The following is a 469,616-nucleotide window of genomic DNA, read 5'->3' as shown; positions in this document are numbered from 1 at the left end:
CATTCAGAACGAATCGTGATTAAAAAAAACAACTGATAAGCTACTTTCAGGTTGAAATATATATTATCGCATCTTTACGCCCTATTAACCCAACGCATCGATGATAACCCAATTGTGTAGAGTCCTCCTTGTTATCGAGCCATGGTCCCAGTTTCAACTGGATATTTTTGATACTATCTTAAAAACTCCACGTTAAACGCGGAACAGACGATTCGAGGACTCAAAATTGTAGAAAATATACAATAATGATCAGTGCAAGAATTATACGATCGAGGATGAAATTTCAGGTAGAATATATTCGTGCAAAATATTTGGTTGAAACTTTATAGTCCAACAATAACAATAAACAATAGAGATATTTGTCTTATACAGGTATATATCCGTTCGGGACGAATCGTGATTTGAAAGGGAAGAAACGCGATACGCTTTCAGAGGCGCTGGAATTTGACGTATAACGGCAGACCGATATAATATTTGACTGGATCGATGAAATTCGCGATGCCGCAAACTCTTGGCAGACGGTATATATATATATAACTGCTTGTGTCGGTGCACCTGAGGATAGCAATCTTGCCAGGTACATCCGGTTTAATGATAACGGCAGAAGCTCCGGAAGTTCCTTGTTATTGCTCTCGGTGATCTCGCTAATAAAATAAATCGATGATAAAATACAAGTGGTGGCTTCCTCGAAATGGCCCGTTGGAAAATAAATATTCAGAATTCGTTCCGAGATTATTACAATAATGTGGGGAATCGTGTGGCTATAACTCGTTCGGCATTGTTTGAAGAAGGAGAGGGGAGTAGAGAACAAATAAAAAGTGCGAGGGAGAAAGAGAGTGGGAAAGTAAGATAGGGGGGTAGATCGAATAGCGAGCGCACGTATGTATGTACACCGGTTGCCCCGAATGCGATTCTTCGGCAGTTTACGTCTAACGTATCCGACGCACGTAGTTTCTACGTGCAGCGTCCCTCCATTTGCTACGTTCACAGCCATGAGACCAATGGCATTCTCAGCAGCCGGTGCGCGAAAAAATTGCCCATCGTCAATCGCTACGCAGATTCCCATTGTCCCTGACCCCAAGCGGCATCGCTGCTCCGAAAAACACATTCCCCTTTCTTATCTCATCCACCCCGAAGTAATAAACCGATCAAGGAACTCCCCGGCAAATTTCATCCGTAACGAGAAATTCCAGCCTGCTCCCGATATTTTTCCCTCGTACTTTGCCTTCGATATTCTAATTTGCATTTGATTAGAGTCTATCGTTTGGTTTGTGTTGTGCGTTATATATATATATATATATATATATATACTATTGTGTATTTTTTTGAATTCTAATTAACGGAGGTTATCGGGGTGTCTTTGCAGGATCGATCGGTCGTTCGGCGGCCTATCAGCCGGATGCATCCGTTAACGAAACTCCTCGTTAAGTTTTGTAGTGGTCGTTGTGGCTGTGGGAGGGGAGGGGGTATGGTCGTGACCAGGGTGATCTATCACGACAGCTCGAATATTGCGCGAGGTATTATCCAGACACGACAGGCTCATTTGTGCCGAGTGGCTCGGCTCCCTGCCACTCGATTTCGGATCGGTATGCATGAGTACTAATGGGTCGAAGGATCTCCAGCCCTGACACACGCTCGTAGACCAGGAGAACAGGTCGAGACAGTCGATTGAACGTGCATGCATACTATATATATATATATATGTACGTGTTAAGATGAAAGAGAGAGAGAGAGAGAGAGAGAGAGAGAGAGAGAGAGAGAGAGAGAGAGAGAGAGAGTTCTGTGCAGAATGGACCAAGATGGCTGGAAATTGTCGAGTGTGATGGATGGAGAATTGCTGGAAGCACAACCCTCTGGGAAGAGAGAAAGGGGTGGAGGATTGATACAGATACGAAGCCGATAAGATTTAGGATGAATCAGTGCAATAATACAGAGATAGAGATGTGGGAGCGTGTAGCAGTTGAGAAGCAGGCTGGACGATTATCAAGAGAAGCTAAGAGGATAAAGAGCAGATGGGGCTAAGATAGAAATGTCAAGAGAAGCGAGAGGATGGGAGTGCAGGTGGGGGGATGAAACGAGTGGTGAGAGATGAGACTGGAGGAAGATGGACGGTTAACCAGAGATGGATGAAAGTGGGGTGAGGGGGAGAAATGGCGCATGGTAAGGTGGGGGGGGGGGGTGGAGAGGAGATAGGGGCTTGATAGAGAGGGACGATGCGAGAGCTTCAAAGTGGAGAGGAAATGCGGTTAGGGAATTCTCGATGTCAGTCATGCGTGTGGACGTGTTGGAGATAAAGCGGAAGCCGTGTATTTCCACAATTATGCAAAGTAATCCTTGCCGTGTATGGTTTTTACGTCATACCGCACCATTTGCCCGGTTGGTCACTTTGAGAGCTCGAACTATGAAAATAACGTCCTTTTATACTTTGCGAATTAAAAAGTTTGCAAATTTCTCTGCCCCTCCATTCTCCCTCTCTCTCTCTCTCTCTCTCGCTCTAAACGATTCTTTTTTTCCAATATCGATATTCGTGTCGAAATAAAACAATTATATATATAGAATAACGCAAACTCGCGTATAGTTTTCAATTAAATTTTCCAAATTAATGCAATTGATGAGCGACGTGGTTAAATTATGCCAGTACGAATATAACTGTTGCATATAGAATCTGAATAATTTGTTTTGAAATTTATTAACGATTAATGGAACAATTAAAAGCTTACTCGTTTCTCATTAATGGGATCGAAGTGTCTGGTCATGTTGAATATTCTCGCGTTAAATAATCAAGGTGAGAGTTGGGTTTAAAACTAGTTGTAGTTTGAGTATGACTAAAAGGGAAATGGGAGGTCTCGTGTTATATGGTATATCGTATTCATTTTTCGCCACTGCGAAACAATAAATTAGCATGCAATTTTTTGAAGTAACATGAGCTAACGAGAAGGGCGGTTGTCTCGCTTAAGAATTATTGGGCTCGCGTTACAACTGGCTGTTGCGTGCATGCGTTCCTCTGCATGTTATGTAGTGGAAAATGTGAAGTGTGAGTGCGAATATGTATGTGTGTGTGTGCACGAGAGAGAGAGAGAGAGAAAAGAGAGACGAGTGAAGGAAACAACGCGTAAGACGAGTCAACGTAATCGAATAGTGGATTGAAATGACATCCGCCACTTACGAGTAACTCGAAGACACCCTCTGGCAAAAACCGGTACGTGGAAGGGAATACGGAACAAGATGGAAGCTATGTGCAATTTCTCCAGTGCTCCGCGTAGTATAGTATACTAGTTACCTATTATCGACTCTTCGGCCAAGAACGTCTCTATATACGACGAGCGGCGAAGCACGACAGGGCGGAGAGACAGAAATGAAATTCTCGATAAGACGTTTCGTGGGGAAAAAGTTTCATTGCGAGGGGTAGGGACTGGAAATATACTATATATATATATATATGTCTTGAAATACTGCAAGTTTCCTCTTATCTTTCATTAGGGCTGAAAAGTCTGCTTTGTCAGTTTTGAGGTTTCCCCTTATCTCTCCTGGCATGTACACAAACAAAGAGCACGTGGAAGGTTTTGGCAGTCGGCAGATTTTATAGGGCGATAATCTAGTGGGTTCCCACATACATACACACGTGCACGCATCTGTGTGTGTGTACTGGCAAAAGAGGCGAACAACAGTCAGCGTGGAAAATAGCCCCGAGCACGTTTCAGCAGGATTATCCGGCGCGCTGACCGTTTCACTCATGGTGGAAGAAGTCAATGGGGAAGATGACAATGGACCGATAAGACCAACTGGTAGGGAGGAATCGCTGCAGTAACAGATTGCCAGCAGAAATCATACATCAACTGTAAGAGTAATGCACTATATATATATTAGGGTGGTCGTTAAAAAAATTTTTTTTGACGGATCCCCAAAAACCACTAGTATTTGATGAGAAACTACAGTGGTTGAAACCTGTGGCCTGACAAATGATAGAAACACGTGCCTCATTGCGATCAAATATAATTTTCGAAGAATTTTACAGTTTTTCGCAGATAACTCATTAAATATTCGATTCTATGAAAAGATGCATATGACCTTTTCTCTGCAGAATTAAATTCTACATAATAAAGGTTCTATACATTTTTCTTCTAGAATGCATACTAATCGAGATATTGCTGAAAAATCGATCCTCTTTTTCGTTTATACACATTATATTGACATATGCTCATATGAGTAGTTATTCTTATTTCGCTGTAGTTACACATTTTATTTCTCTTAATTTAATAAAATATGTTAATTGTACGGTAAACTAAAAATAATTATTCATATAAACATATCAATATAATGTGTATAAACGAACAAGAGGATCGATTTTTCAGGAATATCTCGATTAGTATGCATTCTAGAAGAAAAATGTATAGAACCTTTATTATGTAGAATTTAATTCTGCAGATTAAAGGTCATATGCATCTTTTCATAGAATCGAATATTTAATGAGTTATCTGCGAAAAACTGTAAAATTCTTCGAAAATTGTATTTGATCGCATTGAGCCACGTGTTTCCATCATTTATCAGGCCACAGGTTTCAACCATTGTAGTTTCTCATCAAATACTAGTGGTTTTTGGGGATCCGTCAAAAAAATTTTTTTTAACGACCACCCTAATATATATAGTATGGAAGACTAAATATATATAGTTATATATTAGGAAGCATCGAGAGCTTGTTTACAAATCCTATTATCTAAGAATACACCTGCTTGTAATTTGAACTTTGCCTCGGTGCTTTGAATACAAAGTTTAAAGTCCATTGTAGAAACGCGTGTTCGACACTGCTACAGCTTCCACCTTGGTGCACTATTGTCCTTGGCTTTTTTTAGGGTAGTTTCCGCTTTTACGTTCATTTTATCGAACGATAAAAAGCATGGTTTAAAAGAATATCGAAACGGTAAGCGCTCGCGATAAAATGATATGCTTTGAAAGGCTGGATAGGATGAAATCTAGAAAATTGAAAGCTCTCAGTGGGATAGCGTTGCGGATTCTATTTTTGCGCCAACTTGTAGCGAGCTATTCGAAGCGTGAAACCTTCCTAATACGTTTAATTCGTACGTGCGATAACGATTTTTTTTAGGGTCAGGTTATAGTGCTGCCATTCGGGCTCTGGATCGAGCCTTATCAGTTGGCAATTATCAGTAATCGTTAGTCTCGGCTCGTGCGTTTATATGTGTGTGTGTGTGTGTGTGTGTGTGGGATTGTACAGTATGGGTACGTTGAGTGACGGCTCGTTCATAATTGTGGCACGGTGCTTATACTCCACTCGTGTTAATTATCGGCAAGATGGATTGACGGTGTTTGTCAAAAACAGTGGCGCTCGCGTTATTGTTCGCATGACAGAGCCCATTGATCCGGGGAATGACGGGGACCCCGGATCACTGCGGGTCACTCGGCTGCGGCATTGCCGATAACATTGATCAGCCACATCGGTGACGTCACCAGACAAAATGTGTCCGACCAAATCAGCGCAATCATTGTTCCACCTTTGCCAACTTGTCCCGACAACTAACTGGATTGCGGCTTCATTCTCCGAGTTGCACGAGGACGCGCATAGTTTCCTGCTACTATGCTGTTACTATCGCTACTATGCTGTGTATGTAGTATATATATATATATATATATTGGGATACCACCGGTGCAGTGGATAATAAAGAAGCTTTTCGATCTCTCAACGCTGAATTCTGAAAGCAAAAGAGGATGGTTGTTTAAGGCGAGGAGCAACTCTATAATCTTCGGGACTCGAGTGCACGAGGGAGCTAAAAGTGAAATACGATAAAGAAGAGGAGGGGGGGGGGGGAGGATGGGGGGGGTTAGAGGATCGGTGTTGTTAAATCGGTAAAATTTGACGTACTGCAACGTCACGTTGAAGGTATGACGTAATCGTGGTCGTTATTTAGACCCGTTTCGTCGGGGGGGGGGGGGGGGATTTTTTCAGGGTGGGGATGATTTTGAGAAAACCGAGAGGGTGGGGGGTGAAAGGATGGAAGATGGTGGCGAGGGGCAGAAAGTTTTTGCGCGCTGGAAAGGTGGAGACGGAGCGACAGATGGCGCTCAACAAGTCGCAGTGTTGCCCGAGGCTCTCTCTCTCTCTCTCTCTCTCTCTCGAATCCTCTCACCACCTATACGTGTGCCGAGGGACCGAAGTGTGTGCGTGCACTTCGCCACTCCGTACCACCACCGTAACCGTGCCACTTTCAACCCCCTCCGCGAGCGTACGTTCCACGAGCTAGGAACGAAAGTCTACTCTCCTGCTCTCCTACTGGAGGCGACGCCACTCGCTGGCTTTTCTCGTTTTCTCTACGACCCCTTTGTCCTCTCGCTGTATAACGTCTCGCGGTGCTTAACAGCTGGCGTAATTCACCATCTTCATTGCATAACTCGTTGCTTCCCCAATTCCAACTGCGGGAGGAATCGGACCCGTGCCACCCCTTCCCCCACCTTCCACCATACTTTAATTAGCACCTTTTATTTCTTTCTCATTCTCCCCTCCTTTTTCATACCCGAAGAGAACTCCCTTTTCAACACGCGTGCCTAAAAACATTTGAAAATCTCGAGGCTATTAATTTTCCGTTTATAAATAGAAATTTATTCCACTCTCGCGCTACCATATAGCATCGCGCCGCGAATGTTTTTGCGCCTCGATAGGTTTTTTCTATTTTTCAGTTTACCGTACAATGGTCGAGTTAATTAGTTATCGGGCTCATTAAGGTCCGCTTCAGAGCTCCGGAGTGACGCGACGGCCAGCGGGTTTAACTTAATACGTGTAAAAAATTGCCGCGCTTTCTCCATTAAAACGACTCGCTTGTTTCTGGAAATGTCAAGCTGGACCGAAATTAATTAGCACTTTTTCGGCCTAAGCGAATGCGGCATTAAGCTCCTCCCCCTTCTTCCCTCTTCGCGCGCGTCCCTCGGGGCCGCCCGGTGGGTCCAAAACAACCGACACACGTTCCACGATAATTTAATTAACCACTTTCGACTACTCTGTCCTCTTCTCACGCGAATCCTCTGTTTGCCCTTGCAATAAGAATTTATACGGTTTGTACCCTATATATATACACACACTATATTCATGCGCTAATTTCATCGACGCTCCTCTCCCCTCACACTGCCCCTCAATTCCTAAAGGTTTTTGGCGGTTTCGAGGTTAGGCACTGTCGTTCCGTTTTATGGATTCGTGACGTACGTGCGGCTTGGATACCTGTTGGCAGAACCAGCTGAAAAAAAAGGGAGGAGGCATCCGTCACGCGAATTGGCACGAAACGCGCCAACGCAAATTGGAAACGTGAGGTGAAAATGTTTCAGTGCCATTGCCATTTGCTCCAGTCGAAACCTCGTTTGCTCCTTCCCTATATATATATATATATATATGTCCTGTAAACCTCGCCCCCTCCACACAATCGTCACGATCGCGCAAAAAAATGCCCTCCCTCTCGTTCGTTAAGAATATCTATACAATTTGTAGCACGCCGTGAAAAATTCTCCGACAATTACGCGAAAAGCAGATTTGCCGCGGAGGATTTCGAAAGATCGCTTTTAACGCAATTTCATCGTAATAAGTCGAGTTTTGCAATGAAAATTTTGATCCTTAATCTGTTATTAGTCTGGAAATGCGCTTCCCTTACATATATATATAGTCCATACTATGCTTAACGGGTTCGGCGAAAAATATAGAGACGAGAGTGTTGAAGTGTTTCAAAGAGCCGCGCGTAGAATTTGTGTCGAGAGTATACTCAAAGGATTAAAACTCAAAGCGCTGAAACCGGAGTAAAATAAAAGTGGACCGACAATGGTGGAGCGCGAGGAAAATGTTGCTACTCCGCGGGAATTAGCATATATCTGCAGATAATTGTTGCAACATATATATTAATGCTTATTAGTGTCCGCGCCTCTGCACGTGTTTTCTAACTGTCTCTTTGACGACGCGCACCCTGCACGTTTAACCTTCGTGCATTATATATACAAGTGCTCGCTTCTTAATTAAATGCTACATTTTTAGCAAATCTATAATAAACGACTGGCATTCTTTATGCCTCCCACTTTCCTCTTTAATTGAAATATTCCCATTGAATTCCGATGCTTGCGCAAATTAATCGTTCACAGAAAATCCATCAAATTTCATTCCAAACCAACTATTTCGTAACTAGATATTGTTTAGCTCTCTCCGGGCTTTTGCCCAGTTTTCAACGCAGTTTTAACTCGAACGATAGATTTTTCATATTAGAGAAATCTATAACCAAACCAGGATGGGCTTGATCAATCAATGTACGCTCCAATTCTTTTTTTTTGTTCAAACGTTGGCAATTCCGTAAATAAATCGCCCGCGCTTTAAATACCAACATATTATCTACCGACCATTTCACTCGGCGCACTCGTTTCTCTCCTCGCGCGACCCCTTCTGCTTATCAATCATTCGTATCTCGCTATACTCTCGCGCAAAGGACAACTCGATGAATTATATAATAGAATCTCGAATTTTCCACCAACGCAACTTTCCGCCGAAAATTTTAACGCACATAAATTTCTTTTTCTCAATTAAACGTCACAGAGTCATAAGTGTGTAATTTGCTCAACTTTTTTCCAGAATTATTTTCCTCATAAATCGTCTCTTTATGTAACATGTTAAAAAACGTTCGTTGAAACAGATTTTTTGGTCACAGTTGTTATTAAATTAATTAAAGTGGTGGTTTTTATATGTTGCTGCTAGTGCAAAGTACCACCAGCGAAAAATTGAGCGAGGAGGAGAAAGTCTCTGCGCAGAAATCCGAATTGGAGGTGCGAAATGACAAAACGTTTAATTATTACATTCCTAACGGTATATTTGTATGTGACAAGCAGAGTTTGGTACAATGTGCGATTATAAGGTTTATACTCGCGTCAAGTGCACGTTAATAACCAAACTGGGGGGGGGGGGGAATAAAATACGACGCGCGTGGAACGTCGTCGTGTCCATCAGCATCGGGTTTACATTAGCGAATTACGTTTTTTCGCCGGAGCCTTCCTGAAAATTTCTCTAAAATTATACGCAAAGCGCGTATCTCGTGCACGCGTAAAAAATGATCTCCCGTTGAAACTTGGAAGCAAGATAAATTCGTTGGGTATATTTTCTATATATCGAATCGCGCGAGACACGAAACCATATTTTTTTGTAATATAATCTATATATTTAATCCCTCTCCACTTTTCATCCCGCAATGATAAGATTTCCCATTTCCATTTGATCTTTAACCCGTATTACATGGTATTCGATCGAGTTTTGGTCAAAGGCAAATGAGAAAAAGCGCAGTAGCCCGGCAAAGTGGTTTGATTTGAGTTCGTTTCGCGGTTCGTCGTTGCCAGCGGCACACATGCATAACCGCGCTGAACTTGTCAGCTGTCGAGTGTAATTCGAACGAAATTTGCACGTGGTACTTAAAATCGGAATTTTCCTTCCCGGAACGTTCTTCGTACTCCCTACGATTATCCCTGTACGAGTGTCTATAAAATATTCAGATTAAAAATTGGTCAACAATCGCGTAATACGCGTATGAAAATGTTATTACACGCGAGCGCATTTTTTACTCCTACCTGGTGTATAAATAAAATACTAGCTATATCGTCGATACAGGAAAATGCTTTTTTTGACCTTTTATACGGTTTTGCGGAGCGCCACACAGCTGTGCGAGATTCGCAGTCGTGGCTATCAGATGCGCGCAGGAGAGAGACTGCTGCTTTGAATAATACATTGTTCCGTTTGGCTGATTTATTAACGGATAACTACTTTCCGTCGAGTTGTCTGCGTTTGAATTACCGCCAAGTGATTTCAGTAGTATAATATAATTAAGCAACGCCTCGCTCTCCTCGTCGCGCTAAAATTTTAAAAGCAATTACACGCTATTTCTTGAAACTCCCGCTCACGAGTAAGCATTCGACAGTCTCAAGAACACGTATCGCACAAACAGAAATAATTCACAAGTTTACCAACCCAAAAACCCTTCGTGTTTATTACGCGGTATGCAATGTAATCGTTTGTTGCTGTTCTTAAAAAGGGCCATTGCATTATTTATTTTTATCCTTCTTACCTCTAGACTCTCTATCGTGCGGCTATTTATTATTAATTTTCGCGTTTCGTGATTGTTGCAAATTTTCAAATGGAGCCATTTTAGATCCCACAAGCTGTGTTTAGAGACAATTAAAGAATTTCTTTTAAAAAATGTAATGTATTATATGATCAAATTGAGTGTACGTAATTATAATTTTTGTATATTTCTTTCTAGCTGCGAGCAATGTACATACATCCTTCCTCATCTTTAATTGTTTACATTTTTAGAGACTGCAGAGCGTTAGTGAAATTCAGCAACCAAGTGGAGAAGAAGGCAAAAATCTCTCCACTTTCCACGTTTCACCACTTTTACCAACTTTTCCCTCTAGGCAAACGCGAGTAAACAGTTTTTCAAAATCTCTCGAAAAATTCTCGTGGAAATAATCGTCTTTAAAAATTGTCTGGCTACGTATAAAGAAGCGAAAGAGAATTCTTGGAAAAATGATACGAAGACGGTAAAAGTTTCAAGGTTGGACTCTCGCGTTAGGGGTCTGGACGTTATATTATGCATGAATTTTTCTCGTCTCGACGTTTTTCCAGCTGTTCAATTATGCAGTTCCAAACTCCTTGAATCTTCGCTTCGGATCTGATTCCGATACGATGGTCCGACGCGACAGGCTTTCCTATGCACTAATTCGTCAAGCCCCTATGTAATTCCGTCATTCCGCTAGGACGATCGATCAATTATTTACGAATTAACCCTCTGATCTATCTCAGCCCTGGATGGTACCAGCTGTCGTTGTTGGTTAACAACGTGTTTTTCTAATATATATCCACTCAACAAGACCATAACGAATGTCAATTACAAGCTTGCTGTCCGTGTGCTCCCAAGGTCACTGGTTTATCAGCAAAAACCGTAGTTGATAAATGACACGATGAGTTGATGGAAGGCTGGATGGACAAAAATATAATATATCGTCTCGATCAATTAACTCAAGGTCGCTTGAAACCAAGTTCGTGCTTCGCGATGAAAATTTATTGTTATACATATACACGTATAGTCGAGGAGCATTATTTCGAGGACAGAGTTATATCGACACAGATCCAGCGAGATTTAGGACTGTCAAGCATTTTGTAGAGACAACGAGTCAGGCATAAGACGTACGTCGCGGCTGGCATGGTACGTCGGCGGATTAACAAGTTTCTGACGGAGTTCGCAAGTGCGAATTCCCACGTTTCGTCGTTGGTTTTGCGCACATGCGCGCAGCTTGCTCGCGAATTCATTCGACACGACAGTACGTAATGAGCCATCTTCCTGATATACATCCGACTCGCTTTAGCCTCCTGTCGAGTTGTGCGGGTGAGACTGACACGAGAACATAGCGTTGCAACACTCCGAATTATGCTGTATGTATATATATATATAGATAAATAGATCCCCCAAATAACGCGTCCTTTATTAACGATTCGGGGTCAATGACCTTCCGGATAAGAAAGGGCTATATATAAGGGACAGGAATAATTTGTCATGCGAAGAGAATTAATTTCTCCACAACGAGGATAAAAACTGTGATCGACCTAGCTGTACAATAGCGAAGTCTCTCTTTTTATTCTGTAAACAGCATTAAACGTGCGCGAACCAACTCGGGTCGCACGCGTGCGATTCGCACGATAATTTCATTGCGTGCCTCCGGGTCGTAGAGTGCCACGCTCCACCCCCTTTTTCCTCTATCTCAATCTGCTGGTTCATGGGACAAATAACAGGGTACTACCGTCCTGTCATCCAAAAGAAAGCCACGTGCATTAATAATTGACGAATTGACTCATTCTATATATATATGTGTGTGTATACGTGTGGTTCTTTTAAATTTGTGATAAGTAAATATATATATGCGTTATATAACAGGGTTATTATATTCCTTGCGCAAGCTTTGCCTTATTTTTATCATATAGCATATCTCCCCCTCCCCCCCCCCCCCCCGTTCCCTTCGTACTTCGCTATATATATCGTTGTTAATTTACCACCAGTTCACTTGACCATCGCAGGATTGCACTTTGAGTGGAGTACGAATATACTGGAACAAATAAAACATTTGTGCATCAAAAGGTTAGACTCGTTACTCCCTTTGATATAAATATGTATCTTAAGTAAATTTCTTTTTCTACGTCGAGAGATAGTCCTATATATATATATAGCACGGAACCTTGTATTCCTCCAAGGTATAAATTACGAGCGCCTCCGTTCCTTTGCCACCGTGCCGTGCTTACCTTCCAATTTTTTGTCTTCGAACGGGAAGAGAGAGGCAGGATAATTTTCAGCTCTCAAAAGGAACACTCTCCCGCTGCTACTTTGTAATCAAATATTCCTAATGACTGCTATAAGCAGCATTATGCATTCCAACAAAACTTAAGAGACTAATTAAAAAAAAAGAAAAAGAAAAGAAAAACACGTTTAACAGAGAAACGCGCAAATGGCATTAATTATTCAATTGAAAGCAGCATTCCAGACTCGATTTTCCGACATCATTCCTGAAGTGAGCGAGCTCCTTGAAATTCTTTCAGTTAGCCTTCTCCATCCGCGAAATCTTATATCTAAATCCTTTATGGACGTAAAGGGTGTTCGCGCGAAACGCATTCGAGGCCAGCGCGCGTCATCCAGGAAGGAAAATGTCTTTGTTTGCACTTTTCACAGGGGTTCCAGCGTAACATTGAGTAGACTTACAGCGTCGATGAAAGGTTTTTTAGTATTCCGGTGGCGATGTCAGGGTAAAATAAATAGAATCGTCGTGAGAAGTTGGGCGAGGCTTTAATGAACCGGTCGGTCACCGAAGCGCGAATTGACGAGAAATATGAGGGTGTGGTAGAGGGGAGGAGCGACAGGGGTGTATAGTGTAGTGGATGAAGCGTCGCGAGACCTAATATGGCCAAACAATTCAGCACACGAAAAGGGTGTCGTGCGATTATATATACGAGTCTCGCGGGAAGTCTCGACCTTCTTGATGGGGGGGGGGGAGATCCGGTTGGGGGGAGGGGACCAACAAGCAGGCGAGTCTGCCTCTTCCTACGCTCCACGCGTGCTGACCTACGCCTCGAATACCCAGAACACGTAGGAGGACCCCTACCCCTTTTCCTATCCCTCGCACACTCCCAACCTTGCTACGTGCCACGCAATGTCCACAACGCTCGAATTTCTTTATTGCTCGGGGATTCGAACTTTATGACTTTAATCAGCCGCTAAGTAAACCCAGCAAATTTGCTAATTATTTCCCCACTGGATTTTCCTGAAAAGCAGTCCGGAAGCACTTCTCCATTATACGTTTCTTGCAGCCAACTTGGCTCGCGCAGCACACTTTCATTCTCACCGCACTTGTCTCGCATTTTTTCACGGGGGGATCTCTTTTCGCGATAAACCACAAACATCCATTCGGCTGCTTTAATCCCGCCCATCTCTGCAACGATAACAAACGTGCGAAATGGCTAATGACCAACGTTTTGCTATCCGCGTTATCAATTCAGTAGGCAAACAATACTGTACCAAACTAATGGTCAATCACTTTAACCGATATCGCGTTCCATCGAGGCTAATTAACAAATTAATCAATTAAAGTGCCGAATAATCCAATTACGACGTTCCCCTGCATTATAGATAAAATTCTTCGCAATGAGAAAAAAAGTTTGCAATATATATATATATAATGTGATAAAGTTTAAAGGATGTATAGGGGGTTGAAAAAATTCTTCGAGACAGAGCAGACTGGATCCTCGGACGCGCATATATATATATAGTATATATAATACCTTCACGAAGGATTGGAGAAAAATGGAATTCTATTAAAAATGCAAATCTTTGGTTTGATCGGGAGTGACGATCGTATTGCGTCTTGAGTGGAAAAAAAGGATCTGGGAGGAGAGCGGTGGAGGATGGAAGAGTGAGAGAGAGAGAGAGGGGGGGGGGTGGGGAGATGTAGAGAGGATCGTGGAGTGTAAAACGGTATTGCGAGGGAGAGGGAGAGAGAGAGAGAGAGAGAGAGAGAGAGAGAAGAGAGAAAGACGAGAGAAGCGCAAGCGCCCAGCCGATCGATGGCCTCCCGCGTATAAAGGCCTCGTCCACGGGGGGCGAGCGACAGTCGGCGTTCCGCATCCGGAACATGCGCCGCGCACCGGGTTCCGCGTGTTTTTTTCAATCTGTTCCCGACCCCGTCGTACCGAGGGAGGACAGGACACCCCGGGCGAGAAGGGCAATCGCGAGGTTTGGGAAGGGTTGGCTCGCAGGAGCGTGCTGCTAGCTCGTCCTTGAGGATCTCGAGTGAGGGGGAGAGGGAGAGGGTTGGGAGTCGGGGGGCCGAGGAACTCTGGTCGATCCGGAAAGGTCCTTGCCTCCTGGAAGAGAGAGCGTCCTCGTCTCCTGCGGTCCGAGTGTCAGTGATCCGTGCAATATCCGTGAGCATATATATATATATATATATATATATTTAGCTATATATATAGAAGAAAAGTTGATCGAGGAGAGTAGAGGCGAAAGCCGGCAAGCTGTTGGTGGATTTATCCGGACTGTCGCACCACCTGCGGGTGGGGTGCGACCAGGTGTCCGTGGTAGGATCGAGCAATCATCATCATCATCATCATCGGGATAGCAATAACAAGTGGCTCGCGCAATTGGAGAGGAGGCGAGCCTTTGGGAGAGGAAGCGCAGCCTCGGGGAAGGCCTCCCTCATCCGGAAGGTCTCCTGGTCCGTTGCGAGGTGCTGGAGACTGCTGTCGAAGGCCCTCGGAGAAGCCAACTGGTACTCGCTTCCGGGACTCCCGCAGGGTTTCCTGGGAATTGGCTCGAAGGAAAATTGCAGGCCTGTGCGCTTGGTGACCGATCGGCTTCCGGGCTCGATTCCAGCCTCGAGACGTGCAGGGCCGGCCGGCAGGGCTTGCGGGAGGGGGGCAAGGCCCGTGCAACAAGTTAAGAGGCCGTCGCCACCAGCACCGGTCGCCGACACCGCACCAGCAAAATGTGACATGGATATCCTAGCCCTAGTCTGCGCCCTCGTCGCCACTATCCTCTACTGCAACACTCTGCAAGCGGGCTTCGTCTACGATGATAGGTGAGTGTTTTCATCCCGTGTGTACCACTCGAGCTTATTTATTTTACAACTATTCGCCTGTTGGTTCTTCGTCGTATATATATGTATATAGAGTTTGACAGAAAAAAATATGCACCATTTTGGTATAGTCTCTCGAATATTTCTTACAACCCCCCATGACCATTTGGAAGAGAGTCGTAGGAAATTTGGACGCTTTTACCGTTTTACTCTCTCTCTCTCTCTCTCTCTCTCTCTCTCTAATCTCAAGAATCGTCGAGCGCGTTTGTTTATGCAAGCCGAGGTAGAGTTTTCGCGAGTTTTCATTGATTCCAGCTGTTGGGTAGCGGAATGATTGTAAAAGTTTCGCTCCTGTAGAAATAAAACCAATCGCTAATGGCGAGCCCAGCGTGGTACTATTGTCGGTGTAGCTGCGATTCATTGGCTAATGCGATTTGCAGTGCGATTTAATTTAATCCGGCCAGAAAGCAGCTTGATTTGTCAAGCATTACGAATAATATTAATACCGGGAATTGTCGAACGTCGATTTTAATCGACGCCCTTGTTATTTTTCGTTCCAATATTCTGCTGCAAAGGCATCGTCATCCTCGTTTCAATGGACCATTGTAAAACACAGCGCCCCTTTAAATGTTCATTAAAAATGCCATTTAAGCCCTACAAAACAAACACGACGCATCAAAGTTAATTACAGAACATTTCACGCGGACTGACCTTTCGTAAACAATGAGTGAAAAATTTCTGTGGCCATAACTGTTATGATTTCGTTTTCATTATTATCTCCTCTGGCTTTATCCCTTCTCGTTATATACGGTATATGTATAAGTATCTGTTATACTATACACAAGAGAACGTCGAATCTTCGTTAATCGAAAAAACGAACCATAATAGAAAATGAATTAAGATTAGTGGTTATATGGGGAAGAAGGAAGAGAGAGAGAGAGAGAGAGAGAGAGAGAGGGTTGGGGATAAGAAGGAGGTAAGATAAAAGATTGGGTTTACAATTTGAGTGAATTTTTGTAGAGGGAGAAAAAAGTAAAGCAGCTTAACGTCGGCCACAGGAGGTCCTGGAAGATCCTCGTTCCTGAGAAGCGACGTGACGGAAGTAGGTCGCGAGGGAACCATCTTTGCTCCGCATTCATTTTACCGTATCTTCCACAGGGAGTTGGCACCCCGTTTACCCATAATCCCAATTCGCTCCTCCGATAACCCTCCTTGATCCGAATCCTCTAATTGACCGTCCCACGACCCTCCGACGAAACATCTTTTCGATCGTCCACATTTCTCTTGTTTATAATAATAAATAAAGAAATATATAATTGCAAGAATCCTACGCGCCTATCGCCGAATAAACATCTCTCGAATTCCGTGCGCATTCGTAGAAAAATTCGATAAGCGTGCGTTACCGCAAGGTGTGTGTGCGCGCGCGATGGAAACGGTTAGGAAAAGCGAGGGAAAGAATGGCGCGAGGCTGCAGGATATCGGGGAGAGATTTTTCGCGTATTCCGATCGAGCTTATCGGTCGTTTTAATTACTGGATTAATTTTTCAGCGCGAATCTTGGCGTAATAAAAGGCGGGGGCGAGCGAGCATTAAGCCGAGATAATTTTTCATCCGTATCCGGTCCATTAGCGGGCGCCTCGCTCGATGCGGGGCCAAGGCTGCTGGACCATAATCAAGTCGAGTCCAGTTATTAACGGGAGTCTCCAAAGCGCCGGCCTTTTTCTACCCGCGCCCCCGCACCCCCGCACCGCCGCTCGCTTCTGTCCCATTTCACAGATACCATTTTGCCCGGCCGGCAAAAACCTGCCCAAGGATGATTTGTCCCAAGCTACGCCGGAAGCAAACAACGCTAATAAACGCGTAACCTGGCTATTACCGCCACTTTATCACCATTGTAAATCATAATCGACTCCTATTTCCCTTTGCCAAAATTACGACTTTATTAATTTATCGCCAATTATCAGCTAGGGCTCCCCGTTGAATAAAACGGGACTGCGGGAATCAAACTGTTCCGCGCGCGCGAGCAATCGAGAGCGCATTCCACGTTTTAGTTGCGGTATTTGCTAAGCGGGAGGTTGAAGGAGTGGGGGTTATTGGAGGGGGAGACCCACGTGGTAGTAGTTCTCCCCCCTGTTTATTTGGATTTTTCTCACGAGTTTAACGGAGATGAGCGAGCGTTGATAGCGTGTAAACGGTGGCGAGCGTGTTAAACAAGAACTGAACATTTGCGGGAATCTGCTAAACAGCGCGGTTGTTGGTAATGCTGAGATTTTTCACGGCTCGGTTCACCCAGCCTGGCCGCAATTCGTTGAATTCCCTCCCTGCTGGTTAACAAACTCGGCCGACGACCGCTCGTCGACCAAACGTCAACAGATTTGCGTTCAACTCGTATTTAATAATCGCGCGTCCAGCGAGAGTTAATAATCTCTCCGATATAGTGCCGTTTTCTCGTCCGAAACACTCGACATTCCCGAAACTTTACCGAAACATTCCCAGATTATACTCTCCCTCTCTCTCTATATATATATAGTACAGAGAGAGAGAGAGAGAGAGAGAGAGAGAGAGAGAGGACAAGTCGAGAGAGCCGAGAGAGCTCTCCCACTTTAAATCTTGCTCGTCGAATAACGATGCTCGGCGCATTCTCCTATCCAACGTTAAGTAAACTTTCTTTCGAAAAATCTCTCAGCCTCGACAAATTTCAGTAATTTCCCAAGCAACAGGTAGGTATTGCTATGCTGCTTCCGCTGGAAAAATCATTCCGGGAAATAAACTTTTTGATTCTCCGCAATAAAATAGAGAGCCGCTGCTCGAGCCGGTGAGAAAACGGTGTTTTCTTTAATCGCGAATACGTGTAAATAAGATATTAAAATGAACCCCCCGCGTGGTTATAATTCTCGCGAGAGAGATTTTATTGGACAGCCTTGGAGTGATTGATGGGAAAAAATTGGAGATTAAGCATCTTGATGAGGAATTTGTGTAAAACGCGAGCGCGATGGATAAAGAAATTGTTAATACATCTTTCGGGTAGTTTGAAGGGTTCCTTTGTGTATTAAGCGAGGCTAATGGATAGGAGGCTAGTAGGAAGCGGTTTATTGGAGTGGCGCACGATCTTTGCGTGAGTTCACTCGACCTAATCTTGTAAACAAGCGGCCACAAAATGTGACTGTGCATTGGAGAAGGAGGGCGCGTTTAACTCTCTCTCTCTCTCCCTTTCCATTCCACTTTTCTCTCTCCCCTCTGCTTCTGTTTCCTGGCCGATAGGAGGCAAAGTTAAGCGCAGCTCGACGTAGTGTAGTGTGTACACACACACACACATATATATATTTAGCAGTGGAGAGCCAAATAAGAAAGGGACCAGTTACCGACGGGCTAAGGGACTACCTTGAATAATATAATATCGCAGGTACCATTCAGCGAAACCGCACTTTCCGCGGCATTAAATGTAAAGCGAGTAGCATTATTATTTCACACGGAGCACGAACTCTCCTCCTCCTACTCCTCCTCCCCCCCCCCCCTTTACCCTCGCCACTATATACCGACTCTCTATGGTGTCCTGGCGTGCCCGTGTGCATAATTAACGCTGCATCTCTCTTATACACACGCTTGATGCTCGCATGCATAAATAAAGCCGAGGCTGCACGCACGTGCAACGCCCCACACCGTGCACTTATACCATCGTAACTTTTCGCGCTATAATCGCAATGTCACGTGAATCCTCGCTCCCTCCACTTCATTATGCACCGCTATATTTCGTCGCTCCACTCTTCCGAATACACCACTCGGGCTGAATCACGACTCGAACCCGTCCGAAAGATTGCCCCTCCCAATCCCTCATCCCCTCCACAATTTTGATATCCTCGAGTCTCCAATTTTTCCTCCGTAAATCAACGCACGCGTTGCTTCGGGAAGCAGCGAGGTTGGCGGCAAGCGGTTCGCCGGAAGTCCATTAATTCGTATCAAGCAATAATAGGTTTGCGGAGAGACTTCCTGGTCTTGGGTGAAAAAAAAAATGGTGTCAGGAAAAGTTACGGTTTGCGGTGTGTTTGCTCACGAGATTAGGTTGGGTGTAGAGATAGGAGGGTCGCAACTGAAATAAACTGATCACAACTCAGCGGGGTCTCGTTGCTCGTTTTGGCTTTCGGTGCTTTTGTCTACTTTCTTCGTGTGGAGGGGTTCCCCGAAAAAAAAAAAAAAAAAAAGAACGGCCTGAATAAATATGTCCCATGCGTGTGGGCCGACGGTATTACGCCACGCCACTACCTCCGTTAGCCCGGCTCTGAAATACAGCCGCTTTATTATCCAACGAGACTCGCTGGCAATAAGGTGGTACGTATAGTAAACTCTCGGTGACCTACAGCGAGGATAAACTACGGGTAATCTTTGCTTCTCCCCCTGTTTATTAGCTTGTTTGTGCTTCAGGTGTGAGCGAGTGTCCCGACAAATCACTCGAATCCGTTGGTTCCTAAACAAAAAACAAAAAAATAAACAACACGGTTGAATCGACGAGTCAACGAGCTTTTGTCCTCGCTATCGAAATCGATGTTTACCAGTGGAATCAGTCTGCTCGTGCGTTGTTCCGAGCGATGAACCGTGAAAAATCATTTGCGGAGGGGTGGAGGGGGGTGGGGGATGATGAGGATTGGTGGAATAACGTTCGCAGCAGCTAGGGTACTGTGCGAACCAAACACGTAGCGTCCTGGCTCGTTATTTAACGCCAACTGCTATGTTGGGAAAACGTTGGTTGTGTAGGATCTTGTTTCTTGAACAAGAGTGTGCACCGTGCGCGAAAATTCGCGTTCGGCTACGAATCGTTTTAGGTTGTCAGCTGCGACTGACAATGTTTCCCCGCGGGGACACCTACCACGGATTGTACATTGTAAATCTACGTTTCTCTTTGGCCGGTCCAATTGCAACAATGGCATACCCTAATGACCCCTTGCCATTTTCCGTAATTTATCGATTTCATTAAGCACGCTGCATTCCAGCCGTGACTATATGTTGGAAACTCTTCTGGGAGAACCCCGATATGTTCCCGTGCTGTTTATTTATCGCTCGCTTCTATATTTTGTCCACGGCCCCGCGCTCGACGCTTGATAAAATCGGACATTCGCCATTTATTAATCCACGCGAATCTATTTTCTCTGCGGCAACTTTGACCGTCGAGCTTGTTGATTTTTCGGCGCTGAAATAATTAATCTCGAGTTAATTTGCGGTATTCGACGGCGAGGCAGCTTCCGGTTATCAAAACTTTCCAATATTTTCCTCGTTATAGCTGGAAGAATGGGTAAAATACACAGCGTTACATCGCGGAGGGGCCCGTATCGAACCAGTTCGAATTCTCAAGAAAATATCGTGAGCTGCGGAATATGGCGAAAGGTCAGGTGCGCTGCAGCGAATCTTCGTGGCCGCCGGGAAAATATAATTACTGCGGCAGGGGGAGGAAAGAAGTGACTGGGGTATATAAGAAAGGAAGGCAGGCGTCCGAGAGTGCTGCGGCGGACTTCCGGTTTTACCGGGCGCTCTCGCAATTTCACCGCCGGTCTTATCGTTCCTTTTATTCATTTTTGTAGCGCTGCAAAGGACGAAGTTGGGGGATCGATGTTCTTTATCGCCTCGAAAAGCCTGTGTGTGTGTGTGTGTGTGTGTGGTTGAAAGGACCAGAAGGCCTTTATAGACACTCTTGATGGGTGAAGGAGGAGGAGGAGGAGGAGGAGGAGGGTAGGTGGGTGGATGATTTATCGCTAGACTACGGGACCTCTTAAACGGCAAAAAATATGTACACAGCATGATTGATACGAAGCAGGAGACATAATCGGTTCAGGTGCTCAGCAATAATAGTCTTGTCATTAATCGTCTTGCATCAATGTGCATAACAAGCTTGGAAGATCCCTCGCGTTCCGCATTATAGTACAATACCCCACAGAATATTCTCCGTTCTTGCAAATTGTAATCCATTACTGAAAATCTTGCAATTATTGAAAATCGATAAGATTCTTTAATAGATCCACTATAATAAAATAGCCTAGCTATATAGCAATCCAAGAATAAAAATGAGTCGCGCGAGACGTAACGAGGCAACATAGCTGTGTATTTTTTCAGATTTACGTCAGGAAAATTGAGGGAGTGGGAATGGTGCATGGGTAGGGGGTTTTCCATGGGGAAGGGTGTATAATCTCGGTGGTGCAGCGAACGATTCAAAAGGTGCGGGAAGAGTGGAGGAGAGGAGGGTTGGAAGGATGATTTAAAGTCGTGCGTGTAATTTGGTCGGCGCGATAAGTTAATTCAGCGACGAACTGCGCGAAATGAGGGTTTAGCAGGGTTTTAGGGTTAATCTCTACTCAACCAAACGAGCTCTGTCCCCTTCAAGTCCCGTGTAGGCTGCCGGAACTATCCGGAATTTATATTCCTCGGGTGTAGTAGGCTTTCTCTCTCCATCTCTCTCTCTCTCTCTCTCTCTCTCTCTCTCTCTCTCTCTCTATCGCTCGCCAATTGTATCGTGGGAAATAAGTTTAGAGAAATGGGTAGCAACTATTAATGTGTCTCTCCGACAACCTTTCGGACTTCCGGTTCGCCAATAGCCTCCGATGTAACCAAAGCGAAAAGCTGCCCTGTATATATATATATATATATATATATATGTATATCACTTCCCCACCTATACTGTGAAATAATTTTAAAAGCTCCAGCAGCCAACCCCCCTTTCAACCCTTTCAAACACTATCGAGCTTTCTCCAGGACTGACAAAACAAGCCTTTCATCCTCTATCCTAATTTTCCCTTCATTGGCCAAACTGCCATTCCAAATCATTTTACTCTCGAACGTGCAAAATAAGCATAGAAACTTGTATCGCACCTCCCATACATTTGCAAGTTGAAATTGCTATTATTGATACCTGGTGATCAATTGTAACGTGAAATAAATAGTAGTATTATCCGATTGTTTATTTGTACATGTTGTAAAATTTAATGGAGTATTACCGATCCTTCCTAACGTTTCTAATTTTAATTAAACATTCATCCATTATTTCCAATGGTGTCACGCATTTCCACTATTGACGAGAGCTTATCGCAGAATTTGAGATCGATGAGTATGAAAATTTAAATGGGGCCCACAATGTGATTTGCGCAATGACAAATCCATTTTAATTTCCACGCGGAAATTCTTCGTCCTTGCTCTATTCGCTTTAATTATTACATATGACTGTCCATATAATACATTCGTAATAGTGGCCAACGAAATAAATTTAAATCGGGTAAACCGTCGAACGAGTGATTTAATCGGAAACGCTCGGATTAGCGAGTAACATTTTTGATCGTTAAGCCCTGACGATATAAGCGACGCCATTTTCCGCAGTTGCAAATATTCTCTAACCAATCGAAACCTTTCCAATCTAATTTATAAAGGGCTAAGAGAGCTGAAATAATTTTAACCTTCAGTTCTATATAGAATACTGATTTATAGCTAATTGGCCCATCACATGTTTATAGGATTTAAAGTTTGCAATTTTTTTCGATCGAGTCTCTTTAAATTACGTTAGGGGTACGCCCGATGTATACAGGAGACATGTGCCAAAAATGAGACAATCTGATAAAACGACGTATGGAAGCTCTTGAACGTGCGATAAGACACCAGAAGACTCGATGAATTCTCGCGCCAAGTAGTAAGAGTCAAGCTATGAACCGTGCACGACGTCATTGTCATATGATTACTAGAATCCCTGAAAATCTCTCCTACGTTATTTTACCCGACAGTGTGTCATTTTTGGTACCGCACAGTTTCTATATTTAGAATTTCTTTTGCCTATTTAACTTCCTCTCTCTCTTATCATTTGGCGTACAAATTAAAAAACAAAAGTCTCTCTTCATAGACTTGCTTGAAAATCGTAATTGGCAGAAAGTGTTGTACCTGAGGTCCAAATATGGCAAAGAGCTCGAGTTTCGTTATTTTTGCAAAGTGAAAATCCGTTCATTGAAAGGAAGAGATAGAGGGGGGGGGGGGGGGGAGGGAGAGATTTTTCTTATCATTTCGCGGCAGAAGTTTTCGCAAGAGCAACAATAATGTTTCGTTGTTGAATTGGTAAGAAAAGGGAGTCTGGGAAAGGTGTGCGAACTGTCGTCAGAGTTCTGGAGAATTGCTCCGGTCCAGGGTTGCAATGTAGTTGTTGCTGGAGGTGAAGTGAGTGGGAGAGGGGGGAGGGAGGGGGGGGAGGGAGAGGGGTTAATAGTTGGCGAGGGGCAGGCAGGTAGGCGAGTGGTAGTAGATAGGTAGATAGGTATATATATATAGGTAGGTAGGTGTAAGTAAAGGTGGGCGGAGAGGTGAAATAGCAAATCCTCGAACAAACGGTGGCAGTCTTTGCGAATCGACTGAGCTTAAGGGTGGATTATCTTTGTCGCGTATAGCTCGCGTCAGCTCGGATGCTGAATGCAGCTTTTTGTTTCCAACCCCTCAGTCCCCTCACCCACCACCCCTTGAAATCTCTCCCAATTCCCAATTCCCCAGTCCTTCCCTTTCCATCCCGGTCTCGCTGTGTTGCGGATTCGAATCCCGGATTCCCTGAATAGACTCTGTGTTCTTGCATTTGCGCTGCACACATACAGAAAGAGAGACACGTGACTGCGCGCCCGTGTGTGCAATATATCCATGTGCGTGTGCGTGCATTTGCGCCTAGCTGCTACGTACGGCAAATGGAGCCTTACTTTCCACTATTTCACCTCTTTCCTCCGCGCAGGCAAGAAAGCCAATATCGACCAAAATACTGCAAGATATTTTTGCAGTGATCTCGCTGGATGAACTAATTGCTTTAAAAGCTCGCAGAATCCGACACTGCAGCTGAGAATTTCACAGAACTCTTATTATTAAACATTTAAGCTTTGGCAGGAAAGCTCTCGTTGAAGGTGAAGCGTTCCATGGAAGAAAACAAGGGAAAGGGGGGGGGGGGGTGGTGGGAGTTAGAGAGAGAGAGAGAGAGAGAGAGAGAGAGAGAGAGGGAAGTTTCAGTCTACGAGGTAAAAAGAATCGATTAATTTCTGACAGACTTTTTGCGAGTCTTCCATAAAGCTTATTAGGTTTCATTTATGAGAAGGTGACCTCGATCGTTTCGCGGGACTTTTATTATCCTCTCGGTCGTCGCAGGGGATGGAAATACCGAACCTTGAAAGCACGAGGGTTTTTTCGGTGGTTTTGAATTGTTATGACGCGGAATGACGAATGACTGCCCATATATATACATATAGTACAGAGCCATGCTTGCATTTAATTTGCGAGAGGGCTATTGGCATTCTTCTTTGGTAGAAAGAGATTGCAGGGGGAGGGGGGGGGGGGTATAGTTCGGAAAGCGGTGTTTCGCATAAATCATCAGTTATGCGGCCGATAAGAGAGCTGTAACTCAAGCATCCCCGTCAAAGTCCAACTAACTGGTGATACGCGGAAGTTTCAGCCGTCTTGTAATTAGCTTAAGTTATTCATGAGATGCAACGTCGCCCGAGGACTCGTCCAGCCTCCTAAGATACCCGCTTAGCTGCCATCCAGCGACTTAGCCTTATTCTACCGAAATGGCGGATGGCCTCGAGTGTGTGACCTTCATCGCCGTAGGCGTCTTAAAGCAACGCAACACGATTTTAGATTTTATCTCCTCAACCCCGAGCACGGCTATTATCAATGTCTAAATAATTCACTCGCGCGCCACCATCATTTTCTCAACGATCCAGCTTCTTTTCGAGTATATCCCACCACGTAGCTCCCGTACTGTTTATTTCCTAATATACCATTTGCCGATGTATATGTGTATATACATATATATATATATATATATATATATAGCTTTGAGCAAGAATTTCATCTTTATATCATAGTGCCCGCGTATCGCAAAGTTTCGGCTCCGGTTAAAATTGCATTCAGCTGCCATGCTCTTTGAAGTTGGACAGTTTTCAAATAGCAGAACGGGGAGCGCCTTGTGGAATTCGACCTAGAATCCAGAGATTCTCCATGATTATTTGAGAAGCTATGAGAATATTTGAATTTATCGATGGGCCAATGACGCTCGCGGCCATTCTGAATTGTTTAATGAAAATCTTTGCCATATATTCTCATTCGATTCTTATATGTATGACGCGTATATATATACTTTGGAGCAAGAGGGGCCGATTTTTAAGCTGTATCTCGTACGATCTTATTGGCGAGAGTGCATCGTTTGGTGGTTTGCTCTTTCGCGAGAAACGAAGGAGCGCGCGAGTAGGTGGCTCGGTAATGAAATCGAGTAATCTGGGAGTAATCGCAAGACGCGAATACTTTCCAGCCACTCCGAGTTTTACGAGCCCTTAAATCTTGCGCATTGTTCCGGAGGGCTTAAGGGTCGCTCGAACTTTCGAAAGCTTTCCGAACGATCTCGCAAGATGGCCCTCTCGAGGCATTTCGTGACTGCTTGGTAATTAACCGGATTATCAGCCCGCGACTCTGGAAAACCACACTCTTTTCACCGTAAAATTTGGTACTTCTGAATAAACTACATCCCGAAACGTGGATGTGCTCTCGAGGAATCGATATAACAGTCTCAACCTTATCCAAAGACTGACTCGATCAACCAGAATTTTATTTTTGCAATATTTTCCAACAAGTTACATAACTTGGACGCTCTTCGAATTGGACCAGTGTTCGCGACAGGACTAATTACGAATGGAATAATTAAATTCTAGACAAAATTCATATATATATATATATATATAGAAGCCTCGATCCTTACAAGTCTATTAACGCTTCTGGTGTTTTAATAATAGCCGCTGTATAAATAACGTTTATCCGTAACGCAGAGACATCCTGCAAAAAACTCATTAATGAAACACCCATCCGACAATTATATACACCCTTCCACTTAAGATTCCTTCCTATGCGAGGCTGAAGTTTTAATCGATCGACCATTTAACTTTCGAAAGCTGAATGATCGGAGCCCTCTGGAAAAGTGTTTGGCCCGCTTCGGTTTACGAAGGAAGTAACGGTTTGATGGAAAATGTCGAGCGACCGAGGTATTAGTTTGTTTTTATGGAACGGAGACTCGCGTCTTTGAGATTCATCTTCTGCCGGGGAGAAGCTCCTATTTTGGATTTTCTGCGGAAATATATCCATTTTGTAAAGACGGTTCGAGAGGGTGGGGCAGGAGGGGAGGGGGGGGGGGGTATTGCAGAGTTACGTAAGAATGCAGCACGGCATATTTACAGTAAACGTCCATCTTTGTGAAAATGCCATTGGCAATCTTATGCGCGGATTTGCGTAGGTGGGAGCTTTAAGGCGATTCTCGCGAGGTCGGTCTTGGATACACGGATAGAGTGAGATGGGGTTCGAAGAGGAGGAGGGGGGGGGGGGGGGGCGGAGTAAATGGCCGTGCTTACCCCGAGATGCGAAATCGATGCTGGGACGTGTCCATGCAAAAAGCTATTGGGGGCCACGTTATAGCCAAGCGAATCGGTCAGCTGAGACTGCGCCGTGATATTCAACAGTGGAACAGCTGTGCTCCATTCTCTTCCCGTACGTCTAAATCACACACACACACACACACACACACAATCGAACCTAAACCTACGTATACCTGTGGAATATAGCTGATACATCGATACACCCTCCCCTCTCTCCCTTTTTATCCCAAAACTTGTATATATGTACTATATATACACCGAAGAATATCCGGAAAAATACCAGGGACAGCCTGTAGCAGAGTCCTACTTATCGCAAACGTTTCCATTAGGGAGTCCTTGATCATTGTGTCGAAACATTATCGATCCCTCGTCCTATTAAATTCGATTAAAACTATAGCTAAAGTTCATTAAGAATATTCCAGTATATGTGCATGATTACGTGGATGAATTTATCGGTCGTATGGATAGTTTAGCAATTATGCCACTGGCCGCGTATACGTATATACTTATTTATAGAATATTCTAGTTTCACGAGACCAGCTCTTTCGCTCGCCATATATTATTTGAATTATTATTCGATCCCGTAACGAAGGAAACTCTCCGGCTAATAATCCGCAGCAGTCTTGGCGTTCAATTAAACTCCGATAAATTATTATCAAGGTGGTGGTGAGAGTATAAATATTCTTCACCTATATATTTATCGATCAATTATACCTTGTATTAATTATAACGCTGACTTTTAGGCTCCGCTTTAAATAATACCTGTGTGCTCCCCTGATTAGCATAATTATTAATCTTATACTCTGCAGGGTAGCAGCTGCAGTTTTAGCCGGGTTATGGCGAAATTATTGAATTTTGCGTAACGTGTCGTTGATTTTAGATAATTAGCGTAATTGGTGTAATTGCGGTTTCGTGGACGTTAATTAGCATTGATATTCCCGGAGCCTGAAATATGCGTTTGTTTGTCCATTCGTTACTCTAATACAGAATGCGAGCTAGCCCGGATGACTCTTTCGGGTCGTTGGCTCGGTGCAGCTGCACTCAAAAATGCGGCGATCATCAGAGTGGTGGAAAAATCTGTGAGATCTCGACAAAAGTCTGCATCTTTGGTCCCGATTCTTCGCATTTTATATCAAGTTTCTTCTCATAGAAATACATATATATATATATATACACTGCCAAGGTTTATCAACATTTTTCCAGCCAGTATATAGGTGCGTACACGCGTCGCGTGGAAAAATTCTGAACGGCTCTATGAAGCAGCCAGTGTAAATAAAAGCGGCGTTGTAATTTTTCGAGAGAATTTCTTTTGGCTCGAGTGGCAAAGAATTAGGGTAAATTAACGGAACGGATTGTTCATAATAAGGATTAATCGGGAGGTTTGTGCGGGAGGCGGCGGCGGCCATTTGATGGAGCGAACGGTGCGCGGTTGTAACGGCACCACCTCCGCCACCGGTACCAGAGCAAGCGCCTCTTTCACGGAACGAATACTGTTTGTGTAATCAACGGAACGAACGTGGGGACCTCCGAGGCTCCTCGGCGTGTAATTTGTAATTCTGCATGCTGCATTATTTTCCACTCTGCCGCCCCCACTCTGCCCCGCCCAACCCCTCTGATTTACAATCCACGTTCCATGCGACGCTCGCGCGAGCCCCGGAAAATTGCGGATTCGCTTGGCGAAAGGATACGCGCTTTCCCGGGGAATTGCGAAATTTTCACGTCAATCATAAGCACCGACCAGCTTTTGATCGACCCTCCAGCTTTTTCCCCCTTTTTATTTAACAATCGACAAATCACGCCGCATCGCCATTCTCAAAATTTTCCATTTTCCAAAAATCCGTCGGGGTTAACGCACCGCGTCAATTTTACGGCACACCCTCTTTAATTTTCCTCCTTCCTATGTATATATCTATTTGTGTGTGTGTGTGTGTGTATAAATAGTGTAGAAATTGCAAGTCAATAGTGTCATTATAGGGATTTGGCATGGATGATGTTCAATAAATTACTCGCAAAGTTTTTCAGCTGACTATATTTACTCTCTCGTACATCTACAAGGATGTCCTTTTTCTTCGAAAGTTGATTAATGGCGAGGGGACGTGTTTGATGGGATCGTCGGAATGTCATCCTGGATAATTAAAGCACGGTGTGTGTGTGTGGTGCGGCGTATAACGTTAGCCATAGAACACGAGGGTGGTGTTGGGGGAGGGGAGAGGGGCATCTTGCTTGGAAGGAGCTTGCAAGCCCGTGTCGAGCTTTAATAATGCGTATAGCGCGTCGCAGGTGTCGCCATTGCCACTCGAACCGCAAATAATCGATGGTAGCTCTACGTGATTGCCGTTATTATGCGTCTAACAGGTAGCTGGACGCCGTAGCCTCACGAAATTATATACACACAACGCCAATTTTGCCAAGCCTGACGTCGTTACCGTTTTACCTAAATTACCGTTTCCCGTACACATCGTTCTCGTTATTCTGGATTAGTTCCACCAATTCCTCCTGCGCGTCCTCTCTCGCTTTTCATCCACGAACACAAATTACACATTTCCAACCTTTTCATCCTCCCCCCTCTCTCTCTTCATATTCTATATATATATATATATATATAATATATACAGTAAATTAATTCATAACTCGTGGATCAATCCTCGGCAAGAAACTCGCGTTGTGCCAACGTTGAACTCACCGAGCGCGAAAATGTACTAAATTATCTAATAATACAAATAAAAGAAGGTTATAACGTGTCGCGTTGAAAGAACTCGACTGAAAGGTGCTCCTTTCATTAATACAGTGACGATTTTTATAGGAATGGTAGAGTTTTAATGGAAGAACGTGAAAGTCGTAATAGGGAATAAAAAACACTGGTAAAATTGGAAAGGATCGGGGTTTATTGGTAGAATAATAGATTGGGTTATTGCACGAGCAGTTGAGTCGAAATCACGCATAGGCTCACGGGCAATTAGCGTGAACGACGCCATTTTCATTAGCACCAGCGCCAATTGTACGTTTACGGCTCGATCGGGTATTATCGTTTACCTTAAATTATATCACTCGCGCGACGCATTGGAACGTCACTCGAACCTCGCGAGAATCCGTAAAAATTACGACGCGCTGCTATTGACGAATAAATTTAAATTAACTCTCTCTCTCTCTCTCTCCCTCGCTTTCCGTGATTTTCACGCGATACTAGCTTATATTCAAGCTGTGATAAGAGCGAAAATCAGTGATAAAGCCGTGCGGCTGTTGTCGCGAAGCCCTTAAATCGCGCTTGGCAATTCTACTCTTCGTTCCCAATACGTTCGATAAAGGTGTCGCTGGCATATTTATTAGAAAATAGTTCAGCCAACTCTCGCAATTAGCGTGCTTTATTAGGGAAATAAATCTTTGCCGGGGTAAAGCTATCCTGGATGGTGCTCCGGATATTAATAATGGCGAAATACAGGCAAGGATTATGCGTCCTTGCCAGTCTGCCAAGTTGAGCTGCAAAAAATCCTCCTATCCTTTTTTTCCTACCCTCTCTCCAAGAATAACACGTACACTGTTACGCGATAATCCACTGTACCTACAATCGATTTGTGAATGAATACTGACCCAAAAACTGTGCGCGTCGATATATATTACAAAGGTTTCTATTAAAAAACTATTACTTCGTTAAAAATGCTAATATATACGAACCTTCGTCTTTGCAAGATTTCTTTCGACACACCAGGGTCTATAGATCACTCTTATTTAACACTCTACATAGGAATAAAACTGTAAAAATTTCTGTTAATGTTCATAATCTTCTATTTTCTATACGAAAAATAAGGTAATTAAAAATATAATTGTGCTTAAAAGAGATTTTTTTTATAAAATAAGCTGCACGGCAGAACAATTGTGATGCGATCGTTTGCATTCGGCCACGAAAGATTTAGGTATAGGTTTAATAATTACATAATAAGAAAATTGTCAGTTTTCTCTCATGGAAATATTTAGGCTACGAATTAAATAATTAGCAGAGAACTCGTTATAGAGGCTGCTGCAGCGGCTCGAAACTGGAGGAATAATCGATTCCCCGAGATCTCGATATTGTTATTAATGAGCACGAAACATGTCGCAGGAATAACCGGATATTAGGTGGTTCGTATCCCTGCAGTATGCGAAATGACAGAATAGCTTGGCAAACATGCCGGCAGTTTCGCGTAAACGGTGTCATTATCATTTTAGCGTAATTACCATTCAGTAATTACCGAGCGTATTCATCACGTTACTGGCTCGCGTTACTGCCTTTCCCTGCTGCTCCTCTACGCTCGAATTCTCGCAAAAAATTCATAATGGCAACATTCCTGCCTGGCACGATTCACCCCGGCAAAATACGGGCCTTCGGATTCGCCGTTTACCCGGGGCCCCCCAGCTAGGATGATTGAATAGCTCGACGTTTATTGCTGAAAAACAGCAGATTTCTGCACAAGGTGTCGCATAAATCTCGCGGATCGTTAAAACGACCTACTCTTGTCGAAAGAGCGAAGATAATAAAACCTTTGCGGAAACATTGTTTTTTCACTATTTATATATCATACATTTCTAATATATATATGTATATAGTTGCATTGTCAGAAAATTCAGCTTCAGCCATATACATATACATATATATATATATATATATATATACGAGGGGTCGTGAAAATGGTTTGTTGGAGAAGCTGAATAAATTGAGCGTTGGCTAGGCTTGGCAAATAAAAAGGGAGGGTCTATTAGATGGACGAGAGTCGGAGTAAATTCTTGCGTATTTCACACGATAGCAAACGATGGAGTACAGAGAGAGAGAGGGAGAGAGAGAGAGAGAGAGCGTGTGCAGGTGAAAGCAGCATCGTAACGGCTTCTTTGTAGGTGGTCGCGGTGTATTTCTTGCAGGAGATATGATTCTTTAACGCGAAGGCTGCTGTTAACTCTCCCACTAACCCCCCCCCCCCCCCCCCCCCCCACCTTCCCCCTTACGGTCTCTCAACGCTCGTACGCAGGACGAATTTAAATATTGCTTTTTGGTATCCCAGTTGCTACGGGACTGGAATGCAAATCCCCAGGAGTGGGATAAAAGGGGGTGGGTGGTGTTAATAATGCCGACGCTAGCGGGGGTGTCGGCGTAGAACACGAATTTAAGTAGCGCATTTCGCCGCAGCGAATACCAACGAGATCGCCAACCCAACCTCTCGCTTTACCTTCAATTTCTGACACGAAACGCGTACACCCAACCGAGCGTCTTCCGCTTCTCCTTATTGAAACTCGATACCCGTTGACAGCCTTCCCTATAGCTCCATTTCGCACTCACTGTACCGTATTTACCTATAATACTCTACACTGTACGATGTAGGATGCTGTAGTGCACCTATATATATATATATATATATATATGTATATGTAGTGTCATCTAGGCTTCTACCTAAAACTCGCTGGTAATCGAGAGTTTATCGCGGATGTGGCGAAATTTCTGCATGCTGAAAGTGCAGGGGAACATCTGTCAGGAGCGTAGGTAAAGGGGGGAGGGGGGGGGGGGTGGACCAGCGGTCCTGTGGGATTTTACGAAACAACGGCATTGCGGCCAACGCGTTCGGATAAATTAGCGCGACATTTGCAGTTTCTTGCCACGGTCAACCACCCCTTTCTCTCTATATATATGCTGTATACGTACGCTATATATATATATATATACATATAGCGATATAGCCGTAGTGACCCGATGAACCGGAAATTTCGCCTTGGCCAGCGGAAATTGAGAAACGTGCGAATGAAACTGAAAAATGATTATTAAACGGGATAAGAAAGAGCGTTGTTTTATAATCACTCGTTAAGTTAGGACGATACTGCGCGCTGCTTGGTTAATGGATACAAAATGCCGGTAGCTTATCACCGGGCGTATAATTCTGCATGGTTGCCTGGCCGAATTATAATGCGCAATAACAACTCGATTCCATTGTTGTAACTATAAGTACACACCGGCGCAACGCTGAAAATCTCATTAAGCGCAGTCTTGACGATGGAGCGGTAGTTATTAAATTCTCCAAGGCAGATTGCGTTATAAAGGGATCCCCCGGTGACTTTATGCATCGCGTTATCACTAAAAAGTAACGAGGTGTCCGTTATCAGTCCGGGCTAACTTCATACCGATCGTCCCGCGTCTCATTGCGCTCTCCTGCACGACTGTAATCCGCAGTCAGTAGCCTCGTGAAAACACACTCGTATCGCGGGGTGAAAATAGCCGAGATACACCCCGAGCTTTTGTTTTCTCGAGGGGTTAACCGTCTCCTCTCGTTACTCCCTCCCCCTTTGACACGCGTGCTTTGGGATCGGCCCGTGAAAGTGAAATAAACCTCATTCTCCCGGAGATTCCATGCCGGAAGAGAGCCAAGGCTTCGCGATTGATGACCCCTCTCTCCTACCCTCCGTCCCTCACCCACCCCCTATAGTCCTCTCTTCTCTCATCTCTCTCCTTTACAACCCTTATTTCCTCCAGACTGTCCTGATGTTTGCATCGTAAATTTGCCGGCTCGCGTCACTCCGAGGATAAACAACACACTCCCTCGCTTGTGTGAAAATACCATTAGAATTATATGAAACGATGACTATCATTCTGAATAATATTCTGCAATTGTTCTGTGTCGATTGTTATTACAGTAGAGGAGTTTTAATCTGTTTTCTTTCCTTCGGTGTATCAAATTGAGAGAATAATTCGATTAAAGCTGGAGCTCGCAGTTCTTTTTCACAGTTTTCTATATATGTACATGTACAGGGGGTGTGTGTTATTATTTCTTGTTTAAGTCCATAGTACATTTTGTAGACGGGATGTAATTATCGTAAGGACATTATAGAGGTGGAAAGTGGGAGATTCGATTAGAAGGTACGTATATATATATATATATATATATATGCAAGGCTGCTTCAGTTGGGGAAAAGTGGGTCATCGATTCAAGTTTGTTAGTTTGCTCGGAGATTGTTTGCAAGGAGCTGCTGTTAAGCGAGAGTCTCCTCGCGCGATTCTTGTTAATTATCGAAATGGAAAAGTGACGAATGAGGCGCGCAAATTTATATAGTATGTTTAGCTGTGTTGCGTGTGTTGAAGGTTGGAGTAGCTTGAAGTAAACCACGACGTATGCTTTATCTGGTCGTTTTGGTTTACGAGCGACCTTAAATTCGCGACAGGATCCTCTTTGGTGCTGTCGACTTATTATTTTCATCCTCCGGCGCCCGGCAAATATTTGCATAGCCGTGCATGGAACAGACGCGTGTAAAGCTGAAGAAGGAAATATCGCCCGAGCATATAGGTAAAGAGCGAATTTTAGTTGGCAGATGTTAAAATCTTCCAGCATAGCCATCCAGCCATCTGGAGAAAAATATTTTCCGCGTATCATCGCTTTTTACTCGCGCATCGCATCCTTTTTCAAAAATAGTCCATGTATGTTCATATACGTATATATATGTAGCACGCACTCTCTCTCTCTCTCTCTCTCTCTCTCTCTCTGCTCGAGATATTAAAATCTCATCACGTTTTAGATTAAGAAGACGCGGCAATCGTTCTGGAAAGATTAGAGCATTCTCCAGGGAATTCTTCATTCTCCAAATAATCCTGCTCCGCTTCTCTTTTCAATCGACGTCCATGCCAATATTAAAATATTTGCAAAGAAATATTATATGGAGTCGTGAATCGAGAAATTGCCCGGCGAATTTTTAAAGCATGGGTGTAAAAATGAAATCCACCATCCAAGCAGAGAGTCGAGTGCTATAGCTGCTATATATATATATAGGCAAACGTATTAAAGGAAATATATCTCACACTGTTAGTACCTCTATCTATATATATTATTCTCCAAAGTTCATGTATACTTTTATGCTTTTTGGAGAAGCAGTTATTCAAAGCGAAATTTTAGCCGCGTTTTCGAATTTTACCGTAGTCCGGTCGAATCGATTAAAATTCAGTGAATAGTTTCGGGCGAAATTAATTATTGGAATGAAACGGTTTGCTGTTGGAGTAATGGATCGAGTCGGTCAGCGATTAATAAAGCATTTGGTTAGTCCGGGGCTAATTTTCTCATTGTTCTTATTGGCCGATTGATAAACTTTGCTGGCTCGCGTATTGTTGGACGTTGTTTGTTTATGGATAGAGGGGATAATTGACATAGTTCGGTAAATCAGCGACGGTGAAAGAATACAAAATGCTGGGGTGAAAGTTTCACGCGAACCGTCGGTTGCTTTCCCAGTCTAGGTGAGGAAGGAAAGGAGGGGGGGGGGGGGGGGGTAGAGAATTTGGGTGACGGCAATTTGGCGAGAACCGAGAAAACCTTTACTACCTTCCGTGCTTTGGCGAACATACCACGGTATTTGCAATGTAAATAGTCGACAGTTTCCTAGAGACCAGTGCTACTCGTGGCCCGGCACAGGAACACCGTCCCGATATATATCCAATCTTCATTGGGAACTCATCCATATACTGCACCTATCTTCCATTGCACAAACAAATAATAAATATATCACGAAAGTTTCAAACGTACCCTCTTCACTCCCGATACGTCATATATCCCACTTTTATATACACAAAAACCAACGAAAGAAAAAAAATGTACGAGCAATAATAAAAATTTGCAAATTAATTATGGCGGCTGCAGAGAAATTCATGGAAATCCTCAGTATATTCCTGATTAATTGATAGCCACTCGTTATAAATTTGATACGGTCGTTTCGATATAATATGATATTGATTTATCGTCTGCAGCTGGGAACGCAAACGTAATAAATACGCGAGAGCCATTGTTGTCCCTGAAACGCAACCTGACAATTCCGTAGTTTCCAGGATGCTCGCGAGAAGGTCCGATAAATTTTCATGGAAAACTCGAAGGTCGCTCATATTCCACGAAGCAAATTATTCGATCAAGCTTGTCTTTGCGAATATACCAAGGTACACGCGAATGCTGCTATTCGGTGATGAGGAAAAACTTGAATATAATCGAAATTTAAAAATGAATGAAACCGACCAAGTATATAGAGTCTCGTTGAATAATGGAGAGGGAGCGGAGAAATACAGACGCATAATTTTCCTTACAGTGTCTGCGAGTATACATATACATATATAGGAACCGAGGAGGATTCGTGAAAAAGGAATGAATCGAGCAAAGATGCGACGAGACATGGAAATTATTGAGAAGTTGCATCATCCCTGCTGTATATGCGCGAGTCGGTAAAAGATTTTGGGTCTGAAGCGGCAAGTTAATCCCATTAGGAGACGATAAACTGTTAACAAAGTGGATATCGACTTGGGAATGGGAATAGGATGGAAGGAGATGACGTGGTCAGAACGGTCCGCATTATCATCCGATGCAGCCGATCTGACGTAATCCTCCTACTTGGCTTGGCAACGTGCTGGTCCTTCGGCATAAATTTTCGAGCTACCCCTACCCCCCCCCCCCTCCCACCCCCCACTCTTCGCCCACCACCGTTCTCCGGGTTCCGGCGTCGAATCGAAATCAAAGCACGTAACAGCCCGGACGTAATGTAATGGACGGTCGTGCGGGTTCCTGCAAAAATGGAAAATCCAACCGAGTATCAGTTTAATGTCCAGACCAAATGGCGTCTGAGTCGCGTCAGTACAGGAGCTTCTTCGCTATATATACACACAGAGCAGGGTAAGGAGCAGCGCTAACTAAGGGAAGATGAAGACGGGGATGAAGAGATAGATAGGGTTGATGGAAATAGTGGGTGCAGGGAGTGGGGCTGAAGGATTTGAAGGGTGGAAAACGACGTTTGCAACAGGGTTTGCTGCTTCTGACATTATCTTCACGCACACTCTTATACGACGAGGGTGAAGCTGACGGTATTAGCAGGAAGAGACGATAGTTGCCGGTAGGTAGCGATATACATATATATATATATATATATATATATATACACCTTGGAGTATCTGTAGGCACATTGTAACACTGACAGCATGTTTACTGGTTGGAAGGTGGGAGGGGGTGGGGGGGGGGGTGAGATTCGAGGGTGGCAGGCTTGGAAATCTAGACGGATCGGATCCACCGGCGTAACGCTCAAAACAAAGGGCTCTGCCATGGATTTGCCAGCCTCGCACTTTCCTCTCGCGCGTAATCTCTCACTCCCTCCCTCTCTCACTCGTAATTGCAAATCGCTGTGCTATGCAGAACTGCGCGATAATCGAGAAATCCAGCGGACCGAGCGAATCTGCACGCAGGCAAGTCGGAGCGTAAACATTTCTCTTCCTCTTCTCCTTGGCTGGCCCGAAACCTGACGAACGCGCGTATCTCCTCCAGTGTCTATGTACCTATAGCTAAATACCTAGCGTCGAATGAAACGCTGCGAGTTTCCAATTAAAGCCCGATTAATTCTCTCTCCGTCTTAATAAAATTACGCTCCGTCTCGCTCTCTCGGGGTCTGCGCGATTCTCCCCCCCCCCCCCCTCCTCCTCCTCCCTTCCTCCCTTCCGCGTTCCCTTCTGAAAATAATTAATTTCGACACCTGTTGACGCGAACGGAACACAATCCAGCCTGCAGCGACGCGATTAAATTCTTTCCTACCAAACTCGACGAACGAATCAGCGAGCGAGAGCTCGCGACATAATTGCTTAATGAACGAGAACTCTGGAAACATCCAGCGACGCAAACTGCAAACAATTATCCATTTGTCTATGGGGCGGAGCAGTAAAGTGCAGGATTAAACTTTGCAACTGTAATTAATCCCGATTAAACTCGGGTAAGAACAGGGAGGAGACTGGCTGGCTGTATTCGCGCGTCAGCCAGTTGGCCCGCTCGCGAAGGGAGTCAAAAGGTAAATCTAACCACTCCCTTCTGCTTCTTTTTCCAGTTCTCCTATATGTATATAGTATAGGTGTGGTATGTGGTTATTGTCGACTGTTCGTACACATGCTACTGGACTCGAGAGAGAGAGAGAGAGAGAGGGGCATAGAAATAAAGAAACAAGTGCGAGTGAAGAGAGAGAGAGAGAGAGAGAGAGAGAGAGAGAGAGTAAATTGAGTGAGTGAGTAAGCGCTTTTTATCAGAAGAAGGAGTTCTTGAAGAGTAGAAGCAGAGACCTAGGTACCGCACTCTCTTCTCTACTTGCGATGGAACTCTCTGCAAAGCAGCCCCAGAAGCTACGTATTTCCCTGCCTACTCTATATTCTACCCAACGAGCGCACCTCTTCACTTGTAAAGCCACCCCGAGTATCGATGTCCCTTTTCCCTTCGCTTTCCTCTTTACCCCCTCCACCCTGCTCTTACCAACAACTCGGCCCCCTTGCTCACTCGTCCTTTCCTGTGTACCTTTGCTAGCACCCATTCAGATAGCTATTCTCTCTACTTCGTATCAGTTACCTCCTTCGATTCCCATCAATTTCGCTGATATATCCACCATTTTGTCCTATACCTACATATATATATATATATATATATATATATATATATAGCTTGACCCGAAAGCTATTTCCATAGGCCGATATATCGAAGCTTTCGTACTTGGAGTTTCTTCCGCTTTCGCCCACGGCCATACACCAAATTTATTTTGAATATACTACCACACCAATCACCCTTCTTCAATGTTTTTGTTTTCTTCATTCATACTTTTATCGAGTCGACCTCGTAGCCTCTCTTTTTTTATCGCTTTCCTCTCGATTCCCATCAATCATACACGATATAGTAGTGTATATATATAAATAGCTGTTGTTCACTTTCATTTTCATAAGGCGTAACCGCGTGAATCCAAAGGTAGTTCAACGACTTGGATAGTTGTCGAGGCATCTTTCCACTTTTCTCTCTCTCTCTCTCTCTCTCCTTTGTAATCAGTTCGACATGCTCCTATAAGCAAATTCACGAATATCTTTTACAGTTATTTTTCATCCATCCATCGTCGTTATCTCGTGGAGTATTTTTTTTTTATTTCGATTTCCAATAATCCCGCTAATAGATCCACCACTTGACAGTACCCATCTCACCCTCTCCAAGTGCTATTCCTACAGAAACTTATTACGAAGATACATTATGGTCGGTGGGTGATACCAAGCTGTAAGAGTATACTGTACGGTGTAAGTACTATATATCGATCGAATTTTATGTAATTCATGGCTCTTGTCTCGGTTTGTTGGCCGGTTGAATTTTTCATTAAATCGCCGTGTTTCTTATATATATATATATATATATATATATAGCGGCTATCAAGGGTCTGTTTCATTTCGCTCGTTAAGGTTCTTTGGTGAGTCGATTAGTTTGCGCAACTTTCGTTATATCGCTAAGATCATTAGGACAGGACGATGTTGAGATGACTAAAGCTTTGCAAGAGATCCGAAAATTTATTTTGGAAAACCATTAGGGCGTTCGCGAAGTAGGGTATAAATTATGCAATTACCAGAGAGCGACGCCTCTCCCTCTCTCTCTCTTTCTCTCTCTATAAAGCAGCTCCTAAGCGACGAGTCTAACCGTAAGCTTCTTAGAGCGTTGTCTATTTCAAGACAGATTAGTTTGTTTCATTTATTCACGCTGAGTGCTTCGTTACTCACCAATCGTGCACTTTGGACAACAGTTGGCAAGATTTGCCAAGGATACGGCTCGTCATACCTTTGTCTCTCCTAATGAAAATCTCTCTTGCCTACACAAATATATGTATATATACTCTATTGTATATAATGCAGAGTGTTGGTGGAGGAACGTTTGCCAAGAGACTCCGGATACTCCGAAAGTTTAACGTATAATATTCCATCGATTTGGATCGAGAGAAAGGATCGCAGGATTATCGATCTTCGATCGTTACGTAACTTTTAATATTTGTGGAAGAACATACAAAAAATTCTAAACACTGTACATCGACCGTTTACCACGACTAGAACGTTATTGGAACGACAGCATTAACACGACATAGAAAAGATCCCTTAAGAAATTTCTTCAATTGCTTTAACGATCTTTCTCCAAGATGCTTTCGTGCACGGTGCTATAATTCTATACACAATTGTACCGGAGAGTGTACTTTCTTCGCGGATAATCTTGGACTTAATTTTTTCTTTCTCTGCCTTCCCTCTTTCTCTCCGTAATTTTACAGCAATTCCGTAATCGTCCCGAGGGAGCAAAGTCGCCGGGAGGAGAAGGAAAGTGCAACTCTGCAACGATAACCAAAATCCATTTTGAAAATCCATTAACGCGCGGTGCGCCGTATCCAGGATAAATTATACAATTATGTGCCGTTACCGCCGGCTATCTCCCGAACGGTAAGCCTAAGGCTCTTAAGGGATAAGGCGAATGAATTTAATTTATGTCTCGTTCGATTCCGGCTTGATACCGATGTCACAGGAATTACTTATATCCATCAGAATCGCGTTATGCTCTCGGGACTCCCGTGGGAGGCCAGACTCGCGCGTCCTTTTGCAATTTGTTTAAAAGTCTGCGCGAATGGGAATTAGCGCGGAATCATCCGGTATATCGTTCTAGATGAATTTGGGGAAGGAGGAGGAGGGGGAGGGGTGGCAGTCGGACAATCGGAGAAGCTGGTTGGTCGGATCAGAGTCCGAAGCTTTGGAGGATGAGGTGGCGCGGTTTTGGAGGGTGGGGGAGAGCGACGTTGATTACACAGAGAGGCGAACAAAGGATGGGGACCGCTGGAGCTTCGCCGACAAGTAAATGCGCGGATTACCATCCGCAATGGCGGAAAGGGTTGACCCAGCTTGACTGGAAAGAAGAGAGAGGGAGTCCTCCCCCGGTAGCAGCGAGCGTGTCGTCCCATCCGTATGTATCCAGCGTCCGATGTTAACACCGCAGATCCTCTCCCTCCCCCCGCTCTCTCCGTATGATCCACTCTAATCCCGTAGGAACAAGCCTCTCTCCTACCTTCGCACAGCCCAACCTTGCTCCTCCAGGTCCCTCTTGGCGAACCCGTAATTAACGTTCGCTCTCTACGTGACCGACCGATCTACTCAGACCTGTCATACCTCTACCCCTCCCCCCCCCTCTCCCCCTTTCCCATCTACCACGTAGATCGATCCAATTTATCTACCCGCCACCCCCACCCCACCCCCAATTACCCCAACCCCAACCGCCAATCGAAATACGACTTACGAAGTGATTAGCAGTGAATTTAGCGCCCAGATTGTCGATTAACATCACCACGCACCCTCCCCCCCCCCCCCCCCCAACTTTATTCCTCATCGTGGCTTAACCGCAAGCGTTATCTTTCCGGGAAAATGAATGATCCTACGGATATATATCTTCGGGACGAGATGGGGTGCGCGAGAAGTCTCGGGAAATGATCCTGCAGAGTCGTCGTCGAGAGTGGAAGGATGAAATCTTTTGGCTGAGATTGATTAAAGCGCAAATCGGTCTTTGCTGGATGAAGTTTTTTGTCTCCGCAGGCTTTTGTCTTCCTCTCGCAGTAGTTACAGTCGGAATTGTGTCGGACAATAGGCGGCAAACCTATCGGTATATAGAGTCGATGCCCGGAGGACGCGTCTATTCCTGCCAGTGGCAGGACAATCCGAGCCAAAACAGCTCCATCTTTCCATCGCACGCTCGCCGCGGCGAAGCGAAGCCTCGTGAGTCGTCGGGGGCAGATGGACTTGCGCGGAAGGAACGCGAGGCGACCCGTGCAATGCACTTTTCAGCCAGTTCCGAGAAATGGAGCTGACAAAAAACCAGCAGAGGCCGTGCGTTTATACGTGTGCGGAAGCCTAGGTGGCGGCTAGGAAATGGAGAAGCTGCAAAGAAAATGAGAACACAGAGTCTCCCACTATTCAGCCTCCGGCTATATCCTACTGCGACCATCTGGACGTCTTTCACTCGGTTCTCCACCACCCCCCTCTCTCCTCTTTCTACAAACCTTTCTTCCTCCCTTCTCCCTCTCTCTCTCGCTACATTCTTTTCTCCTTTTTCCATCATTGAAGGTCTTTCTTTTTTTTTTTAGCAGAAATCTGGAACTCTCTTCCCGAATTAAAATGCCGCCTAACATTCTTTCGTCGCTCCCTTGTAACCGCTAACCGAGTTTTCCACGAACACCTCGTCTCCCGTAGACGCAATCTTATTCCCGAAGCCCGAAGAGAGCCGATACCCCCCGAGAATTCGCGACTAATGCCTGAAATTTACAGGGACCATACGGATCCTCCAGGAGCAAAGTTTGCAAGTGCTAATTAACCGTGCTGTATTGAATTCTTTCAAGAAGCGGAATACCGGATGATTGTCTTGGAAACTTCCGGGCCATTAATTGCCCTGTAAGATCCCTCTGGCTTCTTCTAGCCCCGCGGATCGGTTCTTCCTCGAATTAGAGCAGTCGATGAATTCGGCCAACATTAATCACTCGAACGCCCTATCAACCGGAGGAGACTCTAACGATCGATATCGTCCTACAAGAAGCAGCCTTGCTCTTCTTATGTTAAACTTTCAGCTCCATAATTGCTCGAAGCAGCATTTTTAGACTCCAACTCTGTCACCGGACTGTTGATCCTGATCGTCTATGTATACTCGCCAGTGTTTACACGATCGCTGACAAATCGTTATTGAAGGACGGTTCTCGGGGGCACTTGGGAAATTAACGAAATCCAGTAAAATAGTGCCCCTTCCTCGAAGAGGTGTTTTTATTTATCGAGAGGGCGAAGTGTTTTTAACCAACGAGAGTCACAAATTTGTTTTTTTTATAATACACCTTATTATAAAACAGATGCTCGTATAATCTTATTTTACAAATAAATATTTCAACTTTGCATACTCTTTTCATTTTAGTGCTGTTCACCTCAGGATGTAGCACACTGATACCAAACTTTTATGAAAAATATAAAAATTTCAAGCAACATCTTTAAACTGATATAATTCATCACCACCGTGTCTCGTTCGTCTCGTCTATTTTCGACACGGTTTACACACCTGCCGAGACAAATCGTTATATAGAACGTCTGACTGCAGAGAGCAGTCTGGAAAAGAACTCGATCGACACAAATCGTAGATTATCTTGAAAGATATTTTTATTTTATCGAAAAGTCGCGGTGGAAGCTTAACCGGGGACCTGCTGATTCAACAGCAACCTCGAGATTAAGGTAAATCTGCAGTTCCATAAGATATTTGGGTTCGGTTTCTTCGACGCGTTACGAATCAAGGGAGCACTCGTGCTAATCGCGTTTAAGAATAAACTTGGCAATCCTGCAGACTCTGGTCGTTTCGGTAGCGTTCGGCTGCGTGCTCGGCTCGACTCGGTGAGACATCCGGCCGAGAATACATTAGCATGATTACTTTTGTGTACAATGGGGCGGCAGCTGCGCGTACCTAAGACTCGTCTGGCGCGAACGGCAATATATCGGTGAGTCCGGGTGCATGGTAGCGCGGAGCTTCCTCCAGGATCGCTTATTCCAGCCGCGGCGCTCTGAATTATTCAGCCGGGAGCCTAAAATTGAGCCGCGCAGCACTCCCAGCTTCCTCCAATTCGAATTTCAAAGAGCGCGCCCACGCCACTCGAATTATTCCCCAAGAAACACTGGCGGACCTGGCTGGCTCTTCGCGGAAACCGAGCCTGCAGGTGCCGCTGATTCTGCCGCTGGTGCTTTTGCTGCTGGTGCTGTTGGGGGGCTTGACAAATTTTTCAAGTGGAATCCCCTTTTCCACTGGCGTAGCGCGTAATCGTTATTACCCCGCTGCTTCGCTGTTGCTCCATTTCCGAGGGAAAAGCTTTAGGGCTGAAAATGTTAATGGCGAACGCGCTCCACTCGTATATCTATATATATATATATATGTATACAGAATATAATACATATGTATTATAACCACGAGAAGTCTTGACACCGAGTTAATGGAGCGCGTGTGGAGTAGCGAATCTCGGTGAATTATCGGACAAGTGGAAGATTGGGCTATATTATCGGGCAGCGTGCGGACGTTGGCCATTTTCATAAGGTGAAAATCGATAGCTGCGGTACACTGTCCGAGGAATCGGCCGGAGCCAGTTTAACGGAAATATCTGAAAAGAGCCCCGTGTTCGCCGCTGAATGGGGCTTTGAAGCTGCCGAGGTCTGCGCTCCGGCCTCCCCCCCCCCCCCCCCTATCCTTTTTATCCTGCTCCACACCCACCCCCACCACCTTTCCGCTTTTCCATCCCTTGCCGAAACTTGTGTATGTGTCCGTTCTTCACGGCGAAACTTTCGGAGCCGCGCGCTGCCTTTTATTCCAAAGGCTCCCTGGTCCATCGGGAGAAGTTGTTGGATAAAGCCCGCTAATAAACTCCGGGCTGGAGCGACTAAAAGTCCATGGAACGATAGGCAGAAGGCAAACTGTGGCGCGCTGAGAGGGATGAAAGGGAGGAGGGAAAGAATGGGGTTAAAGGACAGGGTGGAGCAGGGGGTGGGACAGAAAGAAAGGGTTGAGAATGGAACGCGAGAGGAACTTTGTTGTAAAGCGTGCCAGCCGGCAGCTGAGAATAAATTGGAATGTCGTCGAAGTCGGTGTCGACGACGACGATGCTTCTGCTGCTGCTGGTGGGGGTATTAGGAGGGGGGGGGGGGAAGACCCGATGGATAAAGCACCCCCGGGAATTGGGTCGAGAGAGAGAGAGAACGAGGCTACACGAGCTCCTTCCAGCTACGTCTTCGCTGCTGATGCTGCACGACTACCGGCGTGTTTTCACCGAGCTATAGTGATTCTTTTTTATCAACCCCTCCGAGAAGCGTCTTTTGGGACTACCGAGAAATGCCATGCCGTAGCTGTCCTCCATCCTGACGAGATATTACACGAGATTTCCAGCAATCGCTGAAAACTACTCGCTGCGCGTTACCCCCTCTTATCCCTCTTCGACCCTCGGAACATTATTCACGCGATCCTTATTATTGCCGATCGTAATTCACCTTTTTCAGTAACCCCCACCCCTCGTGCCACAACCCACTCCGACCTTTCTTAAGAAATTAAAGTCATTTTTAATAAGCGCGAGCGCGACAGATTCTGGCGAACGATAAGGATTATAACACATGGGCAATTTCCTCCGAAGCGTGGCCATTGGTTTTGCTGGCGCGGCGCGGAGGAGGGGTGGTGGGGGTGGTCACGCGAGCTCCCGTCGGATCACTCGACACAGTGTTGCGTACGATTGGCCACAAAAGTCGCATTCGTTTTCGCTGCGTAGTCGGTACGAGTGGCCGCAGCTGCTGTTCTTGGCATTGGTCTATTTTCGCGTTTAATAACCTAGTGAAATATGGCCCGTACGGCAGCTCGCCTAGCTCGTTCGATCCAACTGTATATATATATACCGAGTCTGCCATTCGCGTCTTTATCCACTGGGAGACAATGACCCTGGGGGATTTTCTACTCCCTCGCGCGATGCCGGACAAAAATTATACCTCGACATTTCGACTAACATAACGTAAATCTAACCTGACATCTCGCAATTTTCTTTTTTATACTTTTCACCTACGTATACCACTCATAATCGTGCACCGAGTGAGTGGAAAAAACGGTTCGAATCGAAGACTCGTTATACATCGGACTCTTTGACGCAAAACTTTAAAGGCGAGCAAATTTTATCGAGTTTTGCAAGCACGCACTTGTATTAGGCAGCTCGAGTGCAATTCCGCTTGATTGCATTAATTGTTGGCCGACTTTATAAACGGAGTGCATATGCAATTAGTGTATCTAATGGTACGCTGCATGCATGGTTTGGAAGCGATGCTTTTAACGGAACTTCTCCGTGGGTTTTATCGAGTCCGCAGGTCGATTCGACGAAACGATCGTTGATCATGCGGGAGCGACTTGACAGCAATAATATAGGTACATTCTTGGTGGATTTCGTCAGCAGGTGAATTCAATGCAGCAAGAATGCTTCTCTGCTTTGGCTGGCTAATAGCGAGAGAGTTACGAAACTGCTTTGCAATTGTGATTCTTGCCCAAGAAAGTCTTGCTTAGCATCTGCTGTCATTTTCTGTCACGTACCACCGTTTCTCTCTCTCTCTCTCTCTCTCTCTCTCTTTTGCATGCAGATGCTATGTTATTTTATCTATATCTATATCTATATATATATATATATATATCGGTTTATTTCTCTCCATTTAAAGAACGAAACCTATAGATTTGTATACGTTTTTTAACCCGTTTTTAATCTTCCTTCCATCTCTCTCTCTCTCTCTCTCTCCCTTTCATTACTCTCCTTTTCCAGCTATTTTTCCTTTTCCACCATCTTGGTCTCGGCTTTGGTATACACTGCAGACAGATAGACAGATGGATATCCGAGCTTACCTCGCGTCCCACGGGAGACTCCCTCCCCAGCCGGAAACATCAAATTTACAAGAGCGCTCACGTAGACAGGGCGGTCGGAGAAAAACTAAAATATTCCGCTCGGAGCTCCTGATATCATTGGCGCCTAGAGAGATCGACCGAGATCGACAAAATCGCGGCGAAAGGACAACGGGCTTGTGCATCGGAATATCTGCGAATCCATTTTCCAAGTAAAATTCACCATTTCTCCCGAGGAGCTACATCCGAGCGTTCAGCGTTCTCATTTACCTTTTTATGCTTCGCTATACCGGGGAGAATAATTTCATTGGATACTTCGCCGTGCATATTGCGAATTTTCACTTAAATTTGACACGCGAAACAAGACAATGCTTCGAGAGTCTGCATTTTAGCCGCTCGCCATCTCACTCGGCTGGAATTTTTTTCCCTCGGAAAAGCAGAGAAGCGCGAGCAGCGATTTTCGTGGTTCGGGCTAACAGTGGAAAAGTTTACGTAGCTGCGGAAAAAGGTCGTCGGTCCCGTTTCGTAAAATTTGCAAAACCACGATAGACTCTTGAAGTAGCTAGTGCGGTTTGCCCTCGGCAAAGTATTTCTCCAGTACTTTCCGAGCTTTTACGGAAACCCATATGGTGTCACGGAAGATGCTCTACTATGTCCGCTACAAGAGCGAAACTTTTTAAATACTTTCAGCCTTTATTAAGCTCCAAATGAAACGCTTTGCCAAAAATAACGAGAAAACTGACCTTAATTAGAAATAGAAACTTTTCACATTTTTAAAACAGCTATATGCGATTTTTATCATGTCAACTTTTTTATTTCGTTCATTTGATCTTATTTATCGCGTCTTATATAGTATATTCGATCGATATCCAACTAATATAATCTCAAATATATCATGACGGTGAAGAAAATTGAGATATCGTGTAATATAAATATTGGGCGCGGTGAATGAATTTTAAATATCCGATGTATAGAGACTTTGAATGTCCATTTCAGTTTTTATACATCCATAATGATTGATGAGCGGTAGCACACTATGCTGTTCGTACACCAGGTTCATCTAAAATTTGCACGCTTTTTTTATACATTCGAGATTTAAAGATAAATAAAGCCAGCTGTTCTGGCATTAAACTATTCATTTGCAGAATTGTTAAATATATTCTCCGAGCTTATTTTTGACATTCGGTATATGTCTGGTTTGTTACGAAGCCATCCTGCGGAGTTAAATGTATTTTTGTTGAAAGAAATACAAATCTTGTACAAATGGGAAAAATTAGACTGTAGATATAGCTTTCCCTGAAAAAATTTCGTTAATATTTAGCATTTAGTCTGCTTATACGGTCATCGTGCACTGGGACACACGATCAATTGGTCCCAATCGCGAAAATCGACGGTAGATTATCAAATTTTTGGAAAATTCTGCCACGAATGAGATAACTACTCGTATATTATACTCGATACAGGAATATTTGGACCTTTGTTAATCGCTAAATTCATGCTATTCTGTTGCCAACCAATGCGACAATCTCCGTTGATTGATTATTGGCCGAAGGAATTATTGGAGTGGTCGCATGAAGCGTTTGAAATCTTTTTTCGTCGATTGGCTAGAATTTTCGTCACGGATGATATTTCGCTTTTAAACGGGATATTCGACCTATAGAGACGCGTCGAGTTTTATTCGACTTATTTCCATCGATAGTCGGTGGTGTCGCGTGCCGAAAATTTACACGTCGACATTTCTCGTCTGGTCATACACCAAGGGGAAAAAACGCGAGATATATTACAGTATATATATATATTTGTATATGTTTGTACATCGCAATACAATACCATCGCAACGGATAACGCGTAAGATGATGGATGGATAAAAAAAGCAAATAGAAATAATTAACTGTACAAAGCTGCACTCGATTATTATCAGCGTAAATGTTAAGATTTTCAAAGATCGAGTAACAGAAAGCACTGCAGTGGTCCAGGGATCAATAATAAATTTCGATGGTATTTCTGGAAAAGTTGATTCGTACCATAATGCGATACACCGGCCTAGCCAGAATTGAAGATGAAACGTCGAGTAAAATAAAATAAAGTTAAAGTGCCTCGACTCGTGGTAATAAAATTTTCTGAAATGCTAGAACTTCAGTGGATGTGATAGAGCATTTATTCTCGAGGGGAAAAAAATTTCTAGATATTTTCGCTGAAAGTTGGTAAACTATCGAGCAGGACAGAAGTCCACCAAGGAGTTTCTAAGAATATGCTTTGAGCGCAGGCATGAGTACTAGCGTGACAAGTGCTAAAGTTACTAAACTCAGGTGCGGATCTCCCAGAGGAGGCCAGGAAAAATGTGCAAGGACGAAGTACAGTCGGGAAGTTTCAGTCATACGATATACCAGTGCAATAACTCTGTAAAGATTAATCAACCGAAGAAAACCGCTCTTCTATATACGTGTATATATGTATACGCTTTGCGTAAATAAACATGGAGAAACTGGAAATCTATCGAAACTCTGCAAGGTACATATATATGTATCCACGTGAGGGACGAACGAGTGCAAAATCTCGTGCAAAAAATGGAAATTAATGCATGTCTCGGATTCGTGCAGGTGCGAAGTGTAAGTGGCAAGTGCAGCGACGAAGCAAAGTTTTTCCACTCGAGATACTTTTAAAATCACATTGTGGCACTTTGCGATGGAGGGGGGGGGGGGGGGGTAAACGGAGCGGGGGTGGTGAGAGTCGAAGGGGGTGGAGAAAGAGGTTGGGGGTTGAATCAACGCGTACAATTTAGATAGAATACAATCGCGGCTTGGTCTCACCTCGAGCTCGTGCTCGAAGAAAATTCGCGAGAACAAGCCTAGGAGGCGGAAGATTTAAAGGTGATAATGGCTTAAATGAAATTTCAGCTCTGCCATGTCCAGGGAAGCCATTAGGTTCCATCGGAATAATGGCGACTGGAAAAAAGAGAAAACTGGGACTTGATCGGGCGCGAGAAGACGATTAAAGTCAGTTGCCACGAGGAAGTTCGATTTATCGCGAGAGCGAAGCCAACTTGGTGTTGGTGTTTGGGGCGCTGGTGGGGGAGGAGGGTAGGGGGGGGGGGTATGTTGAAAAAGCTCGCTCGCGGCCTTTCCAATAACATGTTAAAACGTAAGTCCGCGCTAGAAGGGAGAGGGGGGGGGGGGGGAGGCTGACAAATGTGAAAGTTTGGAAACTGAGTTAGAGTCCTGAGGGTGCGTGGGTGGTGAGACGGGGTGGGGGTTGGGTTGGAAGGATTTGAAACGTTTGTCGGAGGGGACGAACTGCTGGAGGCAGCGAGATAGCAGGGGGAAACTCGCTATCGCGATCGGACAGCTTGGTGAGTATGGTTCTGGTGGGCCAGGTCACGAGGTGCTAATGTCTAGCAGCTTAAATCAAGTCCGCCATCGTCACCGAAAGCCTGGAGGCGTGGGAAAAAGTTTCTCGGCGAGGGACCACCACCACCACCACCACCACCACTACCAACGCAACTCTCTCGCTCCCTCACCCGAGTGACGCTCTGCTGCTGCTGCTACCCTCCTTCCTCTTTCCACGTGGAATTTCACCCCCCCCTCCCCCCCTCTACCTTTCGCCCGGTAGATATAGTCTCTTTCGGGCAACCTCGGGCCAACTTGCCGCGCTATAATTCGAGGGTCGGTGCATAAGAACTCGGCGGGAACAAGTATCCATTTCCATGGTGAGCCGCTGCTGTCTCTTTTCTCTCTCCCCCTCTTCCTTCTCCTCCCCCACCCCCAGTCAGCGAGGAACGCATTGTAAAACACCAATTAATTCGAAACGCTTTTTTCCAACGCGTTCTGTCTGCGATGTCCGCCATTTGCATATTTATTGCACGCCGCAGCTTGCATAATACACGACTACGCGCCAGCCAGCGTTAACCTGATCGGATTAACCCTTTGCCGTTAGCAATTTCGAGGAATTGGCTTCCTCTCTTAATTGTATTCCATATCACTGATTCTTCGCTCAACTATATATTTTCAGCCTGGCGTAAAATATTGTCTCCCCAACATCTCACGCGTTTATGTATATATGTATATATATATATGGTACACTGTGATGAAAAAATTTGACACGAGTCGGAAGATTCATCAAACCTTCGATGACCCTTCCTCGATCGTGGATCTTTCGATAAAACCTGGAAAAACAATAATGAGCAAAATGCGAGAATAAAAAAGAAGAAAATATCAGAATTTCCCATTATTTATTCCTTCAGGACGATTCCAGACGTTTTTCAAGCTGCGGAGTTAGGGGGAGTGGACTCTTTAGCAAATGTCAGCATGTAAAAAAGGTTAATGACACCGAAAGGAGTGGAGAAACTGGCACGGTAAAACAACAATGGTATCCAAGGCTTATTTTTCTAATAATTATTATAGCCAGCTCCTAGCCAACTGGTGCATGGCTCGAAATGAGCTTTCGGGAGTTGAAGTGGAGTGGTTGTTTTTTCAATATAGCCGAGGAAGGGTAGATTGGAGTCGAGAGGGTTATATCGGTCTAGCTGAACTTTTCGATGAAATGTCATATTATAAGAGTGAGAAGGTTAATGGCTCTACGAGGAATTGTATTGGCACATTCTCTCTATATAATATCGTAGAATGAAAAGAGGATCGTTGGGATTTCTTTCGTGTATAAATATGGTGCATGTATATATATATATGCGCGAGTACATAGCTATATATATATATATATATATAGAGTATAGGGGTGGGGGCTAGAGAGAGAGAGAGAGAGAGAGAGAGAGTGGAGCGTGCGCGATGGTTTGTTTGCGGAACATCGAGGAACGTGACCGTCGTTAAAGCGGCATGGCAGCGACGAAATTGCACGATTCGTGAACGTCCCTCTCGCGAGTTACAAAGCTGCGCCATTTTTCCCCGGGGCTTCGTAAAGCGAAGATAAATAATCGGTGGGCGCGAGCGAAGAGAGTATCTACGGCATCGTGCAAGCAGACGGCTCCTACGAATGTCGCGAGACTCTCTCCCGGCTATTTTTCATTCGCCAACCTAAAAAATGCTTCCATTCAATTTGACGTACGCCCAGCCATTTACTCTAATACTGATATGTTTGCCGATATTGCCTTCTGGCTTGCATGGCATGCTCCTCCCTTTGCATCCTCCGAGAAAGCCCTCTTTCAAAGCACCCTATAGCTGCGCCTGCGACGCATCTTTAATATTTCTCTCCCATCCATCCTCGGAATGCCTCCACCTTAGCCACAGGGACAAAAAGCGGACCTGGAAATTACGAAATGTTTCAGTTTTCAGTTTCTATCCGTGCTTCTTATTCTCCGAGATGTACCTCTATATATATATACTTAACAATGAAAATAAGAATACAACTCATCCCTTTCTTCCACGCCATTCCCAAGTTTACGTAAATTTTCAACTTTCACGACTATCAAGTTTTCATGTTTTCTTCCGTTATAACAAGTTAAATAAAGTTTGCTTATTGCTGCTGCAGCAAGATTTCAAGATGCAAAAAAGTAAAACTCAAGATAGTTTACTTTATACATATATATATATATCGTGTGCGGGAGCTATTATTATTCATACAAGCATGGACCAAGAGTGTATATAGCTGTACGCGTACAGGCTGGTTGGAAATAAAAATATAGCGAGTCTTATTCGTGCGGGTGAAATCAAAACAAAGTATCTGGTTAGCGGGTTAATGAAGAAAAATGAGTGATCGGGGAACTTTGAGGTAGTCGGCGCAAGAGAGAGAGAGAGAAAAAATTTTTTTCATCCCTTTACTTTATTTTCCTCTCAGCTCATTTTCAAGTTCCCTCAGTCGACTCATTTGCCTCCATCGAAACTTTCCATCGCGACTTTCCTGACTTTTTTCGTCGATTCTTCCCCGCCCTTGACGCTCATTGACTTTTCTTACGGCTGAAGGAAGGATATTCCAACTCGCTCGCTCTCCATACCGAGGCGAGCCACACTTTTCTTTTCTTTTCTTTTTTTTTCCAAGAGCTTCTCCATTCGACGCTCCGGCAAAACTTTTCTGCCGTGATATATCGCGTTACGAATGGGGTGCCACCGGGACTATATTCCCGAGTAGCTGTTACCCCGTTAGCTTCTTCGTACGCCCACGCGATTTATATCCCGCGACTGCAGCTGCGCTCATCCGATCACCCCCCCCCCCCCCTCCCCTTCCCCCTCTCCACCCTCCCATCACTGAATCGCACACTTATCACTGCACCGCCTTGCCAATATTTTTGATTATCCTCCAGCGTGATATGGCGCCTATGAATTCTATCGATCTATACGTGACATTAGCATCCGATTTATTCTCGCCTCATTTGATAATTCAGGCCCGTCGCATCTTCTCATTTCTGCAAATAGTATTAAAGTGTCGAGAGAGAGAGAGGCATGTTTCATTCATGGACCGTTGAACGTGGCACTCAACGTCTCGGAGATCTTATGGTTCTTTTAACAGAGTTTCCGACCTACGAGTTAATAACATTAGAGCCATCGAGAGCCATCGAGAGAGAGAGAGAGAGAGAGAGAGAGAAAGCTGTTTTCTTCGTATATATATATAGTGATGTATGATATATATATATCGAAAGGATCGAGGTACGTATGTTTGAACATGTTTTTAAAAATTAAAGGATTTATCAAAGATCATAGTTTACCGATGTAATATCGATTGGGATGATGATGAGGGGGAGGGGGAGGGGGGGGGGGGAGGATTTGCATGGCGAAAAGAGTGGTTGGAGCAAGGGCGTCGAAAGTAGTGGTGAAGCGACGTCGCTAGCGATGCACTTACCCATCAGAGGTAGTTCGCGCTGAACGGAGCAGCTATCGGGTGTCTGTGGCCATTACCACGTCGACCATTAGTAACGCGATAACCCAAGGAAAGGAGTTGGACGTGGGGAAAGGGGCCCCGACACACCTCTCGAAGCCATCCACGTTTAGACATACTATACTATATCTTACCTTGTCTTATCGTTCCTCGTGCCCTCGCCTCACCTTTACCTTCCTCCTTATTCCCAACAACTTCTTCGACATATCCACGACGAAGACGCGTCGTTATTCCTGCAGCCACACGGACCAATCTCTTACCTGCGGTAATTCTACCTAATTCTCCCCCGAATCGAATAACACTGCAGCCTGCAAATCGATATCTCGAATAACCCTATAACGAATAGCTCGCATGAAAATCCATCGCACGTAGCCTCGATTCTTCCGGCTATATTTATTCCGGGTATATATTCCGTTTTCGCGACATCAGCGGAACAGCTGAGCTCTCTCTGCAGAAAAACTTGATTTTCCACGTCATTTGTGTATATAGAGCGTGAGTTGTTTTCGGTACTGCTTCATTATTATTATTAACCGGGCGAGGAAGAATCGGGGTCAGTATGATTGTCGCGCGAGGTATATATGCAGCACTAGGAGGATGAAGAATCGCGGTGCATCGAACAGTGAGCCGCGCATGCAGCGACGATTACGGGATGACATCGCTTCTTTCTTAGCGAGCAGCGCGAGCGAGAAACACGAACGACTCGGCCCACCAGCGATAAAAATAGTTGGCCACTGGCCAGTCCGGTTTATTGCTGGAATTTCCACTCGCCAACCGTCGGACCTTGGACACCACCTCCTCCTCCCTCCCCCTCTCTCTCTCTTCCCTTCCATTCCATTCCCTTCTCGACCATCACCGCAGCTGCGCTTTCGCCCCCCTCCTCCTCCCCTCCACACGATCCCCGGGTCACTTGGGAATATTTTATAAAAAGTTTTAATTACTCCAAGGAACGGCACTCGATGATTAAAAAGTAATTAGCCAAATGTCCCTAATGAAAAAACGCTCGAGTACGTTTCGGAAACCAACACACCGAGAGCAACAAAATACATACAGATCTCGATATATTCATGGCCTTCGTTTTTCACTCGCTGCCGAAAATTACCGCTATTCCGAATCTCCCTGAATCTCCAATAACTCCTGGATCCTGTCGATACTCGAGATAATTTGTCGCTGCATCTTCCAGGAATGGTTTATTCCTGAGTGCGAGTAGTGAATATCCGTATATAGTCCGACGAACGTCGAGAAGGTTTATTTTCTCTCTGCTGCAGTCGAAAGGAAACAAACGAGGTAGGATAAACAGCGGGTGAAAATATTTAAAGGAAGCTGAAACTTTTGTGTGTCGCTCTCTGCTTTTTCGCGTCTCGGTGCCAATGACAGAAGCATGCAAGAATGTTTTATAATATACCTAACGTAAATAGCATTTGGAGATTTCAAAGTGGAGGAAGCTTAGGGCGGGTCGGACCTCGACGCGATTCGGGCTTTTATTCGGATGACCTTGAAATATTAATGGGCAGCATAGGAATAAGGTCCGGGCCAGTGATTTTCCTAGTCCGAATCTATTGAAACTCATTGGACCGTTTATATTCGCGAGATTTATTGTCACTCCGTCGGTATAGTCGCGAAGGGCCTTGTTTGCGACGTCGAGTGGCCTGGATAGTTGAAGAGGTCCATTGTACTACGAAGCACTATGACACTATCCGCTTTCCACCATCCTTCCCATCCATTTCCCCCACCACACCCCTGTCTCGCTTCAAACTCTCCGCATTTTGCGGTTTTGTGCCTTCGGCGAAACCAAAAGCAGTCACGGTGATTACGTTCGCTCCCCCCCCCCCCCCCCCTCTTATCCCTTCCCAATTCAGCCGGATCAGCCTAAAAAAAAAAGCTTGAAAATCTTTTCCATCGTTGAACCGAGCCCAGAAATTGCGCACAGTCAAAGAATCTTCGAATCTCTGCAGAAACAATGGGCAAAGCGAAACGAAATGAATCATAAAAATGAAAATTATTGAACGGGAGTGAGTTTTTCATGAATCTGGTCGGATAAATGGTTTGCTATTTAAGGATAAAGGATTTTCGAGCTTAATCTCTCTCTCTCTCTCTCTCTCTCTCTCTCTCTTCCTCTTCCACTTTGGTCGGTTAAAAGTTGGCGCGATTGGGGAATAAAAATTCAGGATTGAAATCAAAGCTGAAGGATTCATCGAGAATTGGCATTGCTGGAGATTACAGGAGAGAGATTGAAGGTGAATTTCGAACGAACGATAAAGATAATTGAATATTAACGACGGTTATGGGAGGAGGGGTGGGGGATAGGAAGAGGATGGGGCTGCGTGGAAGGTGATGGGATCTGGGTGAGGGAAATGATGGTAGAGGGGGGATAGGAGGGAGTCGGTAGAGAAACTCTTATCCGGCGAGCGGGATTTATGTGGCGGCCGACGAAAACGGAAAACACTTTCCGGCGAGTCTCTGGGCGATACAGCGCGGATCTAAATTGAATTCTTCCGTTTCATTTGACGATAAACCGCGTTAAACGAACGCGCGTGGCGCTTGCTGGAAACCAGCCATGACGCTGCACTTGCAACTCTGCTTCTCCCTCCCCCCCCCCCCTCCCTCAATCTTTTTCTCTCTCTCTCTCTCTCTCTCTCTTTCCATCTCTCTTTCCAGCCGCTCCGGTAAAACTTATGGCGCGCGGAAATAACTTTGGTGCGTTCAGAGAAAAGCACTCGCTGACCCGAAAGAATACTGCAGCTGGAGTTTTATATGCTTAAGAAAGCATTGCTTATGCCTCGCTTCTTTCGCCAAATTGCGCCATTTAATCTCAGCTCTTAAACGGCTACTACATAACCTCCAAATCTTTATCGAGGGAATACAATGACTTTCAATTTGTTGCCTCGATCTCTTTTGTTTCTCGCTAGAAGAGTTTTTCCACGCGAAACTGCATCCTTTTTCGACTGATTTTATACGCGAGCTCAGCGATTCTTCAACGTCCCTCGATCGCCACGAGCCATTTATTCCTCGGGGGTAAGAATATGGCCCGGAAATATTGTTTCGACCAATCCGTTTCCTAACGAAACGAGCGAGGAAAAATCGAGATAAACCAGTGGATTAAACTATCAATGAAATGCGGTTTGCTATAATTAGCGCGGTAATTAAATGTGCGAATATAGGGCGCACGTGGATAATTTTCTGCGGAGCCAACTCCGCGCGCAGCACCGAAAGCAAAAATGGATAAATAGATTTGAAGTTTGGAGCATGGTGGAAAAGAGGCCGCAAGTAGAACAAGCCCCCGAGTCGAGTCGCACGGTGAAAACGGAAACCATATTTCAAGTTGTCTCTCGGATGATTTTTCGCGTTTAGCCGCACTGCTGCAAATTGAGTTGCAACGTTTTACTTGACGCTCGCTCGGCACGGGCTACAATTAACGCCTGAATTTTACAATTAGTTCTAACAACGCCGTTATTGACTTTTAAACCCAGACTCTCCGCTCCTTTTCCGCTTTCTCCTAATTGAACAGTTTCAGCCTTGAAAAACTCCAGTTACTCGATGAAGTTCCGTGAGAAACACCTATTAATTTTTATCTATAGCAGCACAGCGCACTACACCAATTTCATTAACCACGCGTTGAAACGGTTATTGAATTTTTATGCAAGGCGTGTATATATGTATACCTGCGCGTCTCGAGCAATAAAGCTTATATCCATGCATATATGAAATTTCGAAAGTTGTATTTAGAGCGGAATTTATAGAAGAATGGATTGATAAATGATTCATGACGCGATGTAAGATTCTATTGATCAGTTTTCTTAAGGCCTCGGCGTGAAATGACATTTCTTGCACGTCATGCGATTCTCATGCCAAAGCACACAGTGACACGGCGGAGAGACGTCATGCGATTCGAAGAGCTCGGCAAACTAATCTTTGAAAAAACACCTCCCAACTTTTCGATGAAGCCCGCCCCTGTCGAGGCCTGAATAAATTATTGATTTCTCCTTTATGGAAGAAAAAAATTACGCGCTAAATAAATTTTTCCGGGGTGTAGTGCCAAAGCCCTTTCTGCTTTTTATCGTTTCAACTACACGTGCGTTAGTATATATATATATATATATATATGCAGCGCGGCTGGTCGAAAATTCAATATGAGACACGAATAATAATTTTCATTTAATTGCGAGTCGAAAAGTTAATAAACATTCGCATCGAATAATGGAGAGCGCGCGATATTCGTTCGTCCGTTTATTTACTTTGATGGTTAATCGGACTGAAAACTTTTCATGCACGCTTTCCGCTGGAAAACTTTGGAACCTATACAGATAGACGTTAAGAGAGGGAGGGGAGGGGGGGGGGGAGGGAGATAATAGCAGTTAGGAGCAACATATTTCTCGCTGGAACTACTCGCCATATCCTTTTCGTGGTTTCCGCGCCTACGCTCGTTAAAGCTCCAACGAAAATGTAATAAGAGAACATGCTCATAATTCAGTATGATGGATTTGAGAAAATAATTTAACGAAACGGTAATTTCGGATGAATATGTTGGCGAAAAGGACGAATATGTACAATGGGTAAAATATAAAATGTGCTAAACAGCGTTGTTTCACATTCCTCCTCTTCTCACCTATGTTACCAAAATATATATTTCCTCTATGTACTATATACATATATATATAGCTGTGTGGCGTAACCTACGAAAGGGGCAATGGGGTAGTTTTCTTGGAGATGGCAATAAAATTAATGGAAAATGGAGTAGTCGTTTGGCAGGAGGGAATGCGTGGCCATTAAACGTTATCCGTCGACCACATCGCTCGTTCTTTGACAATTATCAGGCTTGATTGATCAGCGCGTCGCACCAGGGCTAAAACGATCGATATTATCACGCGAAATCGATAAGCAAACGAAATTATTGCTGCACGATTATCGCTCCAGCCGATATTACGGATTGATACGATGACCCAGTGTAATTATAGCTCGCTAAGCAATTATTACAGTTCGCCAGGTACTGCCTCGTTGGACGCACACAGTTATCCATTAGATTCCCCCCTCCCCTCCCTAAACTTTTTTTCTGCAACAAATCATCTTTGCTATATAAGAATCGCATCCGCATTTGATCTTCCTTATTACTTTGCGATAAAAAATTCTTAAGGTTAATCGACCCCGTCAAAGGGAATATCGTTGTTGCGGACGATCGAATAAAAAATTGGCAAAAGAAACGTTAAATGGCTCGAGTGTATCGATAATCGAAGAATGACAACAGAGGCAAAACGAGACACAGGCAGATCACGTGGTTTATTAAATAGATTGGATATTCGGAGTTAATGCAGCGGGTTGGATTTTGTTGTTCACCTTTATGAACCGAGCAACATTGATGATGACGATGGTTATTATTATTATTAAGAGAAAAAACCCTATTCGCGTTTGACGCTTTAATTACGGCAGTCTGATTACCGGTTGGCTAACCGAGCCAACGACGATTAATCATCGGATAATGCCACGTGACGTGCATCTGGGTATTACTGCCGTTTGTGGATTATAGCCCCGGCGGCATTGTTGCGAAAACGGCCAATGAGCTGGCACAGCGGACCGGATGCTAAACAAAAGAGTCCACCTGAAGAGAGTGAACCATTCGCCTTTTATAAGGGAAACTCGGGCAAATGAGCGTGGATCAATTCCCAACGACCAAGTGGATATAACGCTATATATATAGAGGGCAGATGGAAAAAGATTGGTTTTCTTTTCAATTTGGCGAATACCGCGATAAGCGAAACGAGAGGTAAACAGCGAGTCCATTTTAATTGGAGAAACTTTCGCAGCTCCGACAAGACTCCGATGGATGTCCCGTTGGTTCTCCTGAATAGCAACTAGAACCCTTTGCACAAGCCCCTTACGCCTCACCTCCGGTCTAGCTCGATTTTAGATTCCGTCCAGAGCTGCCGCATAACTCCAGCCTAACCCCTCTCACCCCCCCCCCCTCCCCACTTCTCACACTGCGCCCCGCGACGCCTTGAATTATCGCGCGATAAGCTCGGATAAGCAGCCAAAGTTTCGCGCCACGAAAGAATCGTCCCAGCTATTATTTCTCTCGCGAAAACCGATTAGAAATTTCTTAATTCCTGCAATAAAATTGGACGCGTCGGAGCGTCAGCGAATTTCCTTCCGTACCGTGCGCGAATAGGGGGGTTTCAAGGTGTATTATATACGTAAGGTGGCAACGTCGACTCGGCGCATCGCATTAATTATGGCATGCAAGAGTATATCGCTCCACGAAACGCAGTCGTAATTAATCCTTTGATCAGTCTGCTGCTACTCAAGCGTATCTCAGTTCCTAGCAATTACACGTCATTACCTTAGGATGCTACGTCCAAGAGCTGCTAATATTGGTCTCCTTTGACATACAGTGACGTGACAGATATGAAACGTTGCTACATAATTATCTCACTTCGTTTTCTACACCCGTCTTGGAATTTAGTCTACATACATACATACATACATACATATATATATATATATAGGTTATAATAATTAACTATATTTTTGTTCAAATATATATTTTGCGTACAGCGCGAGTTTATGTTATAACAATGGAGGGTGTTGCTCGGAAGCTTATCGGGGGAAATTAACAGGATTAATTGTCCGATCGGCAAACGATACGTTGATAACGGGCAAATTGACAATAGCCAGTGTACACATAAGAAAGCAAACTGGGAGGATGCAGATACCGATGATACGTCCGACGAGCGAGAGCCAAAGCTGACAATCGATAATTAATGCGGAACAATGCTTGACGCAGATGTCAAGCGCGTTTATTATCGAGTTTCGGGAACAATGGCGGCAGCTGATAGGTCCAACCAGTTCAACTGGCTCGCATCGTTGCTCCCCCCGAATTGAGCTAATTATTATTATTAACAAAAAGTCAATTTCGGCCCCGTTGGAACCGGCGCGACGGCCGACGCTCCGCTCGAGCTTGATGGACGCGACAATCGGAAGCTCCGTTGATTAATCGCTCGCTTGCCAACCGTGTGCGTATGCTCATTGGTTCAACGTTCCCGTCATACGGACATCCGCCGATAAAACTTTGCTGGAAATTGCGAAATTTACCGCGATAAGATTATCGCGAGATTCACCTGTCAAATATATGCCGAAAGCACGCAAGTATAGCTGCGACTGATAAACATCCTCATAATTGCACAAACGCTTCTCACCAGAGTCTAAACACGGTCTTGTCTCCTCCAGTAATTTAACGTCATTGCGCAATTAAACTCGCACCGATGTACCAATGCCAATTTGCTAATCATGCTTTCGTCACTCTATAATCTTCCTAATTTTATGCTGTGTAATATTATTATATTTCTATATATATATATATATATATATATATATATATTGTACAATGTTATAATGATTAAATGTAAACGATAAACAACTGTATTTACGGGTTATTTTTCAATATTTCCCGAATAACGAGCAATTTGATCGCCCGGAGCAAATTTTGTTCCGTTTTGTAAACATCTGTTTGGAATTTTGAAACGTGTATGTTTCTCTAGTATTCTATCGGGAGTCTCGTGTCCGTGCCCAATGGCGAAACTGGTCATCATTGTGGAATAATTATCGGCTATATAGTCAGCGATATTTGGTAGGGGGGGGGGGGGGTTGTAATATAGGAAACGCGACATTTATTGCGCCCTCGTGAGTTTCCTCACGGTGGCAGAACTCGAATAGCGCAACCCTCTCGGAACCACCACCCTCCTACCTATTCTTTTCTAGGGACTATGGATTTTCATAATCCTCCGGCCATCATCGCTCGGAGTAGAAAGCCGTGGGGAGGGGGAAGACGGAATTACTAATAATGGTGAAAGCAGTCTGAGTCTCGGGACGAGCAGCCAAAAATAGAGAAGGGAGACTGCGACGAGCCAAGTAGCTGAGTGGAGGTAGGAGGCTTTATTATTCGCGAACGTTGAAACGGGGACGCTGAAATGTCAGACGATCGACTTTAAGTAGCAAAAAAAAACTATTAATAATACCCCTGTTTCGTACGCTTTATTATATATTCAATTTCTTCTCCTAAAAATCATATTTCTCCTGAAATTTCATTTAGTTTTTCCACCCCATCGAATTTTTGCATACCGCGTATACCGTAGAAATTTGTCGTTGTTGATTTTATTATCTCGGTGGATCGGTCGGGTCCAGAGGGGGACGTTGGGGGATCGATCCAAGGGGCGAAAAAAAAAATAATAACGAAAGTCCTTCTGGCGTACGGCTTTCGCGTAGTTGAATATTTGTGTAATAAAACGGGCAAGACGGTCTTGGAATCGCAATTTCGGATGGGAGCGTCGAAAATAGAGGAGAGAAAAAGTGGCCAGGGTCTGGAGAGGAGGGTATAGGATGAGAAAGGGAGGCGGAGTTGGAGGAGAGGGAGAAGGATCGCTTTATTATCCTGCAGAAGCAGACGTTCCGTATAAAGGCAATGAGATATTAAGCGCTCGACCTCGGGCGCGACATAAGTAATGGTAACAAAAGCACCTATACCCCCGGCCCACAACGAAGAATGGCGAGCAAAGCCGAAGATAAATATTTTCCAGCGAAGCCGCCTGCCGGCCTTGCCCGGGCGCGTCTTATGAAAATTACGCGACTCACAAAAGATCACCAAAACTTCCCTCGCAGTCTGCCTAAAACGCGAACGGATCTTAATTTTATATATATATATATATATATGCAAAAGTTAGAGGACCTTGATGAAAAAGGGCTAACCATTCGTTCCTTCGAGCAATGAAGCATCAAAATGAAAGGAGGTGTCGAGTCTCGACGCTGCGTTGTTCTTCAGGCTCGAATGGAAGATTGCGTGCATCGATTTAATTACAGATTGAGCGATAGCTGCAGTGTCCAATAGACTGGCTCTGTCCTCGTATCGATATATTAATAGGTGAACCTGACTCAGCTACACCACCCCTCCTTACGATCCCATCAAAAACGAACGAGCATACTGCGATCGACCAAAACTCCCCCCTCTTGTTCTCCAACAACATAAACCAACACGCGACCTGTCTCGAGTAATTAGTTTTAATCGACGTTATATCCCCGAGATTCGCTATCCAATCTAACCGGAAATACCACCTCTTTGAGGAGAAATTTTCTCTTGCGCAAGGTGACATTGCAAGAAGAGGAATCGACGTTGAGGAATTAACGGTGCTGGTGGTAGTAGTACAGGTTGAACTTCTATAACTACTTGAGCGATTAATTCGTTATTCGGGCTTTTACGTGTCCGTTTCTAGTCGTTAACGAGCTAAAAGCCGGTTCCGCGACAAAGAGCTTCGTCAAGAGTCTGAGTCTCCGCTGCGATCAACTCTAACTGGAGCACTTAATTGGTCTGCTTATCGAAGAGCCGGAATTTCCTTTATTGCCTTTCGTATCGGAACTCGACTTCCCGGCTGTAGAAAATCGATAAGAAGATTTGTGTATCGAGGGGCGATTTAAAAACGATATAGAAACAATGAAAAGGAGCGACGTTTCCATGCTAAGACTCTGGAGGGTGGTTGAGGAGTCGTTTGGGCGGTGGGTGGGGAAGAGGGAAGGTTTGCAGAGAGGACTTCTAAGGTCTCGAATCGAGAAGCAAAGCCAATTAGAGGTCGTTAGAGTTGCAAATAACTGCGAGGTAGCATGACTCCTCCGGCAAGGTTGTAATGTAACGCTTTGGCGTCAGTGCAGCTAGGCTGAGGTGCCGGTACCGCGCCGGTTCGCCCGGTAACTGACTGGTCCACGCGAAACATATTTCACTCTCTAATGGCCGACTTAGCATAATGTATGCCTAGAGCAGCCGACTCTGGCCTGTTCGGTCTCTGCTCTACCTGTTTCCATCCCCACACCACCACGCACCCCTTCGTTTTTTCCCACCCCTCCCCCCCCCACCCTTTCATCCCTCTACCAACCACATCTCTCACTTTCTACCTTTCATCCTCATTTTCCTCCATCATCCAGCGTCCTATCTACATGCCATCATCTCTTTCGCTAGATTTTCAACCCCCACCCCCTCCCTCCATCCCGCAACCACGTGCACAGCTTCCGAATATTCCAGCGCCTTCCACTCTGCAAGCCCCGTCGTTGGAATAGATATCCGAGTTACCTCGGCCTGAGTTATCCGCGCAGCCTGTCACCGGCAGGGTCACCCCATCCCTCCATCCCACACCGATACCTCGATTTATGCAAATCCTAATTCCGAAAAATTTAGGAACGCTGCTTTATTGGTCCACCCCTGACTATATATTTCTACAATTCTTCTCCTATTCGTTTCTATATATACCCCCCCCCCCCCCGTCCTATTCCTCTATTCACTTGGCAAAGGGGGAAAAACTGCAAATGTGGATAATCCCAGTATTGACTCGACTCGTCTTTTACACGATCCGAGGATTTCGCTGGAAATTCATTTCGCTCGTTGAACGACGACGAATCAGAAAGTTAAGTTGAGTAAATTGTACGGGGATGAATTTCGAGGGGAGGAGTATCAGGGTGAGGGGTGTGGTTCGCTTGGGTGGAATCGAATATTCCGGAAATGTAACATGGTTATTTAAGTCTGGTCGTTCGGTCGATCCAATCGGAATGGGCCAAATACGTCGGCATGAGCGGGCCTCGCTGAGGAATCCTCGGGATTTCATTGGCACCCGGGACCTGCAGGGTAATTTGTCGAGAAACCAATGAAGAGTAGCCATACGCTCTGCGCTGCCATGCAGTGGGATTTAAACAGGCCTGCGAAGGAAAATTCCGTTCATCCTCCCACATCTATAATTATATATATATTGTATATACACATGTATATATACCTCTATATAGCTACAACAATAGTTTTGCCAACTTACCGAACATTGTCCCATATTTCTTCTTTGACAAACCAGACAATGCATACGATTTATTGTATTCCTCTGCCTCGCCATAGTATTGACGCGGTGAAAAGCCACTTTGCCTAGAAAATGGATACATAGACTCTGCACTCTCGATCCAACAGACCGAATTTATGAAGTTTCGCTTACACGTAACTTCTCTCGCACCGAAATATTTCTCCAATCTTGTATCGTTCAAGTTTCCCTTTTAACTTTCATCGTATAACATTATTTTTCTCCGTACGTTACAGTGTTGGTATTCTAGCAACTTATTGGCTACACCCTGTGTTTGGTTTCACTGTGCTATAAATATATATATATATATATATATACATGTAGCAATGGCAACGGATTTGTAGGAGCATTCCAGGCTCGTTCTTGCGAATAAAGCTGGCATTAACTTGTCACCGGTTGACCAGTTCGGGATAAAGAAATACAGGCTCCATATATAGATGACGTTTTATTTCTCCCGGTATTATTATAAATCGGTTTTTCTCTTGTTTCGGGCGAAGGCAGAGGGGGGGGGGGGGGTTTGGGAGGATTAGGACAGCGTCTCCAGAGTCGTATAGTGGGGGATTCGATGGGATCGGAAGGCGGGTTTGTTGACGCGAAGGGGATCGCTGCAGGGAGTCATCGGAGTTTCCTCCTCTGTTACCCAGAACGCAATCACACGATCGGGTAACTTCCCAATCTCGCGAGTTAACGGGAAGCCTCGTCCCTATCGTCGTCCGTCTTCCTCGAAACTTCCTTTGTCCCACTGATCCTCCCATGAATTTCATCCCAACCCCCTCCCCACCTCTCTCTCTCTCTCTCTCTCTTTCTCGAGCTTTTTCCATAGCAAACTCGACTGGTCCTTTATACCGACGAATCAGAAATCGACCTATTATCGCATCCAATTAAATTTGTCGAATCTGGTCGAGGATACGACTATCGCTCCCACAGATTCCGAGATCTCGATCGAAAGTGGAAAGTTTGTCTGGCTATCCGCTCGATCTCGTTTGAAAATCATCCAAGTTTCCGGTGAGCGTCGGTACAGCCGCGAATCGGCGCCTGGGCGCAATTAGAACGATTTAACCGCGAAGCGAGGCTGCAGCTTTCGGGCCGCGGGGCATCGTTGTACTTTCCGAACTTCGGAGTCGAATCTCCGATCGGGCCGGAAAGGGGTGGCTATCGCGCCAAATCTCGGCATTCGGGGGTGTAATGGCTAAACCGATTCTGAGTCTTTGGCTTAAATTATTACCGTAAAAATGTGTGGAAGGTTAATACGGGTAAACTTGGCACGATAAATCAGGTTACGGTGACAAAAAATGTAATTTTAAGAAAATGTTACAACGATGCGATGGATGCGATAAAATTGCCATAAATTTTATTGAATTATCGTACACTAATCTGATAGTAGGTAAATATACAAAACGATATGACTTATTATATTTACATTGTATTGGAAAACTTTTTATCATTCGTGAGTTTACGAATAATAAATTCTGCAGGGTCCAACGGCACGAACCATTATTTCCCGCGTAATTGTGCAGAAAAATTTGTTACTTTACGTAACATCAATGACGTTCCTGTTTATAATTGTAAGAATATACCTTGTCGATTATTCGTACACGCGAATCCTCCGGCAGTAATTAAAAATCAACATAACGACCGGAAATAAACTGTTGGCCAGAGTTTTACAGTGACGAAACAAACGAACTCTCCAGAAAGAAGCTTCTTTGATGATTTTAGCAAAAGGAACAAGATTCGGTCTCGTGTCTACGGTCGGGCGATAAAGATAACGATCAATTAAGGTAGGCAGTAATTATTTTTCAAAGTCCGGGGCTTCCTTCCGCAGGGTTGGATCGATTTGTCCGCGTGGAGAGGGCACGCCGGAGCAATACATATGCGCGCAGCGAACAATGTCGCTCACCTGACAAACGAAAGAGAGGTCCCTTTTTCCGAGCGGATAAGGTTCGGTATTGAAAGGTGGGGGAAGGCGAGGAGAGGCGAATCCTTTTGTCCGCGGTGACTTCATTGTCCGCGTAGGGGAAAAATATTCGGCGGGCACGTACGATGGGAAAGAGAGACTAAGAGGGAGGGTCGGGTTGGGTTGGGTTTCTCTGGAAATCCGGCGCGGCTGGACGTGCGCGTCTCCTTTGTGCTCGCGGCGTTTATGGCATGCATAATTCATGCTGTAATGTCCCGATGTTTTTAATACATCGTAAATAAAGAAGTAAATATCGTCTCCCTTCTTAAAAGCTCGTCCCTGCCATTTCCCAAACGCACGCGAGTCGCGTAACTCGACTCGACTGGCTCCAATTGGCCGTTTGGTTTTAACGCTGTAGAAATTCCAACCACGAAACGAGTATTCGCCAGAGAAACACACATACGCGCTCTGCTCCTATACTAGACATAAAATGGCTCCGGAAAGATTACGACAGCCTCCGTTTTTCGCAAGTTTTCTAGTTACGCGTTCAGGTCTCGCGGTTCAATTTGCTCTTTATGCATAAGGCATTACGTGGCGGACAACAGAGAACCGGAATTTCCCGCCTCGAATCTCTCTCCCCTTGACGCGCTTCTACACACACATACACATTGCGAGGAGGATAGTGGAGAGACGTAGGCGCGCGCAAGGGATTGGAAGGTGAAAATATGCACGCTCAGTCGTAAGAAGTCGGAGAGGAGCGCGAAATGGATCTCACTTTTCCAAGGAAATGGCTTCTCCTCGTCGCGAAACCTACTACGAGCAGGATGCGCTTTGTACGATCAGCTAGGGTGGAAGCGCGTTGCGCGTGGCCTTCTCCCCCCTCTCCTTATACACAAGTACAAACTAGTATAAGCGTATACATGCACACACAGTCGCCTATACCCACCGGAACTCCATCGCACAGCGACCTTATCTTCCGCCGAGGCAGCCTCGACGAATAACTTTGCAAGTGCCGTAAGTCGACTGTACACCGACGACTCTCTGTATATACTTTCCGATAAACTCTCTCTCTCTCTCTCTCTCTCTCTCTCTCTCTCTCTCTCTATCTGACGCTAGCAAAACTATCTCGGTCAACTCGAACAATCTCACACATCGAAGCAAGAATACACATCTAGCTGGAAAATATTTATCTTATTTACCGTGGAAAAACCCTGAGTTAAAAATTAATTCTTCTCCCATTATACAGCAGACGCTCGGGGGGAAAGAGAAACTCGCTTATAGGTTTTTACGACGTTTTTAGTACGAGAGACTTTGCCCGGTGGGGCTAAGTAATATTAGTGCAGACTCGTGTAATTTAATACAGAATCGTTGCAATGGCTATTATTTTTGTTTTCTCATGTAATTTATATACGCGAGGAAAACATTCGTATCGGTTCTCCAACATTCGCTAATAAAGGCGAGATCTATTTGGTAGATTATTCGAGTCTTGCTCTCACTCTCTCTCTCTCTCTCTCAGGGGGTGCAGGGAGAGAGTGCAAGAAAAATCCGGTGGATTCTCGGGCTTCGAGTGGAAATAAAAAGTCGCGCGCGAGGTGACCACCGGCAGCTATAACGAACGAATCTTGCTCACGCGATGGCGAGTTCACACGTTTCAAGAATTTCCATGTTACACCCTCTCGAGAAACAGAGATAAACTCACACACGATTTGCCGACTTCGCGTGGTCGCAATTTTTAATAATACGAACGCCAGCCATTTTCTTCAGACTCGCGCGATTACACGGAATTAGACGCTTCCAGGGCAACCGGAGAACTTGCTATTTTTTTAGCTTATATATGCCGAAAGCAAACTCGTTTCGAGAGTGCGTTCTGCGCGAATAGCAAAGTTTTCCGAGTCCTCGCGCTGTGTTTTTCGGGGGATTACCCAGGCTGTCTAAAATGATAAATATATATATATATATGGGATAGAAGGAGAAGGGGAAGAGAGGGTGTCCTTGGTCGTGAGGTTGTCGGAATATTGTTCCCTGAAGAAGACAACTTTGTTCGTTGGCCAGTGTTATCCTTGATATGCGCGTCATGATCCTTTTAATTAGGAAATTGACCGTTGAAAGCTCGTAAACAAATTAATGGCTGTTTGGTATTCTCCAAACTAAACGTAAATCACTACTTTGCAAGTATCTATCTATCTATATATATAGGAGAAGGAGCTGTGTGCGATGTAGCGTTAAAGTTAATGTGGGAAAATCGGGGTTAACGATCCTGGATCTGGTTTGGTAAATGGATAACTGGGCAGCGAGTATCGTCGGTTGGTCACGAGGGGGGCACTAAAGCTCGGCATTGAATTTTAGTCCGAGCCAAGGTATAGCGAAAGTGCGGACAGGTGCGCGACTGCAGGTGCGTGACAAGCTAATGGGGGAGGGGTGCTAGTCGGGGGAGTGTGTTGGAAAGTAATGGAAGGAGTGGAAAGTGTGGAACGGGAAGGAGAGTGCTAATCGGTCGAGTCGAGTTTGCGTAAGGCATAAAACGTTGTCTCCCATTTCCCAAGCTCCGCTCTAACTACACTCTTACGTAAGCTGTTCTATACTACAGCTACTATATATAACTGTATACATCTATATCGCGAATTTTCACAGCAAAGTAACGCAATAATAGCCCTATAATTCATATATAATGCATATATATATCGAATCGAATTCCTTGCGTCATAAATTAATCGCGCGGCGATAATAATTTATCTTGTAAGAGGTTTTATTTATAGTTAAATAAATTCACTGCGAAGGATTAATTTGGATTTAATCTTGACAAAAATTGACCCGTACGTCAAAATAATAGAGGCAGGTGGAAACGGCTGTGTGGATAATTTACATGAAAAATGCAAGCGACATTCGCTTGCCTCGTTACGAGCGAGACGTCTTTCCATTGCATCGAAACGCGATTGGCTTGACACGAGATCGTATCGAGCCCGGCACCTCCGTGACTCCAAGCGCGAACCAAAAGACAAGAAGTTTCACGGTTTCGATAGGCTCGCGTGTCTCGACGAAATCGATCTGTATTTTCTCTCGCGTTTCGTTATCTTTTGCACATAAACAGTTGGAAAAAAGTCAACATATAGTCGCTGCGAAGCAGCTTGCCTCGCGAATCGATCAGCTATACATATATATATATATGCTAACACATACAAGTACACTATATTCTATTATTAGAACAGCAAACGTACAGCATTTTCAGCAATATTTGTTAGCGAATATTTTTATGATCGTTTTAATTGTCTCGTTGGGAGAAAGTGCATTAGTGCAAACGAGGTAAAACTCGTAATTTAATTCCAGGGGAAATCTGCAGCTTCGTATGGCTTCTTCTCTGTTTTACGGGAGCGAAATTGTTGCGTGCGCGAGGTAAATAGGATGTCGAGGATTTGGAGGAACAATTAATTTCATTGGGAGTATTTAGAGTGATCATTGGCGCTCCGCGTGGTTTTTACCGGTGTAGCTGATGGCGTTGCGGCTGCTTTTAAGCGGTTTCTGGCCGGGGTAGGTAAACATTGACGATTACGATCCGCAGTTGAATCGTCCGTACTGTAAATACTGGCGTAACGATTGCCAGTCGTGTCCCGGAGGGTGCCATTACCGGAAGCATCTCCATTCGCAGTCCTCGTCGTTCCGATAACCGTGCACCTTTCAGCAACGACCCGCGAGGAACATTCTCGCGAAAGAACGCGATCCGATTTCCATGAGCTCCTTGGAATTTTTATTCGCAAATTTCCCCAAGAGATCGAAAAACACACGAGGGAACAAAATTATCCATCCAGCCACCGCATTACGCTGAGCGAATGCCCCAAATTTCAGATGCACGAAAAATTCCCGCGCGCGCTTCCTTTCCTTTTAACTCTCTCTCTCTCTCTCTCTCTCTCTCTCTCTCTCTCTCTCTCTCTCTCTCTCTCTCTCCCTCCCTGTATTACCTCGTCCTACCTTTCCTCTCTGCTTCTGACTCGAATAAAAAAAATATCTATATATATGTACATTGCGGCTTAAAATTTAGTCGTGCTGCGGCGTAAGAAGAACGCGGAAAGCATACGCTCCTCGAGTTTTAAGAGAGAAAAAAGAGAAAACTGGCGCTCTTCCTCCGACAGATTTATAACTATTCAACAATCTCAGTGATGCGTTCATTTAGTTAAATAATAAATTCGGGTGAAAGTGCGAAGATTCTTCGGAAGGTCAATAATCCACGTTAGTCGTATACTGTAGTGACGCAAGAACAACGCATCAGAAATCACACATTATAGTTACTTTAACGAGAAACATAGGGCTATAGTTCCTCCTCGAACAGACTCAATTGCCAAAACCTTTCCATACAGCCCCGCGTATCGTTCAAAATAGAAAATTGAGATAAAAGTGTGAAAATTCACCGAAGAGTCAATCGCATAGACATAAATCGTTCTAATATGCAAGAGGAGCGAAGAAAAACAACACGTGACAAGTTTATGAAGAAGAAAGAGACGAGTGACGCGTTTGTCCTTGAAGAGATTTAATTATAGAAAATTCCCATAACCTCGTGCACCGCTAAATCGATTATTAGCAACAAAAATATTGAATAAATGGTGGGAAAGGGGAAAATGATCGATAAAGTTTGACCTATAGTCGGAGTCTTGGCCTGCTTTCTCTCGACTCGTGTCTATTTCGAGATTTCGCCATCGCTGCGGAATTCGCGCGCGCGTGTACGAAGCAGCGAAGAAAAAAGACTTTTATCGCCAGCTGTTTGTGGATCCGAGCTCGCGCACGGGCTAAAGCATTTTCTGGTCCTGCCTATATGGGCCGCCAACAAAAGGGATGCTCGCAGCAAAAAGAGAATGATATATTATACGCGTATACGTCGAGAAAGTATCCATTGAAAGAAGCGAACGCGGGGCTTTTCAAAGTCGAGACGTATCCCCGACACGCCGGCGGCGTGTAAGTCTCGGGAAGAAAAAACGCAGCGCTCTGCTGCTGGGGCAAAAAAAAAGCAACGCTCGCTCGCGCCAGGACGCGCCAGTCACGAAAAAACCACTGCCAGAGTCGTTCTCCGTTACAACTATATACATATATATATTGAGACACGCGCTTCTTCGCGATGCTTATATATTATTTCTCGATTTTCTACTCCCCCCCCCCCTTCTCTACCATTTTTTAATCCCTCCTCGCAATATCGCGCATTAAATTTTTCGCGAATTCCGCGTTGAAACGTTCCCTTCGACGAACGCCCGGTTCGCCAATTTACGCCTTTATTTTTTCGTCAGTTTTTGCAGGGAATTTTTTTGAAACGGCCGCACGTTATGATTTGTGCGCTGGCGTATACGAGCGCGCGTGGGAGCTAGAGGGGCATTGAAAAACGGTAAATTGCCAAAAATGTGGCGGAGGCGATGCTGTGTCGGGTGCATTCGTGTTCGTGCAACATCTCGTTGCAGCAGATTAAAGGGAGTTTTATGCGAGGCGCGCCATAGTGTTATTAATCTTCGGCGAGAAATAAAAGAGAATGAAGTGGTGTGTTGGGGGAGGGTAGGGAGTGGGGGTGTTGGCAGCCACCCTGGCTCTCCCTTTCATTTCGCCCGCTCCAGGCTCCCCCTTCGGCCCCTTTGGCCCCTTTACGGCCGCGCGTGGTGTCATATTCTTCACGCCGTCACGTCGACGGCCCAATTTTTCTCTACGCTTTCCGATCAATCTCAAGATCATCGCGTCCACCCTTATCCAAGCCATCGAACACTCGTTGCCTTGTGTGTGTGTGCGTGTATACATTTATATATATGCATCCTTTGCTCTACCATACTCTCATACAGCTTTTTTTATTATATATATATATATATATATATATATATAGCGTTAAATTATTCCAAGCCCTTTCGTCGCGCTCAAACTCACTCGAGACGTACGAAAATTATTGAAAAATCGCAAGAGAGAAAACCTGAGATTTTCCCTGCTAGCTGTTCTATATATATATATATATATATGTCGTATAATGAATTTTTATTCGAAATCCGGTTAATGCGGATGAAACGGAGGTTTCAACTTTGGCTTAACTATTCGAGATCGATAAGTTGGTCGAATCGGAGTCCATGCTTGTCATTGGTCGAATATCGATCGTTCCGAAATGGTCAGAATGCAGTCGGAGCGAATATCCCAGAGGAGTACCGGTTGGTGAACGACGGTGACGTTTCATTAAGACGACAAAGGCTCGTTTCGGGCGTCCCTTGATCGTATTCTGGGTGCGTGGCTGTCGCTGTACTGCAGCCTCGACCGCATTACCCTTCGAGAGACGTCCGTGTTAATTGCGATTTAACCGTGTACCACGAGAAAACCACTCGAAAGAATTTACTCCAATCACGCGCGGCTCCTGCACGCTAAAATTAATTTGCCATAAATTATAATACAAGCATTTAGCAATCGCTCATTATTGTACTTTTTGCTTTCAGGTACGTACATATATAGGAGAAGCACAGAAGCGGTGAATGGAGAAAGGATGACCGCGAGAGGTGTACTGGTGCGCCTGGTAATATAATTTTAAGCCGTATAACCAGAAGTTAAGTTATTATGGGACGAAATCTAAAGTTAGCTCAATCGAAAATTCACGGATGAGGGTGTATCATGATAATTGGGGCTTTCCAGACTAAAACGGCTGGGCTAATGCCGTCCATAGTTTTAATAGTCCAGTTTGTTTGCAAAGCGTCCGGGCGTGATTGTTAACGATAGCGGCGGGGAGGGGGGTACGGGTGAGCGTACGTGGCGCGTCTCTACGTTATTATTCAGCGTCCCTGCGCTGGGAGACGACTCGTACCCAATTTCGCTCAATTTGCGGCCGAACCATCCTCTGGCTCGTCCACCGTGCTGCACCAAGTACCACCCGCCCTGTCCGTATATATATATATACTCCGATCGGATGCACCCTCCACCGTCGAGCTAACAAAAGCTGCCACGGAACGAACAAAAAAAAAACATAAAAAAGAACAATACGATACTAAAATAAATATAAACAAAGAACGCGAAGCGTAATCAGAACGATCGCGCTATAAATCACTGGGTCCTGTGGAAAATGGCCGTGTCGCGTCCAGAAACACTTATGGGTCGAATCGATAGCGATCGTTGCTCGCGCCTGCTGCCAATTAAATTCATTTTATTAACACGCCTCGAGCCATAAGTTTGAAATTACTCACTATATATTTCGCTCTATCCGCCAAAAATGCCCGGAGCGCATCGCTGCGTCCTCCGACGGGATGCAAATCATTATTTGCACAGACGCACCCGAGCGTTATGGCCGAAAGTGTTTTTGCTGTGCCAGAAATTACTGGCGCTTAGCGCTGCCCGACGTTTTACGGTAAATATTTATCTTGTTAAGGGAGGGAGGGGTGAAGCGCGACACGCGAGCCGCTCGACACGATCGATTTCCGTATACGTAACGCGTGATATAACGGACGATCATCGCTCCGACAGGAAAGTATACTACTGGCCGTCGAAGAATCGCGCGCTCGTATAGCAGCTGGGATATAGAAAGGTTGCTGGAAAATTCGCAAAGTATCGCGTCCGCCAGTTTGCTCGAGGAGAACCCTGCTGCTCTTCCATCAATCTTCCTGACGAGCGTATAGCGACTCGGATGTTCCATGATTTCATTCATGAAATCGAATATCCGTTTGTCCGACAGGTAAACAGGCGATAACTATACACCCTTCGCCAACACCTGTAATCAATCGATCCTTTGATTCTCGAGAATTCGGTGTATTTTCTTCGGCATCCATTGTAGAGTAATCTTTAACATGTTTATTGTATAATAATAATATTTCACGAATGTGTGTTTCATTCTTGCGTCTCGTACTCCAAAGCTGTTCAAATATTGGACTGCAATTTTTAATTGTCGTTTGATTTTTGCCACGGAGAGCTTGCGAATCAAACGAAACCAAATTCCAAGTATCGAAGAGCGATAGAGCGTGGCTGATAAAACGAAGAAATATAGATAATTTAAAATTTTCAATGTAACGGCTGATTAGTCCCATTGCGATATGAATTACGATCCAGCGTTGCAACGAACGAAATAGTCTCGTCCATGAGATTCGTATCGTCAACGTTTATTTTCTTCGATAAATCATCGTGGATAGTGGATGATAGCGGAGCCATTGCTAAGATAATTGAACTTGATAAGGCGATATATGTTCTTTCATCGATTCGACTAATTTGGTCGGTAGGTACAACGCACACACACACACACACAGCAAAGGAGAGAGAGAGAGAGAGAGTAACGCGAATGGAACATCAAGGTTCGATCCAGTATTACGCTCCATTCTTATCTCGTTTTTGCTCTTATCAAGCTACAACGGGCATTAAAGCCAGCCCCGCTGGATCTGGCACTGATGTATGCAGCCCTTTTTGTTATAACGATACTCGCTGTACCGGAAATTCGGCCTCGCTCATTTTTCCCCTTTTTAAATGCGTCTGTCCCGATCGATGACGAGGAGGGAACACGGGTTGCTTCGATTTTGAGTGATCGAAGGGAACGATCTGGCGATGACGCGAGGAGAGCCCGGCTTTCGGGCCTATTTGCGCCGTTATGCCAGGCGAGATGAGTCCTCCGGGGTGATAACGACAGCAGCGTCGAGTCTTCCTGCACGAGGAAGATAAAGCGTTTCCAAAATCCCCGGAGAAGCCGATAAACAATTTCGCGCGCCACAAACGTTACTTTTTCCTCTCGGACCCTCGTCAAAAGCGCCAACTGTACATATATACACGATGCCCTTTAACTTGACCTACGAATAAATCCTTCGGGAAGAGGAAGACCGTCAAGGTCGCGCCGCTCCAAGCGGAATACAGCGGGACGGAGGCTCGTAAATCTTGATCGAATAAAGAAAAACGTCGAAGCAACAATTTTTATTCCACGGTTGCTCTACATTTCCACTGATATGTGTGAATACGGAGGACGATGAGTGATTATGGTAATCAAGGTTGATTGGGTTATAATTATACGATATATTAAATCTAATAACGGGGGCAGAACGGATATACGAGCAACAACGATTAGACGCTTCTTCTGGTGATCATTATTAGAAGAGGCCATATAGCGTCAGCATCGATATTACAGATGGGTACACGCCGTCATCGAAATCGCAGGGGAGCAGCCCTCTGGCTTTGGGGCTACCTCGTAACTCGGGTTTAACTCTCCATTGACTCGGGAATATAGGAGCCACAGCGACGGTCGACTGACTGGCGCATCAATCGGTTCCCAAGACCACCTCCACCACCACACCACCAGCAGTAGAGCAGCATTGGCAGCTTTAACCTTTGACACCGCCACTGGCACCATCAAAGCCACGGCAATATCGTAAAGAGAATACTCTTGGACGGATTTTTCAGCAGACTTAGGCCTTCGCGATGCCTCCAACTTCGAGGCATGAATCTTATCTGTGCGCCTCAGGCGGCCCTATTCCCAGCTCCTTATTTTCCCCGGCGATCAACCCAACCTCCCTTACTCTACCACCATCCGACTCCTCGTTTCATTTCATCAACTTGATCCGCGTCCCTCTCCCTCCCTCTACCTCCTTCCGTCTGCACACACTCGCACACTTACTTGTATATACACGCGGGGTTAGATCCGTGCAGGGGCGAAGTGTGCGCTATGTACACAAAACCCGCGGAGTCTCTGGTAAGATTGAGAATCTCCAGCATCATCCAGGAACCTCTCGCTAAGTTTCTCTCTTTGTTTATCTTTAACCCACCCAGTATTCTCGGAGTTGGTCCAGACCGCTTCTGCCTCGACTCTTACATACCATTTTTTTTCTCCCTGATTTGCCATTTCACCCTCGCGTCCCCTGGTACCACCCACCGCACCGCCCCTGCCCTGCACCCCCATCTCCTTCGACGAATAACTGTCATTAGAAACTCTCGATTACTCCGAATGAGATTTGTACTCGGGGCTCGTGTCTCTCCGGAGTTTTCAAGCAGTTTCCTCCTCCGGGTCTCTCCCCCACCCCCCTCCCCTATGGGACCCCTATGGAATTCCACCGAGATTCTTTTCCCTTTTGCTCGACGTTTTTTCCCCCCAACCCTCCACACAGGCCCTTTGACTCCGCCCTTTGGCTTTACGCGTTTCGAATATTCTCCCTTCTTCTCCCGGCTATAAATATGTATGATCGTGTATAGCCCGTACATCGTAGGCCATGTACTATACGTGTACCGTAGTACAGTATATTTTTCTCTCTATAATTGGCAATTTTTATTAAAGGATCGAAGGAACCACTCTCGCACTTGCTATATTTTCCAGCACCAAAGACAGCCCTGTCATCATGTATATGCTTTGTAATAACATTTTCGCAGTAACAATCTTCCTGGCAATTTTTGCCATCGGCTCTCCAACGGATAGTCTGGCCTCGTCAAGTTGATTAGTATCCAAGGTAACTTTGATATTTTCCAACTTTATACCCCCTATAACTTCCTGCCTCATCATCTTCGGTTCCCTCATTCTCAAATTCAACGTTCTATCTAAAGTAGAATCTCAAATGAAAGTTGGTGAAATCGGCGTCGGATCTCATTTAACAATACCTCGTGGCCTACCGAAGGATCCTCTCTCGGGATATTAAAAAACGTGCGAAATTTCCTGTGAAAAGTCTATGTAAAAAATGGTCTCTTCTACACTCGAAAATAATATTACAACTCCATCTGTAATAAGCAGTATATATATATATATATATATATAGTGACTGTGCAATAATTATCCATCGATCGTTCTATATATCACGAGGAAATAGCAGGGAAGTGTACAAATAAGACTTTTGGTAATTTCTCATTGGAATTGTGATGAATTCCCTCGGTTTGCTTGTTCCACCGAGACGAATAGGCAGGGGCAGAAGGGGTGGAAGGGGTGTGAGGGAGCAGGAGCCGGTCGTTCTGGAAATATTCAGAAGTACAAAAGCGTAATCCTACTCATCGATTTAAGAGTGGATCTGATCGCTGCTCGAGTTCTGCATTCTGCAGCACTTTTCAGTAGCTCTTTTCGCTGAGACGCCTGAGGGATGGAAGCGAGTCGAGGATCGGCGGGTATTAAGCGGATCCTCGCGGGCTGTGGAAAGTGGGAAGGGGTTGAGGGGGGGGGGTGGTAAAGTGGTAGAGTAGCTTTGAGCAATCATATGCGATACCCACTCCCGAAAGATCCGATCGCAATTTAAGGATCTCGATGCTGATGGCTAGAAGGAAACGAGACTCGTCCGATTTATTCGACGCTCGCTTTTCATCCAGGATGATTCCGATGGGATTGCATCCCACGACTGCACTTTTACTCGCCTATTGTCCTCTTTTTATCTCAATCGCATTGTGTCTCCCTCTTTCCTTCGAGCAAATATATACATTGACAAAATAGAAAGGAATCCTTCAAAATAATTCAACTCGATTTACACCGGATATGCCATAATGAATAATAAGCTTTATTTCTATAGTGCGCAATAATATAACCATTGCAATTGCAACACCTCTGTTCAATCAGATGCCTCTCCGAAGCTTTTCCATGTTTCCTCGTGTATATAAATAAGGCTTTCGACGAAGAGTATTTCTTAAGAGAATAATAAACCAGTCGGGGGAAAACTCGTTGAATTTCGTACCACGCGTCGCAGTATCTATCCATCCTGTCCTGGGAGATCGCGTTGCGCGAGGCGAGGCATCGATTATCCTGGCAGCGGAAGGATTCTGACTCGAGGGGGGGGGGGGGGGGGTGGAGGGTAGTAGTTGCTCGTGACGTCTGTGATTCGAAAAGGGGTATGATTTGCAAGACGTTCCTGGGAATCGATTGGAAATGCAACCCCGATGGCCTCTCCTGTGCCAAGGATCGAATCGAGCGTTTCTCAACGTCACAATCGACGCGTGTGGAGTCTCGATCGGGTCGAAAACGACGAAGAATAGACGCCTCGCTCACCGATCTCTTGTACACTCCACGTGAAATCCTCTGCTGATTCGATATAAAAAAACGGTAAACGATTCGACTATGGCGGAATCAGTGATAAACTTTTATCGAATATACAGAATATGCAGAGGTCATCCGAGAATAACTGAATATACTCTCAATGGAGATTTATTTTAATTTTTGAGAATTATGCATTTTTTCTAGATATTTGTATAGTGATTCGCTGTTACATCTACATTGACGTACATATATATATATATATATATATATATGTAGGACTGACCAAATCGAGTCAACAAGCCAGTTGTCGAGTTGTTACTTTATTTCAGCCACGTGCCCTTGCTTTATCCGAACGTCTCGGACAGGTTTAGTTTTCCATCCGACAACGCCAATCCAACTGCTATCGATATAAAGGGATTTATGCTAATCCTACTTCAACTCTATCGCCGGCTCAGAAGACATTTCGTTCAATTTGCCGAGCTTCTTTGAAAAATGACTCTTACGAGTGCAATCGACTTCTACTTAAGTTGAATCGAAGTCTTAAAAGTAGCTCGATTGATAGGAACCCCTACGCGAGGCCGAACTACTTTTGCGGTGTGCACTCGAAAATCCTTTGAAGCCCAAAAGGACAAGCGACCACTTGTATTTTCAATGCCAAACCCTCGAAAAACGTGCATAATATCGATACGATGAGACGGATATATGAGAGGGGAAAATTATTGTCGTCTTCGCGCGCGATCGTCATGACACGCTTCCGGATCGTGTCCTTCGTATTATAAAACGTACACTATACTTGGATTCTCAAAGATTCATCGGGTTTATTATTTCAGGTAAAAACTGCAATGTAAATACATTAAAAGGTCAAAGTTTTGGAGAAACGATAGGTAATAAAAGATTGCGTCATATAAAATAGCAGGGTAATAATTTTTATCGTAAAGTTGCCGATCTCTGATTTTATTTTGCCCGCCAAGTTTTCAAGGAAGCTTTTACACTCTTTCAAGATATTTTGCCGGTGTTGCTCGCTGCTGTTTATTGGGGGCTTAAAATTTTATATGAATTTTCTAGTAAGTAGGAAGAAAAAAGGGAGACGAGGAAGATAATTGAGTACAGCACACGCTACTTTGTAGGACATTTTCAAGAATATTGGCGCAAGGCAGTAGATATTACGAAATTATCTCTCGCGATGCCTGTAGCCGGTTAACGAAGCGGAATAATTGTATGTACGTTATCGATCGATTTTCGCAATTAATGGTACCTAGCAGAATTCTTTAGCAACTTTCCAGAAGCGAAGGGAGTTGCAGTTTTAAGAATGTTCAAAAGTTTCGACTCAATCAGCTATAGCCTGAATCATGCATCAAAAGAACTCGTCTGCGGCAGTTGGGATTCCCTCACAATTCATTCATGAAATCTCTGCGGACCCTCTCCAATCCCAGTCTTTGATTATTCATTTTTACATCCACCCCTAAAAATTACGTAACAGCCGTATTTTGAATTTATAATCTTTAATCAATTTTTCCCGATATACCTGCGAGATTCGCGATAAAGAACGGTCTTGTTACATAAAAAAAAAATGCTAAAACTCTTACGCAGGAGAATATTGGACAAGGTGGATTTTCACTGTTTGAAGAATAGAATGCTAAAACTAGGGATCAAAGGCTTAAGAGTAAAAATGATCTGAATAGTAAAGTACCAGTTTTCTTAAAATATCACTATATACGTATATACACCAAGCGGTTATTATACGTTGAAAATATATTAGAATTTCTCAAACACTCTGACATGCAAAAAAGTAACAAGAGAGGGCAAAGTCAAAGTGTCAACTGTTATACCTAAGTGGCTTTGGTAAGTACGAGTGGTGGTACTTTTTTAAAAAATGGATGCACTTTTGAATAAATAATAAAGAAGCTCTTCGTTGGAGCACGGAGATAATGAAAAGCTCGTGGATACGAGGGAAAGGAAGGAAAGAAGGGAGGTGAGGGAAGTGCTTTTGCCGAGGGTCTTCAAATTCTTTCCAAATAAACAAGTGGGATATTTCTCAAAGGATTATTTGTATCTTTTGGTCGATATGATTGGGGGAATGGGATTTGATAGCCATAATAGTCTACGTGGAAGGAGAGAACCTTGAGGTAGAATAATGGAAAAACATGAAAGGGAGGGAGGGAGAGACAGAGACAGAGAGAGAGAGAGAGAGAGGGATTGATCGAATGAAGCCTGATAAAACGGAAGCTGGAGAAGGTGGGACAAAGCTCAGTGTAAAGCGCTGTCGAGGGGAACCGGATGGCAGAGCTATTCAAACTATTCGAGTTGGGAGGAATTTCCTGCTGCAGCCGGTTACATGCTTCTATATATATATATATATATATATATATGTATGTATAGTCTACATATATATATAGCTACACTATTTATAGTTAGGGACGTAGGGCCGCAGGCCCGTCTATCCTTCCGCGCCACAGTTTCCTCGATGCAACCCACGATCGAAGCACGGCATTGTGGTCCATGTGACTCGGCCTTGCATCCAATAGGATTATGTGCACCCGGAATATCAGCCAGTTCACACCCAAGAATAGCGCGGAATAGCAAATATTCTCCACCACCTCCTCTTCCTCCTCCTCCTCCCCCCCCCTCAATCTATATACCCATTCTTCCTGTCCATCCCCCAACCCACCCTCCAACACCCCATCATCCTAGTGATTCCTGCCTCTCATAATGCAAACAACTTTGAATTGCCGGAAACTTTGAGCGAAGAACTTGGTAACATTTTGCCGCGGGATCAATTTTAGTGGGCCGCTCATTTTCCTGTGGATTAAGTGATTCAAGGCTAGGCAGCCACCATCACCACCACCCCAGCCCCAGCCCCTCCCCCTTCCCCTCCCACTCCTGCGGCTTCATTGTGCCAGCGGTGGCTGGAGGCCTTTTGAAGCTGCTAAAAGTGATTAATCGCGCGCGTTTTCAGACTTAAGAATAGCCGGACTCCACGGCTTGTTCTGCCTTTGAAAGTTACCACTCCCGCGGCTATTATGCGAATGCAATAAGTTTGCTTTGAAACGTTACAAACTCTGCCCCATCCTCCGACCGTGGAACGACCTTCCCTCGGTGAATCGATTTTAACACCACCTTCATTATAAACCAACTTATCATTGTCCTAATCGAATGATTTATCAACCGCTGCTACAAACTGCTCGTTTAACGCTCCGAACTTTTCTTTCATCCTCATTTATTTCATTTTATACTTACGCACCTTTTTCTCAACACTATTCCTCCTTTTTTTTCTCCAACCAAGCACGACAAATTGCTCTATCTCGCAGTCTCTCGCTCTCTATGTGTTTTTCTTATTTTATACTGTGGAAGGAAAGAGAGATGGAATCGAATCGTCTTATACATATATATATATATATATGTTACAGGGATAAAATAGAAAATCTTCAAAGGAGAAGAAAGGCTCGAAGCGATGGTCATTTTTGTCGATTATTGTCGAAAGGGAAAAGTTTGAAAACGAGATTTATTGGGAGAAAGAGGGGAGGGGAGGGGGATTTATGAGAAGCACGACCGGACAGTATCGGCTCTAAAAGGACTCGGAGGATTGATTAAAAAAAAAAGCGAAAACGGAACATCTGGAATATTCATGGAGCGCGGAGACTTAATGCCAACGCGGCTCCAATTATTTTTCAAGAAGCCGTGACTGTAAATGATAAACGCGATAAAAAAAAGAAGCGGATCCCCATCGCACCGTTTCCACAGTCGTAACTTATACGCTCTACGTTCCTTCTAACGACGCAATATAATGTTATACTTAGAAGTCAAAACGCGGCTAAGAAGAATGTACGCGATTTTATGCACCGTCCCTTATCCCCTTTTCCCTTTTACTCACGAATATTTTTATCCCTAAAGTTTGACTAAAACTTGGAAAAAATTGTTGTTGCGCAAACGAGGATAAATAAAAATTTCTAAAATCTATGCTTTCAAAGGATTTTTTTTTAACGTCTCTCGAATCTTTCACCATGGGCCCAATTGTCGTTCGTACAAGTGTTTTTTTTTTGTTTTTAATTAGCAAAAGTCGACTCACGCTTTATGCAGCTTGAAAACTACGCGAAAGCTGTAGATGCATCAAAAAAGTGTAGTTTGCTCGATGAGCCTTATTTCGAGGGGAGTTTGCGAATGATTAATTGGCACTTTTTGGGGGTACTTGGTATATATAGAGTAGGGAGGGGTGAGAGTAGAAATATTCGTGAGGGACATTACGCGGGCATCGGGGGGGTCGTAAAAGATTTTCTCGCGGGCCGCGAGCGAGCGAAATCCTCCCGTGATCGGAATAACGAGATCCCGTGGGACGACGTCGATCGGGCGTACGTGAATGGCACCCGCGGGACGGGAAACTTTTTTTCCGTGCGGGGAAAAACGTAGAATGGCTGCTCCAGCAACTCCACAGACTTATTCAACGAGCCTGGGCTATGAATCCTATTATAAAATTGGAATTACCTTCTCCGCCATAAAACGAGAGCTCCGAGGAATCTTCAGCAGACATTTCACTGGTACCCTTTTATTGCGATCGATCATAATTATTCACCAATCCCATTCAAGTTGCGGAGGGATCAAAGGCTAAAACCTTTCAACATTGCCGCCAGAAGTATCATTTCACTAGCCCCTCATTCTATCCCTAACCTCACTTCGATCTACAAACCTGCACCCAATTTTCAATGACGCACAACGTACAAACACACATAGCATTTGCAAAGCTTCGTTCGAAAAATGAAACATAAATATAACGATTGGTAATTCGATCAATGATGAATTCTAAATAATTTCATTGCTCCGATGGTTTCGATCAAATCATGCCAAAGAGTTTCACAGTTTTACATAGGAACAATAGGTATTAAACTTGTCATGCAAATATAAATACACACACTTAGATTTGCCAACTCGTCATTCTCATTGTTGAAAATGGTTTAACGTTCAATCTTTTTGGCGATGATCAATACAGTTTTTATTTAATAACATTAGAGGCAGCATTTCGCAGCAGTGCAGAATACGGGCGAACCGCGATCGGAATAACGAGATCCCCCGGGATCGAATCGATCGTTTTCGGGAGGGGTGGTGGTAGGGCTAAAGAGGAAAGAAGTATAGGAAGGAGAGGGAGAGGGGGGGGGGGGGGGGATTGGGCCCGCGGGAACTGAAAGTTTTTCGCGCATCGAAGGAAAGGAAAGCGTCGATCGGTGCCGATTCCAACGGAGCGATGAATTTTATTATAAGGCCACGAAAGCTCTGGAATTACGTTTTCCATCGATGCCGGAAGTTGAAGCTGAGCGAACTTTGCCGGGCGATTCGGGTCTCCCGCCATCGCGCTACTCACAGGCGTCACGACGCTCGCTCGCGCCATTGGTAATTCCTCCCTGAACAAGATGGAAGTGCACGAATGACTTTATTTAACTTTAACGAAAGTTTAATTGGAATTTTTCTTATTTCGCCTGCGCTTGCCCTTTTTCGCGGGTAATCGACGAGTGAAAAGAGCGAGTAGCTCTCCTTCCTCTTCTCACCCCCCCCCCCCCCATCCTTTCTCCCCCCACCCTAACACCGCCCATTTCAACCACATTTACCGCATCTTCCACGAACACCACTACTTTTCCCACTTTTTCTTCGTCTTTCTCCTCGTTTCTCTTTTTTCCACCCACTCCCTCTCACTCTCTCTCACATTCGCTCTTTTCCCTTTTCACGCCTTTTGTAAAAGCTTATTTTTCTCTGCTGCTCCGCAACTCAATTCTTCCAAAATCCCACCTCTCGCTACCACTTTATGAATATTGTTGTCGAATTTCCAAGATAAAATCGTATTCATACAAAAACTTTGCTCTGGTGTACGAATACCGATCTGCTCAAAGCTACACGAAGGGCTTGTCAAAAGTTTTTTAGTTCATCTGTTCCAATGCATCTCTCTCTCTCTCTCTCTCTCTCTCTATCTATATATATATATATATATTATACTATAACCTAATGTAGTGTGCATTAGGGTGATACTGTATTACAAGTTTAGAGCACTCTTTTCGCTCTTTTTACGAGGTGTTTTATGTTCAAGGGACGATCTAGTTCTCACCTGGCAAATGTACGAGTAACAATGAGAAGGTCCTTTAATAGCCAAAAAGAGTTCGTATTTAGCCGAACTTTAAGGGTGTGCTTGATTTTTATTTTATGAGAGATCCAGGTTTGGTAGTAAAGCCGATGTGGCTGCTACAAAAGATGCTGGATAAATTTAATCGAAGAACTAGAGAGCAACACCTGGGTATCAATCCTTATAAAACACACTGGTTTTACGACTGCTCGATATACTATAATTCCAAAGTGCCATTAAACTTTACTATCCAACCCGATGAAACATTCCTGTTTTTTAATTTTCGAGAACCTGCTTAATCAAGAACTCTGCAGGACTCTCTTGTATACATATATCCTGCCTGATCCGCACATTCTTTATCCACGGCATGCAACTTTTTTCCTAAACTTTTGTATAATTTTTTCATTCAGTTCCAGCGTTCTCCTTCATCGTGGAGTCTCGTAGCTTGGATCAATCCAATAATAATAATGTAAATCCATGCAAGCATCAATTCGATGGATTTAACGCGTGCTATCATTTTCAATATCAAAGTTGATAATACACACTACACATCGAGTTCTACAAGGCACATATTACACGACCATTGACTCTTCGATCGTAAAATTTGTCCGACAGACATTCGTACTAAATATATAAGCCATTTTCGTCAAGGTACCGCAAGGTACGAGTGAAAAAGATACGGGCTCGGCTGTCGTCGTTCCGTATTTATCGAAATGATATTTTCACACGTCTGGATTTTGTCGGGGTTGCAAGGGGAGGGTCGGGGTAGGTTAGAGGGGATGGCAGGAAATTCGTGATTAAATTTAATCGTGGTGCAATAAAGTCTCGATGATCGGGATGCATTATTCATAGTTGGATATTCGGCAAATAAAAAATCGATCAATTCCAAGGATTGGGTTGTAGGAGGACGAAATCTAAACGGGCAGAGAGAAGGATGGGGATCGATCGAGAGAGGATGTAGGTAGCACACGCGAGGCTCCTTTCACGGGGCCGCCGCGGCGTTGGCAAGAAATCTCGAACATTTATGATAGGATTCGTTGGGTGCGCTTGCTGCGAATCGATTATATAGGAAACGAAGCCAATCGAAAACGTCGAATCGACGAGGGAAAGCCGAACGGTGTGTTGCTGCGCGAGCCGAGGCTGCGACCGTAAATGGACGAGCGGGAAATATGTCGAAGAGGATGAAACAACGTTAGGAATGATGTCGAAGACGCTCCGTGGGAGCTGGTGCGATGGAACCGGTATAAAGCTATATATATATATAGGCTCTATGTGTCGTGGTATTACGCTACTGCACTGGGTCACGCGGAGGATGAGATATACCTTTATTGCTCGAAGGGGCCAAGCATGGTGTGGCAAACTGCCAGAAAACTACGCGAAAGAAAGGGAAACGGTCAACTGCGGCGCATCCCAGCTAGCCTAATCCCGAAAGCTCATTTTCCACCGAATATTGCTATTTGGCTACTAAAAATGCACTCCCATTCCTCTCGCGTTTTCCCCTCAACGGCTTTATCATCCCCCACCCTCCTGCACCCCTCCACCGGTGACCTTTTCTCCAATTTCCCTCCTGGTAATCCCTCGAATCATCGTGTACGTCCTGTCCCTTTTCCTCTGCAACCCCTGCACCGCATCTCGCATATATATATATATATATATATATGTACCAACGAACCTCCGCTCACAGCCTCAATTATTTAGCAGAAAAATCTCGTTGTTTTTGTCCCTTCCACGCAACAACTATACAAATTGAAATATCGAAACGTGTCACTCGATGAACAAAAATTCCCTCTTTTCCTCCAAAATCTGTCATTCCATCTTTTACTTTTCAACCACGTTCGCGTTACGTGTACAGCCTTGATCGATGAATTTTATATGGATTTTCCTTCGTTAGAAAAATCCAAGCCCTTGCTGCGCGAAATTGCCACGATTTTTCACCCCTGTAATATTCGATGTAGGTTCGAGTCGATGAAACATTTTATGTGAAACACCGATAGTACGCTATATATACATATATATATATATATAGGTATGGACCGTGCTCGAAGGTCGTACGGGAGAACTTTCGGTATCAGCAAAGGCAGGATGAGCTCTGGCTCTGGTTTGCGTGATATTAAGTGAACCGTGACGAAGAAAAATGAAAGGAAGAGAGATGGGAATAGGGGATACCTTTATTACGGACGGGACGAGCACGAGTGCTTAGCCACGTGGCATCCTGCCAGAATCCTTCGGAGGATCGCGAGGCCTTTCCTATATATATACGCGCGACACAACGAAATGCTGACGACCGTTTCCAATGTAAAATAAAATATACGCGCGAGTGCACAAAGCCCATCCATTCGATTTATAGGGCTGGAGGGGAGGGGGGGTGAAATAACAGATCTTCCGGCGCGATACAATCGTCCGTTTACTGGAATTTGGCATTATTGTAAAGCGTGGGACAACGCGACACTTCAAAGATTTTGACAATCTTTGTCGATCTCTCTCTCTCTCTATCTCGTTGCGTCTATATATATACAAACTTTGATTATTAATAAATATTTCAACAATATGTGTCACGTAAATAACACTAGCACGCAGCTATATTGTATTAATTGCATACTATTAATATCGCACTGACTCGCGACGGAAATGCCGAATTTATTACAAAATTAATTGAAATATTTTTGTTTCAATTTCGGGAACGTTGCCGCGCTCCCTCTTTTACGAGTACGCTTTATTTCATTTTGCGCGCAATATGCATTCTGGCTGATGTAACGCACTGCAATTAATATTGCACTTAAACGCTTTATAATTTGATTTTCCCTCCTGATATACATATATTACTTTTGGAGCGTTTGCTAAATCGAATCGTAATTTCCATTTTATTTTTAATCTCGCTAATCGATAATCATCTTGAGCGTTGCGATAATGATCGTACGTGTTTTCCGAAATTGACATTTCCTACTATATAAGCCATATATATATGTAAAATAGTATATTTTGCGAATCCGACGCAACGTGCGAAGGCATCGGCGCGTACTCGTGTGACTTTAATTGTCTGATTTATGCCAGGGGCAAACTACTGCCACGAGGCTCGATAATTTTAACATATTTTCAATGCTCCATACATATAGTGTATACATAAAGTTGCCTCGACTCGTGTTATGGGTAAGCAAATGAATCTGTAGCGTTATGGGGAAACATCGAGATCTTTGCACGACGTTGAAATTAAGCACGTGGCTAAGGTGAAGTTGATCAAAGACAGAGGGGCCGATGTAATGTAATTGCTAGAAATTGAAATTTGAAAGCTTGGAAGGACTAACTGTTGCATTAATTTCGCCGTAGCACAGAGTTCATGCTGGGTAAACACAAGTCGGGAATTTGTTGGAAGGCGAATCTGCTTGTACGAAATTTGATGCCTGTTAACATTTCTCGGAGAAAATCTGGAGTTGATTGCATACCGTGCAATGTTACGATGTAGGAGCTAGTGGCTTGTAAACAGTTTATTACGAAACTGCGAAATGCCTGCGAAGCACGTCTCAATTGGCTATATTAACAATGATTTACCCTTAATACCCTCGACCCTGTTATATTTCGATCCGGCTTACAGGTAAATAGCACCTGCTATTTTCGAATCATGTAACTCGAAATTTGTGCAGGAAGCTGCAGCCCGTAAACACTATCGGTTCATAATCACCAGCCATGGTCATCCACCGCCTCCCTGCGATCGTTCATAGATTATCTCAACCGTTTAATTTTGCCAAACTATATATATATATATATATATATGTATATACATATAGCTCGATCGGGCCAAATCCTCCATACCGTTTTAGCGTCCGTGAAAGCTTAAACCTGCAGCAGCAGTGGTGTCCTGCGATCGATCGTAATCGATAAGGCAAGTTCGGATTCATCATTTTATGACAAACGACACCACGGGATATTTTTTTCTACCATCGACCCACCTAACCCCTGTCGTTAAAAGTATTCCTTTCCAACGCTATTTTTCACGCTTCCCTAGTAATGAAAATCTATAACCAATCTATAACCGATCTTGAAATTGATAACTCGAGATAAATAGCTACGGCTCCGCTTTAGGAAAAGGTTTTAAAATTCGGCGAACATTAGTACAGGCATCGGTGGAGATTGCTGTATATGGCTCACTTAAGCCTATTTCTGAAACGAAATTCCATCGATCGCGCCGCAGTCGATCAATTTCTCTTTTCCTCCACAACCGTGATTTGGTATCGGACGACCCGTAAAATTGTCTAAATAGCGAGCGAGACCAGAAATATTCCGGTACTACGTCTTATGGGAAATTTATTAGTTTGAGAATTATTTTGAGCATGCAGCTTCCGAAGTTTCCCCGTGGAGTATGACTCTGGCAGTTAACTCAGCTTGACTTTCTGCCACATATATAAACGTCGCGCGTGTCGAATATTAATCGATGCGGCTAACCGGCGAACCGCGTCGACGAGCCAACATTTTGCCCAGCGGAATTTCGCCTCGCGGAACCAACTCCTTAAATTTAAATTTCCATACTAAATTAATTAAATACATCAGCCTTCAGCCCATTAAGATTCATGCAACTTGTTAGGTCACCAAAGTTACTTTTACACAAGCAGCAATGTGAAAGCTCGTTCTCCCGGCTCTCTCTCTCTCTCTCTCTCTCTCTCGGGATTATCCAAAGAGAAACACAAGTTTTTCATAAATTCAATTGCGTTATTATTGCTGTTGTTATTATCATTATTATAATATTAATAAACGCTGAAATTTTCGCGCGATAAAGGTATACCGTTGGTTGCGCATTCCTTACGCATAGTTTCTTCCGATACTTCTGCTATCGGGTTGGGTGGACTCGTTTCCTGGAGATTGGATAAGTTCCGTTATTTCAAAGTACACGAAAGTCCGCGGCTGTTACGACGGCCGGTGATGCATACCGAATAGCTCGACGAAGATCTTATTTGTGTTCGCCGGGAGTTGGCCGGGATATAGGATGGAGGATCCAGCACGACTTAACTGCGCGCTGCCCCCTCGCTTCAACGGAATGTAATCGTGCGCAATGTCAATCAGACTTCGCGAAGCCCCTACCGGATCCCATAACCTTCGACCCATTTTCAGTTACTTCGCCTTTGCCGGCTTTGCTTCTGTACCCTCTGATTTTTATCTCCGTCCAATTAAATATCCTGCTCTCTTATCCATTGATATACTATATATTTATATACACAAGTACTATAATAATAAATATATATATATATATATATATATATAGCATAAGGATTATTCGTCGCTTTTCGTAATGGAATTTTTGGGAAATCCCTAGGTCGCGTCGTGATAAATCATGGGGTTTCGACGAAAAGCTTTCTCATAAAGTAGAGAAGAAAAAAAAAGAAATCTTGACAGTGGACGCGCAATGCGAGTCTAGTGACGAATCTGAAGGATCCATCAAGTTCAGTCGCTTTCAGCGCTACTTTTTCAGTGTGCCTATATAGTAACCCTTGGAATCCAAGTGGCACTGTAATAGAAAGTCCTGACAGGGGTCAATCTCCTAACGGTCGATTCCGAAAAGTTAACCCAGCTACCTCCATCGATCACCGTCCCAACCTATTCCGACCTGGTGTGTTCCCTTCCTTCCTGCCTGCCTGCCTGCCACCCCCTCCGGCTGTGTCGCCTCTTCTACAAAACTTTCAGCTTTTTCCAAGATTCTACATAACATTATCGCCCAACCTCTTTCCCTTCCTCTGCCATGGATACTATTTATATTCGATTAAATATATAAATCCAAATTCTAAGCTCCCTCTCCCCTTTTGACTCGAATTTTATCCCATTTCCTTGTTTAATGAAAAAGCAGAGATAATGTCAATGGAACTTGCACAATACCATTTTCATGCTCCACTTTTATAAATATACATCCCTATATACCCTCCCCTGTCTTTTTCCATTTACCTGCCTCTTTTAAAGCAGTTCATTTAAGATTGTAAGATCTCGCTACAAACAGCATATTTCCCTTACAGTTTCTCATCGCCAAATATGGAACTTGCTTGTTTCCCGTCTTCCGAGCCTTTTTATCATTATTTGCCCATCCCCAGCATTACTACTTTGAAATCGTAAAACGCGTAATCGTGTTCAACTTTCGCCAAAGAAAGATTAATCATGATTTTAATGCAAAAAGTCCTGCATCGTTGCGATACGCTGGCTTCTTTGCAAGGAAAATAGAGTTCGTGTATACCTTTCGATATTTGTTCAAGAATTTTCCGAGAGAGAGAGAGAGAGAGAGAGAGAGATTATGCAGTTTCCATGCAATCGAAAGCAGGCTGCAGAGAGGATACTTGATTTGTCGTTGGGGACATTTTAATGCCGAAAGCGCCCCGTCCACTCCGACTGCAGCTTTATTGACGTAGTCCCTTTGAAGTGGCAAGACTTTGCAATTGAATCCTAAATAATATATATATTTCTTTCATTATAATACGAAAAGTTTGCTAAGCAGAATTAAACGATTAACGCTTCAATTATCATTCACCATTGTCCCAATGCTGCAATGTCCCGAATTCCCAACTCTCCATCCATGTTTATTTGCCGTTGCGAAATCGCAACCCTTATTGTCGAGAATTTAATCGAGTTCGACCGCTTCTTGTTTTTCCCTTATTACGGTATTTTTCCACAAAGTTCATTCGTGAAATTTATGAACCGCGATGCAATCAGTAAGGATCAGAGTGAATAATTGAAAATTAGATCGGTCATTGATGGATGATTGGAAGGTGAAATTGGCCAGAGTAACGGTAAGCATTATTAAGTTACATTGACTAATGATCCGGTGAGTCTAGAAATAACCTGTTTATACACCGAAGCTATTCTTCCGGCGAACACGAGGGATTTGGCAGGAACGCGATCGAAATTTCTCCGCATCGCAAAAGTTGTCCGAAAAGCTGGAGGAAAATTTTTCCGCGCGATTTCCCGCATTAGGGAATAAATTTTTCGCGCAGTCACCGTTGGAGGTTAGTGGTAGGAAAAGTTTCGTATAGATTGGACGAGGAGTGGCAGCCTGCTCTCATTCTTCGACGGATCGTGAGCTGCCAAGGTCGAATAACCTCGTCCTACATATATATATATATACAAATACATGTATATAGCACATTGGTCGCGACAGAATTGCCGGAGAAGCTTGCAGGAGCGTCGAGATATTATTGATATTATATAACATATATTAAATGAATTTCCATGAGAAAAATCGTTGGAATTTCGGGGCAAAGTGTCTCTAATAGGCGAGTGGTTGAAAGAGAGGAAGGAATAAGAGAGGAGGAGGGGGAGGGGGTGGAGAATTTTCCGAGCAATTTGTCGAATTGGAAAATAAATTTTAGCGCGAGTCACCGATCGGAATTGGTGGTAAGGAAAGTTTCGGTCGAGATTAAGGGGAAGGAGGTATCTTTTGACAGCGGTTTGGCCGTCAATGACAGGGCGTTCGGTCCCGGTAAAATCGCTCGTGGGGATGGAATGAGTTTTCCAGGCGATTTAGCCAGGTATTTATTCGGCCCTCCCTCGACGATAGCCGAGGGTGGCCGAGAGAGCTCCTAGGACCATCTTCGGGGAATGCCTAACATAATGTAGCAACCCTCTTCCTTTTCCTATCCTTCCTCCAACCTCCACCCCCCACCTTCCTCCCTCTCCAGAAGCTTCCAGCCGCTTGACTCTTGAACTTGCCCCTTTCTCTACTTGCATGGACGAGCCAGCCACCCCAGTTATTATCCATGCGTTAGCTCCACTCGAGCCAGCCAGCCAGCCAGGCCTCGCAGCACAGTGATTCTCATTCCCTCCTTGCCTCGCTTCGGCCCAGACCAGCTCTCTCTCTCTCTCTCTCTCTCTCTCAACCCCCAAATTCACCGCTTCCTCCTCAGATTTCTCTTTTCATCCACCAATTCCACCTGGGCAAAAGCCCACCAGATATTATTTCGCTTTGTTGCAGACGTTATTTAAGGACGACGGAATTTTAACATAATTAATTGCTGATTTCACTGGAGAAGCTCGCCAAGCGTGAAAACGTTCCTTCCACCTCCGTCCAGGAACTCTCCAGAATTAATGGATATAGTAATTTTATTTGGAGCGTTGAAATATATTTGCTAGAGAAATATTAATTCATTGAATTAGCCGAATTCAGTGAACCGTTTGATTAATCATAACAATTGCAAAGCAATTTAATCAGCCTATCGATGCAATACTTTGATTCGTACAATTAGCCGGAGTTCGGGCTAATTCGATCAGTCAATTTAATTGAATTTCATGGAAGAACGGTTAATTTTATTAAACTATTCCCCCGTAGTCTGAGAAACATGGTAATTAATCAGCTTGATGGGATTTGTAGGAATTAATGATTCGATCGAGGATGGAATTAGCATGGGCGAATATAAAATCATTTTATATACCATATTCCGCATGAAACTCCATTTTGAATGTCTGCAGGGGTGCGAGAGGAGTACGTAGGTTCTCTCCTAGTGCACAGACACGCGCATGCAGCCCCAAGCACATACACATGCAGATATTATAGTGTACTATATGGATCATGAAACTGCATGGATTTTCAGACCATTCTTGATCTTTCCCTATTCGAACGGTGAGAGCTTTAAGCCCGTCCATAATTTTGTAGCTTTTCTTCGATGCGTTTTATCATACCGCGCTCGTCATTCGTAATATCGTCGCCATGGATGATAATCCCGGCCGATATTCCTTCGGGATTTTATATCCGCCATCCCGTTCGTTCGTTCGGGCGAATTCTATTTATCGCGAAACGCGCAAAATTGCGTTACCATCGTAATGCAAGCAGCGCGCCATGAGACGTGAAAGGAAAGTAGCCTTTCCTATAGCCAAAGTAGTTGTAAAGTTTGCCAAGATTGCGGCTCCCCTCAACATCCAGCGGCCAAGAAATTTTCTGATATCGACCACTGACGCCAAATCGCTGCTACTCTCCTCGATCTTACCCTGCAGCTTTAATTGCAACTTTCAAAACCGCAGAGCCCACCTAGCTTCCCCAATCCCGAAGCGTCCAGATTAAAGAGGATTCTAATGAATCGCTTCTCATCACACACACACACACACACACACACACACACACACACACACATATATGAACCATTATCCGTTTCTCGTGAAAATTCCCATCTTTGAACGATTTAATAATTAAATTCAATACTGTATAATAATAAAATTTATGGATTCGACGCATCAAATTTGGTGAAATTTCTTTCGAGCTTTACAAATTTAAATATATGATTATGAATATATATATTGGTCAGGAAAGTGCATCGTGACGATTCGTCGAGACACGGAATGTATTGTTGAAACGATTTTATTAAGAGTGCATGTAATTGGAGCTGCTAAAACAGGCTGGGAGTTGGAATCGATTTTAATCCCCCCCCCCTTCCCCCTCCCCTTTCCTTTACGCGTAATGGTAAGAAGTTACATTCTGGTTATGAGCCCTATCGTGACTGCGCGATCTGCTTTTATCGAATTTGCACGATTCTCGCAAGCCCGACTCTCCTTTATTATTATCGCTCACAGCCATGAAGTGAAATAAAACTTTGATACTTTCGAGAGCTGCTGACACAATTTCGCGAAATATTCACGGTCGTTTGTAAAGCTTAATAAACAACGCTCGGATTATCGGCAAATTGGCCAGCTCGTACTCAAACTAATTTATGCGATTTTATATTATTATAATGCGAGATCCGCTAAAACACAGCAGGAATTAAATGCAAAGTACCATCGGCGATTAAGACCCACTTATGCTCTAACGCGAATTTACGTCTTTTCATATATGATTTCGCTAAATAAATTATATTCCATGTAAAATTTTGAATAAATCGTATACATACACCGTACGATCGTATAGCTACACGTGCGATTGTACGTTTTAACGAATAGCTTCGGTTCAGCTTGAACATTCCATTTTACTACAAAAGGTTTTTCCTTCTAACGCCGGCATATTGGATTTTCCGGTTATTTGACTATAATAACAGTTTTTACTATCAGCCTTAATGAAATCTTAAAGCGCTAGTTTTCTACTGCTGTATATAGTTTTTATCAACCCTCGCTACTCATTCTGCAAGCATCATTTGCTCCAAATTAAACTCGATCGTTATACGCTTAATGCTAAATTAAGGGAAATACAAAATTGCCATTGTATAGTGAAAAAATACCAAGTTAATTTTCACACACATATATAAATACATATACCTGCTGCACCGTTGGAAGGAAAAGCCTGTATGCTGCGAATTTTTTGTTTGGCCGGAGCGAGAGAGCATCGAGAAGTGAAGGGTCGAGCGATATTTGAAGAGAATATTCGACGTGCCTTGTGCCGTTTGCTCCCCCCCCCCCCCCTCCCCCCTCACGCTGGAATGCGACGTAATCGATGCGAACTGGCTTTTCCTGCCTCTCGCAGGCCCGGAACAAACCGGACGACCGCGAAGATTAATCATCGGTCGATTTTAATATCGAGACCGAATCGATACTGCCCCGTTCGCTGCCGGTGTAATTTATTAATTCATTTCTGCGCCGAAGCTGGCCCTGTTACCATTCTAATTCCAGCCAGCCACTTTATGCCCCGAGCCCCTAAAAATATTTTCCGAGCTATTCCGTTTCTCTCGCGACGAAAACTTTGCCGTTCCTCCATTCGCAAGTATCAAGATTAACGATATTTCATTATTAAATGGTAAAAATTTTCAAGTTCCTGGAAGAGATGGAGAAACGAAGAAATGTATTTTATCAGGAATAAGTGCACAGAGTCTCGTGGTGTTGTATAAAAATAGGACGGATCAACCGAGTATTAGAGGAAATATTGCTTTCGATAGAGGAGCTGAGTAAATGTTAGATAAAGTGAAAGAGGGAGAGAGATGGGAAATGGGAAGAAAAGAGGCCTTTAATTGCGATAAACAAAGTGTAGTTTACGAGAAGAGGGGCGGAGTGCTAGGGAGAGCTCCGCAGACTCTCTCTCTCTCTCTCTCTCTCTCTCTCTCTCTCACACACTAATGTTATTTCGCAAAATACACCGCTACACTTTTAACTACTCTAGAGTAGAGATTTAAAGGGGCTGGAGTGTCAAGGAGGACCCTTTTGCAGTCTTAACCCTCTCGAGATCCGTAAACTCGAGATCCGCCCCCGAGCAGCTTCATTAACGTCAGCAGCCCCGTCACGCTAGCCCCTCGAAGGACACCGCAAAAATATACCCCCATTCGTCTTCGCTTTCCTCAAATTGTTTTTAACTCGTGCAATTTCAGCCATTTCAACCCGAAGAGCCCTCTCGTGACAAATGCCGCTAACAAATTTACCGTCATTATGCTTTACTACCATTTGTTGCCTTTCCGTATCAAAGAACCTCGCTTTAACTAACTTTAACTCCGACTCCTTGGCTTGGAATTGTATTTTTCACAAGTGCCATTTATTATACTCCGAGTTCACCCCCCTACCCCTTCCCACCGACTCCCCACCCAATCTAAAATATATTTTTCCAGTTAAAACCACTGCAAAACCAAAGCATCCCAGCTTACGCGAAAACTGCAAGATTCCTCGTTTTTCCATCCTATTCTATACAAGATCTTGGCAAAGAATAATATAGTCGGGTACGTGGTATTCAAGATATGTAACGATAAGGAATTATGTGTGTGTATACCTACATAATGCACATCTGTAATAGGTTTATAATACGGTCGGAAAATCGAAGGATACGATAATTTGAAGAGCAAATGGATTTTTGGGATCCCCTCTATATATACATATATATATATATATATATATATATATACATAGAATAGGCAGAGGGCAGCGTGCTGTGGAGGACTGTGCTGCATTTTTTATCCGGGCAAGCAGAGACTTTTAATTTATCCAAGAGCATCTCCGCAAAGACACTGCAACGAGCTGGGTCCAGGAATGAATTTCCGGGCGGCGAGGACGAGGACGAGGACGACGACTGCGGTGCACTTGAGCATTAAAGCTCAGGCTGGCTCGAACACGATGCAGCTTTAATTTTTCTCGGGGTTTTAATGCCATCTAGCCAGGGCTCTCCCTGCAGTATTTCCCCTTTACCTTTCCTTTCCCGAAAGCACACGCCCCACCCGCTTCAGGAATTATCTCAATGAAGTCATTTCGCTGGTTTTATGAGAGCGATGAAGTTAAAGCAGGAAATGGCAGATGGGAGTGAGAAGCCCTTAGCGATACGCGTACCGATTACGCGTATACGAGCATTTTGGACTTTGCGCGTGTTTGCGTGTGTCGGTGGGTGCACGTCCTATACCGTGCATCCCCGATATACCGCATAGGCTGTCGTCATCGTACCATCCATGAAACGCGGGAGACTGGAAGCGTTGAAAACGCTCGGGATTGTAATTTTCGCTCTATCTTTCTGGCATTCTTCCCCGTCCCATCCCCCTCCCCCTCCACCTCCCCCTACCACTCCAGAAACCGCTTCAGCTTTCCGAGCCATTCGCTCTACGTTTTTAATCCACTCGGTAGCTCGTCGCGGAGGCCGTTGGAGGATGCGACAGTGGTTGAAAAAATCGAATAGCGTCGCTTCAGAAAAATAACTCCTGAACGAGAGAGCGACTAGATTTTCGAATGCTGCAATCGCCATGAATGGAGATTAATTGTCGCCCACCACCCCCCACTCCTCTCTCTCTCTCTCTACCCCATTCGACATTTTGCAAATTTTCTTTTACCCACACACACACACACACACACACGCGCGCGCGCGTACACAGGGAGTTTATTCTTGCAATAGTGGAAAAGCGTCGGGAAATATGCGCAGCGTTCCAACTTTTTCCATGTTTCTGTCTCTAGAAATAAGGGTGAAGCTTTTTATTCTTTCGCAGAGACAGTTTTTTGATAGATTCGCGTGTGTTTGTGTGGCCGCGCGTTCTCTCGTGTACAACGTATTGTAGAGAGCCTCGAAATGCCACGCGAGCTTGCGCCGATGCAAGTGGATATATATTACAGGAGTGGTGTGCGAATGTATCAGGATTGCGAAGCGGGAGGGGGTAGGGGGGAATGCGAGAAACGCCTACAACTCGCACGCGACAAAATGTTAATGCGCCGCCGGCCCGGCGAATTCGAGACAATAATTGAAGGCCTCGGAGAATATATCGTGCCGCGATGGAAATCCCACTGCAACTTGACGCCCCTCCTCCTCCCCATTCTCACTCTCATACGAGCCGCGCGAAAATGAGAATACTTGGAATACCACAGCGTCGCACCGTGTTCTAGTCGAGAAACAAGTAATTATTTAAACGCTTCTTCGATCGTTCGATAAGAATCGATTCTTCAAATACGCTTCTTTGGCTCTGATCGATGACTTTTCGAACGTGTATATACGATGAGAAATTAATATTTTTAATATACTAGAATATTACAGTATCGCGATGTGCGCTATTCGATGGAATAATAATTATTTAAACGCATTTTCAATTGTTCGATAAGAATCGATTTTTAAATTATACCCAATGGCAAATCTATGGTTTTAATATATACTAGAATATTACAGTATCACGCTGTGTGCTATTCGACAAAAACAAATAATTATTTAAAAATATTCCGGATTGATCCATGAGAGTCGATTCTTGAAAGTTACTTGATGGATGTTGAGTGATCGAGGTATTTGAGAATTTACTGAAAAATAAATGAATTTTTGTATATTTATATAATATATCGGAAAGCCACAGTATCGCGTAATGCGCGGTATTTTCGAGAAACAAATAATTATTATTTATCCATCAATCCAATTGCGTTGTAATTTCGAGAGAGTAACAGAATGTAAAAAAATACTCGATGAATAATCGAGAAGCCTGAGAATTGTCAAAAAATCATAGAAATATCATAGCACCGTTCTACATGAGAAATTCGAAAACAAATCATTATTGCAGCATCCAACGTGATGGAATTAATACAGAAAGAGTCGAATTTGGAAAAATGCTTGATGAGTGTGATCGAGGAGAAGTTGAGAATTTACGGAAGAGCAAATGAATGTTTACTCGAGTGGCTTTGAAGCTGCTGGTGGAATCCAATGAATTGGAATCGAATTTGGCGAGGGGGTGATTTCGGGAGACCGGTCCATTAGGTCGTAACAAGGACGCGTTGACGGTTTTACGATGCGAGTTCTGTGATGGAGGGTATCTCACTCTCGCGGATGCCTGATAGCTATATATATATATAAGTAGCGAGAGCGGTGCTGGCGTCGTCGTCGTCGAGGGAATTCCAGAGTTGCAGGTGCACGATCGAGTTTCGTCGTGGCTGGACCCGATTGGGGCGTGCGGCGTGTTTTGGGGTTTGGAAAATTAGTGGATGGAGCCGACCGCTTCCTCGGAAATGGCTCAGGTGTGTAAGCTCCGTGAGTATCGCTGTCCGGAAACGATCGGAGCTCGAAACCTTCCGCGACGCCCATGAATATTGATCGACTCTGCTTCTATTCTGTGTGTGTGTGTGTGTATATATATTATATCTATCGGCCGGAAATGTGCGTCTAACCGAACATCTCGCGACCGAAAGTACTGCTCGGGCCGCGCGGTTACGCATAATTTGCGGTGGCATCCATTTTTATCGGCCCAGAGGCCCGATCGATATAATCTCACCAGGACCCTTTCACTCTCCTATAGCTCTATATCCTTATAACATTGGCTCTGTAGCAATATTGACCCAGCCATCATTATATTACCTCCAATTAGCCACGCTAATTGCTCTCGCTTCACTTATTATCCAATATCGATCGATCGATCTCTCACCAACTTATTTACCTTATCAAAATTTTCAACCTTATTATCGTAGAGTTGCATGCCTGCTTCGCCCTCGGGATGAAATCCTTGCAAAGAATATCGGGCAGGCGAGCTGGCTGGAAAGTCGAGCATTTACGGGATTCTCCGGTATAAATCGTTGTATACACACGTAGCTAAGGTAATTTTTCGTTTTCATCCGGTGCACGGGCTGGTCACTCCGCAGGAAATAAAACTGATGGAGCCTGCGTTAAGTTTCTCTAATAACCGCCTTACGATTGAAACCATCGAAAAGCACCGTTAAAAGCAGCCCTTCTCTCTCGCTCGTTCCAGCTGAATCTGGTACAATCTCCCGGAGGAACGACGCGATCCGCGATTTTCCTCGTCATAAAAGATTTTCAAAAATGTTTTCATCCGGCATTAACTGCTCGCTAATTGCGAATATAAAAGGGAATATTCGTGAAATATTTAGCCGAGAGTCCTGCAAATTCCGAACATCGCGATTCAAGCCAATGCGGGCTTCTATATTAAAAAATCCTGCTTTCGGCCTCGCTGAATAATTACGCGAATTTTTGCAGCTCTTTTGTCCGTAAAATCTGCAATACATATATATATGTATATATACAAACGTTTTTCAAGCTTCTTATTATATGGATTGTTCAATAACGCCGCATAAATCGATAAAAGAATGGGAGCTTCGAAGCGAGCATAATTAGAGGCATTTGTGCAGCAGGAGGAGAAGCCGAGTAGTGGTTTAGAATTTCAAATGGAATATAATTGTATCTCCGCGACGTATAGTATTGACGGTTGAATATGGAATTGAATATAATGCGATACGACAAGAGATATCGCTTTGCTCCTGCGGGAATTCGCGGAAAATCGTTATGGTCGTGCTCTATATACATATATATATATATATATATATGTAGAAGCTTCCAGGGAAGCCTTCTTGGTCTTCGGGTTTCGCCGGAGAGTTAAGGAGCGAGGCTCCAACGACAATTTCGCGATAACAAGGGTAAAGTAGCTTTGGAATATTGTAGCGTTGGTACAACTGTGAAATAAGAGAGCTGTGGATGTATGGTATAGAGTCATGCAGTGGTCATGCTTGGGGAGAAATGGCCAATGCTCTTGGTTTCCCAGTGAATAGTGTGGACTCGGTGCAAACAGTGTGTTTCCGATAAAGAAAACGCAGGAAATGGGAGGAAGAAAGAGTTGTTTTTCCACGCGGTTCTGTATACTATACATATATATATATATATATATATATATAGGTTTACGGAGAATCAAGCACACGCAGGCTAAAGCACAGCTGGTGCCAGGCTGGTCTACTCCTCATAAGGAAGTTCCGGTGTAAGGTGATTTCGAGCCAACCCGTATAAAGTGTGGCCCACGAGTCGACTTAAGGTGGACTGATAAGACCAACGTCGTCCTATCGCAAACCGTTTTCGTAGGCCAACGCGCTTTACGAGCCTCGATCTTCTGCTAGTGTTCACCCACACTAAGAAAGAAGGTGGTGCCTCCACCTATAAAGATCCCTAACTAATTGCGTTTCCCGCTTGCCTCCTTCTTCTTGGCCCGAAACCCTCCTATCTACCCCAGTAATCGCCCACAATTTCCAGAATCTCCTTATTTTCTTTCCACACCTTCACGCTTGTGCTTTTAACCGAGTTTTCCTCCCTGAAAAATAGCAAATAACTCACCGACTCTCCCTTCCACTGCCTTTTCCCATCGCCATTGCATCCTCTTTATAATTATTTATGGCGATCGATAAACAATTTTAACCAGATGGATGAATTTCGATTTTTATTTATAGGCTATATGTGGGGGTGTAACTATTGTATATATAACGGTGTGTGCGTGGTGTAAACTGATTTTTAGTCAAGGATCGAAGTTAACCAGTGTGATTTCTGTTGTTGCAGGAGGGCCATCCTGACGAATCCTGATCTATTGGCAAGTACGTCATGGTACAAGCTGCTGGAGAACGATTTTTGGGGTACTCCACTCCGGGAGAGGGGTTCGCACGGGAGTTACAGGCCTCTGTGCGTGGCCACGTTCCGAATGAATCATATCCTAGGTGGTTTGGATCCCTGGGGCTATCATTTGGTGAACGTCGCGCTGCACGCAGCTTGCACGATGCTCGTCGTGAAAATCGCCAGGAAGGTTGGTAAAAAATTTTTCTACCCCCCCCCCCCTCCCCCACTCCTACACATCCCCCAACTCCCCACTTAATTCCTTCATTTCGCGAAAGACTCATCGCCTCTCTAAACTCACGAAGATAATAGTGACACCTGTAGAGTCCGCGTGCTCGTGATCGTGAAAATAACCACGAGTCATAATGTGGCTCGGGGATAAAATTCTACGACGCCATTTTGCGTGGTATTATTACGTTAATGACCGAGTCGCGTCATATTTGTGCCGGTGAGCGAGACGCGGAAATAGTTACTGCCTTGTTTGACCAGCAATGGCTGCGTCGCTAAAACTTTCACGAGGATCTTCAAGAGCGATCCCGTGGATTCCATAAGTGTCGCTAATTCAAAGAGAAACGCGGTTTACCGACATTTCTCGTTTATCAATTAATTGGCAATATTACGGTACGTGGATATAATTATATATATAGGAGAATTAACGAGACGCTATCTATATCTATATATATTGAAAAATGTATTTGGGATTTGCCGCAGGTTTTACCAGAGAGGAGCAGTTTGGGCCACGCTATAACGGGCTTCCTATTTGCGGTTCATCCGATTCATAGCGAGGCAGTGGCGGGGATAGTGGGGAGGGCGGATCTGCTGGCGTGTTTCTTGACTTTGCTCGCCTTCCTGGCATACTCGGCTCACTGCGAGCAACGCAGGTCGCCCTTTCTGCTTCTGCTGGCGCTAGTCTCCTCCGCTCTAGCAACCCTCGCCAAGGAGACCGGTATTTCCTCCTTAGCTCTCTGCCTTCTCTGGGAACTATGCCGTGGTGAGCCCAGTCGCAAGGTAAGGCCCCCTCCTCTTCTTGCACTAACTTAAGCCCCACCTGGGAAATCCCCCTTACATCCTAAGACGACCATCCAACTTCCCTTAAGAACCTTCAACTCCAGTTTCCTACCGTGCGAACTCCCTATACATATATTCGCAAATATCGATTCCCCACTTCTTGATGGAATTACATTTAAATCGAGAACTGCGCCGTCTCCGCCTCTTCCCTCTCTACAAATATTCCCTATTATATTAATTGAATGTGGAAAGTCTCTAACCGAGTCGTCGAGGGAAAGGATCCCTTTTCTGCATGCCTTTAACAATAATTATAATAATAGTAGCCAGACCACAGAGTACACAGTAATAGTACAATGGTGTTGAATAACAAACAGCACATTGATGAGGTAACAATGAACAATGGAGTATCGTGTATATATATTAAATATTGAATTAACAAAGTAAAACAAGGTGTGGTTCGAGGGATTTGTCGAAGGTAAAACTGCAGGAACAAAGAGAAAGTTTGCATGACGAGGAAACCAGCAGAGTTTTTCGGCGAGATACGATTCTCTTAAGATTTTGATGGATCTAATGGATCTTGGGATTTATGCTCGTTCGTCTTTCGACGGTTTCACTCAATGTCTAGGACGAGAAATCTAATCAGAAGCTACGAGAGAGATTCGCCAAATAGAACATCGCGTAAATCTCTCCTGGGAGCACGAAATATAACTACGATGACGGCCGAAGAGGCAAGTTCGGTCTGGAATCCTCGATTCTGGTTCACCAGCTGAATCAAATAAAACCCAGCGGTGTTGCCGGCAGAATTAATGGTCCCATCGGTTCTCCTAAGACTTTGCGCGTGGAGAACTTAATTTTCCACTGATCTCAGCCAGTTAACTCGAGAAATCAGGATTGATCAGACCTTATACGTGCCGGCTGGGTCATTCGCGACATATTCACTGGCTCGAGCCTGCCTCCTGGGAAACGAGGACCCTAACCGTATATATAACACAGCCGAGAGAGAGAGAGAGAGAGAGAGAGATATATACGAAACTTGATTCTCGTAAATCTTCGTGGTCCGAAGGTACAGGGCCTGTGGCCAAAAAAATTAGGACGCCAAAAGTTTGGAGAGAAGAATTTCCTTTGGTGATGAGGTTAGGGCGGGTGTTCGAGGGTGTTCGAGGCTTCCGGCAAATGTGACGGAGGACAAAGTTTCGCCATGGAATGGCAAGCTTACCTTTTGCCAGGCTCCGAAACTTATCGGGATGTCTCATAACATGCCGAGGAGAGCCTGATATAAGGAAAACTTTTCCATCGCGTGGGTCGTCCGTCGGTCGGTGCACGCGAAGGGAGGGACGCGAGGCCCGGCAGAAAAAGAGATCGGATCCCTGTACCGACATTTTATCGACTCATCCCCCCTGGAGGAAATTAAGCGTCGTTCTCCCACTCCGTCTCGCAGAAATTTCGGTTCCTTTGACCATCCTGACTTGTAATTTGCAAATCGTTCCACGCTTATTTGTTTTTTGCGCAGTCAAGATGATCAAAGGAAAATTCTTCCTCCTCTAATTGCTTCCCTGATTTGCACAGCTTCTGGAGAGATACTACCGTGTATACCTATATATATATATATATATGTATAGTGTACGAGTGTATATAGCATAGGAGCAAGAGTCGCTTTTTTTCAAGCTCTCTCAAGGTCTTTCGAGAAAAACGGTCATTCGAGTAGTACAATATATTTTCATGGACAATTTATCAGCCGAGGAAAAAAAAAGATGGAGGAAGCTGGCTTGTGAAAAGTTGCGAGTAGAGCCGTCGAGTAATCGGAACTGGTATCGAGCTGGTACTTGGAGGAAGCGGAGCAATTTCTTTGTCGAGGCAACGTGGAAATTTTCGTGCGCTCGTCTCGAGGCACTTGGAATTCCGCTAGACTGACTGCCGCAAGCCAATTGTCGAGTTACGGCGCGCCAACTTGTCGCCTCGTATCTGGGAAGACAACAAGTCAAAGTCTCGCAGGCTTGAAAGTTTAAGCGGGTAAATAGGACGGAAGCATAAGCAAGGGACCTAACGTGTGCGTAAGAGCGAGCCTGTCTGTGTGTCTGCGCTTCTCTCTCCAATGCTATATACGTATACGCATACATATAGCTAAGTATGTGCGGTAAACAGCGCGTGCATCATTGGAATTCCTCGTAAAATTGCTGTCGTACCTATATATATATATATATATAGTATACTCGCAGTCTCGAGAATAAGAGGGAAAAAACAGTAGTTTCGGTTATCATACTAAAACGAGTCACTAATAAGTTCGAAGCACGTGAAATATAGCATAGATAAACCGTGATATATATAGCGTTTTCACCGCGATCAATCGCGGAAAGTTTACAGCTACCGAATGACATTATATACATATATACACAAATGCAGAAAGAAAATTATGTTATTTCGATAGGAATTGGGAACGCGTGACTTTGAAGGGAAGAAGCAGGTTAGGTTCTTGTTTTTACCCGGAAGAAAAAGTAGGCGAGTGAGTAGCGATAAATGCTGAAGTGTGCGAGTGTGCGCATATATATATATATATATAGGGGAAAAGGATCGAGGTGGTATAGGAGCTGTACAGTTTGTGCATTCGAGTCGTTGCTGGCAGAGACAAGGAGCTGATACACGGTGAGCTCGAGACCCGACCAAGAAGTTGTACCCCCTACTCCAGAGGGTAGCATCTTCCTCCAGAGTAACCTGCAGCAGCCGGATGCGCTGGATGCAGCAGACGCCTCGCGTGATGCATGTCGCCCTCCTGCCGAGCACTGGAGGACTGCCAAGTCCCCTTCGCATTTTCCAACACCCTCAACCACCTCTTCCACCCCCCCCCCCCTCCCTCCCACCCCTTGCCCTACTCTGCTCGAGCTTTTATTCCAGCAGCACCCTTCCGGGGAGCCATCATCTTCACCGGACCACCCCCATCAACCCCCGTTCACCTTATTCCAAGGCCGATCCGGCGAGCGCAGTCGAACGCGACGCGTTCGGAAGCGGAAACGTCAGGCTCGCTTGCTCGCTCGCTGGAAAAGCTCCCGAGTACCTCCGGCCCTTTGTTCCCTGCGCGAGAAAATATGCAAGTAGACGGTGCCGTCTGCTCTCTCTCTCTCTCTCTCTTCTTCCTATCGCTTCGCACACGCCTATATTCTGCCAAACGCCAGCCCGCTCCACGTATATATATACATATATATACACCCCTTGAACTCGAGAACAGAAACCACTCGAAGCAGGTCGCGGCTGATTGATATACGAGCACGCTTTTATGGCTTTGTTTTCCCCCGATGTCAAAATACCAAAGAATTTATCGTATTTAAGAGGCGACTTTTTGCTTCGCCCCTTTTGAATAAAATGCTAATATCGGAGGCGGAGGAGCCGGGTATAATTCCTGCAGTCGAATCGAGAAGAGGGCATTAAAAATGGAGAGCGTAAAATCTTGAGAGCACTCGTAAAAGTACAGAATGTAACCAGTTTTATGGGGCGACAAATAGTTGGAGCAAACGTTCCAATGGGATTAAGAGAGGTCTCGGTTTCTCTTGGTTGAAATTCAATAAGCATCGAGAATATATACATATACACCACTGTTGTTGCACCTATATATATATATATATATATATTTCCACACAAAGATAATTATTTGCGGAGAATCACGATTATACTTATATCTCGACAAAACTATTTTTCAGCAGACCAGTTGCGGTTGGAACCGAGGAAGGAGCATCGGCATTCTGTCGGGGAGTCTGGTGCTGTTGGTTCTGGGTCGTTTGAGGATCGCCGGAAGTAGGCCGGAATTTGCCAGCGCTGACAACCCTACAGCCCGGAATCCTTCTCGTTTGACTCGGGGATTGACATTCCTGTACCTGCCTGCGGCCAGCGCAAGAATGTTGCTCTGCCCGAGCACGCTGAGCTTCGATTGGTCGATGGACGCGGTGCCACGTATCAGCAGCCTCGTGGACTCGAGGAACATCGAGTCGATTTTGCTGTACGCCTCGCTGGCCGGCGCCAGTTGGTGGGCGGTGAAAGAGATGAGGCGTGCCAATCGGAGGGAATCGACCAGCTGGTCCCACCACGTTTTCTATCCTCCGGCAGCACGGTGGTCCGTGTCGAGGTGCACGGTTTGCCCGAACAGACGCAGCAACGCTTACCACACGGACAGTTGCAGGGTCGCCAACAACAACAACAACGGACCAATCGGCGACTGCCACTGTGCCAAGCGACAGAACAGAGCCAGCCAATTGAACAATGAGATTTTGACGAATCGCAAACAAGTAGCCACCGCCTTGTCCCTCTCCCTCGGCTTCCTCGTGCTTCCCTTCCTCCCGGCCAGCAACCTCTTCTTCTACGTCGGTTTCGTCATCGCCGAGAGGATACTCTACCTGCCCAGCGTCGGCGCTTGCCTCGTCATTGGCACGGCCATCTCCACCAGCTACAGGATAGCCAGGAGAATATCCAGAACCAGGGGCAGAGCAGTCTTACTGGCAACTGCCATACTTATCGGCTTGATGTCCGTCAAGACCCTCGTGAGAAACGCCGATTGGCACGACGAGGAGAGCCTCTACAGGTCCGCGTTGCACGTCAATCCACCCAAAGGTAATTCACCCCCCTCTTAATCTCTTTGCTCGCTCTCTCTCTCTCTCTCTCTCTTCTTATCTCACTCGATTTTTCAAGCTTTTCACTTGATTTATCCTCCATTCTAGCGCCTCGACCAATTGCCAGACGATATCGCATATATTCTCAAACCCGAAGGAATGATATATGATTGTGGGGGGTCCGCTTGAAAAATGAGTCGAAAACTGACGCTGCGCTGAATGAGATATGAAAGTCGGGGGAGAGGGAGAGGAGGGAAGGGCCTCTTTTCGAAAATTACTCCTCTCCATTATCCGTCCCTTACAGTTATTTCCATAAGTAGGAAAACACTGGTACGACTGGGTATATTTGTCATGGCAGCTGCAGTATTTACACGAGAAGCCAGTGCTCCTGGCGATATTTACCGTGCTTCTTGGCATATTTGTCGAGGCACATTGGTACTTTAGAGAGAGAGAGAGAGAGAGAGTTTTCCTTTTTCGAGCTAACCGTCCAGCTCCTCCCCCCCCCCCCCCCTCCCTCCTTTTAAATCCACGGTATCTCGGTATCGACGACGAAACCACCCCCGCGGTACCACAACGCAGCGCAAAATGAAAATATCACTGTCGTCACGCTCGGATATAAAATAACGCACGGCCATTGTATTATCCGGCCAGGCTTGCCAGACGGAAGATAACGATAGAACAGGCCTGGCATGTTAATAATATAAAAGGCATTATATTCATCCACGGCCGTAATCAGATACGACCGCTGACTAAAGATAAACGATGTCGTAAAAATAAAATTCGTCGTTTTGCCGCGTTATGGATATTGTCGCTTTTTATCACCAAGACTGACCGAGCTGCCTGTCGCCAAAGCTCTGACTCGTGCCGTCGCGATAAAAATGGAAGAAGACAGGTGAGAGCGAGCGACAATTATCCGACAGGATGCGCGCACCTACATATATATATATATATATATATATGACAAGGAATAATCGTATTTCAATCGAGCAAAACAGAGGCCGAAAAACCTCTGATGCTTCACTCGAGATTCGATCGTAACGTTACGATTGAATGCCTCGTGTATATAGCCGAGCAAAAACGATCAGCGTTCGAGCGAGATTTCCCATCGATCCTTTTTTGCCAAGTCGAGCAAACGGGCCAATTATAATTAGAAACGCGCGCGCGAGAGACGCGAGAGAAGTTTGATAATCTTCGAGAGAAAATTATCGCAATTAACGAGTTTTCATTTGGAATTTCAGCTTACGGAAATTTGGGCAGCGTCCTCAGTGCGCAGGGTCGCTCGGCGGAAGCCGAGGAGGCATTCATGGAGGCGCTTCGACATCGACCAAACATGGCGGACGTGCATTACAATCTGTAAGTACAGCGCGAATAAATTATATCGATTATAGTCCTGCACGCATTGGCGACGAGAAACGGATCGCTCAGCTTTTTTGCTCCGGATTTGCCGGAGTTGCAGCGTGAACCAACGGCAATTGATTCGCATTGAGAGCTGCGTAACTGTGTGATATCTACCGTATTATATATACGGTCGAAATTATAATAACGTTATCTCTCCCATCTCGCGCACACACCGAGAAATATATATATATATATATATACGGAGGGATTCACCAAACGTACCGCGTTACTTTCAGTTAATTTAATACTGGCGAAACCTTCCCCACTGTCGATCATCCCTCCAAGAAATATTCTCTGACGATAAATCCTCTCCGAATCCCCCCCCCCCCCCCACTCCCCGCACCTTTATTCACCACACCCCATGCTGCGGGGCAGCAGCGTTAAAACCGTGATTCTGCCAATTAACGGCTCGACCCTGTGTATTGGTGAGATATGCTTGTTAATCCTCGACTAATCGTAACATTTGCGAACAATGCCCATTGCGTCAATTATTAATCTCGGGACTACCAATGGGAAAGCAGATTACTCCTCTATTTTCCTACGGTATACTTCCAGAGAAAATAAGAAGAAAAAAAACTCCTCTTTTCCAGAAGAAAGATTCTCCGCATTGCTTGTTATCTTTTGGAGAGAGGAGAGAGAAGTTGTTTTGAGTAGAAAATGACGTTATTGTGGAAAACGTTGGGGAGTGGAGTGTGAATGGTGGGAAGTTGCAAGTTCCGAGGGAGTTTGGATCGGTGCTCATCATCTTTAGGTATACTTCGACGCGACGTCGAGTCGATAAGTCGACTGCGTCCTCTGCGAGCTGGTGATAAGCTCTGGCACTCGGTACTACGCGCTACTTGACACATGTATACACTATATATATGTATATACTCGAAAGTACATATATACACAACTATATAGCAGTGTAGCAGAGCCATTATCCAAAGCGAAAAGCAGCTGATAGGAAGGAGAGGGAGAGAGAGAGAAAGCCTTAAAAGAAAGTAAAAAGCGAAGACACCGTACTGAGCCGGAATAATGCTGCATCCTCGTGAACCGCTGGTTGACCAAGAGTAAACAGACGGAAACTATCGAGATAAGCCGAGTGGCCACGATTTCGGCATTTCACGTGTCCAAAGTCAACCCCAGCGTCGTTTCAGAACTTGCTCGTATAGGACCGGACCTATTCTGGACTGGACTCTGCTTTATCGGATTCAGCGCACGGACCCTAATTAACTGTTATCTACCTACGACCTGATGAAGGCGCCCGACAGAATGTCGTGTCACAGGAAAACCATCATACACCCAGGAAATCCTCTAGAATTACCCTCTCCTACCTAACCTCTTCCTACCCCCCATCCCTCCTCGTACTTTATAATATACATTATAATAGCACACGCTTGTTAATGAATTTCATGGGAACGACCATTTTTATCTTTACCCATGAATAAGCTTCATTTTCCCTTTCCCTACCTCCTCCTCTCATCTCCATTTCCTGCTCCCCATGAGCAACGAAAGATTATCCGCGGTCATTCGTGTAACCCACCCGCCTAATTAGGAGTTCCCCCTGTTCATTAAGCCAAAGATAGCGCGGTTTTCGCAAAAATTATATACGATACTCTTGTCCGAGGAAAGGATCCATTTCTCATTTCACTACAAACGTGTTTCGCTGTAATTTGTTTGCTTCTCGGTCTTTCTTCTTTCTTGCGTGGCAAAAGCCGAATCACCTGTTCGATAGTAGGGTCTGCTATGTGTGTGTGTGTGTGTGTGTGTGTATATATATATATAGTGAAGAGTTTGGATAAGATCGATTCACCGAAAGCTTTTCCGGAGAGGAGACTGGATATTGACGTTTGACACCTTGCACAGGGGTCAACCTCTCCGATGTAGACTGATGACGTTTGCGGGTAGAGGCGCGAAGCTTGTTGATTTATTAAAACCATCTCAGCACCATCGTAGCCGGTTCCGTCAAGCGGCTATGAATAGAAAATTGATTAGTCTTGGTGGGAAAACTGACGCTCGGCGAACCCCTTCTCGCAAAAGTAACGGGTAATTAGGTATTACTTGTTCGTCACTATCGAGGGAATCGATACCCCCACCCCCCTCAAGTCTCTCGAACCTTCCCTTAATTAGTACAAAGCTTGGCCTTAGAGTTTAATTAACACGGGAGTTCGTGTAAAACTCGGAACGCGCGAAGGGTAATCGTGTAATTGGATAATGGGACTTCCAACTTCCGGTGCGAGTCACGAAGAAATTGCTCGTCAGATCGAATACTGCGGACCATTATCTCAACGTGCTTCAGTCCACTGCAACATTCGCCAAATCCTGTCTACGATAGGCCACGGTGAAAATCTCCGAAACGAAAATAGCATAATTCATTGAAAAAGCTTTAATCAGATTAGTTGCATCTTTGAAAGTTTCGGAAAGTTTCGGTATATAACCTTTACAATTGTCCGAGTTTAAAAATAATATACAAACTTTGTAATGCGCGAGAAACATCTTCATTTTATTAATTAACAGAAGTTCTTCAAATATACCGTTATACACAGGAGCTTCGAAACGATTACGAGCAATCTCGTGCAAGAGTTGCGTATTTGTTTCGCGCTCGTGCATTATTTTCGAATATATATATATATATATATAGTCTGAGGTTTGAAGCCATTATATAGTATACATAAAAGATTACTCAGACAACTCCTAATGGATTAATAATGTTAGCTTCCTGGAAACTGGGTAATTGATAACGAAAGTTAATTTTTCATTACCAATTTCTGCACGATCAATACCGTAATAGCCACGGAGCAATATAACTGTTATATACGTTACATAGTCTAGCGATGATGACGGATGGAAAGGTGTGCAGTGACTAAACGTAATTACTCCAGAAGCTAATGCAATAGGTAGATTAGGCGACGATATTGACATTAGATCAAAGGTGCTTCTCCGGCCACCTGATTGTCGGTCAGGATGTATGCACGATATAGGCCGAAACTGGATAGAGATTCATCCGAGCGAGAGCACAGTGGAAATTACCTGCACCAATGTCAAAAGCCAACTACGGCAATCTGTAAAAGCTTCCGACGATAATAGCTCCGTATATACATATATGTACATATATATGGTGATGGAAAATAATGAAAAGATTTATAGAAAATACGCGTAGGAGAGGAGGAAATGGGAAAAATGAGGGAAATTTGAAAAATGGCACAAATAATATAGAGTGTCGGAAGGGGATAGGTTGTACAAAGGGATGTTTAACGAATTATTAGAATAATTTGTTTATAGCGTAGAGAGGTATGCGGAGAGAGATTTCGGTACACAGAGGGGAAGCAGCTGGAGTTGGGCAGCCACAAGGTGGGTGGGTAAGAGAGGAAGTGGGGAGGGTGGAGGGAGGCTACGAATTGAATGGGAAATTGATGGGCTTCGGGCTGTCGGGCGTGTACGCGCATATCCGCCATAGACGCCAGGAATCCGTTGTCCAAGCGTGTATACAGCCTGTACTGTCGGCCCGGTAACCCCTTTGCGTCCCTTCAGCCCACAGCCCATCGCTATACTCGCACTACTTACACGCACGAGGCAATCCGAACATGCGTATACACTCACCAACACGAGCCTCCTACTCTTGGTACACGTCACTCACACTCTTGTACACTACGGGACACGCGTATATATATATATATATATAGTGTACAGATATACAGGGTAAGGTGGTCCATAGTTATGGGTCGGTGTCCGTACTGAGCTGGACTGGTTATGGAGAGGACCAGGTGGAAACACTTGGCCCGTTTGCTCTTCTGTTTGCCAGTGGTGACCACTTGAATATGTATCGGCCGACCGGTGCTTTGATTGTACGCCTCGTCGTATCTGCATACGGAAGTGTTCCGTCGCGAGAATCTCCCTCCCCCCCTACACCCGCTCTCTCTCTCTCTCTCTCTCTCTCTCTCTCTTACTCCCTATTCTCCTGTACAACCTCGAGATGCCTCCAGGTTCTCTACACGTATATATATGTATATATATACGGCATACTACACGCAAGGTCCCTTACGAGTCATCGCTCGAAATTTTAGAAGCTCGTTGTATATATATGTATATACAGAAACATTTAAAGCGCTATATTTTAGTCCTCTCGATTATTATCCTTTGCCTCCGACGAGAATTAAATGGCGAATGCACTTTACGCTCCATTTTAATATGTATATGGGTTTGCGGCCGCCCTCCATTTTGAAAGTTCATTCGGCGAGAATAGTTTGGCTTACCGAACATAGTAACAGTCACTCGTAAAATAACCCCACTTTCCTACCCGCTGTTCCTCATTTGAATTTTCAACAGCCCCGCGAGCAATTAATAAAATTGCTTGGGAAAAACACAAGCGTCATTAGCATCCCTTGGCAATCGGGCTAATAGACGCTCTTGGTGAGCGTCGATGCATAAAATATTCGGATTCGTCTGAGCGCGAATGTGCCTTTGGAAGGGGACCGTTTAGACAGTGGAGTTCAGTTTTTTTTTTTTTGAACAAGAACAAGAAGAAGAAGGGACTTTGGTGAAAAAGGGGATTATGAAAACAGGAGAAATGCAAAGTAAGCACGACTTATACGTATATATATATAAACGTATATATAGCGTAATATAGAAGCTTCCGTCTTCAGAGGATCCAGGTTAAAATCTTGGTGGATGTTACTTTAATTCGAATATCCGTGGGGTAAGCTCCTACAGGTGCGTCGGTTTCCAGGAGGAATCGATTTAGCGAGGAAAAGGGAGAGAAGGGGAGAGAGGACGCGTTTGCGTTTCATTCGAGTCGGCAAAGGGTGCATTAGTTCAAAGAGACTGCACTTGAATATAACCTGATAACGTTTGATCGCAGCTCGGCCGCGTCCTGCAAAGGGCGAAATTATCCAGCGCTTCGCAAGTTTCCGCGAGATATCCGCGAACCTTTCCAAGTATATACTTGCTAGTCAATTGCCACCCCCCCCCCCCGGCTCCCACCCTTTACCAAGCCCTAGCCAAGATCCTCGATTAACTAGCTAGAAATACACGCTCCTCCACCTTAACTCTCGCGTTTATCTTCAGACCTTATTTCTCTGTTTTGCCCCAAACCTACGAATTAATCCATTCCGACGTTTCACCGGAACTTTCCGGATGAGATTCAATTTATTTATCCGCCAATGATACTCCGTAATCATCAGTTTACCCTTGCTGCAGTTATTTCGTCGTGTCCTTATATATATAGGGCCATAGTTGTTATAATTTTCGCGGGGGATGGATGATATGGTTTTTTGTTTCCTTTGGCTCTTCTTACGGACGATCCGTATCTCCGGCGTGATGAGGTGCCCCGGAAAAGTTACGTCTCTCGACGCGCTCTAATTTGGAGCGGCCCACGTGCGCAAGTGGTTAACGTAGATTGTCTCTGGCGTGGCATTAACTCGGGCTCGCGTTTGTGTTATCAGATACTACCTCGTTAGCGTAACCATTTAACGTGACTGCGGTACACAAGGCTCCCTCAAACGCAGACGCCACTGCGTCATCGACCTACGACTTTCTTTGCTTTTCGGATAATCCCTGGTTACCCACACATGCTCTCTCTCTCTCTCTCTCTCTACCTATTATATTGGTGCATGCAGTCACCGTATACTCTGTAGTGCATATATAGTACACATGCGGTTTATTTCCAACATTTCGTCTCTCTCTCTCTCTCTCTCTCTCTCTATATATATATATATATATATATATAGTTATTATAATTCTCACCTGTAACGCTTCACCATGCCACGTTCAAGTTTCATTGATCCATCAAGCGAAAGTTCCAACGAGACTGGCCATTTCGACTCCACTGCAACGACATTCTCACCTTTTAATGTTTATACAGACACCTACTACTTTTTCACAAACTTAGTACTTTTGTTCGGAACAATTTTTTCCCTATACATACCCCGAGATAACTTGAAAAGTCCACTGGAACTTTTTATTTCTCAGAGAATTAGAATGCTGCATGATAAAAAGGTCCAGTCTGATAATCTTGTTTGTCTTTCAAATTTCGAACGTAAGGAGATAACTGATACGTATACGTATTAGTTGCAGCTGATGGTGTTGATGTTCCAGAAGATTTTCAAAATTCCTATCGAAATTTGTGCAGTAGCAGTATATATATAGAATATTTATGATATTGATGACTTAAGTACTTTACTCAATCGGGAAATGATCGTAATGAAATTGCCATCAGCCTCTGGCGTTATTTCCCTCAAGCATTCGCTAGAGTTCCGTTTCAATTATATGCCGACCTGGTTCTCCAACTTTAGTCGTCTCTCTCTCTCTCTCTCTCTTACAGTTCTTCTTATTCTAATAAAGAAACATCCACAATAAGTTGGCGTGCCGTGGCGCAAAAAGGAATCCGATGAAACTTGTTTCGCTGATACTTCAATTAAACTGTTGGCTCTGCTTCGGCGAGAATCTCTAGGACGTTTCACCGCGAAATATCATTTTCGAAGAATCGCCGCAACTCTCAAAGGAGCCGGGGTTATACAAGCTGAATGGGAATGCGGAGTGAAAGTGGATCCTGAAAGGCGAAAAACAAGGAGAAAAGTTTAGCTCGATCGCGAACTTTCCAGTCGAAAGTTTCGCTCGGGGACATTAGCGAAACAAGAATAGCGCGCCGCGGCAACTGCATGCGGAGATATTCGACTACCTATATATCTATATAGAGCCACTGTCAAAATTTACCTCTGATATTCTTCTGGCAGCGTGCATTAGTCGAGTTCCCGAATATGAGCTTTAATGTAGTCCACTCTCCGCTGCACTGCCAAGATAACCCGCTTTAAAATTTCCAACCCGTGTTTGAAACTGAAACTGATTTCATAAACGTGCCAAGAATATCGTTCCTTCCGCGCTCTACAAATTAAACGGCCACTGACTAGACGTATTTTCGCCGGAAGTCCAGACCTCGTTTCATTTTCCGCTCAAAATCACGACGAGGAGACGTACTCTTCAAAAGGGCCTCTGCATTGAAAACTCTATACATATACATATATATATATATACGACTCTCTCGTCGAGACTCGAATTTCAATCATGCTCTTCTCCCATCTATATACGAGCCTGGAATTTTCCAAAGAGAAAACTTTCAATGTCCCTCTTTTTTCTCCCCCTACGGTTTTGAGCGACAAGTGCAGGTTTTTCAAGATTTTTTTCGTGGTATATCCGAGACACGCTCGTTGGTCGCGAAGAAATCCCTTTTCTCCAAGTTGGCCTACGGGAGTTTACTGTCATCTCCACGCTGGGAAACTTTGGAGCTTCGCTAAACGCGTAACGACGTGTTGTCAGTATACCTAGGCAAAGTAGCAGAAAAATCCGCAAGCTTTCATTAACGAGGACAAACTTTATCGCGACGCGCAAACAGTTTCCTCTCGGTATAGCATTCATTGCATCAAAAAGCGAGCGAGACTTCTAAAACTTATTCGAGGAAAATTGGTCGAGAGACTTTCTTTTCTTTCTTTCTTTTTTTTCGACCTGTAAGAAAAATTTCAGAGCAGCTAAATGGGTGTTTTTGGTTTTCGGGCTGAGTATAAAAATAGTTGGAGTTCTTTCGACGAGATTTGGGAAAGGACGTGCGGGTGTTCCATCTGGGATTGAAGTTCTGCTGGAAAAGTGGGAGATTCTTGGCAATGGGAGAGAGTTGGCCGACCGCGATTTCCGTGTGTGGCTGGGGCTTCGAAAGTTCGGAACGTCCAAACGCGCTCTGACACGCTTCACAGTCGGTACTGTTCGACGGATTATGGAATCTTTGGAAACAGACAACGACAACGCGTCACGACTCCCCGGGGAGTTTGCACCGGCCTGGAAACGCTATGGCCAACTTCGAAATGCTCTTCACTCGGAAATCAAGTGTCGAATTTTACAACGACTCCCCCTCCATCTCCGCGCCCTCATCTCTCTCTTCTCACGTATCTCAATACTATCCACCGGCGGACCAAGCGTTGATTTTTTCACTTGAAAAACAAACAATCTTCCACCAAGGACACTTTCGGGGAGAATTTCTTCCTTTCCGCATATATTACACTATATATATATATATTCAAGTCAGAGAAACAGAGAGAGAGAGAGAGAGAGGATAAGAAACAAAAATTTTTCCCACGTACCTCGAAAATCCAATTGCCGAGCTTTCAGAGTTCCGCTGCTGCTAAGCGTTTGATCATTATTATATCAGCAAAGAGAGATACAGTGTACGAGGCAAATAAAGGGAATCAAATAAAAGTGGAAAGCGCATTTTTTTTTACAGAGAATCGTGTAGCTTTCACGCGTAATTTTCTTCCCTTTTTGCTGGTAATTGCGAATTGTCGGTTGACTAACGAACTGTCGGACTGCAGAAAAAAGCTCGCTAGCCGAGCAGTTAATCGCGCGGGGCTGAAAATGCGTGAAGCCCCGGATTAAAATGAGCGCGAAGCACTCGCGTTCCCGATGAACCTTCGCGTCTCGTGAATCATTTCGGAGCCCGCGAGCGCGCTAGTTTGATATATTAATCCAGCGAGTCGGAGAATTTATCGAGTTGGAACTGCTTTAATTCAAGTTCAAGCGTCGCTCTGCTAATATATGCGCGCTCGGTGGAATAATCGAAGAAACACCAGACTCGATCTTAAAATGCGCACTGCTGAAAAATAAACAGTGAAATTCCATTAGAACTCGAGTCGAGATGAAATCGTGCAGTTAAATCGATTAGGAGAGCAGATTTGACCTTTGACACGTAGCGACTATTCGTTGCGTCGGGTTTTAGCAACGAGTTTGATAGATTTTGCCTCTGATTATTAATGGATAAATATGAGTTTGGCTAATTAGGGTGATATATGTGTATAATAGAATTTGAATAATTTTGAAAGATTATTTATACGTATGGGGAAGATGACAAACAGATGCAAAGTGAGATACGACGGTACGGCGTTACATCCGTTGGAATTATCCGTAGCGTCTTGGACGTTGCCGCTGGATCATCAAGGTAAACCAACTCCGTGAATTAATTAGCCAGCAAACGCCTCATGACGGAAGGGCCCGTTACGCCAGCGTCACGGCCTGAAACACGTACACACGCACCAACACTCGTCCACTCCTGTAAGCCCCATAAACATACACACACATACACAACTATCACCGTAGAATTAACGGAAACATTAACCATAACTCGAAAATCCTGGAAGCGAGCCAAAAATACAGCAACGCGCGACCTAGAAAACAATTTCAGTGAAAATAAGGAAATCTCGAAGGCTGAAGCGTTGATACGTATCACTTGGCAAGTAGAATGAATCAGTATTTTCGATGGATTTTAGCTCTCGCCGAGGTGTCGAGTTGCAGAATATGCTGAAGCGTCACGAGGGAACCTGGAAACTTAAACCTGTGCGTTTTGCAACGGAAACTCTATTCGCCCAAAGAAAGCATACCTTTTTGTCAAACACCCTTGGCTCTTTTCAATGACGCACTGTACGGTTCAACGTTATACGTATTCACCTTGATGGGTACACGTTCCTGTCACTGCGACTGAATCCTACACACTTAAACTTTAACACTCCAGTGACAAGTCAGAATTTTTCGCGACATTCCTTTATTTTAACCGCAACCATACCCCCCTCCCTTACTCGCTGCTTTTTACAATTCACTCGTCAGTAGGTATATATATATATATATGTATACTATGCAATAGAGAGAAAGAGAGAGAGAGAGAGAGAGAGTGAGAGTCGCTTGCGAATTTATCGATCCACATCGAGAGAATTCCCATTTTTATTACAATCGATTGGAAAGCGTGAACTGGATAGATTATTGACAGAGAGCAACCAAAGGTATATCAGAGTTTTTGCTCGAGCGGGTCGTTAGCAAGCACCCCCCAAAGACACCCAATCCCCCCTACCATTTCCTCGTCATTCCGTTTCACACGGCTCGCGCGAGCTCTTTTTTCACCGATTCGAGATTCGATATCTCTCCTCCGTTGCAACCGCGGGTAACTTATCGACGAGCAGACCGCCCTTTCCAGGACTCTGCTCGGACCCTCGTAAATTCACCTCCCAACCATACCCTTTCACAGTGGAAATTTTCCAAGGACACTCGCAGCGCTACTTCGGCATTTCGCTGGAATTTTCATAAGGATGATTTCACGCGTCGGGTACTGTTGGAGCGCTTCTCCGCGTGTCGCAATAACGTACGGCTCCCTCGGGTACAGTTTTGAAAGTCTTGGAAGCACATCGCGAAGGGCTCGTAGGCGCTGGTCTTTTCACTGTTTTTTTTTTTTTTTCTATATTCGATTCGATATATAGTCGAGACTTGCTCTGTTTCGGCAGTGCGAATTTCTTTTTATGTGCTGCACGGTCGATGCTATCGGTACAGTTGTGAGAGTGGAATATAGGTATATAGATCTGTATTATTCACTGGTACATGATCTCGGGGAACGCCGGTGTTTCCTGCTACCAATAAATGCCGCCCTTCTAGCTCGCTCTGGCCCCACGCTAGACTGCCTCTCTCTCTCTCTCTCTCTCTCTCTCTCTCTCTGCTCTCCTTCCACACTGTTTACGTATTTACGCTCGGCACAGTGCTTTATACCCTCACTCCCCCCCCTCTCTCCCCTCGTCTCATCTCCCCTTTCACTATTTTCGACTTATCTCTCGCGCCATTCGCCTTCCGACGTCTTTCCACCGTCTTGCCTCCGCTCCTCAATCTACGCTTATCTTCCAGAGACACTGCGCGCATTTCCCTTCAAATCATTCCAGAAATTTTACAGATTTCTCGAAACATTTTCCAAAGTCCCTGATGCATTCGCAAATGTATGTGTATACTACATATATATATATATATATATATATGCGTATATAACGATACGTTTATTGTTCCTCGTGTTATTGCCGCTTTTACAGGCCATTATTCAACGGTGTTTGATATCGCGCCGCCGCTTTAAGGCAATTACATTGAGTGCAACTCAAGTGTGTTTACATAACGGCTGTATCCCGAGCAGTCTCGATGACTATATTTAAGCGGAGAGGCTTGCGATTCGAAGCAATAGTGTCCTGTTTCTGCTTTAGCGTTCTCTACGTGTGCCAGAATAGGATATCGGCTGAAGCTTACCAGCCTCTATACCATTGTAGTCTAATAGACTCCTGCCTGTGCTGTATGTACCAGTGTGCCTGCATAGCAACGAAATCCCCGACAGATCCCAGCCAACGACCGACCCGACGAAATTCCATTCTTTGACAATTTGTATAAATATAGTACTTGACGAAATATTCACTCTTTGGCTAAATCGATTTTTACTACCAAAATTTCTATTGTGCATTGTATCCGAAAGGAATTTCGATGCGTATATATATATATATATAGCTTTCAACTGTGGTTTTATTTATCCTTAATGGATTAATTAACGAACGTTCCGTATTAATGACAAATTAGGCAGCCTGGATTCGAAATTGGCGTTTGACCGAGCAGTCCGGTGCTGGCTGGAACGGTTTTAACGGGGGTATACACGTTGGCCACGATCCGGAAAGTTGAGTAAAAAATTCAGGAACACCGAAGCGAGACTTTTTGTTTCGAGAAGAGTTTTTCTATCCCCGGGAAAATGGGGTAGATGTGGGCAGAGAGAGAGAGAGAGAGAGAGAGAGGACGCAATGGGAAAGGCAAAGTCGAAGATTGGCAATGTGAAATCAGAGACGAGCGACAATTTGACCAATGAACATATCCTGTTATCTCTTCCGGTACGAGGACTTCTCGGTTCGGCATCAGCTGACCGCGTAATGGGTATATCCAATAACGGGACCCTTCCAGTACCGGCCAATCGAGTCTCGTGAAAACCACAGAATCGGAATCGCCGTTGCGGTACTCTCGCGAGTCCTGGCTTAAAATGCGATTATAATCCCCTGGCCACCCTCTCCATTTCAAGCCCGAAATCACCTCGACCCTTTCGACGTGTCTCTTTCCTGACGTCCAACTGGACCCGCCGTTCAATAATGCATGCGATGGAACGGCTGTTACGGCCATCCGTCCACTTCAACCTCTTCTTCCTCTCCGATACTCTCCTCTCTTTCCATTCAACCCCCTCCCCCTTTCCCAGCAACCTACCTCCTCCACACAGATCCGCTCGCCCGTCCGCACAAGTTCGCCAAAAGCAACGACAGATTGCGCTTAGTTTCCCTTTGGCCACACAAAACTTTCCTAACCACTACGTGTATCGAAATGGAAAACACGTTAGGTTTCTCTCCTGGCCAACTAGCGTCACTCACTCCGAACCGTTCTATCTCCTGCACGTGTATAGCATGCACATATACATCTATATAAAATTCTATTTTAAAGCACCAAGCGTTACATCATTATACGATAAATTTCCGGATAACTCTTTCGAGAGATTTTGTTAGAGTTTCGGATGAACGACGATGGATTTGACCAACTAAACGATGGAAGCATATGGTTCTGTTTGCGGAGCCAGGTGATTCGTCGAAAAGACTGTTTGTATGGCACGCACATTGATCCTTTGTACCGGACGGGCCATGCGCGTCTCGTTTCTAATCCAGCCCGTCTCCCCCCTCCCTCTATCCTCCCTCTTCCTGGATGTTGATGCGAATGTGGACGTAGATGCGCACACAGTGGAGCGTAACCCGGCTCTATTTAGACTATCTATAGCCTATCCGGGCCTTTGCAGTGTCAGATAATATCGGAATAAAGCGATGTAGCGTTCCCCTACCAATTTATTCTACCTCCCCCTCCACCCCATCCTCTCCCCCTCGCTCAATCCCAGCTCCGATCACGAAAGACTATAGCATATATATATATATATATATCCACCCCACTCGTTAACTATCGTTACAAATTACCGCGCAAATATCGCACGAATTAATTTCGAATAACGACTAATAACGTGCCAATTGAATTCTGCAAATCCTATTTTCGCGTCGTATCAAAAACTGCAGCTATAATCTTGGGAGATTTATCGCGAGAGACTGGCGAATGGCTTTAGCGCAGTGACAGATTCTCCTTCGAATCATCGTTTCGACGGTTTATTTCTGCAAGTTAATACGGTCAAATTTAGCTGATTTCCACCAAGCACATTTTCCCTCGTGCAAGGAAACACGTTGGATGAAGATAATTTTTTATCGAAACGGTCCTCGCCTTACCGCATCTTGTATAACGTCACTTTTAATTCGTTCAAGAGACAACCGCACCGTATCCAATCTCCTGATTAATATCAATCGAATTAACGTTCATAATATTGTTAAGGTCGCGGTGTCGTCCACTGATGTACGAGAAATCTGATTGGCCAGTGTCAATTTAACCCCGCGTATTCCCGTATCGCCAGCAGAACAGGTTTTAATGGGAATAACGTACTCGTGTCCGCGGAGACGAGTAGCTTTTATTTAGCGAGCAAGACAGTTGTATTTAGCTATCGCGGTATATTGGGTTAAAGCCTCGCACATTGGGTTAAAGCCGAATTATAGCAAAAGTTTTGCTTCCCCTGCGACCATATACGAGTCTGTCCCGTGTCTCGCGCATCGGCTGACAAAATTGAATATTCATGTCAAACTAAAAGCGGAATGAATATTTTCCGTATATTTATCTGGATTTTATAAAGCTTCACGCTGGAGCGGCGCAAAAGTTGATTAGAGTCGATAGTGAAAAAGGTTGAATGTGGATAATTTAAGAAGCGATAATTTCGTTGTCGTTCGGAGAGTTGGACGGGAAAGAAATTGGAAGAGTGGAGGCTGCGGAGTGTGGGACGCGTGCTCCGTCTGGCAGGAGCTAGGTAACGCGCCAACAGCAGCGAGCGGCAGCTGGGACCCGGGCGAGCGTCGCAAGAACTTGTTAGACAGCTACGTCGAAACTCGTGTTTTATTAGAAAAGTTATTGGAGAATTAGCCGAAAATAGCACGATAGGCGAGAACGGGGTCGCGAGAGTAAAAAAGAAAATATAGTTGGGGGAGGGAGTCATTACGTCGAAAGTTGCGGATCTGGGCAGAGACGGCCTTAATAAGCGCCTTAACATCCCGCCTATAAATTTTACGCCATGTAAAATTAGCAAAGTCAATGGTAGGTGGAGCTGCGTGGTGGCGGTGGTAGTGGTGATGCTGTAAATGTATATATATATATATATATATAGGAGCAATGGCGGCCTCGATCTACTTCTATCCCACAAACCTGGCCCACCTTCCGCATGGAAAGCTTCGAATAATAGGTTTGCCAGGGTGCAGCTCTCTTTATTCATCGCAACTAACCTCGACTCGCTGGCATCGCCATGTAGCACCGCGGAACCGCATGGTCTGACTGCACGTTATTAAGCCTCTCTCTCGTTCTATACAACCCTCCCATTACATTCACACGCAAAAGAAATTGCGCCCTCTCTCGTTAAGGCTGGCTAAACCAATTCTCCGAAAACTCCCGCTAAATTTACCCAGCCAATTACGCCGTTTGACAAATTTATTGGGACCGATCCCTTTAATGGTTTCGTTCAATCGACTTGGCCAATTGTTTCCTTTATTTCAGTTTATTCTCCTTCCCTCTTGCTCTATATATTTCTTTATCTCGTTCCTCTCGAGTTTCAACGACGACGACGACGACGACGACGAGTCATCGGCGTGTAATTAAAAGAGTCCGGATGTGGGAAAGGTGGAGAGGGAGGGGGGGGGGGTAAGGAGTTCAAGGTCAGATCGGGTAGAGGGGATTATTTGTTTTGCCAGAGAGCGCAGGGGGCGTAATTAGAAGCGATTCGAGGCTCCTTTAACGGATTGTAGCTCGTCTTGTTGGTTGACCGCATCAGTCGGGAAGTTGGCTGCGCTGTCGGCTGATTATTAAGCGTCGCGACGCTGAAGGCAATCCGACTTGGTTGCACGCCGACGGAATTGGCTACGAGCCTGGCGTACTGATGCACTTGCTGCTTCCACCGACGCTGCCCACGAGACGTGGTGTCAACGCTGCGAAACTTCGTTAAGTCCTTGCGCTTGATGAACTTTGATGATACATCACAGAAATGTTTTAAATTAACTGCCGTCTCTCTACCTACCTTTATATACCTATATATGTGTGTGTGTGTGTATATATAGTATATAGCATGGTACGCTTTTACTTCACTTTCCATATATAGCCCATCGCCAAAGGAAACTCCCACGCAGTTTACGAGCACGTCGATAACTCGTTATTATAATAAGAACTACGCCATGCAGCCAATATAGCATAGACGCAGTACGCTATGCATAAATGCATGAAACTCGCGCTTCTCTTTGGATATTTTATTTTTCTGCCCCGTATATAGATATATAAACCACCATAAACGAATAATTAAACTTTTTTTATTTCAACGCCCGGCCAAGCGACCTTTCCGGATGAACGATTGCACAAATCTTCCTAGGTTTTTTCCGGTAACGCTATTTCATCCTGTTTGTAATTCTGCCAAGTATATTTTTATAAGTTGCCAAGATTAGTCCGGGCTACTCGAGAAAAATGCGCGGGGTTAATTATGGTTAAGGCTTAATCATTACTCTTCCATTGTTTTTTTTTCTCGCCACTTTCTAAGAGCCGAGAGAGAGAGAGAGGCAGTAGGAAAATAACTTGCCAAAGTTTTTCACAGGGACTTTTCCTTGTAAAAGTTTAGGCATTGATACTCTCGTTTATCGAGAATTATATTGTTTGAAAATCTTCGTGTTATCGTAAAATAAATATCAGGAGTTTCCGTTGCGTTCTCCGCAAAGAGAGAGAGAGAGAGAGAGAGAGAGAGAGAGAGAGAGAGAGAGAGTCCAGGGAGAATAAGCACGCAAAGCCTGGCTTTGGAAAAATATACAGCGACTCGTTGAGATAAATTCGGTACCTTATATATAAGGTAACGCTTCGTTTTCCTCCTTCGAAAACGAAAACCTTAGCGAAAATGCTGGCTGAGAACGTCCGATGAATAATTCGTCAGTTTTGAGCGAAGAAATTTTTATTAGAGAAATTTTTATCCATCCAATTGAGGACGAATATTATTCTCCACGTCCCTCCTCTTCCCAGAGAGAAACTGTGAAATTAATTATGGTTTCTTCACATATATATATATATATATAGTTTCTCCATTAGATCGACCGTTACATCAGCTAGGGGCCGCATGTATTTTCGCGTTTTCGCGCTGCAGCATTGCCGCGCATCCAATGGAAAAAGTTGAGGACGGGGTAAGAATTATCGAGCGACGAATTTGCGGTAAATTGAGATTTGCTGGTGGGAAGAAGAGTTCTTGGCCCGATAAGAAAGGATGGTCCTCGAAATGCGGCCGAGTCGAGGGGTAGGGGGGAGGGGGGGGGGGGGGTTCTCGTTGGTAAACGTAGACCGGGACTGCGGGGACTCGCATGCCACTTGGCAGCGTTCCCGGTGAAAAAGCTTGTCGGAACTTTGAACTCGATCGACGACGATCACTGTGAAATCGGCCGGAAAGCCGAACGACGTGTACAAGCCTGATGCTGTCGCGACTAACGCGACACGATTGACTTTATACTTTCAATGCAACGGAATTTCTCTGTTATACTTCCCAAAGAACCACATTTCCCCAAACGTCGAGCCACTAAAATCCATTTTCATATTCGGCAAACTCCCCCGCAACTCTGGCACGTACACACCTACAAGTGCAACTCTCTTATATATATATATATATATATGTATACATTTATTGGATTCATTAAAGTTTTCATCTGATTAAATTCGTTAAGTCTATTCACGCAAGTTGGCTAAGCGACTAACGCGACGCGACAAACTTTACTCGCGCAGTACCGCGAGATTCTCTGCAGTTTCGCAGGATAAAGAACGAAACTTGAAATGTTAAATAGGTGCAGGGAGGCTTTTACTACTCCCTTGACTCGTTCGCGGAATCAATTAGTCTGACTGGATTTATGCACGGTAAGTACTATATTCTGCTGGAAATAACGCGAATGAAAAGGAACTATTTACGGTGATTGTATCTGATGAAAGTTTCAAGTTCAATTATATCCGATTCGAAGCTTTCCGTGCGAGGTTCGGGATAGCAGCTAGTCGAAGCACTTGTGGAAATTACTATTAGATATTGATGTATGTGCGGTTTGGAGAGGGGCCGAGCCGGGCCGAGCCGGAGTATTCTTGGACATAGATCGAGGCGCGATGCTGTAAATGATTTCGAAGGGTGAAACCGTTATAGTTTGGCTTTGTGCGTGCACGCAAGCTACATTCTCGTGGAACTTGATACGTCTGACTGCGTCATAAAGAGCCGAGTCACGCGAGCTCCTCGCATCGGTTTCCACTTTCCAAATGGAATCCCGTTTCTCACTTTTCGTCATCATTAATTTACCTCCCCCGAACGCTTTACCATAATTCATATATCCAACCAACCCCTCGACATTCGTTAAAATTCTCCCCCACTTGGTCCCATTCAGAACTTTGCCAATCTTCCCTACGCTTTCATCATTCACTTTATTTTTCCAATCTTCTGGCTACTGTATATGTATATATATATATATATATATATAGAAGTACAGTGATAATGGGCGAGGTGAGATTCACCGTCCCAAGTTTTAAAAAATTATTGAGAGTTAGAGTACAGTGGGGTATACGGTCCTTAGCCTCGAGAAGCGATTCAAGTGTAGAAATTTTGCAACGAAGGAACTAAATTAAGGAGAACGCGAAAGTTTCGTGCGTTACGCTTCGTTATGGTACGAGCACTATAGTGGTGAAAATCTATAATTATATATGTAATATAATTAGTGGTGGACAGCGATGATACTATTTTATGGATCATACGTTATTTCAGCTTAATACGTCAAATGTGTTAAAATTCAGGAATCGAATACTATATATAACACAGAGGTGAATTTATCATATACACTCGGTTGGACTTTGGCTTATGCGCGTTAATACAATTCGTCCAGGACTCTCCCGTTTCTTGTTTTTCAGCGCTTATTGGCCAAGTTTTGAATCAGGGCCGTAGACCCTGGTGGGCGCCTAGGTTCTATAGGGAACTTTGACGAAACAGAGCAAACTGGATCGTGCCAGTCGAGGCTCACCCGGAGCGTCGTTTGCAAAGTAAATCGTGCGAGCTTGAATTTCCATCCCTCGACCAGCGTCGGCTTCTTCCACTAAACACGCGATACAAAGCCTGACACCTGTTTACGCCAAACCAACAGAAGTCATAGTCTCCATCCAACGCAACCCTCATCATGCTACCCGACAAAACTATACGCTTTGATCCTGACTCTGGAAATTTCAATAATCAAGAAACTTTTAATTAAAGCACGCCCATGCACCGGACTCTCGCAATTTTTGTCTATCCCATCGCGAGGCTCTCGAATCAATTCGCCGCTCCGTCGTGGCGTCGCGTCGAGGCGAAAATCATGCGTGTGACAAAAAGAATGATTTTGTGGAAAAGCGTGGGTAATTCGTGAATGGGGGCTCGCCAAAGGCCAGGCCGAAGAGTATTTTCAAACAAAAGACCATCAGCGGTGGCATCCGAAAATCGAGGCTCGAATGGGGTTGGAGGCTAAAATATAATCATTCGAATATAAATCTATTGTCGAGTTGTATTGTTGGGGCTTCGATATTAGTATTGTCAGGAGAGAATTGCCACGCGCCGCAATGAGTCCATCGGAGAGCGTCGAGGGACCCGCTGACATTTCACAGCCCATCGTTTTGCATTCGCAGCTTTAATGATAAAGCTGAAAACGCGCTGGACTCGGTACAAATATTTCGCGCGTGAGATTCGTCGCGAGGGTTTTTTTTAAAGAAGAAAAAAGTGCATCCATTTTCGAGCCGACGAGACTCCAACGAAATATCGGTCCATTTAACTGGCTCCTCGATAAAATAGGACCAAACCATAAAGCGCGACGCCTATATAAATGCCCTCTCGCTCTCTCTGTACACTAAAAAAAAAGCCACCCTATCTTCAAATTATACGTCGTTTCTTTCGAAATGCCCATGTCTACTCGATTCACTCTCGTATATATGTATACTCGCCGTCCATGAAACTCCGAAGAAATTCCGTAGGAGTAAAAGGCAACTTCTATTCTTTTACTTGATAACAAAGTACAGCGTCATTGTTTTTGGTACCACTAAACGCATCGATTGCCAGAGTTCCTTCGAATTTTTCCCTTTTTTTACCGGTTCATTTTTCACGAACCGCACGATGATCGTAAAATGTTTCTCTTTTCGGTCGAAAGCTTTTTTGCGAGGTTTACAAGCGGCGAAATTTTATTGGCATCATAGCGGGGGTCACGTAGCGTGCTCGGGGAAAACGTCCCGAGCAACTGGAGGGGAATGCTTCTTGCTGGTGAAAAAGAAGAAGGCGGCAGGGTGAGGGGGGAGAGGGGGCTTGGCTTTGGTCACACCGGCTGTAAGTGATTTTTTTATTTTCCGTAATCCACGATGTTTATCCAGCGGGGAAACTTTAAGATCCGTAAGTCGCTGAAGGATCAACGATTAACGGCCGTGCCGGACCATCGGTTTTTGCTTTATCCACTTTAAGCCAGTCCACGCTGCGCGGTGCGCCTCTTTCTCCCCGAACCTCCCCCACACCCCCTTCCCTCATTCTCCTTCCTACTTCAATCTCTAAGCCTCTCCGATGTTAACCAAGATCCTCGACCAACTCTTAAATATCAAGCCCACCACCACCGACACATTGTCAATTTTCCTCGCAAATTTTCTCCACGCAACCCCTCGAGGACAAACGTACTGCAAAATTTTCCACTCGACCGTAAAAACCTCGCAATTTTAATTCGCACGAGTTACAGCGTATAAGATGCGCGAGTGCCGGAAAATGTCATTTACCTTCAACATAAAAGTGCTTTTATATCAAAGAAATTATAAAAATTAATAAATACCCCGGAAAAGCTCCGTATAAAAATACTCCACCGTCCGGAATGAAAATAGCTATATATACACCAGTGAATAATCTAAGAATAAAGAAATTTCTCCTCGCAGAATTTACATGTTTTTTCATAAATAACTTTGTCTCGGAGGATCCAAGAGGAAGCTCGAATTTCGGCAGAGTAAATTGGATTTCTGGGGAGTTCTTCTTTTAGCCAGGAACATTTCTGATATACGACGAGCGATGTTTATTCGTATAATATATAGAGAAGATCGAGGAGGAAAGTGTATAGCGGGACACGCGGAAGGGTGTTGCATGACAGAGGTGGAATTTTCCGGGAGGAGAGCGTCTAATGTGAGCTATTACAGAGTCTTTTAGCTGGCGTCCGTTGAAATGTCCGTTTATAGCGTCGGCGATGCGCGCTTAAGTCGATGTAGCTGACGCGATATCCAAGCCGCGTCGACACCTGCAGCAGCGTCGGTGCCTGGCAGAATCAATTTCCTCGGCACGACGGGAGAGCGAGATGCGTTGATCGCGTGCGATGCCTTGCCTCCTTCTTGTCGGTCGCGTTCAGCATTCTGCATTGTCATTTTCGACGTCTTCGCCTGACGCTACAGCTCGTTACGTCACCTGCGATTGACGCCAGACGATAATTGAATCCTCCCCCCTCTCTCTGTCCATCTGTCTCCACCCTTAACGATCACCCTTTAACGACGGCCTGACCCACCCCCATCTAGAATTCCAAAGGAGCTGATGTTTTCCGCTCGAAGCTTTACGATGTTCGTTGTGGAATTTCGGAAAGCGCCAGTGTGCCACGTGAAGCTATGTAAGAAGGTTTACTACCCACGGCTGGTGCTGCAGTTTATATTACGTTTGCTCGCGATAGCATAGCTCCCCCCCCCCCCCCCCCATCCACTCCTCTTCATCCTCCTCCACCACCCCTCCTCATCATCCTCCCCTTTCTACTCCACATGCTACTACTGCCACCGTCTTGTAAGAGAATATTATGTTTATGTTTTATTGACGCGTAATGCGATACTGAGAATGTGGATTATGCGAGACCAAGAGATACGATCGCGAGGATTGCGTCCGTGAAAATCTCCCTAAACTATTTCTGAAATTGTCGGTAAACGTGATTCACGACACTAATGTTACTTTCCAACTGGTCCAAGTATAAGATAAATGTTATAGATTTCTTTCGTTTTGGTTCACGTTTTCTTTATTGTGTTTTTTTTTTTTATTATTTCGATTCGAAATTTGCAACATCTCGTGTTATACGCAATATTTTAATCAGATTGATATATCAAGTATCTTAGGTTAGGTTTAGTTTTTCATGTTTTGAGCAAGAATTTACCGAGTTTCCATGATATATATGTATATGCATTTATTAGGTACTTTCGGGTAACTCTGAATAGAGGTTTGTTGACACGAATCGCCTACCCCCTAAAGGTTAATAATTGGTGATAAATCACGGATATGAGACTGCTGCATGTGTTTGTGAGAACCTGTTTACGATAACAGTTAAACAGTATAATACCGATATACTTGATAAAGTACAACTTCATTAATCATTAAGGGTAAACTGATGTAAGAGTTCGTAAACATGGTTCTTGAGATTTTGCCCCAGTATTTAGGTATTTTCAGCATTTAACAAAGATTCACATACACTTTTAATATTAAGTATATTATAGCATTAACGTTTAGATTTAATTATTAAAACCTTGGAACGATATACTGGTAACAGCTGAAGCATCTCTAAAGACGTTTATATTTTAAAAATGCTTACTAGAAAAACCAGAAAGATTTTTATATTCGCAGCACTTTTTTAGTATATCTCTGATTCTGCAAGTGATATAAATTCAAACATTTTTATTTAATCATGTTATTGGTATCGATGCAAACGTTAAAAAATCAACCCACAGGTCGTAATGAATTTTTGATCCAAGTGTAGACTCGGTTTAAAAATAAAATTACGCACAGTCTTAAACTAAATATTTAAACGTATAATATTCTGTGATTAATTTTTATAACGAATGTCAATCATTTTAACAATATAAGAAAATAAGTACTAAGGCTAATATCGGTTTGGTTAATTAACTCTGTCACTATTGAGATTAGTAAAAAAAAAAAATGATGTACTAGGTATCTCAAAAGTTATGGTCAACCCGGAAACTCTAGATAGATGACAAATTCAGAGAAGCAAACTCTTATAATTTTTTAATATTATCATTATTTACCAAGTTAAATTTAAATATATTATGGATAGGAATCTGTATAAATTGTTGAGTAATTTATTGTTAATTATTAATAATATTACACATTTTATAAAAATATTTCGCATACACGATAATAAGAATAAAATAAGCCTATTAACTTATTTCCATAATGTTAACCTTTGTCAAGTTACATAAAATTGATTAAAATTCTCAAGTTAAATGTACATAATTATATGCACAAGCTTCTAAAGTATTAATAATAAAATATTACTAAATTTGGCCACATGAAAAGTTTTATAAACGCTTTACACCAATTTCCTTTCTATATCGTCATTGACGTGGAAAACGGATTGCGAGAAATTTCAGAAAAGATACCACCTAGCGCCAGAATGATGAACTAATCCCAGTCAACGACCGGCCAGGAAACTGTAACGAGACTTGACACGACCCTAGTTAAATTTTGTAGTAACAGCACGCAATCGCTCATCGTTTTCACGGCTCGAAGGTAGTCTCTTGGGTTTTACGCGCTCTTTTGCGAGATGATCCCTGGCACGTTTGACAATAATAGCAGAAAACTCTGTCGCATAGTCCCAATACCGACATCCGCACGACTTCCTTCGTTTAACGAAGGGAACTTTAGTATTACATTGTCTCGGGAGTTGACCTATTTACGTCGGGAAAATCAATGTGAATTCAATCACGCAATATTTTCCCTCAAAAGTGAATCATGGCGGAATGTGTGTGTGTGTGTGTGTGTGTGAGGAGGCTACGATATAATAAAGCAGTAAGCATTAAAATCTGAAATAACAACACGGGCCCTTTTCGCTGGCGTGATTAACCGAGACTAAGCGAAGAAGTTAATCACGGACGATGTTGAATAATAAACTAAGCGGAATACCCCGAATAATTGCAAAGTAGAACAAACGCGCGAGATTACCGTTTATACTGGTAGGAGCTGCGTCTTGAAAGTTAACGAACGCGGAGTGGTGGCTCGTTACGGCCTGGAGAGCTCCCTTTTCCTGGTCGCTCGCACGTCTCTGGGAAGGGAATATATTCTATCCGTCTCAGTTCTTCGATGTGCGCGCGCGCGCGCGCGCGAGAGAGAGAGAGAGAGAGAGAGAGAGGGATGGGGGAGGGGGGGGGGGGTGCAATGGATCACAAAGGATGTCGTTAGTACAACTTTTCGCAATGCCCGAAGCCGATTCCTTCCTTATCGACCCTGCACCAAAGCCCAGACAGTCATTACAGAGTATTTAACTCCTAGTTGGCAGCTAAAAACTTTTCGAATCCAACGAAAGTCACTTTCCACTCACATATATATATATTTCTTCTTCGAGAATGTCTCCGCCAACTTCTTCCACTTGGGCGAATACCAACTCTCTCCCCTGCCTACACAAATTTTATGCAACATTGTACCTTCGTAGGAAAATCTCCTCCTTCCCCCCCCCCCCCCCCCCATATACCATCCAAGTTTCGCCAATTTTTCCTCCCTACGTTATTCCTATATATACAAGATTGGCCCAGCTTGGTTCCTCCCGTGGAAAATGTGTGGGAGAGTGGAATTTTCACGCGAGGCGCGCAGCGTATACCAAGGTCAACGGGGACAGGGATTTCGGGCTTTGACGATTAATCCTGTTTGAAGTGTGCTCGAAAAAATGATGGAAATACTACTTGTCCGGCAGTGACTTATCGCAGTAGGCGGGGATCTGGCGCTTTATCGCTAATATTTTTCCCCCGTACGTTATCGGACACGTAGCGCTTTGGACGATATCGCTCATAGTTGTTTTGCTTCGCTCACACACACACACACTGACGCGCGTTGTACCGTCGGGAAAAGCAGCGGAGAAGCTGCCGGAGCTTTTTTGACCGATCGATCGAGGCGTCAGTTGGTTATACGCGACGTTAACTTAGGAAAAAATTGCGCCATCCGCACGACCCTCCGTGCTTTTTCACCCCCAAAATTGAAAGCTACCATCAGGCCGATATGCCCCAGCAGCAGCCAAAAATCCCAATCCACCTTTCGCTCGCTCATATCCCACGTATACCGTACCAGCAGCATTCTATATAGCCGCTTCTCTTATTTCACTTGCAAAACTCCGCAAAATGTTTATTCAGACCTGCACCGACCTCATCAGATCAGCGAAACACGAAAAATCTAATTAATCCATAGAGCTCGCTCTATATATATGCAAAACAAACGGAAATATAGCGCGTGCACACACCGTACGTGTGAGAAGAATTCGTAGAATTGCACGGAACTTTAATCGAGCGCTTTACGAATGAAAATAAGATTAATCCTGCATCGAGGAAGAAGAAGTTTTTCGTGGTTACGGCAGAGTTTTCGTTATTAATGTTCAATTTTCGTTTTTCCCTCTTTTACAGGGGAATCCTGCAGCAGGGGAGGAAGAATTACGAAGAGGCTATCCTGAGCTACCAGCGAGCTATTCATTTCCGACCATCGCTAGCTCGTAAGTTCCATTTCTTTAATATTTAACCAATATCATCATTTTTAAATCATCCCCATAAGGCTAACGCGAGAAATGGGTCATTCGGATAATGTCATTTTATTTCACTATTATCGCGACCATAAAACTTTAAGAAGATTATGAAATAATTAATTCGGCCGACAGTCATTAGCGCGTTCATCCTGCTGAATAATTTCTTATCAGCGTCATCCGGCATCATAAATATTACTGTACAATTTTTTTGCCCGTAATTGCAGCAGAGATCCGTATTAAAGCAAATTGAAAAAAGGGATTCGATCCTTTAATTATTCAATCAATTATCGATTATTGGTCGTCCATTAGACCAAAGCTCTTATATGTGTGTGTATGCATGTGTATACTGATGTACCTGTATATGATCTTCTCATTGAATATATTTTCCCAATTGTGCAATTATCGTGCTAAAAAACAAATCTCATAAAGGAAGCAGTTTCGTATTAAAGCCGAAACTTACCGATCGAAGATTGATTTATTAAGAGCGTGAATCATTTAGTTTTATCGATACCATAAAACTTGGATGGCGTTCTTACGTTTTAAAGAGGCACTCCGGAGGTCCTCGTATATCCACATTTGGCCAATGAGGGAGTGACCATAGCAGAATACGCGCGAATCAGCAGCTTAACGAGCTATTTGTCGCCAGGGAGACCGGAACCTTTATTACTCGGAATGCACGTACCATCTACGCCAGGGTGGGACAAGAAATCTTCGTCGCCCTTGCCCACCGCACCTCAGGTGAAACCTACGTATATATGTAGCTATATACGATTCGCCAATGATTTACTTCAACCCTGGGAGCTCTTCGCAACCCAAACAAAATCCACAAAAATAACGAAAAATTATTATCAACTGGCTATTCGATTTCCCGTACCATAAAAAAAGTTTCATCATTCTCTGCGGATGATTGAACTTTGAAAGAGTGCAAGAGATAAATGTTAACGAGGAAAAAAATAACCTCTGAGGTATATGGAAAAGCTCGTATCTCGAGTAAAATCTATTCATCAGTATATGGAACGTCTTTGATTTCTCCATGCAGAGATGTATATATATATATATATATGTACCGTATGAAAATTCAGTAATCTCGTGGAAGATATTATCCCAGGACCAACCGTGTATATATATATATATACGGATTTCGATAGACCAGCGTATTCTATATTCTTTCAACGCATTCGAAATTCCAGGTCGGTCCTAAAAACGGCTACTATGCAATATGAAAATATCATCGCCATTCAGACTTTAAAATTTCGAATGAAGAATTCGAAGAATTTCTCGTAGAATATCTTACGCAAGATCGACGTGGTATTCCAGGGCCCAAACGATACTTTAAAATGGGTAAATTTAAAAAAATGTAAAATTACTTTTTGATGATATAATATCCTGCTTTCTGGTTATCCAAGATGGGGGGGGGGGGGGAGGGACAGAGGGAAAGTTTTTTCTTACGACTATCAGCTGCAGTCTTACAAGGTAAAGGGATTTTTCCAGTGGAAGAGAGGAAGAGAGATGGTGCGACGGGTGCTTTTTGAATTCCTCGAGACGGCATATAGCGCCGTTCTTGCCAATTTCTACGAGCTAGGGCGGAAAATTGGAAATCCCCTTGGGTATATTGGATTGATTGGAAGAATATTACGTACGCGCCGAGGCTCTTCGCATGGATCCATCGCCATTTTCCAATTGACGCTAAACACGCGTTCCCATCGTAATTAAAATCTGAGCTCATCCTTAAGGTCCATCGACGTAACGCATGAAATCACCGAAAATCTTACCGACTACAATCAAACTTTTCCTATCCACTCGAAAGTTTTTACTGTTAAGCCACCCTTAAAGATGAAATTCTTCTGCAGAAATATAACCAGGGTTAGTGCGGGCTTGCCATAAATTTCAAATGCCGGCTATTTTGGCTTTCCCAAACTTGCCCACGACTTATTTCCCCCCAGCGATTTTTCCGAAAATCCTTTACCCGCCCCTTCCCTCCCCGGACGATCCTTGTCGGTTAACTTTCAATCGCGCAATTAAATTATATGTTCACCCTATAAAAATGCCCCGTCTAGCTATATTTAGCTCCCATGCCCCCGTGCACCTTGGACTCGGGCTGCAAGTTCGAATGGCGCACTCTTCGAACTTATATCAACCAAGGGAAAATAATTTTTAAGCCAAGTGCAACGTGTAAAACTAAATTATTACGAGGCAGTAAATTAAACTGCTGGGAAACTTTGTTCGCGAAAGTGAGGTAGTATGAATTCGTAAGGAAGGTTATTTCCGTGCTTGGGTCTCCGCGATTTTTGCGGTGACGGGCGAACGTGCCGAAAGTATATTTTCACGAGTAACGAAAAATTCTCAGACTGGTTGCGTAAATTGTTCGTTCGTTGCTCGAAGGAAGCTACGTGACAAAACGAGACCATCTTCGGGCGTTCGGTAGTAAAATGCTGTAAAATAAATGAGAATGCCACGGGCTAAAAGAAAGCGACAGAAAAGTACTGTTTTATTTGGGATTTTATACGCTGTGTAATGGCGAGGGTATAGTATAATACGCTGGCTGCTGAGTGAAAAGAGAACCAGAGAGCCTGCTTCTCTCTCTCTCTCTCTCTCTCTCTCTCTATATATATATATATATATATATATGGAAAATCAGATATGGTGTAGTTGATGAAAAAAGGGTCTATAGGATACCGAATCACACTTTTTTCTCTTTTTTTTTCTTTCAACAGACTCTGATGGATATATTAAAATTTTCAAATATTCTTCTCTATATCTTTAAATAAACCTATATATGACTGGGTAGAGCAAGATTTTATTTGTAATTTCTCGTTAAGCGAAAAGTCTCTTATATGGCAGGACGAATCTGCAGCGAACGAATCTTTTGAGAGAAACGTCCCAAGGATCGATCCAATTTCGAAGAGAATGACGACTGTTTGTCCGGAAAGGTCCGATGCCATTCAGGATGCTTTATAATCGTACCGCTGCAGGTAAATACGTTCGATGGCCATCAATGTACGCTGTCCATTCCGCTCTTTGCATTCTTCAGTCCTCTCTTCCATCAAAGAGCTTCGTAATCCCAACAAATGCATCCTCTCAAGATTCCAGCCGAAACATCGAAAATTCCACGAAAACCCGAACCTCTCTGATCTTATCGTATACCTTCTACACTCGTATGTTGAGTCATAACAGTTGGATTATTGCACGATAAGCATGCAAAAGTGTAGAAATGTATATATATATATATATGCGAAAGGGAGTAATAATAATCATAGGAGAACGTATTGAAGCTAAATAAAAAAATATAAATAAAAGTTTGAAAAAATTATGAAAGGGCCGACGTCGTTGAGAAGTTGTACAAAGTGTATATTCGTGTAACGAGCTTTAATATTTACCAACTTCTCCGGAACAAAAAGTGATACTGTGAAAAAATGGCACTTGTACACCCTAGCTCCCACGTACTTTTCCCGCACCCTGGAGTTTTATAAACACGCTAATTGGAATGAATAAATCAAATATTTCTCGAATTATCGAACTAATTAGGAAATTAATGAAATTTCATTTTTGCGCTCTATGTGTACGCTGTATACAAAAACCGAGAAAATGCGATATAATATTAATATTTACATCGCGGCAGATCACACAGCGAAATGAACAAAACGAAATTTGTTTTCGATTCGAGGTTTTAATAGCGAAATTCCGAAATGGGTGAACGAGTCCGTGGGGAATTTCAATGAAACTTTTTTATGCCCCATAATAATCGAAATTCGGTGATTTCGCGATACGCCACGCCAGCAGTGCCGGAGATCCATTAAAATTTCGTTGTAACCGGCGCAATATGGTAGCGTTATTACGCTTTAGCAACCACGATTGCAATTTCTGCACGGACCGAACGTTTCGACTTAACAAAGTTACGGGTGTCACGTCGTTACGTCATTAACCCGTTGCATTTTCACCACCCACCCCCCCCCCCCTCCCTTCCCCCTTACCTTTACCACCTCTTCCAACAGCTCCGTTCGTCCAGGCGACGTTGGATTTCCGGCCACCGAGTATTAATATTCCACAGAGCCGCTCCGCGCGAGGTGCCAAAAGTATCCTACCACGTAAAAGAGGGAGGAAAAACGTAGAGAAAAAGCTAAAATCCACTAATTCTCCAACGAGCAAACGAGCCGTGAAAATTTCGAGAGTCGTGAAAAGTAAGGGAGCAAGGCCGACGAAATTTGGCGAATTTTTTCACGGGAATAAACGAGCGGGGAAAAAGCGCCAAATTTATCGGTGTAAAAATCAATTAATTGGGGAAAAAATCAACAGCGTTATGCCCGCTGCTAGATTTCACGCAGCGAGAACGACCAAACGAATTTTTTCACGGAAAAAAGGTGCACTGATAATTTCGTTATGCTTCCCAAAGAACAAAAGGTTCGCGATTACAATAAACTATTAACAATGGCAGGGCAAAATAATTGGAAAAATTGAAATATTTGCTGTCGAAATACAATGCACGCTTGCATATATTACGCGTGTTGATCAACGGTGCTTATATAAATACATAAAGGCAAGCATAAGTTGTGTTTGCTTGTAATATTTATAGAGCCAAATGCAAAACTATACTATATGACGAGCCAATTCGATTTGTGAATTTAAATGATGCTTAATATAGGTACTATAAAGTTAAATACACACACATACACACACACACACACACACACACACAGGTATATAAAACTTTTCAATATACGAAATTTCTGTCACGGTTAATCTATCTGTATTTTTGTGCGAGAATTTCGAAATCTTTCCCATTTATATACGTACATTATTGTGCTATTTCGAGCTGACCCGATAATTATTCTCAAATTAAACTCATGACTCTCGGAATGGGGAGCGAGCACCACTTAATTAAAACTCACGTTCGTTAAAACGTGTCGAAAGTGGAACAACTTTCGATTGTCGCCGCGCCGAGTGTCGAGTGATCCTCACTGCGATTTTCACGCCAAGTCTCCTGCTCGTATCGCGAAACTTTCCAGACCTCTAATCTATACTATACGATTAGACGCACACGCGGTACGCTCCAACAGCAATTAAATCTTAACACGCTGTAGCGTCGATGAACGCCTAACGCTTCGATTGAATTTATCACGCGAATCGCGTACAATTAAATTCCCCACATGAATTCCCTCATTCCCATAATTCGATCCATCATTCAGACCTATTACACACATATACACATGCAAGATTCTTGACACTCTCTGTACAATTATATATATATATATATATATAATTGTATTCTCACAGCGATCTGTAAATATACAAATTTACAAATGTATTAATTTTTACATTCCAAATGTTGATCCATAACGTAAAGTTTATACGGTGTATATATACGCGTGTATATATAGTTGCATACACACACGGATAAATTGATAGGGTATATATTTTGATTGAAGAGACATTTATCCGTCGGTCCGATAAAGATCGATTGATAATTTAACAAACGATACATTCGAATACAAAATCATTCACGCTGTACTAAGCTTCATATCCGCGAGCTGATATCGACATATTCTTTGTCGTCTCGCACGCCATTAAACGGAAAGATAGAGAGGAATGGAACGACGTGTGATATTTTGAATATTTTACAAATTTTATTCTCGCCGCGGATATCGCAGACGGAAGTGACGTTTAACAAAAACACGTATACACGCGCGTGCGCGGCTGGTCGAGAAAAATCACCCTCCGAAAAGGTATTAAAAGAAGAGGGGAGGCAAAATTTTCCATCGAACCGCCAATGAAAATTCACTGGAAAATTGAACTGTATCCGCAATGGCTCGTGAATGATAAAGACTTGGAACCATTGAAATTTCATTCCCGAGCCTGATATCGCATCAAAAATTCAGCAAATATTATTTACATACCGGGCATTAATAGCGAGCCTCGTGCGTCCTGCAAATACGATATTTCAACGTGAAAAAATTGCTTCACACAGCTATATATACATACATATAAAAGACATTGGCGTAATTCCACCGTGCAGCAAATATAGATTTGTCGTTTATGTGAAAACGTGCCACGTGTGCAAGCATATACATGCAAACGATCGGAGGGTGACGTTGGAACAAGATTTCAGCAATGGTAATTTGGCGTTAAACTGTGTATCGCGTTGAGCAGGGGTGCGCACCTTCGGTTCTCGTTTGGCTCGATGAAATTCGCCTGGAGTTTTCGCATCCGGATGAGAGGAAAGTGTTGCGGTCGCCAGTAGGAAAATAATGAAAAGTTTGCCCTGCGTTTGTTTGCACGATCCAGCTAAGCTCGTGTTCGGCCCGGGGTAATTGCATTTCATCCGCGTCTCCGCAGCTGCGTGCAGTTGCGTAAGCAAAATATTCGCAGCGTTTCCGACAAACGGAACGATAGGTCCGTCTGGAAAGTTGGCGGCTTTTCCACTTCCGCTCGGAGGATCCACCGAGAGACTTGGTTCTGTTCAACCCTTTCATCTTCGCTCCCTTATCCCTCTTCCCCCTATATTCTGGCTGTTTCTCGCACGAAGAAGAAATAAACGTGGCAAGGAATATGAAACCGTAAGAAACAAAAGTTTATGTATATATGTATATGTATATTGGAACACCGAGGGAACACTCGTCCAATATTTTTTCTGCTGGAAAGACACACTGCGATCCATCGAGGCAAAGGACCATCCTAAGAATAATGCTTCATTTTGCAAATTCGAATGAAAATTTATTGGCAATATTGCTGGAGCAGGGAGCAGCTAGGGAAAAAGGTTGGAATTCTTGGTAGAATTTCTATAATATATTTGGGTAATAAGGGGAAGAGTCAGGTTTTTCGAAGGATGACGCGGCTTTGATGCTTTTTCCAGGGTGTTACACCGGGAAATTTCAGCAGTGCTTTTTGCCCTAAGTGATCCCTGTAGCGAGCGTGGCACTCTCCTCCCGGAGCATGAACATGAATCCGGCACACGTGCCTATTGACACACTCGCACAGTTTTCCTCCGGAACGGTCGATAAGAGGCGGTCCTCTCGCACAGACGCTCTCTGCGCATTTCCACCCACGCATTATACATATTCCCACACTAACCCCCTCCACCCCCTCACGCTACACGTGCAAGATTAACGCTGTTGCGTTGCCACGCAATGGTTGCATAATGCGAAAGAATTGCGTTTCACCCAACTCTTCCACGCATTTACGAATTTTCGTGTTTGCACACATTTCTATGCCACGTATACACACATATATATATATATATATATATATATAAGCACATTCTATTCCTACGAAAAGAATCTATCTTTCAAACTCCAATTCAAATATCAAGCAAATTTATCGTGGAAATATTTCCACTCGATTTATACGAGGAACCTCGACAAATTCGAAAAGTCTCGCGAGACAAATCTTTGTGGCGTGTTTGGGAGGTTGGTTATATATATTTGCTGTATAAGTGGCAAAAATTTGGCGTGGTTGGGAAATGAAAATCTACCGGGGCTTAGGTAGAATGGTATATATGAACCGGTGCCATTAGTCTTATGGCGAAAACACGATACATCATTTCCCCAGCTTGGTATACAGCTGCAGTCACCCAGGCATTAGTACGAATACTCTTGTATATACATATATCGTGCGACGGAGCGTTTGTGAGCTTAACTGTTGCACTATTGTTCAGATATGTACATTATTGTCTATTTGCTCGTAGAAATATTCCGAGAGACGTGATTTCTTTCTTTCAGGAAAAATGGAAAACGAACGATATATACATATATATGTATATATGTATTCCTAAATTACATCACGCGTATATCCTGTAAAAGTATTTACATTCATCTGATATATCGATTTTGCCACGAAACGCCCATTAAAATGCATACGCGCACAGCTTTGGCACACTTTTTGCGCAAAATGCTGCTTCAATTGCGGGAAAATCTCAATTCTCGAATGGCTGAATGCGAAATTTCATTTCGCTACGTTTAAAGTACTGCTTTCCTCCTTTATAATTCCACGAGTAGTCTTAATATTATATTCTATCCACCTCGTTAAGCACGTTCTTAATTCGCTATTACGTTTCTGCAATTACCACGTATTTTCCTCACTTAATTGCTCACATTTAATTCTTTAGTGTGTATTTATTTCACTCGAGTACTGCACTCGTTCTATTTTCTTTCAACAATTAGTTCAACTTTGCGTTATTCTTACGCAGTGTCCTTAATGTACGTATACTATATAGGTGTATATATATATATATATATATATAGTGTCACCGAGGAAGGAGGTAGAACTGCATGGAAGGAGAGAGATACAAAAGAAATTGTGCAGAACCTTATTCAAAGTGCAAGAATTAACAGAGGTTACTGGAGGGGGAAAAAAAAGATTTGCACGGACCGCTAATTAAATTGCCAGATTCGTTCTGCAAACATTACTTTTCCGAATCTTGGAAATTCCTGGAGCAATAACGCACGGAGATCCAGATGCTGAAGGTGAAAATCCTAAAATTTTCCAGCCACCTTCCCGCTCGGTCAGCTTGGCTTAATTTACCCATTTTTACGCACGGGGCAATCCGGTTCGTGCTATTTTATTTTTACAGCATTCGGGCAGTATCAGTTTTTAAAAGTTTCAGTCATAAATCCAGCGATGGCAAGGGGAATAAATTTCAACGAACGAGCCTACGATATTTTGGTAAAAAAAGACTGGCGCATAAATAAAGGGACCGGTCTCGATTGGAGAATAACGAGGTAGTGGCTGCTGATGGAATTTATGGCCAGACACTTTTCTACATAATCGTGCAGGAGAGTATACTATACATATATATATATATTAATGTACACACGAATGAAGGAAGAGAGAGAGAGAGAGAGAGAGAGCTGGAACAAAAGAGAGTGTTTATTCGAGAGGAGAAAGGTGGAAAGTGTACGAGTGATAGATGCGAGTTTAAATAAGACGTGGAGAGGTTTCATTAGAAAATAGTGGAAGAATGGAGTGGAGGGGAACAGGTGAAGGATCGAATTGGCGTGGTGAAGTAAATGAGTGACGGAGTGCGAAGTTAAAGTAAAACAGAGAGTGGTGGTGGTGGTGGTGGTGGTGGCGAGGAAAGGAAAGAGGGATGGTGGACGGAAACTGCTGTTTCATCTCCGACTCCGCCAACTTGGTAAGACCGTCGTCGTTCTGTTTGCTTCCTAATTACGAAAGAGAGAGGATATATAAGGCGAGAGCCGGGGAGAATCGAAGAAGGACAAACGAATGAAAGAGACGAGAGTCCCTGCTATACGGCCTGCAGAGACCGAGAAAAGCGAATTCACTTCCACCAACGACCTACAGAATTAAGATTCCAACGTGCAACCGCGTTTTCTCTCTTGTGTACCTTACGATTCTACGCTTAAGCGCGATATTCACCATTCCTAATTCCCACTTTCGTCCAGGCGTGCATTTGGCTGTGTGTGTGTGTGTGTGTGTGTGTGCACGTCGAAAATCCACGAGCTAATTAGACAAATATAATTATGGATAAACAAAGCGTAATCTTGATTGGTAAATGTTTCGTCCGGTCCGAGAAACAAATTGAAATTATGTTTAGTCAATGGAGGAGCGAGGAGAGAAGAGAAGAAAGACACGCACGCAGCTTTCGGTCATTATATTCGCGATTCACTTTCACCTTGCATCGGGAAGCGGCTAGAGGGGAGCTAGAATATCGATCGTTCATTATCGAAGAGTGGAATTAAAGTGATTCGACTGCATAAATCATGCTTGCGTTTCTTTCGTGGATGGGCGGAGGTCGCGATGGTTCGTCGACGTAGCAATATCGAGCCTTTCATCAAGTACGGTCGATTATTCAAGGGATGACGATAAGTAAAATCAAAGTTTCATAAGCGTCGAGGGAGCCATCGCGAAATTCCGATGGAATTTCAGGTTCTTTCTCGCCCCAAAGCCAACGTACGCGCGGACCACTCTTACACCGCTGCTCTTGTGTGTACATATACATATATATAGCAATCTAATCCAGACTGGGTCGATTTCTCAATCTCCAGGACACGGATAATTCAGGAGAATCGCTCGGAATTTATATTTCAATAAAGTAAATTATTTCGTCTGGCTGGGATAAGGGAGGAAGGATCGTGTGTATGCGGTATCGTCGTAATTTATCAGAGAATATTGTTAGACGAGTGCTGCAATCTTTTTTGCCGGGCGAGCGAGCGACGGACCTGCCGTCGGTGAGTCGTGCATCACGATCTCCAAAGCTGCACGGTTTTCCCCCTCTAATTCCATAGAGTATCCCGTGGGAGTTGCGCCGAGCGAAATGGATTGCCCGTAGCCCGCCTCTCGACTGCGGACTTATTCAAAATATCCCCTGTACCACTACGACGAATCTGCCCTAGAACAGCTTTTTATACCGATTACCGACGGTTTCACGCTCCAACTCGAACCGCTTTATTCCTCGTCCGAACAATCTTCGAGCTTTCTTCCTCAAACTATATTTTCTACTCTATACGTATATATATATAGTATACAGTTGTGACTGGAAAATATTTAATTAACGTCAAAGCCGAGCGAGTGGTTCTCCTATTATAGAAGCTTTTATTCATTGACCGGAGCAATAACGCAACTCGGATAATAATCAGGATGACAATAATGATTTCACCGAGGCATGGGGAAGCTTTAATAAAGGCAGCTAGGAGTCGTTGGAACCGGCGTGTTTGCCGCGTTCCAATTCCGCGAGTCCGCGATACAAGCCTTTTTTAATTACACTCGCATAAAGGGACTCGCGAAAACGAGAAACGTGTACAATTTAAAGCCAGAAATGTTCTTCCGGAAAATCCTTGGATGGGATCCAAAGAGTTTCTTATCATCAGCGCTATTTGTTTGCTAAAGGGAGAGGAAAAAATAGGAGAGAGCTGTAATAAAACTGTAGGATCGAGTGACTCTCGGAATGACCCTGTATATATACCTTCGTCTGCCAGTATATATTTTCGTTTCTTGCGCTATGATAATTATTTGGTCGAGAGAGAAAAGTCAAAGTGGGGAAGACTCCTTATGTTGGGCGAAAAATCTGCCAGCCTTGAAGGCTTGGATCGGATCCAAATTGCTGCCCCTCTCACCTCGCAATCTGCTATTTCTTATCACGGCTGACGTTTGTTCTCCCAGCGATAACAGAGCTCGGCCAACTCCGAGAAATTTCCCCTTTTACCCTAATTTCATCCATTTCGTTGTCCTTTCATCTCCAAACACTGAATAATCTCAGGGGGGGACGAGGATGTGTACTCGTATCGAGATACAAATACGCCCGTACAAATAGGAATCGAGAAACAGATGTGCTATATAGCTATGCATATATATATACAGATATAGTAAGAAAAAGAAACTCTATCGATAAGAGTTATAATGGATGACGTGCATGAGCAGGAAGATACACACAAAGCGAGGGATGATCCCAAGGCTAAAATACGAAACTCGCTGAACCTTGAACCCCTGGAATGGATCCAAGCGTGATGCGAGTCGGCAATCAGAGCTTCCTTATCATTCGCCGTGATTGTTTTCGGAGCGAATAGAGTATACATATATATATATATATATATATACAGGGAGCATTTGAAAGTTGTCGTCAGCATTCCTGGCGAGTACAAGGAATCAGCAGTGGCTTGGAGGAGAGTCGTGGCTTAATTACAGTGAAAAAGGATGCGAAGGATGGCGAAAAGGAGGAAATGGGGTGGCGATGGTGGAGTTTGAAATGGGATTGTCTCTGGATCGAAGCTTGACGAACGAAGGTGCGGAGGAGACGAGTATAGAGACGACTTTATGGAACCGGAGGTCGAAGTACTCTTTGGACGGTTTCCAAAGCAAGGAGTCCTCGAAGCTCCTCTAAGCTACTCCACCCAGGAGTCCTCTCTCTCTCTCTCCCTCTCACACACACACACACACACGTATACACTGCGCAGCTAACACATTATAGAAGGACTCCGCAGCGGTCTATTCAAAACTATATTCCTGTTGAACGGCATTTGGATGGCGACCTGTGCGACTCCAAACGTGTTTCTTCATCTCTCCCGTTTGTCTTTTCAGAGGCTTACGCGAATCTCGGAGCGGCCCTGGTGTCTGTTGGACGTGGAACGGAAGCAGCGGCGGTTTTACGGGCCGGTGCATCCCTGGATGGTTCGGGACTCAAGGACAAAAGGGCTCACGAGGCAGCCAGGGTGCAGGCGTTGCTTCAATTAGGCGCTCTCTACGCTGATCAGGGTAGACTACAAAGGGCGCTATCCGCCTACAGGGAAGCCCTGCGCGCCTTGCCCGATCACTATCCACCTCAGGTTAGTACCATATATATGTCTATAACCAGCATAAACCACCCCCACCCCCTCTTCCCATTCCCACCTCTTTCGGTTCCTCGCTTCCTCTTCATTACACCATTAAAGCAGAATATCTCTATCGGAAGCTCTCCAACCAATAGGAATGTCTTCCCCCCCCCCCCTCCCCCTCTCCACCCCACTCTTATTCGATCAATCAACCGATCGGCCAAGGATCTCTCGAACATCTCGTTACTATTATCTACTAGCTCCCATCGACTCCTCCAAATTCCCCATTTCTCGTGTAACGAATAATGGCAAAGATTCTAAGCGCGAAGGAATCGAGATGTAAGTACTTTCGGGAACAAAGTGTGTTTCGCTCGGCGATTTCTGTAGCTGAAGAAAACCAGTATACTGGACTTGTTCATCGTTGTCAGTGTGCTGTATAGTGCAGGACACGATTCTTGTAGCAAGAGAGAGAGAGAGAGAGAGAAATTCCAGCATTGCAGGGGTGAAAAGGACGAAAAGGAGTACTAAGAAGAAAGTACGTCGACACGGTCGATGTTTCCGAATCACCAGGCATGTAGGCAGGACCGTATTCTTGGAGCTCGTCGAAGCGTCGCATTTACTCGCTTGGCCGGATAGATTCGCGCTCCTGCGATCTACCACGTTCCAATCCTCTCTTACCTTCCCCTCATTTTCTCTCCCGCTTCGAATTCCCTCGTCCCATTCGCATTCCGCGCCCCATTCCTTCGCCATTGCCCACTCCGGAATCAGCCCGGATCGACTTACCGTGTGCGCGAATCAACCAGCAGACAGAGATACAAAAACTCGCCTCTATTTTCAATCTCTCTCTCTCTCTCTCCTTTCTCTTTTCACCCCCTCCCCCCCCCCCCTAGCTGCGATCCCTCGCAATCCATACTCTTGTTACAATATAGTCAAAACTCTATCGGTTACACTGTGTACATACTTGGTCGCAACTATATATGTATATTTATATTCTTCATATTCTCTCGGCCCTCACCAACTTTCGTCCTTTCAGCTTTTTGCACTCTCTCCTCTATATTTTCCTCGCTAGTTTGCTTGCACAATTTCAGTGCCCTCTCCCTTTTCTCAGTAGCTCTCAACCAGTTCTTCCCTGGATCACTTTTCCTGGCTTGTTTTTATCCTGCCCTACATCTTTGTTCTCCCTCGTACTCCTTCTCACCCTCGGGCAACTTTCTCGAGTTTCCCTCGCACGCTCGTTTTCAACTCGCTTGCCTTTTTTCTTTTTCTTTATTCCATCCCTCTCTCTCTCTCTCTCTCTCTCTCTATCTCTCTCCTCTCTTGCAATCCGTGCCTGAGAACTTTTTGGTGGGCCGATCCGACAACAGCGCCGTTACGACCGGGTGTTCGCGCGAGCGCCTTGCCTCGGGGGGTGGCCCAGGGGTTTGCATTTTTACGACCCAGACACCCCCCCCCCTTTCCCTCTCCTCCTCACCAACCAACACACCTTGGCTCATCTCGCCGCAAACCACAACTACGTTTTGTTCCGCGCATCCTCCTGAAATACCTACACGACAATTTATACGAAAAGTACCCCACAGGTACACGTAAGAGGGAAACTACCGAGAAAAGAAAGAGAGACCCTCCTACGCTTCCAGCCACTTCCGGTCGTCCACGAATTTACACGAAGATTTCGCAATTTTCCATTTGTCGCTCCACTCGCCAAGCTCCTGCGGGATTTACGCTAACCTCCGCGTCCCCTTTCATCCTCTTATGTATTCTACCCATACACGTATCCCACAAATATTCCCTGACAAATTTCTCTCCCTCGGAAAAACAGGGATTAATGCCAAAACCAAATTCAAAGTCTCTCGGAAGATTCTCCAGGTGAGAGTCATTTTTTTCACATTTTTTTCTTTTGTTTACATATATATATATATATATATATATAATGTATATACCCCGAGAGAATTTAGTTAGGCGAATAAAGTAGCTCGCGCTTAAAATACAAGTTTTTAACCAATTTGCCCAGCACTCGAACGCTAATAATTCGATCGATTCGGCAACTTGGAGCACGAAGTTGCCTGAAAGCTTCCCGAAAGGAATTTCAAGTATTTAATATTATCCAGATTAAAATTTCTCCTTTCAAACTTTTCGTGTTCTTCTCCATCGTTCCAATCTCTAATAACTGACGATACTTACTTATTCCACTTGGAGCGATTGTGAGTTCTAGTTCCACCGCACCTTGCACCATCCCTCCTTGGCTTGGTTCCCTTCGAGCCAAAGAGGAATTCAATGACAAACCGAGAAAATTCTAGAAAATTTATAATCTACCAGGTCTCGAGGCTCGTCCGACGAATAAGCAAATTTTTACGAGATCTCTAGTTTTCTCAACGACTCCTATATACACAATATATATATATGGTCCTTTGTCGACTCTGCCGAAAAAAAGTCGACTAGACGACACGGTAAGAAAAGTATATATGCGGCAGTAATATGAAATTTGGCGCGGGGGGTAGCAGTACCTATATTTGGAAATCGTAAATTGAAATGGCGAGCTTTGCCAGGAGTCGTAAGTTTAAATTGGCCATCTAAGTGATATTGGTAGCTTAATCGGACAGTATCGCGAAGCAACGAAAATCTTCCAACGGAGTTATTGCCTCTCCTTTCTTCGCTAAAGCCGAGTGCAGCTAGACCCTGAGGAAACTTGGTCTGCATTCGCGTAACGAGTTATAATATCCCGCCAAGTACTTTGGCCAAACTTCTCGTCATTTAGAAGCGCGCGGCGACACCCTCGGGCAATTCCCTCTAGCCTCCAGTGCCAGAAATCGCCGAATACTTTGAACCAGCAGCAAGAAACTCTCCTACAATTTACGGAAAACCTCCTTCGTTTTGCCCCACTAGAACCTGATCGAATTTCTCCTCATCAACGACTACCCGGCCTACGGCAATCTTACTCATATTGCTCCTATCTATATATATATATATATATATATATATATATGTACTCGACGAAATCTTTCACACGATCCTCGACAACCCCCTCCACCCTCTGAATATTTCATTAATCCCGCTTTATTACATTATATTTCTAAAATTCTCCACTTTATATTTGAGAGAGCAAAAAAGAGTGCTAGGGATGATAAAGAGGCACAATTAATTACCCGAGTTATTTAAATGCTAATAACAAACAGTTTATAGGAGGGCCAAGTGCTATCAGCTTCTCGGTTGAATAGAAGTCAGCGAGACACGAAGCTTCGGGGGTTTACGTTAGAGTTTTACTTACGTATTATGACTTTCATGGGTGCTTAACCTGAACGACTCGCGATAGACCAGAAATGGTCGGAGGAGTCACTGCCAGAAATGCATTCGAGTGACTGGTTTAAGCTAAACGCTCCTCGACGTATATAATACCCTATCGCGAATTGGAAACGCATTATGGACAAATTTTGAGCCATCTCCGAGAAGACCGTGGAGCATAATGAGGCGGGGAGAAGTAGATCCGATCAAATATTTAACGATCGTGCGAAAAGAAACCAGGACTGCAGCCGGATTGTGAAGAAGAAGAAGAAGCCCTTATAACTTATCATTACTTTCTTCCGGTACTTTTACGCCAATTGATAGACCATCGAAGCAAAGTTTATCCTCCCTCAATGCCATTAATATCTCAGTCAAAACTCCTTAACAAGTTTGGCCTAAAAAGAAATCTCTCTTTTCCGCCTTATCTCTCCCATAGCGATAAAAGCCAAATTCATCCTGTTGCCCGTCGCGCTTATTCTTCGCTGACCGACCATCTCAGCCAACGAAACATTATTACCCAACGCCAATCTTAAACGTGTACACAGCTCTCTTGATTTATTATCCAACTATCGCGACGAGATCTTAGTCAGTCGAGTTCTTAACAAGTTTAGCCTGTAAGAAGCTTCGCCTAGGGTTTCCCCGACGAAGACCCGAGTCAACTGACTCTTGCAGTCTTTCCTTTGCTGCTTATTTTGTCATACCGATATGATAAAAAAGGGTTCCCTGCTGAAGAGCCGAGTCGACTGGTTCTTTCAGCCTTCCTCCGCTGTGCTTCTCTCATCGCGATATAATTAAAAAAAAGGTCACCCTGGCTGCAGAGACCAGAGTCTCAACTATGTTTCCCAGTCTTATTCCTCCACTGTTCTGCGGACATGTATCGATATAATTTTTAAAGGAGGACTCTCTCTGCCGAAGACTCGATAGTCAACTATATTTTTTAGACTTTCTTTGTTGTTTCTGTCACCAAGTGTGTCCCAGACGATAACTTAATTTTTCATCAATCGTATATAAACCCTTTACTCAATTTACTCGACACGCAGAGCAGCAACTTGTAACTTGTAATATTCCGGCTGTCCACGATTCAGCGAAGGATTGGTCGGTGAGAAAAACAAGTTAGGTTTTAATAGAGCTATACAGATTCGTCGGTTGAAGAATGTAGCGATCGCTCGGTAACGAGTGGAATTGAGATGAAATGAGTGTAGGGTGGGTCGGAGGTGGAAAAATTTGAGTAGTGTTCGCGTAGCACTCGAGTGGAGAGGGCTTGGAAGGTGCGCGTGGCTGGATCGGCATTACCGCAGCTGAGAATTACACGGAACGATGCGGTGGGTGAGAGAGATGGAAGCGGCGGCAGAAAATGAGTATATATACAGGAGCAGCTAAAAAGGGAATCCGAACTGCGGGGAAAGTTGAGCTCAACCATGCGGAAGTGGTAGGGGAGGGGGGGGGGGGGGGGTGAGCTGGAAACAGGAAAGCGAACGAGGGCCAGGAGCGAAAGGGCGAGGTTTGGCTTTGCAGGACGGAAAGCCTTGCAAATTTACCTTGGCCGGCATTGTATGCCAACCGGGGAACTGCAATCAGGCATCCTAATTAACTAGTCAAACATCGTCGCGTAATACCACTCCCATTATTAAAATGACAACGAAAAAAATCCCCCCTCATCCCCACTATCCCTGAAATCTCTCAAGAACATTCTCCCTAACGCAGAGGTACCTTGGCGATCTTTCACGCTCGGACGCGATCTTTGTCGCAGAAATTTTCATCCCTCGCCTCTCACCCCCCTCCCCTCAGGCTATTTTGAAATTCTAAATCACGGGGTGTAATTATGCGAAAAGTAGGAGAGTTTCGCAGCGGTATATTTCACAGTTAATAATACTCCCCGGCGGAAAGGGGCGTTTTTATCGTTGATGGAACAAGAGATAGCGCGTCCTTTTTTTCCCGGATCGAGAATATAAGGACGAGGAACGTCATAAGCATGCCTGACGTTTGCTCGGTGGATGAATGCGAGACGTAACTGCTTGGCTGCTGGATGATTCCGGCTAGCAGTTATAGAGCTGACGTAATATCGGCTGGCATTTGACGTCTCGCGGACGTGCGGAGCGTGTCCGGAATCTTCAGGGTAAAGCGGCACTCTCTCTCTCTCTCTCTCTCTCTCTCTCTCTCTCTCTCTCTCTCTCTCTCCACCCTCCACACTCATAAAGATCGATACGGTACCCGAGGCTTTTCAGATTTGTGCGCCATTCAATATTACCAAACTGCCGAGTTTTCTTCTCAATCCGGCCGATTAGCCAGCGATCGTTCCCCACTAAACTTTTCCGCTTATTAATTTTTTGTTGGCCGCGCCAAGTCCGCCGATCTTACCTCAACTTTCTCACCGCCACTTATCCCGCGGGATGAACGCAAAGTCCCGAAGTTTTCTCCTCCATAATTGATGCTTCGTGGCTTCTCGAGGAGAGCATGGCAAGTTTTTTTCTCCCCCCCCCCCCTCCCACTCCGAGCGGCGCACTCTCGACGAAATCAATCGCTGCTGTGGATAATTGATTGAGTATATACTATATATCTATATATATTTATATCCATGGTCGTTTGACTTCTCTCTCTCTCTCTCTCTCTCTCTCTCTCTCTCTCGCGCGCGCGCCCCTTTAAAAACGAGAAAGGAATTTTTCTATTTTCGATCATTGGAGAAAGGGGAGTATAATTTGAAGCAAGTCAATTTAATGATTTAGGGCGAGTAGGTAGGGGTGGGGGAGGGGGGGGGGGGAGGACGAGAAACGTGGAGAATCCCCGAAAGAAAATCAGGCTCGATAATAAGGTTGGGGGAGAGAGCGGAGGATTTTCATGGTAGCGAATTGGAATCAGTTGGCGAATCGGCTAAAAGGATTTGGCTGGTGCGGGGATCAAGTTGGGAACGGGCAATGAGGAGTCGTTGGTGTTCGTCCTGGAGGTTATGAGAACCGTCCAGCAGCGATGACCTCCTTTCTGCCGGTATTATTCACGAATTTCCCGACTTTCCAGAAGGATGCGTCGGCCCGGCGAGGGGCCATCGCGATAAAACATCGGAAACTGGCGAAACTCCGCTGTAATCTTGCCGGCGATGTTTTACCCCACAGCCGGCACATGGAAAACGACTCTACCGCTCTCGTGAAAGTGTGCAAGATTCTACATACGCGCGCACACCGATACACCGAAACTTTGTCCATTTCCACAAAGACGAGTTTCCCTTGACGGACTCGCGCTACGATTTTCCTCTGTGTGTGGACACCGACCAACACTGTAAAACTTTCAGCAATTTTCTCCTCCATTCAAATACACGTATACATACACGCACACATACACTTGTAACGAGATCACTTGTATTTGTCTTGCCACAAGGCGAAGCTTCTATTTCTCTTAATGAACGCAGCACCCTCATCCCTGCTCTGAATAAATACGTCGAGAAATTATTCTTATATAATTGCTGCTTCCTAGCCAAACAACACAATATATTTCTTAAAAGCGTCGAGTGGAGAAAAAGAAACGGCGAGAGAATAATTCCTGACTCCTGAGAGAAATGTTCCGGAGATTACGTGTTGTTACAAGTATTGGGAGTCTCGAGACAAGTTGCTTCGTGTTGGCGAAATTACGGGAGAAGAAAATTCGTCGAAACAGTAAAACAGATGCACGTGTTACACCGAAACTCTCTCCGTGATTGTGCCTTTAACAAGGTTGGCCCGAGCCTTAATACTGTATTGGTGAATGAGCTCTCGTGTAGGAGTTCGTCATACGTGGTTGAAAGTTCTCCGTGAGGATTTTCCATGTGTCGGTGAGGGTCCCCTTGTTCGTGGCCGAATCCTCGTAAAGTTCCGAGGGATATCGCGCCAGCGATTAGACCCTCGTTTCGAGAACTAAATTTCCCGTGGCCCACACACATCCGCGCAAATATCTTTCCAGATCGGAGAGCCGCAAGGATGGTGTTTGTTCGAGGCAGAGGGAGAGGGGGAGAGAGAGAGAGAGAGGGATGGAGATGGAGAGACTCTCTAGGACACGTGACGCCAAAGTTGGGCGATTTTTCCTAGCTGAGAAGCAGACGTGCGTCAAGGCCACCAGTGCCTCGAACGACGTATAATTTAGCCGACCCAAACCGGAAAGTAATCTACCCCTATCTCACCCCCTTCCCACTCCTCTCTCTCTTTCTCTTCGTCTCCCCTCCCCCCTTATCCATCCCAATGAGAAGGAAAATTCTGATTTGTATTCGCGATTCTCGCTTTTCTCGAATTTCCCAAGCATCTCCCTTGTTTTCTCTCGTTTTGGAATAATTTCAACGAGTACCTAAATCACTTCAGCGTTAACAGGAATTTATGATCCTGGTCGGTTATCCCAGGGGCAGTAGCAGCAGTGGTGCCTTTAATTCCAGGTAGGAAATGCAGATGCACGCTAGCAGTACGCGAGCATTGGTCGAAAAATACGTCTCTCCGGTGGCTCATTCGGCCAAGGACACTTTTCAACCTTGACGACAGCTCTCTCTTACATATATATATATATTTATATATATATATACCTATACACACACACTATATCCAGTTCTTTATCAACGGAAGTTACGGAAAAATCTGAATATAATCAAAACGAAGAAGAAATAAAAGAAAATTAGAAAAAACCATAACTGTATATACAGAATAATAGCAATAATAAAAGAAAAAAATGTAAAAGAAACTATAACAAGAGAATAGAGAAAAGAAACAATGTAAAAAACTAGGTAGTATTTCCACCGAAAGATAGATATTTTGAGGACGATCCGTGATGAAAAAAAAAGAGAGAAAAAGTTATATATATATATAGGAAAATAGAGTAAGAGATGCGACAATAGAAAAGTGCGACGATACAAAATGGACGCTCCTCTGGAAGATTAAAGTGCGCCAATGGGCTGAGGGAGGGAATGCCAGGAATAGAGAGTCGAGGGATGGGGGTAGCGTTAAAATTAAAATTGCGCAAAAAGCCGTCCAAGAACAGACGAGTATCCGGGGCTGTAATTTAAAAGCATCTCCTGGGACTGGTAGGAAAGACTTTACCTGTTATCCGCCTGTTAGTGAGTTGGGGTAGCGAAATCTATGTGAGGGAAGAGGGAAGGGGGAGGGGGGGGGGGCGTCCGCTCCAATTACCTGAACGATTTTCCAACCGGTGACAACCGATAGGCGAACGACGACGATAGGAATCGCGGAAACAAGCAGGAAATGAATTCCCGTAAGCAGGATTAGTCGAGCGTTCTCCTCATCCCATCGACAACCCTGCAGGATCGTCCGACTAGATAATCCAATGACGTTTTATTTTCTCAACTCCTCCATTATATTTCTCGTCGACGAGTCCTCTACCCTTCCCCACGATTCCACCCCCCCCCCCCTCCGCTTCTCTCTTCCTCTATCGATTTCAAAAGTGCAATTTTGAACCTTCCAACTTTCGTCGAATTTATTCCAGTCGATAATAGCGCCATTCGCAGTCCTTATTAGCAGGATTTATGTATTTACATTGGGCCCAGAGTATTCGAGTTTATTACATTGCGAGAGAATCCATTTGCCAGAGGTTCCTGGCGTGCAGGATAATTGTAGTTTCAGAGAGGAGAGAGACTCTAATCTTTGGGTATTATTCATCTGAGAAAGATCAAACAGAGAGAAGAGCGAGAGTCGAATCCGGGGGATTCCGAGTGGAGACTGATTATCTCATTGAAACAGAGGCAGTGGCGGAGTATAAACAGGGAGGAATTTTCGAGCTGTTCCCGAGGCTTGACTCCTTTGCGGCTGAGCCATCCCGGGGAATATGGAGAGACGGGACGCGATAGGGATCAGCGACGGTTTCAACGTTGGTTTAATGCATAAGCAAACTGGCCTGGCGCTATGGGCGCGTTCGGGATTACCTCGACCTAAGTACACAACTTCCTCTCCAGCTTGACTCGTATCCCGCACGATTTCCGATTAGCCCTATAATCGCATTTCTGAAACTCTGTCAAACAATTATGAAACTTTCGCACGAAAAAGAATAAGCTGAAAAAACGGCTGAACGATGCGCGAGTCCTGTACAGGTGTGCTTTTAACATCTCAGGTCCAAGGCAAGAACGTTTCGAAGGGTCTGAATTTCTAGGGAGATCTTCGTATATACCTAGCATATACTATATAATGAACATTTTGGGTATAGGAAACACAACAAGTGGAGAAAGCAACTAAACGATACACAGGTCCTGTACAGGTGTGGTTTTAACATTTAAGGCCCAAAGCAAGAAGATTTCGAAGGGCCTGAATTTCTAGGGAGATCTTCGTGTATACCTATAGCAAATACTGTATATGATGATCATTTTGGATATAGGAAACACAACAAGTGGAGAAAGCAACTAAACGATACACAGGTCCTGTACAGGTGTAGTTTTAGCACCTCAGGTAAAAACTAAGAAGATCCCGAAAAGACAGAATTTCTGGTGACCCCTATATATAGCATACACTATATAACACGCGACTCGGGTACAAGAAGTAACAAGTTGAAAAAGCAACTGAACGATGTAGGTCCTGTACAAGTGTAATTCTAGCACCTCGGGTCTCGAGCAAGAAAATTTCCAAGTGGCTGAGTTTCGCGAGACACACACACACACATTCACACGCAGTGTAAATACTATATATAATGAGCATCTCGCGAGAGTTCTGATTAAATCGAGTTTAATCCTCTCGCAGTAATCAGTCGACTGATTGTCCGGCGACTGGAGCTCGGAGGTCGGCGCTTCGCGTCCCGGGAACTCGACGGGAACGAACGGGAAGCCAGAGTGAGATCTATGCTCCATATCCGCGCGTTATTTGTATGCCGACTACTGTCGCCCGGACAGAACGTGTACCCACTACCAGATTAGAGGTACACTGGACCTCCCGTAATATTCGATTCACGACACCGAGCGATTCCATAAATTAGACGCGTAGCCACAACCGAAGGACCGACCTCTCCCTTGCCATTTCAATTTCCGCCTCTTCGCCTCAAATCAAAACAGTTTTCAGCCAAAGTCCGCTGTTTCATTCAATCAACTCTAGCTTATTCAATTATACTATAGTTTGCCTATTTGTTTGTTTACGGTCCACGCAGTGAAATAAATAGCTTTGAAAGTGAGGAGGGAGGGAATGGGGGGGGGGGGGGGGAGAAGAGAGGCCATGAAAATTGATCGAGGGATCCATCGATTATATATATATATATAACGAATCTCTGCAACTACGCAGTGTTCCGCTACTATAACTATTCCCAGTGGCTTCCGGTTGGTCGGCGCGTTTCTAGTTGGCCGTATTGTCTCACGCACGCCTCGATTAATCCTCGAGCTAATAGAGTTTCACGTGACCACATTACTGGCCCTCTGCGAAAGCCGAGCCGACCATAATCGCCGGGCCAATTGAAGCCACACGACACTCCCAACTGCTTGCCAAGCCCACCGCCGCTATTTCATACAGGATACACTATATTATATATATATTGTCTTTTCATTATATAATCTCGCCCAAGACACCAACTTCTCCTAATTATATCCCATATGCTTGATTTAGAGTGCGTTACTCTACCCGTGCACAGATGCCATAGTGTCGTTCTTGCGACGAATCCCAAACTTTCCACTTGCCCCATCGAGTTCCGTCCAATACGTTATTTCATACTATTCGTGCTTTTCATCTCAGTTTACGATTAACCATAGTGTATTGCTTGGAACATCGTACGACGAGTTAATAAACGCTTTCATACGTTGAATAAACTCGTCATCCGTAAAACGTGCGCGTTAATAAACGAGAAACGAGGTAAAACGATTAAGGTTTTCTGTTTTTTCAAGAGCGGTTCTGTTCCATAGTCGTCGCTTTACGGGATTTCTCGTGGCTCTGATTAATTTCACACTCACTCTTAGAATCCTCGTTTTATACTAATATTTTTTCATTTTTTCATTATCGAACATGTTTTATTCGATGCATCCAATGCGTTACTTTTTCATATTTGTTACACACACATTTACGTAATTTCGCGTGGCTCCGAAAAGCGCTGCTCCATAACATTATATATATATATATATATATATAAATATATACAGTGATAATGATAAGAGAAAAGCTCGCAATGGAGTTGAAATTTGTCGAGGTTTTATCCGTGGCTTGTAAATCATCTGGTTTATCCTGATTTGAATTTTGGTAGATTTCGGATCGTCGAATGGTTCCGTCTGGTGGAAGGAGCAAATATCCCATAGCGTTCCGCCAAATGCAAACAATTAGACTGGCAAGTCGAGCGGGCCAATCGAGTGACTGATTGTGTTCGAGAGAGCCGCCTAAAAGGAGAGCTGTGTATACATATATATATATATGTATATACGAAACAAGCAGAAGGCGTAATCGCGAGGAATGATTCGATTAGAGGCTGTCTCGCTTGCATTTCGCATTATAAGCGTCGGCTCGGGCGTCGCGACGCCCTTTTTTGTTTTGAAAAATAATTACACCGTCCAATCGAATCCGCGGGAAAAGTTGTCGGATTCGTTCGTATACAGAGTGGACGGCGCGAAATGGAAAAACACAAATAAATAAATTGCCGGAGGAAAAATAGCGTATATTATATTACCAGGAGGCAGCGATGCATTCGCGTATCAAACAAGCTAATGGTATTTTCATTCGCGAGAAATACAAACCTGCGCACTTTTTCCCCGTCAGATCCATTAAGATTATTAACTACGCCATCGCGTTTCTAAGCAAACTGCTATAGAGTGAGAGAAAGAAAAATAAATACCCGGCGTATATGCGTAAATATTTATTTGCACCGGGCAAACAGGGAGAGAAAAATGGCCGAAAATGACGGAGGAAAAATTTGACGATGTCGGGGGAAAATGGATTGTGCGATAGCTCGGACTCATTAAGGGTAGTTTTAGCGCGCAATGACTCGAGTAATTAAGGGAGAATACGCGCTCGTTAATGATATCGGCAGATAAATCGTTTAAATTATACCTCTTTGCTAATTATAGACAGGACCGGATTTACCGTTGCGTGATCTGTAATGCGCCAAATTAACAATAGTCCAGCGTTGTTAATTATGCAAATATAATTAGACTTTTCGTGCCAGCAATTTTACACGTGGAAAACTTTAGAAAGTCCGCGTGTGCGGCTATTCTCTCCTCCCCCTAGCGAGTTTCTCCGTTATAAGGTAAATGCTGTTCGTACTATATATATATATATATGTATAGTGGAATCTGGGAAAAATGGCGCGATACGATCTGCTTAATTAATTTTAACAAAGATGTAATATAGTTTTTCGTTAGGAATTTAATTTAACGTACGATTAATCATGGCGTGGCTCTTGCTAGATTTCGCGGATATTATACGAGCGTGTTATTATATATATACCGGCTGCTTATATATCCGTCAATTATCAAAATATGCCGGTAGCCGGAGCTCGTAACTGCACGGCGCGACAGAGCTAATTACTACACGGATCAAGAGTGACTAAGCGTTAAAAAGTCTAGTGGAGAGCGATCGACGCGAGCCCGGCGCGTTATTCATCTGTAATTAATACAGGAAATCGGGACTGATCGTAATGAAGCAGAAAAAATTGTATTAACAATTGACAGGACTGATTGCAGCTTTTGCCGCGTGCATTCGTTAGCATTTGCAATTTTAGCAGCTAATAGCCCAATGAATTTAATAATAATGCGATTTAAATGACTTGTTGATGTATGCGCGTTAGTTTTCCCACCGATTTAATATCCCTGATTGCAATCAAGTACGCATAATTGATTATTCATTAATCGTGTAGCAATCACAGAACTGTCGCCATTCTTTTTCCTGCCAACTGCAACCCCTCTTCCTTTTTCACCCCCAGGAATTCGGTCTAATATTCTTTCCATCGAATGAAACGCTCGCGAAAATCTGCAACGTCTCGCGAAGTAAGATTTTCAAATTAAAGCGAGGGAGAGAAACCACGAAAAGTACAATCGTGGAGGAATTTAGCTTGGGGATTTCGGGGAAATGTTTCCGGAGTGTCTGGAACAACAGGGAGACGTAGGTAAAAATGGGAATAAGTGAGTTGGGAGAGGAAAGGTGGCAAAATAATTGCTAATATTTTTCAGCAAACTGGTCTGCTTTGCGAAAAGGGCGAATACGTCTGGAACTGACCTGGAAGGGTGAGAGGGAGAAAAGTAAGAATTCCCCACGGAAACTCCAGCGCATTGTTTCCAGTCATTATTCACTCGTGCCACTTTTCAAGGATGCAAAGTGCGAAATGCCACTCGCTTTGTCTCGGAAATTTTCACATCACCTCGTGACACGTATTGCGCGACGCTGCTTCGGGAGGGGTGCCGTTTATGACCTAGCCTAACCTACCCTGCCTTGTCTTCCTCCCGCCCTACGCGTGTGCACCGCGGGCTCCAACAAAAATCTTTCCCCGGTCGAAGCAAGAAATATTTTTCTCAGTCAAAATTTTCTGACGCAACGCGACGATATAGTTTGCGATCGTCGATTGACATCGAACGACGTTGAAACCATCGGAAACGATTTTCTTATTCCTCATCCAGAATTTCAGTGGCAAAAAGTGAGAAATTGATCATATCGAAGGCAGGACTGTGGTTTCCTTGGAAAAGCCCTATATAAGCGACGCTCGTTTTTAAGGCGTTCAGGTGCACGCGTCCGTTAATTGCAGCTCCGAATGACCAGCGATTCGCCCGGACTGGAAATCTATCGAGCAGTGTGCCAGATAGTCGACCTCGTTTCTTTCCTGCCTCTCCCGCGCCATTTGTCTTCGCAGAGTGCTCCAACAAAATCATAAAACTTTTAGCCTATACAGTCGCGAAGAACTGCTACTACACATCAGCCGAAAAGAAACCTATTCCCCCATATAGAGAGTATTCCACGATGGCCGAACAAATGTACGCGTACCTGAATTTTAATAAGCACTTTCGACAATTTTCCTCGGAATACTGCAAACGAGTCTCGAGGCTGCTGCATAAAACGTATCTTACTAGTAATTACAGCATCGTATAACGCACTCTTTATCCTTTTCACCTTATATATACATATTACACTCTGCTACAGTGAAATATTCTCGATATGTAATGAAAATCTGAAAAAGAAATTCGAGGCAAAATCGGTAAATGTTCTATCAAAGTGGAAGCCTCGAGTGTCCATGCAGGGTAGTTTACGATTCCTGCTGGATGAATTTTCCTCCCAACGGAGACGATAGCTTGTTTGCACAGGCTTCGGATCGCGGAGGGATCGAGATTCGTGTAAAGCCGAGTAGAAGCAAAGCGACGATCGGAGCAATAAGGCTTGCTTTTGGAAAATCATTTCGTCGAATAATAATAGCGGAGCGAGGCAGCAGGGGGATTATTATAGGTGTCCCTTTTGTAATTCTATATCCTTCCTCATCATCAATCTCCTCCCACGATTTGCAAAGACTGCTTCTCCCTATTTCCGGTCCAAGGGACGTCAGTGGTAACGGTATGACTGTGTGAATTCGACCAAACTAATCATCGCTTTAATTGCATCGAAGGACCAATGAGACGCGAGCACGAGCCATTCAAACGCTAATTATAATTCGCCAAGCTCATAGAGCGCGCAGTAGCCGAGCCAACTTGCCGCATTCATGCCTGTTCCACGCTGGCTTGGCAAAGCCGTTAATAGATCTTACCGGTTGGCACGAAATTGCCAACCGTGAGATTCTCCCAAAACTGTGTTGACTGCGTGCGAACATTTCCATTCGTTTGTCTGGCTCAACCTGGCCCGAGTTTCGGCCGTCCATTAGCAGCAACCGTCAAAGCCTGCAAATCGGAAAACTTGACCACTCGATTCCTTCGAGCCTCGATTATTCGGAATTCCACCCCCTGTGACACCGCGATGACACTCTCCGATAAATCCACCGAATTCTCTTTTTCTCCATGTCCATAACGAATCCACTGCTGTCAGGTGTCAAGCTTCGTTAGCCACGATCAAACGCTATCAAAGATACAAAATTCTCATTGAACACTGCGCGAAAAATCCCTGATAAGCCCCTATGGAAAATTCCTCGTTCGATCGGTTTGAAGATTTAACGACGATTTTTCCATTGATTTGTTCGTACGAATTATTATTATTATTATTTGTGACATTTCTCCAGTAAATCCTGAGAAATATATTTCAGCTATATATATCGCAACCCCGAACACTATTTTCGCCTAGAAATATTATAGCGATTAATGTTACGTGGTCCACAGTATAGACCCTCGCACATGTATATATATATAGACTAGTCGATTGTTGGATGGCAGGTTGCTTTCAGAGCTTAACACCAGGATGGGGGTGATTAGTGTTTAGATTGCATGGACGAATCAAGGGAGAAGATTAACGCTTAATCGATGATGGTTTACAGAGCGTTTACAACCTGCTTGGGGAAACCTTGTCGAGGCTGCAGCAATACGCGGAGGCTGAGAGGTGGTTTCAGGCGAGCTTGGCCAGCCAGCCTGATCACGTACCGGCACACATCACTTACGGAAAACTTCTGGCTAGAAACGTAAGTATATATACTCGATCCTCGTTCGCGCTCCTATACCACCACTGCGATATCTCCGAGCACTAAAAACTGTATTATATATATATATATAGTATATAGCAGTCCTTTTCTACCTTCCTGCAGACTCGCATCTTTTATATAGGTTCTCTTGGATTCCATTTGAGGGAAAACTCGAATAATCGCGAATCTTAAGTGTCGCGCTGCTCTCCAAAAGGGATTCGAGAGAGATCTAATAATAGCGAATCTTAAATATCGCTCCTCTCCAAAGAGTATTGGAGTAGCATTGGATGGGAGTGGAGAGGCAATATCGGGATAAAATCATCGTGATTTCTCGCGACAATCGAATCTTGTATCGAGCTGCTTTAATCAATGGGCGACAAGGAACGTCCGATTTCTGGCAAGATCAAACGATTCTCGACCTTCCAAGCTCCACGCTGCGTTTAAGCCGATTTTCGTTATATTCGCGATCGCTTTGTACTCCCAAGAGACTCTGGTTTGTCATTCAGGATTTATCTCCTGCTTCTCGGAATACGCTAGTGCAAGTGTAATATATGACGAACAATGTTATTCGTGTACCAATTACTATATTTCTTTGCGAATTAAAAACACTGTTAATTTCGAGCGAGTATTTCGTAAAGAGAGGGATTGCTTTGTTCGCGTTAAAATGATCGAAGACTCGAAGCGTGGGTTCTCTATATATATATATATAGTGATAGGTTTGAAATAGGAGTATTCTGTGTCCGAAATTAGTGAAGGTAACTTGATAGAAGAAGTTTAAAGGGGGGGAGGGGGCGGGGAGGGGAGGCAGTGGAATGGATTCAGTATATATTATATGGATTTCATATTATTATTATATATATTGAAAATGATTGTCGAGGGATGGGAAAGGGGTAGGTTGGAAATAAGTTTGGTAGAATTGTTGGGTTAAAAGTTGAGGCGAGAGCCGGGGGCAGGAATCCAGAATCCAGGATGGCCTTTCTTCTCAAGTAGATTGAATTCTCGAGAGCTTAACGTCGTTTATCGTTTCTTTTGCAGTCCAGCCGCGTCCTGGAGGCCGAGAGATGGTTCCTGAGAGCCCGTAGGTTGGCGCCCGACGACCCGAGCGTGCACCATCACTACGGTAGGTGCACCGGAAGCCCTACTAATTACCAGACGAGGTCTCGTCGTCCTGGATCCGGCCATAGACGAGTCCCGGCCTGGCCGCTTTGCTCGCTTCTGCTTCATCCCTTGCAATCCTTCTTCCCTCCCCCCTGCCCCTCCCCCCGCCCGTCCACTTTCCCGCACCAACACCTCCGACTAAAACCAAATAAGCCCTGTCCTTCTTAAAGCGGATCAACTAGACTCTCTTTAAAAGCCAGAGCGATACAAAGCCTTTTCCAGGATTAATTCGTTTATCGAAAGTTCACCGCATCGTACTGTATTTTTTACACAAAGGTGGCGAGCTTGACGCGAAAGGGATCAAAGGTTTATTTTAATGCAAATCGAGTTACAACTGTACGCGTTTATTAAGGAACAAGGAGAAGGAGGATTGTGTCGAGGTTGCTCAAAAATTTATCACCATCGATTCGGAAACTTTCACCAGAACTATACGTATATATATATATATATATGCTGTAGTGTACACAGGCTTGTCTTTTGAATCACGCTTTGAAGGGAAATGCGCGTAAACTCTGTGCTTCAACGTACCTATATCAGCGACCAGTTAAAATCGACTTTTAAATTCCATTCGATGTCGGAGCCTCGATAAATTCAATTCAAGAGTCACTCCTCCTTGCTTCGCTATTTCGAGCCACGGACACGCTTCTGTCCGCCCTATTGGCGAACCCTAATAGAGTCACCCAACGGAAAACCAATCATTCGGTACTGTCGATCAGGCTTCTGGCCCGCGCTTTTTTGCCCAACGAGATTTTCAATCTTCCAAATCCTCTCCTCTCTCTTGGAATCTTATGACCCTATTAGACAAAAGAAACAAGTAAATCTATATATTCAGAGTCCCAAAGAACAATAGACGCACGAATATGTTAAAAATTACTGTTTTTGAGTACTTTAGAAAACTGCTGCGTGATTAAAATTCTGTGACCTTGGGAAGTACCCTTAAGGTCATGCCAAGGTCACGTATGTATTTTTAAAGAAGCTCTTATTATTTATCACATATTCTACGTAGTTTATCCGAAGAAATTTCCGAAACATCTTATGAATATAACATTTAATCCCAGACATTTACCAGATATATGGATTTGAAATTGCCCAAAGGTGTATAAGGTTTGGCCAAAGGGATGTGCTCGACCTTTACCCACACACTCTCAAATTAACTCACCCACGTATAATTTTAAATTCAAATACCTGATAAACGCTTGGATCGAATGTTAAACTCATAAAGTGTTTTGGAAAGTTCTTTATAGATAAACTGTATTAAAATATGAAAGAAAAACAAATGTATCATCGCTTAAAAAAGAAATCATTGTGAAATTTATATTACCTTCAAGGTCGTACAATTTTAATCACAAGACAGTTTATTTTGTAACCTAGTATTTTATTCGCTTCTTATTTAGTCAATTTTCCAAAGTTATATCCACTTTACGTAGTATACCATAGAAAATTGACCTTTGACCGCACGAAAATTGACTATAATCGATAACCTTTGATAGAGGAAAGAAAATAAAAGAATCTGTGTTGGTTCTGGGGCGCAGGTATGTTTCTAGCGTCGCAGGGTCGATTGGCGGAAGCGGCTAGCGAGCAGCTGCGCGCAGCGGAGCTTTCAAGGTCGGACTACGAGCTTGCAGTGGCAGCAGCTTCCGCGTTGCGTCAAGCCGACAGGAAAGAGGAGGCCGAAGGCTGGTACAAGCACGCGGCGAGCCTGAGGCCTCAGGAGGCCCGCAGTCACACAAATTTAGGAGCGATTCTCCACCTGAACGGGAAGTACAAGCAGGCAGCAGCCGCCTACAAGGAAGCCCTGAAGCTCCAACCTGGCGACGCAACGACCATCACCAATCTTCACAAATTGGCAGCCCTGCTGGCGTGACCCGAGCGACCGCTCTCTTCTTGTATCATACCACCAAGCCCACCACTTACGTGTCCTCATCCAATCCCCGAAAAACCTGACTCGACGTTCGTTTGTATCTGTCGGTGAACGCGTCGCAGTCATCGCAAAAACTCTCCGGGCTCTCGATAAACTTTTATCATCCAATACCGAGGTTTTTTCTATGACTGCGACACGAGACACCAACTCGTGTCGCCTGCTATGGTATGTAAAGAATAAAGCTTCCTTTATTTTTCTCTACGGACTTTTGCTCGTTTCATTCATCCCTATATATATATATATATGTATATCCGGTCACTATAACAGGTGAGTATAATTATATGTATATATAGTTTTATTTTATATCAAAAGCTGCATATATTCTTCAAATAATTTCCATCCGAGTCTTTTCACCTTAAAATTCATCCGAATCGATACTCTTCGACCGAAAGAGAGAGAGAGAGGAATATACTTTCCTCGCCATTCCTTTGCGCCAGTTATTAAATTGCGCAAAATCCACGATCACCCTGCGAGCTGCTGATAAAATCTTGCTGGAATGAAAAAACTTGGACAAATAACGGTATATCGTAATGGGAGAAACAAGGCGCGCGATGCATTTATTCATAAAAGCGTCTGAAACGTAGAAACGCGCGACGATCCTGCTAAGTTTTGGTAGTAAAAAGAAATGTTTATCGAGAAAGTTCACGGTGGAGAAAAATATTCAGGGAGTTTGAGGGCGAATTAATACAAAGGCATGCGCGCGCGAGTCGAGCAAACAAGCGCTCGAGACCTGGCGCGAGGTAATTTTACAAAAGACAAGGGGGATGCATTTAGCAGAAGCTAAAAATGCGTTTCAGGAAGGAAGTTCAAAGGCATGCATAGTGTATAAAGGTATGCGTATACAAAGGTAGCTGTTTGGTTCAGAAGCAGCGGTAAGAAATGTTTATTAAAGAGTTGAGGGGTGGGTAGGGGGAGTAGAGAGGGGGGGGGGGGTAGAAAGAGGAAGAGAGAGATTCTCACCGGTGAATCAGAGAGGACGGGATTTGATATGGGACAGAGAGCGAGAGAGAGAGAGAGAGAGAGAGGGAAGGGTGTGGGGTGGTGGTACCCGGGACGCTTGCGCCTCGACGCTCCATTAATATCGAATCTATTTGCTCAAAGGTGCCAGCTGGAATATTTAAGTTTACACTTTAAATCACACCCTCGAGCGAGTGGCAGACTCGCGGGCCACCTGTCGCTATCGCCAGAGACGCTCTCGGCAAACACTCCACGCCGGTTACCTGCCTTTATTCCGCGAAGAACTCGCTTCGTTATCTTTAAAGCTGAGCGTCCCAACCCCCCGCCATCCACCGTCATCGTCAAGCCACCTCGCACAGTCAACCAGCCGAACCACCCTCTTACAACCACAGCATTCCTTTTTACACATATTTATCACTCTTTTTCTCCATACATCTGTACTATAGCTCCGAAAAAATATTAAATTTTTCTAAATATAGACCTATATACTACACACCTGTCGAGTCCTCGAACCTCTCGATTTAGAGCTATCGCTTGGACAAGGATCATCCTTAAAAAATAAAATGATTAGAAAATTTTGAGAAACTCGGTCGGCCACTCCCTGGTGCAACCAGTGTTAATTTAAAAACTTTCCTCGCTTCACTTTCTACCAAGCTCGTTATACCAGTTTTTTTGTTTTAATATCAAGATCCTTTATCTTGGAATCTTTTCATTTACCTTTTTACACGACTGCGTGGAAGTTTCGTCTAATCTCGTCCGCCAGTCCCTTGTGCGAGTCTTGCATCGAGAGCTCTCGATGCTGTAATCATAATTGAACATTTCGAATATCGCAGGTATATATATCCTTGGAGGATTTCCATTTCGAGGCAATTCTCGAAACTCTTCTATTTTCCATTCTTCTCAGATCATCCCTGTCGAAGGTTATTGACAGGAATCTCCTCTTCGCACCCCATCGTTCCTCCGTTTATTTTCCAGCATGCAGGGTGTGGCTCTCTTTCCCTCCAGCCTCCCCTTCGACCCTCGCTGGTCCGACTCGCCAGGATCCCACTTTGTTATCCTTTCCGTATTCCTTTATCTTCATTCACATTTTGCCCTACTCCCTTTCTCCAACGCGAAGCTGCTCGGCGCAAGGTGGTCTAGAACTTGAAGTAGGAGATGGCCAGACTGGATAGGCGAACATTTATTATGCTCTAGCAGTCCCGCAGGGCCAGCCCGACTCACCCTTCTCCGTAGCCTCGATACAAAGAGACCTCGAGCGAGCCTGCAAACAAAGACTCGACTGTACGTAGTTGAGAAAATGAAGCTGCAGTCTCCTTCGTGCTACCAGATTAATTTCTCGCGAGTATCCGTCAAACGCGAACCTACTCATCCCCTCTTACAAAGATCAACTGGGCAAACGTGCTTTTATAATAACAATATAATTTAATTGATGGCTAGAAATAAGTGGCGCGGATAAAGCAGGACTTTAAACCGTGTTTTAAGGTGAAAAAGTGCAGATGTTGAAGTCATGCTACACCTCCTTGTCCGGATGTTGGAGGGGGCTGATTCCACGTTGACCCTAATCACTATGATTATATAGTGTAAGATTGAAGCTTAACGACTATTTAGCGGGTCAACTGGTCTGTAACGTTACACGTGTTAAGCCGTGCACGGTATAATCATGGAAGCATCGAAGGTGCCGATTAATCGATCAGATGGCCTGTCCGATAATCCAGCACCATTCTTAGGCACACTATCAATTTTCCCATTAGATAAATACTCCTCGGTTATACCAAAGAGGGAGAAGAGCTTCTTCAACAACGTCAATGGCGCGTAAATAAAAATAAGCGAAATAAAAGCTAGGGTGTCCTCTCCCTGGTGGTATATATAAGCTATAGGATGATGATGGAGCTGCTTCTCCGCGGGATTAAATGAACTTTACTCTCGAAATAATATTAATCCACAAAAGGGGATATCTTCTCTCTCTCTCTCTCTCTCTCTCTCTCTCTCCCTCCAGCTGGAAGGAGGGTCGATCGAAGGATCAAATAAAAATTCTCGAGGAAAGCTGCGTCTCTGTCGAAGCGAAGACAATTAAAGCGATCGAATGGATTAAATAAATTTTCATGCGCGATGTTGAAACGTTGGCCGGGAATAATGGCGATGGTTAAAAGGAATTTTTACGAAGCGAATGGGGAGGAACGGAGGAAAGAAGGACTCGCGCCACACTCCTCGGCTCTCAGCGTGGTGGTACACGCTCGGAAAAGTGGATTGAACAAGAAAGGGTCTTTTCGAAGGCGATGAGGCAGCGACGATAGCCTAAATGAATTTTCCTTTAATTTACGATCGTCGTTAGGCGTTTACGGACAAAATACCCATAGCACCGTCGCCATCCGGCGTCTTCGGGATTTAACGACGCGCGAGTTTCTTGCGAGGAACAACGCGTTCTCCTTCCTGAAAAGCAGCAAACAACTGCGATCGGGGATTTTATTGCGCGATCGATAAGTAATTAAACGACGACCGCTCGTCGTTTAATGAAACGGAGCGATAGCGGAGTCAAAGGTACAAGGAGGGTTGGGTGGGGGGAGGGGGGGGTTTGACAAGGAGTGGGGGAAGGGATCGGAGGGTAGCTAGAGTTTCCCGAGTCTTTCCGGGGACAACCCCACTTCCGTCATGCCACGCTGATCGCGCCTGAAATGAAGCGCTCCATTAGCCACCATCTGTCACCAGTCCCGCTAAACACTGAATATACCTACGGAAGATTAATGAAAAAGAACAAAGGGACACGCGCACACACACACACATGCGTATATATACAGGTACAACCAAGGACGATCAAACTGGACATCTTCGCGACCTGCACGGTCCATCGTAATTCCAGCTTTAAAAGAGTATTTGCGAGGACTGCGATAAGGTATGCTATATATGTATATAATAAAGGTGAAAAATTTACGTGGGACGAAAGAGCTGGAATGGGAGAGGAACGACCTCTCTGGCGAGAATCAGGCAAGGAGATTAACGATAATTAAGGTGGAAAATTTATGGAAATTTGCAGTGTTATGACTGCGAGTGCATGGAAGCTGGAGGATAATGATTTGCGGCAAGGTCAGGCCAAGGTCAAACGGTAGTTGGTTACAAATTCGGTCTGGCGTAAAAGCAGGCCAGAATTTATTCGGTGTGCAGCGGGGGATCGGGGCTGGCAGGGGAATAACGGGGTGTCCGCCTCGGGGCTTTTGCATATTTTATCCAACGCGCGAAAGATTAACGCTGGGATAACGCGAACGGTGTCGTCCTGCTCTGCAATGATAATTAATAGCTGCCATGCGTCTTTGCTACACCGAATTATATTTCGGCCCGGTCGATATGGATCGATCGACCCGACTGGATGCGCGCAGGGGAATAACTCCATCGAGGTACGACTTTAAGTAGAAAAATACCGTTTGTCACCGGCAGGTGTGGTGGCAGCTCGTCAACTCCTCCTTTTCTCCCTTGTCCTACGAATTAATTCTGTAACGAGGATGTTTCGTCATTGCATACATATACATATATATATATATATATGTAGCCTTCCATTCTTTGCTTTAGCGCTCTATATCCAAACACGATTAATCTGAATATCTTCTATGACGTCGAGATAACGAAAGGCGCAATAGCGATTTCAATGCAGCGAGCGATGAATAAAAAATGGAGAAAATTTCAATGCGGTGGAGGTGGGGGAAAGGGGGGGGGGAGTATAAAAAAAATAGGTTGAATGGGAGATCGAAGTAGGTGGAGCATCGCAGGTGTCGTTGGTTACTTTCGCATCGACGCGTCTCATCGACATTCACGTCGCAGGCCGGAAGTGGGCTTAACTGCGCCGAAAAAACCGGGGGTGAAATATAATAGTGATGGATCGACGCAGCAGCGCGACGATTCGCTTTTTGCCTCGACGCAACCTTTTTACGACGCGCTGACAATGCTCTTCACTGTTCTCTCTCGAACAAAACGCAAAAGAAATGCCCGTCTACCCAGATAAATCACCCCCCCCCCCCTCCTCCTCCTCCTCCTCCCTCTCCTACTTCGTCCACTTCAAGTAGTGCGCGCGATTTCACGCTAATTCTTTACAAGAATCCATAAATATTTGCCCAGACTCTCCCGACAGCTCGGTTTATACAACTCTTCATTGATCGCTCCACGGTTTTCTTAAAGTTTTCCTTGTAAACACGAATAAATTCTAGCCATTTTTTTTCTTCCAGGAAATGAACTTTTTGGCAAAGAGTGTACGGGGGTCGAGTGAAAAATTCGAACTGGAAATTGGCTCTCTCTCTCTCTCTCTCTCTTCTATGTATATACGGCTGTATAAATTATACACATGTATATATGCGTGGAAAATTAAGTTGCGCTGTTAGAGTGCATATAGAGGGGGGTGTCTAATCGAGCGTGTGTGGCAGTGACGTCGTATACGCTTAGACAAAACAAGCAGGGAATGTAACGCCAGGCCGGAAGTGCCGTATGGTGGAAACGTCCGCCTGAAATATTCCGAGCGACGAAGTAGTAACATCCGTGCATGGCAAAAGCGCCTTCAGACATTGTTTCGCGCTAACGACACGTGTGCAAATTAAGCCACGCTCGCGTTCAAGTTGCAAGCAGCCAATCGACGCCCTACAGCGAGCAGCAACCAGAGACCTCCTCGATAAAACTTATCCCCCTCTGATTTTCACCTGCTTTATACCTCCGAGCTTACATATATACGTTATACGTTCCAGCCTGAAACTAACGGGCGGAGAATGAAACATTGAATTATCGATCCTCGCGCGCGAAATTAAAGCAAATGTCACTGGGAGCGTAACATTCTTGCGCTTGGAATAACTTGAGACGTTTCGCAAGGTTCCACCAGTCGCGTACAAATTAGTATAAATGTTCGTCCGACCAACTCTTCCTCCACTGCGAAATCCCAGGGAGAAAATTCCAGCGACGCGACGCTCCATCGCAATCAGCCTCTAATTTCCAAACTCTGCAGGATTCTTCGGGAAAAAGTATCTCGATTCGAGGAAGCCGAGAGATTGCTTCGGACCGGTCTGCATTTTTTCCTCATCGCCGATGTCCTTGAAGAGACTCCAAGGGTCTCGGCTAAGTTCGACAAAGCTCGGGAAATTCGCGCCGTGTCCAGCTGGGTGGAAAAATCAGCGCTCTTCGGAAGATTGGAAATCGTCGGTTGCGTAACGGATCAAAGGGAATTCCTTCCTGTAGCCTGAGGGATTAACGCGAGGGAATTCATTTCCATTCGATATCCGGACTCTGCCGGAATGCCGATGCAGACGGCCGCACGCGTACTGCAAACCAGATGGATGAAGCATCCATTTCCGGCAGCGCCTATTCGCCATCCGCCAATGCCAATTCATCTCGAAGCCTATACCACCACCAACTATATATATATATATATATATGTAAGTCACCTATACCTCCTTGCACCAGAGAATATCTCTCTTCGGAAAGATACCTTATTATTCCTTTCGATACCAATAATCCTGCTTCCAAGAAATATAGCCGACGAATTTAAATCAAATTTTACATAAACACTGCACGGGCTTTCATTTCATCTCTCTCTCTCTCTCTCTCTCTCTATTGACTCGCTGGTGACGTAAATATATATGTATATAAGAAAAGCTTGGAATCAGCAGAGAAAATTGGGTCGAAATTTGGGATTAGATATCTATCGCACAATCGTCCCGATTGCTAATCCGCTAAAGGCAAATCCTGCTACGACACTTTGCTCTCAGCGACTTTTCCACATTTTCCAGGTTTTTTTTTGCCTACCCTCGGTCCAACCATTCTCCCTCGATTTTTCGTCCCTATATCGAAACTCCAATTTCCATTATTACAGCGATATTGCCGCGTTTGCTTTATATTCCGTTGGTTTTTTTTTCTCTTGCCCCTTTTGGACGGTTTGGAGAACCGAGGAATCAGTTTAAGCTAATCAGGTATGCTTGTATTTCCAAAGGCTGTTGAAGGATCGATGATCCGTCGATGCTACGGAAATTTATCATGGCTGGCTTGATTGATCGCGCGCACTATAAATACGCCGATAAAACTTAAAGCCACGCCACTCGATAATCAACGATAATAAATTTTCCCACGCGCTTCTTCCGGCTTGTTACATTTTAATAAATTATGCTTTATTCCTCCCCGAGAAGACCATCCAACATCATGGACAATGATGTATTTATGATTAAGCCGCCTATTATTTTTCTCCATGTATATATATATAATTCTCTTCGTGCAAGCTTCGATCAAAACGATATATATATAGCTCTACCACACTATATTATATATATGTAAAAGAATTAGCTTAACGAGAGTTTTCTGCTAAATTTCACGAGATACTTTTATGCAATTATTTTTATGATTTACCGTGTAAGAGCTATATATCTCAATGAGGAGAGCTTGTTTACGGGGGAAATTAGTTTTACGTCCGAGCGAATCTCGCGCATCAATTAATACAACGGTGCGCTTGCCCATGGTAAAATAATATATAAGACATGCATGCACGCTCGCAAAAGTCGTTGGCTTTATGAAAAGTGAGGATGATTATTGTCAATGATAAAATATATAGCGAGTGTCTGCGAACAAGAAGGAGGCCCAGGGTAATCTTAGCTTATGGTTGGCTGGATAATTAAAACGGGCCACCTCGTTAATGAAAACAATGTGAGCTGCTGGAACGACACCTGCAATGTGACATTACGTCTTTTCCGGAATAAACCGTGGCTGCAGGTGAAATGCCAACATTAAAACATGTCAGCGGGTGCGAAAATACTAATCTTGGCTTTTCCTCGACAATGCACCTAAGTGAGATTGACATTAGTACTTATGAATGAATGCCTCGCATACTATATTACCAGATTTACCCTTTCTCGAATAAGTCCGTTCATATTTTATCCCTACACAAAGCCATGTATAAAAAGCTATACAAAAGACCCGCTTTCTCCGCGCATTTCCTTGCCTTATTACGTAACATTAGACTTAGTCATTTATTTAGAAATTCAATAGACCAGCCCCAACCCCCCAGGCTACGCTCCTCGCCATTCCTTTTTCTCTCTAATTAGCCGGCCTTCTTAAAACCCAATTAGCTGGCGATATATAACGTCTAATTCCGCTACATTCACCGCGTACTTTACCTACCGATCCAATCGTTTTACATTTTCTTCGGGAAAATCGAAATTATCGCCCGAGTGGCACGCGCGTGCGCTCGTGGCTGGCAAGAAAACTGGCCCAAGGCGATGTCAGGGGTGCTGCTCTCGGGTTTGATAATTAAACCGGACCAGTCTTGTTAATGAAAGCAGGGCGCTGGCTTTTCCTCCATAAATCAACTCGACGGAAATCCGTAGCGGAACGGATGACGCATCCAGAGAGAACGGGCCACCGCGCGAAATCGTGAAACCCGCAAGCTGCCCAAAGATAACAACTTAACGATCAACCCTCCTATCCCCAAAGAGAAGAAAAAACACCCATAACCGAATTATCTCCATTCTTAATTGCCCCAAAAATCATTAATCAATGGAATTCTCCCCCCAAACGGAATCTCCGAAAAATGCTCCTTTTTCTCATAAACTCTGCCGGAAATAGATACATACACGAGTTTTTTCAGGTGAACGTTTTATATTAGGGTCAGCTATATATATATATAGTCCGATGGCATTTGGCAGTCGGTGAATACGCGGCAAACTCGAATAGTTAATAGAGACGAATTCGTCCGGTTTCCGGTTGTCCTTGCCTCCTGGGGCAGAAAGAGTTTCGCAGAATCTCGAGGATTAATTAAAGGCCGCGGAAAAGACGAGCGAGTCGTCGAGAAGAAAAGAAGCTATGCGAGCTGCCGCGAAGAAAAGTCGAAAAGCATAGAAGACGAGGTGGAAAAGGGATGGCAAGGGTGAGACGAAATTTCATTTTAGTGACGAGGTTGATAATTAAACGAGGGTTCCCGTTAATGAAAACAGCGACTCGCGACGAAGCACCACCAATGGCCTTTCCACCATAAATCAAGTCGATGAAAAGCTGAGCGTGAAACGCGAAAACTCGACATACACCCTGGTCGCCACTGAAATACTAATCTACGTGGCTGCCCTACCATAACGGGCCATTCAGATTGACGCTGGCATTCGGGAATTAATGTTTTTCAAGTTCCGCTTCAGCCTTCCTCAGCAACTTCTACTGACCACCAACCGGAAATTCTCGTTTTTCCACAAATTATTTTCATTAATATACACCGCGATCTCCGATTACCAGCCAGCAGAGCTATTCAATTTCACCCAACATCGAACCTCTTTTAGTTTCTCCAATTTTTCTGTTTTGCTTTTTTAATCAAATAACATCTCCTGCCCCGTCTATTTCATTTTACCTCACGACTGCAATTTTTGTACAATTCGATCTACGAATTAAGAAGGGAAATTTTCCCCGCTGCCTCCGCGCAAATTTACTCGCCGTGCACCGAGCGAGCGAATGATTTGTCCGTAGAATTTTAGGGATAATTAAATAGATATGTATATAACATATATATACGGCTCTTGGTTTTCTTTATATTTGTGCAAGAGAATATAGCGAAAATTCAGAGAAATCCTGGGATTTTTATTCGAGGGAGATTTTCGTAGCCCGAGGCAAAATGAGAATCTCGTGGTTTAAGAATGGAGGTAAAGTTTTTCTTAGCGACGTCCCGTGTCCGGGAGACTCGAAATGAAGTTTTAGCGCGTAATAACGCGAATTACACGATTTGTTAAGAGACGGCGAAATGTTTCTCGCATTTACAGGTAGCTGGTCCAGTGGTGTGGTCGTTGCTTGGGAATATTCAGTGGTGAGTCCAGTAATTTCTGTTGGCTTGTCAGGACAAGACTCCGAGGAAGTTTGCACGCTTGAATATTAGTTTAGCTTTGAATTCAAAGGAATTCGTTAATAACGAGGGCGGAAGTAGCTTTAATTAGCATCGATTAAATCCTACCCAGCTATTATCTTTCTCGTCCGACTCAATTAATTTAGCAACGATGCGCGCTTCGTTCGGATTTGTTCATCGATGCAGTGGCACGTTCGACCTTGAAAATCTCCAAGCAAATCCTATTGGAATTGTATAAAAATGGCCGAGCGCGAGTTACAATCCAGTTGAATTATTAGTCGCTCGTCAAATATGCATCCCGCAGCGGTAATCCTATCGCGTTACGCGTCTGTAACGGCACCGAGCGATTCACAGACCCATGCTGCACTCTGCCTAAGATAATAAAGCAATAACAACTCGCTTTAACATTGAAAACAATTCGGTCCTTGATAAGATTCGCCGATAAAGAATTCAACGCCATCGACGACGCTTGATGGATTCTCGAGGGGAGCTGGAACCGCAGGCACATTTATTTTCCAAGGTTTACATCTCGGGCGTATAGGATACATGGGGCGAAGGTGATTCGTAAACGAGAAAGGTATGGATAAAACGGATAAGCGTCACCAGGGGGTGGCTTAAAGTTGGCCCAGGCAAATCAAATGAAAACGATGGATCGATGGAGTATCGCGAATGGGGAATAAATGGGCTCGTTCGCCTCCTAATTCACCCTAATTGAATTCCTCCACGGACGTGAATTAGCGCGCTCGCTGGCTTCTTTTTGGCCGAACGACGTCCGTACCGGATTGCAACCGGAGATGGATCGTCGGAAAGTTTACGAGCGTCTTCCTCGGGCTAGAGAAAAGGGTAGTTCGTAAAGGTCAGATGGGAGTGGAACGGAGCGAACTGGGCGAAGGAAAAAAGGGTATGAAGTGAGAGGGCTGTAGAGGAGCGAAGGAGAGGATGAAGGGGGGGGGGGGATCAAGAGCCATGGAACTACCCACCGTGTTTCGTTTGAAAATTTAATTTCTGTAATTAAAGTGCTTGCTTGCGGGCACTTCCGGTAACCTCCGAGCCGGAAGTAACCCCGCGGTTTCCACGAATCACTAGTTTCATTAGGCTAATGAAAGTCTTCTTCGACGAACATCCCGCAACAATTTCGTGTACTGCCCCCACCCCCTCCCCTCCTTCTCAGCCCGCCAGTTAAACCGCACTGTAACAAAAAAATTGCTGAAATTACAACGACATTCGTCAGCAACTTTGTAGCCCATGTACGAATGTCTCGTTGTAAACGCACACTCGACTGCAAAGGAACAACTCGCTATAGTTATTACTACGAAATTGTTGTAAAATTAAAAACATAAATTTAAAACGACTCTGTAACGAGGCACAAAGTTGTCCACGATTGTCTTTGTAATTTTCCAGCAATGTTTTAGAGTGCACGGAGAGAATTAATGAATTAATTGTTTAATTTTACACAAATATTATTTTTATTTACATATACGTTAGAATGTTATGAAAGGGAACATCGAGATTGAAGCTTAAAGGACGTCAATGTTTGGGTTTCCGACTTGGTTCGTGCAATATCGATAAATTCATAATCGATCTCGAGTCGTTTACCGATATTATTATAGTGGAAGATATGAATAGGGGACGAATAAGTTTCATTGGCACTTTGTCATTGAAAGGCACTCCAACGGACGGGATTAAGATTCTTAGTGTGTTTTTCCTGCAGCGTCGTCAAACTTGACGTTTCATTTCCGGTTGTGGATCTCGGAGAAAAACAAGGGTTGTAGGAACGAATGAGGGTAGTCTAGGAGGGGGGGGGGGGGGGGAGGTTAGAGTGTCACTTATTCAATCAGGCTGGCATTACAGCGTATTACCGTTCCGGTTCGACCCCTCAGGGTTTTCCCGTCCCTCCCACACCAGGAGTCCACACGTTTGATGCCGAGGGTGACGAAAAAGGGACCGCTCTTCGTCGGGGAACTGATACTGGAAGCGATATCTTGATACGCTCCGATGCCATTAGCTTTTCATGAAGCTGCCACGGTGTTCAGATTTTTTGCGCCGCACGACCCTCTCTCGCTCATCCGCTTAGAGCCACGCGATTATTCCTCAGCTTTATTCACCGCGAATGATCCGTTCAACGGTAACCAAAAGAAGCAACGGATACTGGATAAATAAAATCCCACCTTGGTCGTTCGGTTTCGAAGAACCTGCAGCGGCTATATATCTATAGATATATAGTTTTATCGAGGAAACTTGCGTCAGGATTGATAATTTTTCATGGTCTCTCTCCTCCGTATAGCCATATATATATACGTAGTTGTTTAATGACTACGGAGGAAAAAGAAAGACGAACGCGATGTACAGTAACGAGTCGAAAGGCGTTTAGTACGAAGGGTGATTGGCGAGTTCATTATGCTACCACATCTGGCCCGTTAAACGTAGGATATAAGCTAATATCAGTAGGGAGATAGCAGGTTTAAGGGCTAATTTCGTGCGAGACGCTATTTTCGCGAAACGCGATACCTTCTCGGGCATCGGCGAACTCCTGGAGAAACCTCCGCTGGCGTCTAACGAGCTCCCAACTTGTTTCACTCACGATCTGCAACGGCAAACAAGATTACCCTGACGTGCTCAATTTCACTCTCTCGCGCGCTTGCTCGTTCGGCCTCGCCGACTCCCCCAGCCGGCGAGCAAATTCTAAGCGCGAGCGTAAATAAAGAAGCCCAGCGACCTCCCGAAGAATCTGCTCAAAAATCTAATTCTATAGCGATAACTCGGAAAGCTCGAAGCCTGTAGCCAAATACTCTCCCAGAGTCATTGATCCTGGATATTTGTGTGTATATATATATATAGAAATAGTCGAGCGACTTTATACAGAATCAGTTATTTGGGTGATAGGAAAAAGCAGGGATTGAAGTAAGAAAACGCTGATAAGGAGGGGAAAAAAGTGGAAGAATAAGATGAGGAAGACGGAAAAGTGTGGGTGAAGCCGGAAAAGGGGATTAATTCGAGAAGGGACACTCGATTGGACCCTCGAAGCCGAAAATCATTAGGGATTTCTCGACGGAGAGAAGGCAGGGGACTCGGGAAACTCGCTAATCGGAAAGTCGAGGAAAAGGGGAGGTACAGGGATTAATCCGAGAAGGGGTGAAAAGTGGCGAAAGGTCCGGGCGTTTCCTTCGGCTGGAAGCTCGATGTAGCCGGTCTTTGAGCAGGCGTCTAACGAGCTGGCAACTCGTTTTACTGAGCGATCTCGGCTACCAAACAAAGTTAGCAGGAGTTTTTCTCTCGACGGACACCCACCTGGTGGACGTTGAGTCGGATCGTGAGCTATATAGAGGGAGAGGGGGGATGGTTTTGGGAAGAAAAATCAAGAGAGGAGAGAGAAATTTTCAGGTGCGAGTCGAAACGTGTATCTATATATATATAGTACAGGTGTGGAATGTTGGCGGGAGGGATAGAAGGAAGGAAGGAAGGAAGGAAGGAAGGAAGAAGGAAGGAAAGAGCGTTGGCAGGGCTCTTTGGTCTGGGGTCTCGAGCGGTAACTCGATTTGTCGCCCGTCTTGAGCCAGATGGATCGGAAGTAGACGCGAACGCCGGCCGCATTTCAAGCAGTTGTACCCTCCGGCTTCGTCCACCTCCCCCTATCCACCCCATCTCTCTCTCTCTCTCTCTCTCTCTCTCTCTTTTATTCCGTATATGCTTCCACACTCGGGACACCAACTTCTGACCAGTGGCCTGCCGCCAGCCGGAAGCTAGCAAAACTTTTCGCAACACGCCAGTAATTCCTGTTCTAAGCGGCTGCTACCAGCTTCAACTTCCACCTTAGTCCAAAATGCAATGCCACTTCGTTGATGCTCCTATACTATAACCCCCCATCCCCTTCCTCTTTCACCCTTGTAACTCCATCCTTCAAATCAAAGTTCCTTGACGAACTTTTTTAACACCTGTAAGCCAGCCCGGCGCTGAAGAAGAACGTGGTGCAATCCTTTTTTCTCTCTCATACCCCCCCCCCCCCTCCCTCCTACTTTTCCGATACATGTATACTCCAGTCCATTTCGTAGCAGCATTCGGCCACCGCACTGTTTTTCGGTTAAAATCCTTGCAAGCTTTTACTGGAGGTACGAATCTTTCGACTAAGGAAATCAATCGTAGAGAAAATTCTTTCTCTCTGTCTCTCTCAAGATTTCGATGAATTTCGAGAATGAACAATTTCGAAAGAAGAGTATTCCAGCTAGCTCACTATTAATAATTTATTTCCAGACTACAGAGGCGAACTCGTTGAAAATCAATTGACCTACTAAAGGGAGTAGAAACTTTTATCCTATTTAACAATAAGAAGAAGAAGGTCCGATAATGCTGGAGAGGTAGTATTATCGAGAGAGAGAGAGAGAGAGAGAGAGATAAAAGAGTCTTATTGGTGGGGAAAAGTTGGAGTCTCGGTGGATTTCCTGGCTGCGAAAGCGACTGGTGAATAGTTGGCGAAAATATAAATAAATGCATCGGCGGAATCTCGTTTTTCCCCGGTCAAGTATAAACTGGGTCGTGAATGGTTCTTCCTTGATAACTTCGGGGTTCGAAGATTCACCGTGGGGATTTTCGTGGTGAACGCGCGCGGAGAAAAATCCATGCGAGAGGGTTGTTTAAGCAGAAATTCGAAAAAGACCTTTTGGACTTGATTATTTTTCTAGCACGGTGTTATCTGGCGTCCGCAGATACCCATTGCTGTGTGTGCGTGTGTGTACGTGTGCGTGCTATCTCGGGGACCTTTGGCAGCGGATGAAGTGGAAAGGCGAGGATGGTGCGCGGACGAAACGAGACGGAGAGTGGCGCGCGCGAAGAAAGGGAGATGATGGCGGAAGGAAGGAAGGAAGGAAGGATCGAAGCGAGGAGAGAGAGAGAGAGAGAGAGAGAGCGAAAGGGAACCGAAGCTGGACTGAAACGGGACGGGGATAAGGTAACGACGAGCTGATACTGGCTCGGTTTAGGTACCCATGGAAACAAGGCGGTGCCAAGTACGCTTTTATCTGGGATCTAAACTGTCGAAAGAAAATTTTCCATTATGAGCCCCGTCGTTTTCTCCTGTTTCGCCATTCCGCCTTTACTTAAGCGAGCATACACTGCCAGGTGTATCCAACAGTGAACAACCCGTCTCCTATTGAGAGAAATCCATTTATTCTTCGAGCGCTAATAACATTGCCATACTTGCGAGAAACCAACACGGCTGTAAGATTAATTAAACCGAGATAGGGCGAGGGGCCAGTGGAGAGAAAAAAACAACAAAAAGGGAAATAAAGCAAAATAAAAGTGAGACAAAAGCATGCATCCAGTGTCCAATGTGTTTATGAGTTAGAGGGGGGGGGGGGGGGGCTTTGTAATCCGCGTGAAAAAATAAATGAAGAGAAATGGACAGAAAATTAGAAAATGTTAGGTGGAATAAAGGTTGGAGGTATTTATTTCGACAATGAAGGTTGAATGGGAGAAAGGTAGCTGGGGGTCGGATGGAGCAAAGGAGAGATGTAAAAAGTGTTTTTTATTACACATAGTGTGGGACAAGTCCTCTTCAGTGGGAGAGAGAGTTTGCGATACGCAGATTGTTGGCTCTATACGGTTGGCCTGGAAACGCAAAGTGAAAGATGTATAGTGTGTTTACGAAGCGCAACGCATATAAAATGCATACAACACGCATGCAAACAAAAACTTTAACTGAAAATCGCAAACCTGTAACACATAGAAGCGCGATGAAAGCCAGCGCCAACATTGCCACGAGCCGGGAATAAAATTTCACAATGGCTGTACGAGCCGTGGCTAAACAAAAAAAAAACGTTCAAATCTCTCAAATGACGTAATACGGACTTAAATAAATAACTCGGTTAAAGGGTTCCGGTCGAAAGGGAGGACGGGGGCTGAAAAAATAGCTTAAAAATACGGTCGCGATTGGCAGCTGGAACGATGTAGAAGGAAGAATCTCAAAATCCGAATGACAATTGTTGCAAAAGCAAAGCTTTATTTTTGCGCGAGGCTATTTCCAAGGGTGGAGGACAAAGCTCGAATCTTCGAATGGAGGGTATCCAATAAAGCCGTGGATTTCGGCTGCGCACGGGCAATCGAGAAACCTAAAAAACAAATGGTACAATGGAAAACTGGCAGACTAAGTAGTACGAGCAGCAGTATGGTCGGACCAGGAGCGTTATCCGGATAGGTGGCTGCGGGGTAACGAGGGACGCGCACAGCTAGGTCTCCGGGGTGGAGGAGGGGTTGTATAGCATAAGGGAGGGTATCACCGGGAGAGGGAGAGAGAGAGAGAGAGCGGAGAGAGTGCCGGGGGTGCCATTAGCGGGGTGTGTTTTGCGCCCGGGTCGCGCGATCAACTGCGAGGCGCTTCACCGGGGGGACAAGCCAGGCTTGTGCGACGGGATTTCGGGGGTGTCGGGGGTGCCGGGGGTTCCCACCATTGTTGCCGCTTTACCCGGTATGCATATTTAACGCCCCGTCCTCTCCCCCAAACCACCCCTAACCCTATACACCTTCCCACTTGTATCTATCGCTCTTTAATTTCCGCATTTCGATCCTCGCCTCGTCCTAAACTATCCCTGTGCACGCACACTGCCATTCGTTCCACCAAATTGCCCTTATCCTTGCGAGTCTTGTGTATATATACATATACCGTCCTATATACATGTAGCGTTTATAGAATAGCATATATATAGTATGTAGAGGAAGATCAGTCAGGAGGATCTTTCTTAATATCCTCAAGTACATCCCTTATTTCCTCTTGGATCAAGTATCGGATTTCACTGTTATCTCTCATCAGTCTTTTATCTTTGAATCAAGCCCTCGGATCCTATCCCACGAAAGATCAAATATTATCTTTTTGTCTCTTTGTCAGTCTTTCAACGCTCGGTCTTTGCAGCGGACCTTGGCCTTATCGCGTTCGGCCATTTTCTTTGAACTTTTGTCCAAGCTCCTCTCGAAAGCCTTTATAACCACCTTCGCGCAGTTCTCTCCACCCTAGATCCTTGTCTAGCTAGGGCTTTTTCTACTTACAACGCTTTGCCAGTCCTACTTAGCCCACTTATCTCGCCATTCAGCCTCAAATCCTGTCTCCTCCTAATACACGCTTCGGCTTGAATTACATAAATGTATATCCACCGTACAACAGCGTGTGAAAACTAATCTCTTGATATTTAGCCTCCCTTTCATCCTTGGCTTAACGTCTATCTGAACTTTCGCAAAGTTTTTTTTCTTCTTTTTTTCACCTCTGCATGGATTTCAGAGATTCTCAGGTCGACGTGGAACCGGAGCTTTTTCACATTTCCTCTCTTTTTCGAGGAAAATCATTTTCACGCGTCGTACGAATCGAATAGCAAGATATTCGAGAAGAATGCGGAGCTTCGAATGAATCGAAGGGTTGCCGGTGCTGTGGTGCGAAGAAGAGACGAGCGGAACCGCGTCTCTCTGCAGCAGCGCGGAGAATGTGCGAAGTAGATAAGCTCGGGAAAATAGTGCAGCATCGAATACTACACGAGTCGAGTCGATAACTCGGTCAAATTGCCAAAAATTCTATAATCCCGCCGGAAACAAGTCGGCTTGGAAAACTACCCCCTGAATCTATACTATATATATATATATATATATATGGTATCTCGCGTCTGGAAGCTCATGAATATTTAGTTAGCGAAGGATATATATAGTTACTTTCGGAGAGTAGATCCGAGCGACGGTTTCAATTAAAAGATTTATTTGCCTCTTTGAGGGAATAGCTGGATAATTAATTTCATCAAAACATTGACGTGAAAATGTGCGAGAAAATGGACGAAGGGAGTCAAGGGATATGATGTGGAGGGTGAGGTGGTGGGGGGAGTGAAGTTTTGGAAGATAGCAGAGGAAAAAGATAAATATTTTCTTCGAAACGAGGTAGCGAGTGGAAGGAGCGCTTCAGCGACGGAAAATCACCGTCGCTAATTAGCGACTTTATGAATAGTAATTAGTGCGATGACGTAGGACGGTGCAATATTTACGCGAGATCACAAGTCCAATTCGTTCCTATCAATTTCTTGCAGATCCGAGGGTGCGTTAATAAATATGCAAATGTTCAATATCGATGCAGATTTATTAATACCGTAAATGTCACAAGAGAGCCGCAGTTTTCTTCCTTCCTTCCCGCCGCGCAACTCCCGTTCTCCCACCCCATGCCGCCCCGCTCCCTGCTTTTATATGTATGTTTTTAATATCGCGCGCAACCTGTCCGTCATCCCGAACCGAAAAGTTCATCCCTCAAGTTTATGACGTCACTAGTAAATTGGCCACACCCACGTTAAACACCGACGCCCCATCATTTTTGCTCGTCCACTTTTTTCTGCGCCCTTCGTGGCCGCTACAACTCGATCTCGTTCGCCGTTTCACACCGCGCATATATATTCGTCGAGTGCAATAAATTTAAACATCCTTCTTGCCTGCAGATTCGAATCTGGCCTTGCTGCGATGCGCTCGATAATGGGCTGCGCATTTACCGTTATCACAGTCACGTTTTTCCCTTTCTATTTTCGTTCCTAATCGCTCGTGTCAATTCGTTTTATCGAAATGCTTAAAATAGCGTGCTCGGATTATGTATAGAATATATAACGTCCGTGTCAATTTGCGTTGGGATAATTTTCCAGTGGTTCCCCTTTCTCGGTGGGAATAAACAGGTCCTTCGCCAGGATAAATAACTCTGGCGAACGTGCGCGATTCTAGGAATATCAATTAAACGAGGGACCAATGGGGTTGCTCGTGATCGATCGTTGGCTGTATTAATAATTGATTCGACATCGCTAGACGTGACTTACAATTAATTAACGCGTTTCACCTGCGGCGACCATCGGCTACGCGCACCTCGTATTGCCTGACCATTAGCACCGTTAATTATCGTCTAGGATTTTACACCCTGGATCATGGCAAGAGTTTACTACTCTATCGTTAAGAGACTTTCAACATTGGAAAATCTCCTCTAAGAGAAATTTAGAGAGCAGCAAGAAACTTTCCATGCTACATCCTTCAACTTGAAATTATATTCAGCTCTTATGTATATATATAGTAGGTATATGTATATAATCAATGATATTTATGTTTATTAAATATTCGATTATTCGATAAACTTGGTTTCGGCTATATTCGCACGATGCATTCTACTAATCGAATCATTCGCTTCCATATTTAGTTAATCGCACCGGGGCGCTGCGTGGTTTTAACCCGGATTAAAAATTGAATTTGCTGCTGAGCAATGGTTATAACCGGTGATACATAATAAAGGTTTAGTTATCTCGCAGTGGTTGAGAAATGGAACGAAATATGTTCGTCCGATGGAGAAAGGGCGAGAGAAGAGAGAGAGAGAGAGAGAGAAGAGTGGATAGAGGTGGGTGGGGGAGGGGGTGGAGAGACGTCAGTCTAGGATATTTCTCGAAGAACGTGTGGCAGCTTTCAATAAAAGTGCAAATGTTTCGATTTTTACGAGAATCGATTTGCGTATCTCGCTGGATGCGAACCGATACGAGGGCATCCGCGTGACAAGTAGAGACACTGGTGGTGGGACGTCAAGGGTTTGGAAAGATGGAGATGGGGAGGGGACATAAATTGATGTAATGAGCCTTTTACGCGTAGGTACACTCGTCTACTAACGGCGCGATGACAGTAAACACGCGACTATTGATTTTTCTGTCTACGCGCGTACTGCCTACACCCATTATCAGCCCTTTTGCCACTGCTTCCTGGATACCCCCACCAACCCTCTGAAAACCATCGCTAACCGTACACCTTTCTATTTTCTATGAACCCACCGACCCATCCGCATTACCACAAATGCGCAGTTGCCAGATCCAGCTATACGCTTTTGTTTCATTTTTTATCTAAAAAAAATCATTAACGATAATCATTCTCACATACATATAACTGTGTTAAGTTTCAATATATATAGCAATTGCGAGTTACGCAAGGGTCGAGAGATTGGCGAATATCGCGGATCTCTAAAGGCATTTTAAAATAACGTGTCTCGCAGGTTCGGTGGAAAATCAAACTATCTAGGGAAGATCTGTTTTCTTTGGTTGTTGACATTACGAGTCCGAGTAATTCTTGATCGCACTCGTGCGAATCGGGGTAGAAAAAAGGTCGACCTGGCCAGTCTCGATATTTCCACATATGGCGTTTGCACCCTCTAGCTCCTGTTTTCTCTTTGCCACCTCGGCAAACACGTTGCTAGCGTTGGATCGGTACTCGCGCGATAAAATATCGGCATGTCCCACTGCAAACCCGAAAAGCACTTTAGCCCTTCGCAAAAAAAACTCTCTCACCCTCTCTCTCTCTCTCTCCCTCGGTTCCCGTTTTTACAACGATAGATTTTTCATGCAAAAACTCATCTGCCATAACCAACGACACACGCAGCAGAAATAACGGGAAAATTTTGATGAAAAACACTCGAGGCATTGCTCAAAGATAAAACGTAAATATATATATATATATATATTAATGAGCAACTATTGGAGGAAGAGTAAGAGGAAAAATCTCACGATTATTATCCCGAATTCTGCTCGTTGGAGCTTGCGTAAGATTTGAAATGGTACATTTAGATTTTGCTATTACGCGGAAAGTCAGTTGTGACGGGCTATACGGCAATGTGGCCGTATGAAAACGCAGTAACGACCTGTTCCACGCGAATAGAGAATACATACGTATATATAGAGAGGAGGTCTGAACGATATAACGATGAGGATCCACGCGGTTTCTCGCTCGGCTATTTTCTTGCGTGGCCCCGCCAAGTGGAAAGTGGATCGAGCGAGAGCGCACGAAAAAATATCGGCGGCTCCTGGAAACCAGAAAAGCACTTTAGTTTTTCCAGAAAAGTGTCGTCGTGTTACGCTCCATGCTTTTCCGTGAGCACGAACACATCGTGGATGGCTAGCGTAAACTTTTAACGAGTAACCATATATATATATATATATATTCTATAAGTGTGTATGTATAGCGTAGCTGTGTGTATATACGGCAGCCGAGTAGCGCCTTGGGGCGAAAGGTGGTAGGGGAGAGGGGGTGGGGGAAAAAAGAGGAAAGAGAGGATCCGGAGCGGAATACGACAATGCAGTGCTTAACGTGGCGAAGCCTCTGCTGGAAAATAATAAGACCACCCTATAAGACGATTACTCCACTCTGAACCGGACTCACTCGCGTCCCCTGCCTGTCGAACAATTACCAGTAAGTTGTGGAAAAATTCCTCCAGCCTTGTTCCTGGCTCACCGTTGTCGACAAACTCGTGCCTCTCTCTCTCTCTCTCTGGCGAAAGAGACGACGCGAGGCGAAGCAACAAAATCCCAGGAAACCTTTGAAAAGCAGCCCCGGAAACATTTCCATCGTCTCTCGCGCAAATTAACTCTCCCTATATTATCGACTTTGCCATTTCACGCAGAGGAAACTCAAGACGTATATCTCGATATTTAATCAGGATGATGCAAATCGCACAATGTGCAATTAGAAGACTGCTGGGACGAGATGACTCGATCGTTCATTTTGGGGAAATTTTGCATGGGAGGCGAGGTATGAGATCGAGTTTTGCCGGGGAACGTTATTATTTTGCAAAAATGACGAATCTATCGCGACGGATATATATATATATATATATATATAGTAGCGATGAGCTTCGGCAGAATTTAACGCAATTAATGTTTATAGCCGTATCCGGCGTGGCTGACTAGAAATTCCGTTTCCACTGGATGCTTTTAACAGTTCGTTTGGACCTTGACTACTCGCTCTCGCAATAATCGCTGACTCTCGGGGAATCCAGTAATTTGCCTACGAATCTACAAGTTTCCATGGAACTTGTATGATTTTAGGTTCGCTAATGCCCAGCGTCAACTCGTTCCCTCCTCTTTATCGCATTACCCCCCCCCCCCCCCTCCTCCGAATTTCACTAATTCTGAACGGAACATCGCCAACCAACATTTTCCACGTTATCGTATTCTAATATTCTCGTATAACAACGTTATTTATGATATATGATATAAACTGGATCCTTCGAGTATAACCAGCGATATGACCGTTTTGTTCAAATTTACAATTATTGGTATATCGTCGATAAATATATAGTCCATTGTGGAAAAGTCAACAGAATATCGATAAATTCAATATGCAGAAACCACATTGGGTTTCATTACTCAAAACTGATACGTGATTTGCCAGAAATTCTGAAATTTCTACGTACCAGTCATGAATATTCGATGCGCTTTAATAAAATTCTTTGCTCTTCTCTCCTGCGTGCCTTCTCTCTTTACCTCTTTCTTCAGATCTCATTGAAAAAGAAGTAATTTCCAAGTAAGTCACGAGTGTACGGATCACGTATAAAGCCAAGAATCCACGATGAGATGTTTAACGAGATTCGTGTCTCGTGAAATAAACACCCATTGTGTAACTATGTTTTTACCTAAAATCTATGGTTTCTCTCGGCTATTCTTCCAGCGAATAAAGAGTCAGTTTCATCGAGAAATCTTGATTGAAATTTTTACACAAATTATACATTTCATTGATGTAATCGTGAATAATTTTAAGGCATGCAATTGTGAGATTTTTCAAGAGCATAAAATAGGATGGGGTATATGTATTTGGTATATAGCTAGAGGAAAATGTTCGCTTTAATTTAATGACAGCTGTAGGTTTGGAAAACGTGAATTAAATCCACCAATATTATCGACCATCGTTTGAAATAATTTCAATGCTAGGATATCTCGGCTGCACAATCGAGTTCTGCTGGAAAATATAGCATTCGATGTTACGGATAGCACGATAAACCGACCAACAGCTTCGTCAATAATTTGCTGAAATTTGCTAACAAAGTCTCTGGCGCCTCCGTGTTTCCCGGCAAATTTTCGAGGAAATTAATGAAATCGTCGGTATGGCCGCAAGTTTCGCGATGGGCGATACGCTTGATTTGCATAAAACGCCCGGAAAAACAATGGAAAATCGAGGAAGAGTATCGCGTGAATCATATATCTCCACAAATGAGATCAATCGATTGTTGATCGATGCATTATAATTCAAAGAAAGTAATCAGTCCTGCAGGACAATCAATGATCAATTTTACTGCTAACCGCGAGCGTCATCGGTTCATCGACGCAAATCTACCGAGACGCGAGTCACCAAAAAACAGGTTGTGTTATTTACATATTTCCTATATCGAGCACAATTATACTGAACGATATTTTAATTCCACCAAAAATCTGCTTTAATAGATTATTATAATACTCATCGAATTATCTTTCACAATCCTGAAATACGTTGTATCGCTCGTTTAAGGGCGTGCCCTCGGGGATTCAGGCGTGCCGTCAAATCTTGACTTTTAAATCGTGGATATAAAATGAGACTGTTTTATGATAAGATAAAATGAGGCGAGGGTGAAAGAGTTAAAAAGGGAGGTTGGCATACGGAAAAATTGAGGGTATATATAGGGAAAGGGAGAATCAAGTATCAGACAGCGAGATAATTGTAAATTGCTGCAGAGACCACGATCGACACCCACTTTAAACGACGTACAAATTTCCATGTTAGTGCAGCAAATAATATTCCAAATAGCAGCCTGCCAAGCAAACTTTCTTCATTTCCGTGGCACGGACCAAAGCCCCTTTGCAGAAAGTCAAAACTTCCTCTCTCTCTCTCTCTCTCTCTCTCTCTCTCTCTCTCTCAGACCTCCCTAACGCGCGTGCCCTTCTGTCACAATCTTTCCAAACGATAAAGCTCCAGACTTTTTTTATTGCTCGCAGCGCGAAGAGACTATAATTAATTTTTTGTTCGTTTTTGAAAACGAGCAATTTTAATGTATATAAAGAAGATAAAATTAACGAATATTCGCGCACGACGTGAAATAATTTTTCTCCAGGATCCGGATATCAGCGAGGGGAACTTTTTTTTCTCGCAAAGTCGTATCTTTTTCCTCGAAAGAAAGGGATCGAGGGGATAGGGGATAAGAGGTCGTTCGCGTGCAGCCTGGCTCAGTTTAATCGACGCGCCAACTAATCGTCGCTGAAAGTAATTTACTTCCACGCGTGCCGTCGACAAAGTGGCCAGCACTCGAAGCTCGGTACACATTTTAAAATTTAATTGAAAATCTAATTAAAGCGAAAGCTCTCGTCGCAGGGTCGACATCGGGTCGTCTCGCTCTGCTCCGGATCTACGTTGAGATGTAAGCCAACGGGGAAGAGGTAGAAGAATGGAATAGAGAAATCGCAGGGAAATCGTTGAAAGATCAAATTTATCCAAAATTATGGAGGAGAGCAATTTTAAATTCGGCGATACCAAAACAGCGAGGTTAACCCAATTATTCCACTAATAATAATATTATTTAATAAAGTCTATCAAATTGACACGTACCTGTGCGTTATCACTTCTAAAATTAAAATCAGCACGGTTGACGTAAAAGATAAATCATCGCGTAATTGTTAAATGTAATATTCGCGTAAATATGTCCCATCGTTCTATGATGGATAAGATATTATTACTGCAGGATTTTTAAATAAAAAAAAAAGTTGCGGATTTCCGATAGACGGAAAATTTTATTATCGCGTGACGCATCGTAGATAATTCGTCTCGGGTTGATGTTGAATATAAAAATCTAAAATGTTGCTTTCTTATAGTTATATATAGTATATATAGTGTAATACGAGAAGAGATAAAAGGTGTAAAAAATAAAGGACCGAGGGAGGTAGAGAGAGATCGGTGATACATATAGCACCAAGGCTAATCCATATTAATTTTTGTCTTGGCAGAGTGATCCATCTGTTTATCTTTAATTTCTCTACCAAGTAAACGCGACTCGTGATCCAAAGTTAGCGGCTCGCTGCTCGGGATTAGCTCGTCAATTTTCTACATCGTCGATCATTCTTTTATCAAAAAGAATAGGTGAACAAACATCCATCGAGTGGACTAACAGGGGGCATCCTTAATGCCTTAACACTACCAATTTCTCATCGTAAAATTCTTCAATCGCGTAAACTGAAAAAGAATAACAAAACACTTAATTATATAAGCACCAATAAGAAATACACAGCGAAATATCGAAACTTTGATCAATAAATAAAATTTCAAACTTATTTGCGAAACAATTTTTCCCATTTTCTCCAATCTTACTGCAAAACCACCTATCGCACAGTCCCATTAACTAGAAAATCCAGAACTAAACACTTTCCAGCAAACCTCATTTTTTGTAATTTTCCTTCATTAAAACATTCAATGGTAAATCGACGTTCGCCTCTCGCACTTGTCACCTGTTTTACCTAACAATCGTTCAATTCATTATTCGCAGAAATATTTAATTTTAAATCCAATAACTGGTTGCACAGCCGCAAATTCGAGCTCGAAACGCGAGGAGCTACCAGGTTCCAATTGAAAGCCTCGAGCAAGGTGCGAGCTGCTTAATGAATCAAAGCGAGCATCAAGGAAATTGTCGCTCAATGAGCATCCCATGCAGAGATTTACTCCAAACAAGTCTGTACATAGTGGTTCTCCAAAATGTGTAACACTCTTGCTCATCCAATTAACTTATTCGAAGGAAGAAAATAAATGAATGACACGGACCGAGTTGTGTTCAAAATTATTATACGCGGTAATAAAAAGTAAGTAGCAAGAGTAAAAATGAGGGAAACAGTGCTGTTTGTCCGGTGTTATCCTGGGTGAGATGCGAGGGGTAGTAGAGTGAGGGGGAGTACTGGGCAGATAGGAAAAAGCCATATGGCCCAACCAGACTGGATATTAGCTGGCTAATCGCTCTCTAACCACACTCTGCTGTTTTTCCCTGGATTTTTCCTCTATCTCCCTCGTCGTTTTGGACGTACCGCACGCCGGGAGGGTGAAATGGAAGAGGCGAGCTTGCGAAACAGGCACGGGCGCAGAGTAAGCAGGGCCATATTTGCTCGTGCTTGAGCGTATGCCACCCTTTTGTCTCGCAATGTTGATTTTCATCGTAAAATGAACAACGGTCCGCTATGTGGTCCGCACGCCACGCACGTAAACACGCTCAAGATTGCGCGTATCGAAGGATTCCAAACTCTCTACCCCCACCCCTTCCTCTCTCTCTCTCTCTCTCTCTTTATTCCTCGCCTTCACTCTCTTATTCCCTCGCTTTCCTCTCTGCGGCGTTAATTAATTTTCCAGCACCCGACCAGTTTAGATTTATCGTCTCCCTCAACCCCCCTACAGAATCGACTTTTAATCACAAACCGAGACATTTTCTCGAGAAATTTGTACAAACTTCGTTACCGGCTTACGAGTTCCTCGCGGTGCTTTCGAGAATAAAATATTCTGCTAAATAAACGAGATTGAACAGTTTTGATTCTAAGGTTAATTATAGCCAGCAGTTTTCGATGGGAGAGGGACGAGACGTTTGGGGATAAATCAGGTGTTGAGGAGGAGTCGAGAAGCAGCAGCCCAAGAAGAGGGGAAGAGGAGGGTAGGAGGGGGTTAGATTCAATTCGGTATTTCATTGGAAGCCGATGCGCCTGATAAGCATTCGTTTCAAAGAGAAGTCGTGTCCGATGAATTTTTCAACGTTTGCGCGTCCCCGTCCGATTTTCTATTTTATTGACCCCCCTCTCTCTACACCCATCCTCTCAACCTTACTCCGTCGTCACTCAGCCGTAGACCCCGGCTCGAGGCCCTTCTCGGAAAGACCGTCGTTCCAGCTCCGCGCGTCCGAAGTGCCAATTACGAACTGGCCGGAACTGGACTCGCTCGTCCTCCTCAGACGCGTCCTTTTCGTCCTTTAACTCCTCCTCGCTGAAAAACAGAAACACCCTGAAATAAATACTATCGCGATTAAGTCGAAATATACTTTCGCAGATTCGACCAAACAACTCGAATCGTTCATTATTGTCGCAGGGAAAACAGCATCTTTCTCGTGTGAGTCAATATTAATTATTAAACCAAACTACGCTGATTACGATCCATCTCTCATGGTACCAATTAACATTGTCCTCATCAGCTAATGTTAATTATTCAAATGTTTCGAGAGTACATAATTTTGCGATAAACTAATTTTATTCGAGCGGTCGATTAAACTGGACGATGCTGGACTCGAAGGAAAAAACTGAATAAGGCTCTGGAGGGGTGGACAAGATTTGGGGAGGACGAGACAATAAATCTTGTAGAGACCGCGAGGCGATCCAGGAGTTGGTACGGGACACGCCACCGACGCCACATCCGGCGTTTACCGCACTATAGAAAAGGCCCGTAGCGTCAGGAGCCCCCATTCCTTATTTCGAGGCTACCTCCGCTACCTTTTTTGTCTCAGCGACCGGAAATAACGAAAAGACCATGGAAGCCCTTGCCAGCGGCTGCTGTGTTTCTTTACAAATTGAATGCGACTCTCCTCGTCCGGACCTATGGGAACGAGGGTGAAAAAAGAGCAAGGTAAAGCAAAACTTAAGCGCACCCTGAAACCGGAAGTTACGCCAGGTTTCCGTCTGAATAACTGTCATACCGGAAACAACAGGATGGTTGACTATACTGGGTAAAAAATTAGCACAGAAGCGGAAGATTTTTTCCAGCTACGCTTTATGCAGATACTTTGTTCTTGCGCAATTTTGAACCACCGCGAGAAACCTACTAAAATTTCAAAAGAAACCCGAGACTGTAGGATTTTTTGTCACTTTCATCACGGGACTTTGCACATTTAGCCTGCGCATCGTTTCCGGTTTGACCATTATTCAGAGAGACTTTCGCGTAGAAATGGTTAAACTGAACCGGAAGTGGGATGAAACTGGCCCACCGGAAACATTCGATCGCCAGTGGCTCGTGACCGGAAGGAGCGAGTCTAGGAGGAGGAGGAGGAGGAGGGTGGGCCGTGGGGTTGAGGGGAGGGGTGAAGATTTTGCGATATTAAAAAGCCTCGAGATATGTGGGAATCAGTCGAAATCGATGCAGGGTGGTTGGCAGAGGATTGTGTGGATTTGAAAAACGACAAATGTTCGCTGATATTGGATGGGTGAAACCTGCGCTGTGGTAAGGGAGGGCTGGGGATGAAAACTTAGGAGTGAAACGGGCCGATGTAAAATAAGTGCGCGTTTCTGTGCAAACCAGAGACTAGCTCTGACAGATGTAAACAAAAGGACCGCATTTGAGAGTCAAAGTGGCAATTTTCATGTTTAAAAGGGGCCGGGGTTTTGGTGCGTTGGGACGATGAACCGGAAACGCGTGAAGGAAATATTAATAATTGCAAGAGAGGAGAGAGAAATTTCGGCGTGGCAAGGGAGTAGCGCATTTTGCCCGGATCGGATGGTGCACCTGAATACGGGAGCAGAAGCGTGCCGAAGTGGAGCGCGTGCGAGGAGCTTCGAAAGAGGGAATTAAAAATGGAAAAATAGGGGAGCGAATGGAAAATAGAGGAGCCGCGGTATATTCAAGATATATATATATATATGTATATACAATCTAGGAATATGGAGAAAAAAATGTAGTATGGAAAAATTGCAGCGATTTGTAGTGCGTGAGGGTGTTGAGCCGGAAGTGGGGAGGGTAAATGTGAAAAGAAGAAGGGTGCGAGTGGCGGGGATGAATGCAATCTGTTTCGTAGTGGGGGGAAGGGGATGGAAAAGGTGAAATTCAGAGAACGCGACGTTTCTCGATTTCTACGCGCGGCCTCTGGCGTTACTACATTGTCGAGAGACATTACGCGTTGCACGGAAACCAATATCGCCTCGAGAGAAATTTCCCTGATTCTCCCGTACAATTCTACTCCCCCAACCCTCGCCTCTTACCTCGCGTTGCCCCATCCTCAGTCTTCCCGGTAAACGGGTACCCCGCGAATAACGTAGTCCCCCAAGGCCACGCTCGTCCCATCAACCGACGTAGGACAATCTGCCAGTGCAAATATTTTGCTAGCCTCTGTGCCACGTCTAATCGCCTAACCCCCGTAAAACCGTAACCTCCGATACTAATTACTCCCGAAGACACTTTCATCCCTTATTTCCAGGAAATAATCGAAAATTTATGTAACAAGACAATTTAAAATACTCTGGCGTCTCTCGCCTACGGATTTGCTGCAGAATCAGAACAGCCGGTTTTTTATGTGCTTTAACATTATTCCTGATGGGGCGGAGCGCCACTTGGTCCCTAAGCTTCGTTCTTCGAGACGCTCGTAAGGTTAGCTCGGTGATTATTGTCACTTAGCTCTATTGTTTTTCGCCGTTTAGAAGGGATCCCTTTCCCAAACGCACAACGAGAGACTCGACCGAATCCACCATCGCCGCGGGACTACTTTAATTTCGCGGAAAAACCGTCCAACGGTCCAATAATAAATTCATTCGGCTAGGAAAATGAGTCTGGATTAGCGGAAATTAGCGGTTCATTCGGCGCTTGATTATTTTTCGAAAATCTACGGTCGTTTTCGCTCGCCGAGTGATAAAGTTCCAAAAACAAATTAAGGGAGGAAAATAAGAAGGGTGAAGAGGGGGTGGAGGGGGGAAGGGAAGTTTCCCCAGCAGCTTTTCGCATTTGGGTGGGAAATTCATAAGTTTTACTTCGCTCGTTAGCAAAGCCATATTTCGAGAAGTCGGGAGATGGCAAAAATGATCGTGACAAGCGAGGTGAATATTACTGCTTAGCAAGCCACGCCCGGCAAGCCCCGAGCACTCCAGACATTCAGCAATCGCGTAAATACTTCAATTTGCAGAGACGCACGTAGGGATGGAAATTGTGGCCGATTCGTCGTCGGGAATCGGCCGTAAATTGCGATACTGTCGTATTTCATAATTCGTGGAAAATTCACGAAGCGGAAGAACGAAAAGAGAGCAAAGACCACGATGCATTTATATCGATATACTCTGTACGGTATATAGTTATATATATAGTATATTATAGAAATGGTCGTTTCTCTCTCTCCCTCTATATATATAGAAGGTATCGACTGGACCGATAATTTAGCGGGGTGCAGCGGAGCATCCAGGTTGAAACGGTAGACAGCGTGGATCTTCGCAGAAATATTCGTGGCTGAATCGAGAATAAGGCCGAGGAAGCTGATTGGTCGATCGCAGTCAAAGGGATGATCGGGCATCGGTGTCTGCGTAAGATTTTCTATTTCTCCGACATCAAAAGGACCGACGGCGGCTGCACGGATGGAAAACAAATTTTTCCAGGATTCTTGAAAAATACCTCATTTCCGTGAAAGTAAGGCGATAGCGTGCGGGATGCTGCTGATGCTGATGCTACTCCGAGGGTATATCAGGACCGCATCGAATTCATTGGAATTTGTGTATTCTGGGATACGAAACGGGAGTCGGGACCCGCAGGTCTGGATCTAAAGAGAGAGAGAGAGAGAGGAGGAGTACGTGCGTGAGAGGAAGTCGATAAAAGGAAGAAAGATTGAGTACGAGAGGGAGAGAAACTTCTGGGTACATAAGCACTGTATAACCTACTCGAATGTTTGCTTGGTAGCGTCGCGGGGTGATCCCTCTCGCTCCTCGCGTACGCGAGAAGCAGACGGAAACCGACGGGAACTAACGAGAACTGACGGGAACCAGTCAGAGCAGCCAAGAGCCAATGGAAGACTCGATACACCCTCAACCATCAACCCCCCCCCCCCCCCCCATCCACAGACGGGGACGTTCCAGTTTCTCTTCTCTCACATTTAATACAAAAGCCAAAGCTTTCAGCTATTACTCCGAGCGATGCATTTAGGATATTTATTTGTTTAACCGAAACCTTTTCAAGATCTAAAAACAAGTCCGCTACAATCGCCCCTTTTTCCACGCCAGATCCTCGTTTCTTACTTTATTATATTATCTCGAAGGATCCCTCCACTCCTTTTTCGCTCTTCCGTGCCTTTCAATGTCTGTTTATTCTTCGCAAGTCCATAAATTTTGTATTCATCTATATAGTGGTTAAAATTGTGTTACCCATTTTGACTTTTGTTAATCTCGTTGGCAAGAGAGGCTTTAACCAAAAAATGCATTTTTCAATGTAAAGTTGGTCTGAATTATGTCATTTAATTCGCAGTGTTTATGTTTAAATTTACGCTCAGTGTTTCTTTGAAATTTTGTCCATATACAGGGACGATTGAATGATAATCGCAACGATTGATCGTAACTCGATCATCGCGATGGTTGAAAGAAAGGGTTCCGGGTGATTAATACCGACAAATGAAAACTGATGAGGGAAGGATCGAAGGGAGAGGGATGAATGATATTTTGTATCCAGCTGAGAGTGAAATTTGTGCAAATCGGTAAAAAAATGGAATTGCGCAGAAATGCAAGTCAGTCGTTGCTTGTTTTTTGCATTGACGAGTCGGATCGACGAAAGAGAGAGAAGTGAAGGGGGGGGGGGGTGGAGGCTTAGTTAATTATTAATTTTGGGCGATTAGCAGAAGCGGCGAAGAAGATCGATGCTACAATTTTAATATACAGAGATTCATTAAGAGCGAGAGTTTGCCTGACTAGCGAGGGAGCTGTGTCAAAGCACCGCTAACGAGCTAATTATCTCGGCCCTTCGAAACCACCCTGCACCCCCACCCCACCCCTTCCCCTCCCCCCTAATTATCCGGCTGCTTCTGTTCGCCATCGATCTGCCCAAGCACACGAGTACCTGTCACTTACCGAGCCGATTCTCATCCTTTCTAGTTTCCAGTCAATAGACCCTTCGTTTGATCACCCTCGATAAATCATACAAAGAGCACCCAGTTAACTCATCTCCAACGACTCCAACTCCCTTAAACACCACACCCCCTCCCCATCCACCATCTTACAATCCAACTCTCTATTTAACGATACATCTTTCTCGCGATTGAACCGATGAACCGGAAGTTCCATTTTCGTTGGATCAAACATTCCAATATCAAGTAGTACAAATATATTATACGTCAGACTTTTAAAGGAATTCCTTTACGAGGGAATTGTTACACAGTAAAATTAATGGCACACAGGGTGTTTATCGTAGCCAATTAGCGGGATTTAAAAATTCTGGCAGAGCTCGCTATATATTTCGTCGAGCTACATATCGAGCTTTTCACGAGAGACAATAATTATGGCAGATACTTTTTAGGTTGGTCGAAGCTTCAGTAAATAGTCGCGTCTGATTAAATTGACAATCCATATTGAATGCCGATGCTAATTTCGAGATTCAGTCTCTTTATCAAGCCCCGTTACACGATATTAGTTCCGCCCGGTGGATATTCCTCGAACAAATTAATTACCTATATTAATACGGTAGCAATGCGTCCGGCGTTATAGATTTCATAAATTTGTTTAATTAATTTGGACATGGAGCGGAATTAAAGCGACCACGGCCTTTCGATCGAACCGCGCGACACTCTGGAACCAAAATATTTCCGATGGAGACGCGAAAAAAGTCCCTCTGGCAACAAATTGGAATTCCATAATGTCAAACTTATTAATTTTTATGACTTTTATCGAGAAGACGTACATCCTAGCTAAAAACGGAAATACAAGGATAAAGAATTCGATAGAAATTTTTCTTTCGTCAATAAGGTAGGTTTCATAATTCGCGCACAAGCTGCTGTGTTATAAAGAATAGCAAAATTCAATTACGCAGCGTTCGAATGGAGAAGCCACAGTATTGTTAATATGTATTTTTCACCCCGAGAGAATAATTAAATTTCTTGGAAAATGTTGATTCGATAATTTGGTTTCAACGGGGTTGGAAATTTGGCTTCCGTCCATCGTTGATTGAATTTTTTCAATCACGATGCTGCTTCACATGGAAATTTAGGGAACATGGTGCTGAAGGGGGGGGGGGGGTGAGAAATATTGGAAAAATATTTTTCAGGATAATTTTGGAGATCTTTTAGAAGGTTCCAATGATGGGAGAGTCGTATAAGAAGGTATCGATTTGTAAGTAGAAATTACCGTCGGCTTATTTGCTCCGGAGGAAAAATCGCGAGATCAGATTCGAAAGAGTCGGGAAATTCGCAGGCGTTTATCCCGCATCGGTACCCTAGCGTTTATTGAAAATCGCGTTATTTTTTTCGATACAACGCTCTCTGAATACGTCAGAGCGTAATCGCAAAGCGGCCGGATAAAACGGATTTCCTACTTTTTGACATGTACGCGTTACGATTGATACGTACACCGGAAAATTCGATATATTTCCCAGTCGTGAATTTCTCCTCGTTTTCCTTCCGCACCACCTGTAAATAGAGCCGTTAAAAATATCCAAGAATTCAAAATAAACGCGTACATGCATACCTGTATCTATATATATATATATATATATATGGTATTTAAAATGTTGCATATATATTGTAAACATGAGAAATAAAGTAGAGAGAATAGATCGCGTTTAAAATAGGTGGTTTGGCAGCAAGTAGTTGAGGTAAAGCAAAGATCGGCCTATGAAAATCTTGATTGGACAAGATTTTATTTCTGATGCAAAATTTGTAAAGTTTTGAGAGCTCTGATAGGTAATACTAGTATTTTCTGGTAGCCTATTTGTATGATAGAAGGGAACTCTATGAACTAGGCTAGAATTAATCGGAGCTTCTGCTGTGGTAAATCCCTCGAGGTAACTTCCCCTGATATGTAAGTCAATAAAAGCTTTGCTCGGTGCATTATATGTATGACAGCAACTCGTGCATGGAAACTAAGCTTTTTCCCAAATATCGAAAACTAAGCAATCCTTCCTAAAAGTATTTAACTCGCAAATACTTTGTATTTGTGCAAAAGTTATTTTCCCCCCTCTGACCAACCATCAAATCAAGATTCTTATTTACTTTCGATTTAAGGTCGATTCACATGTATCCGTTCTGTTTCCAGTCCAGTACTGACAAAAAAATTTACATTGAAACTCGTATATCGAGCTACCGTCACGAATACGAGAAGGTGTAAACAGCTCCATTCCAGTCAATACTGTAATATTTTTCTTCAGTGCTGGACCGGAAACGAATATATCTAAAGCTTGATTCCCCATACTTTCCACACCGGTTCCATTACACCTTTTTGTCAAATATTATCGGCTATAAAAAAATGCATGATTTGTAATAGCCAATAATATTTGATAAAAGAGTAAACCGAAGCTTTATATAGGAGGTGCATAAGAGGAATCAACCTTAAATCGACCTTTGTATCACTGTTCGGTCAAATTATTCGTCCATAAATGAAAAAATAGAAAATGTTCTACGCTGCTGACCAAGCGCTCTACCGAATTTGCATTAATTCGAGAAACAAAAGCGTGCTGCTGAAATAATTTGCTTTCGTCAACGTGACTTTACGGAAAATTGAACAAAAGAACCACGTAACACAGCTCATTCGACAATTTCGAATAATTTCGACAATCTTCTTGATTCGCCGAGCGAGATATTTGCAACGCGTAATCTCGTAATGCAATACGACACGTGCAACTGCATCGGCGGAATTCGCACGTTATTACGTAAGCAGTCGCACTATAGTTTTCGCACAGTGGCGCGCATTTCGAAATTGTTTTTCTCCGTCATGCGAGCGAGGATAGCGAATTCCTGCAAATAGAAACGAGGAAATGTGCAATATCGGTGAATACAAAGGGGGAGTAACAATCTTAAATTAACTTCCGACTCTCGTAAAATCATATTTTTATTCGCATCAAAGCGAATCGTACGAGGTTACAGAAATTCCATGAATATTTCATGCACTTTATAACATTCTATGCTTGTACGACTGAAATAAAGACTGCAAACTTTTGTCGCGCGTGCCAACAGATCTATTCCTAATGACCGAATAAATGTTTAACGGATGAACGATCCCTCGTGAAATCTGCTCTGCTTCGAAATAACATTTCTAATTTTAAACCAATTATTCTCGTCGCTTGATATATAACTTTATAGTTGTTGCAATACTTGTGCTAGAAATAAAATCATTAAAAAAGAATTAAATTAATTTTTATCATTATTCTACGTTTATGCAATAAGCGGTAAAAGTATGTATATGTATATATATATAGACACAAACACAATGATTCGGTTGGATACGCAGTTGAGGGATGGAAAACGCGTGCGATATGCGACACCGTTAGATCGGAGGGGGCAAAGAGGTATGGGGTTGAAAGTTTGGTGCTGAGCGCGGTGGCGGGGAGGGGGGGAGGGGGGGGCGGCGGGGGGAACGACTCCGACAACGAGGTACACGCGTTATTACGTCTCCGCCGCGAGTCGAGCTTGGGCAATATGTTCCGAAATTGTTTTACTCCGGCATGAGGCAAGAAGTGGAAGAGCGGGAGCCGTATAGCGAGGGCTGCTAAGGGCGGGTCATGAGAGAGGGTGGAGAGGAGATAAAAATGTTCCGTCGCAGCGACGTCGCGCTGCTTCCTGGCCCCGACCGAGTAACTTTTGCGGGATGTGATGTGGAAAATTGGATTCAAGTTTGGGACGGAGTGGGCTGAGGAGTTGGAATTGAAGAAAAAGAGAGAAGGCGAAAAGTCGGTGTGGTTGAACGGTAAGGGTAGGGGGAGGGGGGGGGGGAGAGGGTAGAGCCAGAGACGCGTGGAGAAGCAACAGGACGGAGGAATGGGGGGGGGGGGGGGAGGGGGATTGCGAGGCTCACTGGCGAAGTAGCGGGATGGTCCGAGGGGTTGGGGGGGGGGGGGGAGAAAGAAAAGGGAAACGGGAGGGGAAAAGCAGATAGAGATAGATGGACACAGAGGGAAGAAGGATTCAACTCGAGAGAGGAAGGAGGAAGGTCGTCTGGCTCTACCGGAGGCTGGAACCTGGAACGCGAAGATGGGGTTAACTTGGAGTAAGGACACGTTCCTTTTATTGCACTCTCTCACCCTTCCACTTACAACACTCTCCTTCCTTCCATCCTTTCTTTTTCGCCATTCTTCGCATTCATCTTTCTCCCATCGCATTCACCCTTATTCGTTTCTTCTCGCTCCTTCGCCGCACCAACATTTCTACCAATACTCCATCTCTCGCTTCATATATACGAATATCGCACCAAATCTGAGTGGGTGCAGCTCTCCTCGCTATTGCTTTCGCTGTGGTTACTCTCTCTCTCTCTCTCTCTCTCTCTCTCTTACACACACACAGACACATATATATATATAGAACCCTGCACCGGACCATCTTGAAAAATTCACGTGTATATCGTACGACTGCTACAGGTATATCTTCGAGATGGTGGGGCTGGCTAGGTATTTGTCGTTCACTGTTGATACACAGAAGGATTTGGTCCCGATTCGACCTTACCCTCCGCGTTCCGTCTGCAATTTTCAACTCTGCGAAGCGGTTCGACCCGAGTAATTCCCTGGCGGCCGGAAGCAGAACCCCCCTCCCCCCCCCCCCTCCACCGCAAACCCACCCTTAACCGTTTCCGCCCCGCTCCACAGTCCAGCTACAAAAAAACCCTCCACTTTTAATTCAAACATTGATTCTGAAAAATGAAAAACCTCCGGCATCCCTCGACCCCTCGATCACCATCGCTTCATCATAGCGTTTTCATCGTACCCTCCCACGCCAAGAGGAACTATCGCCAACTATTCGAGACGACAAACAGACTTATCACTCTTTAGTCTCGCCATTAACTCTGAGAAATGGCAGTGTTCCATCGGGGATAACTCGGCCACTTGATAACGCTGTATTTATGTCCATGTTTTGTAAGTACGACCCGGAAAATTCCCTTTTCCCTGTAAAACTTGCGCGTCGGTTAAACGGAGCGCGATGAATTTATGATTCGGGCTGATTCCAGGCGAAATGGAATTTCTTGCAGTGGATCTATCGGCTTATCTATAATATCGCGATTGACGTGGGCCGTGGTGGTCGCGCGGAGAGGCCGGGGTACGCGTGCTCGCAGGGCGAGGGACAAGATTCACGAGGGCTCATTAATTTGTTGATTTATTGAAATTTATTCGCTTATTTATCGAGCCGTGAGACGCGAGGGGGTTGACATCATTGTTCCGATTTGGCAACAATGCCGCTGCTGTTGCTGCTACTGGACGCGAGGAAGATGAAGACACAGAGAGAGCCACACGTCACAAAGTGCTCACTGGCTTTGCGATAACGTGGATTTGCGAGCTGCCGACTCTCCTCTTCCGGCGTTCAATGTCGTGCCGATGATTGACGTGCTTTGATTTTACGCTCGGCACCGTCCATGCACCACCCCCAATTCCAACCCCCGACTCGCTTTCTTCCGGATAAGCGCTCGCCATTCCCATTCACCGAGTCCCCCGTGAAATTCAATTTATTCCCTCGCGGTACATTGAAAATGATCGATCTCCCTAACTCTTCCCTATTATTCCCACTCGTGTTTCCACGTTTTTATCAATTCACCCTTCTTCCCCTATGAACCTACTACTATTATTATTATCGTCATCTGCTGCTCATGTACCTTCTGCGTGTATACAATACCTATAGACATATATACAATGTTTATTGTCTATTCGGCTCGTTCCTATTTGAGTCGCGACCACATCTTTTTCAGCAGCAATTGTAAAACGAAGTAAAACTATTAAGCGAAGGGATGGTTTCTCCTGCAGCCAGGGCAATTTGGAGGATCCTGTCGGGCAATATCGGACAAGTTCGTGGGCCGATTACGAAAAACCCCATTTTCCCCCGGCCGAGTCGAGAAAACTGGACCGATGAAACGGGCGAAGCAGCTGGCAATCAACGAGGGGTGGATAAATTTTTGCACCAACCTAATCATTTTTATTCTTCATTTACCACGCGTTATCCTGAAAAGTATCCAAACGCGTGGCTCTTCACGATGCGAGGCAGGAAATTTACGGTATCGAATGAAATTTTTTCGTCAATCTGGATGTACGTATATAGGGTGGAGGAAAGAGGAGTCTAAGAAAAGGCTATATACGTGATGTGTTTGATGAGGATATAGGCGACACAGTGGCGTTGTAACGAAACAAGTTACGAGTTGGCAGTATAAATATTATATGACCGAGTGGGGTTGAAATCTTTGATGGTCGGGGCTTGTCTGGTATCGTTTACTAACCCATTATCGATGTCTACCGATACTCGACATCTCGTAAAACCAGCGTAAGTAGCTTTCCCGTGAAAAATCCTCCGATAGGAACGTTGATAAAAGGTATAGGAAAAACAGGAGACAGTTATTTCAGCAATGTTTTAAGCTCCGCACCCCGACCTCGTGGCTCGCCATGGGGAGCTCCTAGGGTGGCTCGTGGAAGTTGTCCAATGACGTACGTATTTTACAAATATAGTAAGGGGGGTGGGGGGTTAATAAAGAGGACAGGGTTATCGAAACGAAAATGCATAATGGCTGATCGAGCCGGACATTACTATCATTAGTGTGTCAACCTTCTTGTGGTTCTCAGCTATATATCGCCACTGTTACACATATATAGTCGCCTCGAATCCGAGGGGATCCATAGGACGATAACGAAACGAAATTGTCAAATGGCTGGCAGAGACAAACCTGCTGACGCGCGAAATATAAGAAGGTTTTGAAAAATCCGGGGAACGTGGCCGATGATAAGAATGAGCTAGGAAATGAAAGAATACGGTTATTTCTATACGTTCTTGGCTCGTGGCTCGGCGTGCCTCGATCGACGAGGACAGCGATAACGAAAGGAAAATATCGAGTGTCCGAGCGAAGCGAGCGGAACGGCCTTTGGAAAAATCCATGAACGTGGTGTTGGCGATAAAAAGGAGGGAAAAGGGGTGTTTCAGCGCGTTCTTCCCTCGCAGCTTGTCCATGCCTAGAATCGCTATGAATCGACAAGGACAGTAAAAACGAAACGAAAATTATCAAATGGTTGGCAAAGCCAAAGTTGCTGACGCGTCGAGCTTAACGACATTTTGAAAAATCCCCGCTCCATTGATCCTTCCAGGTCGGCTTGTCGCACGTCCCATCTGCCAGCCATCATTTCATACAGCACCACCAACTAAATTCCTTTCTCTACCTCAACAACCTCGTCGTCCCCTTCGTGAGGAAAATCAATCCGCCGTCTTATCGTTTAGTGTAAAAATCCTCCCTCACGACAAATCGCCTTCTCGACACTCTCTCTCTCTCTCTCTCTCTCTCTCTCTCTCTCTCTCTCTCTCTCTCTCTCTCTCAATGAATTACCGGAGAGCATTCGAGCTGCCGCACTGGCCGCAGCCTTTTATTTTGCGGAGAAGGCGATACACGCGCGGGAATGGAAAAGCGGAGAAACCTCGAAAGAATTAAGTATATTAAAGGCAAGTAATTAAAGGTTCGACATTGAAGGGTCGTTGGATTCAGGAAGGTGGAAGATAATTATACGAGGGAGCCTTTTGTCAGCGTGACTGGAGGAGGGGGGGGGGTGATAGGAGGAGGGACAGGGACGCAATTTCGGGCTTCTCTGCAGGAAACGGACGCATCTTAATAACAGGTACCACAAATCGTATCCGTGAATTCAGCGGAGCAAGACGGAGAAACGAGAAGTTGGCTGAGTGGTGGGTCGAGATGGAAAAAGTGGCTTGTTGGCCGAGAAAGAAGAGAGAGAGAGAGAGAGAGGTCAGTGGGGGAAAGGATAGGGTGAACTGTGTCTTGGGTAGAGAGACAAAGAGAGGGAGAGAGAGTTGTACTCTCTCAACGGCAATCTGTAACTTTGCCATTCGACGTAACAACCAACCAGCACGAAGAGAGCACTGGCTGCTCTCGAACTGCTTGAAACCCCTGGACATCCAACCTCTTCCCATACTCGCTACCAACCCCCCCCCCCCCCCCCCCCTCCAACTCCACCCCCCCGCTCACTCCCAACTTCCTTCCTCGCTCTACTCGAATAAACCACTAGCGATTCTCCACGAGAATCTTCCAACCATACAGGCTCCTTCCATCGAACTACACGAAGCAGCTTCCATCCTGCTGGCTGAATTTTATTAGTCCCCTGAAAATAAAATACTTGACCCGCTTTAAAGCCTGAAGAAATATCTGAGAAAATAAAATCGCCAACTATTTCATCCCTGTCTACGAATTTTCCTGTACACGCGCAATAATTTTCCACCAGCCACCTCGTTCTCCTACCAAAACCCCATTTGGCACAATTTTTCATATCCCCTACTCTCTCTCTCTCTCTCGACTTTTACAGCATCGGACGGAATTTCTAATTCGAGGGCAATCGCATTCGCGTAAAACAGCGAGATCCACGTGACGAAATAACGTGCTACGGAATTGGCCTTGCGATAAAATTCATATATGATTCGTGTTAAGCGACTTTTGTTTTTACGGTCAATAAAATAACAGCAATAACTGATATTAGCTATAATCGATAACAGGGCCAGTGTATCTGTAGGAATAACCGATCTTATTTCACTGAATTCTATGGATATAGAAGCTGCGAAATGAAATTGTGGCTGATTCATTGGCGACTATAAACCGCTGTCAGAAATCACCTGTTGCCATCCATCGATAATCTTTGGCGAATTCTACTTCCCAATTTTGCATATCGAAACTTTACATTTTCGCATGATAAGGTTTGTGTTTCTATTTTCAGTATCATGTATATCTGCTTATTGATTTTTTTTATTTAAAGAGACAGTTTGTTTTTGAGTACATTTCTATTAGAATTGTTTGATCTCTTCTCATGGTGGTATTTTAGGAAATGGTTTACTGGAAGGGTAAAGTGGACTAAGAGTGGTGTCAGTCTGTCCAGGGGAGGGGGGGTGGGGGTGCTCATCGGATATCACCTGTTGCCAGATACTGCTGTAAGCTGGTAAGAAATATTAATAAAACGTGTTCAATAATTACCTGTCGTCAATATGTATCGCCAAACGACAAAGTCGGGTGCCCGAGATCCAAACTGGAGAGGCCGAGTCAATCGAGCACCTGTTGCCCCCTTCCAGGGTTAGGATTTCCATTTGTAATGGATCAAAGATCCCCTTTTGCTACAGGAGTTTATAAGCCACTTGGCCAAAATTCCATACAGAATTCAATATACTTCTATATATATATATATACCCTCTTGTTTAATTTCATCCCCCCCAAGGAACCTTTTCTATTCGCAATAAAATTTATTCCAAATAAATATATCTGTAAAAGTGGGGTCAGTTTGCAAAAACCAAGAAAATGTCGAGGGTTGAATTAGCAAGGGTGCGTGTGTCAGGAAAAAGTCGAGAAGCAACAAAGTTTTCGCTTGTAATTTAAATATTGTATACAAAAGAATATATTTACGAGGTGGAATAAAAATTAGCGTCTGGTAGGCGTGTCTCGGTTGTAGTAGCACGTGTGACGGGCAAAAACTTCATTTTGCAAAAGGTCCGAGGCGAAAAGTATGAACCTGGAAAGAATGCAAAGTTTACAAAAGCACGGGGGGGGGGGGGATGACACGAAGCGGTGTTTCGTGGCGTTCTACCAACATAAGGGAAGTCCGCGCGTTTCAGCTCCGTTTGGTCGAATCGTTTATTGTTTACGTTATCCCTCCCACTACTCTCCACAGCAACACTGCCCTCGACGGAATTTAATTAACTTAATGAAATCCTCACTCGTGTTTTAGGGGTGTAATCTCGCGTAGACCGGAATTACTCCACTCGATAAATATAAAGTGGATGGATTGTATAATAAAATAATAAAATTTATTTATGCAATAACAACTGCGCGAAACGAATTCGTGACGTAACCGATATTTATCGGAGAAAATCGTGAGATATTTATGCTGCTTTTTAATTAGGTTTATCAGCCAGTGATCTCGTTATTGTCGTCCAGCGAAATCTGCCTCTGCGTTATGCAGGAGATTTAAAAGGCGCAGGACCAGTGTGATGTGCTCTGTCAAAAACATTGCTCTCTCTCTCTCTCTCTCTCTCTCTCTCTCTCTCTCTCTCTCTCTCTCTCTCTCTCTCTCTCTCTCTCTCTCTCTCTCTATCTCTATCTCTATCTCTATCTCTATCTCTCTCTAATTCACTCTGTGTCTCCTTCTCTTCAAACATTCCTCGCTTCAGTTTTTTGGCCCATTTAAACGCATTTCGTGCCGAGCAAAAATTCCTATTAATTATTCCATTTAAAATGTGAAGTTGCTCGAAAATTCGACAGACTCGAATCAACTCGATGTTCAAGCTTTATTACTTGATTTGTAAAACGTGCCAAATTTTTTTCCACATTTTTTCCCCTAAATTGCAATTTTTTTCTACGCAGAATTGAAATATTTTCGTGTGTAAACGATATACGCGCGCAGTAAAGTTAAAAGCTTTTGTTTATTCGGACATATTGGATACACTGATGTTTGCTATTATGCGAAATGTTTCGCGTGATTGTATTTTTCGCTATTCCATTTAAACTTTTCGTTTGTTTCCGCCCGAGTCCGTTAGGGAGGCATAGAACAATGTTAGCCTGGGGGGGGGGGGGGGGGGGGGGGGATGGGAGGGATGGAAATATCGATAGAAATTATGAAAAGTGCATAATAATTATGCAGCGGTGACACGCCGATTATTTTCACCGCACGTAAGCCTGGCCATTGTGCGCGGTAAATGAAAATTATCTAGCGCCAAGCACGTTAATAGGATATTGCATTAAAATTTTCGCTAGCTAATTCAATAGTTGGAGCACGATCGGAGCGAATAATTGAATATTTGATACTCGACTGTTCCACCACAATGAATTCCGAACAACAATCGTGCAATAATATGACGAATTTGCCCCTAATAATAGTAATAAATAAATTATCTCTCTCGTAATATTTACGACACTGGACGATTATTTTCCTGGCAAAAATTGTTCGCGAAAACGATTGACACTGGGCGGGAAACGCCTAATGGCAGAACCACATAAAAGCATAATTAATCTGTTTGTAGCTCGCAAAAGCTGATCGTGAGGCTGGAGATTGGCGGCCAATCGGCGAGCTGCATAGTGGACGCGTATATTCGAATAGCACATTCTGGTCGATGATGCTGAGGGGGGAAAAAGGGAGCAAATCGCATTCATGATTCAATCAGCAAAGTTAAAGCGAGCGCGAAATGACGCCACCCCTCTGGTACACCCCAAACCTTCCAGCTGTAACCACCCTCGGCGCGTTATTCCATGCTAGATTCGATCCAATCGCATTTTAACAGTCATCTCGTCATGAAACTCATCTTTTTTTCCCGTGTCGTCACCCTGAAGAGTTCCTCGCTAAAAATCTAAAGCAGAAAGAGTGGAAAAGAGGAATAAGACTCGGGTGGATAAATCGATGAGGTGGTCGTTGATGCATTCCAGACTCGATCCAATCGCACTGGAAGGATCATTTTGTCATGCACGAAACTCACCTTTTGTCCTGGACCATCCCGAATGATTCTTCGTTAAGAGCCTTCGAATATTATTGCAAAAATCTGAAAATAAAAATAAACGATCCACAGAGGGGACGAAGGCTCGTCAAACTGAGGTATTCGTTATATTTCGCTTTGGCCAATTTGATGGAATGGTACGTATTTATAAGAGGCTTCCCCTAGCCAAAGCAGTGGCCTTTTTTCAACGAAACATTTGTGCTTTTTGCTCGCTTTTCAATATAGCGCGTATTTGCTACGCGATAATCCTTGCCGATGCTCCTTTGAATTTCGACACCGATAGCGGTTTTGCGAGCTCGGCTCCCAAGTTTTTTTTTTTAACCCTTTGCCCGTAGCTTTTTGCCCCGTGGCTTTTGTGCGACGAGGTCATCCCGTCTCCGCTATTTCATGTTTATTTTCGAATGCTATTTATGGCACGAAAGTTCCTTCGATTTATCAAAAATATATATAGAAAAATCCAAAACTGCGAACTATTCGCAGATGTACGAAGAAAGGGCTGGCCGATCGCTTCTCTAATCATTGCCCCACTCCCTCTCACTCTCAGACACACACACACTCGGTCTCCATTGATAGCGATTATGGGAGATGGAAGGGGCCGAATAGCTGTATGAGCGTAATCAATTTTGCAGGAAATACATATTTTAACAAGCAAGCCATTTACAGGGTCATACAAGCGTATCCAGCGCCTATTATGCGAGAAATACATATTCATGGCAGGCTGCACGAGAGAGTTCCTATTGCTTTCTGTGAAACGATTGCGGCCGCCTGATTCATCGTGCGACGACACGATATTGCGTATCAACGTGATATCCTGGATCCTCGCTTTATCGATCCTTCTCAATCAAAGGGACCTTCTTCCCATAATTTATATCAAACCTATTCTCGTCTCTCTCTCTCTCTCTCTCTCTCTCTCTCCATCACTTTATCTATCTATCTATTTCCTCCTATCAGTCAAACTATATTTATACAATTTTTTCTCCTTATCACCGAAACCATCAACATCTCTTCCCACGCAGTTGCACAGATCCTTTCAAATAAATTTCCCCTTTCATATACACATTTCAATTTACCAAAATTCACTCAATTTCGCTCACGTGCTAATAATAGCGACACGAGAGGCAAGCTGACGACGAAGCACGACAATAAATGAGGTCACGGTGTCTCGACGCTTGTATCAAATGTTAAAAGTGGAAAAAATGCTCCGATGTGTACAGAAAGGAGCCTGCGAGATTTGGAAGATTTGATATATACACATGAAACGCGAATGAGAGTAGGATTTCCTTTTTTCGTCGATTTATTTATCGATGTATGAGTTTTTCCGAGATACGTGGAGGGGATGTTTCGAGATCAATATGGGCTTACACGGATGGTTCTCGATTCCGTCGATGATCGTGGAGAAAGGTATACACGGTTTACAATGGGAGGGAATATGAGGATTCCCTGATCCGAGATTTATCAAACAATGCCGGGAGTCCCGGGGCAGAAAGAGATTTTTCGTCCCGGATGTTGAGCGTAGGGGCGAGGTAAAGCGCGCGGGGGGGGGGGGGGGAGGCGGGGGAAAAGAAGATAAACTCAGGACTGGAGGAGGAAACGAGTCCTCCAGGAGAAAGGCGAGCAAAGAGGATAATGCAGCAAAGGTGGAACGGGATCATCCAGATTAGTATGATCTTTCCGCGTCTATATACGCTTGGATGCGAATACAGGCAGACTCGCGCGCGCACTGCGCACCTATCCCTCCGCCATTCGCCCTCGCGGCCCCCACAACCCTGCACACCTATCATTTCCTGCCCCGAGAAAACGAACATCCCTACCCAACAATGCCTTCGTAATTCCACGCCATTGTTACCTTAACTTACGAATTATTATACACCATCGTCATCGTTAAATTCTCTCTAATTTTATTTTCCTCCCTCATTAAGCTTCCCATCATTCTCCTCTATCTCCCTCTTTAACGTTCCAATGCCTCCGCGCGCGCGCACTGCGCAGCGAGGCGAGACGGTCCGGCAAATTTTCGTCTCCCAAGATGCGAATTCTCGAATATAGTGTCAATTTGCACGAGACTGCCACGTGGTTTTGCAAAGTTATATAGGAGGATCTTCGGGAGAGGAAAAGGCGTTTGAAAAAAGTTGTACGTCGCAAAAATTCTCCGAAACTCCAATCTTTGCGATTTAATGCCAGAGTCCCCCCCCCTCCAACCACTACCCGTGTTTCGATATTGCACGATACAGTTGGACGATTGATTTAAGCCACGGATAGCCGTCGCTCGTAATTCAATATCGCGGATCGCCAGACCTTTCGGCCGGTGTGGATACTCGGCGCGCCCCGCACCGCGAGAGAGATCTTATCGATCCTTGGATTTGAAGCTCGAATCGAACCTTTTGGAATTCTCCATGGAAAATCGCAAGGCTCCGGAATAAGAGGCGAGCGACGAGAGAACGAAAGCTCCACTCTCCGTGCAAATCCGATCTGCCGGACGCCAAATTGATTTAACGCATGATTAATAGTGCCTGGCCCGCTACGCGCGTATCCATTTTGAATATACAAGCTGCTAATTGTGAATTGTTTATCGATTTTCACATTACCCGTCATCCAGCCGCTCCTCCAAGTTCCGATAACTATAATAATGATATGCAGATAAACGTTTACCTGCAGCGTATTCCATAGTTGGAAACTCTGCATGCCAGCTATGCACTTGCACAATATTCCCAGCCATTTTGTTTCCCATCGAATAAACCGGTATTCCTCTTTTTCCCATCATGCGAAATTTGCATTTTTTATTAATTGTTATTTATTACGCAGGCTTTGATCCCGGATGGAATATTGTCGGGGAAACGCTGAACGGTGAAATTGAGCGTTTTTTCGGTGCCTACGAAAAATTGTCAGTCGATTCGTGGCCGGAGCGTGAAAATGAGGGAGCTTCGAAAGGTTCTGCTGGAAAATAATTCGTATGGAGGCCAGGAGATAAGTGGATGATAATCTGGCAAAAGAGTCGTCGCGGGATGATCCGGTTTAAAAGGATTTGGCGTTGGCGCGACAGAGGAGAAGATGACGCAGGTCGCAGCTGCGACGGACACTCTCATCCACGCAAAATTTCGCATCCGCGAAATTATCCCCGCGACAGAGTGAACGGATGAAACAATGAAGGGAGCTTTAAAGAAGGCTGCACCTCTCCTACATGCGGGAATACTTTTTAAGCTCTCGAAAGCATGCCAGCTGCATGTATTATTCCACCTATGCAAATGTGCTATCAAATCGTATAATTCTTATATTACGTACCTACCTTATTCGTATCAATAAAGCAGCCTCTCTCTCTCTCTCTCTTTGCTATAATTACAAACCAACCAGGTTTTAGCAAGTTCATCCGAACGAAGAGAGCAAATACACTGCTGTTGAATTTATGGTAAACGTCGCTTTTTTGCACGCGGACATTGATAATATTCTTTATCTCGCGAAACGTATTTTCCATGATACTTCTCGTCGTAATTTTGCTATAAAAAAATGTTTCGAGGCTTTTACGTGGAAAGTAATAATTTCGCTTTGCAAATGAAGTTTCCTACCTCGAAGGAAGGGGGGGGGGATAAAGGGAAATGGGATTTAAGGGGTTTGGCGGCAAATAAAGCAGACTTTGAGGAATTACTCGAAAAGAAAGTTTATTGTCAGAGAGAAGGTGTATTAACGATGATCTTTTGTTGTAGCAATGTAATCGGAGAAAGAGGGAGGGGGGGAAAGGGGTTTCCGCTCCTAGGTATGGATTGATATTGCGGAGAGTGTATCCTCCTTTCACGTATAGCCATGTTAAACTCGATCGATCTCTGTCGCTGCTGCGTTTCCGTTGTCATCGGCGAGGCCAGAGCGTTGCTGCTTGGGCAAGCACGAGCCGTTGTTATTGTTGCAGCTGCAATCGAGCCGGTTAGCAAAGCTCCCGGGTCACTTGGGAAATATCTCGTAATGCTCGCAAAGCTCGCTCTCCCAAGACCACCTTTTTCCACTTCCTCTTCTCATCCTCTCGCCTTTCGTCGATCCCTCCCCCCCCCCCCCCTAACACTCCTTTTCAACCAACTCTACCCTAACATTTTCCCCATCGTTTGTATCCACTAATTCTAATTCCAAATTCTCATCCACCGATCCAAATCACCATTCGCGACTCTCGTACCTTATTATTCATTCCCAAAACAGGAAACTCAAAGTTTCCCTCGAGACGCACTCCGCATCGTACGTCGAACGAAACGCGCGATTCATATTCAATTCCACTTGACGATTTCTAGCTACGGACTAACGAGAAACCGATACGCAGGAAATTACGCGGATCATTTACTTTCAACCGCTTGCTCGGCGTTAGACCTTGCATGCCGAGTCTCCTGCGGATATATAGAAACACGTTGGTCGGTCACTCAGGGATCGGACGGTTGTAAATGGATAATCGATAATTGATTATGGAAGTTGTTTTCAGTCTTTTTTGGATTTTTCCGAGGATCTCCTGCACCTCGAGGCGAAGGTTTTGAGGGCCTGGAAGAGTTTTCCTATCAGATAGAGGAGGGCTAGGGTCGAGAGGAGGAGGAACAGGCCCACGTCCAGCAATTCTCGCTGGTACCAGCTTAAATCCACACCGTCGTTACGCATGAATTCCAATCCGTTGCCCCTGCCAATGTACTCCGACCACCAAACTGCTTTCTCCAGTGGACTCTCCATCCGGTCCCTGTAGGCTCGCGATAGCACCTTGGCCCTCTCCGAGTACCTGAAATCACACAATAGAACCTTTTAATACCTCCTGAAATCCTTTTGAAGAATTTTCTTGCTCGACAAACGCGACGATAAAATTCAAACGATCGGAGGAGGGGCCTGGACCCGAGTGTCCTTGAAATTAAAGCGGAGGAGAATTTTTTAGTATAGAGAATCAATGGGGCGAAGCTCTATACGTTCCGCTTTATCAATCCTGCGCAAGGTAAGGAATCCCTCAACGATCCGAGACAATAGAGTGGCTCGATAAATCGTCTATATAGGAAAGCATACGCGGAAATGGACAGTTGTGGTAGTCAGGGAAAAATGTATGGTGCAATGTTTACTTGTCGACAATGCGGAAATTCACAAATCAGACTGCTACTGGTGCGACGATGACGAAGGTCAGCCGGAAATGAATATAGGCAGGAAATATTGCCAAGGTCGTAAATCAAAAATTACTCTCCGCTAATTCAGTGCTTATTAACATTTTCAATGAGAGGTTGGAACGAGTTTTCGAGGGGAGAATGGAAAAATGAATGATTAAAAGAGGGGAGGGGATAGTTGGGTGGTCCAAGTGAAAAAGAATAGAATTGAAGAGACGGGGTGACGCGCTGCTACCGCGCTTGATGACCCGAAGCACACAATTTACCAATCGGCGCTCTCCATTATTCGTGTTTACAGCCGGAGTCCACGAATCAACCCAGTCTCGTTATTTGCCATGGTCAAATTCATTCGCAGCCAGCGGCGGTTTTGAATTAACTATATCAGTTTTAAACGCATCCGACGAGCCCTTTCCACCCGACTCTCAGGATTCGCCCCTCGTCCATATGTACCCATACGCAGTACACATCTGCGTTCCCCACCCTCGAATCCCCATAACCAAGATACTTGGCCTAAAACTACCCACGCCCCTCTCCCCTGAGACACCGCGACATAAGGGAATTAATTAGGAACTATTAATTAAAACTCCAACCACCCAGGCTTCTTTTACTGGCAGATTAAAAAGCCCCACTTTCCTAGTCTCTAGCTCCCCCCCCCCCATCTCCTTTCTCTCTCAGCTTCGCCCGATAATTAATTAATTAATTTTAATTGGATTACGGCACAACGCTTGGAGGACCGCTCGCCAATTTATTTTTCTCATTTTCTAATTCGATTAATTATCGTCCCTCGATTCTTTTTACTTACCACTATCCTATCTGGCCATATATATAGCCAGCATGTGTATAGTATCTAGTAAAGTGCACATACGACTATAACCTCGTCTCACCGTCGGGGAAACTTGCGTATCCCGGATATGGAGGAAAAACTGGCGAATGAGAGTTATAAGCGGGCGTAATTAAAATCGAAATTAACGTTTCGCGTGTGCGTGTAATTTATTACGTATAGTACTGTCTGGCTGATCGATGGCGCTAAAATGACCACTGCGAAAAACCTGGCAAATGCGCTGGAATGGATCGTGAATCTAAAAAGCGGGCGAATCGTCTGGGGCGAAATTCGACGAAGCTCTCTCTCTCTCTCTCTCTCTCTCTCTCTCTCCCTGAATATATATTCATAAACAAAATTCTAATTTATCAATAACAGCTTCAAGCATCGTTAATTCCCTTTTTATTCGACGATTATAATGGTATATGTATACGTTACGAGGATAAATAATGTCTTCGCGTAATCAGATTAAGGAGCACGAAAGAATTTCTCAAGTTGGTAGCATTAACGAAGCGAGACGTAGAAAAAAAAAGCGGGAGAATAAAAAGCTGAGACATATTAGGTTATACGTACTGTCCGCAATTAGGGGCTTCGTAATTAGACAGTTTTTCGGGCTAGTGATAAGAGGAAGGTCGTTATCGAAAGGTTGAGAGGGAAATAAGAAAGAGCCTAAGGTATGGGCTTTGGGGGAATTATTCTGGAAAGTCTCTGGAATAGGAGGGGGGAGGGGGTGGGGGGTTGTAGGCGGAAAAGGTCGGAGTATCTCGAGGGTATCATAATTCGCGAGATATCTCGGATCTTTGTCGCTCGAGCACTCTGGGACTGCGTTATAAAGTTTCTTTCCTACTTGTAACGTTATTACACGAATGCCAAAGAGAAACTGAGAAACCGGCGGCGCATCGACGCCACTGCCAACTGGCGTAGGCGTGCCGACTACATGCGCAACATCCACACGTAGCGCGCTCCACGAAGAATTCAACTTGGAAACTTGGTTTTCCCACTTCCAATGTCATTTAACGTCATGACCCACCCTCCCCTCCCCCGTGAAAAAGTAAAATTGCAGAACAACGCGAAACGTCGATGAATCGACGGACGGAGAAACTCTTTTTGTTCGCCATTTTGCAGATTTTTCATCAGAAAATTGGTGAAACCTCGGCCGAAATATCAAGCGAATTTTCCGACCACGAGGCAGACGCCGGTGAAGAAAAAAATAGTAAAAGAGGGGGAGGATTTGGAGCAGAATGAAGCTGCTTCCCTTTAACTTCATTTGCTTTCGCCTGCAATCTCTCGACTCGAATTTATTTAGCGCGATTATTTAGCGCGATTCGCCAAGCTGCCAGCGTGCCAATTGATTTATACCGGGCAGTATTTCAAGAATTAGTTCCAATTAGCCGCAGATTTCCTGCGGAATTATTAGTCACGTAATTACACTTGAATCTTCTCGGAAAGTTCCGCGTTGAATCTCTCCCTCGCTCCCTCGCAATCTCCCCATCCATCTATCTTTCTCCTATTATCTTGAAAGATGTACGGCTGTATTCGAAATTAATGCGATGCAGCAGTCAGAATAAATGAGAGAAACGTCGCGAGGAAGTTTGGGGAGTCAAGGATCCGCAACGGATTTACGTGAGTTCGGTTGCACACATTCTTCCAAGGATATATACTATATATAGTGGAGGGAGGAGGGGTGGGGGGGGGGGGGGGGGGAGCCAAGGGGTGCGCAAGACTGCTGCGAAATGGCCCGCAGGGCCCCACTTCCAATTAGATTTTTAATAAAAGTTTAGCCATCCCGATCTGCCCGATTCCGCGAGTCACGTACCGATTCGCATCCCACGGGAAACCTCCGGAGAGATTAACACGAGACGAGGCAACCCATTCTTCGACATTTTCACCTTTTTCCTTCCATCCCCTAGAATTAACAACCCTGCATCGAGCCAAGAGATAAACTCGACTATATATATATATATATATATATTATCTCAGACTCGACGAATAATAAATTTCACCGAGAAATAATTTGCCTGAAAATCGATCATTTATACCGATACCGATCCGACTCGTTTGGATAGATCGACCGCTCGATAAATTCGACTCTGATTTTCTTTCCATCGAATAAATTGGAGTGGGATCTAGCGCCTCTCTCTCTCTCTCTCTCTCTCTCGTGTACAAAGGTGGATGGACGTAATTCTAGTCGAGTCCGTTTTGTTTATCCTTGAAAACGCTTGGTGTATAATTAATCCGAGCATTGGATGCGATCCTGTTGAATTTCGATCGCGTTCCAGCCAGCATCGAATGTCCCGCTCTCCTATAAATAAGACGGTTTGCGCGTTGTATACGCTCTCGGCCATCGCACACAAATCCACGTCTATCGGTGCCACGCAGCTTTGTCTTGATTAAGATTTTTTTTCCTTCGCTCGTGACCATGGAGAACGTAGCTGGTTATTCCCATCTATCCTCGTTAAACAAGAATGATCCGCAGCACGCTGTGGTCCGAGTTTAGCTTCATTTTACTTTTATATCGTGATCCGTCGACACGGTCAAAGCAAGCACAGCCGGGGAACACACTGTCAAAGGATCGACGAGCCATTGATCAATTTAATCAAATATTGAACAAATATCGATGGAGAAACTTGTTAATAGCGATTAAACAAATAGCATAGTCCAATTCGAGAGTTGATTACACAAATTCTCGAATTAATCTTGTTAAGTAAAGGGACGGGTGTCTCCAGTTTTAATCCCGATGCTCTATATATATATATATATATATATATATTTGATCGCGGTTGTTATATAAGATTAAAAGGAAATTGCCAGATTTTATATGTATACGTATATACCGTCCCCTCGATATTACGACTGGTCAGATTCGATTTGCAGATTTCACGATAAAATGTCTCTCTGCCACCTTTTTCCCGCGCCAAATCAAAGCAGACATTCTCAACTGTGGAAACTATTTATCCTTTGGCCGATCGATACCGTCTAGAGTACCCTCCGAGTAATGAGTAAATTTTCCCTGCGTCCATTTGTTTATGTCCCAGCTTTGCTTCTCCCACTCTCTCACCCTCCCCCACCCCCAACTCCTCGTTCTGTTAAGAAAATCTGCGTTTTGTCCAGGATCCGTGATTACGCAATCGAAACTCTTTTTCCCGATTGCCGAGGTATTTAAATTGCCAACAAAGCAATCCTTGCAAAAAGAATTTTATCCCCCTTTCGGCTCCGCCTCGACGGAGCAGTGGGGAAACTTTTCTCCCAGCCACTCTTATCGGGAGAAAGCTAAGAATCAATCTGGACAAGAGGACAGGAGAGATTTAAAATTCAATTAAACGAAAATGTAGATCCGCTGGGGTCGCCGCCCCGCACTGCCGCGCCACTTTTTCTAATCGAGCCTGACGAATGAAAATTTGTCTTGCGAGGGAGGAATGATCGAGTTATTATTTCGCGAATCGATCATCCGCATCGAAGACCTTTCGAGTAATGAGTAAATTTTCTTACGTCCCATTCGTCTTCGTCCACGTTCGCCAGAGCTCTACTTTGGATTTTCACCGGGAGAACACGTGTCACGCTCCAATAGGTCCCTCGACATCCCTCTTTTAACCTAACCTTCGCGCAAAAACACCCTTGCCCCCCCTCCCCCCTCTCCCTCTTCCACAATCGAACAAATCGGCCCCCGCCTCTCGACATTTTAATCGAGCCAACTCGCGCGCATAGCGTCCCGAAGCACCGATAATAATTATTAAAAATAAAACGCGATCCTAGAGCATCGTGCTCAACGCCACATTCCACACTTTGGACTTTGATATAACTGATTCGCATCCCGTTCAAACGAATCAGTCGAGTGCTTCATTATTGCTCCGGCTGGACGCAAAGTTTTTTATATGGCTATGCTGGAAAAAGAAGAGCAAAGAAATTTAATAACCACGGGAGAATCTTTACAGGACTGTGTTGCATGGAATAAATTTTGCTGGATTTGTGCATGTATATGTAGAAGAGGTAAAGGATATAAAAGGAGAGAGAGAGAGAGAGAGAGAGAGAGAGAGAGATTGGAAGATACTCGTGGCCATCGGGTGGGCGTGGCCTCGAGAAACGACGCTACAGGTTGATGAAGGTTGATTATGAAATAATAGAGGGTTCAGCGTTTGTGCGGGTATAAAATGTATACAGATAACGGGGATTGGAAAAATTTATACTGTTTACCATTGGTCGAGGTTAAATTCAAGAATTCCCTTCCTGTTTTCGTCCGGCGTGCGAGGATTTCGGGCCCAACAGGGCGGGTATTTTACGTTTGGACCAGCGGTGCTCGGATAAGTATTCCCAGACTGGGCGGGACCTTGGCAAGCGTTGCCGATGCATAAAGATCGGCCATCCTGTCCACGGCACAAGGATTCTAAATTATCACGTGGCGACGCGCAAGGGAAATAAAATCTACCTATACGCTCCCCGCTCACCCACTCGGTGTCCGATAAGATAAACCCGGCTATGATTTGCGAACGCCGCGCTATAAAAATCAACAGCGAGCCGGCGAACAAAAAGCAACGCGGCCAAACAACGCAGGAAAAGGAATACTTTAATAAAATCGTAAAAAATGGTTTTTTCGCGAGAATAGCGCATGAAAAATGATTGGAGGGAAATTTCGGGATGACGTCCATTCGCGTATAAAATTCTCATAGCTTATAAATTCCAGTGGAAAAGCAGCGTATAGAAGTGGAAGAAGACGAAAAGGGGGAAGAAGAAGTAAAAAAAAGGGGAAAAATAGAGAGAAGAGGGATTATGAGGCAAAGCTCTCATCGTCTAGCATTATAAAACGGGAGAAGCCACGAGGTGGAAAGGGAAAGGGAGATGAGTCCGGGGCTAAAATTGACAAAGATCGATGAAACAAAAAAAAGGGAGAGAGAGAGAAGGAGCGAATTGAAGAATACTAAATATTTTATTTTAATATATATATATATATATATATATATATATATAAGATTTGTGGGAGGGGCATCGTTGGTTCATAAGGGGGTAGATTTACCGAGGAGTGATAGAGTAAGGTCGGTGATCAATTTCTGCTGGATGGCAGGATCTGTCGCGGGTTGGTCTGACACTTGAAACATGGCTTCATATGGTAAACTCGAATATATATATATGTGTGTGTGTGTGTGTGTGTGTGTGTGTCCTCCTGCGATCGGCTTTCCACGCCTTCGTGAAGAGGCGAGCGGAGAGTCTGTAAGGAGAGAATAGTTTGGGGGGGGGGGGGAATGCGACCACGGAAAATGAGACACCCTGTAGAGTGTGGCGCGCGCGTATATATATATAGAAAAGCGATCTCGTTCCCTGAGGGCTCCTACAGCGGCTCCTGTTCGGTCGGGCGCTGCTAGACGACGGCGGTTGGGAAAATCCAATCGCTTCTCGACGATATACGTCTTTGTAACTCGATAAGTCGAGCGGGTAATGCGAAAGGGGTTGGAGAGGGAAAATTTCGTCGCACGGCATAAGATCGCAACGCGGAAATCCCATCTCCCATCCTGATCCTTGGACCCACCGCCAATCCTTTCGTCAACTGCGAGCGTTTAGGGCCTCGAACATAAAAAAAATAAACTCGGGCTATTTTCCAATTGGCCGGAAAAGTCTTTGGATCGTCGATAAAGGTTCGAGCGAGGCGTGAAATTCTTTGCTCCGCGGAGAATTGCACAGGGATATATATATATATATATAAGTGAGAGAGAGTTGTGGGGAAAGTGCAGGAGAATGAGAATTTATATATAGTAATATAATAGGGTGGTGCGTAGTTAGCAAGACGATAAGGGAAACCGCGATATTATCGAATAATCATTAAGGCGAAGTCGTGGTGGGAAGGAAATAAGTGGTATAGGTTATGTATTAGTAACCCTTAAGAATCTTAAGGTGAGCCGGCTGGCTGGCAAATATCCTCAATTCCGCGTAGACGGTCGAACGTGGGGGCGTTGGCTCCGGAGTCGTTACCGCGCGCTATTTCTCGTTCTGTGCCCCCGTCACGTGATCCCCTCCTGACCATAGTGGACCATTACATTCCTTACGCGCGAGAGCAGGTGCGCCAAAGCACACGAGGGGGAGGGGGTACGGGACAGCCAAGCCTGTGCAGATCCCCTTCGCAGGAACGAGCGCATTCTGCTTCGCGAATAAATCCACCAGCTGCGCCCCCACACCTACCATCAAGGGGAAAACTCATTTTTATTATCCGGAATGTGTGGAAGAGGGCGAGAAAGAATTAGTCGGAGCGTGGCGATAGCAGCTTTCTCTTTTGGCGGGGGAGGGGGAGGGGGTGGAAACGTTGCGAGTGGAAAGTGCAGGGGGTGGCTGGTGTTTATTACAGAAAAGGAAGAGGAGACATTGGCAAAGCCGGAAGTGGGTCTCAAAAGGGTTGGCTAGGACGAGAACAACAGGGCAATAAAGAAGCTGGCAAGGGACGTTGGGGGATTGGCTCCGGGTTGCGGTGGGCTTGCCTGTCGGACTAACTCCGCAGCCGTCTGCACTACGTTATCCCTCAGCCGTAACCGAAGAAGAAGCGCGGGGTAGCAGGGCTGCGTACCACCCCCACCCACCCCCTCCCCCCTATACCGCTTCTCCTTATCCCTATTTCCCTCTCCTTATCCTTCTCCATCTCCTGCACGGCTCCTACTTACAAACTATCCAAACTTTGACTACCCTTTCCTCCCCCTCACGTGCCAGCTTGTGCTCCCAAAATACACCTTCTCTCCGTAAACCCCCCGCCCACACCCGAACCCACACGCACTGCGTCATATTAATCCACTTTGCCGCATGAAAACAGCTAATGCACTCCCTGGAAATGTTATATATAAACTTATATCCGTGTCTCTCTATTTGTCTTTTATATAGAGAAAAATGAGGAAAAAATGCAATTTATGAATTTATAGTCGTTTCCGAGCTACCAACGAGAGAAACTAATTGGTAATTGGCCCAATTATACTTGCAGCGATAAATCGTATCTTGAGATCCGCATGAATTCTCGCGGTGAATCAGGTATTGTTTCATGCGATATTCAAAGGACGGAATTTGACGGAGAATTTAACAACAATTAGATCCCATTTGAAACTTCTCTTTTGTGTATTGGGTCGCTATAATATAGTCCCAGTAAATAACTGTTTTCATATTCGAATATTCAGGTAAATTTAGCAAATGCCACTGTGAGAATAACTAAATTGGATACACTTTTGTTTAATGTTTCGTCTCATTACACTGTTTATTATATCGGTGATATTATCGCGAATTTGAATTATATATCTCTCTCCAAATGTTTACTTAATTTACCTTTAAATATTAATATCAGCGTTATAATATATATATATATATATATATATATATATATATATACTTTCAGTCATTGTTACTTTTGTTTTATCATTGTTATTACAGTTTAATTATGGAATTTCGTACATTTTACAGGAAATTCTATATATATATATATATATATATATATATATATATATATATACAGGGGGAGGAAGAAGAGATGGAGAAGTTGTACATTGTAATTCTCTTGAAAACTGTCGAAACTTTGGCTTCTCCCATCGAAGAACAGCTTGTTACGTACCACATGACGCTTAATTAAGGCTCGCACGATAAAATCACCAAGCTAATTCAATAATCGATATTCTCGAGCGCCTTGCCTGCGAAATTGATTTCATCGCGCTTATCCGTTTCTTTTTCTACTCTGCCCGTCCTCTCAGCCCTTCTCTCGGGACGGTTTTTCACCGAGAAACAAATTTCCAAGGAAAGATGAAAATTTGTATAGATGGGTCGAGGAACGAGGAAATTTTACATGGTGCGAATGATGCGAGGCTCGTAAAGCAGGCTAAATTACACTCTGGCGTCAATGGGGTCGCGTTGGAATTGATTTACTGTGCAAGTTAAGTTTGGAATAGCGGCATATCAAACTTGTACTTTATGCGTGGTAACACCGCCAGTCAGAGTCCTTAACGATCGTGGCTGCATGGAAGTGAACTTGGCGAGTTTCTACCGGTATCCCGAGTACTTTCTCCAAGATGCCAGTGATTAGAGAGATGACGGCTATTGGTCCTATCATCCTGGGACGCCAAAGCTGATCGGTGCTCCCAAATTATTCCCCCAAATCTCTAGCACAATCACCAAACCAATCAGCGATATCCCCTTAAATTAAAACACGAAGAAACCTCCATTGAGTTTCTTCAGCCTATAGCCTATCGCGTCCCTCGAATCGATATACTTGCCAGCTCTTCGAACCGGACATAAAAAATCCCTCGTGTTTACTGCAGGCTAGAAAAATAATTTAATCAATAGGCCCGAGCAGTTTAAGGATTATACCGGCACTGTTTAACTTTTATAGCTGAATAAAGCTTTACGCTCGATCAACAGTCGAACTACCTCGGGAAAGGGATAAGTCGTAAACGTAGGTTAGATGGGACATTCGAGAATCTTGAGATGGCGGAAACTGCATCGGTCACGTGATGGCCGATGCATCCTTACCAGATGCGCCAACACTATATATATACATATATTTCCTCGAGCCTCTTTTGGGGCCCCGTAAAATCCACCTATATTTATATACTTACATACATTATTATACCGGTTTCGTCAAATCATCCATAACGCCATAATACTCCAAACTTTCGACAAATATAATCGTCCCGAGAGTCTTGCGATGATCCCCCAAATTAGGTTAGGTTAGGTCAGATTAAGTGCAGGAATATAGATGCACAACAACGTCTCGCATTGGGATTAGAGCGGAGAGGATGAACGATTAAAAGATACATTCTCCAGGCAAAATGGGAGTAACTGTGAACTAATTAGAGAAGCTTTATCGAGGCTAACGCGTCTGAGAGGACTGCGGCGAGCACTGGAGAGAGTGGTTATAGGGTGGGGGGGGATAACAACTTGTCGGGTGAGCCACTTGAATAATGTAACATTTAATTTCACGTGGTTCCTCGTCGTCATTGCCGTCCCGCCGACCGTTGATTCATGCCGTGAAACATTTACCAACTCGTGAAATTTCCCAGGCGACCCGCAGCCGCGGATATCACGCCGCGAGTTTTCCTACTTCTGCTCTTTCTCCGTGCATCTGCGCAAAATGGCTACCGCAACCTTCCTGCGCGACACCGCGCCACGATTCTTCCAAAGTTAACCCTTCGATCCCCGGCAATTTTCCATCAAAACTATATACATTTCGTTTGCCTCAATGAGTAATGCTCCTACCGTGTGAATTCTCCAGGGTTTTACGTGGTGCAAACATGGGTTAACCCGCCAATAGGCGTGGGAGGCGACGCGGACGCACAATTTACTTTTTATTACTTTTAGCGTAAATCATTTGTCAATTCAGATTTATTTTTTAGTAAATATCATCTATTTATCGTGTTCTCTGGGGTATGCAACACATCGGCAGTTGTTTCATTTATTTGTATTGATTAAATGCTCGTGCTTGTAAATGCCTGCCTGCGTAACGCTAGGCTGTACTACTGTGCCTGAAGTGCTCGGGATACCGCACGTGCCTATATATATTGATGGGTTAAAGATGAAGCCCTTGGATGACATTCTACGCATTTATATAGGAACGAATGTTCTACTTCATGTTAAATTTCTATTTGCCAAAAATTGTAAACTATAACATAAACTCTATTCAATTTCAAGATTTACCAAACAGATAAATTTACCAGAAGCTTTATCAATAAGTAGACAACCCAGCGTAATCACACATCCCCTTAAATACCAATACATTCATATCTTTTAATAATTTGTGTAAGCATGGATATTTAAGAACAATTTTAACATGCGCGCATAATGTAAGATTTCCATTTATAAAAAATTACAAACTGTAATATATATATAGTAAACTCTGTTCAATTTCCAGATTTGCAAAACAGATAAATTTATCAGAAGCTTATTTATCAATACAAGTAGAAAACCCAGCTTATAATTAAACATCCTTTTGGAAGTTCCTTAAATGTATATTTCACAATTAATTCTGTGTAAGTGTAAATCCAAAGTAGAACATTGGCTCGCACTTCGAGAGCCACGTTCGCACATTAATAATCTAACCTGTACAGATATTTTATAAGCATAAGAAATAAAAGAACACTATGGAACATTATCACGCGAATAGCGTTTTCACGCGTTTATACACTCATACTCCAGTCCGGATCCACGGCGTTCGTTCGTCAATCGTTTACCGAAATTTTCATTCGGAAACGGGAGCGCCAGGGGTGAATTTTTCAGAACGAAATTATGCAGAAGATTGCTGTAGAATTTCCGGATAAAAAGTGGGCGATACGCGGACTGCAGGAATGTAAGCGCGTCGGGGAGACACGTGTAAGGTTAGGTAAATGGACGTTTTTTTAAATGGATGATACGACTTGGAACGACACGTTGATTCACGACGCGAAACATTTACCGCTGCTGAAATTTCCCATGCGGCACGAGGACTCGGAGAGATACATGGATTTATAAAGATATATATGGAGAGTGTGGAGCTGGAGAGTGAGCGAGAGGGAAGAGGGGGGGGGGGGGGGGGTGCGCAGTCCGCACTGTGGCGCATCGTAGTTACCGATCGAGCTTAGAACCACCAGCAGCAGCGGAACACGTTCGCCCTTTCCGGCTCTGCGTGCCACGAATTTCCAAGGAAGCTGGAACGACGTGGAGAAAGCGGCAAGAAATTGGCTCGATGAGCCTCGCCGGGCCTCGCAATGAAAGATTTAACACTACGGATCTAAGGTCAATACTTACAAAGTAAGTACAATTTCCGATAAAAAAAATCAGCTAAAAAGAAATAGCCAAATAGACTGTATGCCATCTGTACACTCTACGAGCTATTAATTCCGCGTTCTACCCTGAATTCTATATCAGCTCGACTCTCTCTCTCTCTCTCTCTCTCTCTGTCGCTGCTATAAATTCGAACAAGATCCATGCATTTAAATCGTAACTTTACCACAGAGATTGTATACCGAGTAACGTGTACTGTTGTAAACATTAGCGGTATCTGATTCATATATACACACACATATATATATATATATGTATGTATTATGTTAATTGTTTTCGTTGAAATGTGAAAAAGAGTCTTAAGAGTTTTTTTTTCCCTCGTTCAGAGAGAATTTCTTTGAGAAAATCTAAGTTTACTTGGTATTATTGAAGACATCGTTCAGAGCGTTCCTGAGGTTGTCCTCGCTGAGTCTATCGAATGGGATCATTATGGCCACGCCTCTCGTTACAGCTGCAGCGGTATTGTGCATTTGATCGCCGTACATCGGTACCAGAATCATCGGGACTCCGTTGTAAACACCTTCGGATAATCCCAGGAGCCCCCCGTGGCCCAAGTAGCACTTGACGTTGGGATGTCCTGGAAAGAATGGATGAAAGAGTCATTGAAAAATTGCACCTTGCTATATTATATTTTTGCGTGTCAAGGCATTTTATCGGAGAGGAAGATCGATAAGCAATATCGATCGTTCGTTTACTCGTTCATCAAAACGACACACTGCACTCGCGAATAACGCAATGGCAAATAGTATCGACTTGACGAATGGCCTCGATCGCCTATATAAAAATGTCTTTCCTCTCGAAATTTCCACCTGTTTACAGACCCGACTTCACTCGTGAAACAACCCAAAGCACCCGACGTACCGCATAAAACATGAATTATAGCTTGGGTTATGCTCGGTGACATTGACGCATTATTATTATTTACATCCCTGCGAACTTTGCTGCATTATTCTGATTAATTTATAATAAGCACCAACCACTCTCTCTCTCTCTCTCTCTCTCTCTCTGTACAGCTTTGTTTAGCCGAATGGTACTCGGTTTTATTAAAAACTTTGCAGGCATAATTATGGAGTTGTAAATCGTTGATAATAATTTCGGGGAGAAGCGCGAACAATTATGATTTTTGTCTGAAATTATTTGTAGGGTGCACTGCAAGCATAGGGATGTAGCAGCAAGGTCGAGAGAGAATTTTTTGCAAGGGTATTTTGAGAAAATTAAGATAGCCATTGGAATTGCTCGGTTGGGGGTGGGGGAAAAGTCGAGCGAATAGGCAAATCCGTGGGAAATCGTGTGGGATTTGATATTCGACGGAGGAGAAATTTTTGACGCGGTGGCTGTAGCCGTTAGTGCCGATAGATATTCCATGTCACGTATCGACGTACAGCGATATGAGGTGTATCGAGTGCGAAAAGCTTCAGTCGTATACCCACGTTCTCGTTCTGTCCCCGCAGAGCAACTACGTGCGCCCGTAATATAAACCTTCCTCCTGCCTACAAGAAGATGGAACCGGAAGGCTACAGCCGACGACGGACGACACCTTTCGTGATACGAGATTCTCATCTGATATATCAATATACTTATATATATATATATATATATGTGTGTGTGTGTGTGAACGAAAAATTTCCATAGACCATAAACTATCATCCAAGTCTAAATAATTTTTCAGCTTCGAAAAGGAAGACAATTGGATTTTGATAAATCAGTGAAGAGAGACAAATGAACGTTACTCAAAGAGAATATCGATGCATTGCCTTTTCGACTAGATGAGATATGACGGACAAGAGACAGCGCATATAGCGAATCCAAAGAGTCCGATCAATTATTATATTAATAATATATAGGATTCCAAATGAAAAATTTCCATTAAAGGTTAAATAATTTTTCTGCTTCAGGAGGAGGTACTATATTGCATTTTGATAAATCAGTGAGGAAGACAAATGGACGCAATTCAAAGGGAATATCGATGCATTGCCACTTGGACTGGATATGACTGACAAGAAACAACACATTTCGCGTGACCAAATTCCAATCTGTTATTATATTAATATAGTGCTTCGAATAGAAATTTCCATTAAAGTCCAAATAATTTTTTTCAGGGCCTGAAGGATGTACTATTGCATTTTGATAAATCAGTGAAGAAGACAAATGGACGTAATACGAAAGGAATATCGATGCATTGACACCTCGGATATATGGAACTTTGATATGTGTGCGGTTATCTCGATGAAAGTGTCTGCAAACCAGCAAGACTGGAAGTCCTGTCGTCCTAATGTCAAATTCCATTACCTCTCTCCTGAAAATAGCACTCACACATCCCCGTCTCCACCTCCTGCCTGCCCAAGGTTTATTTAATATTATTGGCACAGGCATCGAACGTGGACGACGAATTTCGCACTGGATACACTCGTCCGACCAGACTCCTCATCTCTAACCGTAAAACGTACAGTGTTTTTTCACTATAAATCGAAAACGCTGCAATCATATATATATATATATAATTAGCGATACTCTTGCAAACTTTATATTATTCCAAGCGCAACTGCGCGAAAAGTCAAATTTGAACAAATTGAATCATCCACTCGTGCTCTTTTGCAAGATAAAAAAATTAAACACACCGAATAAATCATTGAATGTAAAAGAACTGTCCCAATAATTATATTCGAAGTTTACAGATATACCGGAAATACTTTTTGATAAAAATATCACGATATGCTATGCAGTACACTATATCTGAGGATTAGCGATGAAGCTGATGAAACGAATATTCCCATTTTGAACAATATTAACACAGTTAAGCAAAGAACCGAATATGGCTTTTAACGAAAGTGTCCAAATGAGATATTGATAATGAATTATTGATTTTCCTTCATATGCATGCACTCGTACACATACATATCTGTACATTGAGCCCGTAGAACGTTAAATATATCAAAGACCACAGGGGACTTTTTCTCGTGGAATCCCAGTCGGTTTTTGGAAAACGGAAAACACTTTTGGTTAATTGATATTTATGTTTAAGTTATTAGCACTGGGTTAGTCGTTTCGCTGTATGGCAGCTTTTTAGAAATTGCAACTCGTTAGCGCGGTGCGTTATAATAAATTAAGCGAGGTGGAACAACGGGCATGAGGCTATGAGCATATAATGGAATTTAAAATGAAGTTTCTCGTTACGCCTAGTGCTAACTGAAGAGTCGTATTTCTGACACGCAACGTGTTGGCTTCTCGATAACGTTGCGCGAGAGGGTGAGAGAGAGAGAGAGAGAGAGAGAGAGAGAGAGAATAAAGCTATATGGGATGAGTATATATAGGAGGGGGTCGGTAAACAAACAAAAGAGAAAAGGACAGGAATAGCCAGAGTTGCAGAAACGAGAACGGCCTAACATTCATCGATTTCCGTTCGCGCCACTTGTGTTACTTTCACGCTGCTCTTCGTTCGATTCGTTCGCAGCCGACTCGATTCCTATCGGATTCACTCGCGAAATCAGAGTTTACACACCACCGCTTGGCGCTTGGTGTGTTTCACGAAACGCCATAACACTTGATTTTCCGAAAGTCTCGCTTACCCAATGAAATTCTACCACAGCGCCCGATGAAATTTCCCCACAAAAATCAGAAGAAATAGTTTTGCTAGCAAAAGGAATATCAAGTGAATCGGCCGATTTCGAAATTTATTTAAACCGTGGGATTTTCGGATTTTGCACATGTGCTCCTTTCGCGAGATTTTTCGCTATTGTAGAAACTGTTGGGAAGCTTGACAGGCTTGGATAGTTGCAATAAAGCCGGCGTGCAGGCGGGAAGCTTGGGGAAATTGTAAAGTTTAATACTCTCTCTGGCTACTCTGGAGGAGGCGGGGGGGGGGGGGGGGGGGAAGGCATCTCGAGGTATTCCCGCGCAACTCATATATCGATGCAAGTCGAAACGCGCGAAGGGCGTAATCTAGGATTTTTTCCCACCGTCGAAATATCCTAGCGTGATTCCATTCACCCCCCCCCCCCCTCCCCCTCTCCCTCCAACGACACCGTTCCTGAAGATCCACTCCACGTTGGAAAAAAAGATTATAAACTCGATCACCCCAGAAAATATTCCGTTTGGACGGTGAAAACTATTTCTCATCTATCGAAATTTCCAAAGGAATTTGCAATTTGAATCCAACGTAAACGAAAAACAGCTTCCGCGGTGACTGCTTAATTTTTTTATCCAACGAATCGCAATTAAGAAAGAGCCCGATGCAAATTGCAAAGAGATTCATGGCAATAAAATTGAAATGCACCCTCTGAGATTTTCCTGGAGAATTAATGACGTGCAATAATTAATAAAGAGAGTCCGCTGGAAGGCCGTCCAAGACGCTGGAATTTTTGCATCGGAGCGAATAATGAACTATTAATAGGCGACTCATTACTATTAATTGGCTACTCTGCGAAACGAATCTTCCCGAAGAAAAGGTGATTGTTCTTTTCCGGAGAATATTTTATAATTTATAATTGCGTAATTTATCGCATCGCTGCATCAAGCTAGATACAAAATTGTCAAGCGTTCATATAACTATACCTTAAGAAATACTGTCTGCAGAGTAAGCAAAAAAAACTGGACCCCTGTAAAAAGGGAGTCTGCAAAAACACGTGCATAAGTATTCAAATTAGAAGAAAAAGTTATTAAGAAATATAGCGTAACGTTACTTGCTGTAATTTCTGGCAGAGATGTTATTTTTGTTTTGTCTCCTAAGGAAATTCCAAGGGATAAAGGAGAGAAACGTTCTTGAGCTTCAGCGTGTATATATATACATGTACATGCGCGTGACGTAACGGGTAAAATTAGTAAATTCGAAGTTAATTCGGGCAGTAAAACTTTAGACAACACATACACACTATAAATCTGCTATGTATGCAAAATCCCGAAGATTACAAGTCCTTTCCATGTGCGCAGCAGCGCCAGGCCGGGGAAGCACCGCCCGAAATACTTTGGCAGTTTTAGGCAGGAGAGACCGGTTGAAAATTTTCGCGTAAGCAGTTTTGCACTTCACCCCCGTCGAGCGAAACGACTTTAATTAGGCAACTCGCTAACGACCCGCCGGCAACATAAATCACCGTTAAGCCTTCCACAGCGACGAAAAGACCTTCTTCCACCCCCTTTATACCCTCTCTCGCCGCGCTTTCTCCATTCCCAAACTACCCCGTGACAGTCCCGCCACCGCAACCTACCAGCCAACTTTTCTAATCGATACGCACTTGCAACATTCTTACCCCCCACCCCTCCTCTAGAAAATAACAATTTTTCAATCGTCCTTAAAAAAACAAAGAAAAGAATCGAAGAACCACGAGGATTTTATTCGTGAGACTAAATGGTACTTTCGACCCTCTAGGACATTTTTTGCCAGGGTTCATGATAAGAATGGGGGCAAAACGCGAGTGGTCTATTTCCATGTCTCAATCGTAAATCGCGTATCATCTGGAAAGAGGGTGCAAGCGCTCCTCCCCTTCTCGATTTGCAGTCTGGATTTATAACGCTCTGATCTGGCCATCGATATTTTTCCCCGGCGATTCCCACAACCAAGGATATAGCGTTTCAAACAGATTTCTAGGGACTTGATTCTCTCCTCGCGAACCCGTCACTTTTATCATCCCCGATTCTCTCGATCCCTTCGCAGTACCACTCTCTTCCTCACTCGTGGGATAAAATTCAGAAATCTGAGCGTAGTGAATTTTCTTCTTTTTTTTTTTTCTTTACGCACGGAAATAAAAAAGGCAAACAATTATGACTATCGCCAGTCGAATGACAGAAATTTACATACTCTTGACACTCTCCCCGCACACAAACCCTTCACTCTTCTCGATCCCCCTCACAGTACCACTCTCATCTTAAATCAGTCGTGGCATAAAATTCAAAAATCTAAACGCCCAATAAATTTTCTTCTTTTAAACAACCGAAGCGAGACATACAGATATATAATTACGAATTTCACGAGTGGAATAACCGAAATATACGTAATTCAGGAGTGCTTGGATATAAACTGAATGGATATGGAGCATCCAGTTGGGCTTGAAAACTATTCGGAGCTGTTGGTTGGTGAACGAGAGAATGACGAGTTAATGGAACGTTTAAGAATTCGAGGATTTTGGGGAATTACCGGACAGCTGGGTCGATACGCAGATTTATTGTTTGTCAGTGTTCCAAAATTGTTCATCGAATTGTTTCACGTTCGCTAATATCACGTTGAATGCTAGGAATATTTTTGTTTATGTAATTTGAATAAGGAGGTGGTGGGGTGTCCCTGGTGATTTCCATAGTATTCCAGAATTAACATATCTACTTTGACAAGATAATTCGAGCAACACACACACACACACACACTCGCAGCATAATACCTTGCTACGTTATAAATTACCTCACTTTAGCCCCTCGCTATTGCCTTTCCGCCTACGATATTTCGCCAAGCACACGGACGCACTCGCACAAAATCATTCTACGATTTTTCTCGCAAGTTTTTTCCTTCGATCTCCAGTCAGGCTTTAGTAGAGAATTTTTGCTATTCCTGCCAGACTGAATCTCGCTTAGCTTCCATATAGCTTTGCTCTCTCTCTCTCTCTCTCTCTCACGCACGCATACCCTCTCTCGTCCTACCCCCCCCCCCCCCCTCCCTCGTTCTCTCTTTCACGGTTTCCCTCGCTCTCAATCATTTTCACCGAGCGTACGTTTGTTTGTAGAGAAACAAAAGATCCAACGTAAGCGCCGCTCGCGTTATAATCGCACGTGACACGCGTCCCAGACCCGTCCACATGAATTCTGAATAACGCCGGTTAATGTATCGTGCAACTGATGAGTTACTTGATTCATTGTACCGTGAAGCAAGATAGTGTGCGTAATGCAAATCCTACGTAATCCTTTGGCACTATATGTATTCCCTGTATTATACTCTTTCATACACAACTACAAACTCTTCTCGTGCCTGCGTGTTGCCAATGCTTCCCTATACAATTACTGATTACGGTTAATCGAAAATCTCAAATCATAATATTCTCTCTCTCTCTCTCTCTCTTTCCCTTTCTCTCATTTGTACTTAGTTTTCTAATTATATCCAGAAATTACTACTGCAATTTCGTAGTAAAACGTTCTATACTTTTATGATTCAACATATATATATATATATATATATATATATTGTAAATGAGATAAAATGGAAGGAAGTGACAAAACAGGGAATCTTAAAACGTATAGGATCGCAAACTTCCCAATGAGGAGCACAGGCAATGCAGGATTAAAAGAAAGCAAAATGATTCGTGAATGCGAACACTGCCTTTAATCAGTCTTAAATTTGTAGTCATCTGCCTGTCTTCACTCTCTCGTCATCTATCTCCAACTTTGTCTAATTTTTTCTCCTCACGACCTTTCCAAGGCATCCAATTGTTTTTGACTCCACAGAGGTCGAAACAATCTATCTGTGCTCGCTTATGTCCAAATATCAGCCGGCGAACATACCGCTTCCTTACAATATATATATATATATATATAGTATATGGGAAATCACTTTGATTCGGTAATCGAAATAAAATTATTTCTGACGCGTTGCAGCGCAGAGTTGATTATGTTGTTACGCATAGAGGAATTAACCAACGAACTAATCGCGAGCTCATGATAAATCTCTCTGTGTATGTTGACCGTCAGGAACTGGACCACTCCCCCCCCCCCCCCCCCCCCCCCCCACTCCCACCACTTGCAACAGTATTAACTGGCTTTGAGTGACGCTAAATTTCAAGCCGAATCGATAAACGTGCGAAAAAGAAGCTTTAAAAAAATTATAAACATGCGTGGAATCGGAATAATATTCATGCGTCGCAGCTGCAGCCTGGCGATCGATCAGCAAAGTGCGATAAAAACTATCCAGCCATCTGATATACTGCAAATTCTTTGTTCAAACATTCATAATCGGATTACCTAAAGGAGGCCCATCAGTTATCAAAAGGAAACTCGTTTCTAAAAATAAAATTATTGATTTTATAAGAAAATTTCTGAGATCCTGCAGCATTCGTAATGATGAGTTGTACGACTGACGTTTGGTTAATTTTTCAAGCAAGAAATCTTGTGAAAAAATAATGTTATTTGCTAACTCGATTTATAGCTCGCATCGGTGATTCGGAGAAAAATGTACTCTTAAAAATAATTATTTCTTTATAGAATGTCAGGGTTGCATGGTTATAGGGAAGAAAGGGGAGAAACTTGTGAATAGAAATTTGATCAGTGGTAAAGTTCCTTAAATCTAGTTCGAACGAAGCAACAGTTAATATATGGAATCGTTGAATTCAAACGAATCGCAGTCCGAGAAATGCAAATGAGACTTCTCGTGCATTTTATTAGCGAGGTCATTTCAAGATCATTACCAGCGAGTACGTGATAATTCAATTCCCCCACCCTCACCATTTTGCCATTAGTAGACTCCCCACTTCCCTACTTCATTGGTATCAATTACGCCACTTTACGCTCTCACAATTTATATTCTGCAACAATTTATCGCATCAATTATTTTTAGATCAAACACCGCGTCAATGCCATATGCACATAATGAAACAAAAAATAATTCCATTCGTTCCCAGATAAAAATGACGCGCGAAATTTCAGGAAATCACGCGTGACGATCAATTTTTGAATAGCTCCGCTCCAAATGTGACGGATGGAAATTCTTTGGGACGAAACGAAAATTCGCCCAACCTGCAAATGGATGGATAAAAAATTCATTAATGGCGAGCAGTGATCCGATGGGATAGAAAACCGATCATTATTTCTGTTTACAGTGTATCACTTCCGTGACGTTCACCGATGAATAACGAAATTCGCAGGGGCGAGGAATTTTTCTGAGGAAAATCATTTTTCCTCCGGTTTTTCTATCTGGATTAGGGGGAAAAGGTGGAGGGGGGGGGGGGGGGTTATAGCAGAGAGATACGCGACAGAGCTAAAATTCAAGTTGGCTCGACGCACGAATCGTGGCACCTTGGGATTGCATTAAACGACATCGTTACGTCATCTCGATTGTCACGTTGCGCAATTTCGCAGTGTAAGCTAATATCTGGTAATCCCCCTTGTGTGCACGTGTACAATATTACCGCATCAACAGACTTGCATAAATTACTCAAGAAGTTTCCACACTCACTCAGTACATCGAACTGCGGCAGCCATTTTCTAACCATCAGGTTCTTCAGGTTCCTTGGGAGTTGTTCGCTCTCCCATTTCCATATGACCTTCCTAGGGAGCGATTCAAGGACATTGAGAATCACCCGCAGTTTGTCATCCGGCATCGAGGACGCCCTGATCATGGATCCTAGATTAAAGTACAAAACACCCTCGGGCGAGTCATCCAGGAACCTCTGAATGTCCTTGGGAAGAGGCTTGCCTCTCGCATCGATGTGGAGACCACCCACATCAACGATGTTCGACAAACTAGACCTGAGCCCGTGCAACGAGAAATGTGTGTTCACCAAAATGGCCGATGCGTTCTTACCGATCTCCGACAAATCCGGCACATCGGGCCCAAAAGCTTCCCGAGCTATTTGTCGTGCTTGGGGCTCGAAATAGAATTCGTAGGCTATTTTGGTGACGATTAAATTGAGGAGATTGGATAGTCTGTCGAAAAAGTTCATTGGCCTGACGATTCCAAGGAAGATACTGGGCATGTAACCAGGGTCCTCGGCATTGCTGATCCTTTGGTTCACCCAGGGCATCACTTGGTGCGAGGACAAAGCTATGTAAGGTGCTTTGAAACGGTGCACGAAACCCAAGAAGCAGTCAGTGTTGAAGAATTCGGTGAGTATCAGGTCAAACTTCTCGTTGGAGGCTATCAGCTTTCTCACTTCCTGGTTACGCAAGCCCATCTCGCAGGCCAGTCCACCCATGTGTCTCAGCACCATCAGCTCCGTGAAGAGTCTCAAAGGCGAGTTGTCCACCATCTTCAGGTCCACCACGTTGAGCAACACTCCAATTTTAGGATCCACCAGACTGATGTCCCTGTAGGTGGGCAAGGGACGCTTCTGTTTGGCTTCTTCGCTGCGTGGGAAGTGGGAGACTACGGTGACCTCGTGACCTCGATCAGCCAACTCCTCCACCAATGGCCTAAACACGTCAAAGTGACTTTTCCCAAGGTGAGCGAAGGTTCCCAGGATCTTCAGCTTCCTCTCGCTCTTCCGGGTCCACAATTCCTCCGTCGCGGCCCACCCGGTACAAAGGATCGACAGAAAAATCAACCACCGCTTCATCATCGATACGAGTCTTCGAGGAACCAGAGAGGTCACTGAACTTTATACTCACAAATTTGCTTCTGATTCAAATCCGCGTGAGAAGTTGACGCTCGTACGAGTGTCAAATTGAATAACGAGCGTCGCAATTGTCTTGGCGATGCTTGTGCGGACGAGTGGTGCTCGAAATTGTTACGCAACAATCGAACGAGTCTCGACGTTCACGAGTGCGCGAGCCAGTAAGAAGATTGGCTCTCCAATGCTTTTCAAAGTTTTATCAGAGAATTATTATAAAAAGAGAAACTGGTTGAAGCTGGGAGAATCCCGTAAATCTTGATGGCTGAAGGAGACCACTGTATGAATTCGGCAATAATTCAATTGGGTAATCTTGGAGGATTTTCATTGGACTCACTGAGGAGATTTGGAGTTTCAACGGTTGAGGCCAGAAGAGACTGCGGAGTTTGCGAGTTATTCATTCAATGGCTTCTGACAGAGACCATAAATCCTCTTGGCTGCTGGATTTCCCGGAACTCGATACAATGACGATCCAGGCTGACGATCTTCCAAAATTTATCGATCCTCCAGGACTCCGGGACGAGTCTCTTTAAAATCAGAGGAGAGTGAGAAAAAGTGGAGGCGAGAGGATCAAATGGGAAAAGGAAAAGAGAGAGAGAGAGAGAGAGAGAGAGAGGGAAAGTAGGATTTTGGTGACTGGTTAACCGTGCATCCAATCTGGAGGGAAGATTGCCTGTTGGCCAAACGGTTCCGGATCGAGTAAGGTCTCCAGGCACGATCAGACACGATACGACACCACAGTCCACACGGCACGACACGACACGACGTATTCCCTGCTACCTCCCGACTCACTCTGGGCCCCGCAAAGCCCCACGAGAAGCCTCCACCTAATCCCACAATAATGCCACTACACTATTTAAAGCCAGCCGAAAGAGTGTTTAGTTCAAACCCATCTCCCGTAATCTCCGATCGATCGATTTTATCCGGATTACCCACACAGATTCCTGCAGGAGACCCACATATATGGATTATCCATTTATGCTTCAATTATCTCAGATCATCGATCAACAGTCTCTCAAATGCTATATACTCTGTGCAACTGCTCCGCTCGACACGGTTTTGCAAGAAATGCTTCTGCAGGAACCAAACTGATCCAACGATTACATATTGGACTCGCTACTGCCGCAGCTATAAACATACAACCTTTCTCTAAACCAAATGTCACATTCTACGAATCTTCAAATTCAATCGAACGTTCCACCATTTCTAAATGTCGCGTAAGAAGTTTTTATCGAACTATCTGCAATTTTTAGCAATTTTATACCTTCTTGGATAGAACATTCGCGAGTATAATACAGAATAGAACCCAAGTGTATGTGTGTGTGTGTAAGTTTTTACGACCTTAGGATCTTCAATGATGTAAAATTCAATCTGAAAAATATATAAAACTCTCCGCTGTACTACAGTTACGCAAATCAGGGCTGAATAAAATTAACGATCGACTATATAGTGTATGGTAAATTAAGTTGAGAGCGTTAGTTCGAGTATAGAGACACGAGAATTTGGCAAGTATAACCTGTACGGTTATTTTTGGAAGAGCGAGAAGTGCACTTGACACTGAAATAAAATTAGATTGTAAGTTTGGAAAATTAGGAATTTTCTTATGGATTAGTCAAGGTGCATTACTCGACTAAATGAGAAAAACGAGTTATGAAACTAGCGCTTAAAGCAGACTCGATTAGAGTTCAAGTTTGCAAATATAGATATAAAGCTGATAAGAGCTGGCTACAGTCATTCTCAATAACAATGACGACTGCTTTTCAGTAATCTATACGTTGCTACATCTGCCAAGGTTCAAGGCTTCGTCAAATACGAGGACAAATAAGAATTCAGAGAGGCTTTTATGTAACTGTAATGTCAAAATGGGGCGAGATCGGAGCTCAGGATTGAAAAATGAAATATTTATAAAAATGTGTAGCTGAAGATTTTTAGCGAACAATATCGTTGGATCTGACAAATATCATTACTCGGCTAAAGTAGAGAATCGAGTTATGTAACTAACGCTTGAACTAGGCCCCATTAGAGTTCAAATTTGTAAGTTTGGATATAAAGCTGATAAATGACTAGTAATTTTCAATATCAATGACAATTGTTTTTCAGCGATTTATATACGTTGATAGTTTTGCCAAGGGTACCAATAGTTCGCAGAATGCGAACGCAAGATAATATGTCAAAGAGCAGGTTATGTAATTGTATGTAAGGTTAAAATAGAGGATAAAGTTGGAGTTGAGGGTTGAAAATGGTAAATAGTGTGTATATAAAGCTGAAGAAATGTAAATTTTTAGTGACCAATGTTGGCAGATCTGGGAAGTTGCAATGGTCGATTAAAATGCGAACGCGAAGAGCGTGTTATACAATTGCAGACGCTGAGAACCGTTAAACAAGATTAGATTAGATCGAATTATTCTCGGTAGGTATGCTTTCGCGGTCGTCGCGCCCATCAGCTGTTCCCCTTTGTTATACCTATTTACTAACAGTCCGGAATAATTGCTACAATAACTTTCTAGAATGCGCGTTAAACTCTAAACTCCTTGGTAAATCAGGAGAGTACATCCTGCGATACACCGCGTTGAACCGAGCTAATAAAATTTTAATGAGACGAATAAGGAATTCTGCGGAAAAATGCGAAATTCCCTGATAACCCAGAAAGAAAGGAAAAATCTTGAAATTCTTGTAAAATCATAAAGTAATTTAATTTTATAAACTTTCCAAAGAATGTTCTCATTAATGTTGCTTCTCAACCATTCTTAAGGCTTACGGGCTTGCATTTTAATCCCTCTGAAATTGTAATAATTCAGAGTTTGTCTTTTCCTTTGGTCGAAGCATGCAGTACGTTGTTCCCCTTTTGATTTAATTAAACTTAATTAAGCTTACGGTCGTAACGCCCTATAGTTCATAGCGACAATCGACTCGTGACTCAAATTTCAATGAAAAGGAATAAAGAAGGATGCGACTCGCAGCCTGCACCTAATTAGTAATTAAATATATCGACGTAAAGTAAAATTTTTATTTAACTAATGGACGAATCTTTTGAAGCATTTGTATCTATATCCGTTTGAGCGAGAACTTTGCTAAGGGTACAAATTGCAGCTTTCAAATGGTATCAAAATATATGATACATTGGTTATCGGGAGATTAAAAACACACGATTATTTATAAAACCCGTATAATCTGTGTAAAACAACTGATAAACGCGGTAGAAAAAGTGACAATATTAAAGTTTAATCACGAGGAAGTTTTTTATTCGTCGAGCATTGCATGGGAATCTCATCAATTTTCGATAAAGGAATTATTATTGAATCGGAAGATTAACGATGCGGGGTGCGCGGAATTAAAAATGGAAAGAAAATAAGTGAAACAAATGGGTCCCGATGAAGATGAGATTTTATGGTAAGTAGTTTTTATGGGATATATGTATAAGGAAATTCGTAGCGGGAAAACCGGAAAAGGAATGGGAATAGGTGGCATCTTGAGCAGAGCTGTGTAAATTGTGGCGGTGAGCTCAGCTGTGAGTTCCCGTGATAGAGCGATACCGAAGGGTCGTCTACGTGCCAAAATTCACTTTTCCAAGATTAAGGAATATCTACGAGCAACAGCCATACATTAAAAATTTCTCAAAAACTCTCCGTCGCAAAACCAAACAAGACGATATTACGTATACGAGGAAATATCGAGGAAAATCTATACTATGGAGAGAACAAAATATCATACAAACTCTCAAATTTCCATTTTACTTTCTCTTCAAAAATTAATTATATTTTTGTTTAATTCATAAAAAGCTAGCGTTTGAAAAGATTATAACCTATAGTGATCGAGTAAAACCGTTTTAGCATGGCGATGGACGAAGATGCAAATCGTATTAGGAGTTTCTGGATGGATTTGGGAGATGAAGAGATGGCTGGATGACGGGGCTGACTGTAAGTAGCGGAGTTTGGCAGGATTGGGCTTAGAAGAGTGAAGTAGGGTGGCGTCGAAGAGTAATTACTCTAATGACACAGCTGGGATAGCAATGCGGTTTACCTCCTGACGCTTCTGCCTGCAGCGAACTTCGACGTTCAAGATCCTCAGCCAGAGTCCGCTTGGCCCTGTGTCGATATGCCACCAACAATTAAGCCCACGATTGCTCGTCACCCGTTTCCGTTTCCCCAAACCACAAAAATCAACCCCGACCTTCTCGAAGGAAGATTCGTGTTTGCAAAAATTCCAGAAAAAAAAGGTGAAGGGAGATTAATCAAAAGAAGTGGTGAAAGTGGATGAAATACAGGAGAGGCACGTATAGAGAGTATTGCAAACAATTTTTGTCGAAAGGATAACAATAATTATATACAAGTTCACGAATAGCTGTGACACATTTCCTTCAAGGTATTTCGCTCGTTGGATTCAGACTGTACTAATCAGACACATTTTAAAATTAAAATAATCAAAAGCCTGCTTTATATAATTGAATAAATAATGCTGAAATATCAAATAAAAGGTAGAACACAATGCAGAACAAAAGTTTGTAATTTTATATTTCTATCGAGTGCCGCATATATCATCTTTTAATTGTTTTTATAAGATTTTTATTTTTCGCTAGATTTTAATCATCGATAAGTCATATTGATTGTGAAAGCATACCAGAAAAATTCACTGAATCAATTCTTCAATTTATCTACAGAAACAATAATAATATCATTTTTCCTTATATCATTAAGCATATTTTTATGAAATAGAAAAGATTTCTGTGCAGCACGTTAATAATTACTTTGAAAAATCGAGTCGGTGAATTTGCAGAGTATGATTTTACAATTAATATGACACCTCAATAGCTAAAATCGAACGAAACATACAAATTTAAAAGAAAACCCAAGTTAATAAAATAATTAAAATATGATAGTCAATAAAATGGCATTAAATGCAAATATAAAAAATTCCAACCTTTGTTCTACATTATGTTCCACGAATTATTTTATATTTCAGCATTATTGATACGATTATAAAACAGGATTTTTTTTATTTCAAATTTAAAACATGTTAGTCTAGTATAGTCTGAATCCAGCGAGTGAATTAGCTTAAAGTGCAAAAATCAAGCGCTTTGAGAAAGATTCGTACGTGCGAAAAGTTGGAAAAAAGGAAGAGATGAGATTAATTAAAAGGACTGATGGAAGTGGATGAAAAACAGGAGAGATTCATAGGGAAAGTATTGGGAATATTGTTTGAAGGATGGAGAGTTGGTTAATGCGGGACTCAAAGGACAGTGGAGTATGAGGGCTCGGGATGGGTGCAGGCTATAGCCTTTCAGGCTGCAGGTACTTTCTCTCCGAGGGACTGGTATTATCGCGAGACCGTTATCGATTATTCTTGATAATGGAAAACTCGGTGGCAAAGAGGAGTAAAGCGATGGGCATAATACCGGGCACCAATGGGGGCTGCACATTCGAGTGGTTTTCTGGCCCTGCAGGTTAGCCAAAGATGTTCCAAGAATGGAGAAAATTGCGGACCCTTCGATGGGTAATTGGGGCTAGACTCAACATCATTCGGCTCTCTCTCTCTCTCGTACATAATCACTCACTCACTCTATCTGTCTATTATATCTCTTGTATTTTCTCTCCTTCCATTTTTCAAGGCTACTCACACTCGCTTTATCTCTCAACAAATGAGTGCCTAACGAAATCACACCCGTAACCTTTGCTGTATAATTCATGAATCCTAATACAAACGGATCTCTGAAAGTGATATGGATCGTCTACAAATTACAAGCGAAAGCCAATATATTAAAGCGTCCCATGGTCAAACACTCTCGAATAGGTATAAGATCCGATAAAATTTTTGCTTGTGATAACAAATTCTTCCTTGTTTTAATTTCAAGTGTTTTTAATCATTTGCTCTATATACGATAAGAAGTCTCGTGCGACGAAAAATTAATACAGCTTGAGTAATACCACTGATATTCGTGGTATCGCTGATGAGAATAACTCGTTCGTTCCTCCGTTCCTTTTTGCCAGCGATGAATGCGAGTCTCCCGCACGAGGCAAGCCAGAGTGTCGCGCCGCGTGATTAAAGTGCTCCTGAAAAAGTTTACTGCCAACCCACGTTCATCAGTCCCTAGACACAATAAGATACTCTCGTTTGTCGAATTTGACGCCAACTCTCTCATCCGGCCGGATAAAAAAGATCGGCAAATTTTGGAGCTCGTATCATCTCGTGCAATTTTTTCGCAGGGCCGTACAAATTCTGGCGAACCAAGGGGGATGGGGTAGGGGCCCAGCAATAGCAGTATAATTTCAACGCTTTGTTGTCCTTATCTTCTCCGTTCAAGAGTGTATAAAAAAAGGGGACGTAACGAGTGACTCATTACGAGATAGAATTTCAGATAAGTTTGAAATGGATCGTGCAATGGTAGTCGTCGATACGCTGTACAATAAGAGTCCTTATCTATTGGCTTGGCTATACTACTACAAGCATGTGATAGTACGCTAGGCGAACAAAGCGCTACCGTCCGTTTTATTCCTCGTATTATATTTTCCCCTGAACAAAGGAGCCTTTGCCGCCCTTTTCCGGAAAAAGAAACGCCCTCCCCCCCCCCCTTCCCTTCCCATATGCACGAAACGGGTCAAGTTTTAACGCTCCCGCGAGATTAGACGCTCGCATCGCGGCTTTAAAGCTTTGCGATATAATTTAACGCTCCTCCTTCCTTGCGCTATCGAACCGTACTAATTTATGAACGCCGATAACCAAACTATTAGCCTCCTCTCCTTCGGCTTTTCTCTTCTTTTTTTTCCAGAGAAAATTATCGATTCGCGTATAGGGATCGCGGGCTTAAATGAGAAGAGAAAAGGAGGAGGATTTTGTTAAATATTAAAAGCAAAATAAAAATGAAAGTTTTATAAGCGTTAAAAGCTTCTAGTCGATTCTTGCAGAGTTGTAGGGCTTGGGGATAGGATCCAGTGGTAAAGGGGAATCACGAAATTGCTGAATCGCCTCTGTTGGGGGGAAAAAGTGAGGTTAGAGTTGTTTTCCTCCGGAGAGGCAGGCACGTCCGCCTACGTGTGTAGCGCAGGAGGAAGCCTGCACGGTTATGACCCTGTCTAGAAATGTCGACACGCGTAAAATACCAGCCAAGGAAAGGTAAGTCGGTGGTAACAGACCCGAAACTCTAACTGGCAAGCTAATGCAACCCCCACCGGAAGTCCCTAAAAGAAAATGTGTCACGGCTATACGCACTCACCCCACCACCCTCCATCACCACCATCAACTTCCCTCAACCATCGTTACGGTTCTATCCATTCGAAGGAACTATATAAATCGAAGCAAAAATACCATACACTCCGCATGCAATGATATTCGCAATCGCGAAAAGGAAAAACTCGGACAACGAAAGCATTTTCTATCATCTGCCAGATTTCTGCACTCAACCAAAATTCAACGCAAATCAAACCAAAAAAGATCACTGAAGAATAATGACTTCCAGCATTAAAGCTATACCAGTGAACCTATTCATGAGACAATGAATAATTGTTTGCTGAAAGAAATTTCACGTTTTTTATGAATGCTGTAGATAAATCACATATAGATACGAATAAATTTATTAATTTAAAGCAATTTTTATCCATATAATTAAAACTTTTGCATCATAATTCTCAGTTTATAATATTTTCAATCGCTAAACAAGGATTTGTAATATCTATGAACGTGAAATTTATTGATTAACGAGACTTCGTTATATAACATTGCTTTTGATGAAAAACTCCATTGTCAGTATGAAATGGAGCTGATACTCGTTGTTAATTAATTTTATATATATAGTATTTGGTTCGACGTTTCGGTGGTTATCGTGCAGTGCCGTTGCTTCAGTCGCCATACTGCAGTATATCGTGAAAAAAAATTCAGCTCGTTAAATCAATCGCGAGGACGACACGCTGAAGCAAACGATATCCTTTAGAAAGTGTTGAAAATGTCAAGAATGCGCTGGAGAGAATAGCTCCGGGGATTCTATTAAAGGAAGACTGTGGGCACTTTGATATTATCGGGACGACGTGAGTCGTGAGTTGTGAGCGTGTTCATGATTTAAATATATGAGGAGGGGGGAGGGATTGAACGCAGAAAACAAAACGGGTTGCGAAAAGAGAGTAAAGAATTTTAGAGAAGAAGGATTGGATGGAGAAAGAGAGAGAGAGAGATAGGGATAACAGTCCAAAAAATAGAGATAGAAAGTAAGAGGGGGGGGGGGGGGTGGAGAAAAAAGAGAAAACACAGTAGGTTGCCGAGAGCCAGTGAGACGTATGACTCTCCGGGGAAATTTAGGTGCGACCTCCATGTATCACCAAACCTAACGTAAGTAGCTACGTAACCGACGTAGCTACGTTTCACGTATGTACTCGCATCGCACTCCTTTTCCCCTAGCGCACGCCAATCTCAGCCTACGCCAAATCGATCTCCCTCATGAAATTTCAACCCGTTAATGGATTCTCCTTCCAATAATTAATGCGACTCATTCTCCGATTTTGCACGACACCCGCCCGTATATCCTATTTAACTTCGACCCGAATTCCAACTCCAAATCTGATCAGCCTCGCACACTCTCTCCTTTAGATCCTTTGCTAATTATATCATTAAATCGCTTTTTATCGCGAGTGATGGGGCAAAACCTTCACTGACGTATATAGGTAATTAATTAATTATTCGTATAAATACACATTCTACATTCGTTCATAATAGTTCAATTTCGCATTAGTCGTTGTATGAAGCTGCTGGGGTATCAGGCATCTGCATCTATCCGTGACCGAAGTTACTGCGAAATGAAACGGCAGGGCTATCGATAATTTTAATGGAAGGAGATTTTATGAATGCCTGTTATATTGGTATTAGTGGTTTTTCGAATGTGTGTGAAAAAAGTACTGCCATGCTTCGAAGCTTTCATAACTTAACGTTTTCCTTATATCGTTCAATCATCTCTTGTAAAGGTTAGTAAATGAATCAAATTAATCACCCTAGCTGACCCAAAGCATCCAGCCTACTGTCACCCAGCTTCTCCAATTAATATCGAGACCACCACGCGTTTCGTCGGACTTTATAAAACCAATTCAATTACGAGCAGCCGTTTGTCAAAGACTCAAAGTACTACGTAGCCTCGACCTAGCCTGAAGTGGCGTTTTCCACCTTTTCCAAAGTTTTTCGGTAGATACAAACGTACCCCCGAAAACCATGATAAAAACTTCGTAGCAAGGACGAAAAGGGAACAACATTGTTTGTAAAAGAAATAGTTTAAAGGTAACGATTTTTGTAAGAAAAAAAAAGGTCTGCTAAAAGAAAATGTGAGTGTGTGATCAGGATCAGGATGCTAAATGAAGGATACCTGAATTGAAAAAAGTGACAGTTATAAACAGAAGATACTCTATTATTATATGTCAATGCTTAGACCGTGTAAATACAAGGCCGGAGGTTAAGAAACCTAACAGGGCACCGCAAAAGAAACAAGTCGTAAAGAAAAGCGCAAAAAACCTGAACAAAAATTGACCCAACTCCGCCATATAACCTAGACTCTACCCACCTTGAAAGGGATTGAGCAAGTAGTTCAAAGAAACCCCAAGAAATTAAGATGTAACGCAGTCGAATCTCCAGCGACGACACGGGTAAGGTAGGAAAATTCTCCTGGAGTGCACGAGAATTTGGAGGATGAGTGTGCGCGCAAAAAGCCCTTGCGGAGTAATATTGCTGAGTCGTAGAAGAGGAAGGATGAGACGTGGGAAAAAGCAAAGTCCCTAGTCTCGCAAGCAAGACTCAAAATTAAGTCGGTTTTGAAGACAAAAACAATTATGAGTGCGCCTAGCAGGCCTTTAAGTAATTACGGCTGTTTTTGGAAGCGAGAAAGACCATCGCCATCGCGCCAGTAGCCAATTCGCGGCGTCGCCGCGTTGCTGCGAACAAACATGGACAGAGACAGGGAGATAGTGAGAGCGAGACAACAACTCTCGACAGTCCCGCGAACCTCGCAACTCACTCTTCTCGACATTCAACAAAATAATAAAAGTAAAAAATACACTATAAAGTCAACACGCGTTTGCTATAATAGTTTATTTTTTAGTGAAAATAATATATCTTGGATGGTCATAAGCTTTTGCATAAACTTTATTTCATGTATTTTACTTAGTTATATGTATATCGAGTTGTTACGTTTAAATTGCATATTTTATTAAAATACTTCCATTGCGTTGTCCTGTATAACTTTCTTTCCTTATCTAAACTTTAGAATCTATATTCGCGTAGACATTTTCGCTTATTTAAAGTGTTTTAAATATCTGACAAGAGTTGACTTTATCAAGTCACATCATAGCCTCTGTAAATTTCACCTACTCAGCACAACTTACGCTGTGAAATGTTTACCGCTTCTTCATTGTTTTTCGAAAACAATGTAAGCCGCTAAGTCACCATTTGTAATGTTTTGTTCGTTTCAGCTATACTTCCCACATTTTCTTCAAATTCATACCGTCGAATTGTCTAAAGAGCAAAAATAAAAGTATTATTAGTGCTAAACACAGGCAAAATAAACAAATCAATATTCATCTTTTAATAATCTTTAAAAACACATTAAACCATTTTCTTGCCTAATAAGCACAATAACATTATAAATCCCATTAAATTCGAATAGACGCACTAATTTCTTTAATAAATAAAAACAATTTATTATTTTTGGTAATTATATTCTAATTATGTATTTCATATAGTTCTATGAACTTTCAAATATATCCGAAAAAAAATGAAATAAACATGTAGTAACAACAAGCAGTACGATCATATAAGTTTTTTTGACACTGAATAATTTATCTCAGATTTCTAAAAATATTAGATCGATATGCTTATTATATAAAAATTATTAGACTCAATTTACATTATATTTAAAGATTTTATAAAATCTAGTTTATAGTAGTTTTGGCTTATCAACGTATTGCTTTCCGTGATGGATGATTGTTGCAAATGTACCGGAGACCATTGCACCCCAGAACAGCATGTAGAGTAAAACCTCGGTCGTATACCGTGAAGGCATAATAATATGAGCAACTAACATTGCCGATGCTACTAAAAGAACAAGAGGGAATGTGGCGTAACGCCAATTTCTTTCAGATTCCAGTGGACATTGAATTAGAGTACACTCGCCTTCCTGTATAATGTAACGTCCCAGGAAAAGCTCTGTGGCGTCCTGTAAAAACGAATATTTTAAAATTCTAGTAATGGAAACTTCTAAAAAATAATACAATATTTTAATTTGAAAATGGTAGTTTAAAATTGCAGTATCAAACTTGCGGCATAGGAGACTATTATTGTATATATTAAATATAAACCTGTCTAAAGCCATCAGAAAAATTGTTCTTATAATATCTAGTTAAGGAATTCACGCCATCCTTTAATGCCCCTATTTTACTCCGCTTTCCAGTTCTTGTAAAATCAGTTTTTAATGCACCAGTTCCAGAATATTGGATACTGATTACATCTGCATTGTTTGTCCAAACCTAGATAAAAAGTTAATGAGTTATCAACTGTTATAATTAGTTGTAAAAATATATATGAATAAATGAGTACCTGTCTAAAAAAATCTTCCAGAAAAGGATGCTCCTCTATTTTTGTTAAAATATTAAATTTGCTTAACACTTCATTGAACACTCTTTTAGCTAGCATACTTTGAACTACGTTAGTTCGATCAAGGCAATCTATGCAATTTGTTCGGAAAACGCCATCCTGTGCCGAGATTAAAGTTCCATCCCTTAACAACAAGAAATACCCTATTTGCTCTTGATCTTGTGCTAGTCGATCCATAAGAACATTCAAACGATCCCATCTCATTCTTCTGCATTCAGCATGAAAGTCGAAAGCTTCGTAGCGCACATCTGGATTATTAATACGGTGAACTATATCCCGATAAGCTTTTTCCAGTACACCTTCTGGTCCATGTTGGTTTACCTAATAAAGAGTAATAAATAAAGCAGCAATATTAAAAGTATAAGTCATTATACAATCTGTTTTTATTACAACTTACCAAATTAACCAAAACTTGTTTACCATAATGAAAAATTTGTGCATCAAAATGCCTACTACAAACAGTTTGATGGTCCTCATGTTGAATCAACAATGGCTTAGGCTTGTACTTCAAATTTGGAATTTGTTGCCAAAATAGTGGAATTGAACCTCGTGTTTGTACAAACGAGCTTCGGTCGCCATTAAATTCAACTAATTGCTCTGTTTCTACATAATTTGACACATTTCCGTTGGAATCAATACCTCGCGAGAATAACCTAGTTCCTGCACGATGTATAGCTCGTCTTGAAACAATTCCCCAGTTAAATGCAATAGAATTAACAAATGCAGTCATTAATTCTACATCTTTTTAAAATAAGTTAAGGCAATAAATTTAAAAATAAGTAAACTGATTGGTCTAATGACCGGTGTAAGCATTATACTTTAAAGGATACAACCATGTATAATAGGTAAACAAAATTTGTACTGCTCAGGACTACTAGCTAAATCCTGCATGAGGAAAGAATTCCAAACAAACCTAGTGTCTGCCCTCTCATGAAGCGGCATCTAAAAAAACAATGAAGCATAAAAAAATCTTAAATTTTCTATCGAATATATCATTTCACTTTTTATTTGCAATTTACCTGTAAAAATTCTGGAGTTGTATTGTGTAACCTTTGCATAGTATGACTAAGGTCATAGGTGTAACTAAAATAAAAATGTGGTGTATTTAAAACAGTTTTAATCATTTGTAAATATGCATTATTATTCTGAATTTGTTTTTCACTCAAGTGTAATGTTGAAATAACATAAGGTATCACGTCTGTAGAAGTTATTTCATAAATATGTTCGCCTGCTATCATTCCAACCAATTTAGCAGCAGTAATTACTATTAAATAACGACAGGATATCAAACGAATAGTTCCTACAATTCCATATATTTTTCGTTTACTTGCGCTTACAGGAATTTGACTTGCGGAACCAACTGTAAAGAGAGATATAATATTAGTATTCTTAATAATGATTATTATAATGAATACAAACAAAAAAAGAAGCATAACCCTGCGTGTACATTTGCTGTCTGGGCCTGTCGATTATTAGCAGAACATTAGATGCATTAAGAGGTTCAATATAAAATTTCTCCAAAGTTGTGTACCTTTAAAAAAAAATAAAGAATAAAGGAACTGCTTAAAACACTGTTTAAATTTCGTTTATTATACTTTTGATACAACAAATTTATTATATTTTGCAGAAAATATATGGAAAAATTACTCACATGTTTAAGTTACTATACACAATAGCATTAGACTTCATTTTGTCTACAGATTATTGCAGGTTATTAAAAAAATTTATAGAGAATGAACAAATTGTGACATGTATAAAAATCGAACAAAATTTATAAGTAGGTAAATCAAATATTATGAAATGTATAACAATAATTGCAATAAGGACTATTTAATCACTGACAACTATAGTTCGAAGAATAAATTAATTACTCAATGCCACAAATCCAAATTTATTAAAATGATAATATTTTTGTTATAATCTTGCACTTTCATGCACTTCCAAACTTGCATTCACTTTGATCTGCAACTGCACTGCGCTATACTGGCTATAATACTAGAATACTAGTTAATTAGGGACGGCGACATTTTACAGAACGGCTTAAGTATTTTCTTATTAAACAGTTGGCAACGAACCTGGTGTTGATAGGGTGCTTTCCAGTGTATGTAATTCCAAACAATTCCAGTTTCCATTTCCCAATCCAGGGGATCCCTCTCTCAAACCCTCTGTTACCAACATTACGGAACAAAAGACGAGGAACAGTTGTCCAGCGTTATTTTTCGTCCGCTTTCAAGGTCGGTCGATAGATATGAAACTATGTTTTTAGGCTTGTTGGAATCGTTAGAACTCGCACGTTGTCATAAAAAAGCTGAATTTTTCAAAAAACGAAAAAAAAATAAAATTATTTAAAAGTTTGCATTAATAATAATTAAATCCAAAACAAAACGAAAAATCGGGCTTTTTTATGTCAAGGTGCCAGGCCAGACCTTACGTATACAACAATAATCCCAAGAACATTGAAATTGGTTGAAAAATAGAAACGTATATACCATTGTCCTGCGTTTTTGAGTTGGATGAAAACCAAAAATTGTCAGGAAGGCGACAAAGAGCGAATCTAGCCTCCTGGCTCCCGTCCCTCTCGCAAATCACGCTAGCGTGTTCCCCCACTCCAGCTTCGAAGCTTATTAGCTTACTGTGAAAGATCCTCATTTACACTATTCCTCTATCTGTAACTACATACACAAAAATATCGCTAAAACAATATTGAGAACATTTCATCTCGCCGATATAATTGAGATTACACACAAAATGTAATTGTCTCCTTGAAATAAAATTGTAGAAAAAGCGATTTCGTAACGCTTGAAATACATATAAGGCATACGGCGAAACGCAGTACAATGATACAGTCGTATTTTTCTATAGAATTTGATGAAATTAGTCATAATTAAAGCCATTCTTCATGTAGATTATCCTAAAAAACTCGCATTTTCAATAAAGCTTATAGTTTTCCAGTTATGAACGATTAGAGTCGCACGGCGCAAAAACATATTTCTTCTCTCGCGTAGATTAGCTGTTGCGCACGTTCATCTTCAATCGTTCATAACTGGAAAACTATAAATTTTATCGAAAATGGGAGATTTTAAGACAATCTACATGAAGAATGGCTTTAGTTATGACTAGTTTCATCAAATTTTGTTGAGAAATATGGCTGTACATATACTATTGTACCGCGTTTTGCCACAATTTCAGGTCTTCAAGCGTCACTGACTCATCCACTCTGCAATTTATTTCGAGAAAAGTAAAAATGCACAACAAGTTGGGTGATATCATTCAGTAGAGCGTGAAAAGGAGATGCTCTTATAATATTTTCATAATTTTTCAATGCTTCTTCTGGGAGTATAATACGAAGTACGAACTATAAAAAAATGCATACTCGAAGTAAATAAAGTTACCTTCCCCTCATCCCCTCTCCCCTTTGCAACTTGTTGACTTGTCCAGCGTAATTGTACTATACATACAATGTGGGAAATTGAATTCAATTGTCGGCTTCGTGCTATAGTGTGGTACATACACAGTGGGAAATTGAATCGTGTGTGTTTCGGCTAGTTTCACTCTGTAATTTAACATGGAAAATGATATACTACACTATAGTTAAAAGCACACACGATTCAATTTCCCACTGTGTACATAGGAGTCAGGCTGCCTTCACATGCGGTGTAAGATATATGTACGGCGTATGTACGATTAATTTAACATGGGTGCATTCAGCCTAGAAAAATGTTGAGGGAGCGATCGATGTATGTTATTGGCTATCGCTCTTAGATCCTACAATTTTAACCAATAGAAGTAAGAGTTTAAATAGAATTACTAAACACACAAACACACATACAGCTCCACAATTGTTGCTGGGTAAAAGCACCACATGTAAATACTTCTCCACAACAAAATGGCGGATGGGTCTCGTTTTTCGTATTCAACTATTGGTAACGGACTATTTTATGTTGGCACTAAACGATATTGACCAATCAATGCTCTCAGATCCCATCATTCGAAGCGCTATAGTCAACGAACACGAATCTTCTATATATCGCTGTTAGAGAAAGACCCTGATATGCCGCCGTTAGGATAAGACCTTGTATTTTGTTACGTAGTTCAGATAAATACTTACCATTTTACCCAAGGATTAAAATCAAAAATACTTTAATAATAACGATTAATAGAGATTATTAAGAATCAGAGCTGCGCCATAGTAGCATCATTCAAAATGGCGGAGTTGGGGACGCTGATGCGGTTGACGCCGCTGGACATTGTACTATTTGTTGCAGTTGAAGTGATTAAGAGTGATCCTAAATTTAGCGAAGTTAATCAAAAACTTTATCAGGAAGCAATAGAGATGAATAATGAGAAAGCAGACCGACCGTATGTGGAGATAGTGGAGCAGCCAGCGGGAAAGGCTGTCAGATTTCGCTATGAATGTGAAGGAAGATCTGCTGGAAGTATACCAGGGGTAAATAGTTCACCTGAACACCGAACATATCCTACTATAAAAGTAAGTTTTTTCACACGATTATTTATATTACAGTAAACATTAATCACTATTGCACTAATTGTAATAATCATTAGGTTGTGGGGTATAAAGGTCGAGCAGTGGTTATTGTCTCTTGTGTCACAAAAGATCCTCCTTACAGACCACATCCTCATAATTTAGTAGGTAAAGAGGCCTGTAAACAAGGAGTATGTGCATTGGAGTTTAACACTGACAATATGATTTTTACATTTGCCAATCTCGGTATTCAATGTGTAAAAAAGAAGGATATTGAGGATGCACTGAAGGCAAGAGAAGATATGCGAGTTGATCCTTACAGAAGTATGTTATTTTTTTAATAACTCTTTTATTAAAATAGTAATCAATCACTTTTTTTATAGCTGGATTTGAGCATAAAACACAGTCCAACTCTATAGATCTGAATGCTGTGAGACTGTGCTTTCAAGTGTTTGTGGAAGGAACCCAAAAAGGAAAAATGAATAAGCCTTTACTTCCTGTTGTATCAAATCCTATTTTTGACAAAAGTAATTCACTCATTGCCAAGTAATAAAAAATAATTACTTATGGAATAGAAGATATTCTGGTCTGAATTAATAAATTTTTACAGAAGCAATGTCAGACCTGGTAATTTGCAAGCTAAGTCACAGCTGTGCTTCTGTAGCGGGTGGCACAGAAATGATGCTACTATGTGAAAAAGTAGCAAAAGAAGACATTCAAGTAAAGTTTTTCGAAGAAAAGGATGGTCAAGTACTTTGGGAAGGCTATGGAGATTTTCAGCCAGCTCACGTTCATAAACAAGTAATACAACTTTTTAAGTATAAGCAAAAACAATTTGAAAGAATAATAGGAAAAAGTAAATATCTTATTAAATTTTATAGGTAGCAATAGCATTTAGGACACCGAGTTATCATCAGCAGCAAGTGGAACAGCCAGTTCAGGTTTTTATCCAACTAAGAAGGCCATCGAATGGGATGACTAGTGAAGCACTTCCGTTTCAGATGTTACCACTAGGTTCAGGTAGGTCTGTTTTTTGGTTATTGCAGAAAGCGTTCGCGGGGAAAAGAACGAATTATAACACTTTCAATAAGATTCTTCCCATGGAATCTGCTCCTTTCTCCAACTTTAATTCGAGACTCTGGTGAAACATCGATATTTTTAACAATAATGGCTTCAGTGTTAGAAGATCAAACAATAAAATGTCCACTTTAAGAACATTAAGCGATTTGCACAACCTTATAAGAAGTCTGAATTTAGATAACGATTCTATGTTCACCAGAGATAAATTGCAAGGCATTGAGATGAGCTTGTATAGTTAAAGGATTTTCTCGTTTTCTTTGATATAACGCTTGTTCCAATTAAAAAAGGGTGATGAAAGAAATTATGGAAAAAGTAAATTCTTTTTATTCGATGCTGAGCAGTCATTAATTTACAATCACTTGCAGATGATCTTGATTGGATGAGGCGTAAGAGGCAAAAGTTTAATGACAGCCCAAATGCTCTGGTCATGAGGCATCTTCAGAAGGAAGCAGAAAAGCGTGAGTACTTTCATGTAATTTACAAAAAAAGTTCTTCAGCTAGTACAGAGAATGGTTATTTGTACATTATCATTTGGTATATGCATGATACTGTCCTGAAATAATTTTTTGTGTACTGTTTGATATTAAACCCTTCAGGGATATATTTTTTGGCAGCAATATTTCTACATTTTTCTTAAAATTGTACAACAGACTAAGTTAACCATATGTTTCTACAAGCATATTATATTTATACTTTAATTAAAAAAAACACAATGATTCTTTTAACCAATTTTTACATTTTTTAGAACTTTCATTTTTCTTTTGAATATTCATTGACTGTTGTAAATTTAATAGTAAATTATTGAATTTTTGCACAATTAAAATATTAAATAAGTCGTGATTGAATTCGGCGCTTTTACAGTGAAAACCTATCCTTCTTCTGAGAAGTCAATATTGAAATAATTATCAGCAGCTTCATCATTAACTAACCAGCATTATTATACAAATTCCTTTGCATTGCAAAGATAATATTCGAAAAATAATTATTATAACAATCGAGTCAAATTTTAAATAAAAAATATAATACTTCTTTTTGTTTTTACAGTACACAGGGAGATATTCACGACTTAGAAAATCCATTGTAATAAGGTGTATTATATATACAGAGTCTTTTCCTAACAGCGGAGCATAGGAGATTCGTGTTAGTTGACTATAGCATTCGGGATGATGGAATCTGAGAGCGCTGATTGGTCAATATTGCGTAGTGCCAACAGATAATAGGCCGTTATCAATAGTTGGATACCAAAAATGAGATCCATCCGCCATTTTGGTGTGGAGTAATGTTTACATGCTAATCGTAGCAGAAAGAGGTGTAAAATGAAGAAATTTCAAATGGTAAGGTTACTAAAGTAAAAATCAAAAATAATGAATGGAAAGTACGAATATTCTTAATTTTCATTCATTGTATTAAATTTTTATTTTAGTAACGTTAACATTTTGATATTTTTCCATTTTACACTTCTTTCTGCTACAATTAGCATGTAAACACTTCTACACACCAAAATGGTGGACTCACTCATTTTCGTCATCCAACTGTTGGTAATGGCCGAGTTTAGGTTGGTACTATACGAGATTGACCAATCAGCGCTCTCGGATTTCATCATTCCGAGTGCTATAATCAACTAACACGAATCTCTTATGTATATGCCGCCGTTAGAAAAACACCCTGTAGTTACTAATAATTAGTTTTATGTTTATTCTCTTTAGTTGACTCCCTAATTGTACCACCGATTTCCTGCATTCCAATTATTGTATCATTCTATCCAATGGTGAAATAACGATTATCAGCAGCATTATTAATCCCTTCCCGTAATTTAACCCTTTCGCTGCGAATGTCACGGGTCTGTCACGTGCCAGTCTTTCGAAGGGTGCGAGCGGCACGGATTCGTGACGCAAGCCAAAAAACGTATATACATGCATTTACGTCTAAAAAAATTCTAAAATTATATAGATTAGGTTCAAAAATATTAAAAATCTGACCCGCTACTCGGTTACACCTATACATTTTTGTTCACAGCGAGAGGGTTAACGATTCTGACTCGTGCTGAAAATTTTGCCCAAACATAAACATCATAAATCAGGCTCGCGAACAGATAATTGTACCAAACGTAAATATAACAAGCCAAGCTCGCAGAATTATTTTGTACCAATTACAATCGTAATTGAATATTAGGTCCTGTCAATACCCTATGAAAGTTAGTCGCAATTCTTATAATTATTGTTACAAAGCAATTTAGTTATAGTTGAGATAAATGTTACAGGAATGGGTTAACAGCATTAAAATAAATGGTTTATGTTGGTGATCACTGGATCAAAGTAAATAATTTTTTATTAAATGTAATAACTTATAGGTGCAACGTTTCTACCTCATCAATATTATATACAACAGCCAGAATCAGTAGCGATTTCTCCTTATTCTAGTCCAGTGCCAAGTGGCTCCGGTTACCCACCACATGAAGGGGGAGATCCATCGCCTCAATCTAAAGCTAGTAAATACAGCCTAAGGTATGTATAACTTACTAAAATAATAAATAAAGATAGAATAGAAAAAACATTTCAACAAAAGAATAAAATTGTTTAGGCCAATAGCATCCCCACAATGCAAACTATCTCCAAAGGATTCTTTCACTTTACCTCCAATAACCCCGGAGCTGTTTCCACAGTGTTTGCCACCACAATTGGATCTTACATCATCATATCCCTTTTTGAAAGTATTGCAAGAATCAAATCCAGTACCTTCAACTAAGGTACGTCATGGACCAGTGGTTTCAAACCCAACAATTCCAGAACCCATGGGCATGAATGATGTAGCATCTGGAAACAGCTCGACACCACCCGTTATAAAAGGTTTCACAAGAATATAATTAATTGAACCTATTACTTCGTATTTTTAAAGACTGTTTGGATAATGCTTTTTTTAACTATAGCTGATACGGATGCGGGACCATCCAGCATTATGGACTTGGATAATCAACAGGATCAATTTGATCTAAATCAATTGGATTCAGCTGAACTAGCAATGTTTGACACAGAACTTTCAGAATATCTATCAAGTGGTCTTTCACTCACGGATAAGGTAATAACATTTTATTCTTTCTTGAGTAGTTTTAAATGTGTGATAATATTTACTTTTTGTTTACTATTTCATTATAGACAGAATTTGATAGCTTGGTCGCAGGACAATCTTCAATGCCAACTGAAAATATAAATATTTCCAATAACCCTTTATGGGATTATCGGACAACAGATCTCATAATTTAAGTTGTTTTAAAATTTTTCTCGGATTGTTGCAAGAAGGAAGCTATAAAGGACTAGGTCAATGACGAAAATGGATATTCTACGAAAGCACAATAGCGGCGTTTTACAAATCCTCAATAATTTGTTCAAAACATAATCAATTCACAATATCAATCATATGACAATCAACAAGTTGTTTGCTAGTTCAAAAGTCAAAAAGTGTTTTTGCTAAATTGTAATCGTCACAAAACCCTTCTTGCAATATTACAAGAGTCAATATTCATGATCTAATAGTCAACGTTTTGATATATATTTATATATGTCTTGACGTATTCTGGGCATTGGATTTCTTTTACCGTGCAACATGAGATTTTATTAACATCTGAAGCTTATTCGATTAGCTTATGCAATTGAAAAACTTGAAATACCGCAGCTGTGATTAATGAAAATGTAGATAAGCATGATACTGTATGTATAATATGAATTATAAGAAGTAAAGATTCCTTATAATTGCACATTTTAAATTGCTTTTTTGGTCAAATATTTTTGTACATATAGTTATATATATACGAATATTTGGCCTGGAAAAGTAGAGGATTCGTTCCGTCCAGGTTTTTCATTTTTAAATAAGGAATAGATACTTTAGTGTTATATTTTTTATATGTATATATTTATATTTATATATTTATATTTATATATAACTTCACTTAAAAAGCTTTATGAAATTCGTACCATAGCTTAATTTTAGATAATACTCGCATATTGGTGTGTCTCTGTAAAGGATACGAGTTTTTACCTGACGTTAAATTTTATCATATCAGCAAACATTACAATGATACACGCACTATGAGATTTATGAAACATTTCAAAAATAAGTTAACTTTTATTAAGTAATGGATTTTACACGAGAATTCAATCATTTTTATTTTGCCATCATTTTCATCAAGATATTATCTTAAGTGTAGTGTGGTACGTGGTGATACAAGTCATACGTGTTGTTCTGTACAGTTTTTTATCTTTTATTGTTAAATGCAACACTTATTGGGATCTGACACGTGGGCGGAGTCTATATATATAGATAAATAAAAAAACAAATATGGCGCATGAAAGCCTAAATATCTAAGGGCCGGTTTTTCCACTTATTGGTAAAATTTATCTGCTTGGTAAAATTGACAAACTGTAGTAAATTCTATTCAATTTCAAGCTTTACCAAACGGATAAATTTATCCAGACGTTTGCCAATAGGTGGAACAATCGGTCCTAAATGTCTATAGAAATTACAGGAAAGTTATAATGATTTCGATGAAAAATATCTGTACAAACTTTTCTCCCAAATTCAAAAGTTGTAAGGTTTTCAATAATAAATTACAATTTATTGAAAAATATCCATAAGAATCAATGTAAAACCTGGGCTTCCTCTGCTTTTTATTTTTTACCCCTTGGAGCGCTTCAACTATGTCAGATCCCAATAATACTCCTATAAATAATATAATTATACAAATACTCAAAATCACGGTCGTGCATGAGAATAAAATTTTTTCTAAAAACAGCGTCTTGTTTTTCAATGTTTTATACTCCATTAAGGACAAGACAAGTCTAACGAGGTTTATTATTTTGTATAGTTTTTATTGCGAAACGCGCATTTGTGATACTCCACTAATTAATGTAACTGTGACAACTTTCAACAAATCCAGTATAGTCAAATAAAGGAAGAGATATTTTAATCATTGATATTTTCAAAGGCGTAATTCCTGATTTATTCTTTTTTTTTTAGATTTTACACAACCTCTTTTCTTTTCAGTATTTAGCACAAATCTTAAATCAATTATATATGTTATGTATATATACAAGCAATATCAGATATGGATGGCAACAAAACAGAACAATAAGCTGACAGAGAAAAGAAATAAAAACTAGTCTTATTGTTTTGGAAAATGTATTTTCGTAAAAATACAATAAGTAGTTTGAATCAAGGACATATGAAACATACGAGCCAAATTTTTAGCCATCTTGTGTTTTTTTTTTAAATCTGAATATATTTGTGTATGTGATCTACGGAGGGATAAAACATTTGGTGACTTCAGTGTCACATACAAATTATTTTTCCTATATATCCCGCCTACCTAACGAACGTAAGGGTGATATATAAGTTTTTGCTTTTCTCACAATATCCAAACGATATTAGATTGATTGTGAAGCCTGTTAGTAGCAAAGGCAGTTCGCTCATTCGCCTAAAAAGAATCGCGTCAAATTAACGAGTAGTACTGTAAACTCCATTGCAAAATCGAATTTACTGAAGGGGAAATCAATATTTATTATTGTATAGAATTTTTAATGAACCACCCAGTGTGGGAGGAAACGTAGTTCTCTGGGTTGGATTATACGATAGTATAATTAAATAAAGAGGACCTAATCTCATCATGTATGTATAATAGCCTAAGTACTTAATTTTCCTTAGACACTTCTACTTTAAGATAGTTACTTGCCAGTCGCACCCGTCAAAGTATTATTTTGAAGCGAACATGTGTAATAAACACAGTAACAATGTTGTATATAAAATCATGGAGCATCGGAGGTTTCCGACGATACGTGGGTAATTGTTAATGGTAGCTCATCTACGTGCTTATCTTACGTAGTCAATACATTTCAGAATTCCCTTGACCTCTATTTTTGCAATAATAATAATCATTTTCGGAGCATCCGGATATACATAATTGTATATTGCTGAGTGTCGTCGTGCTAAAACGTCGGGTCGGATGCGTTTCAATCACTTGATAATTAAATGCACATAATCTGGTCAAGAAAGAAAAAAACAAGAACGGTTTTTCGTACCTTAGAGCCTTCGGGCATCTCCGAAATCAAGTCCATCTATTACACACCATACGTGAACCAATTATATTTTCACACCGATATCTATTATGTTTTGTTAAGTATCTCATTCGAAAATATTTTTACATTAAAACGTGGAATATCGTATCGCATTCAAATGATCATTACCTTTATTTAATTATTATGCAGCTATGGTACAATAGTATCGTAACTACAATGTCTCTTCATCTTACTCTCTATTTATTCTCTTTAGAATCTACATATAAGTGATTGCCAAGACACATCGATAGCAATGACTTATTGCTCCGCTCGATCACAGCACTGCACAGCACCTCGAGAGCGCCGGAGGGCGGAGGCCTTGTTTCAACTTTTTTCAAGAGAAACTCGATGTAAAATAAATATTAAATGACGAGGATACGCGCGCGCGAAAAAACGGAGACAAACGTTCTCTTGTATTGAGCATTCTCGCGGAAGAAAATATAATTAGCTTGAGGTGTCTTTCTCTTTCAGACAGCGGGGCAAGTCTATCAAGTTCGAAGTTCAGATTCAGATTTCTGAACTTGAAACAGTTTCAAAGACCAATATATTTATGGATGGCATAACACAAATTCCAAGTGTCCAGACTACTAAATCCACAAATGTCAATTTTACTTAATTCTTAAAAATATATCCTATTAATTAATAATTATGACTCACTTCATAAACAGATAAAAAATTATTCATAGAGACGGTTCGACTAATTCCGATAAACTAACCATTCGACTACAATGGTAAACTACCTATAGTTCCCATAATATAAAGTAAAACCATAACTGTTAATATTCAATATAAATAATAATTCGACCAGAACTGATCAGAGAGAGAAGCATGTATCAATATAGCATATCAGATTATGATTGTGTTTATATAATTGGCAATTTTAGAAAGAATTTATTGTTTATTTTTCATTGAAATATAAGTTTTTGTATGAAGAAAATGTTGCATTATGTAACAAAAATGATAAAAGAAATATTCACTATAGAAAAGCAATGATAACTAAGATTATATAGAGGTTAGGTTAGTATCTACTAAATTCAGAGAAGGTTAATTTCTATTGGTTGATAGCAGATAGTGAGTGTTGGGCTTGGGTCTCCGGCTCGAGCGTAATCTTTCGAGTTCCGAATATATTTTCCAGGCTACATCACATTACATACATATGTATGTATATAACGTAAAGCCATTGAAAGTATTGCTCCATAATCCATTCTGGTCAAGTGACCTTAGTACCTCTTCATTCAGGCCAAAGACATTGAATCAACGCAATTAATTCAACTTTTTTTTCTATTAAAATGGTAAGTAATTCAATAGTTTGCATAAATTTCATAAAATATCTAAAAAATAATTTTCCATCAATATATTGAGAAATGAATGCAGAACTTAATTGTTATAACCTACAGTCGACCTTCATTTATGTAGAATTAAAATTAAACAAATTTTATCCCCTTATTCCTTTATCCTAGATAAAAAAATATTTTTGAGATTGGATAATTTAACAAATGTATTAATTTGTATTAAGAAATTTGTTTAAAATAATTTTTTATAGGTTGAAGCAATTAACGTTGTTGTAACTGGAGCTGCTGGGCAAATTGCATATTCTCTACTTTATCAATTAGCTGCAGGATCAGTGTTTGGTCCTGATCAGCCAATAAATTTGAGACTATTAGACATACCACCAATGATGAAAGTATTAGATGGCGTTGTTATGGAATTGGAGGATCTTGCACTTCCTCTCCTCAGAGGCACAATCTGTTAATTTATTTATTGTTAAACTAATAAAAATATAATATTTAACTGAACAAATTACTTGCAGATGTGCAACCTACAGCTGATCCTGCTAAAGCCTTTAAGGATGTAGCAGCAGCCTTCCTAGTTGGAGCTATGCCTAGAAAGGAAGGAATGGAACGTAAAGATTTGCTTGCTGCCAATGTTGAAATTTTTAAAGTACAGGGTGATGCCCTCAATAAATATGCACGCAAAGATGTTAAAGTACTGGTTGTTGGAAACCCTGCCAATACCAATGCTCTTATCTGTTCTCACTACGCTCCATCCATTCCAAAAGAGAATTTCACTGCCATGACCAGATTGGATCAAAATCGTGCCCAAGCTGCTTTGGCTGCACGCATTGGTGTGCAGGTACTTTTTTGCAGTATTTACTTCACTAACTCTAATTTAAACAATTTATAAAATAATGATTATTCTGTAATGTTAAACAGGTGGATAAAGTGAAAAACATAACAATTTGGGGTAACCATAGCTCAACCCAATTCCCTGATGCTGCACATGCAATTGTAACTACATCCACCAGCACTAAACCAGTTGTTGCAGCTATAAATGATGAACAGTGGTTAAATACTACTTTCATTGAAACAATTCAAAAACGCGGTGCAGCAGTAATCGCTGCCAGAAAAATGTCATCTGCTATGTCGGCTGCTAAGGCTGCTGGAGACCACATGAGAGATTGGTGGCTTGGAACTAAGCCCAACGAATGGGTCAGCATGGGTGTGGTTTCTGATGGAAGCTATGGAATTCCCAAGGATATTGTATTTTCATTTCCTGTTACAGTTCAAAAAAAACAGTACAAAATTGTTCAGGTATGCGTATTTTTTACTTGATAATAAATTACTTACTATAAAATCAAATCATTGTTTTAATATCTTAGGGATTATCAATAAGCGATTTTGCACGATCAAAATTAAACGTAACGGCAGCGGAATTAGAAGAGGAACGTGCCGAAGCTAATAATGTTCTCAAGAAGTGACTAGGGATGGAGCATCGAAGTACAACTCAAGATAATAAAAGATTATGCACTCAAGCAAGATTATGAAACAATAAATAAAATTTATATGTTTAAGACAAACAAAGTATACAGCTAAGAACAATTCTTCAAAAGAATTCGTGATGTTATTTACGCTTAGACAACAAATGTTTAATTTTTTGAAAGATGTTTAAATGGTAAAACAATTGTGTACCAATATATGTATTTGTTAATAGAAAAGTAATTTGTGGATGTTATTTACCTTATATATATAAACACATTATATATGGTTTATATTCTTGATAGTAATTGTAATAATAATATTAGGAATCAGGTGGTCTTTATAACATATGTTTGTTTTATTCATCTCCCCAGGGATCAATAATAATTTATATTACAGTAATAATAGTAACTATTTTTTCATGTCAATATCATTAATTAATCAATCTCTTCTCACATTTATATTATATTTATATCTTTTTTCCTAGATGCTATCATTACAAGTATACTGATTTTTGTCTATAGTTAAAGTTATGGTGTGAGCATTAAGTAGCATAATGTACAAAGATGCAGAGTGCTCAGTTTTGCCAAATTTTCATGTTGTATTAAGATCATCATTTCCCTATGCTTGGTTCCTTAAATATTCTCTTCCTTTGACTTGTAAAACATCGGTGCCTTATAAGACCATATTGCGTAAAGACACTTGATGAAAAGGGATAAACACTCAAAAAACTGTAACAATTGGTCTCAATGGTAAGAAATATCTTAATTGCAATCTATAACTTAGCACTTTGCAATTATAATTACTTAATTTTGATAAATACCACTCAGTGAATTCACGTAACGCTTCAGATATTTGCGCATATCATGGGCGTAATTTATCAATGATAAAATTGAAGTTTTCGGCAAAATTGCATTTTTTTTCAAATCTTGTTTCTTTTTGTTTAAGAACCATCTTCTGAAGCATAATATTTCACAGAGAAGATAGTATACAAAGATCCATTCTAAAATAAGGAACTGTAAACGTTATGTTCCGTACGATTAAGAAATACACTCGAATATATTCGCAAATATGACTTCGTGAGAAAATAGTTTTCCTCGGTATTTTGGACTATACTGATACTCTAACGTGGTAGTACCTGGAACGGTTATTCGTAGATGTTTACCTTTTGCTAAAAAATATCTATCAATTTAATTTCTTATAATAAGAAAACATATTTTTAAGCAAAATATTAAATAAATCTATGTATATATGAAATTACATTCGAATCGTAAAAAAAGATTTTTAAAAAGACTTGTGATGTATTCATAACTATGCAAATTATTGAAAAGAAAAAATAGCATTAACCATACAAAAATCATTGGTGTTCTTCAGATATTGTAAATGAAATTAAAACGTTCACTAACAGCCTTAAGTATTAAAATATATACAAAATTAAATTTTTTCTAGCATGTTAATCTTCCACTCCAGGTAGCGTACTCAATTAGTTTACTTCTGCACTCAATCCTTAATATGTTAACTAATAATGTTAACGAGCTATTAGCCGCCAATTTTACGCTTTCTGCAACTACATTTTACAAATTCTCAAATATTTAACTAAACTTTTTCATCAAATTCACGAGCAAATAATTACGTTTGTCAAAAAGTAGTTTCTTGATTGGGCAGAAGCCGGTTTAATTTAAATGAAAACCTCTCTCCCTAGTAGCAGCTAAGAGTCTTTCCTTCAAAATCTCCTCAGTAGGATATTCTGGTAATTTCAAATAATGTACACAAGTGTTAACGGAAGGATAACCGCCGGAGCCAGCATCTACTTTTCTCACAACAGTTAGTCTGGGGTGTAAATTGCATAGGCCACCAGGAGGGAGAGCAGAACAGCCAGTTGCAAATTGCAAGAAGGCTTTTCGCTCTGAACCAGTCAGCGATAATAATACATTGACAAATCGCTGGAATCCCGGACTGAAATAAAGATATAGAAAATTATCAATCTGTAATAAATGTACAGAGCATCAGAAAAATAAGAAAGTGAAAAACAAAATTTATTACCTTTCCCTTGTATAACCAAGCTTTGGCTCTGTATAATTGAGTAAATCTTCCCTAGTCCACTGCGGCTTTTGTTCTCCACAAAGCATAGCTCTAACTTCTTCAGGACTGAAAGCATGTAATTTCTCCATTGGAAAAACTTTTGAAAAGCCAGATTTGAAGGCCTCTAGTTGCCTACTGATACCACGATCAAGACAATAATTAACAGTGAGATTTGCGTATTCCTTGGCATTTTCCACGGAGATGAAAACTTCCGATCCTCCCTCAACCAACTCTACGTGATCGTGCTCGAAAACTTTGGAGCTTGGCGAGTACGTCATCGTCAACGCCATGTCTTCTATAGCTACTGATGCACCAGAGGGATGAATGATACGAATGGAGTCCTCGTCATCTGAAGTCCTACCTTCTGAAAGCGTTCTCTCTCTTCTAGCTGCTGCATTCTGTATTTCCTTCAAAAATCCTCCTCTTACCGGATCCACGTGTACCAAATCATCAATATCCAACAATCCATCGTACCATGGTGACGGCTCAAATGTCGATGACACGGTGTCTGCCTCCCCTTCCTCGGATATAAAGCTGCTTGCCATACTAGACGATATACTTTCTTGGGTCACACCATTCAGGCCGATCCTCTCATTAACATTGTTCGTTATATCACCGCGGCACATTAGTTTTAAAAATGGACGAGATAATGGCAAATCTACTAATCTATTGTCTTGCAGGACTTTGGCTAGAAAAACGCCGAGGAACCAAAAGTATCTAACCGAACGGTCGCAAACTACTGAATCTTGGGGCAAAGGTGCGGGAAACAAGCCACTAGGCCGTGTCACGTAGTAGCCAGTAGGCCGGATTGCATCACCGGACAAGCAGTTTTGTTCTTCGTTGCTGTTAAGCTCCTCATCATCACACAACCACAAACCAAGATCTTTTCGTTGTAATTCTGCAGCGACTAATGCGAAGAACTCTAGTGTAGGACCCAATCCAGTACCCTCCTCTCCTACAAACTCAACTTCGAGTATGCTCTTGCGACTTGCATGTATCTGAAACAAAAAAACAAAAAGTAATGATATATATTAATTAATTCCTCATCCATTTGATATTAACTTGTTAAATAAGGCCAAGAACTCACCTTTAATACTTGCTCCGCCCAGTCTAGTAACTTGTCTCCTCTTGGCACACTTACTCTCTCGTGCTTAAGCCTGCCAACACGGAATTCATGACTATCGTCACGCCGAGGACTCAAACCAGGTGCTCTCTGTCTCTCCAAAATAGCGTCGCGTTGAGTCTGGAGCCATACAATTGATCGAGATGCACCAAAGGCAGTACAGCTGAAGTACAGTCGCCTCGTCTCAAAAGGTAGTAGAAACGGACAGCTTCGTGCTAATTCTTCGCACCAGTTTGGTAATGCACCCGCGGCTAATGCTAGTGGATCTTGAATTTGTTGTACTACTTTATTCGTGATCTTTTTGGACGTAAAATCATCTGGGTGTACCCAGCAGTCTCCCTCTTCGGATGCTTCTTCTTCTTTTATCAACTTTCCATCGTCTCTCATGGTACTTATGACAAACACATGTCTCAACAGTTGCAACACATCTTCCACTGTACATACACTTGAATTCTGACCAGGATTACGAGAATAGAGTGTAACGATAGGCGTTGCCCGACCTGATGATTCCTCATCCTTTGCTTCTCTATAGATAATTCTATGAACAAAATGCGGTACACATTACAACCATAATTCTAATGGTAAATATTCACGAATTCAGTATATATTGTTTTCTTTTAACTTACGTATATGTTGGTTCCCATATCCTTCGTAGTTTCTCCTGTCTAGTGCCTAATTCAGTTAACTGCATCAGTTCCTGAACTGCTTGGAATATACTTGCATGTGGTTCTAATAGAGGTAGCTCAACATCTGGCACACCGGGTAATCCTGGGCCTTTCAATATTAATGAAAGCCTTGGCATTGGTGCTGTACCTACGCGTGTAGTCGTTTGGGTTTCACTTCCTGGTGGAGGAACTTCTAAATCCGTTGTCTAATAAAGGGATAATTGGTACAATTAGTTTATATGACCACTAGAACCATAAGCTATTTGTAGAAACTGTTAACAGCATTAGCATACTTGATTAATATTTGTTCGTCCTGGTCGTGGATCGAAGGCAGGAATAAGAGCAGAGAACTGTCGTTTTAAAACAAATTCATCATCCCAAGCACGTCGTTTACTACTTGATGGCGTTTCTTCGTCCATAAATGAAGCCAAAAGATTGCGGCTGACCATCACTTCTTCGTATTCTCCTTCACATCCGTCCGCTTCTTCTTCGTTTTCTTCATCATCCTCCTAATATTTCGAATGAACAATAGATTGGTAAGAAATTTTTCCAATTATGTTTATTACAGAGGTACTATACTGAACATACCTCTTGATCATTTTCATCGTTATCCTCTTCCTCCTCCAAAGGACCGTCTTCATCGTCCTCTAGTTCTGTCAGAAGCGTCGGCCTTTCAACGGTTCGACATCCTCCGGCACTGGATCCAGGTACAACTCCGCAGGAATCCAAGAAGTCATCGAGACTAACCTGAAGCCACAACTGCTCATTACATTAAAGAGAAGTATCTTTTTCGCATTACTCGATTCCTTCTCATCAATAGTCTAAGTCATGCTTAAACTTTTGACAGCTAGTTCAAATTATAATTGAAACTAACAGTTTCAAAGTTACTACTCAGAGATACAAATATATATAAAGAGAAGTACAATCTTACCTGCTCACTTTCACTGCTCGTGCTAGTAAGGGACATGGTCAGTGCCTGGCCGAGACCTGCTCCAGTTGTAGTTGTAACACCACTACCAGCAACTTGACCACTACTCGTCAGACTTGGATAGCTCTGTGCAGTGCTAAGCAGGCCACCAGGGAAGTTAGAGCTCAATGCCAAACGAACCAGACTCGACACAGAGTTAGGTCCACGAGAGTTTGATCCAGTATTAGAATTAGAAGCTATATGCTGCCCACCTGTAGGTCCTAAAAACGTTATTTCTATTTCGTTGCACGATATGCATACTACTCTATACTTTTCCCCATTATAAATAATAAATTAAATTATGCATATTAGAATTTTATAAGCTATAATTTTCGATTTTACATTAGACCATATTAGATAAGTTAAAATAATTAATTGATACACAAAGGGTGAAAACTAACCGTAAGTTCGTCGTCTCGCCATGGCAGCAAACGTTTCTAGCAAACCAGTGGCTGATGCTGGCTCTAAAGTATTGTTAGCATCGGAGCAAGCAAGGTTGGGTACAGATACAGACATAGGATTTGTGACCACGACAGGACAACCACCAACAGTATTTTGGGTGGAGGAACTGGCTTCTTTGTCCCGACTACACTCTTTAGCAGCTAGTTAGAAGGAAAAAATCAAGGTTACGTCTAATATGGTAATTAATTAATCTGGATGAAATTGATTAATAATAGCATTTTCATGAGGATCATAAGATTAAGTTCAAAATTGGAAAACGTATTGTAGCAGGTCGTAAACTGCATGTCTTGTTGTTAACGTACCATCTGTTATTCCTGGATGATGTCTGGCTACGTTAAATGGTTTAATTCTCATTGAATTTTCATCTGCTTCGCCAGATACGCTAATACGTACTGGTACCAAGCCTAATAATTCACCACTCAAGAAACTATTTGTGTTATTTCGTAACCTATCAGCACCTTCTCGCATGCGGTCTAAAACCTCGGTAGCTTCAAGACTCAATAAGCTACTTCCAGACTGCTAAATTGGGAAACATATAATATTTATTATGATGTCTAAATGACAATTTATGTTTGATTTGATGAAATAATGATTATTCACCTTATTGGCTCGAACGGCAGAAAGAAACTTGGAACTACTAGACGCACGATTGCTGTTACTGTTAGTAGAACATTCAGTGTTAAGGGCAAGACTTTCAACAATAGTAGCTAAATCACTGGTTACAGTAGTATCAGGTCTTGGATGTAAAACAACAGAAAGCTCTCCTGTTGAATTAGCTCCACCCTCACCAGTTACGGCAACAACTGCTTCTGCTCGGGCTACTGATAATACACTTTCCGCAATTGACTCTGCCGCTTGCTGCCAATTGTAATAAAATAAATATATTTTAACATTTAGATTCATAATTTGCTATAAACCATGAGAACAATAACTTTTTGAAAAGATATTGATTCTAATAAATAACGTACCTTAGCTGCTAAATTATCTGCGCTCGCTGCTTGATCAGTAGAAGCAACCGAACTACGCAAACCAGTTTCCGTGCAATCGGGTAAGCTTGGCGTACTGCTAGATTTTCGACCAGTTAAAACTCCTGATCCACCTTTGGCTTTAGCACTTCCATCCGTTTCAACGCCAGTCCCAATAAGACGCAGATCAAATTTTCCTTCCGCACCCATTCTATAAGAATTCGATCCTCCGTGATCCCACGTTACATCTATCCAACCATTATGTAGCTCTCCTGTAACTGTACCTTCGCCTAAAACCAGAATTGTTTATAGTATATATATATATATATATATGGAAATTTATTTAGCTATAGGTAAAACCTAATTAAAGGTTTGCCTATTGTACCTACCTGGTGGTATACCGTCCTGATCTTTCCATTTCCAATCCAAACCTCTGGCCACTCGCGCTCCAGTAACCAGATGCCGAAGAACTTGAGTTTTAATAAATCTTCTCTGCTTTCGTACGCAGGCCTCAGCCTCTCTGGCTGTACGTCCCAAATCCTCACAGACGCCAGTTACATCTCCGTATACTTCAAATCCGGATACTGACAGATAGTGTGTTTGACCAGAAGCATTTTTTCCAATTTGTTGCAATCTGAGATGTCGCCAACCCTGAGTTTCATCAGCCGGCGGATCAAATGTCCATGTAGCAGTGCTACCAGGTTCATTTAAAGAGCCGTCATCGAGATGAGAATATAAAGTTGTCCAATTTACTCCATCTTTCGATGCTTGAAACTTCCAATTTCTCAAAGCACTTCTTCCATAGCCCCTCGCATGACGCAACGTGTAGGCGTTAGGAATAAGCCAAAGGCCTAAATCAATTGAAAACCATGCTCTTTCATCATCACTGGTATGACAATTTAAAGCTGATGGATCGCGACTAAGAATATCTTCGAGATGCCCGTATGGTAAGTTCCTTCCATTACTGGACGTAACTACGACTAGACCATATTGACCAGGATTTACCCATTCCGGACAAGTTCTGTAAATGAATAGTTTCAATTGTGTAAGTTAATAATAATAATTTATACAGACAAGTAGCAATATAAACTCATTGGCTTACTTTGCATTAGTTCCAATCCAATAAAGAACACCATTGTCGTCAAAATCATGCTGATATTTAAATGCTATTTTGTTTCCTTCTTTTAGTTTTTTAATAAAAGTAAATGTTGACCGTTCGTGATCATGCCATTGCTTAGCAACCATTTTTAGTAAGTGGTTTTCCAGTTGTTGAATCGTACTCAATGGCTCCATTTTTAAACTTCTACCCGATCTGTCTATTAAAGCACTTTCCCCTGCTGCCTTTTCAAGCCTAAAGCGTAACCTCCTTGTTAATATCTGTTCAAAAACAAAACATGTGATTTAATTACCTATTTTATTTTTTAAATATTACGAGTATTCATTTCTTTTAAATATTTACCTGTAATCCGTAACCAGAGCCTGGTGTATCATACAAGTATATGGGTAATTTTTCAATGGACTCTAAAACTGAAACAAGTTTATGCACTAATGTTTTGGCTGAATTATGATCCTTTTTAACATCGGTAGCTTGGAAACAGTTCTTAAATACAGCTATCCTCTGCATTCGTAATTTTGTTGCTCTTAACGTTGTGGGCTGTGGACCAGGTGATGCGGCTAATAATGAGAGTAACGTCTGTACAAGGCCGCTAGAATGTAATTCATAAGCTGAAACTCGTCCTTCCTCATTTAACAATATTTTTAGTTCCTCTAAAGCAGTTTGCAGTATGTTCCGCCACTCACGACGACCGGCCTGCTGTTTCTGACATGCTTTTTCAATTTGACTAACAATTGCACCAAGCTTAGCTACGACACCACGTGGCTGTGCTTGGGCAGCTTTGAAATATCGCTCGTAAATGTCTTGTGCCTGGACTTTAACCTTCTGTTTAATTGCTTCAATCTTTGAACGTAATCGTTTTCCTCTCTTTCCAGCCCAACCTGCTGCAAATTCTGGTCCTATTTTACGGAATAAAATTTAAAATAAATGGTAGTACAAATTAAATAACAAGCGTATCTATTTCGAAACATATCAAATTATAATTAGTTACCTAAGCTTGTTTCTGCTGTGAAAGAGTGTTTGGTACCACGATTTGATTCGAAAATAAAACCTGGCAGATCTTCTCTAAGTATGGTAGCTTGAGGATGACCCTCGCTGTTGTGAATGCAAAGCTCGCTCTCCTTTCTGCTCGATAGGGCCCAATTACCAACCAACAGCCTTGTAGTACCGGGTCGGGACAGCACTGGTTGGCTGACATAATTCTGTTTCACCTGCATACGAGCCCTCTGTAGTTTCTCCAAGAATTCTCCCCGGTTCTCTGAAAAATGACGAGAGAATGATACGGAAATGCTTTTTGGGAAATATTCAAAAGGTGAATATGATTGAGTCGAGATATGTTACAGCGATAGATGCTAAGGTCATGCTTAGATAAGGGAAAGCCTATGCATCACCCGCTGACTTTGAAGTGATGGATAAAAGACCATGCGCAGCTATAGGAGTTGAACATAGTACCTACCTTCGGTAGTAAGCGACTCTGTGTTCCTCCCCTTTCCTGTAGGCAGTTAGTAAAACCAGTTATTCACTAAACTATTCCCCTCGCAAACGTTAATTACAAATGAAATAGATAAACATTCGAGAAATAATTGGAGAAGAGCTAATATGCATAGCGCAAATGGTGAGGGGACTGCGGAAATATTACAAGAAGTAGAGAAACAGTGACAAAATGTACGATACACTGATCAATGAACTAAATGCTGCTGACAGTGATACGCAGCACCTACCTGTCGTATCTGTTCCTCCTTCGGGGCTTCCACTCGAGTACATTGTTGCCAATTTCCCATCCAGAATGAATCTGAACCATCCATTGCTCCCATTTGACAATTCTAAGGCGGCGGCATCCGACCAGACGTATAAACAATCTCGACCTCTGCATATACACCAGTCCCTCCAGTGATACGCTCGGCCAACCAACAATTCTCTCGCATCCTCCATTCTCTGTTCTTCGCTAGATTGATTCTGTTCAGTTTCAGGCTCAGGTACAGTCTCTTGTGGACCAGCCAGTGCTGCGACTTTTGAAAACACTCCTAATCGAGCAAAATGTTCCAAAAACTCATCCTTCCCCTTTATCATCAAATCTTGGATCATTTGCAGAACAATCAAGTGACCATCTTCGTCTTCCTGTTAATAAAGAAGACCATTTTTAAACTCTTGATGAAACAATAATTTTCAGCTTTCTTCTTTAATGAAACAAGATGATCATCGAGATTACATGGAATTATTTACTTCAAAGCAGTAGTGTCAATGACTGTTTTATATAGCCATGTTAAATATGACACAATATAACACAAATTTACGTTCGAGCCAACAAAGGTATTGTAGTTGACTCGAAATGAAGCAGGAGCTCTTAGATCCCACCAGTGGCAGGCAGACAGTCGACAGGAGTGGACAACTGGCTATTTGCTAAAAGAAGGGAATCACTTTTTAGTCTTGCCAATCCTTCATTTCTTTTCATTTTCCTCGTTTAGACTTTTCAGACATCTTTGCTCAATCTTCAATACAAAACAACAGCTGTCCTCAAATGCCAAGTTAAATGCCAAAATTATAACGCGTTACGCATCATTATTAATATTAGCACCATTGCTCATTGTTAACAATCTTCCACGCCATGGTATACAGTGCATACTATGGTGCTGCTGCAGATACTTGAGATTAAAGTCTATCAAGTAAACTTTTGAGCACAGTAATTGTGAGCCATGCGTAAGTATGTTAGATCTCACGCTTCGATTAAAATAAGTACTTTTTGTTAATGGTAAATAAATATAGACGTGATTCTAATGCAATGATAGTAATTAATAGTCATAATAAAATTTGTAGATTACGAACAGGGACGAAAGGGTAAACATAGGGCCTTCAGGATAGCGTGAGCAAATAGTATGCGTCGGATTTTACCGTCTTATCAATAATGTAGTACTGGGTACTGCAAGACTTGCGCGGCGTAAGGCAGGGCAATTTTGGGCCAATGATCGGCTTGAAAGGTGGAGGTGGTGGCGTTGACACCGTTACTATCTCAACCTCCTGCGAACAATCTTATCTAAATCACTTGTACCGTCTGTCTACTTGCCTGCCTGCCTGCACGCATTCTGGGACCTTAGAAACTTATTTCTATATAAATAAGAATTATTCATAATATATTGTAAATAAAATCTTTTAATTATTAACCCACCTCGTTATCTAACACATTAGCAATCACCTCTACCAAAATAGCACCGCAACCTGCAGTTTCATCAGAGCCACAAGTTTCTGTCAGTAGATCCGGTTGGATATAGTGCACCATCTTCCTAATTAAGCTCAAGCTCGCTTTTCTAACACTGGGTAGCATCGTCGATTGAAAAGTCGCACAAAATACTGGCAATAGTCTTTTCAAATATACAGGAGCCATTTCAGGATCACCCTTTGGTTCAGTGAATTCCTCTACCTCTGCTTCTTGCTTTCTGTGCTCTTGATTAGGTGGAAGCATCCATTCTCCCGGAGATTGTAAGATAGCTGCAACTTCTCTGTGTCCCTCATCGACGCGTTCTCTAGCCTTATCCAATGGCGTTTTCCCATCCTCATCGCGTAAATCTGGATTAGCTCCATGCCTCAGCAGAACTTTAGCTATTGCAGGCCTTCCAAAGCAGGCAGCATAATGTAAACTGGACGAGCGTTGTCCCTTATTCACATCTGCCCCTCTATCACACAGAAACTCCACCATTTCTTGTGTACCAAAAGCCGAAGCCCAATTCAAAAGAGTTTGACCAACGTCGTCCATAAAATTAACCTCAATATTTCCAGAATCGATTGCTTCTATTAGAGCATCTGTATCTTTCGACCTTATACAGTCTATTAGTTGTCTGTGAGATTTTTCACAAGCGCTGTCCAAGCGCCTCAGTCTTGGTAATAATGGACCCGAAGAGCCACCCGTTGGATTTCGACCAAGTGCAGATCTACCTTCGAATAGCAAGACCAATAAAAGGTCGACTAATCTCATAGAATCAAGGGCGCATCTTTCATCTCCCTTCAAAGCTTTTTCTATTGCATCGGGAAGTTCAGATCGTAAGAGATCGTGGGTAATAGAGGGCGATCCTCTACACAGAGTAGATAGAAGACTTATTATTGTTGAAACAGATGCACAAGACTTGGGTTCTGGAGCTGGTATTGTTGTTGCTGTACTTGATGGTGGAGGAGTCTTTGGATTGCCAGAAGTGGCAGCCACAGCTGTACCAGACCCTGCTGCATTTGATAACCTGAAAGAGCAAGTTACAGTTATTTTAATTATTCTCTTGAAGTAACAAGATATTTCATGACTATGAGAAGATCTTTACAATCGTTGGCATACCTATATAAAAGTTCAGAAACTAATCCATTAGATGCTAATGGTGCAGGATCGGTTCCCCTTCGAGAAAATCTATCAGCCAACGATGCGAAGCACCTAAGTGCTCCATCCGCAACATGCGCGTCCTCGTGTCTGAGTAACGTTGATAATGCCTCGACACAATCTGGTAAAGCCCGATCTTGGGGCTCAACTTTACCACACAGTCGCGATACCACAGCCATTGCTGAATGTAGAGTGTCACGATGGACACGTGCTCCATGCTCTCGAATAAAACATAACGCACATGGGAGACCACCAGCTTCAAAAACAGCACCAGCCTCCCTGGCACATACTAGTTCCAATACCTAAAATTGCATGCAAAGTAAATTATTTCACATCTAATATTTTGTTTCAAACATTGCCCTAAAAAATTCTATACAATACCTTTATACATTGTTCTGCCAAATCTCTACTCGCTCTTGAACCAAGACCAGCCCCAGAGAGACGGCCACAAATAGCTTTAACAGCACCATCTATAGCTACTACTCTGCGAGTACATTCTGCTGAAACATCCAGATAGTAAGTAATGGCCCTAGCAGTTACTTCCAAAACACTATCTGGTGCAAGTTCATCCAAAAAGATACGGCACAAAGCAGGAAGAAATGTGCGAGGAGGACAACTGTAGAAGAACAGAATTTTAATGTACAAGAAAGGTTCTGTCTCAAAATTTTCACTTACCATTCAAAACATCGATCAACATTATCCGACATAAGTAAAAGCATACACAATTGCTCCAAGGCAATTAATTGCATATCTCTTTCATCTCCTTGCCCCATACTGAGCCATTCCAACAATGTTTCTGGATCTACGTCAGCCATCTGTATAATAAATTAATTTAGTGAAAACTAATAATAAAATTATCCTATAAGATAAAATGCTATACTTTTATCAATCTATTATATTTCTAACAAACCATTAGTATATTTACTAGTAATAAAAAATTAATAATACATTTGGCTTTGCTAACCTTGTATTTTTAGTAGCACCAATAAATGAATTTCAGAGTGATAATCTGAAAAAGCAATGACACATCACAATGTAAATTCAACTTATGTCTTTTACATATATACATATATATTTTTTTAAAAATCTACAAATATGTGTATATACTATCAAGTAAGCATATGTATAAAGAAAAGAGTCTTTAATTATTTCAATCTCACTATAAGAAGGCGCCAAAACAATAAGCATTAAATTTCATGATGTATTTACATAAAGAATTTGACAACTTTCTCCTACTCATGTTCATGGCAATGAAAATATAGGTAGATATTCCAAGAGTTACAGGTCCTATGAATCATCGTACTCGACGATACGGTGTAACAATAGAAGCGATAATAGATATGGAATTGAAAACTTAATGCCTAACAAATAGACACACGTGGTTTGAAAAATACCGTAAAAAGCAGAGCATCACATTTGCCAATGGAGTACAAAGGATGACGAAAAAAAATTTATTGTAACGAGAAAAATAAAGTTGCAGCAAATTATGTCGGGTAGATTTTCTCAGCATTAAAAGATTTCAGCTCAATCATTAAATTTTCAATCAAATTTTCAAAAAGAAATTTATCCGTATTTCAACAGAGATGCGACCTTCTTGCACGTAGGAACACATACCGTTTAGCACAGTGCTCCATTCTTTCCGAAGGGTCAGGTCGCCATTCTTCGCAAGACGTTTTGTAAAAAAGCACGAAAGACAATTCAAGTTTATCAATCAAATCGGCCCGTTATCGATGCAAGTGTTTTAATGCACCAACGGACCGAATTAGCTCTCCTCCGAGCTCAAAACTTCTTATCTTCCTCTGGTGTCGTCTCGCATACACTTCGCCATTTACGTGACGTTCGGAGCACTTCGGAAATGGGACTATTTGTGATTGAAGGAGCCGAGCGAGCAGCCAATTACCAACAGGCAGCAACCAGCTTACCTTAAGCCGAATTTCCACGATTCCCCTAGATCCTACAATTTAAATATTTACCTTACGCTAATAATTCCTCGAAAAAAAATTAAATTTTGTATAAAAATTGTAAAGGCAAAAATAAAACTACCTTTTTTTATAAAAAAAATTTAGGGCTAATCATAATTGCCGCGTTATTCGTTTATTGCATTTTAAATAAGTAAAAAGGGCGCTGAATGCACCTGAAGGCCGTAAGCATGATACCAACCTATGAAAAGTTTTGGGGGAAATAATTCGGATATGACGTCAAAACTCACTATTTTTATGTTTTTAATTAAATTTGGTTAAGCCTAATATTTTTCATTAGTTTATGACTCCTACAAATTTAATTTTAATGAACAATTGTCCCAGTATTTTTTTACAAATAATTAAATTATACTTCAAAAGAGAAATTGACGATTGGGCGTAAAAAGCGCAAAATACATTTTATTAACACATTTCCTTTATAAATATTAACAATAGAACACGGAGGAATGTTCTAGATTTTTTCAATCTAAACGTTTTTGCAAGAATTTAATATTTCAAAAAAAAGAAAGTATGTCATATCTAAGAATCCAAATTTTAAGATAATTGTAAATAAAATAAGTAATGTGTTATTTTTCAATAATCACTCATGAATAGACCTCTTTTCTTCCTCTATTAAATTGATTTAAAAAGAATTGAAACGCACTTAAAAATTTTGCCTCCGAATTTTATGTAATTTTTAATACTGCTTTCAGAAAATTTTCTTCCTTTTCTCTGCAACTGAAATTCGAAAAAAGAAGTAAAGCTCTCTACATTCTTTTCATAGAAAAATGATTTAAAAGTAATAAAAGTACACACTGCTTCTCTCTTGAATAATTTCCTTTCTCTTTTCCTGTTTGTCTTTTGGCAAATTTTCCACAATGGTATCAATAAAATTGTCTAGAACTAAAGCCCTATTCATTGAAAAAATTTTGGCTCTACAAATAGGGCATTCCTTTTTCTTTTTATTCCAAGTATGTATGCAAAAATAGCAAAACGTGTGTGTGCAATTTAACGTTGTTGCTTTTATAAACAATTCAGCACAGATACTGCAGCCAAATTGTTCATCCATAATATCATTAACTTTATTAAATACACTCTCTTTTTGAGCAACAATTGGATTTGTAGGAGCTGGAGAATCAATTGTCAAATCAATAGTTTCCATTACCTCAAAATTTTGAATTTCACCAGCATTTATTATATCGAAAATGATGCAGTTACCTAAAATGTAAACATATAACATTATCTAATCATGAACGTATAAATATTGAATTATAAAGGTTTTAAAAATACCATTTATAGCCTGAAGTTCGGTAGCTTTGGCTTTCTCTTCATCTAAAGCCTTTTCAGTTTTCTTCAACTTTTGTTCAAGTTCATATTTCTCATTTAACAATTTAACCTGGATAGTTCTTTCTTTTCTCACCTTCATCTCCATCATAGTTTTCCACTCTATTTGTTGCTGCTCCCTCCATATTTCCATTTGTTGCTTCATCTTCACTTCAAGTTCTTCTTTCTCCTGCTTACTCAAATCTAAAGCTTCTTGCCACTTTGTTCTCTCTTCATTTAGACGAGCCTCAAACTTAACTCTTTCATTCTCTAATTCTTGTAGCAATTCTGTGTAGACTTTCTGTAAATTTTGTTCTTGGGCATTGACAGCATCTATTTGTGTTTTTAAAGCGGCAATTTGTCTTATTAAATCTTCTTTATCTTCTATAGCTGCATTTTGCTGCTTTAATAATTCTTCTAGTTGTGCTTTCAGATCTTCTTGCTCTTTTTGCTTAGTTTCTAATTTATCTTTGAGCTCCTTTCTCTGAAGAGCTTGATTCTCAGCAAATGTCTTTTGTTCTGTCAATACTGTTTCTAATATTTGCTCATCAACACGTTGTCTTTTAATAGGATGTTCTGGCATGGTAACGAATGTTACTACATATTTAAACTCTTCGGACGAACCAAATTGTACTTGATCACCTTTATTAAGTTTGAATTCTACTCCTTTTTCTAATACATTACCATTAATTAGTGTACCACTGGAGCTTTTATCTTTAATAATCCAATCATTATTACCAATGCTTCTTATAATACAATGGTTTCTTGATATGTTAATGTCTAATATAATCTCATCGTTTTCTTTAGCTCTACCAATACTAAACTGAAATAAAAATAAAAGTATAAAATTGCACAAACAAATGGCAATATTAAAAGCTAATTTATAACAAATATACCTCATCTTTGTCTATCATAATATCACGTGTTCTAGCATTTGGATCGATTTTTACTAAAACCGGCTTTAAGTCGCCGTAACCTTCTTCGGAAAAATTCCGTTTCTCAGATTTACTTGTGTCCATTTTAAGTTAATCAAATCGTTAACCAAAAGCCATAAGAAACTGTTGAAATAAAAATTGAAAGAGTACAGGAGTATATTTATGACATATTGTTAGCTTTGTTTGGTTAGGTTCGTTTATTTACCAAACATGCTTTTATGCACAAGGATACTACATTAGAATCCTTGCATATAATAAATTTTTATACTAAATGAACGCATAACTTTACGTACATTTGTTGCAAAAGTGTAAAAAATGTTCTCAACAACGCCGAATTATTCTAGCAAAACGTAAAGTGATGAAAGAAAACATGTCTTTTGTCACATTCTTTATATTTCAATCAAACCACAACAAATTCTAAAGACAAAGATATTAGAAAATACTAAACTTGTATTTCTTTATAACTATGATAAAAATTCAAAACTAATTAAAAATAAGACTCGGAGTGAGACAATTTCCTCGTATTATATTGTAACAGAAATGTATACATACAAACACAAATATTCGATATATACATATATATGTAATATATATCGAATACCCAGCTTTTATCCCTCAATCGGTATTTTGTATTGCCATACAGTTCTGAGAAGCGAATTCTGAAAGCTGATTGGCCGAAGCAGGCAGCAGCCCGGTAAATTTCTGCGAATTTAAATAAGCTAAGAAGGGATACATCAGGAGTCAAATGTTGCGTTGAAAGAATCCAACATATCAGTTCTCTCTGCGTCGTTCAGGTTTTCGTTAACGAGAAAAATGCTATCCACGAAAGCAACTAGTATCGCCATAGACAACACTAATCTTGGCGATGATTGCGAATTAACACTAAGATTATTAGAATTGTTAAAGCAAACCGATTACGAATTGGTGCAGGAAAATGGGCAGCGTCGTTTGACTGCACCAGAAATTGCTAGTGGTGAAAAACACAGGATAAAGGGTGCAGAAATCTTTCTGGGACGTTTACCCAGAGATTGTTACGAGGATGAATTGATGCCGATTTTGCAAAGGATTGGACGTTTGATGGAGCTTCGTTTGATGTTGGATTTTTCTGGTTCTACGCGGGGCTATGCATTCGTTCTTTATGCCGATACAAAAACTGCCAAAAAAGCTTGCCAAGAATTAGACGGTTACCAGATACGTCCAGGGCACCGTATAGGTGTAGTGAAATCAGTGGATAATTGCCGATTGTTCTTTGGCGGGGTGCCTAAGAACAAAGGGAAAGCGGAGTTTCTCGAGGAACTCAACAAAATTCTTGAGGGCATCACCGATATTTATCTATATCCCAGTGCGCACGATAAATCTTTGAATCGCGGATTTATCTTCGTAGAATTCAAGGATCATAGGGCCGCAGCCATGGCTAGAAGGAAACTGATTCCTGGCAGAGTTATGCTGTGGGATCACGAAATCGCTGTTGACTGGGCAGATCCTGAACCCGGGGATCCCATCGACGAGGACGTTATGCAAACGGTAACATATTTCTTCTCTCTTAATTTTAGATAATCTTCGCGTTTTTCGGAGTTTACTTTTTTCAACACGGCCTTTTTCAATTATGATGGGCAGGTTACGGCTCTATTCGTGAGAAATCTTTCACTGAATACATCCCAGCAAAAGATGCGCGAGATTTTTCAGCGGGATACTGGTATTCCAATTTTAAAATTGAAGAAAATCAATCACTTCGCGTTTATACATTACGAGAATCGCGAATCTGCTCATACAGTTTTTCAGATAATGTCGCGTAAGTTTGTTTTTATCATTTTTACGTCTTTTCAAGGACATAGAATTTGTTGTTTTAATGGGAATATAATTATTAAGGACCGGGCAGCGTAGCAGAAAAGGAAGGCTGGGAGATCCGCTGGGCGAAACCGATTGGAGCTACGAAACTTTTGGAACGACAAAAGTGTATAAATGAAGCTGTAGCACAATCAGGAAAAATCGAGAAAAAGAGCGAGAGGAAACTCACTAAAGATGCCTCGTCATTAAAAAACAAGATTTTAATCGATGAGGGTACTATTAGCAAAAGTACTGCCCATATGAACGCTTTGCAAACTTTGGTTCTTGAACGTTTCAATGCCTTTTGTACATTCGAGTGTCTCCGAGCAACGGACTACCAAGGATTTATGTGCAAAGTAAACATTTCTTTGTGTACATTGTTCGGTGTAGCTTTGTTTCTTTTAATGTTGATGAAATATTTTAAGAAATATATTTTTTTAGGTAACGATATTCAAAGATGGACATCAACAATTCGAGTATCTCGGAGATGTAATGCCGTCGAAGCACAAAGCGATAAGCGTCACTTCTCTGAAATTATACCATGATCTAAATCAAATACGGGAACATCCAGGTAAACATTTATTTTTCTTTTTTATTTATTCTTACTTCTAATGTAAAATTTTAAATCAATAAATTTTATTTTCTGTTTTAATAGACATTTTTCAAAATTGCACTACTTATTCTTATTAGAGGAGAATTTTATTAGGAACTTCAGTCTCGTTTCCGAAAATTTAAGAAACCTTCGCAATAAAAAGCAAACTTGCTACAGAGATTTCTATCCATTCTTAAATGTGCAAGTATAAATAATTTTAGTAGCAAGATGCATGATTTCAGCCGAGATAAATTTTATAAGCTGATTTTAAGAAGACTTTAGCAATGATTAAAAGTTATCATTTTTCTCTAAAAAAATTGACTTTTAGAATAAATTTTACGATTTTTATAGCACGGCTGAATCATATCTTTTTATTTATGTTATTTATAAACAATGAATTTCTGGCGAAAATATTTCATTTATCATATAATCTTAACAATTAGAATTAACTCAAAATATTTCCTACAAGTAAATTAATTTTTTATTTAATTATATTATCCATATCTTGAATATCTAAGTTTATCATATAAAAATTGTATCTAATTTATTTTTTATTTTAATTAAATGTAAATAAGGTATGGAAATTGTATAAGAATTTTAAAATAAAAGCTTTTAAAATTTTAACGATTGAGAGTGAAATTGGTTCAACCTGCACTCGAGGTAGCTAAAATTTTGAATGGTATTTCTACATAGCTCATAGGTGGCAAAATCTTTTCATAATTTTGAAGAATCATCCGTACAGATTGATTATCAGTATTCACTGTTCCATTAGTTGCTGGTAGTCTGACGCAGCGTACTAAATCTCTAGCCTGAGTAAAGCATTCGTTCTTGTCCGAAGAAAAAGTTTTACTAGCAAAGTTTAAAAGTTTGCCAATTGCACAATCGATTACATTATCGTTTGGTATTTCTCCTTGACCACTCTCTACACATTCTTTGATTGTTTTGCTCATCCAGTGCCAATCTTCCCAATCGTCATCGTAGCTCACATTCTGATTCTCCATTTGCCATGTTAAACGTGCTCGATATCTAATTGTTAATTTTATTGCAATAATAATAATAGCAGGATATTAAGAAATTGTAAATAAATATGTCCATATTACAAAGTACTTTTTTTCAGATTACTTACACCCAATTCCAAGGATTCTTTCCAAACTTCACCCTGCGCAATTTTCCCATATAGGAGAACATGTTGAAATCAATGGTCGTCAGTTGATTGTCATCAAAGTAAAATTCTTCCATAAATGGAAGCATCTGGTAAACAGGAAAATCTATTCCTTGGATGGCATTGAACGATATATCCAAAACTCGAAGTTCGTATGTATTTATAAACAAAAATCGGGATACCCATGTTAACTTATTCCCATATAGTATCAATTTTTCTAATTTCGTTAAGCCTATCAAAGCTTCTTTGTCGAAAGTTTGAATTCCACACGAATGTAAATCCAGTGACCGTAAAGTTTCGCTAAATTTAATGAAACTTTGCCTGTGTGCAAATAGACGTTAAATACGAGCAAATTTATTAATTAAAAAACGATTCATTTTAACGATAATTGTTCTTTCCAACTTTACCCAGGAACATTTAGTATATTTGAGTCATAGATTTTGATTGCTGTCGTATTGGCCAGTGCACGTTCCAAGCTTTTTTGTAGCAAATTTATTTCAGTGCAAATGAAATTCCTAGTTTGTCTCGACTTCGAATAAACTGACGTACAAGCAGATGAAACAAAAGAAATCGGAGATAGAAAAAGCACAAAAAGAAACACGTAATAGTTACTCATTTTTAAAATCTAAACTCTATCCAATTTTAATGAAGGAGCTGCGTCGACTGAACACAAATTTATTCTGTAATAGAGAGAAATAAAGATGCGTAGGCGTTCATTATCTTCAGTCTCTGTGGCTTCTTCCTTTGGATATCGGTGGAACGGATGTGAAAATTATTTCGTTACTAATCATTAATGTTTATCGTAAAAAATAATATCTACTGTTAAGAATATCGAAAACTATGATGCACAACATATATAATATTAGTAAAAAAAATAAAATAAAAGCCTGCATGAAGCGTCGTTGTGTGCTGATGATTAAATAAAAACAAATTATATTTTTCACAAACAAATGTATAATTTTTTGTCAGTAGAAATAGATCTACGTTTATTGTCATAAAAACAGTTGATATTTACACCATATGATTTAAAACTATGCTTTTAGATCTACATTTATGAATCAAAAAATAAATTCAATGAATAATTATTATTAGTATTAAAACGAGTTTAGCGGATAATTATTTATAGATAAACATTAATATGAAATTAATAGATAAGCAATAAGAATGTAGGATAAATTTGTTTGCATTATTTAATAAGTGAGTGGGTGATGAATGAGCTAGCGATGGATAAGAAGTTTTTGCTATTGATTCGTGGCTGGACAAATCTTTCCTGATTGGCGTCAATGTATGTGTCGAAATCGATCCTGATTTCGAAGTTGGTTTTGATTCCTCACGATTTTCGTATAAATAATTTTTACCTTTTCCTTCCTGCTTTCCCCATCTGTTACTCAACTTCACCTTTTCAATCGAACCTATGGTTCCTACCAGAGGCAACTCTGCGCTCAAAAAATAAATTAATTGAAGGTATGAATTATTTTTATAGGATTTCATCCACAATGTTTTACCTTGAAGTCTAACGCTCTCATCAGCTGTGCCAAATTCATTCTCTGATACGCACACGTAAGCACCGTAGTCCTGCTTCTTCAGGTTTCTAATCGTCAGGTTCATCAAGTAAGAGTAATCGCTGACCAGGACTTCTGACAAAACGTACTTTTCATCCGTTAAGATTTTTTCACCTATAATATAAGAATAAATATATTTCTTGTTATCTATATCTTGTTTTAATTTTCAGGAAAACGTGAAAGTTCATTTGATCTCACCGTTATCCCTGTGCCATGTGTTCATTGGTTTAGGCGAGGCCTCGACCAAGCATTGAAAGGTGACATCACTGTTAGCAGGTGCCGCTACCAGCTGGTTTGAAACTTTGATCAGAGGCTTAACTGTAAGCAAAGGAGAGCAATTAATCAGGAAAGTTCATCGGTGCCCTGCCAAGTTACGTTTATGACTCACAGCGAACGTTGACGTAATATCGTTTGCTGACCATTGGTGGTACCCCGTTTGATGCTATGCACAAATAGGAGCCCATTTCCTGCCGCTGAATTCCCCTCAAACGCAGCTCCTCACCTTCGTACGATTTCACTACCCAGTTCAAAGATCCAGAAATTTAATTCCAATATCACTCACCAACCCTCAACCAGAACAAAGAAAACTACCTATTCAATCAATTTAATTCAATAAACCTAACTCTGGACATTTAACAAAATATGTGGTATATATATTTCAAATGCATATTATATTTAGTTAACCATTGATCAAATTTAAACACCAGAAAAATTCTTTTTTCAGAATCCTATGAATATTATTTAAAAGAAAACAATGATTAAGAGGTAAATGATTGAACGAAAATACGGAAGTTACATCTTATGTTGGTAGAATGAAGTGAATATATTAGCAAAATGAGATGAAGGATAAGGCTAGTTGTCTATAGAATATAGAATAGAGCCACCATCAATCACTCAGAGTCAGAGAAGCTAATCGTATGTCTTTGTGGACGAACAGAACCTTAAAGAACTTGAATAATGAAAGGAGAAAATAAACCCCTTTTTTTACAAAGGAATTAAATTCCTGAATGGGAAAATAGTGGATAAGCACCTCGTTTTATCCCTTGGTCGTCTCTGATAGTGATGTTCCTACCGTCTTCGCGACGCCAAAGGACGACAGGCGTCGGAGTGCCCGTTGCATGACAAGTCAGTCGAACCTCACCATTCTCCTTCGTCGTAAGCAAGTCGGAATTTTCATCCTGGTCCATTATGTCTGGCGGTATCACTACTTTCATTCGTCCCGTCTGCATATAACTTACTGTTACTATTTAATATTATTTATACTTCCTATATACACACAAATTTCTCAAATCCTTCTTCAATATTAGTTAAAGCGATCATTGAAACAAAATTTGACCATTAAACTAAATTATCAATTGCAATTATCACAAAACTTTCTCACAGAAGGAACTTCATATTATTTGTCTGTGAGATTAATCCAATTAATCAATATTATGGTCTATATATTTTTTAGTAATATAACGAAAACATTACAGGAAAAATGTAGAAGAGTTAAACGATACAAACCAAACTTCTCATAGGGTCAGTGTTAATCTGGCACATGTAGGTACCAGAATCATTTGGATGGACGTTGCTCACGTGGAGCTTCCATGTATTGTGACCGTTGTGGGTAACGTGCAATCTTGGATTCTGTGCGACCATTCGCGTGTGAATTGCTAGGATTGCCCGAGAATCAGACTTTATCCAAGCAACCTGAAAAATCCGCATCCGAAAATTTCTCGATTAATCTATGTTTACGTCTCGATTAACAAGCTTTACAATTTCACCCCCTCTTGCTACTCCATTTTCCATCAAGTTGATGATTAATCGATTCGGCTTTAAGTAGATAAAAATGAACAAAATCTTGTATAGCCTGAACAGTAAATGCAATAAGTAAAAGCCATTAAAGTTTTATCAGAATTGGACACTTGTTGCTCTCTGCTTCTTTCCAAATGCTTTTAGTACTATCTTAAGTTAAACATTGCTATAGGCTATATATATTTGTAACTCTTGTAATTTTACAATTTTGTAATAATCGTGTAGTTTTATTGATTTTTTATTTATGTGAGAGACTGCAATCGATAGTCGAAAAACGTGCCTCGGGAGTGAACGAGTGCCGGAATGAAAGTCATTCACAATCAGTTTCCCCTATTTCCCTCGCTGGTTCCAACTGTTATATTTGAGACGAGCTACCCTATTGAACAGCTGAAAGGGCTTTTGGAACGCGAACAAAAGTGCATTTTTATCCTGAACCGATAAACCGTAAAGCGCCTATAAATGACCCTGATGAGATCCACTTGTCGTTTTTATTTTCCACCCCCTCGTTTCTCCATATATATGTACATATATACTTTTTATGAACTTTTAATGAACTATTAATCTCGTTTATATTGCCTTAAAATAATTCATTCATTTCTCATAATTTTTTAATATCATCTTCCTTTTAACTATAGCCTTAAAAATCATGCGTGAAATAAGATTTCGTGACGAATAATTATTATTTGAACAAATATAATCTATAATTTATATTTTAATTTTAAGTAAAAAGTATACTCTTACTGATTTCCTGTTTTTATCAATTTCAGTTCAAGCGGTATTCGAAGGAAGATTGTATCTGTAATCAGTTTCGATTGAGGGAAACCGTGTCTGGGATATTAGCAGCGGTGATTTGATATCCTTTCTTCCAGTGGTTGTCTGGCTAGTCGCTGTTATATCACGTGCCATCCGCTGGAGCTTCCAACAATTGTTGAATTCGCACGCAATCAAACTTGGACTTCATCCCGAAAGTGAATTACGCGCAGGTTGGCCAAGGAATTTTTCATTCATATCTATATCGAGTAAGACTACCTCTACGTCTAATTACATTGTTTGATTTACCCAAAATGAATTCTGATTTCCACCCTCCCAATCTTATTTACTTTTGTATACGATTGAAAGAGCTTTAATTGAGCCTATATTTTTGCAGATTAGAAACAAACGTAAAATTATAGAATAAGATAAAATATAAATATTGGATACAATGATATGATAAATCCATTAAATGCATTTACCTTGTAAGATTGAAGATGATTAACGACGCAGGTGAAGGACACGTCACGACCTTGAGTGACTGTGTGGTTCTCCAGGGGTGCCAGAAACTCGGGCTGCTGCTTGTACGTATGTAATATTTGACCTGTTTTGAAATGTTTTATTATTTGATTAAAAAAGTCCAATTTCATTTTCATAGACATACCAAAAGTCGACTGAAGAAGCAGGAGGAGAAAATAGATTTTAATGTCCCCTGATGCCATGCCATAGACCATACATGCTAAATGGAAGAAAAAGTTTACTATTAATCCAATCTGCAGCAATCATTATAAATTACAAGATTTGAAATCGGGTAGATTTAATATTTTCGGTGATATTAAGGGAAAGGTTTTAATTGACCTAATTAAACGGAGGTGTGATATTCTGGCATTAGTTATTTGGAGAAGTTTGGGGTAAGAGGTTTGGGTCGACTATTTTAGTCCTAACTCAGGAAGGAGAAGAAGAATGTCACGCCCTGAATCTCGCGTGAATATTATAATCTCGACAGTTGGTCGCCACATAAACGCCAACGGTTGATACTTCCCACCCTTCCAGCAAACCCTGCAGCTAAGCACCGTAATAATGCTCGAAGGTCACTTATTCCTCTCCCTATATTCAACGTAATCTTACGTACGCATTTATGATTTATGATATAGTGATGGCAGCAAGTTCAGATTGAAAGTTGATTGAATTGCATATCATATAGGGTCAGACTGTTTTAGCTGGCGTTGGCTGTAACTTCCCATATATAAGTTCATAAAGCGCCAGTTGTGACTTCGGGCACGTCCTCGTCAAACGGTAAAGGCTTCGCAAGACTTTGAAGAGAATATTACATTCTGTTGTAACAAGTTACTTTCAATTTCCTCTGATATACGATTGGGAACTCATGTGATAATGAATGTATACGTATATATCAATACTAGCATTGATACATTGAATGGACTGGAACATTAATTAATACGTAGAATACTAAATCTCAGAATGATTAAACTTAGATTTTAATTAACTATTAAAGGGTAAGATAAAAGTAAAAACTTTTCCTTTAAAGCACATCAAATTTTCTTTAAATATCGTTTTCTATATAGGTGTATATGGATCCTTAACGGTGGATCATATAAAACATTATATTTTTCAATTACTCGAAAGAAAATTATTTGTCATCGAAGTGCTAAAGTTTTAAACTCAAGTCTGTGGAGTTTCGAGCTTTCACCACTTGCGAAATATACCCCAGGGCGTTCTTAATTGGTTAAAAAATGACCAAGATGCGTCAATAAATGTTGCTATTTTCTTAATTGTGGGAAACGTATATAAAAACTTTCGTAACCTCGAAATTCTATTTAAACAAAACGACAATTAAGAAACTAAAAAATAGAAAAATAAATTCAATTTAGAAAATTTTATCAAAGAACAGGAAATTTTCCAGTTTGATACTAGTTTCTCCTCCCAAAAGAAAGTGGAGGGAATGGTGATAAAACTTGAAGCGAGGGAATAAATAAAAGTTGACGATTACTATCAGCTGTTCATTTGGACTTGGCTATGATAAGAAATTATTTATAAGCTCTTCAAGATTTCCTATTCTCAGACTTTTCCTACCCTCATTTGCTGAAATTGAGTACCGTGAAGATTCTTGGTGCGAATTTAAATTTTAATAAAGTTGCCAAGCTTTCGGATGGTTGATACTCGTCATTGGAATATTATAGTAATTTAAAAGGGTGAGAGTAGACAAATCAGAAAGAAATTAAGAATTGAATGTTGGCAATCAGAGATTTAATAGGTTATGGCGAGAGCAATTAGAAGTTCTTTTGGAACAATGTGGGAAAATGGAAGGGAGTAGAGAGAGAGAGAAAGAGAGAGAAACTTGTGGTACAGTTTGTTCTGTATCGGGCTAATCTTCTCACGAGATTAGCGAGAGTGACTCCATTGCAGCTAGTAAAGTCTGGGAGAACAAGGGTATCTAGCCCCAGTATTGCTTCAAATAAAAGTGCTTCCACCTATTCACACTCACCAGAAAATAGTAGACTTATTACTTTACGAGTTTTTTCACTCCCTTTCCTCCTCTTGTCAAAACTTTCATGCAATTAGCTACCTTCCTTAACGAAACAATAAAAAAAATTTCCAAGCCATTTCCAATTTCCTCTAAGATCCTTTAGCACGAATTAAATGAAACATAAAAAACTGTCTCATTTTTCAACAGGGAAATGCCGGCATTGATAAATTTGTTCAAAAATTAATAAAATATTTGTAGAAAAAAATTGGTTTCAAAACTAGCTTAAAGTATGTTGGTAGAAAAATTTGATTACAAATGAAATGAAATGAAAAATCGACTTTATTTTCAATTATGGGAAATTTATACATATTTTTTCTTGTTTGAGCTAAAATTTAATGTTATATTTGTAGAAGAAATTAAGTGCCAGGTTCAACTCGAATTACGTTAATAGAAAATTTTCATCATTTGTTATTGGAGAATGGTTCAGGCGAGCGTATCTAGATGAATTTTTAAGTCGATATCTTTCTTTCCATTATCTAAAGCGCATTTGAATTCCTACGTTTTTTGCTTTCTCAAATTCGCATTCTCCTGATCTTCCGTATTGGTCGATGGGTTTTTCGTCGTTGGGAAAGTAAAGCAGGTGGCGTAATTAGATATTCCGTGTCGTCTCGGAGAAAAACGCAACAGCTCCTGGATTACTTTGATCCCTCTGAATTTTCAACGTTTCCACCACCTAAATAAAACATCTCCGAATGCTAGGGAGAACTTTGGTAGCTCTGTCAATGATAAACGAGAAGCGAGCTAAATAATTATTAAATCCCGAAGATTAACAATTATATAATCACGTGATATATAAATTTATTAAAAGATTTTCTAATCGTATTTACACAGACTTTCATCATTTGAATATGAATTTTTCATCGAAGTGCAAAATTAAGGAGGAAGAAGGGGAGGGCTTAATTTATCGCTTCACTAAAATTTGTGAAGTTGTTTCGAAAAAATCGACCGGTTTCTGAATGAAACATATCGTCCTGTAAAAGTTAAGTCTGAGATGTACAGAAAATAATCAATCGTGACTATGATGGATTGGTTATGGTTCTCGCTGCTTAAGTGGCAATGACGTTTTCCCGATTCGCATAAAATTTCGTGCACCAAACTTGTACGACGGATCCATCTTACCACTGAAATCTCTTTCTCACTTCCACCTAACTCGCGAGAACTTATTCTTATATAAACTATAACGTTTATAGAGAGAACTACTTAAAATTAAGTGGTAAAATGGTTAAACTATAGAAAAGTTAAAATTAAAATCAGGAGACTCGATCATTTCCGCGCCAAGTGGTTATGGCTTATATAAATCGGACAATGCACATTACACTGTCGATTATGCTTTTTGATAAAAAAAAAAAAAACAGTTTGAAAGTTTAAAATTTGATCGTGACGTCACGCGGGAAGGATTTTGCCTCTCCAGAGTTGCCTCCTTCCAAATTTGGACTGCGCAAGTATCTCCATCGCGGTTGATCACTTTTCAGCCTTTATCCCGCTCCTGTGACATAATTTACATAGTTTCGCTTCGCTGGAGATCCAGTGGAAAACTCGATAAGTAGTCAGCCGAAAGCCGATTACCGCTCGGAGCTTCAATAATTAATCGCCAAGAAAATAGCAATTATTCAAAGCTCTATCCAGCCTTTCTCGGATTGGGATAGTGCACTGGTTGACAAAAATTAATGAAAAAAAGAACAGGAGGAAGGAATGACAGGAATCGATCGACTTGAAGGATTCGGTAAGGAAATTAAAAGAAACGCGCGGATAGAACGTAAATCGCGCGAGTGAAATGAGAAGAACGAGTGTGGTGTGTGGAACTTCTGGGAACCGAGGAAGAAAAAATAGGGCGTAGAAAATTGAACGAAGGAAGAAGGTTGGACAGGAGTGATTTGCAATTACGCAGGGCATTTTTCGTGCAATATTGAGCGAAATTAATCCTGGATGGGTTTGATTGGAAGCAGCTGTGACTTGAAAATGAGATCGACGGTCTGAAATAGGGACGTGGAGGGGTGAAAAAATTTGCAATTGGACAAATTCCCTTTTCGTAAGTTTTATTACTGATCCGCTTACTGTCCCTCGAGGATTGTATCGGAGTGTACGTCACAAGTGCACCTTATTCCATTGTGGACTTGGCTAATTCTATGGGAAATAAATCGGGAGGCGTAGTGAAAATGGCCAAGAGAAGAGCTTAATGCGTCTTGATGGCTTGAAATCGGATTAAAAACGTGATAAATGGCGTTTTCACTGGCGCTTCTTTCCTCGAGAGTGCGTCGTCTCTTTGATGCTTCGCAGATTGTCCAGCATAATCTTTCTCTATTTTCATGCACCACTCGTTCGCACGTTTCATTCTTATATTTCCACTTTGTTATCGTGAATCACGCGCGAGGCCTTTCTATATCTGTAAACGAATCGACCGTCCAGTTGGATCTTTCTCCAAGCGCACAATTTCAGATATGGAAATTGCGCAAGCAGATTCGTTAAAAGTTCTTAATCCGTGCCGAAGTTATCGCCCCTCGCGGTGCTCCTCCTTTTTTTTCGCTGCGGGAATAAAAGTCGAAGTATATCTCGATTGGCCGAGCTCGAGCTCGTCTCGAATCTTTCATATATTAGAAAAGCTCGAAAGCTGCGAAGAAAAAAAAATATATTTTTTTGCTGCAAGTTCAAAAACTACGTTGAGTGACAAATTCTATTTTTCTTTTGTTTGTTTCTTCTTTTTACGAGGAGAAACAGGACAATGAGTTATGGATGAAGTGAGAATGATATGTACACAGAAATTATATAAGGAGAGAAGAAAGTAGGATGTGAGAAGGATATAATTTTGAAAGGAACGGGTCGAGGGGGGAAGGGGGAGGCGGGGGGGGGGGATGAGAACGTGGTAGTCAGGAAGTACGGCAGGAAGCTCGTTTAGTTTGAAACGAGGAAGACTGCCATGCGCGTATTGGAGAAACGCAAGAGCTTACCATTCGTTAGCCAAGAAATTAAGACAGCGACGAGCAAAAACTCGCCGAGTTTTCAAAAGAATGTCCAATTATCAACAATAATACACACATGCACACACATATATATGTATATACATTTTATATTGAAAAAACAGTTTTAAGGGTCTTCCATAACATTTGTTGAGAATTAGAATTAAATTTTGAAATATACTTTCGTTATTCGTGCCAAAATTGATGTTTCGATTGGAATAATTGGATATTGGTAGAATAATAAATAGATAGGGGATTAGAAACCTATAAACAAAGCAAAGAACAAGAGATAATGGAGGGAACGAGGTAAACAACGTTTTCCTCCCTAACAGGGAAACGAGAAAAAATCGAATACGCGCTGAAATATTATCCAGGGGCAGGAACCTAGCGAGCATTAATTTTTACAGCGATGCTGGACGGTAAATTAAATCGTTAAAAATCTTAGGTTGGAATTTTAACGAGGAGCTGTAAAATAGAGTTATTTTTTGTTTTATACAAGAAAATTGGTCGAAGAAGAGAAGAATGATCGGAGTGGTATAAGTAAATATGGCAAAACATTGAGTACAGCACATCCGTGTTTTTTAATAATGGGGTTGAGCGACGAAAGTGAACAATGGGAATAATAATGGATAGGCTCGTGGCAGAGTGACTTCCGGTTTGTAGAGGCATTTGGTCAGTCTAGTCAGGACTAACGCGTTTTAGTAATAAACATGCCGTGCTGGAAGATTGACTGATGATACTGCTTTCCGGAAGCTGTTATTGGTTGTTCGAATAGCCACGTAAGCCCCCCCCCCCCCTCCCTTCCTCTCGCTTTCACCCATTCCATGATTACTATCCGACAGATGTCAGTAATTATCCAAACTCGCTCTTCTTTTCCCGCCAATCCTCCCCAAACCAACACTTTGCTTCTTTTTCTTTTCAATTCTACAACTCCCTGGATCGATCCTTATTTCGTCTTATGAAAAGAATTCAAACCAGAATATGATATTTGTACCCTCACCCCTTTCACCAGTTTCCCTCTTCAAACATTTAGCCCAGCCTCAGCAGGAATATACGAAGCGAAATTTTACGGACCAATTACAGTGCCAGTAGAAATCTCCGATATTAATCGGACGCAATGCTAGTTCTTACGTTAATATGCAAAATAATTGCGAAAAGAATTGCAATGTTTTCAAAGATGTCGCTCGTTCGCGAGTAACTTTTTTTTGCTGTCCCTCTTGAACGAGTTGAAAAAAGGGATTTTCACGTTTCTTCGAACCAGCGGCAAGGTAGTTCATGATTTATCCGAAGAGCTTAACGCCGGTCGAGGTTTGAAATGAAATTACAATGGTACCTTTATTATCTGACTCGTCGGGACGAGATAACTGGTCCGTTAGTCCCTTTTGTTACAAAAGGTCCGAATTATTCCGTTAATAAAGCGCGCCACTCTGGAATTTTGATTTTTAAGCGGGAAGAAAATCGGTAAATCCGTTAGCGACATTTACCCACCGTTTCTCCATAAATCTCAGGCCGAATGAAAATTGAATCTCCCTGGAATTGAATTGTAACGCATAATGCGGTGCCGGTTTCCTTTCTTTTCCAACGGATTTTGAAAGGGGGGAGGGGGACGTAGCTTATTTCTTTTAGGTAAACGTCAAGCGGAGCTTTGATCCTTTGAAAAACAATTTACATTAGGAAAATTCATGTTTTCACAGAGTTTCTTCTCTCTATCAAGAAAAAATGCGCCTATACCGAATTGTTTTCCAATACTCTTACGTTTTTCTCGTCCGTTCTCAAAAGGATCAATCTACTCGCGTATTGGTTTTAGGACGGTTTATCGGATATAACGATAAGAAATAAATGTGATATTTAGTAGTTTCTGTAAATAGAAGAAGCAAAATTTGGAAAAATCATGAAAATCTGTTGAGCTGGCGATAAAGCACGCTGGTCCAACGCGACGAGTCGTAAAAACCTTAAATAAATAAAGACTATGGTTGACCGAGCCACCAACGTCACAGCGCGCTTTATGCCTTTACCCTTTCTCTCTCGCGTCTCTCCCTCTTTCTCTCTTGAAAATTTCGTTTAGTATCCTCGAAGGACGAATAGAAACAAGCGCGACAAAATTTCCATAAGCCAGATAGATCAGCAAAGACAAAGCACCAACATTAATCATTGAAAAATATTTATTTCGAAACCAACTCGAAATTAACGTAAAAATTACAAACAATCTATGTTCTCGCTTTCATTTTATTCTTATAAGTTTATCAATACTCGCTGAAATGTTTATGATTTTTTCAGGATATATTTTTGTCGCCTTAAATAATATATTAGGGTGTTACGGTAAGATAAACTTTTCAAGGAGAGTCCTTTAAATCTATATTCAACACCCGCATCAATTTACCCAACGAATTTGCTCGATGTAAATAAGTTTTGTACTTGCATACTGATGTTCACCGTGTGCTTCAATAATATTACCAAATTTTTATATATTTTAATGATAATAATAAAAGCAATAATATATCGAAACGCGAAATAATTCTATTTTATATTTTGTTAAATAAAAATTGCTGGAATTTCGTTATTTATTCATTAAATTCCAGCTATTTCGTTAAAAGCTCTTAACAGAAATCCGATAGGATCTTTATTATAGATGTTTTTTCTTGAAATTGCTAGTGTATAGCTCGAATGTTATTCTAATTATAGGAAAAAATTGACATCGACAAGACAGAAATGTCCTCGAGCGAATTTCATTATCGAGATGGGGAAGGAGCAGATAAAATGTATCGCATCTGTATACGGAAAGGGAAAACAAGATTTCACCCCCATCCCCCCTCCTTTCTCTCTCTCTCTCTCTCTCTCTCACCCCTCCATTTACTATTAGATAAAAAAGGACATGAAGCTTATTTCCATTTTCTACTTACATCTACATGATTGCCTATTTGTATGCGCGAAGACATTTCTTCGTCACCTTTTACCAATTTCTTGTACATCGATATACATCTAGTGGATTGATTTAAAAAAAATATTGTCTTATTCCTTACAACAGTACAATCATGCGAAAAGATCGCACATGCATGGGGGACCTTTTTTACCAAACAATGCAAATTTCATATCGGCGGATGACTCCAACCCTGCTATATGTTTTTTCATAAGATAAAACAAAATTCATCTTATATATATATATAAATGTTTCTTATTTTTTCTTTTCAAATTATTAATTAAATGATAACGAAAAAATTGGATATTACGAATTATACAAAATAGTGTAGAAAGGTATAAAGGAGTCAAATGTGGAGGTAATATATCTACAAATTAGCGGAGATTCTAAGTAGGTGCACAAGGGTAGTTATGTGTGTGTGTGCAGAGAGTACTCGTGTTAAATGACCCGAGATACTAATGTTCGTAAAATTTGAGACAGTTCACCTAGTGATTATAAAGTAGAGGCGGGTAAGTATATTAGCTATACTAATCCTAATCAGATTTGTCATCATATTAAGAGGATTCACCTGTGCAACGACCAATTTTCGAATATTTTTTTAGACATTTTGGATGGAGGAACTACTACAGATTTTTCAACAATTTTTACCACATTTTATTCGTTTGTTATCTAAAATTCTACATACATTTGGTTGAGAACATAAAAATATTTGAGAAACGCTATTTTTGTTTCAGATGACCAATCCGTGATGTATCTCGTACACTATTTGGCACTATCATTTCTACGAAGTTCCATTTCGGCTCCTACCGGAGACATTAATTTAACTACACCCTCAACCAAATTTATGTAGGATATTAAATAATAAACGAACAAAGTTATGTATATATATATATATAAGAATTGAAATTCTTCCCACAAAAAATTCCAAGAAATCTTTTCGAAAATCGATCGTTATATACAGTGGTGAACCCCTTTAAGAAATAAATGAATATAAACGAAGAGTGGAAATGTGTGCTAAACTTATTTAAAAGTTAAAAAGTAGCAAAAGAGATATATAGAATAGTAGGAATTTCCACTTTTCAAATTATTATTCTTCTTCCACAAGTTTCATTAAGTTAAAATAAATTTTATATTTAAATAAGTTTTAATTCTTTAATAAAATTCATATTATAATAACGTAATGAATTACGATTTATTTATTGAGGGTAAAATTTGGAAATTGTTTATTGCATATAATAATGATTATTATAAAACTTGTTGGAAAATAATAGAGATTATATTGAAGGGACATTACCGCAAAAACAGTCTGGAAACATTCAGATGTATTCCATGAGGTAGACTGGAATCTGCATTGTCTTCCGTAAGATGATGGGGATTAGTGAAAAGAATCGCGTGTGAAATGCACGTGGAACAATGAACTGAACTTGCTTGAAGGATGCACCACGCTCGACTGTGCGAATCTCGCGCGCGGGTTTCTTCATTATCACTTCTGTGTCCCTCCCTTCTCTGCAACCCCACCTACGCGGTCACACAATCCCCTCTCAATGTAAATAGGAACAAACGTGTTACAATTTCAACATAGCAGAATAAACTATACCGATATGTCATTCAATTATAGCTGAGTAATAAAAATATTGCATTACTGTAAAGAAAAATAAATTCGATTATTACACTGTAATTTTTAGCAGTTTTCTGAAAATAATTCGTCTCAATTTGATTTTTTCAATTGTACAAAAGGAAATATAAAGTTGTGACTGATTGGTTTTCTAGTATTTGAGTGAATTTGTTTAATTAAAGATTATTTTTATCAAATGTAATTTACCTTATTATTACATAACCACCTTAAAAGACCGATACAGGGATGGTAAAATTTTCAAAAGAGCATATTTTGTTGTATTGCTATGATTTTATCGTAATTGAAAAGAGGAGAGGTAAGAACAGAGTTTGTAATAAATAATTACGAAAAACAATATAGCAGTTTCAGCGGTTGTACTAATTTTATTGTATATACAAATTTTATTAATAATATTGTTTCTAAGCTACTTTTCGTTTCGACGGTTCTTCGAGTACTCTAACTTGAAGAGTGGATCGTGGTCCGCATTTCCATACATTGCCCTCCTTGTCTAAAATACTAGCACTAGCCGTAACTTGATATTGGCCACCTGCGTTACCTTGAGCCGTGTTACTGGACATTGCTGTTGCGCAATTTTGGGACGAGGAGTTACTTCCTAGGGAAAGTAAAAATTCACAAGCAAAGAAATCTCTGTGTGGTGTAACTGTTTGCTGCAACTCGTTCATAGGAGTTTCCTAAAGAGAAAAAGTGGTAAAGAAACAAAAATGCTTTAGTAAGCGAACTGAATAAATAGATGTAAAAACTACCTTTTGGTCAGAATTAGCCTTTGGCGGTGGAGCAGTAGAAATAGAGATGCAAACCGAAGCAACCGAACGAAAAAGTGAAGCTCGTCTGCCATGACGTAAAACACCCTCAACTTTCAGTGCCAATTGACTACCTTGAGGTACTGAAACGGGCTCACCGAGTACTCGCGGTTGTGGAGACACTGAGAGCTTCACACTGGTCGTTTGGAGAGTTTGGAAGAAATATCGAGGAATCGGCAGTCTCATTTTACCACTGCCAACCAGCATCACCTGCGAAATCAAACAGCCAACTCTAGCGTGACTGATTGATCCGGATTTTCCCTCTCCTGGACAGGACGGTGCTAACCTTCGTAGTTCCGTGCAGTAGCGTGCTAATTGACGCATCTCCACTGTACGCCCAAAATCAAAATTCACCTCATTTTGCTGATAATTGCCGATTCCAGAGCCTCCGCAAACTCGTTCCACGCTATTTGCCATTAGTCGACACATTTCTTGCAATCTGTATTGTCACATTCATTAAAGATAATAAAAGAATACAATGTTATAATTCTCTTTTTTTATGTTTTACAAAGGATACGCTCGAATATTCATTAGTGATCCGGGATCAGCATCGAAAGCAGATTGATAAAGTTTTTGGTAATTCTCTGCACAGGTTTTCAATTCTTGCGCTGATTTTCGCAACTACAAAATATAGTTATTTTCATGTTTTAATTATTAACAGTATACTTTTTCCATCATACCTGTTGAGTAACACGGCCATAACGCTGAAGATCATCTTTTGTTGCGATGACCACAGTAACTGCTATTGCTGGTGGTGGTGCTGTGCACAAAGATCTAAAAAAGATTCAATGAAGCCCCAGTACATTATATCAAAAATAAATCTACGTAAATGGAAAATTTACCTGCAAGAATGCAAGAGTTGTACCACACTTTGAAGAAATTCACAACGTAATTTCGCGTATTCGCTAGGGAATTGTAGACTTCTTAAAGGTGTACTGGCTGCTTTCAGAGAAGCACAAGCACTTGCGTATCTTGAAACTGCTAAATTCAATCTTTCAACGATATCCATTTCTTTATCCGAGTTTTCGGGGTGATCTTCCCTAAAACATCACTTTTTCATTAACATCTAGTATGTACTAAGGTTATACTACTCTACTTCCTAGATTATTTATTATTATCACATTAAATAGCTTTCTGCTTTTGTAATCAACTCCAATCCAGACAGCCAGAAATGCAATTGTTCCGATGCCACGGCTTCCTTAAGATTTTTGAATATACGAGTGGCGATTATATGATGACCATATCTCATTGCGCTACGTGCTATCCTATATTTACTCCAGCCATCCACATTTCGTAATACCTCATCAACAATCTCTAAACATTCTACATTCCATTCATATCCTCCTACTATTATTTGAAAAAGCAGAGTACACAGCATTACCTGAAATTTAACATAATTATATACTTAAATCTCTTCAATATTGAATCTACAAATTTCGTGTAGGTTAAAAAAGAAATACTTTTGCATGAACAGGAGTTGTCTGCTTAAGTTTTAATAATATGTCAGGCAACAGTGATAGCAAAACGTTGTCAGCTAAACTGCCAATAGCTCCAAGAGCTTCACATAGTATGACAGCTTGTTGCTCATTCTGGCCATTCTCTGTGTTAGCATTTATTAAGGTAGATCCAATAGCATCAACAAAAACATTACAATGACTTGGTTGTGATTCACAAAGTTTAACAGTAGAGCGTAAACAAACTTTGAATTGATTGATATATTTATCATCTAAAGCCAGTAGCATGATAAGGGATTCTAAACATGATATGACGTCTTGCGTATTGTAAACTGGCAAATTTTCCTCATAACTGAAATCAAATGTTTTAATAAAGTTTAGTATTCTATAACTAAGTGCAATACTGAAAAGACTTATTACCAATAGCAGGCAACTCTAGCTAGTATTGTTACAGCTTTCACTGCAACAAAAGGGTCAGGAGAATAACAAGCATTTACGCAGAGAGCTAAAAGTGCATTGCCTTCTTCTTTATTTGCATCACAAGTAACTGCACTCTGACTGAGAACCTCGATTACATCCAAAGTACGAATGAGAAGATCTTTATTCTCTCCCCCATCTTCTAAAAGAGTTGTAGTACTTTCTAAAATAAGACAGAGTTGTTAGATATTTCTTTGCAATTTTGTCAATAGTGCCCAAAATTTACTTTACATACCTATTAAATTATTCAATGCACCCTGAGGCCAAAGATGAGCGCCTTTTCTCGCTAATATATGTAGTAGTTGTAAAGCATTACGTTTTACAGATAAACGTGGGTCATCTTGTAAATAGCTTAACAGAAGAACAACCTGCCCTGGTACATCAACCAATGTTGCTGAAGCTAGTGTAGTCAATGCACTTAAAGTTACTCTTACAAATTCTACTGCTGGATAGCTAGCCAGAAGCTCCATACACAATTCATTTACCATTGAAGCAGTAGATATGTCATGATGCATGTATTGTAAAATTGGAATTAGCTGTAATTTCATAGATGATGGAGTAGCCTGGCCTTTGATCATATCAGAAATTTTACTACACATAGAAACAGCAAATAATTTGGACTGGGCAGCAAACATTCTAGCTGCATAAATAGCAGCTTCTACTTCAACTGAATCGTGAGAATCTAAAGATTTTCTAATACTGTGATGAACCTATTAAAGAAAAATGATACATAATAAATAATTACAGTTTTATACACAAATCTTAGAAGATTTGTACCTGCTGTCTCTCTGGGATAATACCAGCTACACTTCCCAAAGTACGTAAAGTAAGTGCTCTAGCCACAGGATCATTTGAATGCATAACGCTATAAATACGTCTCACAAATTCATCAACATTTAATATTTTATCTAGATGCTTTTCACTTTGTTGACAAACTCTTAATACCCAGACTCGCAAAAAATTGGTTCCCATTCGAAAAACCTCTGCCAACTTCAATAAAGATGAGTTAATTAATATAGGAAATGGATATTTCTCAAATAACCTTGGAAAACGAACGATCGCTTCACATTGCTCTCCAATTTTCGTGGAACGTAAACCTAAAAACATAAAATTCAATTAAAAAAACTTATAATTATCTATAAATTCAAATTATTTTTTGATACTCTAATTTCTAACCTTTATCAAGTTCAATTAATGCGGTATTAGCATCTTGCTCGGGCTCGCCAAGTCCAATATCGTTAAAGGTGTTCATTTTTATGTAAATTAATTTTCTATAATAAGTTTAACGACTATAACACGTTAGTAAATTTTTTAAACAACATAAATATCTATACAACTACACTACAGTGCTCCATCATGCCCCATTAAAAAAAGCTGTGATGCCAATTGCCAATTCCCTAATGTCTCCGGCCTCTACAGTACACTCTGCACCTGCAGACCTGCAGTCCGATTATCAGCTGGCCCTAGTCCAGTGAAAAGTGATGCCGCGTAAAAGTTGAGTGAAAGATAAACCAATTTGAAAAAACGGTCCTATATATTTTTATGCTTCTAGTACTTTCGTTACGTTATTGTATATTATACCTTCATTCATAACCTAGGCTGACACAATTAAACAATTGTGTTTAAAATCTTCGAAATTTCTTATTTCATCTTATCTACTCCAGTTTCCTCACAGCAAACAAAGCATCAGACTGCTGAAAAAATAGAATATGGCAAAATTCCGACGAGCCGTCTGGGAATTTTCTTCTAATTTTTCATCAAACCGTTATTTTTCTCGTCTTTTAACGTAAGTGTTTATAAATAATTAAAAATCCCAATTTATTATATCCTAAAACATATTAACCTCAATATTTGTCAAAGCTCCTTGAATTCATATTTTGTCCATTGATAAATATTAATTATAATTATTTTTCTCTTTTAATTTTAGCTTTATGTATTAAAGTAAATATAATATTACATTAAATAGTTACTATTGTATTAATTAATGAATTTATAAATACAGCTCATCTTGGAATAATTTCAATTCATCCTCACCAAAAGAATTGTCTACTGAGGCTGCAGCAAAAACAAAAGATATTTTAATAATAAGCGATAGTTGTGTGAAGCGTTTAAAAGAAATAACGGATGAATTAACATGTTTAAGAGTTACAATAGAAGGTGGAGGATGCTCCGGATTTCAATATAAATTTGATTTAGACTCTAATATACAAGAGGATGACAAGTATGTCAGAAATTTCTTGATAATATTTTTTATTTAATAATAATTATTTTATCATACTGCAGAGTATTTCAAAGAGATGGTGCAAAAGTTGTGATAGACGAAGCATCTTTAGAATATGTTAAAGGAGCAACTATAGAATATCACACTGAATTAATACGCTCAGCATTTAGGATAACAAATAATCCTTTAGCAGAACAAGGCTGTAGCTGTGGTGCTAGCTTTACAATTAAAATGGAGTAATTAGTAACAATTAAATTATGTAGATAAATCAATATAGCCTCTATGTTGTGTGTACATTGTAACCAATTTATTTTAATAGGTAAATTAAATGAATACTTTTATTCAGCAGCCTTTTCAGATAAATTTACCTATTAAATTTATGATTGTAAAGAAAATGATATGTATATATTAGGAGTTATAGTTTTAAGATTATGACCTGTTACGACTAATAAATATTTATATTTTTGGTTGTTATTAAATACTTAGTTGAACAAATTATATTGTAGAAATAAGATTTATTTAAATTTCATAAATAATAATACATAAGCTCGCACATTTTCAATCTAATACTAAATATGCTATTATACATTCATTTGCTATTTCAGAATAAGAATTTTTTCTACACATGATTATTAGATTTGTCAACATTATTCTGTTATCTCAGTATTTTTTACTGATGGATGTAGTCAATAATTTATTTTTAAACATATTTGAATTACTTACCTTTATTTTTTTTGTTATTCTGAAATTGTTTAAATGTTTAAAGAAAATGAATTGATATTAAGATTCATAAATTCAATTGTATTTTATAACATTTACCTTTTTAGCTAATTCAAATTTTAAATGCTGTATTTCCTCAGTCTGATTAATTAATTTTTCATTCATATTGGCAAGATGTTCACTCATGGTACTGAGCTGGGTTTTATAGTTTCCTTCCTGCAATTCTTTATCTTTTTGTAAACTTGAACAATCAGACAAAGCTTCATTTAAAGCTGTTTCACACTTTTCTCTTTTAGATTCACTGCTGTTTAAGTGAACATGCATAACTTCGCTCTAAACAAACAGAAATATATGTTTGAAGAAACATTGAAAAATCCTAAATCAAATTAATTGAGAAATTTTTATACATTAGCAGCCATGACTAAATTCTTTGCATGATAAATATGTTTTTCTGTGATAAGTTTATCAATTTCGTTCAAGAAATATTCCTTTATTTTTGATTCCCTGGCTTCTACCTCATCAGGAATTGGAAATGGAGAGCTCAGCCTGCCAAGCTATTAAAAAGATTATTAAATTGATACAGTAAAAACCAACATTTTTTACTTAAAAATATAAAGTACCATATTACTGATTTCTACTGGCTGTAAACTATTCATTTCTGCTTCATTGACAGTTTGTTCTTTCTGTTCTACTTCATCATGTTTTATTTTAACTATGTGATATTGAGCCTTCCAATGGTTCAGTTCCTTTTCCAATTCATAAAATTTTGAAATATCAAGCCCATTGTTATCACCATGCTTATGAGATCGTATTTCTACAGTAGATTTTGAAGATCTACGGGAAGTTGATGGTGAGGAATATGGTGAATGTTCAATTTTGTGTGTCAATAATACTCTAGAATCGGAATCACTTATATCTCTTTTCCCTTCATTACTGGACCACGAGGCAGTTTCTTCCTGCTTTTGTTTCTCATTTAACTTTTTTTGCAGATCACTTCTTTCCCTTTCCAATTTATCTATTGTACTTTGACATTGAGCATTTAATTCTACCTTAGATTTTTCAGAAGAGTCTAATCTATATTCTAATTGGGATATTCTATCATTTAATATATCAATCTCACTGTCCTTGTCGCTGATTTGAGATAATAACTGAGCATTCTCCACTATTTTTTTCTGAAACTCTTCATCTAAAATATGATTTTGTGATAAAGAAGCTGCATTCCTATTTTCTGATGATTTACTTCTTCCTTTTTTAGACTTATTCTGGGATTTCTCCAGCTCATCTTGTAGAACAGTAATTCTTTTCATTAGTTGTTGATTACGAAATGTTAAACTGTCTAATTCTTGCTCTGTCCTTCTCAACTCTATCTCCTTCATCTTCAGTTGCTCACGAATCGTGGTATTACGAGCTTGTTCATCAATTACAGCTTTTTTTAAAACATTTGCTTGTGCCCAGACCTGAAAGACATGGTCAATCCATAAGAATGATAATTAAATGATTATTATTTACTGAATTAGAAAATTAAACGAACTTTTGAATACTCTGTGGCAATTTTTTGATATTTTATTTCTAGTTGTCCGTTTACGCCTTCCATACTGATTGATAATTAATACGATTTTCGAAATACAGCAGAATTTAAAGAATTAACATTGTAGAAAGCAATATTTCCCAAGAGTCCGTTTCTAAAATAATTTTAAATACCAAATGTGAATATCACTTTAAGAAAAGTAGTCATGGAAACCTTTCGCTCCTTGCGCACTCCATTTCGATCATTGTATAACCCGCCCTACTTGTTCAACAATATTTTATTACAAACACATAAACCTTTAAATCGAAATAGATAAGTGTGTACGTAGTGTGCAATACGCGATACGCCCCTAATAAATTATGAATTTTTATGTATATACAAAACTTCCTACTCAGCACTCACATTAGTACTACACTACACACCTACACCTAATTAGTGGCTTAGTGGCTACTGGACTGGACAGTGGACTGTCTGGACTTGTCTAAACTGGCTCTAATTCTTTATTTACCTTTTACTACACAATTACTAATCACAGCACACTACCCCTTGCCACTTATGTACCAGCTGATACAATTATATAAACATTAAAAATACGACACCAATAGCGGACTCTGATTATTATTATACTGATTGTTAATTGTCAAGATAACCAATGAGAGAGTTTATGATAGAAAGAAAATGGAATGAATAAACATATGTATGTGCACTGGTGTGTATGTACACTTTGTTGGCCAATATACATACATACACGTGTCAGGTAATGGATGCGTACAAAATAACGTGCTTTGCATCGGTTCTGATAGATGGCGCGAGGACATAACTATCTACAGAGACAGAGTTGCCACTGCCTGGCCTGGCGGCTCCATTCATAGTCCATGGTGAAACTCAATTTACCCAATTCAAGGAAAGAAAAATATGAAGAAGCCATAAATCATTTTAAATGCAAAATGGAAATTTTAAAAGCAGAAATTATGAAAAAAAGAAAGGAATTAGAAGAAAGCTATACACAGGTAGTGTTATATTTAAAATCAAATATAATCTGACATAAACAGTAACATAAACCTTAATTTTATTTTTTTTTTTGATAGAATAATAAAAAGTATTTTAAAAGAAGCGAACTATCATCAAAGGATAACGATAAAAAGATCGATAATAAAAGTAGTAACATAGTTGAAAAATCTAATGAAAATTGTCAGCTAGAGCAATCTATAGGAAACATTAATACAGAACAACTTACATTGTCCAGAGCAGAAGTTATTCGTCGATTAAGAGAACGAGGAGAGCCAATTAAGCTTTATGGAGAAACAGAAATTGAAGCTTTTAAACGGTTAAGGAAATGTGAAATCCAAGAACCAGAGGTTAATAAGGTAATGTTGGAAACATTGTTTTATCATTTTTCCTTTTTGTTATTTTATAACATTATAAATATATTTTAGGGTTTTCGAAATGACTTTCAAGAAGCAATGGAGCAAGTGGATCAGGCTTATTTAAATGAAATCTTGGCATCTTCGAAACCTCATGACAGGGATAGGAAAGGCGATGTAAATGTACCTGATGAAGAAGTTACATATGAAGATATACAAAAGATGTCCATTAAATTGAATAAAGGCGATAGAGATTTCGATATGAATGTAATCACACAATTTCTACAATTTTTAGTTCAAATTTGGGGAAATCAGTTGAACAGCAGAACTGCTACTGAAAAGATGAGCACAAGAGGAAAGATGGCTAGTGCAACATATGCACAAACTAGAGAATATTTAAAACCACTTTTGAGAAAACTGAAGAATAAGTCTTTGCCAGAAGACATTACAGATAGTTTAACAGAGATTGTAAAGCATTTGTTAGAAAGAAATTATATTTTAGCAAGTGATGCTTACTTACAAATGGCTATTGGAAATTCCCCTTGGCCTATTGGAGTAACAATGGTTGGTATTCATGCTCGTACAGGAAGAGAAAAAATTTTCTCTAAAAATGTCGCGCACGTAATGAACGACGAAACTCAGAGGAAATATATTCAAGCTTTGAAACGATTAATGACAAAGTGTCAGGAGTATTATCCTACAGATCCATCTAGATGTGTTGAGTATTCAAAGCAATGAATGTAGCAATACAGAATATGTAAATAGATGTAAAATCGGAATGAAAAGTAGATTCAATAAATAAATCTTGTTTAAATCTAATTTACTTAGTAGCCATAAAAAACATTAAGACATTTTTAAAATACTCTTATATTTTTTATATTTAAAATCATACTATTTTTTACAATGAAATTAAAATTTGGATGCTAACTCATTTGATTTATTTACTGCAGCTTCAACAGCACTCATTACAGACCCTCTGAAAATTAACTCTTTATATATGATAGTAATGATTAATTTATTCTCAAACAAATATTTTTTTTTAAGTACCTCACATTACCAAGCTCCAAAGCATGAATTCCTGCAATAGAAGTCCCACCAGGTGAGCAAACTTCGTCTTTCAATTGTCCAGGATGCCTACAAGTTTCTAGAACCATTTTTCCAGCTCCTATTAAAACCTGAGCAGCAAATTTTGTTGCCATTGGTCTTGGTACACCCATTTTAACTGCACCATCTGCTAAAGCTTCTGTAATAAGATAGGCCTGCAAAAAAATCATTTGTTTATATTTTCACACTTAATAGTACGTTTTAAATACTTACGTAAGCAGGTCCTGATCCTGATAAACCTCCTATTGGCCCAATTAAAGATTCTGGAATTCTTTCACTTATGCCAATATATGAAAATAGTGTATCTACTAAGTTCATATCTGAGATAGTAGCATTTTCACTACAATATACTTTAAAATAAAGAGCTTAATTACTATACTTGATGGAGCTTTGTGCTATTTAAATAATTACCTGTGATACCTTCACCAACCATCATCGGAGTGTTTGGCATGGACCTGACTACCCTAGGTTCCCCTATAATAAGAGATAATTTCTACAAAAAAATTGTAAACTGTTGTTATTAATTATAATTTTAAATAAATTATATGTAAATGCTTTTTTACCAAATATAATGTGGTTAATGAAACTCCAACAAGAACCGAAATAAAAAGTTTACTTTTAACTTCTTTTGATAGAGTTTGCTTGGCTCCTGAAAGAGCTTCATCCAACATGTGTGGCTTCATTGCTAAAAATATTACATCACAATTCTCTATAACTTCTCCATTTTTCAATGTTACTTTGGCACCTATATCAGACCAAAATTTAAGGGTTTTCTCTGTACGTGCAGAAACCCACACATTTTTTGGACATAGTATTTCTACAAAATTAATGTTAATAATGTTAGCAAGTACTTACATGTAAATTGTATAGTGTATTTAAAAAATTATTCTACCTTTATGAATTAAACCTGCTCCTATGGCACTAGCCATATTACCACCTCCAATAAATCCTACTTTAAGGGACTTAAGATCTGGGATTTTTTCCATTTTTTATTTAATAAATTTATCTTTCCTAAATTAACAAAATCACAAAGAATTTCTTAAATTTATATTTGTCATTAAATTTTATGTAACTATATTTTCTATATTATTTTTCATAAATGTTGTATCAAAATTGAAGGTGTTAATTGAAATAATCAAATAATATTTACAAGAACGTTGTTCCAATTTTTAATTAATAATAACGGAGGTGTATATAAAACAAACCACAGTGTGTGATAACTGCAGATAAATGCGATTAGTATTAGTAAACAGAATTCAAGAATTCAATGCGCAACAATGCGCATGTTACAATTGTCACAATAGAATTGATAATGGACTGGAAATAGTGGAAATAGCAGGGTGAAGTTCGGTGAAGGAGTCGAAGGAGGATCCCCCTCTCTCTCTCCCTATCAACTCCAACACTCCATAGTATATTTATTTACTTTTAACTGCTTTTAACAACGCACTATTTTGACAGCTACCGTTTAATATGATTTATTTATGAATTTTGTTGTTAAAAATAAATTAATCATGCAATTCATAGGAGTACAATTATATTTTATAATTATTTAATAGAATAAATACATGCAATTATTGTTTTTAGTGAAAATGGGCAATTGTATTCGAAAAGTTTTGAAGAGGTTACCTGCTAAAAATGATTCGGAAAAGTATAATTTATACTATACTTTTATTCATTCATATGAAATTTTTATTATTAATTAATATTCCAGAACTATTGTTTTACTGATTGTGGGGCTTGACAATGCTGGAAAAACATTAATTTTAAATAATTTACAAAATAGTGAGTTTTTATTTATGTATTGTAAGCTTTTCGTGATGTTTATAGTAGCAATTAATATTCATTTGTATGAATGTAGATCCTGATAAAAATGTTTTGCCTACAATGGGATTTCGCATAATTTCATTAAGATATAAGGGTTTTGCAGTAAAGATATATGATATAGGTGGTAGCAACCAAATTAGATCTTTATGGTCAAAATATTATACTGATGTAAGTAGCAAAAATTCAGAAAAATTATTAGTACTACTAAAATTAAAATAAATGTTTTAGATCCATGGCATAATTTATGTAGTGGATTCAACTGATATATCAAGGCTTACAGAAAACAGACTTGTATTTAGTGAATTGGTTTCTAATGAGAATATTGCTGGAAAACCTTTGTTATTGTAAGAAATTTTTTATTTTGTTTTATTTTTACAAATAGATTAGACTATAGTTATTTTCAGGCTTGCTAACAAACAAGATTTGAATGGAGCAATTGATGAACTAGACCTTGTAGAAAATTTAGATGTTGAATATGTAGCTAACACAATGCAATGTCCAACAAGAGTTGAAACATGTACCTGTTTTCAGGATAAAATTCAGTTCAAAACAAATGTAAATGGGATTTTTAATGGATACAGGTATGTATTCAAAAACAATATTTGAATAATTTATCTCTAATAATTGTTTTAATAACACATGTACAGGTGGTTATTAGATACAATAATAAAAAATTATACAGTCCTAAATGCTAGAGTTAAAGAATCACAAAATTTGAACAACGAAAGAGTGGTAGAAAGTGCATTCAATAATACTAATACTCCATCCAAACTTTCCATTCATTCAAATCCCTTTAAGCCAATTAAAGAGCTTCTGGCTAAAAAGGTAGAATATTACAATCAAGAATATTTTTTTATTTTTTCATTTCAATTAATTTCAACTTTGTTATTTGATAGGCAAATATAGCTGTGAACTCGGCTGTCAGTCATAATGGAATTGGTACTGATAAAGTTGTAAAAAATGTTTTTTCAAGGAAAAATAAAACAGTACCATATTCTACTGAAAACTTAATAGCTGACATTGAAGATACAACACAAAGTAATAAACCTAACAGGGCATTATTTGAATCACAGAATACTCAAACTGATATGATATATCATATAACAGTACCATGTTCTACCAAAAACTTAATAGCTGATATTGAAGAAAAAGCAAAAAGTATTAAATATAAAAGAGCTGCATTTGAATCACAGAACACTCAAACTGATATAATGTTGGACCCTATGAGATTCAACACACCTGTACACATCCGTCCACATACTGCCCCAGGAAGAACACAAATAATCAATAATAAAGTAGCCTGTATCATACCTGGCCAAGTGCCTCAAAAATATTAATAATTAATATTAATAAACGGGACCAATTTAACTCAACATTTAATGGTCCTTTGGAATATTCTTATATTTAATTATACCCAAAAGAAAATGCATTTAAAAGTGTAAAGTCAGATATTAAGTTTTAATTATTTGGTTAGTTTTTTTAAATAAATACTATTTTAAAAATTTTAAATATCTTAAATTTTATTAAAACAAGTATAAAAGTGGACATAATTGAAGTCCACAAAACAATACGAACTTCTTTGATACCTAAAACAACAAAAAGCAATGATAGGGGGAGTTTAATTAACGTTTCCTTTTTTTTTTTTTTTTGGTAAAATGATTAAAACATGCACAATGTAAGATACAATTATAATTTATAAATTTACATTTACAAGGCTTATAGTATAATTTTAATATTAAAATAAACTTACGTGTTATAATGCTATTTTAAATATTGTTAGAATTACAAGAAATCCTAACACTGAGAATCAATAATCTTAAACTGAGATAGGTATGACTCTTAAAATGATTGTACAAAGTTAAAACCTCCTATTACTATACAACAAATCATCTAGTCTGGCAAGAGGCTCGCTGCTCATCTTGGCAGTCCCAATGTTAAAAAACCTTTCATTGAATTAATTCAATTCATTATAATTTGTTTTTTTTATAATAACAATAATTCTAATACGTGCTCTTTATCCGTACTTACAACACGTGGGTTTATATTCTTTAAGTTGATTTGTTTCTCATACTTAAGTAACAATTAGATCTTAAACTCTAAGGCTGTCGTGAAATAGATAATAATTCAAATTAATGCTAATAATGGGTCGTACAGCAATAAATTACGTAAATGAATAAATACATATCAAAATATATGATCAATATGGGATAAGTCCAAGCAGTGAAATAAATTTTGTTTCTCGGACACACGTAGCTTTGGCTCTTTCTGTATATCAAAAGAACAAAAAAATGCTGTCAAGTGTTTACGGGATATATCGATCAAGATGAACTTAAATCGAGCATTATGGTAGTATCTTCTAATGCTGGTAACGGTAATTCGTTCTTTTCCTCTTCTATTCTGGCATCTGATAGCTTTAGGAACTTGATCACTTTATCAGTAGCGGCTATGCCACAACTACTTGCTTCGTTCTGTAATTTGAATAATATTAAATTAGCTGTGTTTTTTACTACAGTGTTAAAAATATTGGGTAGAATTCAATAAAATTACCGATGCCGTTAAGTTCATGAAGTTGAAGAATTTTTGAAGTACAGAGACCATTGTCTTAAAGTTACTGTCTGGAAGCCTACTGCGCACTGACATTTCGTAATCCTATGAATAATAACTCAGTGTTAATAAAAAAAGTCAAACAACCTCTATGATACAAATAACAGTTGATATTATTACCTTATTATCCATGATTAAATAACCAATTAATAACACTAAATATGCGCCAATTAGTGTGTGCTCCATATGACGACCAGCTTTTTGCAATACTGTAAAATTAAAGAAAAAATTTTGTGTAAACGCAAATTTATTAATTAATCAAGTTTCTTCCTTTACTGAAGAAATATACAAACATTTTGTAACAGTTTCTTCAATAAATTCTTCTTGAGATTTGGTAGTGGTGGACACCGTTTCGGGTTGTCCGGAATCTTTCTTTCCATCAAGAATTGCATCTGTCTTTTGCTCCTCGGCTCGTGCAAGCTCTTCTTGCTTATGAAATAGATCAATTAAAGATTCCAACCCACTTTCTTCGGCTGAAAGATAAATAAATAAGTAATAAAATAATTATAGACAGATAAAAATTAAAATGATTAAAAACGTATTTCTGATAAATACCATCGAAAATATTTTCTGCCGATGAAGGAGCCTTCGATTCAATAAGAAGTTTTTTATTATCATCACATTGCTCTACTAAGTTAATTAATAAAATTAAAGCCAACATCATCAAGTCAAAACGTTTTTCCTCCGGTATAGATTCTGGCACACGCAACAATAAACTTAAACTACAATCCAAAACACCCGGTTGTGATCCAAATGATTTGCTTCCGAATGCTAAAATAAAAGATATGTTATTATTCACAATTATTAACATCGGCATAAATAAATTATATAAAAAAGATTATTCTTACATTGCCGGTTAAATCGATGTGTCAGATTTATAAGAACTTTGATAATAGCGAAAAGACATTCTCTAAGAACAGCGCCTGTTGAAGTTTTATCACTTTGATCTCTTGTCGGATACATTGGAATTTCTTGTTCGCATAAATGATAAAGACTCGCTAAAGTAGTTACAAGGACTCCATTATCATATTTTAATAAATAAATCTGATTTTCCTCATTCATATGGGTTACCTATAAAATATATTTAAAGTAAAAAAATTTCTGTCGTTACTTTTTTCTGTCGCACATAATTAGAAATAACCTACTTACATTTTCTAAAACGCGCAAGCATCTGTCTACTTTACGTAATTTATCTAATACAGAATCCGACCAACCACTTCTAGATACATCCCAATTGTTAATATGACGATGGCATTCTTTAAGCGTTTTAACAATGTGTTCTAAACCACCTAGTTCTCGAAGCTCTTCCTTGAACCATTCTCCAGCACGTCTTGATGTTAAGCTAAGAAGAGTTTCCATTGCAAGCTGTCCTACCTATAAATAAAAGAATATCTTAAAATGTAGAGTATACATAAGATTGCCAATAATGAATGTAATAACAATAATAATAACAATTACCGTGATATTATCAAGGTTCAAATGTTTTGCATGTCCCTGAGCTTGAATGTCAGCACATAATTGCCGAACCTTCTCTTTATTCTTCAATAATTCAGCACGACTTAAGCCACAATCGTCCAGGGCATCTTTGTGACTTGCATCAGATTCAAGCAAACTTAACATTAACTCCAAACAATCGCGATCTAAATCCATGGCTAAGCGATCTTGGCTCAACACAAACATTACCGTTGCTGTACATAAACCAAGACTCTATAACAGATAAAAGTTAGTTTTCTCTTTTGTACTGATATTTACTTACTAACAATTACCTGATCCTTAGTTGCATCATGTAGCGCTTTAAAAAACTTGGCGACAGTTCCATGGGCGCGTACGTGCATGCGAAATGCAGGAGCCATACATTTGCTAGCCAATCGAATGGCTGAAAGGCAACGAGTAGCATTCGGATTGTTTTCTCTTAACGTGTCTAAGATATATTCAACGTCATCGTTAAATTCTTGAAATTCACCACTCTCTTGAATTTGGTGAGCCTTTTTAACATTTTTCACAACTGTATAAAACTAAAATAAAACGCATAAAATATTAAATCAATAAAATAAAGTAAACAAACAAGTATATTGTATGGAAGTATAGATTCTTCATCGTACGTACGCCTTTAACTTTTCTACCGCAACGTACACTAGTAACAGCGTCAGACTCATCTGTAAAATCAACATCGGCTTCGGGATAAGTAACAACTCTTGTAAGCGGAGATTGATCAAAATCCTGATCATACATTGAAGTTAGAGCATTACTCGAACCAGAGGCAGTATTTGGCGTATTATTCCCTGTATTCGGAGCATCTGTAGCGGTGGACTCTTTATCGTTGTCCGACCATTTGTGTTTGTACAAAGCGCGTCTTTTGTTCCCATTAGCAGCTCCCGCGGAGCGACTCTTGAAAATACTGCCCTTCTTCGTGATAGCTGGTTTAGTTAAAATAGTTGCGGTCATCGATGCAGTCGTTGGCTGTGTCTCTGAAACAGTGCTAGTCACGTGTAGGGAAATGTCGTTATCGGCATTTCCACTGGTACCTTCGCTATCATCAGATCCGGAGAACCAATCCTGATCAACGAGCGTCTTGGCTACTGAGCTATCGTTCTCTACTGCAGTAGAACAAGACTCCATTACCGACTCCCGTTCAAAATCTGGTTCGTTCTCGGGTTCGTGCTCTTGCTCATGCCTGATTTCCGATTCTGGATCCGGCTCCGTTTCCATTTCAGCATCCGTCTCATGCGTCGACTCTCTTCCCAAACTTGAGGTCGAAACCACCTCGTTAGTAGAAATATCGATGGAACAATGCTGTATTTGGTCTTGGATCTCCGCAGACTCCTCAGTTTTCATTTTCTCCTCTGTTAATTTGACATTAGCCGCATCTGCATCACTCGACAAGATGTCAATTAGTTCTTGCGTTGTCGTTGGCAGTGGCTGATCTCGACCAATCAAAGGCTCGACAGCAGGTTTGCAGGAGTAAGTTGAGTTGCAATCAGTCTTTACAATATCGTAATGAGATATCAGGGTGTTATTAGAGTCTGTTACCGATTTTCTTAGAGTCAAAGAGAGGCCAGAACTGTGAGAATTTGGGGTGATCGCTGTTGTAGTTTGAGGAGACGTTGGTATCAAGTCCATATGCATATGTTTAGAACGACTACGTGTGGTTCTTCGTGTTTCAGAATTTTCTAATGGGATAGATACTGTTGATACTAAAGTTGTATGTGTACGAACAGATTTAAGATCCAGTTTGAGTGTGTCAGTACCAGAGCTCTTTTTTTCAATATCTACTTTAGTCGGACTAGCAAGGGGTGTGGAAATTCTATAAGTTTCTGGTTCTGACTCCATATTATCCTGTGAATCTCCACATACCAACCTTGCAGTGCCCTTGCATATTCTTAAAACAATAGGAGGCTTGCCTTCCTCTCGGCTAGGTGTATCTACCAGTGACCCTTCTAAGCTTTCATTTGCCTTTTTAACTGTAGATTTTGGCATTGATTGTTTACCCAGAGGTGACTGTGATTGTTTCTGAGTCCGTGCTCTTCCATATTGAGAATCAGGTACTTGTTTGTAAATTGCTACATCTTTACGCGGCTCTTCAACTACCGAAGGAGCATTTCTGCTTTTAAAAAACTTTTTTGGCTTAACTACCGGTGGTGCTGTATCTGACTTATTGTCAGGATCTGTATCAAAAGAAAATGGATCTTTCCCAGAACTTACTCTTGCATTTTGATTACCATAATCTAGCTTCATTTTCTTTGCTCCAAAGCTATGAATGTCATCTCTTCGTCCTAAAATTAGATCATTAAAAAAAGATAAATCAAACTTAAAGTATAATTAATAATATACACAAATTTTAAAACATTGAATACAGCTAGGAAAACTGTTTCATAAGTAGATATAGAAAAAAGGATATATATCTTTACCATTGATATTTGTGCTTCTGATTGATGTAAAAGATGTTATGCCCCATTTTCCAACAGTCCCTGCTGATTTGGCTGCAGATGGCCTATTACTATTTTCCCTGAAAAGCTTGTCGAACTGAATACTTCCAGGTATCGCGCTGTTAACCTTGCGGCTATAAGATTTTGTATAGCTGCGAGACGTCATTTTAAGTTGTTTGATATTTCAAAAACTGTCCATACCCCGAGAGACACAAATAACGATATTTCTCTTCATTCTTTCCAAATCTAAAAGATCTGTTACTTGTCTAGCTTCATATACAGTCTAAATTAACACTGTTTATTATAGTATACGATACAGCTTGAGAAAATTGCATGAAAAGAAAATACGTTTTAGGTGGGAAGTTACGAAAGCATTAAGTCAAATAGCAGCAGCATCTTCGGAACATATGAAAGAAACAAACGCCATGTTTTGTTCGCTATTTCCCCCGATGCACACAAAATTTATGGAATAAAATCTTCGAAATCAACTAATAAGCGGAACCATAACTTCCCGTTAATAGACAAACTTGTCTATTCACTTGTTCAATCATACTATTTGATACGCAACCAATAAGTAACTACATAAATTTAACTAGAATTCTTAAATCATAACATGATCTTGAGCCATCTGTCGATGTTTTTCGTTTAAGTTCGGTTGGGTGTTCGGATTGGTTCGGATTTCTTGGATAGAATACAGCCACACAACACAACCTAAAATACCCGAGTATTAAATGTATATTGTATATATATGTATATACTGCTGAGCTGATTGAAGAAATACATATACGTATACATCATTCACGTATACTAATTACCATCAACTAAACTACACTCATACATATATTATACATACGGAAGCAATTGTATTAACCTTTTCACACATATCTCGATTCAACAGAAGATTGATTAGAAACCCAAACTGTTTTACCTACTGGTTTTTCTAGACAAATGGGGATGATCTAAATAATAAAAGATTCTCTTATTAATTTATTAAAACAAATATACATTACAGTTTTAATAGCTACTAGTACAAATAATATAATTTATTAACAAATCGTTAATTTGGTTGTTTAAAATTACATTCATGGATTTTTCTGCAGTAGCAAATATCAATATTTTTAGTAAGCATGTAATTTCAAATTTTTGAAAATGGTTTAAAACCCTAATAAAAGGAATATATATATATATATACTTTTTTATTTACAAATAATCAGGAGATCGCACTGACATTTCTCCACTTTTAAAGAACAAGACCTTCGTAGGAAAGGCCGTCCGATTCTGGTGAATCCATTCGATTTCGTAAATGTTCTAATGTATTTCCTAAATGTTTCTGAATTTGCTCTGTTTCTTCACTGATTTCCAGGTTCGGAAGCTCCTCCCTAATTTTAGCAATAACTTGATTTAATATCTGAACAGTGACTGCTCTGTTACCCTTCTCGTAAAAATAGATATAATGATTTAAAAGCTCTACATAAAGTTGTACTTGAACCGATGTGTCCATGCACTGGCTTGCTATTCTGATTCCTTTCTTCAAACAATCTAAGACCTTATTACTATCTTGCATCTGAAAGAGGTTATTGTTAGTTTACAAGTAACCTAAAACGTTACATATCTCATATGAATTTTTAAGAAACTTACTTCTTTACCGCCAGTAGCCAATGATTTTCCTGACCAAAATATGTGAGAGCAAGTAGCGACTCCTCTGCACTGATCAGGTTTTCTTAATAATTTGCTGGCATATAAAGCACATTGATTTCTAACGGGTTCGGCATTTTCCTCGCTGAAGCAACTCATTTGCTCAAACGTAGCAATTATTAATGTAATTGCCGCAAGTTGTGCTTTGGAATCGCTGATCTCATCTTCGTAAATTGAAAAGGCTTGACTCATAAATTCATACGCAACCACTTCAAAATTATCAAATCGAATTTCACCAATAGCTATGGCGCCTTGAAGAAATAATCTAAGTGGTAATTCTGCTAATTCGGCTTTCATTAATGCTGTTATCGTTGTGTAACAAAACTGGAAAATTTTCTGACACTTCTTCTGCCACATTTCATCCTTTCAATAAAAAAAAAAATATAATAAAAAATTATAAAAGATTTAATACAAAGTAGACATAGCTATACTATAAAAAATTACATATAGAACTAACGTGATTTTTTAATTCTTTGTAGATAAAGGCCAATTGATACGCCTGGAAAACGATAGGCGGTAATGTATACTTTATCCTTTTATTTCCACCCGCACTAAAATGTTTTCTCGCGGCGCTTAATATCATATATTGTTGATCCGCAATTTCGGATCTAAAGTGATGGATTAATCTGCCCAGCAAACCCTGTTCTTCAGCAAAATCCTCGGGATCTTCTTCTACTCCTGGTTGATCCGGTTGATCCTGAACTAACGGAGATACCATAGAAAGTATTGCATCAACTTGCTCTTGGGTTGGAATCAATGTTTCATTCTCTAAAATATTTGTTATAATATAAATAGCTAATAGCTTTCTGCCTTCAAAATCAAAATATTCAAGTAACGGTGAAAAATGATCCAATTTTAGAACAGTTAAGATGTTTTTATAGTTATCTATAGGAATTTTCAGTAGTCTTACTAATTCTCTAGAAACTGCGCTATTATATTCCAATCTATAAAAATATAAAACATTTTATTATAGAAATAATCAAACACATTCCAACTTTTACTTTTTTTACACTTACTTATCAACATCTTGCTTTTGAAATATTTGCACTGTTGTTAACAAAACTTTATCTACATAGTCTACTCTTTCAGGATAACACTTGTGAGCTAAATTAATTAAAGCAACTTGAAGAGAAACTGTATCTTCAGCTGGCATATCCTGCCTAGTCTGCAGAAAATAATATTATTTTTAATACAGAGTACAAAAATATTGTATAAGTTAAAATTGTTCATTATTTTATTATTCTCAGACTTAAACTAGATGAGTAATGGAGTTATTAAGTACATCATTAAATTTTCATAATAGTGTAGTATCTAATCATCACAGAATAAAGAAGACTAATGTACAATTTATAAAAGAGAAACTTAATTTACATACCTCTATAATGGTAGCTATTTGATCACTGAAAACATCAAATAATTTTACATCTTGTGGAATTCCAGGTATTTGACTAGGGCTTCCAGGTCCACCTACACCATCTGATCTTTGACTAAATGCAGCAAGTCTATCTATTAATGATATTATAATATTTTTTACATTAACTCCAGTTTGTAATTCAGCGCAAGATTTAAGGAAAGCATTTAGTGTTTGTAAATGAAATTCATCAGGGAAAACCTAAAAAATATTGTTTAAATAAAATATGTACTTTTATTATTTTTATAAAATAATAAGAAAAAATAATACCTGAATAATACATTCCATTAAATATTCTTGAGCAATTGCATCTCTGCAGCTCACAACTTGTTCCAAAATTCCTGGTAATACCAACTGAAAACAAATACACTTATTACGATAGTCAAAAACTTTTGTTAATAATATTTTATAAATTATAGCTTTTTTATTACTTTTTTATATTTGTCTAAAGTAACAGATTCCAATTGGCTTAGTCTAACCAAGTTTGTCCCAACTAGAATTCTGAGCTCTTCTCTTTCTCTTTCTCTTCTTTCCTTGTCTCTACTATGGCCTTGGTGTTGCATACGTACCCACAATTTATTCATTTCAGCAAAATTCATCAGTACAAAGTCAATACTGTCACGAACCTAAATAATAAGGGTCTCTGAATATTGTACTTACTTTTCTTAATAACTTACTACATACAGTTCCTTCTTCATCATCTCCTTCTGCAACATCTGGCAAGATATTTCTCGTACATTGTAAAAGATAATTTCTCAAAAATAAGCCTCTTAATGGATGTTGAACACCTCTACACATTTCAACTAAGTCTCTTAATAAATCTCTTTTTAATCCTGGTGTTGTTTTTATATAAACTAATCCAACAGTAATTAAAAGATACCTATAATTTTAATTAAATAAAATTTTGTGCGACAGTTTAATATATGTTTATCATTATAATCAAAAATATATACATACAATCTTGGTACAATATTACTAACATATTGTACTAATTCATATAAATCAGTTACTTTTCTGCCTTTTTGAAATTCATCTAATAAATATAGCTCCAAATGTCTAAGCTCATCTGTAATTGCCATATACAGCTCATAATAACTTTTAGGACTTAACAAGGAGGTTCTTAGCTCTCCAAGCATAGTAGATGCATGTTTTAAAGCATCCATTAATTTTGTTTTATCTAAATTGTGTTTCATCTGTAGAGCTTGAACTTTAACTACTCCAATTGCATCTTCTAATAACTTCTCTTGTTCCTCTATGCCTGTCATTGCAGGTGTTGATGGCTGTGAGAAAAATAAAGATACCTGCCAGCAAATATCAAGTAATATGATGCCAGGTAAGCATCTGTTTATACATGCATTGACATAACATAACTTATTGACAGCACAATATAAACTTATAAAAGAAAACTAATAAAGCACAATGTGAAAGTTGATTAGTATAGTGTATTAATCATGCTAAAAAATAAAAATCATCTATTTTAAATAATTGCTGAATAAGAAGAGAAAATAAAACTTCTTTACTGAATGACTTGACATGAGAACAATATGCTGTAACTAATAACAAAAGAATTTTAGAGAGATAATCAAACAAACAAAATGTAAGTAGCAATTGCAATTAGAATTTGAAGATTGATAACCTACGTGTGTATGCAACAAAATGTATAACACACTTAGTTACAGTTGTTTTTTATAATCAGTTCAACAATGGAGTTCAAACTTCAAATTTGGCCCACATGCAGTTAAAGTTTGTTATTTAATGTTTATGTAATTGCTTACCATTAATTCGAAAAAAAAACAGTTCTTTTACGGACAATAAATTGAAATAACGCCCTTACAATGAATACGATAATCGTCTTTATTGCTTTATTTGCTATCCCAACAACACCAACACGACCAACAAAGGGCGCGTTCGTTTTTGTGCTGGCAGTACTGGCAGTACTACGTCATCACAGTGTATGTGTTTTAATAAGCGCATGTATGTATGTACATATACATAGTATACTGCATTGCGTGCGTCTGCATAGTTGTATTTTCGAACGGTTGACAGAGTAGCAGTACATACTATACTATATAATACAGTGCCAGTTACCCATCAGTTACCGTGGGGTGGGAAATAGCAGCCTATCACATCAAGTAATTACTACTACTATTTACGTGAGCTATCAGAAAGGAAGAGGGGGAAAGGTCTAGTAATTCGGATTGATCATTAGAATGTAATAAATCCTTTTTTTTACTTTGCTTGAAAAAAAAAATTTGATAACATTTTTTGTATTTAAAGTAATACTGAAAAAGTCTGAAAAATTTAAGAAATTAACAAGTTAACGGGAACCCTCACGCGTGCTTTACCGACAGTACAAGTCAATAAACATTTCGTTTAATAAAAGTAAAATGCGAAGCAAATTGAACAATCGGGCGTTTGCTGGACAATGTGCCAGTCCTAACGAGTCAAACGAACTTAAAAACACTCAAATTAGTTGAAAAATAACGCTGTACCATTGTGCCGTGTTCTTGAAGAGAGGTTACTTTTGGTTATTTCCACTTCAAGAACGCGGGACAGTGGTACAGCGTTATTCTTCGTCCGATTTGAGTTTTTTTAAGCTGGATTGACTCGTTAGAATTGGCACCTTGTCATAAAGAAGCCCGTTTTTGCAATTTGGTTCGCATTTTACTTTTATTAAACGAATTGTTTATTAACTTGTAATGTCGGTAAAGCACGCGTGAGGGATCCCGTTAAACTAATTGTTTATCGACAGTTCGGGGTCAAAAACTTGCTAGCGAGAATGCTCCGCGCTGTAGCCACCTAGTGGTGTTGAGTAGAGAAGTAGGAAAGAAAAGGGTTTTGGATGAGCGAGTGGAGTGGAGTGAGGAAAGGACTGAAAGGAGACAAGTGCGCAGCGAGACCGGAGACGTCAGACGGCCCCACCACCGTGCCCCGCGGACCAACCCAACCCGAGATTGAAGCCTGAAGCCAGTCCCGGACTGCTCACGCTCACCACGACACATCTCTAATTTCCAATAATATTTATTGATCAGTCATTTACGGGTAATAACGAATTAGAAAAAAATAACTTTTTCGAACGATTTGAAAATCCCAGATAAATTTAAAAATCCCCCCGGACGTTCCCGTAAGGTTAATACAAGAAATCAGTGTCCGGGGAAAAGAGGACAGATGGCAACCCTACCTTGAGTAACGGCTCTTTTTTTCCTGACGGCCGTCGATTTGCACGGTATGCTTTTCCGTTAAAAATCTTTTAAATTACGTACCTTTCTTTACCGTAGAGATTACTCTCTTAACCCCATAATAGATGCCGATTATTGGTTGTGTTTTGTCTATAAATACTTTACTGATTTGGTTTTCACAAAGAATTTAAAAGAAATCGTTATTGGTGCTATTAAAAAAATAGTTGTGACTTTGTTTAATTAATTCTCATTTGATTTTTTTACTATTTATGGTCATGGTCGTGCTATTTACCTTTTAAAAATAATTTTATGTTTCATTAATTAACTAAATATAACTCAATTTGGGTTGTCTTTTAGCATTTAAGAATATGTTTTAAAATTTGTGTTAAATATTTTATATAAAGGCAGAATAAGAAAATTGAATTACAAGGTATTTCAGAAATAAAAATGGAACAAGATACTGATTATATCAAATTACCATTGGAAGAGCGCTGCACACACAAGGTAATAGCTAATAAATATTGTTTATTTAATAGAATTATTCTAGTTTTAGTGTTAGAAATATTGTTTATTAATTTTGTTGTACTTAGCTATGGAGGGCCCGTTTACATGGTTATGGAGAGTGTGTGCAAATATTTCAGTGTATTGATAATGAAAAGTCACCAGAGTGGAATAAATATGTTGGACTTATTAAGAAATTTGTTAGTGATAGTAATGCTGCAGCTCAAGAAAAAGGACTAGAAGCTGCCCTAGCTTTTGTAGAAAATGCAGCCGTTGCTGGAAAGTAAGTCTTTAACATGTATTTTATTTGGATTTTATATGTGATTATTTGTATTTGGTTATTTTTTTAGAACCGTTGGAGAAGTAATGAGTGGAATTATTAATAAATGCATTGCTGCTCCAAAAGCAAAGACAAAAGAATTAGCTGTACAAATTACATTAATGTATATAGAAATTGAAAAGCATGAAGCTGTACAAGAAGAACTGCTTAAAGGAGCAGAGGCAAAAAATCCAAAAATTGTTTCTGCCTGTATTGCTGCATTGACCTTGGCTTTGAGGTAATTATAAACTTTGCTTCTTCCTATTAGCTTTACTTTTCAAACTGCACTTTTTATACTACAAACTCATAGAAATAGCAAAGACAAATTATAAAAATACAGGAAATATAGCTGATACAAACAAGCTTATTAAAGAGAATGAAGAATTAATATTTTTCACATTTGTTTTCAAATTTCTATTTTTCTGTACAGAGAGTTTGGGCCTAAAGTTATTAACTTAAAACCTTTAATTAAGAAAATGCCAAGTTTTTTAGAAGATAGAGATAAGATTGTTAGAGATGAAGGGAAGGCAATGGTTATTGAAATGTATAGGTGAGTAAACAGAAATGATTAATAATTTTGTTATTTAAATATACTTAACTCATTAACGACGAAAACGGTCAATTTTAAACTATATTTTTGTAGCTGAATTTCAGGTATTTAACGAAGTAGTAACTGGGTCTAAGGTGTAATTCTTTATGATATTTTAGGTGTGTTAAATCAGAATCCCGACTCAAAATCCAAAAATTTTGACCACAAAATTAAATATAGTGGTTTTTTTTTGCAAAAAAATATCAAAAAAATTTGTCATTTTCAAAGATTATAATTTTTTTCAGACGTAAAACGCATAAATATATGGAGATTTGTTCAACCATCGGTGCAAAAATGTCTTGAAGTTTAACAGTGAATTTTTACGTACTTACTTTATTCGCCAAAATGGCCGGTAAAATGTAAAATCCAAAAAATTGAATTTTTTTAAAATAATTTTTTCCTTAAGAAGTAAAGGCTTAAATAGAAATTGTTTAAGCATAAAAATATCTTAAAATTGATTGAGAAACAGTCTCTTATTTTTTTTTTTTTTTAGATTGTTTTTTATTTTTGGAATAATTGCAAAATTAAAATATTCGAAAAATTTCTCCAAACAATTTAAGACGAATTCTTTAATCAATTTAAAGATTTTTTAATGCTTAAACAATTTCTATTTAAGCCTTTACTTCTTAAGGAAAAAATTAATTAAGAAAAAATTCAATATTTTGGACTTTACATTTTACCGGCCACTTTGGCAAATAAGTATGTACGTAAAAATTCACCGTCAAACCTCAGAAAATTTTCGCACTGATGGTTGAACAAATCTCCATATATTTATGCGTTTTATGTTTGAAAATAATTATAAACTTTGAAAATGACTAATTTTTTTACATTTCATTGCAAAAAACGCCATATTTAATTTTATGGACAAAATCTTCAGATTTTGAGTCAGGATTCTGATTTAATACACCGAAAATATCATAAAGTATCATACTCTAAACCCAATTACTATTTCGTTAAATACCTAAAATTCAGCTATAAAAACATAGTCTAAAATCAACTGTCCTCGTCGTTAATGGATTAAAATTATTAATATTTTCATACACCCAATCCACTCACATTTGATTTTTAGATGGATTGGAGCACCCTTAAAACAACAATTAAATACTTTAAAACCAGTACAGCTTACAGAGCTAGAAGCAGAATTTAACAGTATAAAAACTGAGAAAGTGGTACCAATTCGTTATTTAAAATCACAAAAGAAGATAAACAGTAATGTAGAATCCATGGATGGTGAAGAAGGTGAAGGTAGTATCATTCATTGTTCTTTTTTATTATACAAAATTATATGTAATAATATAAGCCAAACTTTTTTTTGCAAAAGAGGCTAACTATGATGACAAAGATGCTAGTGCTCCGGAAATAGATCCGTATGAGTTATTACAACCAGTTGATATTCTATCTCAGCTTCCAAAAGACTTTTATGAAAAAGTAGAAGCTAAAAAATGGCTAGAGAGAAAGGAAGCCCTTGAAACACTGGAAGTTCTTACAAAAAATCCAAAACTAGAAAATGGTGATTATGCAGATGTTGTGAGAGTATTGAAAAAGGTAAAAGTTTGATTTTCCATTGGTAATGATTCCTTATAAATAATAACATTTTATTATAGATGATAACAAAAGACAGCAATGTAGTAGTGGTAGCATTAGCAGGAAAATGCTTAGCAGGTTTGGCCAGTGGTTTGAAAAAAAGATTCCAACCTTATGCACTATCTTGTTTGTCTACGATTTATGAAAAGTTTAAAGAAAAAAAGCAAAATGTTGTTCATGCCCTTAAAGAGGCTGCAGATGCACTATTTCCAAGTGTAAGTTTACACAAGTTTTTCTTAATTTTAAAGTTTCGTATATATTTATGCAGGATGGATCATATATCATGTTCAGTCTAAATAATTTCTGATGTGCAGATTATATTTAATTAAAACTTTTAAATATCTGAAGCTTTTGCACTTTTAAAAGTTGAAAATTAATTGCATAACATAAACATACAACTTTTCTATAAGCAAAAATGTAATGTAATTCATACTTTAGAGAGAACATGTTGTGTGGACAACATGGTATATGATTGGAGTAATCTATTTTAAAATATAATTTTGGCTCTATTTTAAGAAAAGCGACATAGAGAAAGAAATGCTTACATATGAATTATAAAAGGTTGGTTTTCTTTTAACAGAAACTTACAATAATTTTTAAGCTTTGCGTTTTTTTACATTGTCAATTTGCACAAGAGGTAAAGACAAAAATGAAAAAGTGCAGAAAGTGTAAAAAGTATGTTTTTAAAGAAAACATAAGGTTTTGGGAAAGAAATAAGATAATGTCATTGATTTCACTTTGAGAGGTCACACAAAGGTTACCTTTGATTTATTTAAATGGACCCTTTATTTTTTTATTCATATTTGTAGCTTGTGTTAAGAGGTTTTCTAAATAAATATTTAATATATCATTTTCTTCAGTGTATTACTAAATAATTTTATTTGAAATTATATGTGTCTGTAAGATTAGCTTAAGTAGTATCTGATCTCTACATACACACAAAAATTGTTATTTATCTACTTATATAATTTTAAATTCTAATGTTTAGTAAATGATTAAATGATATGATATGCTTATTTAACATTTTAAAAGTTCTTTAGGTAAGTAACCATTATATGCAGTACAGAATAAGGAAGAGGTTTTATTTAAATAATTCAAATAGACCTTCACATGACTTTTTAAGTTTGAACCAATAGCATTATATTATGTGCTTTGAAATTATATAAATCTTTTGCACTGCTTCCTCTATTTTGCCTTTCTTATGTGTATTATACACAAGATATTTGAGAATATAAATTAAGATAAGTCACATAGAGACAGACAGACAGAGAGAGTGTATAATCGAGTGTACGGTAACCATTATTTGGATTGTTGTCATTAGTTCCCTAGCATTTCGTTCTTTCACTTTTGATTTCTACGCATTAGCAGTATAAGCCTAAAAAAAAATACTGAAAACAGTTATGTCCTGCCAATATATATTAGTTTTTTGTGAATGAGGATATATTGTAGATGGAATGGCAACTTAGGAAACTAGCAGAGGCAACTGAAATGTATAGCCTTCCGTGCTTCCGACTGTATGTACTAGGTGTAATAGACCACTCGCGTCACTCAAATATCTCTAAAACTAAATATTTTTCGAAAAAATCTGTTGTCTGTAATTTTTTTAGGTTTAAAATGATATATTTGATAGTGTGATATTAGTTTGACTTTGAAATGTCAATTTAAAGTATCATGAAACTCATCTTAAGTTTTTTAAGAGAAATAATGTATTCTTAATTGCATTAGCTTATAGTTAATCATGAAAGCTTTCTAAACCCTTACAGTAACATATCATTTCACCGAAAGGCTTACAAGATCTACCTTATTAGACTTTTCCATAGATTTTCAAATTACATTACCATTAATATTAAAATTACTCACAAGATGCATCACAAAGAGGGTGCATGTTCAGATTTTGATACCTTCTGTGTAAGTGCATTTGTAGTCATTTTTCGATCATAATAAGGAGGATATGCTCACGCGCACATAAAATCTGTAGAAAACCTATGGGAAAATTTAATAAGACGTATCTCGTAAACATTTTAATTAAAAAATAAATTATTGTTGAGTTTTGTAAAGCTTTTAAAATTAGCTACAAGAATTCACTATAAAAAATATATCAATCCGTTTAACAAATTCGAGGAGATCTACATGTCACATATAACTATCTTCTCAAGATCAAAATAATATTACCTTCTGATAGAATCTTTGAAATATGAAAAATACTTTCATAATAGATTTTTTCGATAAACAATTAGTTTTAAAGATATTTGACCTACACAGATGGTCTGTTACATACGGTATGTTAGACTACATTAATATTAATAAATATCTTGTTACAGATTAATATTGAAGTTATGTTAGACGATACTTTAGCAGCTTTAGAAAATAAAAATCCTTCTGTAAAAGCTGAAACGGCTGCTTATTTAGCGAGATGTTTTGCTCACACTCCTCCAGCAAGTTTAAATAAAAAACTGCTGAAAAGTTATACCGGAGCTCTTTTAAAAACGTTGAATGAACCAGATCCAATAGTGCGTGATAATTCTGCAGAGGCTCTCGGCACAGCAATGAAATTGATTGGAGAGAAGGCAATGTTACCATTTCTCACAGATATAGATAACTTAAAGACAATGAAGATCAAAGAATGTGCGGAAAAGGCTGTAATTTTGGTTAAGGTTTCTAGCAGCAAACCAACAGTTGAAAGACCCAGCTCTGCGCCAGCAAAAAGTGCAATAAAATCTAAGGATACCGAAGGTCAAGGTAAAATAATGAAGAGGCCAAACACTACAATTATAACAAAGAAAACTACTACTAAAAAGTCTTCTATTGTTCCTGCAATAAATTCTTCAAATTCAAGGAAGACTACTGTAAAGCCTAAAGTTGAAAACAATTTGAGTATTGAAGAAGTTGACGAGATTGCTGCACAGATTTTACCTGCTGAAGTAATTTCTGGGTTAAGTGATAGTAATTGGAAAACTCGATTAAACGCAGTGGAGCAGTTTTCCGATAATATAAAACAAATGAATGCAGAGGACATTAACGTACAAGTTTTAGTTCGAATCCTGGCAAAGAAGCCAGGTTTTAAGGATACAAATTTTCAAGTGTTAAAACAGAGATTGGAGATAGTGAAAACGTTAGCAGAAAACTATCCGTTTTCGACTACCGTTGTTGAATGCTGTATAATGGATATAACTGAAAAGTTAGGAGATCCTAAAAATAGTGCGGTAGCTGCTGATGCTTTAACAAGTATTGCCGAAGCTACGAGTTTGGAATATGTTGCAGACGAAATAATGGAATTTGCATTTAACCAAAAGAACCCGAAGGTACAGCAGGAAACATTGCTCTGGTTGTCCAAAGCATTAATGGAATTTGGCTGCACAGTGAATGTTAAATCACTAATAGAACATGTAAAAAGAGCAGTAGCAGCAACTAATCCCGCTGTCCGTACAGCAGCAATAACTTTTGTTGGAACTCTGTATATATTTATGGGAAAACCTTTGTTAATGTTTTTTGAGAATGAGAAACCATCATTGAAGCAGCAAATAGAGCAGGAATGTGAAAAGAATAATGGGCAAACACCTCCTACAGCCTGTCGTGGGAGAAACAAAAAGGCAGCAGAGGACGATGATGATGGAGATGATGCTGAAGAAAAATTTGTAGAAATTGAATCGGATATAAATGACCTTATTCCTCGAACAAATATCGGTAATCAAATTACAGAAGCTTTGCTAAACGAATTGGCTGACAAAAATTGGAAGGTTCGTAATGAGGGTTTACAAAAGGTCAGTACAATTCTCATTGAAGCTAAATTCATAAAAGGATCAGTTGGTGATTTACCTCAAAGCTTAGCTTTACGTTTAGTGGACAGTAATAGTAAAATTGCTCAGTCAACTTTAGGTATTTGCCAGAATTTAGCAATAGCTATGGGTCCAGCAGCGAAACCTCATGTCAGGACACTGTTTCCCGGGTTTCTACAGTGTCTTGGAGACAACAAAAATTGGATCAGAGCTGCTGCGATAACTTGTATTGATACATGGGGCGATCAATGTGGTTATAAAGAGTTTTTCGACGGAGAAATGATTGGCGATGCTTTAAAAACTGGTTCTCCAGTATTGAGAGCCGAACTTTGGAACTGGTTGGCACAAAAACTACCTCTCATTCCTCCTAAGCAGATATCTAAGGAGGAGCTTTTCGTTTGTTTGCCTTATTTGTATAATAATTTGGAGGATAGAAACTCTGATGTGCGAAAGAATGCTCAAGAAGCGGTTCTTGGTTTTATGATACACCTTTCATTTGAAGCTATGTCGAGAAATACTGAAAAATTGAAGCCAGGCTCAAAAACCGTGGTTTTAGCTGCTCTGAATAAATCCAGACCGCTTTTACCAGTAAAGCCTTTACCTAAAAAAGTAGCACTTGAAGAAGATATCAAGGTAGTAAAAAGTAAAGGAGCTATTAAAGCTTCGAAGGCCGTTTTGAAGACTAAAAGCACAAGTGCCAAAATTAGTAATGGAAAAAAGAAGGATGATGCTGCTGCAGCTCCACTTCTGGTCGTTAATAACTTAAAACACCAGAGATTCATAGACGAGCAAAAACTTAAAATTCTTAAATGGAACTTTACTACGCCTAGAGAAGAATTTGTCGAGCTTTTGAAAGAGTTGATGACTGCAGCGAATGTCAATAAGTCGTTGATGGCTAACATGTTCCATGCTGATTTTCGTTATCATCTTAAGGCGATCGAGTCTTTGACGGAAGTAAGTAAATTGGTAATTTCTTTTCCATTAGTCAAAAGTTAACTTTAACAAGCTTAATGTGATTTTTGTTTACAGGATTTACCCGAAAATAGCAAGGCCTTGGTATCTAATTTAGATTTAATTTTGAAATGGTTAACTTTAAGATTCTTTGATACAAATCCTTCTGTCTTATTAAAAGGCTTAGATTATTTGCAAATAGTTTTTAACTTATTAATAGAAGATCAGTATCATATGCTGGACCATGAGGCCACTTCATTTATACCATATTTAATCATTAAGGTAATAAATTTATTCTTGTGCATTGTGGGAAGGCCATTTTCTGATTTTCTCTCATTTAAAGATTGGTGATCCAAAAGATGCTGTGCGAAATGGTGTAAGGGCTTTATTTAAACAAATAGCTTTAGTTTATCCTGTAAGTAAATTATTCCCTTATGTAATGGAAGGATTGAAATCAAAGAATGCAAGACAGAGAACAGGTAGTTAATAATTGAATAAAAAAATGTCAATTAATCAGTTATATTTGTGTTATTATATTAAATCTTTTTTTTTTTAGAATGTCTTGATCAAGTGGGCTCTCTTATCGAAAATTATGGAGTGACTATTTGTCAACCATCCCCATCTGTGGCTTTAAAAGAAGTGGCTAAACAAATAGCGGATCGTGATAATTCTGTACGAAACGCAGCACTTAATTGTATTGTTCAAGCGTTCTTCCTTGAAGGAGATCGTGTGCTTAAACTTATTGGACAGGTAACAAATGATATGTATAATAGGGGGATCGATAAATAATAAATTTTTCAGTGGCACCCCATGAAACGTTAATATTTTATAAAAAAAAAACTATACAGGCTTCAATATTTTCATAGAAAAATAACAGGGACTAGTGCCTCAGTACCTTCGAAATACGTTTTTTGAGGAACTTTATAGGTTTTCGAATTTGGTTCGTTAAATAGCATATTTTTCTAAAAAAATGTATAAAATATTTTATCTGGAGAATTAAATATTACTTCAAATATATTTTATACAAATTTGTTCATAAAACGCATACTTGTAAAAATATTTCAAACGAAATTATTCGTTGCTTACGGTAAAATACCTTTTTCTCAATTTTTAACTTTTTATTTTTAAAAATATCAATGTACTATGGTAGTGTGAATATTGATGTGTTATTTCATACGCTGAAATAAAGAAAAGTGGATGATTCTACATTTTATCTGCAGTACTTTTAAGTTTAATCTATTTTTTTTCAATTTAATTTACTACACTTCTTACGATTATTTCAATAAATGTAATGTTTATGACAAAAAAATGTAGAGAACCTTTTCATATAATATTTAACTCTCTAAGGAAAGAATTTTGTATATCTTTTTAGAAAAATGTATTATTTAACGAACTATCTTTAAGAAACTTCAACATTCTTTAAAAATCGCATTTCGAAAACAAGGTACGGATTCCTATTATTCTTCCGCAAAAAGATTAAAACCTCTCTAACTTCTTATCAAATACTAACATTTTATGGAGTAATGCTATAAAAATAATTTTTAACAAACACCCTAATGCATAATAATAATATTTGGTCATAATAAAGACATTAATATTGATAATACATCTGATTATTAATAACATATTGATAATTAAACAATTATTTAAATTACGTTTTCTTTTATTTCTTTTTTTCTAGATTTCAGAAAAAGATCGTTCATTATTGGATGAGCGTATTAAAAGAGCAGCTAAAAATCGACCAACTAAAGTTTCAGCACAAATCGTTGTACCACCAATTGCTTCCATTGCTTCTATCAGCTCTGCTACTGCTGCTGCTGATGAAGTTGAGGAAGAATATGAAGAAGAGGATGAGGAAATACCAGAGCAGCCAAATGAATTCATCAATGACCTGTAAGTATATTTGAATATAAGGTATTTAATTTCAATAATATCAGTATAAAATTGGCTTTTATTAATCATTATAATTTGGATGAGCTTTCCATACTAAAAATATTTACCACTAATATCGTTTATTGTCGTAAAACATAATAATATAAATTATACTGCTTCTATTTTTTTGATATCACAAGGCATAACTAAAGTTTGTTTTAATTTCTTCTGTGTATCATAAATAACATCTATCACCCCTTTTTTGACTAACTTACAGGGAGAAAGAAAAAATAAGCAATGAATCTGGCATCAATTTAAATAATAATGAAGCACATTTTGAATCTACCCAGCCATCTTCTGATCTAGAAGAAACCAAAAATGATCTTAGTCATGAAATTAACATAGAAATAATTTCATCTCACATTAAACAGGATACCGATAATCTTGAAAAACGCGAAGCTGACTCTAACACGTTTGTTTAATTTTTTCTTTATTTTCATAAATTATTTACAGATATCTTTCGTACATATATTTCGTATTACATTTGAAATATTAATTGGTGTTGGTTTTTAGCTTTGCAAAATTTAAAAGTGCATGAAAGTTTATTGCTTCAAGGGGAAAATAAAAAAGTTATCTTTTTATTAATCGATTTTTTATAATATAATGAGGTGTATTTTTTTAGAAACAGTCCAACATCAACACAAAAGATATCCGGGCCGTTTGGTCTTGATATGGAGTTCTTAAAGAAAATTGAAAGTGCACCTGCAAAATGTCGAAATCCTAAACTTTTAGAACCTAATTATACGGATTTGAGTGAAACTATAAACCTGTTAAACCCACCAAAAGTCCAGTATGTTGAATTTATTTTGATAAATTTAATTCAAAACTTTAATTAATAAGTTTGCATTTGTTCTATAAGACAATGATAATATAATTGTGAATTTTATAGAATGATACCCATATCTCCACCTAAATTGCTGGTGCCAAAATCAGCATCAATGTCACCCATAGGACCACCTAAAGAAGAAAGTTTAGAACGCAATATTCTTGCTATGGCTAGTCTGGACCTTCCCTTGGCACTCCAGGCTTTAAATAGTTTAGAGAACGTAAATATTGTTTACAATCTTTAATTTAAAGCATATATTTGTTTGAATTAATGACACAAAATTTATTGGTCAGGTACTAAAATCGAATCAAGCTACAATGTTACAGTCAAAAGAGGATAAATTTATCGGTTCTGTGAACATGCAATTAAAACTTTTGCAAACCTATTTGGTGAATCAAGGAAATGCCCAAATATCTAAAGCATTTAGGTCAACATTTTTAGTTACACTTCTGGTATGATGAATTCATTATTATAATTGATAATATTGAATATATTTAAAATTAATTTTTAAATACCGTTTTTAATAATTATTCAAAATTTTTAGTTTTATGATTCTGGCGTGCTAGGAAAAAATGTTCCATTTATTCATTTGAAAGAGCTAGTCGATTTAATGATAAGTTTTCTAGCTGAAAAGAAATTTTCCCGTTTCCACGAGGAGGAAGTGTATTATCGTGTAATTAATACGATAATGATTAAAATAATTGATAATTCAAACCACACTACTATTACATGGTAAATAATTTCTTCAATATTATATTTAATCCAACTTCATTTACTTAAAAGAAATAATTTTTGTTTTATGCCTTTTTCAGTGTTTTGATCAAATTATTACATGAATGCGCTGAGTCAAATAACCCTCCTAAATATGAAGAATTAGTAATGAAGTGTTTATGGAAAATAGTCAAAACAATACCTAATTATGCTGCAGACTTAGATTATGACACTATTCTTTTAGAAGTTCATCATTTCTTTAAAGTAATTTATTTCAAGCATGTTATTCAGCAATTTTTGTCTTATTTTATTGTTTTTTTTTTACTTGAAGGACTATCCATCTTCATGGTGGAAAACTAGGAAATCGGACACTCCATTGAGGACAATTAAAACTGTTCTTCACAGTATGACGAGAGTAAAGGGAAGTACCATATTAAGTCATTTAACGCAAATCAATAACACAAATGAATCAGAGCTGCATTCTTACTTAATAAGACTAATAGCGGTGAGACTTTTAAAATGTTTCAATATTTTGAACTTCAAAGAAAGATATATTAAATTAAATAAAAATTGCATATGGTTTTTTAGGCAGTTAAACCCGACGACATTAACAACATATCAAAGCCAAATGCGGAGAAAAATCAAAAGTCTGGAAGTACTGTAAAATCTCAAAAGCATTTGTCTAAGCTGACCCATCAACAGCTCTCTGAAATTTTTAAGAAAATTGGATCAAAACACCATATTCAGGAAGTATGCAATTAAATTTAGGAACATCACTATTAATATGCAATATCTGACATAATATTATCTAATTGTACGTTGCAATTTGAAGGGATTGACACAACTATACGACTTCAAACTTCAGTATCCAGAGGCAGATGTACAACCCTTTCTAGTAAAGTCTCACCAATTCTTTCAAGATTTTATTGAAAAAGGATTACGCGATATTGATCAAGCTCGAAAAAATCAAACTCTCATTAAGCAAGAAAATATTCAGTATACAACAGGTGAGTGTGTACTCAATTTGGTATTTTAAAACTTTGCTTTAATGACAGAAGTGTTAATTGAACATTCTTTGTAGGGACTTCTGATTCTCCAACAACAATTTCTGAAGAAAAAAGCCTAATGGATCCAATGCATAGGCTTGAAAAGTTGAAAGCTCTAGAAGCTCAGTGCAGAACAACCCAGAATCCACCAAGTCCAACATGAATGTATCAACTTCATTATGCTAGGTATAGATATTTATATCAACCATCATAATTATTCTATTTCATAAACAACCACTAAAACATTATTATCTAGGCAAAAGTATTTGTTTTATATTTTAATTAATTTCATACGTGAAAATGATTTTACAGGATAATAATGCTTGCTGTTTAGAATCAGAATTATTGTACTACCAAAACCAGTCCAATATATATCTGATATGACTATCCAGTGCGAGATTAACTGTAGTTTAAGATTCAAGCCCTTGATAGTTGTGTATAGTCTATATTCTTATTATCGATATACAATTCTCGTGTTAATATTATATTTATAATTAAGTAAGCAGACAAATTAAAAAAAAATATATATATATATCAAATGGAGTATTACGATTTTCGACTGACTCCACAGGACATTTATTCTATACTCTGTTGTCTTTAATAAATCGTTTCATCTCTTTGTCGGAATTTTGTTCTGTTTGTAAATCTTTTACTATTTATTATTCATTTCATAATAATAGAGTTATTAGATAGTGTTTTTATAAAGAATAGAATTTGCTTTGATTCCAGTCTTTTTATGTTTGTCTTATGTTATATCTAAGTATGATTAATAAACATTTTGTACTTAATATAATTAGTTTTAGTTCACCTGACTATGTAAACAAAATACACGTTTTACTTTAAAAAGATAAGAATAGCTACGAATGTAAAGGTGTTTAAAAATATTCAACGTTAAGTATGTTACTGGATATTCAATACAATGCTGAGCAACGGCAAGGTGGAACTATTCTTATTATCAAATTATGTACAAAATTTTCAATAAATTGTTTTAAGGGAGAATTAATATTTTTTAAGACAATTTCTTTACATATTTAATTTCAAACACATTTGTCATAAATCATTGTATTTATTATCCTGTTTAGTGTTTAATAATATTTAATAGTACAAGACATATTCCTTTTAGAGAGTATGTTGATTAAATTTTATGTCATTAACGGGATCCCTCACGCCTACTTTACCGACAGTACAAGTCAATAAACAATTAGTTTAATAAAATTCAAATGCGAAGCAAATTGAACAATCGGGCGTTTGTAGGACAATGTGCCAGTCCTAACGAGTCAAACGAACTTAAAAACACTCAAATTAGTTGAAAAATAACGCTGTACCATTGTGCCGCGTTCTTGAAGAGAGGTTACTTTTGGTTATTTCCACTTCAAGAACGCGGCACAATGTTACAGCGTTATTTTTCAACTAATTTGAGTGTTTTTAAGTCCGTTTGACTCGTTAGGACTGGCACATTGTCCTACAAACGCCCGATTGTTCAATTTGCTTCGCATTTGAATTTTATTAAACTAATTGTTTATTGACTTTTACTGTCGGCAAAGTAGGCGTGAGGTATCCCGTTAAGAAACGATCAGAGCTAGCTAGAGGTTTGCCAGCATGCATGCCTGCAGGTGCATGCAGGTTTGCCAGGTTTGCCAACTATAGTTCAAGACTTCAATTCAATCTGCTTCAAGGCACTTCAAGTTGTTCAAGCCAGTTCAAGCAGCGTTGCCAAGTGTAGTAGTATAATTATATACTACCGTAGTATAATTTGGGTGCGTTCCGAGCCACGCATACTGCGCCCAATAAACGCTTAAATTATATTTCAAGCCTCGTACTTCGAGATTACAATGTAGTACGCTTTGTACTCACTAGGTGTCGCAACGTTTTTAGAGTAAAAAACACTCTTCAGAGTTCTATAACACTATAGTTTATGTTAAACAAACTATATGTTGAAAACGAAACTGTACTATCCACTACCTCTAACAACCCTTGGACCCTGGGAACTCCCGGATCTCATTCGTTTTTGTTGCGAGCTAGGTGAAGCACGTTCAGTAAAATGGAGTCGAGGAAGAGGAAATTTGAGAAGTTAGGAGAGGAAATTAAGTTAATGGAGAAATATGTAAAACTAAAGAAGAAAATTGCAGAGATGGGAGAATCAGAGTTAATTCCGGGAATGGAGCCTGATTTGCAACCTAATGAGGGAGTCCAGGCTGAAGGAGATTCAAGGCATGATGAGGGAAGCCATTTTGAAGATGAGATGGAAAGCATAATGCCCGTTGGAGGTAAAATCATATTACTGAGAGTGCTGAAACGAGTGTTCAGTCAGTTCGGTTGATCTGTGGGTAGTGCCAGTACGGGTGACTGGTCATCCCCAGATTTTAGGAAGGTTTTGTTGTTACATACCTTTTCTAATTTTCCTCACATGTTGCCAATAGGTGAATATGCTGAGAATATTCTAAATCAGAAGGAGGTGGATCAGTTTGACCCCCTAGATGAGGACATATTGAAGATTCTTGGAGAGGACCCTACTTCATCGAAAGCCTTAAAATTATCTCTTAATCCATCTGTGGAAAGAAGATGGGTTTATTGGCTTCAGAAAGGTATAAGTAAGGAGAGTAAAGAAGAACTTCTTAAGAAATATGAAAGACCTAGTCTTTTTGAAGCACCCAAGTTGAATCTAGAGATAAAATCATCACTAAGTGAGTCAATACTTAGGAAAGATGATTATTTTTGTAATCAACAAAATTCTGTCGGAACGGCGTTAGCAGCGTTAGGAACTGCATTTACAATGTTGCTGAATTTGGACGAAAGCGGCATGAATAAGTTGGAATTCCTGGAAAAATTAGGAGATATGGGTAAAATATTAACTAATTTGCAATTTGAACTATGTAAAGCAAGGAAAGCCTTTATTTTACCTGGTTTGGAGAAGGATATGAAAATAGTCTTAGCGGAATGCACATCAGATGAGTGGCTTTTCGGAGATCAGTTGGCTGATAAAATTAAAGAAGTTAAGGTAGCAAAGAAGCTTAGTCAGGAGATAAAAACAATTACTTCTAGGAAACCATTAAGAGAAAACAACAATAATCATTTAAACTCCAAGAACCTGTCCTTGAAGAAGCCCCCTTACTTGAGGTCAGGTTGGAAAAGAGGGGAAATGAATCGACCAGAATCGTCAGTGAGGAAATCAGAGATGAGGAGATATTCTTCGTCTCGGAACCAGAAACCATACAGGAATCCATCCAGGAGGAGCTGAATGTAAGGTTATATGCTGGCAGATTATATAATTTCTACAGTCAATGGGAGAATATTACTTCGGATCCCTTTATCCTAGAGATAATTAGGGGATATAAAATTAATGTCAGAGATATTATTTCTAAGTCAGAGAGCTCTCTAGAACCAAATTGTTTTGGGTTGAATACAAGGGAGGTAGAATTAGCATTAGAGAATTTGTTGGAAATTGGGGCAATTCAATGTTGTTCAAATGAAAGTGGGCAGTTCTTGTCACCATTCTTTTTAGTACCGAAACAAAATGGTAATAATAGGTTTGTTCTAAATTTAAAGAGACTTAACCAAAAAATTCAAACAGATCACTTTAAAATGGAAGACATAAGAACAGCACAGAGATTACTAAGGAGGGGTGATTTCATGGCTTCAATTGATTTGCAAGATGCCTACTTTGCTGTGCCAGTACATAAGAATTCGAGGAAATTGTTGAAGTTTAAATTTAAGGAAGTGTTATATCAGTTCACTTGTCTTCCATTTGGATTGTGTAGTAGTCCTTATGTTTTTACAAAGTTAATGAAACCAGTGATCAGTCACTTGCGTGAGTTAGGTTTCTTGTCTGTGATTTATCTGGATGATATTCTATGTATAGGCGAAAGTTTTGAAGACTGTTTAAGAAATGTTAGGGCCTCGATAAAAACTTTGGAAAGTTTGGGTTTTTTGATTAATTACGAAAAAAGTAAGTTAGTCCCGTTAAAAATAAGAAAATTTCTAGGGTTCGAATTGGATTCAGAGAAAATGATGTTATATATACCTCAAGAAAGGAAAAGAGAGATAAGAATGCTGGTGACAAAGTTTCTTAGGTTAGAAAAAATTCAGATAAGAAAGTTTGCGAGTCTAATTGGCTCATTAGTGGCAGTAAGCCATGCTGTTAGATATGCTTGGCTCTACATTAAAAGAATGGAGAGGTTAAGATATATCAGTTTATTGAAAAATAATGGAAGGTACGAAAGTGTGTTGAGGTTATCGATAGAAGCTAGAGAAGATTTAATTTGGTGGAGAGATAACATTTTAAATGCGGAAAGTCCGATTAAAGAAGACATTTTTGATTGTGTGATATTTACTGATGCGTCTACCACAGGTTGGGGAGCAGTTCTTGGAGATAAAAGAATTTTTGGTTTTTGGTCAAAATCGGAGGTAAATTTACACATAAATAGGCTAGAATTACTGGCAGTTTATTATGCTTTACTAGAGTTTACGCCTTATGTAACAAACAAGAAAATTTTATTAAGAGTAGATAACATTACTGCGATTAGTTATATTAATAAAATGGGGGGTGTAAGATTTAAAACACTTAGTGAGACTGCAAGGAATATTTGGTTATGGGCAGAAAGACACAGAGCTTGGATTTTTGCGTCTTATATTGCTTCAAAAGAAAATGTTACAGCTGATATGCTATCCAGAATTAAGAATATTGATATAGAGTGGGAATTAAATTGGCGTTATTTTAAAATTATAACTAAGAATTTTGGATATCCCGATGTCGACCTTTTTGCTACTGCAAATAATTCCAAATGTAGAGATTTTTGTTCCTGGTACCCAGATAGAGGGGCTTTCGCAGTAGATGCGTTTACGATCTGTTGGACTGGCATTCGATTTTATGCTTTCCCACCGTTCGCGGTGATATTGAGAATGATAAGAAAGATTATAAATGAAAAAGCAGAAGGGATAATAGTAGTACCTAGGTGGTTGGGACAACCGTGGTATCCATTATTTCAAAAGATTAAATTGAGTTCGATAGATTTAGGACCAGAAAGGGACTTATTATGTCATACTTCCAGATCGAGTGTTCATCCATTGGCCGAGAATCTAACTTTAACAGTAGCGATGGTATCAGGGAGACGTTAGTAAGAAGAGGTTATGGTCAGGAGGTAATAAATATCCTTCTTGCGTCGTTAGCGGAAAGTACACGTAAACAATATAATTTAGCGCTAAGGAAATGGTTCGTATTTTGTGAAACTGAGCATTGTGATCCTTTTAAAACATCTCAGGATATTATCATAAAATTCTTATTGAAACAGTTTGATACGGGTGCGTCGTTTAGTGTTATAAATACCCATAGGGCGGCTATTTCATTTATTAACGAACTTGATGTAACGAATAATAAGATTATATCGAGATTTATGAAAGGAATTTATAGATTAAGACCACCAAGACCAAGGTACGAAAATGTTTGGGATACGTCAGTAGTAATTGATACTTTGAAAACATGGTTTCCGCTAGAGGAATTATCTTTCAGGGTACTAGCACAGAAAACTTTAATGCTTTTAGCATTAGTATCGGGGCAAAGGATACAAACATTAGCTGCCATAAAAGTTTCTAATATTATATTTGGTATAGATAATATCGTTATAAGGATAACAGAGATGTTAAAAACCTCAGGTCCGGGAAAAGCTCAACCCTTTATTTCAGTACCTTGGTTTAAGGAAAAACCAGAAATATGTGTGGGTAAGACACTGATGGAGTACCTAAAGGCTTCGAATGATTTGAGGGGGGAGATTGATAATCTTTTTATTACATGTAAGAAACCAATCAAAGCGGCATCTACGCAGACATTAAGTAGGTGGTTAAAAGAGACCTTAGAGATATGTGGAATAAATACACAAATGTTTAAAGGGTACTCTACACGGCATGCATCCACGTCGGCAGCCTTTGCGAAAGGCGTAGATATAAGTACAATAAGGAAAACTGCAGGCTGGTCTAATTCTTCAAATATGTTTGCTAAGTTTTATAATAGGCCAGTATTAGATGATAAGGGTTTGTTTGTAAAAGCCGTGTTAGACAGTTTGTGATAAATATATAACAAGATGTGTTACGTAATAAAGACATGCTACTAAGAGTTACTACTCTAAACAACTACATTGTAATCTCGAAGTACGAGGCTTGAAATATAATTGGAAGATTGATCGAGCTTCGCGAAGCGAAGCGAAGGTCGATCAAAATTATATGAAGAGCCTCGTACGAGATGATTACAACCCTCCCTCTTTCTTGTTTTTGTGGAAACAAGTAAAACCCACCCCAAGGGTTACTATGTACTCTAAAAATAATGAGATCCGGGAGTTCCCAGGGTCCAAGGGTTGTTAGAGGTAGTGGATAGTACAGTTTCGTTTTCAACATATAGTTTGTTTAACATAAACTATAGTGTTATAGAACTCTGAAGAGTGTTTTTTACTCTAAAAACGTTGCGACACCTAGTGAGTACAAAGCGTACTACATTGTAATCATCTCGTACGAGGCTCTTCATATAATTTTGATCGACCTTCGCTTCGCTTCGCGAAGCTCGATCAATCTTCCAATTCTTTAATAAATGTGACATAAACTGTACATTCCATGCACTTCACGCGTGACTTGGAATGCACCCCAAAACACGTCCGAAGCACTGAGGGCCAGTTGTTCCACCTATTGGCAAACGTCTGGATAAATTTATCCGTTTGGTAAAGCTTGAAATTGAATAGAATTTACTATAGTTTGTAAATTTTACCAAGCAGATAAATTTTACCAATAGGTGGAAAAACCGGCCCTGAGAGCTTATTATAACTAAAACACTGAAAACACTATACTTCGTTTCTTCTCTGTGAATCATCTGTGAACATTCTGTGAATCACACTTACTATACATTTTGCGTGGTATATTCAATTCTCGCCAACAAACTATATAGCGTAGTATCTTCCAGCATGGCGGACTTGGCAACGCTGAGTTCAAGCGACTTCAAGCACTTCAAAGCGAGTGACCGTTGACCGCTTATGCGGTAACAGATTTGTGAACTAAACATTTAAATTGTAATATATTTGATTTTTAATAATTACAAAGTACTTTTCAAATTTATTTAATTCGTTTTTATTTTCTAGATTATTTTTTACAAATAGATCAAGTATGCCACGTTTTCCGAAGGATTCTGATGATGAAACGGAGAGCAAGACTGGTATATATTTTTTTTATTATTTTTTAAACATTCAAGATAGCAAATTTCTATTTCTGAAAAGAATGTTCCATAGTTGTCACAGTAATTAATAATTGAATTTCTTTTCTCTACACAAGTGTGTATAAGTATGTTATTAATTCAAAAAATTTTGTGTAAAGAGCAAAGAATATATTTCCTTATTAAACTACAGTTACTTTGTATCTTATGAATCGTAACAATTTTCAACAAATCGATTTATGGCATCTTTAAGTAATTAATGTATAAAAAATGAATATAAGTCCTTATATTTTTTAAATTTCTCTTATATTTATAGCTCGCAGAAGCCGTACAATATCAAATCTCACTGTAGCAGGATCACCTCTTCGTCGCAGTCACAGAATCAAACAAAACATTGATTCTTCTCCAGAATCGTGTATTAGTGACTCTAGTACTACACAAAGTAAACGCATAACTACGAGGTCTCAGAAAAACGCAGAACGTATAGAAATGGACAAAAATGTTTTAACAATGCCTAGTCCAGAAGTTTTAGCCACAAGTCCCCAAAAAAGAAAAAGGAAAAGAAATATTAAAGCAAGTGGTGTGGAGTCTCCAAAAGTTACTGTCGTGTAAGTTGAGTTTTTAATTTCCCAAGTTCAGGAATTGTTAAACTCTAGTTGTAATAAGAAAATGTTAATCATAATTTTTTAGTAAACGCTTGACAAGAGCTGGCTCAGAGTCAAGGTCACCAATAGTTATTGGTAGAGTTACACGCAATACAAGATCTAAATCTGTTGACCTTGAAAATGAATCTGAACCAGAGATAAAGGAGCCTATTAAAAATACAAGATTATACAGAAGAGCTTCAGTTCTGCCCTCTGAACCAGCAGTAGCTGAGAAAGATGAGGAAATATCTGACATGACAGAAGACATAGCTGAGATTGGTAAAAAAAATGGATCAAGTATATCTATATTTATTTTTTTTCCTGTTTTTGCTTATTATTTTGTAATGTTTTTTCTTTATATTTTTTAGAAACTAGTTTTGCAAAAAATGAACAAAAAACAATGGAAACTGAAGCTAAATTAAATTCTTTAAATATTGATTTGAAAGGCATAGAAGCTGAAGAAATGGTTGATGCTTCAGAAACCAATAGTTCAAGATCACAAGGAAATAACATTGTAAGAGATAGTAGCAGCATAGAAGAAGTAGAACCAACTTTAAATAAATCGAAAAAATCAATAATTAATGATGTGAATAATCAAAACAATTTACCTATATCTGAACCAAAGGATATCTCCAGATCAGTGAACGAAATTAGTGGAAATAAAGAGAATCAAACAATGAACATAATACAGAAAGATTCATCCCTAACTATTTCACAAATAAGTACTGCAGCTGTAAAGAAAACAGTGGAGGAAAATATGATTTTGAGTGCAGTTAATAGGACTAGAAAGTATGATAGCATAATAACTATTAATGATTCTCCAATGATTCACACGAAATCAAAAAAACGTTTAAATCCCAAAATAAATTCTATATTTGATGAAACTATAGATTTAGAAACTGAAGAGGACAGTTCTCTAAAAGGTATGGGTAAAATTGATGAATCAAGTACTAGTAAGCAGGACAATGTAGAGTTGGGTTTAAATAATAAGGCTCCAAGTGAAAGTAGCTTTGATAAAAGTTTAACGCATAATTTGAGCAAAGAAACCTCATCAACTGAAGGCATGAAAATAAAAAATAAAGAAACAGAAGATGTTGGAACTAAATCTAATAACAGCTCCTCTATGGCAAATATTGTTTTAAATACTGAAGTAGAAAATAGTGCTAAAGAGATTATTGAAATTAAAGAAGCTGAGAAACCCATGGATAGATTTGAATCGCAAAATCATAATGAGGCTAAGATAAAAGATTACTTTCAAGAAGAACCTATGGAGGTAGATGAAGATCAGAATTCGATAAACGCTTCAGAAGGTTTGGAAGAAGATTCAGTAGATTCACCACAAGAATCAAACTGTGTGTCATCTGAATTATTAACTTCCTCTCATAATCCGAAAATAGTTGTTTCAATGTTTAATGAAACTGCAGAAGAGCTTGGTTTAGAAATAAAAACCACATCACCATCTAGAAAACATGAAACGGAAAGTTCAAATTCGAGTGATACTCGAAGAAAAGACGAAATTGGTGATGAAATAGTGAAACATTTTTTCAAAGATATAATAGCTGATGAATGGAGTACCAATAACTCCAACATAAATAGTTCCAATCGCTCACTGTCAATGAAAAATTTAGAAAATGATACTGAAATTGATATTACATCTACTAAACGGACATCTGCACATTCTGATAAGCCTAATAAGGAAAGTTCAGATTACGAATCGGAGGATACTGTCGATTTAAAATATCAAGAGTATAACAATGAAAATGATGAAAAAAATGAAGAGCTTCGAGAAAATGACTTTAATAGTGATACAAATAAAAACGGCAACAGTGATATTACCACAGAAGAAGAAATCAGTCCGTTTACTATATCGGAACAAAATAAATTACTTAATTCGAAGGTTGATGTATCAGAGAAACAAAAGAGGATTAAGAAACGATCTAACAAAAGCGATAGTTTCTTGATTACATCCCATAATTTTCTAGGGAAAACTAATAATTTTTCGTTTAATGCTGAGAATATCTCAAATACGAAAAATGCACCAGAAATATCAGAATTGTTAAATAATAATGATGTATTAGAAAAATCAACTGCTTCGACTGAAACATCACCGTCAACAATATCAAATGAGCATTTTAAAAGCTCGACTGAAGATTCTGTGAAAAAGCTGGAGAGTGAACCAAAAGAAGAAATTGCAATTTCATTAGGAAAAATAGTATCAAAGGAAAGTACTTTAAATAGTGCTATTAAATCAGTTAAAAGCCCTGAAGACGCGTTAAACATAAATAAAGACATTAAAAGTCCAATAAAAAGAAATAAGCCAGGACTACAGTTCAAGTTAATAGATTCTGCTAGTTCAGATGATGAACAAAAGGAAAAAACAGATTTTAGAAAAGCTGGTTTAATAAAGAAGCTATCATTAAAGGAAAAAATAAGAGAAAAAAAGAGCTTTAGTGAGTTACTTGCTATAGTGTCAGAGGATGATTCATCGAGCGACGAAGGAAGTATAGATGAAGATATTAGAAATGAATATAATTTGGATGGAAACAGCAATATGTCACATTCAGATGACAATGTTATGGCAGATGACTGCAGAGCTTCAGAATCTGAATACTCTGATGTTAATGATAAAGGGTCAGATCTAGAAGATTTTATTGTAGACGATGAAGAGGAGACTGATGATGAAGACGAGGATGATGATGAAGATAATGCTACCGATAAAGACGAAGATGATGATGAAGATAATGCTATCAATAAAGACGAAGATGATGATGAAGATAATGCTATCGATAAAAACGAAGATGATGATGAAGATAATGCTATCGATAAAGACGAAGATGATGATGAAGGTAATGCTATCGATAAAAACGAAGATGATGACGAAGATAATGCTATCGATAAAGACGAAGATGATGATGAAGATAATACAAAGATCAACAAAATGATAGATGAACAGCAGAATGATATTCATGAAGTTATAAAAAATGATCATAAAAGCAGCGGTGAAAAAATGAATGAGGGTGAAATTGGATATAATGAAAACTTAGGAGGTGTAAAAAATACTGATACAGATAACCTAGATGATGAACGGGTTGAGATTAGAATTGAAGATAACAGTTCAATTCCCAGAGAAGCTCCCTCTGATGCCAAGAAACATATAAGAAGGATGAATTTAAATACATCCACGTCTACTCCAAATAAAGATTTTATTGGCGAAAGCAAAGAAATTGCTTATAAAAGATTTATGGAAGATGATAACAAAACCTCAGTTAACGCTAATGCCAGCTTAAAAGATGACAACCAGCCACCGCAACAAAATGCAACGCCCGAACTGAATAGCTTGAGAAATAAAACACTTAGAACAAAACTTATTATTGATAATATTTTAAAGAAAAGACCTAAAATCAATTTCAACAGTACATATACATGTGAATATGAATCGCCAACGACTAAATTTTTAAAAAAAGAAAAGTTGAATGAAAGCGCTCCTTCTGCTCTTCCCTCGGCACCGTCTTGCTGTAAAAAATCAGGAAAGAGTTTTCAAGAAGAGCACACTGGTTCTGGAAATTTTGATAAGAAAGATTTGTTAGAGAGTAGTTTAAAGACCGAGAAAAATAGAAAAAGCAAGGAGCAAAAGGATAATTTTGATATTCCTGATACGGATTCGAACAATACGGATTTGGCTATGAAGTCAACCAATAAAAGCTCTCAATCTTTCTTTGAAAAAAAGGTAGATGAACAATTAAATAGCAAAGAAATCATAAAAAAGAAGGAAAAGCAAATTTCTGGGTTATTGTCGAAATTTACAGAAGAATCGGCTGTTGAAGAAAAATGTGAAGCTGCGGCTAATATAATTGGAAACGGCGTAAAAATTAATAGTGCAGATCTCTCATTAAATAATTCTAAAAAAGAACAATCTTGCTTAAAGAGCAAGAAACAAATGCAATTTAATATGGACAAAATTTCAGAAAATATATTAGAAATGAATAATTCAAAGAAACTAAATAATAATACACAGGAGAAGGTTAACCAGTTGTTAGAATTAAATACGCGAGACGAGAATACCAATGAATTTAAGAAAAAGAAAAAGGGGAAAAAACATAGTAAAGAATCAATGGAGAACAAAACTGTACATTCTGTGTCTTGTTTTGTAGAAGACGAGACTTCTGAATGCCTAGAGATTTCTAGCAAAAAGAAGAAGAATAAGAAGAAAAACTATAATATATTAGAGGAAGAATCGTATGTAATTTATTCAGAGATTTCACAGAGTTCAAAAGATGATAAAGGTAAGAGAAAGAAACGAAGGAATGAACAGGATATTGATGAAACTAAGGAAATATTAAAGCACAGATCGAATCTAGAAATATCTGGAAGCTCAAAAAACAAGAAACAACAAGTCGAAGAAAACCCGATGATTTACGATAGCAAGCAAATTGTAAAAAAACGGATAGATTCAGAAAACTCACAGCTTTTGAAAAAAAATAAAAATAAGGGAAAACAAGTAAAAGAAGAGGAGAATGATAAGTCTATGAAAGTAGATACAGAGATGAGATCGCAGGAGATTAAATTGAAAGGCAAAAAACGTAATAAAGGAGAAGTTGCAGAAGAAGCCAATGCTAAACCACAATTGGAAAATAAAACAGAAACAAATTCCTCGCAGAACAAGTTAAAAGAGAAAAAGAAAAATAAGAAAAAAGAAGAGCTTAGTGTTAAAGTTATAGAAGACGATGAAGTATCTGGAAATGTATCATTCTCAGAGACAAGACTGGCAGTACAAAAGACACTTAAGGACACATTAGACGCTATTAAAGCTAAAAAAGAGCAGAAAAAGAAAGAGCTACAGAGATACGCCGAAGAAGAGGTAAAAAGTAAAAAAGCATCAACTTCTGAATTTCCTTTAGGTGCTAAACGTATCAAGAGACTTCCGGAAACAGTCCTCGAAGAGCTTTCGGATGCACCGATTCATCCTACGAAGAAGCAAAAGAAAAGTAAGGAATCTGAGCATATCATACCCATTGCAATTACTTCCGTCGCTGCTAAAGGTATTAAAAGACTTCCGGATACAATTCTTGAAGAGCTTTCGTGTGCGCCGATTCGTCCTTTAAAGAGACAGAAAAGAAAGAAGGAACCTGAGCAAATTATGCACACTAGTACTATGTTTACCTTTAATGTATTTAAGGATTGTAAATTTAAAGTGAAGAATTGTGATTTTATTCATCCAAGTAAGTCCGGTAGTGTCACCGAGTTCAAAGCTAGCCCTGTAAAAGTGAAGACTTGTTTGCCCAAAAAAGCAGCGATTGCATCTAGTTTTAGAAACAATATGCTTTCGAGAAACTCTAGACATCCAATGTCAATGCATTTAATGCATCTGCAGAAGCAGAAAGCTTCTAGTAAGAGTAAAATTTACTAAAGCTCTGTTTGTTAATAAAGTACGTTTATTGAACAAAACTCTTCAGAAATCAAGAATTTGAGAAAAATAAAAGCGTCTTCATACGTATCTACAAAATTATCCGATTTAAAAAATTTTCGTGGTATTTTCATACAATTCCAAAAAGAGCACAAGAATTTTTGCACCAGAGAAACCCTGTTGTTAAATAAATCTGAGAAATTTCGTTCTATAAATACTTGATAAGTTTGTACAGTTTGTATCATATAAAGGTTTTGAATTTAAAATAATATCCATATCAAAACATAAGTAATTATGATTTTAATAATATAATAATTTTCATGATAATTGAATAATAATCAGGGCTGAGTCCTCTTAGGAGGAATTGAAAAAGTTCGGAATAAAAAGTGATAATATTTCCCGTTACATAAACTATACCACTTTAATCCAGAAATTTTCAATCCCACATGGTAGGACTATCAGCCTCGAGTTAAAATACATTTTTATTTGTATTGTCAGTAGTCATAAATTAACACCTGCATTTTTTATCAAGTTAATACACAATATTTACTTCGAGTAAATTATATCTCGTCTGCTAGCAATGTAGATTAATTCTCATACAATTTTGTTAAGTCACCTGTATTTCGTTCTTTATTTGACCGTTTTGTCTCATCATTTTATATTTCTCATTCACCGTGCTAAAAGTAACGTTGTTTAAATAAATATTTTCAATTAAAATGTTTACTGCTGTAATTTTATACAATTGTCCTTGCATTATTTTAGTTAAATTAGATATTTATCGTTATTGTAACTAAAATAATATTGCTTGGATTTTTTTAAAACAGACTAATTCATAAATGGTGCTCATACATATGTTAGTTGCTCGGTGTGTCTCAAGCCTTTAATGAGAGCTAAATTGACTTAATTATTTTATATTATACGTTAAATAAAATATAGTATAATTAATTTAATCAAGGCATATTACACCGGGCCTTAAGCTTGACATTATATGGGAGCCTTCAAGATGTGTAACATAGACTATAGTTATTGCCGAACACACACATAAGCTTAAGGCTTCGATTAAAAATTCCGCTACAATCTTGCATCTCATGACTGTTCAAGATTACTAAACATAAAGGTTTTACTCATTACTGTTCAAGCAGTTAGCTGAATGCACGGCAACGAAAGCACGCGACGTGCGTGGAACAAACGCGTGCGACTTTGGAACTGTGGCCTGTGGGTGAAGTGGATACATCCTAAGCGTGTATTTCACGTGCCATGTATCTGTACCCGCAAAGGAAAAAAAGAATAGCAAGGTGATAGAGTTGGGTAGAAATATATAATTAGAAGATCCTGAATTCTCCATGCATGAGCCCGCGGCGCTCGCGCAGCGCGCATGTCTCGATCGAGATCTTGACGTCGAATCGATCTTCGACCTTCGATCTATTTCAACTATCGAGAGTTCACACTTCACACACCTCGAGCGATCAACGAATAGGGGCGTTTTCGTGCGACTCCTCGAGCGAAAGTACTGTTGGGTTGGCTGGGTTGGTTGATGAGTGTTGGCTGTTGGCTTCATCTTATTATCGAAATTGATCTAAGGTCGTGAGAAATAGAGTGGAATAGAGAGTAATATCAATTATTTGCTGCTTCTTCCGAAGCAGTGATTTTTAGTGGAACGTAAAAATGACGGCGCACGATCAAATGCGAGCTCTGCTCGATCAACTAATGGGTACAGGGCGTAATGGTGAGCATTTTCTTATAAAGAATACAGCTTTGCATAGATAAAAATTAATGATGTACGTAAGGTTTTTTCAATGCTGGCTGACAATAAATACAATTTTATGCACATATGTGTAGCCATATTGTAACTGTTTGATAAAATTTATGGCAAATATCTCAGTTGAGTACTTATTTTTAGGTGAAAATAACAAATTCCAAGTGAAATATTCGGATCCAAAGGTCTGCAAGAGTTTTCTCCTGGCATGCTGTCCTCACGAAATTCTCTCTTCGACGGTGAGTAGAAATGAAAGCAATAGAAATTGCAAGATTTACATGACACACCGTCAGCACCCACATAATATACCTCCTTTAAACGCGTCTAATTCTTTTAAAAGACCTTTCGATTAAGCAGTCTTGTAATAGGTTTCCTGCCATATGTATACTTCATATGACGTTTAGTTGATTTCTATCATAATACTAATGGATTTTGCAAAAGCGATGCAGAAAGGCCCCATGATTTAAGAGGTAATTCTGATTTAGGTATAAGGGAAGTAGTAAAATAGGCAGCATAGTTTTATTATACAAATCAATAATAGAAACAACTTCTACTTGATAATATACATATAAAGGTGCTAAATGGTGTGTCTTACAAAATAAGCTACAAAGCATCTCCACAAAACTTCCATCAATTAACACATATTACCAGTATACGGTCTTTAGAACTAAGATGAATTCACACTAGCATTTATCAAACAATTGTACATTCTCCATTATTAATTTATATTAATAAATTATACAAGGTGTCCGCTCTATGGAAGCGAACTTGGAAATTTTAAAAGTTTTAAGAGATTAAAGATTCTTTAATTAAAGATACTTGGCTAATCAATGGTTTGTACTTAAGATGTCTGGCTGATACAATAGAATCACTGTATTGTTCGATCAAAGACAAGTCTTAAATCAAAGAAATTTTAATCCTTGATTCTTCACTGCACTGTCATATATATGCAATACCTTTTTTTTTTTTTTTTGATAAATTATTTATATTCCAGTTTCTCTTTCAAGTTTTACTTTTTACATTTAATTTTTATTTGGTTCTAATATATTAAATATAGAGATGTAAATGAATATACCTTGAAGTTGAAGTGGGAATATAAGAAAACAATCAAGAAAAGGGTGTCACATATACTTGACAAAACATAGTGAAGAGTTAACAGCTTTTATCATAAGGGCTAGATATACAGATTTTATAAGAGTTTTACATCCCCCCTCCTCTATCTAGACCTTTGGATTGGTATCCTTAGATCGGACACCCCATATAGGCTTAACAAATATTTTAAACTAACCAGCTTGCATTGCTTATCAATAATTGTCTAGTGAGAATTGATCTTCAAGGATTAACACAGGTAGTTATTGACATATTGAGAATGGGAAAAAATAATGTGAAGTTACTAACGTAGCCGCGGAGAGTTGATGATACCTACAGGTTACTAATGCCAACGTTACTACAGTTCTATTTCCAGAGTCTCTGGAAAAAGCAATTCCAATCAGATCCAATGTACAATATTGTTACGAGTATTGTCCGCTCATAAGTCCGTGTCGTACTTGTCACTCTCACACGCGCGTTACTGTAAGTACTGAAAGCGAAGAGGACGTACGTATAACATCTCTACCATTTGATTAATTCAATTAATTCACCAAGTATTAGGACGTATTACAACTCTCATGATGAAATATATTAAAACTCTTATGATCTCAAGTACCTTAGGTAATAATTTGACCGAGAGAATATGTATTGGACCGAGTGTACCTTGATTAGCGCGTTACTACTGTAAGTACTAAATACAAACGAGGAGGACGTACGTATTATAATAATTATCTCATTTGATTACCTAATATTGCAAGTAACTTGGACATTTAACCAACGTCTGTTACAATGCAATTAACTTTTTCGCCTTCAAGCGCTAATAAGTATCAAGAGCAATTCTGACGTACGTATTACAACATTTGATTACTTTTCTTTCGTTAAAGTATCAGGCTATGTATACTACTTGCATTTTGTCAATTCAACTATACTAGGCGTTATATCATTCGAGAGGTTGATTGATTGATCATTGAGGGAGGGAGAATGAAAGAAGATAAAGTGTTGAAATGAATGTTTTTAGTCGTTTGTTGCGCGTTATGTGGTCTTAATGTCAAGAGAATGAAAGAATAGAGAGAAAGAGAGAGTGAGAGAATGGGGGTGGGATGGGGTGGGGGTGTGAAACAGAGATAAAAGGACGTACGTATAAATTGATTACTTGCATTTTTTTCCCCTTTTAATTATTTAAAGTTTATGGCTCTGGATTTAATTGTCTTCTACTGTTTGTTTACTTATATTTATTTTTCTTTCCTTCTACTATTTTTTCTATCTAATTATGAATGAAGTACTAGGTATTAATTTAATCAAGAGACTAAAATTTAACTGCCATGCTGATTCAGCTAAATTTTGCTAGTCCCGTACTAAGGCCCGTACTTTTGTGGTGAGTAGCGCCAGTTTCATCATAAAAATTTACTGATGACGCTGTCTCTTCTTATAATTGTCGCTTTCTTCTTACAATCAGAATCAGGCATTTTCCAGATTCAGAGCTAATCCAGTGAATTTATTGGTTTAAGAGAAAAACTTGCGATATTTACTCGAAGAATGTTTTGATTTGTCTTTAAAAGATTCTAAATTATCACAAGTAATTTATCAGTGTTTTCTTTTTCTGTTAAATAATTATTTTAAGCAAAGTAGCGGAACTCTTGAAAAATCAATGTTTACCTTATGTTTTTATTGTATTTTTCGAGCTTCAGTCAGGTTTTTCTCTTTTTTAGAAATTCGCTGAGGCTTCAAAGTTTTGCGATTGAGTTTTACATACACGATCGACAAAGTTTGAACCTATAGTACTGGATTATACTTATATCTAAACAAATAAACTGATATTACAGCGAGATACTTGTTATTCCGAACGGTCGTAGTAGGCAAAAAATTGTTGTATTCACCGAACGCTTATTTAAGAGATTTCTTGAAAGTTTTTTCAGGATTTCTCAACCATCCATAGAATGTATCGCCAAGAAATTGACATAATTCCTATTTGGAGTTTTCGATAAAACTATAGAAAAGCAAGAATGATATCTCTTAATTAATATATAATAATTGTCGAGATATTAAGAAACTTTTTGCCAGCTACCACGATAATTAGCCACGCAATTGACGCAATGATACTAATAGGGAAGAGCACATCGTAAAACCAGGATTTGATTAATTTAGACCATGTAAATATTAAGTACCAAAATAAACTCCTAGCATTGAAAACGAACGATACAAACTTAAGGTATGTGCTGATTGTAGCTTCGTTACCATCACATTGTCAGGCGGAGAGGTGGTTCCACTCTGTAAGTGTAAATCAATAAAATAATCTTTCTATAAAAAATTCTCCATTATTTCCACTGCTCGACGTTAATCTATAAGGTGCGTTTAAAAACCAGATTCACAAAAAGACGAAATACAATCAGTCCAAAGTGCTCATAAAAACGGTTAAACATAATCGAGCAAGATATATTACCATTCTGTTTTTTTCTCTTTTCTTTGTTTCTTCGCTGTTCTGTAGATGTTATGAGGTACGTTTGCTGGGTGCATAAACAGCGCACGATGTCAACAAACATCTATTATGGTACGCTTAAATAAAGATAATCTGAAACCTGATATCTTTTGGATGTTATTGAAACTCAATGGGGACTAACTCTCGAACAATAGAATGACGTTCTTCGACGAGGCATTGTAGTTATCCGTACGAATGAGCAAACGGTGATGAAATACGTATATACTAATAAAATACATCCAGAAGATTTCTTTTCAAGTATCGATTATGAAGCATGAGTATTTTGGGTATTCGTGCCTTTAATTTTCCATTGACGACGTAGCTTGACGGTAAATTCCCAGCGAGATCACGATGAGTTGGATCGGTCAAGGTGTATATTCTCTGAATGACCTTGAAAAATCTTCCTCGGATATCGGCGATAATAGAAGCAACCGGTCGCTTATCTCCCACGCTAACAGTCGAATCGATGAAATCTTCTGACGACCCTTATGCGAATTCGAAGCCCTTAGCTACGCGGTAGCCTACCAAACTTATAGGCGTCTCTCTCTTTTAAGATACCCGGGATATCCTTGAAACTAGGACGTCCAAGTGGCAAATATAAACTTATAGCGCATAAGGCGATAAAATTCTTTAACTATAAATTCGTGGATCTCTCTAATATTGATTGATTTATAAATCGCAGCGCATGGACATGGGAGAATGCCCTCAAATCCACGACTTGGCTTTGCGTGCCGACTACGAGGCAGCGCAGAAGAAGAAGGATCACTTCTATGACATTGACGTAAGTTTAAAAGAAAAGAAATAAAGAGATCGGTTATATTGCCGCTGGTGAAATTTTTCCATGTATATATATATATATATATATATATATATATATATAATTATAGAGCAATTAGTAATAACAATTGCTTGTTTTCAGGCAATGGAGCACCTGCAGAACTTCATTGCGGATTGTGACCGCCGCACGGAACAGGCGAAGCAGCGACTAGCGGAGACGCAGGAGGAGCTCAGCGCGGAGGTAGCGGTAAAGTTAAATAATGTGCATGTGCTAGCCGAGGAGATTGGAAAGAAACTGGCGAAAGCCGAGCAATTGGGCGAGGAGGGTTTTGTCGAGGAGTCGATGAAGCTGATGGGTGAGATAGACGAGCTGCGTAAGAAGAAGAACGAGGCTGAACAGGAATACAGGAATAGCATGCCAGCCTCCAGCTATCAGCAACAGAAGCTGAGAGTTTGCGAGGTCTGCAGCGCCTATTTGGGAATCCACGATAACGACAGACGATTGGCTGATCATTTCGGGGGAAAGTTGCACTTGGGATTCATCAAGATCAGGGAGAAATTGGCGGAATTGCAAAAGACGGTGGAGGAAAGAAGGAAGGAGAAGAGGGAATCTTTGATGGATCGATCACGGGACAGGGAAGACAGAGACAGGGACAGGGATCGTGAAAGGGATAGGGGAAGGGATAGAGATGGGGACAGGGATAGGGACAGGGACAGGGACAGGAGTCGTGGAGGATTGGGTGGATACAGAGATCGAGACAGGGACAGAGACAGAGATCATGATCGAGATCGGGATCGCGACCGCAGAAGAAGAAGATCCCGATCTCGCAGCCACAGTCGTGGAAAGAGGTACGTTCCTCATGTTTATAAATAAGCGATCTCTCTTTTTTCCTTTTTAATACTCGATTGATGGTAAAAATGATGAATAACATGCAGGCCGAACTGAGACTCTTTAAAAGTCGAGCCTTTTACTAGTCGTCTCCTTTTATTCATTTCTATGATCTGGCAAACGAAGCGTAATTCTGAAGAAGTAATGGTTTTGTTTCTTTTTTTAAATTCAATGGCTCGAGATATAATTATGGTCGTTAACGAAAGTTATTTCTCGATTTTTCAGATCCAAACGCTCCCGCAGTGGCAGTCGTGGTCGTCGTTCACGCTCACGCCGAAGTGGTTCCAACGACCGTAAAAGATAAAGTGACAAACAAGTGCTAAAACTCGTGCTCACACTTGTTCCTCCTCTTTTCTCTTTCACTTAGCTATAATTATAAACATATACACTTACGCACACATTCGTGCACATTCTGTACCAATGGACTCCTTCGGTTTTCCTGGATCTTCACAGAATTGCTCGTGAAAATAACAGGCTCTTGAATTATTCATTGGAATTTTAGACTTTGTACAATTACGTAGCGTAATTCGATTCTCGAGACATTTTTAGGCCTAGTCGAGTCATAGGTATAATCACGAAGGATCGCGAAGTCTATCGAATCAATCGACATTTTCGAATGATTCGTGATTATATCTTTGACACGATAAATTCGTGTATAAAATTGAAATGTTTCAATCCATAATTCTTGGATAAGTATCGTAAGGTTTCATAATGAAACTCAATCAAACATTGGAAAAGTAACTTGATCATCGCTTTAATTGACTATTCTTCGTTATTCTCAATTAATTCACTTATCAATTTACTATCAATTTCGTGATTAAACTAAACAATTAAATTTATTAATGAATTTCATTACATTACAATTGGTAATTTAATGAGCGAGATCACTTTCACTTGCTATCTACACCCTTCAATTACCTTAACACCTGGAAATTGTTCGCTTCACCGTTTTATTATGATTTTCTTTTGGTGTGTCCTGTTTTACTTATATATTTACGCGTTCCCTATCTGCTGTAAATAAGAGTAGTATCTTTCCCATATATGGTATTAGATATTTATAATATTGGAAATATTGTAATAACTATGATCTAGTATAATTAATAAAGATTCATTTACGAGTATATTAGTGCTTACGGTTTAATGTAGTTTAAAGGAGTAACAATTTTTGTCAAGAGTCATCACTATTCTTCTCTAGTTTTCAGCCAAAGTATCTGTGAAGTGCATTAGCCCGATTACACTCCATGATGCATGTCATCCAAAGTATTACTAAGCTCCCAGATAATTTATACAATATTTTTTCAACCATGATAACAATGGTATGAGGTAAAAAGCCTGTCGTAACTGTTTCTCTGCCAATCATTTTAATGGCACTTTCTACGTAAGTTTCTGCTGTTGGTATCATCCATCCAGGTTGTGGTGAGTTTAAAGTATGATGGGCGATAATACCTGGTAGCAGACATTGAATTATAATGCCTCTCTTGCCATATTCAGACTGCAGATCCATGCTAAACTTCAAAACGTATGCTTTGGTTGCTGCGAAGACAGCAAGAAGAGGACTTGGTAGAACAGCAACACTGGATGCTATGTTAACAATAACTCCTCTGCCTTTTACTACCATTCGAGGCATAATGATTCTGCACATATTTGTGATACCTACCACATTACATTGAATTATATTCATGTAAATTTTTTCCTTATGTGGTAAATCCAGAAAATATTCAGGATGAGGGTAGCAAATACTTAGATTGTTAACCAATATTCCGACGTCTAGACCAATAATTTCTTTCTCTATTATCATATAGCTTTCCAAGCCTCCAGAAGTATCTAGCTTCATTACTTTTGTCCTAATATTGTAGAGTTGCTCGATTTCCTCAGATATCGTTTGAAGCTTCTCAAAGTCTGAACCTATCAGTACAAGATTTATGCCTAGCTTGGCTAAAACTTCTGCATAAGCTCTTCCTATGCCTTGTGAGCAACCAGTTATTACTCCCCATCTCCCTAGAGAGTATAAATCGACACTTGAGTAGAAGAGCATTTTAAAGATGCGATAAACAATACGGTAACTGAAGTATAAAACTGTTATGTAGCCTATTCTTTCTAAAACTGGCATAATTTCTTAAATGATTTTACATTTAGAGGCCTTGCTATCCATTTAGTAATAATTAATTTTAAATGATTTCATGTTTTGTGAATTACACTATAACGAGAACGTAGCTGTAAAGTGAAATTAGCACATTATTCTTTTGATAAATACTATTCAGAAAATATTGAATATCGATTCATCTTCACCAAGGTACACCGCGGCGGGTGCAAGTGTACTTGCGAATTACGATCAGCGATGCCAGTATTATTGATACGTTCCGACCTGACACATACAATCACCTTACAGAGAGCAGTGGAGCAGTCATTAGTATACGTTTATGAAGTTCCCTTCAGCTCCATTTAGCCTTTTGGCAGCAAACTATTACAAATGTTGTGTTCTGGTATAACTAGGTGCAATTTGCATTTTATTTATGTTAAAGATCAGTGGTGATTGATCGTGATTATAAATATGCATATGTATATATATATATATATATATATATATATCTGGTACACATACATCTAATCCATACTGTCAAGAAAGGAAAAAGGGATTTTTAAAAGAAAATTTAACATTTCTATCTCATACTAAAAGTTTATTAAAATTTAAGTATTTTTCAATTTTTGTCAACTTGTTAATCAATTAACGGATTGCCATAAGATAAATGATGCTCAGGAAGCTTTAATTTATAGAACTTTTTTCATTATATGATAGACCGGATTATAAGCTGTATAAGAGCTTTCTTTTTAAACTTCTTTTTATCCACCGGTTTTTGGGTTTGGCATGATTTCATTTCACACTTAACATAAGAACAAAGGATACAAAATAGAAAATTACGAAAAAAAAAAAAACAATTTTAGGCGTTCACAAAATAAAATTTAATAATGTACACATGTTTCTTACAAATTGTTGCTATGATGTAATCACTCTTTTTGAGGTTCACCAAATTCTTTAAATGTCTTGTTTTCTTTTTAAAACTACTCAATGAGTAAATTCATTTCAGATCTAAGAAAACTGAAAGCTAATCTCTCGGCATACAAAGCCTTCAATGGTTTTATATTCTTGCAAATAAATTAATCTCTATAAAATTGGTATTTTTCAAGCATGCATTCTTTTTCAGGCACTTACATCTCGCGTTCTTTTTATTAATTTATAACAAATTTTTACTAAATTTGATATACTTCATAAACAGTAATTACCGTTCAACACTATTTAAAATTTATGTGGTTTCAATTGGCATTAGGATAAATTAGAAGAGAAGCTGTTAACTCCATCAAAACTGTGTATAGTTGATGTGAAAGCTCAGCCTTGGAATGAACAATAACTATAAGAGATTAATACATAAAAGATATTGCCGTCCTTAAACGTGTATACATAATTTTCGGAGGCAAAGTGCAAAAAAAAATTAATGTAAAAAAAATTAAATATATATTCAAGCACTTCTTAATTTAGATGTAACATTAACAATAAGCAACTTTTTAATCAGGGATCCCCACACTTCTCTTAAAATATCAATGTGCAACTTTTTTCCTATAGAAACCTAACGTTGAAAATTTGTATGTGCGCAATAATAGAAAGATGGATCTATGTTATAAAAGAAAGCAACATTATTGTCATTCATATATATATGTACACATATATATGCATATAATTATGCGGCGCGCAGTTTGAAGATACCTGACTCTCTCAACATCGTATTGGCAAAAACAGTACAAAAGAAGTTTTAAATCAACAACAGTAAGATTCTCAAAAAAATGATTTACATTTTAAATATTGCGTAATTTTGTTTCTTCTTAATTTTCTATGCACGTTTACATGTATGTATGAATATCCTATTTTCAACTGAAATTCACAATTTGACTAAGAACGTGTATGTAAATATAGCGTCTGTATAGCATTTGTTTTGAATCTCATGCTATCTAGGAATTCACCGATGGCTTTTCATGCTTGATTTACAGCAGTATGAAAATATGCTCGAATTCCGAAAAGAAAATAGCATGCTACATTTGGTCCGAGCAAGAAGAGTTGCTATCTAATCGCATTATCGATTAACATTTCGATTTAACATTTTCCTCGTCATCATCATCACTGTATTCGTCACTTATGTAACGACTATTTTTAGGATACTCAAATCGACCAGTCTTTTTTGGCGGTGGACTAAAACAAATAACGTTTCATTATTTCAAGTGTATAAACAATTGTTTTTGTTATCTCCCTCCCTCCCTCTCTCTCTCTCTCTCTCTCTCTCTCTCTTTAAAGGTATTAAAGATTTAGTCACTTATACATAAATTGACAATTATATATACCTTATTTGGTCCTCGTCGCCGACACTACTATGACTACTATTTGGACTTCCGTCCCGCTTTGGACTTGCTGGTGGAGAGAGTGCTTGCATCAACCGACCTTTACTCTCATTCCAAATCGTTGACTGTAAAAAAAAGAAAATATCTCAATGCAATTTAAAATTTACTATTTTTATGTATTTAAATGCCTATAATATTGAAGTACTTATTATACCTATATCAGTTTCTATGAAAAATTTACCAAAGAATATAAAGAAACTAAAAACAATCATGAATACCTTTGAAAAACTTTTTATTTTGAGGAACAAAAAAGCATTATAGCATATCAGAGAAGTGAAATCATAAGTCCTAAGTATAAAATAAGAAATCTTATGTACATCATGCAATTATGAGTGCCTATTGCTGAAAGTTCACTGGTGCTGCTCACATATCTGACATTGAAGCATTAAGGCTAAATATAAAACTGTGAGCAAAAGCATTCCTGCATATAAACTACCCACCAGTCTGCCTTCCCTTCCAAAAAGCAAAAGGAACGTATCAATAAAATCTCGTGACTTTTCCTCCCATTTGCTGATCATGTCCATTCGTTTCTCTCCTATATTTTCCATAACTCTCTTTCCTTTATCCTTCAAATCATCAAACTTATTTTGTAGACGGAATTTCTTTTCCTGCAAATACAGTCCAATAACACAAATTGTTAACAGTTGTAGAAAAAAGAAAAAAATATTATGTACATGTTTTAATACAAATCAATGAATACTGAAAACGATTCGATCAATATAGTTCATATCTCATCGTATCGATCGATATTCTGTCAAGTGTATGAGTCATTTTTACGCTTATTACACCATACCTCTCATTAAGAATGTTTCTTACCAACTTGATTGTTGATATGATAAAAGAATATCGCAATTTCTTGTCACGATGAGATATGATTATCGTTTCTTGATAATAATGATAATTGTCATTTGTATTTACTTACATTCAAGAATGAAACATTGAGCTCTTTAGCGCTATATCCTCTGGCTAGATTTCTCCTAACATAAATATCGTAGTCTTTAACTATCCTAGCCACTATGTCTGAGGTGGATACCCCTTCAGTCCTTTGTGTTGCTACAAACATACCCTTTGCTTTTAATTCAGCATAGACATCATCACCATCGTCTGTCATATAAGGAATATCATCATGTGCAACAAAGTCTATCTATTATATAAAAATATTAAGCATTAGTTAATATATATGCTATATGTAATTAATTTAATAGAATATCAAAGAAACCTTGTTCTTAGTGATAAACTCATTGTCTAACTCCCAAGGTGCATCTCTAACAACTTCATCTACATAACGACAGTGTCGAATGGCATCGTATCTTTCGATATCTGTCATTACAGTTCTACCCTTCTTTTGATGCGTCAGTTCATCATTGCAAACTATTTTAAAAAAATATATTTGCTGTCTTAATAATTAGCTGAATGACATATAGATAAATTAATACGTATGTGCATGTAAAAATCTTACCACCAACAATGAGATAAACATTAGGAAAAATATTTTTGGCTTGCATCAATTGTCTAGCATGCCCTTGATGAAAAAGATCATAAATGCCATCAGCATATACTCGGACTCTCCTAGGAACTTTAGAAAATACACTCAAAGATAAGACAAATTATTACAAATAAATTAAAATAATATGTATATATATTAACCTTTTCCACTTCTTGCCATTTTCAGAGTAATCTTTTCATTATAATCACATGTATTCCTTTCCTCTATTGCTTCAGGGTCATCACTGAAGGGTGCCTCTTTACATATTGACTAAAATATATGCAAAATATATGACATTAAAGCAATTTACAATTTGTCCTTAAGAAAAATAATTAATTAACTATTATATTATTTTTTATATTAATAGAAAGCTTCTCTAAAATAATCATTTAATATGAAAGAATTGAATGATAGCCTTTGACACAATTCAATGAGTATAGCATGTATAGAAAATAAATAGAGCATTGAAAGGTTCATTAAAGAGTAACCATATCACATACTTTAGTCTACATGTCATATACAGTTTTTATTTATAATCTAAGAGCGATGCCTATGGATAGTTATATTACATCATTAAAAACCAATTTTAAATTATTCCTATCGTCTTAAATATTTAGAGTTTGCTTCTTTGACCATAAATCACAATAAGTTTGGAAATGGCTACTTACAGGATAAATTGGTAAATCTTCCACAGATTTTCTTTCTTTCGAGCAGGCAGCATCTACTCCGTTCTGTTTTGTTAAACAGGTTACAGAATTCAGCATAGTGTCTTCTCTAGTTCGCTTTCTGGACATTGTTTTTATTTATGGTTTCAGAAACATATAGCCTCTATACCTGTATAAAAGAATACAGTACATATATTCACAAATCAGAGAAAAGATTGCCACTGAAAAATTTGTATGTCTGATCAAAGTAAATGACACAAAGAAAATGCATACATGTACCACTTTGACAGAACTAAAAATGACAAACTCTTATCTAATCTTAAACTTTATGAAGTAATATAAACTTTAGTAATCATTGGTAAAATATATGAAACTTGTAAAACTGTGGCATATCAAAGACTATGATACAATGAATGATAGTTTATAATCAGAAGCCACAAAGTATGCTGGACATGGAAAATACAAAACTTGATTTCTAATACTATATAATACATTCGTGCTAATTATCATATATGAATATTACGATATGTAACATATAACCTTAATACGATATTACGCCGATCGACATAGAATTTCTTATTTTATCCATAGAAAAAGTGTCATTCACCGCATTAAAGGACATCAAAATCATTTTTAAAGAAATTCATTGGAGGCAAAGTATAAATCAAAAAATTTCACGCATTATATTAACTGTCACAATAAATTTTCTCTTTAGTAGTGGCCGAAAATCTCCAAATACTTTACACTTCCATCTCTGCTAGCATTAATCTTATAGAGTTCTTATACATGTCAGAATCTCTGATGAATTATCGGATACGGAAGCGTGGCGTGGCGTGTTTGATGAGTAATAGATTTATCGATTCATTAGCCAGATTATCATCTGTCATTTTTAAATTTTCACTATCGAATTACATATATTTCTATGCTCTTCAATGTGTGTTCTCGCATAACAGTAAAGAAAATATACTTACAAAAGAATGGCGCAGACTCCCAATTTTACAAAATGCAAAGCATTATTTGATGTGACAATAAGATTTACTACATACGTAGTATTACGTGCTTTTCCTTGTATTAGTCGGCAGCAATTAGGCCTTTTATTAACACAAATTAGCGACAGCTGACCTAGCAGACCATCGTAAAGCAGACGCCCTCCTTAACGTGACACATAAGCGATTTTTTTAAAAGCACAAGACGGAACTCTAAGAATCTCGCTTATTGCACGAAATACAACGGGACTCTCACTGATTTTGCGTTGCTAGAACTGATGATGCTTACTGCTGCTACGGTAAAATTACTCGTCAATTTTGTGCTTTTGAATTCGAGAATTTCTCGAGCATGCCAAAGAAGCGGATGCCCCGATAACTTTTACGCAATAGCCGCGACAGACGTTTCAGCACCGTTTTATCTCTGATACGTAGAGAAGGATAAAGCAGTTTAGCTATGTATTGACTGCATCACGCGATGCCACGTTTCACCCTCGATCAATTTACGAACTAACCTCAAACCATCGAATCCTGAGTTTCTCACTTGATCGCCAACTCTTCGAACCCATCGAATTCGTATTCTTTCATTTATTTAGAAAACAATCTCCACTAAATAAATTGATGTTTGTCTCACTTGGATGCTGGTTGTCCATTTATTTTGTACGTTATGACAGTATCATGTCTTTCTCTATCCCAACGGTTAATTTTCGAACACATTTCAAAATGCCGGGCCCCACGTGGCTTCTTATAACCGTTATTCCTCATGACGCAATAATATTCAATTTTTACTAGGAAAAAAGGATGACGCGATGAAAGAATTACCATTGTTCCCCTCGTATTACTCGTATAAGAAGTTGAATATTAATAGTTTGTTATACGTTAGCCAACGCAGTTTTGCTCGGAGGAAGATATTTTCTCAAGTATTGCGCACCGTGTCACAAGGATTTTCTGATTCAAATGTGTATATTTGTATTCCAAAATCTGACAATCGTTCAATTTTAATAGATTACAATAAAAGAGGAGAAAACTGTACAAAATTGCATGAATATACGTTTCTCTATAAATAAATTGTATTCTACAATATGCGAATTATCTAATATAATAATATATATATATATATATAACATAAATGCATAAAATGGTGTATTTAACAGTCTTAATGACGTAATTATATATATTATACATATATACTATATAATTTATATTAAGGAGAAAAAATATCAGACTTTACAAAAGATTAGGGCCTTAAAGGCTCTATTGGGCGGTTGAAACAAGGTTAAAAACGTTCGACTTAATGCTCTGCTGTAAAAATTGTTACAGTAAAAAATACTATGCTATAGAATATCGTAGAAGAGAGTGTTTTTGTTTCTTGCCAAGGGGCATAGAATAAAACTGGATTATTAATGATAATCCGTCCTGCTCTTCTACAGCGCATGGAAAATGGAACTTGTGTCTTTTCCATTGGTTTATAGCCTCAAACGTCGATAATACTGCTACGTTTTTTATCAATGTCCGTCGAATCCAAATCGTTTCCAAGACTACCCACTCTTCCCCTAAGACCGATTCCTCCACCCGTATGCTCCGTTGCCTTCAATTTCTCCTGCATTTGTGCTAAAATATCCTGCATCCTACGAATCTGTCAAAAGGAATATTATCAGTGTTTTTAAGAAAAATCCACTTCACCCTGTAGTCGCTATAGTGTCGACTCCGCCCAATTCAGAAAATGGGCGGAGCTTTTATATCACTGGTAAACCAATAAGATCGACAAATCTCTCATTCGAAGCGAATTTCTATTGAAAAATACGTCTATCGAATGCACGTTTTAATTTAAAATTTCTCAGATAACGAAACGTGACTTAAAGAAATTGTATCGACCATGTGTATTTATACACGCAATTTGTGCAAAACCAATGTAATCATTAGATAAGTTGCGATAATCCATATAGTCTGACCGGAAATTCATGAGCATTCGATAAACACATTATGTTTGTAATTGTGACATGAAAATTTCCATTAATACCATTCATCTTTTCGCTCAATCAAAATTCTGTCCAAGTATAGTATTTACCTCTTCGTCCTTTTGCAGCAAGAGTCTGTCAGTATCCGATATGCTGTTTTCAAAATGTGGCCCGGAGTCCCTCTTGAGTTTACTGCAGCAATGAAAATATTATTTATATCTCTCGCTTTCTATTTATCTTTTTTTCAGTGCCTCCACACACCATAATGCAATAATTTATGCAATCCATAAATACCTCCGTTCTCGAATGGCCTGCTGGGATATCTGCGAGATGCACTGAGCCCGGAAATTTTCATAATGAACGTCCTGCGTGACATCCTTCAAATCTTGCATGTGCGTTGATATCAGCATCGTTCGCAATTTCACGAAATCACTGTGCTTCGGATTTTCAACTACAACAATCATTCGCAAAACCTTGATAACAAATTTTTTTCAAATCAGTCTTCGAGTCATTCCCACCGACCATTTATACTATATTAATTACAAAAATTCCTCTTCAACAAGTTATCAAACAGATTCGAATTAAACTATTAAAAAGCAGCAGAATTTACTGAAATTTCTTTTTTTTTTATTGCGAATAGAAGCAAGTAGATACTGCATCGAGTACCTTCGACGACGCCCCAAGGATATTGGCGTCCACGAACTTTTCTTCCAGCGACTTCAAGAACGGTGGAACTGCCAACAACGGCGAAAGGAATGCAAGCCTTTAACTCTTTGTCTTGCTGTTTGAACTCCTCGTCCTCGTCGCTGTCGCAGTCTGGAAACTGATAAATCTGCCCGCGCATTCAACATTACGAATTTGACAGAGACCGAAACAATTTCCATCCAAATTGACCGATTGTTCAATCTACCTGTATATCGTGCTCCTCTATGTCCTTGAGAATTCTCTCCTTCAGCTTCTTCACTTCCTGAGTCGTCAGTGTGTCAGCTTTGGCTATCACTGGTACCACGTTCACCTTTCTGTGCAACCGGCGTAAAACTTCCAGGTCCAATTGTCGTAAACTGTGAAAAAATCCAATTCATGGAATATATATATATACTATTTCTCTCTCTCTCTCTCTCTCTCTCTCTCTCTGTGCTTGCTTAATATCCTCGATAGCGAAGGACAATCGACTAAAGCAATTGGCAATAGCGCAATAATTATATTTATTAACTAACGGCTGACCATTGTATATATAACTCTGTAAAACCTGCGTTTATTTCTCTCAATCTTTATGCACACTTTTTATTATTAAAAAAATACCCAAGTGTTTTATAGCGAGGATTGATAAACAATCGTGAATGATTTAAAGAATTCTTCGTAAAAAAGTATAGTTTATCCAGTTTGGAAAAATCTTTTGGACGAATCCGTGTGAAAAGAAGTGAGATAAATAATTACCCATGTCCATAAGGAGGTATAAAGTACAGGCAACAGTGCACCCTATTATCTTGAATGTTTTTTCTATTCAATCCACTCTCATCCGTGAAATATTGCCTGAATTGTTCGTCGATGTACGCGGTACAAGCTTTCCACGTGTCCTCGCAATTTACCGCGTCGCCGAAACCTTTGGAATTTAAGAAAAATGTCGTAAAATTTGCGTATATAATTGATTTAATTAAAATGACAAATGGGACTTCACCTGGTGTATCTACAATTGTCAGTCTTAAGCGAACTCCGCGTTCTTCTATGTCCATCGTCTTCTTCTCGATGCTCGTTGTTTTCTCCACGCGTTCTATAAATCGGTAATAAATATATGTAGACACGTTTATTTTGATGGAGAGAATCAAACGTGAAACAATCGAATTCGAATGATTTCTCTTGGAAGCATAACAAAATTAAGACTGATTTTGCAAGATATCGCAGGACGAACCTGCAGCATCGGGGATCCTTCGCTCTTTGTACAAATCTCCGAGGAAGAGGCTGTTGATGAGAGTCGATTTTCCCAATCCGATTTCCCCAAGAACCATCAGAGTAAATTCGAATCCTCGTTTCACTGATTTCCTGTGTACTTGCTCCGGCAGGGTGGCGAAGCCGATATAGTCCCTGTCTTACTAAGTAAAACGAACATTCTGTCAAGACTGTAAAACTTTCCAATCGCGACGATTCAACGTCGCGATTGACATAAATAAATGAATATATAATGGAGTTTTACATTGAAATAAGAGGAAAGCTCGAAAATTGTGCAGCTGCTTCCGCGAGAGACTATAGATTTTAGTTATTTATACGACGGTCCGAAACAATAAAGATAAGACGTTTTATCTCAGCACGAAAACACGCCAACTAATAAATTTCCTATTATCGATAACGATGCGTGCAAACGGAGGGGGAGGAATAATGATGGCGAGGAAAAGGGAACGGTTACGCGCGAGATTTTTACAAAAAGCTTATTGAACAGTGAAAGTGGCGTTGAAGATAAACGTTAAAAAACAAAGTACTCTTCGGATTGCAAAAGTAAAATTAATTATTCGGACAATTTTCCAAAAGGAGCGTCAAAGTTTACTCGCGAGATTTTCTACCCAAGAGCTTCTTAAACGATGAAAGCAGTGTTAACGATAAATTTGAAACAAAATAGCATATATTCCTCGGATTAGAAAAATAAAATTAATTATTCGGAGAATTTTCCAAGGAAAATATCAAAGAGGGTGTCGAGGTTTCTCCGTCGAGTGTTGGATTCATGGAAGGGGAGTGGAGGAAAGGGACGTTGCTTTGGATTTGTTGGACGCAGCGAAAAGAAGAGAATGATGGATTTTAATAGATTTTTTTCGACAAGTTTTGTGTGTGAATTTTTGCACGTACCACCAGACATAACTACCGGCGGGGGTTCTGTCAATGCTGACTGGCTGGCTGGGCGATACCCTTGGGGTGCCGGTTTCGTTCGTGACAGCTTCCGTGCGCGGGGATCGAAAACGAAAACGTAAACGCAAACGCAAAGTTGCAACTCCGACCTGTATACGACACAGCCACCCCCTCCTTCTCTTCTACCCACCACCCCCGTCCCTTTTGCAGAGCCTACGCCTGCGCACTCCAACGTCACCGATCAATAATTTCACACAAAAGCCCTCTACCGCTTTTCCAATTCATCCGTGCATGGCCCTTTCGGACCCCCCCCCCCCTAACTCCCCACTTCCTCGCTCACTTTATGCTACTTTCCTATATAGCTACTTCGTCGTCATCCTCTTCCTCCCCTCCTGATCCGAAAGAACCAACAGAACAATCGCTTACACACTTTATACTAATTACGAGTCGTTACATCGTTATCCCCTTTTATTTATATTTCGCTTCTCCACTCTTGTTAAAATCTTCATTTTCCTTGAGAACGTTATGTACATAGAAAATTGTGTCATTCTATTTAAATAAATCTTCCTTTTAACAGTCTTATAACAAAATTACTCGCTTAACTGATTTACTTAGTTGACTCGACAGTTTTTATTAATAGCTATGATTTAGTAAAGATAATTATTCGAGTCGAATCAAATTTAATCCATTTAAATTAGAGTAATATATTGATTGACGTACCCTTAATGATTTTAACGCTCTCAGTCACGACTTCTTAACTTAGGTAATCACCCTGCAAAGTTTGAAAATTAATATTCTAGCTTTTTTTGAGAATGATTTTTACATTTTTTTTATTTAGACTATTTATTCTAAATTTTTTAAAGTTTCATGCAGAATTTATAAATATATTCTACTTAATGATTATATATATAGGACACATTGTGAAAATTGACGTATTATAGTCATTCGAGACTACACAGCGACTGAAAGGGTTAATTTTATTTTGAAGAGGATAAATACAAGTTTTATTTTGTTTTGTTATTTTGTCAGGATGGATCGTTCGATGTACACGCAATATACGCAATTTTAGGCCGAGGCACTAAGCCGCAAAAATGTTTTCTTGTGGCAAATTTGTGTGGTTTTGGCTTATAATGGCGAATGATAATGGGGAGAAGGGGATTGCGACAAGAGTTGCCTCTGCACAGGTCCATCGATTAATTAAACATAAAATAAAATCGAATGTTGAGCAAGTCTCGGTTGAAGAGCGTATAATCAGCGGTGCCGATGAGGCAAAAGGAAAGATGGATTTTTCTCGATAAGAATGGAAAACTGGCAAGCCCATTCGCGGATCTTTTCGAATAATAGACGATATTCCGCATAGAGCTGCGGTTTTATTATGATATCTAATTGTATGCTTATATACAGTGCCACGATGCGGTTTTTAAATCGTTTCCCCCAATTTCCCTTTCTAGCATCCATTACAGGTATAAATCCTGCAGCTATATAACTGTCAAATGATGTAATGTTCTTTTATTAAGTTTCATGAGACGCTGCGAACAGTGCCGAACTGCCGATGATTCCAACGGTAAGCCCTAATTTTATTCAAACGATAAACCTTCAAGGCCACTTTAACGCATTTCGACCCAAAACGCCACAATTTTATCTTCTTTTTGCATTACTGGAAATGATAGAAAACATAGACGGATATTTTTGCCGCTTATATATATTCTTATGGTTTTCGAGTGTAATCTTTCAGAATCTGTCGTTATTTTTTATCTATTCCAACGTATTTTTTTCAAAATTTAAAAAATCATATTGTAAAAATACGTTGAGATAGATAAAATATAATAACAGATTCTAAAAGAGCACACTCCAAAATCATAAGAGCACGCGTGAAAAAAAGATCTGTGTTTTCTATCGATCATTTCCACTGAAAGTTAAATTTGTGCCGTTTTAACCGGAAACGAATTGATTTAATAGTTTTTTCATCTTTAAAATGAAATCAATGAGACCTGCAGGATGCGAGAGTCCTTGAGACCTTTGCCTTTCGCGCGCTTGCAGCGGCCAAAGGCAAAGATCTCAAGGACTACTCACATCCTGTAAGTCTCAATGATTTCATTTTAAAGTTGAATAAGCTATTAAGTTAAAGAAAACCAATGACCGCAATTTGCACGATACTCTATCGGCTATTGTGCTCGTAATTTTCTGATCTGCCGTTATATATATTGATAATTGGAAGAGTGTCAAATTTTCATTTTCTTATTATATAGTTTCAATCAAAATTCGTTTTGAATGGCTGTATAATAGAAATTATAGATTTTAATGTAAATAATAAGTCTAGCAAGGAGAGGGGGGGGGGATGTATAAATGTGTATTTAATCTTGTGATTTGGTTTTAATTAAAGAATATCGTTGTTTCAGTTTAAACAATTCAATTGATTTATATATTTTGGCTGCTTTTAAATATTTATCGCTAATAATTTATAATATGTATTTAGAAATTCATGCATGTAGATTTATATAAGTAATTTGTTTCTTAATATTGCAGGCACTGTTGTTTTCCACAATGTTGATAGGGATTTGGAGTGAACCACAAGGACCTGGTTATCTCCCGCCGAATGGTGCTTCGCCAGCAAAACCCGCACCCGCCCCTGGAGGTGGGGGAAACACGGGTCATCCAGACGAATGGGCTGGTGTGAGTAAACAAACTAATACATTCATTCTTACACTTTTCTTTTAATCCAATTTAATTTTTGCTAAAAAAAAAATCTAATTTAATTATCCTGAAATTATTTAACGATCGTCTTTGACACTCGGTTGTACAGGACCCAGCGAATTACGAGTTTTCGTACGAAGTGCAGGACACTGGGGCGGGTTTGAATTTCGGACACCGCGAGATGCGGAAGGACATGGAAGCAACCGGAAGTTACCACGTGCTACTGCCCGATGGGAGGATGCAATTTGTAGATTACATTGCCGACGCCGCTGGTTACCGACCGATGATACGTTACGAGGGCACAGCCACGTATCCAGCTCCAGCTCCTGCGCGACCTGCGGCCCCTTCAACCGGAAGTGCCCCAGACGAAGGATACAAATATTAAAATCTTCGAGAACCAATCACACTAATTTTTAGCTTTACCGCGAATTAAAATCTACTGACTTTTACACAAAATTACTCGTAAAATCTTTACAGTTTACCAAAGCCAACTAAATTTCAATGGCCTCTGCAAATACCAAAAAATACAGTTGAATTATTTTTGCAGAAACCGGAAGTAATGGGCGAGGGATATTGAAATCTTTGCTTCCATGGAAACATTTTCTTTATTATAACTACTTATTTATCTTTATATTATTACAACGCTGTCGATAAATACATAAATACTTTGTTTATTCTATATATCTGCAATATTATCGTCTATGTTTGGTCTCTATGTCGCCAGGAAACAGGCTTCGAACATTTAATGGAATATACAATACTCGAAAATATCTCTAATTCACGCGTGGATTGTAAAAACTAACGGTTTTACATAAATGCGCCGTTGATATAACGATATGTTGGCTGTGTCTCTTTTTTAGCAATTGATCGATGATGGATTATACGAGAAATCTATTACCTCCTCCCCTTTCCTCACTATATAGTTCTTCAACATTCGAATCCTTTCAACGCAAGAGAATTATCTCCAAGGATATGTAATCATCGCTCGATCGAATTGCACTCCGTAAAACTTAACCAATCACAATGAATATCTCTAATATATATATATATATATATAAACTAATTAAACTTTTCATTTAACAATTAAGTGTAAATATTGATACATTGGCGAGCTTTTAACGTTCGATTGCACGAAAATTAATTAAAATCCTCTCTCACTAACGATGAACACTTTGATGTCAGGAAAGAACTCTATTCGATGAATCGACTTATTATTGTTATAGTAAAATCAATTATCGACGTCTTCGATAAATATTCGTTATTATTTAGAATTGTTCGAGGGATCGAATCGAGTAGAAGCCTTATATAATATATAGTACGTTTTAATTAATTTTTTTGCAGTCGTTCGTCGAACCTCTCGAGTGGTCTCAAGTGTGAGCTGCGTGCATTTCTTCGTTAATTGGTTTATTATTCGTGGCTCTTCATACTCGTTTCGTGTCGGAATCGTCAACCAAAAAGGTTGCTGACCAGGGAGTTGAATCCATTGCTGATGGATGAGAAGATACCGGAATTGGTATCCGAGGCAGTGTTAGCTCCTGAATTTGGCCGGAAGTGCGAAATGTAGTCTCGATGCGGGTGAGATTTTATCACTGCGTTTCCACTGTACGGCGAAGCTGCAGAATCTTCGATCCCTGCGTGCCTCTGCTTTTCAAGAAACAAATAGATTTATCTCTCACAATTAACTCATTCGCGTCTACACGAGAACGTGATTGTGTTTTTACTGCAAAATATTCGATTCCGCGGAACGTCACCGTGTGCAACCACACTGACGTCACCAAATCGATGGAACCGAAAGAAAATTGACAGTTTCACTTTAATCTTTCATAATAAAGTACAGAATGAAAATGTTGAATTTAATCAAATTTAAATTATTATATTATTTACGGTTTTAAAAGTCTCTGCTCGACGATAAATTTTAGAATCGGGATTTAAATTGTTTATATATATATATAAGAAACTTTAATGTAAGATTTTTTGATTTGACTGTACAGAAATGTAAACTTACCCTCTCCGCGTACAAAGTGACGTTTAACAATGTAGGATGCTGTTCTATGACCATGAATTCGACTTCACGAGGTGCGTAGCCATTTGCGTAAACCTGCGGAAATGATTTTCAAGGTCGTTACGGAATAATAAACGTTGCACAAAGTGGCAAATATACATAATTATTCGTATCATTCACTGTCTACTCACCTCGAGCTTGTATATTCCTGGCAGGAGAATTCTCCAGAATTCTCCATACTTGGTAGTTAAGAAACTAACGTCACGGTGTTTAACTTTAACCGACGCACGTTCGATCGGATTTCCATTCTCGTCTATGACGAAACCGTGAACACCTCTGTGAGCCTCCGCCAAAAATTTCACCAGTGCCTGAAATCGTTAAATATTTTTTTTTTTCAAGAAGGATGGACAATAAAAATGACAATAATGAAAAGAGAAATATTACTCGATTCGAGTCGATCATGCTTGAAATATTTCCACTGAAACGATAATTTATTTCGCATTAATAAGCTTTTATTTAAATTTATTAATTTGATTGCAAAATGAAATAATTGTTTTAATTCAATTTTTTATTTACCAAAACCAAATCAATTGTTTCATTGGCACTATTCGATGCAAGATTTATTTAAATATTTATTTTTCCAGTCGATTATATAACGATCGAATGAAATACTCTCTACGCGTTATCATTGATCATTGGGAGAAAAACAAAGTATCGTTTCCATGAAATATTTTAGCGTTCGAAGATTGGAAAAATTTAAGATACGAACCACTCGATTTTCTTCCCAGTAATGGGGCAGATCGTCAGCTGGAGGATATTTGCAGCAGGAAAGTTCAAGGGTTATTTCCATACAACCGTTCCAAACGTAGTTGAAATCCTGCATACCACCGGTAAGTGGGTACCATTCGGCGCCATTTGTGATTCCATTCTTGAATCCAGGCTGAGATGGGGAGCAGGGTGCTCCTTGGTGCATCGAGCCATGATTTTGCGAATAAGTTAGGGACAAGTGACGGAAAACGTCATCATCCGGTGAAACACTGGGCATGGATGAGTAACTCTGAAACACTATCGAAACATTTGCTATTGTTCCTCTGATATATATATATATATATATAAGCTATCGTGTTCACTCTTCTTCAATTAAAACTATATGTCGCTTCTTCGATAGAGTTTCGTGTCGATAAGAAGCAACCGTTTACTTTCGAGATCAAAGCGAGACTGAATATACACAATTCTATGTAGAGTGATTCATTAATGAACAAATCGGTTAAAAATAAAGATTTCATACACTGCCGAGAAAGCTTTATTGTTTATGCCAATCGAAGCAAAATCATTACTATATGATCTGTCAACAAATTTTTGTTAGAGTTTTCTGTCGATAAAAGGAGATCGATTTCTTTCGAGATAAAAACAAGATTTACTGTATAGTTCTACAGGATGATTTTTTAAATGAACGATTTACTTAAAAATAAAGATTTAATCGATTTCATGCACAGCTTGGAAAGCTTTATTGTTTACATCAATCGAAGCAATATCATTACAATGGTATTCCAAAAAATTTTTGTGAAAGCTTCGCATCAATGAAAATAAATCGGTTTGTTTCGAGACGAAAGCGAGATTTATTATACAGTTCTATGGAATGATTCATAAGTAAAAGATTCTTCAATAAAAAACAGTATTAAGTGGTCTCATACATAGTCTATAGAAAGCTTTTTCATTGCTAAACTTGGCAAAAGTTTCGTGCCAATAAAAAGCGATATGGTCGTTTTATTCGAATGCGAGAATGCAATTTAATTCTACAGGGTGCTACATAAATAAATGATTTGGAAAAAAGTAACTAGTTTCATACATGTACACACCGGAAAGCTGCTTTCTATCTATAAACTAAGTTAAAATTTCGTGTTAATAATAAACAATCGGTTGGTTACTAGATGAAAGTGATATTGTCAGAGTTCTACTGGATGATTTAGAAATAAAATATTCTATTATAAAAATAAATATTTTGCTTGTTTCATATGCATGCAGTATAAAAAGCACAGTCATTGCTAAATTTGGCAAAAATGTTGTGCAAATCAAAAGCAATAAACTCGCTCAATCTGAGAGCGAGACAGTCGGTGCAGTTGTACAAAGTGATATTGAGAAATCAAAGATTCTATTACAAAAATAAAGCTTTCGCTTGTTTCATATGCCCTATAATAAGCTGCTAATTCACTGCTAAACTTGGCAAAAGTTTTGTTTAAATCAGAAGCGATAAACCGGCTGAATCTCTAGAAACGAAACTGCCAGTAAAGTTGTACAGGATGATTCATGAAAGGAGTACTCCATCAAAGCTAAAGATTTCTAAAGTCGTCCCTGGAGAAGCTAACCAGGAGTAATTACACGAGCATCTTATAAAAAACTCAGGAAAGCATAACTTTATTACCATTACATCTACCGTGTCAAACTATAAATTTCCTTAGCATAGTTTCAGAAACTTTTTATGCATGCATTTAAGTAGTAAAATTTTATTTCTTTATACTTGATAAAAAATCTTCTGAATAAGAGAACAGCGAGCTAAGCAGATTACAGGGAGGAAAATCATTCGCATTCGTGTAAAGCTTAAAGTTTCAAGGCACGAGAAGAAAAAAGTGGAAATATTAGGCAAGCAGATAAGGAAAGTTATTTACAATACCTGCACAAAGAGGCGCTGATCGACATATTCCTGACGGCATGAAAATTTACACACTGTTATACATAAGGGTACATAAAGCAAATTAATCCAAGCTCAAAATCAAATTACATCAGGGTTATAATTGACATTTGTATAGAATAATGCGTGTATATTGTAGTGTATATATGTTTAAAGAAATCTGCATGGGCTTGCGAGGAAAAATCTTTATAGGCAACTTACGTGAATTGGGCGTATTGTCGAATGGATAGCTGGCGACGAGTGCCCCTCCGTGTAAACTACCGGAAAGTACAAATTGGATTTTCGAAACCCATTCTTTCACCGCCTCCGTTTCCGGCTGGCTCTTCTTATTGTTCTGTTTGAAGTAATCCGGAAAGTTGCGATTCAAATCGAAGCCCCGAGCATTGTACCTGCGACAATACATCGTTACTACCCCCTTAAACATTCTTCACACTCGTTGAACAAATATAGTAAAACCACGCAATTTGAAATTCTGCAAAATTTTCACAAAATTAAAATCTTTATCAAACGTACGCTTTTTATCGCACAAAGTTGTAATTTGTTTATGCAGGATGGAAGGTTTGTATCGAACTGAATGGAAAGTGCGACAGTTTGAAAATTTGTCCTCTACATTGTAAAGTTACAAACCTGCCCTGACCACCCTCGCAATATCCTTCTTTGGAAACTTCGAATCCATCAGGATTCATGGACGGTAAAATGTGGATCCTTGTGTTATCCAGCAGCCACGTGATGTATGGATCTGTCCCGTAAGTGGTCACCAATAACTGTCGAGAAATAACAATTTAATTGGACCATCGAAGAAGATTATTGTCTATATTTGGTATAAATAATGAATTAATGATGGAATTTTGTTGGAAAACTCGGGAAAATAGTTGAAAGTCGATGAAGGGGTGGTTGAAGGAAAGTTGAAGGGTAAATCGTGATTATCGAGTCATTTTTGTAGTGGGTAAATTTATACATACGTGAATCAGGTGCAGCATGAGTTCGCGACCCACAGCTTCGTTCCCGTGTATGTTGGCTACGTACTTCACATCCGGTTTGCCAATCATGTGTTCGTACGGTGAGGAAGATACGACTATCACCCATAAATCTCGACCTTTTAAACAAGATAACAGAGTTGTCCATTTAGCTCAGCTAATAAAGCACCCTTTAAGCTTATACAGGGTGGTCCAATAACTATATTACCACCTTGACTATCTTCGAGAATGGAAGGTTAAGAAAAAAAAGTGCTATCAAAGTTGCTTCGTATGAAAGAACAAATCGTACAGTAACAACGATTTTTTTTTAAGGTGGAGATGCTTCGGAGATATCAAAATTTATTTTTTTGTTATGAAAAACCCTATTTTTATTACATATTTTTGGTAGTTGTTTCGAGGACCTACCACAATACTTTAAAATATTGTATTATTTAAGCTACCCCTTTTTACGATATATATATATATATATATATAAAATTAAAGCTCTTACATCGATGTGTATGTGCTAAATGGTGAGTTTGGATGATAAGAACACAAGTGTTTGTCACATCACTTACATATTACTCTGAATGTACGAAAATCTCGTAAGCAGTTGCAAAAATATTTAATAAAAAATAGAAATCTGCATTAAAAAAAGGCACGAATGACCTTGAAATCTTCAAATCATTTCCATACATAAAAAAACTGTTTTCACAATACAATGTTCTCCTTTGTACAAAGTAAATTTGATTGCACTTTCTCGCTAAATCTTCTACTTTCAGAGGTAACCAAGATGGTGATTGTTACTGGGCCACCCTATAAGTACAGCATGTATTTTATTTCTACATCGTATATATAGGTTCAAGGCGAAAGAAACTCGCGAATCAAGGATAACCGATCGGTCCAATTTTATTGTTTTAATTTCTACAATTCAATTAGATCCGGAGATGACAGTGTATTTTTTATAAAAAAAAAAAAAAAGTAAAACTAACAAGGGGGTGATTTTTCTCGATCTCAGATTAAATGGCAGACGGCCAAGGTGGTCGAGGATTGATCGATCGATAAAAGTGGGCAACGCTGATGAAGATTTACGCGTGTTTTACGAGTGACCTTGAACTGGAAACAGTTAGGATTTCAATAGAGAGAGAGAGAGAGAGAGAGAGAGGGAGAAAGAGATGAAGAGAGAGCCTTAACTGTATTAAAAATTACTGTTAGACTCGCGCGGAGAGGTTGGAAAAAGTGAGTATAGATATGTATGTGAGGTATACCTTTGACGGATTTTCCTATGGAGTACAAGGCAGTGAGATTTTGAAATCTTAAGGAAGTGGTCCTGAGAAACCTGCTCATCTGTTCGTAATTGTGGTATTTGAACTCGATGTTGTAAGGGTCCTCGTAAATGGAGTAACGAGAGTTGTAATGCCTCGGCAGGTCACCCTTGTTCGCATTTGGTAACACGGCCGTGCTTTGTACCCTTCCGTAGAGGGAAACCAGGAAAAACAGCAGGTAGTACATTCTGAAACTGGAAAGTGTTACGTTCCATTAGCAAGTGAAGCAATTGCACAATCCTCTGCTTGCTTCACTATTTCTCTCTTCGCGATCATTTCTATGCCCAAATTCGCGAATCGAACATTTGCCAAATTTCAGAATAAATGTCACCCTTTCGCTCTTCTCGGATAAATTCTCATTCAGACAACGTCACGAAAATTCCAATAAAATATCAAAGGTCTTAGAACACTCGAATAATTAATCCGGATAAATATGGTCACGTGAAAATAACATATGTCAACTATAATAAGACGTCGAAATGTGGGTTTATAAAAGTATCAAAGACACAGATGCACAATGAAATATATAGTAGAATATGTACAATAATTTTAGATTTTGCGAAATATAAAACTTTTTAATAATTCCATTGATCAAAGAAAAAATTGTATAGGTATATGTATTTATTCGAGCCATAAGACTTTATATGCACTTAAAACGTCGAATTGACAAAATAATTAAACTATTAAGACTGGTTTAAGAGAAAAGTGAAGGTAAAAGGATGAAAAATTCTTTTCAGTCGAGGATTAAAACCGCAATTGTAAATAAAACTATTTATCAATCTAATTCAATTCGAGCACAAATTGAACATAGAGCCATATTAGAGGTCAGAGCTTGAACAGCTGGATTTTAAATAGAGAAGAAATGAAAAATTATTTTAATTTGAAAATTAATCGTCACGCGTGTTTAAATATGTAAAAAGCACGTAGAGAGATATACTTCGTTAAAAGCCACGTTAGCACCGAGTTCCAATAACCAAACTGTATATACAGTTTATTACATTGACCGAGAGACGAAGGTAGATAAAAATTGAATGAAAATTATTTTTCAGTCGAGGGTTAAGGACGAGCGCAGAGATAAGAGTAATTTGTTATTACAGTGATTAAATTTTAACCGAGTATAGATACGCAGAGTTAGTTTTAGGGTTGTCGATGACTCGCACGTATCCGAGGATGACGAGTGGAGAAAATCGAGCCGAACTCGAATAATAATAACAAACAACCAAGGAGTAACAATAAAAAAGGATCAACCAAGAATAATCGTGTATCACCTGGCAAACGTGCCGCGTCACCGATGAAAGCGAGATAACAAAGTGTGCAAGTTGAAAAAAATGGACAAAGTGGAAAAGTTTGGGGCACAATTCATTCGTCGAGTCAGCGAGCAACAATACTGCGGCTTCTTGCCCTTTTCATCCCTCGCGTATCACCGCACCCTTCCTTTACCCCCTACGACTATTCTCTCCTCGAACGTTCGCACATTCCACACAACTATCCTGGTATCACACCCGCAGATCCACTGCAACTTTCCCGCAAAAACACACACTGGCGTCTGATGAAAAGAAAAACAAGCTACGCGGGCGGAGGCAGCGCAGAAGGAACCGGAAATAAACGGCTTCTCTCTCTCTCTCTCTCTATATATATATATATATATATATATATATAACTAGAATGGACTCGGCAGCTCGTTCCAACCCTACGTCCTTTTTCCTTCGCCGCTCTCCGATCGAATTTCGATATATTTCCTCGCTCGATCTCTCAGATCTGGGTTAAGCTCTTCTCACGATTCGGCATCCGTGTGATTTTTACATCGCCGATCCGTTTCCGGTGGCCGCGCACGACTCCTTCGACCTTGCTTCGAGCACGGAGGCTTTCGGTGTTTCGAGTTTCGACGAGCAGCGAGTGGTGGGCCACGACGGCCCGCGACGACCAGGAGTAGGAAATGAATTGGCGAAGATAGTGTGGAGAGGTTGCAGGGAGGGAGGACGAGGTATTGGGACAGGAGGAGGGAGAGGAGATTGGAAAAGGGCAAAAAAGGGGGCAAAGCCGGCAGTGGCCGATGGACGGAACTTGCGTGGCGACTGGCGTGGCGTGGCGTGGCGTGGAGTCACGGGAGTAACGCGAGAGGTGCGTGGATACTGTGAACTTTCCAAGAGAGGCAAAGTGTGCCATGCATTCGCTACCACCACCGCTACTACCACTACCACCACTATCATCGTGCCTGTTACCACCACAGACGCTCTTCCTCCTGCAACGCTCGCTCGCCCGGAAAAATCCTCCTTCACGCCCAACAACAAAACACCCTAACCGGTTGCCCCCTCCACCTCTTTATTCTCGCTTTTATCGCCCTCTAACCTTGACCGATCTCTTCCACACCTCCCCATTCCTTCAAAGCCATTCTTCCCCCCTGATCATGTGGCTCACGCATTTTCTCTCTTTCATCCATTCCGTCAATTTCTCCCTATCTCTTTCGGTCGCTACTCGTTTCTAACTATTATTAACCTTTGATCTTGACATTATCAGCAGCTTATCATTATAACGCTATTTCCTTCTCCCGCTGGACTCTCCTCTCTCCCTCTCTCTTCACTTTCTTCCTCTGCACTTATCAAGGTATTTCCGTCCGTTGCTCGTTAATTTCGAGAGAGAAAGAGAGAGAGAGAGAGAGAGCTCGGTGCTAAATATTTTCACCCTCCCTTTTTCTGCTTTTAGTAGAATAGAAAGTGGATCTGTGGAAGGAAGCGTCGAATTTGTTCTGCTACTGTCGCGCATTGTTCCAGAGTTTTGTCATGCAGAAACTATATCGTTCGTTAAATCTCAAAATTGCTCCAACGTTCTCTCGTTTCCTGTGTAAACAAAGAATCGGAATTATTTTTATATAACGCATGTACGAGAATCACTTTCGATATCTCTACCAGCTTCCTGTGTGCGAGTCTACTCTCGTTTTTTTATTTATTATCAGCCTTCGGATATTATTGTATAATTTTTGCTTTGCAACGCATAATTCCTCTTGCTGCACTGTTCGATGCAGATTAATTTCTGCGATTAAAAAGATGAACGTATAAATGAGTCTTCCAATTTGCGAGGAACAATTTATCTCGCGATGGTCGGTTTATATCTGGGCAGCTAATTACCGTTGGTAATTCGTGTCCAGCACGGTGCAGTTTTTTTAATTGCTTAATTGCAACGGGTAAGTTGTCCGTGATCATTAGCTCCATATGGTACCTTGCAAACTTGGTGGTCTATTAGTCGCCAAGTCAAGCAAAACTCCAACTTACCTGACATGCACCTTTAATGTAAAGGAGATTCGACTTAAGTGTCAATTAAATCATCCAAGAGCATTTCCGGCTTAATTTTCATTAGCACGTCCCACGACTCGTCTTGGAGAAAGGTCGAAACTTACAATATTAGAGTCTTCCTCGATGAAGAGATACTGCAGGGTAGGAGGTACAGTTTCACGAAACAAAATTGATCGTTCCATTATTGGAACCGACACGGATTAATAACTGAAATCAATGTTCCATGTAGTGTTGGGACAAAGGACCTTTGACTATTTTCTATTTAAATTTAAGCGAATACTCTGTCATCTTGATAATTGTGGATTCAATTCAGTGCAACGAGAGCGATTATTGAAAATGTTGAGAAAAAGGAAATAATAAATTTGAGATTATAGCAAATTCATGGAAATAACGAGGAATGCCCTCCAGTGGTATTATTAGTTTTTTTAAAATTAAATATATACTTATGTAATACTCCTGTTTCATTTTATTGACATCAATTAATAACATTTAAAAATTAACCGATACATTATCATTATTATCAATAATATTTACATTTGTTAGCTCTGCGTGTTTTGTAACAAATGTAATGTAATAAAGGCATATTTGATGAATTTTAATTGAAAGAATTTTGTTGCGTTAGATATCTACTACGTTAGTCAAACATGTTTTGTATTCGAAGTATAAACAAAAAAAATATACTCTAAAAGTTCGCTACATTCGATTTTCTCAAAATAATTTATTAATATATTTTTCTTCTTTTACGAAAAAATGAATTGTTAAATAAGAAAAATTAATGTTTTATATTGTGTTTCATTTATTTGTCAACGTTGCAGCATTGTTTATTTCAAAAAAAAAAACTTGTCCGACTAGCACAGTAGATATCTACTACGATGATGTCCTTAATTGAAGTCCTGTTTTTATTTGTGTGGGCAATCCTGACTCTTTTCTCTCTCACTCTCACCCAGATTGTTTTAATCATAGCATGCAACGTGGGACCACCTGCTCTAATAGCATCAAACTTGCAGAAATATATTTCAGGAATATCGCTGAAACATTACTGTCATTTTACTGTAATAATTGAGCAAGTCTTTAATACTGTTAGTTTGTCTTCCCGAAACAACGTTTCGTCCCGTTATTAAATTTGATCACTTTATAATGTATATCAAAACACTTAAAGCCAGTTGAATTTCATTTGAAAAATTGCATCACAGGTCTGTCGGACAGAGAATTCGCGTCTATTATTTCCTCGCTGATACCGAGACTACCTCGAAACGAGAGATGAAAAGCTTTCAAGGTCACGCCTGGACATTTTCAATCTTGGGAATTGAGAAGCAGCGATGGAGCCTGATACAGAGACGAGGGAGGTTTTTCATCATCTCCAAGTGGTTTTCAATGGAAGCACCGAGCGTTAATTTGGGCCAAAGAAGATGGGTAAATCCTGCCAGGAGATTTTTTTTCCAGAGCTATGGCAATTGTGGAGAGGAGGATCTTGGCGATGCCGAAGTGACTTGCGGTCTGAGCCGGGACAAAACATTTGGTGATATTACTTAAAGGTAGAAGAAAAAAGCAGGAACAACGCGAGTGCGAGCACAGCGGATTGGATTTGGATCCCCTCCATTCCTCTAGTCACGTGTCCCCTTGGCCGTTAAAGTAGCAGATATGGGTGTGTTGGTGGAAGAGTGTAGCAGCAGCTCGGTGGTTGAGGGTCATAATAGGGGGAGATGGTAGAATGAAGCAGAAGAGAAGCTATTGAGGACGGTGTCCTACTAGCGGATTGGCTCGACGAGCTTGGATCGTACGTGATTTCGGATGGATCGTTGAACCTACGTGTATATGTGTGTATACTGTATATACCTAGTGTGAAACACGTTTCAAGAGAATTTCAAGTAAGAAGTGTGTCAGCGTGGCACACGTGACGTCGTTGGTGCAAGTGGAGGAAAGATAGGGGCCAAGCCAAGTGAGGTTAGGTTCTGCTGGGTTGGTCGACTGGACGATGACGTCATTGTTATGTACGAGGCGTTGGGGGACCAGGGGGAAGAAACGATGGGCTCGTCAACGGAGCATCGCTAAATGCCCGGCTCACGGTCGATCATCCACCTTGAGATTATCATCAGGGGACCTCGATACCAAAGCGCGCCTATTTTAAACCCAGAAACCCCCTTTCGCTCTTTACCTCAATTCTCCTGACAAAAAGCTAACCTAAAATCTTAATCTAAATTAGTTCTCGATCGTGTTACAGGAATTTATAACAGCATCCATTGAATTAACTGCGGATCATTATTTTTTGAACATCGTCTACTATGGGCGATATCCATTCTAAGGAAGGAAGAAGAAGAACTATGGACACGCAATATGTTTTATTTCCAATTTCAATTCTATATTACAAACCACGTCTAGTCCCCCACATAGCACATATAATTTCAAAGCGTTCCCAAAACGTTTCTGCGGACACACATCAGCACATTTTAGGAATACATTTTATTCTTTTATTACTGCTAGATATACTGAGATTGTTGAATATTTGTAAAATAGTTTAACAAAAATTATTAAACGAAAAAAACTTGTCGGTATTAGATCATTTTCAAGTTATTTGCTTTGCGTGGTTTAACCTTTGATACGCAGATGATTCAATTCAATGTTTATTCAGCGTGTATGTTAAATTCTCCACTTATGTTTTAATTGACGGAAGACCATTTAGTTAATGATGATTGCGATCAAATTTCACTTCAAACAGATTTCATAAATATTTATGCAGCTACAGAAATAACTTATGGATGCAGCTCTTGGAGTAATCATTCCGTGACGTTACTCGGAGCTGTTGATGAATTTTACTTGCGCACAGAGAACATAGGTGAATTTAAATTTCTAGCAGAAATACTTCATACCGGTACTTTTATCTTACTCCCCCTCTCTTATTTTCTCTTTGGTCCCACGTTCCCCTGTAATTTTAATATAACCTATAAATATAGAGTCTCCGTCTACTTTGAGCATCAACTTCACTTATTCATCTCTCAAAGTGGGTCATTTTTTCAGCCACTGACCTCTGCATGCCAAAGATAAACAAACGCGAAATTAGTTTATTGTTCGTACAAGTTTGTCATTTTATTTATAGAAAAGATTAGAAAGAGCAATCATAATAAAAGCCATTCCCACGCTTTACAAATTTCTGGATATTTTCAGACAATAAACTTTGTGGTCTAGTTTGCATAGAATCGTACTAATAAAAGCTCTAATGTAATGAATAATACATTCGCGATAATAAAACATGGTATACTATTTGCATTATAAATATATAGTCGAAAGATTAAAATTGTTATAATCTTTATTGTTAGATGACGTCCGGTGAATATTTCTAGTGCAATGAATAATTAAAAAGATAAAAGAGGACATTTCACAGTTATTAAAAATAGGAAAGGGATATTTGAGTAGAAAGTGTTTTATTTAGAATGATATTTCAAGCAATTCAAAAGAATTTAATTAACAAGGGCATCATCATTTTGGTTGCACGGAATAATTTAGCATCATCGAGAAGTTATTAAAGTAATAACAAAAAATAATATGTATATAAAAAAAAGGTTCTATTCAGTGATTCGTTTTAAAATTTTCAAATGAAGGGCACTGGAAATAATTGAAAGCGATGATAAAAATCTGGAATGACAATTATTTTGTTTTATTGAAAATAGATAAAAACAGTAGGTAAGTCTAAATCAATGATAACAAAATTTGTTGGGTTTATTTGTCATATTTTTGTATGAGCTGCAACACATCTTGAACATCTTCCGTTGATCCTAGGAAAATAGGCGATCTTTGGTGAATCTGCTCCGGAACAATGTCTAGGATGTCGATGTTTCCATTTGATGCAAGACCACCGGCTTCTTTCACCAGGAAGGCCATCGGTATGCACTCGTACAAAAGTCGAAGCTAGAATTTCATAATAATCATCGTTTATTTAAAGTCATTACAGAATCTTACACACAATAATATTCAGGATTACGGGACTATCGATATCTTATAAATTATTCATTGATCACGTCTCTTCATTTAATACGGTTCTATACCGGTTTACTTATTAATTTAAGAACAGTTTGAAAGGAAAAAACATTCGACATTAAAATTAATTAGTTTAGCCGATCGTTAAATAAATAAAGAATACAGACATATTTTGGTAATATCTGTTGAGCTAGAATAAATATAAGTATAATTATTACAATTTTATTTTGCTGAAAAAGCTTAGTAGCGTTTATCTCTAAATATTTTTTATCTTTGATTTTTTCGTAATGTTTTAGTCTTGTTATTGCAATTTTAATGATTAAGAGAGACGAATTTGCTTATTTATCCAGCTACATTGGTAATCTTTGATAACAATGGGCTTGACCCCTCGAGCCCTATCAAGTGGCAAACGAGCTACTCCAATGTGCGTCCGAGCGGGGTGTGCATGTTTAAGGGAATGGACGCGAGTGTAATTGTGCCATGTGCGGTAGATCGGGTAGAGTAGCTCCAAGGTCCGCTAATTCGAGAGAAAAGTAGGTGAAAGTAAAGAGACCATCAGTGTACGTCAACAGAACGCTCTCTCAAATTTCACTAATTGTTATCTTTTCCCTCCTCTTTTAAGAAAATAAAGAATGCAGCGAAACACGTTCAAGACTTTCTTCAAACACTTCAAAGGTCGTTTACCGGGTTAATACAAAATAATCACAACCATAATATCAATAGAGTTAAGAAAAGTAACCAAACAATAAAACCCCCCAAAGAGTCGAGTGAATTACAAAGAAAATTATGAAGAAATGTAAACATCGATGGAAAATTTTGTTGTGATTATTCGGGTTACGGAATTCAAAATAATTATTTCTGGGTATTACGAGCGTATTTGAAGTACGAGTGGGTAATCGAGGTTGGTAAAGGAGCCACACTGAAAGCGTTACTTCGGCGAACTGTAAATCCGGTTTATTTCTGTTGTTTACAGTAATTTCTAGGAGATGCTTGCGAGTGCGATGGCTCACCTTTCCATTGGGACTGGTTTGCGAAGCGGGATAGAGGAAGATTCCACCGTACTTGATGGTCCTGTGGACATCGGCTACCATCGAACCAACGTATCTGGCGCTGTAAGCTTTACCGCTATTTGGATATTTCTTCGAACGCACGTACTCTTTGATAGCTTCGCTCCACGTGGCTTCGTTCCCCTCGTTGATACTGTCACATTCAACATTGTATTATTTTTGCTCGCTCCTTTAAATCTATTTTCACCATCCACCCTTGCTCTTCTTTATACTACGATATAAACTCCAATATACCAACTCTTATCCTTAACAATTTACCTTTCTCTTGAGTAAATTAAATAAATACATCAGCTAAAATACATTCGCCTTCAGCCAACCTTTGCTTCATTGTTTTGTCTTACTTTTCATACTATCTTAATTATTTAACTTGCATAATCCAGAAAGTTAACAATTCAAAAATAATGAGTAAAACAAATCCCTCAGTCATTTACAGGTTGAATAATATATATTTATATAGAATTATTAAAATAATCCCTATACTAATATAAAGAGAGTTAAGTATCTTTAAACAAGGTCTGTTTTTGAGTTTCTTACTCTACCTTACCTATAAATCTTTCCTCTGGAGGGTATTTTCATATTTTTCTCGGTTAAAATAAATTCTCCTATGGCTGGGTCGTAGGTGAATCCATTGACACCGTGCCCGGTGCTAAGAACGATCATGGTTGCTGATCCATAAAGAGCATAACCTGCAGCGACGAGATTCTTCCCAGGCTGTAATGCTGTGACTTCCGATTCAGCTTGCTCGCTTTTGTGATAAATTCCAAAAATCGAGCCAACGGATACTAAACAGTCGATGTTTGAGGAACCATCTAGGGGATCGAAGCAAACTATGTATTTGCCTCGTTTCTCAGCATCAACTTCGATCGCGCATTCATTCTCCTCGCTAATTAAACGATGAGTGGTGAACGAAGACGTCAACATGTTTATAAACAGTTCGTTGCTCAAAACATCCAGTTTCTTAACTTCTTCGCCTTGCACGTTCGTATTACCAGCAATTCCATACCTTTCACAAAAATAAATGTTTATTTATTTAATGCATTTGTAGATATACATTAAAATTTAGAATCGATGGCTTGTAAAAATTAGTACGGTTCTTAATTATCGAATAAAAATATTTCAGCAAAATTAATTAGGTGTGACGGGAATCAAGTGACCTAATAAGTATAAAAAATGCTTTTTGATAAGTCAACAAAATTACAAAAATATACGACTGCACTAATATAAAGACTAGAGATTGATAGAGCGCTACAATTCTGAAGTTCTCCTTAAGGTATATAGTTCTCGTGCAAATGTATGTTCTTAAGAATTTATGGTTGAATTAGCATATAAGAACTTCGTTGAATCTTTTGCTAGCAATAGGTGGAAGGGATAAAGCTTTACTCACATATTAGCAATGCCAGCTTTTCTGACGGCAGAGCTGACAGCTTTCACCGCGGTCTGTATACTATTTAACAATTGGCTAAGATCACCGGTAGCCTTTGGAAACTTTTGCTGCTCAGCCAGAACAAATCTGGTCAAAGTCATGCAATCCGCGTCAAAACTGTGTCCTTTCGAAGCCATCTTATAAATTTCACCTGTCTTTTTAAATGGACCACTGGTTTGGTTCTTTTTTGCTCTTAGTTTCTTCCTTTCTTACTCCACCAACTTATTGCAACGTCTACGATACCGGATACACCACTCGCCGCCCATACCAGCCCAGACTGGCCCCCAGACTGAAAATATTTTCTTTCTAACTTTAGATTACATAAGTTTATTCCGCAACACGTCCTTATCTTATATTCGGACATATACCAATATTAAATTCATTGCTATAGATCCAAACACTTTTCAATAACATAACTCGAAACTTTAATAACTTTTTTTATGCTCTGTTTAGTCATTTACTCACGCACGTTGTCTTATCTATTTTTCTCTTCGTAATAACAACAGATTCTTGATACACCCGTTTTATTCAACTCTTTATAGGTTTCCAAGTTGAACATTCTCGCTCACTTTTTAACTCACCTGAAAAAAATCCATTATTTTTAGTGTAATAGTGTAAATATATGTATACGTAATGACAATTTCATTAACAATTCCTCTTTATACCTATTATATTTGAGCTGTTTAATTTATTTCTACTATATAAGTAGTTTTGAGGTTAAGTATCGTAACTATTATAGGTATGTATATACATACACGAAAAAACTTTGATGAGAAGAAAAAAAATTTTGGTAAATAATTATTTATGGTATAAATGAATAAAATTTGCATGTACATTCATCTTTTTGATGGTTTTACATGATTTTCCGTAACAAAAACAGTTGAAGCAGACAAAAGCTGAATAAAGTTTAAATTACGCGCCATTAAAAATTGCAAATGGACTCGATGGAGTCGGTGCGTCAGTATTGTCACTCAGTAACCTACATACATAAGACGCACAAGTCTATGAGAAGTTATTTGTTTCAAGACTTTCAAATTCAGCGTCTAAATGTCTAATTCGTCGTAAATTTCAATGTATTTGCCTGCTATATGTATAAACTATCACCTACTCTCACCACTTATCATCACAGTTTATCACTCCATGTGTGAGTGCTCTACACATAATAAAGCTAAGCAAAAGTCAAGTTAGCTATTGTGTTGAATTTGTTGTCCATGTGCTAAATTGGATGGATGGACGTAAGGAAGGTGTTGCGTTGTTGCATGGTGGTACCGTGGTATTTCATTTCGTCACAATTACATGAAAATAAACATCATTATGATAACTTAATGTCGATAAAATTGCCACTCTTCAACAGCAGCATCAGCTGTTAAATATACTAGTGCCTCGATTCATTTGTAAATAATTTTCTAACAATGAAACACTAACTTAATAATAATATGTCATAGTGATACATTAAGACATCTTCGCTGCAGCTTTTATCCATGGTACGTATACAAATTTTCCTTTTTTAAATTTATTCACAAACTGCAAACAGTTTGCAATATTATGTTCATTTTACGATTTTACAACGATCGTTATCGAAAACTTATTTATTGCTGCTTCTATTATACTCTTTGTTTCGTTTCCTGCTTGAGCATTGTTGCAAGTCAGTCTTAAATTGAGCCTAATCTACATGTAATTAATGCGAGCTAACCATTAAACATTATTTCAAAGGTTTTATCGGTTCCATTGTAAATCAATTCTTTTAAAATGAAAGTGTCTTATACTTTTTTATAACCTTTTTTTATTTTATGTATAAAATATAGCATTTTCTGTTATTTTTTCAATAACGTATGACAATGTTTTACTGAAAAACAGAAATTCTATATCTTCTCCTTAAATTATAATAACAAAATTATTTGTTATAGGCCCTGCGTATGATGTCAGCGATAGTTCCACATGCAACAGATAATCAGAATATTGATCATGAGGCTGAAAAACAAAAATTATTAGAAGATGTTCTCTCTGCTGCAAAAAAATGCCATATCAGATTTGGAGGACGCACAGAACTAGCCACTGAATCTGATATCTGTGTAGTTGAATTATGTAATATATTAGAAACCATTTTTAGCCATGGTTTACATACTAACTGTTTAGAAAAAATTAATTCTGCTTTAAGGTATTGCATTTTGATATACTACTTATATCTTGTTTCATGGTTTCAAGTATTATCATAATATTTCAATACTGATATTTCCACCCACCTATTATCACTTATGTGATTCATATTATTTTGATAAATAAAACATTTATTTTATTCTGTGAATACTCTTAATCGAAAAATATTCCATGCATTTCTTATAACAGTACTTTGAGAATGATGATTTATAAGCAATTTTTAATCTGAAGTAGACATATAAGGTATAATAATTTCTTTGTTTTTTTAATAGGCATGTATCTGATTTGGTATCAAGTGGCATTACAAGGCCTCCTAATGTGATTGATGCAGCCTTTTGGCCTTGTATTAAACAACAGCTCACCTGGCATGAGCAAGAGCGTTTTTCTGTATTAAAAAAAGTACATACTGATTATGGTAGAGGTAGAGCATGGCTTCGAGCTGTTTTAAATGAAAAGTCCCTTGAACGTCATTTACATGCTATTCTCAGCCCTGAAGTATTATCCAGCTATTATGAGGATTGGGCATTTTTGCTTGATCAAGAAACAAGTAGTGTTTTACCAAATGTTGCTGCCGGTTAGACACCTTTTTTATATTTTAATTTTTTTTTGTCTAATATTTGTATTATGACATTCGGTGATGATTGTTTGATATTAATACTATATTTTTTGTAGGATTAGCATCCATTTTATTTGCAATACGGGTGGATAACGAGGAATTAGATTATCATAGGGATACAGATAAGCTTAGAACTTCACATACAGAGCCTGTCATCCCATGTGTTCTTCAAGGTACTTTCTTATTTTAAATTGTATGCAGCCTTGTAAAAATTGAATTGAGAAAAATAAAAATAAATCTTGTATATAGGTCCACGTACAAAAGAGAAACACCGTAAGAAAGTACCAACTATAATTTCTTTCGATAACGACGACGAGCAGGAGTCAACTTCGAAAAACACAGTATCAATGAGTGCGCCAGCTACGTGTTTAAATTCGCCTACAGCTACGGAGACGAAAAATTTTTCTTCTCCATCCCCATCACCACCACCAAGTCTGAATATCCATTTAGATTGCAATAATGTAGCTAAGAACGAATCTGTGGATTGGCAACAAGAGTATTTATCTCTCTTCTTCTATTATTGCATAAATATTCATTGCAGGCACAGAATTGACACTAATACACTACACTTTTATAGTAAACCCATCAATGAAGGAAATGTATTAACACCATTAACGGATACTGACAACATGGGTGTTTTGGTTCCTGTATCTCCACTAGAGCCCACTCTGGATGACATGATAATTTCTCTGCCAAATTATTTAGATGCAAGTGGCTATGTTCAAATAAATATCTATATTTAAGAATATATAATTTGAATATAATTTTTTCAATAGGACGCTTCAGAAACTCCAGAGCCTGCGCTAGAAGCAGTTGAGCCACTGACAGGCACGGACGTCAGATTAGATATCGATAAACTTGATGTAGAGTCTTTGCGAAATAAATTAATTATAATGAACGAAGTTTTGGAAATGACAAGAGAAGATGCCGTCACTAGTAAACTACAACTTACTCGGTTTCAAAGACAACATCAGAATCATCTTGAGAGACACGAACTGCAACTGCAAACTTTAAACCGGTTAGCTCTTTTGGACAAATTGCTGGCATAATTTAATTTTAGTTAATAATATTTATATTTTTATAAATATAATAATATTCGTCTAGAGAAAATGAACTACTGAGGCAACAGTTACGAAAATACGTAACGGCGGTGCAAATGTTACGGAAAGATTCAGACACCACTGCTTTAACCGACGAAGATGCTACGTTGGATTATCATAACGAAGCACAGCAGTATGAAGAAAAATTAATTCAAGTTGCAGATATGCACGCTGAATTGATGGAGTTTAATTCAAGATTAACAATGCAATTAACAAACAAGTAATCTTTCGCTTTTCTTTTTTTTTTATTATATGTTTACCCATTTACTCTCCTTATTATTTATTGATTATGATTTGTAATATTCAGGGATAAATTATTAAAGATGTTGCAAGCTGAATTGGAATGTCTTCGCGGGCCTTTAAACGAGGATGGGTTCCCTTCTGAACCGCCTTGTTTGATTCATATTTGGATTCCTTCAGCCTTTTTAACTGGTCAGACATCGGATATTCATCACGTCTATCAGGTAACATGATCAGTTAATATAATTCTCTTGTTTTTTATGTTAGGTTTTTTTAAAAATGTATATTCATAACAGATTTCACGCTGTCTTTAAAATCAGTCAATGCAATTTTTTAGATTTATATACGAATTCGAGAATCGGAATGGAACATTTATAGAAGATACGCACAGTTTTATGCACTGTACAGGGAGTTGAAAAAGCACGATACAGTTGTCACTACTTTTGAATTTCCACCAAAAAAGACAATTGGAAATAAGGTAGGAATTTTTAAAATTAATAACTTTTTGATGGATCATCATTTAAAATTTATTTAAACATTTATTTAGGATGCAAAATTTGTCGAAGAAAGAAGACAAAAATTGCAACAATGGTTAAGACGCGTCGTTGGCCGACTGGCTCAATGTTCACCTGCATTCTCTTCTAGACCAAGCAGGCAAACTCTTATCTCCCTGCTTCCCTTTTTTGGGTAATTAATGAAATTATTGATTAACTCTCACTTATAATAGCTACGTTATAATGCAAGATTTTAATTTCAGCGATACTCCAGTTTTCGACGACTCAAAAAAGAATAATTCAGCAAAGAGAACGTATTCCAATTCACCCCAATATATGGGGCTATAATATATGAGTCATTTTATAGGAAATTTGTATATACATAAATTTATTTTATTTAATTGTTATTACTATTTCTATAAGCTTGTGCTTACCATAGAGACCTAATTTATATTGTTGATCTTTTGTACTAAAGTCTTGCACGGATCATTTGTCAAATCATTGACTAAAGTAAAAACAGCGTAAATTATTTTCAATAAAATATTAAACATATTTTATTTTTTTAATATTTCATTATGTCTATGATGTCAATGCTTGGCAAATCTTCCGACTATAATGATATTATTCGTACCTTATGAAATGGAAAGAATATGTATGTATATAAATAAATATATAATTTTAATGAAAAGTTTGTTGGGTGTCAAAGTGCGTCTGCGTGTGAGTGCTTTGTGAATTTTCTAGAAAGAGGCAGAAGTGACAGTGCCACCTGGTGACAATTTTCAGAAGGAAATGGCGAAAAGCAGATCACCAGAAGTAGAAATCCACCCAGCAGCAGCAATAGGGCAATAGCTGGTGGAACTGGGTGGAACGGTAGGAGCAATCAAAACCACCAGAATTCAGAAAGAGAAGGAAAAACTCGCGGTAGCAGCAGCAGTTATAAAATAGACATTTTTCTCATGTTAGCAATAACTGCACTCAGCATAAAATAAACTGTCCAAGGTCTATAAGTGAGGCCCCAGTAAAGCAAGTTAAGAAAAGAGAGAGAGAGTCACATATAGAGCCGAACGAACCATTAAGGATCATACAGGAAGGAACGGGAAACTAAAGGAAAAGGAACCCTTTCGTTCCTCCGTTTTGTTCTCCCTACAGTTGTCCTGTAACTCCCGTATTCATCCGCGGGTGTATGTTGTTCTCTGTGTAATGTGTATTTTTCTCGCAACATACATATGTGTGTGTGCGCGCACTAATCTCGTAGTTGGTACTACTACACATTACACTCTCTTTACACCTCTACACTAATAGTGGTGCAGGTAGAGTAGAGCTACAATTTTCAGGTGTTCGCAGTCTTGTGGTAAACGAAGAAAGAAAAATTTTTTTAATTAATGTTGAGTTAAGATTTGTGATAAGATAAGTGTGTGGAAAGCGGTAATTGTGGGATAGGGTACTCGTAACTATTTAATGGATCCGACTATCGGTTGGTATCAACCGGAGCAGTTCGGCCCCGCAAAGAACTTGTGGTTACAAATTTGGGAAGCCGAGAAGGGTCTCGACACCTTAACTCTCAAGAACGACACATCTTCCAATGTGATGATGGGCCTTAAGCTACAGCAACAGGACTACATAGCACTGGATACAATGAACACTCGTACTGATAATCGCGTACAGCATAATACCTGCAACAATTACTACAATCCTTCCAAGAGGAAAAGTGATAACCGTGCTAGTACATACGGCATGAACTACAATTACGAAAATTTGGTTGGGGTATATGGTGGCTGCCCATGGCGTGTACCCAACAAGCATTACTCCAAAGGAGTCATTGGGTAATTATTCATCAAATTTTTGTCTTATCTCTCTCTTATATATATATTAACTTTTACCGTTTACATTTATTTTCCATAAGTCCCCCATATGGAACACGCTTAGGTTATGTATTCTTTATCTCAACCTGAACACCTACTGCTTTCTCTACCCAACATGTCTCCCTCGCGGATTTAACACTAATACTACTCAATAGTGGTAAATCGTTCAAAGTAACGGAAAATAACCACACAAGAGACATAGCACCACTTCTTCTTTCTTTGAATTTTTTTTATTCCCTTTTCAAAGCTCCTTATTAACAATTAACTTAGTGTTTATCTTAACTATATTTTTGTTTTCAGACTTCATGAGGAGATTGAAGATTTTTTTATTTACATGTGCCCTTCCAATGAGGAACATATCCTACGAACAAGAGTGGTTAAAAGAATAGAACAAATTATTCACGATTTATGGCCAAATTCAAAAGTTGAGGTTTTTGGAAGTTTCCGAACAGGCTTATATTTGCCAACAAGGTATTGTATGATGCTACATATATTGAAGAAATCTAAAATGAGATTCTCCTTAATTGATACTTATTTTTTCAAATCATATTTCAGCGATATAGATTTAGTAGTAATAGGTATGTGGGAAAACCTTCCATTGTGGACTCTGGAGCGTGCTTTATTAGATCAAAATGTAGCCGAGCCATCTTCCATAAAAGTACTGGATAAAGCCACTGTACCAATAGTTAAGCTCACGGATAAAGAAACAGAGATTAAGATAGATATCAGTTTTAATATGAGTAATGGTGTTAAATCAGCTGAATTAATTAACTTTTTTAAAAGAAAATATCCAGTGCTAGACAAACTGGTAATGGTGCTGAAGCAATTTTTACTTCAAAGAGACTTAAATGAAGTTTTCACTGGTGGCATTTCATCTTATAGTTTAATTTTAATGACCATCAGCTTTTTACAGGTTAGCTAAAGGAATGAAAGTTCATTTAAATATACAAATGAAAATATATGACTGTTGAAGATGGTACAAAAATTTGGTCTCTTTTTTAGTTACACCCAAGGGAAAATGCTCATTGCGCAAGTGCCAATCTTGGCGTATTGTTAATTGAATTTTTGGAATTATATGGGAGGAATTTTAATTATGTAAAAACTGGAATTCGTGTAAAAGATGGTGGTACATACATATCTAAGGAAGAGGTGTGTTTCTTTGTTTAACTGTGATGGAAATGTTTTTATTCTCTTATTTCATTTATTTAATTTTATCTGCTAGGTTCAAAGGGATATGATCGATGGTCATAGGCCATCTTTACTTTGTATAGAAGATCCACTTACACCTGGTAATGATATTGGACGTAGTAGCTATGGTGCTTTATATGTTAAAGACGCGTTTGATTGGGCTTATTATGTCTTATCTCAAGCAGTTAGCCCTCTTAATGTTTTAATTAATGACGCAAATAAAGTCAGGTAAGAGTAAATATAATTTTTTATATTTTAAATGAATATGTTTAAACAATTAAAACATAATTACTAAAAAGAATATTGGTTGTTTACAGTATATTAGGAAGAATAATTCGCATAACTGATGAAGTAATAGAATATCGTAAGTGGATCAAAGAAACATTCCCACTAACTTTGAGTGAAATTGATTCTCTATCCAACAACTCTACTGGATCTGACACTTCAACCCTTTCTGCTCCAGCTAGTGATACTGTAATTAAAAATACTTACTCATTATAATCATTCTGATAATAGAGGGTTAATTACTATATTTGCAAGATTTACTTTTAATTTAAGGATTCTGAGTGCAGCAGAGGAAATTCTCCAAATACTGGAGGAAATCGAGAGGATAAAACGAAAGACAGGCAAGCGCACAATAATCAACAACCACATCACTGCAAAAAATCATATAAATTAGGAGGTCATGGTATGTAGTGTCAATTTTTGATTATAAACATTATATTTTTAAAAAATTGATCACAAGCTGTATGTTATAACGATTTTTAGGTAATCATCAGCATAGCTCAAAAGGAAACTGTCATCGCGGTATAAATAATAATAACATAGGTAGCCAAAATAAAACGAAACATTCACTTCACACTAATGGTAACAACAACAACATCATGAACCATAATACAAGTTCAAGGTCACAGGTAATGAAAAGAAAAAAGTCTTCGCCAGGTTTAACTCCTCGTGCACCTGGAGATTGTATACGGTGATGAATCGTCCATCCCGGGATAAACTTTAATAATATTATTCTTGTCATTTAAAAGTAGCGAACTCGATAATCACCCGCGACATCAGATTCTGACGATATTTCCGTGGCATCAAGAGTAATCTTCTCGCGTGTCACAGTCGGACAACTTGTATATTTTTTCGATTTAGACTTGCAGAGGGATAACATTTATGATTAAGCATTTGCAATTTAGAAGTAATACTATTCTTGTCAGTACAAAAGATATCCCTCTAAGTAGCTTTCATTTTGTAAATCGTACTCACTTTCATTCTCTATATTTCTCCTTCCAGTCTAAACCTTTATTTTTTCTGCTTCCCTTGAATGTCTGTCTCTCTATTTCTAACTAATTACCTACATACCTACCTATCCATCCATCTATCTATCTATCTATCTACCAATCAATCAATCAATCAATCAATTTATCTATCTATCTATTCGTATTCTCCTCACTGTACGATATTTCATTTATCATAGGCCGTACAGACTTGTAATAATGATAATTACCCCTTTTGCATTGATGCACTAGTAGCGCATAAAAATATGTGTAATTTTATCAAATATGGTTTATCAAGATCTAGTTTTTCAAGCTTGAGAACGGTGTAGATATAATAATACGAGAATTTTGCTGGGAGAATACAACATGCTTGTTGAGGTTAATGATTAAGTCTATGTATATATATATATTTGTTAATATATATACGTGTATGTGTACACGGATACACGAATGAACAAGCTTGAAGAACTGCGGCCAATTTTTTTTTTAAAAATTATGCACTTGACGCCACCTTCGAATAGCAATCGTGTTCATAGTCACAAATGAAACTCATTGTAATACATTTACCTGTGTATGTGTGCGCGTGTGTGTATGCGGCGTTGGTGGAATGTACATACACAAAGCATATTAATTGCGGTACATTTTTATTAAGAATTTTCACTAAGAATGTGTAAAATGTAAAACATACTCTTGTAGTTGCGATAAAGACTTAGTTTTCTATATGAAACTATATTCTTGTAACGAGGTGGTAGCAGCAAAAATTGGTATTATCGAAACTTACCTAATGTAAATAATGTAACATACGTCGTCATACATAGAAAAATAAGTCTAACCGTTATCTACTGAATCTTTTTTATGTTATAAGTATCTAAAAAAGTGCTGTTTATTGAAATGATTTTATAATGGCAAGTATTCGACGCTTTCATTTTCTTATGCGCCCGGTATTTTGTCAAACCGTTCTATTTTTTGTTTCTCCTCTTTTTGGTATATTTTGCAATTTTAATAAAGCCGCCGGTTTAACTCATTAGTAGCATTCCGAAATTATATTTGTCATCAAAGATGTGTTTAGCAAAACTGAATTAATTCTTTCCTAATTATCCAACAAGGAGAACTACCACACGAGGTACTTTTTTATCATGCTACGGATCTTTTTATTCGAAATCTAGTTCAAAATGAACTTAATCCTATGCGATAATCAAATAACTTCATCTGATGCTATGCATCTTAAATGTTTGCTTGATAAGGTTTTCATATTTTTCAGAACTGGTGTACATTCTGAATTATCTAAGAGTTTAAGAGAATCTTGATTTACTAATAGTGAAGCTATGATAGAGAAAGAAACGTTACAATGGATACACATTAATTTTATAGCATTGCATTTCAAAGAGAATTTTCTATACGGCAATATAGTTTGGAAAAGCCTTGATATTATTTTATTGCTCATACTATTATTATTATTGTTGTTGTTACTACAATAATTATTTTATTTTTATTTTTAAAATCAGAAAATTTTATGTTACAGCAAAAATGTGATTAATATAATTTTGTACAACAGGACGCAAATGTAAAGAATTTACAAGTGGATTCACGTGAAATTAATTTATACTAGAGTTTACATTCCTTGTATGATTTTTTTTTCATTCGTAATATTTATTGCAGATTATTAATATTATAAATGTTCAGTATTTAAGAGAATAAATCTTTTATTTATTGCGACTGTGTTTGGTAGGGAGCCATATTTATTTATTTTCAAAAACTTGTCATATCAAGACTATCAAATGCGATGAAAGTTAAGAATTAAATTGGCCTTTGGAAGAAATCTGTTATACCGTCTATTTAGTATCAATGCGCTGTAAAACGAATTAAAGGAATTTTCTATTCTGTGATTCAGTAAATGAATAATATAAAACTTCATTTTGTCTGTTGTTTCTAATAAACAAATTATCACCTGGTATTTTACTCTAAGAAATCTTAAGGGTTCTTTGAGATCTTTAAGAAATTTGCTTTAACCATTTTCTCAAGAAACGTGTAATAATATATCCCTTTTTTATTCCTAACAATTGATATTTTCGTATCTATCATTGCTTAAAACGTCTAATTTCATTCAAATTATAACTGACAATTATTTTTTAATTGAGTCAAAAAGTTTCTGATTTAGTCATCTCATGTGCTTTTTAAAGATTTTCCTCTTGTAACGTACACGTTATCAATTATCATACCGATAACACCATTTTTTTTATTCACGAGCTCGCTTGATTTTCGCAAGAGCTTTAAGACTTTTAAAATACGATATGGTATAAATATTCATAAATCAGTTATCGTCGAGGAAAGTAGGGGTCTGTGGAATCAAAATGTTGCCAGCTCGAGTAAGTTTATGCGTAAATAAGAATACATTAATATAGATGCTGCGTCTTATCTCTCTTAACGGAGCTTTTAATTAGAATTATCAATATTACCGATTTTAGAATTCTAAGCTGTGGGGTGGACGTTTCTCAAAAGACACGGATCTTGAATTTACTAAGCTAAATGCATCTATTGATATTGATAAGAGACTTTACGCCGAAGACATAGAGGTCAGTTGATCAACGAATTGGATGATAAGCTCTACTAATTTTTCCTCATTTAGAAATATTTACTTATATAAAGTATAATCTATCCTATATTTAACTTTGAAGGGAAGTATTGTCTACGCGAAAGCTTTATGGAAGTCTGGCATATTGACAGAGGAAGAACTAAATCTTTTGATAGATGGTCTACAGCAGGTTTTTAGTTTTTATTTTTTTATTATTTCTATTCTCGTTAATGTTTTATGATTTTCTTAGTATTCGCGTAAAACGAAGAACATTATGATTATCCGTTAAAGGGCCGCTTAAAGCGTAAATCTTGTATTTAGGTACGCAATGAATGGGAAGAAAATCAGTTTAAGATCCTGTCGGAAGATGAAGATATTCATACAGCTAATGAGCGTAGGCTTTCGGTATTTATTTGTTTCATTAGATTCTATGTATTTTTTTAACAATAGCCCTTTATTAAACAATATAAGCGTATATTTTCTTCTGGCCTTTCAATATATATATATATAAAAGGAGCTAATAGGCGAGACTGCACACAAACTTCATACTGGCAGAAGCCGCAATGATCAATCCGTAACAGACACTAAACTTTGGCTTCGAAAGTCCATCGAAAAGCTTATATCGGCTATAGTTCAGCTGATTCAGGTAAACTTTTCTAAAACTTATCGAGTTTATACATTTTTAAAATTATAATAAATTTTCAAGGTGATCGTTACGCGCGCGCAAGAAAATCAAGATATTTTGATGCCGGGATACACGCATCTGCAACGTGCTCAACCAGTAAAATGGAGCCATTGGATTCTTAGGTAATCTTTATAGGAGGATTTAAGTCTATAAAATTATTTTCATTAATATTAACCTTTCTTGTACGTTTTAGCTATGCGTGGTACTTGAAAAGCGATGCTGAAAAATTGCAGCAAATTAAGAAAAGTGTGAATGTTTTACCATTAGGAAGCGGGGCTATAGCAGGAAACCCTTTTGAGATCGATCGAGAATTTTTAGCAGTCGTTCTTGGCTTTAGTAGCGTTTCCCAAAACAGTATGCATGCTGTGGGGGATCGCGATTTTATCGGTACACTCGTTTCCTTTTTCTCATATATAATATTCCCAATTGTTAAATACGCTATAAGATTACTAATGATTTCTGTACATTTTAGCGGAATTTCTATTTTGGGCATCTTTAACATCCGTTCATTTAAGCAAATTAAGCGAGGATCTAATAATATTTAGCACGGATGAGTTTGGTCTTATACGTCTGTCGGATGAATTTTCTACTGGTAGCAGTTTGATGCCACAAAAGCGAAACCCAGATTCAATGGAATTGATACGTGGAAAAACTGGTACTTTAATTGGAAAGGTTAATTTAAAGTTAAAGAACTAAATCACTGCCATTAGTTTTTAAAGTCTTAATTTTAATTATGAGTAATTAATTTTTGGTATTTCAGTGTACGGGATTTCTAACGACGTTAAAAGGTCTTCCATCAACTTATAATAAGGACCTGCAGGAGGATAAGGAAGTTCTGTTTTCAACTTTTGATTCGATATATAATATGATTAATATCACTAGAAAAGTAATAGAGACTTTAACGATAAATGCAAAAAATTGTCAAGAAGCTTTAAATGCCAATATGCTAGCTACTGACATGGCCTATTATCTTGTACGGAAAGGAGTAAGTTTCTAGTATAATAAACTAATATCATACAGCAAATGCAGTAAGTCTTCCAATCATTTATAGATTGCATAGTATATTAATTATTGATTTATTTAGATTCCATTTAGGAAAGCGCATCATTTAATAGGACAAGTAGTTGCTTTATCAGAAGCTAAAGGTATTTCTTTAAATGAATTGTCCTTGGAGGATTTGCGATCAATAAGGTAAATTTAGTAGTTCAATGTTTAAGGCACCTAATTTATTACTTTGTTTAATAATTATTTATATGCTTTTCAGTGATAATTTGGATAAGAATGTTATCTATTTACATGATTTTGTTAATAGTATTGAACAATATAAAACAATTGGAGGAACGAGTTCCACAGCTGTTCAACATCAAATACAACAATTCAATGAATGGCTGCCACATTTTTCTCATAAAAATCTGTAGGATTGACTCGATAAGTATCAAACGTTCAACTTATTATTTTTGTGTATTAATAGCAGCTATTAATATTTTGTATTTTGCTTTTTTTTCAAATATTTAAAGGAATCTATTATAAAAGGTAATTCTATTATTTATAAAAAAGATTAATGAAACAATATTTCTCTTTTCTGTATTATGAGCTAATAATTAAAATACAAGATGTCCTCAAAAACTCAAGAACTTTATTAATTGGATGACTCTTAAGAATTTAACGAGTGATAATCCATTTAAAAATTGAAGTGCTGTCAACATTTTTCAAATTATTTCGACTTTGAAAAGAACGTAGATTTTAATTTTTTTCTCGAATCTAGATCTGAAGGAAGCTCTTGGAATGCGTTATAGCAACAAAATGTTTATTGCGGTAGTAATATTGCCACTGTCAATTTTGACATCTCACTCTTCATAAATCGTACTGCATCCCTTCTGAATTTTAAAATAAACACGTTCTCTCTCTTTTCTTAAATATATACCTCATATACATAGACCCACATAATAGTTATTCAAATCCTATTTCTTTTCCCCTAGAATATTTTGGCTTTCTAATATTTCTAGATTATTGAAATTATATATATATATTGTTGTTGTTTTCCACTAATTATTGTTCTATATGAAACAAACTCAAAGATTCTCTTTTGCACCAAATATATTATTAAATCACTTTGACACATTACTGCTAAAAATAGCATATTTACATTTCGCATGATGAACAAAACGACAGAACTGTTGCACATATCATAAACAATTACAAAATTATAATGATAGAGATAAACTTAATATAAAATATTTTTAGGCACTAGGCATAGAAAAATATATTGCATATGTTTACCACTCAAACACATTTACATTTAAATATTTCTTGATAGTACTTCATTTAATTTAATGTCTTTTAAAATAATACAGATTATGAATGAAAATAATTTTTTAAGATTATATTTAATGAATATATATATATATATATAGGGTATACCTTATATAACGAGGGATGGTTATATATGGGGTAACAAAAATCTATTTGAATGTGTTTTTTGCTTTGGTGCAGTGGTAGCTTATTAGTGTTTCCACTTTTTATGAATGGCAAATAATTAGATTAGTCAATCGGTTTGTAGGGTGAATATGGAGCTGATGGTTGTTCGGATATTCGTTAAATGGGCCAAGCTTATTAGTAAGAACTATGTGAGGAAATATTTTTTATCGAATATATCGAGTCGAATGAATCAATAGGTAAGTATCGACGCTATCATGGATGTGGTAACTTTGTATTCAGTTGATATTTATTTTTTCATGTGTCATTTTTCTGCATGTATAGTACTATATATATGCTATGGGCGTTTAACTATTAAAAACCATTACAATATTAAAAATATTAATACAATACATTTAATGTATACAGAGTGTCTCAGAATTGATGGTGAACCATAAACCTTGAACAAAAGAGCCGATTCTGCGAAGAAAAATTTTATACTATTTCTTAATATGGTTGATAGTTATCAAGTTACATAATACTTTATGTAGCCTAAAACTATCAATTTTTAACCCAATAAATATCAATAACATAAAAAAAATCATTAAAGTTTGTTATTGTTTATTACCATACCCATAAAAAATTATCCGACACTATTTTTAATATTGTTCATATTTAACGAGTTACATAATAATGTTTGTAAGCTATAGATTTAACCAATTTATACCTAAACGAATTTTTATGCAATTTGAAAAAATTAGAAATATGACGAAAGTTATAAATTCTTTTATCATTATTATCATATCTAAAAATAACTCTTATAAATCTTTTCAATATTATTAATATTTACCAACTCGCATAACAATTTATGCAGACTCTTGGATTGAACATATTGTTATGTAACTCTGGAAACATTAACAATAATAATATATTGTGTATGTATGAGTTTTCTTCCCAGTTGAACCCTTCTATTTAGTGTTGAGCATTGTGGTCATCAATTTACAGATACCCTGTAAAATCAAAAAGCTAATAAATATTAAAGTATATCTTTAATCCAACTACTTAGATCTAACAGTGCCTAAATAATAGGATGCCTCGAATTAAAGAATATTTTAATAATTAATAACTTTTTAATTAAGGGTCAAAACTTATGTAACAATCATTTTTATGTTGAATAGAGGCTAAAGAATTTTAGCATAAACATAGTGACTCGCTCTCAAATGTTTTGACATATTGATATCGGACGGATTGTGTTAAAGGTGTATAAACTACCTGATATCTATTCTGCTCCCAAAAAATTGACAATCCAGGTATTTTAGTCAATGCGGCCTCTTTCTTTCTAATACAGGTCGCCAAATCGATGCAGGTCAGTTTACATACTCTGAGCTTCATCAACTTCACTCCGCCAAATTAGAATTGTAGAGACCTTATTGTTTAAAATATATCAATCGTCAATTTTTTGGAAGCAGAATCGATGCAGGCTATGTTAGACTGCCAGAGTCAGTGATGCTAGAATTTAAATTTTTTAAAGCAAAAAGACGAGTGGATGAAGATATATACACGTATTGCAAACGTGCAAATCTTCTACATGAGAACGATCTTGTGTTTTTGAAGCCAAAAGTTCAATTCTGGCACCATTAGCCAATGTAGAGTACGTCAGAAAATCACACAGTTTGCGCGCAAAAATTCATTAGCTAGTACCCAAAAACCTTTGAATCGGCTCTCCTTTACCAAATTTTCAGATTCATTATAATTAAGCGCACATAGTGTATATTTCTGTCGAGGAAAAGATCTAATACAACAATAACTTTTCGCTTTTGTATTATATTTCACATATAGCATGTCTATTCGTACATGTACCAAAGTACAATAAATATCTCAGCGGGAGCCCTTCCTATCATATGAAAAATTTCTCTATAATATTATTGATATAATAAAAATATATCACTATAAATAGCGTAAATGGCTTTCATATAGATAACAACATAATTTGTTTTAACAATTTTTTAACGAGAATATAATAAAACGATGCTGAAAAATAGCACCTTCTTGTTGCTCATTAAATGTATTATAGATCAACAGTATTTTAAACAATTTTTTGAAATAAAAAAAAATGTTTGAAAAAATTAGATTAGTTATAGATTTGTCGATAATAACAGAGGCTGCCGCTGAAAATGTCTCTTATCAAATTACAGTATTCGTAATACAATTATTTAGCTTCACACAAAGATGACGTGCATATTTACATATAAAAATGCAAGAAATCTCATATAACTCTTTTAATGATAACACAATATTTCATTGTTCTTCTAAAGCATACAAAATTATGAAATAGGCAGGTTCATATTAAAATATATTGCACATTCGTAAAGCCAATTATTGTGTTTTTTAATTATTTACCACAATACTTTAGGTTTGTTCATTTTAGCTACACTTCTTACACTTTCTGCGCTTTTAGTACTTCTGTCATTTTCCGTTTTATAAGTTGATACCGTAAGAAGGGCACAAAGTACAAAAGGTACAGCGACTTTCTGCTAAACCGAACAGATCCTATGAAACTTAACGAGTTCGTAGAGATTCTAAAAATATTTTGCTAAAGAATATCTTTACTATGAAGGATAAGGCACTTAATATCCACCAGAACATAGAGGAATAGGGATAAGAATATGTTATCCCGTTAAATATAAGAGATGTAAATTTTGTTATATAAGTCATTTTTGAAGTTACTTTCTACTTACATTGAAACAGGTTCTACACAAAAAATTGATTATACATAAATTTACGAAGATACATGAATTTTTACTTTCTAGCTCTGGGACGTCATAAGTGCCTCTCATCCTGTATAAATATGATGCATCAAAAAGAAATACTCTAAAAATATGCTTAAACACACATAAGTGCCTATAAAAAAACTTTAAACTAAGTCGTTGTAATAGTAGGAAAATAAAGAGCAAAAGTCATGGATCCAGATTTTTCTAAAACATATTTGCCACAGAAAAAATATACTTTAAACTAATACCTATATATAGTTTTAATATTTAATAAAAATTAAATTACTGGCATAATTGTAATAATAGGTAGTAATGCCACTCTTTGTATTTACTAATATATGAAATTGGTCGAAGCATGTTAAACCATATCCTTCAATTTAATTAGGATAATTTTAAATCCGAATTCCGGAATAAATAATAAATATCAACAATTTACAGCTTCCCTATTGCATCAATATAAATGAAAATGTTGTGCATTTGAAAATATTTGTATATCATATATTTTCATTAAAAAAATTTATATTTATAGAAAGATTTTAACCTTGACTTAACAGGCAGTTATTAAATATTTGGAAACAAACCTTCCCCAAAATATTAATTTTAACAATTATAATTATTATTGTGTGCATTGATTAAATAAATGTATATAATACAACTGTTATCCACGATTAACTTTGTGCTATTTGGTAATAACAAAGTAAAACACGTTGTGAATGGCAATTTTTAAATATCCCCTAAGCATAAATCGATCATTCCGAATCGTTATGAGAAAAATATATATTTTGAACATAATGTTATTGTAACTTATGTTAAAATTGCAAGGTGTCGTCTGCGGATACTAGCAGCTCATCGTCACTCCAATTATTAGCTAGTCCAACATGTCCGTGGAAACTTTGCGATCTTGCAACATGACTAAAAATTAAAGAGAATATTTTTATAGACTCAAAGGTTTATATAATAAACATTTTTTTAATTAATAAAGTAATAGACATGTAAATAATCTAAAAAAATTGATTATAGTTTGATAAATCGTTAAGAAGCATTGATTATTTAAAAATTCAAGAGTGATGTAAATTTCATAATTAAAAAAGTGCAAACCATGTTAGAAGCTGTTAGTAGAAAACATTCTTGTACAAAGCAACATTTTACCAAAGCGTGTGTCATTAAAAGTTAATTAAAGCTTTTACATTTTTAAAATTGCAATATCACGAATATATGTGAGAAGCAATAACACAAAAACAATAGGATGAGAACAATTTTTCAGGAGATCGATAACGAGTTTTTATAATATTTTTTTTATAAATAATATAACTCTTGAAAAAAAGTTTTTCGAAAAATCATGTTTCTTTTATTAAACCACTTGCCTATATCAACCATCATTATCTAAGACTACCGATCGCTATCAGTCCTACCAACATAGTAAAAACGTTAATCTTGTAATAAGAGAATTAAAAATAAGTTTACATGTGTGTAAAGTGTAAAGAAAGAAAAATTTAACATTACCTCGGAGAAAGACTGGAGCTTGCATTTAATTTAGCTAAATTAGCCTTCCTTCTACCTTCCATAGCAGCTTTCATAGGATCATAACTCTTACGACGCGTCCAGTTTTGCATTTCCACTTCTTTTGTATTTGGAAGTAATTTCAATTTAGACTTAGGAGTCTAATAACAAAATTTCGTTAATATCTATTTATATTCTAAGATCAATTAAAATAGTATTGAATATTTTGTCAGTTGTTGAATTAAGAAGCTTACAATATTGGAAGCTCTGCTGGCTCGCATACTAAAGCGTCCAGAATCAGTTCTTGAAATACTTGGAGTAGTCTCCGATTTGGCACGCGATTCATGAACATTTTTAGTCTTAACAGATGTAGTAGATGGTCTTAAAGAAGGTGAATCCAATCTGTTTCTACGTAAACTGAAACCATTAAAAGAAACAGTAATTTTATATAATTTCTAATATTTAATATATTTAGATTGAGTTAATTTTAATTATCAAATAACCTGAGCGCCCTGTTATGCTTAGTATTGGAAAATGGAGACTGAACAATTGGATGACGTTCGTCGCTACTTTCTGTATCGCTACCTGGATGAACTTTAGACGTATTCTGATGTAAACTATGGCTTGTATCCTCATCAGTTTCTCCATCAGAATCAGCTGGTTGAGGCCGATATACTGTAATTCGTGCCGACATTGCAGACACAACGTTTTGAGTTGTTTTCAAATAGGAAGACGTTTCGAGATCGCTATCACTTTCCTACAATTATTATTTATAAGAAAACAATATCTTGACAAATTTTTCTATGTTATTAAGTTATACAAACCACTCGAGGGCTGCAAGGCGGAGCACCGTGATTGTCCACTATATTTTCGTTGTCCGACCAATCATCGGCTAATGATAAAACACCACCAGTTCCGTGAAAGCTGGCCGATCTCAAAACTGAACTATCAGGACTAGCAAAATAATTTATACTAATTTAAAAAAAAAACAAATCAGTCTTAATATTTTAATCAATATCCAATACTTACTTTCCCGAGCTATCTTCGGTACTTTGCAGCTTTCTTGATCCGTCAATAATTTTTTTTCTACCTTCCGCAGCAGCTTTCATGGGATCATAACTTGTTCTTCGCTTCCAGTTTTGAAATTCTACCTCTTTGGATGTGAGAGTGGAATTACTTCGAATAGACTTTTTATGATCTTTTGTGGCCTTTGGATTAGGCCTTTGTAAAGCAGATCCGTGCTGTAAACGAAGTAAAAAATAGTTATTTTCCTTTCATATTTTGAATCGATTAAAATGACCGTGTTTGATTACGGATATTCATTAGCTTACAAATGAATTTTTAGGTGCTCTCATGCTTGATCTGCCGGTATCTGTTCTAGAGATGGACGGTGTTCTAGGCTTCACTGATTCAGACTTTTTTAATAATTCTTTGCTATAACTGCCTACACTACTCGTTCTATTACGGTGATAACTTTGTTGCTTAATTGGCGCTGATAGGGACTTAACATCTACTTGAGATCTTCTGCGTCTTTCTTCCGGGGTTGTATTAGGTGTTGTGTCAGACTCACAAGTTAATCTATATCATAATTATTTGTCAGTGAATTGTGGACTCAATTAATAAATTTAAATTAAAGTATAATTTTATTTTTTAAATTACTTACCTAGAACGTCTAATACTAAAGGTTCGATTCAATTTAATTCCTGAGGAGATGGGAAGCGCCGAAGATTTAGTGTGATAATCCCCAGTTTCGCTGCTGCTGTCCGAAACCACCTGATATTTGCCTCTTATAAATGGTGTACCAATATCATTGGCATTGAAGCTACTATGCCGGGATATAGCAGTTTTTGGCTTAGAACTTCTAACGTTAGCATTACTCGCTGATCTCTGAATATTCGGATAGGCTTGAAACTCGAAGTCGTTTTTTAAGTCGCCAATTTGTCGTGGCGATTGGTCTCTATTGCGCATCAAACCAGTTTCATGATAATTTGATGTGCTATTAGATTTCCTTAACATATATGGGCTAAAAAAATGAAAAATATGAATATAAGAGGGAATTTTATCTAATTATGTACTATAAACATTTATAAATATATGTACCTATTTTCAACACAGGTAAAATATCCAACATTTTTTGCTGGTGAAGTTTTTAATGGATTTTTATTCCTCTCTAGTGCAGATGGGTGAATATTTTTCGTTGTAGTAGTTTTACGTGATACTATAGGGCTATTTGTAAGTCTGGATGTAGTCGATCGAAGATGACTTAAACTAAGGCTGTTTGTATGTTTGGAATCTTCTTCCTGATACTTTAATTTATCTTTTCTAGATATATTGGATTCAGTGGTATTGGAAGCACACTCTTTTCTGTCTAAGGAGCTGCTTCTCCTTCCCAATTGGCAGGAAGCAATTGCACGGGACGGAGAGCTTAATACGTCTGGAGTGGTATCCTCATACTTTGGCTTTTCTTGACTAAAATATTTTCGACCACTCCTTCGATTTTCATTGGCATTTATTCTTTTAAATAATGACTCTGATAAACTACTCCTCCGAGCTGAACCTGTATGAACTGGCGTACGCTGGCAGCTGTGGGGCGGGGTATTATAGCTATTGCTAGTATCGTCATCTGATTCACCACCAGAGTCTATTAAAGTATGTTGATTTGTTACAACAATTCTCTCCTTTACACGCAGATAAGACTCTGTATCCAGACTGCTATCGCTTTGCTCCTATTTTAATATTTTATCAAAAATCATTTCTATACACTATAATAAACATATCCTTTCATATTGAAAATATACGTACACATCGATTACGTAGAGACCTTTGCAAATAGATTGGAGAGGGAATTTTTGTGGGTGTTAAAGGTGATGTGCGTCCTGTACTTCCTCCAATTGCAGGTGGTAGGGAATTATGTTCTGCTACCTGAGTAGCCCATTCTGATATCCACATATTATTATCTCTTGAAACACTCATCTGATAAAATTAATAGTAACCATAAAGTTTAATTGATATTAGTAGTTTTAACCAAATAAGAGTATCTGTAGTTTATTCTGCATACCTTAAAGTTATGTACATATGACTCATTACTTTCTTCCTCGGTTAAAACACCTACACTAAATACTTTATCAATATCCATTCTAGCTTTTTCTTCATCTGTATAATCTTTATGAACTGTGTAGGTTTCTGCAGCACTAGCTGCACCATCAGACCCAACGTCAGCAGTGCTAACATTGAAGACATCTAAATTTGAATTTGATGCATCTTCAGTATTGATATCCACAGAACAACTAATACTTGAAAGATTGCTATCTTTTTCAGTCATATTATCAAACTTATATTCTTGCAGTGTACAATTAATATTAGACAGCTTATCCGAAATTTTATCAATAGAGTTTCTCAGCTTTTCTTCATTCTCTGATTTACTATTATTTTCAACATATTCTATATTTTTTGTATAAGATTTTTCACTTTCAATATCATAATTACAAGCTTCAACACGGCTAAGATCATTAAAAGTAGTTGCCTTTTCTGATGTCCAATAACCTTTTTTATTCATTTTACAAGTATTAGAGTTTAACTCTAATGAAAAATTGTGACTTGATAATTTGTTATATCTTAGTTGTTCACTGCTAAAAGATGCATCAGATTCAACACTATTTTCTATTGGATGTTTAGAACCTAAAAATATAAATAAATATAATTAACTATAAAAATAGTTTATAGTTAATAGCAGCTTATGCCATAAATAGCATAAATTTAATGCTGCTGGATTTTAGGAGCTTATGAATTATGAAAAGGATGTTCAAAGTATTTGAAAGGAATATTAAATAGTGTGTTAAGGATGACTTCATAGTGAGTCATATACTATGTAAATAGCATAGGCATTCAATATAGACATTAACTGTTAATTTTTATTAGTTTAGAAATAATGAAATATTTACCTAAGCTTTTCAATTTATCTGATATATCAACTTTTCTTTTTGTGTCATCTTCATTGCTAAAGTAACCTTCTGAGTGTGTACTTGGAACATTTTGTATTTGAATTTTATTCGGAGAGAGCACCGGCCCACATTTCTTAGCACTTATTTCAATCTAAATACAACAGTATAAGCAATAAAAATTTAATAAATTTTTTGTACTTAGTAATATACTAATAGCTGTGTTATATTTATAATCAAAATTTTTACTGCAAGCACAGTAGAAGCTAATATGGAGAAAAAATACCTTTGAAGCAGATAAATTTCTTTTGTGCCTTGCATTATATTTTTCAAAGAGATTTTGAAACTTTGTCGTATCAGTATTCTTGTTATTACCAAAGTCAATTGTAAAAGCTAATGCAGGCTGGGTTGGTTGACTATTTACGATATCAGACAAAATTCTCTCTGAAACTTCTTCATTGCTAGAAATATTATCCTTTAAATGGTCTATTACATTCAATTTCTCTCCTCTCACTGATTCCCCTGATATTTGATTCACTTTGGTGGACTGTTCAGAATTGGTAGATTCAACAAGTATATCTATGGACTGTCCTTCATTATTTGACGTAGTGGTTACGGACAATAATAGATCTGTTTTCTGCGTATTTTTTTTCGCAATATCACTTACTGATGATCCTGTTAAGAGTTTAGCGTCTACGTCTTCGCTTGAATTTTCCACTTCCATATTCACAGCCATTGAACATTTTGTTTGGTACATGCATTCATAATTTTATTACCACTAAATACCCTTCCACATTTAGATGAATCGGTTATAAATGGTTTCATTAATTGTTATTTTATAAAATGAGACTTGGGCTTGGGCAACGGTAGTTGAAAAGTTCAATATAACATGCGATTTCTTTAATGTACGAAAAAGTGCAGATCAGACAACAGTCAGTCAGTGTTAGCACTTAGCAGTCCACAAGTTCAGTCAGGTTCTATACTGATCAATTCTGATCGTTCTGATTGGTCTGATCTGATTGAGGATTGTATGTGTTGCGTATGAGCGGAGTGTTTACTACAGTTAAGAAGACCTAATGTACATACATACGTGTGCACACCAACCCTACGATATTGAATTTGAATTCAGAATTTAGGCGCTGTATACATACATACGTATACGCAAAACTCTGTCAAATATGACAAAATTTATCGATAGATAATAATGATAGTATGTGTACATACATACGCACTACTCCACATTCTCACATCACTTTCATTGTGTGCCGATTGTGCCAGTTCACACGGAGTGACATGGACCTTACACATAAAAAACAGCAGGTGTGTTCTTGTCATTATGACAGTAATGTGTCAAAATACAGTCCTACCAACTTGGAAACAATTAAAGCTAGTTTAGAATTTTTTTTATTTTAAAGTTGTTAATGGCTAGCGGCATGAAGTGTAAAAATGAATGCCATATGAATCTGTAAATTTAGATTAATTTTCCATTAGAAGGAAAACAGATGGAAAATGGAACCAATCAGTATATTAAATTAGATTAGCAGAATTATATTATTGATATTTTGAATACTGTCCAATTGATATATGTAAATCGGTCAGATAATAGAAGACAAATGCCCAACAGTTTTCCGATTCCCATGTGTATTATTCTGCGAAGAATAACTGCTAATAAGAATTAAGGCCAAAATCCATAGACGAAAATTGATATAAGCTTAAAGCTCATGCTTAAGAACAGAAAATTCTACAGTCTATGTAACATACATATAGGTTTCAAAATGCTGAAGTCTCATCTATGGATTCCGACTATTCCGAGAATCCACCGAAGAAGTTGAAGTAGTAATTGATGTACATACATATATTCTTAAAATTTCCTTCTCTTTTCTACAATAATAACTATTGTACCAGTTGTCAAATCTTATAACCTGAAAAACTCCAAAACTATTAAAAAATCCAAACTTTTTGTAAAATATTGTCGCTAAATCTCGATCATATTCCTTTTTTTAATTATTGATATTGAGAGACTTTTAGAGCTTTAATTTAATAATATAGTTGATTTTTGGAACTTTTCAAAGAAATTTGTATAGTTTGCGTGACGCAAAATGTAGAAAGATTTAGGCAAAGGGACAAGAGGGGATCGAGGGAAAGATGAAGAAAGAGGAAAGAAAATATCACTCAAGATTCAAGAACAAGGCTTCGTGTGTATACTAAAGTGGTAAAAAGATACATGCAGTTTGTAAATTACAGAAAAGCTGGAGTAAATGCGCTTCTAAAAGTATAGATAACAATAGTTTACAATATATACATACATACGTAACAGTATCGGAGAGTATATATACATATAACACAAGTGGAGAAAGAAAGAGAGAGAGAGAGAGGAAGAGATAGAACATCAGTGATTACTTAAGTTTGTACACACAGACAGCTCCGTTGCTCCAGTCTTAGCATTTACGTGATTATTGTGGATTTTTTGATTGAGCTCGGTACACGGAACATCCTTAAAGGGATTGATAATAAGTGCGCACTAGTTAAACTACTTAAACTAGTAAATCATCAGCAATGGGGGACGCAGCGATGAATGTCGCAGCGTCCGGTACTGGAAGTCAGCGTGTCGTCAAGGAAGGCTGGCTCCAAAAACGCGGTACCAAAACAAAATCTCTCTTTACTATTTCTCGCCACCTTCTCCAAAACCTTTCGGAGCGAGATTCCATTTAACAAACTTGCTCTTTCCTGTTGCCTGTCGCTACGACTACGATTCATCTTACGAGCTCTCGTTTGCTCCTTTCCTATTTTTGCCATCCATAGCCAAATCAAGATTATTCACGAGCAAAAGAATCAAGTCACTCGCGTAATCTCAATAGACGGGCCCGTGCAATTTTTCACCAAAAACTGTCACTTTTTCTTTGTTTAAGGCGAGGTCGGATATTTTCAGAGAGAAAGCTTGCTTACATGATTTTTTCAATGTTTCCCTTATTGATTTTTATGTTAAAATGCTGTATCATTAATCGTCCCTTGTATCGTTACAAGGCGACTTCGATCGTGATCCTTAACCCCCCCCCCCCCTCTTATATATTCCGTTGTATTTTTTAAACATGCATTAAACGATTTTGTTTTGATCTTTGTTTTCTACTATTAGCTCTGCTATTTATAAAATTTATGTAAAAATCCAAATGGCTCTGAATCTATTGTATAATCTTGAGAAACTTTGACATTTAATAAAAATCTTATTAAACAGATGCTGCTTAGTTTATGTTTCTTTGAACATAGTATTTTTGCACAGTTCTTTACTGATACCTTCTGGTTTCTGAGATAATCATGAGAGTGTGACAGCTAATGTAAACATTTTGTCTTATAGGGGAGCATATAAAAAATTGGAGATCAAGATATTTTGTGTTACGGGATGATGGTACTTTGGTTGGTTTCAAAGCGAAACCTGATCAACAAATGGCTACGAGTGCCCAGCCTCTAAATAATTTTACAGTTAGAGGTTGTCAAATCATGTCCATGGACAGGCCGAAACCTTTTACTTTTGTTATTAGAGGTTTACAATGGACAACTGTTATAGAAAGAACTTTTCATGTAGATACTGAACAGGAAAGAGAAGACTGGGTAGCAGCTATTAGGTATGTGTGTTCTGGAAAATTTAAATATTTTGCTTTATTAAAAGTATTAATGCAACATGCATAATATTTATCAACAGATATGTGGCAGATAGATTAGCAAATGAAGAGCAACAACAGCAGCAGCAACCACATATACAACAGTCATCATCAACAGAGGATGTTGATATGGAATCAAATATTGATGGTAGGTCTGATTCTTGTGGTTCCCTTGGAGTAATCAGCTCAGATATTGATAGTGGAATAATAGATGAACTATCAGCCAAATTCAGTGTTCAGGGTACTTCTAGTAGTAGAAGTACTGGCAAAAAGAAAGTGGTAAGTTTTATATCTAGCTTGTATCACGTAAGCTCCTTATTACTAATCAATAAAACTTTCAAAATTTTTTTTGTAATTTTTGTATCTCTTTTTAGACACTTGAAAATTTTGAGTTTTTGAAAGTCTTAGGTAAAGGAACATTTGGTAAAGTAATTTTATGTAGAGAAAAGGCAACTGGTCATTTATACGCTATAAAAATATTACGAAAGGAAGTGATTATACGAAAAGATGAAGTAGCACACACGCTTACAGAAAACAGAGTTTTAAGAACTACGAATCATCCCTTTTTAATAGTAAGTAAATAAATTAAATTACTTGTCTAAATGCTAAAAAATATAATGTCTAATACAAAATGATTTTAGTCGTTAAAGTACAGTTTTCAAACAGCGGATCGTTTATGCTTTGTCATGGAATATGTAAATGGTGGAGAATTATTCTTTCATTTGAGCCGTTCGAGAATGTTTGGGGAGGATAGAACCAGATTCTACGGTGCCGAAATTATCTCAGCTCTGAGCTATTTACACTCGCAAGGTATAATTTATCGTGACGTAAAACTCGAAAATCTTCTATTGGACAAAGATGGACACATCAAGATCGCTGATTTTGGATTGTGCAAAGAGGATATTACTTATGGTATTTACGATTTTGCTCATTTAACAGTTATTTTTCTAAGCGCTATATTGGTATACATGTAAAAAACTTATGAAATATTTTATGAGATTCTATTATAATTGTGAGTTAAATCGAATCATGTAATTTTAGGAAGGACGACGAAAACATTTTGCGGTACTCCAGAGTACCTGGCGCCTGAGGTACTCGAAGATAATGACTATGGACGTGCCGTCGATTGGTGGAGTGTAGGAGTTGTTATGTATGAAATGATGTGCGGTAGACTACCATTTTATAATAGAGATCACGAAAAGCTTTTTATCCTTATCCTCTTAGAAGAAGTCAAGTTTCCGAGAACGATGAGTACCGAGGCTAAAGATATGCTTGGCGGTAAGCAAACTTCAACTGTTAAATGATTACAATGAGTAGAAAAGATTTGATCAGTTATAGTTAATTACCGATTATGACTATTTACAGGATTATTAATGAAAGACCCGAGTAGAAGATTGGGCGGTGGTCCCAACGATGCGAAAGATATAATGAATCATGCATTTTTCTCGTCTATCGATTGGTCCGATTTGGTCCAGAAGAAAATCCCACCACCGTTCAAGCCTCAAGTCACCTCAGATACGGACACGCGGTATTTTGATAGTGAGTTTACTGGAGAAAGTGTGGAGTTAACGCCACCTGATCAAGGCTGTTTAGGTAGCGGGGGCGGATTAAATTCAATAGCCGAGGAGCAAGAACATTTTTCACAATTCTCTTATCAAGAGAGTCACTCAGCGGCAACATCGTCGATCGCTTCCATCAATCACTGACAGTTCTCAATATATTTTAGATCATATATCGTGACGAACGCCCGTATGATACTTATTTCAAATCCGCATGCTTATTCCGAAAAAGTTTCTCGTTACGAATCACGTTGCACAGAAAACCATCCTTAAGTTACTGCGAGATGAGACCGTTTGTATTAAAAACTATTGAAACTCTTGAGTTTTCTATACATAGACGGTAGATTTTTGAGGCTAGCTGTACTCTAGAGAAAACAGACTGGGGTGTTTGATAATAATTTTTCTCGAATCAAGGCTGCTACATGGCACGAGCGGTGTTTTTCTACACGAAACAAACGCATTCGTTCCACGCGTTCAATTGCCAATTGCAATGTAATATTTGAAATTCCAGATTTCCAAAGGTTTTTAACACATATCTAAAGTCTATTCGTTTACAACATATTTCTTTATAAACAAGGGTACACGTACAAAGTGTCTTTAAAAAAATGGTCAAGTTGAAAATAATATCTTATAATTCAGGTTAAGGGTTGTGGGGTTAGAGAGAGAGAGAGAGAGAGACAAGTAATCTGTATAATCGGCTCATGCATGGTATCTCTTCTTTCTCGTCTCCTTAAGATTACATTGCACATTGTATACTGCCTAGATGAATTATTTTAATTCTTAAAGAAATCCATTTGCTGCAAAATATCGAAAGACACATGCTTTTATTCGTCTTCGTCTCATTTGTTGATAGTTTTCAACTTGACCATTATTTCAATGACCCCCTTTATTGTATACATATAAAAATGTAATCCACTGCTGGATACAGTTTGAAAGAACTTCGATGAAAGTTGCCTCGTTCTCGGATAGTCGAAGCTACTTGAGAACGCCGTAAGCCGTTCGTTACATTCTGTAAGTAGTACATTAGAGAAGTAACAGCTTTAATTGAATTATTATATATATATATATACATATATGTATATATATATATATAAAAACAAAAATTTAATGACAACGTTTTAGCATTATGAATTATTCTTTATTATATTACCGAGTAATATTGTTCCCGAATGTAGAGATGCCCCGCGATATAAGACTACATTGTGCATCATGTTTTAATATGCTGGGGTGTATCTAAGATGAAATTTATTTTATTCAAAGTCAGAAGTCGGTCAATTAATTGGTATCCCTCTATTTTAAACGCCTAGATACCAACTTTGCCGACTTCTGTCTTTGACAGAATGCAACTTCATTTTTAACCGAATCACCGCTGATGAACGATGAGCATATATCATCAGCGATTTCGTTGAGGCAAATTGCTGTACTAATATTATATTAATATTGTAATTAGTATAAGCTGTAATGATTATATATACATATATTTATATTTTAACAATTAAAGGAAGAACTGTATATTCGTATTATTGATTTGTGCTCGATTTCGACGTACCCTATGAATCTCAGAGTTACAGTTCAAGACGAACGATTCTGTTTCTTTAGATTTCACCGGGCAAGAAATCACGCGCAATATTGTTGAATGCTTCAAATATACTTTTAAAATGTTCAAACAAGTGCAAATTACAATACACCTTGTACAATTAATTTTTAGTAAATTGGACAGTTCAATAATCGATAGTGTACAATTTTGAATGTAGCAATCTTTATTTCGCAGATCACAGGTCAGTGCTATACAATAAACTAGACGTGTAAAAAAGAATGAGATAGGTTATTGAAGAGCTGGATTTAAGCAGCTGGCGCACAGCCGATGGCCACTTCAATATCTTTCTCTTCGGATTTTTGTTTTTGACTGAAGTCAGGATTGGCACCATCTTCGATGCGTTTCTTCATGTTTCTCGCAGCCTCGCTGTTTGGCATACAGTGCAAGTCGTACTTCTTCATCTTCATGTTAACGGGCATGCAGTTGTGTCCACAAGTAACCACTGGCCTCATTGTGAAGCAGATCTGTCCGTTCTCCTCGATGACTTTGGTTCGGTGACTGGCGCAATGTTTGCTTTCGCTACGAAGACGTTGCTGTGTGGCGTGGTGACCCCACTTTTCATTGTTCTCGCGTCTACCAGCTTCACGCTCGCTGATTACGTTACTAAAGCGGGTGTTCATGCGTAGACAAGAGGCCTCCTTCGCCTTCTGTGCATTCTGTACAGCTGGACCTTCGCACTTTTCGTTCGTCAGTGCATAAGTAGCGGTGAACTCTTCAGCTTTCTTCATAACACAGTTTCTCGGGGTCAACAAATCGTTCTCCGAGTGACCATCGTAGTTTCCACAAAGTCCTCGAATGGAGTTGCGGTAGTCGTCGGAAAGCTGGAAAAGTATCGTCAAGTTATGATCGGATCTTCAAATTATAGCCGCGCGTTCAAAATTATTTCTAATTAATACCGTGTATATATATACTGATTCTCTCACCTTAAGTAGAACACGTTCTCCATCGAACACTACGCTGACTCCAAAGCGATCAGAAATGAGTTTAACAATTTTATCTCCCATCGGTTTGAATATCTCGAATTCAGTTTCTTCCTCCTGACTTTCCTCGTCCATCCTGGTCTTCCTGAAGTAGTGACCAATTTTAACATTTCCTCCGTTCAACGTTACTGTTGGCATCGGAGAGTCACCAGTCATCTCTATCGTGTTATCATCGAGAGCGATCTTCAGTGTTTTGGTACCGTCGGGTCTGTCCTTGACAATCAAGGATACTCTGTGTTCTCTTGGGATGGGCAGGCGTTCCTTGTTATTATCAGGATTCGTCATCTGGAAGGCGGTCATCATTACGTGGGAGCATTGGCCAAGTTTCAGCGAGTATGACCTGCCGTCGAAAGTGAGTGCTTCGTTCTTGTCGATCACACAAATTTCTGAAAGATAATCGCGTACCGTTCAATACCTGCTTTTCCTCTCTAATCAAACGATAAAGCTTAATTAATCAGAAAAAGAATTATTCACCTCGTCTATTATGTTCGGGATAATAGTTCAGTTCCAAGTTATCGCTACTGCTGAATATAGCCTCAGGGTCGATTTCCCATTTCTTAAGGTTGATGTTTTTCCATTGACGGGCCGTTGGAGCTGTTTGGACTCCGATGTTAACCATTTCTGTATCATACTCGATATCGGCGTAAATATCGATGACCTGCTTTCCACCCGGTGGGTTGAAAGATGAAAACATTTTGGTAACGGTTGTAGTTTTATCCTCGATAGATTCAAGTGCGATTTCGATCATCTGCATGATCGCGTTTGAGGGTTGACCATCGAGCAAAACGGTAGCTATAAACGAATCCATCATCATTGTTTTCCTCATGGCATCCTGACAGGCTTGCGTAGCTTTGTTGCCTCTCTCCATCTCCCTCTTGCATTTCTTCGTAACTTTTTCTTCTTCCAGCCACTGGTCCCATGAACCGGTTTTCCTCATCAAGGAATCGATCTCAATTTTGAGACTCTGTTCGTCGTAACAAGTTGGTCCAACTCTTATCTCAGCTTCGTAAGTCATCTCAGGCCTGGATTTCAATGCCTCATCGAAGTTTATTTGTGGTACCATCGGTGAGCTCGATCTGCCACTGAAGCACATCTCTGCAGTAATTGGTGTATCTGGTACCGTTTTGTCCTCGAACCGTAGGGCCATTAAAGTGCGAGTTCTGTTGTCGACGAAACTGTTGGCGTGAGCAACGGTCATGAAATACTTGCTATTCACGAGCCTTGGTATCTGAAGGCCAATGTCCAGAGCACCAGCGCTGACGGATTTTATGCCACGAGCTGATTCCGTCAACAATTCTTTAATACGATCTTCATCATTCTGTTCTGCTTTGATCTTGGGAGCTTTTGGTTTACCGTTGAAGTCACTGGGTCCTTCCACATCCTTGTTCAAACTGTCCCAGTTGAAGGTCAGGACCAATGGCTCGAATTTTCCATCACTCGATGTGTAAAGAAGGTCCATCTTGCGGTAGGTACTATGTTCTACATTGGACCATGGGAAGAGAAGACTCTTGGTGAATTTCTTGTTGCTTATACTATCGTATATCGGATCAGGTACATCCATCTCAGTGGACAGAACGAAGGTTTCTACCTTGTTGTTGACAACATTCAAGCTTATTTTCTGTGGTTCAATGGTAATGTGGATCGGGTGAGTGTTCTTGTCCTTGGAAAGACACTTGAGATCCAGGATGTTATGTCTGCTGGTGAACGGAACAATGCTACTGTGCATAAGTTTAATTTGCTTCTCATCACTGATTGGTCTGATCTTGACCTCGGCGCTCGTCATCGTTGGTTTAATATCGAAATCCATTTGAATTGGCAAATTAAACTGTCTGTTCATATCGACACCTGCCATGTAGTGATGGTGCTCGAATGGTGCTACGAAACCAATTCGTCCTTGGAATTGAGTGGCAAAAGTCATATGAAGTTTCGAGTGAGCTGCTATTGGTTTCTCGATCGATTCAAATCCTAATTTAGCATGCAATTTAGATTTCCACATTACAGGGTTCTTCATGGTGTACACGAAAGGCAGACCAGACTCCATCGGGAAGCTCATGGTAAGTTCGCGACTGATGAATCTGGTTAATCGCCATTGGTGACCGTCCTTCATGGATGACATTGCATCTCTGAACGCTGTGAAAAAATTGATAATTTTTATTCACCAACCCCAAGCTAAGCATTAAAGTACACAGAAAAATTTAGCAATTAGTAAACAGTTTTCAGCATCAGAATATTTAACAAAACTTATTAATATAATGAAATTATTCGTTATTCATTATATCGATAAATTTTGTATATTATTTCAATGAAAAATGCTTGCTGGTAGCAAAATTTATCCAACTGAAGCTGTACTTACCATTGCCTAATCTCTCAATGGTGTGATTGTCGTATGGCAGGAACCATCTGTTAGCGAAGAAGTTTCCTTCCAGCTGTTCCGGTTCATCGTCCTGGATTTTCAATAACTTGGAGATCGTTTCGGTCATGCTTTCTTTACTGTCGCTCTTTTCTTTCTTCGTGAACATTGATTCTATGGCGTGTATGTATCTTTCAGGGCTGGAGACCATGTAACCCAAGGACATGTCCGGAGCGTTGAATTTTCCAGCGAACAAGGCTACAGCGATGTACCAGGCACGAGGGATTTCGCTGTCGTCTGAACCGATGTAACTGTGGATGATGCTGTATGCAAGGTCATCGCTCAAAACGGCGTCCTTTATCGAAGAGTGCGATAAGATGTAAGAGTCCTCATCGTTCGACAGGAGTTCAGAAGCGGTGCGAGCGTTACGAGCCAACTGCTGCGATTCTGGTCGTCGCAATTTCGCCAGGCTGTTGATCGAGGACCTTACAACGGAGTTTACGTGTCTGCTGTGATCGTAACTCGTGAAATCGGCCATCCTCTGGAGCATGACAAGGTCAGGATTGGTCGTCATCAAAAGTAACACAGCGGCGCATCTGAGGTCGTGGTACTCCTGGGTGTTCTTGTAAATCTTGTACAGAACCGATCTGGCCAATTTTGGATGAACCATGGCAAGATTGTTCAAGGACAGGACCATAAGGAGACGTTGGAATCTGGAGATGGCGTGTTTGCCTTCTAGGTAGGGCTCGAAAACGCTGAGGATCCTTGGATGTCCAACGTTACCCAATGCCACTATGTAGGTTTGGATCTTGGGACTGTTTCCTTCCTTCACAGCATTCTTCAGTTGCTGTTCCAAGTGAGGGATGACCTTCTCCAGGACGAACTTGTTGTGTTTGGATACCATACGACCAAAACTGTGAACTGGGTAGTGATTGTGAAGACTCCTACTGTCAACTAGGGCCGAATGTACAAGGTCGGTGAAGGATATGATGGCAGACGTGTTGACGAAGTAGTGTTCGGTCACTTCGGGTCTATTGATCAGTTCCTAAAGAGAAAATGTCGGATATTAGAGAATTTCAATCTTTAGGGAATGTTGCAATGGGAAATTAATTAACTTACGAAGAAGGTTTCCAAGTATTCGATGGTCGGAGTGCGAACAGTTTGGGAAAGTCTGCTCAGGATGTTGCAAGCGTCCATGGAGCTGATGTGCTTCTTCTCGATCCAGTCCTTGATGACCATTAGAGCAGGTCCTGTACCAGTTTGAGCAATAGCATCACGGGTCACTTCCCAAGCGGCTTGCTTCTTGCTCTCCATTTTGTGGTTTCCGTTCAATTGGTTCTCAGATTCAGGCGAGTGGTCCTTGACGATCTCCTTCAGCTGCTTGGTGCTCATGGTGCGCATCAGTCTCGTCAGGATGGTGAATTTTTCCAAAGTTTGGTCTTCGGTCATTCTTGAGGGGTGTTCGATCTCTTCAGCGATTTCCATGATGAGGTCCTTGCTGGATTTGATAATGTCGACCTTGGATTTTCCGATGGACTTTCCTTTGTAGCCTATGAAATATGGCAGCAATGGGCTCTCAGGAGCCTCGTTCATGCTTGGTCTGTTCTGCCAGAAATTATCTTCTTCGCTGCTGGAGATTGAGTTCATGGAAGCAGAGTCGTCCCAGGATTCTGGAATGAATTCAATGGTTCCGAGTTAGTGATATGTCAAGTGAAAAATTATATTGTATGAAATACCTGATCTGCGATCATCACCGCGTGAGCTCGTGAATCGCCTGCTGTCACCTGTGGCTTCTTTCGAGCTCCAGCTGACGCTGGGTTTCCTGCTCTTGCGTTCCTCTCCATCGGAGAATGGATTGCTGTAGGTGTAGACAAGGTTTCCGGTTGACTCTGGCTCGTTAGGGCTTTCCAGAGGCTGGCTAATTCCTTCAACACGCGCGAGGGTCAAGTTCATCACGGCTATTACCAATCCGTTGTTGTCGTACATCATGGGACTGACGGTCAACATGTTGGTCGTCACTGAAGACTGAATGGTGTACTTGTGAAGTTTACCGGAAAGGATGATGCGGCTGTTGGAGGCTTTCTGTAAATGGAATATTTCATTAATACATCCTATTTTATTTCTCATTGTGACCTTGAAGGGTAAACTTACGGTAAGAAGATCGGAGTTGTCGTTGGTGCCTGGCTCCCATTCAGTGGATCCAGTGATACCAAAATGGTAGCCCATCCTCTGCTCGCATTTCGTGTAGTTCTTCGTCTTGAATACTTCGATGTATTGTTGGTCGTCCAAATGTGGCAATGGCACCAATTCTGGGTTACTTTGGAGGATCAATTGTGGTAGCGGAGTGATATCATAGAGGACTTCGCATTTTCCTCCAACGGTATCTTCCATGGCCTTGAACGTGGCATATGGCTGGTCGTCCCTGGGAACCTGAATTTGTAACGTTAAAAATTATATCGTTGATATAATTAACAAAATTCATTAACTATTGATCGTAGAAGCAATTATTACTTGAGTGTGGGGAGAGTCTTTGGCATTTTCAGCCTGAGTGTCAACCTGAAGTTGGCTGACGATACTCTTGAGCAGATTGACTTCCCAGGTTGGAACACTCTTGTCAACGACGAGATCTCGGATCACACCGTGTTTCATCTTGATCTCGAAGGGCTTTCCAGTCAACGGAAGCTCACGGAGCTGCATATTTGACTCCGGGATTGGAGTATCCCAACCCTCCTCGAGCTCAGTGTGAATCGGCGCGTATTTGGCCCCGTAGATGGAAGCCGCCAGAACGTCCTCATTGTCCTGTCTAGGTTGAATCTTCAGCAAGGCCTTTATCACTATTCCAGAGTATCGATCGTTCAATTTGTCCAAGGCCGTCATCGTTCTACTCCGCACCAAATACTGGTACTCCTGTCCAGTTTTCCAAGCATGGTTGTTACCCAAAGCTGCTCCAACTAAAAACACACGAGCACGATTAAAAACTCAAGAGAACTTTATATATAGAAGCGTATAGGTGAGACTAATTTCCGGTGGAGAACGAAGAGAATGTGCAGGACGTGCTGCGTAGATCCCAGGGACTTACCGAGGAGCAGAAGGATGAAAGGGGACCACATGGTTCTAATTGACAGCTTGTGTGGTGTGTGAGGCAGTGAATCGTTAGCAGGATGAATTTATATCCGTCGGATTGCAGGCTCAGCTTGACCTCGTGAACTTTGCGTCTGCAATTATTGAAGAAAATTTTCTCCCCAACTTCCGTGAATCCCCCTACGACTGCCAGCTGAATAGATTTTTCTGCCTAGCAGATAAATTCACGGTCACAGAGTTCGCGACATTTCCGCCCTGTCCGGGGTCAGACTTCCGGTTCCCGTCATTATCACTTTCACTGATACGAAATTTCTTGTCCAAATAGCGCGTGCACTATAATCTCTCGACTTCCTCTCGATCGGACCTTTTTGCAAATCCCGCAGAATCACACGTGTGCTCTTGCATCTACTATGAATGAAAATTGCTTGCGCGTTATTATTCCAATCGAATTTAGATGATATGTGTGGAAGTCTTATCGAGGCGGATTTTTTCACAGCTCCTTTCAGTGGCACGTGTACGAATGTTTTGCAGTGGCAAATGCCGATCGTACTTTGAATGGACGGATCTAAAGGTGGATCCAGACATGCAACGCAGCAGCGTTTATTGTCATTTCTTGCGGAGTGCCTAATGCAGTGTCGTTCATACTTATTGTTGCGAGATAAAGTTAGGTTACTCTGATCCGTTGCATGTCTGGATCCACCTTAATGTGACGTTTGGAAGGGTGAGTATAAAATTTCATTTTTTTTTCCTATTTCAATGACATTTTGTAACTATTGTTATTCGTACTGTTTCAACGTCCAGTGAAACTGGGTCATATGTCACGAATAAAGTGTCAATTAATGAAACTGCACTTTAATTAAGTATAATTGGAAGATTCTGAGTATTATACGCTTTAATTTGAAAATTTTCAAACTATGTAATTGAAGGTAAGGTAGGGTCGGCTAACTGCGAACGTCCGGTATGATGCTGGGTTTGTTATTTTAAGTAGGGGAATTAGGTAAAAGATGGTAGAAGTGATTCATTGATACATCGCGTATTAGCTATGATCAAATAGTCCATCATACGTCAGATAACGTTTAATCTTATGAGGCAAAGTTATTTAAATATTTGTGGGTATAGTTTCTTGTAATCTATTACCCTATTTAGAAGAATTTATATTTTGTTGTTTGTATCATATTAAAGTATCGATAGGAAGTTTAACAAGATTTTTCCTCTTTAAATATATTAGGTGAGTGCAAAAGTTATGCATATCATTATCGATTAGAAAATTAACGTTTAAATAATTTTGGGCATCGTGGGGCAAAAAGAAGAAAGGTTGTACAGATTCAAAAAATATTTTTAGAACATTCAAATTCAATATTTAATGCTTGACAATTTTTTCAGATAGCTTGCAGGAAGTAAAAGATGGAAATATTGCATTAGGCAGAGCGGCTTCCACCTTTTTGATACCTAAAAATACACTTCATATGCAAATTAGGAAATTAATAGTGAACAAATTAAAAAGAGAGAAAAAGTGCAATATTACAATTAAAGAAAAATACTAAAAAGAAAAATAAAAAATCTAAAAAGGAGTGAACCATAGGGTATAAGAGAGGAAGCTTTGGTGATGATCAGAATTGCCTGCCTACGTTCGTAATTTGCTCATTTATTTTTTAATAATTTATATTTTATCAGATAATACGGTAATATTTTTACAGTAAATACATTGACATATGTATACCGTCGAAGTACTGCCACTAAGTTGTAAAGCTTTCAGTTTGTCTCAAATGTTATTTTAAAAATTCATTTGTTATAAGTCGATATTTATTAAAACAATGTACTTACATATTTTTGAAATTAAATATATATTCTTTGAACGTTTCTCGTTAGGTGTGTCCCCAATTAGTCAACTCTCTTTTATGGCTTTAATATATTTATATTGTTTCATATTTTTATCTAATGGTTTCATAATAAGTAATTTTTTGTTGTTGTTAAAAATTGCTGATTTTAAATTAGCAGGTACTCTTATTAATTAATATCTGCTTTCTTTGATGGCTATTATAAGATAAAGCTATATAGGGAACCAAAAAATAATTTTTATTAAACAAGAAGACAAAAAAAACAATTGGAGTAACAATGAAGTACATTTTATTTTAAAATACTATTTATGTTTCATATTAAATGGAAGTAGGGCATATTTATTAAATAAAAGGTCAAGTTTGGAAATACGTCAGAGACAGAAATCTCTAGGAGGTTAGCTGGAAAAGTAATCAGATAATGCTGAACTTTGTAAGTGAGTCATAGAGCATCTGTCTTCTCAATTTGCATAGTTCCAAGAATTTTAGTATTAATTCAACGAAATAATCTCAAAAGTATTTATTGCACATGCAAAAATACACTGAAAATGTGTTATTTATAAAGCCTGTGGCTTTTTCTGAATTACAACTAATCATTTCAAAGAATCAAAGTTTCTTAAAGAGTATTTCTATTGTATTTCAATTGTAGAATAAACTTTTCATTAAAATAGCCTATCCCAAAAGCAAAAATACAGATAATCATGGATGAGAATAGATAAATAATAAGTACACAAGTTTTAGACTTAAAAATAATTTCCATTTTAATAACAAATTCTTTTACAGCAGATCATTCATACATTTTATCTTACATGCTACTTTGTATGTTTGTCAATTAACGCATACGTAAAAAGTCATATTTACAAATTATATCCTCTGTACATAAGAAAAATAAATTTATACAAAAAATGAATCTGTTAGATATTTTTTAACATTACAAGTTACGTCACATAATAATACTTTGGAGTACATAAATGATAGTTATTAATGATAATTTTTGTTAAGTGCGATACAATGATTAGTTTCTCATTAAAAATACGAATCTACATTTTAAATTAGCTTTGAACGCTAGCACGAACGAGAAGAGGTTTTGTTTTGGAGCACGTGCTTTCCCTCTCGATATCCATTGTGGAAATGGTCGCTTTCAGAATAGTCGTGGTGGTTTCCTGCTCCTGCAAACATTCAAGCATTAACGACAGGTAAATATTAATCAGTCAACAATTCTCTTATTGACCGAGAACTAGCAGTGGAAACATTTCCATGAATGAAACAAGTTACTTGGCAAAATATTGATTTTTATCTCTCGTTGCTTCAAGATAATATAAAACTGTCTGCAAATACACCAATAAAAGACCGTCTATCAAACGTCTGATGATCCAGTTACGTAATCGATGCTTCGCAGTGATCATGAAACTGAGACCAAGGATAAAAATTACCTCCTCGTCCTCGTCAACCTCGACTTCCCGCAGGACCTCGTCGAGGGTCGAGACCAGATGGTCGACGTTCTCCTCGTTGAAGACCATCGGTGGTTTGAGTTTCAGGATGTTGTTATCGGGTCCATCGCTGCTTATCAAAATCTTCATATCCTTCATTCTGGAGACCACGTGTTTCGCCTCAGCCGTGGCAGGAGTCCTCTTCGCCTTGTCAAGGACGAGTTCGATCCCGACGAAGAGGCCGACGCCACGAATATCACCGATTATCGAGTGTCTCTGGGCGAGCTTCGTCAGCTCGGACAAAAGGTAACGACCGACCACCAAGGCGCGTTCCTGAAGATTCTCACGTTCGATCACTTCCATCACGGCATTGGCCACAGCGCAGGAGACTGGATTGCCGCCATACTGAATTATTCGATAAGAAATTAATAAATTAAAATTGCATACTATATATAGACTTTAATAAAAACAATTCCACTCAGCAATCCCCTACCGTATTGAAATATTCCACTCCAGTGTTGCGGAAGCTGGTAGCTATAGCTTGGGTGGTGATAACGGCAGCAACCGGATGTCCATTGCCCATGGGCTTACCGACGGTCACGATGTCCGGTACGACATCCTCCCCGAAGGTCTGGAAGGCCCACATGTGGGTCCCGACTCGACCAAAACCAACTTGAACTTCGTCCGCGATGCAAACCCCACCAGCCTCGCGCACGTGCCTGAAGAAATTGCATAAATCACATCGGTCGAATATACAAGCCCTTGATTATTTTCCACAGACCCAGCTAAAATCCCCAGATAAACTTGCTTATTTGCCTGCGAGTATTTTCAACACAACCAATCCGATATTATTTTTTCTCTCTTTTCAATCTAATTAATTCTACGCTTATCAGTGGCGCGTTATAATCTTTCAAGGCGAGGGACGTTGGTTAGGGGGGGGGGGGTGGTTTAGTTGGAAAGCTGTTAATATTTAATGTTGCTATTATGGAGCACTCACTTGTAGACATTTTTGAAGTAATTCTTAGGTGGAATAATTTGGCCACCAACGGAGATCAAGCTCTCAGCGATGAAGGCACAGACACCCTTCCCCTGGGACTTGACGTTCTCGCAGATCTCTTTAACGTCGTTCGAGTATTTCTCACCCAAGTCCTCGTCAGGGTAATCGCAGTCGCGATATTTTCCTCTGTAGGCATCGGGACACGGGGCCTTTGGAGAACGGAAAAAAGAAATTATTCGAATGATGGTTCGCCAGTATAGATAAAGGTCGAGAGAGATTTCCTAAAAATGATTGAAAAACTTACCACGTGAACCCAATCCTTCTTTCCGGTACTTCCGGGCAACTTGAATTTGAAGGGGGAGATGTCGATCATGGACGTGAGGTGACCATGGTAAGCGCTAAAATCAAAAGAAAAGGGCAATTTGAGAAAGGTAAATCGTCGATTCAATTATCCTTTCGTGCTTTCTCTATAACCACTCCTGGAAGAGAATGGGAAAAACAAAAAGGCGTGGCCTGCAAAGATTGCTCGATTAATAAAAATAATCGATGAATTCATGATAATAATTTATCATCGAGCTACGGACATCGTGAATGACAAAAAGCATACTTTGGACGCACCTGGAAAATAGCGAAAGCAACGGTGATCCTGAGTTGCAAAAAATTCGTCCTTGATTAATAAAGTATTATCAATGAATTCGCGATGGTAAATGTTAAATGGATTGCTGGGATGATTGAGTGATAAAATTGGTAAAAGATGAGAGAGAAAGAGAGAGAGAGAGAGACAGAGGGAGGGGGAGATAGATAGAAAGAGATAGAAATAGGTTCCAAAATGGAGGAGAGAAGATCCTTCGTCAATGCCAAGAATGCCAATGGCGCCTGACAATTCCGAAGAGTCGTTTCCTTCCTTTCAATCTAATCCTTTTTATCCTAAATTTGTATCAATCGACCTACGTAATCCTCCTTAATCACCTAAAACGAGAAGAGCTTTATGCGCACTTCCGCTTTGAGGCGGAAGCTTCTTCCGAGTATCCAAGGCCTCTTCCACTCGTCGACTTCAGGCTCGTCCGGATGATTTTTGCTTTTACGAATTCTCCTTACGCCGCTGTACGCTGTAAACAAGCAAAAGAGACACCAACTCGATTAGCCTTTTCCATTTACTATACGGGCCTCTTCGGTTTTGTTCAAGGGACAGCCTGAAAGTTTTGCGAAACATTTTTTCTTTCTCCTTTTCACAAAAAGGTGATTTGCGTGATTGCAAAGCCAAATGAGCTGATTCGTCATTGCATCCCAGGATAAAGGGTAATTGCTTCCTTCCATTCAATGGCAATAATTATTCTCGTAAATGAATTATCGATAAATCACTATTTTCAGCATTCGTAAGTCTCTTTCAAGCACTTTAACAGTGTTTAAAAAAAACCCCATTAGGGCAGATGCCGAGAGATATCGAAACCTGAACAATCGTCTTAAATCCACCTTTGTTTATTTCTCAGAATTGAAACAGATCTTCTCTGACAGCTATTCACTGAAAGTCTATAATGATATAATCTTTAATTGGATATAAGTATATATAATTTTTTTATCACAAAATAAAAATAATTACAAATCGATCCAAGGGTACTAGATGAATTTTATTGGAAACTTCGAGTGGATAAATTCATCCGACGGAGTTATTATTGCCATTGTACAAGGGCTTGAAGAGAGAAGAAGACCCGAGGACCTATGACGTCACGTAGTAAAAAACAAAAGAAAATGTAAGCTCCGTAAGGTGTAACAGTGCTACGCATCAATGCGCACTCGATAAAACTACATGACGTCATACGTTAGACGTACGCTTCTATACGTCTTCGTCCCTGTCCAAACCTAAAAAGTATTTATTTTGCTAGATTGCACGACTTACTGGTCCACAACGATCATGTCCTTGTTTCGCGTGTAGGTGTGGGCGAGGCGAAGAGCAAGGTCGTTCGCTTCACTTCCGGAATTGACGAGGTAGCAGACGGAAAGAGGCTCCGGGAGCATCGAGGTCAAACGTCTCGCACAAATCACCAAATTGTCGTGCAAGAATCGATTGTTGGTGTACAAAAGCGCCATTTGATCTTGTCCCGCCTTTACCACGTCCGGATGACAGTGGCCAACTGTGTGATTCGTTGGGAAACTTTTAGTTCGCTCATCCCATTAATTTAATCGATTGATTAAATTTAATCAAGACTTATTAATTACCGTGCGCAACATTGTTTATGCAATCCAAGTATTTGTTGCCCCTTTCGTCGTACATGAACTGACCCTCCGCTCTTACGATCTTCAGAGGACTCGACTTGTAGAACAACTTGCACGATTGTCTGAAATTATGCAATAATTATCGATGATCAGTCATTGACGAATAGCCTTGTTAAACAATTTTATACCAAGCAGATTTTCGTACGAAAAGTGGACAGAAACAGTCTTATACGGGTCAAAGTGTCACTCGTACTTATCTATATTTACATAGATATTAAGATTATCTTAATATATTGAACGTTATCAAATTAATTGAATATTTGGATAATTATTGCTAGTGCGAAGGTAACATCGATTTTATGGGATAACCTCGCAGATACACGTTGACGAGGTTTTTTGGAAAATTTAATCAAATTCTGCCTTTATCGGACAATCCTCGTCATTATCGAACCGTGAAATTTCTGCTGTCGATAATTTTCGCGTGTAATTTGGGGATAATCAGTTTTTTTCAGATGTGAACAGTAACAGATACGATCTAATCGTGGCCCACGTGTTAAAGACTTAGCGCGTGCTCTCTATTTATTTTCTCTACAGATTATTACTTTAATTTTGTTACAATAATTATTTAATAAATGTTCGTATTATTTTTTGTTTTTACTTACCCAATGTGACGCTCGCGTAATTTTATGGTATCGTTTTTTGGCATATGCTCCAGTGTAGTCGACATTTTAGATTCCTTCTTTCGTGCCAGTGATATCTGCAAATGTCATTAGTTTATCTTTAAGCAAATTTATCAACGATCCAATGAAATGAGTGCAATCGCCCCTTAAGATACGTCGACAATCGAGTGATATTCAAAAATCTTTGGGAACGTTTTGCAAAATTTTACAATAATTTTATTTTTCCACAAAAAATGTTGACAATGAAATTGAGCAATTTAGTCGCAGGGGTGAAGCAACGAAATGGGAATAAAAGTGGGGAGAAAGTCGATAAAGCGGTGCTAATTCTGGGTAGGTCCAAGTTCGAGGTTACTGAGAATTCAAGGTCAACAGATTCAATAATCAATCACGAAGGAATTAACGAAAATTCTTGTGCTCTAATTACGTATATTATATTTTCCAGAGTCGATCTAAATTTTCTACATTACTTATTTTAATTATTTATAACTTTGCGAGATTCAGAGAGAATGTCACATGTCAGAGGTAGGATTTTTCGAGCAAATAATTCGTCACTTGCGAAAGCGACGATGAAAATAACTGCGAACGAAACAACAGCGCTAATAATATTCAACGAACGTGTATAAGCAATGTTAAAAATATTCACAAGAGAAACTTTTTCAATGTCAACGAAAATCTCCTTCGAGAAGCCGCGCTGTTTTTAATCGTTAAAGAAAATTTTGGCAAACAATTGAATTTAAAAATGTTATTTCCAAGCAAAAAGATCGCGAGAAAGAATGTGGGTGAAGAATGGAGTATATTTGTCTGTGGATGGACGATGAATGGAATGCGTCGAGAGACTGTCCGAAGAAAATGAAAATGGAAAATATAAAAAAGTGCAAAACGATGAAATTTGGTTAACGTACCTGAAGCCGAAAAATTGACAAAGTACCGAGAAACGGAGCGTAAGAGAGATCGGAAGAGAAACAAAGAGTGAGGAAGATAGAGAGGAAGAGAGGAAGAGAGAGAGAGAGAGAGAGAGAAAGTGCGGAAGTTGATTTTGGTACCTCGACTTCTGAATGCAGCTGTCAGCTGAGAGTGCTGCGACCTACTCCGGTGACGTCATATATAGAGCTCGAAACTTGGCGGGAAAAAGAAGCGGGGGGTGCGCGCGCGCACACACACACCCACCCATTCGAAGAACCACTCCCCTTGATTACCAATCGTCCCCCTTCCTCCTCATCATTTTCCACCCCTTCCAAACGCTCGGATTTTACCCTCTTCTCTTGGTTCTCTTCAGCTTTCACTTCCTCCACTTCTTCTCCTTCTCACACGTTGAACGAACCACGACTGACGATAGGCCGAACAAAACTTCAAATGGAAAATTACCAATCCACCCATTACCTCCCCCCTCTCCCTCCCCCTACGATCCTTTCCAAATCCTCAACAATTGATACGAGGTCCTCCTTCCATCGTCCTCTGCACAATTAATTTTTATTTGTCCTTTGCCTCGCCAGGATAAAAGATCGACCCCCGAAGGAAGCTCAATTTTTATTTTTATCACTCTACAAATTTTTTTAATACTAAAATTATCGAATCAGTAGTTTAACAAAATATCATTTAGGGTTACTGACTCTAAAGTAGAAGCATAGTTGCAATAATTGATCATTTCTTATACAGAAACGAAAGCTAATTGAATGGATAATGAGATATTTGTAAAAAGTTGATTTTATTGGAAGTTGGATTTAGCTGAAAGAATTGAATTGATAAGAGCGTTTGATTTTTATTGTAAATCGACAATTTTGCTATACTATCTGTCGACTCGGAGAGATAACGAGGCCTCTGTCTCTAATAGATATTCGTCGAACTAGTATGTCGTTCCAATGATTTTACTGGAGTGGGATGGGGGGGGGGGGGGAGTGATGGAGGGAAAGCACGAGATAGCACACAGGCCGAAAAATAATCGACGTTTCCATAAACAATTTTTGTATAGGTTTCGATCATTACCAAGGAGCGTGAACCGAAGCTTTCGATCAACATTAGCCAACGTAGCGTTGATTCTGCAAAGAAATCTTATAAGATTAGAGGCTGCAGCACGCGTTACGTCAATATAGCATAAGATCGTTTGCGCATCACGATACCGCAAGGTTTGCTCAAGCATACAAATCATCCAGGAAGCAGGAAAATCTCCATCGAGAATAAGAAACGCAGAAGAAGTACAACTCTTGCATTGCTTCGACCGTTTCGTATACTTTTCCAGATGTTGAAGAGTCCTCGGTTCACTCGTACCGATCAAGATACTTCATACTCGCCTTGTCAGTATTTGTACTGATTACGCACACTCTGCTTCGAGATTACGCATTGTAAACACGTGACTATAAGCGTGCTGTCTTTCCATTCGTATACCGGAGAAGAAACGTGTTATCATTGTCGATAGGCGCCACATATATGTAACATTATATTTAGCACTGGAGTCCATTAAACGGGTCAAATGACCAATTATAACACGACCATCCCCCCGATTACAGCATCGACAGCGTCGTCCAAATATATATCACCCGTCCCAATCACTCTTGATCCTTCTTCATTTTTTCTTTCAAGAAAATTACGAAATCGTTGACGTTTTTCCACTGGTTCTTAAATTGGAAGTAACAGTTATAAAATGTATAGGGTTAGAAAGTGGGAATAGTTTGAAATAATAATAATAAACGTGTAAAAATGTCAATATACATCGGGAAATTATTAAAGGAAAAATACTAGTAAACGGTAGACAATAGTTTTTTGGTGGAAATATCGAAGAAGAGATGGAAAAAAGTGAAGGACGAAAATGTGGGAATAGCCCAGACGAAGAAGGCGCGTCATCGATCGAATGTATACGCACGTGAATCGGTGATCGGTATAGATAAGGATGAAGTTCATCGGTAAGTGTGATCACGAGCATGCATCGAAACGTGCCGCACGCGGATGATAGTGATATGCACGTGAAAATTCTTATCACCTGTTACCACTGACGTTAACGATCTTCCGATAATCGTTATACACGCTCCGTTATAATTCTTTGTGTGGACGGAGTAGTACGAATCACACTCGTCCCAGCTGTCACGTGACCAGAAATCCTCCACTGTGCTTTTCGAGCAAAGATTTCTATAAGATTTTCTTCAGTCTTTCTCTCTCGCTCGGTTATAGTCGACTGCAAAACGATATTGGGAGAATAATGCTTAATATTTAATCGAGATTAAACGAAGACTGATGCTGCACAAAACTTTTCCAAAGACTTTTTCTCCCTGGTTCAATGAACCAGCTTTAACGATGACAGAAACAGATAATAAGGGCAATTTAATCAACGAAATAGACGCAAAATCTTCCACCGGCTTATTAACGATATCGAGAGGAAGATTTTCTTCTCCAGACACTGTGCTCCCTCGAGCAATGAACCATCGTTTGAAAAAAAAATCCAAGATAATTCGATTGATCTATACCGGAGGATTTCTGAATTTAAAGAATTTTCGCATCGTGGAAAAATCCTGGAAACTTCGTGTGGAACGATCGACGAATGCTCAGGTGGGTCGAAGGAAGAGGAATGGGCTGGAGAGTTTTATTTGCTCGGACTCGTTTTTCCAGTCGACGCTCGCTCGAGCCTCTTAAAGTGCGTGGAATATACACAAGTCGACCGAAGGATTTCTTTTTCTTTAAAATTGAAACGTTTGCCACGTGCGTTGAACCGTTCGTGATCGGATTGTACAATCGAAGGGAAGGGTCGAATGGTAGAGATGTGTTCGAAGGTTGTTATTGCTGAGTAGGCTAGATCGGTGATCGATAATCAAGCAAGGCCAAATAAAACTATTATTCGCGTCTTCTTTAATAAAACTTCGGTCAAAACGATAGCAAACACGTTTCACGCTTATAAAATTTATTTCAAGCACTATCGCTCGATTAACAAACATTCGAACGACGTCAATAGCTTCGAAGATTGGGATTAAATGATTTTAACGCTTCTGTCGCACACATAATCTTCTAATACGCACGTAGGCGAGCGCGATATCATCTGGATAGGCTCAAGAACCACTTATTCTCATTTGCTCTGCAGCGCTAATTAATTAAAAAAAAGCTTCTTGCAAGAAAGTTTGCCAACCACTTTGTTACCATCTACCACAATGTTCGTGAGAGATAAAATGCAATTATCACGCGATACTTAACATTTTTAAGCACGATAAATCTGCAAAACATTATATTTTTGTTTTTCGACCTACCTCTCGAGAGCAAGCATCCATTTTGTTTATCTGCGCGTTTATTCTTGCGAGTTTCCGCGACGCCAAAAGTCTTCTTTGATGTCTACCGTAATTAGCGCCAGTCTAAACTGCTCATAAATTAAGCCACCCATTTATGGTCTGGCAATTACCAGCGGGTATATGAGCCGAGGCTCGCTATCGCTAATTAGTTATCGTTCATTATGCAACTTAATTACGTCAAGACAAAGATGAAGCATTTTTTCTGATAACGATTTACTAATCTACCCTAATTGTTTGCCTTCATTGTGGAGCCACGAGGATGGAATTTTTTTTCACAAACCAGTCGAGCTTTTTTTAAAGCACTTTGGATTGATAAGGCTAATTATTGGCGATGTTTCGAGTTTTCGTTGAATGGCGAAAAAAAACGGAACCGCAGTCGGTAGGACTCGAACCTACGCTCCCAGAGGGAATCTGATTTCTAGTCAGACGCCTTAACCACTCGGCCACGACTGCTCCTCACTCCGAGCGCGCGCCTTACGCGTCGTATTCCCGCCAATTATGAATTTCTCCAAGACGATTCGTTCTAATCTTTGTTGTAATCGAATTAGCATTTAAATTAAAGTTAAATGCAGCGGTAAAATTAAGTGTAACATAAAATCCACCAAATTAACATGGTAAAAATCTCTGAGCGGTAAGTAAGATGGATCTTTCTCCTCTGTAATCACGATTCATGCTATGACGATGATGATGATGATGGTGTGCTGCAAGAGAGAAAGAGTGAGAAGAGTAAAAAAGCAAACACAGCCGACTGAAGTGTTCTATTAAGAATCACGTAGAACACGTGTGTTTACATCGACAATATAATAATAAATCCACTCGACAACATTCATAATGAACCCATAATATCGACCTATATATATATATATATATCTGTGTGTGGATATATACGCAACGGTGCTTATATGGGGTGAAAACGGTGTGCGATGGGTCTCAGAAATTCTGGCGCAGACGATTAAGAGTAGGCGATGGTGGGCTCTCCTTTTATTCGATCCATATCGTAACGGACGAGACCACACTTATACATTTATACTTATTTATTTATAGTTTAGTTATAGTTTCCCGCATAGCACGCATCAGAAATGTTCTTAAATCGTTGCCAGACTCAATTTGACACGTTGGAACGTTTTAGGAACGTTTCTGACCTCACGCGTAGGCTATATGGGCTATATCGTAACAGCTTGTTCACATTGACGTCAGATTTGCACACTTGTGCGTGCATGTATGTACAGAAATAATTCTACGTGAACAAATACAAAAGTTTCACTCGCACCCTGTATATAATCCAAATCACTTTACGCAAATTTTCGCACGGACGAAAAAAAATCGCTCACTCGTCTATATTTTCTTCCTCCTACATCTGTATTTATTCACGCAAAATATCCATCTGTCGTGCGTGTAATTTAAAATTCGCTCCCAACAGCTCGTTCTTCTAAATTTACACGCACGAATTTTTATACTAATTCCATCATATAATATACCCTATATTTTTACATATATATATTTATATTTCATATGATGCGCAACTGTAAGATTATAAAATATTCCCGCGCAAAACACTCAGAAGATGAAAAAAGCTACGACCTATTCAATTGCACCATCTGAAGAGTATGATAGTATAATTAATATAACCATATTACAGTTCTTTGTTATCTATATATATATATTTATATATATATATATATATATATAATCATCTCTTTTTATAGTATAAATCTGTAGACATTTCCAGTAATTCAATATTAAACTGCGTTATAGGATCAATGATAAAGTACATTACGAGTCTGTAGAAATTGCATCTTCGCATGGGCATTGTTTAAACAATTTTCTATTGAATCGTATTATTATATGTTGCAAACTTTTGCTGCATGGCTAAACTTTCTAGTCTCTATAATGCTCTAACGTGGAATGTGTCTAATAATAATTAGTATATTTTGAAAATGTAGAACAGCGAACATTTTATATCTAGAACATTGTCTTTTACATTATATGTATATATGTTACAAGATTTTGTTTACTTTATTCAACGCAATCTTTTATTTCGGACTTTACGTATCATTCTGCAATTATTTATCGCTGTACCAACGTATCTCCCCTTCAGTTTGATGCCATTTTTTTCGCTTTTTAAGAATTACACTATATAATTTTGTCCTTTATACCGAACACAGAGTTTAGTGTCCTATTTTGATTATTATTAACCCATTAAATCCGTTTCTTCTGATTTAAAAAAAACAAATTCAAACCGTGCACGCATCAAGCAATTATACAGCGAAGCGAGAATTTCTGACTGTACGCGTATATGTGAAACAAAGTCCACCTAAAATAACAGAATTCACCTATGGAAAATGCATGCAACAGAATTCATATATGCACTACCATACACACATTCTCACTTCGCTGTCACTGTGTGACTATAACGCACGAGAAAAATACGATGTATTTAAAAAAAATCTATTTTACCCAATTAAAAACGAACATAGATTAGACAGAATTTTCTCGACGTTAATTCTAAGTGTTGAAAGCAGTCAACAAAGTCGTTCAAATCTACATTGTGAAAATAATTTAATATAATTCAATTGGATGGAATTAATGGTACAGTTCTCACCCGGATTTAGAGGGTTAAACGAAACTAACATATTACGCAAAGAGCAATTCTCGCTATTCTACAATCACGAATTTTTATCTAAGAATACAGTAAGACTATATAGAGGCTAAATTTCTTCTTTTCTCGGCGTTCTCCTATTAGCAAAGCGATTCACCCTCGTTTACCTCCGATCATGTGAAAAAATAGATTTTCTATCGTCTCACTCTAGTTTTTTTTTAGCTTTTCGAAATTTTTGCAAACCAAAGGAATGGGGAGTGGGTTTACTAGATTCTCTTTTCTTGTTCTCTCTATATCCTTCGTTTCCATAAGAACGCGTGCCAATCGGATATCTTGTTGAATTGACAGAAATTTGATAAATAAATCACAGTAATGAAAAATATACTAATGCGAATGAAAAAAAAAAATCCAGGCATTATCCGTTGTTCGCATTGTAATCGAGAAAATCTCTTCGTGAAATTGACAGAGAATTTGTCGATGCGTTGCAAAATTTAAGCGATCCGTAGATCTATTGTAAGATTATTTTGAGGAGTAAAAGTGGTCGAGGCTGTCGATGAAAAGCTTTCTTTCACTGCTGGAGTGCCGATAAGTATATATATATACACATTTTGCAGGTGGAATAAGTGGAGCATAATAATAAGTAGAGCGTTTACCTGACGAATTGCTTGTAACATCGCTTCGATGAAATGATGTTTACCGAACCAGATGAGATATTACCGATGCGCTTACAAGATTATTCAAGATACGTCGAGATAAAAGTGTCACAAACGTATATGTATCTATATCTTACTTAAATCTTCAGCGAAAGCAAAGAAACATTTTTTAATTTGAATTTATCTCTTTAACAAATATGTTGTAACAAAAATTACCGATTACACAGATTTTCTTGTAACGATGTAATACCTCAAAGTGATTTTATAAATAATTTCATCCTTGCGCCATCCTTTTATTCTCTCACCTCACATAATTTCAATGATTTTAACGTCACACGCTCCTTATCTCTCGTCTACGCTGCTCATCAAACGAATGAAAGAAGAATTATGTTTAGTTTGGATAAACTTAGTAAAATTATTTATTGTTGGATAATTTGCTTTAGCTGTGCGTCGATAGTACGAACAAAGATCCAGCGATAGCGTAAAATTTTCCGTGAAAGGCGCGACAGCCTTATCGTAAGAAATTACAGCGACCGTTTCCCCAGAAGCCAATCGGACAAACTTCCACCTCGCTTCAAATAATTCCATGGAAAATCGACTTTGAATCCTCGAAACACGAAATTTCCTCGCAAACAAGAGTTAAATATATTGGTTTAAACGCTATTGTTGGAAAGGTGACTCACATAGCCTTCAGATATAAAAATTAGCTATTATATATAATTTCGCTTCTTTATTCATATTTCAAATTATCTTAATTAAAAAATTACAGAGATCATTTCGTTCATGAATTGTTCATAATGACAAATGATAAAATACTATCATTACGTGCAGCACGATTACGTCAATGTCAATAAAAAGAGAGAAAAAGGGTGAAAGAGTGAGAGAAAGTAAGTGGTAGGGAGCAAAGAATGAGAGAGGACAAAAGGTGGAGTGATAGTGACAGTGATATCAATAAAAAAATAGTAGGAATAAAAAAGATGTGAGAAAATAAACAGGCAGAATACGGAGAAAACTGAAAGTAGGCTTAAGTATGAGATGAAGGGAATAGAAAATTATTCATAGGAACCAGAATGAAATCGTGGATGGGAAATGGTGAAAATTTTGTATGTAAGCTTTAAGTAATTATCGCTCGGGCTGGGCCCTATAATCTGTTTATATAAATAGACGTTATCGACTTGTTAAAATTTCTTGCTTGTTTACAAAAATAAAACAAGACGTGAGAATTTATCCTATCTAGAATCGAAATAAAATTTTCTATCTAATTCAAGCTGAGAACGCTTGCTCTAACTAAAAGAAATGGTTCAGCGCATTCGATGATTTCGCATTTTCCTTTTTCTTCCACGTTTACGCGCTGCTGTGGAACGTTAATTTTGATTTGGTGACCGACAACGACGCTTCGTTTGTGTTCTGGTCGATTATCCTCGACCATGAAATATCTATTCCTATTCAAAATACGATAGAAATACGCACCTGGCTACGATCGATTAAATTGATACATTAAGAAAATTTACTTATTCGATTACAGTAAGTATTAACGCTGTCAAGGAAAAGAGTAAAAAAATAACAATTTAAAATGAGTGATTTGTCATCTAATATAGAACTTATTATGAATGAAGCTATTCAACCAGTTAATAATATTCTAGTAACAATTTTGAGCGTATTTCCAGTTAACATGGTTTGTTCAAACTTGATGTTGAAGAGCCAGGACGTTTCCTTTGCTTCTCAGACAAATCCTACCGAATGTAAGACAGCTATTGTGGTGCACGATGCTGATGTTGTGGATTGTGATGTTGATTGAATAGGAGTTGCTGTTGCTGATGTCGATAATGGTGATGATGGTGGTGATTATTCAGGTAAGTCTGAATATCATGTGAATTCTGGTGATGGTGATGGTGGTGCGGTTGCGTTGGACCGTGAAGCTGCATCGGAGCTCGGCCTTGAATTGCAAGGTGATTCTGTGGCTGGGCGTGAACGTGAACCGGAAGGTGGCCTTGGGCCTGAGCTTGCAGCTGCTGATGATCTTGCGAATGAGCTGGTAGCTGCGACTGTAGTGGTCGTTGAGCCTGCGGTGGCTCTTCGACGATACAAGGAATGGAGATTTTTTCCCAAGGAGACTTGCTGAATGTCTGCACCACGAGCATTGCCGTTGTAGGATGTAAAGGGGTAGGTAGAGGCGGCGGTGGCGGTGGCGGTGGAGGTCCTACTGGATGCGGCATAGAACTCACCCACGTCACGCCAGACTCTGCTCTGTGTCATTTACCGTTCTGCTGAAGCGCCGTGTTGATTTGTGTCCACAAATCCTTGTTGCATGATTGAGATCTATAAATTAAAATTCATTTTACACGTTGACTACCGAAGATTAGTCAACTTGCCCACACGTGTTAGGCTTGTATCCCAATAGTGAGCAAATTATATTTTCTACTGTATTATAAATAGTATTACTTAATTTTAATAATGATTAAACGTCATTTTACATAATTGGCTCAGCTGTTATCCAGTATATAAATCACCTGACGAGGTAAGTTTTTAAATTTGCTAAATAGTAGTCAACGTGTTAGCCCATATTAGAAAAACTCATAGATTTCCTCTCAATAACAATCCGTAAGATTAATGATTTTACCTTTTGATCGATGTGAGCCATTCTTTGAATTGCGTGGGACCTTCAGGCGTTAGATGAAAAGCTGCTCTGGCCGCGCAAACCACATTGGCAAAGTCTTCGTACTCGCCGGCTGCCAAATGGTAAAGTTTTTGGTGCATGCACTGTATGTACATTTGTTGACATTTGTGAACCAGCGGAGCTAGCAAAGCCGAGCGCAGATGTTGATTAACCATAGCCAGATTGTTTCTGGAAAGGTAGTGCGCTGCCTCCATGGCAACGTCATGAAGAATGAATGGACTGACAATGCTATTGACGGTGCATATGCAAAGCTGATGAAGATACTGCGTGCCCAATCGTTTTGATACTCGCAGCAACCATTTTACATCCTCCCCATATGGAGGGTTTCGCGCATATTTGGCTTGTGGTCTGTCGTCGTGCACTCTACGAGCCAGTGTCTCCAGTGCCAGCATACCTACGCGATATGCTGCTACTAATGCCCGCGACTGTTGCTGGCTGAACGTTTGGTTTTGTCTATGCACCTAATTATTGAAAAATAAAAAAATATAGTACTGTCCTCGAACATCAGAGTTCAAACCAAGTTAACTTTTGTAACTAATACTTGCCTGCGGTTGAGTTCTTACTGTTGAGATAATCGGTTGAGCTTGAACCAATCCTGGACCCGGTCCAGGCATGGGACCAGTCACTCCTGCTTGTACCTAATTAAATCGATGACAACGAATAATATAATAATGACACTACCATTTACTAATATAATTATTAAACTTACATTGATTGGTAATGATTGCTGCATAGCGAACATATGATGAGTCCCAGGTGGAGGTGGTGGTTGTGGTGTATAATATTGTGGGACAGGAGGAGGCTGCGATACGGGTGGTGGATGATGTGGATGTGGTGGATGTTGTGGATGCTGATGATGGCCTGGATGAGGGAACGCCGCATGATACATTTGCATGTGCGAGTGTACCGGTGGTAATGTGACTCGATGAGAAGGCATTGCTGCACCAAATCCTGGGATTGTATGAGGGTGATGAAGGAAGCTGTATGGGCCCATTGCATACGGCATTCCGACTCCTTTGATCATTGCAGAAAACAAAAATACGTCATTTTCAATTGTTAAATTTAAATTCTGATTTAATTTAATTAATAAAATTTTACGTATAGACTAATTGGATAATAATTTTTCATAAGCTTACCCAATGGTGCCAGAGTGTTAGGATACGCTTGTGGTGGAGGTGGCGGTTGCGTGCTAGTTACAACAACAGCTTGAGCTGGACCAGCCATCATTTGACCAGCTGATATGTCTATTGGAGGCCCAGGTTCTACCAAAAGTGTATTATTCAAGTCTAATTGCATAGATTCGTGTGGCATTTCATCGACTTGTGTCTCCCCACCAGGTATATGCTATGGAGAAATCATTAGTATAATAAAGACTATCGAATCAATTAATTTGATTAATTGGCTAAACACGATATTACTTACCCTAAGATATAGCTCGTACCAATATTTAGCAACTTGAAATAGGACTTCAGGATAGACACCGCCACCCTTTGCTGTATTTTCCACAGTGATGCATGCCTTTTCTAACATGAGTTCGCTTTGCTCTTTACACTGAAAAAGAAACATGAAAGTGTAAAATAGTATAAACATTTGTGTCATCTAACTTAGAGTATAACTAAAATTACCTGAAGAATGGCTCGCTGAACTTCATTGGGGTTTAAAGCATGAGCATGTGGTAAACAAGATAAGGCCAATTCCGCAGCTGCTCTAACCATATTAGGATCACTACCTCTAGAAGATTTATCGGCAATGCTGACTGCCTCGGGAGGTGTCAAATGGCCTTCCCAGCTTTCAATCAAAAAACAAATGGCTGGTGCTCCAATCTCCATCGCCTGGCCAGTGATCCATGAAACATGACTCGAGTATGTCCTGCTCAGCCAATTGGGAATCACACAATTTTGCAATCCAAGGGCATAAAGCCCAAGTTGAAAAGCACACATGTGCAGTGCTCTATGAGGCCCATGATGATTTTGACTGGTGGATGCTTGAGTGAATAAGGACGTTGAGCTATTTCCTCCAGCTTTAGCCAGAACAGTTTTTGCTAATTCGAACATAAAGTGCGATCCTGCTTCCGATGGCTGATTAGGAATCGATGGGTAGACCCTCTTACTCTTATATCTGAAAATAAAACCATTAATTTTACTTAGCATGATGGTATTCACGATGTACACAATGTAGAATGAATAACGTTGATAGATTTACCTTGTGTCTTTAGTCCTTGTTGGAACAGAAATTTGAACCATCGGTAATGGAACGGTTAAAGCACTCATACCACTCTCCAATTCAGCACTAGTGCTACTGTGCGGTCTACTACCTCCACCTGCAACGTTCTCCCCGCTACAACCAGGTTCAGCTCCGGTCAAAGGCGAGGAGCGTTCTTCTTCTTGAAGAAATCTCAACTAAACAATAAATTATAAACTATAACATTTTATAATACCATTAATTAAATTCTTCAAGTTGATAATTAAGTATGAGTTAAGTGTACCTCGCTTTTTGTAGGAGGATTAGAAGTATAATAACTACTAAGAATAGGTGATTTTATTAATCGATGTACATCACGGTCTAGAAGTTTATCCATTATTTTGGCCACCTTCTTAGGCTCGTCTTTGTAATGTACTAAAAGAGTGATAGCTAAATCCCCTCTAAAATCAGATAAATGTAACACTTTAAAATTCTGTCCTGAAAGGTGATGAAAAACGATTAAAAGGCTAGATTAATGATATTACCTTTGACGCCTAGTTCCTTCGCAAAGAATTGGATGGTCCGCCTCACTGACGTTCGCTTTTAATCCTAAAGCAGCAACAGCAGCATCGAAGCCAAGGTTCTCGTCAACGTCTGTGGGCAGTTTCAGTCCTGCGAATCATTCCGTACTGTTTTCATTTTCCGTTTACAATATTAAACCATTAACTCTTCTCTTTCTGAAAAGCGGCTAAGCTAACTTAGAAATGATTGTCATTTGAATCATCAATTAGAGTCCGCGCGAGACTTATAATGGTAGATAATATTTGAATATTTATAAGAATTTGTAAAAATCGTCCCTGGAAAAAAGAAAGCATACTTGGTGTATTGAGCGAGTCAAATACGAAGCTCGCCAGCATTATCGGCAACAAGGCGTGTCCCCTTGAACGTAGCACTCCATCTCGTAATTGTTCTGCTCTTTGTCGGATCATAGTGAGCTCCAAAGGTCCTAAGGGAATCCTCTTCAACAGCGTGACAAGCTCGCTTTCTTGATGCGCAAGTTTAACCTGAGAAGCAAAATTATATTATTAATTATTTAAATTTAAAAAGTCTAAGGCGTATTGAAAAAAACATTACCTCCAGAGGTTTGGTATTTGCTGGAGGTCGAGCCATTTCCAATCCAAAAAGTCCAACTCTAAACGCAAGATTATGATAGTCTGGATTTTCTGCTAAAACTGTGCACAAGAATGCACATTTGGCCAAAGTAGCAGAAGCTAAACAAGTCAAGTGGTGGGAAGCCGAAATAACTTGTTGCTGAAAATAAAGCTCACGTTAATAATTTGAATACGGAGACTAATAGAAGCACAATAGAATTTATATTGGAAATCTCACTTTCTTCCTTTTTCCTTTAACCGATACTGGTGGCTCTTCAAACATTAGATCTGGAGGATTGGCCAAGAGTTCTTCGGCAAGTTGCACTCCTAAGATACAAGCCTCTCTGGTATGTCCGTGAGCATAGAGGCCCTCTGCTCTGGCAAATAAAACGTCCCAAGGATCCTCGGTCTTCTTTAAATTGGCCAAAACTGTACTAGCATTGGCCGCTGCAGCTGCAAGAGCATCGGCTCTGGATTCTTTGTTGGCAACCCCAGAATTATTGACTGCAGCTTTCGAATCATAATAATAGACGTTGTATTCGTCACCAGATGGACTGTCACTACTGGATGATGAACTTTCGTCCTTGGACGGCCTTCGACGAGGTTCTTTCTCGTTATCGGACTGCTGCTTGGATTTCGATGACGAACGTGCGCGCGATTTTTCACGATATTCAGCCCCTTTTCTAGAACACTTGGCCTCGCATGCACCTTTATTATTAGAACTATCACTACTATCACTGTGTGTCTCGGCTGACAAATTTGATTGACGCTTCTCGTGGTCCTGAGAACGACTACCATTATTCGACGATGATTCGCTTCCACCTCCTTCCTATAATCCAAACAGTTAAACTTGGTTAGTATACAATGACAATTATAATCATAAAAGCCAATAGTCAATACCCTTCATTCCCCAAATTTAGTGAATTTGCTTAATCAACATTCAAAGCTTTATAAGATTACTGAATTTACTCAATTTGATTTGTACTATAGAACGATTTCTTTTGTCGTAGAAATTATCATTGATTTTATTAATGTTGTGAATGTATTGATAAAATTCATTAAATTCTTTGAAACGGTTTTGGCCACATTGCTGTCAGCTCTCCGGTGTTTCTTCTGGTAAAACAAACCTGCGAGTCGGTATCCCCGCAATTTGTATGGTGGGCGCATCCTCGCCTGTTGATATCTACCTGAGGAATATCGGGCATATCGGCATCATTTTCACAGAAACCTTCGGAGCTGACACTGCTACGATTTCCGTCGAAGCCGCTTCTTACTGTCATGTAATCATGGAAACTTCGAGGAAATAATCGCGCCCAAGCAGTGCCTTCCAATCCGTGTTCTCTGAGCTCTGCGAAACTTGGCGGATCAAAAGTCCATACTGGCCTTCTACCATGATGATGCGATGATGATGGTTGTAAGTTTAACACGGCTAAGCTCGAATTCACCTGGAAACAATATTTTCTTATGACAATCCACATATAATTAGGTTGAATCGAGAAGTCGAATTTAACAAATACCTGATTAACTTCATTTTTGGCATCTCCAGTATGACGGAAACAAGTGAATGGGCAATGATACATTGGATTGCTTCCTTCGGTGTAGGTAATTCCAGGCAAATTGTATTCATCCCAGTCCAAGTAGCAAGCTTCTAAAGCTGACTTGAATCCAGTGAACAGTGCTAGATCGTTCTTCAGCGAATCCTTGTGACCACCGCTGTTGTTTCTGTTATGAGAGCTATGAGCTACAGATGCCCCACGCCGTTTTGTTACCTTAACAAGAACAAAACAGTCAAAAATCTTAATATAATGGAAAGAGCAATGGTACGCGACACAAGAAGATATTCACAAGGATTTTGATAACGAATAAATTAATCGTTGCTTACTTTGTCAATAATTTTCATATGCCAAGCTGTAAACTGACTGTGAAGCATTTCGCGCTCACTGGGTGACAAGCCAGGATTAAGAGCGGCAAGCCGCCAAAGTACGACGATTTCATCGCACAAAGAGGAGCAAGCGTGTTGCGAAGCGTGAACATTGCTGTTTACATTCCCATGTTTTCCGCTTCCATGTCCATTACCATTGAGCAAAGCTACTTTTGTGTTAAACCACCAAATGATAATTTGTTCACAGGCTATGCACTCCTCAGTGATAATTTCCAAGAGTGGAATAGCGTTCCGATCGGTTCTCTTGAACATCTCCCGTACGATCGACAGAAGGTTCCACATCCCTTCCGGTTCTCTTCCGCGCAGAGGTCGCAGCAGTGACGTCCATTCCGAAGCAGCTGGTGGAGCTGCCGCGCTCAGATAATTCACATCGCTGAAAATTGTGTTAAATGAAGCAAAACTGATCTAGTGAAAAGGACGAGAGAATTTTTATTTCATTTACCTGAAGACTATTGGCGCTGGAACACAGAACTTGATCAGAATCTTTTTGATGTTGTCGTGAAGAGTTTTCTCATCCAGATACCAAGAAGTTTGGTCGTGCGCCGAGGCTCCCGCTGTTGGATCAGGAGCACCGCAATAACTGTTGATAGCGCTAGGTTGTGCTGACAACAGCTCGTCCAGGAGTCGCTGAGCAGTCGGTAGTATCTGTTGCGGCAACTCGCTTATGAGATACTGCGCGAATTTCTGTAACTGTTCTCGGTGCAGTCGCGATAGAGACTCACTGACCGGAGCTCTTAGGCACACTTGGTTTGGCTAAAAAAATCATTGTATTTACAATAATTGGAATATTGTTACAACATTTTTTCTTTACACTTACCATGTGTATTCTATAAAGACAAACCGCTACCACGTGGGCGCACCAATAAGCTGTCGACGAGCAGGTACAGTTGCAGGATGTGATTCTTCGTCGGTCAAAGGTCACCGCAACGTTGAATTGCGGCCTTCCTCCACTCGCCGAGGGCAGCACTTGGGGATTTACGCTAGCACTAAGGTGGAAACCTAAAATTCAATTGTTGTTTATGATAGTTCATATAGAGTGAACGACTTATAATTGGAATTTATTGAAAAATCTATTAACCAATTTGCAGAGGATCCTTGACGCTCCTGGAGCGAAATAAATTTTCGCCACGCTGGAATTCGTCAGCACTGCCGTTTGCGAGGCAGGAGTACAAACGGATATCCTCCTCATTATCAGGAAAACTCCAAAAAGCTATCCTCAACTGAAGCTGCTCCGGTACCGGTGGGAATACGTGCTCCACCATCTCGAACGGGATGTAAGCCGCGACACATCTCGCCGCCAGTTCGCACAGTGTTGGTACCGTTTGTCCATCTACAGCATCGGTCAATTTAATCACTTTATCTCTAAAACTATCTATTTTCAATATAGTGGATAAATAAATTATTTATTCAATTATTATCATTCGTTAAAATCATCACGCGACGGTCTTTGTAACAAAGGACTCTTCATTTGATCTTCAACAGTTTTAACTTATGTCAGTTAAAAGTGAAAAATGTTTCTTTTTACAAATAAATACAAATACGAGTTATTTGATGCGGAAATGGTTCAAGGTAAAGAGCTCTTTAATATTATTCTTTGGGTTCCCTTGTTTGACTCTTTTGGCCTCCTATTTAAAGCGTACGGTCTATTTGGAAGACACGCGAGCGAAACTCGTGCTGCTCAAGTTCTTTGGCAGAGGAGAAGTTTCGCATGAATTGGGACCGGTTCTAGGTGGCATGCCGGTTTTTTAAAAGGACCAGAAAGGGACCTGCGCGATCTCGTCAATCCGGTTTTGGAAAAAGGCAAACGGCAAAGGTACTTTTGTTTAGTCTGAGACGTTAATCGCTGCGTGTTTTGCACCTGGGGCACTAAAGGCACACGACCTTGGCACTCCAGTAACCAGCTGAGACAGAGAATTGGACTCAGATCAGATCAGCTGTCGCACCTGCGCCAAGCCAGCTAATTTCATTCCTCTTTGGTCTTCGGAAGCAAAACATTCTCGTATCCAAACACCGGGACAGTCAACTTTTTATTTTTAGACTCCAAATATTCAACATCTCTTCTCTAACAATAGCTTTTCAATGCATTCTTTAACTTGTTCCATCATGAAAACACTGTTGGTTTTACTAAATTTGTTTCAGTAGTTTAATATATTTATATGCACATAAATTTATAATATTTACTTTATTAACCATGCTTTGTTTTAAGCGAAAGGAACAGTATACAGGTATAAGTAGAGTGTGTAACCGGTAACCGATCATCCAAAGCAAGTAATTGCCAGAAAGCCTATTGTTAATTAATGACAGTTTAGGTATATACTGCAGGGATTGAGACCAGTATATGGTACAGAATAGTGATATTGATAAAGTACTTATAAGCTTTAAACGATAACGACTTGGTGTTATAAATTAAATGATAGGAATAAAATTTGCCGAGAATCGTTTCATACATCTCGGGGTGCTAGGATCGATACGCTGTTGCTATGGGAACACGAAGCTCTTCTATAGGAATCAGGGAACAGGAATACATCTCAATACGCCCTTCGTTCCCTGTTTTCAGCTCTTCACTTCTTAATTTTCATTTTTCTTTCGCGACCTAATACTCCGATATAACTCAAGGACCAGTAATGCATAATTTCTTCCCTAGGGCATAGGAAAAACTTGTACCAATTAAATACGAAAGTTACATTTGCTGAGATTAGGGACTACATGGTATATTTATGTAATAATTATAATTAATCGAAGTCTAATAAATCATTGCATTTGCTTTTTTGTGTTCCATTTACTTCGAATTGATAACAATCAAACACTACCTGTTTATTATATTCTTATATTATACAATATTTGGCCTCTGTGAATTAAAATAGGCCTGTTTTAAATAAGTATTCGAATTATAAACGTGATCAGTTATAATATCAGTTGGCGCAAGGGTACATGCCGTGGGAGATTCTACACCTGTGTGCCATGGCAGTTACACTTTTTGCGTCAAAGGAGTTCGTGTGTTCGAGGAGTAATCATTTATTCATCAGATACAGGGGCTCCTCCAGCAAATTATTGTACGCCGTATTGCAAAAGAACCTTAATGTCGTAACAAAAGCTTTTAATATCGAACACCAGTAAATCGATACTACTTTTAGTTTAAAATAAAACTACCAATATTACATGTTCATTTGCTTTTAAGTTACTCTAGTTATTGTTTTAAACTAAGCCTCATTTGTTACTATAGAGTAGGGGTACACACTACTATACAGATTTCCGAAATCTTATTTTCACTGCGTAATATTGTCATAAGTTTTTAAATTACCAAATATTTCTTATTTAATTTTTAAAGCAATCTATTTTAATCATTATTAAAGGTGGAAGAAACAAAGAAAATGTTATCCGTCACCTTATCCCCTCGCTACTGTAGCTGTTCTTTTTTACGACTTTCTTTTCTTGCGACTTGTTATTTTAGTTCTCCTCCCTCTTCTTCTAGAAAGAAGGACGCGAAGCAGAAACACGAGTTCGGCTTGAGTTTGTTCCCCTCGAATCTCGTTGTAGCATCGATCCTGCGGTTTCTGAAAGGAGACGGCCCTGAACCTCCTGCTAAGTTGCCCTTACACTTGATATTTATCATAAGTTCTTTTTTTCAGATAAATATTGCATTTTGGTTCTTATCATTATATCTTATCTTTAACCTTATCTTCCAAAATTGCTTCATAACTCGCTTATAAAAAGGATTTGTGTAATAATCTTGATTTATAAATTGTTAAAAATTTTTTAGTAAAATGTTTGTAGAGCTGTGTTTAGACCGTAAAAGGACTTTTTGTTTCTTAAAACGTCAAGCACATTTTTTAACTCATAATGACTTACTAAAGTGTAACCTGAATTCCTTCAAGAATCATACTAATGATTGGTTTTCTAGAAACCAAGTAATGGCAAACTCGAAGAAAAATATTAATTATTCAGAGAGAAACATGAATAAAAATAAACTGATCCACCGTGGAAATACAGATATTTGTACTTATAAATGGTTCAAATTCAAAATAGCATGTACTTTAAGGGTTAAATCTTTTTATTCATTCAGGTCAATCTAAAATCAATTATTCATGGAACTAACTTGTTGCAATGTGTTCCATTAATGTATAATATTGATTAAATTCTTATAAAAGCATTACTTAAGCCTCAGGTTGTTTTTCTCTCCCTCACTGAACACAAGTAAAAAAAGTGCAATGTTCGGCCTTGAACCGCAGTCCCTAGAAAGATTCAGCGTATTGTTGCATTTTATTCGTCGGGTTACTACATTGCATTTAATTAACCCTTGTAACTATACGTATTAATTAAAAGGCAACGTTTTTAAATACATTTTTTCAATAAAAATTCCAAGTATATAGTTTATATTTCCAAAAATTATCAAGACTGCTTTACCTTACAGTTGAAGAACTTCTTGAAAATTAAGAGAAAATATAAATATATCAAGAATGTGTGTGTGTGTGTGTGTGTGCGCGCGCGCGCGCGATCCACAAATGATTCAAATACTCCGCAGTATTTTTTGTAGGTAGCCATTAAAAAATATAACACCAAAATTATACATGCAAATAGTTTAAAGGTTTACTTATTATTTATAAATTGTAGCACTTTATTAAAAAGAACAATTATCAATAAAGTAGAATTTATTGAAACATTAATTGAGAGGGAGCAGAGCATTTTAGAGTTTGTAAATGAATAATTTACTCACACACGGAAAAAAGTAGGTTCGTGTCGAATTATCAATAGTATAATGGTTAGTACCCTTGGAAGACTGAAAATTGTACTTTTGAGTGATCGATATGAATTATTTCTTAATTATTTTAACCAAAATTTATTATACTAACGCGAAGAAATTGATAATATATTTTTTATCATTCTGCTGAAGTTTTTATTTCGATCAAATTAAAGATTATTTTTAAATGTTTATACCTTGAGTACAACAAATTAATAAGAATAAACTTGTGGTTTGGATTAAAACGGAAAACAAAGAACAAACGATGGGAAGAAACGTACGAGCTTTGATAAGTAAAGGAGCATGTAAATTTATAACATAATGAAGGAACATGTATGTGATATTATATCGTGTAGGTGATAAAAGAGTATTTAAAAAAGGCAAAAAAATTATTACAGGTTTGACTTTGTTTTTTCCGCGTGCCGATTTTATCTACTCACATATTTTATTTTTATGTAATTTAAATTCATTTAAAAATTAGAGTGCTTAAAAAAGTTTTGTTTTTAGTCATTTTCAGATAAATTTTATTAAATTAAATTATTTTATTTTTCCCAGGTTAATCTCACCAATAGTCAAGTGATTTAAGAAATTAAAACGTCAATAAATTTTCCAGAAGAGCTACTGACCTTCGGATGATTTTCTCGAAGGGCCGAAACCGGCTGTAGGCCTACGCCAACCTCTCCAATTGTTGCATACGGACTCGGGCTCGCTGCTCCAGCTGCAAAGCGAATCTTCCTCAAACCGATCTGAATCGTCAAATGAGTATCGATCGTTTTCATCCGCCCATTCAGGTGCGGGTTGGCCACCTTCCCCAGCCTCTCCAGCCGCCCCATCACCATTTGCAGCATCGTTTGCTGCACCAGGTCCGACACCAGATCTACCACCAGGTCTGGCGTTTGGACCGGCGACCGGTGGTGCAGCATTGCCGGCCCCACGACCTGCACCTCCATTTCCCTCACATCCACCACTTCCGCCGCCACTACCCACCGGCACGGAGGATCGAGCCAGATTGCCCGCCAGTTTTGATCGTCGCACGTATCGGCACACGCAACCCCACAAGCGCGAGCCCGACGACGTCTTCCTCCTCCTCCTCCTCCTCCACCACTACTCACTTATTTAACCCTCAAAATCCTTTTCTCCTTTCTTTGCCCTCAAATGTAGGTCCAATGGAGTTGTTGTGCTCGAATAACACTCCTTATCACTGATCTTATTTCCAACTTCCACCCTAAACAAAAATAAATTCCTTCTTCATTTATGCAAAATTACACTCAGAATTATGATATTATTTACAAACTATAACCAGTAAACTCAAGTTCGTTACTTAATTATTTAATATTTGCATAAACTATCGTAAATTTAACTGTAGAACTGAATAAGAACAAATTCTTATGAATGAATCAAAATCATACATTACGATCATTTAAGGTCTTCACATTGTTTTAACGTAGAACTAATTAAAAATAAGAAATGTTTCTATTTAAATTGTAATAATGAAGTTTTGCTTTATGCATCGCTAAACTATGTTCAGTTTGCAGATCAGGAAATTGATAGCCCTGAATTTTTTCTTTTCAAGGAATTTCGACATTGGTTGACAGATTCAAGAACTATTTAAATAAATAGCATCAAAGCATAAAGATTTATGGTAGAATTTCATAAGCTAAAATAAAATAACGATCAGCTGATTCATGTTGATCTCTAATAATAGCTAAATTGATTATGCTTGCGTAAAATAAAATTCTAATCTTGTTGTTTTTTTAAATTGTACAAACATTGCTACATGCTGATATATTTGTATACATTATTAGAGAGAAAAAGCACCATAAATGAGAATCGAGTGTGTCGCAAGAAAAAAGTGACGGCACTCGGTCAGGATTATCTCGTGTCAAGCGAAGCTAGCGAGCATCGTATTTAGGTTAGGTTGGGTAAGGTTATGTTAAGCACAAACGAAGCTTCTCTCGCATACGCGATCAACGTAAAAACCTTCTGTCCGGACCACCTTAATAAGTAGTCAGAATGATTCACTATGATCAATTGAAAGTTACGGTTTAAATGCCACGATGAATCATGGAAATAGTTTTATAGATCTTAATTATTAGAAATAAAAGATAAATGAGCTTGGTGGAAAAGGTCGGGATAGAATGATACCGATTGGTTTTCATCTATTATGAAAATGTTTAAAACAATTGATTCAAGACTAGAGTGTCGGGTACATACAGATAGCAAGGCCGAGAGGCTGAAACAAAGGGAGCGAAGGAAGTCTAGAAAGGACAAAGGGGATGTAAGAGCAACATGAGACTAACGCAGGAAAGGTCCTTGCTGGGTCGACATACTCACTTCAAGAACGTACGACGACCCCGGACAGGAGAGGAGCAACCCCTATTTCCCTCCCTCTTTCTCTATTCCTCTTCCACCCGCTTCTTCTTCTCTCTACAATCACTCTCTCTTTTTCACATTAGTTACTATTTTCATTCCGTTCTTTTCAAGGTGTCTTTTCACATTTTGCTTACCTTGCTCCCTCTGACAAGCCCTTTTCGTTTTTTTCACCACTGTGCACTGTGTGCACTATTACCCCATCCCCCCCCTTGACCACTATTTTTTGGCCCCTTCCGCCCGTGTGTCACTTGAACATTGTCTGGCCTTCCTTTACCTCGAAAGAAGTACAGAAGGAATCAAATGGCATTGGGCTGAAACGGGCAACTCATGCGAGGTGTAGCAATAAGAGCAGCAGGTCCAGCGCAACAACGTCAACAACACGCGACGGCCAAGAGAACACACTACGGAACGGAACCAAAGGCAGAGAATGGGGAAATAGGGAATAGCACCACCAAACATACATACTACCTCCGCATCGAGCACTCACTCACACGCACGCACGCATGCATGCACACAGTCTTGTGCCGTAGCGTTTCGACACAAGAAACAGAGTGTATACAGAGTAGGACAGCTGAGCCACAGCAGCCACAGTGTCCTACGAGTTTTTATATAAGAGACATTTCGAATAAGGGAAGTCAATCGCTGTCAGGTCGACCCGTTGATTCACATACGATTGTCCCACCCCTTGCACGACAATGAATTGCGCACTACCTGGCCCGGGCACAACTACTGTTTGCCGAATATCACCAATTTCAATTTCACTAGCCTACCCCATTGGCGACAACAACAAATATGGCGAGCAGACCCACTCCTGCTGCTTTGCCTGAATCTTGCGATTTTCACTGTTAATTGCTCCGACAGGAGGCGCCACTTTCTTCTCCTCTCTATCCCCTTCCTTCCTTTCAAACCAACTTCTACCGACCAATCCTGATCTTTCCCGAGTCATTCCGAACGTTCCTCCGAACTATTCCGAATATGTTCCAATTTTTTGTGTCAATTCGATTGAGTTGAGCCGTCGCCAGCTGCCCTCTACTGCCGCTACTGTCGCCAGTTGCTCCGATGTTGCATCCATCGAATTTAAAACAAGCACTTACCTTTACTATGCCTCTTTGTTACCTTCGCAAACTACATTACTTTTAACCATTTTTACATTTATTTATACATGGTTTATACACATCTACAGATCTTAACATTTTTGTATTTTATATACTTTTTTTATCGACTCCCAAATCCCAAAGTAATCTAAATGAAATAGCAATTGACTCAGGTGAAACTATTTTAAATACAAATTGTAGGGTGAAGAATATCAAAAAAGCTTTTAAATTTATTCATAATATATACTCATTATATATTCATCTTAATTTATACATTAAAATTTTAGATTGTTATTGCTTATGATTTGTTTATATACATCTAATTAATGGCATAATTATTCAGTCATGAATAAAAATTACAAAGAATGTCAAATATACCCAGTGAAATATGGAGAGACAACATTAATTCTTACATTTAAAAAATAATTAAATAATGTTGAAAAAAAATATTTTCTTTGTCAAAGTAGAATTATTATTCAGAGCATAATTCAATCAAAACTAAAAAAGGAGCATTTGATCGTATAAAATTTGTTCACATATTGCATCAAAATTTTAATAAATGAAACAAGATTTTACGATCTTAAGTAAAGTTGATTTTACGCTCTCACAATAATTACACATAATTTAATACATTTATATGCAAATTTCAATTTTTAATTGATTTTTAGTCAAAAAAGTTTTATATGTAAAAATTTTGAATCTGTACAATGATTGTACTTACATTTGTGATCATAAATGTAAGCTTAAAAAGTCAATCAATTGACTAATCAATTGTAAATAGTTTTCTAAATAAGCGCAATTAATGAAATTAAGTAATCAGCGAAAATGAAATTGAATTCATAAATGCTATATCAGTTATAGCTGATCTATTATTTTCAATACATTTTTCTGATATCATGACTAAATAATTAAACTTAACTTAGAGAAGCATTAATTTATATGACAAATATGCGTCGCATATTTGATGTGTAAAATATATATTAACATAACGATCTACGCTATGATAATAGAAGCAGGCTTGAAACAAAGTATTACGATGAAGAAGTATTTCCCCAAGCGCGTATTAAATTTAATGTTTTGTTAAGCTTCGAACACCATTCTAGTCTATCTTCTTTCGTGTCCGCAGATAAAAGGTACCTATAGTAAGACATTATATATATTATCTTTTATTATCTAGACAATCTTTTACTTGCAAACATATATTAATACCTTATTGTAGTTTCTGAGCCATTTCTAACCACTACCAAACTATCAACGTCGTCTGGCTGTGCGGGTCTTACTGTTTCAAGTAAAAATGTATTTGGTCTTGCACAAATATCGCGTGATACCAAACTAACATTGTTTGTATTAATATCTGCGTTATTCAAAATCATTATAAATTAATTATTAGGTATCAACATTTTTTAACAAAATATTAATACAGATGTGTACTTACTTTGTAAGTCTATTGTACCAATAGGAGTCTTTTTACGTTCATCATCGGGATATTTCCAATAAGAAAGCAATGCTCCTTTAAGTAAACACCATCTGCGGTGCCACGCTCCAAAACCTGAAACATCCTCGAACATTGTAAGGAAGCCATGATGCTCTACGGAAACTGAAAGTTCGCAAGACACATGCATTTGCAATCGTCCTTCCAGCATTGATTGTCGTGTAACCTGAAGGTAAAAACATATTTGCTATATATTAAAATCTACTGTAATTAGTATATCAAATGAATAAAATAATTATTTCAATACTTTGTTCAAGGTAAATTGTTGCCGATGAACTTCTTTCAAGCTAAAAATCACATAACCGGCTAATGCAAATGCTGGAGACCGAACAGCGGAAGGTCCTGCTGGACTTTGTACTGCTGGCATTATTAAACGATTGTCATGCTTTGAAAGCTTCTTCGGCGTTTTATGGCTTATCTGAATAAAAAATTGTAGTTAATAAAATCCACACTAAAACATTTCTATGATTATTAGCTACTGAAAAAACGAATACCTTCTTATTGCTATTGTGGCTGCTACTAGACTGGTGACCATTGTTGTTTATATGATATTTTATTTCATGTGGTAAAATCTCTGCTTGGGTTTGCAAAAAATATACTTCGATTGTAACTTTAAAATCGCTATATAAATTTTGAAATTTTAATGTTGAAGGAAATCGAACACAAGAATCTCTTGCTGAAGCTTCAACGACTGGAGTAGCAAGTACCTCATCTAAGTGCCGTATTAAGCAAACATAATGGAGTCGTGTATCTAAAACATGCAAATAACTTTAAGCTACAAAACATATTTGAAATTAATCTTTTCTTATATCACGGTAAAAAAATAAAATTACCTGGATCCATACAACGAATATAATCTCGTTTAAACGGTAAAGAAATTGCGGAAATAGTTAAAGATCCTTTTTCTTGAACTTCAGGGGAGCCAGGTGTTATAGGTCTTAAAGTTCCTTCTACTTTTAATCGTTGAACCTCGTTTAACGCTGCTTGCCTTTTATGAGCTGATTTCAAATAAAATGTTGTAATCTATATTCTATTTACGTTTTGTATATAAAATAAAAATATATGTAGTTACTTGCAACAAGCAGCAATCTTTCTCCTTCTACTTGTTCCCTTGAACCACTAAACTCAACTGTAGAAGTACATAAGTTTAACGCTTGACTGGCTTGTCCAATAATTGTTTGTTGTTTGCTCACTTCATCCAACAAGCGTTTAATGGTTTCTTCAACCTTTATTGATTCCTCTTCATCATTATCCTGAGTTGACTTTGATTCTGATTCTAAATAGTTTGCAACTCTTGATACTTGACGACAAGGGGTCTTGGGCGTCTAAATTTAAAATGTTATAAGATGTTGATTCTAATGACTGATTCATTACAATTGAACCATAAAATTTAATTGCTAAAACTTACTTGTGACTGCTGACGTCTGTAGAAGCTTACACTATGCATTAAAGGCATACAATTATCACCTTCTATGACATAGACATCATTTTCCTTATTAGTTGCTTTGGGAGAAGTAATTGCAATCGGTGATCGGTATTGAGACCTACTAAATGATCGAAATTTTACATTCATTATAATTACGTAATGTAGCAAAATGAACTTTACCCTTGCGTGTATTTAAAACTCGAGGATGAAACTTCTGAATTTTTAACGGGTTTATTTAATTTCGGTGGAGTGGGCCCCTCTTGTTGCATATTTTTTACATTTCCTTCTTGAACAGCAAGACATTCGTCTAAATATTCGTCCATTTCCTCAAGAACAGAAATGTCTGACGCGTTACTTTCCGAATCAGGTTCAATGTTTCTCTGTATTATCATACGACAAAATTGATTAAAATAAAAGTTACTTAACTAAACGTGAAAAATATTACTGTGTGTTATGTATATATTCTCTGACAGTGAAATATAATTCTTTGGAAATAGAAGTCAAACTCCTTCTTTCTAATATTACATTCTATGCCTTTACTACCGGTAACTATAAGTTAATTTAATGTACCTTCTTATTTAAACCGGACTGAAGCTTTACTACGCGCATAATACTTCTTCCAAAACTCGTATTAATTTCTTCACTTTCTTCAGTACTATCATAATCATCTTCATTCTTTAAAACAAAAATATATTAATTTTAATAATAGAAATAATAATATTAATTTTAAATTACAGTAAGTACCTGATTATAATAGTCACTTTCTGCCTCAGTTTCTACATTTTCGTTAAAGGTAGCGATCTCTGGTTCTGTACTGTCAGCAGTTTGTTCTAGATCACTGTTGCTAACATCAATATCTGATAGGTTGGGATACAAATTTCCAGATTTGGGAGGAGATACGCGAATTCTTTTAACATCGGATAATAATTTAATTTGTTGAATTTTCGGTGGACTTGCAGCCACTATAAACATAAACAAATATGATTAATTTTTTTAAAAACTACAAAATTCTGTAAAGGTAAGATTGCAAAATTATATATTCTAAAATTGTTAAAAGTAACAAAATTTGATACCTTGTCTTTTACTTGGTGATCCTTTGTTTTGTGTTATGTTACTATTTTTACAACTGTTCTGCATTTGAAGTGGGAATGGCGGTGGTGGTGGTGGTGCTGCTGCTGCTGCTGCGGGTACAGGATGATCCTATAAATTGCAAAAAGTTCTTGTAATGACTTCCATTTATATATAATAAAAGTAAAAAACCTAGTCTAATTAATAATCATATATTTACAGGAGCAGGTGTTGGCTTTACTGAACAAACAAGAGAATTTTTGGGCGAATTTGATTTTGCTCTTTCGCTACTATTGTTGGCTCTAATACAAGAGCCAGCAGCAACTTGAACTACTTCTTTATTTCCATTAAATCGTGAACGCAACATATCCAATTCTCGTTGTCGTTCAACATGAACATTACGTAAAATATTGTTTTCCAATTCTTGTACAGTACCACCTTGTTCAAATATAGCACGTTGTGCGCCTACTTTATTGCTAGTATCCATTTTTGCATGGCTAAAAGCTGTTAAAAAACTGCTTTAAACTTTTCTCAATTTTATTAGTACATATAAAATAAATTAATTCAAATTATAGCAATACCTGAATTAGTATATGGCTTATCTGTTTCATACAACTTCTTTGGTGGTATAGACATTGTAAGAGGTGCCTTTGGTAACAAAGGAGCTTCTCCTTTATTTTTTTCAAAAAGCGCCATTCTTTCCGAAAGAGACATTTGTGCTGGGTCTTTTACTTTTACCTCACTGCCTTTAGCTTCAAACAGTGATGCCTTACTTAGCACAGAGCCAGGAGACTGATGAGGGGAGTTCTTTGGCGAACCAAATTTGGATGCTAAACCTTTATTATCCACATTAGTAGTAGTTTCTCTCAATAACTTCTCTGAAGTAGTAGAAAATTTGTTTGAACTTATTTTAACTGGGCTAATGTATGTATTATTTTCATTTGGTTTTTTCTTTTCAACTTGAATAATCTCACAGCTAGTAGCAGACACTGGTAGATCTTGTGTTCCTATAGTTGCTAAAGATTTTTGAGGTGATGAATAACATGAAATTCTATTTTTTTCCTGAGGACTTTTGTAGTTTTCTAGTAAACGAGAATTACTTTGCCCGTGAGTAAGGCCTTGAGTCTCCTAAAAATATTATGTTTCATATTAAAATTATATTAACATTTTCATAAAACTAGGATGTTATTAACCCTGAAATCATTTACCAGGTTATCTAAACTATTTTCGCTTGATTTCAATTGTCTTGGTTGATTTGCATCTATATTTAACTGACCATTAACTGGTAAAGTATGTTCAATGGTAGTAGGCTGGGTTTCAATTGTATTTTTAACCTGCTCATTAAATTTTGCTTGAGCTTTTTCAGCTCTAGTTGTGGTTGTTGCCTTTACCTGTAGCAATGATTGGTTCAGTTATACACATTAAGCTTTACAGCTAATATCTAATTAAAAAAGAATAATTGGTTATTACCAAGGATGGATGAGATAAATCATCTTCCCAATTATTTATGGTTGATGCAAGTGCTGCAAACCTATTAAGTCTTGCCCCCTTTTTAATTACTTTTGATTCAGTAAAATCTTCTGCAGTGAATTTTTCTTCTGTCCTATGTATTGGTGAGCTTAACTCCTGGCTACAGTCGTCTAAAAGAAAAATAGTTTATTTTTGATTAATTCATTTAAAATATATAATTTTATTAAGTATTTCAAATTTATTAATAAGAAGTGGCATTTTAATCTAATTATTATATATTGAAATAAATAACTAGTTTTCTGAATTATATAAATGAAATAGTATAATATAGCTAACCAGAATACAGTTTGCCCAGTCTTTGTAATTTTGATTTTACATTATGAATCCCAGCCTCCCCATTTTCTTTATTCTCTTGTTCATCATTATCACCAAAGTTATTTTTAGGTGATTTCTTAGCTAAATTAGAAGATGACAGTCCTCCATCCGTTAATTTTGTTGATAATTTAGTTGGAGTTTTGCTTTTAGTTACTAAATGTATGAAAACTTCAATTAGTATTTACTCAAAAAATACTTTAACAGCCTTAAGTATTACATAATTTAAATTAGCATTTTGATCAAGTACCACCTGAAGCTTGTGCTAATATGGTATTTGCATCCTTTAAAGGGCTATGCCTTTTATTTACATCATGTCCAGCATTAGATAGTTGTGTATTAAGCTTTTCTCTCCTAGCTCTAGCACGTTCAAGCATTCTCTATACAGGGTTAAAAAAATTACTTGAAAAACATATACTGTAATATTTAATGGATACATTTATTCAGCTAAAATAGTAGCATGACTTTCTTAAGTTTCAATAGTAATACAGTAAAACTTCATTCAAATTAAAAGAACTATAGAAAAAAAGAGATAAAAGAAATAATATAATGATATAAATATAGAAAATAATACAAAAACAATTTTTATGATATTTTAAAAATTAAAGAATCTTATGTGGCGCGATATCAAATATGCAAGCTATAAATATAAATTTATAAATAATAATAAACATATTCAAATTTAAATTCTTCAAAAAAAATTTATTTGCTATAATAGATTCTCCTTAAAATTGAGTTTTGAAGGATAGCAAGAAGCAAAAGATCAAAGAAAATTGGAAAGTTTCTTACCTGCGTAAAAGGGTCCATTGTTCTAACTCCCGTATTATCTTACCCAAACAGATACTATTTAGACGTGCAACACTTAAATTGAATTTCCGTATCTTATAAACAACAGCAAATTAAAGCTATTACTTTAAAATAATGTAAAAATCCAAATCTTGTTCAGATTTGTCGTCCGATTGCTGTGAATACACGAATGACTAATGCTATATTACATTCGACCGTTAAGTTTAAATACAACCGCCATGATACTATATATGTATAAAACTGAACGTCTGTCAGTAAACTCAGAGTTCAGACCTGATTTTCAACTGAAAGATGCCAACAATTATTAATTCGTCGCATTAAAAAAAATCATTTTCGTAATTTCTTGTATTAAAAATGGTTGTTTATTTTTCACAATGAATAGATTTGACAGAGTCGCTTTATCATGCTTTACCTGATGTAAACAATAGCCAATCTATACAGAACGCAGCAGCATCCCAAAATTCAAATAGCGTTTGTGTGGCGTCTATCCCCTCCCCACCCTTGGAAAAGTGAGATTATCAATGAAGTAACAGTAACGAATAACGATGTAACAGAATGTAACGTACTTCACTATGCTTAAAAAGTTTTAAGTTATAATGTTTATCATAAGCATACAAATAAGGTTATAACTAACAGAATAGGCAATCAACAGTAATAGCAGAATCAGATAAAACCTCTGGTAAATAGTAGTAGCAACAGTAACGTTTCAATTTAAACTGCGAAGTGCGAAAAGCGAGATGTGATTATTAACACTGAGCCTTGAGCTGAGTTGAGCTTCCCTTCGTTATATTGCCTATGCAGCTAGTACAGCCCAGTACAGCCCACTACAGACAAAGTATATACAGGACAGGCTCCGGTAAGCGGTTAAATATAAGTTTGAATTCAAGCAATTTCATTGGTAGTTTTGTAAATATTACGGACAGGAAGGGGGATTAGCCTGACACCACTGGGGTATGGGCTCCATTCAATGGTCATGTCTGAATACTCTGAGTCTCTGAATCACTCTGAATTCTGATGTCATGGAACAATCTGCACTCTACGGAGCAGGGCAGTGCAATGTGCAGGTCGCAGGACTGTTTAATATTGGCCTGTCACTAATGTCACTCCTGTCAGTAGTAGTCAGTACAGACGGTACAGATTGAGTAGAAATTATTCAGTATGACTTTTTTGATAGAAAAATAAATTGATGAAAACAAGGAAGCTTCATTTTTTTAAAAGATATTCAATAAGGAAATGTATAGTATTTCCACATCAAAGATTCTTACAGGTTAGCTATGCTTCCATTAAAAGTCGACGAGACCCGATTTTGAAATTCGAGGGCATTCGAGTTAAAATCGGGCTTATGTGTGATAGGGTTAAAGTAAATTAAAGTCAACGTTCCACCAATAGAAATAGTTGGAGTTTAATTTTAGATTTCCATTGGTGGAACAACAACTCTAAAGGTTTGTTTTCATGGTGACGTTTCGTCAATTTGTCACTTGTCGCTAGCGACAAGCGGTCAGTGGTCACGTGAGACAATTTTTCTCCCTGTTGCTTATTTGCTTTTTATTCACTTCATCACTGACGAAGAAGTAAAGAGTGCAGAAAACGGGAGAAAATTTGATTTACATGATTGTTTATCACTAGCGACGAATGTCGGAGCGACATCATGAAAATGAAAAAACTATACCTCAACTGCACCTGATCAGCTGGTAGTAATTATGAGCCCTGATCAGCCTCAACAAGCTAGACTAGAATATATTTTTTAATTATAATCAATGCACATTCGTTTGTTGGAAAAATGTAGAGTAGAAGTATAGAATACTTGGAGCCAGAGGCAAGATACAAAAGTGTAGGCGGTAGACAAGCTTGCAAATGTTATGAAAAAAATAACGAGAAAAACGAGATATCATATCGCTTAGTTGGGCCGACCGAATAGAAATAGGAAAATGGCTGTCTGCTATTGGAAAAGTTAACCCCGGGGTGCCCGTGGTGGTGAAGCGGGAGGGGTAGAAGGGGTGGGCGCATCCCCTGTCGTGTTTACGTGATTGTCGTGATCGCGTCCAAGTATGAATTGTTTACTTTGTTTCATTGTCAGCGAATTTCTATTAAACCACACACGTAATAATCAAAACGAAAAGTGAAAGATGGCATATACAGATGCTGTCGAACGCAAATATCGCCATTCGCAGCGAAAAGGGATGTTATAATTTGCATTGATGTAAACTCTGCAGGACAACAAAGCTTCGATGTATATCGAATCTTTTTGTACCCTGTAAATCAGTTCCTTCTTGGAATATTTTTTATTGGCTGATAAGATTACTTTTCTTCCTTCATTGTGAATAAATCTTGTGGCGAGTAAACAAAAAGCGTTCGGTGACGTATATATAGCCTTTGTATTTCCTGTGGAGGAAAAAAATGCACAAAGATTGCACTCAATGAAATGAAACAACTTCGCTGCGAGACAATGCTACCTCGAGCGTTATATCCAGGAGGTAAGAGTTTTAGCACAAATTTTGTTTAATACCTCAAAATATTTGTTCTACTGTGCTATTAAGAATTTATTGTTCTCTTATCCTAATAAGCTATTTTTCTTTTTATTTCTGAAAGTACCATTTTTCTATTTTGTTTCATTTTTATAAATTCCACAAAATTTAGTGAAGTAGGAGCTGCAAAAATTGTAGTTGTTTGGCAAATAAGTTTAATTTTGCATCAAGCTTGAAAGTATCATAAATATTTCATTTTTGTACTGGCTTTGTTGTGGAATGTTGTCCTTCCTGATTCGCTGATAGCCTTGATTTTATTATGGAAGCACTGCGTTTGGCTATACAGTAAGTTTTGTTTCACTAGTTTTATATTTGTTAACTACCATGTTTAAATTTTGTTTAGACTTTGTAAGAAAAGCTTGCTATAACAAAGAACATTCATTTTAATTGTTAGGACACGTTTAGGAGAAAGGATGGTTACCATGAGTTCCATGTTAGTAGAAACAGTTAGTATAAACTATGAAGATTTTAATGAAAGTTTTCTAACGTGTGGTACATGCCTTTGTATTTATGATGGGAGTGAGCGTACACCTAAGTTATTGCCTTGTTCGCACACAGTATGTATTTTTTTATTTAATCATTATTCATTTTATTAAATATATAGTTAGTTAATTAATATTCGTGTTTGGTAGGTATGCTTACATTGTTTAACAAGAATAGCAGCATCTCAAACTCGGGAAACTGGGGCATTTCGATGTCCAATATGCAGAGAATTAATTACAATACCTCGTGGTGGGGTCCCGGCACTACCACCAAGTTTCCTTGTCAACCAGCTTCTTGATCTTATGTCCCGCCAAAGAAGAGAGGTATTTTAAGCAACATTTTATTAATTTTATTTATATAAAATTAATATGACAAATTTTATAGGTCATTCCAAAATGCTCAGTTCACATAAATCAAGACTTACTGTTTTGTGAAACCTGTGATACAGTCTTTTGTACAGTATGTACAGGAGGCAGCCATGCAGGTACATCCCCTGGCTGTACTGAACATACAATTATCCCATTTAGTATTGCAATTAAAAGAATGTCAGAGATATTACTTTATAAAGCTAACGAGTGTATATCTAAGGTAAATATTTTACAATAGAAATCATTACATAATGCAGTTTTATAGCAATTTACATGATTGCTCCTTAGTTAACCCAGGCTCAAGATTCTGTAAGCACAGAGTTACAACGTTTGGAGACTGCCATGGAAAGATGTTTGAATACTGTAGATGCTGAATTTGCTGAAATAATAGCAAAAATAGAAAATAGACGAGCAGAACTACAAGCTGCTGTTACTGCTGCAGCTAGAGATAAAAGAATAGTTTTGGAGGAGCAACAAGCTCTTATACAAGCTGAAAAAAGTAAAGTAGAAGGGGAATGTGAAGGTTTACAATATCAGGTAATTTTTTAGTAAATTAATTTTTATTTTTTCTATAAATTCAAAGATAAATATTTTTTTGGCAGGTGGAAGTGCGGAATATTACGGAACGTATAGAAAGTTTATCTGAAAGACTAGATGCTGCTGTTGCACTTAAAGAACCCAAAGAAAATGCGTTTATCATTTCTGAGTTCAATCACAATCTCGCCATATCCCAATTGGAGCAAGCTCTTGATATATTCGGTCGAGTACGATCGAGTACAACATTGCCAGGTATCCTGAGGATTTCTTGTACAGTAAAGTAATTGCTTTAACATCTCAGTTTAAATATTGTAAACTACTTAACTTACTCTCACCAATATTGTAACATGTGTTTTCATTTAATAAGATTTTCTTTTTTTCAGGTTTATGTCGAGCAAAGTTGAAAGATGAGCCTGTTGTAAAACTATTATCAAGTGTCATATTAGAGACCGTTGATTATCATGGGCATCCAAGAAATATTGGTGGAGATCCAATAGGAGCAGAGTTATCTTATACAGAGACTGGCCAGTCAGATAATCAATCCACCTCTGTAGAAACAGAAATTAAAGATTTGGAGAATGGAACATATGAGATTTTATTTAGGCCACCTCGCGCATGTCGGTATACTTTAAAGCTATCCGTATTTGAGAGGCCTATTAAAGATTATCCTTTATCATTCGAAGCTACTGAGCATAACGAGCCGATTAAAGTGTATGGGAAACATGGAAATGGGAAGGATGAGTTTCACCAACCAGTTACTGTTGCTATTGATAATGATAATACAATTTATATACTAGATACAGGAAATTCGCGAATAAAGGTAAGAATTTTATTTATTTATAAACTCATCATTCTTTATGCAAAATAATGCAAGTACACTTTAATTATTCCATTATAAATTTTTGTTTAAATTACAAGGTACTCAGCTGTGATCTAGAGTTTCAAAGGCATATCACAAATGAGGGATTAGAAGGTCGTAGTTGTACAGGAATCGATGTATCACAGCAAGGGTTAGTGGTTGTTAACTGGAGGATAAAAACAGTTACAGAAATGACTAAATATGGAGAAACTATCAAATCTTTTACTCACAGCGATTTCTTTGTCAGTATCTGGGGTACTAGTTTTAGTTTACTAAGGCGAAAAATACATTGTGGATTTTAGTAACATTAATGTTGTCTTTTCTTAATCATAGGAGCCTATAGATGTTGCTGTAGAAAAAAGTTATGGACATATACTTATTGCTGATAATGGGAAAAGCTGCGTATTTGTTTTTGATTCTGATGGAAGGATACTCTTCCAGGTAAATATTTGTTTTAAGAATATATTAATTTGATACGAACTTTTTTTGTTTAAACAATTGATATACTAACAGGTGGGTAAAAGAGGAAGCTTCAAGTTAATAAGTTCTGTAACAATTGGTCCAGCTGGAGAAATTTTAGTCGCAGATAATAGAATACAGGTCTTTTCTGCAAAGGGGGATTTTACGGAATTAATAAGCAATGATAGCAAAGGTAAATAAGTTTTTTTAAATATGTATTTGAAGATCAAAAAATTAATGTTTATTGGTTTTTATAGGGAAAGGTACGTATAGCGGAATTGCTGTAGATTCAGAAGGACGAATTCTCGCTACTCACACAGACAAAGGTCGTAGTATAATACAAGTTTTAAAATTAGGCGGAGGGAACGTATTAACTGAAATCGATTCTCACAGCTCGAAGCTTCGACGACCTGCAGGCATCGCAGTGTTGCCTAACAATCATCTAATCGTTGTAGATTTAGGAAATGACTGCATTAAAAAGTACAGATACTGGTAAAAATTACTGATATTAGGTTTCATGCCTACAATTATGCCAAACATTTTGTGTTAGGTAGCACTATTTATTTTGTATTATATATAATTTAACTGTGTGTGTAACCGAAGTACATACACCTTACCGCAAGTGTAGCACATATGGTTAATACTACTCTAGTCACTGCCTATTTTTAAATAATCATTTGGTGAGAAATGACATGCTCATCTTTTAATTTAATCAAGTTTCACAAGTTTATTTTTAAGCAAACCATAAGACTGTAGATAGTATGCTCAATTTACGAGTGTCATGGTACACAAAATTTTGCCCATATTATTCTGAGAGATCTGTGCACATATGCTTAATCAGCCCTCAGAGTGGCGGTGTAAGATATTAGTTAGACAATTAGTACACATTTATAAGTATGTCATTTTTTGTCAACTGGCAGTTTACTCAATATTTTATTTTTTACAACAGCCATGTAAAGCACACAAATTCGTCAATACAGAAGAATGCTATTCTTTTGTCAAGAGCACTGTTTAAATATTTGGTCTAATACAGGTTTTTTTTCTATTGACTGCATATAGAAACTGACTTCATGTTATTTGACTATAGCATTTACTGTTTTATATTTCGTTTAATTTATTATTAAAAGTAGTAAGAAAGATTAGTTAAGAGAAAATGATACTTATAAGGAACAGTGATGGTTAATAAATGAAACGGTAGAAAATTAGCACTTTAAGATTTTATTAAAAGCAATAGTAGGCAGTACTATTATAGTCAAATAACTCGATTCCAATGTCAGGGTATGCTGGCAAACATCGTCCAAGCGAATTCGGGGGACCTTGATTGTGTGACCCGCAGCTATATACAGTGCGCGACACTAAGTTATATGGAGGGTCTCTGAGTAAGCTCCGGTGATATTAACGAACGCAAGTTCACCTTTGGTAAAGAAAGCCTGTATGATAACAAAATAATCAGATTTTCAATTAAACCTTTAGTGCATTTACTATTAAGAAAGGTACGAATACACTTAAAAAAAACTGATTTGTATCTGATGTAGATGATAAATTCACACATAAATAAAATTGTAAATAAAATGTTGCCGTGTACGCTGGTTTACCTAGAATCCTTTGGACATTTTATTATCATTTTGAAATGATTATTGCATTTAATATTTTGAGTGGAAATAAATTGCGTTTAATTAATCCGTCAATGGGCGCGCATGGTGGCCAGATAGAAATCTATCGGTAACTTGGCAAAAAATTTGTGCAGTAATTTACAAGTATTAAAGTTTAATTAATAGAAATAAATTAAAGAAATCCAAGTGCTATAATATATACCAAAGAGAACATCGCATAGATGATATTTATTGAGAAATAAATCAGAATTCGTAAATATTTTACGTTAAGTAACGGAAAACAAGTGGGGTGTCTGTGGCACCCCATGTGTTTACCTACGTAAAAAAAACGCGTCTATTGGCCGGTTAAACAATACCACAAAAAGATAGAGATAAAAAACTTATAATTCGTTCACAGAAGTATAACCCACCTAGCTAGCATGAAGAACTCCTTTGGACTTCCATTTTACGAGATTAAAAATGGATTCTTTCTGAGCTTCTAATTCCTTAGAAAAAATTTTAGAATTCGTAAGGGCTAGAGAAGGGTCCCCCTTTTTTTGTCTCATGAAATCGAACTCCAAAACTTGTCTGAACGAACTCCTGGGGCTAGTTGGGAAGGTTTTGAAATTGGAGAAGAAAGTAAACTGAAATGCGCATATCAGTATTACAGAGCACTTTCACTTAAAATTTTGGTTTTCAGAAATCGTTATGTAACAATTTCGTTGTTTAATGAAAATAAAGATTTAAAGTGAAGTTGCTTTGTACGTCGGTATGCGCCTTAAAGTTAAGGAAAAGATCTATATGTATGTTAAAATGCTGGATATTCGATGATGTAATAAAAAAACCATTATTGGATTACTGATTACTTGTGGTTGTGATTTGTGATACCGGTGTCACTGGAGACTAGAAATTTAGAAGAGATGTTGCTATTGACAATTTCAAATAATTTATCCAGTTTTTAGATAATATTTTTATAATTTAGGCCGGTATTTTTACAGGAAACTAAGCTCAAGCTTAAATTTAGCATTGCCTAGAATATATATAATTTTGTTTGAATATTCCGAATTTTTTCAGAGGGATGTGACGCGGTAATATTTTAAGCGAGGCAAAGAGTGTGAAGCAGTGTGAAGTTTGCTCTTCAGGTTTTCAACAGTTTAGCTACAAGCAGACAAAAAAATATGCATGGTGGTAGCAGCGTTCCGAAATGCATCAAACAATTTCAAAATACCATGTCTTATAATTGTACTACTTTCAAATATCATATTTATTTTAATTGAATGATTATTATATTTTTTAACATACAACACACGTATGTGACCATATATTTGTTGAGATCCATGATTTGGAATAGAGGTAAGTTTCAAGTGTTAAATCGTTGCTAGTTTTGAAATAAAAAAATGACATTGCCTCTACAATGCTCTACATTATATATTCATCACCTGAATATTATCTTAACCCCATGAACCATCTTATCAGAAAATTGGCCGGAGAACACTTGCTCACACAGCTACATATGCTGTGGTATTTTAGTAGTGGTGTATACGGGCGGCCTGAAAATAGTCTGTACTGCGCATGCGACAAATGGATGAGGTGGGTCAGGTGGGTTTTGTTCATATACACAATTATATAAAAAAGTATATATACATATATATTTATTGTACATCTTTTTATGTATGAAGAGGGACTAGAAATTTGGAATAGAGGCATAGAGCAGAGATTACTCGCTGTATGCTATAGTCTGTATTGAAACAAATATGTATGTATATACAGTAGTTACAAATGTTACAATACGCTTTTTCTCCGTGGGTCATCACTGGTCAGTCCGGTCAGTGGCGTCAGTGCGCCCTGGTGTTAAAGGGAGAAAACTTTCCGGCTTGACATTGTTTGAAAAGAGATAGAGATATGACGCTAGGTAGAACATGTTAGGTGGTAGTGATGGTGGTGATGGTAGTGAATGGAATCGGTTCCCACGTTCGAACGTAGTACGAAGCACAGGAAAGCGTATAAAGGGTAGGTGGAGGTGGTTGGAGGGTACGGTGGTGTACCAATGGAAGGCCTTGGTGCTCGGTCACGTGATTCGTGTGCGTACTAAGAGAAAAAGAGAGAAAGAGGTAGAGAGAAACGGGAGAGAGAGAGAGAGAGAGAGGGAGAGCGAGAAAGCGAGAGAGAGAAAGCGAGAAAGAGAGAGCCAGAGCAGAACACTAGACACTGCAAGTACAAGTAAATGACAAGACGCGTAGAGTATTGTCGCCGACACTTGTAAGATCATATCCGAGGCAAGGAACGCTCGGAGCCGCTGTACGCGGCTGTCAGTGGAGATAACAGTAGATTCCGTAGGTTACCGAAGAGGTTTGGCCCTGTGGTGATTCTGGACTCTGGTTGTGATCGTTCACTCCACGGCGGCTACCCGGAGTCGGCCGGAGCTTTCCGGACGTGCTCGGAGGTTCCCGGAGCTCCCCGGAGCCGAGTTTGCTGAGAAAATGTCGGGTTCCCAAAGGATGCGGAAGTCTTCGCCGTGTTCGACGGCGAAGCAAGGTCCTATGAGGGCGACGCTACCAGTGAGTTCTCTTCTTAGGCAAGGAAGGCAAGCCACCGGCCTCAGGAAGAGCAACAGCAACAGCCCCACCGTCTCCCCGACCAACGCCAGCTCATGGCGCGCTAGAATTTCCCCGGAAACTTCTTCCTCCTCAGGACAGCGTAGTCCTGGATCTCTCTCATACAAAGGTATGCCTTCTTATTCTAAACATATTTTTTCACTTGACTAACTTGCTTAAGGCATTTCCTTTGTTGCAACTGTCACCGCTTTTTATTTTTCTCTCTATTTTCATAGGTTAAGAACCATTCAAATCTGTACTGTTTTTTCAATTCTATGAATTCTATTTGCTCATTTCACCTAGTTTATCTTTGAGCTTTTCTTTCAAGCTGGTATTGTTATTTCTGTACCGCAAATTTTACTTGCATTGATTGCATTATTGTATTTTGGAAGTACTTAAAAGTTTCCAGTAGTGAACTAGGTATTGTAGGTACACTCAATGTAAATTATGTATATAAATATTAATTTATATATTGATTTAAGTTCTATATTTTTAAGACTTTAAAAGTCCCTAGTACATATTGTTCTGTAAACAGTCTTATGTTTGTTTTGAAGCTTTGTATGATTGCTTTCATATATTTTTGGAAACCGAACAATTGTTTCTTGGCTCGGATCCTTTTTTTGATTGTATTAATACAGTGCATAAGTTATGGTTTGATTATGAATTTCATATATATCAATTTTTAAATGGTTTATTATTAATTTTTTTATGATTGAATTCCATAAATTGCTCTTTTATTTTCAGCAAAATCAAAAACACTTAGTGGTCGGTGTAGCGATAGTTTAAGTGGAAGCCAAAATATTCGTAGGACAGCATCTTTAGACACTATTTATTTGAAAGGACAATGGCCTCGAGATTCATATTATATTCATTCCAGTCTTCTTTTGGTAGACAAATCTACTCAGGTAAATCATTAACAGTATAATTATAAAGAATCTACCAAATATATTTTAAATGATGTATAACTTTATTATTGCTATTCAGACAGAAGAATGGTCGGTAGAACAAAGAAAAACACATACTCGGCACCCACCAGAACAAACAACGACCGATGAGAAGTTAGAAAAATACTTCAGGCATCGGTTTGTAATTTTAATTTCTGTATGAAGGCTTAATTTTAATTACATACATTTTATTGTATATTCTAGTAACTTTTTATTCTTGTATGGTTTCTTGCTGTAGAGATTATTAATACAGAGAGATTTTTGATTGTTAATTAAAGGTTACAGCGTACAAATAAAGAAGGCACCAGTAGTAGAGAAAGAACTGCTGCATTTGGATTAATAATGCCTGGAGGACCACCACCTGCTCTACCAGGGGATCATACTGTGCTATTACCCAGTATTGCATCGCAAACATCCATACGTAAGTCTGACAAATAATGAAGAAATTGCAAAGTCTTACATATTTTTATTAACCGGGTGTGCCTTTTTCTATTAGACAATCAGTTTAGCTTAAGTACAAAGGCAAGTCCCATGAACATACCTGTTAAACCAATGAGGCCACCGATGCGTTCATCAATCGAAGGTTTAAACCAAGAGATAGAAGGATTGGTATTAAAATCTTCAGCCAATACTAACGATTCCGACCATGCTGTTGAAGACAAAGTAATCTATAAAATTCATTAAATCGATTAGTTTCGTATTTGAAAATAATTATAATTCGACGAGTCATGTTTACTTAATTTAATATTGTTTTAGTATGCCAGATATCGAGAACAAATTACGCCGGAAGGACATCGCGCACCTCTCGCAGATCTGTTGCGAGCTACGCGTAGTGTAAACACGCAAACTCCAGCAACGGATCTTCCTTCCAGTTCATATTCCTCTGGTAACGTAACGATTTTTTTTATCGAGTATAATAAAGTGTACAAATATTGAAACATTTAACAAATAGGCTTTAGATCTTGTTGGAGTCCATTTGAAATAATATAATACTTTAATTGTTATGTGTGTATGCCTGTTAAACAGGCCCTCCATCTAGGAATTCTGAGTCTCCGTTGATTCCTGGCCTTATGGATGCATCCCGTCCGTCAAGCGAGCTTCTACAAGGTTTGGCGATACACCATGTCGATTTTTTCAGTTTATGTTACGTACAACGTAGTGTTAATGTGTAATTTATTTTTTTATATTTTTTTAATCGTATTGTATAGAATATCATAAAGCATGCATAGCGTTAAAGTTTTATTTTGTGCAGAGTAATTTGGCTTCAAAGTGAGAAACATTTATTTTTTTTCTTTTTTTTTTTTTTTTTTTAAGGATTGAACATTTAAGGAATGTGGAAAAAATGGAGTGTGGCGAAGTTGGTGCTGATTGATTGGATTAAATCCAGGTCTTGGGCAAAATGAAATGCAATCTGTTTTATTCAATTCGATGTGTACTTAGTTTTTATGAATAGTATTTAGAAAGCATTAATTTATTAAAAAATGTATTTAATTGTATTTGAATGTTATTGAAAATTATTAGGGTTAGCGAGACTGCTAAAGTTTAAAAGATCAGAGCATGTGATTGATTTCTCTTAATCGTGAAATAGACATTGATGTTATAATATGAATTTTCTTAATGTAAATGATGTATATTTGGTTTATTAATTTGCAGGTGGAAGTCGTGGCTCAACTCCAGAACACGACCGGGACGGGCGACTTGGCACATCACCTCACATCAACAGGTTCCTTGCCAGAGAACCACCTGATGGCTGTGAAAAAGTCAATCTTAAATTTGTTGAAGATGTTAGGTAATTGAAAAATTATACGAAGGTTATGACCATGAAATATTAAAACGGATAGGATGTGATTTTGTTAGCTTTCAATTGTTATATTTAATGGAATAAATTTTTATTGATCCAATAGGAGGCCCATGATAGATTTGAGCAAACTAGACTACTGCCCGAAACCTTGCGTAGCATTTCAGCTGAAGCCAAGCCTGGGTTCAGCATTTCTACCATTACAGCAACAAGCCAGTCCGACAATTGTCACCGGTGCATCAGCTTCATCGCACACGACACCTACAACTCCACCTCCTAATCCATAGTCCAACTGTTTTCCTATCATTATAAGATTATTGAGCCCGCTCGATATATTCACGTATATCCTTCTCCTTAATTTTAGTTTTCTGTCTTTATAACGCAAACCCAGTTGTGTGGTCGACGCAGGGAATAACGTCGTCACGAAGACAATTATCAGAAGATCACATAAAAAATTGTGTGAATAATATTTTACCTAGACTGGTATTTTCTTTACTATTTGGAACAATAATGAATACGAGGAACAATAATTTGTGATAACTGAAAATGACATTTAGGAATGAACATTGTGTTCGGCCAGGGAAAAGACTAATAAAATTGTGTATTCTAAATTTAGTGCTAGGAAGTACTAAACGACTTTAGTTTTGTATGCACGAATGAAATATTAAAAAAGACGAAAAGTATTAGAATTCGAATGTCGGATGAAGCAAACGTGAGCAATGGATCATTCTCTCTGTAAACGATTGATTATACTTATTCTTAGAAAGTTAAAGAAATGAAGGACAGTGCGAAAGTGGCAAATGTGCTTTGTAGAAGATAATTGAAAGCTTTGATTTGAAATTTTTGAACAGGTTTAATAAACTTTAACGAAGTTTTTGGTCTGAGAACAGGCTTGTAAAGGGGTACGAGTGCTTAGATATATATATATATATATATATATATATATATATATTCATTAATACATATTCAGTTTTCCTTAGACATTTTAATTCAGCTATATAGCGACAGCGTATAAATTTTTAATCTTTTGTATTATTACTTTTATTTTAAAAATATTCAAATTATTATTAACTAAGAAGGTGAATGAAATTTTTTGGATCCCTATGGTTATCTATAAGTAAAACGACTTTATCTTTGTTAAGTATAAATTTCTATTTTCATTATACATTTGGAATAATGCTTAAAATCTTAATCCTATCATGTAAAATTACACTTTTAAGAATTGTTACTTTTCAAAATTTATAATTGATAAGATTTACTATTTGATAAGGATTTAATCTTCGATCTTCTATTTGTCGTTAATGCCATAGGGATTGCAATGTTTCCAGTTGAGCGTGCATTAATTTAGAATTACAGTCTGAACACGTACAAGCAGAGTATGTCAGGCTGCAATATGAACGATAGAGTGTATTCATCGATATAATAATCGAGGAAAAGTAACTGTTGAATGATATTATGGAGTACGAAAATAAGAATGTGTAGTTCGGCTAGAGTTGTATCGAATGCGTGTACAGGTTGCTCCTTAATTTTGCAAGGAATGATGTGTGTGAATGCCATTTCTTTTGTATAAAAATGAAATTGAAATAAGTATATGCATAACAAAAATATATATATATAAATATATATTTTCAACAACAGCAGTGTGCATGCGTTATGATATCACAATTTTTAATAAGCCATATACGAGTAATATTTTATAGTACAGTATTTTCCATAAAGAAAAGAACAGTGTTCATTTGGACTATTTAGTATTATTTATATATATTTTTTCACGTTTTGATCTTATTTGCGACAATTAGTTTAACTTATTGATCGAGTAAATTTTTTAATGTATTAAACTGTTACCTTCCCAAAAAATTCATGTTCAGCCTCAATATTGTGTAGCGACTTAAACTGATAGTTTCTACGCGACAGCGTTTCAAGGCGTTCAATATATTTTTGGCTTTCTGAACGTTTTATATTTATACACTGATAAGGTCAATGAGTAAAATTAAGGAAGGAAGGCAATCTTTTTAGCGTAATAGTCAAACCTTTTAGACGGTTTTGCAAACAGTAGTGAAAAATGCTAACACATGAGTACCTGGCACACTGGTTCATGCTGTCTTTTGTCCTGCTTCCAAGGAAGTTTGTGCCTTGGAGCGTGTGATATAGTGTGCTTAAACTGGGAAGGTTAACCAAGGGCTTTTGTAGCAGTTATTATTTTTAATTAAATCTGGAAATAAGTTTTATTCTTATTTGCCTGAATACAAGCAAAAACAATGTGCATTTTATTATACGTACTTAAAGAAATGCCTTGGAATCATTTTACTTAATTTATTTCACCAGATTCTGGATAAAACTGATAAAAAAAAAACGAATCTTGGTGTATTGTAAATTGTATAAATCGAAGAAGCTTGACTTTTTAACCTTCCTAATCGCATAATGTGTTACCATTATTGGTTTTTTTTTGTTGTTGTTCACAATTTAAGATGTAAAATAACGCGTGCGAAGACTGCTAAACGTTAACTGTTGTTCGGCTATACCTAAAAGCAGATGAAATTAAATAAATTAGGCTCAAATTTTACAGGTTTACCTATGAACCAATATAGGTATTTTCATAATTCAAGCTAGTAAATGATTCTTAAGTCATTACTGTTCGCTACATTGTTTACATATCTAAATTAATCTGAGCAGGTTTCAGAATGACAAAATGATTATGTCAATTATAAATTCAGTTAATCCTAGGATTGTCCAGATAATGTACTATTGCAATATCTTGCACACAATGAAACACATTGTTGAACATATATTGTAATTTGTAAGATGCTCAGAACTATGCAACTTTCCAGAACATAAAACTTGTATGTTGTGTAAAATATCTTGAAGATTTTATATACCTACTGAAATTAAGTGCAACTTTTATTCACTGTTTTATAAATAAACGTACAAAACATTTTTCATCGTTCTTAATATTTGTCAATATAAACTCCTATAACACCTTTATTATATAGAGAGGATTTTATCGAAGCTAACTAAATTCGACAAAGTGAAATTAATTGCTTTATACAGTTCTTTTGTTTTGTTCGTAACTGAGGCAGAGTATTATTTCTTGCACAGATTCGTTATTTCGTTGAGTGGATACTGAAATGAATCGACTAGATTGAATAAGCAAGCGATCAATATGAATG

General features: G+C 39.5%; 38 protein-coding genes, 1 long non-coding RNA gene, 1 other non-coding gene and 1 pseudogene across 71 annotated transcripts; 19 read left to right on the top strand and 22 right to left on the bottom strand.

Moving 5' to 3' along the window:
* The first annotated feature begins 14,557 nt into the window (after window positions 1-14,557).
* Window positions 14,558-162,794, top strand: LOC136783236 (protein O-mannosyl-transferase Tmtc2-like). 3 transcript variants are annotated; one of them, XM_066743203.1, is made up of 10 exons: window positions 14,558-15,135; window positions 99,955-100,195; window positions 100,717-101,013; window positions 104,703-105,606; window positions 106,844-106,958; window positions 131,373-131,458; window positions 143,516-143,760; window positions 159,376-159,516; window positions 160,552-160,636; window positions 162,207-162,794. In XM_066743203.1, the coding sequence occupies exons 1-10, from the start codon at window positions 15,050-15,052 to the stop codon at window positions 162,536-162,538; spliced, it is 2,532 nt and encodes an 843-aa protein (XP_066599300.1). In that variant the 5' UTR covers window positions 14,558-15,049; the 3' UTR covers window positions 162,539-162,794. The 3 variants fall into 3 exon arrangements, with proteins under 3 accessions (XP_066599300.1, XP_066599299.1, XP_066599301.1); XM_066743202.1 differs by having other exon boundaries at window positions 14,915-15,135; window positions 104,706-105,606; XM_066743204.1 differs by lacking the exon at window positions 14,558-15,135 and adding an exon at window positions 71,783-71,833.
* Window positions 162,795-209,172: 46,378 nt separating this feature from the next.
* Window positions 209,173-235,478, bottom strand: LOC136783253 (UDP-glucosyltransferase 2-like). Its single transcript, XM_066743241.1, has 3 exons — window positions 231,362-235,478; window positions 222,577-222,796; window positions 209,173-210,268 (listed from the first exon to the last, which is right to left on the bottom strand). The coding sequence occupies exons 1-3, from the start codon at window positions 232,461-232,463 to the stop codon at window positions 209,980-209,982; spliced, it is 1,611 nt and encodes a 536-aa protein (XP_066599338.1). The 5' UTR covers window positions 232,464-235,478; the 3' UTR covers window positions 209,173-209,979.
* A 6,059-nt stretch (window positions 235,479-241,537) lies between these two features.
* Window positions 241,538-246,239, bottom strand: Sac1 (Sac1 phosphatase). 2 transcript variants are annotated; one of them, XM_066743648.1, is made up of 8 exons: window positions 245,779-246,239; window positions 245,564-245,658; window positions 245,147-245,487; window positions 244,958-245,069; window positions 244,525-244,868; window positions 244,071-244,448; window positions 243,833-244,000; window positions 241,538-243,690 (listed from the first exon to the last, which is right to left on the bottom strand). In XM_066743648.1, the coding sequence occupies exons 1-8, from the start codon at window positions 245,814-245,816 to the stop codon at window positions 243,412-243,414; spliced, it is 1,755 nt and encodes a 584-aa protein (XP_066599745.1). In that variant the 5' UTR covers window positions 245,817-246,239; the 3' UTR covers window positions 241,538-243,411. The 2 variants fall into 2 exon arrangements, with proteins under 2 accessions (XP_066599745.1, XP_066599746.1); XM_066743649.1 differs by having other exon boundaries at window positions 245,575-245,658; window positions 245,779-245,805.
* Window positions 246,240-248,316: 2,077 nt separating this feature from the next.
* On the top strand, window positions 248,317-254,650 carry LOC136783460 (embryonic polarity protein dorsal-like). The gene is made up of 10 exons (XM_066743647.1): window positions 248,317-248,616; window positions 248,691-248,934; window positions 248,994-249,137; window positions 249,221-249,411; window positions 249,492-249,630; window positions 250,056-250,148; window positions 252,041-252,194; window positions 252,271-252,536; window positions 252,617-252,765; window positions 252,843-254,650. The coding sequence occupies exons 1-10, from the start codon at window positions 248,332-248,334 to the stop codon at window positions 252,948-252,950; spliced, it is 1,773 nt and encodes a 590-aa protein (XP_066599744.1). The 5' UTR covers window positions 248,317-248,331; the 3' UTR covers window positions 252,951-254,650.
* A 2,285-nt stretch (window positions 254,651-256,935) lies between these two features.
* Mdh1 (malate dehydrogenase 1) lies at window positions 256,936-258,898 on the top strand. Its single transcript, XM_066743652.1, has 5 exons — window positions 256,936-257,086; window positions 257,338-257,533; window positions 257,605-257,927; window positions 258,008-258,385; window positions 258,454-258,898. The coding sequence occupies exons 1-5, from the start codon at window positions 257,084-257,086 to the stop codon at window positions 258,550-258,552; spliced, it is 999 nt and encodes a 332-aa protein (XP_066599749.1). The 5' UTR covers window positions 256,936-257,083; the 3' UTR covers window positions 258,553-258,898.
* Window positions 258,887-272,124, bottom strand: Ufd4 (ubiquitin fusion-degradation 4-like). Of its 5 annotated transcripts, none has more exons than XM_066743642.1 (24): window positions 271,897-272,124; window positions 271,247-271,291; window positions 270,958-271,097; window positions 270,664-270,898; window positions 270,244-270,584; window positions 269,092-270,151; window positions 268,818-268,943; window positions 267,650-268,046; window positions 267,385-267,420; window positions 266,920-267,186; window positions 266,274-266,827; window positions 265,917-266,191; window positions 265,204-265,835; window positions 264,818-265,104; window positions 264,450-264,707; window positions 264,152-264,368; window positions 263,789-263,989; window positions 263,352-263,608; window positions 263,009-263,179; window positions 262,714-262,929; window positions 262,382-262,626; window positions 261,720-262,293; window positions 260,594-261,630; window positions 258,887-260,506 (listed from the first exon to the last, which is right to left on the bottom strand). In XM_066743642.1, the coding sequence occupies exons 3-24, from the start codon at window positions 271,095-271,097 to the stop codon at window positions 260,224-260,226; spliced, it is 7,809 nt and encodes a 2,602-aa protein (XP_066599739.1). In that variant the 5' UTR covers window positions 271,247-271,291; window positions 271,897-272,124; the 3' UTR covers window positions 258,887-260,223. The 5 variants fall into 5 exon arrangements, with proteins under 5 accessions (XP_066599739.1, XP_066599740.1, XP_066599741.1 ...); XM_066743643.1 differs by having other exon boundaries at window positions 264,152-264,365; XM_066743644.1 differs by lacking the exon at window positions 267,385-267,420.
* A 520-nt stretch (window positions 272,125-272,644) lies between these two features.
* LOC136783463 (E3 ubiquitin-protein ligase rnf8-B-like) lies at window positions 272,645-275,018 on the bottom strand. Its single transcript, XM_066743650.1, has 4 exons — window positions 274,460-275,018; window positions 273,531-274,386; window positions 273,057-273,458; window positions 272,645-272,978 (listed from the first exon to the last, which is right to left on the bottom strand). Exons 1-4 carry the CDS (start codon window positions 274,580-274,582, stop codon window positions 272,950-272,952), a joined length of 1,410 nt encoding a protein of 469 aa, XP_066599747.1. The 5' UTR covers window positions 274,583-275,018; the 3' UTR covers window positions 272,645-272,949.
* Window positions 275,019-275,141: 123 nt separating this feature from the next.
* On the top strand, window positions 275,142-277,119 carry LOC136783464 (RNA-binding protein 47-like). The gene is made up of 5 exons (XM_066743651.1): window positions 275,142-276,022; window positions 276,116-276,290; window positions 276,368-276,681; window positions 276,767-276,896; window positions 276,981-277,119. The coding sequence occupies exons 1-5, from the start codon at window positions 275,312-275,314 to the stop codon at window positions 277,013-277,015; spliced, it is 1,365 nt and encodes a 454-aa protein (XP_066599748.1). The 5' UTR covers window positions 275,142-275,311; the 3' UTR covers window positions 277,016-277,119.
* LOC136783466 (leucine-rich repeat and fibronectin type-III domain-containing protein 5-like) lies at window positions 276,892-278,804 on the bottom strand. The gene is made up of 3 exons (XM_066743654.1): window positions 278,487-278,804; window positions 278,044-278,400; window positions 276,892-277,943 (listed from the first exon to the last, which is right to left on the bottom strand). The coding sequence occupies exons 1-3, from the start codon at window positions 278,693-278,695 to the stop codon at window positions 277,562-277,564; spliced, it is 948 nt and encodes a 315-aa protein (XP_066599751.1). The 5' UTR covers window positions 278,696-278,804; the 3' UTR covers window positions 276,892-277,561.
* Window positions 278,805-279,081: 277 nt separating this feature from the next.
* Window positions 279,082-292,038, bottom strand: LOC136783383 (lachesin-like). The gene is made up of 9 exons (XM_066743498.1): window positions 291,899-292,038; window positions 282,853-282,927; window positions 282,671-282,792; window positions 281,148-281,333; window positions 280,672-280,864; window positions 280,030-280,158; window positions 279,840-279,959; window positions 279,585-279,755; window positions 279,082-279,515 (listed from the first exon to the last, which is right to left on the bottom strand). Exons 1-9 carry the CDS (start codon window positions 291,918-291,920, stop codon window positions 279,196-279,198), a joined length of 1,338 nt encoding a protein of 445 aa, XP_066599595.1. The 5' UTR covers window positions 291,921-292,038; the 3' UTR covers window positions 279,082-279,195.
* A 546-nt stretch (window positions 292,039-292,584) lies between these two features.
* On the bottom strand, window positions 292,585-296,286 carry INTS7 (Integrator complex subunit 7). The gene is made up of 11 exons (XM_066743733.1): window positions 296,148-296,286; window positions 295,749-296,068; window positions 295,207-295,681; window positions 294,915-295,134; window positions 294,501-294,846; window positions 294,162-294,421; window positions 293,883-294,080; window positions 293,721-293,814; window positions 293,558-293,661; window positions 292,984-293,479; window positions 292,585-292,911 (listed from the first exon to the last, which is right to left on the bottom strand). The coding sequence occupies exons 1-11, from the start codon at window positions 296,221-296,223 to the stop codon at window positions 292,639-292,641; spliced, it is 2,862 nt and encodes a 953-aa protein (XP_066599830.1). The 5' UTR covers window positions 296,224-296,286; the 3' UTR covers window positions 292,585-292,638.
* Window positions 296,287-296,615: 329 nt separating this feature from the next.
* On the top strand, window positions 296,616-297,667 carry LOC136783515 (iron-sulfur cluster assembly 2 homolog, mitochondrial). Its single transcript, XM_066743745.1, has 3 exons — window positions 296,616-296,757; window positions 296,974-297,192; window positions 297,255-297,667. The coding sequence occupies exons 1-3, from the start codon at window positions 296,681-296,683 to the stop codon at window positions 297,430-297,432; spliced, it is 474 nt and encodes a 157-aa protein (XP_066599842.1). The 5' UTR covers window positions 296,616-296,680; the 3' UTR covers window positions 297,433-297,667.
* A 20-nt stretch (window positions 297,668-297,687) lies between these two features.
* Window positions 297,688-300,078, bottom strand: LOC136783510 (protein phosphatase 1 regulatory subunit 21). 3 transcript variants are annotated; one of them, XM_066743736.1, is made up of 6 exons: window positions 299,949-300,078; window positions 299,444-299,594; window positions 298,533-299,369; window positions 298,320-298,466; window positions 298,012-298,245; window positions 297,688-297,934 (listed from the first exon to the last, which is right to left on the bottom strand). In XM_066743736.1, exons 2-6 carry the CDS (start codon window positions 299,504-299,506, stop codon window positions 297,908-297,910), a joined length of 1,308 nt encoding a protein of 435 aa, XP_066599833.1. In that variant the 5' UTR covers window positions 299,507-299,594; window positions 299,949-300,078; the 3' UTR covers window positions 297,688-297,907. The 3 variants fall into 3 exon arrangements, with proteins under 3 accessions (XP_066599833.1, XP_066599831.1, XP_066599832.1); XM_066743734.1 differs by having other exon boundaries at window positions 299,654-300,058; XM_066743735.1 differs by having other exon boundaries at window positions 299,843-300,058.
* A 113-nt stretch (window positions 300,079-300,191) lies between these two features.
* Window positions 300,192-301,696, top strand: Prp18 (pre-mRNA processing factor 18). Its single transcript, XM_066743740.1, has 3 exons — window positions 300,192-300,450; window positions 300,529-300,807; window positions 300,877-301,696. The coding sequence occupies exons 1-3, from the start codon at window positions 300,316-300,318 to the stop codon at window positions 301,540-301,542; spliced, it is 1,080 nt and encodes a 359-aa protein (XP_066599837.1). The 5' UTR covers window positions 300,192-300,315; the 3' UTR covers window positions 301,543-301,696.
* P5cr (Pyrroline 5-carboyxlate reductase) lies at window positions 301,561-303,204 on the bottom strand. 3 transcript variants are annotated; one of them, XM_066743741.1, is made up of 7 exons: window positions 303,059-303,204; window positions 302,801-302,919; window positions 302,472-302,725; window positions 302,320-302,401; window positions 302,122-302,258; window positions 301,852-302,063; window positions 301,561-301,780 (listed from the first exon to the last, which is right to left on the bottom strand). In XM_066743741.1, the coding sequence occupies exons 2-7, from the start codon at window positions 302,892-302,894 to the stop codon at window positions 301,714-301,716; spliced, it is 846 nt and encodes a 281-aa protein (XP_066599838.1). In that variant the 5' UTR covers window positions 302,895-302,919; window positions 303,059-303,204; the 3' UTR covers window positions 301,561-301,713. The 3 variants fall into 3 exon arrangements, with proteins under 3 accessions (XP_066599838.1, XP_066599839.1, XP_066599841.1); XM_066743742.1 differs by having other exon boundaries at window positions 303,114-303,197; XM_066743744.1 differs by lacking the exon at window positions 303,059-303,204 and having other exon boundaries at window positions 302,320-302,382; window positions 302,525-302,725.
* LOC136783511 (ADP-ribosylation factor-like protein 13A) lies at window positions 303,188-305,295 on the top strand. 3 transcript variants are annotated; one of them, XM_066743738.1, is made up of 8 exons: window positions 303,188-303,317; window positions 303,493-303,556; window positions 303,620-303,690; window positions 303,767-303,900; window positions 303,961-304,076; window positions 304,137-304,313; window positions 304,380-304,557; window positions 304,629-305,295. In XM_066743738.1, coding segments are annotated over exons 1-8 (1,182 nt in total). In that variant the 5' UTR covers window positions 303,188-303,316; the 3' UTR covers window positions 305,070-305,295. The 3 variants fall into 3 exon arrangements, with proteins under 3 accessions (XP_066599835.1, XP_066599836.1, XP_066599834.1); XM_066743739.1 differs by lacking the exon at window positions 303,188-303,317 and having other exon boundaries at window positions 303,332-303,529; XM_066743737.1 differs by lacking the exon at window positions 303,188-303,317 and having other exon boundaries at window positions 303,332-303,556.
* Window positions 305,296-305,408: 113 nt separating this feature from the next.
* Window positions 305,409-310,921, bottom strand: wapl (wings apart-like). Its single transcript, XM_066743732.1, has 11 exons — window positions 310,245-310,921; window positions 308,443-310,109; window positions 308,103-308,351; window positions 307,795-308,043; window positions 307,486-307,710; window positions 307,185-307,407; window positions 306,892-307,107; window positions 306,630-306,809; window positions 306,457-306,545; window positions 306,280-306,381; window positions 305,409-306,200 (listed from the first exon to the last, which is right to left on the bottom strand). Exons 1-11 carry the CDS (start codon window positions 310,426-310,428, stop codon window positions 306,051-306,053), a joined length of 3,534 nt encoding a protein of 1,177 aa, XP_066599829.1. The 5' UTR covers window positions 310,429-310,921; the 3' UTR covers window positions 305,409-306,050.
* A 320-nt stretch (window positions 310,922-311,241) lies between these two features.
* On the bottom strand, window positions 311,242-315,274 carry Vps35 (Vacuolar protein sorting 35). Of its 2 annotated transcripts, none has more exons than XM_066743207.1 (10): window positions 315,144-315,274; window positions 314,326-314,648; window positions 314,053-314,248; window positions 313,800-313,994; window positions 313,639-313,722; window positions 313,333-313,569; window positions 312,974-313,122; window positions 312,415-312,901; window positions 311,901-312,320; window positions 311,242-311,826 (listed from the first exon to the last, which is right to left on the bottom strand). In XM_066743207.1, the coding sequence occupies exons 1-10, from the start codon at window positions 315,144-315,146 to the stop codon at window positions 311,503-311,505; spliced, it is 2,418 nt and encodes an 805-aa protein (XP_066599304.1). In that variant the 5' UTR covers window positions 315,147-315,274; the 3' UTR covers window positions 311,242-311,502. The 2 variants fall into 2 exon arrangements, with proteins under 2 accessions (XP_066599304.1, XP_066599305.1); XM_066743208.1 differs by having other exon boundaries at window positions 315,009-315,254.
* A 927-nt stretch (window positions 315,275-316,201) lies between these two features.
* On the top strand, window positions 316,202-329,774 carry msps (msps cytoskeleton-associated protein 5). Of its 4 annotated transcripts, none has more exons than XM_066743519.1 (24): window positions 316,202-316,594; window positions 316,978-317,051; window positions 317,138-317,331; window positions 317,399-317,605; window positions 317,798-317,917; window positions 319,026-319,201; window positions 319,278-319,501; window positions 319,561-319,755; window positions 321,862-324,270; window positions 324,346-324,549; window positions 324,611-324,746; window positions 324,824-325,017; window positions 325,949-326,160; window positions 326,417-326,611; window positions 326,822-326,989; window positions 327,089-327,245; window positions 327,319-327,477; window positions 327,570-327,757; window positions 327,838-328,000; window positions 328,068-328,241; window positions 328,325-328,486; window positions 328,569-328,743; window positions 328,818-328,968; window positions 329,095-329,774. In XM_066743519.1, exons 2-23 carry the CDS (start codon window positions 316,995-316,997, stop codon window positions 328,943-328,945), a joined length of 5,997 nt encoding a protein of 1,998 aa, XP_066599616.1. In that variant the 5' UTR covers window positions 316,202-316,594; window positions 316,978-316,994; the 3' UTR covers window positions 328,946-328,968; window positions 329,095-329,774. The 4 variants fall into 4 exon arrangements, with proteins under 4 accessions (XP_066599616.1, XP_066599617.1, XP_066599615.1 ...); XM_066743518.1 differs by having other exon boundaries at window positions 316,203-316,594; window positions 316,987-317,051; XM_066743520.1 differs by having other exon boundaries at window positions 316,987-317,051; window positions 328,818-329,774.
* A 1,011-nt stretch (window positions 329,775-330,785) lies between these two features.
* LOC136783532 (uncharacterized) lies at window positions 330,786-335,341 on the top strand. Of its 2 annotated transcripts, XM_066743764.1 has the most exons (3): window positions 330,786-331,049; window positions 331,203-332,022; window positions 333,831-333,955. In XM_066743764.1, the coding sequence occupies exons 1-2, from the start codon at window positions 330,824-330,826 to the stop codon at window positions 332,018-332,020; spliced, it is 1,044 nt and encodes a 347-aa protein (XP_066599861.1). In that variant the 5' UTR covers window positions 330,786-330,823; the 3' UTR covers window positions 332,021-332,022; window positions 333,831-333,955. The 2 variants fall into 2 exon arrangements, with proteins under 2 accessions (XP_066599861.1, XP_066599860.1); XM_066743763.1 differs by lacking the exons at window positions 330,786-331,049; window positions 331,203-332,022 and adding an exon at window positions 332,057-333,186 and having other exon boundaries at window positions 333,831-335,341.
* A 390-nt stretch (window positions 335,342-335,731) lies between these two features.
* LOC136783531 (putative leucine-rich repeat-containing protein DDB_G0290503) lies at window positions 335,732-343,746 on the top strand. Its single transcript, XM_066743761.1, has 5 exons — window positions 335,732-335,828; window positions 335,898-335,971; window positions 336,285-336,576; window positions 336,659-336,891; window positions 336,981-343,746. The coding sequence occupies exons 2-5, from the start codon at window positions 335,923-335,925 to the stop codon at window positions 342,017-342,019; spliced, it is 5,613 nt and encodes a 1,870-aa protein (XP_066599858.1). The 5' UTR covers window positions 335,732-335,828; window positions 335,898-335,922; the 3' UTR covers window positions 342,020-343,746.
* Window positions 343,607-350,124, top strand: LOC136783533 (putative RNA-binding protein Luc7-like 1). Of its 2 annotated transcripts, XM_066743766.1 has the most exons (6): window positions 343,607-343,742; window positions 343,917-344,011; window positions 345,226-345,344; window positions 348,020-348,118; window positions 348,257-348,963; window positions 349,229-350,124. In XM_066743766.1, the coding sequence occupies exons 2-6, from the start codon at window positions 343,981-343,983 to the stop codon at window positions 349,305-349,307; spliced, it is 1,035 nt and encodes a 344-aa protein (XP_066599863.1). In that variant the 5' UTR covers window positions 343,607-343,742; window positions 343,917-343,980; the 3' UTR covers window positions 349,308-350,124. The 2 variants fall into 2 exon arrangements, with proteins under 2 accessions (XP_066599863.1, XP_066599862.1); XM_066743765.1 differs by lacking the exon at window positions 345,226-345,344.
* A 72-nt stretch (window positions 350,125-350,196) lies between these two features.
* LOC136783534 (very-long-chain 3-oxoacyl-CoA reductase pseudogene) lies at window positions 350,197-351,370 on the bottom strand (annotated as a pseudogene).
* Window positions 351,371-351,662: 292 nt separating this feature from the next.
* On the bottom strand, window positions 351,663-357,052 carry LOC136783244 (choline-phosphate cytidylyltransferase B-like). Its single transcript, XM_066743226.1, is given in 9 exon segments — window positions 351,663-353,243; window positions 353,393-353,514; window positions 353,890-354,057; window positions 354,372-354,593; window positions 354,669-354,820; window positions 354,909-355,025; window positions 355,097-355,205; window positions 355,505-355,769; window positions 356,572-357,052. Coding segments are annotated over 8 exon segments (1,224 nt in total). The 5' UTR covers window positions 355,730-355,769; window positions 356,572-357,052; the 3' UTR covers window positions 351,663-353,134.
* A 430-nt stretch (window positions 357,053-357,482) lies between these two features.
* On the bottom strand, window positions 357,483-361,569 carry Sep4 (septin 4). Of its 3 annotated transcripts, none has more exons than XM_066743527.1 (9): window positions 361,377-361,569; window positions 360,451-360,631; window positions 360,220-360,312; window positions 359,979-360,144; window positions 359,452-359,602; window positions 359,208-359,373; window positions 358,836-358,992; window positions 358,652-358,733; window positions 357,483-358,219 (listed from the first exon to the last, which is right to left on the bottom strand). In XM_066743527.1, the coding sequence occupies exons 2-9, from the start codon at window positions 360,545-360,547 to the stop codon at window positions 358,058-358,060; spliced, it is 1,074 nt and encodes a 357-aa protein (XP_066599624.1). In that variant the 5' UTR covers window positions 360,548-360,631; window positions 361,377-361,569; the 3' UTR covers window positions 357,483-358,057. The 3 variants fall into 3 exon arrangements, with proteins under 3 accessions (XP_066599624.1, XP_066599625.1, XP_066599622.1); XM_066743528.1 differs by lacking the exon at window positions 361,377-361,569 and adding an exon at window positions 360,733-361,273; XM_066743525.1 differs by having other exon boundaries at window positions 357,484-358,219; window positions 360,451-360,627.
* Window positions 361,570-362,606: 1,037 nt separating this feature from the next.
* Window positions 362,607-364,483, top strand: LOC136783401 (pro-resilin-like). The gene is made up of 3 exons (XM_066743529.1): window positions 362,607-362,940; window positions 363,903-364,049; window positions 364,180-364,483. The coding sequence occupies exons 1-3, from the start codon at window positions 362,929-362,931 to the stop codon at window positions 364,453-364,455; spliced, it is 435 nt and encodes a 144-aa protein (XP_066599626.1). The 5' UTR covers window positions 362,607-362,928; the 3' UTR covers window positions 364,456-364,483.
* Window positions 364,484-364,656: 173 nt separating this feature from the next.
* On the bottom strand, window positions 364,657-373,179 carry LOC136783399 (carboxypeptidase D). 3 transcript variants are annotated; one of them, XM_066743522.1, is made up of 10 exons: window positions 372,311-373,179; window positions 370,986-371,236; window positions 369,724-369,857; window positions 369,389-369,525; window positions 368,963-369,150; window positions 368,744-368,773; window positions 366,842-367,137; window positions 366,264-366,440; window positions 366,076-366,168; window positions 364,657-365,714 (listed from the first exon to the last, which is right to left on the bottom strand). In XM_066743522.1, the coding sequence occupies exons 2-10, from the start codon at window positions 371,227-371,229 to the stop codon at window positions 365,517-365,519; spliced, it is 1,497 nt and encodes a 498-aa protein (XP_066599619.1). In that variant the 5' UTR covers window positions 371,230-371,236; window positions 372,311-373,179; the 3' UTR covers window positions 364,657-365,516. The 3 variants fall into 3 exon arrangements, with proteins under 3 accessions (XP_066599619.1, XP_066599620.1, XP_066599621.1); XM_066743523.1 differs by having other exon boundaries at window positions 364,659-365,711; XM_066743524.1 differs by lacking the exon at window positions 368,744-368,773 and having other exon boundaries at window positions 364,659-365,714.
* A 4,784-nt stretch (window positions 373,180-377,963) lies between these two features.
* On the bottom strand, window positions 377,964-381,591 carry fbp (fructose-1,6-bisphosphatase). Of its 2 annotated transcripts, none has more exons than XM_066743544.1 (6): window positions 381,460-381,591; window positions 381,260-381,375; window positions 380,756-381,083; window positions 379,916-380,374; window positions 379,315-379,504; window positions 377,964-378,235 (listed from the first exon to the last, which is right to left on the bottom strand). In XM_066743544.1, exons 3-6 carry the CDS (start codon window positions 380,929-380,931, stop codon window positions 378,047-378,049), a joined length of 1,014 nt encoding a protein of 337 aa, XP_066599641.1. In that variant the 5' UTR covers window positions 380,932-381,083; window positions 381,260-381,375; window positions 381,460-381,591; the 3' UTR covers window positions 377,964-378,046. The 2 variants fall into 2 exon arrangements, with proteins under 2 accessions (XP_066599641.1, XP_066599642.1); XM_066743545.1 differs by having other exon boundaries at window positions 381,264-381,375.
* On the top strand, window positions 378,246-379,416 carry LOC136783410 (uncharacterized). Its single transcript, XR_010824265.1, has 3 exons — window positions 378,246-378,837; window positions 378,927-379,205; window positions 379,278-379,416. It is a non-coding gene; the product is annotated as an uncharacterized lncRNA (long non-coding RNA).
* Window positions 381,592-381,828: 237 nt separating the features above from the next.
* On the top strand, window positions 381,829-386,077 carry LOC136783408 (sorting nexin-29). Its single transcript, XM_066743542.1, has 12 exons — window positions 381,829-382,278; window positions 382,702-382,952; window positions 383,224-383,525; window positions 383,624-383,740; window positions 383,817-384,063; window positions 384,145-384,274; window positions 384,344-384,585; window positions 384,672-384,887; window positions 384,975-385,131; window positions 385,245-385,385; window positions 385,455-385,594; window positions 385,665-386,077. The coding sequence occupies exons 1-12, from the start codon at window positions 382,276-382,278 to the stop codon at window positions 385,747-385,749; spliced, it is 2,031 nt and encodes a 676-aa protein (XP_066599639.1). The 5' UTR covers window positions 381,829-382,275; the 3' UTR covers window positions 385,750-386,077.
* A 170-nt stretch (window positions 386,078-386,247) lies between these two features.
* LOC136783237 (terminal nucleotidyltransferase 4B-like) lies at window positions 386,248-391,636 on the top strand. Its single transcript, XM_066743206.1, has 8 exons — window positions 386,248-387,224; window positions 387,564-387,734; window positions 387,819-388,176; window positions 388,266-388,412; window positions 388,486-388,679; window positions 388,769-388,925; window positions 389,010-389,139; window positions 389,220-391,636. Exons 1-8 carry the CDS (start codon window positions 386,860-386,862, stop codon window positions 389,429-389,431), a joined length of 1,734 nt encoding a protein of 577 aa, XP_066599303.1. The 5' UTR covers window positions 386,248-386,859; the 3' UTR covers window positions 389,432-391,636.
* A 437-nt stretch (window positions 391,637-392,073) lies between these two features.
* On the top strand, window positions 392,074-395,576 carry Argl (Argininosuccinate lyase). The gene is made up of 12 exons (XM_066743508.1): window positions 392,074-392,088; window positions 392,188-392,295; window positions 392,398-392,484; window positions 392,616-392,699; window positions 392,809-392,940; window positions 393,001-393,101; window positions 393,173-393,366; window positions 393,452-393,651; window positions 393,740-393,964; window positions 394,064-394,170; window positions 394,244-394,512; window positions 395,540-395,576. The coding sequence occupies exons 1-11, from the start codon at window positions 392,074-392,076 to the stop codon at window positions 394,395-394,397; spliced, it is 1,407 nt and encodes a 468-aa protein (XP_066599605.1). The 3' UTR covers window positions 394,398-394,512; window positions 395,540-395,576.
* Window positions 395,115-404,988, bottom strand: LOC136783389 (serine-rich adhesin for platelets-like). Of its 3 annotated transcripts, XM_066743507.1 has the most exons (14): window positions 403,890-404,988; window positions 403,607-403,757; window positions 402,724-403,343; window positions 402,468-402,638; window positions 401,766-402,391; window positions 401,329-401,688; window positions 400,997-401,243; window positions 400,695-400,906; window positions 400,490-400,637; window positions 400,169-400,422; window positions 399,920-400,082; window positions 399,669-399,826; window positions 399,530-399,573; window positions 395,115-399,077 (listed from the first exon to the last, which is right to left on the bottom strand). In XM_066743507.1, exons 1-13 carry the CDS (start codon window positions 404,358-404,360, stop codon window positions 399,555-399,557), a joined length of 3,600 nt encoding a protein of 1,199 aa, XP_066599604.1. In that variant the 5' UTR covers window positions 404,361-404,988; the 3' UTR covers window positions 395,115-399,077; window positions 399,530-399,554. The 3 variants fall into 3 exon arrangements, with proteins under 3 accessions (XP_066599604.1, XP_066599602.1, XP_066599603.1); XM_066743505.1 differs by lacking the exon at window positions 399,530-399,573; XM_066743506.1 differs by lacking the exon at window positions 399,530-399,573 and having other exon boundaries at window positions 400,490-400,619.
* Window positions 404,989-405,482: 494 nt separating this feature from the next.
* On the top strand, window positions 405,483-410,341 carry LOC136783480 (RAC-gamma serine/threonine-protein kinase-like). The gene is made up of 7 exons (XM_066743671.1): window positions 405,483-406,241; window positions 406,956-407,223; window positions 407,301-407,538; window positions 407,634-407,831; window positions 407,901-408,171; window positions 408,301-408,537; window positions 408,625-410,341. The coding sequence occupies exons 1-7, from the start codon at window positions 406,160-406,162 to the stop codon at window positions 408,963-408,965; spliced, it is 1,635 nt and encodes a 544-aa protein (XP_066599768.1). The 5' UTR covers window positions 405,483-406,159; the 3' UTR covers window positions 408,966-410,341.
* Window positions 410,342-410,555: 214 nt separating this feature from the next.
* Window positions 410,556-417,368, bottom strand: LOC136783479 (vitellogenin-like). The gene is made up of 9 exons (XM_066743670.1): window positions 416,825-417,368; window positions 416,257-416,696; window positions 415,897-416,175; window positions 415,482-415,827; window positions 414,865-415,415; window positions 413,749-414,790; window positions 411,870-413,525; window positions 411,339-411,781; window positions 410,556-411,236 (listed from the first exon to the last, which is right to left on the bottom strand). Exons 1-9 carry the CDS (start codon window positions 416,853-416,855, stop codon window positions 410,661-410,663), a joined length of 5,364 nt encoding a protein of 1,787 aa, XP_066599767.1. The 5' UTR covers window positions 416,856-417,368; the 3' UTR covers window positions 410,556-410,660.
* Window positions 417,369-419,397: 2,029 nt separating this feature from the next.
* On the bottom strand, window positions 419,398-428,244 carry LOC136783550 (alanine--glyoxylate aminotransferase 2-like). Of its 3 annotated transcripts, none has more exons than XM_066743796.1 (9): window positions 428,209-428,244; window positions 423,965-424,059; window positions 423,306-423,424; window positions 422,986-423,220; window positions 421,393-421,486; window positions 421,089-421,297; window positions 420,585-420,810; window positions 420,095-420,496; window positions 419,398-419,830 (listed from the first exon to the last, which is right to left on the bottom strand). In XM_066743796.1, the coding sequence occupies exons 1-9, from the start codon at window positions 428,227-428,229 to the stop codon at window positions 419,714-419,716; spliced, it is 1,518 nt and encodes a 505-aa protein (XP_066599893.1). In that variant the 5' UTR covers window positions 428,230-428,244; the 3' UTR covers window positions 419,398-419,713. The 3 variants fall into 3 exon arrangements, with proteins under 3 accessions (XP_066599893.1, XP_066599894.1, XP_066599895.1); XM_066743797.1 differs by lacking the exon at window positions 428,209-428,244 and adding an exon at window positions 425,026-425,087; XM_066743798.1 differs by lacking the exon at window positions 428,209-428,244 and adding an exon at window positions 424,885-425,058.
* Window positions 428,245-428,618: 374 nt separating this feature from the next.
* On the bottom strand, window positions 428,619-428,700 carry TRNAS-AGA (transfer RNA serine (anticodon AGA)). Its single transcript has one exon. It is a non-coding gene; the product is annotated as a tRNA-Ser (tRNA).
* A 3,507-nt stretch (window positions 428,701-432,207) lies between these two features.
* On the bottom strand, window positions 432,208-444,950 carry Dora (Dorado). The gene is made up of 20 exons (XM_066743795.1): window positions 444,815-444,950; window positions 440,529-440,780; window positions 440,268-440,449; window positions 439,893-440,203; window positions 439,391-439,823; window positions 439,026-439,277; window positions 438,636-438,953; window positions 437,747-438,337; window positions 437,492-437,668; window positions 437,235-437,421; window positions 436,903-437,011; window positions 436,662-436,818; window positions 436,379-436,575; window positions 435,802-436,294; window positions 435,599-435,727; window positions 435,313-435,520; window positions 434,886-435,190; window positions 434,722-434,814; window positions 434,120-434,637; window positions 432,208-433,818 (listed from the first exon to the last, which is right to left on the bottom strand). The coding sequence occupies exons 2-20, from the start codon at window positions 440,710-440,712 to the stop codon at window positions 433,752-433,754; spliced, it is 4,911 nt and encodes a 1,636-aa protein (XP_066599892.1). The 5' UTR covers window positions 440,713-440,780; window positions 444,815-444,950; the 3' UTR covers window positions 432,208-433,751.
* Window positions 444,951-448,271: 3,321 nt separating this feature from the next.
* Window positions 448,272-455,135, bottom strand: LOC136783419 (anillin-like). Of its 2 annotated transcripts, none has more exons than XM_066743569.1 (19): window positions 454,273-455,135; window positions 453,737-453,863; window positions 453,448-453,639; window positions 453,112-453,281; window positions 452,850-453,032; window positions 452,223-452,769; window positions 451,862-452,145; window positions 451,647-451,773; window positions 451,318-451,535; window positions 451,144-451,248; window positions 450,754-450,953; window positions 450,556-450,694; window positions 450,220-450,472; window positions 449,981-450,145; window positions 449,642-449,898; window positions 449,395-449,565; window positions 449,091-449,313; window positions 448,865-449,009; window positions 448,272-448,792 (listed from the first exon to the last, which is right to left on the bottom strand). In XM_066743569.1, exons 1-19 carry the CDS (start codon window positions 454,288-454,290, stop codon window positions 448,687-448,689), a joined length of 3,630 nt encoding a protein of 1,209 aa, XP_066599666.1. In that variant the 5' UTR covers window positions 454,291-455,135; the 3' UTR covers window positions 448,272-448,686. The 2 variants fall into 2 exon arrangements, with proteins under 2 accessions (XP_066599666.1, XP_066599667.1); XM_066743570.1 differs by having other exon boundaries at window positions 450,556-450,691.
* A 654-nt stretch (window positions 455,136-455,789) lies between these two features.
* On the top strand, window positions 455,790-461,519 carry LOC136783421 (tripartite motif-containing protein 2-like). 2 transcript variants are annotated; one of them, XM_066743571.1, is made up of 12 exons: window positions 455,790-456,764; window positions 456,928-457,100; window positions 457,210-457,372; window positions 457,448-457,621; window positions 457,683-457,886; window positions 457,955-458,203; window positions 458,269-458,455; window positions 458,587-459,023; window positions 459,122-459,304; window positions 459,396-459,503; window positions 459,576-459,714; window positions 459,779-461,519. In XM_066743571.1, the coding sequence occupies exons 2-12, from the start codon at window positions 457,075-457,077 to the stop codon at window positions 460,015-460,017; spliced, it is 2,109 nt and encodes a 702-aa protein (XP_066599668.1). In that variant the 5' UTR covers window positions 455,790-456,764; window positions 456,928-457,074; the 3' UTR covers window positions 460,018-461,519. The 2 variants fall into 2 exon arrangements, with proteins under 2 accessions (XP_066599668.1, XP_066599669.1); XM_066743572.1 differs by lacking the exon at window positions 456,928-457,100 and having other exon boundaries at window positions 455,791-456,764.
* A 1,201-nt stretch (window positions 461,520-462,720) lies between these two features.
* Window positions 462,721-469,373, top strand: LOC136783235 (glucocorticoid-induced transcript 1 protein-like). 2 transcript variants are annotated; one of them, XM_066743200.1, is made up of 9 exons: window positions 462,721-463,837; window positions 464,452-464,612; window positions 464,692-464,789; window positions 464,930-465,072; window positions 465,148-465,314; window positions 465,408-465,537; window positions 465,678-465,758; window positions 466,305-466,440; window positions 466,556-469,373. In XM_066743200.1, exons 1-9 carry the CDS (start codon window positions 463,594-463,596, stop codon window positions 466,734-466,736), a joined length of 1,341 nt encoding a protein of 446 aa, XP_066599297.1. In that variant the 5' UTR covers window positions 462,721-463,593; the 3' UTR covers window positions 466,737-469,373. The 2 variants fall into 2 exon arrangements, with proteins under 2 accessions (XP_066599297.1, XP_066599298.1); XM_066743201.1 differs by lacking the exon at window positions 465,678-465,758.
* Window positions 469,374-469,616: the final 243 nt, after the last annotated feature.

Source organism: Prorops nasuta, unplaced genomic scaffold (assembly GCF_024137725.1).
Source record: "Prorops nasuta isolate Cenicafe-Biocafe unplaced genomic scaffold, Cenicafe_Pnas_1.2 PNAS00033, whole genome shotgun sequence".
Taxonomy (NCBI): domain Eukaryota; kingdom Metazoa; phylum Arthropoda; class Insecta; order Hymenoptera; family Bethylidae; genus Prorops; species Prorops nasuta.
This window is presented reverse-complemented; position numbering and strand designations above follow the sequence as displayed.

Excerpts from the sequence above, each read along its gene's own strand:
- wapl (XM_066743732.1), bottom strand. The coding sequence starts at position 310,428 with ATGACGTCTCGCAGCTATACAAAATCTTATAGCCGCAAGGTTAACAGC. Across the intron at positions 310,110-310,244 it reads CAGAAGCACAAATATCAATG|GACGAAGAGATGACATTCAT; the intron begins GTAAAGATATAT and ends ATCTAATTTTAG. Across the intron at positions 306,810-306,891 it reads GGCAGAAAATATTTTCGATG|CCGAAGAAAGTGGGTTGGAA; the intron begins GTATTTATCAGA and ends TTTATCTTTCAG.
- LOC136783531 (XM_066743761.1), top strand. The coding sequence starts at position 335,923 with ATGCCACGTTTTCCGAAGGATTCTGATGATGAAACGGAGAGCAAGACT. Across the intron at positions 335,972-336,284 it reads TGAAACGGAGAGCAAGACTG|CTCGCAGAAGCCGTACAATA; the intron begins GTATATATTTTT and ends TTATATTTATAG. Across the intron at positions 336,892-336,980 it reads AGAAGACATAGCTGAGATTG|AAACTAGTTTTGCAAAAAAT; the intron begins GTAAAAAAAATG and ends TATATTTTTTAG.
- Argl (XM_066743508.1), top strand. Across the intron at positions 392,700-392,808 it reads CTAATGAGCGTAGGCTTTCG|GAGCTAATAGGCGAGACTGC; the intron begins GTATTTATTTGT and ends TATATATAAAAG. Across the intron at positions 394,171-394,243 it reads GAGGATTTGCGATCAATAAG|TGATAATTTGGATAAGAATG; the intron begins GTAAATTTAGTA and ends TATGCTTTTCAG.
- LOC136783533 (XM_066743765.1), top strand. The coding sequence starts at position 343,682 with ATGACGGCGCACGATCAAATGCGAGCTCTGCTCGATCAACTAATGGGT. Across the intron at positions 343,743-343,916 it reads AATGGGTACAGGGCGTAATG|GTGAAAATAACAAATTCCAA; the intron begins GTGAGCATTTTC and ends ACTTATTTTTAG. Across the intron at positions 348,119-348,256 it reads ATCACTTCTATGACATTGAC|GCAATGGAGCACCTGCAGAA; the intron begins GTAAGTTTAAAA and ends GCTTGTTTTCAG.
- Dora (XM_066743795.1), bottom strand. The coding sequence starts at position 440,712 with ATGGTGGAGCACGTATTCCCACCGGTACCGGAGCAGCTTCAGTTGAGG. Across the intron at positions 436,295-436,378 it reads ACAAGGACTAAAGACACAAG|ATATAAGAGTAAGAGGGTCT; the intron begins GTAAATCTATCA and ends TTTTATTTTCAG. Across the intron at positions 434,815-434,885 it reads AGCAATCATTACCAATCAAT|GTACAAGCAGGAGTGACTGG; the intron begins GTAAGTTTAATA and ends CGATTTAATTAG.
- P5cr (XM_066743741.1), bottom strand. The coding sequence starts at position 302,894 with ATGGAAAAAATCCCAGATCTTAAGTCCCTTAAAGTAGGATTTATTGGA. Across the intron at positions 302,402-302,471 it reads CATTAACCACATTATATTTG|AAATTATCTCTTATTATAGG; the intron begins GTAAAAAAGCAT and ends ATTTTTTTGTAG. Across the intron at positions 301,781-301,851 it reads TTGGAGCTTGGTAATGTGAG|AGGGTCTGTAATGAGTGCTG; the intron begins GTACTTAAAAAA and ends GTTAATTTTCAG.
- LOC136783383 (XM_066743498.1), bottom strand. The coding sequence starts at position 291,920 with ATGTTTCCAGACTGTTTTTGCG. Across the intron at positions 281,334-282,670 it reads ATCATCTTCAATCTTACAAG|GTTGCTTGGATAAAGTCTGA; the intron begins GTAAATGCATTT and ends CGGATTTTTCAG. Across the intron at positions 280,865-281,147 it reads CTGACCCTATGAGAAGTTTG|ACGGGACGAATGAAAGTAGT; the intron begins GTTTGTATCGTT and ends AGTTATATGCAG.
- LOC136783479 (XM_066743670.1), bottom strand. The coding sequence starts at position 416,855 with ATGTGGTCCCCTTTCATCCTTCTGCTCCTCG. Across the intron at positions 415,828-415,896 it reads ACAACTCCGATCTTCTTACC|AAAGCCTCCAACAGCCGCAT; the intron begins GTAAGTTTACCC and ends TTCCATTTACAG. Across the intron at positions 415,416-415,481 it reads CGGTGATGATCGCAGATCAG|AATCCTGGGACGACTCTGCT; the intron begins GTATTTCATACA and ends AATTCATTCCAG.
- LOC136783408 (XM_066743542.1), top strand. Across the intron at positions 384,064-384,144 it reads TCTGTGGATTGGCAACAAGA|TAAACCCATCAATGAAGGAA; the intron begins GTATTTATCTCT and ends ACACTTTTATAG. Across the intron at positions 384,888-384,974 it reads ACAATGCAATTAACAAACAA|GGATAAATTATTAAAGATGT; the intron begins GTAATCTTTCGC and ends TGTAATATTCAG.
- LOC136783419 (XM_066743569.1), bottom strand. Across the intron at positions 449,314-449,394 it reads AACAATTTACCTTGAACAAA|GTTACACGACAATCAATGCT; the intron begins GTATTGAAATAA and ends TTTTACCTTCAG. Across the intron at positions 448,793-448,864 it reads GGCTCAGAAACTACAATAAG|GTACCTTTTATCTGCGGACA; the intron begins GTATTAATATAT and ends GTCTTACTATAG.
- LOC136783511 (XM_066743737.1), top strand. The coding sequence starts at position 303,474 with ATGCAATTATTGTTTTTAGTGAAAATGGGCAATTGTATTCGAAAAGTT. Across the intron at positions 303,901-303,960 it reads GGTCAAAATATTATACTGAT|ATCCATGGCATAATTTATGT; the intron begins GTAAGTAGCAAA and ends TAAATGTTTTAG. Across the intron at positions 304,314-304,379 it reads GGGATTTTTAATGGATACAG|GTGGTTATTAGATACAATAA; the intron begins GTATGTATTCAA and ends ACACATGTACAG.
- INTS7 (XM_066743733.1), bottom strand. The coding sequence starts at position 296,223 with ATGAACACCTTTAACGATATTGGACTTGGCGAGCCCGAGCAAGATGCT. Across the intron at positions 296,069-296,147 it reads ATTAATTGAACTTGATAAAG|GTTTACGTTCCACGAAAATT; the intron begins GTTAGAAATTAG and ends TTATGTTTTTAG. Across the intron at positions 295,682-295,748 it reads TTATCCCAGAGAGACAGCAG|GTTCATCACAGTATTAGAAA; the intron begins GTACAAATCTTC and ends TTTCTTTAATAG.
- LOC136783466 (XM_066743654.1), bottom strand. The coding sequence starts at position 278,695 with ATGAGTAACTATTACGTGTTTCTTTTTGTGCTTTTTCTATCTCCGATT. Across the intron at positions 278,401-278,486 it reads AATATACTAAATGTTCCTGG|GCAAAGTTTCATTAAATTTA; the intron begins GTAAAGTTGGAA and ends ATTTGCACACAG. Across the intron at positions 277,944-278,043 it reads AAGAATCCTTGGAATTGGGT|ATATCGAGCACGTTTAACAT; the intron begins GTAAGTAATCTG and ends ATTAACAATTAG.
- LOC136783236 (XM_066743203.1), top strand. The coding sequence starts at position 15,050 with ATGGATATCCTAGCCCTAGTCTGCGCCCTCGTCGCCACTATCCTCTAC. Across the intron at positions 100,196-100,716 it reads TCGTGAAAATCGCCAGGAAG|GTTTTACCAGAGAGGAGCAG; the intron begins GTTGGTAAAAAA and ends GATTTGCCGCAG. Across the intron at positions 143,761-159,375 it reads CCGATCACTATCCACCTCAG|AGCGTTTACAACCTGCTTGG; the intron begins GTTAGTACCATA and ends GATGGTTTACAG.
- Prp18 (XM_066743740.1), top strand. The coding sequence starts at position 300,316 with ATGGTGAAACTCAATTTACCCAATTCAAGGAAAGAAAAATATGAAGAA. Across the intron at positions 300,451-300,528 it reads TAGAAGAAAGCTATACACAG|AATAATAAAAAGTATTTTAA; the intron begins GTAGTGTTATAT and ends TTTTTTTGATAG. Across the intron at positions 300,808-300,876 it reads AAGAACCAGAGGTTAATAAG|GGTTTTCGAAATGACTTTCA; the intron begins GTAATGTTGGAA and ends AATATATTTTAG.
- LOC136783235 (XM_066743200.1), top strand. The coding sequence starts at position 463,594 with ATGTCGGGTTCCCAAAGGATGCGGAAGTCTTCGCCGTGTTCGACGGCG. Across the intron at positions 464,613-464,691 it reads TGGTAGACAAATCTACTCAG|ACAGAAGAATGGTCGGTAGA; the intron begins GTAAATCATTAA and ends ATTGCTATTCAG. Across the intron at positions 465,073-465,147 it reads TGCATCGCAAACATCCATAC|ACAATCAGTTTAGCTTAAGT; the intron begins GTAAGTCTGACA and ends TTTTTCTATTAG.
- LOC136783389 (XM_066743505.1), bottom strand. The coding sequence starts at position 404,360 with ATGTACCAAACAAAATGTTCAATGGCTGTGAATATGGAAGTGGAAAAT. Across the intron at positions 401,244-401,328 it reads TTTAGTATTAGACGTTCTAG|ATTAACTTGTGAGTCTGACA; the intron begins GTAAGTAATTTA and ends ATTATGATATAG. Across the intron at positions 400,423-400,489 it reads CGCCTTGCAGCCCTCGAGTG|GAAAGTGATAGCGATCTCGA; the intron begins GTTTGTATAACT and ends TAATAATTGTAG.
- Mdh1 (XM_066743652.1), top strand. Across the intron at positions 257,534-257,604 it reads TGCACTTCCTCTCCTCAGAG|ATGTGCAACCTACAGCTGAT; the intron begins GCACAATCTGTT and ends AATTACTTGCAG. Across the intron at positions 257,928-258,007 it reads CTGCACGCATTGGTGTGCAG|GTGGATAAAGTGAAAAACAT; the intron begins GTACTTTTTTGC and ends AATGTTAAACAG.
- LOC136783401 (XM_066743529.1), top strand. Across the intron at positions 364,050-364,179 it reads ATCCAGACGAATGGGCTGGT|GACCCAGCGAATTACGAGTT; the intron begins GTGAGTAAACAA and ends TCGGTTGTACAG.
- LOC136783532 (XM_066743763.1), top strand. The coding sequence starts at position 332,365 with ATGGAAGACATAAGAACAGCACAGAGATTACTAAGGAGGGGTGATTTC. Across the intron at positions 333,187-333,830 it reads GTTTTTGGTCAAAATCGGAG|ATCGAGTGTTCATCCATTGG; the intron begins GTAAATTTACAC and ends TCATACTTCCAG.
- LOC136783253 (XM_066743241.1), bottom strand. The coding sequence starts at position 232,463 with ATGATGAAGCGGTGGTTGATTTTTCTGTCGATCCTTTGTACCGGGTGG. Across the intron at positions 222,797-231,361 it reads GCCGCAGTTCGATGTACTGA|GACATCCCAACGTCAAGTGC; the intron begins GTGAGTGTGGAA and ends CATTCTTTCCAG. Across the intron at positions 210,269-222,576 it reads GATGTCTTCAATAATACCAA|GTACTCGGAGAGGGCCAAGG; the intron begins GTAAACTTAGAT and ends GTGTGATTTCAG.
- LOC136783399 (XM_066743522.1), bottom strand. The coding sequence starts at position 371,229 with ATGTACTACCTGCTGTTTTTCCTGGTTTCCCTCTACGGAAGGGTACAA. Across the intron at positions 366,441-366,841 it reads ACTGGGAAGAAAATCGAGTG|GCACTGGTGAAATTTTTGGC; the intron begins GTTCGTATCTTA and ends TAACGATTTCAG. Across the intron at positions 365,715-366,075 it reads TCACTTTGTACGCGGAGAGG|CAGAGGCACGCAGGGATCGA; the intron begins GTAAGTTTACAT and ends TTTCTTGAAAAG.
- msps (XM_066743520.1), top strand. The coding sequence starts at position 316,995 with ATGGAACAAGATACTGATTATATCAAATTACCATTGGAAGAGCGCTGC. Across the intron at positions 317,918-319,025 it reads ATGGTTATTGAAATGTATAG|ATGGATTGGAGCACCCTTAA; the intron begins GTGAGTAAACAG and ends TTTGATTTTTAG. Across the intron at positions 325,018-325,948 it reads TGCTTAAACTTATTGGACAG|ATTTCAGAAAAAGATCGTTC; the intron begins GTAACAAATGAT and ends CTTTTTTTCTAG.
- Sep4 (XM_066743525.1), bottom strand. Across the intron at positions 360,313-360,450 it reads AAGGATCCCCGATGCTGCAG|AACGCGTGGAGAAAACAACG; the intron begins GTTCGTCCTGCG and ends ACCGATTTATAG. Across the intron at positions 359,374-359,451 it reads TAGAGGAGCACGATATACAG|ATTTATCAGTTTCCAGACTG; the intron begins GTAGATTGAACA and ends ATGCGCGGGCAG.
- LOC136783515 (XM_066743745.1), top strand. The coding sequence starts at position 296,681 with ATGGCAAAATTCCGACGAGCCGTCTGGGAATTTTCTTCTAATTTTTCA. Across the intron at positions 296,758-296,973 it reads TATTTTTCTCGTCTTTTAAC|CTCATCTTGGAATAATTTCA; the intron begins GTAAGTGTTTAT and ends TTATAAATACAG. Across the intron at positions 297,193-297,254 it reads AATATACAAGAGGATGACAA|AGTATTTCAAAGAGATGGTG; the intron begins GTATGTCAGAAA and ends ATCATACTGCAG.
- fbp (XM_066743544.1), bottom strand. The coding sequence starts at position 380,931 with ATGGCTTCGAAAGGACACAGTTTTGACGCGGATTGCATGACTTTGACC. Across the intron at positions 380,375-380,755 it reads AAAGCTGGCATTGCTAATAT|GTATGGAATTGCTGGTAATA; the intron begins GTGAGTAAAGCT and ends TTTTTGTGAAAG. Across the intron at positions 378,236-379,314 it reads AAACCAGTCCCAATGGAAAG|CTTCGACTTTTGTACGAGTG; the intron begins GTGAGCCATCGC and ends ATGAAATTCTAG.
- LOC136783480 (XM_066743671.1), top strand. The coding sequence starts at position 406,160 with ATGGGGGACGCAGCGATGAATGTCGCAGCGTCCGGTACTGGAAGTCAG. Across the intron at positions 407,539-407,633 it reads GTACTGGCAAAAAGAAAGTG|ACACTTGAAAATTTTGAGTT; the intron begins GTAAGTTTTATA and ends ATCTCTTTTTAG. Across the intron at positions 408,538-408,624 it reads GGCTAAAGATATGCTTGGCG|GATTATTAATGAAAGACCCG; the intron begins GTAAGCAAACTT and ends GACTATTTACAG.
- LOC136783510 (XM_066743736.1), bottom strand. The coding sequence starts at position 299,506 with ATGGAAGGCGTAAACGGACAACTAGAAATAAAATATCAAAAAATTGCC. Across the intron at positions 299,370-299,443 it reads TTGCCACAGAGTATTCAAAA|GTCTGGGCACAAGCAAATGT; the intron begins GTTCGTTTAATT and ends CATGTCTTTCAG. Across the intron at positions 297,935-298,011 it reads AATTTGAATTAGCTAAAAAG|AATAACAAAAAAAATAAAGG; the intron begins GTAAATGTTATA and ends AAACAATTTCAG.
- LOC136783464 (XM_066743651.1), top strand. The coding sequence starts at position 275,312 with ATGCTATCCACGAAAGCAACTAGTATCGCCATAGACAACACTAATCTT. Across the intron at positions 276,023-276,115 it reads ACGAGGACGTTATGCAAACG|GTTACGGCTCTATTCGTGAG; the intron begins GTAACATATTTC and ends TATGATGGGCAG. Across the intron at positions 276,291-276,367 it reads AGTTTTTCAGATAATGTCGC|GACCGGGCAGCGTAGCAGAA; the intron begins GTAAGTTTGTTT and ends ATAATTATTAAG.
- LOC136783460 (XM_066743647.1), top strand. The coding sequence starts at position 248,332 with ATGGCGGAGTTGGGGACGCTGATGCGGTTGACGCCGCTGGACATTGTA. Across the intron at positions 249,138-249,220 it reads AAATCCTATTTTTGACAAAA|AAGCAATGTCAGACCTGGTA; the intron begins GTAATTCACTCA and ends AAATTTTTACAG. Across the intron at positions 249,631-250,055 it reads GATGTTACCACTAGGTTCAG|ATGATCTTGATTGGATGAGG; the intron begins GTAGGTCTGTTT and ends AATCACTTGCAG.
- LOC136783463 (XM_066743650.1), bottom strand. The coding sequence starts at position 274,582 with ATGGACACAAGTAAATCTGAGAAACGGAATTTTTCCGAAGAAGGTTAC. Across the intron at positions 273,459-273,530 it reads CGAACTTCAGGCTATAAATG|GTAACTGCATCATTTTCGAT; the intron begins GTATTTTTAAAA and ends TTTACATTTTAG. Across the intron at positions 272,979-273,056 it reads AATTATTCAAGAGAGAAGCA|TTGCAGAGAAAAGGAAGAAA; the intron begins GTGTGTACTTTT and ends TTCGAATTTCAG.
- LOC136783421 (XM_066743571.1), top strand. The coding sequence starts at position 457,075 with ATGGAAGCACTGCGTTTGGCTATACA. Across the intron at positions 457,373-457,447 it reads TATTGCCTTGTTCGCACACA|GTATGCTTACATTGTTTAAC; the intron begins GTATGTATTTTT and ends CGTGTTTGGTAG. Across the intron at positions 458,456-458,586 it reads ATCGAGTACAACATTGCCAG|GTTTATGTCGAGCAAAGTTG; the intron begins GTATCCTGAGGA and ends TCTTTTTTTCAG.
- Ufd4 (XM_066743642.1), bottom strand. The coding sequence starts at position 271,097 with ATGGCTGACGTAGATCCAGAAACATTGTTGGAATGGCTCAGTATGGGG. Across the intron at positions 267,187-267,384 it reads AGAGTCGCTTACTACCGAAG|AGAACCGGGGAGAATTCTTG; the intron begins GTAGGTACTATG and ends GTCATTTTTCAG. Across the intron at positions 260,507-260,593 it reads CTTGGTTATACAAGGGAAAG|TCCGGGATTCCAGCGATTTG; the intron begins GTAATAAATTTT and ends TCTTTATTTCAG.
- LOC136783237 (XM_066743206.1), top strand. The coding sequence starts at position 386,860 with ATGGATCCGACTATCGGTTGGTATCAACCGGAGCAGTTCGGCCCCGCA. Across the intron at positions 388,413-388,485 it reads CATACATATCTAAGGAAGAG|GTTCAAAGGGATATGATCGA; the intron begins GTGTGTTTCTTT and ends TTTATCTGCTAG. Across the intron at positions 389,140-389,219 it reads ATATAAATTAGGAGGTCATG|GTAATCATCAGCATAGCTCA; the intron begins GTATGTAGTGTC and ends AACGATTTTTAG.
- Sac1 (XM_066743648.1), bottom strand. The coding sequence starts at position 245,816 with ATGAAGTCTAATGCTATTGTGTATAGTAACTTAAACAT. Across the intron at positions 244,869-244,957 it reads TTTACCTATTATACATGGTT|ATGTAGAATTAATGACTGCA; the intron begins GTATCCTTTAAA and ends TATTTTAAAAAG. Across the intron at positions 244,449-244,524 it reads AACAAGTTTTGGTTAATTTG|GTAAACCAACATGGACCAGA; the intron begins GTAAGTTGTAAT and ends ACTCTTTATTAG.
- LOC136783550 (XM_066743796.1), bottom strand. The coding sequence starts at position 428,229 with ATGGATGCTTGCTCTCGAGAG. Across the intron at positions 424,060-428,208 it reads TGGATGCTTGCTCTCGAGAG|ATATCACTGGCACGAAAGAA; the intron begins GTAGGTCGAAAA and ends TGACATTTGCAG. Across the intron at positions 420,497-420,584 it reads GAGTGGAATATTTCAATACG|TATGGCGGCAATCCAGTCTC; the intron begins GTAGGGGATTGC and ends CGAATAATTCAG.
- Vps35 (XM_066743207.1), bottom strand. Across the intron at positions 313,123-313,332 it reads AAATAGCTACCATTATAGAG|ACTAGGCAGGATATGCCAGC; the intron begins GTATGTAAATTA and ends TATTTTCTGCAG. Across the intron at positions 312,902-312,973 it reads CAAAAGCAAGATGTTGATAA|ATTGGAATATAATAGCGCAG; the intron begins GTAAGTGTAAAA and ends ATATTTTTATAG.